The sequence below is a fragment of the Aedes albopictus genome, chromosome 2 (assembly GCF_035046485.1).
Source record: "Aedes albopictus strain Foshan chromosome 2, AalbF5, whole genome shotgun sequence".
In the NCBI taxonomy this organism is placed as follows: domain Eukaryota; kingdom Metazoa; phylum Arthropoda; class Insecta; order Diptera; family Culicidae; genus Aedes; species Aedes albopictus.
In genome coordinates, this window is record NC_085137.1 from 29,922,214 (window position 1) to 30,498,929 (window position 576,716).

General features: G+C 39.9%; 3 protein-coding genes across 5 annotated transcripts; all 3 read left to right on the forward strand.

The window, feature by feature from the left end:
* Window positions 1-31,371: 31,371 nt before the first annotated feature.
* Window positions 31,372-416,164, forward strand: LOC109402239 (transcription factor hamlet). 3 transcript variants are annotated; one of them, XM_062849390.1, is made up of 10 exons: window positions 31,372-32,561; window positions 271,813-271,973; window positions 272,048-272,221; window positions 330,671-330,796; window positions 330,864-330,996; window positions 376,287-376,635; window positions 407,259-407,415; window positions 413,151-414,323; window positions 414,615-415,167; window positions 415,230-415,394. In XM_062849390.1, the coding sequence occupies exons 1-10, from the start codon at window positions 32,525-32,527 to the stop codon at window positions 415,241-415,243; spliced, it is 2,877 nt and encodes a 958-aa protein (XP_062705374.1). In that variant the 5' UTR covers window positions 31,372-32,524; the 3' UTR covers window positions 415,244-415,394. The 3 variants fall into 3 exon arrangements, with proteins under 3 accessions (XP_062705374.1, XP_062705373.1, XP_029720061.1); XM_062849389.1 differs by having other exon boundaries at window positions 31,376-32,561; window positions 414,615-416,164; XM_029864201.2 differs by lacking the exon at window positions 31,372-32,561 and adding an exon at window positions 247,192-248,263 and having other exon boundaries at window positions 414,615-416,164.
* A 44,061-nt stretch (window positions 416,165-460,225) lies between these two features.
* On the forward strand, window positions 460,226-461,317 carry LOC109415861 (ficolin-2). Its single transcript, XM_062854777.1, has 4 exons — window positions 460,226-460,329; window positions 460,402-460,561; window positions 460,628-461,126; window positions 461,185-461,317. Exons 2-4 carry the CDS (start codon window positions 460,495-460,497, stop codon window positions 461,294-461,296), a joined length of 678 nt encoding a protein of 225 aa, XP_062710761.1. The 5' UTR covers window positions 460,226-460,329; window positions 460,402-460,494; the 3' UTR covers window positions 461,297-461,317.
* A 38,831-nt stretch (window positions 461,318-500,148) lies between these two features.
* LOC134286007 (uncharacterized) lies at window positions 500,149-501,513 on the forward strand. Its single transcript, XM_062847568.1, has one exon. It carries the CDS (start codon window positions 500,149-500,151, stop codon window positions 501,511-501,513), a length of 1,365 nt encoding a protein of 454 aa, XP_062703552.1.
* The last annotated feature ends 75,203 nt before the right edge of the window (window positions 501,514-576,716 follow it).

Sequence of the window (576,716 nt, forward strand, 5' to 3'; positions counted from 1 at the left end):
AAGGGTCGGGCCAGGGATGGAACTCAGAACATCCTTCATATGTATTAGAAGCAATAGCCTTCTCTCACCGAAGTGTTGTTTGGACATGTGCAAAAATGACCGAACCACTTGAGAATAAAATACTAGAAGATTTTTTTCCCTCTGACGAAAGCACCATTCCTTTGTGCAGGAATGTTAAATAAACAATAAACCCGTTATAAAAATGCAGACTCCTTTCAAAAAGTTCGAATTTTTTAAATTGCAACGTAAACTTTTAGTAAGGAAATCTCAACAATCATTTCATCGCCAGACCTACCGGAACCATATTTCGTTGTATTCAACCGCACCATTAGAACTGTAACCTAATTTAATGCCTATTAGTATCTTCGCTTTGTCGCAAATGAGTTTATCACTGCGAGCAAATTATGTTCCAAGCTACAGACTCTAAATACTGTTACTGTTCAAGTCTGGGTGTCAAAGCGTACATCCGTAAAACCTTTGTCGCCCACCATCATACATATGTCACATCGTCGTCGTGGCGTAAGACCAACTGTTGCCGTTCGGGAGCTAAAAATGAGTGCCACCCGCACGGTCGGTCGCGGCCCGTCTGTGTCTTATCGTTTGTTCCTGAAGCGCGCTTACTTTTGTGCGTATGGGCGGAAGAAAAACGCGAGGCGGAATAAGACGCCCGTGGCACAGAGTACAGTAGATGTGTCGTAAGAATCGTAACGAATTTTGTTTGACGAGAGAAATCAATTTTAGTGCCGTTGCACGTTAGGTATGGATTCCGGATCGGATCAGGAGTGAACCGAGGATGATTCGAATTCTACCCAGATGGTGACTTGGGAATTGGTGCAGGAAAAGGCAACTTCAAACTAATACTAATTTATTTGGAAAAGGTAGACTTCGATGACCTCATTCGGTCCGCCCATCGCATCGCCTTCTCGAGCAAGAACGTGGACGACATCGTGATATCGCTTGTCACCCGGAAGTGCGTGTCACAAAATGAAGATTTATTATGATAAAAGTGCCCTGTGTCACCGTTTCTTACTTCCGACTGAGCCCCCAGTCATGAAATATGCTCGGCTTTCAAGACATCCCGTGTCCTTCCACCAGGACACGTCCACGGAGGCATTTTCATAATTAATCACGAAAAGACAAATTCTGCATATTAAAACTTGAACCCTTCGTCCATCCGCTTTCTGGTGCGGTGGAGGTTGACCACTTGTCATGCGGTCTTACCACCCTAGAAAAGAACGGACAAAGGACAACCTCACGCAGTGGCCGGATCGAGTGCTGCAGTGGTGGAAAAACATTGAACAAGAAAAGCACTAAATCAAAGACATGTTCACCGCTCTTTCGCGTCCGGTTCGGGTCCTCCCCAACAGGCACCCCAACAACGGCAGACGACCGAAGGCAGTCGTAAAAATTTAATGACACTACAAGGGAAATAATCAACGAGCAAGAATTTTTATTCATGATCGAGGCAATAAAAATTTTCTTGTATTTCGTTACCCTTTATATTCTGGGTGCCCTCCCTTCTGGTTCCGGGGGATCCGAAGTTTTCCGAGGTCACAACGTTCAATACCCAGAAGAACCTACCTAGCTAGATACCGAGATATCCCGCTAAGTCCTTCTCCGCCACAGCTCAACACATGATTCCCCATCTGCGCAAACGACTCCTTCGTGGGTAATCACATTCAGCCTGTTATAGTAGCTTTCCTTTCTTTTTATTGCTGTCGCTTTTTTACATGACGTTGAGCACTTTTTACGGCATTTACGTATAAATTTGCATCGTATTTTGCTTTATCGCCCCAGAGATCGGATCTCATTTTTGTCCTTTCACCTGCCGGGCTGGTTTAATTGGTGTCCTGCTTTTCTTGTGCGAAAAAAAAACAAGACTGTTTTCACTTCATTTCGGACCGAATGTGTTGGGAGTACAACCCGATGTACATTTGGAGATACGGGCTGAATATCGCCAAACAGACTATAATTGGTCGGCGTAAAGTCAGACCGGATCATCTGTTTTTCAACGATTTCGGGAAAATGTCCTGCAAGAACTTGAGAAACCAAACTTAGCGCATTTTTAACTGAAATACTATAGTTCCTTTATGTAATGAAACATCTGCATCAAAATAAAGAAAAAAAGTACAGAGTTTTCGAATTCCTTCGCTTATCATAATCTAGGGGTGGTGGGGGTAAAGTGGACAACCTAAGCATTTTGGTCGTTTCCCGCGGAAATGCAGCAAAATCCATCTGCTTTTCCGAGTAACATGGAAGGTAATGATATACTCTAGAAATCTTGTAAGGGGTTGCATTTAAAAAATATAGTTTTCTTTGATTATTTTCTTCACCAAATCGTGCATCAAAATAGCGTGAAAAAAATTGGTGGGGGTAAAATGGACAATCGATGGGGTAAAATGAACAAGTCGTTAAAAGTTATATAACAGCATATTGTTTCTATGTTTTTGAATACAATCTGTCATATTTCATACGCTACCTTTATTTTGTTGTTTTCAATCTTTTAATAGAAACTTTGAAACAAACTTAAATAATTATTGTAAAAATAGTGTAAAAAAAGCACTGTTTTGGATGAAAGTTATATTTTGTTGATAGAATATATTTTTTTAGAATTTTTTACTTCAACTATCTCACGATAATGTCAATTTCTTGATTTTGCTTTGGCTGACCAAGCCATGTGGGAAATTACACTGTTGAAAATGCTTTGACATCCATGTGCACAACAGAAAATGTGCTCGATGAACAAATTGAGATTTGAAATTATGAAAAGAAATCCACGTACTCCGGTGAGACTCGAACTCACGACTCCCAATTCGCTAGACGGGCGCTTCTATTCCTTCAAGCTACGGAGTCACTCGACTATCTCCGTCGCCAGCAGGCCTAGAACTGAACTCGATTCCACAATCGCACATGGTTATCTTCTTTTCACAATCCAAACCCCCTTCGGATGGGATTAGATGAACATCTAACACATTGTCTGTTGTGCACATGTATGTCAAAGCGGGAGAGGAATTTTTATTTTTAATTGTCGAGAGCTTCGGGCACTGCCTTCCAATCACTTATTGGTATGGCAATTAGTGTGCGGTCGGACTCTCGACGGGTCGGTCCTCGGCCGACCGAATACGGTAAGGGTGACCGTAGCACCTTACAAATGTCAATTTCTTGATTTTGCTTTGGCTGACCAAGCCATGTGGGAAATTACACTGTTGAAAATGCTTTGACATCCATGTGCACAACAGAACATGTGCTCGATGAACAAATTGAGATTTGAAATTATGAAAAGAAATCCACGTACTCCGGTGAGACTCGAACTCACGACTCCCAATTCGCTAGACGGGCGCTTCTATTCCTTCAAGCTACGGAGTCACTCGACTATCTCCGTCGCCAGCAGGCCTAGAACTGAACTCGATTCCGACGATAGGTATGACGGCTGATGATTCTGAAGCTTGCAAAAAAAAAATATGAAATTTTGGTGAAATTTGAACCGATTGTCCATTTTACCCCCACGGTCTGATTTTGCCACGCCATTCCAAAACATTTTTTTTTTACAAAACTTAATTTTTTTTTCGGTCAAATATATTCTTCTACGTGAGTTTAGGGTGTAAAACTTGTAATAATTTGAAAATAACTTACGAGAAAACCTTAGCAATTATAAGCAGATATTACATCATTTCCGATTTTCCACGTGATTTTTAAAGTTTTTGTCATCTTGAAGAGGTTTATTTGATTTTAATGTTCAAGATCAGCAAAAGTATAATGATTCATGCAATTACAATGTGGAGCGGACCTGATGTGGTGGTTAGAGCACAAGACTATCACGCCGAGGACCTGGGATCGAATCCCACTCCCGACATACTCATTAAGTTGTGGGTCTTCCTTCGGAAGGGAAGTAAAGCGTGGGTCCCGAGATGAACTAGCCTAGGGTTAAAAATCTTGTTAATACAGATAAAAAAAAATGCAATTATGTACAATGATACCATTAAAGGGTGATACGGTCAAAATTTGGTCACACAATTTGTTTCATAACTTGAGACTGCGTACACCAAAACAGCTGATTTTTGGACCAGTATTGGTACATTATATGTAGCTTATACCATACAATTTTCATCAAAATCGGTTTAGTATTTGCGGAGATATTGTGAATCCTGAAAACTGCAATTTTAAAATTTTGTACACAGAGGATTAAAAAATAAGAATACATTTTTACTCTTTTTTTATAGAGCCAGAAATACTGAGCCAATTTTAATGAAAAATTTTCTGTGTGTAAAGTATACATATCAAAATGTTGTGTAAAAATTTCATTCAATTTGATCCAGCCGTTACAAAGTTATAAATGTTTATGTGGTCAAGTTTTGTCAATTTTTTTCAAGTCAAGTTAAATTTTGGTCACACAATTTTTTTCATAACTTTAGATTGCGTACACCAAAACAGCTGATTTTTGGATCAGTAATGGTACATTATATGTAGCTTGTACCATAAAATTTTCATCACAATCGGTCTAGTATTTGCGGAGATATTGTTGAACCCTGAGATCCGCAATTTTAAAATTTTGTGCAAAGAGGATTCAGACAATTTTACTGATTTATTTATAGAGCCAGAGATACTTAACCGATTTCAATGACACTTTTCCTGTATGTGAAGTATGCATATCAAAATGTTGTGTAAAAATTTCATTCAATTTGATCCAGCCGTTACAAAGTTATATTTGCTTAAGTGGCACCCGGTCAGTTTTTTTCATATTCAAACTGCTAGAACTTTGAAAGAATTCATACAAAATGACTCAAATTTTTACTAAGAACGTATTTTCATAATAGTACTATACTGTAAAATTTTGATAAAAATCGGAGCAGTATTGGTGGTTCTATAATCAAAATTGTGCTTTATTGACCTTAAATTTCCGAAAATTTACTATGGAGCGCCTTTGTACAAAATTTTAAAAAGGTAGGTCGATGGTTTTGTCTATATATCAACCAATACTCAATTGATTTTGATGAAAATTTTATGGTATAAGCTACATATAATGTAGCATTACTGGTCCAAAAATCAGCTGTTTTGGTGTACGCAGTCTAAAGTTATGAAAAAAATTGTGTGACCAAATTTTGACCGTATCACCCTTTAGTGGAACGCATGTGACAAACTCCGATTTCAAAAATTCTTTTTGGGATTTTTTTTTAAATTTCCAAAAATTTCTTCACGAGTTGTTGCAATCTATTAGAAAATACTTGAACAATTACTTGATTACATTCATTCGAAGAGGGCATTCTACTTAGAGGGTGCGAAAAGTCGGTACAAGATACTTGATACATTTTTTTTCAGGCTTTTCACCAGATGTTATGCATATAATTCTTTCTGATAAATCATCTTCAAGCCCTTAAAATTCATTTTCCTTTAGAAGTTTAAATAAAGTTTATTCAGGTATTCTGTTGGAAGAATCTTTATTAAATCTGTAAGTAATTTTCTAGATATTTTTCCTGAACTTCTGCTGAAAATTCCACTAAGGTAGGATTTCTCAAACTTCGCCTTCAGAAATGTTTTCTGCGATGCTTTGAAGAAAACTACAAGTTACTCCAGAAGTTTCTCCAAGAATTTCTATAAAAAACCGTCCAAACACTTAGAAAAAATCACCGACTTCGGTAATATTTTACCGAAATCTCAACCGTTAAGTTTTTTACCGGAAAAAAATCGGTGAAGTTTACTGAACTTCTTTTAAATTTGACAGATAATCGATAACATTTTACCGAAATTTGGTAATTTTTACAGTTTTCGGTAAAAAACATTACCGAACGCTCAGCAGTTGAAATTTCGGTAATAATTACCGAACGCGACCCACTTTTTCAGAAATTCTCTCAGGAGGTTTTATCAAAAGTTCCCTTCATAAATTTGTTCAGGGATTTGAAGTCCAAGGAGATCTTCCATTGATTTCTTTAGAAAGTACTGCATGATTTCGGTTTTAAAATCCTCCAACAATTCTTGCGACCGGGGCCCGTAGCGTAGTGGCTACACGTTCACTTCATATTTGGATGGTCATGGGTTGGTTTCCAGCCCAGGCACTTGCATTTTTCATCAATTGCTCTCCCCCGAGAACGGCCGACACCTGACCCTTTTCTGAGCATATGCTCTAACGGAACCGGAAACTTGGATATCAGCTAACGGCAACTCATAATGGACCCCCAATCGGACTGGAAAAGGAACAAAAGCCACACATCAACATCCTCGTGCTCATCAATCTACCATACATACATACATTTATTTGTTCAACATCATTAAGACAAGACATAATCAACATTAGTACGCCACAATACTCGGTTTGTGGCTGCCGCTCTCCATCCTCGGTCGCGCCCAATGCTCGCCAAGTCACGCTCCACCTGGTCCGCCCATCGTGCTCTCTGCGCTCCACGCCTTCTTGTGCCAACCGGATCCGTTGCAAACACCAGCTTTGCAGGGTTGTTGTCCGGCATTCTTGCAACATGCCCTGCCCACCGTATCCTTGCGGCTTTGGCCACCTTCTGGATGCTGGGTTCGCCGTCGCTCGAAAACTCCGAGTGCTTGTAGGTCCTCCTCGAGCATGGTCCATGTCTCGTGCCCGTAGAGGATCACCGGTCTTATTAGCGTTTTGTACATGGTGCATTTGGTGCGTGGGTGAATCTTTTTCGACCGCAGTTTCTTCTGGAGCCCGTAGTAGGCCCGACTTCCGCTGATGATGCGCCTCCGAATTTCACGGCTCACGTTGTTGTCAGCCGTCAGTAAGGATCCGAGGTAGACGAATTCCTCCACCACCTCGAAAGTATCCCCGTCTATCGTAACATTACTACCCAGACGAATCCGGTCGTTTTCGGTTCCGCCTACCAGCATGTACTTTGTTTTTGAGGCATTCACCACCAGTCCGACCTTTGCTGCTTCGCGTTTCAGGCGGGTGTACAGTTCTGCCACCGTTCCAAATGTTCTAGCGATAATGTCCATGTCGTCCGCAAAGCACACAAATTGGCCGGATTTTGTGAAAATCGTTCCCCGACTGTTGAGCCCGGCTCGTCGCATCACACCTTCCAGAGCGATGTTGAAGAGTAGGAATGAGAGTCCATCACCTTGTCGCAGCCCCCGGCGAGATTCGAATGAACTGGATAGTTCACTCGAAACCCTTACGCAGTTTTGCACACCGTCCATCGTTGCTTTAATCAGTCTAGTCAGCTTCCCAGGGAAGCCGTTTTCGTCCATGATTCTCCATAGCTCTGCGTGGTCGATACTGTCGTATGCCGCTTTGAAGTCGATGAACAGGTGATGCGTTTGGACCTGGTATTCACGGCATTTCTGGAGGATTTCCCGTACGGTAAAGATCTGGTGCGTTGTCGACCGGCCGTCGATGAAGCCAGCCTGATAACTTCCCACGAACTCATTCGTTTTAGGTGACAGACGACGGAAGATGATCTGGGATAGCATTATAGGCAGCATTCAAAATAGTGATCGCCCTGAAGTTCTCACATTCCAAATGGTAGCCTTTCTTGTGAATGGGGCAGATTACTTCTTCCTTCCACTCTTCGGTAGCTGTTTGGTTTCCCAGATCCTGACTATCAGCCGATGCAGACAGGTGGCCAACTTTTCTGAGCCCATCTTGATGAGTTCAGCTGCGATACCATCCTTACCAGCTGCTTTGTTGGTTTTGAGCTGGCGAATGGCATCCTTAACTTCCCTCAGCGTGGGAGTTGGTTCATTCCCATCCTCCGCTGCACTGGCGTCGTCGTTTCCTCCGTTGCCGTGTTCTCCACGGCGTTCAGGTGCTGATCGAAGTGCTCCTTCCACCTTTCGATCACTTCACGTTCGTCCGTCAAGAGGCCTCCGTCTTTATCCCTGCATATTTCGGCTCGCGGCACGAAGCCGTTGCGGGATGCGTTGAGCTTCTGATAGAACTTCCGTGTTTCTTGGGAACGGCACAGCAGTTCCATTTCTTCACACTCCGCTTCTTCCAGGCGGCGCTTTTTCTCCCGAGAGAGGCGGGTCTGCTGTTTCCGCTTCTGTTTGTAACGCTCCACGTTCTGTCGAGTCCCTTGCTGCAGCATTACCGCCCTCGCTGCGTTCTTCTCCTCCAAAACCGTTCTGCACTCTTCGTCGAACCATTCGTTCCGTCGATTCCGTTCCACGTACCCGATGGTGCTCTCTGCTGCGTCGTTGATGGCTGCTTTCACTGTACTCCAGCAGTCCTCTAGAGGGGCCTCATCGAGCTCGCCCTCGTCTGGCAACGCGGCTTCGAGATTCTGCGCGTATGCTGAGGCGACATCCGATTGCTTCAGTCGCTCTAGGTTGTACCGTGGCGGTCGCCGGTACCGTATATTGTTGATGACGGAGAGTTTTGGGCGCAGTTTGACCATCACCAAATAGTGGTCGGAGTCGATGTTGGCGCCACGATAGGTCCTGACGTCGATACTGTCGGAGAAGTGCCGTCCGTCAATCAGAACGTGGTCGATTTGAGATTCCGTCTGCTGTGGTGATCTCCAGGTGTAACGATAAGGGAGGCTGTGTTGGAAAAAGGTGCTACGTATGGCCGTTTTCGTTCGTCTGCTGGTGGGCGCTGAACTTACCAATCGTCGGTCTGAATTCCTCCTCCTGGCCTACCTCCTCTCTCCTCTTCCTCTTCTTGGCGTAACGTCCTCACTGGGACAAAGCCTGCTTCTCAGCTTAGTGTTCTATGAGCACTTCCACAGTTATTAACTGAGAGCTTCCTCTGCCAATGACCATTTTGCATGTGTATATCGTGTGGCAGGCACGAAGATACTCTATGCCCAAGGAAGTCAAGGAAATTTCCTTTACGAAAAGATCCTGGACCGACCGGGAATCGAACCCGTCACCCTCAGCATGGTCATGCTGAATACCCGTGCGTTTACCGCCTCGGCTATATGGGCCCTCCTGGCCTACCTGAGCGTTCAAATCTCCTATGATGATCTTGACGTCGTGGCTTGGGCAGCGATTGTACGCGAGCTGCGCGTAAAATGCGTCCTTGTCATCATCAGTACTTCCGGAGTGTGGGCTGTGCACGTTTATTATGCTGAAGTTGAAGAATCGGCCCTTGATCCTCAACCTGCACATTCTTTCGTCGATCGGCCACCAACCGATCACGCGTCTCTGCATATCTCCCATCACTATGAAAGCTGTTCCCAGCTCGCGTGTGTTGCCGCAGCTCTGGAAAAAGGTGTGATAACCTCTAAACGTTCGCACCGTGGATCCTGTCCAACACACCTCCTGTAGCGCTACGATGCCAAACCCGCGGTCCTTTAGCAGATCGGCGAGTATGTGGGTGCTCCCAATGAAGTTGAGAGATCGGCAGTTCCATGTACCGAGTTTCCAATCGCAAGTCCTTTTTGTTCGCTGGGGTCGTTGCCGTTGGTCTCGGTTCGTATTATTCTGTTGCTGATTTTCCGCTACAATGGTTTTTTACGGCTGGCTCGTAGGGCCTGACACCAACCCCCTTCTTTCCGGAGGACCATAGTGCACAGTTAATGAACATTATGCAACTCATTTCAGTTGCATAATGAACCGGTACGGAAAAGGGGGTCATTATTATATTGGAATGAGTTATATAAAATAGAAATTATAATTTGTACTGAATTGCATAAAAATGATTCAAGCAACAACCTAGCCATTTCAATTTATCATAAAACTGTAACAGTAATGGTCAACCTACTTTACACTTAAGATCTAAATCATCCTACTTTAAGAGCTGTTCCACCAACATTCAACAAGCGGCATTCGTCGCCTACGACGACGCCGGCCACGACGTTAGCTGTTGCTGCCGGTGCGTTTTTCCGGAAAATTTAAATCACTTTAATTCCGTTCTTTGGTCGGCTTGGCGCGGCAATCGTTCGAGGTGAAGGCTCGACCACGACACAGCTACATACCTACCTTTGAGAGCTATACCTACACGTTCCTGGTTTAATTTGTGCTCGCCATAGCGGTCGTCGTCGTCGTCGTCGTCATCACCGTCACCTGAAGAGCAATCAATACCTACTCGTTGGACTGGGTGTGTGCACGTTTCATCATCTGCCTATTCCCTACACCTACTTCAAGATTATTGATTTTCCTGATAATTTTCGTTGCATTCCGCGTGCGTTTCAGTTCCAGAAGGGGGTTGGGGAAAGCGATCACATTTCAATCAATCTCGTAAAATTCGTCGATTGTGGAGGGTCCACGTGCGCGGGGAGAGTGGGAGAGGCAGAGAGTGAGCAGTGGTTTTAAATCTCTGTCACCGTGTTGTCCCCCTTGGTTTGGTTGTTTGCTTTGTTCTGCTGTGGCGGTCGGTGGCTCCAGCGGCCAGTGGGTGGTGTGGAAATTCGATGAATACCAACACACTGAGCTAAAGGGAGAGAAAGAGTAGCTGAAGAGAGCAGAGTTCTCTCGCATGCACTCACACAGTCGCAATCGCATTGGGGATCAAAGAGTGGGCGTTGACCACCGTGGTCGAGACTGATAACGCGCATGCCTGCTGGGGGTCGTCGGAAGCTAGCACAGACGTAAGTTTCGCCGTCGGGTCGGCTTCGTGTCGTGGTGGATGAGCACAGCACGTCTGCTGATGGGACAGTTGGATGCGCTCACACATTTTTAACTACATATCTGACTTCCGGACGGGCGAACGGTTGGTGTGGAGTCGGTAGGAAACGGAAGCCAGCGGGGAGTCAGCGCTGCAGGGGAGCCGGAAAATGCTACAAGTACAAAATTGCACTCGACTGCCCTTTTGGCTTTTGATTTATTTTTTGCTCGCGTTTTCACCACAACTGTTGTAAAATCTAATACATATCATCGTTGGTATCATTTGGTTCGCATTGTCCTGGCTGGGAGGACTTTTTTTTTCTGTGGGGGATTCGGTTGGGTGGGCGAGCGTGTGGCGACGGCACACAAATACACAGATACCGGTGAACGCGAGCAGGAGAGTGAATACGAGCGCATTTGGGATCCTCCTATTGGATATTGTGTATCATTCTTTTTCCATTTCTGCCAGTAGGAATCCCCGGGCCAGCGACAATCTAGTCTTATCTCTTTGGGGGACTTCGATTCTGCGTCGTTCTGGCGTTCGTTTGGTAGTGTGGCATCGACCAGATCGAAAGAACATTTGAGGGGGTGGTGGGTGCTGAGTCTGGTGTGGGGGTTCGGTAGCCCATCCGGATGAGCCATGGATGTCGTCGTGTGTATACAGTTCATGTCCCTGCTGTCTCTTTCCGGTGTCGGGGGCTATCTTGCATCTCTTTTTACATTGCGTCCGTTTGTTTGGTGGAGCTGTGAGCTGGGATCCACGCTCTATGTACACTCAATGACTACCGACTGACTGACTGACTGAGGAAAGATGGGTTCGTTCTAGTACGACCGACGGGTGGCAGCCCCAGTTTCCCGGAATGCCCCAACTACCCGAGCGCTCCGAGGAGGAAAAAAGAATCACAGGCGAAATGGAATGAATTATTGATTTTGTGATAAAAGTAAATAGCTCTCGCTCGCCGGAATTGTGTGTGCTCTTTGTCCGGAATTGCTACATGCTCTGAAGATGAAGTTTTGTGATTTAGATTTACAATGGATTTCGTTAATTATTTTATTCTCGTTCGCTTTACAGCGGCAGCGGATTGGGGCAAATGGGGATATTGTTATTTTCATTTCATTTTGTAGCTACTGATTCACGATATGTACTTATTGGAACTGATACAGATGAATCAATTCTCGCAATTAAAATTGATATTTCTATATGATGATTTCAAGCATGAATGAGATACTGGCGCTGGAGTTATTTCGAAATATATGGGAATGACTGAACAAGAAAGTGTTTTCATAGAATTGTAATAAAGATAATAATTTTTTTTTTTTTGCCAAATAGTTTATTTATTGGCTCGATCGTTTAACTAAAAACTTTACGGAGCCGATATCTTATCGAATAGATACAAAAATATTCAAAAGATTACATCAATAAAACTGCATTCGGGTGCATTTCTTCTTTGGTCGCGGTACGGAGCCGGAGCTTGAACCACCACCAGAAGCTGCGAATCGAGCCCGTCGCTGAGCCACCCTATCGTCCGCCGATGAATCCTGACTCTCGCTGACCTCGTCTTTCGATGGGGTTTTGTCTACCTTCCGATTCATCGCATTAGATTTGGTTTCATTCGGTCCGCATTTTCGACGATAATTTCTTCTTCCAAAACTTCAATTATTTCGTCCTGTACCGTTTCTTGCAAAATAAGCTCCACTACTGCCGCGCCAGACACAATTCCAGCATACGAAGGCTTCTCCTTCTTCTTGTCCGGGTTTCGTTGAGGGCAAGAGTCCCTCCGGTGCCCTTCCGCTTGACATGAGAAACACGTCTCCTTCAATCCTTCATAATACAGGTCGGACTCGATTATCCGGGTGACTCCAAAATTATTTCACCCCGGATAATCGAATCACCCGGATAATCGAGCCACGTTTTTTTTCTTTTATTTTTGATGTTCTTCAATCAAAAACTGTTCGTTAAACATAGAAGCTGACATACATAACGTTGTAGTACCTAAACTCAACGTCTAGTATTATTACAACCATGTTTTTTAAAAATGAAATTTTAGCTGAAAAATGTGAAAAAATAAAAACAATTTTTAAATAGGCTAAATCCTACTTACAGGTGTTGTATTTGATGTTTATCACATTTGTTGACATATTGTAATCTAAAAATTTGTAAACAAAGCAAAAACATACTTTTCCCCGGATAATCGAGCCATTTTTCCCGGATAATCGAGCCCCGGATAATCGGGCCCCCGGGTAATTGAACCCCCGGATAATCGAGTCCGACCTGTATATTCTCCCTTTCCGGTTGGAAACGTCGATCCATGACGGGATTCTTGTTTCGACCTCCATGAACACTCCTCGGACTCCAGTATGCATATGATCGAGGCCAAGTCCCGTGGGGAATCTTTCTCGGATCACGCGTTGTACTTTCCCAAACTTTTCCAGCTCCAAAGACAAACTTTCATCCGTAATCTCCGGCGGCAAATCAAATACACGAATGTATCGCATATTGACGCCTGCGATACACATCCGCACTTCTATTGATTGCCCAACTGAAAAAACAAATCTTCTTTGCTCTGTGTTCTTCCGCAATGATTCCTCCATGGCATCCCGCGACACGAACTTCACGAACAATGAACGATCATGTGCTGTTTTATATGCAGTTTCCATCTGCAGCAAATCCGTGTCCAGCGTCTTCAGGAAATTCGCAATTTCCACCCAGGATGGCCGTGGGCTACCCGGCGGGAAGCGAAACTGCACCGTATTAACGAACATTTCGTTCATTTCAATCATTTTTGTTGCCACACCACCAACGAACGACGATATGATCGACCGGCAAACAAAGCAAACCGATAAACGATATCCAATGCCTAGCAGCGCAAACTGTAGACAAAAAAACTATCTGAGCAAAGAGCACAATCCGTCTGTATCGAACCACAGCTGCGACAGCAAAAGATAATAATTATAATAATTGTAGAAAATTTCTCATGACCCTGCCCCTCACAAATGTTTCTGGGTGTGGCTGCTATCGCACATGTCTTATTGTCTTATGGGAATGCGATAAGCATCGCGAGGTCAGATCTGACCGGTACGAAATTTTTATAAACGAATGATCCATGAAAAATGGCCAAGTGATGCTTTGATGGCTTTTCAATATTCTATTGGAGTAAACCAGATACCCATAATGCAACCATTTTGATCCATGAACTGTCGAATGATCTCTCTTTTTCGTAAAATTTGGCATTAGGAAATTCCAGAATTCATAAACTGTTCCATGAAATGGTCTGGGACGCATCCATATCTTGCTTATCCGGATCATACATCTTTGAGTTTTTGATATGTTACGCCAAATTTCCTGAATTTTCTGATAAAAACATAAAACCAGGGTACCCTTTTGGTCCCGAGATCAATAAAACGTGTAAAAACTAATATATTTGCATGTTTTTTACTTTTCAACACAGTTTTTCCTATTCAGCGTATTTTTCTTGAAAACTAGAATTCAATAGCTTTCAAACAAAAATGAAGAAGTATAAAATCGGTCAACTGTTTCAAAAGTCATGATATTTTTGCGAAAAAAAAAACCTTATTTTTTTGACCATCCTATCTGAAAATTGGTCACGCAAATGACGTAATTAAAAAAGAAATACGGGTCTTATTTGCATGTGAGATTACAGTTGAGAAAATAGTTCACCGCGTGTTCGAATGACTGCACCCTTGTCCACAGAGAGTCTGGACGACCGCATCCTTATCCTTGTCCATAGCGTGTCCGGTCAACCCAAGGACGACCGCACCTTAGTCCACAGAGTGTCCGGATGAACGCACCCTTGTCCACAGCCTGTCCGGAATACCACACACCAGTCCACAGTGAGTTTGGATGACCGCATCTTAGTTTTTAGCGAGTCCAGATGACCGCACCCTAGCCCACAAAGGCATTTTTCACACATTTGCACATGATGGCCGCACCGTTATTTTTACAGTAAATTCTGTCTCATGGTGACAGTTAAATAACAGTCCACAGTATGTCCGGATAATCACACACACTTGTTTCTACAAATTCGTCAACTATGTAAAGATGTAGTTTATACAGTTTTGAGCGATTTTATCTCAACGGAGCAGCTAGGTACATCACAATGTATTTTATCACGTTAGTAGACAATCATGGCTTAAAATATTTATTTTTTCAATACTGTTTCACATGTTTTACCATAACTTCACAATGAAAACATATATCGCTATAAAAATTGTAGTGCAAATAGAAAATGTTTTATATATTTTCAAATATGATACTGGATTGTTAAACAATTCCATTGAAATGAGTGAAAAAGAATCATTTTTAATTGCATACATTATTTGCATCAACCTAATTTTTGAAAGGTCAAAAATATCCTACTATAGTTTTTTATTCAAAAAAAAAATTGTTTGCAAAAAAAAGTAATTCCACAAAAAAATTTGAAAAGAGTTTTTCGAGAACACACTCAGAAACTTCTCCATGAATTTCCAAATAGTAAAACATTCAAGGTTTTTCTTGAGGATTTCACAAATAATTTGTACGTGAGTGCTGGAAGAATTTCCACAAAAAATATTGGAGTGTCTTGCAAGGTTTATAGATCTTTGAAGAACTTTTAATGGTTTAGGTTTACAGTCACTAAAATAAGCTTTGTTTCTCTGTAAGTTCATTGCCGTGTTTTTGATTCTGGGATTTGGGTCTTTCTCTGGGTCTGCGGTTATTGTTGAATTCACATTTTAATCACTTGAAGTTAATAAACTTGTGAAATGCAGAAACCTCTACTCTACTCTACTCTACTCTACTCTACTCTACTCTACTCTACTCTACTCTACTCTACTCTACTCTACTCTACTCTACTCTACTCTACTCTACTCTACTCTACTCTACTCTACTCTACTCTACTCTACTCTACTCTACTCTACTCTACTCTACTCTACTCTACTCTACTCTACTCTACTCTACTCTACTCTACTCTACTCTACTCTACTCTACTCTACTCTACTCTACTCTACTCTACTCTACTCTACTCTACTCTACTCTACTCTACTCTACTCTACTCTACTCTACTCTACTCTACTCTACTCTACTCTACTCTACTCTACTCTACTCTACTCTACTCTACTCTACTCTACTCTACTCTACTCTACTCTACTCTACTCTACTCTACTCTACTCTACTCTACTCTACTCTACTCTACTCTACTCTACTCTACTCTACTCTACTCTACTCTACTCTACTCTACTCTACTCTACTCTACTCTACTCTACTCTACTCTACTCTACTCTACTCTACTCTACTCTACTCTACTCTACTCTACTCTACTCTACTCTACTCTACTCTACTCTACTCTACTCTACTCTACTCTACTCTACTCTACTCTACTCTACTCTACTCTACTCTACTCTACTCTACTCTACTCTACTCTACTCTACTCTACTCTACTCTACTCTACTCTACTCTACTCTACTCTACTCTACTCTACTCTACTCTACTCTACTCTACTCTACTCTACTCTACTCTACTCTACTCTACTCTACTCTACTCTACTCTACTCTACTCTACTCTACTCTACTCTACTCTACTCTACTCTACTCTACTCTACTCTACTCTACTCTACTCTACTCTACTCTACTCTACTCTACTCTACTCTACTCTACTCTACTCTACTCTACTCTACTCTACTCTACTCTACTCTACTCTACTCTACTCTACTCTACTCTACTCTACTCTACTCTACTCTACTCTACTCTACTCTACTCTACTCTACTCTACTCTACTCTACTCTACTCTACTCTACTCTACTCTACTCTACTCTACTCTACTCTACTCTACTCTACTCTACTCTACTCTACTCTACTCTACTCTACTCTACTCTACTCTACTCTACTCTACTCTACTCTACTCTACTCTACTCTACTCTACTCTACTCTACTCTACTCTACTCTACTCTACTCTACTCTACTCTACTCTACTCTACTCTACTCTACTCTACTCTACTCTACTCTACTCTACTCTACTCTACTCTACTCTACTCTACTCTACTCTACTCTACTCTACTCTACTCTACTCTACTCTACTCTACTCTACTCTACTCTACTCTACTCTACTCTACTCTACTCTATTCTACTCTACTCTACTCTACTCTACTCTACTCTTTACATGACATATAACACAATTTTACGGGATATATGATGTAAACCATCATAACAATAAGTTTACATTACTAAAATGAAGTGCACTGTACTCTACTCTATTGCAATTTACTTTATCTACATTCGTTCGAATTTTTAACATGTGAACGACAGAGAAAATAACACTTTGAAAACATCGAGTTGTTTCGACAACTTTGCATTTTTATAATGTTGCGAACCTCAAAAATTTGCAATGCTCAGCTCATTCATTCCATTCATCTAAGAAAGTATGTGAGGTGAGATGCTCTTTATTTCACCACCTGTGAATGATTATTGCTGCAACAACCCAGCTCGCCTGCCTGAGAGGAAGTCATTAGGCACTCCACTCACTACACAGGCTCTACCAACCACCACGACAACCATTTGATCGACCACCTAAACCGAGGACTACATCGTGTGTGGGTTGCTTATGATGCATTTATGTGGTCAAACTTGAGGTTCAGGTTTGGTATGCAGCACACTTAACACTGTCGAGCTGTACGGTAAGTGCGAACGACTACATTTTATGACCGATTTCAAGTGGTTATGGTTTGAATGTTACCACCACTGACTGCTTCATGTACTGCTAAATAATCGCATGAATATTCGATATGCCCTGGTGTTTGTTTTTTTTACAGTTAGGAATAATTGTTAGTGAATATTTCCAATTTCGTCAATAAAAAGAAATATCTTCTTAGCGACTTAGCGAACAATTCTCGCTTTCCACCGACAGCAACACAACAGTAATAAAATTTCAAATAATGCTTCAGAAACTCGTAAAAATTGAATCAAACCCCTTCCAAGTTTATCGTACGTGAATTAATGGGAAACACTTGAGATGCTTAGGTAAATTCAACAGTCTGTCTTCGTCCAGCCATCAGTGAGGGATCGGGTGCCGTGCTAAGTCATGGGAATTGCCACCATCATCATCATTCACATAATGGAAATCACGATATTTTATTAGACGACTTGAAAATGGTCGTCAGGTACTTATGCATCAGGATCAACCCAAGCGAAATATATACATCCTACCTTTGTTATGGAGGAGTGCCTGATGAGTTTCGGATGGATGTCGAACTATGGTAAAAAATCATTCAATCATATTTGAATTAGGGTAAAAACACTAGACTCCGCCCCCCTAAAATTCTGCTCTAATCTTCGCCACTTCATACATAAAAAATGGAATTTGTGCGAAGACTAAAACAGTGACGAAGTCTAGTGCTTTAACCCAATTGAAGCTTTAAAACCGTAGATCCTTAATATCGTTGGGCGGGACCCTTTCCAATGTTAAAACATTTGCGGTCTTAAAATAACATGATGCACATATCACCAACTCACAAATTCATTAAAAATGGTTTAATTTAAAGTGAAAATTGTTCTAAAAAACTTAAAGATTAAGAACTTTACCAAATCAAGTTAAAAATAACTCACTTAGTATGCATGATTTTGTAGTAATTCCACAATTTTCCAGAATTTTCGCACAGAATTTATTTTTGCTATTTTTACCTCCTGCAGCACTAGAGCTTGCTAATATTTTTTTGCAATTTCTCATCGTAATAGGCTGTTTTACCTCATGCAAATCTGACAGGAAAAGGCCTACTTTCCTACACCAAATTAACAGTGCTGTAATGGTTCATTACAGCACTGATTTGCGTTGCGTAATGAACCATTACAGCACTGTTTTCAGTTTTGATCAACTTCTTGATGCTTTCTGGATGCAGTTTTGAAAAATTGTGACAACTGCACAGTATAATCTGCTATGCACAGTGTTTTATTTTGCCGATTTCGTGCGCTTTTTAAATAACGTTTCAACCGATGATTTTAGCGATATAGTTTCTTCGGAGAAGTTTCTACATTATACAAGGCGCATCTTTTGACATAAAGAGTTGAATGATCAATCCACCTATAAGTGAGATGAAAAAAATATTTTTTCAAAAAATGCAGATAGAAGTTTGATGTCTTCGGCAAAATTGTGCAAAATGCAATTTTGAACAACTTTATCAAGGACGCCATAATGCTGAATCTCATACTTTACGAGATATATTGCGTTGTGTGTGCATGACCCCTAGAAATCATATATTTCATCATAACTTTTTAACGGGATTTTTTAGATTTTTTGCGTCTTCTACAAAGTTATTTGGAATGTAAAAATGTTTTTGCTGAACACCGAAAAACGCTAGCTTTTGAAATAACAAAGTTATTTACAAATTGCTGATTTTTATAGGGTAACTTTGAATTTGTGTAACTTTTTTCGGCGCAAAATGGCGCAGAGAACAGTTTTGAATAATGAAACAACTATATTTCTACTATATCAAAATGACCTAAACTTTTGTATTCAAGTGTATTCTTTATGTGTTATGGTATTAAACAAACAATTATCAAATATTGAAATTGTTTAATAACTTCTTCATTTAACAAGATAGAATGTCACAATGTTCAGCAAAATTGTCTATTTTTATATGCTCAACAACTTTGCAGAACACGCAAATAATGTTAAAATTATGGATTAAAAGTTATAATAAAAATCAATTTCTGAGCGATTTTTAAATATGTTTTTATTTATAATTCGTTAAAATAATCATAGCTTTTTACCAAGATTTTCTATAATTTTCCATGTTTTAGAAAATTGTTGAGCATACAAAAATACACAATTTTGCTGAACATTGCGACATTCTATCTCTTTAAATTAAGAAGTTATTAAGTAATTTCAATATTTGATAATTAATTGTATATTTACCATGACACATAAAGAATACACTTGCATACAAAAGTTTAACCCATTTTCATATAGTAGAAATGTAGTTGTTTCATTATTCGAAACTGTTCTCTGCGCCATTTTGCGCCGAAAATAGTAATACGAGTTCAAAGTTACCCTACAAAAATCAGTAGTTTGTAAATAACTTTGTTATTTCAAAAGCTAGCGTTTTTTGATGTTGCGCAAAAACATGTATTTTTACATTCCAAACAACTTCGTAGAAGACGCAAAAAATCTAAAAAATCCCGTTAAAAAGTTATGATGAAATATATGATTTCTAGGGGTCATGCACATACAACGCAATATATCTCGTAAAGTATAAGGTCCAGCATTATGACGTCCTTGACAAAGTTGTTCAAAATTGCATTTTGCATAACTTTGCCGAAGACATCAAACGTCTATCTGCATTTTTTGAAAAAATATTTGTTTCATCTCACTTATAGGTGGATTGATCATTCAATTCTTTATGTCAAAAGATGCGCCTTGTCTAATGTAGAAACTTCTCCGAAGAAACTATGTCGCTAAAATCATCGGTTGAAATGTTATTAAAAAAGCGCACGAAATAGGCAAAATAAAACACTGTGCTATGATCAGATTTTCTCAAACATGGCTATGAGCATCAGTATGCAGTTTGATGAAAAAATTTGTTCAAGCGGTAATTTATGAACTTGAAAAAACGTTGTACGCAACTCGGTGCAGAACTCGATTTTTACAGCACTCGTCGTAATTATCCAACTCGGCAAGCCTCGTTGGATAAATGTACGACTCGTGCTGTAAAAATCGTCATTCTGCACCTTGTTGCGTAAACTACTATTTCCATTAAGAATCAATAATACTTCCGCGTATCTCTAAAAGCATATCTCATGATTGTTTTTAAACAGTTTTATCGTTTTACACCAGAAATTCCAGATTTAAAACAAATTCTTACGAAACTCAATGCGCAATTCCGCCAAAATCATCAGATAATATTTCAAGACTCTTCCACTATTTTTAGGTTTTCCTGAGTCAAGAGTTTTTTTCGAGCATTCTGAAGTAATCCTATTTTACGGTACACAAATTCCTAGCGTGTCATGGCTTGCTTGTATCCTCACGTCTAGTAAGGCTTTTGACGTCTGCTTCATTCAATCTCGACGCCGTTTTGCAAGCTCTTCAAAATTGAAATCCAAATTCCAATCAGCTTCAAAAATGGATCCCGTGCCGGAAATTCAGCTCACACCGCCATCCCCGTCCACCAGTATGGAGTCCTTCGAAACTGCCTCCTCCAACATCCGCGAGTGGGACCTTACTCCGTACCAGTTCAATTGCCCTTGCCTGTCGGCATCGGTGCAGGCAGATGGCACCGGAAGGGAACTGAACGAACTTGCCTCCATCCGATTGCCCGAGTACCACCAACTGGTGGACCATACCCTCGGGGTTGCCTGGAAAAGCATCTGCAACGAGCGAAAGGACATCGGCAAAATGACACCGGATCAGCTGATTTGGGCCATCAAGCTGATCGAATCCCACCGAAGCCGGAACAGTCAGTACTCGGAAGATATCCGAATGGTGCTACAATACTTTCAGGAAATAGTCGTTGCCATGTGTTCCAATGGAGGGCTTGTTTCCACTCAAGCTGACCCATCTCAATTGGTACCCCCGGAACCGCTGGAGAACTCTTTCGTGCTGGCCAGCATAACTCCCAAAAGTCCCTTCGAAGCTCCTTCCTCTACCATTGCTCCAACGGCGGCATCAACCCCGATGCCCCCCAATTCCGATCCATCAACTCTCGCAGCGTCCATGGAAGAGCTGGTCAAGAACTTGGAATCCCTGCACCTGATGCTGGTTCAGCTGAAGAAAAGTCAACTGCGTCGGATCGACTTGGACACCGAGCAGCTGGATGCGATCGAGCGTCTGCTGCAGGTGATGGCAGCCGAAGATCTGAACCATAGCAGCCACCAGCTGCAGATGCATGGGAGCGGTGGTGCGGAAGTCCACGATATATCGCAGAGCCGTGCCAATCGTCCTCCGGGTACACCTGAAGAGAGAAATGGCGGTGGAAGGCGCAGAAGCAGCAGCCGGTCTGACGACCAAATTAGAGAGAGCAGTCGATGAGCTGATGAATAAAGACAAAGAATAGAAATTTTAAATGCGCTAAAGAAACATTTAACCGAATAAAGAACACGAGAATTACAACGAAAATCGTTTTAATCTATATTTTCTGTAGAGTAAGGGAACGTCCAAAAGTATCGTTCGTTTTTTTTCTTTATTTTTCATGGTAATTGAAAAGTCCAGCATGCTACCTTACCGGGGTTTCGATACCTTTGATGCTAGATAATGAATGCCACCTAAGACGATCGAACTCCATATAAGCGTTAATACTTTACCAATATCAGTCAATACTTCATGCACTACCAGCTACCAGTTCATTCAAATATTACGAAGCCAGGGCCGGATCTACAAATGTGGAAGCCCAGGGCCACAGCGTTGTGAGGACATATTTTTGCTGGTGTCAACCGATCAATGGTAATCGTTACAGTTTGTTACTAGTAGCAATTCGCTACACCATGCTTTCAAGTGCCAACCTTTCTTAGAATACTACGGTTTCCCCTAACATCGATCACACCGGAAGTTTTATGGTTCCCCAAAATCAACATAGAAAATATGGTCACAAATATGAAAATGTAAATAAAAAATATAATTGGATTCGGCCTCGTTATGCCTGATGGCGCATGAGCCCAAAATAATCGATTAAGTAAACAAATATAAATAAGTTAACAAGTATAAATGGAAATTCTACAGTTTTTAACGAAAAATCAAGGAAGAAATTCTATTAGATTTAAGACATTTAAGATGACTGAAGAATGTGAATTTGTGACCTTATTTCTGAAAAATGTATGGAATATATTTTGCGTAAATAACGGACAAACTTTGAATTCGTAATACCAGTTTGATAAAAAATGTTTAAATTTTCTCAAGATCTGTTAGGATTTCTCCCTAAATTTCTTCTGCAATTTCGTAAAGGAATTTATGGATTATATCAGAAATTTCTTGAGTGATTCCTTTTGAACACGAAACTGGGCTTTATGAAAAAGTACCCAAGGAACATACAGTCGGAAATCACTGCTAAGTGAGTTAATCACATTTCAAGTTTTTAAAGTTGAGCTTATCTTTGAAACCCTTTATCTACTAAACTATCAATCGTACAGACTGGACAGAAAGTGTGGAAAAGCGAGCATCGAGCGGCTACCTTCTACCAAAGCTATGGCACCAACAATGAACTGGGAACAGGATTTATAGTGTTGGGCAAGATGCGACAACGTGTGATCGGGTGGCAGCCGATCAACGCAAGGATGTGCATGTTGAGAGTTAAGGGCCGTTTCTTCAACTACAGCATCATCAACGTCCACTGCCCACACGAAGGGAGACCCGATGACGAGAAAGAAGCGTTCTACGCGCAGTTAGAGCAAACATACGATGGTTGCTCGCCGCGTGACGTGAAAATCGTTGTCGGCGACATGAACGCGCAGGTAGGAAGGGAGGAAATGTATCGAATGATAACGGCCAGCGATGCGTAAACTTTGCAGCCTCTCGTGGTATGGTAGTCCGAAGCACCTTCTTCCCCCGCAAAGATATCCACAAAGCCACCTGGAGATCACCCGACCATCGAACAGAAAACCAAATCGACCACGTTCTAATCGACGGTAAATTCTTCTCAGATATAACCAACGTCCGCACATACCGCAGTGCGAATATAGATTCGGATCACTACTTAGTCGCTGTATGCATGCGCTCAAAACTTTCGACAGTTATCACCACGCATCGAAGTCGAACGCCGCGGCTCAACATCGAGCAGCTGCGTAACGTAGAAGTGGCTCAAGACTACGCGCAGCAGTTAGCAGTGGCCCTACCAACGCACAATGGGAAAAAATAGGTATTGCGCATTGCGCAGTTATAAGTGCGACGATGATGTGCGAAATCTCAAATAAAAGTGCGATTTTGCGTCAGATCGTTCCGGTGTCTTCACCGCACTTATTCATTAGCTCGTGATGAATAAGTGCGGTGAAGACAACGAAACGATTTGATGCAATATCGCACTTTTATTTGAGATTCCGCACTTTGTCGCAGTCCAGTTAGCAATGCAATAAACTATATAAAACGTGAATAAATTCAATATCTCTGCTCGGAGTGGATGGATTTGAATGAAATTTTGACACAAACTGCAAAAAACTCTACAGTTTCAGAAAAGCAGGGGGTCATTCGCCGCACGATGCTGGAAATCTGTATCGGGCCCGTTTTATCCCACTCTCTCTCTTTTTCACCTTTTTGGAAAAATCCTGGAGTGCAAAATAAATGACTTATTTGATTCGTGTTTGTGTTAAAACTTCCGTAGTATCGAATGGAGGTGGTTTGGCTCACCGCACGGCCTTAAAAATGGAAATATCTTCAAATAACCCCGATGTCCCCTATTTTTTTTAAAATTTTTACATGCATCTCCGCCCGGAGTGGAATGCAATCGACAAGAGAAGGATCAATCTTATGTCAAATTTCCGATACAATGGAAGTTTCTACACAAATACGAGTTAAATAAGTCATTTATTTTGCACGCCAGTCGGGAATAGATGAGGATTTTCTCAAAAAGGTGTGAAAAAGAGAGCACGGGGCAAAACGAGCTCAATACATCGATTTCCAGCATCGTGCGGCGAATGACACCCTCCTTATCTGAAGCTATAGAGATTTTTGCAGTTTGTGTCAAAAATTCATTCGCATCCATCCACTCCGAGCAGAGATATTGGACAAATTTCGCGCCAACTCGACCAAGGGTTGGCAGCACCCTTTAAGAATCGAACGAAACTTTGTGGGCATAAACAATAGGTCTTTCTAAGCAACTTTGCATATTTTGTTTTTCGACATTTTTCAAGAGTAACATTTGAAGAGGGCCTAATTTTTTTTTCATAGATTTTTTTCAAATCGATGTAACTCAAAAATGACAAGACCTACAAAAAAGTGTTGTATGGCGGACTATCGTAAAGTTCCATGAAGTTTTTTAGGAAAATATCTAAAAAATACAAAATTAATTCCTACACTGAAAAATAGAGGTTTTAAAAATTTAAATCGATATTACAAAAAACCCTATGTTTTTAAATCGATGATTTTTTTTTTCTGGAGAAAGGTATTTCAATTACGTACATTTTCTCCAAACAATGTTGCTGTGACATATTTAAGGGAAAAAAGTTTTTCTAACAAAAACTTTTTTCATGTCTACATTGAGTGAATATTTTTCATCGTGTTTCGTGCCAACATGGCCATATATAAGTTCAGCAGCCTCTCATCAACCAATGAAACTTAATGGAAGTTCAAAAAATTGTTTAAAAAGCAACTCTGCATAATCTAATATTTATCTAGACTAACATTTGAAAAGAACGTATTGAAGTGACCCACACTTATATGAAAAACATAAAATTCAAAAAAATGCCTATCCTTACCTCCTGCATCAGTTGTTTTGGATTCCCAGAAGCTACGTTCAGCATTTGAGCGAAATCGATTTAGTCTAAGGGGTGATACACAAATTATGTCACGCAAAATTCGACCTTCTTCAACCCCCCTCTCCTCTATGTCACGCTTTGTGTATGGGACCTCACGATTGTTTGTATGGGTCGTCAAGTTCTGCAAAATCCCCCTCTCCTCCTAAAGCGTGACGTAATTTGTGCATGGCCCCTAATGGGGCGCTCAACGAGCATGAAGTTTGTATGGGAAAACTTGGCCAAATGTATGCAGAAATCTTAAGCTTTTGATTTTTGTCGCTAGGTGACGCTGCAAGTGTTCAATTAATAAAAAAATATTTAAAAACCTTAGCTATTCTTGTAGATGACGATATGCCAAACAACTTTATCGAAGACCGCAAAGTTATCCGAAGCCTGTTAAAAATTTATACTCTAGGTAAAGTGAGGTGAAACATTATTGTCGTTTTTCCAATACAGTTAAAGGAATATCAATAATGAAATCCCAATGCTTCGCCTCACTGACGGATCACTTACGGGTCTTCAACAAAGTTGTTTGGCATATAGTCACCTACAATAATACCAATGTGTTTATTAATTGAGCGCTTACAGCGCCACCTAGCGGCAAAAATCAAAAGCTTAAGATTTCTGCATACATTTGGCCAAGTTTTCCCATACAAACTTCAAGCTCATTGAGCGCCCCATTAGGGGCCATGCACAAATTACGTCACGCTTTAGAAGGGGAGAGGGCGAGGTTTTGTAGAACGTGACGACCCATACATACAAACAGTGGTGAGGTCCCATATAAAAAGCGTGACATAGAGGAGAGGGGAGGGGGGTTGAAAAAGGTCGTATTTAGCGTGACATAATTTGTGTATCACCCCTTAGACTAACTCGTTTTCGCTCAAATGCTGAACGTAGCTCCTGGGAGTCCAAAACAATCGATACAGGAGGTAAGACTTGTCATTTTTCGAATTTTATGTTTTTCATATAAGTGTGGGCCACCCTAATACGCCCTTTTCTGGTAGTCTAGATAAATGTTAGATTATGCAAAATTGCTTCTTCAACATTTTTTTAAACATCCATTAAGTTTAATTGGTTGATGAGAGGCTACTGAACCTATATATGGCCATGTTGGCACGAAACACGATTAAAAACATTCACTCAATGTGGACATGAAAAGAGTTTTTGTTAGAAAAACTTTTTTCCCTTAAATATGTCACAGCAACATTGTTTGGAGAAAATGTAGGTAATTGAAATACCTTTCTCCAGAAAAAAAATCATCGATATAAAAACATAGGGTTTTTTGTAATATCGATTTAAATTTTTAAAACCTCTATTTTTCAGTGTAGGAATTAATTTTGTATTTTTTAGATATTTTTCTAAAAAACTTCATGGAGTTTCACGATAGTCCGCCATACAACACTTTTTTGTAGGTCTTGTCATTTTTGAGCAGGCATGGAATCCTCCTCAGAGCAAAACGAGAGAACAAAAAATCTGCTCCGCGCTCCCGCATTCAAAGCTAGAGCGTTTTCTCCCGTTTTGTTTCATCTTCCTGCTTGTAGCTTGTGACTCCGAAAAACGTGTGGATTGGTTGCACAAAAAAGTGCGTTTCCTCAAAATTGAGGCACTTTGTGAACGCCGGGAGCAAACATAATTATGTTTATGATAATAAATCATTCATTAACAAGTTTACAAGTATTTAGGTGTGCAATTCTGTCATACCACCCGACCGGCAAGGTCATAGTGTGAACAACGCCATAGAAATTGTCGACCAACTTACCGGGTTCCTCAAAAATGAGGCACAAAAAAGTTACACTTTGTGTTGATTCTAGTGACTCGACGTTTCTCTTTGTCTCGCTCCCGTTTTCTCTTTGTGCATCGCTCCCGCACAAACGACTTCGGTAGGAACGCACAAAGATAAGGAGAGCAAATACGTTCATTTGAGGCACATTGTGGGAGCAAATAACAAGCCTGTTTTTGAGTTACATTGATTTGAAAAAAATCTTTGAAAAAAAATTTGGCCCTCTTCAAATGTTACTCTTGAAAAATTTCGAAAAACAAAATATGCAAAGTTGCTTAGAAAGACCTATTGTTTATGCCCACAAAGTTTCGTTCGATTCTGAGACGGTGCTGCCAGCCCCATAGAAGGGTTGGCGCGAAATTCGTCTTTTATTGTTTCTTTGTTGATCCATCTGGTTTCGGTTACAGTAAAGATAGATAAAGGGCAAGTGCTTGGTTGATGGCAGTTCTTTGGCCGTTGGTTAATGGCGTTAGATCATACCAGTGGCGTAGCCAGAAATTTGCTCTGGGAGGGGTTTTCGATGTTCAATATTCCCTTTGACACTCACATTTCTTAAAACATACACTGAATTTGAACCATAGGTTCAAAATAGCGAAAAAATTTTTCATCACAAAGCGTTTTATACTGGAAATTTATTCCAGAAATTTTGGCTCTGGGCGGGGGGGGGTTTAGATCCCGTGGCTACGCCAGTGGATCATACCCTTTGCTAGGATTCGCTGGCGTTATTAGTTTAAGTTAGCCTGGTGGCAATTTAACTCGCTGAGTTATCTGGTAAGCGTTTGGCTTACGTAATTTAGTTAGTCTGGTGACACCAAATAAAATGATCATCGCTGCCATCAACCGACCACTTGAAAGGATGGTAAATAGGAGAGTTTTAGAATTTTTCAAGAATCGCGATTTCGGTTCTTGAAAAATTCTTCCGCTGTTGCTGGTGTTGTGTTACGTTTGTAATATAGTTGATACGTTGTAAAGTAGTTTTAAGAATTTTCCATGAATTGGAGAATGCAATTCATAGAAAATTCTTCGATTGCTGCATGGAGTGTGTTACGTTTGTAAATTGTTGTGAACATTTTGTCAGTTTATTTTGTATGTTATCTGCCCCTGAATTGTAATGTACATTTGTAGTGCTCCAAACATTTCAGGAGCGATCCAGTACAAAACACGCGTTGTTACCCGAATCGAGATGCCCCTTAGGATTAGAAATTCCTAGACCAAAACAAGCTATGAATGCCGCAACAGATGCTGCGAACTAAAAGGCGCACTGCCAAACAAAATACAATTCTAGGATGACTGATGGACCAAGAATAATTATGAAATCTCGTTATCCGTTATCGCATTGGACTTTGTTATCTGTTTAGATAACTGGGCACAATTTATGTTATGTGTTGCATGTTTGTGTTTTGTACATTTGTAATGTTCCATTTTATTTTTCGTATCCCACTAGTTTCAAAATGTGGGGCTCGATGCGAAAAATAAAATGCGCATTTGTAGGGTTCTATTAGCTAGCAGTTGTCTACATTGTGGTACCCATCGGAAGCACAATGCATTTGTAGTGTTCCGCAAAACCTTTTTCCGTTCCAATTCCTTAAGGAATTATTGATGGAATTTCTAACAAAATTCTTAAAGTAACTCCTTGAGGAATTCTTGGAAAAGAAAACCCTATTAGGAATTTTCGAAGGGAACCATGGATGAATTCTAAAAGGAATATTAACAAAATTTTAGAAGTGTCCTTGAGGAATTGTTTATTTCCTATTTTTATGAAGAATTCCTTGAAAAACTGAAAGTAATTTCTAAAAGCATTTTTAAAGAATTGCTGCAAGAATTACTTAGGAAATGCTGAGAAATGCGCCTAGGATAATCTTTGGAGTAATCCCAAAAAAAATCTTGAAGAAAATCAAGCAAATATCGGTGGCGAAATTTTCAGATAATCACTGGAGGAATAATTGATGACGTTATTGGAGGAATTTCAAATAGTTAATAGAAAAATCTCATGGAAGACGCCGTGAAAAAAATATGAAGACATTGCAGAAGAAATATTCTTCCATCGAAAGTATTCCAATGTAATTTTTTCGGTAAAATAAATATCTTTAAAAATCCATGATGAAATTTCAAGAAAATAATGTTTAGGGATTTTTTGAAGCATTCTTTTCAAGAATTTCTTAAGAAGTCTTCGACGGATGTTCACTGTTGAATAAAATTTGAATGAATATTTGGAGAAATCCTTGACCAAATCATTTCCACAGTCTTAAATACTCTTGTTGAAATTTTTCCCGGTTGCAACCTTACATTTACAATTTAAAGGATTATTGAAGAAAAGGGTTATCCAATCTTTGGAGAAATTTCTTAAGGACTATTTGGTAGAAATTCTAAAGGAAATTTGATCCTAGTTAAAAATCCTTAAAGAATCCGTTGAGAAATACTTAAAAAAAAACCCACGTCTTCTAAAGCATGAGTCATTTAATATCTGGACGCAAGAAATCACAGCTATCTCGGAAATATGTAATTAAAATAAAAAGTCTTTTGCACTCAGAACTTAGGATATTTATTTCACTTCCTAAGAAAAATGGCGTTGAAATTATTCTGTCTTGATTTTAATAAAATCTTGAACCTTTCTTCGGAGGCCGCGTTTTCATTCGGTCGTCGTCGTCGTCTATTTGACTGCTCATCTTCGTACGGGGCGATTTAGTGAGTTTTTGGTGGCAAAGTGTACAGGCCGCGTTTTCATTCGGTCGTCGTCGTCGTCTATTTGACTGCTCATCTTCGTACGGGGCGATTTATGATACGATAAATGCAACAAACAACATTTTTTGCGATTTTAGTCAACAGACATTGAAATGTTCGTCACGTCAAGTGTCGGCCCAAGTTCCAAATCCACGTTGGTTCAAATCACTTTATTTTCTCTTTCGTTAATTTTCGCACTTCGAAAACTATCTGAATGGTTCGTCATCTTCGATGTCGGCATGTGTTTTGTTTTAGTCCAAATGAAAATAAGTGGTTTGATATTAATAGGGTTGCATGAATCACTCCACTTACCAAAGTGAACTCATATCATGCGCCCTTTCCCCTCCCCACTAACAAAAAGTCCTTCCCATGACAGACGTGGAGACGCAGAGGTGATCTCGGTCTTTAGTAAGCAACGCACGTCATAATAACATTCCTTTCCTTCCTCGATGACCGTAAGGACGTGGCCGGCGCCGTTATTGACCTAATAAAGTTTGGAATTCTCGAAGATGCACATTGAGGACGGTAAGCTACTCCCAAGCTCCGTCTGTTGGTTCCTTGTGCAACTTCGATTGTTCTGGTCAATCACGGAGTAGCAACTACGAATAGTACGGTCATCTATGCTCATGCTCATGCTCAAATCTTGAACCTTTCTTTGAATACTGCTAATCATGTCTGGACAGCCCGTTGATTTACTTTAGTGGCCATTTTCTTCCACCATCCATTGCATCCCGAACCACCTCTCCACTCTTCTTCAACTTCTGCTTGACAATTGCTCAAAATTTCTCGATTGAGAGGAACTGAGGGCAGTTTGGGAAAATTTTTATTTGTATTTGTATTACTTCCATCGGACAACATTATGTCTACATGAAAACCTTATTTACTATATATTACCAGAAGTAATTAATCGACTTTTAAAAATATTTGTCGAGATATTAAAATCAAATAAATGGTAATCAACATTGAAAACGTCACACATTGCCTAATTGGCTCATTTAAGCCGTAATCGCTGCGGTGGAACTCCGATCGAATAAAATTTACATTTCGTAACGTTCTTTGAGGAGCATTTAGGTCAATTCGGCATAATATGTTCGGTGCATCGATTTCTCCTGTTAACAATATGGCTATAAACATTGCCTTCATAATGTTTCTTCTTTTTTCGAGCGTGTCCATTGCATTGGTTTACTCGCCGATTTTGATAAGGCGGAAGGTTCATTGGGTTGTCCCACGGTAAGAGACGCAGTGCAAACCTTATAAACTTACGCTGCACAGACTCGATTCTATTATTCCACGTTTGAGACGACGGACATCAAACTATAGCCGCGGGTTCAAGTATAGAACGTACCAATAAAGGACATTCACAGCTATTTCTAGTGGATAATAATAATGGACGATCTAAGCGAAGTCTCTCATCGATTTACTTCAGTTTGTGGATATCAAGGATTAGGAAAAAAATTCTGGGACAAATCGGGCATCAAACCCGTTATTTGCTGTTTTCCGTGTATTTTCCGTTACGTCTATATTTTATTTTGAATACCATGAAGCACACCTCATCGAGTTATTCATAAAGTGGTTCAGTGCATAACTTGTTTGTAACCTAACAGTTCATAAAGTAAGTTTACGATCTTTTACATGCGTAAAGTATGCTAAATTACTTAAACCCACAATCGTGTTTAGCGCAACAGCCTTTACGCGCCTCGTTGACCCCCATCGCTCAGTTTTCACTTCACTATCGCATTGACAGATATAACTCGCGTGGTTAGTTCTAAGTACCAACTGACCAACCGACCGGCCACCCTCTCAACTGGGTGGCAATGCTTCGTGTGGGGGGTTTAGTTTTTCCTCTCTTTTTTCTTCCGCTGCTGTGTGCTCTGACACCGGCCGTGTGTTGTTTTTCCAACCCAACCGAACATGTCCTCGGGCACTCGGCTGAATGTGGGTAGTTTGTGCGCGAGTTTGTCTCATGTCCTGTGTGTGTGGAAACCACGAGAGCGAGAGTGCAGCAATGGTTGGTTGGTAGAACGAGAGAACATTCGCGCGAATCCGCGGCCATCGTCGTCGCCGCCGCCGCTCCGTTGAAGTGAATTTGTGTTTTTATATAAATTACAGTAATTATTCTATTCTCAATGAGCGCACCGCGCAAAGAGAATCTCGAGCATGGGGGATGAGATGGACTAGTGGCGGACGAAAAAGACGAACAAAACTAGGTGAAAAATATTTGCTTTCAGGAACGTTTTTCGCTCGGTGGCCACCCGGCGCGTACGGAGACACACGGACGGACCCACCGCGCCAGGTTGCCTCCACCACTCGGATGGGCTGCAGACAGCCGGAGGGCCCTCATAGTTTCACGCGGATAGTCGCGGCTCAGTTTGTTCCGCGGTTTAACACGACCAACACAAAGTGTGCCCTCTCGGGGGTGGTCTGACTGGCAGTGCTGGTGTTTGATTTGGTTGGAATCCTTTTGGTGCGAATATCCGATCCTTGCCTCGTGTGTAGGCAGTCTGGCTACATGTCTGGCCAAGGCACGTGAATGTAGGAGAAAAACTATCGCCTCTTCGACGTGGACACGCCGCGGTGCGCTGTTGTGGTTGATAGTGTTTTGGTCAATCCGGAGCAAATTAGTCTCATGGCTAGGCACGACACGGGTTCGTTCGGTGGGTAAATGGAAAACTATCGCGGGCTTCGCGCCTTGTGTTTTGCCGTGGATGTAGCAGGTTGTGTCAGTTAGTCGTTCGTTATCAGTGCGGTTGTTCGCTCGTGGGTGTTTGACAGTGGGGTGATTTTTCCGACACCGGTGTTCGGGATTAGAACAGGATTGCTGAGCGAGATGGTGTGTTGATCAGAATCACGGGATGTTGTTCGTGTACTTGTGGATTATGGGAATGCCAGATGGGAAGCTGGGGGTGGAATTGGGTGTTGATGTGGAGTAAACGTAGCTAGGTGCAGTGAATACATGGATTGCAGAGAAGTGTTTTGTGGAAGCAACTTTGCATAAATTGAAACTAGGGTAAAAACAGGTGTGAACAATTGGAAACATTTGCGCTTGTGAGTTGTTGGATCGAACATTCCGTTAAACTGGTGCCCTCGAGAATGCGGTCCAAATCCGTCGCAAGGCGGTTTGCTCAAGGTAAGTGGTACATATTTCTATCGGTTCGTTTCATATGGTCAAAGTGTACGTAGCAGGGGTTCTCACAATTTTCCTGCTAACGATCCACTTTTGGTTGCTATAGGATTAGGTGCTCGGGCCCATATAGCCGAGGCGGTAAACGCACGGGTATTCAGTATGACCATGCTGAGGGTGACGGGTTCGATTCCCGGTCGGTCCAGGATCTTTTCGTAAAGGAAATTTCCTTGACTTCCTTGGGCATAGAGTATCTTCGTGCCTGCCACACGATGATGATGATGATGCGGTCAGGCTAAGGCCGGGGTGGCCTCTGCTGTACATAGTAGCCGCCTCCATTCCACTCGGTCCATGGCTGTTTGTCTCCAGTTCCGCACTCTGCGTAGGGTCCGCAGATCGTCCTCCACTTGGTCGACCCACCTAGCTCGCTGCGCTCCACGTCTTCTTGTACCGGTCGGATTACTCTCGAGAACCATTTTAGTCGGGTTGCTATCCGACATCCTGATGACGTGACCCGCCCACCGTAGCCTCCCGATTTTCGCGGTATGGACGATGGTTGGTTCTCTCAGCAGCTGATGCAGCTCGTGGTTCATTCGCCTTCTCGAAGTCCCGTCTTCCATCTGCACTCCGCCGTAGATGGTACGCAACACCTTCCGTTCGAAAACTCCAAGGGCGCGTTGGTCCTCTGCACGTAGGGTCCATGTTTCGTGCCCAGGACGACCGGTCTAATCAACGTTTTGTAGATGGTTAACTTCGTGTTACGGCGAACTTTATTCGATCGTAGAGTTCTGCGGGGTCCAAAGTAAGCACGATTTCCTGCCACAATGCGCCTCTGAATTTCTCTGCTGGTGTTATTGTCGTCGGTCACCAGTGAGCCCAAGTACACGAATTCTTCAACCGCCTCGATTTCATCACCGTCGATATGAATTTGGGGTGGCGGACGCGGTGATTCCTCCCTGGAGCCCTTTGCCATCATGTACTTTGTCTTCGACACATTAATGACTAATCCGATTCGCCTGGCTTCACTCTTTAGTCGGATGTACGTTTCCGCCATCGTCTCAAATTTACGAGCAATAATATCAATATCATCGGCGAAACCAAGCAGCTGAACGGACTTCGTGAAAATCGTCCCACTCGTGTTTATCCCCGCTCTTCGTATTACACCCTCCAAAGCAATGTTGAACAGCAGGCACGAAAGACCATCACCTTGCCGTAACCCTCTGCGAGATTCGAAGGGACTCAAGAGTGTCCCTGATACTCGAACTACGCACATCACTCGATCCATCGTCGCTTTGATCAACCGTATCAGTTTATCCGGGAATCCGTATTCGTGCATAATCTGCCATAGCTGTTCTCGATCCATTGTATCATACGCCGATTTGAAATCGATGAACAAGTGATGTGTGGGCACGTTGTATTCGCGGCATTTCTGCAACACCTGGCGGATGGCGAACATCTGGTCCGTTGTAGCGCGTTCACCCATAAATCCAGCCTAATATTGCCCCACGAACTCTCTTGCAATCGGTGATAGACGGCGGCATAAAATTTGAGAGAGTATCTTGTAGGCAGCGCTCAGTAGTGTGATCGCGCGGTAGTTCCCGCAATCCAACTTGTCGCCCTTTTTGTAGATGGGACACACGATACCTTCCATCCATTCCTCCGGTAATACTTCCTCCTCCCAAATCTTGGTAATGACCCAGTGTAGTGCTCTCACTAGTGCTTCTCCACCATATTTTAGAAGCTCGCTTGGTAGTTGATCTGCTCCAGCGGCTTTGTTGTTTTTCAACCGGCCAACCTCCTTCTCAATCTCTTGAAGGTCAGGGGCCGGAAGTCTTTCGTCCTGTGCACATACTCCTAGATCTGTTACCACGCCACCTTCGGTACTTGCAACGTCGCCATTGAGGTGCTCATCGTAATGCTGCCGCCACCTCTCGACCACCTCACGCTCGCTCGTGAGAATATTCCCGTGATTATCTCGGCACATGTCGGCTTGTGGCACAAAGCCTCTGCGCGAGCGGTTCAGCTTCTCGTAGAACTTTCGTGTGTCCTTAGCGCGGTACAGCTCTTCAATCGCTTCGCGATCTCGTTCTTCCTGCTGGCGCTTCTTCATCCGGAAGACTGAGTTCTGCCTGTTCCGCGCCTGTTTGTAACGTACCTCATTCGCTCTCGTACGATGTTGCAGCATTCTCGCCCATGCTAAATTCTTCTCGTTTTTCAACTGTTCACGTTTGCCATCGTACCAGTCGTTTCTGTGATTCGGAGTCGCGAAGCCTAGTGCTGTAGCCGAGGTACTACCTATGGCAGATCGGATGTCCCTCCAGCCATCTTCAAGTGTAGCTGCGCCAAGCTGCTCTTCCGTTGGTAGGGCCACTGCTAACTGCTGCGCGTAGTCTTGAGCCACCTCTACGTTACGAAGTTGCTCGATGTTGAGCCGCGGCGTTCGACTTCGATGCGTGGTGATAACTGTCGAAAGTTTTGAGCGCATGCATACAGCGACTAAGTAGTGATCCGAATCTATATTCGCACTGCGGTATGTGCGGACGTTGGTTATATCCGAGAAGAATTTACCGTCGATTAGAACATGGTCGATTTGGTTTTCTGTTTGATGGTCGGGTGATCTCCAGGTGGCTTTGTGGATGTCTTTGCGGGGGAAGGTGCTTCGGACTACCATACCACGGGAGGCTGCAAAGTTTACGCATCGCTGGCCGTTATCATTCGATACGGCGTGCAGGCTGTTTCGCCCGATTACCGGTCTGTACATTTCCTCCCTTCCTACCTGCGCGTTCATGTCGCCGACAACGATTTTCACGTCACGCGGCGAGCAACCATCGTATGTTTGCTCTAGCTGCGCGTAGAACGCTTCTTTCTCGTCATCCCTTCGTGTGGGCAGTGGACGTTAATGATGCTGTAGTTGAAGAAACGGACCTTAACTCTCAACATGCACATCCTTGCGTTGATCGGCTGCCACCCGATCACACGTTGTCGCATCTTGCCCAACACTATGAATCCTGTTCCCAGTTCATTGGTGGTGCCACAGCTTTGGTAGAAGGTAGCCGCTCGATGCCCGCTTTTACACACTTTCTGTCCAGTCCAACAAAGTTCCTGCAACGCCACGATGTCGAAGTTGCGGGGATGTAGTTCGTCGTAGATTATCCTTCACATCCTGCAAAACCTAGTGACTTGCAATTCCATGTTCCAAGTTTCCAATCGTAGTCCTTATTTCATCGCGTGGGTCTTTGCCGATTGTATCGAGTCGTATTTTCTCCTATGTTATTCGCAATGGGGATTTTTACGGGTGGCTTATTGGGCCTACGCCAACACTCCTGTCTCGCCGGAGGGCCATCGTGCCAGTTCTGTTTAACGTCCCAACCAACACTGGGACGACCACGCTGATAGGGCTACCACCTTGGATCTAGCTGGGCGTGGTGCAGCGTTACTTACTCAGCCGCTGGATGCCAGAACAGACGCTGTTTGAGCCGCACCTCCTTGGTGAACAGACACTCGGATCGTACTTCCTCAATCTAGCTGAAGTCAGAAGGACAACAGTGCCCAGGCTGCACTACCAGCTAAGCACACAACTCTTAGCTGGCGGTCTTTGTCATCGCTTGACCCGTGGAAGCATGAGGTAGGAACTTGTGAGGACCAGAGCTATATTGGACGCTCTCCTTATCGACTCACCGTTTTGCAGCCCGCCTGCCACACGATATACACATGCAAAATGGTCATTGGCAGAGGAAGCTCTCAGTTAAAAACTGAGGTTGTGCTCATAGAACACTAAGCTGAGAAGCAGGCTTTGTCCCAGTGAGGACGTTACGCCAAGAAGAGGAGAGGAGGATTAGGTGATCCATCTGCATGTAGTATTAAAAGATAAGATGCTCTACACAATTAAAACGAAATATATATTGTTTACGTCAAAACTGTTGAATTAATATTATGGAGGAAACATGTAGGTTTTATTAGCAAAGCGAAGCAGAGCAAAGCAAAGACAATCGTACACATCGTAGTTGCTACTCCGTGATTGACCAGAACAATGTGGAAGCTTGGGACTAGCTAACCATTATCAATGTGCACAATTCGAGAGTTCAACATTTTCAAAGTCAATAATGGCGCCGGCCACGTCCTTACGGTCATCAGGAAAGGGAAGTAATGTTAGTTCGACAACCGTTGCTACTAGAAACCGTGGAATCCATAACTAGCCTAGGGCTAAAAATCTCGTTAATACAGATAAAAAACAAACTTGATATGTAACGCTGTGGGTTCTATATATTAAACTTGAAGTATACGGAAAATAAACTTTCATGCTTAGATAGCATTTAAGTATTATTGTTCCAACGAAAGAAAGTAGTCTAGTGTGCTGCTTGTAATCAGGAGTTGAGGTAATTTGGCCAATTCTGTATCATTTTTCTAAATTATTGTAAGCTCGAATCACTTTGTTCTAACATTTTTATTGCTTCAATATCAAGTCAATATAAGAATTTGTTGATATTACTAGACTTAATGAGGTTTTGAAGAAATTTCATGAATCCGCATCGGCGAAATTACCTCGACTTTTTCTAGGGTATAAAGAAAAATCAGAATGATCTCACCTAGATTTATCTCGTCGGATGATCGCATCACCGCCTTCCCGAATAGATGGGAAAAACAAAACGATTACAGGTTGTGTTATTTTGATACAGTGTTTTTTTTTTTGTAAAAACGGTTGTTATAAAACATGAAGCGTTAGTAGTTAAAATATCAAAAAATCTAACAAAATTCGTTCCAATTAAAACAAAAATATAACAAGTTGAGATATAACCATGACAAGATTATATAAAATTTTGTTAGACTGAAATTGAAAAATCATTACAAAATTATAACAAGTTCTGTTAAATATTTCATAACAAAATTGTTACAAGTTTTGTTATAAATCTCTTGGTTCGAGTGACCAAAATAACAACTATCAATCTTTTTCGCAACAACACAAAAAATCTTATAAATTCTGATATAATTTTGCTACAAAAAATATTACATAGATTGCAATAAACATGTTACGAAATTATGTTAGAGGGAATTATATTATGATGATAATATAACAAATGTTGTTATACATTTGTTTGAATAAATGATACAAGTTGTGTTATAATTTTGTTACTAAAATTATAACAAATGTAAATTAATTTTGGTACGGACATTCACATGGAAAAATCGTCATAACAAAGTTATGTCAACTTTTGTTATTTCTAACAACAGTTGTTGTTCAGATCTAGGAATGTCGGTCCGTCTGGCAACTTCAGAACACGTTCCACAAATGTAAATCAGTTTGTCCTATTTCCACTCATTGATTAATTGCCCCATCTTTATCAGCAGATACCGTAATATAGCGTAGGTAGTCCGATCGATAGCCACTGATCGGTATCGTTCGGTGTCATATTCACCACTGACCTCCTCGTATCGCAGAGAATACGAGAGGCAGTTTAGTCTGAATACAACCACTCGCAGTATCGCGTCGCACTCGAATTGTGCAAATAAATCGGTCGAGCAATAAATACGTAGTTTTTGTGCAAAGTAGTGGTTTCAATAAATCGGTTGTTTTTCGTATGCAATTCTGTGTCGCGAGTTTATGAACCAGTATCCGAAGAATCTTTCGCCAACGGTCCCGGTAAAGTAAAGAAACATTTTGGTCCTTCGAGCCGGATGACCGTTGGACGATTGATAGTGGACATAGTGCAAAGGACCCGCGAACTGTGGTCCCGCCGGTCAGTGACCCCCCAGTGAACAGTGAACAATAGTGCTCCGGCGTTGATAGAAGATCCGCCATCGTGATGTGGCTCAACTGAGCGAAGAAAAGTTGATGCTGTTACAACAACGGGTTGCGGATTATCATCGGTCGCGGCGCACCGTCCGGTGCAATAGGAGTTAATTGGCGGCGGCGGTGTACGACGACGCCGGACGTCCGCACGACGCAGGCGTAGGAGCGAGCGGATAAGCAACGAAACTTCAACTAGGACCTTGGATCAGCAGCGGTGGCAAGGGAAGTAATTGCATGTTATCTGTGGTGGCGCCATGCATGTAGGGCTCACCGAATGAAGTTGTGGGATCTTTAATAAAATGGTGGTTCTAAATTGAGATTTTATTTGCATGCGAATTTTGTGTTCCCTGAGTTCAATTGACGGTTGGTCTTCGGTTCTGCTGGCTATTTTTCGGCTCGTTGTTTCACCTGGTTGGCTCCCCTCGCTTGCAGTCAAATTTGGTCGTTCTGTCTTCAGTCAATTTGTGGGTCGTCGAGTAGAGTCGCGAAGCGCGGAGTGAGTGATTTCAAGTGCAAGTGCCAGTGCAATTACCTGAACAATTGATTCCAGTGCTACCACTGTGGTTCAAGAAGGTGACATTTTGTGAACTTTAATGGACAAACAGTGTGATTAAAACTAAGCAAGATACTATTTGAAGTGGTTCGAGAGTGATTCAAAAATGGCAAGTGAACTGAAGGAGTTGAAGTCGCAACAACGGCAGGTTCGGAGTACCTTTGAAGGGATACGACAGTTCATCCTCAAATTCAAGCCGGAGAAGCATGAAGCGCAGGTCGAAACAAGGATGGAAATCTTGGAGGAAGCGATGCAGAAGTTTTACGTACTTCGGAGGAAGATAGAAGTTTTCACCGAGGAAGCTGATGAACGGGAATTGATGGAGTCTAAAGCTGACCCGGCGGACTTGCATGATCAGTTAGAAGCACTCATCGAAAAGCGGCAGTTAGAACACAGTGCGATTATCCAGCAGGCTGAGGATACCTACTGCGAGTTGAAGTCGTCCCTGCAACGTCTGCGAGCAAACCTAGTTTCCGGATCATCTTCTGGCCCATCCGTAGCGTCAATCCAAGGCCCAACAGCTCTATCTACGGTGAAGTTGCCTGAGATTCGTCTACCCAGTTTTGGCGGTAAAATCCGAGATTGGGTCACGTTTCGGGACATGTTCAGGAGCCTGATCCACCGAAATCAGCAGCTCACTGACATCGATAAATTCACTTATCTCAGGTCGTCACTAGAAGGTGAAGCGCTTCGGGAGATTGGGATGATCGAGATCACCGCTGCAAATTACATCATCGCCTGGGAACAGTTGCAAAAGCGGTATGAGAATAAAAAACTCATCGTCAAGGCTCATATCGATGCCCTATTTGCAGTGGAACCATTGAAGCGGGAGAACTACGACTCTCTTTGCCAGTTGATCAGCGAGTACGACCGCAATCTTCAGATGTTGGACAAAATTGGCGAGGACACGTCGAAGTGGAGCACGATTCTTGTTCACATGGTGTGTTCTAGACTGGACGCAGCCACTCTACGAAACTGGGAAACCCATCACGCCTCCACGCAGGTTCCAACGTACGACCAACTGATGGAGTTTCTACGCAAGCACTGTGCCATTCTCCAATCGATAGCTCCAGCAAAGTCAGCCCAAATGGAAGTGAGGAAACCCAAGTTCACCGTAAGCCATGCTCAAACTTCTGCGCCAGCTTCTAGCCGGTGCCCATTCTGCTCCGAAGAAATGCATTCAGCGTTCAAATGCCAGAAGTTCATCAAAATGAAGATTCCCGAGCGCTATGAGAAAGTGAAACGGTGCGGCCTGTGTCTGAATTGCCTGTCTCCATCGCACCTGGTTCGAGCGTGTACCGCTGGCGTGTGTAGACATTGCCAGAAGAAGCATCATTCGCTCCTCCATTCCGGAGGCTTCAACGGTGGAAGGCCTGCTGCATCAACGCCGCAGAATGACTCCTCCGGCCCACAAGCTCAGAATCGATCACAGGTGACAAACACACAGCAAACACAGCCACAAGCCCAGAACCAACCAACTCACACTCAGGCAGCTGGTCCTAGTACTAGCTCGCTCCCCATTGCAAACACAAGTTCGCTTACGCAAACACCACCACCAACCACCACAGATCCCACACTTCCAAGCAATTCCCTACCCGCCACTATACACACCTCTACGGTGTCCGGCCATTTGGCCGAATGCCGTTTGGCCGAATGCCGTTTGGCCGAATGCCGTTTGGCCGAACGCCATTTGGCCGAATGCCATCTGGCCGAAAGGGTCGTTTGGCCGAATCATGATTAAAAGAATTCAGAGGAAGTTTTTGACATTCTAACTGCCAATATGATTATCAGAAGTATTTCCTTCTTTTTATCATAGGCTATTCTTTCTAGTTTTAATATTCAGGTATTAGTTGGCGTTGAAACTGTCAATATATCATCGAAGATTTTTCCTTCTTTGAATCATAGGCTGTTCTTTCGAGGTATACTGGGACGGGGAACAGTGGTATGGTCACTTGATTTCATCATTCATTTTTCGGCCAAACGGCATTCGGCCAAATGGCATTCGGCCAAATGACCCTTTCGGCCAAATGGCGTTCGGCCAAACGGCATTCGGCCAAATGGCGTTCGGCCAAATGACCCGGAACCCACCTCTACACGTCAAGTCTTGCTGTCGACAGCGCTCGTTCGTGTGTCGGACAGATATGGAAATACCCAGTTAGCCAGAGTTCTTCTGGATTCTTGCTCGGAGTACTGCTTCGTTACCACGAAGCTCTCTCAAAAGCTGAGACTAGCTGAAACGTTTAGCTATCTATCAGTAGCTGGGATTGGAGGTTCAGTAGTGCAATCTACGAAGAAGGTCGAGGCTACGATATCTCCACGATCCTCCAGCATCTCCTCGTATTCCGAAACCATCCAGCTTCACGTGCTTCCAAAACTCACTTCGGAATTGCCGATCAATCCAGTAAATGTCTACGAATTGGCCATTCCGAGTGGAATGATTTTGGCGGATCCGAACTTCCACAAGCCCGGTCCGATCGACATCATATTGGGCGCGGAGTACTATTACGATTTGCTCCTCGAGGACAAGCTGAAACTATCCGACGATGGACCGACGCTGCAAGGTACCGTGTTCGGATGGGTTGTCTCAGGACGTGTTCCTGGGAATGTCGTCGAAGTTCCTACAACAGTCACACATTCCTGTTCCACACTCGAGCTGCGAGAACTCATGGCCAAGTTTTGGGAACTGGAGTCCTGCAATAGTTCGAGTACGTTGTCGGTTGAAGAAGCTGTATGTGAAGACATATTTGAGAAGACGACTGTTCGAGACAGTGAAGGAAGTTTTGTCGTCACTCTTCCCAAGAAGGAGCACGTTATCAACCAGTTGGGAGACTCTAGGACCACCGCACTAAAAAGACTTCACGGAATGGAGCGACGATTTGCAACGAACGATCAGTTGAAGGCACTCTACATCGACTTCGTTCAGGAATACCTGTCCATGAATCACATGCGTGAGGTCGATGGTGGAGAAGACAAATTGGCGTATTATCTTCCGCATCACGCCGTACTCAAACCTGAAAGCACGACCACCAAATTGAGAGTTGTTTTCGACGGTTCCTGTCGCTCCTCATCCGGCGTATCTTTGAACGATGGACTAATGGTAGGACCTGTCGTGCAGGATGACTTGTTCTCCATCATTTTGCGCTTTCGATCATGGCAATTCGTACTGGTAGCGGACATTGCCAAGATGTACCGCATGGTCAAGGTTGCGGAAGACGATCAGCCACTTCAACGGATTTTGTGGAGGGATTCGCCTGATCAGCCTGTCAGGACTTACGAATTGACCACAGTCACCTACGGAACCGCATCAGCGCCCTATCTGGCAACCAAATGTCTCCAACGACTAGGCACAGAAGGAGAGGCTTCGCACCCAGTAGCTGCGAAGGTTGTTCGTAAGGATTTCTATGTGGACGATTTGTTAACCGGCACGGACAGTATAGAAGAGGGAAAAACTCTCGCATCGGAGCTGATTACCCTGACGAATTCAGCAGGCTTCAACCTGCGCAAGTGGAGCTCGAACAATCCCGAACTACTGTCGACGATTCCATCAGAGCTTCGAGACGATCGAACAACCCTAGAACTCGATTCGTCTACATCCGTTGTTAAAACCCTTGGACTCATCTGGGAACCTTCAAGGGACAGCTTCAAGTTTGCCGTTCCACGCTGGAGCGCAGAACCAGTAATCACCAAGCGTGTCGTTCTCTCCGATACCGCTCGTATCTTCGACCCCCTCGGACTCATCGGTCCGGTCACAGTTCAAGCTAAGATTTTCCTTCAGCAACTCTGGAAGGAGAAGTCGGATTGGGACGACCCGTTGCCAGATTCCTGCCAAGCCTTTTGGAACGAGTTTCGTTGGAACGCCAGTGCACTGGAATCTCTTGCTGTGCCGAGGTGGATAGGCTTCAATAGCAAGTTAGCATCCGTAGAACTACACGGCTTCTGCGACGCATCAGAGGCAGCATATGGTGCTTGCCTGTATTTACGGTGTGAAACCACCGACGGATCGGTCACCGTTCGACTGATAACTTCGAAGTCTCGTGTGGCACCATTGGAAGACCTCTCTCGCAAGAAGAAAAAGCAGTCGATTCCGCGGCTGGAACTATCATCAGCGTTACTTCTTAGCCACCTCTACGAAAAGTTCTGCACGAGTGTCCAGATTCCCGCCAAGGCTTACTTCTGGACAGATTCCATGATAGTCAAGTGCTGGTTATCCTCGCTGCCGTCGCGTTGGCAAATCTTTGTTGCCAACCGGGTTTCAGAAATCCAGCATATCACCAAGTCTGGAATATGGAATCATGTCGCCGGCGCTGAAAACCCGGCAGATATAGTTTCCCGAGGAATGACACCAGCCCAGCTAGCGTATCAGACTCTATGGTTTGAAGGTCCTTTATGGTTGCGCCAAGATCAGTCTACTTGGCCAAAGTCAGCTACTGTTCAATCGGAGTTGGACAGCGCGCTCTTGGAGGAAAGGCCTTCAACATCAGTTCCCGTTCAAATCAAACCGCCCAATCCCATCTTTTCGCTACGATCGTCGTTTCCGGCGCTCGTTCGCATCGTTGCCTGGGTCCGTCGATTCCGGCACAACGCAGTCTCGAGTAATCGATCCTGCAAACGAAGCGGAAATCTATCTACGATAGAGCTCAACGAATCGGAGTTGCAGCTGGTGCGGTTAGCACAGTCGGAAACCTTTCCGGCAGAAATATCAGCATTATCCAAGAACCAACAAATCAGTCCATCATCGAAACTCCTCGCAGCAAATCCCAGCCTGATGGAGGGCGTACTTCGTGTCGGCGGCCGGTTGCAGCATGCTCCCATACCGGAAGGCCGAAAACATCCGTTGATTCTCCATCACCAACATCCACTGACGAAATTGATAATGGAACATTACCACCGTAAACCTTTCCACGCCGGACAGCAACTTTTGATTAGCTCCGTCAGGGAGAAGTTCTGGCCACTACGAGCCCGAGATGTCGCACGTTGGACTATCCACCGGTGCGTGTCGTGCTTCCGGAACAAACCAAAGGTCCATGAACAGCTGATGGCCGATCTACCCTCCGTCCGGGTCACACCCGGAGCAGTCTTTCTGAAGGTCGGAATCGATCTGTGCGGACCTTTCTACATTCGATACCCTGGTCGGAAAGCCACACCGATAAAATCCTTTGTGTGCATTTTCGTTTGTCTGGCCACCAAGGCCGTACACTTGGAGATTGTAGCAGACCTGTCAACCCAAGCCTTTCTGGCGTCGTTCAAACGGTTTGTTGCCATCCGCGGCAAGCCACGGTTGGTCATGTGTGACAACGCAACCAACTTCGTTGGAGCGAACAAGGAGCTCGAAGCAATCCGTCGGCTGCTGAACAATCAACAAGTCCAACATGCGATGGTGAATGCGGCACTGGAAGATGGAATTGAATTCAGGTTCATCCCGCCGCGCACCCCCAATTTCGGCGGACTTTGGGAGGCGGCCGTGAAATCCTTCAAAGGTCACTTTCGGAAGACGATCGGAGATCGAGTGTTGACCTACGACGAGTTCCACACCGTGGTTCATCAGGTTGCAGCGATTCTCAACTCTAGGCCGTTGACTCCGCTGAGCAATGATCCGACCGATTTCACTGCGCTCACTCCAGGCCATTTCCTGGTAGGTCGGCCGCTCACGGCGGTTCCAGAGCCGGACCTGCAAGAGGTTCCAGAAAACCGGCTCTCTCAATGGCAACGCACTCAAGACTTTGTTCAGCAACTATGGAGAAAATGGAAAACGCAGTATCTCTCCGATCTGCACAACAGAACGAGATGGTCTCGTAAACGGGACAACATTCATGTTGGAACCATGGTTCTCGTCAAGGAGGACAACCTGCCACCCCAAAAGTGGCGGCTAGGGAGAGTCACCGAGATTTTTCCGAGCCAGGACGGAAACGTCCGCGTGGTGAGCGTCCGCACCCAGGATGGTGTCTTCAAACGGGGAATTTCCAAGATTTGCATCCTTCCTATTCGGGACAACGACCAGGAGTCCCCATCGGAGGAGCAATAGCTTTTCCAACGAGGTGCTTCGGCACCGCGGGGGGCCTCAACTGATGGTCCTCCGCAGTCCAGTTAAGTAGTAATTTTATAGTTCAATTCAAAAAGCTCAAGGAATGTTTATCCCCCATAGCTGCACCCGCGTCCCGGCCAACGGGACGGGCCGGTCATCATCTAGAAGTCGTCAAGTTCATCCGTTTGCCAAACCGTCATTCGTCCGTTCCGCATGAAGCTTGTCCTGTGTCGTCACACATGTTCTGTCCAAGGTTTTGGTGCACGGTCTGCTTTCCCAATTCACAAGGTCTTCCTCATCACCTCATCAAGGTCGTCATCGAATGTCATCCCGAGAGCGAAGGGCCCTTCGCTCGTTCCGTTGGTCCTACCCGACCGGTCATCAAGCGAATTGATCACTCGCACTGAAGGCCAACGTCAATCCAGGATCAGCACTATAGACGTCCATAGCATGAGACCACCAAACCAATCGCTACTACTCCGTAGCATCACCGCGGTGCCAGGGGCACCCGCGGAGGCCCGGACGCAAGGGCCTCCGCTCCAGGCAAGTTGTTTCGAAATTGTTCATTTCCTCGTAAAAAGCTCCCCATGTTTTGTAGAATCGTGCACCAGTTCAGGCCAGGAGGCCTGCACCCATCGGCGGCAGAGGCCCGCCGAGAGATACCAGGACACAGCCCGAACGTTGAACCCATCCAGCTCCATCCGGCGAACCGAAGATGACCAAGGCCAGCAGAAGTCCATTTCCCAGTTGTCGTCCGTTTCCGATTGGAATTTCCTCACTATTTCCGGACGGTAAGCCCACCGTCACCGAAGCAGACGATGCAGTCCATCTCCAGTACAGCCGTACTCAAGTCGGTCAAGGTCACCAGTCACAGCAGCAGCAGCAGCAGCAGCAGCAGTAGCAGTAGCGAACCAGCAGTTACCCGAAGTGATGTTTACATCGAAGCAGCAATCGTAGGCCATGAAGTATTGAAACGAGTGTGAAAGCAATAGTAGTATGTAGGAAACAGCTAGATCTTTGAAGTACAGTAGCAGCCAAATTTGAATTCTTTAGATGGGTTGAAATCCTAACGATTTCAAGGCGGCCGGCATGTTCAGATCTAGGAATGTCGGTCCGTCTGGCAACTTCAGAACACGTTCCACAAATGTAAATCAGTTTGTCCTATTTCCACTCATTGATTAATTGCCCCATCTTTATCAGCAGATACCGTAATATAGCGTAGGTAGTCCGATCGATAGCCACTGATCGGTATCGTTCGGTGTCATATTCACCACTGACCTCCTCGTATCGCAGAGAATACGAGAGGCAGTTTAGTCTGAATACAACCACTCGCAGTATCGCGTCGCACTCGAATTGTGCAAATAAATCGGTCGAGCAATAAATACGTAGTTTTTGTGCAAAGTAGTGGTTTCAATAAATCGGTTGTTTTTCGTATGCAATTCTGTGTCGCGAGTTTATGAACCAGTATCCGAAGAATCTTTCGCCAACGGTCCCGGTAAAGTAAAGAAACAGTTGTAATAATTTTGTTATGATCTTGTTATGTGCTTCTGGTTGGGTTGACTCAATAAATTGTCTGCACCAAAGACAATAGACCGTTGGCTACCAAATGTGCATTACATTTTCTTCATTTTCCGCTTCGGACAATGCATTATGCGTTGCATTGTGTTTTAAATTTAACCCTACCGAATATACGTTCAAACGTTTAAATTTACATTTGTTATAATTTTAGTAACAAAATTATAACACAACTTATTTCATTTATTCAAACAAATGTTTAACAACATTTGTTATATTATGCATCATAATATAATTCACTTTAACTTAATTTCGTAACATGTAACAAAATTATATCAGAATTTATAAGATTTTTTGTGTTGTTGCGAAAACGATTGATATTTTTTGTTATTTTGGTCACTCGAACCAAGAAATTTTTAACAAAACTTGTAACAATTTTGTTATGAAATATATAACAGAACTTGTTATAATTTTGTTATGATTTTTCAATTTCAATTTAACAAAATTTGATATAATCTTGTTATGATTATATCTCAACTTGTTATATTTTTGTTTTAATTGGAACGAATTTTGTTAGAATTTTCGATATTTTAACTACTAACAGTACATGTTTTATAACAACCGTTGTTACAACAAAGCACTGTATCAAAATAACACAACCTGAAATCGTTTTGTTTTCCGCATCTATTCGGGTTGTAGTGTAAAAAAGGTTCTTTCATCGATAATATTTTCCTATGATTTAGTAATACAGCTACAGTGGTGATCCAATTTAGTCAGCCATTTTGTCAGATTCGTTCAGGTATTTCTGCAGAAATTATGTTGTAGATTTCCTTCAGGACAACCTTAAGAACATATATGAGCAAATCCTAAGAAAATACCGAAAGCTCCTTTCTTGTAATCTAAACAACACACATAACTGGAAATGCTTCTCACTGCTTGCTCACTCGGAGCAGTGGCGTAGCCAGAAATTGTCTCTGGGAGGGGTTTTCAACGGTCAATGATACCTTTTTTGCTTCGACTCTTAAATTTTGTAAAAAAATTATTCCACAAATTTTGGCTGTGGGGAGGGGGGGGGGGGTTTAAACCTAACGCCCCCACCCCCACCCCGTGGCTACGCCAGTGACTCGGAGAAAACATTGAGTTTCGTTTTCAGCTTCGTGCGTTTTTTGGATGTGACGAAATCCGTGCTCTTAAAAACGCGAGTCACAAAAATACACCTGGACGCACTCCCATTTCACCTTAAGGAATTCATGGTGGGATTCCTCTAGAAATTCTGAACTCCAGGAATTTCTACTTCGATTCTGCCAAGAATTTGTGCTGAAAGTTTTCAGAAGGATTCTTTCAAAAACTCCTGCTGGGGTTCCTCCAGGAATATCCCCTGGTATTCCTCATTTTTTTTTCATTTAATTAGTTCATCATCAAATTCATGAAAACGCTGAATCTACAATTAGCCGCCATATACTCGTTTTGCTGCTGCAGTTCTCCAAGGTCGGTCACGCCCAACACTCGGCAGATCACGCTCGACCTGGTCCGCACATCGTGCTCTCTGCGCTCCACGCCTTGTTGTACCAACCGGATGGTTAGCAAACACCAACTTTGCAGGGTTGTAGTCCGACATTCTTGCATCATGCCCTGCCCACCGTATCCGTCCAGCTTTAGCCACTTTCAGGATGTAGGGTTCACCGTAGAGGGCAGCGAGCTTGTGGTTCATCCTTCTCCGCCACACACCGTTCTCCTGCACACCGCCGAAAATCGTCCAGCGACGGGTGCGCTGGAAAACTCCGAGTGCTTGAAGGTCCTCCTCGAGCATCGTCCATGTCTCGTGTCTGTAGAGAACCACCGGTCTTATTAGCGTCTTGTATATGGTACATTCGGTGCGATGGTGAATCTTTTTTGACCGCAGTTTCTTCTGGAGCCCATAGTAGGCACGACTTCCACTGATGATGCGCCTTGGTATTTCATGGCTCACGTTATTGTCAGCCGTTAGCAAGGAACCGAGGTAGACGAATTCTTCTACCACCTCGAAAGTATCCCCGTCTATCGTAACATTGCTGCCAAGGCTTGTCCTGTCTCGCTCAGTCCCACCTACCAGCATGTACTTTATCTTAGCCGCATTCACCACCAGTCCGACCTTTGCTGCTTCACGTTTCAGGCGGGTGTACTGTTCTGCCACCGTTCCAAATGTTCTAGCAATAATATCCATGTCATCCGCAAAACAGACAAATTGGCCGGATTTCGTGAAGATCGTACCCCGGCTGTTGAGTCCGGCTCGTCGCATAACACCTTCCAGGGCGATGTTGAATAGTAGGCAGGGAAGTCCATCACCTTGTCGTTGTCCCCGTCGAGATTCGAATGAACTGGATAGTTCACCCGATGTGCTTACGCTGTTCTGCATACCGTCCATGATTTGATCCTTAAGCTGTTCTCGTCCATGATTTTCCATAGCTCTGTGCGGTCGATACTGTCGTATGCCGCCTGAAGTTGATGAGCAGGTGGTGCGTTGGGACCTGGTATTAACGGCATTTCTGGAGGATTTGCCGTACGGTGAAGATCTGGTCCATTGGTATTCCTGGTACGTTGGCATGACCTTTTTTCCAGAAATTTCTAGTCATGTTTTCAGAGATTACTGTAGGGATTTTTACAATCCTACATCCTAGAATTACTCTATGAATTTATCTAGGCATTTTCATAGCGTTTAGTTCAAGAATTTCTCTCAAGATTCCTTCAGAAATTCGTGCAGGGATTTCTCCAAAAATTCTACCAGAGATTTATCCAGGGATTTCTCCGGAGTTGCTAAAATCCTTAAAGACATTTGCTAAAAACAATTTAGGCATTCGCTACAACATCCTAGTAGAACCCTATTAGATTATATTTCGATTGGACATTTGGTTACCGAGATATTGTTCGAAGAGTACTTGGGAGTTATACAACCTTACTTTTTCAGATATTCTTGACAAAGTGTATCATAATAAATTTCTCAGCCATCTGTCAGCCGATTTGAGTTCTTCTAGCATCAAATGAAAGCTACAACATTCTAGTAGAACGCTCTCGAATCTTATTTGGATTGGACATTTGGTTACCGAGATACATAACATTTGAAGAGCATTGGAAGTAATGTCAATAAATTCCTTTTTTGTAATTGCGTTGCGTTTTCCCCTAATTTTCACTCGCGGTTGCAACGTTAAAATGACCTACTTTTCTTCACTAAAACAAAAGTGCCGAAAAGTACTACTTTTCGGCACTCTTAAGAGTGCTGAAAAGTAGCACTTTTTGGCACCTTTGCCAGAACCCACTTTTCGATAACTTTAGAGGCCACCGTAGACACAGCTGTTACATCTACATCCTCTGATGAGCTCGGATCCGAATCAGGACTATACAGATTTAGATTAAGACTGCAGATCAGACGTAGAAGCAGCAGCTGAAGCTACTTTCCCTCTTGCCCATGGTGCGGTTGCGGTATGACGACGACGGGAGTTTGCAAATTTCTGACATCTACCCTATCATAGCCTACCTGATCAAACAAAAGCACCACGCTGACGCGCATGAATGCTGCCACGTGGTTCGTCTTGATACATGTACGTGTAGCAAGGTTATACCAAGGATTATACTGAATGGGTATTTTTTGCAATTACAAAAAACTTTGTATGCAACTCGTTGCAAAACTCGATTTTTTCAGCACTCGTCGTATTTATCCAACTCGGCAAGCCTCGTTGGATAAATGTACGACTCGTGCTGAAAAAATCATCATTTTGCAACTTGTTGCATAAATAACTATTTTTCCTTTCTCGTACAGCGAAGTGTACTGGAAGGCTATATGTTCACTCAAAAACGAATTTTCGATAGAATTGATTGATTGATGTATCTTTATTTGAGAGACTTTCAGCCCTTGGCTGGTTCGTCTCTTTCTTGGGAAAGGTGAGCCAGAAGGCCGGTCGCCGGGGCCGCTGCAGTCATCAATAAACAGTCAATTCAGAACTGGCACGGCTGAGGGAATCCGACTGTCTAATTAAAACAAAGCATTGTGATGGCCACAAAAGTTGTCAAATATTGTGAGTGTATGGGGCCCAGAGGGGGCCACCAAAGAGTAGTTAAAGTGATTACATTTCATTTGTTTTTGCTGCTGTCTTCTGTGGTCTTCGGTCTACCGGTGGAGTGGGCCCGTGAGGCCCGCCGCTCACCGGGGGAGGGGGTTGGTGGTTCAAGGAGCTAAGCGTTGGTCCGTGGCTTGGTCTGTGGCTTGGGGGTAGGCCTTAACGCACGGATCCCGGGAAAGCCCGAGAGGTCCGAGGTGCCCACCAGGAGGGTCGTTGTGGTGTAATGTTGGTTGTCGTTGTAAAAAGTACAACACCACCAAAAAACCTCGCTCGTTGTATATAGCGCGAGCGCGGTGCAGTTTCAGCTGCTTGATGGCGCGCGTCCTGGAAGGTTAATGAAGTTTTTGACAAAAAATATCTAAGATGGCGTCTCAAAATTTAAGATGGTGGCTCAAAATTCAATATGGCTGCTGTTTAATGAAGAGTCAGGCTCTAAACCATTCAATATGTGTATATTTGGTATCGGGAGACAACCGGAGTTTAAAAATGGCGACCGGAATACTCAAGATGGCGTCTCAAAATTCATGAGGTTTGGGCTCTAAAATCATTCAATATAGGCATATCTGGTAGAAGAAGAAGTCAGGAGTCCAAAAATAATGACCAGAATTTCCAAGATGCCGGACTTCAATCAAAAATGGCTGCTAAAAATTCAAGATTGCGGCTTTTTTTTCAAGAGTTTACGGCTCAAATATCAAGAGCCAGAAAAACGATATGACTTCTGATGTCATGAAATGGATATCTGTTAAACATATGAATGTGCGATATTCATCAACATGTCACTTGAGTTTTGTTGAAATGGGTTTTTGAAGGCACGAGAAAGGCGCCATTACCTCTATGTGGATTAATTAGGGTTTTTATTAATATACAGGGGATGGCCAAAATGTTTGGGATAGGCAACTTTTTTTCTCCAACAAAAAAATTCAATATGCTGTAACTTTTCATAGAGTGCACCAAAAAACGATTGAATAATTTTTCGTGAAGTAAGAGCCGTTGGGGTAAAACACTATTATTGAGACAACTAATTTTTAAACTGTCATATCTCGGAAACCAGTGAACCGAATTGAATGAATTTATAGATATAGAGGAAAATAAGTCAAATTTACAATATCACACAAAAATTACTAAATGTGTTCTTCCCTCAATCTAAATAGGCTCTGATTGGAAATAACTTGAGAACAGAAGTGGAAAATCCTTGGATATCAACACTTAAATTTATTGACATTGATGTAAAAAAATTACATTTTTTCGAAATAAATCAAAAAATGTCAATCCTTGATAACTTTCTTAATGTTCAAAAAGTACATATGTTCTAATAGTTTGTGAAGCTTTCACATAGTGTTAGTGTACGTTCAAAATTTCATTCAATTCGGTTCACTGGTTTCCGAGATATGACAGCTCAAAAATGAGTTGTCTAAAAAATAGTGTTTTACCTGAACGGTTCTAACTTTGCGAAACATTAATCAATCGAGCCCAAATTTGTACCAATGATGTACATATAATAGGTTGACAAACAGTCAAAATTTGAGATTTTTCGATGCACTCTATGAAAAGTTATAGCATGTTGAACTTTTTTGTGAGAGAAAAAAAGTTGCCTATCCCAAACATTTTGGCCACTCCCTGTATTTGCTTGCTATCTTACATGAGCTACAATTTACACCGTGTCCAATAAGTTCTCATACAAAATACAAATTTAGAAATTTTAATTTTATTTCACATCTGTTATTCATATTTTCAAAGTGAATGCATGTATTGAAGGGCCACATAATACTGATTCAATAAAGCATATGGTTTAGAATAACGATATTTTTTGTTTTTTTTTAGAAGCCTAGTAATACACTTCTGTTTTCTGAAATCCGTTTGCTCCGGCACGCAAGAAAAATGTTCGAAAAGTTTTTCATTCTACGGTAGCTAAATAGAGTCCATAAGGTTGAATTTTGAGTTTTTATCCCCAGTATTGTACCAAATGGATATACTAAGGTTAAATTTTAGCAATTTTAGTGATGATATGGTACGAAATTTCCTAGTAAGCTCAACTTGGGCTGATTTTCTTGAAAATGACCGTTATATTAAAGATAAACATCATAAAACGTAAATTTTGAACAAAATTTACCACAATAGGAACACAATCATGTTATAGAAGTGAGAATAATGTGAATCAATAAGATAATATGCAGCCATGCTTCTTTAACACAACAAATTTCATTAAAACAGGCAGATGTACATTTTTGTTTAATTTACGTTTTATTTTGTACAACGTAAAACGGCTTCGTACTTCACCAATACAGAATGTTATATTTTTTTCTCTTCTGGTCATAGTTGCTACTAGCAATGGTGAGGACAGCAACCTAATTTGTTTCAACCTAAAACCTTTACCCGTTAAAATGAGACGAAATACCAATGAAATAGCGTGCGTGCCAGCTGAAATCGACTTACGACACATAAGCGATCAGCAGAGAAGGATAAAGGACAATTAATTCCAAAACATATGCTGTATTTGATCAATGTTAGTTGGCCTTTCAATAAATAAACTTACTTTGAAAATCCTAATAACATACGAGAAATGAATTCAATTTGATTTTGTATGAGAACTTATTGGACACGGTGTAAAACACAAATGGCTTTAGATGGAATTGAAAATCATTCGACATCATATAAATACAGGGTGTTAGGTTCCTGAGTGCAAACTTTTTAAAGGGTGATAGAGGACCATAAATGGTGAAAAAAATTGTTCTACGCATATGGTCAAATCTCAACCGTTACGTAGTTATTGAACTCCCCATGTTTTTGACTCTTAATGCCTTAACTGGCTATAACTTTAAAATGGTCAAACTTATCGCACTTTTTTAACCCTTATTCGAAAGATTATTGAATTTTCTATCAATTGGCATCTTTGAACCGATCGGTTTAGTTAAATAACTAAGTTTTCTAGAGCAAATAGCCCAAAAGTTATGTGTTTTAATTTGTTTTTGTCAATTATCTTTGAAAAATGCGTAATAATTTAAAAAAAATTATTTGGCAAAGTTGTGGCCCCTGTTTCACTAGACAATTCGTTCTTTGACATCAAACTTCTATCTCTTATCGTTTTCTTGCAATTTCGATTTAAACGTCGCATTTCAGATCAGAAATTTGCAATCGTCATGGAAAGCACTTTTTTTACGCACTGTGCCGCACATTCAAATCAAAATTGCAAGAAAACGATAAGAGTTAGAAGTTTTGCGTCAAAGAACAAATTGTAGAGTGGAACAGGGGCCACAACTTTGCCAAAGAAAGAATTTTAATTTACTACGCATGTTTTAAAGATAATGGACATAAACAAATAAAAACACACTATTTTTAGCTATTTTGCTCTAGAAAACTTAGTTATTCAGCTAAACCAATCGGTTCAAAGATGCCATTTGATAGAAAATTCAATAATCTTTCGAATAAGCGTTAAAAAACTGCGATAAGTTTGACCATTTTAAAGTTATAGCCAGTTAAGGCATTAAGAGTCAAAAACATGGGGAGTTCAATAACTACGTAACGGTTGAGATTTGACCATATGCGTAGAACATTTTTTTTCACCATTTATGGTCCTCTATCACCCTTTAAAAAGTTTGCACTCATGAACCTAACACCCTGTATATCGACATACACCTAAACCTTGATTTACGTCCACTATTGGCTTAGCGAAAAAAAATTCTACCGACAAAATAATGATCAAAATACACATTTTTATATTTTGTACTCTTTTCCTAATCACGAAGATATTCAAAAAAATTTAAAACGGTTGAGTTTGCTCATTGTCTTAGCGGTAGAATTTTTTGTCGCTTAGCCAAGCATGGACGTAAAAAAAGGACAAGGTGTATCTCTTTTTAGAATGCTCGAAAATTGTATTGCAGTTTTTTTTTCTTAGATTATGTTAGAGTAGTTCTGGTAGTTCAGCCCATCAAAAGGAACAATCACATAAAACACGTTAAATACGAATAATACAACAGTTATTTTAACCTTTCAGGACGCACGCCACCAAGCAACCGAAACTGCACAGCAGTCGTGCTGCATACGACGTGCGAGGTTTTTTGGTAGTGCTGTACTTTTTACTTTTTTTGTAGTGTTCTCCTTGTCATGGGGATTTTTGAAAGCTGTTGAACAGACAGAAACCCCTCATGACGAAGAGAACAATCCTGCCGATAATACCCATCGAATTTTGTGAATTTTGTTACCGTCTTTTGATAGTGAAAGTCTCAAAAAATGTTTCCATTTGCTTGTTTTAAGAATCGATTAACAATTGAGAAAAAATAAATAAAATCATTTGGCCATCCTGGGTTATTTGGCATATTTTGTGGCTAGAAATCAGCTTTTACAGAAAAATAACAAAAAAGTAAGGTTTTTGGACAATTGAAATTATACGGCAACTAGTATAGATCCGCGATGAATATCACTCTCAAAAAGTCCTTCACATATCCTTGAATATCTTCGAAGGCATCATTGCAATCCAATATACCGGTGGGAATCGTCCCACGACGACACACTAATTGTCATATCGATAAGTCATCGGATAGACAGTACCCGAAGCTCACTACAATTTTCGAAAAATTGATTCCTCTCCCGATCTGACATTTATACACATTGCACACAAAAGGGAGCGTCCATAAATTACGTCACGTAAAAATTGACCATTTTCAACCCCCCCTCCCCACTATGTCACACTTTTTGTATGAGACCTCTGAAATTTTTGTATGGGTCGTCACACTTTGCTGAACCCCCCCTCCCCCCTCAAAGCGTGACGTAATTTATGGACGTTCCCAAGAAACTTGTAGATGTTCATCTAATTCCATCCGAAGGAGATTAGTATTGTGAAAAGGAACAAACCATGTGCATTAAGTAGTGGAACCAAGTTCAGTTCTGTGCCTTCTGGGGCCGAAGTTGGACAAGTGGCTCCGTGGCTTGGGGGAAAAAAGCGCCCGTCTAGCGAATTGTTAGTCGTGGGTTTGATTCCCACCGGAGCACGTAGATTTCTTTTCATAATCCAAATCTCAATTTGTTCATCGAACACGTGTTTCTGTTGTGTGCATGAATGTAAAAGCAATCAAATGTTGTAATTTCCACTTGGCTTGGTTAGCCTAACCAAAAATCGACATTTGATATTTCACAGCGGACAAATTGGATGAGAAAATACAAGGAAAAAAAAAATTCTAGAATTTCAACGCGAAATTCTACCAGATAGGATTTTAACAAGGATTCTGACCACAGCCTACGTTCTGTATCTACAGCTACGAGGAGAAAAAGAGGGTCTGAGATGTCCAACATATAGTCTACGTAATTCATGAACGGCTCTCTAATGAGGTAGTACAAGATCTTGAAAGCTATGCCAATTATCCTCCACTGATCAAGGGTAAAATACCTTCTTCGTCGTTAGCATCTGACCAAAAGTTAATGTGTTTATTTTTATCAATATCAAATGCTTTGCTTTCCATTGTCCAAGGTGCTATCGGAGTCAATTGCTATAGTTTAGTTTATCATGCATTATTTTCCATGTGTCATAAAAAATATGACTGAGCATGGTGAAGTCGGCAGGGGAACTATTCCCTTGCTGGATAAAAAACAGGAGTGATAGACGGTGTAGGAGTGGTGCGATACAGTCGTTGTTCACTTACGTTGGCGTCCGAATGTCCGCATTGTAGGGGTGAACAGCAATGCAGTGTTCGATAACATTTCAGATACCTGTAAGCGAGGGTAAGTTTTTCAAGACAGACACAAAAAAGGTGAATGAATTCTTGTAGATAAAGCAATTATTTGCCATACTCTGGGAGGAATTGAACTGTGCCAAGAAGTCAGAATTCTCAGCATCAATCGCACGTGTTCAGTTCAGCAGTCAGCACACCGTGCAGGATCTTTGCTTATGTATATTTCTGACCGCATCTCAAGTGACCATGGTCTCATTTCACGCCAGAGTTTACCGCGGCCACGGTTCCGTCTGAGCAGATCAGTCATGTTTAGAAAATATCTGTTCCAGTCCCAGGGCAGCAGCCAGCGGTGTTTGTTTTTCAAAATATCGTAGGGTAGAAGCTTCAGTTTTGGCCAGTTCGGAGTTTTGGCCATAGTGCGGTATTGAGCCTGTTGCGATTTAAACCGGCGTAAATTTAATTTTTACTAGTAGATCCTATTGCAATATGATGATTACAGCTGTGAAAACCACACATTTTGATTAAATACAGGAAGAAAAAAATATATTTCCTTAAAAAATCTGCTCTCATATATCTGTTTTGGCCAGGGTGCTTCTAATTTGGCCACTCCCATAAGAAATACACGTGATTGGCCAAAATAGAAACCAAACTTAAGAATATGGCCAAAACTGCGGCAGAGCTTCTATTTTGGCCAGTGCCACTTTTAATACAAAAATCAAGTATTGGCTTGATTTCTGCATTTTTCCTTCAAAATATAGATTGAAACCTTTTATTTGATGCATTGGTTGTTTTCATAGGATTATTGGTTATTTTTATAAAAATGATTTCCCTTAGACTGGCCAAAACCGGTGCCCGCACCCTACGCCTTTCCCGTAGCCAGCGAGTCAGTTTTCTATTAGCAGTAGAATTTTTACGACCGTGGATCGTCGTCGTATTCTCCGTTGCCGCCTTGCGCAACGAGACGATGGCCGCCATCACTGCTGCTAATGAGCCATGATGGGGAACGAATCTGGTTCGGTCGGCCGCGCATTCGCATACAACACAAACACATCCGAAGCCTCTAGAAGTGATAAATTTAATTACTGTTTGGAGGAAAATGTCTTGCTCGGTTCACGCCGACGTCCAAGTCGTTATCGTGCTCGTCATCGACGTCTTCGTTTTATGGGTTTGAACTCATTTAGATCACTGACTGGACGAGTATACACTACATGGAAGCTCAGCGTAGAAACACAAACGATAGGCATTGTGGGAGGCGTAACTTGAGACGAATACTTTCAATCGACTTGAGCGGTCATCCAGGAGCTTTAAAAGATATTTCAAGCGAGACAAAGTATTTCAGTGAATGGTTTATTGTGATGGAATTCATCTCCGTTTTCATCAAGTTTGGTTATAACTAGAGTACTTGTATATTTCTCTATTTACTACTTTGATGATTCATCATCGCCAAAACTCATTCATTTCATTTATTTAGTTAACATCAAATTCATGATAATACTGAATCAACAATTTGCCGCCATAATACTCGATTTGCAGCTGCAGCTCTCCAACCTCGGTCACGCCCAACACTCGCCAGATCACGCTCCACCTGGTCCGCCCATCGTGCTCTCTGCGCTCCACGCCTTCTTGTACCATCCGGATGGTTAGCAAACACCAGCTTTGCAGGGTTGTTGTCCGGCATTCTTGCAACATGCCCTGCCCACCGTATCCTTCCGGCTTTGGCCACCTTCTGGATGCTGGGTTCGCCGTAAAGTGCAGCGAGCTCGTGGTTCATCCTTCTCCGCCACACACCGTTCTCCTGCACGCCGCCAAAGATCGTTCTTAGCACCCGTCGCTCGAAAACTCCGAGTGCTTGCAGGTCCTCCTCGAGCATCGTCCATGTCTCGTGTCCGTAGAGAACCACCGGTCTTATTAACGTCTTGTACATGGTACATTTGGTGCGGGGGTGAATCTTTTTTGACCGCAGTTTCTTCTGGAGCCCATAGTAGGCACGACTTCCACTGATGATGCGCCTTCGTATTTCACGGCTCACGTTATTGTCCGCCGTTAGCAAGGAACCGAGGTAGACGAATTCTTCTACCACCTCGAAAGTATCCCCGTCTATCGTAACATTGCTGCCAAGGCTTGTCCTGTCTCGCTCAGTCCCACCTACCAGCATGTACTTTGTCTTAGCCGCATTCACCACCAGTCCGACCTTTGCTGCTTCACGTTTCAGGCGGGTGTACTGTTCTGCCACCGTTCCAAATGTTCTAGCAATAATATCCATGTCATCCGCAAAACAGACAAATTGGCTGGATTTCGTGAAGATCGTACCCCGGCTGTTGAGCCCGGCTCGTCGCATAACACCTTCCAGCGCGATGTTGAATAGTAGGCAGGAAAGTCCATCACCTTGTCGTAGTCCCCGTCGAGATTCGAATGAACTGGATAGTTCACCCGAAATCCTTACGCTGTTCTGTACACCGTCCATCGTTGCTCTTATCAGTCTAGTCAGCTTCCCGGGAAAGCTGTTCTCGTCCATAATTTTCCATAGCTCTGTGCGGTCGATACTGTCGTATGCCGCTTTGAAGTCGATGAACAGGTGATGCGTTGGGACCTGGTATTCACGGCATTTCTGGAGGATTTGCCGTACGGTGAAGATCTGGTCCGTTGTCGACCGGCCGTCGATGAAACCGGCTTGGTAACTTCCCACGAACTCATTTACTTTAGGTGAAAGACGACGGAAGATGATCTGGGATAGCACTTTGTAGGCGGCATTCAAAATGGTGATCGCTCGAAAGTTCTCACACATTAACTTGTCGCCTTTCTTATGGACGGGACAGATTACCCCTTCCTTCCACTCCTCCGGGAGCTGTTCGGTTTCCCAGATCTTGACTACTAACTGGTGCAGACAGGTGGCCAACTTTTCCGGGCCCATCTTGATGAGTTCTGCTGCGATACCGTCCTTACCAGCCGCTTTGTTGTTTTTGAGCTGGTGGATGGCATCCTTAACTTCCCTCAGCGTGGGAGTTGGTTCGTTCCCGTCCTCTGCTGCACCAACATAGTCATTTCCTCCGCTGCCTTGGTCCTCCGTGCCTACATTCTCTTCGCCATTCAGGTGCTCGTCGAAGTGCTGCTTCCACCTTTCGATCACCTCACGTTTGTCCGTCAAGAGGCTCCCGTCCTTATCCCTGCAGATTTCGGCTTGCGGCACGTAGCCTTTGCGGGATGCGTTGAGCTTCTGATAGAACTTACGTGTTTCCTGTGAGCGGCACAGCAGTTCCATTTCCTCGCACTCCGCTTCTTCCAGGCAGCGCTTTTTCTCCCGGAAGAGACGGGTCTGCTGCTTCCGCTTCTGTCTGTATCGCTCCACATTCTGTCGGGTTCCATGCTGCAGCATTACCGCCCGCGCTGCATCCTTCTCCTCCAGAACCGCTCTACACTCCTCGTCGAACCAATCGTTTCGTCGACTCCGTTCTACGTACCCGATAGTGCTCTCGGCTGCGTTGTTGATGGCTGCTTTGACTGTACTCCAGCAGTCCTCTAGAGGGGCCACATCGAGCACACCCTCGTCCGGCAACGCAGCCTCGAGATTCTGCGCGTATGCGGTGGCGAAATCCGGTTGCTTCAGTCGCTCTATATCGTACCGGGGCGGCCGCCGGTAATGTACATTGTTAATAACGGAGAGTTTTGGGCGCAGTTTAACCATCACCAGGTAGTGATCAGAGTCGATATTAGCGCCACGATAGGTCCTGACGTCGATAATGTCGGAGAAGTGCCGTCCATCAATCAGAACGTGGTCGATTTGCGATTCCGTTTGTTGTGGTGATCTCCAGGTGTAACGAAATGGGAGGCTGTGCTGGAAGAAGGTGCTACGAATGGCCATGTTCTTGGAGGCGGTGAAATCGATGAGGCGTAGGCCATTTTCGTTCGTCAGCTGGTGGGCGCTGAACTTTCCAATCGTCGGTCTGAATTCCTCCTCCTGGCCTACCTGAGCGTTTAGATCCCCTATGATGATCTTGACGTCGTGGTTTGGGCAGCGGTCGTACTCGCGTTCGAGCTGCGCGTAAAATGCGTCTTTGTCATCATCAGTGCTTCCGGAGTGAGGGCTGTGCACGTTTATTATGCTAATGTTGAAGAATCGGCCCTTGATCCTCAACCTGCACATTCTTTCGTCGATCGGCCACCAACCGATCACGCGCCTCTGCATGTCGCCCATCACTATGAAAGCTGTTCCCAGCTCACGTGTGTTGCCGCAACTCTGGTAGATGGTATGATTACCTCTAAACGTTCGCACCATAGATCCTGTCCAACACACCTCCTGCAGCGCTACGATTCCGAACCCGCGGTCCTTCAGTTTATCGGCGAGTATGCGGGTGCTCCCGATGAAGTTGAGAGATCTGCAGTTCCACGTACCGAGCTTCCAATCGCAAATCCCTTTTCGTCGCTGTGGTCGTCGCCATTGGTATCGGTTCGCATTCTTCTCTTGTTGATTTTCCGGTGCTAGTCTTTTTTACGGCTGGCTCGCAGGGCCTGACACCAACCCACTAACCCAGGGAGCTGGGCTTACCTTCCCGGAAGCTACGGGTTCTGCATTGGCATTTCCTCCAACTACAGTGCTAAATAGCTAGGCTCGAGCGCCAGTCTTCGCCGGGGGTGGTGTTTTTAATGGGCGCCCAGGAGATAATATTTTACCTGAGCTTCCACCCCCATCGCCAAAACTATCATGAGCAAAAATGAGTCTACGTACATAGTTAGCGCCCTAGGCGGAAGGTTATCTGCAGTACCTAATTCGCACTTTAGAATATCCGAAAACGCTCTGGACGAAATCGGAGTGGTGATACACATACCAGCTTTCAAGGAAAAGATTATCTAGCGTCACGAGATCAAGTAACAGCTGAACCATGCGTGTCAATATCAGGAGCTAGAAATGAAAGTAACGGAGAGAGCTGCACAAAAAGAGGCAAGAGCAAAACAGAAACGAATCGGAGAGTTTGGTTTCTGAAGCGCAAGAAAGCATGGATCGGAAAGATATGCAGAAGTTTTTTGCTATTGTCAATGATGCGAGGTACAAGACTGTACCAGTGCTCGCCTTGTACAATGACAGGAAAATGAATTTGCTGACAGATAAAACAATGGTGGGTCTGTTGCCGTTGAATCAATCCGTTTACTCTACTATTGCTTTTCTGGGTGTTTGAAGGTTTTCAGCAGGCTACCTTACCGGGGCCGCGCTGCCTACATTGCGTTGAAGGGGCTGCCTTCTTAGGTATAGCTGACGCAATACAGCATTTCATACTCAGCCGCTGGATGCCAGAACAGACGCTGTTTGAGCCGCACCTCCTTGGTGAACAGACGCTCGGATCGTACCTCCTCAATCTAGCTGAAGTCAGAAGGACAACAGTGCCCAGGCTGCACTACCAGCTAAGCACACAACTCTTAGCTGGCGGTCTTTGTCATCGTTTGACCCGTGGAAGCATGAGGTAGGAACTTGTGAGGACCAGAGCTATGTTGGACGCTCTCCTTATCGACTCACCGTTTTGCAGCCCTCATGGCCTCATATGCCCAATCTACAAGAAAGGGCACAGACTGGAGTGTGCCAATTACAGAGGGATTACCCTTTTAAATTCGGCGTATAAGATACTGTCGCGTGTTCTGTTCAACAGACTGCGACCTCTTGAGGAGTCCTTCGTCGGCGAATACCAGGCTGGTTTTCGTGAGGGCCGATCAACGACGGATCAAATGTTTACCCTGCGGATGATCCTAGATAAATTTCGGGAATATAACTTGCAGACTCACCATCTGTTCATTGATTTTAAAGCAGCGTACGATTCAGTGAAAAGAAATGAGCTTTGGCAGATAATGTCAGAACATGGTTTTCCGGCGAAACTAATTAGGCTGATACGCGCAACGCTGGATGGATCAAAATCAAGTATTCGGATCGCGAACGAAGTGTCTACGTCGTTTGTGACCTTGGATGGATTGAAGCAGGGGGATGCTCTTTCAAATTTATTGTTCAACATTGCACTCGAAGGAGCGATTAGGAGGTCAGGCGTGCAGAGGAATGGCTCTATCATCACACGGTCGCACATGCTCCTCGGTTTTGCGGACGATATTGATCTCATCGGCATCGATCGTAGGGCAGTGGAGGAAGCTTATGCTCCTCTGAAGAGAGAGACAGCGAGGATAGGCTTGACGATTAACTCTACCAAGACGAAGTACATGATAGCGGGTAGAGACAGAAGCAGGCCTAGTGGTGTTAGTGCTGAGGTAGTGATTGATGGGGAAGTGTTTGAAGTTGTTGAAGAATTTGTTTATCTTGGAACACTTGTGACATGTGACAATGACGTTTCCCGTGAAGTGAAAACGCGTATTGCAGCTGCGAATAGGGCCTTTTACGGATTGCGTAGCCAGCTTAGGTCCCGTAACTTGCAAACGCAAACAAAATTCGCTCTGTATAAGACGCTGATTCTTCCGGTTGCCCTCTACGGTCACGAAGCGTGGACGTTAAAGGAGGTAGACCGAAAAGCTTTTGGAGTTTTTGAGCGCAAAGTGCTGCGGACAATTCTCGGTGGGAAACAAGAAAATGGAGTGTGGCGCAGACGCATGAATCACGAGTTGTACCAAGTGTACGAAGATGCGAATATTGTGAAACGTATAAAATACGGCAGACTTCAGTGGGCTGGACACGTAGTGCGAATGTCGGAAGAAAGAATAGCGAAAACAATATTCAGCAGAGAACCCGGTAGAGGTGGGCGGCCGCGAACTCGCTGGCTGCACGCGGTTGAAGAAGATCTGCGATCCCTACACGTTCGGGGAAACTGGAGGAACATCGCCCAAGACCGACGAAGATGGTGCTCTACTATACGCTCGGCATTGGAGTAAAGTTACTTTGTAGCCAACAAGGTATCAAGGTAGGTAAAACAATGGTGGCAGCTAGGAAGAAGCATTCGTTAAATTGTACATGACAATGAATGTGTAGCCAGGAACGGTATTATCATAGTTGATGACGGTCAAGCAGTGGCGAAAAAAAGCTACTAGCTAGTTTTATTTTTTCTCAGCATCAATCGTTACTATGTATTAGTTTTTTATTGGAGAAGTTTCAACAATATTTTTAATGATTTATTGTCGGCGACAAGAATATATAATCTTGTCACTGACAAGATGTCAGTTAGATGAATGGATTGAAAGGATAGTTTTCCCAACAAATTTCTGACTAAAGAATTTTTTATTCAAATCTCGTCCATTGCTTGGAATCTAAGCACCACTTCAAACTCCACAGAATATTCATACACAAAATCTCGAATGCATTGAACTGATTATTTCATGTTGAAATCACACGGCACTTGAGACGCACACACATCATTGTTGGACTACCATAGCTGCAATCCCAAACTTCCACTTCCTTGACTTCCCGATTTCCAAATTGAACTTCATGCTCAAGATGTTTCCAACCCGCGCGCGCGCGCACCCCACCGCACATGGTTTGTTTAGTAGTGCAACGTTATCGTTTTATTCCATCATTAATAACGACACAAAGCGCGCGGGTCAGATTGGTTGTTGTTATTACCCTACCCACCTCGCTCACGGTGTTGGAAGTACCTAGTGCAATTGTAAAACTCCTGTAGGGCAAATTCCCGTGAGACGTTGCTAGTTAGTTGGTGGGAGGGCAGGAAGGAGCACGAGGAAGTAAGAAAACCAAATGCCTTCATATACGTCGTTGACGGAAGGATATCAAGTGGAAGCATATTGCACGGATTTCTCGGTAATCCTGGGCTCGCTCAATGACTGATGGGAACGGGGTTGATTGCACAATGTAGTGTAGGTAGTTTCCATTTGGTTAAACGTATGGGAACCACACATGCAAATCGTGTATTAACCCGCCGCCACCACCGACCGAAGGGACAGCTTGAGTTTTCTTTGAAGCAATACCCTCCCCGTTATTATTGAGTTTTCTTTCTAATGGTGAGATTCGAAAGAAAAAAAATCTGTTGGTACGGCTTGAAAGCCAAGTACACACAACGTCGTGTGTGCATTGGATTGACGAATAACAAGGACTCTTTTTAACGACAACTTTACTGTACCTCTCATTTGCTTCAATTTATTATTGTTTGCATGATTTGGTTTCCTGTCTTTATCATCAGATCAATGAGACATAGATGTATAACCATACTATTTAATACTGCCGTGCCTGTTTGATTTTTAAGAGTTCTGCAATGTGTATTGGCTTATTTGGTATTGGCATTGACAAGTACAATGGAGCTTATATTTATTATGCAGATCTACAACTTTAGACAAACTTCTAAAACCAAGCAGACGTATTTTTTTGTCGTACTTTTGCGAACTAATTTTGTTGAAAGATATATTATGGTCATAATAGATGTCATCAGGCTCATATTTAAGAATTTTGTTTATAGAATGCTTCAAAAAAAATATAAATACACTAACAATTGACTGCTATTTTAATTTGAACACAACATCTAAAAAGTTTCTTATTCTAAAGAAGCAAATAATACCAACTTTTAAGATGTTTCTTGTAAAAGTTAGAAAATATTGCTCTGTAAACTAAATGATTAAATTTTTTAAGTTGCACAAAGTGGTCCAAAAATGTAGCATAGAGAGAAGAAAAAAGTATTACAAATAAAATACAAAATTTCCAAGCACAATGAAAGTTATTATGTATTTCGATGAGAAAAGATATTTATCGATCAATTAAAGTAATTTTAGCTGGAATATTTGAACAAGAACCATCATTACGGGCTTTCTCAATACAAAAATTTTGTTTTAAATTTCTTAAAAGCACATGCAGTAACAAATGTTAAGCAACCGAATAGGGTATCGCGCTACTTGGGCGGTGGTTTTCTTCGTCTGTTATTTTCTTCTGTTTTCCACTGTAACTCGGTCAATTTTGAACCGATTGACTTGAAATTTTGTACACGGGTAGATACAGGGGATAGACAAAATGATCGGGACAGGCGAAATTTTCAATTTTCAAAAAATGTTCAACTAGCTGTAACTTTTCGAAAAGTGCATCAAATATTCTCAAATTTTTACTGTAAGTTCAACAACTAATTGTGTATCAGTGGTCCAAATGTGGGAAAGATCGGGCCATTCTTCACGAAGTTATAAAGATTCTTGGAAAAGGTAAAATTATCCGATAGCCAACTTTGAGCTGTTATATCTCCGGATTCAATTAACCGAATGCAATGAAATTTTGACCATTTATGACTTGTATAATGAGCTATGAAAAACCGTTGATGCAACCTTACATTCTTAACACGGAAGAAAATTATAACGATTAGAATATTTTTCTAATTAAACATCAAATTATCCAAAATTTCAACATTATTTCAAAATTCAAGATGCAAATTATAGTTCATTTAGTTTCCCTCTAATTGACTTATATATAAATGTGTTTTGAAGGAAAGTAACAACATAGCCGCCAATAAATTGAAAAAGTAATGAAATACATATTAAAAATTGACCAATTTGCTAAAAAATCGTGAAAAAAATAAAATCGCTATAAACTTTTCTCTTGATAAAAATTTCAAGTTAAGTTAAATGTTTTTCAGAGATCATTATATAAGTCATGAATGGTCAAAATTTCATTGCAATCGCTTCATTGAATCCGGAGATGTAGCAGCTCAAAGTTGGTTATCGGATAATTTTATCTTTTTCAAAAATCTTTATAACTCCGTGGAAAATGGGCCGATCTTCTCCAAATTTGGACCACTGATACACAACTAGTTGGTGAACTTACAGTAAAAATTTGAGAATATTCGATGCACTTTTCGAAAAGTTACAGCTAGTTGAGCATTTTTTGAAAAGTGAAAATTTTGCCTGTCCCGATCATTTTGTCTATCCCCTGTACTATACCTATCTCACCGCATTCCAAGAATTGTGTCAATTGGTTCAAGATTGACTGAGTTATAGTGGAAAACAGACGAATATAGAAGCCACCGCCCAAGTAGCGCGATTCCCTATCTTAATTACTACCTACTGCATTTGTTTTTATGATATGATAAGCTTTGCCATATTTGAAGGATCGAATGAGCTGGAAAAATAAACTAGTTCAGCGTTTCTCAAACTATGGGTCGCGACCCACTGGTGGGTCGCGGGCTGATATTTGGTGGTTCGCGAACTTTTTATTAACTTATGTCGAATGTTATTACTAGCCATTTTCAATTTTCAAATACTACCTGAAGAATTCATTTCTAGGAGAGTTATTTCTAGAATTTCCGTTTCTCCTTAGTTGTATTCAAAATTTTGTATTCTAAGTTTTATCTGGAGTATATTAAATATTGAAAATTCTGTCTGCTAGTGAAATCGATTCTAAAACTATGAGTTTTCAATCGGAATTTTAAGATTTGGGTAAAATTTTAGATTTTATTTGTGTTTTGGTAAAAAATAGTTCAAGTTGATGCTTGCAGTTAGCATTTTCTTAGTTTCAGCAGTTAAAATATTTATAAAGAAATAAACACTTAAAGTCAGCAAAAAATTACCATATTTCAATAAGAAAACTTACCTTACCGAACTTCAGTGAAGCTAAATTTCTGTGAAATTCAGATAAATATCGATAATCTGAACTTTAACGGAGCAACTGAAGAGTGATTTCAATAAAAATGGAAATAAAACAAGTGTATATGAAGAATATCGTTAAAAATGTCAAGATGACTCTTCTGACCATTCAACAGTACTATAATTCTTAAACTACTTGATGTTTACTCACTCGCAGTGAATATCTATGACATTTTCAACCGATATTTAATTTTAAAGTAGATTTTAAAATTCAGCCAGAAGCATAAAATTACCACTATATCTGAAGCCAAACTGGTTAAATATGTTAGAAACTTGAAATCTTATCTAACATTTTTGAGACTATGAGTTCACTGATGCTCGAAACATGGGCATCTTAACCTTTCTTAGAGTTTCCATAAATAAACAAAAAAAAACTTTTTTTATGTTTGTGGGCTACGTAACGTAAGTTTATCACAACCTATGAAAGTGATAAAATGTATTTATTTAACAACGCAGTCCAAATTTGCAAAAAAATGACTTATTTTATAAATTTTCGTGCTAGTGGGTCGCCAAATTCTTTGAAAATGAAAAGTGGGTCACAAGCTGGAAAAGTTTGAGAACCCCTGAACTAGTTTAAATTATATGGGTTCAGAAATCCAAAAAAACTATGCGGTAGTTCTTACGTCTCGTAGAATACCTTAAAAAATAAGAAACTTGATGTCAGAAAAAAATGTTGTGGAATGCCTTTATCGATTTTTCATGGGTTTTGATGAAGGGATTTGTTGGACAACTTGTTGAGAAAGCGAAATGATAAAAAGTTACATAAAATTTGGTATCTAGTGATAAATAATGTTGAAATCGTTGAAAACCACCTTTGTGCAAATGCAAATTTGGAGAATAAAGTTAATTGTTAAGGAGCCATTAGACTGTTTGTCATTATGACAAATATTTGCCGTTCAAGTCCGACATTCATCCAAGGTTTCTATGATTCACATTGTGTAGGTCATTTGTTGGGCTTGTTTGGCCAAATATTTGACATGTCTAATGGGACCTTTAGAAAACTCGAGTGTTCTTCAAAATATCAGGACAATTGAAAGGAAATACAAAATATGGGTCACAATCAGCTGGGGACCTTAGGCCAACAACCTACTGTTTCCGAAACCAAAAAAAAAAAACCGTTACAGAAACCGAAAATGAAAGATTATGAACTGATTCAACGTCAACGACTTTTAGCGCGAAACAACGGACAAGAATTGGAACTTGGAATGTATTAACACTAACCCAGCAGGGTAAACTGGCACAACTAGCCAATGAGGCATGTCGTATGAAGCTTGAGATCCAAGGACTGAGCGAAGTCGATTGGCCGAACTTTGGAGAACACAGATTGGCGTCGGGTCAAATTCTGTTATACTCTGGCCTATGAGGTGAACACGCTCCTCGCCACCGTGGAGTTGGTTTCTTGCTCAGCGCTCACACCCACGCTGCGCCCATGAAGTGGGAACCTATTAATGAGAGGATAATTGTAGCCAGATTCAGAACACGGGTTCGAAATCTTACCATGATCCAATGTTACGCGCCAACCGATGCTGCCGAATTGCAAGATAAAGAGAACTTTTACAGTCAACTGAATGCTGTCGTAGACAAATTCCGAAAGGTGATATAAGATCCTAATGGGCGACTTCAACGCGAAGGTTGGTTCCGACAACTCGGACTATGAGCACGTCCTGGGACGCCATGGTCTCGGAGAAATGATCCAAGACGGAAGACTGTTTGCAGAATTTTATGGCAACAATGACATGGTGATTGGGGTCCGCTCTTTCCTCATCGACCAGTGCACAAAGTGACATGGGTTTCCCGTGACGGCGCCACGGAAAATCAAATCGACCACATCTACATCAGCCGAAAATGGAGACGGAACCTTCTTGATGTGCGGAAAAAAAACGTAGCGCCGACATTGCATCCGATCATCATCTCCTAATCGGCGAGATCCGACTGCGCATTGCCAGGGTCCAGCGACAGAAGGAAAAAGTCGGGCGCCGGTTCAACACACGCCGACTGGAAGACGCTGCGGTGAAAAGGTCCTTCGTCGAGGAGCTAGAGAACCGCGCTGCGAATATTCCAGAAGGTAGAAGCGTAGAAGATCAATGGAGCGCCATCAAGAACGCCTTTATCGCCACCGGCGAGAATAATTTGGACGAGCTACGCACCCGAAGAAAGCAGTGGATCACAGATGATACCTGGAGGAAGATAGAGGAGCGAAGAAACGTCAAAGTCGCGATAGAGCGAGCGAAAACACGAGGAGCCAAAGCCGTAGCCCGTCAGCGCTATTCGGCTCTCGAGAAGGAAGTGAAACGCTCATGTAGACGGGACAAAAGAGCGGGGGCGAATCCCCTAGCCGACAAAGGCGAGAAAGCCGCAAACACCGGCGACATCCGTCTCCTCTACGATGTCTCACGTCGCCTTAGTGGGACCAAGATGAATGCTACGATGCCCGTGAAAGACACGTCTGGACAGTTGGACAGATCCGCCAAGGGTTCGACGCATTACCCGTGTCAACATCGAAGCTCCATCAGTGCAGGAGATAGAAACAGCCATCCGTAGCATGAAATCGAACAGGGCCCCAGCAGTCGATCGCATATCAGCTGAGATGTTCAAAGATGACCCCATAGTATCCGCACAACTACTGCATCAATGATTCTGCAACATATGGGAAACCGCGACATTTCCGGCCGACTGGATGCAAGGCGTCTTAGTAAAGGTACCCAACAAGGGTGACATGACTGTATCCGATAATTGGCGGGGCATTATGTTACTGTGTATCGTTCTCAAAGTCCTCTGCAAAGGACAGGAGAAGATTAGCGCAACTCTCCGACGGCTCCTGCTTCCGTGCCGGACGATCCTGTGTGGACCATATTGTCACGCTGCGTATCATCCTGGAGCAAACCAATGAATTCCAAGAGTCTCTCTACCTGGTGTTCATTGATTACGAAAAAGCTTTCAACCTTCTCAATCACAGAAACATGTGAGAAACCCTCAGGCGCAAGGGTCTCCCTGAGAAAATCATCGGCCTCATTGAAGCACAGTACAGGGCATTTTCGTGCAGAGTACTGCACAACGGTGTTTTGTCCGATCCCATCCGGGTCGTTGCTGGAGTGAGGCAAGGAAGTATACTATCACCGCTACTGTCCATCATCGTAATCGACGAGATCCTGGTAGGTGCGATTGACCGTGAACCAAATCGTGGATTGCTGTGGCAGCCCATTACCATGGAGCACCTAAATGACTTCGAATTGGCTGATGACGTTACTCTCCTAGCTCAACGGCGCTTTGATATGCAGAGCAAGCTCGATGATCTTGCCAATCGCTCCTCAGCGGCAGGTCTTACCATCAATGTCCGTTGGATGTAAACACCGTGAACCCTTCCAGCTTTACGGTAGCTGGGTAGCTGGGCAATCAGTAGAGAATGTTGAAAGCTTCCAATATCTTGCTAGCCAAATGGCTGACGATTGCGGCACCAAGATCTACATAGGTCCACAAAACAAGAAAGCGAGCGCTGCTTTTGCGAGTTGAGGAAATGTATAGAAGAACAACCAGATTAGTCGGCGCACAAAAATTCGAAAGTAAAGGTAGTAAGTAAGTTACAAAAACAATCAAACAAAATTATAATCCTTCATTACTACGTTGTAAAAATTAACTAGCTTATACTAGGGTTAAAATAATCAAAAAACTGATTAAAACGATAAAAATTCCAAAAGTCGCAAAAAAGTTGAAAGTGCTGTAACTTTTCCACCTTCCAATTCCTACACACAATTAGTACCTATCTACATTCAGCTCTTGTTCGAAGATAATGAACACAAATCAGACACAGTTGTTCTTGATTTGGCTGTCCCCAGAAAATGTCGCATTGACCAAAGTGGCGTTTTTCTCCCTCATGCCATAAGACACGAAAAACTTTGGTTGACACGGAAGGATAAGCCAGCACAGCACCGCAATTTCTTATGTACCTATACACGCTAAGAAAAAGTTACTCTAAAATGAGTAAGATTCACACAAAACTGAGCTAAATTGGAACAGCTCAAAAAATGAGTAAATTTTATTTCCAGCGATAGCGCTGACTCAAGTGCAAAAATCCAAACAGTTTAAGCCGTATAATATTCTTCACATCAGCAAGAATATTATACAACTTAAACAGATGAGATTTTCGCACTTGGGCCAGCGCTATCGCTGGAAATAAAATTTACTCATTTTTGAGTTGTCCCACTTTAGCTCCAAAATGAGTGAATTTTCTGACCGTGTACCCAACCTAACCATCGTTCGGCGATTGTTCTGGACAACGACGATGACGACGACGACGACGACAGCGACAGCGGTTTGACCATTAGGCTCCTCACAGGCTAGAGCTAGCTGCCCCCCTCAAGACACTACGACGAAATCCGGCAACTGAACGGGGAGACGGTGACGACGACCACGGCCACGGTGACAACCCACACCCCTCCGAAGATTGCTACATGGGTGGGTATAAGATATGATGGTGGTCTAGTCTGTTTTGAAGCGACGACGTCGTAGTCGCCGATGGGTGGTCCGGTTCCCTATCCTTGTCTTCGCTCGACGTTGTCGTCCATTGGAGATTCGCTGTTGGCGTTGTCCTCACCGACGTTGTTGGCGCGCAGGCAGAGGTCGTAAAGCGATATAAGTACGTATAATATTTATCGTATCCATTAGAGAGGCTTTTGTTGTTGCTGTTACTACGTTTTCCTCATTAATTCTTTCGTTTTAGTCTTCCAGCTTGGGCAGATTTATGATCGTCTGTGGGGTGGGAGCAATGACGTAGGAAGGGGTTTTGATGATTTCAAGGTTCTTTTTTTTGGTGGTATTTGGCATTTCAGGCCTTCTTACCTCATCTAATAGTGGTCTTAGACTACTAGACATGTAAGCAAAGGTGTGAGATTTTCAATCCGGAAGCATGTTTCTGAGGGCGATTCTGTCTGATTAAGTTTAAATTGTATTAGTGTTTTAACATACTAAAGATGATCGAGAAGTATGAAGACTTTTTAGTTATTTTTTTTTTTCATTCCTTTGTGTGGATGTGAACTATTTTTCCACTTCCACCTATTTTCTGAAGCAGTCAGGACAGAGTCCCTCAAACACTTAACGTTATATCACTGGCATAGCACCTTGCTACCCCACTGCAGCAGCAAGGATAATTAGTGACCACTCGCTACCGCTCCGGCGAAAAGGCGCACCATCATCGGACATACACGGACACCGTCACCAACATCGTTGTCGTCCCATAGAGTCGGCGCTCACCGAGTGATATGATTGCATGTCATGTCCTTTGTCCTTTTGACATGCAAGAATATTAACTTATTTCGCTTGTCAATTATTATCTAGATATGAGATCTGCCTTTTTTCTTATACGAAGGTACAAACGCCGCAGTCAGTGCCACTACGGAGCAGGCGTTGCGTGTTTCGCACGAATGCGGAAAGGGTCCGAGAATTATGGGGAACCTCTTCGCTTCACATTAGCCTCTCTACACAGGTCGATGCACAAGCAAGAGGTGTCCTTCTTTGTGTCCACTGAATGTGCACTAGCTCTCCCCTCTTGTCACGTGCCGATCGATAAAAACTTGGGATGGATTTCTAGGTTAAAGTGCCCATGATATGTCCCGCTTAATAACCAACAATGACCACATTTGTGGAATCGGTTCTCGTGGCTCGTGTGGGATGAACACCACCTTTTCATTAAAACCAACTTTCTTGGAATTTCCATCCCATTCCGATCACGACCGTTCGTAGGCGCAATCATTCACGCTAGAACACTCGCTCGGATTCACATTTCCATAGTCTTTCGCATGACATCACGACAGCTGCCATAAAATAGAGTATTATCCTTAAGCTGCTTTGAATACGGAATCACGTCATCTCTACTCCCCATACTCAAGCAACCGCAGCGTTATGAAGTGAAAATCGATAGCTCCGGACAGGCCTGAGACTGACTGGGACCTCCGCGTCGTCGTCGCATGGGAATGACAAAGTACTCGAGTGGGCCGCCGCAACCACCGAGGCGCCAAACGGTGAACGCGGGTTTATCTGCCAACCAACGGGCTTTCCACCCCATCTAGGCAGTGAAGTGCACGGTCTTGGAGGCCCACGGACATGCACTTGCACCACGACATACATCCATAGTGTGTTCATTAAAATTCATAAAAATCATCATAATCATTAAAATAAATTGTTTTAAGTTTGCTGCTCTGCCCCTGCTGGGTAATGGGAAAACTAAACGACTCCAGCCAGGTTGTTGATGATGATAACTAACGGTCTTCGTCGCGAGGTTCTTACGGTGGTGTGGTACTTGGGTGCTCCTTGATAACTCATCATCATCATCATCACCATCATAAAGTCGTTGAGCATTGAACACTGCAGAAAACAGCAGCAATGTCCATATGTCGCGTCAGTGTACTTAACGCTCGACAACTTGCTCTCTCTCACTCTAATGGCATGTCTTGACGAATGCAGGTCTTTGACAGATAACATGTATGTACTCGATAAGTGGGGTTTCCAGAAGAGAACTGTAGATACTATATATATATTTTTTGTTTTATTGTTTCGTTCGCTTATGGCATAGGTACAACAAATCACATTGCATCAGAATTTTGAGCTTTTTGCTGTCATATCTTCTTAATATAGGTACATATGAATTTCTTCAAAGATTGTTTCAGAGATTTTTCAAAGATTCTCCTTTGAAAGTACTTCAAGAGGATTTCATCAATTCTCCGGTAGCTAAATGAATTCCCTCAGGGATGCAAGTATGCATTCTAGGAATTCTTCAAAAGTTTCTTATTTTAGGAGAATTTTTCAACACTGCTCTAGCGATGTTTTGAACCCTCCTAAGGTGCTTGGTTTTTCGCATCACGATGGCGTAGTGCACGGTCAGCGTGCCTGTCTGTGTCATCGTACTAGGGTTTAAGGATTCTATCATTTTACCATGTGTTTCTTGGAGTTCTTGTTCAAGAATTTTCAGATTTTTTTGAATTTTTTTTTACAATTTTATCATCTGGAAGGTTTTGCAAGATTTTTTTCGAAAATTCTTTTAAGAATTTAATTGAAAAGTCCTCCAAGGATTTCTTTAAATTTTTTTAACGATTTCTTAACAAACTTAAAAAGAAATAAAAGAAAATATGTGTTTGATCACTTCTCTTAAATTTCTTTGGAAATTTTTCCAAAGATGCTCTCAGGATTCCCTCCAACGATCTCTTCGATAATTTCATCAAGTAGTGAATCAAAAATTCTACTTGAGGAATTCCTCAAAGGATATTTTCATTAGTTCTATTAGAGATTTCTGTTGGAATTTCTTCAAGGATTTGTCCATGACAATTATCCATGAACTTCTTCCACAATCCTTCTAAAATCCCTCTAGGAAATTCTGTATTTTTCTTTCAATGGTTTCATCGGGGGTTCTGCTAGGGGGCCATCCATAAACCATGTGGTCATTAGTTGAGGGGTTAGGGCAAAGACCTTGGTGCGTACAAATTAAAAAAAAAGTTTGACCAAAAGACCACGCGGGAGGAGTGGTGAGTTCGAAATATCCAGAAAAATGTCCAAGAAGTTTATGGATAGACCCTAGCTCTACCGTTTTTTATTGTTTTTTTTTCAGTATGCCTTCAAGAATCCTTAGTGTTTAGTGCAAGACTAAGATTTAATTGAAAACTGTTAGTTTTTTCAAGAATTACTCCAGATACTCCGTAAGGAATGTTTCCGAGGTTTCTTCTTTCAAAAATCCTTTTTACGAAAAGATTTTTTCAGACCATCTGCAAGAAATTTCCACGTGATTCTCATCTAATTTCTCCAGGTATTAATTTTGAAATTTATTTAATGATATCTCCAAGAATTCTGCCAAAATATTTACAACAGGTTGTTTACCTAGGATTACTAAGGATTTCTCCAGGAGTTCCTTAAAAATAAGTTTAAAGGATTTCATCGTTTTTTTTTAAGTAATTCCTATAAAAACTATACACCTGTAGGATTCTTACACAAAAAGTGTAATGGAAGTAGGGGTTCCCTCATTTTTTTTTTCAAAAACTGTTCCATAATTTTATCTAAAATTTCTCCAGGGTTTGCAGCAGATTTTTTTCTTGCATTCCTTAAGGTGTTGTGCTGAAAATGTCATTTAGACATACACCTACAGCTCATTTTAGAAGTCGAACCTGACAATATGATATATGACAAACTTGTGCGGCTATATCAGTTCTACAAGAAAGTTACGGAAAACCCGCTCTTTTCCGGTAGTCTGTGACATTTACCTTAAGTATTCAAAAAAAAAAAAGAGCGGTTTTCCGTGACATTCTTGTAGAACTGGTCTAGCCGCACAAGTTTTTCATATACCATATTGTCAGGTTCGGCTTCCAAAATGAGCTGTAAGTGGTTGAATTTAGATATGTCCAAATGACATTTTCAGCACTGGTTCCGTACCCTTATTAACATGGGACAATTATGCTACACACGATTGTTAAGGAATTTCTTTCATTTAAAGGATTCCTTTAGAATTTGATCAATATTGCTTACAATTCTTCAAAAACATCCCAAAGGATTTCTTCGTTCTCTCCACCAAGGATAACTGTAGAATTTTCTTCAATTATTGTTTAAGGAACTTCTCCGATATTTTCGTAAGATGATTCTAGGAAAGCTTCATTAGAAATCTTCCCAACGTGTCGATCAAAAAGAAATGCTTCAGAAATTCCTCCAAAGTAATAAGTTGTCTATCAATAGTCCAAGTGTGAAGCTCTTCTACATGATGTTCCATGACTTATAAATGTTCTTTGAAAAATGTTTGACTAACCTTAAACATTTTAACTCTTAAACTCTTAACTTTTAAAGATTTCAGAATTTCATGAACTGCTTCATGAAAAAGTCGAAACGATTCATAATAAAATGGGAAACGATACCTTAACATGATCAATAGAAAATATAAAAACGATTCATAAAAAAATAGGATACATAGGAAGAAGAGGTACAATCCATAAAATATAGATCCATAACATTTTGGAAACGTTCAATACAACCTTTGAAATAATCCATTAATTTAAGGAAATGATTTCATGATCCAATTGTATGAATCTGGCAATAACTAAAGTTTTAGCATGACTGCATTTTTTTTTAGATCTCAGGAGCGTCCCCGGGCTATGGATATTTTAGATCTTCTAAATAAAAGGGTTTCAGGGGCGTTCTGAGGGGTTGTCATGGGGTTTCAGAGCAGTTCCAGGTAGTTTCAGGGGCGTTCCAGGCATTTTCAAGAAATTTCAAGGGCCTTCCAGTAGATTTCAGCGGCGTTCCTGGGGCTTCAGAGTTATCCCAGGGAAATTGAGGGTCTCCAGTTATCGCGTTCCGATATAAAAAAAAAACATTTTCTCGATTTTCTGGGCATATTTAATCTTTGCGGTTTCTTCACAATGTACAAATTCATGCAATGGCAGGCAAAGAAAGCTCTTCAATTAATTGTGAAGTGCTGAAAGAACATTAAGTTTAAGAGCCAAGTTCCAATTAGAAAGTTGAGTCTTAAAGAAGAATAAGAAGAATAAGGGGTGGGAGTTTCAAGGGCATTCCAAGAGTTTTCAAGGGATTTCAGGAGCTTTTGTAGCATGGTCACTTTTGTGTAAATATTATTTTAAGATTTATTCTTTATTATATGAAATGTATATAAAATGTACATGAATTGTATAATTGTATTTTTATGTTTCTTCAATGTTAATTTATTATTCATTTCAATTCATGTTTTTCATTGTTAAATGCACGCAAGTCAAAAGTTCACATTAAATGTATTGCGATATTAAAGATCACCATTCGAAATAACATGCACTTCAAAACCGCATACAACTCGCATGCAAGTCGCCTTCTCAAGTCTAATACATGTAAATAAAATTCCTGCCGTTCTATCCACTACACCACGAAACCCGAACAATCTCGAGGTTAAATGTTCAAGCCCGAGCTCTCTCGTCAAAAATAGATCGGGTATTTAAAAATAGATAGAGCGATACTGATAATTCAGAGGGGTACGAAAGTGAATGAAATACCTATTTATTCGGTTCTCATTCGTGGTTGATGAGAATTGTCGTTTGAAAAGATCGTAAAATTACTTCGGTAATTTTACGTATTTCCGGCCACGAAGTCTTGGAATCCGACCTTATCTGAGGACTAACAGAACTTCTACTCACCCATTTTGACCTGGACCGTGGAAGAGGCGGCAGTGCGTGTTAAAGTTCTTGTGTCGCGGTGTGTTTAATTAAGTATGCGATTTAAAATGTGAGAAGTCTTTAGATTGAATTAATGTTACCTTTGTTCCTTTCCGTTAGATAGCAAGTTAGTTCATTGATCTAAGCAAAAGGTTACGTGCGGTCAAGATAGTTCGTGTGTGCGTGTGTGTGAATAGAAAAAAATATGTAATTGTGAAATTTGTTGTGTGGAGATTTTTTGTTAAACCAGTCGAACAGCTGCTCGACGGCTTTTTATTCAGGATTTGATTCACGGCCGAAAGCTCGGCACGTCGCACCTTTTTCGCCAAACGCGCTCTCGAACTCACGCTTCAGCGTTCAAAAGTTCCGGTTTGAGGGGAAAGCCGGAAGGGAACAATGGTTCCGACAGAGCGGCCGAAACCACGTTTTTTCGTGGGCGATCATGTGGTAGCAACCATACCGACCAAGCCATCGACGACCCCTATCGTCAGCTCAGCCATCGCCGAACTTTTTCGGTGATCGGAACATTCACCACCGGAGGCGGCCGGAATCCCACGTTTTCCTACGTCGGCCATGTGGTAGTCACCTTACCGACGAAGCCATCGACGACCCCCATCCTCATCGACACCAACAGCAACTGCGCCGATGATCCGGTTCGTTCAGCAACCGGCAGCGAGAAAGGCGCACTTTCCGAACCGCCGCGCACCGGCGCATTTGGTGCAATCGTCGCAATACCACCACCGTATACACCTATAGGATGCGGTAAAAATAGAGTGCTGTTTTGCCAACCCGTCCGTCGACGGCCACGCCGTCGCTTCTGTTTTGTCGACGGCAATGATGAGTAGCTGAAAGGTACCGTGAGTAGAACAAAAGCCCAATCTAATTAACCATGCGCATGCGTTAAACTCCACACACACTAACCGAGCTCGGATGAAGAATCGTTTTCGATAAACGTCGATTGAATCAGATTAGGATCAAATTTAGACCGCACACACGTAGGGAAAGCTAGAAAGTAGAAGAAGATGAAATAGCATGGAGAGGAACATGAATAAAACCTAGGTTATCAAATTGAATAAATGTTTCGTTTTTGGTTTTTGGTAGTTACCTTCACTACCGTTCTACGCATAGTTGTCCCATGTTATATGGCAGTGAATCAAAATTCAACCATCGCGCAACAATAATAACAATGTCGCAACCTGTATTTGTTGCGACAATTCAACCAATGCGACATAAGTTTGTCCCAACTTGAAAATAATAGGATAAACATCGTACACCACGAGCTTAGAGATTTTTAAGCCTTGCATTGTGATTTTCGAGCGGCAACTTCGAGTCGGTAAACACTGCAACACTGTTGAAGATCTATCATCAAACAGTTTCGACTTTGGGCTAGTAATAATTGATTATTCACGAGTTGAAAAGTACGCAGTTTTGTCTGCAACAAAAAAGCTCGAGATCATGTCATTATCTGTTACCAGTAGGGATAAAGAGTAATCGTCGCGACTTATTTGTTGCTTGTTTTGTGCCTCTTTTGTCTGACAATTCTCTTCACTGTTATATGAGATTCCCATATAACATGGGACAATTGGGCGAAGAACGGCAGTTCAAACATGCTGTGTTTTTGTGAAATGTTAGTGCTTTCCCTGCAACAGTTTTTTTGGTCTTCGAGATTTTTCACGTTCGCGTCGTTCTACCTGTTTTTAGTTATTTTTGTACGCCAGGGTAGACTGCCTGGGAAATCAGTCTCTCCACTCACGTGTCCGAAGCTAACAGGAAAATTTGAATTGGTGAGTTCTTCCAGTGATGATACTCGAGAGTGGTGTCTTTGTGAGTTGGTAGAACGACGGTTAGCATCAACCATATTTTGAGAATCGCTTAAGGCTATCTCTATAAGTGAGATATCTCGATCCCCTGTACTTTCGAGTTTTTTGTATCGTCCCTAAATCGCTGTTTGGTCTCTTATAAAACAAACCCGCCCTGAGGCGACAGACGATCCTCTTCGGAGGTGGCGCTTAAGCCGTCTGTTTTCGGAGCCAGGGAACGAAGCAGAAGACGGGAAAACTCTTAGCCGCAATTTGCGTGCTACACTTTCCAGAGTGTTTCATTGAGCTCCAAGGGCATTCCAAGGGGATCTATGATAAAAAGCCGAAGGTTAAAAGATTGAAAGATCAATAGGTCAAAATAAAAAAAAAACTAGGAAAAAATGTCGGCGAAAAGATTGTGATTCGAAAGGTCGAAAGGAAATAACCAGGACCAAAAGTCAAAAGGCCGAAGGCTGCATATTAGTAAAACTTAAAGGACCAGCATTCTTTAAGTACGAGAAGCGGATTTCAAATTTATTCAAGTTCTTGTAGCACGATATGTGTATGGATTGTAACGCTACACTAGAATCCTCCTGCCCCTGTAACGTTACATAATTTGTGTACAATGTCCAAGGATGCGTCCAACAATTAGGTTCCCTACTTTCGGTACCAATTTGAAATTAAATCTTAGAAAATGGAATTTAAGGGAATTCAAATTCTCGGAGTCGTATAAAATACAAAAGTTTCATCCCTTCTCCCTTACGAGTTTACGGAGTTGGCGAAAGTCTAGGGTTCATACAAATTTCGAAAGTCTATGAGTCTATCGTCTAAGATGACCAAAAATTAGTTTACGCAGTTTATGGACAACGCCTGATATCTTGTCCTTATCAAATTAATATTCAAGTAGGATTCATTCAAATTTGTAAAATGTGTGAGTTTTCCAATGTTTTCTTATATTTCCTAACAAAATATTACATCGGTTCGCTTATATCAATCTTATTTGATTTTGCAATGAACTTCTACAGATCGTCTCTGGAAATATTTCGATTGAACATCTTGAAAACTTTCTTTGGCAAGTAATTAAGCGTACAACGTTTAACTTAGAGCAATACAGAAAAAAATGATCGTCGAAGGTTCTGAAAACTCCTAGAAAATCTTATAAGTCTTGAAAGTATTTATGAAAAAACACGACTCCAGCGGTAAACTTACAAGAAAAAGGTTATAAAAATAGTTCAGTCAAATTAAAGCTTAAGCTTGTACTTGATTGACAGCGACACTCACACAAGGAACCAATGAGATATCTACTGGGGACTAAGCAGGCATCTTCAAGTAAATGAAAATCGCGTTAAGTACTGTTCCTTTGAATTCCACTAAGAATTTGCATCCTTTGACAGATACGTATTTCGAAGGATGTCAAAGGATGCAATTTCTTAGTGGGATTCAAAGAAACAGTACTTAACGCGATTTTCTTTTACTTACAGATATTTCCCTAACAAACCCAGGTTAATCATCATCAGGCATCTTCAGTTTGTGAGTGTTGGTGATCTTCTATTTTTGAACGAAAAACGCGCCTGCCACGTCAGGTTGTCGGTCAATGTGGGGAAGGGGATGGAAGGGATGATTGTAAACATTTGTATCCACATCAGACCGAACATACCTCTGCGTCTGCACAAATTCATGCGCATGTCGGAGTGTTGGTTAGGTAAAGTAGGAGGCACGGAACGAGCCAGGGATTGAACCCAGGACCCTCTATTTATGAATCAGAAGCGATAGCCACTAGACTACCAAGCCCGTCTCTCAGTCAAAATAAATACGTGTAAGAAGATTTTGTATTCCAATAAAATAATTTATAAACTCATACAACTAAACGTATTAACAAAAATCACAGTAAATGCACCCCAAGCTGAACCGACAAAGTAAAAACAGCCGAAGTTCCAATTAAAAATTATTCATTTTCACACTAACACTTCCTCAATCCCGCATATTTCCAGCATTTGTTTGGCCCCAAACCTACACCAAGCTAATTCGCCTTCCGTGAAGTGGCTGACCATTTGCCAGCTGAGTTGTGTTTCCTGGGGGCATTAAAGCCCAAGCAGGAAACTTCGACGATTGCTGGTCGGTCGGCCCTTTTGCATCCAAATGACCCCACCGAAAGCTAGACTAACCCAGAGCTCAAAACCGCTTCGATTTTCACACTTCCCAACGACGGCGGTGACGACGTTTGCCAGTGAAAGCTTTATGGTGGTAACCAGTCACGGCTATGGACCGTGGAACCAGAGCGCCCAACATCATCGGCATATAAAAAAAGGATACGTTGGTGGTGAAAATGAAATCGAGAAGTTAATTGCTCGTGTATTTAAATGCGAAATGTATAGTGGCGAGGAAAAAAGCTGAAAAACTGTGCACAGTCAACGCTTGCTCTCCTCCTTGGTCGTCGTTGGAAAATTATTAAGTCATTCCAGTTGGTTCGTTTCCTGCTTGGTGTTTTACAGAATTACGGGATGGGAGGGGAATTACCCGATGCTGCCATCAGTAAGCAGTGTCCTTATTTCCCCCTCTTGCAACTACTTCCAAAGAAGACTCAAACTTCCGATAACTTATTAATATATTTCCTTCATCCTTCATTACCAATTAACTAAGATTGGAGCACACTTGGCTTCGGGGAGAAACTGTGTGCATAAAAAAGCGTTTAATTAAAACCGTAAATAACATTTTCCGCGCCATTTGTGTGCGCTTCCACGGATGCAGCGGAGAAAAAAATGCCAGTCGTCGTTTGTTCCACTGAATAATCATATTTTAAAGACAAAACCGGTGCGCTCGAAATTTCTCAGCGAAGTAATATTAAAAAATGGAAAAAGTAATCCAAAACAAATCGCTGTTTTCCTTTAGTTGAACGTTATGGGTGCACTTCGATGGTGGAAGATGAAAACATATGTGTCAAGTTCCGTTGCTAAGTTCCATATTGATGAAATCTCTAAAATATTCTGCAAAAAAATCTTGAGGAATTCTTAAGGATCTTGAGGAATTTACGGTTTCCTTCAGGAATTCCTCATGAAAATTTGATAATTCCTCAAAGTACTCTAAAATTCCTGCACAAAATTTCTCTTGAAATCCTTCAAGGAATTTCCGGAGGACTCCTAGAGTCTTCCTTCCCCCGTGTATTCTTAGATGAATTCTGCCGGTGATTTCTAGAGCAATTGCTCCGGAGATTTCGGGAAAGCTCTCTATGAATCCTTCGCTAAATTTCTTCCGAAATCCCCGGGGGAATTCCTTTTCAATTCCTAGAGTAATTCCCCCGGGGGTTCCTAGAGGAATTCTCCCGGAGATTCTTAGATAAATTTACCCAGATATTCCTAGAGGAATCCCCAGGAGATTCCTCGAGGAATTCTCCGTAGATTTCTAGAGGAATTCCCTGGAAATACCTAGAGGAATTCCCTCGGGGATGCCTAGTGTCAAAGCATACAAATAACTTGTCACGTCAATTGTTTTCCTCCTTTTGGTAAAGATGACACACTACAGTAGTCGCCATCTAATCTATTCCGATCCGATCCTAAGGTATGGAGGAACAGAGCTATCATTTTTTCTTTTTCACATCTCAACTGGAACTAGAGGAATTTCCCCGGGCATTCCTTGAGGAATTTTCCCGGGAGAATCCTAGAGAAATTGCCCCGGGGATTTGTAGAGGAATTCCCTCGGAAAATTTAAGAGAAATTCCCCCGGGGATTTAGGACTTTCCCCGGGCATTCCCAGAAAAATTTCTCTCGGAATTCTTAAAGGTATTCTCCCGGAAATTCCTAGAGGAATTCCCCGGAGATTCCTAGAAGAAATTTCTCGGAAATTTCTAGAGGAATTTCACCGGGGATTTCTCGAGGAATTCTCGAAGATTTCTAGAGGACTTCCCCAATGATTCCTAGAAATATTCTCAGGAGATTTCTAAAGGAATTCCCCGGAGATTTCTAGAGAAATTTTTCCAGAGATTCCTTGATAAATTTCCCCGGAGATTCCTAGAGGAATTCCACGGATATTTCTAAAGGCATTCCCCTGAAATTCTTATAGGAATTCCCCCGCAGATTCCTATAGGGATGCCCCCAGATATTGATAGAGGAATTTCCCCGGAGATTTCTAGAGGAATGCCCCCGGAGTTTACCAAAGGAATTCCCCGGAGATTTCTAGAATAATTCCCCGGAAATTCCTAGAGGAATTTCCCCGGAGATTTCTAAAGGGATTCCCCGGAGATTCCTAGAGGCATTCCCCGGAGATTTTAAGAGGAATGTCCCCCGGAGATTCCTAGAGGAATGCCCCCATAGATTCCCAGAGAAATTTCCCCGAAGACTAGAATTCTAGAATTTCTAAAATTCCCCGGAAATTCCTAGAGGAATTTCCCCGGGGATTCCTATAGGGATTCTTCGGAGATTCCTAGAGGAATTTCCCGGAGATTTCAAGAGGAACGCCCCCTGAAATTCCTAGAGGAATTCCCCCGGAGATTTCTATAGGGATGTCCCCAGAGGCTTTAGGGCAGAAGGTCGAAGGACAAATGGTCGAAGGGACAAAAAGTCAAAGGGACAAAAGGTCGAATGGACAAAAGGTCGAAGGGACAAAAGGTCGAATGGGACAAAAGGTCGAATGGGACAAACGGTCGAATGGACAAAAGGTCGAATGAACAAAAACATTACTAGACCAAGTCACCAGCTGGTGTGTCACTTATAAGAATAAATAGTTCATGTTGTTGCTCATTGAGAGAAACATTATGGTGCTGTTATAGTAATCATATGTATTTCAGCCACTGACATTTCTATAGGAAATTTTTCCTTCTTTTGTTTATAGGCTATTCTTTCAAGTTGTGTTGATGTAGTATTTAATGGCAATTTAGTTTGATGTTTTGTTCAGTAATTTTTCCTTCTTAAATTTATAGGCTGTTCTTTTAAGTTTTGTTACTGAATTAATTATCGGCTATTTAGGTACTTATAATTCAATCAGAAATTTTGCCTTCTTTAATTCAATAGCTATTCTTCCTATCTATACTGCAGAAACAATTACTACTTGTAATTAGTGATCATCCCCTCTTAGATTTATAGGTAGTTCCGACGAATTACACTGTATAAGTATAAATAATTTCTTGGAATTTCGACTGTTGATGATTATGTTGGGAGGTATGGCGTTCAGTCTTACAAGAATAACTCAAAAACGGATTCTTAAGCTTTCATAAGTTATTCCTCCAAAGATTGAAAGCCATACCTCCCAACACGTGAACCGTATAGTACATTTTTTTCATTATCGTCGCAACGCCTTTACCGTCATGACTAATGTTGCATACTACTGTCACACACTACATTCATACTGCCGTCGATGCATGAATGTCGTCTAACATTTGGCACCATGATTGTAACACAAATCAAGATGATGGGAGTACGAAATGACTGTTTTGAAATGTAGAGCTGGAGTGGATCCGAAAATTGCGGAAGAAAAATGCGGATAACTCGTGCTAGAGGGTGTCAGGGGCGTTACTTGGGGTCTGACAGGGAAGGGGGATAGTTTTGGAAAATTTTGGAGGTTTTTTAGGAAGTTTCAGAGGATTTTCGGCTGATTTCAAAGATTGCGAAGATTACGAAGGCGTTACATGGCGTTTCGAGGGTTTCGAAGAGTCACATGTGCGTTACATGGGGTCAGATGGGGGTTTAAGGGGGATTTCAGAGGCATTCCAAGAAGCTTCAGAGCATTTTCAGCAGATTTCATAATCGTTACGGAGGCTTTACATAGCGTTTTCGAGGGTTTCGGAAGGTCTGAGGTGCGTTACATGGGGTTTCTGGGGGTTTAAGGGGGATTTTGGAGGCATTCCAAAGAGCTTCAGAGCATTTTCGGCGGATTTCAGAAATGTTACGGAGGCGTTACATGCCGTTTTCTGGGGTTTCGGAGGGTTTGAGGTGCATTACATGGGGTTTCTGGGGATTTAAGGGAGATTTTGGAGGCATTCCAAAGAGCTTCAGAGAATTTTTAGCGGATTTCACAAACGTTACGGAGGCGTTACATAGCGTATTCAGGGGTTTCGGAAGGTCTAAGGTACGTTACATGGGGTTTCTGGGGGTTTCAGAGGGATTTTGGAGACATTCCAAAGAGCTTCAGAGCATTTTCGGCGGATTTCAGAAACATTACGGAGGCGTTATATGGCGTTTTTGGGGGTTTCGGAGGGTCTGAGGTGCGTTACATGGGGTTTCCGGGGGTTTAAGGGGGATTTTGGAGGCATTCCAAAGAGCTTCAGAGCATTTTCGGCGGATTTCAGAAACGTTACGGAGGCGCTACATGCCGTTCTCTGGGGGTTCGGAGGGTTTGAGGTGCGTTACATGGGGTTTCTGGGGGTTTAAGGGGGATTTTGGAGGCATTCCAAAGAGCTTCAGAGCATTTTCGGCGGATTTCACAAACGTTACGGAGGCGTTATATGGCGTTTTTGGGGGTTTCGGAGGGTCTGAGGTGCGTTACATGGGGTTTCCGGCGGGTATTAAGGGGTTTTTGGAGGCATTCCAAAAGGCTTCAGAGCATTTTCGGAGGATTTCAGAAACGTTACGGAGGCGCTACATGGCGTTTTCAGGGGTTTTGGAAGATCTAAGGTGCGTTACATGGGGTTTCAGAGGGTTTAAGGTAGATTTCGGAGGCATTCCAAGAAGCTTCAGAGCATTTTAAGCGGATTTGATTTCAAAGTCGTTACAGAGGCGTTTTGAGGATGGCGGAAACCCTCAGTAGTGCCCCTTTATTGTCCCCGAAACCCCAAGTGCAATATTTATTTCCAAAATGGCCTAGGATATCGGGTTTCAACATAAACTCAATTAGCCAGGTTCGAAAATATCCGTATGGCATGAGACTTCTTGATTTGTTAGACGTGGGTCGTAACTATTCAGCTGGGAGCCACTGACTTCTGTTCCCCTGCTCCATTGGTGGTTATTACCCTCGGAACGCACAATCCGAAAATCTTTTCTCCGCTTCTTCACACTTCCGGTTCCTAAGTTATACGCATGTCCCGTTCGCAGTTTTCGGAACCACTGGGATTTCATTAGTTCACTCAATTTGCCAATCCTCTACATTTTTTGCCGTCATTAAAAAAAATGTCACAGTCACCCATGAATATTTCATCTGCTCATACGTGAATGTTTTTGTTGCATGATAGTCAAGACCATACACCGACGATTATCATGCAAACTACAGTTTTTGACAGTACATTTTGGATCACTGCTCCCAACGTAAATTACTTCGTTTGGTCTGCTCATATAGTACCCAGAGATTTCTTCTTCTCTAATTAATAGATTGTTTAAAAAAAAAGACACTACACCGTCTTCAGCCAAAGGCTGCACAGACTGAACATTACATGCACGAGACAACGGACAACACACTGAACACCCAGTGGCCCAATGGAGAATTTTTCGTTCGACGAAAAGTTTTCCCCGACTGGAGCGGGAATCGAACCCGCACTCCGAGGCTTACGAAACGTCTAGACGACTGACGCCGCTAACCGCACGGCCACGAAGCCCAATTTAACTTTATTAAATTGCTGTAATGATTGGAATTTCAAATGACAATATTTCAATATATTATTCATCCTTCTTCTACCCATAGGCTATTCTTTCAAGGAGCAGGCTTGACAGAAACTCCCTCGCGAGAAAATGAGGAAGCGATTTCGGCGATTTTCTGAGGAGTGGAAATGAAACTCAGACATCACAACGCAAATCCTCAACAGCACCGAGCGCGAGCTTGCCGCGCAGCGAGGAGTTCGTCCAACACTCATAATTGCTTGTTGTGATTCTCACGCCCACTCACACTCAAAAAGCTCTCGCGAGTTCCACTCCCATACAAAGAAAGACTCTCGAGGCGAAAATCGCACTCAAAAACCCGAAATAATCATCGGGGGCCGTCCATATACCACGTGGACAGAAAAATCGTGGTTTTTAACCCCCTCCCCCCTCCCCGTGGACAAGCGTGGACCTTACGTTGACCCCTACCCCCCTCCCCCAATGTCCACGTGGACATAACAAAAGATTTTTTGTTGTTTTTTTTAATTTTTTTTTGTTAGTAATGTTTTATATATACTTTATAACTTAATTAATTACAAATATTCTGAAGTTCTCGTTATAGGTGACTTCTTTCCAAGTCTTTCTAAAAGACAATATTTTTTTTATTGAACGGAATGGTTTTCAATCAATGATTGTCATAATTTGTTGAAAAAATTTCTCCAAAAGGTATTCCATTGTGGGATCCTCCAGGAATTCCGCCGCAGATTCTTTCAGATATTTAACTGGGAATTCATAGTGATTTTTTTAAGGGGATTCCTCACCTAGAGTTCCTCGAGAAATACCACGGCAAATTCGTCTAGGAGTGCCACTGGGAAGTCCTTCACAACTCCAATGTAAATTCCTGAAGGAGATCCTTCGAGAAATCCTCTAGAAGTTCAACTAGTGACTCTTGAAACCCCGCTAGGATTTCCTCTTAGGATTCCGCTGGGGGTTCTACGGAGACTCTTTCAAAAGTTTTTCCGGGAGTTGCTTCGAAAACTTTCTCATAAGTTTCATAGAGAATTTTTCTAAGGGTTTCACCGGGAATTTCTTTAGGAGGAAGTATTGGGTTCACTAAGTATTCTTTTAGGAGTGCCACTCCAGAATTTTTACCTGGAATTTCTCTAGGAGTCTCACTGAAAATTCTTCTAAGACTTCCATCAGAATTTATTCTAGGAATTTCAGTGGAACTCTTGCAGAAACTCCATTGGGAATTCCTGAGGATTCTTCCAAGAAATGTTGCGGTATTTCTACATGCGGGAATTTATGCGAAAGTTAATCCAGTTTTCAAAAGTTTCACCGTGGTTTTTTTTTTAATTCATCAAGGAATTCTGCAGTGAGTTTCTCTGCGAGTTTTCCAAAAATTCCTATCCTAGGATTCTTCCAGAAGCTTTCCCGTAGATTCTGGTTATTCTTCAAGGAATTCTGACAGAAACTTTTCCAGGAGTTCTTCTGTATTTTTTCTGGAAAATCTTCCTGAACTTTCCTACGGAATTCTGTCAGGAGCTTCTCCTGGAAGTTTTCCGACAGTACCATCGTTGATTTAGACTAAATTTTTTCACACGGATTTTTCTGGACGATCCTCCGCAAAAGCTTCAATAGTTTCTTCAAAAATTTTTGCTGCAACTCTTCTGGAAGTTTCTTCAGGAATGTTTCTTTGAATGTATTCCGGGACTTTTATCCAGGAATTCTTTTAAAAGAGAACTTTTAGTTCTTAGGAGAACTTTTCCGGATTGCTTCGATCTTGTCGTAGAGTCAGATATCAGTCTTATATCTTTGTGCTTTGGCAACAGACGGGAAGGAGGCAACTCTCATTACCTACAGCATTCTAGGACTGTAACACCTACGAATTTGTGCGACTCGCTCGATGCTTATGCTAGCTTATTCTTATGATAAGTTCCCAGGAGTATTCACCGAAAGTTTATCCGGGAAATCCACCAAAAGTTATCTCCTAAAATTTCATCTTGTAACTCCTCCCGACTTTTTTTTTTATATTTCCTCAGAATTTTTTTCCAAAAGTTGTTCCGGGAGATGCTTCGGAAATTGGTTCGAAAATAACTTATTATTATTATTTGTGAGCCATCTTCGGATTTGGAGAAGGTATACGACTGGGAGGAAATGTTGAATTGTTCTGGCTTTCTCAGTCTAAGAGCATTGAAACGGCTAGTTTGGCATAGCCCGACGTTTCGGTCCCGTGTATTGGACCTTTTTCAAGGGATAACTAAAAATGATATGCAACATTAGAACATAGACACATTACAAATATACATTAAACATACGCAGTCAACCGTCTCTCGTTATGTGGTTTTTGAATGCAGTTTGAGAGTTGGAGCTTCTTGTAATGCCCTAATTTGTACAAAGAAATGTTATTAAAAATGCTAAAATTATCAAACTGACTATCTACATGGTAACAATTATCATCGACTCACATTTAACATAAAACACATAAATTTGTCTTGAACTTTTTGGGACAACTTGCACTGCACACTACAGATAACAGCGAGCGACATACATCTATCTAACATTAACTGTAGGTTTGAATCATGGCGGCTATCGTTTGATCGGCTATTCGGTATGGTTGGTAGTGTCGACTGCTAAAAGCTGTGTATTACGGCGGGATTGTTTTCGGCCAGTAAGTGTGCTTTTCACTGTGTGTAGAATCCCTGCATAAGTAGTGTGCAAGCTATCTACATCTGTACGGAAATTTACTGTGTGTGGTGTGTTCTGGATATGACACATTTCTAACATTGGTAAGGCTGTGGATCGGAATGTACGATCGACTATTTTCGTGCCTTCCAAGTTAAAAGTGTGTTGCTCCTCAATCATGTGTTTGATCAATGCAGTTTTTGCTTGTTCTACATCAATGTTGGTTTGTGTTAGTTTGTTTATATTGGATCTATGACCACTTAATCGCTTTTTTAGCTGGTTGGTGGTCATGCCAATATAAACCCTATCGCAGTCTGTACAGGGAATGCTGTAAACAATGTTATTTTGGTCTAGCTGAGGGACTGGGTCTTTGACTGGTCTTAGACCCAGTCCCTCAGCTAGACCAAAATAACATTGTTTACAGCATTCCCTGTACAGACTGCGATAGGGTTTATATTGGCATGACCACCAACCAGCTAAAAAAGCGATTAAGTGGTCATAGATCCAATATAAACAAACTAACACAAACCAACATTGATGTAGAACAAGCAAAAACTGCATTGATCAAACACATGATTGAGGAGCAACACACTTTTAACTTGGAAGGCACGAAAATAGTCGATCGTACATTCCGATCCACAGCCTTACCAATGTTAGAAATGTGTCATATCCAGAACACACCACACACAGTAAATTTCCGTACAGATGTAGATAGCTTGCACACTACTTATGCAGGGATTCTACACACAGTGAAAAGCACACTTACTGGCCGAAAACAATCCCGCCGTAATACACAGCTTTTAGCAGTCGACACTACCAACCATACCGAATAGCCGATCAAACGATAGCCACCATGATTCAAACCTACAGTTAATGTTAGATAGATGTATGTCGCTCGCTGTTATCTGTAGTGTGCAGTGCAAGTTGTTCCAAAAAGTTCAAGACAAATTTATGTGTTTTATGTTAAATGTGAGTCGATGATAATTGTTACCATGTAGATAGTCAGTTTGATAATTTTAGCATTTTTAATAACATTTCTTTGTACAAATTAGGGCATTACAAGAAGCTCCAACTCTCAAACTGCATTCAAAAACCACATAACGAGAGACGGTTGACTGCGTATGTTTAATGTATATTTGTAATGTGTCTATGTTCTAATGTTGCATATCATTTTTAGTTATCCCTTGAAAAAGGTCCAATACACGGGACCGAAACGTCGGGCTATGCCAAACTAGCCGTTTCAATGCTCTTAGACTGAGAAAGCCAGAACAATTCAACATTTCCTCCCAGTCGTATACCTTCTCCAAATCCGAAGATGGCTGATATACACGGTAGCTTCTTTAATCAAATTGAATTATTATTTGTTTCGTTTTTTTTTTTAAATTTTTATATCAATGTTGTCCACGTGGACATTTGACACACCCCCACCCCCCTCTCCGTGGACAAGCGTGGACTTTTATCGAACCCCCTCCCCCCTCCAAGTTGTCCACGTGGTATATGGACGGCCCCTCGGCTCCTTTTTCGTTCCCCTCTTCCTCGCTCAGTTTTTATTGCCTCTCTGTTTGGGGTTCGTTCGCTCCCTCGCGACGAGGCAAAAGCAAAACACCGCTCTAGAGCTTGTTGCAAAACTCTTTTGATTACGAGGAGGATTATCAAGCCTGTCAAGGAGTACTATTTTCCACATTTAACTTTCATGAATAACATTACTTTATATCCTTCTATTAGCTTCTACTTTCTATCATTCTAGGCATCTATTTCGGATTGCAATGCGGTAGTAAATAGCTGCATATAAGCTAATTGTCGTTTTTCTGTCAAATACTGACCACTTTATCATGTCTTCCAAATTGTCTACGGTCAATTATACCTTTTGTTCTATTCGACCTTTTGTTAATTCGACCTTTTATCCATTCGATCTTTTGTCCATTCGACCTTTTGTCCATTCGACCTTTTGTCCATTCGACCTTTTGTCCATTCGACCTTTTGTCCATTCGACCTTTTGTCCTTCGACCTTTTGTCCTTCGACCTTATGTCTTTCGATCTTTTGTCATAGATTCGAAAAATTTTCAAAAGACTTTCATGGAAAAGCTTTTATTATGCTCCAGTTAACTCTCATAGTTATGTGTAATATGTACAACAAAGTTCCAAACGTAATTGAGCTACACATCAAACTTTGTCATGCGCGTACCGAAATCAGTCCAAAAAGGTCGCACGTTCGGACTTATGATTTGGTGTTCTACTTGGACAGCTATCTCCACTTCCGTTCGGTGCTAATTTCCCGTTCACATTCCCCTCGCGCAAAGGAACGCTTTGTATGATAATTTATTACACGTCGGTACACCGGCCGCTGTAATACTTTGTCACTAATTAGTGAAATAATCATAATTTCATTTCGTGATGTCGAGCTACCACGACCCCATTGGTGTACCTACAGTTGGCCTAACAATTGTCCCGCACGAGGCTGATGAACTTCACTTAGAACTAAGAACGGTTGAAACGATTTCATGTTCATTTGCAGATGCTATCGAAACACGTTCCATTATCCAGTAACATTTGAGAATCGAAAAACTAAATATGGCCTCTCTAGGAGGCCAAAAAAGTTTGCTGCAAAATTATGATAATAACAGAAAAAGTGCTACCAGTGGAATGCAGATGGGAATTTTATTCCGATGCGTCACAACCCATCGAGTCCTATCAACCTTCATTGCGCTAATGGAGCAATTCAATTCTGGGGGAACGTTCGATAAAAGTATACCGAAAATCGAATACGTACAACATCGCCTTTAACCTAACCTAATAATCTACATTGGTATTCCATCATGCCACAACCAGTGGTGGAAATTGATCGCGAACGTGTGCTTACGCGCTACAAAAAAATGCTATCGCATCGCAAACCTTTGCTGTGCGATGGTGTTCGTACGTCTGTGGCTCACGATCGTACGACACGAACGCCAACGAGTGCATCGCATCTTTTGCAAGCGCGATGCTTTTTTATTTTAGAGGTTCGCGGCCGATATTTCTGTAATGAAATCAAATTTTGGTAAACTTTTTCGTCGATATCATTTATTGGAATGGTACCTGACCAGTATAATCAAAAAACATCCAACTAATTACCTTTAAGTGTACAAAATATGGCAACAAACCAAGTGTTCTACATTGTGATCCTTCTGGCGAACCAACTGCGATTCTGCTCGTTCGACATTTCTCGGATACTTATTCAAAACGACGTATCAACATAGGATTTGCGTGTATTATACGTCGTTTTGAAAAAGTATCCGAGATTTGTTTTGTGTTGGTTCGTCGATCCGGGAAATCGTGAACCGTTCTCTCTTTTTGGGTTCGCGAGCGCGTGAGCAAAGCTTGTGTTTGATGCGAACCAAAAAACACGTCAAGCGCATGATGCTTTCCACCACTGGCCACAACATTCGACAAGTTCAGGTCAACTCGCGAGCTCCCTTCTGTGAAGCCTTCCAATTACCAACAATTATCTGTTCGTTCAACAATAACATCAAACACTTACAGAAGCACCGACCCTGCGACCGTCCGTCGTTTATCGCGACAAACAAACCCATCACTTCCATTCACGTAAATTATCACTTCAATTTGTGTCTCCTCCGCAACATGTTGTCACTGGGACAAGAGCCGGAACGACGACGGACGGCGATGGAATCACCCTCAATTTTATCACCCTCGAAATTACATCGCTGCTGTCGCTATCATCACTTCCCCGCCGCCACGGCCAGGACTGATGTGTCTTCTTCCATGGTTTATGTTCCTCCGGTAGAAGCGAGCGCGCGAAAACGTTTCCGCCGTGTAATCATCCCCCTCCGTTGAATGGCATATTGCTACTGTTTTTCCTGCCTTCCGGGGATGATTGCGGCTGGTGTTTGCTTGGAAATGGAAATTCAATTACTGCGGAAAAGATACTTGCCCAGGAGATAAACGTGTTTTGATAAAACCAATTAACTCATTCTCCCCTCCAACGGAACCAGCAACAACGCTTGAACTTTCTCGATCCGGAACGGGTCTCGGTTGCCGGTGGCAATCCGAAGACAACTAGGTTTCTGATGTTGTTCTACCCGTCAATTACCCGGCACAGCTCGGGGTGGGAAATTGGCTTTCTTTTGTGACGGTCGAGCTTGTACGGACTCGGGATTTGTGGAAGAGTTTTCCTTCAAGACAAATTATATACATCTGCCGCACTATTATCACCTTCCTGGCGACGACGTGACGACAACAGCGCCAAACCTTTCGCCCCCGGGACGACCGAAGACCCAAATCTCAACTCCGAAAGGTTTCATCCGAATCTGTACAATTTTTCGGATGAAATATGCTCCACAATAACAATAATCATCAAAGCAATAAACTTTCGCCAACCAACCCCCTGCGCCGGTGGCGGTGAAAAGAGGAAAGAAAAATTAGAGCGAAATTCAACTCTCATAGTGCGCACAGAGTGAGCTCAGAAATTTATGAATAATAATAAACAAATTAATTACCCCTTCCAAGCGAAACTCTTTCAAGCTTTCAGCACTGGCAGTGCGCGCGAAAATTATCACTCCTCCCACGCGCTACAATCGCGTCAAAGCATTCAAAATTCTAGTCACGTCAATGGTTTTCCTTCTTTTGGTAAAGATGGCACACAACAGCAGTCACCATCTCATCTATTCCTTGCCGATCCCAAGGTATGGAGAAACAATGAAATCATTTTTGCCTTTCTCGTACACTAAGTGTACTGGAAAGGCTATATGTTCACTCCAAAAATGACTTTTTGATAGAAGGCCCGGAGGGTCGAGTCACATATACCAATCGACTCAGCTCGACGAATTGAGGTGATGTATGTGTGTATGTATGTGCGTATGTGTGTATGTGTGTGGACAAAAAAACTCACATCACTTTTTGGCAGTAAACCTCAACCGATTCTAATGACCGACGGTTCATTCGACGCGGCATATAGTCCCATTGTTTCCTATTGAAAATGGTTCGGATCGGTCCAGCCGTTCCGGAGTTATGGCCATTTAGGTGTTCCGGACCGGTACCCCTGGGAGAGGCCAGACATGCAACAAACCCATGCATGCGACATATCAAACCACGGCATTTTCGATCATCTGATGGACGGTAAGCAGGAAAACAGTCTCAGACCATATCAGAACCGGTAGTGTTCCGGAACCGGTTCTGGGTGTTCCGCCGGAAGTGGCCAAATATAAAATTGAACATAACTCATTCATGCGACACATCAAACAGCGGAATTTTTGGTAACCTGATGAACGGTTTGCAGGAAAATAGTATCAGACCATATCTGAACCAGTAGTGTTCCGGAACCAGTTACGGATGTCCCGCCGGAGGTGGCCAAATATAAAAGAGAACCAAACCCATGCATGCGACACATCAAACAGCGGCATTTTCGACAGCCTGATGAACGGTACGCAGGCAAATAGTCTCAGATTATATCTGAACTGGTAGTGTTCCGGAACCGGTTCTGGGTGTCCCGCCGGAAGTGACCAAATATAAAATTGAACATAACTCATTCATGCGACACATCAAACAGCGGCATTTTCGGTAACCCGATGAACGGTTAGCAGGAAAACAGTATCTGACCATATCTGAACCGGTTCCGGGGGGTCCCGATGGGCGAATGTCAACTTTTTAAGGAGTGATAGAGGAACATAAATGGAGAAAAAAATGTGTACGCATATGATCAAATTTCAACCATCACGTAGTAATTGAACTTAACATGTTTTTGACTTTGCTTGCTTCAAACTGGCTATTACTTGAAAATGGTCAAACTTATCGCAGCTTTTTAACCCTAATTCGAAAGTTTATTAAATTTTCTGTTAAAGAAGATCTTTCAATCTATTGGTTTAGTCAAATAACTTTGTTTTCTAAAACAAATAAGCTCGAAAGTATTGTTTTGCCTTTCTCGTACATTGAAGTGTATTGAACGGCTAGATGTTCACTCAAAAAAACAATTTTCGATAGAAGGCTCGGAGGGTCAAGTCACATATACCAATCAACTCAGTTCGACGAATTGAAATGATGTCTTTATGTGTGTCCGTGCGCAAAGAAAGTTCACTTATTTTTAAGGCACTTCCCATTGGCCGATTTTTACCGCATTGTTTGCTATTAAAAATGGTTCGCATAAGTCGAGGCGTTCCGGAGTTATGGCCATTTCAGTGATTCGGACCAGCATCGGTGGGACTGGCCGTATATAAAACTGAACCAAGCCCCATCATGCGACACATCAAACTGCGGCGATTTTTGTAACCTTTACGAATTTTATGCGGAAATGAACACTGGAAACCAGAAATTCAACGATTTTGGTCCAAAAGTCAAGATGGCTGCCTAATATTCAAGATGGTGGCTCCAAATTCAAGATGGCGAATGTTTAATTGAGTTTAACGACCTGACACCATGCAATATGGGTATATTTGGTATGGGGAAGAAGTCTGGACTCCAAAAATGACGAGCAGAATATCCAAGATGGTGGTCTAAAATCCAAGATGGCTTTTCAACATTCAACATGGCTGCTGTTTAATGGAATATTAGGATCCAAAACCAAGCAATATGGGTATATTTGGTATGGTGATGATGTCCAGGGTCCAAAAATGGTGACCAGAATATTCAACATTCAATATGGCGGCTGTTTAATGGAGTTTCAGGCTCTAAAACCATGCAATATATGCATATTTGGCATTGGGAAGATGTCTCTCTCTCTCTCTTCTTGGCGTAACGTCCTCACTGGGACAAAGCCTGCTTCTCAGCTTAGTGTTCTATGAGCACTTCCACAGTTATTAACTGAGAGCTTCCTCTGCCAATGACCATTTTGCATTCGTATATCGTGTGGCAGGCACAAAGATACTCTATGCCCAAGGAAGTCAAGGAAATTTCCTTTACGAAAATATCCTGGACCGACCGGGAATCGAACCCGTCACCCTCAGCATGGTCATGCTGAATACCCGTGCGTTTACCGCCTCGGGTATATGGGCCCTCATTGGGAAGATGTCTCATTGGGAAGATGTCTGGAGTCCAAAAATGACGATTAAAATATCAAAGATGGAGACCAAAATATCCCAGATCGCGTCTCAAGGTTCAAGATGGCTACTTTTTAATGTAGTTTTAGGACTTGAAACAATGCAATATGGGTATATTTGATATGGGGAAGAAATCTGGGCTCCAAAAATGACCAACAGAGTATCCATAATGGTGGTCTAAAATCCAAGATGGCAGCTCAAAACGCAACATGACTTCTGTTTAATTGAGTTATAGGCTCTAAAACCATGCAATATGGGTATATCTTGTATTTGGACGAAGTCTGGAGCCCAAAAATGACGATTAAAATATCCAAGATGGAGACCAAAATATCCAAGATTGTGTCTCAAAATTCAAAATGGTGGCATAAACTTCAATATGGCAGCTGTTTAATGAAGGTTTAGGCTCTAAAACCGTTCAATATGGATATATTTGGTATGGGGAAGACAACCGGAGCTCAAAAATAGCTACCAGAATATCCAAGAAGGCGTCATTCAAAATGGCGGCTGTTTAATGGAGTTTTGGGCTCTAAACCATGGTGTATCTGATATGAAGAAGAAGTCTGGAGTCCAAAAATAGCGACCAGAATTTCCAAGCTGCCGGACTTTAATCCTAAATGGCAGCTCAAACTTCAAGATTGCGGCTCAACTATCAAAAACCAGATAAACAGTATGATCTCTGATGCCATGAGATGGATTTCTGTTAAACGTATGAAAGTGTGATATTCATCAACATGTCACTTGAGTTGTGTTGAAATGTGTTTTCGAAGGCACGAGCAAGGCGCCATCACCGCTAGGTGGATTAATTAGGGTTTTTCTTCTTCTGGTGACTTCACTTCTTAACTGGAACTTGGCTTGCCTCTTCAACTTTGGATGCTAGGATACAATGTGTTCAGAATTTTGAGGCAATTACATCGACTGAACTGGAAATTGAACCCGTAGTCTCCCGATGGGTACATCAATACCTTAACCAAACCCAGTGAAATCATGTCACTAATTAACGCCGCTGTCGCTGATGTGATGCTTCGTACTGTAAGCTGTCGCCGATTGGTGGAAGCAACTCAGAGCTCATCGAATGTGGGGATACAATTGTTGTACCTTATTTTTTCGTGGTAGATCAAATTAACAGCTGTTACCAATAGCTGTGATATCAAGCAATGTTTTTATTTTTCTATGTCTTCATCCAACTGAACATCGGTATTACATAGATTAAGCACAAATAACTTATATCGATTTCAAAAAGATTTTGTTTCCTTTTTTTCTGAAATACTAGGGGAAAGGAACCTATCTTAGGCATTGCATTTCCACTTTCATCCTACGTTACCCCGAATTTTCAAGTCACCGAAGAAAACTTCCTTAATTAAATCATTGTGTTACAGATTATTTCAGAGAATCTTTAGGCCGGAACAAATTTCAATTTCTTTTTTTGTCACTTTACTCGTTGACTCGCCCAGGGGGGGGGGGGGTGGGCAGGGGCGATGAAAAATTACCCAAACAATTAGGCAAAATCGTCAAACTCATCGGATTTGCTAAGAAATTTTCTGGACGTCTCTAATTTCACTTTAAAATTTTTAAATTTCGATGATAATTATTTGTGTTCCCCCTCAAAATCACGAATTCCGACAAAAAATTTCCGCGGGGTGGTGGGGGCGTTGTGACATAAGAGAAAATCGAAATTTGTGTCAGCCTTATTGTGTCACAAAAAAATATTTTTCCAGAAGTGTCATAAAGAATTCTTTTACGAAATCTGGCAGGAACTGCTTCACCAATTCCTCAAATTCTTTCCACAAATCAGTTTAGAGATTGTTTGAGAAATTCGCTCAGGGATTATATAGTTAATATTATTTCAGAAATTTCTCTAGATATTCGTTTGGTTAATCTATTGGAGATCCCTTTAGAAAATCTACTAAAAAAGCTTGTTTTTTTTTCTAAAAAATCTTTTCATTTTTTTATGGAAATGCGTCCGAGTATTCGGCCGAAAGTTCCCTCACGGATTCTTTAAAAAAATTCCATGGATTCATTCGGAAATTTTCTTCAGGGATTTGTTCAGAAATTTCTCCTATTCTACTAATACCACAGTTTTTTTCAATGCATCTGGCATAATTCACTTTTTTTTTTTTTAATTATCCACGAATTTGAGCATGGATTCCTACAGGGTTTCTTTCACAAATTCGCTCAGAGATTCCTTCAGAAATGTATTCAGAAATTTCTCAAGAGATTCCTTTAATAAAACTTTCAGCGATGTCTTCTGAAACTATTTCAGAGTTTTTCAGAAAATGTTTCAAAAACATTAGCATTAGCATTAAGCGAGTCGCACAACTTCGTGTAGGTGATACAGTCCTAGACCGCTGTTATGAGGGTTGCCTCTTTCCCGGCCGAACCAAAGCACAAAGATTTGGGACTAATCTCTGATTCTTAGACAAGACTGACGCAATCTTCCAATGGTCGAGCACTGTCCTGACCACGTCCCTGCTACTGCTGAGGAATGGGAAAGGATGGTTAGTTTTGGGCACCTATGAGAAATGTAGACAACTCTCGATCTCTCAGGCCTAGGTGTCACGGGAATTTGGGTGTTGTTAGTGAAAGGGTAAACTCCAAAGGATACGCTTGGTCAACGTGCAGGCACACCATTGTTAGACTGCTTCGAATCAATTGTCTGCCCTATTCATCCTGGTCATCTTGATGGCATTTGGTTGAATTACTAGATTCTTCGTTTGATAATCTGAAATACAAAATAATATTAACATCGTACGTCAAATAAACTACATATTACACAGTTATGGGTAGGCGGGACAGTATGGACCTCCGGGACAGAATGAACACCCTCAATATTTTGAAATATGCGAACTCTTTTGAACTTTTAATGAATGGAGATTATAGTCCATTTATCTAAAACGTAGTTTCAGGAAAGAATCATTCGAAATCAAAATTATACTTGATTTCACACGAAAAAGTTGCCTCCGCCGTTTTTTGTGCATGGAAATTATAATTTTTACGCCATTTAAAATAAGATTTAGTGAGTAATTTATTGCAGGTCGATTAAAACCTGATATTTCTAGAACACGTGCAAGTACTTTTGCTGTATCTGCATGCTTAACATGTTTATATTTTCTTCTTTTTTATATCAAACATTTAGTTTGAAAATGTTTTCTGCTACCGGGGCAAAATGAACACTCACCTTTCAGAGAAAAGCGGCAAGGGAAAAATATAACCTTAATCACAAATCAACCGAATTCTTCGATTTCAGTATATTTTCGGCTAAAAGTTCATTATAGTAGACATAGGGTGAAACCAATTGGTCAAAAACCAACAACAGTGGAATATAGTTGTTCTAGGCATAGCTGTAGTACATGCCGACAAAAACAAAGCTTCATCCAAAACAGCCTGAATTGAAATTAACTGATCAAAAATGAACTACTTCAGCGTATTATTCATCTATAGTAGTTGTTTTGTAATAAAATAACTTTACAGGTGTAAATAATGTACGAAATTCGTAAAAATATCATGGTGTCCATATTGCCCCATGGGGGTGTCCCGTATGCTTGAAGACGGTCATGAAAAACTAACATTTTTCGAAATATTTTTTTAAGTGGATAAATCATATATTTTCATGAACACTCTTATGCAATAGCTGCTAAATAGACTTTAAAGGGATACTTGTATCAAAAAACTTAACTTTTTTTACATCTTACCAGATAATGTTGGCAAAAACCTTAGGGTGTCCATACTGCCCCGCCTCCCCCTACATGTTTTTACAATATTATTTACATCATATGATAAATTTACCTGAATCCTGCTGAAATTTAATGTTAATTAACAGTACATTGAAACAAAATAAACTACAAAACACAAAAAAATGCATCAAACATTGATCTTGGGATATTTATAAATACGGTAAATTTCAAGATCCAAATTTGATTTGGTAGATCTTACACCGCAACGCACCATTCTAAGGTGATCTACCCACGTTACGGGGCTTTAGAAAATGTTTCAAAAGATCGTTCAATAAATTGTACTGGAGTTGCTACGGAAATTTTTTCAAGAATTTCACCAGAAATTCCCACAGCAACTTCCAATTTCTCCAGAAATTTCACTAGGAATTCCTACGGAAGTTTGACAAAGAGTTGTGTATGATTTTCTGCAGAAATTGAGATTTTTTTTTAGAAATTCCTTCAGAGATTTACACTATTTTTCTAGCCTTTTCTAATTTTTTTTTTCGAAAAATCCTTCGGTATTTCCATTAAGCGTTACCTCGAACGATCTTCCAAGAATTCTTTCTAAAACTTTCTCCTGAGTTTGCTTTAGAAATTGCACCAGAAATTTTTTTTCCAAAAACCTGAACATTTGTCAGAAAATCTTCCTGGGATTTCTTGAGAAATTCTCGAAGACTCTAAAAAAATTGAGCTCCATGAGGAATTTTTCTACAGGGATTCCTGTAGAAACTCACCTAGGGGATCAACCACAAACTTATCGAGGGATTCTTTCAGAAAATCTCCCATGGCTTTTAATATAAATTCTACTACTTTTATTTTGTCAAAAATATCTCCAGATTTTTCTCCAGAGATTTCTTAACAAGTTTCTCCAAGGATTACTTTGAAAAAAAAAAAAAACTTGTTCTATAATTCTTGAAAACCATCCTAGGATTCATTGAAAAAATCTATAACGAGTTTCTGAAAAAAACTCTCAGGGATCCTTGAAGATTTTTTCCAGGGACTCTTCGGAAGCTCCTTGTTGATTCTCTGTAAAAAATCTTCCTGGAAATCCTAAAGAAATTCAGTCAGAAATTCTTTCACAAAATCTGCTAGGATTTCCTTAATAATTTAGAATGTCTCCAGAAATTTATTCAAGAACTCCTTAAGGACAAACGTCTTGAAATCCGCTTCAACAGTGCATCAGAGCTTCAGACGCACAAATCTCAAGATGCAAGCTTCAAACAACAGTGAATTTCATTATTCTGCTCTTGCTCACTTGTAATAAGCTTAAAATAAAGAGATCAGGTGCGCTGGTTTTGTTGATGAAGCGATTTGTTTCCTCGAAATCGTAAGTAGGTCCCAAAGTCGGCCATTTTGTGATTCTTACAAGTCTGTCCTTAAGAAAGTCTTGCAAGGATAGCTTCCAAAAATGTTACCTGGAATGCTTCCAAAAATGTTGAAAATTATTAAAGAATTCCGTGAAAAAAATCTTGCATAGATTATTCCAGAAATTCATCTATGAATTTCTTCAACTTTTATTTCGAAAGATTCCTCAAGAAATTTTTCAGAGAATTCGCCAGAAAACCTTCCATGATTTTTCTCAAAAAATACTAAATGGATTATTTTCAGCAAATGATTCACGGATACATTAAGAATCAGAAATTCAGAACTCTTCAAAATTGTCTCAGAAGCTTTCTAAAAAAATTTCTTCAGGGATTGCTTTAGAAATTCTTGAAGAGATAATTGAGGAAATTCTCATAATTTTTTCGCATTTCCCTTCCAGAAATCGATCCAAGGATTTTTGAAGGAAATCTTAGAAAATCCTCCAAAGATTCCTTTTGAAATTTTTCAACTGATTCTTTTAGAGATTCTTATAAGGATTTTTACGGAAAGGCTGGCTTGCTTTTCTGCAAAAATTCCACTGGGTATTCCTCCATGTATTTTCTCCGACATTCCTCTAAGATTTTCTCCAAGCGTGCCTCTAGGAATTTCTCTATCGATTCCTTCAGGAATTCATTAAACAAATGGTTTAGGATTTTTATTAGGGAATTTCTTCAGGATGTTTTTTTTTTAAATATCTCAAAAGGTTTCCTTCTGGAATTTCTTTAGTAAATCAAAAACATTCCTATGTTTCAGAAATTCTTTTGGGAATTTGTTTGTATTTTCTCAAAAAAAAAATTTCCAGGATTTCCCCCAAGCATACCTCCAGGAACTTCTTTTTGGTTTCCTCCAGGAATTCATTAAGAAATTGCTAAAACGAACTACAAATTAAGTACCTTATCAAGAAAAAAATAATAAATTTAAATTTATACGTTCAATATGTAGTCCGGCCAAAGTCCAACACCGTACATCAAACCGTTTTTAATTAGATTTTGTTTTAGATTTTATAGAGGCATTTTAAAATCTTCCCCTGTGTTATAGGGATAGGATTTTTTCAAAACACCATCGTTCTTCTTCTTCTTCTTCATGCAACATCAAATCACCAATCAGTTTAAAACTTGCGGTTCGTATTATGATGACTTTAATGCAGAGGTTTTCAGCCTTTTGATACGTGGAGCACTTCATCTCAATAAATTGTTTTATGCAATTCAGTATCATAATTTCTATTTCATACTACCAATTGAAAAGTTCATTTTTTTTTAAATTAAAAAAAATACATAAAATTGAAGGTCCATTAAATCGAGATATGTACCTGTATGACCTTTTGAAGTTGAACCATTCTATACAGACTGCAGAGCTATTCTTCGCTTCACGCACACAAACAGTTACATAGAAAAGCAGTATGTGAGCTATCACCTGCCAGGTTGCACAAACAAGTGAAATTTGAGAAAATAAGCAGAAGAGATAATTTGTTAGATACAATCCTGAACAGTGACAAAATGAAACAATAATCCAAGGCGACACTCATGGTGACGAACTATACAAAGTCGATGAAAAAATATTTCAAAAGACGACATCACGAACATTAGAATACAAACAATGACTTATGGTATAAGACTGAATTAATAAAAAAAAATTGAAATAGAATCCACAGAAAGAGAATAACTGTAGGAACAAACTCACCGAATAAAATCGCCTTTAGTTGTTGCTCTGACTTTGCCACTGATTGCAAATAAAATCCTCATTTTTATTCTTAGTAGCGTATCTATCTGCCTAAAAATCAACCAGATTCAAGGAACAGGAAAGCTCCCATTTCACAAAACGGTGTCAGTATCCGAAAAAAAATCCCTCAGTGGCACCAAACAAGATAAGAGACAGTCGATAGTGTTTACATTGACTCGCATCATAAAACGCCTCACATTGTTGCCAGTGAGCGTGACTACTTGCTTATAAAAAAAAATATGAACCACAAACTGTCGTCTAAACACTCTGAACGCCATCCGGATGCGCGAGCTACCCGTTCTGGGCAGATCGGGAATACTCTGTGTAAACATACAATATATCAAACCGACGACGCACAATTTGAAGGTCCTCCATCTCGCTGCTGCGTCGTCTTCGCGTATGGTCATTGGTCATCCGTTGATATTGTAAGACCGCACTGTCAGCACAGTCACCGAAAAAAGAAACCAAGCTGGTCAAATTTTATCTCTTTCCGAGCGAGCGAAGAAAAAAAGAGTCGTGTGTAAATAAACACGACTCAACTAAGTGAACCGAGCTGCAAGAAGATAACGAGCAACAGCAGCACTTCAAAGGCAAACTACGAAGCGCGTGCGGATGGACAAATTTCCCCACATCCAGATATGACAAATCGGGGTTCCATCGAAAACTGCTACCGAATTAAGCCGTTATTGCACCGTCGTAAAGGCGTTTTATGGGTTTTTATGGCCCAGCCAGATACCCTCTCAAGAGGTGTGACAAGACAAAATCGTCGTTACCTTGTGATATGATAAGGGAATCCGTTGTTTCACCGGTGTGGCGAAGGATAATGACTCTGAGTTTGATTTCACAGCGAAATCATCGCATCGAGATTGAGCCTATTGCGTCGCTAAATGAATTTGGTAATAACATCTGACAGTTTTATGGTGACGGATGATCATCTCATCACCAAAACTGTCCAGGACGCCTTTGTGAGCGTCATCGCGAGAAATAACAATGATAACGAACGAAATAGACCAGTGTCAATTGATGATTTAGGCAGGGTTACTCATTATCACTGATCCGGGTGGGATCAACAATGCAGTTGGGTTTTGAGATAAGGTCGTCGCGTTGGTCACAAATGCTTCTAAGCACTTGATTGGAAGCTTTTACAAGCCACGAACTTTGATCTGTGGCGTTGTTTTGCTCATACGAGTCAGTTCGTTAATTTGCTTCGCAGAATTGATTCCAACAGTCAATCTATTGATGGCGAAAGAATGATACTTATCACCATGAAAAGCACCGCTCGTAAAATCCTCATACCAGTGTCAACCGCTAAGCTTGATTGATTGTCGGCACCGGAGTAGGATTTGCGTAAGTAGTTATGCCACACAGATGCCTCCACCACACTGTAACAACCTTTGCACAGACACCGATATCGGGATTACCAGATTGACGGCTCTTATCGGACTAGATAGGATAATATGCTTATCAACTTGCCCAAAAATAACCTCTCCATGGGATTTGATTTCCGACCAATCGTTTATTAACATCAGAACGGCTCCCAATCCATACCTTCCAACTCACGTTCAACGATTCGAAAACGCATGCTTCGTGACCGCGCTTCGAAACTTATCATCAACTACGAACAAACAGCGGCTTAGTCCCGTGCTTCGTATTCTGGGCTAAGCGGGGCTCGATAAGCCCGACCACCAAGTCGCGTGATTTGCTACCGAATTGACGACGACAAAATGCCATACCGAATCAATTATGGAACAATTAAAGTGTCATTCAGCGACCGATAACAGCGACCATCCCTCCTTTCGTTTGCTGCGACAGCAAACATTGCTGTCAACATTTTGAGCTACTGTCCTCGGTGATGGTTAATAATCCAACTACAAAGTAAACGGGCAGTCCTATCCTGGAATGGTGCGTATGGCGTTATCTATGGTTAGATACACACGGTAGTCAACTTATTCTCCGATAACAAGCGGCGATGAACATCATTTGGGTAAACATTTGGATTGACATGTACCTACCTTCCGTATCTGACGCGGTACCTGATCGGAATTGGTTTAGGTACCACGAAATGTGTCACTCGGTGTCAAATTTGTGTCAGTGACTATCGTTGACTGCACGAAGAATATGTGATAAAGTGGTACCAATATGGTTCAATATTATCTGTGACCTTTCAACGGTTTTGCGAAGTGGTTCTTAAACACCCCAGTTATCGACTTATGAAGACCTGCAACTTTTGTGTGCTTTCTGCTCATTTGCATCACGTTTCGCTGTCGTATAACAGCACTGAAAATTCGAATTTTAGTACGTTGACTAATCTGATTGTATCTTCGAGCTCGTGAATCAGTCATAGCCTTCTTGATCCGTGCTCCTATGTAGGTCATGGTACTGCCCTCTTACACCTCCTGGCTGCCAAGATATTGAAAGTTTTCGACCTTCTCCGCTACTTGCCAAGCCACTGTACAGTTGGAGGGGTCAGGGATGGGAACACTCACTTGCAAAGAGTTATACTCACTTGTTATTTTCTCAGCTCAGAAGCTTGCATTCAAAAAACAATGTATGGATGACTTCTGCCTTGTGGTTCGGTCTAAAACTTTGCCGAAAAGAGTAGGGATCGCACGTGCATCTCAAAGTCGTGACAGGGCTGTGAAAAAAAAAACTGTACGTGAGTGTAACTCTTTGCAAGTGAGTGTTCCCATCCTAGGGAGGGGTTGTCTGTATTGACACTAAACGATTTGGTCTTGCTAACGTTGATGGTTGGCCGCCGCAAAGGAGCGTTGGAGCGGTCAGGTCGTTGCGTTGAGCTTACTCTAGGCATGTTAGAGAACCGTTGGGCTAATGGGACAACATCATATCAGCCAGCCCAATAGAAGTTGTTCAGAAGCTTTATAGTAATGGGTTGCTTAAGTAGTCTACGATTGTGCATTGTCAATCCCCCCATCAAGATCTCATCGATTGCAAGGCACAGTTGCAGTGATAGAATAGATCTTGCCTCACATCAGCGATTACCCAGATGGGGTCGGGCAAAGCTCCGTTATGCCGGACTCTGTATGAAAACTACGTACTGCGCTTCGACGAGGTTGACGATTTTATCTGGATATCTTTTGCAGGCGCCCACAGATTTTCATGGTTCAGATAATCAACAGATTTTTGAAAGTCAATGTATACCATATAGACGAACTCTTTGAAATCGTTGATCTGCTCCATGATGACAATATGGTTCATACATGATCTTTCGGCACGAAATCTTCCTGTTGTCTTACATTTTCGTGGATATCTGAGATAGAAGACAGCTCACTGATAGTTACTATAATCGCATTTATTCTTCTTCTTCGTGCTTATTTTACCCAATTTCGTGCGTCGCACAATGGTTTGAAAATATAGTATTGGTCATGATATATGAGCATATTAAGTTCACTGCGACAGAGCACGTAACGGTTATTGGATTCGTTGCGCTGGTTGGAAAAAAATAACCTTTTTTTATTTTATCACGGTGCGAAGTTTCAATGAGATTTCTTGGATATTTGACCACTCCAGTTTCCAGTGCGGTTTTCAGTGACAGGTGGAGTACCTGTCATTAAGGACATACTTGTTAGAATCCCAAAATGGCCGTCACAATGGCCAACTTTGGCAGCTACTCACGATTTCGAAAGCACAAATCTCGTCATAAACAAAACCAGCGCATCTGAGCTTCTTATTTTAAGCTTATTACAAGTGAGCAAGAATAGAATAATAAAATGCACTGTTTTTTGAAGCTTGCTGCTTGAGATTTGTGCGTCTGAAGTTCTTATGCAATGTTGATGCGGTATTTCAAAACGTTTGTCCTCAAGTAGCTTACAATCGAGGCCGTTGACAGAACTTGAATTCGGATGCTCTGGTTCTTCCTCGCACTGCCGGGGTCATTACTTCTCTGCGATTCTCAATCTTCCGTCAGCTTGCATCAGTAATCCACTCTTATCGCTGAGTGCTCTTTATCGCTGCCACTTTTCGGTATAAGGTACACCGGGGCAAGTTGAAACGGGTGGGGCAAAATGAAACACGAAGTTTTGAAATAGTTTTCAATACAATTTTTAAATTTTTCTTTTGCTGAAAGATTGTTTGAATCAAAAACTATATGTTATGGCATTTAAGCTGTTTACCATCATTAGATAACATTATGTTAACCCGCTGTTTCAACTTGCCCCGGTGTACCTTATCCGCAGCTCAAGTTCCAAGTTCGTCAACGTATGATCTCTGCACAGGTGGATCTTTTAGTCAACGTGTTTTGAATAGTCGTCCGAATCTTTCCTTCCGCCGCTGGATTTGAGCAGTACGTAGCCGGATATTGACATTTAGATGGTGATGGTAAGACGCGATGTGAGCGCTGTATTTATTGTGGATCTCAAGAAAGCTCCGCCTGCATTTTCGGTCGATGAAGATTTGATTGGCTTGGGTTTCAACGAGAGTCCCTCGAGACTTTATCCACTTGCCATCAGCTCACCGTTTTTGCTCGTTCTCCGACATCATGCACGGGTAAAAATCCGGAACCCGAAATGCGACATGATTGGGAGATAAATGTGTGTTTTTAATTTATGGTGTATAAAAAATCGGTATGATCATGACGAGTTTGGCGGTGATATAGCTTCGGCGCTACATTTCTTATGTTCAGTACAAATAATTATAAATTTGCGACATGAAATCATGCCGCATGAACACTGCATCATGACGAAAATTTAAATCATAAGCACTATTCATGGAACTCGTACATATCGTTTATGGTTTTTGTTCCATTGGTAAACATTGCCAAAAATTATAAATTTGCGGCATGAAATTATACCTAAAATTATGATTTTTTCAATAATTGGCTTCCATTGGATAAGGGCTGCCAAGCCTGGGCATCAAGTAGGTAACGAACGCTTCAATGCCGGTGAGCGTTGTTGCTTCGAATACCGAAATATAACAATGTACAGTCAGGTTTTTTTTTACGCGGGGGATACGTACCGCGTAAAAAAAAAACTCAGTTCAAAATTCGAAAAACCGCGTAAAAAAAGTCTCACCATTTCTCGACGAATCATGCAAAAATAAGACGATGAAATTTTTTTTTGTATGGAGTTTTCATTTACGCGGCCGCGTAAATGAAAACCGCGTAAAAAAAGACCTGACTGTATGCCTTGACGGTTGCTTGTATACTCCAAAGCGAAGCCAACAGTCTCAGGATTTTGAGTTTTATTCATCATGGATGATATCACAGCTGAACAGAAATGTTGGTATGTAGTTGGCCTGCACAGTATGATAGTCAGTATCTTTGACACCAAATAGGTGTCGAAGGAGTAGAAGGAAAAGGTAATCTGCCCCTCCACAAGAATGGCAACCTTTTGAAACGCGAGAACTTCAGAGCGATCACCATTTTGAATAACGCCTACAAAGCTCCATATCAGATCATCTTCCGTCATCTATTAGCTAAAACAAATGAGTTCGTAGGAAGTTATCAAGCCGGTTTGATCGAGGGCCGGTCGACAACGGACCAGATCAACACAGTTCGGCATATCCTCCAGAAATGTCGTGTATATCAATTCCCTGCTCATCACCTGTTCATCGACTTCAGGGTGGCATGACAGTACATATGGACCGCAGAGGTACGGAGAATCATGGACAAAAACGGCTTTCCTGGGAAGCTTCCCAGACTGCTCACAGCAACGATGGACCCGAGGAACTATGCAGTTCATTCGGATCTCACTGGGGACTACGGGCTTTTGAATATATCGCTGTGGAAGGTTTAATGCGACAATCCGAGCTCCACAGCCAGAGTACGTTTTCACGAAAATTGGTTTGTGTGCTTTGCGGACGATATAAACGTTACCACTGGAACATTCTGAACGGTAGCACACACTCTTGAAATGCTTGGCAGCAAAGGTCGAACTGATGGTGAAAGCGATAACAACAAAGTACATACTGGAAAGCGGAACCGAACATGGTATGATTCGTCTAGGAAGAAATGCCGCTATAGACGGGGTTACCTTCGACATAAATGAGTAATTCGTCTACCTCGGAACCTTACTGACGACTGACAACAACGTGAGTCATGATATATGACGTATTTACGTATCATCAGTGGAAGTCGCCCTGCAAGCACTCGAAGTTTTTGAGCGGCGTGCTAAGGTCAAGCAGAAGATTGGCTTGTTGCGGAGAAGGATGTTCTACGAGCTCACTGCACTGTACGGCGAACCCAGTATCCTGAATTTGAAAAGAATCAGAAGTATCTATACAGTGGACTGAGCATGTGGAAAGAAAGTCGGACAACAACTCTGCAAAGTTGATATTTACTACTGATCCGGTTAATCAAAAAGGAGTGGAGCGTAGAGAGCACGTGCAGCGTGGCCTGGCCTGGTGAGGCTTGACCGTAACCGAAGATGGAGAGCGGAAGCCGCAAACCAAGTATTGTGGCGTACTATTGTTTATTAGGTGTGATCCAAATCGTCAAGTTGTATGTACACTGAAAAAAGGGACATAGTAACCGGCACCATTTCATAGTGTTAAAATAAAACACCTTTACTACTTGATTTTGGTAGACCATATCTTTTTCTTGAATTCACCATGTGCAGGGTTTAATTTACTATGCCGATCAATGTTTACATTATATGTTATTCTCAAATATAATTTAAGGGTTAATTTTACTATGTGCATGACAAACAGCATAGTAAGTTCAACCATCGCTTCAGGGTTCTGATTACTATGCATGTGGTTAAATTGTAGTGTCACTGTTTTGGTTTTATTTAAAATAAAATAATAAAAGAAAATATAAATGCATTTATTCAAAATAAATTATATATGTATAATAAACTTCAATGGTCTTGCCGCACAATTAACTAGCGAGACCTATAGAATTGAATTTTAGGCTGCTTCAAAACGGAGGAATAGATAAAAGTATATCCGGAAGAACCGCTGTCTCGAATAATGACCACTGTTATGCTGATCTTAGGTGGCAGTGGAGGGAGGTGCCGTGATTCGATCCCGCAGTGGAAGATTGAAGAAACTTTGTCTGAACTACGATTCGGTCAACTAGACCGGCACAAACTCGGAGTATTTCCGCTTGACAGCTGGATAAGTACTCTATGAAGATGCACTCGATGGTGTTCGACGTTAGATTGTACCTCAGCCCATTTACATCAGCCGTGGATTTCCATCGGAAAGCCGGTTCTTCAACTTCAGCTCCTTGTCGATCTTGCGCTTGAAATTGGGCAACAACTGCTGCAGCAGCTCTTTGACCTTATTCCGATCGGCCATCTGAACCGAAAGGCCGTTCCGGCTCACGAAGTGGAACGTCTAACTGTTGCCGTCGTGTAGGACCACTTGGTGCTGCCGGATCGAAGATGATTACACGTTGGAAACAATGATTTCCGACGGAGGATCTCCGATGACGAAAGCCAAGCTATCGTCGGCAAAGTTTATACTTAGCGCCGGATGGAAAATGCACAAAAGCATTGTTGATGGCAAATTCTAAAATGTTTAATGATGGTTATAATTAGTTTTCCGGCTTGTTCATCGTTGATCGCTGAAAGATACTCACCATGATGTACTATGAATACATTTCGCTATTTCCATCAGCACCAGCAAAATTGCTCAAACAACTAATTTGTTTCAAGGATTGAGTTTTACAAATTGAGCAGATTTTTTGAAAAATTGTCGGAAGACTGAAAACAATGATGTATATTCAAACTCACCATGTAAATAGTAACTGAAAACACGAAAATAGTTCTAACAAACACGAACAAGTTGATTATGTGAACTACGTTTGATAGTACCAATTACTATGCGGTTAGCTGTCAGATCATAGTAAATTTGAGCGAAAACGTAGTAATAACCATAAAAAACATGGTTGCCATTACTATTTTTGGATATGGTAAAATTAAGCATGGATGAATGGTTCAGATTACTCTAAAAATTCTTTCAGTGTATAAAGAAATTTTTTGTTTATACGTGTGTCCCTTATAAAGGGAGTTAATGTAATCGTTTCGATTCAGTTACCGTTTTTCGTTCTTTTCTGAAGAACTTTTAGTTTGTCATGGACAATGATGTCATCATGTCGGGGCCCATGGCGTAGTGATCACACGTTCACTCCATAAGTGGAAGGTCATGGGTTCGATCCCAGCCCGGCATTTGCAATTTTTCATCAGAGGCTTTTCCCCTCGAGAGCAGCTGGCACCGACCCTCTTCTGATCGATAGCTCTAACTGACCCGGATAATACACTCAGCCAAATATGGGCTGTCCATAAACCACGTGGTCATTTTTTTGGGACTTCTCAACCCCCCCCCCCCCCCGCGTGGTCATTAGTCCATACAAAATTTTTTTTTCGTCCATACAAAATGGTCATTGGTCGACCCCCCCCCTGACCACGTGGTTTATGGACAGCCCCATAAACCTATGATTATCTTAAGGTCTAACTTATGAAATGGCTTTCAAACAATTCATAACTATTAGAATGAGTTTCATAAGGTCGCTTTATGACGCAGATGCAGAATCGACTCACAGCTTGGCTTTTATACACATTCAGCAGCACAATATTCTCAAGTATCGATAGTCGTGTGGGTTGGGCACGAGCTCAGTGATCTCGACGTTAATGGATCGATTCCAGTCTGCATCATTTTACGATTTTTCTACTCTTTTCATATGTTTATCTTATGTATATAGGGCATACCAAGCATCATCAACAGGTATTTCTATGGCATCCATACATTAGGGGAGACTGAGGAGACTTGATCCCTAGGGAGACTTGTTCCCCCCATATTTGCTCGGAATCAAAAACATGTTTCTTCTAGCATAATTTTTCCGAAATTACTCCTGGACAAACGACTATGTTTTGGCTATAAGTGATTTCGATTGTACATTGAATTATTTTTTAACGGCTGATGGTTTGTTTTCAGTCCTTCAGAAATCTTTTAGGCGATTCCGAAAAATCTCAATAACATTGTGAAAATTGAACCAAATCGTGTCAAAATTTCACAGCACATAGTTTGAATAAAATACTTTCAAACTTACTTATCCAAATAAGGCTGTTGTTAACACATTTTAATTAATTCAGCTTAGTATACACAACAGTGACATGGGGAGACTTGATCCCTCGAGGATTGCACACACATTATGCATGTGAAAAATAAAATTCTATTCGGAAGCCTCTATTTACTTGAAATTCTAGTTTATTCAACGATAAAATGTGTCAGATAATTATAACTTTAGTACAAACCAAGAAAAGGGGGATCAAATCTCCCCATTTTAAAAATACGGCATATCCTTAAAAATTTAAGGAAATCTTACAATTTCAAACACTCCATATTCATCGAAAATACAAGAAAACTCGAAAAAAATGAATAGGAAGACTCTTGAATTATTTTCCCTGTAAATAAACCATGTGCTCAAAGGGGGATCAAGTGTCACCCATTTTTAAAAATGCATCATAAGACATGCCTTCATAAAAACATAGTTTTGAAAACTTTAACAATAATTTAAAGGCCTTCTGTTGTGTATTAACTTGCAATAGAAGTTTACTTGCCATTTTGTACGGAAATCGGATCTACTTTTGTGTTTTTCTTAAAGTTTCAGGTAAATTAAGAAAAAGGGATCAAGTCTCCCCAGTCTCCCCTACGGTTATGATCCTAGGTATTTTGATGAATTTCGTTAGTTTACTTCACTGAGTGTAGGATATCGGCGAATGGAAACTCATAATGGACCCTCAATAATCGGACTGGAAAAAGAACAAGAGCGAACCGTACATCATCGTGCTCATCCTTCTACCACGGACAGAGTAGAAAAGTAACCAGTTCAGTATAGTAGAATTTGAATAAAATACATTAAGAAAGTGTAACTGCAGTTGTCAATTGTAATTGCTCGCGTAGTGCCCAAGTGGACAATAGAGCTATTAATAAGGTTAAGCAGTTGAGAATAATGTTATCACTCAAAAGGATTGTTTGAATATGAATACACAGCAACATAGTTTTTTCTACTAACTAGAATCTGATTAGAACCTTCTACAATATACTTCTCTCCAATACGCAGCACAATAAATCCAACCCGCCAACTCCCATATTATAGGAGTGCTATATTATTTCAGCTGATCTCATCTATAGATTAATTACGCTCAAATAGAATCGTCAAAAAATCGTTACGCTATCGACCACACGCAAGGTCCTCCCTACAGCAGTTGCTGTCGCCACCACTAACAAAACCCACAAACGGCTCGCAACTTTTCGACGCACGTCGTCGTCGACACAGTTCGAAACTCGCCGTTTCGTTTCTCACTCAATTTCCATTCGCCATCGCTCAAATCGTTAATAAGCAAATTAAAATCCAGGTGTGCTTCGAAGGGCCAAAACCAACCAGGAGCAGCGAGCCAGCCCATCAGCACCGCGAAAAGCGTGTGCCAAGTGGTAGTTTTAATAAATTTTCCAATTACCTACTACTCTGACTGACTGTGTGCGGGGTGCGGCGGCAGCGGAGCAATCTCAAACAGGTTGGTGGTTTGGTTTCACTCGCCATACAACTCAGTGTAATTTGATTCCGAAATTATGAAATCATAATTCGCTTATCAGTTCCCGTCCTCCGTATTCCCTCTTCCATTTGAATTGCTAATCAGTCAGTGACTTTGAAATGATAATTTTCCTGTTTGGATTGGTGGATAGCTCTTTCCAGAAAATAGGATAATTCAGAAAAAGAGGCAAACATGTTCCTCTCAACAAAGCTAATCTCTGAACAATTTTTTATTTTGCATTCCCAAATTCGATATAACTTGACCCTTTTCGGCACGGTTCAACACAACTGTTTCGCACTCAATCATCACCGCAAACACACAGGCAGGGGTTGTTGGGTTGACTTGACACAGAGAACAGATAAGGATCGTATCATCCTTTCACTTCCGAACGAGCTCTCTCTCCAAGTAAGTAACGGAAACATATGTTTACACGACTCGGCTGTGCAAAAGAGCGCACGTGTGTCTGAAATTGAAATATTTAAATAACAAACACGCGTGGCTCGTCCCATTGTTCACCAGCCAGCGTATCCTCTTTATTTTTTTTATTTTTTTGCGTGAGGGGAGGACCGTCTGAAAGATGATACCGAGTCCTACGGCACTAGTGGAAAGGTGCCAGGAAGAAGAAATATGTTCACAAAAGTTCCCCGATGACTGAACGTTTTCGTCTTGTCTGGTTCTTGAAGACGACACCACGCCAGATGGCGTGACCTTTGCTGACGCTTTGTTGTATTGATTTGCTGAGGTAATTTCTGTGTTTCTGCTAATTTGAAGCTAAGTTATTGGAATATCAATAGATGGTTTCAAAAGTAGTGGTTTTTAATTGTCCAGATAATAACAACATCATGGTTATTACAAATGAGTAATGTTTTATAGAAATATCCTTAATTTCGAGCAGTCAAGCCACCCATCGCGCTTTTGAGGCTGCATATGGTCTCATTTTTGATAAGCGTCCACAGTAGTGTATCCAATCTACATATACGGTACATGCTAATCACGACAGACTCTATTTTTGTGATGAATTTCAAACAGGCATGATGATATCAATGGATGCAAGCACGACAATGAGAGCGATATACATAACACTGTGTCGTTCATGCCTTGTCCGCAAATGGGATTATATACAACGGAATGAGAGCATTAGAAGACATAGGGTATCGCGCCACTTGGGCGGTGGCTTCTATATTCGTCTGTTTTCCACTATAACTCAGTCAATTTTGAACCAATTGACTTGAAATGTTGTACACGGATAAATACCATACCTATCTCACAACATTCCAAAAGTTGTGTCAGTTGGTTCAAATTTGACTGAGTTATAGTGGAAAACAGACGAATATAGAAGCCACCGCCCAAGTGGCGCGATTCCCTATAAAAATAATGGTATCAGAGCAGCGAATTTGTTTTCTAGCACCATGTAAAAACAATAATGACAATGTCGTCATCAGTATTTGTTGTAACAATCCCACACTTGTTCCATGCTTTTCGGATCCGTATCAAATTGATCATCAATGAACAGCCTAGATATCTGAGTAGTGTCGGCAGCGGTTGGTTCAACTGGCTAAGAATAGCACTACGGACCGGCTGTTCCAGTGGTAGAAGTCCACTAGACAGGTGACTCATGGTGTTATGCGGCTTTTTGACTACCGTGCCTAGATATCAATGGTTAGGGGGTCTTATAAAAACCTAACCGCAAGCGCAGACTGTGGAGTACCAGGGCACTTCCCAGAGTATTTTGCCCTTAGTTCGCTAACCGGAGCAATAGCGCAGTGGACTTTGTGTTTCTCCGAGATAATCAACTGCCCTTCTCTAGTCTCAAACTTGAGGCTGAATAAGGGCGAGACTATGAAAATGTCATTGATTAGATTAAATTTTCACCAGTATGGTTTTGCATTATGCGGTTTACACAGTGTCTTCAGTGTATCCTCGCTTTTGGCGTTTTCCAATCAATATTCAATACCTATCTGGTTCAAATAACGAAATGGCAAACTCGAGTATCATGCCTCGAGCATGTGTGCCTGTCAACATCGCAATCGTTGCTACACTTATCTTTGAATAAACTACCATGTGAACAGAGATTTTAAGGTGTACTTTCACCTTAAGTAACTATTTCCGGCGTAAAACGCCGCATATGGCTCAGTCGGTAGGTGAAAGTTTAGACTTTTTACTATCTCTTGAGGGTGGAAACCCTCGTGGGCAATAGTGGGAAAGGTGTTTTAAATACAAGGCAAAAACCTATTATTTTGCCTGTAATACAAGAAAAATAAATAAAAATAATAATAATTAAGATGCCCGCAGTAATTTTTACTGCATTGCGTAATTTCCGGAAATATTTTCGAGCATTGTGCTTGCCAAACGGAATATTTTTTGATGATTTTGAATTCATATTGTTAACCAGGGGTTTTCAGACCTTTTGGTTTGCAGTGAACTTTTTGGAAATAAATCTCTACGCGGTGCACCTGATCTGAGTTGTCCAAAGTGCAAGATCGAATTTGTTAACAAAGTTATCGTATTTTTTAAAGCGATTCTCGAGTGCATGCCCTCATTTTTGAAGTAGGTTTTCAAAAACTGATTATGACATTGACTTGTATTTTGTATTTATTACATGGAAATTCGTTCGAGTGACACAGCTGTTCGACATCGAATGTTATCTTGCTAGGAATATGTTTCTCTGAAAATTGTCGTGTGAGGTCCTGAACAGGCTCATTGTCACATTAAAAAGTTTTTGACGGGTTCTTAAAACTCGACGTACTTTTGCTTGGCCTCTGTATGAGAAGTTTTGTTTTTCCAATAGCATTACTGGATTTCTAAAAAAATCTATGCCAAAATTCCCTACCAGATCCTTGCAAGCTTCACTTTCACTTTTGCATATGTTTGGCAAGGTATTTGGAAAATTTCTTCAAGATTTTCTGACCAAATTACGAGATCCGACGAAGATTAATTTGAAATCATTACCATATTGTATAACAGAATTCCTGGAAAACTGATTGAAATCATTGATAGATCCCTTCTCGGTTTCTATGCAATGCCGTCTACCCCCGTTGGTTTGACCGCCTCTAATATAAAAAATTGACACCCGCGTTTGTGGACATTCATAGCATTGAAAATATAATTTTGAAATGAAGGCAGAATATTGGAACTGCCGCAGTGCACTTGTCAAGGCTGTGCGGTGTACCAAGTGCACCGCGGTGCACGACTTGAAAACCCCTATGTTAACTATCAGATGGCAATTTCTGATAAAATTACTTTAAAATTAACTGTTTGTAGTTTTTTTTCGAGGCCATATTCAAGTTATGTAGCGCTAGGAATAGGAAACAGGAAATATTAAACAGTTCAAGATGTGCATCAAAACACAGAGTAGATTTTTTTAAATTTTTTTTCATTTATTTATATTTGTTGTTGCTTTGCTTGGCTTTTCAACTTCGGACACAATATCGGAAAATGTCAGGATTTGTTTCGATTCGTCCGATAGCAGATTAACAGCTTTTTGGGTAATTCACAAGTTTCACTTCCAACTGGGGAGCAATTGAAATATATCAGATATAAATAAATAAAATACAGGGTGTGCCAAGAAATAATGCGAAAGTTTTTTTTAAAACATTATTTTTAATCTCTTGACGTTAACCAATTACATGTTTTGGCGTACCATCGTCTGTATCATTAGTTACTTGTAGGGTATCGCGCCACTTGGGCGGTGGCTTCTATATTTGTCTGTTTCCCACTACAACTCAGTCAATTTTGAACCAATTGACTTGAAATGTTGTACACGGGTAGATACTATACCTATCTCACCACATTCCAAAAGTTGTGTCAATTGATTCAAATTTGACTGAGTTATAGTGGAAAACAGACGAATATAGAAGCCACCGCCCAAGTAGCGCGATTCCCTATTTTTCATATTTTTAACAGTATTTTTCACAAACATCGTGTTGAAAATAATCAAATTTCACATTTGATAAAAACGATTTGCTTTATTTTCATCAGAAATCGTCAAAATATGAATTGAAGAGTGCGAAATTACCCGAAAGGGCCCATATAGCCGAGGCGGTAAACGCACGGATATTCAGCATGACCATGCTGAGGGTGACGGGTTCGATTCCCGGTCGGTCCAGGATCTTTTCGTAAAGGAAATTTCCTTGACTTCCTTGGGCATAGAGTATCTTCGTGCCTGCCACACGATATACACATGCAAAATGGTCATTGGCAGAGGAAGCTCTCAGTTAATAACTGTGGAAGTGCCCTTAGAACACTAAGCTGAGAAGCAGGCTTCGTCCCAGTGAGGACGTTACGCCAAGAAGAGAGAGAGAGTGCGAAATTACAACCATCTCAATTGTGTTTCTAAATTTTGGAAAATTTACTGATTTTTTTAAATTTTATACGAAAGAGCACCTTTTCCTGAGCCACTATTTTTTTTCAGATTTTTAGAACTTTATTTCGGAACTTGAAATCAGTTTCAAAGAGATTTTTTGAAATACCTTTTGACAGCTGGGCAACTGCTTGACAGCTCCGCCCATTACAAAATGCGACAAGGGGTGATTCGACAAAGCGCTTCTATACAAACTTGAAATTGATTTTCAAATATGGTCCTGGGCACCAAATTTAATGAAAATTTGGATTTCGGCTCAGTTTGGCATGCAGATTCAGAATATGGAAGTGTGTCAACATCGCTAAAGAAGCCAATTAGAACTGCGAAGGTATTTATCAAAACGCATTTAGTATTCTAACCATTATAGCCATTCAATTTTATGACTATTGGGTAGGTAGTCAATCGTTTGAGCATTCATTCATTTATTTAGTATTACATCAAATTCAAGATAAAACTGAATCAACAATATTTCTCCATAATACACGGTTCGTGGCTGCCGCTCTCCATCCTCGGTCGCACCCGATGCTCGCCAAGTCACGCTCCACCTGGTCCGCCCACCGTGCTCTCTGCGCTCCACGCCTTCTTGTGCCAAACGGATCAGTTGCAAACACCAGCTTGGCAGGGTTGTTGTCCGGCATTCTTGCAACATGCCCTGCCCACCGTATCCTTCCGGCTTTGGCCACCTTCTGGATGCTGGGTTCGCCGTAAAGTGCAGCGAGCTCGTGGTTCATTCTTCTCCGCCACACACCGTTCTCCTGCACACCGCCGAAGATCGTCCTTAGCACGCGTCGCTCGAAAACTCCGAGTGCTTGCAGGTCCTCCTCGAGCATGGTCCATGTCTCGTGCCCGTAGAGGATTACCGGTCTTATTAGCGTTTTGTACATGGTGTATTTGGTGCGTGGGTGAATCTTTTTCGACCGCAGTTTCTTCTGGAGTCCGTAGTAGGCCCGACTTCCGCTGATGATGCGCTTCCGAATTTCACGGCTCACGTTGTTGTCAGCCGTCAGTAAGGATCCGAGGTAGACGAATTCCTCCACCAACTCGAAAGTATCCCCGTTTATCGTAACATTACTACCCAGACGGATCCGGTCGTTTTCGGTTCCGCCTACCAGCATGTACTTTGTTTTTGAGGCATTCACCACCAGTCCGACCTTTGCTGTTTCGCGTTTCAGGCGGGTGTACAGCTCTGCCACCGTTCCAAATGTTCTGGCAATGATGTCCATGTCGTCCGCAAAGTACACAAATTGTCCGGATTTTGTGAAAATCGTTCCCCGGCTCGTCGCATCACACCTTCCAGAGCGATGTTGAAGAGTAGGCATGAGAGTCCATCACCTTGTCGCAGTCCCCGGCGAGATTCGAATGAACTAGATAGTTCACCCGAAACCCTTACGCAGTTTTGCACACCGTCCATCATTGCTTTACTCAGTCTAGTCAGCTTCCCAGGAAAGCCGTTTTCGTCCATGACTCTCCATATGCTCGTTTGAGCATATGTTGTTATAAGATTCAAGAAATTCAATACTTTTATTTAGAACTAGCTTTAGTTATAACTCTCGAATTATAATAATATTTTCTACTGATTGTTCAATTTTTACTGATAAAAACTCACTGTTTTCTGCAATAACTTTGTAAAGATTTTGCCGGAAAACAGTGCAATAAAAATTACTGCGAGCATCCTAATTATTATTCTTTTTATTTTTCTTGTATTACAGGCAAAATAATAAGTTTTTGCCTTGTATTTAAAACACCTTTCCCACTATTGCCCACGAGGGTTTCCACCCTCAAGAGATCAGGTATCAGTAGGTCGGCTCCTGCGCACAGGAAGCTCCGTGATCACCCTCAAGAGATAGTAAAAAGTCTAATCTTTCACCTACCGACTGAGCCATCTGCGCCACTTTGCGCCGAATATAGTTACTTAACGTGAAAGTACACCTTGAAATATGATAAATTTGCCTATAACTTCTTTATTTTAAGATATAATGACTTAATATCTTCAGAAGAAATGTGTATTTTGACGTCCTGAACAAGTTTGTAGAAGGTCACAAAACTGTAGGTTTATATCTGTTAAAGCTACACTGAAAAAACTAGTTTTAGGGGTACTTCGCACAAAACGCTTCATATCTCGAAAACCGTAAGAGGTGGAGCTTTGACACGTTCTACGAAGTTTTTTTTTTTCTTATGAGCTACAACTTTTCCGAAGACGTCAAAACTCTAAAACAATTTTTGAAAATATAAAATTTTTGTCTCACTGCTAGGGGGATTAATCATTAATTACATTTTATCAGAAGACGTCTTTTAACATGCAGAAAAACTTTGTAGAACACGCCAAACCGCAAGAACCAACTTAAAAAAAGTTAATTAATTTTTATCGCAAAATCATCGATTTCGAACACTGTGCAATGTGTCTTTTCATATGGATCAACATGCCTTCCATCCTGAAAGTTCACTGTGACTCTTTTACATATCGAGTAGGCATTCGCTCAAAAGCAGTCTTGTTTAGGTGTTTTCTTAAATATCGAGGGTGCTTTGACAACGTGCCTTACGATGCCATATTGGAAGCCGCTCGGGGTCATGATATATCTCACTAGCGCCGCATGGCCCAGTTGGACACCAGCAAAACAAACTGCTTGGTGGCTAGGCATGCGGAGTGCGAGAGTAAGCCTTGGCTTCATAAAAACAATTTGCTCTCATTTGTAGTTAGTGAGCACAAACGCGTGTGTGTTGTGGATTGGCATCTGAGCCGAAAAGAGAGATGGGTTTGTGAAAAAGAAGTGCTCACGGTGTGGCTTCGGAGTCAGTTTGGCAATCTATTCCGCAGAACCATTACCTGTTCTGTGGCTTTGTTGGTTAAAGCGCCGGTCTAGCAAATACGGAGTCGTGGGTTTGAATCCCACCAGAATGCGATTTTTTTTTACAAAATTTCATCTCCAAATTTCGTGCCTTCAATTACAAGTTTTTTCAGTTATGATTTGTCTCCAATAATTTTCAATTGAATTCACCAAATGCTCGAAAACCGTCTTCGTGGCATTGCTTCAAGTAGTGATTAGGAAATTTGTGTTTTTGAAGATGCTCGTATATGTCAGGTTCAGGACACTTAAAATTACAGCACCTCCGTGGACCTGATGCAAAGCGTTCTTCAGATAGTTGAGGGTTGTTGTTGCCAATATGGCATCTCGGACAATCCAAGTAAGACATCTACAGTTATTTTTGCGAAGAAGCGAAACCACAATGACCTTTGCGCCTTAGCCGACTTTCTGATATCCAAGCTCTGTCCTAAAGATTAAGTTTAGTTTTTAATCTGATCCCGAAGCTGTCAATTCACGTATTTTACAAGTCGCTTCGTGTTTCCACACAACAATGTTGTAGAAACAACTAAGGTCTTTCCTTGAAGACACATCAATCAAAAACGACGGGTTCGTTTTGAAATCTTTCATATTTTGTCCAGACATTTCTCCAAATCAATCCAAAGTTTGAATTTATTCGTAAAACTTTATAATACCAGTGACAGTTGATGTTTTCTTCGCATTCTAATCCAATATAAGCCAATCAATCCACCCGGAGCTCCGCACGGATGATGATTATAATGACGACGAAAACAACACTTTCAACTTCTATTTTGGAGTCCTCCCAACAACACCCCGGAATCGGAAGTGCTTGACTTCCACACTCACTTACGAGAGGGAACATGCATGGATCGCGAGTGGCCAAATAAACATCCACGCACACATTTGAAAGACAGGTAAATTAGATGCGTTTCCGGCGAGAGTCGCTATTTCTGCCCAAATGCATCCACCCAAGTTGTGAGGAAAGTTTGTGCATCGTTCCGAAGGCGGTTTGCCTTCCAAAATAACGTACATCCTTGAGAGGGTGGAACAGTAGTGAAAGCTGGCCGGTCGTGCTTCTCCACTATTATTAGCAGTTTGTTTATAGGCGAGCAAAGTGTTTCCTTTTCGTGTAGGGAAATCGCGCGCGCAAAAAAAAGTGAAACGTTTTTGGCACTTCGTGGAAAGCCAGTTGTTGCAAAAATCACTCTCCAAACCGTTTGTTGATTGCTAGGTGAGGAGTATGTGGTTCCTGTGCTGCTTGAGTGTGTCATTGGGCGTGTGGTTAGATTCTGGCGTTTTTTTGTTCGGTTCAGTTCCATATGGAAGACAGCGCATTTTCGGGAATGGTTCCCGATTTGAAAAAAGAGTTTGAAAGTTCGAGGTTTTTTTGGAGAGTTGTTGTATTACCGCAGCCTTCACCAGAATTCGAAGAAAAGTTGTAATTAAATTTCGGCAATCGCTACTTTTTGGGGGAGTTTTTATGGGTTTGCAACAGGTTTTGTAGTTGTGAGAATGAAAACACGTGAACAGTTTAATCGTAAGGGACTTGCAACTTTTCTTGTGAAATAAAACTTGGTCGGTTCTGCCTATCTATGTTGAGCTGCAACAGGGGAACTCGAACATCCATTTCCAGTCTATTGAACCTTTATCGATCAAATTTTGTTACTCCTGGCTCAATTTGAAGAAGCAACTGACTATCTCCTGGAGAAACACACCGTCCATCAAGCTTCAAGCATGTAGTTTTCACAATTTTTGATATACACTCGTCCTCACATAGATTGTGCGTTTCTCCAACGAACAACCCAACGCACTCATACGAATAACAGAAATGTGCGTTCATCGGCCAAACTTCAAGCCTCGATATTCATACACTGCCGGAAATTGCGCTGTCATCTGTGAGCACCGCCGAACCGAAACCGGAAATGCGCCGTATTTGAGTGTGTACTCTAGTCAGACGAATACTGCTCCAGCTAGACGTACGTATAGACGTAAATTGACGCGAAACGCACTTTCTCGCACTCGTCCTCGGCTTTCCGGTATCCGTCGTGGTGCTATCCATTTCCTACGGCTGGAGGTGTGAGTTGCAATGCATTTCCGCCGTCCCAAAACTTTCCCTGCAAAAATTTACAGAAACGATTCGCACACCCCATTCATCTTCGCACCTTCCTAGCTTCTGCAATAAAAAGGATATTCCCCGCCTAAATATCCCCACAAGCACAGCCGGAGGAACGCGTGCAGATTTTTCCATTATCATTTGAATGATTTATCGCAAGCGAGTGCGCAACGGCAACGGTTTAAATGTGTTACCGGCGGCCGGCCGGCAGACTGTCGAGCGAAATTTTCACCAATTTGCGACATTATTGGCGACGCGGTTGGTACTGTGGCAGCTAAATGGAAATTTATTGGAGAACATAAATTTGAATTTGGCTGCGGAGAATTAATAAGAAAGGGACACCTTTGTATGCTTTGTGGCTTATTTCGTGGTGGAGTGAGTTTTACAATCTAACTCGGGGCTCTTTATAGCATTGCTCTACTGAGGTAAATATGGATTTAACTTTTAAAGGTTACCACCCGAGTAGTGCTCCCAGATTGACCACGTGCTGGTCTACGGGCAACAATTTTCGGACGTCATAGATGTGAGGTCCTACAGAGGCCCAAACATTGACTCGGATCATTATATTGTAGCTGAAAAAAATCGGGCGCGATTATCCAGCGTCACGAGCTTAAATTGTTTCTTAACGATCCGTTTCAATATTCAACGCTTGTCAGCCGATGGGATATCTGCTTAGTAGGTACCATCAGGAGCTGTATAGGAGTGTATAGGAGAGACCAACGGATCTGAAGATGTCAACAGCTCATGGGGGTTTATCCATGAAGTATCATAACTTTATAATCGCTACAGGGTATATTCCCAAATCTTTTGCGGATCTACGATATCTGGAAAGCATTCACTCAAAAGCAATCTTGTTTAGATGTTTTCTTTGATTTCCAGGGTGCTTTTGACAATGTGCCTTACGATGCCATATTGCAAGCCCCTTCCAACTGGAGTTACCAAATGCTAAAAACCTGATAACTCTTCTCGAAATTGCGAAATTTCGTGTTTGTGGATGCCCCAAAGGGGGAGTCTTGTCACTGCATTTGTGGATTTTTTGATGCAATGCGTTCTTCAGGTATATAGTTGAGAGTTGGTGTTGCCAATACGGCATCTCGGTGAGTCCGAGTAAAATATAGTTATTTTCACGAAGAGGCGATACCGTAGTGACGTTCGATCTGTGCATCTTTTTGATCCAGCTTTCTGATATGGGGGCTTATCCATGAAGCAGTGTTGTCAAGAGGTGATTGGTATCGCTCAGCGACGGCAACGGAACAAGGAGTGCCAACGAGTGACGAACAAAAATAATGCCGCCAGAAGTCGAATGCTAGTAACAACAGGTACAGGTATGTTCCGTTTTTGTCACTATCCGTTATTATCACTATCCGTTTTTGTCACTATCCGATTTCGTCAACAATTCATTCCGTTTTTGTCAACAATAAAGTTTTTGTCAAATTTGTTCTCTCGAACACGAGTTATTTACAGTTTAACATTAATCTTGAGGCGATGCATCCCTGAGTGAATTTGAAGCAACCATCAATGATGACACAGAAGACGTATACGCTACAATAGCCTTGAACACATTTCAAATTCAGCTGTAGATAATGTCAATTCATGCTTTCTCTCACACGTAATGTTACTTCTCATTTGAACATGAGAAAAATTAAACCAGTAGTCCGATAGAAAAATTACTCTAGCTCTACGTACCAACTGGAACTTGGCCTGCGTCTTCAAGTGTTCTTCGAGAACTTAAACAGTTCGGGGTTTTGCCCGTCATTGCCTGAATTTTTACACTACAATCTTTTTACAAGACTTTTTTTTAAGTGCAATAAATTCCACGCGGTTTTTCATACGATTTTCTTGAAATTACGCAGTGTGCTGAATTCTTCTCTTCTGGTCGCTATTTCTTTCCGACGGGACTCAAATTCAAACCAGAGCTCTCTTCTCATCCTTGATAACCACCTGTCCAAATTTTCCTGTGCGAAACTGCTGTATTCACTAGGTAAACTGGAGATTCCTATAGAATTTTCTCCGATTGCTCTAAAAATGTAATCTTGGTTTCCTTCAGTAATTTCTACTATCGATTCTACCTTATATTCCTCCTGATTATTTAATGGATTTCTTCTGAGATATCGTTAGGAAATAGTTCAGCAGTTTCTTTAGGTGAATTAGGAGTTAAGTCTACCAGGAATAAGTTTCTCTAGGAAGGAGGAGTCTAGGAACTTGACAAACGATCTGGGGATTTCTCCAGCGCTTACTGAAGGGTTCCCAGAAAAATCTAAGGATTTCCAAGAAATTCCATCAATTCTGAACTTATACAGGATTCCTAGAAGAAATTTCTTAAGGTTTCCCACTAGGAAATTCTGGAGAATTCTCAGGAATAACTCCCCGGAGATTTCTACACAGAACATCAGGAGAACTCCCTGAAGAAATTTCTGGAGAGTTTGAGAAAAGAATTCCTGGAAGATTACTAGACTAAACTAAAGGAAAACATGACGTACGACGACTGTAGCAAATCGTTTCCCATGCGAACGGACTGCTGTGATGCTTCATCTTTCACCCAGCAACACACTCGTTCGTTGCTGCTACAGAAACAAGTGTGTATGAAACATGGGATGATACACTTGGATTTTCGTTTCATTTATGAGTCATTGAAATACTTCAACATGCTAAAAACACTATTTAAACCACATTTTTAAATAGTGGTGCACGCCAATAGAATGATAATTATGTTTTATGAATGAGGATAACAAATTCCAATCCAATTAACCGGCGCCCGTAACCATTGAGAGACTAGCGCGCACCAGTGAGACACTAATGCTCTGACGGGTGAAGCACAAGCAATGCGACCGGGTGGGAGACTACCGAGTGCTACGATGAGTGGAAAAGTTTTTTTTAACGACCGAGTCATTAGAAAAATGTATGAAACACTTGAAGTGACTCATTCAAATGTTGCATGAAAGTGTAACATTGAAACGAAATTGTACGCCCCTGCTTGGTACAACTCGTGAATCACGAGTTGTACCAAGTGTACAAAGATGCGAATATTGTGAAACGTTTAAAACACGGCAGACTTCAGTGGGCTAGACGCCTAGTGTGAATGTCGAAAGGGAAAATAGTGAAAATAATATTCGATAGGGAACCAGGTAGAGATCGGCTACTTCATGTACGGCCGCGAACGCGCTGCTGGCTGCACGCGGTTAAGAAGATCATCGGTCCCTTCAAGTTCGGGTAAACTAAGAATCATTGCCTAAGACCGACGAATATACGCGCGGCGTTGGGGTAAAGTAACGTTCTTTTATGCTCAAGGGGAGGGAATTCTGGTGCCTTCAAAAAATCTTCCAGTGATGTTTTGAGAAATTCTGCCGTGGATACCTTCCGAGTTTTCTATGAGAAATCTTTAAGAATGTTTTGGATCCGTCCAGCCGATCCGGAAATGCTATAAACCCATACATGCGACACATCAAACCGCGGCATTTTCGATATTCTGATGAACGGCAAGCAGGAAAATAGTCTCCAACCATGTCTGAACCGGTTGTGTTCCGGAACCGGTTCCGGGTGCCCCACCGGAAGCGGCCAAATACAAAAATGAACCAAACCAATACATGCGACACATCAAACAGCAGCTCTTTCGATAACCTGGTAGACGGTTTGTAGAAAAATAGTCTTAGACCTTATCTGAACCGGTAGTGTTCCGGTACCGGCTCCAGATGTACGGAAGTCGCCAAAAGTAAAAGTGAAGCAAACTCATGCAAGCGATACATCAAATCGCGGCTCTTTAGGTAACCCGATCAATGGCCTGCAAGAAAATAATTTCAGACCATATTTGGGACAACCGGTTCTGGGTGTCCCGCCGGAAATAGTCAAATTTTAAACCCATACATGCCACACATCAAATGGCTTTTTAGCTTTGGTAAACGATAGATAACAAATATTATACCATATTTGGGAATACCAGTAGTTTCACGGAGACCGGCCGAAAAATGACACATTAATGCATTTTACTCTGAATCTATAGTTATTTTGGAAATTTGCACATATTATACGCCAGGAATACAGAAACTTTATTACTGCAAGGAACCATTGACTTGAAATGACACAATCAAGCAGTCTCATGAACCGGATATGTCCCGGGTGCCCCCAGGGATGTGGCCAAAGTGGACATTCTAGCAACATTGTCAGAATCATTCATGCGGCACCTCAAACTTCATGATTTGTCGGAACATGAAGGAAAATAGTCCTTCCACACTCCTAAGACTCCTCGGGAACGGCCTGGCCATACCCGGAATGTTCCGGGTGCCCCCAGGAATGTGACAAAATTGGCCATTTTCACAATGTTATCAAAATCAACCGTGCGACACCTCTAACTTCATGATTTGTTGAAACCTAAAGGAAAATAGCCCTTCTAGGCCCTTATGGTCACTTGGGACCGCTCTGGCCATACCCGGAATGCTCCGTATGCCCTCAGGGAAGTGGTCATTCTCAAACATAGTCAAAATCAGCCGTGTGACACCTCAAACTTCATGATTTATCGAAACATGAAGGATAATAGTCCTTTTAGGCTCCCATGACCCCTTAGGGTGGTTCTAGCCACACCTGAGATATTCCGGATGTCCCCAGTAGAGTGGCCAAATTGGCCATTTCCGCAACGTTGGTCAAATCGATCGTGCGGCACCTCAAACTTCATGATTTGTCAAAACGTGAAGGAAAATAGTCCTTCTAAGCTCTTATGACCCCTCGAGAACGACCTGGCCATACCCGGAATGTTCCGGGTGCCCCAGGGATGTGACAAAAGTGGTCATTTCTACATTGTTATCCAAATCAGCCGTGCGCCACCTCTGACTTCATGATTTGTTGAAACATAAAGGAAAACAGTCCTTCTAGGCCCTTATGGTCCCTTGGGACCGGTCTGGCCATACCTGGAATGTTCCGGATGCCCTCAGGAAAGTGGTCATTTCTCAAACATTGTCAAAATCAGCCTTGTGACACCTCAAACTTCATGATTTGTCGAAACATGATGGATAACAGTCCATTTAGGTTCCCATGACCCCTTAGAGTGGTTCTGGCCACGCCAGGAATGTTCCGGATGCCTCCAGGAAAGTGATCAAAATGGCCATTTCCACAACGTTGTACAGTGGGCAGAAACGGGCCCGTAATCGGACTTATTTAGAAGCCGCTGGTTTTGAATCTCAAAGTGATGCATTTTCCATGGAAAATTGGCCAATAAATCGAATGGTGATGGTTTCATCCTGTGCAGACCTCGGGAAGTGGTCCATTTTGCCACATTTTACCCTAAATCTGCCCTTTTCAATGGGTTTATTTCTATAACTCTACTAGCTGCCGATTTTTTTGTATATAGATTGACGAACATGCTCTTATTATGTCTACAGAATATACTAACGAACGGTTTATGCAGTGTTGAGCTCAAAAAGTGGTCCATTTTACCCTATTTCACCCTATATTTGTAATTTTAAAGGAACTAGTTCTCTAAATCCGATGCCGATTTTTTTTTTGTACAGTAATGTACAAATTAGATGTTTTCGTCTTTACAGAATTGGATGACGGCTATGGTATGCGGTACTGAACACATGAAATGGCCCATTTTACTCTATTTCACCCTATATTGCTAATTTTAGGGAGAATTCTTCTCTTAATCCGATGTCGATGATTTTTTTATTTAACAAATTTGATGTTTTCATTTTTGCATAATTAGATGACGCTTAAGGTATGCGCTGCTGAGCTCAAGAATTGAAGCATTTTACCCTATTTTACCCTATATTTATAATTTTGGAGAAAATAGTTGACTAAATCCGATGCCATTTTTTTTTCGAATAGTATAGGAAGTAATCAGCTGCGTTTTTGCTAGAGTGCCGGTAGAGGCGCTTTTCTGATAAATGCGGTAAACGTGATAACAGTGTAAACAAGCAGAAAAGTTTGCGCTACGGAATCATAGATGGCGCTCGTGTTCCACGTGTTTTTCACATATACAGTGGCGCTGCCTGCACCTATCCACTCGGAAACATCATGCGCAGCACGGGTGGAAAATGCCAGTCAGAAAAAAAGAAGTAAACAGCTTGCAATTTGTATGGTGGCGTAATAAATTCTCATTACTGTAATGAATCCGGAAGAAACGCGTAGGCATAATGATTTTGTTTCTAATTTGCAACTTTTTGCCCCAGGGTACAAATCGCTGCGATGCGGAACAAGTGCAAGCCAGCGATTTGTCCATACAAGAAAAATGATTTTACTTTTAATGTGGTGGCGCCATCTCTGAGAAAAACAACCTTTGATTTCTTACTATTGTACAAATTTGATGCTATCATATTTGCACAATTTGATGACAGTGATGGCATGCGGTGTTGAGCTCAAAAAATGACTCATTTTACCCTGTTTAACCCTATATTTTTAATTTAAGAGAAGATAGTTCTCTAAATCCGATGCTGACGATTTTTTTGTAGCGTAATGTACACATTTGATGTTTCCATCTCTTCAGAATCAAATGACGGTTATGGTATGCGCTGCTGACCTCGAGAAGTGACCCATTTTATCCAATTTTACCCTATATTTATTATTTTGGAAAAAAATAGTTCTCTAAATCCGATGTCAATTTTTTGATGAATAGTAATACAGTCAGGTTTTTTTTACGCGGGGGATACGTACCGCGTAAAAAAAACTCAGTTCAAAATCCAAAAAAACCGCGTAAAAAAGTCTCACCATTTCTCGACGAATCATGCAAAAATAAGACGATGATTTTTTTTTGTATGGAGTTTTCCAAGGGGGAGTCGCTGAGCACATCTTTACTTGTGCCAATTATTTTCAGTGTGCCAACGGGTATTGAATTGTGCCTCAGTGTGCCCCGAAGTGCCACTGCTTGATGATTCAGATTTTGCTTGGCAACTACCAAGACAACCAACTGTTTGTTTTCATTTTACAGGTCAAATGCACATGGTTGCCTAGTTTTTTCACCCAAACTCAAGTGTCAAAATTGTGCCTCAGAGTTCCTCGGTGTGCCACGCAGCGTATAAGACGGTGTGTTTGGCACCTCTTGGCACAATGTTCCAAGCGACTAGCCCCTTGGAGTTTTCATTTACGCGGCCGCGTAAATAGAAACCGCGTAAAAAAAGACCTGACTGTATACAAATGTGATGTTATCATATTTGCAGTGTTTGATGACAGTGATGGCATGCAGTGCTGATCTCAAGAAATTACCCGTTTTACCCTACTTCACTCTATATTTATTATTATTGTTATTTTTATTATCATTATTAGTTTATTAAAGACACTTTACCACTAGTGTAGTATTAGTGTCATCTATATTTATAATTTTGGAGGAAATAGTTCTCAAAATCCGATTCTTTTTGGCAAAACGTCCTTACTGGATGATAGCCTGCTTCTCACCATTTGCATGTGTATATCGTGTAGCAGGCACGAAGATTCTCTATGCCCATGGAAGTCAAGGAAATTTTCTTAATGAAAAGTTCCCGATGGCTATAGAGACCCTAAAAATTTGATGTTATATTTACAGAATTGGTTGACGGTGATAGTATGCGATGCTGAGTTCAAGAGATGGTCCGTTTTACCTTATTTCTTTCTATATTCATAATTTTAGTGTAAATATCTCTGTAATGTTATGCATACACTTTTTTTAGTTATGGGTAAAAAAGTGTATATATCTCAATGATACAGGTGTCATTCTGTACTCATCCCAGTAAGTTGTTCTCCCATTCCCTTTTTGGTGGATATTATTATTTTATCGGTGATATATGAAAAACTGTTTTTGAACATTTTCGGCCTGATACAAAAAAGTGTATTTTTCTGCTCCATATTAGATTTCATTTTCCGATCCCGACCCATCTGATTCGGACTCGGTCGAGTCTTCAGAGTCGGTGTTACTGTTGCTAAGATGCTGCTTGCTAAGATGTGCAACCCGGACATCTTCGGCATAGTAGTTTTCCATTTCTTGATGGAATTTCTTGTCCGATTCCTTACCGTTCCTTTTTTTTGATACGGTCTCCATATGTGACATTTTTGGATCTGACCATGTTAATGACATGCGTATTAAATCGATCAAATTATCTTCTGGAGATGTTTTTCGCGCGAGGTGCTCTCGAGCGTGCTTATAGCGTTTATGGCAACGTTCTCCAGACTGCTCATCTACGAAACTCAGCGGGTATGGCTGAAAAAAAAATATGCAAGATTATATATTCTTAAGGACACCGCACAACTCACTCCAAACTTTCACACTTACCAATCGTTCAATCAATTCCGGCATATGGCTGTACTTGTGAAGGCAAGGAGGTAGACACCTCACGAAATCAAACTCGATAGTTATCAGTTGCACAATTTCGTCATATAGACGGGTTACCTTTTTCGCGTCTAATTTGTTTGATGATAACGCCAGGCAACTGATCATACGAATTTTTTCTACAAGGTCTATCTTGATTCCTAGAATCCGAGCGAAAGTTTTTGGGTCCTCCAACAACTTGCGAGCCATATTTCCATTATTGCTGCTACCACTTCCTCCAATTTTCGGACGGTTGACATTCATTTTGAAAGCATCTTCCAACTGATCGGAGATTTCTCGAGCTTTTGCTTTTACGGTGGGATGTGCCTGGGCTGGATGCCCGTCAACCATTTTCCGTGCCGAAACGAGAATCAACCACTCCACTACGTTTAACCTAGAGTGGAAAAACGCAGGGCCAACACGAGGATCAGCTCCAGGAGCACACAAGGGACATAAATGGGTGTTGCGGTTATCTACGATGGCATTTGCGGCTTTACCGTCTACCATGGCATAAAAAGCGTCGACTGTTATGCGAATATTTTTTCCGGGTAACTGAAAATTAAAATACGCTAAAAAGTGATAATGATATTTGTATTCTTCATAAATTTTACCTTCGAAGGAGTTACAATTGGTTGATTGTTGATGTCGTCCACCTCTTTATAAAATGTTTTGAATATTTCCTTTGTCCGAACATCTGTCTCCTTTGCCCAGCTCATCGATCTCGCATGACAGAATGTATCCGATTGTGGGTTTGGATTAACCCACAATTTCTGGTTGGTTTTTAAGGCTACTATCATCAACGGCATCACGTGCTCTGTGAGCAACGAATCATCATGTTTCAGGATATTATCCTGATTATAATGCGAAAAGCCAGTAGCAGAATCCACTCCAGCTGATACATGCAGTAATACATCGATATCCTGATCGCATGAGCTCACCAGAGAGGAAATCTGTTCAGCTACTCCATCGATCTCAATAATCCTCGCTATATCACTGCTCACCATGTCACGTAGTGATACTTTTACTGTGAGCGCTCCATCAATTTTCGAAGGAGGAGAAATTGTGGGTGTTATGTTGTTGCGATGCTCCATGATCTTGGGCCAAGTCGACAAAAGCTTTACGTCATGCATTTGCTTCGAAAATTTCTCAACGGCTATATATTTTCGCTTACTCAGCCCAACTCGTGTCTTAACCAGCAGAGACGATTCAACGGAAGCTTTCCGTCGTGTATTTCTACTGTTTTTTAAAGCTTTTTTGGCAAATATTTCACCAGAATCTCGCAGCTGATGGATAACTTTGGCAACATTCGTCAAAGATTTGCGATGTGCCAATTTTTCAGCCGATCGCAAAAGACTTTCAAGGGTTTCTTTTCTGGCTAGTAGCTTACTGTATTTGTCCTTAGTGCCTTTTGATAATTCTGAAAAACATCGCCGTTTTGGACCACGATTTCGAAGTGTTTGAGGAGCAGGTTTATCATCATGTGACTGAGCAGATCGCTGACGCCCCGTGGAAGAACTGGATGCCTTCAATAGGTTAAGTAGACAGTAAACACATATTTAAGTTTGAATAGCTTTCAAGAGTTTCTGATTTTAAATTAATTAAACTTTATTAGGGATCATTTTGAACTTCTAATGTTTAAAATATTTAAAAAAGTATTTTAATGTTCAGTTCAGTGCTATAGAATGAGAATGGTTCTCAGATTTTGTCCCAAAATACTACTAGAATACTTACTTGGAACGTCTGATTGAGCCAGACTTGGTTTTTTATAAAAACGTTCTCTTCCATGCGACACACCCCAACGACGAGTAAACTGTTTTACCCAGTTAATAACATCTTTTGACACACTTGATTCACTAACCAATCCTCTCGCTAGAAGGAGATGTCGTATTCGCTGATTATTTCGATAAGAATTCAGATAAACTTCCACAATTTCTTTATTCAACATATTAAACTTATGCTGCACGCTAGAACAACCTTTAATGGTCCTCTTCACAAGTTCACTAATCTGACGTTTGAGTAGGAGCCGTGTTTACCGAAAATAAACTCGTTTCCATGGTCACCAAGATAACACGCCACAGCTGTTATCTAAAAAAAAAATCAAACGGGTGAACACGCGCGTCGGTCCATACGGGGCACTGTACGAATTCATCTCCTTCTCCAAAATAACCAATGAACGTCAAAATTCCATACACATTCAAAAACAATTGAAAACCTCCAAATTTCAGGTTAATCTATCAAGTCGGCTGGTGCAATAATCCATTTTACGGAACGTTTTTGAATTGATTTATGAATGTAATTTTATTTATATTGAGACGCAGGCTTTGTCCCAGCTGGGACGTTATGCCAAGACGAAGAAGAAGAAGTGATGGAAACGTCAAACTCCTATATTCTCGCCTTGAAAAAACTCGTTTTACGCCAACAAAAGTTGATTATTTGATATGTTACGCCAAATTTCCTGAATTTTCTGGTAAAAATAGAAAACCAGGGTCCCTCTTTTGTCCCGAGACCATGAAAACGTGAAAAAACTAAAATAATTGCATATTGTTTGCACCTATACACAATTTGGCCCCTCGAACGTATTTTTCCTTGAAACTACAATTCAGTAGCTTTCAAAAATTTGAAATGGTTCAAAAGTTATGATTTTTTAAAATGTTTAGTTTTTAAAAACCTTGATTTTTAGGACTATCCTATTTGAAAATTTGTTACCCTAATGACGAAATAAAACAAAACGAGTCTAATTATATATATGTTTTATATGTATATATTAAATATAGAGTGAAATAGGTTAAAATGGGCCACTTCTCGAGGTCAGCAGCGCATACCATAACCGTCATTTGATTCTGAAGAGATGAAAACATCAAATGTGTACATTACGCTACAAAAAAATCGTCAGCATCGGATTTAGAGAACTATCTTCTCTTAAATTAAAAATATAGGGTTAAACAGGGTAAAATGAGTCATTTTTTGAGCTCAACACCGCATGCCATCACTGTCATCAAATTGTGCAAATATGATAGCATCAAATTTGTACAATACTATTCGAAAAAAATGGCATCGGATTTAGTCAACTATTTTCTCCAAAATTATAAATATAGGGTAAAATAGGGTAAAATGCTTCAATTCTTGAGCTCAGCAGCGCATACCTTAAGCGTCATCTAATTATGCAAAAATGAAAACTTCAAATTTGTTAAATAAAAAAATCATCGACATCGGATTAAGAGAAGAATTCTCCCTAAAATTAGCAATATAGGGTGAAATAGAGTAAAATGGGCCATTTAATGTGTTCAGTACCGCATACCATAGCCGTCATCCAATTCTGTAAAGACGAAAACATCTAATTTGTACATTACTGTACAAAAAAAAATCGGCATCGGATTTAGAGAACTAGTTCCTTTAAAATTACAAATATAGGGTGAAATAGGGTAAAATGGACCACTTTTTGAGCTCAACACTGCATAAACCGTTCGTTAGTATATTCTGTAGACATAATAAGAGCATGTTCGTCAATCTATATACAAAAAAATCAGGGCAGATTTAGGGTAAAATGTGGCAAAATGGACCACTTCCCGAGGTCTGCACAGGATGAAACCATCACCATTCGATTTATTGGCCAATTTTCCATGGAAAATGCATCACTTTGAGATTCAAAACCAGCGGCTTCTAAATAAGTCCGATTACGGGCCCGTTTCTGCCCACTGTGCGTTGGTGAAGTCAATCGTGCGGCACCTCAAACTTCATGATTTGTCAAAACATGGAGGGTCCTTCTAGGCTCTTATGACCCCTCGGGAACAACCTGGCCATACCCAGAATGTTCCGGGTGCCTCCAGGAATGTGACAAAAGTGGAAAAGTCCAAAACATTGTCAAAATCAATCATGCGACACCTCAAACTTCATGATGTTAAAACATAAAAAATAGTCATTCTAGGCTCTTATGGCCACTTGGGATCGGTCTGGCCATACCTGGAATATTCTGGATGCCCCCAGGCAGGGAAGTGGTCAGAGTTGGTCAAATCAATCGTGCGACACCTCTAACTTCATGATTTGTTGAAACATGAAGGAAAATAGTACATCTAGGCCCTTATGGCCCCTTGGGATCGGTCTGGCCACACCCGAACTATTTCGGAAGGCCGCAGGGAAGTGGTCATTTCTGAAATATTGTCAAAATCAGCCGTACGACACCTAAAATTGCATGATACATGATGTATGATGTATACTAGCGTGGGACACGAAAAGACCTTTTACTCCTGTACACTTTTTGAGTTCCATTTTGGCCCCATATCAACTGTACAAAATTTCAGCTCGATCGGAGCAACTATATTTTAGCGCCAGCCGTTTTAAGTTTTCATACGATTTAGTATGGGAAAAATCACTTTTTCAAAGAAAAATCGCCACAGGTTGCCCCTTAACCCCTTAAAATAAATAGATGAATGATTTCTGTTGGAAATTTTGCGAGGAACAAACCCTCTGAAGACCGCAAAGCGATCTAAGGAATGTAGAAAAAGTTATTGATTGAAAACCGAATGACATGCCAACGCCGTTTAACATGTTAGGAATAACAATAAATAATAAAATCTCGTAATTTTATCGATCGGGTAAGGCCTAATAACTTTTTCCACGAATGTCGCATCGCTTTGCAGTCTTCGGAGGTCTGATTGCTCGTGAAGTTATCTACAGAAATTATTCAACGAATTATTTTTAGGGATCAATTAGTGACCTCAAGCGATTTTTCTTTAAAGAAGTAAATTTTCCCCATAGTAAATCGTATGAAAAACTAAGAATGGCGGGCGCTAAAATATAGTTTCTTCGATCGATCTGAAATTCTGCACAGTTAATATGGGACCAAAATGGAACTCAAAAAGTATACAGGAGTTGGAGTTTTTCCATTTTTTATATTTTCCCATATAAACCGTGTACCAGGCTAATGTATACATGATGTATGTCGAAACATGATGGAAAACAGTCCTTCTAGGTTACCATGACGTCCTGGATACACCCGAAATGTTTCGGATGTCCTCACTCCCAAAATTTTGGTCAAATCAATCGTACTATACCTCAAACTTCAAGATTTTCCGAAATATGAAGGAAAATAGTACTTCCAGGCTCCCATGCTCCATGGCTGTCAGGGAGATGACCAACTTCGCCATTTCAACAATGTTATCAAAATCAAGCGTGTGATTTCTAACTTCATAATTCGATGAAGCGATGAAGTCATTCTGGAGAACTTCAAGCATTTGAAACTTAACCCGAAATGTTCGAGATGCCATCTTTACAGTGCTGTAGTTTTTTCGAAAAATAAAATAGAATAAAGAAGATTGAGAGCACTGAGCATTCGGGATCAATCTGGTTGCATAGAATATGCTTCGAAGAATTCACAAAAATGGTGATGATTACAATGTTGAGAGCATCAAACGTGAAATTGAGATATAAGATTTTTGAGACATGAATAGAATGTTGTATTTGAACATGCATGGTCTGAACTTTGGTTGTATTCAGGATGCCGGGTAAATTACATAACTTCAAAAATAACGTTAATTTTAAAACTTTTAAATTTTCATATTTCAACCGTTTGCAACATTCATTTTTCTTCGCATTTGCATTTGCAACAGAATGTTTGCATAATTCCGCTTGTTCCATGTTCTCTACAAATTGCCTTGACACATAAGGAACATTTACTATGAATTTTCACATCCTTGGTTCGGCATCAGAAAAAAAACCTTTTTTTCGATCGGATACGAATCTGAAATCAAGATGCAAAACCCTCTCTTGTAAACCCTTTTGGCACAACATCAAATTAGCAGTATAAGAATGGGTTTTGTATGCAATGCATTGCAATGGTTGTACACTTATACCGCACTTAGTTCACCACTAGACTACACACTCATCTTCATAAGTGCGAAAACAAATAAAAATGCGCGATTGCATCAAATCAATTTGATGTCTTCGGCGCACTATTTCTACGATCTATGGTGAATAAGTGCTCTGAAGACACCGAGTTGATTTGTTGCAATCGTGTACTTTTATTTGCGTTTTCACACTCGTGAAAACTAGTGCGATAGTATAGTGGTGAACTAAATGCGCTATATAACAATTGGACAAGATATCGTTACTCGAACACATAATACAAGTCTTTGTCAAAGGAAGATAGTAACCATACATTTCCTCATAACTTTTCAGATATGTGGAAATTTCATTACATTGCTTGACATTGGACATTGGTTGTTTTGCGCGTTCAAGGGCCAATTCCTTTTCAAGCCAGTCCAGAAATTTACGTTTTCTGGTTTTATCGTTGCGGTAGTAATGAGAGTTGGCTGCTACGCGACACCACCTTTCAACTTATCACAAACCAGAACCACATTCGGCTTTGGTATCGATAGTCTGAGCGTCAAATAGTCTAAGGTCTTTAGGATGATTATAATCATAGCATCATGCACTTTGATGTGTCGCAAGATTGATTTCGACACGTTGTGATAAGGCGCTGTTTTTTTTTATAAACTGCCATTTCGACCACTTGCCATGGGGCATCCGGAATATTTCCGGTCTGGCCAAAACCACTCTAAGGGGTCATGGGAACCTAAATGGACTGTTATCCTTCGAGTTTCGACAAATCATAAAGTTTGAGGTGTCATACGGCTGATTTTGACTATGTTTGAGAAATGACCACTTCCTTGAGGGCACCCGGAACATTCCAGGTATGGCCAGACCGGTCCCAAGGGACCATAAGGGCCTAGAAGGACTGTTTTCCTTTATGTTTCAACAAATCATGAAGTTAGAGGTGCGCACGGCTGATTTTGATAACAATGTGGAAATGACCACTTTTGTGACATCCCTGGGGCACCCGGAACATTCCGGGTATGGCCAGGTTGTTCTCGAGGGGTCATAAGAGCTTAGAAGGACTTTTTTCCATCACGTTTTGACAAATCATGAAGTTTGAGGTGCCGCACGATCGATTTGACCAACGTTGCGGAAATGGCCAATTTGGCCACTCTACTGGGGACATCCGGAATATCTCGGGTGTGGCCAGAACCACCCTAAGGGGTCATGGGAGCCTAAAAGGACTATTATCCTTCATGTTTCGACAAATCATGAAGTTTGAGGTGTCACACGGCTGATTTTGACTATGTTTGAGAAATGACCACTTCCCTGAGGGCATACGGAGCATTCCGGGTATGGCCAGACCAGTCCCAAGTGGCCATAAATGCCTAGAAAGGCTATTTTCCTTTAGGTTTCAACAAATCATGAAGTTAGAGGTGTCGCACGGTTGATTTTGATAACATTGTGAAAATGGCCAATTTTGTCACATTCCTGGGGGCACCCGGAACATTCCGGGTATGGCCAAACCGTTCCCGAGGAGTCTTAGGAGTGTGGAAGGACTATTTTCCTTCATGTTTCGACAAATCATGAAGTTTGAGGTGCCGCATGAATGATTCTGACAATGTTGCTAGAATGTCCACTTTGGCCACATCCCTGGGGGCACCCGGGACATATCCGGTTCATGAGACTGCTTGATTGTGTCATTTCAAGTCAATGGTTCCTTGCAGTAATAAAGTTTCTGTATTCCTGGCGTATAATATGTGCAAATTTCCAAAATAACTATAGATTCAGAGTAAAATGCATTAATGTGTCATTTTTCGGCCGGTCATGACCCCAACGGAATCTGGAATAACTCCGGAACGGATGGGTGAACCGGTTCCGTATAGTAGTCCTTGACAATTTGGACAAACCTGGAGCGAATGCAATTGACTTCAAAAAAATCGATTGGGAAATGCCTTTTTCATAGCTGATTCCAGATTCGAAAATCATCCAAAATAGACGTTGGGTACGCGAAGGTTAATAGTGTCCCGGAACAGATACCAAGTGTCCCACCAAAAGTGGTCATATGTGAAATTAAACCAAATCCATGCTTGTGGTACATCAAATCGCGGCTTTTTCGATAACTTGATAAACGCTTATCAAACTCATACATGCGGTTCATCAAGTAGTAGCTTTTTTGATAATAATTTGATGAACGGTAAATAAGAAAATGATCTTAAATCATATTTAGGCCACCAGTTGTGTTCCGGAATCAGTTTCGGGTGTCCCGCTAGATGTAAAAGTGAACCAATGCTTGCGACAAATCAAATTACGGTATTTTTCATAACCTGATGAACGGTTAGCAAGAAAATAATCTCAGACAACATTAGAGACTACAGAACCAGCGTTGGTTGATTCGCCTGAAATCCGAAAAAGAACAAAATCAAAACAAGCGATTAATATGTGTAAGAGAAGAAAATCTTGACAAAACTAAAGTGATCTCATCGAATCACGCCATTATAGATTCCTGAGGTGTAAACTAGGATGTGAACACTCATTTGCAAAGAGTTACACTCACTTGCTGTTTTCTCAGCTCAGAAGCGTGCAATCATGTAACAATGTTTGGACGACTTTTGCCATGTGGTTTTATCTAAAAGTGTGCCGAAACTTTAAAAAAGTCAAAGGTTTTTACAGAAATTTATTTAAAGATTCCTTTAGAGAATCTTCCTCAGACTGCTTCAGAGATTCATACAAAGATTCCTTGAGAAATTCTTACAGGGATTTTTGTTCTTTTAGAAGTTGCCCTGGAGATAAGATACCCCTCTAAAATTTTCCAAGGATTCCAAGTCCTTTCTTTCAAAATTAATCCATGGATTCCTTAAAAAATAATGCAAAAATCGATCTTAAACTTTATTAAGGTTCGTTTCAGGAACACCTCCAGCATTTTTTTTTTCAGAAATTCTTCCTGAAACTTCTGCTGGACTTCCTTAAGATATTCCCTGATGTCTTTCTCCAGATATTACTCCAGGAGTAGGAAGATTTCTATGATTTCCTTCTGGAACTCCACTTTACTCCTGGAACTCCAAATTCATTGGAATTGGATAACTTCTACAGGGATTTCATCAGAAATTACTTCAGAAGTTGCCCAATTAATTTTCCCAGTGGTCTCTTCAGCAAACTTTCCAGATATTCTTTTAGTTATTTCCTCACTCAATCAGTGATTTGTTGAGGAATTGTTATAATGATTCCATTGAAAATTTCCTTATGAAGAAATTCATGGAAGAATTCTTCCAGAGGAGTTTATACGGAGATTCCTTCAGAACTTCACACAGAAGTTTATTCGGCTTTTCCTTTAAAGATAACTACAATAATTCCTCCATGGCTTTTTAAGAAATTCACACACTAAAAATCCCAGGAATTTCTACGGAAGTTCCTTTAGAAATATCTCAAGAGATTTCATTGAGGAATTCCTGAAAGAAATTTCTAAAGCAATTTCCAATGTTATCGCTTGACCAATTCCTTCATGAGTGCTTAGGGTAAACTTTTGGAGAAAGCTCCTACAAGAATTACCAATGAACATTTATGGATTTTTTACAGATGTTTCCGAAAAGAATTCCCGGTGAACTCTTACAAAAATCTCCGGTAGAACTCCCAAAAAAAAAATTCGGCGTTCAATCTTGCAGTTCCCGGTGTTACTTATGAATGAGCTCCTGGTAGAATTAGTTACAGTTTCAACTCCCACGAGGAATTTCCGAGGAGACTCCTGGAGTTCTATGTGAAACTTCTCGAAGATTTGCTGGTTAAACTCCTAGAATAATTTTCATGGGAACCCTTGGAGTTTGCAGCGAAAATCCTGGAGGAGCTCCCGACGAAATTGCCGCCACAGCATCTTTTTGTGAAATTTCCAATGAAGCTCCTACCGGAACGCCTATAATAATCACCAGCTACTGAAGCTACTATAGAAATTACCAGCGATGCTGCTGGAAGTATTCCCGATGAATATCCTAGAGGAATTTCCTTTGAAACTACTGCTAGAACTTCAGTAGAAGTTGTCGGAGGATCTCCTCGAGCCTTGAAACGCGGGAAGATCACCTTAGAATGGTGCGTTACGACATAAGATCCACCATAACGGAAGAATTTCTGATGGTAAAGAAAATCTGGCATCTGGAGGTGGCGCATGAATCATAAGAGATGGATATGGTAAAAATGATTGAACATGGCTGAAATTCAGTAGATATCAAAGAAGGAACCGCTGAATCTGCACACACGTTGGCTGATCATAGCTCAGGAAGAACTATGGTCACTTACAGTTCAGAGGAACTGGGAGCAAATTTCCCAGTAGAGAAAGATTTTTCATTTGTCGTAGATTCAATGGAGGGACAAGTAAATACAAGCATTATGAACATAATAAATTATTCGAAGTTTTAAAAATATGATCCCTAAATGTCACTGTTATTTTTCGAGATGGCTTTCTTTCCCAAGCTATTGCTCACATCCCAGTTACTCAGCACATCCAAGCCCCTTCCGCTCAGCCACACCCTTTCCTTTAATCAAACACCCGATCCAAAATCCAGCAAATTGTTATCTGTTCGCGTTCGTTGTCGACTGACTGACTGACAAGATTTATTGTCATTCGTCGTTCCTCGCCCGATAAGACCACCACCATCACTACCACCGTCGAAAAGCTTCCAGTTTCTTCTTCTAAGCGCTGGCTGCCTCGCTGGCTGCCCCCGTAATATGGCAATAAAAATCCTATCTATCATACAGTTAGGGAAGCAGATACGAATCGCCGTTAATCCATTACCGTGTTGTGTGTTGATAGTGTGGAGGTGCTGCTCGCTACTGTTTCGGGGACATAAGATAGCAATTGCATGGCTTGAATGCTTGTTTTGTGCGGTCGAAAAACCCAAAGTTAATTCCGCTGAGTGATAGGCTAAATTGAAGAGGGATCAGTTGGTACACAGTGGTAAAGCATTGTGACTTGTATGACTGAGTGGTGCACAGAGGTCTATGGTTTGGGAAGATTGGAAACATTGATTTGTCATTCCAGATTCCAAGACCATTTGTGTCTTCCGGAAGTCCTTAAAACCATCATAAAACCAAAATAAAACAGTTTTGATTTTTTTCACGATCTTTCCAGAATGAATTATACTTCTTTTTTATTTTTTATTTTTTGGTGTCAATTAGTTTTTACATTCCCCAATTTAACCCTTTGGAGCCGAAGGTTGAGGTCTATGACCCCAACATAGAAACGGCTGTATAAATTCACACATTCAATAAAACAGAATAGTGTCTTTGGCAAAGTTGTTGGTAATGGAGTCCCTTATTAAGAAAACTTCGTAGTTGAGACTTCACTAACCACCTGGAACATCCTGAACACCATGAAGTTTGTAGAAACGAAATAATTGACATACCAGATGTTCTTAAAGCTGAATTTGGCTGTGGGTTACGTTCATATGTATTCTTTTAACCTTCTTCAAGAATATCAAAAGGTGTTTTATATTCTGGGAGGTGTTCCAACCTGTCCTGTAGTAAAGTCCTTCAAATCTACACTAATTTTATGTGTTTTCGCCATAAATATTAGCATTACATAATCTACTGGGATCCGTGGAGCTCTTGAAATTTACAATATCATTTATAGACAATATAGAGGGGCCCATATAGCCGAGGCGGTAAACGCACGGGTATTCAGCATGACCATGCTGAGGGTGACGGGTTCGATTCCCGGTCGGTCCAGGATCTTTTCGTAAAGGAAATTTCCTTGACTTCCTTGGGCATAGAGTATCTTCGTGCCTGCCACACGATATACGCATGCAAAATGGTCATTGGCAGAGGAAGCTCTCAGTTAATAACTGTGGAAGTGCTCATAGAACACTAAGCTGAGAAGCAGGCTTTGTCCCAATGAGGACGTTACGCCAAGAAGAGAGAGAGAGAGAGACAATATAGGGATATTCCAGGTCAGCCAAACTCCAAGGTAGGTAGAACTTCAGGTCTACACTCGTAACAGTAGCCAAATCTGCTATACTGAGTAACATAGGCGCCAACTTAGGGGGGGCAAGCATGGTTTTGCCCCCCCCCCCAATATTTGACGATTTTTCGATTTTCCCATACAAAAAATTAGAAAAACCAGGTTGCCCCCCAATAATTTGACCAAGTTGGCGCGTCTGCTGAGTAACGTTGCATAATCAAGCGCGATTATTGGATCAATCTGCAGTCTACTTGATATGATTATAAACCTTTGGGACATTCCGGGTCATATAAACTGTCCTATAATGAAGTCCTTCCAGTGAAGAGAATTGTCAGACAAAAGAGGCACAAAACAAGCAACAAAGAAGGTGCGACGATTACTCATTATCCCTACTGGTAACAGATAATGACATGATCTCGAAATTTTTTGTTGCAGACAAAACGGAAGCTGAATTTGTTGCGTACTTTTCAACTCGTGAATAATCAATTATTGCTAACCCAAAGTCGAAACTGTTTGATGATAGAGCTTCACCAGAGTTGCAGTGTTTACCGACAGGAAGTTACCGTTCGAAAATCGCAATGCAAGGCTTAAAAATCTCTAAACTCGTGGTGTACGATGTTAATCCCATTATTTTCAAGTTGGGACAAACTTATGTCGCATGGGTTTGTTTGTCGCAACAAATACAGGATGCGACATTGTCATTATTGTTGCGCGATGGTTGAATTTTGATTCACTGGTTTATGTGCTTTCGCCATAAATAATAGCATTGCATAATTTGATTGTATCCGTGCAGCTCTTGAGATCTCAACAGATCTCAAAAGATCTCAAAAGAGATACTATACAGGGGATGGCCAAAATGTTTGGGATAGGCAACTTTTTTTCTGTCACAAAAAAATTCAACAAGCTTTTATTTTTCGTAGAGCGCATCGAAAAATCTCAAATTTTGACTGTTTGTCAACCTATTATGTGTGCATCATTGGTACAAAATTGGGCTTGATTGATTAATTTTTCGCAAAGTTAGAACCGTTCGGGTAAAACACTATTTTTCAGATAACTCATTTTTGAGCTGTCATATCTCGGAAACCAGTGAACCGAATTGAATGAAATTTTGAACGTACACTAACAATATGTAAATGCTTCACAAATAATTAAAACATAGGTACTTTTTAAATGTTCAAAAAAGTTATCATGGATTGACACTTTTTGGATTTTTCTCGAAAAACTGTAATTTTTTTACATCAGCGTCAATAAATTTTAGTGTTGATATCCAAAGATTTTCCACTTCTGTTCTCAAGTTATCTCTAATCAGATATATTAGAGCCTATTTAGATTAATGGAAGAACACATTTAGTTATTTTTGTGTGGTATTGTAAATTTGACTTATTTTCCTCTATATGGGTAAAAATTTCAATCCGGTATAACTTAATTCGCCGTGAGAAAATATTACATTTTATAACGTCGTATTGAGTATCAATATATTGTTGATAAACGTTAAAAAATTCATTCAATTCGGTTCACTGGTTTCCGAGATATGACAGTTCAAAAATTAGTTGTCTAAATAATAGTGTTTTACTCAAACGGTTCTAACTTCGCGAAAAATTAATCAATCGAGCCCAAATTTGTACTAATGATGCACATATAATAGGTTGACAAACAGTCAAAATTTGAGATTTTTTGATGCGCTCTATAAAAAGTTACAGCATGTTGATTTTTTTGTGGGAGAAAAAAAGTTGCCTATCCCAAACATTTTGGCCATCCCCTGTATGTATATTCCAGATCAGCCAAACCCTCTTGGAGTTCAGAACATCAGGTCTACTATCGTAACATCAGCCATATCTGTTATACTTAGTAATATTGCATAATCAATAGTGATTACTGGACCAACCCGGTGTCAACTACATATTATTATGAACCTTTGGGACATTAAGGATCGTCAGAACTGTTCTGAAGTTTAGCTCTTGACAGTAACAGTAGTTATGCTTGCAATGAACTGTAACTGTAAGAGGCGTTGTATGGTGTCTTCAGGAGCGTTTTCAAAGGGTTTAGAAGGATCTCAGGCGTTTTCGGGGGTTGCTGGGGGTCTCAGGTGCGTTACATGGGGTCCGAGGAGGTTTTAGGAAGATTTTGTAGGCATTTCAGAAAGCTACAGAGGATTTTCGGCGAATTTCAGAAGCGTTACTCAGGCGTTACGTAGGCTTGTTGGCTTACAGTTGTATGAGTGCACATGATTTTCATTCATTCATTCAAGCATACTAGTTAATTATGAATATAGATTCGATGACTAATGCTCAAGAAAGTTTTTAGGAAACCTTAAACCGTCTCAATGACCACTCCCTGTTACCCCCACCCTGAGAACGCCCTGAACTCCCTTACCTCCACTCACTACTTATTTCTCGTAAACCAACTTTCTCCGAAATTTAAAACACTTCAACTGCTTTGAACACTATGAGATTCCATATAGATAACCCCTAGTAACAATGAATGCTAGACAGTGAGAGTATTAGCTGAACAATAACTGGTTAATGGCGTCAATGACTGAACGCAATGAAAGCTGAATATTGGACTGTAGTATGGCTGATTCAACCTCTTCAATCAGCAATACATAGATGGCTGAATATCAAGTTGAATAGAATATTATTCATCTGGGTAACCAGCTTTAAAACATACTCCAACATGCAGATTTAATGATCTGTTGTTCAAACTTTAATCAAATAATTTTTGACAGTTGGACCCAAGCATGTTTTCGTGAAGCTTACAACGCTTCTCCAGCCTCAATACAGATTTAGTTCAACTTATGTTCTCGACTATTCAGACACAACAAGTAATGCTCTTGTTCCCGAGGATATGTATACAAGTGTGAGTGGTGTAGGTGCCAAGATAATAAATCAAATATAAATCAGGAGGTCTGAGTTCAATTCCCAGTTTTCCCACAGATTAATTTATATATTCCTAAACATCTCTTCTGGAAATGGACGCAGTTAATGGTAAAAATATAGGCTCACGAAAGTGTTTTTATTTTATTTTTACACAATTAATAAATTTAATTGTTTACTAATTAAGCGCATAGTAAGCCTTAAATCAGCCTCAAATCAACTAAAAGTTGAATAAAATCACCAAAATTAGATGTATAGTAGCTGAATAAAGGATTATACCTCTTATGCTCAGCTTTTTTTTTTTTTTCAAATAAAGGCTGATTTAAAATAGTTGGAGAAACGTTTGTACAGCATCAAATTGTTACCTGGGAAGTTACCTAAATGGAGAGACCTAAATAGATTTTACCTAAATGGATGCTACCTAAATGGAGGTTCCAGTGTAGTCTGTTATTGTATTCTGTGAGCTTCAGTAGGTATGATAGATTATACAAAATAAATCTATATAGCTAAAACAGAACCTTCATTGTGGAGCGGACCTGGTGTGATGGTTAGAACACTTGACTATCACGCCGAGGACCTGGGATCGAATCCCACTCCCGACAAACTCACAAAATGTTGGTTCTTCCTTCGGAAGGGAATTAAAGCGTGGGTCCCGAGATGAACTAGCCTAGGGCTAAAAGTCTCGTTAATACAGATAAAAAAGGACCTTTATTTGCTGTAGATGCTAGATTTAAAACACCATAATAGTTTGGATGACCCCAGTTGATCTGTTGATGTCCATTGAATATTCAGAAGATTTACTGGGCATAATAGATTATGGTTTGAATGACCTAGGATATCCCAACAGATCTATTGAACTTGCAGACAACTTACTGGACATGATAGAATACAAATCGTAGCTTTGTATAGTAAAAAAAAAGTTCTGTTATACCCGTAGACTTTATGATCTAAGTTTAAGAATAGTATCACAACGAGATATCCTAAGTCATCCTAAGGATATCTCGTTGTGATACTGTCTATTGAACTTTCAGAAGACTTACTGGACATGATAGCTAACAAATCGTAACTTTGTATAATGAAAAAAGTTACTAGGATGACCTAGTATATCCCGACTGATCTCATACTGTCTTTTGAACTTTCAGAAGACTTACTGGACATGATAGAATGTAAAAAAATGACATGATAGAATGCAAAAATATGCATAGCTTTGTATAATGAAAGAAGTTACTGTTACACCTGCAGACTTTAGAGTTTAAACTCAAGAACAGTTTGGATGACCTAGGATATCTAGAGAAAATGTTTTGATAGTTGATACTAGGTTGTCTAACTATTCTTCGGAGATGATCCTGATTTTTTACCAGTAGGCTGTTTATGCTTAATTTTCTTCAGAAATAACTAATTTAGATGTTTTTTTTTTAATTTTTTCAGCTCAATCTAATAATTTTGTCCTGTATTAAATACTTTTACCTAAAACTTTGTCACTGGAAATTATTGACCTTTTAAATTTGCCCTAGGGAATCGCGCCACTTGGGCGGTGGCTTCTATACTGCCGTAATTCTGCAAAGTGACGTAAGCGACATTGATAGTTTTGGCCCATTTTTTGGTGATTTTGCGTAAAACTCTTGCTCATCCTCTAAGTTTCTTTCCATAGATGATATATTACGACTAGATCTTGCATTCTAGTACAGCAGGCATACCACAGTGTTGTTTTTACACCAGATATTATATATAATATACCTAAAAATAACGGTATTTTGAATGGCGCTTACGTCACTTTGCAGAATTACGGCAGCATATTCGTCTGTTTTCCACTATAACTCAGTCAAATTTGAACCAATTGACACAACTTTTGGAATGTGGTGAGATAGGCATAGTATCTACCTGTGTACAACATTTCAAGTCAATTGGTTCAAAATTGACTGAGTTATAGTGGAAAACAGACGAATATAGAAGCCACCGCCCAAGTGGCGCGATACCCTATATTGATGGTAGTAAACATCTTAGGGAACTTTTTAAGATATTTAACTTTTATTATCCATTTTCTAGAGATGAATCATTTCCGTTTACATTTTTTTTCAAATACATAATTATTCAATGGTCATCATCATTTGGAGTTCACAGGCATTGGAGAAATAGTCAACTACAGTTCATTGTTAATTCTTTCAACATTTCCTAGATATGAACCACTGCTGAACCAGTGATAAGCGCCCCATGAGACTATAACCAACTAGGTACCCCCAAATTGATGGGGCTTAGCGCTGTGACGCTGCTGTCACAACAGCGCAGCGGTCTCGTTCAAAAGAACATTGAATGGGTTTGTTTTGATCGATTAACGGTAGCACCGTTGTTATATGGTCTGGTGGTGCTGCGATGCGCGATGTGAGGTAGTGATTTACTTTTTTGGGGAAAACGCTTTGAACAGTTCGAGTGTCAACCGTGATCCGATTAGGAGGTGAATTGCATTTGGCGTGGCTTTGCGCGATAGGAATCGCATGGCGACACGGTGGTGACGAGACGATTTGCATTCGCCGGGAGTTCCAACGCACGTGCGCGCATTTTCCGGTTGGGAACAATCGAGATGTGAAGAAGAGGAACCAGCAAAATTATGCAACTTAGAACTAAAAGGGTCTGGGACCATTTGAGCAGGAGCACCTATTATGGGCACTTGCTGCTATAACTCAATCAATTTTGATTGACTTAATTTTTGAGACACGATCAGGTACGCACAGTATCCAGCCATGAACAAAAAATCAAGTCAATCGGTTTGAAATTGACTGAGTTTTAGCAGCAAGTGCCCAAAATAGGTGCTCCTGCTCAAATGGTCCCAGACCCTTTTAGTTCTAAGTTGCATAATTTTGCTGGTTCCTCTTGAAATGGGTGAACTTTTCAGACTTGTAGGCGTGTACAGACCATACATCCGGAGATGGCAGTTTCGGTTCCCGTTCCGGCCGGAAACATTTCTCGACTTCCTTGAGCATAATGTATCATTCTACTTGCCTCACAATGTACAAATTCATGCAATGGCAGGCAAAGCAAGCCCTTCAATAAATAACTGTGGGAAATCTCAAAGAACACCAAGTTGAAGAGAGGTAGTCCAAGTTCCTGTGGGATCGTAGAGTCACAAAGAACAAGAAGAAGACATACTATATAAACTTTTAGAATTTTGCTTGGGCGTAAACCTATATGATTTATTTATAAATAGTCCTTTTGTGCCGAATGAGATGGCCCACTCCTACTACTGCCACTGAGCTTTTCTCGAGTTCACCTCCTATACGGTACCTTTCAAGTGTATCCACTTGTTTGCTTCAATAGCTATTTTCCCGGGCGGCTGTTCTGCTCGAAGGAACCATATTTTACCGCATGAATTGAGAGAACATTATGTCCCAGATGGGATGGGGTTTCCACTTTTTTTTTTATTTCATCGGAATCTGTAAGGACATTTTGGTTGGTAGAGCTTGGCATATGTCGCGTTGGTTGTTGCCATAGACGTATGGCTTAATTACTTTGATGCCTCTGGTTTGCATTTTCCACCCAGCAATAAAAATACAATTCATCTCCACTCGTGATTCCCCCTGGTTCCATCCCCGGATACCGAAAGGCTTTTCTCCTGCCTTCTGCTGGTTGATTCAATTGAAACCGCGTTGAAAAGTATATTATAATCTCATTTCAATCGGTGAGGGAGCGCGCGCCAACGTTCAGAAAAACAAAGCAAAATCGTTAACAAATGATAATGATCAAATTTGCCGGCCGGAAAACGATGCAGCAGCAGCAGCAGCAGCGTGCCCCTGAGGACTTAAGGGTTGTGGAAAGACTGTCGAGGGTCGATTTAACCATTTTGGCGCGATGCACAGAGTTCAAGTGAAGGGTTTGCTTTTTTTTTAGTTTTCGCTCTTTCGAAACCCACAAGTATTGCACTCCAAGTGGAACGCTGTGGCTTTTGTTTGATAAATACTAACGGTTGTCGGTCTGTGAAACGTGGTATTCTATCTGGTTTTTAAGTGAGTTTGAATTAAGTTTTTTGTCTAGTTTGAATTTTATTTTTATACTCGCCCAGGAGAAACATACTATTTTTCAAATAAATATCAATGATCTTTTCTTGAAAAAAAAAGACAGAGTCCCAGTGATCGATCGCATTTTCGGTTTAATCACCGGTTTGAACTACTTTTAACACCTAATTTTAATCTTATAAAACTCAAAATGTTACGAGCTTCTCTGTCAAAGTTAACACCGTAGTACAGGAATACATCGATTTAGTGGACATTTAAAAAAATCTTAGATCAACGATTAGAATTGGAACGGTGGATTGCTTGAAGAAAGATGCTTAGAAAAATACATGTGAAAAATATATGGTTGATACATAACTTAAAAATTTGCTGAAAATTCTTAGAAGTAATCTTAGGACTCCAACAAATATATTTAAGGACGAAAGGCCCAAGGAAAGGAGGTCGAAATGACAATATTTTGGATATTACTTATTTAATGATGATCCCTTCTTCAAAATAAGTATTAGACCAGGGGCTCTCAACCTTTTTGAGATGGGGACCCCCTTTATAAATTGTCAAATCATCTGAGGTCCAATGAATTTTTTTAGGAAAAAATACGAATTACATAAACGAAACCGAGTTATTTGGATACAGTGGTATATCCAAAAGTTTACTGTGGGAGAGATTTCCGACGATCAACGATACTTTTTTTTTATTTGACACTCACATTTCGTAAAAAATGATGCCCTGTTGTGCATTCAATTTTAGTCGTAGCTCAAAGATAGATTTTTTTTTCTGAAAGCGTTCTACACTGAAAGTTTGGTCCTCAAATTGTGGCTCTTGGCGGTGACGGTTTGGGGTTTGGTAGTGGTTAACCCTAAAAATGGAAAAAGGGTTTAACGAATGTTCCGCTAAATTCTTGAGTTTCCCAAACCACTCCTAGAGATAAGTAAAATTCATAATGCTGGAAACTTATTCTGAAATATCTAAATTTAACTATTTTTCGGTAACACCCCCCGTCCCCCTGAACCGGCTTCACGCCCCCTGGGGGCCGCGGCCCACCGGTTGGGAACCCGAGTATTAGACCATTATTTTTTTAAGTTTTGTCTGAAAGCCAAAAAAAAAAAAAAAATATAAAAAAAACAATCAAACTTTTATTGACTTAATTAAAGGAATTTGAGGAGATATTCCCGAAGAAATTCTAGAAGGATATCCATGAGGAATACTCAAAAGAATTCTAGGGAAAATCCCCGAATGAGTTCCAGGAGAAATCATCGCAGGAATTCTAGGAGAAATCTCCGAAGGAATTCTAGGAGTAATCCTTGAAAGTTTTCTAGGAGGAATCCCCAAACAAATTCCAGGAGGAATCATCAAAGAACTTTCAGCAGGAATCCCCGAAAGAACGCGTGAAGGAATTCCATAAGCCATAAGGAAAACCTGAAGGATTCTCTGAATGAAATCCTGGAGATACTCTTGTAGGTGCTTCATGAGAAAATCTTGGAGATATGCCTGATTATAGTCTTTAAAAAAAATCATTGAAGGAATGCCTCGAAGAATCTCTGAAGGAACTTCTGGAGAAATCAGTCCTGGAGGCAGCCCTGATTCTTCCTGGAAAAATCTCCGAAAGAATTCCAGCAGCGATCCCTGTAAAACTCCTGGAAGAATCCCTAAAGGAACATCTAAAGGAATCCCTGGAGAATTTTCTAGGGAATCTCTAAATTCATGCACAACACTTATGAGTACTGAAAAGTAGTACTTTTCGGCATACTTGTTAAAGTATGGAAATTAGACCATTTCGTTACCTTTTAGCCGATAGAAAAACAATCACTTTCGCAATGTAATTACAAAAAGGTGCTTTTTCTTCAAGTGCCATAACTTTATCAATTTTCAACTGACTTTCAATCTTTTTTTATGAATTTCTCACAAATTAAATTTTGAATAAACTTGTAGAATATTAAGTTTTTACAAAGTCACTGATGGAGAGTAGCATCCCTCATTTATTATGGATTCATTAACTATTTTGGAAGACACTGTAACCCCCCTGAAGTAACTACGACCGAACATCAACATCGGGTGTCTTCGACTCTTCGGAAATGATTAATAACGAGATGAACCTTAGGCAGGCTTTTGATATTATAATTAGTAGGGTTTGGACCACCACCATATGTGTAGTATCGCGTTTTAAATGTTATCTGTATAGTTCTGTAAATATAGTATGTGAAAGTAAATGTTGGTTTTAAGTCAAATTAAGTGTTTTATTGTGGCCCATTAAACGGAACAATGACGGAACTAATCAGAATGGGTCAGTAGGAAATACAACTTCGATGTCGGACAAGAGACCCCCCACCCAAACATACAGTCCACTCAAATCGGTTCGGAACACCTCCCGACATTTTGGTCCTTCGAGCCGGATAGGACTAGGATCATTATGTTGGGTTACTGGACCCTTACCAACATCGACTGGGGGTTGATAGGCACACTGCAGTGGGAAGGGGGGTGAAGATCCAGGATTGAGTTGTATCTATCCGTTTTGAGGTCCATATTATTCTCCTTTTCATTATCACAGAACTATACACATAGTCCAACAATTAACACGTATATTGTCCATATAATACCACATTTATTTACACTACAATCCACATATATTTACAGTTACTTATAATCTACACATCGAACATTGGACAAGTTAAAATCCTAATTATAGTCCGTTTGGCTCTTCTCCAACCGTCTTTTCCTAAGAGCTAGAGCCTACTGGTGATAATTTAAGGCCTAAAGTTCTACGATCCTAATTGTGACGTCATTGATATCTCTCAATGGGAGAGGAGATATAATGTGGTGGGAAAGTGCTAGTTTGCACCAGAGGTGTAGCCAGACTGGGTGAGCTTACTCCCAAACAGTCACGCTAAATATAAGTTTTTAAAGATTTTTTTTTCTTTTATACAAAAAAGTTTAACTTTAAGGTCCGATAACTTTTTACCCGCTTGACCAATTTCAAATGTTTTAGCATGCTTTTGTAGATATTTCTGTTGCCTGTCTTTGTCCTGAAGAAATTAATCCTCAAAGTGTTCATTTTTAAGAAATTTTTCGCCAAAAACTGCCAAAACGTGCCTTAACTCTATTTTGTTATGTATAAAATTGGAGTTCAAGACATTTTTTGCAAGTTAATAATCCAAACCATATACTAAGCATCATATATAAAGATTATTTTTTTCAAAAAAAAAAAATGTTTCCTCGCAATTAGAACATGAAAATATTTTTTTATTGAGAACACTGCAAAATCTGAAGTTTAAGGCTTCCATATGATTATTATTATTTTTTATTTCAAGTCCGAAACTAAGCATGTAAGCAGATAAAAATTTGCCAAAATTCTCATTTTTCTTGTAAAATACAAGTTTTTAAACTGTTTGGATATTTATCTTTGTTGAAACCATTTTTTTTAAATACATTTTTAGGCAATAAAAATATCTACAAAAGCACGCTTAAAGATAAAAATTTATCGGAACCTAAAGTTAACGTTTTTTTTGTAAAAAGAAAAAAAATAAAATCTTTAAAGACTCATATTTTGCGTGACTTTGGAAAACTTTAATGTTCTACAAGTTTATTCAAAACTAGCAGTCCCGGCAAACGTCGCACTGCCTGCCTACTCTGTTGTTTGACATCCAGTTCCATGAAGAAATGCCCCTCAAAATGGAATTTCTGATTTTCCCGTTCTTCTTGCCTTCCCGATCACTTTTCCTCATTATTTTTTCTTACGAACACATCGGAGCCCTGGCGGAATGCAACAGTGAAAGAATCATGTCGATCTGTTGACCCGTTCCCGGGCCTATTCGTGACATACAAACACCATTCCATTGTTATTTATATACAGTGTATAAAACAATTGTCCGAACTCTTGTTGGAATACAGCTAAATCCCCCTGAAATTACTAGGTAGATCCCTGATTTCTCATGGAACTACTGGCGAGCTCCATGAAGGAGCTTCTGGAGCAATTCCGGAAAGAACTACCATAATCCTCGATGGAACTCCTGGATTAATTTCTGGAGGAACTTCTATATGGATACGTGAAGGAAATATAAAAGAAAACTCTGAAAGAATCTCTGAAAATCTCCATGAGGCATCCTCAAGGAACTCCAAGAGGAATCGCTGAAGGAATTTCAGGAGGGAATCTTGCCCAAGCAACAATTTGATGCCTCCGAGAACAGCCGATAAAATAAAATGAATTTATTCTGGCTTTATAATGGTGTTTACAATCTCTTAGAATCTAATCGACTTAATTTGGGTGAATAAATTCTAGCAGATATCCCAGAAAGAACTCCAGGGGCTAAATTTCTGAAAGAATTCCTGAAGCAATCCTGGGGTAATCACCGAAGGAGGTCCAGAATGAATCCCTGAAGAAATTTTAGAAGGGATCCCAGAAGGAAATCCTGTAGAATCCCTTGATGGAACTTTCTGAAGATTCCCTGGAACGACCACTGAAAGAACTCCTATCTAAATTCTTGAAGGAAGGTTAAAGAAATCCTTAATTGAAGTTCTAGAGAAATTCCTGAAGGAACTCCTGGAGGAATCTCTGAAGACACTTCTGAACTAATCAATGATAGACATGCTATGGAAATCCCTGAAGCATCTTCTAGATGAATCACTGATAGATTTTCTGTAGGCATCCCCGAATCCTCCTGAAAGTACTTCTGAAGGAATTCTTGAAATAATCCCAAAGGGAACACCAGTCTAAGTTCTAAAGAGATATTCTGAAAAAAAAAGTCTTGATGAAAATCCTAGAGGCATCCATGAATCCTCCTGGACGAATCTCTGAAGGAACTTCTGAAGGGATCTTTAAAAGAACTTCTGGAGGAATCCCTAAGTGGAATTTCCGAAGAAACTCCCGTAGGAATCCTTGAAGATTTTTCGAGAGGAAACCCTGATGGAGACATCATTTAATCCTTTTGGAAAAATCGCTGCATACACATCTGGAGAGATATGAATAATGAATGAAATCTAACGAAAAACAATACAGAAACAGTTGCAAGAGTTTCGTATTTGAATGGACACACCTTTTTGATTTGAATTTCTTCATAAGTTCTCAATCAGAATCTTTTGCATAGTTTTCTTTAACCATACTTGGGGTCAATATGACCCAGATAGGCACGCTGAACGTGCACTACGCCAACGTAGTGCAAAAATCCTAACTTCCTAGGTGGGTTAAACAATAGAAAGGAACAAGAATCAAGAACATACTGTTTCGGCGTCGGCACGGAGTCTTTGGCGCGACTGCTGCATTAGTCTCCATTTGCATGACTTGACGTTATGTGGGTAGCATGCTGCAGAGCATGGCTGTCCGCGCAGCGCTCTTCTTCTCTCTAATTTATCTACACTCACTGTTGAACTACTCATTTCGTCAACTCCGTCCCACACAACATCGCTTAAGGTTGATTTGGATGTACTCGCACCTGTTGCGTGATTCTGCACGTCTGCTCTGGTGACAACTAATTACTTGTGTGGCTTCGTGGTCGTGCGGCTAGTGTCACCAAGCACTTTAGCGCATCGTGCGCAGGTTCGATGGTGTCAGGTAAACCTTTCGGCTGTGTCACTCGGTGTTTTATGCTAATCCGTTGTTTAGTGTCGTGCTTCTTTCAAAGAGCGAATAGCTCACTGGAAGCATTTGGTGTGTCCGGTTTTTCTTTTCTACTTCTGTCATCCTAGGTTTAACCGTGGCGGCCGTCAGTATCATATATTGTTAATTATGGAGAGTTTTTGGATCAGTGCAATCATTACCAGCCGGTGGTCAACTTCAATGTTACCGCTTTGACGTCGATGATATTGGAAAAGTGCCGTCCATCTATCGCGACAGATTTGCGGTCCTATTAAAGGTAAGACGTAAGCTAGGAAACATAGTTCCCAACTAGAGCGATTAAGTAAAATTCCACCTTTTTGACAACATATTTAGCATAAGGAGTAACGCAAGTCAAGACCAACAATTGAAAAGGCCACATCAACATTGCGTAAGCAAACACGTTTCTGTCGACTTAGGGCCTTCTGGGATCGACCCGAGCATCTCACCACCATTAACAGAAAGCTTGATGTTTGCGCTTGCTGTTAGTGGTGGTGAGGTGAGTGGGTGGAGTTCAAAAGGCCTCAAGTGGATAGAAACATGTTTGTTTACAAAATGTTGTTGTGGCCTTTTCAATTGTTGGTCTTTAAGCTATCTTTACGGAATAAAAGAACGACATATTTTTCCGCGCTGAAAAGTGACAGCTCATTTTAAGGACAAATGACTTGAAATTCCGCTGCAACAGTGCATCAGAACTTCAGAAGCACAAATCTGAAGAAACAAGCTTCAAACAACAGTGCATTTTGTTATTCTGCTCTTGCTCACTTGTAACAAGTTTAAAGTGAGAAGATCAGGTGCGCTGGTTTTGTTTACAAAGACATTAGTGCGCTCAAAAACGCGAGTAGGTGCCAAAGTCGGCCGGTGGGGCGGCCATTTTGGGATTTTAACAAGTCTCCCTACTAACAAAAGTAGCTGCATAAGAGCTTATGGAGTAAACGTATTCGAAAGAAAGCTCTTTTAAGCTCTTATCCAGCAAAAATGTTAGTTGGGCTGTCCTTAATTTACACGGCAGACTATGCTTAATAAGATGAACGAAAATATGGATGTGTTTTAGACAATTTGCAATTCAAAGCATAACGGAATAATCATATTATAGTTATGATAAATCAATAATCATATAGCCTGTTTTCTGAGCTGAAATGCTCCATAACTTCAGTTTGAAAACCATCATGACATCCCTACAAATTGAAGTAGCATCACCAGCTGCAAACCATGGGTTTTCCCGCGATTAAGTCATCATCTTGCAGCCTCTCCACGACCAAGACATTTGCATCACGCTCACTCATTGTCTCGAGTTGACGCACTGAAGTGATTCCTGCTTCTGTGTTCCACTTCGTGCCCCGGAGCAAATCGTCGCACAAGGAAAAAAATGAACCCTTCAGTTCCCAACAGACTCCCAGAAATAGCATCTCCCAAACAATAGGTACCTACAAACAGAACCGGAGTGATGTTCGGGCAAAACTTTAACTCACTCCTGTTGTAAGTTCGTTGAAGTGCTTCTCTTCGTCTTCGTCTGTCTGAGAAAAAAATTGCGCGCCATAACTAAAATAGAGCACAACGCGATAAACACTATAATTAACTCTGTCAGGGGTCGTCATCGTCGCAAAGTCAAACTGTTCCGCGAAGAATCCTTCCTTTGCACAAGCCACCGCACCGCCAGAGGCAGGCAACAAAGTAAAACGGAAGTCGATTTGCCCCGGTCGTACCTACCGTGTGTGCAACCCTCAAGTTCCGATACAGAGGGATGAGGCGAATTCGCGTTGTCAAAAATAGCAATACTTGGAAAATCATTGCGCTGCTTGATTCAGGGACACGTTTCAATTGATTCATTTCTTCTTTTCAGCAAGGATGAAAATGGGAAGCCATGAAAAATGGAATCTCAATTGAATCTAAAAAAGAAATGAAGCTGTTTCAACTCGGATGGAAGTTTTATTTTCTTCTCATTGTAAAAGTTATTTTCAGTTGACAACACTGGCCGTCTCAACTGTTGTTGTCACTCCCTCCGGGTGATCTTGTCGCAATGAGTGCAATGTGTGATACTGTCACGTGACCACACAAAGCTTGATGATAATTTATTTTCCTCTCCGGTGGTGTGTCCCTTTTAAAATTGAATACCATCTCTGGAATTCTGTTACGGAAAAAATAACCGAGCGGCCATAAAAGTCTGCATAATGCTGGCAATGGGCTACAGATTATCTACGGTTGGAAAGCACGAGGCTTATTCTGTCTGAGTCCCGTGCACAATGGGATAAAGTTCTAAATATAGAAAAAGAAAATAAACTTGTAGGTACTTCTTACATATTACTATAATTAAACACAAATCGCTTGCTCATAGATAGTAACGTTTGAATGCTAAGTTGATTTCTGCTTACTTACTTACTTATTAGCTTACTTACTTACTTACTTACTTACTTACTTACTTACTTACTTACTTACTTACTTACTTACTTACTTCAGGTATCAGGTATCAGTAGGTCGGCTCCAGAGGCACGTTCTCCTCCATTTAGGAAATTTGTGCTTTCGCCATGAACACGAGCCTATTCATCATTGACCTGACGGAGAAGGGAAGGAAAAAGGATAGGACATGGGAAAGGACAGGTAAGGGAATAGGATCGTCATACTCGCAAAAGCGTACCACAATGGGCTCATATAGCGTCCTGAAAAGGACACTGTAATAACGCATAAGCGTACCACAATGGGTTCAAACAGCGCCCTGAGAAGGGCACTGTGATAACGCATAAAGCGTAAAGAGAGCCTATAGCTCTTTACCACAACAGAACGTCCTGAAGATTCAGGTTTCTGAAGTCAGTTTCACTTAATAAGTGTTTTCCGAGCACTCGGAAACGCAATTGCGCAAAAACTGGACAGTTACATATTAAATGATACGAAGTTCCATAATCGGATTCACAGCTATCACAGGCAATGAATCAGCTTGCTGAATATTCGCTATGTGATAACTGAGTCGGCCGTAGCCAGTCAATGCTTTGACCAGCATTGGACAAACAACAGCCATCCTCCGAGAGATACGCCATTGAGGCAACTCAATAATAGCGGTTTTCCTACTTTTGGTTTTGCCGACGACTACCTAACATTGTTAGTCGGTATGTGCATCAGCACCCTTTTCGACCTGATGCAAAGTGCCCTTCAGGCAAGGATGGGAACACTCACTTGCAGAGAGTTACATTCACTTGATGTTTTCTCAGCTCAGAAGCGTGCAATCAAGAAATGATGTATGGACGACTTTTGCCTTGTGGTTTTGTCTAAAAGTTTGCCGAATAGAGTAGGTGTCGCACACGCATATCAAAGTCGTGGCAGAGCTGTGAAAGCGACTTTCCCCGAGGTTAGTGTAATTTACATGACAAAAATAAAAATACTGCCATTTTATCTTGTCCGAACAACTCTGACAAGATTAGGACAAGATAAAATAGCAGTATTTTTATTTTTGTCAAGACTTGTAAGCCATCCTCCGAGAGTAAAAATTAAACAGTCGAAAATAGTCAATAGCGTATCTGCTACGAGATTCCACAAAAGTTGTGATAAGACTCCCCCTTGAGGGCATCCACAAACACTCAATTTCCTAATCGCCGCTTGACGCAATGTCGAGCAGAGATGTCGATTTTTGAGCATTTGGTGAATCCAATTGGAAATCATTGGAGATATACCATGACCCCGTGCGGCTTCCAATATGGCATCGAAAGGCACGTTGTCAAAGGCACCCTCGATATCTAAGAAAACACCCTAGCAGGATTGCTTTTGAGCGAATGCTTTCTCGATATCGTATACAAACAAAAAAAAAAAAGAGTCACAGTGGACTTACCAGATTGGTAGGCATGTTGGTTCACATGAAGAGGCACGTTGGCCAGATGAACATCGCGGATGTGATGATCGACAATGCGTTCTAAGCATTTCAGAAGAAAAGAGGTCAAACTGATTGGTCCAGTTTCGGAATGAACTTCACAGTAATATCCCGCCAATATTTGGGAATATACGATGTAGCAAAACTGCAAGCAAGTATTTTTTTTTTCAAAATATGTTATTTCATCAAATCCCTTCTGAAGCAAAATACGATAAATCCCATCTGCTCCAGGAGATTTGGAAGGAGCAAAGCGTTTAAGTGTCCACTCAATCGATTCTATAGTTACAATACTCCGAGTCGAGGCCAGGAAATCATAACTACCAGAAAAGACATCAGGTTCATCCGAAGATGTAATATCCACACATCCAGGGAAGTGTGTGCTTAATAAGCATTCCAGAACTTCCTCATCAGAGGAAGTCAGATCACCATTTGGCAAACGAAGTTAGTTCACTCGAAAATCCTTAGATCTCGCAAGGATTTTGTTTAACCGACTGACTTCACTCAAACTGGAAACATTTGTACAAAGGTTTCTCCAGCCGGATCGTTCAGCAGACCAGAACTTTCCTGTAGGCCTTGTGAGCCAACCTGAAAGCCGAACGTCGTCGGTCCCACTCTTTCTACATTGTTTCCTGAGTTTCGCCAGTTCAGAGTTCCACCAAGGGGTTCCTCTTGTGATCTTCACAGACCGTAGAGGGCATGCTTCTCCAAAAGCTTCCATGATGAAGGTCGTTGTAGTATCAACGGCATAATCTAAATCACTTGGAGTGTCAATGGATGGTGAGTATCCATGAAATTTGTCCGCAACCAAATCAGTAAAAAGATCCCAGTTTGATAACCGGGGATTCCTGAAACGCAATGTTTGCGAAGTGACATTTAAATGTTCAAAAAAGATGTAGCGATGGTCAGATAAAGATTCTTCATCTGACACATGCCAATTGGTCAACTCGTGACTAATTCTAGTAGAGCAAAGCGTTATGTCTAACACTTCCTCTCTAGCAGATACCATGAAGGTTGGGCGGTTGCCTAGGTTAAGTAATGCAAGATCTGTACTACTTAAGTACTCCATCAAACTGGAGCCTCGCAAGTTAATGTCTGAGCTGCCCCAGATGATATGGTGAGCATTAGCATCACTGCCAACAATTAGCGGAAGGCCTTTTGAAGTACAGTATGTGATGACTTGTTTAAAAGCATCCGTAGGGGATGGTTTATCATGCGGTAAATAAACCGAACAATAGACGTATTTCCTGTTGAGGTTTCCAACAGATACATCTATTGTTATAGCACATATTTACCTATATCCCTGGTGGTTAGTTCTGAGATGAGTGTAGCAACTATTGCGTTGTTGACAACCACACAGGTTCGAGGCATGACACGTGAGTTTGCCATTTCATGTTTACTGAAAGTAGCTAACACCGGGTTCACAAGGTTTTCTTGATAGGATTTCCCTTACGGAAGTAAGGTTCTTGCACCAAGGCCACTTCGGCTGAACCAATGTGCATAAGTCTGCAAAGATTGATCGTTGCTGTTCTTTTATCCTGAAGATTGATCTGAGCTATCCTAACCGTAGCCACTACCCAAACTAGGCAAGATTGAACTCTTCGCAACAACAGCACAACAAAGAACAGCAGCAACAAAACCAGATCGGTATCGATTGGAAAACGTCAAAGGCGAGGATACACAGAATACACTGTATAAATCGCATAATGCGAAACCATATAGATGAAAATTTAAACTAATTAACGACATCTTCATAATCACGCCCTTATTTAGCCTCAAGTGAGACTAAAGAAGGGCAGCTGATTCTCTCGGAGAAACACAAGGTCCACTGCACCATTGCTCCGGTTAGCGCAGTAAGGGCAAAATACTGTGGAGAGCGCCCTGGTACTCCACAGGCTCCGTTTGCAGTTAGGTTTTATTGGACCTCCCTAGCCATTCATCCCTAGGCACGGTAAGCACGAAGCCGCATCACACCATGAATTAGGGGTCACCTGTTGGTGGATTCTTACCACCGGAACAGGCGGTCCGTAGTGTTATTCTTAGCCAACTGAGACAATCGCTACCGACACTACACAGCTATCTAGGCTGATCGAGAAAAGAACTAATATTGATAATCAACTTCATACGGGCTTAATTTCCCTAACAGGGGAGGAAAAAAAGTTGTTTTTTGCTTACTTACTTTTTTATTTCTTACAAACTTACTGCTTATTTACTTCCTTTCCAAGGAACAATTTTAGGAGTAGGTTCTGAAAACCATTTTTAAACTAAAATGGTTTAATTTTGGTTATATATTATTTTCCAGAACCTTTTTGATTCTATTTGGCTTGAAATTGATCCCTAAGTTACTTATTTGCTTACTTACTTACATTTTTACTTACTCGCTTACTCACTTACTTACTTATTACTTACCTTCTTAATTATTTACTCAAATTCTTGCTTCCTTATCTACTATCTTACATACTTACTTACTTACTTACTTACTTACATACTTAAACTCACTAAGTAACTCAATTACTTATTTACATACTTATTTTCTTACGTACTTATATTTACTTTTGCTTAGTTACTTATTTTTGTTTTTGATTGTTAACATTTACTGTTTTTATTTCTTCAATTTGCTAATATGTATGTAATATACCCACCTAAATGCGATTATCTTGCTCATAGTGTCCGATTTCGATACCGAAGTGACAATGATTCCATTAGAGCAGGGCACTTGACGCGTGAAGCGCTCGAACCTGGCTGTGATTCAGGTCAACCGAGGCGTATCGTGATTCTCCAAGACACCCAACACCCATCATTAATCTCCCAACCCTCTCGGGAAAATCGTCCCCTTGCCATCCGCCGGCCGGTTTGCCGTATCGGTCGAGGACGGCTCGCCCACCTAGCAAGGCAGATAGCGTGCTGGGAAAAATCAACTTGTCCACTTTTCGGCTGATGACTTTCAAATTGAAAATTAATGCAGATTACACCGCGACACCTAGTCGATCACGACAGACTCGTGCGAGGCGGGCGAGAAGGCTGTTCGGCGGCGTGGTGGTCGGTCGTCTCCAACAAACTGACCGTTTGGCGCGAAGTGGTGTGGCGAAGCAAAAAGAGTCATTTTCATTTTCCTAACGGCTTCATGGTGTCTCAAATGACATCTTTGGCAGACTAGCGGCGGCGGCGGCGGTGGGTCTGCCGCCACCTTTTACGACGAAAGACCGCGACCGAAAAGTGTCGCATTTATGTGCCGCGTTGTCGTCGGAATGGCCAAGTTGAACAAGCATCCTATGTTATGGGATAGCGGCCCGTTGTTGGAATCCAACGTTAATGAAAAAGGCGACAACGATGCGACGAACGTGATGGGATGTACCAGAATGGAATATTTATGAGTTGAGTATGTTGGAAAGAGTATCACGCAGATGAGACTGCGGTTGCTTTTTTCAGCAAATGAGTTGAGTGATTATGCTAAATCAGGTTGAATTCATTATGCAAGTTTCTGCGAAAAACATATGAAATGGAGATATAACGATGAAAACGATGACTTCATTACATTTTTTAACATCTTTGTCAACAGGATGATGTCTCTAGTTAAGCTATTACGAAGGGTTCGAACGAGAGAATCGTCTATTTATTCAGCAATTTGATCCCATTTTAATCTTACTCAATGTTTTATATAAGTATTAACAATGTATCGGTTTTTCGATCGACGAACGAGAAGAATGTCACCAGAAGTCGAATGCTGGTGGCCGATACATAGCTAAGCTCTATACAACAGAGAAGGGTACAGGTTGACAAAAGCAGGTACCATGAAGAGAGAATGATTGTTGAAGCTCAAGAAAACATGGATTGGAACGATTTGCGAGGATTTTGAGCAACTGCAAGTGATGCGTGACACAAAACTGCTCAAGTACCTGTCGTATTCAATGACCTGCTTACTTACTTGCAGTCCTTAGCACCCATTACACTAGTTTACAAAATAAAGCAAAAGTCTTGAACTTTTGTCGACGACCAAGATTTGTGAAGCACAATATAGCGCTGACTTCAAAACCGCGCTTCAAAAAATTTAAGTAGAGCAGTTTTAGCTTAATATCGAGTTTTACATTTTTTTAAAATATGAAATTTACTGAAGATTTTGCGTCAGATTGATGAAATTCAAGATATTGGTGATGTTCCGGATGACTCCGCAATCGATTAATTTTAAGTTAGTTTTAAATTTAAATAATTTGTTAATCATGAACTCTACACATATATGATTTGAACATCCCTACATTGTGTGCCACCCTATAGAGGCTTGCACCAAAAACATAACCTCGCAAATTCTCATACAAAAAGTAAACATTGCCCTCAAAATTTTGAGGGCAATGTTTACTCGGATATGGGTCGACGCCGTAGGAGAGAAGGAGAAGGAGATAAAAAGTGACGTCACTGTGCAAGCTCCCATGTGGCTCATTATTAGTAATACTCAGATTGAGCTAAACACACACACATATACACCCACCGCTGTCAAATGAAAAACGAGAAGAGAATAAAAGTTACAGTTGGAGAAGAAAGATCGATTTTTCCCGCATCGCGAAAGAAACGTCGGTTCTTTTGCAAGTGTGGTGGTAGTTGACCGGAGAAAAAGTTCCTCTCGCTGTGTCGGCCGCTGATCAAAGCGGATCGCGTTTTTTTCGGTAGAATTTCACCGACGACGGATAAAAGGAAGTGTTTGAGAATCTGGGTCCGGAACAGGCGAGTTTTAGAGACGATCTCCTTAAATTTTAGCAAAATTTCCAAAAATATAGAATGTTTCAGAAATTATAAATACACTTTGTTTATTCAATTAAATGAACCTTTCTAATGATTTTTACCAACTTGTTTCAGAGTATAGCATATTGTACTCCATATTTTTATATTTCCATTCAATTGTCTTGATACTTTAAAGAACAGTCAAGTTCTCTAACAAATAACTTAATTTTTATAATTTGCCTTTACACAAAGGTATTTTTTAATGGTTTCAACATTATTTATCACTAAATATCAAAAAATATCTAAATTTTTATCACATTCGCTTTCTCAACAAGTTGTCTAAGTAATGCCATGATCAAAATATGGGTAAAATCGATAAAGGCATTTCCACAACATTTTTTCGGAGTTCAAGTTTCTTGTTTTTTAAGGTTTTCTACGGAACATAAGAACTACCACACAGTTTCTTAGCTTTCCTGAACGCATTTAATCTAAACAAACTTATTTTTCAGTTCATTCGATCCTTCAGATGGCAAAGCTTGTTATACTATAAAAATGAATGCAGAAAGCAGTAATTAGGACATTCGTTTGCTTAACGTTTGTTGCTACTGGTGTTGTTGAGAAATTTGAAACAAAAAAATTTGTTTTGAGAAGGCCCTATATAAAGTCTATATAAAAAAAATTTGAAAAAAGACTATAATCAAATTTCTGTTAAAATCTTTTGAAGAATTTTTGAAAGAACTCCTGAAGAAACATGTAAAAAATACAAGAAAATTCCTGAAAAATTCAGAGAAGGGTTTTTTTTTCAAGAAACTCATGGAGGAATATGTGGTGAAACTGCTTTGGAAATTACCAGTGAAACCTAGAACATTTTCTTGAGATATTTCAAGAAGAATTCTTAAAGAAAATCCCTATTGAAATTTCAAAAGTTTTTTTTTTGAAGAAGTTCCTGGTGGAATACGTGTAGAAAGTATATGGAAAAGAGCTCGTAGGAACTCCTGCAACAATCTCTGCATAAATTTCTGAGGAATAGAGAAAATTCTTAAGTAATCTTTGGAAAACTTTGGAATTATCTAAAGGAAGCCCTGAAAAAATCTTGAAACTTAAGGTATTTTATTTTTGAAGGAATATCTGAAGAAATCCTATTAGAAATTTCTTTGAAAATCTCTGAAAAAAAATATGAGGGAAATTGTGAAGTAGTTTCTGGAGAAATTCGTAGAAGATTTTATGAAAGAGTCCCTGAAGGAGTTTGCGAAAGAATCCAAGAATTCATATTATATAGAATCCATAAGGGAACTAAAATAGGAAAAAAACATAAAGGGATCTAAAAAAATAGAAAAACCCATGCAGATTTTTTAAAGAAAATTCGAAGAATTTTTTTTGAGAAACCCTTGCAAAAAATTGAAAGAATCTTTAGATGAAATTATTAGGAAATTCTAGAAATTGCTGAAGGCATTCAATAAGGAATTTGTGGAGCATTCTTTGCAAGATTTATTTAAGGACAAGATATTTGTAGTACACAGCTCAAATCTCAATCTAGAAATCCGTGGAATCAAATCTAGAAATCCGTCAAACGGATGTAGCTGAATATGTAACTCAATGTTTACTGTGCGGAAGCAAACATCAAGCTAATGTAGCCAAATACGTTTGATGGTTCCTTAGATTTGTGATCGAGAAAGTTGGAGCAAGGTACTTCAAATACCTTGTCCTTAAATAATGTATTAAAAATAAAAAATAAAAGTTACATGGCAGAATTACCGAATAGCATTTTGGAAGATTTTTTTTAAAAATCTATGCAATAATAATTACTTGGAGTTTTTTTTTTATAAATCCAATGAATGTTTGAAGCAACTGTAAAAGGTCCAGCTCATGGTATATTTTCTAAAATAATCCATTGAAAAAATTCTAAACAAACTGTAAGGGGAATTTATGAAGAAAACCCTGCAAGAGTTTCTGAACAATTGGGTTCTTTAGGGGTTATTTCATAATCGGAATCTCCGTCCAAAAATTAGTCAAAATCCAATTTTTTTTAATTTTTGGTGTTTGGGAACTATTTTTAAAATATACTTGACTATTACGCCGAGGACCTGGGATCGAATCCCACTCCCGACAAACTCGCAAAATGTGAGTTCTTCCTTCGGAAGGGAAGTAAAGCGTGGGTCTCGAGATGAACTAGCCTAGGGCTAAAAATCTCGTTAATACAGATAAAAAAATATTTTTTAAATGTATTTAAAGTTTGTATGGAGAAATGTTTTTGTTCGGGGCGAACTGTCATTTTATCGATTGAACTATCATTCTATCCACGGAAATTTAAACTGTTTTGGTGATTTAACTATCATAACAAAGGAATTGGAAGGCAATAAAATCACGTTGTACTAAAAAAAATGAGCTCTTTCGATTAGGCTAAAGAAAATAGCAATATTTTATTCACTAAACAACCCAATTCACTTGAGAGAAATTTCCGAATGATTTCCAATATCTGAAGCAAAACATTCACCTTTCTAAAAGAGAATACTTCGAAAATTTCCAGATATATCGCTAGTAAAACTTCTAAGGAAACCACTAGAAGACTTCTAAAGCAAACCTTGAAAAATCCAAATAGATTCTGGCAGATTTTTTTTATATAGTATATCTGGATAAATTACTCGAGAAATCTGAAGATACATTTTTGAAGTAATCTTTTGAGAAATTTTTGAAAATTAATAAAGAATATTTTCAGAAAACCCCGTGGGAGATTTTCTAAAGGAATCCCTAGAGAAATTCGTTGAAAAATCTCTAGAGAAATTACCAAACAAATCCTTGCTCGGATTTCTCAACGAATCCTTGAAATAATTTGTGAAGAAATTTTTGGATCGATGCATACAAGATTTCTTTAAAAAATCTAGAGAGATACCTGCTTAATATAGCCCATAGAAGACTTTCTGCAAAATCCCTAAAAAATAAGAATGAATCTCAAAAAGATTTTTAGAAAGAATTTCTATAGAATTTCCAATGAGTTCCTTCAAGAAATTTCTGGAGAAAAATCTAGATGAATTGACCCTTAATGTTTTTCTGAATAAACCTTGAAAATTTTGTTTGAAGCAAAATAAATTTCTGAAAAAATGTCTAAAAAAACCATCGTAACAATTTCTTAATGCTTTCCTAAAGAAAGCCGTGTAAAAATTTCAGAATAAATATATTAAGGCATTTCTAAGAAAAAAATCTTTGTGAAACTTCTTGTAAAGTCCTTGATAATTGAATGATTCTTTTAAAGTTTTTTTTTAAATAATCCATGAAAAAGATCCTAACGAAGTTCTTGATCAAATTTTCGAAGAGATTTTTAGAAGATTTTCTGGTAAACTCCCAGCAAAATGCTTTAAGGATCCTCTGAAGGATTTTCTAAAAAAAACCCTTGGAGAAATTTCTGGAGAAATTCTGGAGGAATCCTTAGAAGAAGTACTACACACAAAGATTATTTTTCATGTAGGTTGCGAAAATAAGGAAAGCTCACAAAGTGGATTTTCAAATTTTGCAGGAGTTTTTTCCTATTTTTCAAGGGCGTGAGTATACTAAATGAAACAAATGCACAAAAATCTCATTCCAGGATTTTGTGAAATTTTTTTATTAACACAAAGGAGTTATGTAGTGCAAACTGCAAACATATAAAAAAACTTCATGTACCTGTTATTAAATTTGTGAGAGCGCAAAAACCAAAATCCAAGGAATCACTCAATAATTATTTGTAGAGTTAGTTATTCTTGGAGTTCAATTTTATCAAATTTTCATTCAGGATTACCGCACGGAATTCCACATATTTTTTCAATGGCTTCATCTCTCTAGGGTATTTTTCAGTCCATGCTTTAGTGACACTGTTTTATTAACCATATCCGCAATACCAGTCCTGTCTTAGGTTTATGTTTGTCTAACAAAGAGTGAGCAGTCCCAATAAATGCATCTAATGATGTTACCACAAAAAAACAGAGCATGATTTGAAGCTTTCAAGTTAAATCAAAACAGCTGTTCCATCTACTGGATCATAGAAAATTGCATAACTGCATCGGGGTAATCAAATCTCATCCTTCGAGAAGGTGAATGTCTTTGCATCCTTAGGCTGAAGAAGATTGATAGGGTTTTTTTCCTCTCACTCTCCACGAAATTCTCCCTCCACAGCTGACACGGCGGCGCGCGCCGATTTACTTCCGGTACAAATGGAACACCTTGTGGTGATGGTAGCATTTAGCCTCGGGCAAGTCCACGCAAGGACAACATTCCCTGATGCCAACATATTCTTGTTTTTAGGTATCCCGACTTTTGTTCCTCTCGATGAGTTCTCCTCATGACGTTGAAAGGAACTTCCGCTCACCTTTTCAGATTTTTTTTCTCTGTTCCGATGACGACAAGGTTTGACGAGGACGACTCTTCGGAAGTCGCGCGCGCCTTGCCTTTTGTACTCGAACTTACGGTTAATGTGGGCAGAGCAGTGATTGCATACAGGGTAGCACTACTCATCGTTGCTGCGCACGGGGAAGCGAGTGGCAAGAATGGGCCTAAGATAGGAGGACGAAGGTTAAGAGCCGGTTTTGCTCCGCAAAGAATTGAACACGGTAGCAACGCCCCCGGTATCAAATGATGACGATGGTATGCAATGTGCGACGACCACCCTAGCTCAATAATAGCTTCGGCGTGCATCATATTCAGCAGGCCGACCGACGACCTAGACAGACGGACTGGTTCCGTTTTGTTAGGAGAGAAGGAACCGCCGCGCCGTGTGGATGTGGCTGCCGTACTCTCAAGGAATGACGTTTAAAATACATATTAATAGCGACGGAGGCAACAGAATAGAGATCGGTTCTTGAAGATGACGCTTGCGATAATTGCCAGGTTGCGAAGCACTACCTTCAATGCATTGTACAACGGATCTCGACAGCTGCGGCTTCGTGCAGTAGCTGATGGAACAGATTGATACGGATACAATGTTCGCGCAATTGTTTGATTTTTCATGGGATGAGGTGAAGGTTAAGGTTGCTTGACAGAGACACTATTTGTAAATAAATCAATGGATGAGGTTTGAGTTGAGCTTAGCAGTTACAGGGGTGGGGATCAAATGTGAGATAAAGGAGAAAAAATTTACAAGTTTCATTAGCGCGCCAGTTGAAGGTTAAAAATCTAAAATATCATGAGCATGAAATCTTATCAAAATACCATTGAAGAAATTGTCTTGGTAGTTCGAATTATGAGGAGAAATATCACTTTTCCTTACGGAATATTAGCACGGACTATTTTTCCGCGCGGAAAAGTGACAGCTTCATTTGATTTGCACGAGAAGCTTTACACGTTTTTCCTTACTTGCCATCTGTGAACCGTTCAAAGTAATTTTGAAGCGTAAACATTACTTGATCATTATCTGTTCTATCGTTTTGCACAGTACGTACGAAGTGTAAACTAGCCATTAGGCGATAAGAATCTTGAAGCAGTTCTGGAGTATCAAAAATCTATATCGACTTGGTCATGACCCCCTTCCCTAGACCTATGACCTAGTTACGTCTATGAGCCACCCAGAAATTGCCTCAATGTACTGCATGGTCAAGGTAGCGGAAGTTGGTCAGCTACTTTAAAGGATTTTCTGGAATAAATAAATAAATAAACGACACGGTTAGTACAGAAGAAGGCAAAACATTTACGTCGGAGTTGCTTGCTTTGACGAATTCATCTGATTAAGGCTCAAATAACTATCATTCAGTCATCAGCAATCATCAATTGTTCAAAAGCAGTTTTCTTGCTAGAAATCCAAAAATCCGTAAATGAAAATTATTTCACTGCTCTCTAGATGCTGAGTAGAATACAGAGATATTTTTATTACCATTAGTTGGGATTTCAGCGAAAAAACTGCTTTTAATTTTCTGGTAAAGGATGATGGTTTGTTTCCTCTTAAAACCTGCGAAAGTGGAGCTTGAACACATTGGCATATCTAGGATTTTTTCCTAAGGGGTGCCTAGGGGGTGCCAGTTTAAGTGGCTTCCAGGTTGTTTTGTTTTTTTTTTGTAAAAGGAAATACCGATCCACCCTCAATTTCTTAGTATAAGTAATGATATATTGCGTCGCGGGAAAAATCAGACCGCAAATTTAAACGCGCTATACATATTTTAAAGAACATTTTGTTTTTGAAAATCCGAACCATTGCAACAACAACAACAAGTACATGTACTGATTGAACACTTTCCCCGCCATGTGAGGTTTGAAAACTTGATAACTTGATTGCGTATAATAAATGGAATTTGTATTTTCAGTTTGAGCAACAACCTCTTTGTTTTATAGATTGAAAACAATCAGGTCCGTGAGATTGCGTTTTCACATACAAAATTTGGACTCGATTATCCTTAGTTCCGTTCTAAAGCTTAACGAACATATTATCAATCCCGTTGAAGCTCGGAATTTGGAGCGAGCGAACTTCGATTTTTTTCTTCGGGAGTCTGATGCTCGCACCAAATTCCGATTTAGCTATATGAAGCTGAAATTTTGACTTACTTAAAACCAACATTGTAGTAATAAGTCAAAATTTCAACTTCGTTCATTTTGGATAATCGAGTATGATACAAGGAATTTATGCTTTCGGCAAACATTGTTTCGGTAGTTCTTCAGGGAATATTCCCGGCAATTTATTTGGAAATTGTTTAGCAATTTATTTCTCTCATTAATTACATTTGATATGGCAAATTTCTTCGGTAATATCTTTGGATCCCTTTCGGCAATTTATTTAAGAATTTATTAGGTAATTAGTTTGGACTTTGATACCAAACACCTTTCACGCATCCTTTGAAATTTTCATAGGGAAATTTCTTTGGCTATTCCATTAGGAGTTTATTTGGCTTTTTATTTCATTAGCAAATCCTTTAAAATGTTTTCTCGGGATTTCCTTCGCCAATTTTTTAGTAGTATTTCAAGCATTGTTTTGTTAATTTTAGCAATACTATTGATATTTGCTTTTTAAAATTCTCCAGGCAATTGCTTTGGGGATTCCTTTAGTGAAGCCTTTGGTAATTCATTCGACAATAACTCTAAAATCTTCCTCACATTTTTTTTGGAAATGTCTTCGGCAAGTCATTGGCGCCATCCACAAATTACGTAACGCTCTAGGGGGAGGAGGGGGAGTATCGTCGAGCGTTACGGTCCATACAAAAAATTTCGGGGTTTCATACAAAAAAGCGTTACGGAGGGGTGAGGGGGGTCGAAAAATGCCGATTTTAGCGTTACGTAATGAATGGATACAGCCATTCTACTTTTTTTTTAATTTTCGTCAATTTTTGGACTATTATTATCTATGCTATTCGGTATTCCTTCGAAAACTCCTTCGGAAATTCTTTCATAAATCGTGGTACTTTAAAAATTCTGTCACGGTGATTCAACGGCAATTACTATTAAAATTCTTTCTAAATTTTCTTAAGAAATTCTTTTGATGATTTCGGAATTTTGTTTTAGAATTGCTTTGTTTTTTTTGTGAATGTTTGTGGAAATTTTTATAGAATATATTATTATTTTCTTCAGGAATTTCTTTGGTTATTCTTAGATGAATTCTTTGGTAACTTTGAGAGTTTTAATGTAATTTTAATGGCATTTTTCCGGCAATATCTTTGGGAATTTGTCAGGAAGTTTTTCGTGAGTTTCATAGAATTTTCTTTGAGTAAGTCGAGTTGAGGATGTCTGAATTTCCAGTTCAGCAATTTTCGGAAGCAATAAATATAAATACAATTCAATCATAAAGAATTACAAAAAATACGATAAAATTGCCTGAAAAATTTTCAAAATAACTGAGAAAGAAATAACTGAAAAAATTTCAGAGAAATAGCCATTGAAATTATAGGACAAAAAATCTTAAGAAATTTCTGATAAAATTCCAATGAAGGAACCGCAGATTTTTTTTTTACAAAAAAAAAACAACTATGCCGAAGGAACCCTCAAAGCTATACTGCGGTTTAGCGAATGCGGAGTCGTGGGTTTGAATCCCACCAACATTTTTTTTTCACAAATTCACATCTCAATTAATCAATTAGCAACATTCTGTGCCTTCTAATTAATTACAAGTTTTCCCCGGACATTCCTATAGGACTTCATTACAGGATTTCTCTGGAAATTCCAAATATCCTCGAAATTCGTTTAGGGATTCCTCTAGAGATTTCTATTGGGATTCAGCTGGAATTCCTTGAAGAGGGCTAAGAGGAGTTACAGGAGTAATACCATGATTATTTTCTAGAGAAATTAATGAATAACAATTCTAGAGGAATTTCTGGATGTGTCTAGTGTGTAAAAAAATCCTTAAGGATTTTCAGGAGGAAACATCGATGGTATTTTTGCAAGGCTCCTAGGAAGATTGCCTTAAATAATCCCAGCAAGTTTTTTGAGTAATCCCTGGAGAAATTCTTAGAAGAATCCCAAAAGAGTTTCTGGATGAGTTCTAGAAGGAATTGCTGGAAGAACCACAGCAGGAATAGCTTGAGAAGTCCAGCTGAAATGCCTGGAGGAAGGCCAAGAGGAGTACCTGGAGGAATTCCATGAGAAATTTATGAGAGAATCCTTGGATAAAATTTCTTGGATAAAAAATTTTGGAAGAATCACTGGAGAGCTTCTGAAGATATCAAAGGAAAAGTCTCAGGAGGTATTCTAAGAAGCATTCTGGATTTTATCATTGTATAAATCTCAGCAGAAATCCTAGGAGGAATTGCTGGAGGAAGCTATACATGAAATTCTAGAGAAACCCCATCAGGAATGTCTGGGGGAATCCAAAGAAAAAATATTTGGAATACCTAGAGAAGTCCCTGCAAAGACCGGTAGAGATATTCTAGAAGAATCTATAGAGAAGGCCCTGAAGGAATAGCAGGAGGAATTTCTGAAGGAATCTCAGGAAGATTTCCCAAGTGAATTTGATTCGTATAGGAATCACTAGAAGAATTTCTTAACGTATAATTGTAAGAATTTTTGGAGAAATTGCTAGAAGAATCGCAGGGGGAGTTTGAAGTATTCTTGGAGGAAGGCCAAAAGTAGTTTCTGCAGGAAATCCATGATGAATTTCTGGTGGAATCTTTGGATAAAATCTCTGAAGGAAATCCTGGATGAGTCCTTGGAGAACTCCCTGGTAGAACAACCAAAGGAATTTCTGAAAGAATTCTAGGGAGATTGCCTGGAAAGATCCCAGTAAAAAAAGCCAGAAGAAAGCGCTAGAAGAATCCGTAGCATAATTTCTGTAGTACCACAGTTAGTTTCGCGAATTGCTTGGGGAATCCCAGCTGAAATATCTGGAGGAATATCCCTAGAATTCCGGGAGGTATCATAGAAGTATTTTTGTGAGAAGTCCTAGAAACAGGAATACCAGAGGTATCCTAAGAGAAGTTCCTCTAACAAATTCGTTGAGGAATATCTACAGTTATCCTTGAAAGGATCGGTAGAAGTAGAAGGAGGAATCCCTGATGGAATCACAGGAAGATTTTCTGGAGAAATCCCAGGAAGATTTCCCGAAAGTATTGCAGCAAGTAAGTATGCCAGGAGAAATTCCTAGAAGTATTTCTGAAGGAGTCCTAATAGGAATTGCTTGAAGAATTCCAGCTGGAATTTATGGACAAAAGTCAATAGAAGTTCTTGGAGAAATCCCCTGTGAAATTTATGGAAAAACCCTTGAAGAAATCACTGGAAGAATCACCGAAAAGATTTTTAGAAAGAATCCCTGGGAGATTTTCCGGAAGAACTTCTTTAGTAGAATTCCTGAAGGTATTACAGTGAGAATTTTTGGGGGAGTTCTTAGAGAAATTACTGGAAGAACCGCAGCATGAGTTGCTTGAGGAATCCTAGCCACAATTCCTGGAGGAATGCCATGAGAAATTTCTGAAAGAATCTCTGAACAACATCTCTAAAGAAATTCCTGGAAGAATCACCGTCGGAACTTCTGAAAGGATCCCAGGAAAATTGTCTTGAATAATCCCACCAGGAACTCCTGAAGGAATCCCAATAGAAATTTTTAGAGAAATCCCTAGAAGAATTCCGAGAAGTATCATAGTAAGAATTTCCAAAGAAATTCTAAGAGAAATTGCTGGATCAATCTCTGCAGAAATTTCTAGTATGCAAAACCCCATCAAGACTGCCTGGAGAATCCTAACGGAAGTTTATTGAAGAAATATCGGGAAGAATTCATAAAGGAAGCCTAAAAACATTACTGTATGAATAGATAGAGGTATTTTAGGAGGAATCCATGGAGAAGTCTGTTGATTGTTCTTACCAATATCCAAAACGTAAAAATGTACATAAGTAAATTCGGGAGTGCTTTAGATTTGTTTAAATGTTCCTTTAATAAAAGCTTGTAATTGTTGTGTGAAGTTTTAAATCACACTGACAGTCACCTGTAAATTCTAGGGGGTGCCAAATTTGTTCTAGGGGGTGCCTGGCACCCCTGGAACCCCCCCTAGCTACGCCAATGCTTGAACAGCATCGAATTGCTGTCTGCGATTCCTTCAGAGCTTCGCGAGAATCGTATTGCCCTTGAACTCGGTTCCGGGTCACTTGACCGAATGCCGTTTGGCCGAAAAATGAAAGATGAATTTTGGTGACCCTGCCACTATTTCCCATATCAGTATTACTCGAAAAACCAGCTTGCTATTCAAAGAAGGAGACAACTAAAACTAGTAAAAGTAGAAAGAATAGCTTATGATCAAACAAATTTTTAAAAAGTTTCTCTAAATTCTTTTGGTATTCATTCGGCTAGGAAAGTTCGCCGTTACACGATGGAGTGCAACCAGTAATCACACAAGCTTGGCATTCTCTTTGATACTTCTCGTATTTTTGACCCTCTCGAACTCATTGGTCCGACCACAGTCCAAGCCAATAACTTTTTTTCAGCAGTTATGGAAAAAGAAGAGGAGTCTAGTAGGAATCCCCAAATGAATCTCGGGAGGAATACCTGAAAGAATGCCCGAAGGATCTCAAGAGAAATCAGAAAATGAATCTCAAAAGGAATCGTTGGAGACTAGGATGTTGGGGATTACCTAAAAGAATCCCGGGAAGAATCTTTGCAAGAATCCTTGAATGGAAACTTGGGAAAACCCCAGCAACAATCTTGAAGGAATCCTTGATACAATCTCGGGAACAATCCATGAAAGAAACTAGGAGGGAATCTCAGGAGAAATCCCCAAACAAATCTCTGCAGGAATCAATAAATAAATCTCGGACGGAATCCCTGATGGAATGCCAAAAAATATCCATTGAGGAATCCTGGAAAATTCTCTGAAAGGATCCCGAAAGGAATTTCTGAAGGAATCCCGGGTGTAAACAATGAAGAATTCTCGGGTAAAATTTTGAAGAATTCCAGATAGATTTTGTGGAGGAATCCAAAATCCTGCAGGAATTCTTGAAGAAATCCTAAAAGAAATTCGGAGAAATTTCGGAAAAAAAACTCGGAAAGACTCCTGCATGAATCTCTAGATTAATCTCGAAATTATCCGTGAATAAAGCCGAATAAAAACCCCAATAAATCCATAAAGGAATCCCGGTCGGAATCACGGGAAGGATCCCTGTTCAAACGACGAAAAATTTTCCTGAAATAATTCCAGGAGTATTCAATGAAGGAATCCAGGGAGAAATCCCTAAGAAATAGAAAAAAATCCTGGAAGAATCTCTAAATGAATCGCAGGGGAAATACCTGAAAGAGTCCCGCATTCTCCCGGGTCTCCAGTTAGCCTAGTGGGTAAGGCTATGGATCGCCAATCCGGAGACGGCGGGTTCGATTCCCGTTCCGGTCGGGAAAATTTTCTCGACTTCCTGGGCATAGTGTATCATTGTACTTGCCTCACAATATACAAATTCATGCAATGGCAAGCAAAGGAAGCGCTCAAAGAACACTAAGTTGAAGCGAGGCAGGCCAAGTCCCAGTGGGGACGTAGAGCCAAAAAGAAGAAGTCCCGCATCCTGAAAGAAATCGCAAGACATATCGCTGAAGGAAAAATGTCGGAACAAATTTCTTAAATAATCCTGGTAGAAATCCAGGAGAAGTCTCTGGAGGAATCTCTGATGGAGTCTTCGGATACATTTTTAGAGAAAACCAGAATGAAATCTCAGAAGGAATCCCGGAAGAAAACAATGAAGGAATCCTAGGAGAAATCCCTGACAAAATCTGGAGGATAACCTCTTTGGGAGTACAGAGAGAAACCCCTGAAAGAACCCCACGCAGAATTTCAGGAGAAATCTTTAGAAGGAAACAAGAAGGGATCTCTGGAAGAATCCTTACTAAAATACCAGAGGGAATTCTGGAAGACATTTTTAGACGAATCCCAAAAACGTATTTTTTGTTGGATTGAGATATGGGTCATTCCAAGCCAAGTGATCATTCCTTACCGATCGCTTTCAGCAGCTGGTACCGTGTCTCATCGCAGGCAAACAATTTCATAGCCGGTGGAGTTTTTTCTCCACAAAGTGGTTTTTATATCGTGCGCTATTCCCACCGAGGACGAAAGTGATTTGCCTAAGGCGATTAACGCGATCGTCGTGAAGGAAGTCGACACTATACGTGTACGATTCCACCGGTAATTAAAAACCCACGCCACCGTTTGTGGGCACCAGTTTTCATCGAGGGCGGCGCGGCGGCGAGTGCGACGAGAGGGACAAACATCAGCAACGCCAGCTTGTGTGTATCCGAGTCGTCATCACCGTGCTACCTACAGTACTGTATCAATAGATAAGTATTTTCGATATACGCTCCCGCCTCATTGTTCCCATTTCCACAGTCTATCACGTGAACACGAGATAGTTGTCTGACTGCTATTCTATAGCAGTGGTTCCCAACCCACGTTCTGTGGAACAGTATAAAAACTTGTAAAAAGTTTTCAAAGCTATTTTTTTTTTGGTTTATTTCTTTTTCATTTTGTTCTCTCGTTTTTTAATTACTTTTGACACTGCATAGCGTGTGCGTCAAAGTAAACATAAATTGAATTTTATTTGAACTATCACATGGACGATCCGAATGGAGGCGGATCGCCTCCTAAAGATATTATTGCTCGGACGCGGTTTTACCAGCCATCTTCGCCTGGGCCTTGGGTTGTCTATTTCCGGCGCAAATGCAAACCTTTGAATGTGCTCTCAATCTCTCGAGAGCTGACGCGTAAGTATCCCGGGACTGTTATTCACCAAGTGAAACAGTCCAAGCTGCGTGTAACCGCACCTAGTTACAAAGCAGCAAATGAAATTGTCCAGCACGAGTTGTTCTCATGTGAATATGCCCTATACATAAATGCACGAGAAGTGGAGGTGGAGGGGAAGATCCTCGACGAAACGCTGACCTGCGATGACATCAAGACCGGTGTAGGCCGGTTCAATAATAGGTCGATCGCTGATGTGAGTATTCTTGATTGCAAACCTCTTCAAAAAGCATCCATGGAAGGTGACAAGAAAGTTTACTCACAGTCAGGGTTATTTCGAGTGACATTCCCAGGCTCCGTCCTCCCGGAATTTGTGGTAATTGATAATGCTTTTTACACAGTACGTCTTTTCAGGCCGAAGGTATTTAATTGTACCAAATGCAAGCAGTTTGGTCACAGTGCTAGCTTTTGCGACAACAAGCCCCGTTGTGGCAAATGCAACCAAGCTCATCTCGACGAGTCTTGCACACAGGAAGCTGAAAAATGTAGCTACTGTGGTAAAGAACTTCACGACTTGCAAAAATGCCCGGCCTATAAAAAGCGTATTCAAAATGAGAGTCGTTCCATAATTAAGCGCTCCAAGAAGACATACGCGGAAATGGTGAAATCATCGAATCCGCCCGCTATAATGTCTGAGTCAGCTGTCCCAGTTGAAAATCCCTATCAGGAGTTGTCTTCCGATGATCAGGACGATGGCGAAACTGATGAGGGTGGATCCTTTTCGGAGGTACACGCATCCGGAAAAAGGAAGTCACCATCTTCCCCGGGATTGCGCCGAAAGGTTTTCTTAAAGTCTTCCCTCAAAAGTTTGACAACTACCAAAGGAGGCGGAGGGAATTTAAAAACTCCGAAGAAGCAGGTCTCTGATGGTGCAGTTCCTTGCTGTAGCAAGGACCTAGAACCTCCGCCTCCAACTGTTAAGTATACTTCAAAAAGAAATACTCGACAAGGTGGCAAGAAAAAAGCCACAAAAGCTCCTCGAATTTCAGCAAAATCTATCAAGCCCAAACGAGGACTGTTCACTTTTAGGGCCCTTGTGGATCGCTTATATGATGCCCTCGGAATTTCCGACTCCTTCAGAGGCATACTAGACATTTTTCTCCAAGCAGTGGAAGAGTATCTTCGGAATTTGACACAATCATGGCCCCTCCTTGCTTCGATCATATCTTTTGATGGATAATTCATCAACCGAGGTTCAAGATATGATCACTGTACTACAGTGGAACTGTCATAGTTTAAAACCTAAATTAGACCTGTTTAAATTTTTGGTTCACAACTCTGATTGTGATATATTTGCACTTTGTGAAACATGGCTTTCTTCTGAAGACGAACTCAACTTCCACGACTTCAACATTATTCGCCAGGACCGAGATGACCATTACGGAGGAGTACTTTTGGGGATCAAAAAAAGTTACTCATTTTATAAAATTCCAATCCCAACTCATCCTGGCGTAGAAATCGTCGCTTGCCAAATAAACGTAAAGGGTAAAGATCTTTGCGTAGCTTCCGTTTATATTCCTCCAAGAATTTCTATTAACCGCCGTCATCTTTGGAATGCGATTTCTGCACTATCACATCCAGTTTTAATTCTGGGTGATATGAACGCACATGGTACAGGGTGGGGCGAACCATATGACGATAATAGAGCGGCCATTTTCTATGATTTGTGCGACGATTTCAATTTGAACATTTTAAATACAGGTGAAGTGACACGTATTGCATCTGACGGCAAAGAAAGTCGTCTTGACCTAACACTGGGATCAAGTTCACTATCATTCGATTGCTTGTGGAAGGTAATCGAGGATCCTCATGGTAGTGATCACTTGCCCATAATAACCACCATAAAGCATAATAGTGAAAGGTCAGATCAATCAATTCAGGTTCCTTTTGACCTCACAAAGAATATCGATTGGCAAAAATATGCAGAAGCGGTATCTTTTGGCATCGAATCATTCAACCCCCTTCCACCTTTGGATGAGTATCGATTCCTGTCTGAACTGGTATACAAGAGTGCATTAGAATCACAAAAACGACAAGTTCCAAGTGCAAGCTTCAAAAGAAGACCAGCCACACTAGGCTGGGATGATGATTGCACCCAGTTGTATCTTAAAAAATCTGATGCTTTCAAAACTTTTCGTAGGCACGGTACCTCAGATCTTTATCAAGAGTACGCTAAGCTCGAAAGACAGCTGAAGAACCTGTTGAAAGCGAAGAAGCGTAGTTATTGGCGACACTTCATTGAGGGCCTCTCAAGAGAAACTTCAATGACAACGCTTTGGAGAGTGGCTCGCAACATGCGAAACCGCTCTTCTTCTAATGAGAGTGACGAATACTCCAACCGTTGGATATTCAGCTTCGCGAAAAAGGTCTGCCCAGACTCAGTCCCAGCACAACCGATTTCTTGGGAAACATCCTCAAGAGACGGGTCTCTGGACAGACCCTTCACTATGCTGGAATTTTCTATGGCTCTTCTTTCATCAAACAATTCCGCTCCGGGACGCGATATGATCAAGTTCAATCTTCTTAAAAATCTCCCAGATATCGCGAAAAGACGATTACTAGACCTGTTCAGCTCATTCATGGAGAACAACATTGTTCCGCCAGAGTGGAGACAGGTCAAAGTAATAGCTATTCAAAAGCCTGGTAAACCAGCGTCTGATCATAATTCATACCGCCCAATTGCAATGTTATCTTGTTTAAGGAAATTGTTAGAAAAAATGATCCTATCGCGACTCGACCATTGGGTTGAATCGAATAACTTGCTTTCAAATACTCAGTTCGGGTTTCGCAAGGGTAAAGGAACAAACGATTGTCTAGCGTTGCTTTCATCAGATATTCAACTAGCCTTTGCGGAAAAGGAGCAATTGGCTTCAGTTTTCTTGGACATTAAGGGCGCTTTTGATTCAGTTTCCATAGAAATATTGTCAGAAAAACTGCACAATAGTGGACTACCAGGAACTTTAAGCAATTTCTTGTATAATTTGTTGTCAGAAAAACATATGAGCTTCAATCTCGGACAACTGACTATTTCCAGAATTAGCTACATGGGCCTACCCCAAGGCTCATGTCTAAGTCCCTTGCTTTATAATTTTTATGTGAAAGACATTGATAGCTGTCTGGAAGGACAATGCACGCTAAGACAACTTGCAGATGATGCTGTGGTTTCTCTAAAAGGCCCACATGCAGAAATGTTGCAAAGACAATTGCAAAGTTCCTTAAACAATCTGTCCATTTGGGCAAGAGATTTGGGGATCGAGTTTGCTCCGCAAAAAACTCAATTGGTTGTGTTTTCCAGAAAGCGGAACCCGGCCCAACTGAAACTCAATCTTTTGGGAATAGAAATCGACCAATCTTTGACTTCGAAATACCTTGGGGTCTGGTTTGATTCAAAAGGCACTTGGGGTACCCAAACTAAGTATTTGGTGCAAAAATGTCAGCAAAGGATCAATTTTCTACGAACAATTACCGGAACATGGTGGGGTGCTCACCCGGAAGACCTCATAAAACTTTACAAAACGACTATTCTCTCTGTTCTCGAGTATGGCTCTTTCTGTTTCCACTCAGCAGCAAACTGCCACCTAATAAAATTGGAACGAATTCAATATCGTTGTCTGCGCAATGCCCTCGGCTGCATGCACTCAACGCATAATGCGAGCCTAGAGGTCCTGGCAGGGGTAAAACCTCTCCAGAACCGCTTCTGGGAACTCTCGCTAAGGTTACTTATTAAATGTGGAGTGAGCAACACACTTGTAATTGAAAACTTCGAAGATATGCTCAGACTGAACACTCAGTCAAAATTCATGAGAATCTATCTGTTCTACGTGTCATCTGACATAAGCCTCCCAGGTTATAATCCTCCTCGTGCACACTTCACCAATGACAGTTCCTCTGTTAAATACGATCTGTCCATGAAACAAGCTGTTCAGGGAATACCAGATCAACTTCAGTGTATATCTATTCCTCGCATTTTTAACGAAAATTACCAAAATGTCAATTCCTGTAAGAGATTCTTTACTGATGGGTCTCGAATTAATGGATCCACTGGCTTCGGTGTCTTCAACGAAAATTCCACAGCCTTCCGGAAACTTCAAGAACCTTGTTCAGTTTATGTTGCTGAGCTGGCAGCAATTGACTTCGCTTTGGGGATGATTTCCAACATGCCCGCAGACCATTTCTTCATCTTCTCGGATAGCCTTAGTTCGATTGAGGCACTCCGGTCGATGAAACCTGTAAAGCATGCATCTTACTTTCTTACAAAAATAAGAGAGCAGATGTATGCACTGGTCGAAAGATCATACAAGATTACCTTTGTATGGGTCCTCTCACATTGCTCAATTTATGGCAATGAGAAGGCGGACTCTCTCGCAAAGGTGGGCGCACAGGAAGGTGAGATCTATGATAGAAGAATTTCACACGATGAATTTTTCCATTTAGTTCGTCAGAGTTCTCTTCAAAGTTGGCAACATGATTGGCGAGATGGCCAACTGGGACGGTGGTTACATTCTATTATTCCTAATGTTTCTTTGCGAGCGTGGCATTACGGTTTGGATGAAGGTCGAGACTTCATACGTGTGATGTCAAGACTTATGTCCAACCATTACTCGCTAGGCGCGCATTTGCATAGAATAAATCTTGCGCTCGACAATATTTGCACTAAGTGCGGTTCCGGTTATGATGACATCGACCACGTAGTTTGGCAATGCCCGGATAATGACGCCTCCAGAGCGCTACTATTGGATACCCTTGAGGCCCGAGGTAGACAACCCTTTGTTCCAGTAAGAGATGTATTGGGAACCCGTGATCTAATCTATATGCGGTCCATTTATGAGTTTCTTCGCATGTGTTGTATAAAGGTTTAATCTCCCTGTGTTTTTTCGCTTCAGTTTTTTTTTTCTCTGTGTTTTGTCCTTTTGTGTTTTGTTCCTGGCCATCCGGCAGATGAGAATCCGTGACAAGCCCATGCCAACACCAAAGGTGACGCCAAAAGCCATGATACCTCCCGGATGTGCTACAGCAAACCCTGAAACCTTATCCTGACCATGCCTTTCCTTAAAAATTATGTGACCCGCTAACCTCGAGCAGCCACGAGTACCCTGGCCTCCACCCAGTACTAACCTTGATATAAGAAAGCAATATCGTTGTATGTTATTGAATACAAAAAATGAATCCCGGCTTCGTAAAGCGTTGAACGCGATTGAGCCATAAATAAACGAACTAGATAAAAAAAAAAGCCAAGTGACCGACCGCTTGCAATCGACCACCACGGATTTGAACCAAATTTGGCTGAAACATTTGTTTAGGTAGAAAAAGAAAAAAATCCAAATTTTGGTGCCGATCGGATCACCCCTCGGCCCGTGGCAGCACCCCTCGTTTTGGTCGATATGAAAATTATCCTCTCTTTCTTTTATTTTTATCATTGAAACGATTGCACATACACATTTTCGACCTTCGGCTTTTTTAAAGGAAATCGTTCAGGGAATCCAGAAAAAATATTATTTTTTTTGATACAGTGTTGCCAGATATCATATTTTTCAATTTTAAAACTAAAAATCGATTTTTCTCAAAATACGTATATTTTGATTTTAAAAATTTTGATTCCATTGTGTTTATCAGACGTTTTTCGATCGAAAAAGCTTAACTCCCCAAGGTAATTTGCGACGTTCCTGAGATATAGCGTTTTTAAGAAAAAATATTCATTTTTTTCATATAAAGTATCATATAATATCAGGTGCAGTTTATAAATTACGTAAAAAAAACATTGTTCTATGCCATATAAAGACAATGAAAAAAGAGAGGCTGACAGGCCACACACGAATGAAAAAAATGAATGAATGTCAATCTTCACTTTCAATCTTCGATTTTTTTACACTCTGCCTGTAAGTAAAAAAAGGAAATCGGGTTACTGTTCCTTTTAACTCCACTAAAATATTGCATCCTTTGATAGATACGTATGTCGACCTCAACGTAAGGTCGTCTTCAGTGTCTTGTACTTGACTCGACTTAAGAGATCCATCGCATTCTACACGTTTTATTCATCTTAGGTTATAAATTTTAGGTAAATTTATTAAAATTTTTATTTATTTTATTTATTTTTAAGAACGTGTGAAAAATTATCTCTATATTAACCTCCACCATAGCAAAGGTAAATTTTCCTCCACCACCGAATAGGTGTATTTCCCTCCAGCACAGGATAACTTATTCGGGGGTGGAGGAAAATTTACCTATTTTATGGTGGAGGTAGAGATAAGTTATTGCACGTTCATAAAAAAAATAAATAAAAAATAAAATAAAAAACTACCTAGATAAAGTAACATATTTTTTACCTAAGATGAAACGTGTAAAATGCGATGGATCTCTTCAGTCGAGTTAAGTACAAGAAACTGAAGACGACCTTACAGTTGAGATCGAAATACGTATCGGCAAATCGGGGACCAGAGCTATGTAGGAAACTCTCCCTTTCGACTCACCGTTTTGCAGCCCCAAAATGCTTTTTGGTGTCTTTTAAAGCATATTTACAACTTTAACCATACATTTCAAAATGTTAATAAAAAAAATCGTTATCCCGTATATGCGTCCAGGAAAAATAGTTTAGGGATGTCAAAAACATAAATTAGAAAAATTAGAAACCAAAATTTACAATATCACGAAATAAAAAAGAATCAACATGTTCAAATCGGTTTCAACTAAAAATGATGTTTAGTTCAAAATCAAAATTTTGGGTATTAGAGGGTAAGACTTGAAGAAAATTAATTTACTTTACACATGAAATTGGACTCAAAAACCACGTCCATACTTTATATTTGCAGCAAAATTTGTGCCACCTGGTGAGCCAATTATTTAGTCAAAGATCTTCTGAACTTCTCCGAAGACAGTCTGCTGAGTTATTGCGTAATTTTCAAGATACTCACTTCAAAAGTTCTAACAAATAAAAAGAACTCTGGGCGGTTATAGGTAAATTTCTCGAAGTTCTTTCTTTAATTAGTAAGCATGAGTTTGATCTTCAGCATTCTGATCTTTTGATGCGCTGTTCAACAATTTTTGGGAGAAGAGTAAGATTCCATTTTGACGCATAAGTAACGCTTGGAATGTGTCATTTATCGATAAACTTATCGATTTAAAGGCTAACTTCTTCATTCTCTGCGACAAAATTAAGCAAGTCACGAATGCTTCTTATTTTTTTTTTTTATTTCAGAGTGCACCCAATCTAAAACCAATTTATCCTGCCATTGTTAACCTGCAAGCCCTTTGCCAAAAATTTACCCCAAATCATTCGTATTGTCTTGAACCGTACCCGTCATCTTCGACCGGTGGTGTGACACAAAGAGACAATTTCCGATGACGACGACGACGACGATGATGGAACCACATGCGTGACAAATTGAGCTTCTGCCGGGATGAAAGACCCTGCTGCCGAACTCTTTCGTTTGCGTGATGAAGATATTGCTAGGTGCCTAAAGGAAAACTTTTCCCTGTCTGGTTCCTCTGGCCGGTGGTGCTGGTGATGGTTCGAAACCATTTAATAGACAACCCGTGGCGAAAGTAGATTTGTAATATCTGCTTCCGTTGATTAACTGGTGACTGAACTTGAGTACAGTTGTGCGAAAAGGGTCGGTGCGTTGATTTGCTAGCAATAGACTGTAATAATTTACAGATGTCGTTCAACTTAAGGTGTTAGTTTGTGATGACTCAGTGTTACGTTCTGTACTTCGATCTTGCTTGAAATCCACATCTTCAGCTAATCGCTCTTTGTCTTAGAATCCTCAAACTTTTCCTCACATATCAATTGCTGTATATAGAAAACCAAAGTTGGAAATCTCTTTTCCACCTTGGATTATTCTCAATCGAACCCTTTCGTCGTTCTCTCTAATTAAATCGCCTTGCGTGTCATATGCATCCCTCTTTGTGTTGGATTCCCGAAAAAGGGGTCATCCCATCCAGTCAGCTATGCAGTGCACCTTTATCCGAGGGGAAGATTTCTTGTGCGGGTATTTTGAAAACCGAAGAAGAGAATCAACCTCCTCGAAGAACAATGGCATCTTGATCTGGTACCAACAACGAAAGGGGTGACTTTTTTTCGAAATTTGTTCGAATTTGATTGCAAATCAATTGTTAAGGAACATACATATTGGTTTCGAGGGTCCAAATGGGACTTTGGAAACCGTGAGAATATGTGATCAGTTTTCCCTTTCGGGAAGGAAAAAAAATGCGTTTCATCTGCCAATTGAGATAGGGTTAATTTGTGGCTTGCTGATTCGAGTGCATTCGATTGATTCAATTTGTTACAACTCAATAATCCATTCCTTGCTACCGTCGTTGGGGGTGAGAATGGGTCAAAAAAGGATACTCAAAGATTGTTTGTTAAATAACAAATGCAATTGAAGTCGGAATAACTTTTTATTTGGTATATATACTCTCCTATGTGGTAATGATAGTTTAGCAAGTAAGTATCACGTTATATGAATTGCCTACTAAACTACAAATGATTGAAAATTGACCCAATCTCACCCCTTAGAGGGGGTGAGAATGGGTCAAAGTATTCGAAATCACCTTTCTAAGAATATAAATTAATTTTATTGATCATATACAGTAAACCTACTTAAAACACAATGTTATCATGACGAATAAAAGCTTAGCTAATTTTAAAAGATGATTAATCCACCTAAAAGGGCTAATACAACCGAAAAAATGATTGAAATTTGATAAAATAAAGTTTGTATACTGTATCACCATTTTTAGCCATCATAATCATCCTCATTTAGAGTTTCAACCTCCATGAGAGGAAGGGAGATTATAATGAGGGAGGGGCGAAGAAAGAATTAATGATTGATTGTAAAAAAAACATGCTAGTTTTTGTATACTGCATAAGAAATGTTTAAACAAACCCTCCGTTATAAACTCTTATGTACATGATCATTGGACTCTATATTGCTAAAGCAAATCACTCCATCTCAAGATAGAGGGTCGTTCAAATATTATGTTAAGTCTATTTTGTGAGCTTACGATATTGCAGTACACTAACGATTAGCTGATGATTAGAGGAGCTGCCCATACGTATGGGTGTAAATGATTATATTCACTAAACGTATTAACACACCCGTATGACGCTTCTCGACATATTTTTGAAAGAAAGCGTGCTTTAGTGAAAATACGGTAAACATGGAACCACTCTAATGTCAAATGGGGACTGGATAACAAGTAGAATTTTTAATTAAGGTTATGTGCACTCGATAACTTGCTTGACCCAATCACACCCCCATTCTTAATATTTAGACATAGAGTCGAAAATATTAAGTTTTTAAATAAAAAGAGCAATGACAGCCCGCTTTTTTCATTACATCAACCAGGTAATACCTACAGCTAACCACTTATAAGAAAATTTATGGTTAGGTACTTGTGTTAAACATTACGAAGGAGAAATTTTTCCAGAGTGATTTACTAGTAGTTTCGTCTTATAAGTTTAGCCACAAATTAAACAAAAAACGATTATTGCAAAACATCTTATTCTGCATCATGACGTGTAAAAACATCTCCCCTTTTAAATGAAATAAAGTTTTCAATATAAATTAGCGATAGTTATTGAGCTTTTCAAATTTTATGTTTCTCCGTTTTGACCCAATCTCACCCCCCAGACCCATTGTCACCCCCATCGACGGTACTGTTTTTTTTTTTCTTATTTCAGGTAAGTGACAAAACATGACATACCAAAGGCTGAGACTGCTCTGCCAAAAAGTGTCAAGAGCAAATCGCAGATCTCCAGAGCCATGGAGGTAAGTGCGCGTGTGAATTTAGTGCTAGCTTCAGGGAATCGCTTTTATCTTCGAGTGAGTCAATTTTCCCAGCAGGAGATGGACCGTTGTGCTGTGCTACTGACATTGGATTCGAATCCAATTGATGGCAAGCTGGCGATGTGCCGTTCGGTGTAGTAACGGTCAATTGGATTTAAAAGGGAGAAGTTTTATTGGTACACTACACACAAACCCTATCAAAATTTTAAGGTCATCGAGAACATGTGTTAACTCAAGTATGGAAAACCGAACACCTACCACCTGAATGAGGAATTAAGAAGTCCTGCATAAGAGGTAAAATACCTAATATAATAACTGGGAAAAATTCTATCGACTGAGGGAATCTGGCAGTAATATTTTATCGGCGTAGCAGTCTCTTTAAGAAATCAGAAGCTAGTTTGTTTCAATGTCCGACGTTTCGATGTATTTAACACCTTTTTCAAGGATTCTAAAAGTGATTACAAGGATTACATTAATATCGCATAGTCAATGAAACTTACACAAATCTTACAGAAACATTAGCAATTTTGTCAGGAGGCTCGTGTTGAGCAGTGGTCATTGAACATTTAAACCTTCGAACAAATACTTCCTATAAACATTATCAACAACATTAATCATCTATACAAGGTCACAATCTTCTAAATTATAATAGTTACCGGCACAAAACACTTAATTGTAACACTTATTACAATATTATCGTTTCTTCGTCGCAAAATTATTTAACCAACTGTCGTTTCGGTCCTGCTGGCACAGCTCAGTACCACTCTTCGACAGCGCAACCAGAGTGCAACATGTTGTCCACACCGGACGCGACAACATCGGTGGATGGATGAACCGTGCGCTGAGCATAGACGTCAGTGAGTATGTTGCGAGAGTAAGTGAGTAGACGAATTGTAAATACAAACAAAAACAGAAGGAAGAAAGATCACAAAATGGTAAAGATTAATTGAAGCAAGAAGTAAAGTAAAATTGAGAATATTTCGAGCGTTTCGCGATTAGTGAAAAAGGGCGTAGTTTCTGAGAAACTGCGGGTATCAAAGTAAATTCCTAGGTAAGATTGTGATTGTGGCAAACAAATATGTGAACCTAAAATCATTTAATTTAGGTTGATTAGGATTCGAGAAGGCACCCGACCGTGAGCCGCCATACCTGTTAGGAAAAAGCAGATCATTAGAAGAAAACTATTAAATGTAAGTAGATAGTAGTTATAGCTGAAAAGAAAATTAATAATGTTTGAATTGGTTTACTCTGCTTGTTTAATTGAATAATAAAAATAGTTTCAAGCTGTTGCAAAATTTATATTGCCCGCTTTGAGAATTCGGTTTTTATTAGGGTGGTCCAAAAAGAAACAGGTCCTATTTTTACTAACTAATGTTGCATGCAAGTACGTTCTCAAGTTTGGGTATTGATTGTCGGGTCATGATCTTCTGGTGGGTCATGTTGTTTTCTGTCTGTGTTGCGCCGATAAAATATTATTGCTGTAAAATAATAACTGGTGTGTATTCTGTGCATAACGCGTGAATAATGGCATCAGGTATGGCAATACCTGCATAATAATCAACGATACTTCCATACAAATAGCGATTTTTTATAATTAAATAGGTTCTGGGTCATTTGGCCGAACGCCATTTGGCCGAAAGGGTCATTTGGCCGAATGCCGTTTGGCCGAAAAATGAATGATGAAGTCAAGTGACCATAACACTATTTCCCGTCTCAGTATAACTCAAAAGAACAGCCTATAATTCAAAGAAGGAAAAATCTTTGATGATCAATTGGCAGTTTCAACGCCAACTAATCCCTGAATATTTATACTAGAAAGAATAGCCTATGATTAAAATAAGGAAATACTTCTGATAATCATATTGGCAGTTGGAATGTCAAAAACTTCCTCTGAATTCTTTTAATCATGGTTCAGCCAAACGGCATTTGGCCAAACGACCCTTTCGGCCAGATGGCGTTCGGCCAAATGGCGTTTGGCCAAAAGGCATTCGGCCAAACGGCATTCGGCCAAATGGCCGGGCACCAATTAAATAATACCTCAAGCAGTCCTCAACACCAACCCAATAACTCGTTGAGGTATTTTATATCGATACCTTCAAAATACCAGAATAAGTTATTTTCAATACCTGGATAACTGACCAATACCTAGTCTTGGGATGATACCTGGCTTTTGTATTCTCCAGTTATGTGTCAGTTATTAATTCCTGCTCGGGAAGAGTCACCAATAATTGATAATTTGATCTGACAACGGATCAATATGCACAAACCGTCACCAAGGATGGAAACACTCACTTGCAAAGAGTTACACTCGCGGTTGCAGGACAAAAGGTTGAAGGTCAAAAGGTCCACGGTCAAATGGTCGAAGTAATAAAATAAGTAGGACAAAAGTTTCGTCAAATGGTCAAAAGGTCGAAAAGTAGAAAGGAAAAAAAACGACCGAAAATGATCTTAACTCCTTATAATCGTCTTCTTTCTTACATGGGAACTATTACAACGGCGGCTAAACAATGTTTACAGAGGAGGCAAGGGAAAGTTACAGGTACAGGGGATGGCCAAAATGTTTGGGATAGGCAACTTTTTTTCTCCCACAAAAAAATTCAACATGCTGTAACTTTTCATAGAGTGCATCAAAAAATCTCAAATTTTGACTGTTTGTCAACCTAATATATGTGCATCATTGGTATAAATTTGGGCTCGATTGATTAATGTTTCGCAAAGTTAGAACCGTTCGGGGGAAACACTATTTTTTAGACAACTCATTTTTGAGCTGTCATATCTCGGAAACCAGTGAACCGAATTGAATGAAATTTTGAACGTATACTAACAATATGTATATGCTTCACAAACTATTAAAACATAGGTACTTTTTAAACGTTGAAAAAAGTTATCATAAATTGACACTTTTTGGATTTTTCTCGAAAAAATGTAATTTTTTTACATCAATGTCAAAAAATTTTAGCGTTGATATCCAAAGATTTTCCACTTCTGTTCTCAATTTATCTCTAATCAGATATAGTAGAGCCTATTTAGATTGAAGAAAGAATACATTTAGTATTTTTTGTGTGGTATTGTAAATTTGACTTATTTTCCTCTATATGGGTAAAAATTTCAACCCGGTGTCACTTAATTTGCCGTAAGAAAATGATACATTTTATAACGTCGTAATAAGTATCAATATATTGTTGATAAACGTTACAAAAATCATTCAATTCGGTTCACTGATTTCCGAGATATGACAGTTCAAAAATTAGTTGTCTAAATAACAGTGTTTCACCCGAACGGTTCTAACTTTGCGAAACATTAATCAAACGAGCCCAAATTTTACCCAATGATGCACATATAATAGGTTGAGAAACAGTCAAAATTTGAGATTTTTTGATGCACTCTATGAAAAGTTACAGCATGTTGAATTTTTTTGTGGGAGAAAAAAGTTGCCTATCCCAAACATTTTGGCCATCCCCTGTACGTTTTTGGGTGTTTCCGAAGGTTTCATGTGCGTTATATGACCACGTGGTTTATGGACAGGCCCTTAAGGGGGTATCAGAGTCATTTTAGGAAGTCTCAGAGCATTTTACGCTGGTTTCAGAGGCGTTGCGGAGGCGTGTCTAGGGATTTTGGTTCAGGAGGATTTTTGGTGTCATTTTAAGAAGTTTCCCAACATTTTCGGTGGGATCCAGAGGCGTTACGGAAGCGTTACGGAGAAGTTTTCAGAGGTTTCGAAGCGTCTCAGGTGCGTTACATGGCTTAAGGGATTTTGAAGGCATTTCAGGATGTTTCAAACCATTTTCGGCGTGTTTCAGAGGCGTTACTTCAGCGTTACAAGAAGTTCACGACGTTTCAGAGCCTCTTCGGCAGGCCTCAGAGGCGTTACTTAAGCGTTACGAGTAGTTTTCGGGGATTTCGTAGCCTCTCAGGTGCGTTACATGGGGTCCGAGGGGGTTTAAGGGGGATTTTAGGGGTATTTCAGGAAGTTTCAATGTGAAGAAATAGTCTATGTTAAAATTCACGAATTAAATAAAAGGAAGTGTCAGAGCATTTTCGGCGGGATTCGGAAGCGTTACGGACAAGTTTCCGGGGGCGACATGGGGGCGACTAAGGTGCGTTACATGGGGTCGTGGGGGTTTCAGGGGGATCTTGTAGGCATTTCAGGAAGTTTCAAAGGATTTTTAGAGAACCCATCACAATATCTTTTAAAAACCCCCTGATACGACCCTTGACTTAAAATGCCTTGGAACACCCCTAAAACCTCCGTAATCCCATTGAAACGCCCTTGAAATCGTCATAATCAATTTCAAAAACCTCTGAAACCACTTTGGACGCCTTTAATAGGGTCCATAAACCCTCTGAAACGAACCTGAAAACCCCTTGAAATGCCCCCGAAATGCCATCAAACGAGCCTGAAACCTCTAGGAACGCCCTTAAAATGTTCCAGAAAAACCCTGAAACTCTCTTAAATGACTCTGAAATGACTCTGAAATACAGGGCAGGGGCAGGGCCCCGGGCCCCCACATTTTAGGGGCCCCACAAATACCTTTTTACCCTTCTTACACACATAAGAAGGGTATAAATATCGCTCGAAAAACCGACTTTCGATCCGAGGCCCGGAGGGCCGAGTCTCATATACCAATGAACTCAGCTCGACGAACGGAGTAAATGTCTGTATGTGTGTGTGTGTGTGTGTGTATGTGTGTATGTGTGTATGTGTGTGTGTGTATGTGCGTTACAAAAAAAAGTCACGCACGTTTCTCAGCCGTCTGTTGACCGATTTGAGTTCTCTTGGAAGCAAATGAAAGCTACTACATCCTAGTAGAACGCTATTGAATTTTTTTTCGATTGGACGTTTGGTTACCGAGATATCTCTCGAGGAGTACTTTTGAGTCATACATCTAAACTTTTTAAGATTTTTGACCAAGTGCATCATAATAAATATTTCGGCCGTTTGTCAATCGATTTGAGATCTCTTGGCACCAAATGAAAGCTACATCATCTTAGTAGATCGCCCAGAAATTTTATTTCGATTGGACATTTGGTTACAGAGATATCTTTCGAAGAGTACTTGGGATTTATACAACTTTTTGAGATTTTTGATCAAGTGTATCATAATAAATATCTGTCAACCGATTTCGGTTATCCTGGCACCAAATGAAAGCTACAACATTCTAGCGGAACCCTATACAATTTCATTAGGATTGGACATTTGATTACCGAGATATCTTTTAAAGAGTACTTGGGAGTAATACAGATTAAATTTTGAGAGATTTTTGACCAAGGGTACCATAATAAATATCTCAGCCGTCTGTCAACCGATTTGGATTCTCTAAGCACCAAATGAAAGCTACAATATCCTTGTATAAGGCCCTGAAATTTTATTACGATTCGACATTCGATTTCTGAGATATCTCACGAAGAGCATCAATAAATTCTTTTTTATTATTATATTCACTTGTTATCTTGCATTAGTTTTTGACCAGTCTATGGAAAATTATTTTTCAATAAATAATGCTGACCTCATACAAAGTGTATACTAGCAGGTTATTGTTTTCAACCAAATTATAAATAACAAATTACAAATACACAGGAATTTTATGAAAACTAACAACAGTTAACAAAAGATACAATATTCCAGAATATGTAAGCTATTTTTTTTTAATTTCACACAAGATTCTAGAAGGTGTCTGGCATTTCTGGTAGTTTAGTCCATGGTAAATGATGCTATTTTGGAAATTAATCCACTAGATGCCTAATCCACAATATTTTCTAGAACTTTTGGTCCATCACACAAAATAAATATGTTAAATACAAATAATACAACAATAGTTTTAATAAGTGTAAGAAGGGTTCTGTTCACCATAGGTGAATTAAATCGGGTTTTTGTTTCTAACATTAACTTTATTTTGCATATTGCTCAAGTACAATACGAAAATGGAGAAAATATTTTTTGTTCATCTCTCCGAGGGGCCTCCACATTCGCTAGGGCCCCCTCAATCCTTAATCCGGACCTGGTTAAATGATCTCAAACTTGGTCATTTTGTATGTTGTCCGATCAATTATGCACCACAGTGTATATAATTAATATTAATATAATCGTTTTTAATGATTTAAACATCCGACCCTGAACGCCGTTTGATATAGACAGGATGTATATTTCAATACATATTTGTGAAAAAAAAAAAATGCTTCGCTAGTTTTGAAAATAAATTTGATTATTTCTACACTTTCTACGGTGATATCAATGGTTTCCACATGTGATGACATCAAAGCGAGTTCAGGAACTCCATCCGACGACGACAACGTGACGATTCCAATCGACCACGGGGACATATTGATTATAAAACCACCGTCGGACCGACCGTTTGATTGACTAAGCTGAGCTGAGCTGGGACAGAGCACCAAGTGGTGGTGGCCGTTGTTGTTGGTGGGATGGCCGACCATCACGCACTCGTGCCAGCTCAGTGGGAGTGCTTCCGTTTTTTTTCTCCCCAGAGTTTCCTTTCTTTGATGTGTGCGGATGATGACGGTCCTCGCCGGCCGATTTCGAACGCGCCGTCCCGTGTATCGAAGGGACGCCCCGCTCTCCGTAGGTGTTGATAAGTGGTTATGGAAGTGCAAAATGGCTCAATCGAATGCGGTGACATGTATGGGAGGCGTGAGCTGTAAGTGACAATTGGTCAGATCAAAGCTCTTCGGTTCGGATGATGATAGGTTTATTCAAATTCGAAATCGATTTCAGCTTTTGAACAAACTAGGACGGTGGCGTTTTCACTGCCATGGAAGGGAAGCTCTCGAGCAGGAAATGCTCCAACTAGACTAGGAAGCATTTTATTTTATCGCTGAATCTGGTTCGAATAGCCAAAAGCCCAAATGCTTCGGTGGGCATAACAGGGCAAGATTATTCACGAGCAGTTCGGAAAATTCCCCAAAAATTCTTCACCATTTTCGTCGGTTGGGACCTAGCCGCGATTATCCGACTTTTACCTTTTGGTTTTTACGACTCTGAACACGGCCATAAACCTAAATGGTTGGCTCCTCCTTCCACTACTGATTCATTTGGAGGGCCTACACACCACCTAGTTCTACCAGTTGTCCACTTTGGCAGTGCAGACAAGAAAATAGACTACGGAAAAGCAATAGATTACGATCCAAGCTTAAACGTGGGCGTGGAAGCCTGCTTGATGCACCCATAAAATATAGTCATAGTAAAATTTAATAAAATCAAACTGCGTACACCTTGATACCTGATGTGTTTTTTTTTTGTTCTCAGAAACACGTGTCCCCAGTTATCCTAGTAGTTAAGGCTATGGATTGCCAAGCCGGAGACGGCGAATTCGATTCCCGTTCCGGTAGGGAAAATTTTCTCGACTCGCTGGGCATAGTGTATCATTGTATTTGCCTCACAATATACAAATTCATGCAATGGCAGGCAAAGAAAGCCCTTCAATTAATAACTGTGGAAGTGCCCTAAGAACACTAAGTTGAAGAAAGACAGGCCAAGTTCCAATGCGAACGTCGAGCCATAAAGAAGAAGAAGAAACACGTGTCATTGAAAAGGAAATACTTAATAAAAAAAATTGTTGGAAAAACTATTGCATCGATCAAAATCATCTAATCATTTTAATTCGCATTTGCCTCAAACATCTTTTCCCTTTTTAGATGGGGAAATACGAATAAAACTGGCGTCCTCGCCGTATATCCTTTCAATCTGGTCCGACATCGCCCTCGCCGTCGTCGCCGTTAGCCAGCAATCGTCGTCGTCGACAACGTCCTCCGTATTTTATTGGCCTTCTTCTTTTCGGGACACCATCAGCCGACGATGCGATGGAAGGTCCTCCACCGTTGTCGTCGTCGTCGTCGCCGTCGTCAGTGGCGCAGAAATAGATTATGGTAATGCAGAGGATTGCATGCATTAGGTCTATTTAGGTTTGTGTCAGAGGTGAAAAAATCTATCATTAACATAATGTTGGATTGATTTAATTTGCTTCTGCATTTTTTCCCCTGGTATGTTGAGCTCCTAAACAGGTAACTTTATTTCTTTGAATCGCTGTTAGACAGCCACTTGCACAAGTTCATATACCTAGTTGCCGTCGTGTGGGGATTCACCGTGTTTAATCTATTCATTTCGATTCAAATGGGTTACGGTTCGATACAGTTTGGAGTGTCGTTTTTCTAGGGTGTCGCTTACAGGGATCATGGCACCGACCAAAAAGGTTGTTTGCCAGCTGTGAAAGCACGAGAAGAGATAATCCTTTCACATAGACAAGTAGGAAAACATCACCACCGAGGACAATTGAATTTGAATTTAGAACGATAAATCTGCTTTATACGGTTGACACGGTTCAGAGGTGAGAACTGTTACAAAGAGATGGATGGGTATGAATTATGATTTCAATTCCACGAATGGATCTGGCGATGATGCGGAGGATACGGTTGAAAGAAAATTTCTGGGGTAAGAGTACCTTTTGGACGGTTGAACTTTGTAATGGAAAACCAGAGTGAAAATATGACAACACATAATTAATTTTCCCACCAGGTGGTCCTTGGCACACAGAAGGTGTCATCCTCAGCAAAAAGTACGTCTTGCTGAATCGTGAACGAAACTTTTCAGTGCCCAGTGGCGTCTGGTAGAAAGAGGATCAAGTTTGTTTATGATTTTCACAATTTTGAGCTGTACCTCAATTTATAGGACAAAATATACGATTTTGGGCTATTTTGATTGCAAACCATTTGGCATGAAATTTTTTTTAACAATCAACGGTCAAACATCTTAATTAACGACTAATGCAAAATATTTCATTTTACCAAATCGAATTTGACAGATTTAAGCATTACAATAATATTTTCAAAAAGAGCTCTTGCCTATCAAACAACTTCTTCGAACAAACTATAGAGTAAAGTGGGACAAAAGTTCGAGCGGGGCAAGAGTTTCTTTTGAAGTTTTTTAGCTCAATTCAAATTATTTCTTTCGGGTGTCAAGGTTGTTCGAAGCCTTTTTGAAAAAGAGTCTTTCACTCCAAAAATTATGAAAATTGATCAATATTTCGAAAAGTTATGACAAAATGTTGGTTTTTGATCAAAAAATTGTAATATGCGATGGTCCTTCCAACGCATGGAATGGAATTGTAATGAAATCGAATTTGATATTTTATTTTGGGGCGTAACTAGGAATATTTTGAAGATGCTTTAGCATGTATAACTTTTTGCAAAAAAAATTGGAAATCATATTTCACCCATAGTGGGGCAAAAGTTCGAGTCATGTAGCAACTTTAGGTAAAAACCTAAAATTCTGCAAAATGTACATATTTTCTCTAAAAATGATGGAATTAGTGAGAAAATTCGATCGAAGTTAAAAAAACAGCTGTTTCATCTGAATTTGGCGGAAAACTACTAATTTTTGGTGTCGTAAATTTAACCCTAATTTGGGTAAAATCCAGATCGAACTTTGAAGTGTATTTGAGTTCCAACATCAAATGTTAATTGGTATTAGGTATTCAGATTACCAAAGCGCCGAAATAGTGTGCTACGGAGAACAAAATTCCACAAACACTAGATTCGAACTTTTGCCCCAGTGGTGGGGCAAGAGTTCGAATTAGACACACACATACAAAAAGTGTTGTAACTCAAAATTGAAAAGACATTTGGCGTAACTTTGTTCAGCAAATTTTTAGCTCATGGATGGTAGAATCACCACACGGTATTCATTTATTTTTATCTGCTTCGATTTCTTGAAAAAAGTTGAATTTTCAACTAAGGTCGAACTTTTGCCCCACCTTACTCTAAGCTTGTAAAATACATTTTTCAAATCGAAATGATGCAAAAATATGGCTTTGGGCTGCTTTTGAATCAATAAATCAACTCAAAAAATACTTCCAATTACATTTCACTGTCTTTGTAAGGATCACGTTTTTTAGTATGCAAAATAACATTTGAAGGTGTCCAAATATATATATATAAAATACAACAAGTCAGCTGGCTTTAGGGGATCGTTCATATGAAATGTTCAATATATCTAAAAGTTGAGCAAATAGAACCAAAAGTTTGTTCAGCAAGTTTTCTTATAGTGCCATTTTCTAAAACTTTACTGAACACTAGCGCTACTTTTATTTATTGAAAAAAGTCTATTTTTTTTCTCACTTCTAGATGGATTAATCACATTTGTGGTTCTTTCAAAAGAAGAGCTTTAACACATCAAACTCTTGACGGTATTGGTAACTTTGAGTCGTCAGTGGGGGTCAACACACAGTAAGGGTCAGCGATATTGGCACACTATTTTCCAATGGAGCAGTATTGGGATGACAGCCACTTGGCATAAACGGACCCGAGCAGAAGAGAATATCAACAGCAGAATAAAATATGTTATTTTGGCATAATAACTGTGTAATGGAATCAGTATGTTTTATGTTATCAACATATCTTATTATTTTATTAACTTGTCTGTCATAAGCAGCAAAACAACAAAAATAATAACAAAAAAAATATTCCTGGAAGACCAATTTAATAATATGTTTTGTTAGATTCAATAACAACTTAATAACAATGAATCTAGTAGTGAATTTGGAAACTTGTTATTGTTGTGTTATAGTTCATCACATATTTGTACACCTTCAATAGTAGAGTAATAACAAAACTTGGTCTACGACAAAGTATATTATTGAAATGTTATTTAGTGTTTGAATCTCAATAACTTGATCTTAACAAAATAAGACTGCCCAACAAAACATGTTATAAAAAAGTAATACTTTGATAAGTTAATAATAACAAATTATGATACATAAACAGGCTATGTGATTCTGTTGTTATGCATTTGATATTCTCCTCTGCTCGAGGAGTGACACTAACTTTCTTAGCGACGTCACTCCCAACGTTTTTGCTTAACTTCTATACCACATACCATCAGTAGGTCAGCTCCAGAGGCACGTTCTCCTCCATTTGGGAAATTTGTGCCATGAACCACATACCATACGGAGCGATTGGTACGAGATGTCCCCGTTCTATGGTTTTAATTTAGTATTCAATGCACAGAAGGCTTTTTAATACTTGCATTCACTGCAAGCATTGATATTGACAAGAATAATCATAGAAGTAATCGATTCTATCATTTTCCAGGGTTCTTCCAAGTGATGGCTGATGGTGTAGACTAGACTAGACTAGATGTGGTCCATATTTTGTTGGCGTAAAATGACAAGCAAAGACATCAAATCATGAACCCATAAACTTAAATTTAGTTAGGTTTTGTTAACTACTGCTCGATGCAAGTAAGAAATCGGCATGGTGACGGCATGTAGGAGCGGCTCAGCCAACGTAGTATACTGGACGGTCTTCGGCGTTATTTTTTTCCGCAACTCAATTAAACACTTTCATCACTGCCATAGAACACATTGTTTAAAAAAGAGAACTTTCAATGCTACTGGACAGTTTTGACGTTGATTGGGCTTGCATTACCTAACATTTAGTGGCGTCAGAAGGCGTTGTTTTGTTTCATGAGATTATGAATTTGATTCATGTTTTCAGCGCTCTGATTTCATGTCTTTGCATCATGATGCAATGACTAAGCGTCATGATATTTTATTTTTGAAAAGGAAAACAGTTTCACATAACGTTTTTCGCAATTATGATTTCTGGCATGAGAGAGGTTATATTTATTGTTCATTATCACTTGTAGCGATTTTCATGATTTTTTTGTCAACTATGCCACATTAGTAAACGCGTGGTTATTCAACAAGACCACACTGAGAGTAACGATTCCCAGTCGGACCAGGAACATATCGTAATAGAAATTTCCTTGGTTTTCTTGGGCATAGAATATCTTCATGTCTACCATGAGATATACACATGCTAAATGATCATAAATAGAGGAAGCTCTCAGTAAAAAGCTGCGGAAGTGAACTGCGAGCACTCAGACTTTATCCCAGTTTATACCCATAAAGAAGAAGATGATGCAGATTTTCTGATCATGACACCCTCAACGTTTTTTTTTTCCTTCGAATGAGTGTAATCAGTTTTGTACCTTTTAATTCCGCCCTATTTTGCTAAGGACAGATACGCGTATTTTGACTTCCACTTGTGATCTTCTTCAGTTTCAGTGGATAACTGACATTAACACTGAGGAAGATTACAAGTGGTAGTCGAAATACGCGTATCTGTCAAAGGATAAGCAAAATAGTGCGGAATTAAAAGGTACAAAACTGATTACACTCATTCGAAGAGGATATTCTGCTTGAAGGGTTCGAAAAGTCGATACAAGATTCAAAGTATCATCAACTTCGAAACTCCTTCATGCTTACCTTCAACCTTGGACTCATACGACCCATGCAAAACACACTCTTTGGCTGTAAAACGATGAAACTGTTGAAGTACGATAGCAGGTTGGATGAGCCAGGCTTAGCTCATTGCCTCTCAGTGTTGGTAGGCTGTTTATTGATGTTTAAAAGTTTTTGCTATTAAATTCAAATAAAGTTTTCGGTCGTAAACGGCGTGCTAGAACGATAAAATTCATATCACGATGCTTACCGTTCATCTGTCATTTTTGACAGTTCCTTTGCAGAACTCATTTCAAAGTATTCAGCAAAAAAAAATACCGAGCGTATCGAGCTAATCTGCTGTTGAGAACGCGGTGAAGATGGAGAAAATATCGAGCTGATCTTAGTGTATATTTTATGGACAGTGCCTTGTAGTCCATCTAGAGTTGCACGTAGCAGCGTTTTGGCCAAAGTCCCAATAGGGACAAAGCCTGCTTCTTAGATTAGGATTTTGTGAGCACTTCTACAGATATTGACCAAGAACTTCATCTGCCATTGACCTTTTTGCATGTGTATATCGCGTGGCAGGCACGAAGATATAGTTTAGTTTCACGCGAAGCTCATTTTAGTTCTCAACGGCCAGGCCACGGTTAACTTCCGAAAAATCTGTTTCACTTGGTACGAAATGTGAGAGGTGTTGAGAGTTATCATGAGCCTGTTTGACTTCCGTGGACTAATCGCCGCACAAAATGTGTTGAAAAATTTAAAAATTCTCGTTGTTATGGTGGGGTTTGAACCCACGTCTCCCCAAGTTGAGTTGACTGAGTGCGCTAATCAACTTCGCCAAAAAACAAATAACGATTCTGTGAAGTTGAAAGCCATCCTAAGTCCAGCCTTCCAGTGTCAAACATTATCCACTTATTAACTAAAAATCGAAACTTTGCCGCAAAACCAAATTTTTATTAAACATATTTTTAGATAGATTATGTTACATGCTGTTCAGTATTAGCGCTGCAAGCAACTTAAAAAAAATTAAAAAAATACAATTATTTGATTTTTTTGGAGTCTACTATTGTTAGATGATCATCTCTTCGTGAAACTATTTTAAGAAATTAAGTTTGAAACAATTCATTGAGGAACAACAAAATCCTTCATCTTTCCATGTCCAAAATGAACCTCTTTCAAATTGCTCCGCTATCTGTTCCTGACAAAACATTTTATTACAATATAATAACATAATTTATCACACTATAAATCATCCTCCCCCTTCTCGACACCATTTCCCACAACCCAAAGAAAGAATCTTCATTCGAACGCTCCCTGGAGACAACCATCCTCGTATTACAAGCATTTCGGGCGCCAAAACAACAACCAACGGAGGCGACGACCTTGTTCACTTGACTTCCAAGCAACAACGCAACGGAATATCTTCATCAAACGATCCAACAGCAAAAAAGAAACAGGGAAAAGGGGATTTTTCCTAACATGGGAGATCACTCAAAAGCACTTGTCTTTTACCGGATTGCAACATCATCATCGCCGTCGCCGTCGTCATCATCACCAATGGAGAGGGTGCAAAACGTGGGAGAGTTTTCCCAGTGATGTGCGCGCTCCTGGACGGGGGGTGGAAAGTGATTTTTCAATTTTCACACTTGTCCGATGATGATGATGTCGACCCGGGTGATGGTGGGAGGATGGGTGATAGAAAAAGAACAGACATCCGGAAAATTGAAAATGGGAAATAAATTATGAAAAATATGGCTTTGTGTTGTGTCGGGCGTCTCCGACGATCCGACGGCTGCGAGAGTGGTTCGACGGTGGTTCGGGTGGATCATCTTCAGGTTTTAATATTTTAGCAAAAGTGGAAAATTCATGGTGAGGATGGTGGCGAATGTTTCTGACACTTGACAAGCAGTTTTTGCCGCATCGCAGCTTCTTCTTCGCTTTACACTGGATATAATGTGGCAATGTGCTCCTGTTTGGTGGATAATATTGGAAAGAGATGAGCAGGGTGTGGGGAAAATGTTGTGTTTGTGTAACATGATAATCAATTCCTTGGAATCTGGTGTAAAGTTTGACACAGATTCTGTTTTTGCTAAACGCTGGAAAACTGATGGAAAGGGTGGGGGTGGAGATGAGGGTTTTTGATGGAGTTTGAGTTATAGGCGTCCGTGTTAAGAAGGGTAGTCGAGTCGAGTTGTTTTAAGTTCCCCACTAGAAATTAGAATTCATCTTATGATGAACATGAGCATAGATATGACCTTCAACTCGTAGTTGCTACTCCGTGATTGACCAGAACAGTCGAAATTGCACAAGGAACCAACAAACGGAGCATGGAAGTAGCTACTGCTCCTAATGTGCAATAACGCCGGTTACGTCCTTACTGTCATCGAGTAAGGGAAGGTTTGTTAGTGTGACGTACGTTGCTACTAGAGATCAACTCATCTTCTCCACGACTGTCACGGGAAGGAGTTTTTGTTAGCGGAGAGGGGGAAAGTCAAATGATCTGGATTCACTTTGGTAAATAATGGGATTCACGCTACCTTTATTTGAATCAGAACACGTATTCATTTTGACTAAAATCCTAAAATATTACACATGTCGACACCAAAGATGACGAATCATTCAAAATATTTTGTCAATGCATAAATAAAAGAAAAATATTTTATAGCGAAATGTGATTTTGAAATTTGCCCCGACCTTCCGGAAGACTTCTTCCAACCACGTGCTCGGATCCAGGATGTTCAAATGCCCCTGGAGCTCTCCGAAACACCACCAAAACCCACCAAACATCCTATGTGAGCTCCTTGAGTGTTCCTTTAGTTTCAAAAAAATGTCCATGAAATTCTCCAAGACCTCAATGGTATCCACTGGAACTCCCTGAAGGCCCATGAAACTACCATGGGGCTACCAAGAAACTCCCTGGAACGCCCCTGAATACCTTTGAAATTTCTTGAGACTTTCAGAGACCCCTGGACGCTTTTAGAAGCCCCTCCTTAAAAATACTAAAATCCCTAGAAAGCCTTCGAAATCCTATGATACATCCTGCAACTCCCTCTGAAACATCTCTCGAATGACCCTGCAAATCCCCTAAAACCCCTTGTGAGCTTTTGAAGTCCCTCTCCAACACCCAGTGTCATTTCTAGTTAACCTTGGTCTGTTTTTGATTTATAGTTGAAATTCCAATTCTTGAACTAATCTTTTGGAGACCACACTTTGGAACCTCTTTTTCTGCCATTGGCTATGAGTGCATAAATTAAAAAGGACAAATAAGTGGAAATTTTCTGCATAAATTAGTGAGGAAGTTTAGTTCAGCGAGAACAGATCTTGCTCCTGGGCATTTGAGATGGGCCAAGGGGGTTTCCAGGAAGTTCCCAGAGAGCCCAAGATAAAGGATTCAAAGGGGCTTCATGGCCATTTCAGGGGACTATTTCAAGTGATTCCAGGAGCTCACCGAGGGTTTACGGCGATTTCAGGTGCGAAGACGGTGTAATTGTATTTTTTTTATAAGGGCATTTCAAGGTATTTCAGGTGCGTTTCAAGGGTTTTTGTGAATGGGGTCTCTTAAAATCCTCTGAAACTTCCTGAAATGCGTCCAAAATCTCCCTAAGGCTCCTTCGGACCCCATGTAATGCACTTGCGACCCTCAAAAACCCCCGAAAACGCCTCTGTAACGCCACTGAATCCCGATGAAAATCCTTTGAATCTTCCTAATATACATTCGGAATCCTCCCAAGCGTCCTCCTAAAACCCCCTTGGACCCCATGTAACGTCTCGGAGTCCGTCAGAAACCCACAAAAACGCCTGCGTAACGCCCCTGAAACCCGCAAAAAATCCTCCAAAGCTTCTTGAAATGCATCCAAGATCCCACTGAAGCCACCTTGAACCTTATGAAACGTACCTGAAACCCTCCAAAACTCCCGAAAACGCTGATACAGTAACCAGCTTAGAAATCAGTCGGTGAATACCAATATGTCGACTAAAAAGCCACACATCGAATGTGAAAACAAAAGGACCCCTTTATATATAATGTTTTTCGATTTGGGATTTTTCGACTGGAACTGGATCTTATTGCGTAGAAATGGCTATCTCAGTCTTAATTTACGACGATTTATTTTATTCTACCCGACGTTTCGGCCATGGGCCAAGGCCAAAACCCATGGCCGAAACGTCGGGTAGAATAAAATAAATCGTCGTAAATTAAGACTGAGATAGCCGTTTCTACGCAATATAATGTTTTTCTTTTTTGAAATTTTTAACTACATTTAAGACGGTTAATGGTTAGAATACTTGACTATCACGCCGAGGACCTGGGATCGAATCCCACTCCCGACAAACTCGCAAAATGTGAGATCTTCCTTCGGAAGGGAAGTAAAGTGTGGGTCCCGAGATGAACTAGCCTAGGGCTAAAAATCTCGTTAATTCAGATTAAAAAAAAATTTAGACGACTATCAGAAAAGGAAATATAATATCGAGCTCCAAGCAAGAATCGAACTCAGATTTATGGGGTGTGAGTAGCACACGCTCGAGCAAACTTGGCCATCTCAGCTTATTGAAGAACAGAAATCAAAGTTACATTGCTACTACCTGCCTCGGGTGTGTGTGTTAGCTGTTACCGGGGTACTGAGAGAGAAAACTGTCATAGCCGAGAGCAGGAAAGGGAGCGTTTCACTTTCTTCTCTAGATCCGAATAGCTCTCACGGGCTGCGGCTTTGTCTCCTCGTTTTTTCGCTCTCTCAACCGCGGTTTTAGCGTTTCTTCTCTCCTGTGATGTATTTCTTTCTCTGGATGCGTCTCGCACCTAAATTTTTCTTGCAGTGGCGTTGAAGACATTCTTGATGGTGCTTCATCGATCTTCTACGTTTCCACCTTCCTGAATATCCGCAGCAAGTTTTATAGCACCTCGGCGAAGGACTTTCTAGTTCTTCCAGTCGGCATGTGTTGTGTACCTCGATAGTACGTACCCTCGATAGTACGTACATTTTGCCTCGATAGTACGTACACCAAAATTTAGTTAACTTTTAATCTACAAAAATGAGTTCGAATCACTAGTAGACGTATAGCAGAGACTCCGATACTATGCATTTTTGTTATGAAGACTCCTATAACACGGATTTTCATTAATCAGTTTTAAAATAATGCGAAATGAAAGGCATGAACGAATACGTTTAATGTAATGATTGCAGTATTCTTTGCTTTACATAGATGTTTTCTGCCAGTCATAATATCTGGCATCATCATTCTGGCGTTACATCCCAACTGGGGAGGACTGCTTCTCAGCTTAGTAGTTGATAAGCACTTGCACAGTTATTAACTAAACGTTTTCTTTACCAATAGAATGTTGTAATAAAATAAAAAAGCACATGATGGTTCTATTTTGCGTGGTAATAAAAAAACTAAATTTAACGGCGAAGAATGCTCTCCAAGACATAAATCAAACCCATCAAGTTACTTATCTAAACCATTGACTTCAGTTCACTTACTTGCTATTTTTTTTTTCGTTTCCAACAAATAAGGTTTTTTTTTGCGATACGTATGAAATATTTGACAGTTTTCCATGAGTTTGGAAATTTAAAAAACTTTGAGTACCGTAGGGCACTGCAACCCGCGGTTGCTAAGGAAAATGTTCTTAGTTTTGGATGTTTCGTGGCTTTGTTGTTTATGATTCGGACTTAAAAAAAATCGTCAGCTTATCATGAGTGGTTGGATTGATTCCTAAAATGGGGGTATGCGTGCGTGTGCTGTTTTATAACTTGATGGTAGCATGGTGGCTCACCTAATGAAGTTCCTTCTGGGATTCCACAAGAATACCATAAGGGACTCCCCTCGTGATTTGCCCACAAATTTGCTCCAGAGCTTTCTTCTGGGATTCCGTAAACTCTTAATGAGATTCTCCCAGAAGTTTATTTAGGATTCCATCAGAAGTTCCCTCTGGGGTTTTCCAGGATTTTTTTTCTGAGATTCCTTAAGAGGATCCGTCTGGAGTTCCGTCAAAAGCTCTTTCCAGGATTGTTCCAGGAAGTTCCACGAGATTCTTCCAGAGATTCCTGGATTTCTGTAGAAACCAGTTCTGATTCCATCAGCATTACTCCTTCTAGGATTACCTGAGTAATTTTTCCTGTAACTCTTCCAGGTATTCTTTCCGTGGTTTCTCCACAAACTTTTCTAGAATCCCTCTAGGATTTATGTGATTCTTCAGGGAGCTATAACTTAGTTGCTTTTTCCTGTGTTTATTCAAGGAAATCCTACAGGAACTACATGAGGAATTACATAAATAAAATACTCCAAAAAGTTCATAATAAACTCCAGGAGGATTTCCATCACAAACAATTCCTGACGGAGCTCTTGGTAGAAACAAAAATAAAGTCCCTAGATGATTTCTGGAAAGAGTTCTCGAAGATATCCCTGAATCAGTTTCTGAAAAAAATCCTAGAAGAAGCTCTAAGAGGAATCCCGGAAGAAGTTCTTGAAAAGTAATTCCCCAGAAGAAATTACCTGAGGAATCCCGGAAGGAATTTTCGAAAGAATCCTGGAAAAACCCCAGAAATATTACCTGGTGAAATTATTGTAGGAATCTCAGAAGGAATACTTGAATCAGAAGAAACTCCAGAAAAAAACGGAAGAAGTTCCTGGAGGGATCTTGGAGAAGCATTTAGAGGAACACTGAATGAAGTTTTTGTCAGGGATCTTGTAGGATTTCTGAAAGGGTTTCAGAAGGAATTCCTAAAGAATTCCCAGAAGATACTTCGAGAAGAATCTCGTATGAAATTCCAGGAATAAATCTTTACTGATTGTTGCAAGGATTTTTTGAAAAAATCTCGGTAAGAATTTCTGATACCATTTCCGAAAGAACTCCTAGAGAAATTCTGGGTGAAGTTGCTAGAATTTTCAGGAATACCATGTGGAAGCCCAAAAAGAAATCCAGAGACATCCTAAAATAAACCATTCGGGAATCTCGAATGAAATTCCTGGAGGATTCCAGGAACTCCTTGAGAAATTCTGGAAGAAATCTCTTGAAGTCCGAAACGTGAACAAAAATGTCACAAAACGTCAAAAACTTTGAACAAATTCTTTAGCAACCGCGGTTTGCATTGCCATATCCCTTTCGTGACGGAGCGCAAAAAAGTGAAATCTCCATACAAATTGCTCAACTTTGGCTCTCCAGAACTCTTAGATTTCCCAAAAAAGTAATTATTATTTTTACTCATTTGAAAGAACTACTCTTTATCTTTTGATTTCTAGCGTTGACTACGAAATAAATAATATGCGACAGATAAAACTTTTTCATGATTTACCGTTTTTGCCCACTTTTTGTTTACCTTGTTGTGGTAAATTTTACAGGCAACGTAAACAAAAGTTTATTTCACACATACAAGTATAAGTAATGGCTGAATTAGTGGAGTTTAAACAGATGAAAAAAATATGCAAAACTGTTACCGCTCAACAGCACAATTGTGTTGGTTCGTCACGAAAGGTATATAGGCTGTACCAATTCAATTGTTTCGCTTTCTCGCTCTCTAAAGATTTCTTCAAATTTCTTTCAGTTCCGAAATTCCTCTAGGTGTTGGTTCCGAGATTTCTCCAGGAATTCTTTCTGGGAATCCTCAGGGATTTTTACAGGAGTTTCTCCTGCGATTCCTAATGAGATTCAAGGGTCTCTTTTTGAGATTTCTTAAGAGATTCCTTCCGAAACTTCACCAAGAATTTCTTCTGTAATTCTTCCGGGACTTTCAGGATTTTTTTAGGAATTTCTTTCAGAATACTTCCAGGAATTTCGTTCCAAGATTTCTTCATGAATTCATTCCAAGATTCCTCCAGAAATTCATTCCGACATTCCTACAGGAATTCTTTCTAAGATTCATCAAGTAGTTTTTCCTTGAATATCTCCAAGAGTTCCGGGATACCTCTTTAAATCTCTTCTCGTAAAAAAATTAAACTCTTGGAGGAGTCCTAGAAGGAGCAACGTTCAGAAGATTTGGAAAATATCACGGCAATATATGCTGCAGAAGAAAATACATCTAGAATGTTTTTTAACAAGATATAACTGATCTAGATCGATTCAATTATATCTAGACCAGTTTGGATGGTTCTAAAAGATAACTCAAATAAAATCAATCTAAGTTCCCAGAGACGAGATGCCTCTATGAAGCATCCCCAGAGCACAAGAAGATTTTTCCAATAAAGATAGCATCCTAAACAAGCAAAATTACGTAATTAATAAACGGAGCCTTAGGCCACATGTAATTTTTTGGCAATCCTGACGTTCTAGAAATAACATTCTGTGATTTAAAAATGAAATTTGAAATAAAAAATTGTGATTCGATAGTACGTACGTTTCGAAGCGATGGTGTACGTACTATCGAGGTATGCCTATACAAATTCATGCAATGGCAGGCAAAGAAAGCCCTTCAATTAATAACTGTGGAAGTGCTCAAAGAACACTAAGTTGAAGTGAGGCTGGCCAAGTCCCAGTGGGGACGTAGAGCCATAAAGAAGAAGAAGAAGGTCGTACGCAATATCGGCGCTACGTTTAAACGTTTAAACGCGTTTGTTCCTCACACCAAGAAGGCTCCGTCTCCATACTTCAGTCATGTTTATCCCTGCTCTCCTTATTACACCTTCTGGTTATAAAATAAAAGCACGAAAGGTCATCATTTTGTTCTAGCCCTCTGTGAGATTCGAATGGACGCGAGAGTGTTCCTGATACTCGAACTTCACTCATCACTCGATCCATCGTCGCCTTGTTTAATCAGTTCATCTGGGAATCCGTATTCGTGCCTAGTCTGTCATAGCTAGTCTCCATCGATTGTATTACAAGCTTATTTGAAATCGATGAACAAGTGATGTGTGGACACGTTGTATTCGCGACATTTCTGCAACACTTGGTTGATGGCGATCATTTGGTTCGTTGTAGTGCGTTCTCCCATGAATCCAGCCTGATATTGTGGGTCTATGTTGATGCAGATGGTAGCGAAATGTGTAATTTATAATGATTATGCTGTGCTATGATTTTATGAAACAGACGTCTGTGGTAATTGCATGGATGATGTAATCTTTGTGGAATGCAGAATTTAATAGAATATTTCGTGAAGTGTGTGAAATATATGAGGTCGAATTTAGAAGCTCGTTTCATCGAAATGCATTGATACTTATTTAAAAAAAAACAGTCCAATGATGTTATTAACCCTCGAGCGATCGCGCTGTTGCATTTTGTACAACACGATGAAAAAATCTCGCTTTTTGTACTCAGCATTAGCGTGGTGCTGACGCAGGTAGTCAACTGCGCAAGTTACGGAAGGTTAAGACGTGAACATTCAAAACATCCACACAGCTTAGAATGTTCCATATAAAAATCTTTCTGCTTTTCAATGATATGTTTTCCATTATAATTCCGATTTCAATCGATCAATGTTCGACATCCCATTATATACAAACATCCGCCTTTGGGAACCCTCCGCATTTGATTCACAGTAGAAGCAAATCAAGTTACGAACTTTCTCAGAGCCTGGCACAATGGAAAGAAGTAAGCGAGGTATTGTGTAGCGCCCGTTGTTGTTACACATTTAATGACCTTGTGAACTAGCGTTTTCTCCCAGTCACTAGTGGAATGTCTTTTGTCCATTCTTGCGATAAATATTTACGTTGTCCCCCTGGTGTATCGGTTTCTGCAGTCAAATTCCGTCAAACCTACCTTCCTGACAAAGTGCCTCGTTCTTCCTGGGCGCTGGCTGAGATGAATCCGTTGTAGACGCGGCATCACCCCCCGTAGCAGATGGCATTGATCAGATGAAGAGCATGATTCGCACAATGAATCTCCACGTGTAGCCAACGTCGTCGACGGCCGCGCAGCATGTTACTTCCCCTGCCGTGAGATGTCGACGCCAGCAGGAGATCCATGTCGTCCTCAGCGATGTGGTGCCATCGATTAATGAAGTGTCCCCTTCTGTGTTCTGTTGTCCTTGCAGATCTAGATCCGGAACCTTCAACCAACATCATAGAAGGAAATTTGCGTTCCACAAATCAACCGTTACAAGTCGGATGGAATATAATGCATTTTGCTATCCTGTATTTATGACACCTCATTTCCCATTCAAAACCGATGTTTTCTCACCTTCCCCGGTAGCTTTCACTATCTTTCGCTAGGGTATTAAACACCTCTAAATAGACATGATATATTCATATCACCCGACGACGACGACGACGACGACGACGACGACGGTAAGGGAAAGGTCTCGACCCGCAGACAACTTAAGAAGCAATAAATAAGACATTAAACGGTGCTTCCTTCTGTTGGATCGGTACCTTTCCCGGCTAAATATATCCTCGCCGCTTCCTGAACGGTTTGATTTATGCCATATGTCTACGACGACAGTGTGCTAGCAAAAAACCCAAAGGAACGCGTGTGTCGACGGCCGTCACCGAACGCGAGGGGAGAATCCTTCTGTTATCTCTGCTCGAGCGCTACGCGCTGGCTGCTAGACAGCCTATGCATCGGAAAGTTTGTGCAACGAATTGCGTGTAATTTATTTATTGACTTTTCGCACTTCTTGAGCCCTTTTTTGCATATCCACACATTACGTTCGGCGCATTGTCAATTGAAAGGCAATAAAGATGATTTAAAGCGGATCGAAGTACGATGAGTGCTTTTTGCATGCTGGAATGAAGCCCTGCCAAGAGGTTGGATTGGGATTGCGTCCGAAAGGGACGAACTGTCGGATTTGGGATAGTTGTTGACTTTCCGATTTCAATTTTACGGGCTGTTGAACTGGAAGGGCACTTTCCGGCAGGTATTTACTCAAAACTTGAGATCTGGTGATGCCGAGTGAGAACGACGACGATGTCATACGACGGTATAAGGACTCTACGTGTATGTATATATGAATGCTTGCGTTAATAAACAGTACCGGACTATTGAATGCACTAAAGCCGTTTTGGCATACCCACTGGTGAACTTGAAATGTTTAATTTTTATTACTCTCTGACTGATTTGTTTAATTTTACTTTGACGAACTGCCACACATTTATTCATAAAAATACTCAAAACAGCTAAGAATAATTAGATCAGTTAACGTTGGACAAAAATGTAAGGGTTAGTTAAAAAATGAAGTTAAGTAATTTATACCATCGTTTGAATAAAAAAAAAAAGTGTATTCAAAAAAAGGTGATATGAATATGAGGTTAAAAATGTTAAACCACATCAAAGCTAAAGAAAAATCCCATTAGTAATCCTTTTGACATCTTCATATCATTCAACTTCTATCCCAACAAACATTTTTTCTATATAAAAGTGGAACAAACCACTCTTAACCCTTTGAAGCCGGATTTTTTTCCACATTTTTCTGTAGTTTTGATGGTCAATAGCATAAAAATGGTAGAATATTATGCAGAATATTTTTTCTGGATATCCTAAGTCATCCAAACTATTCTTGAGTTCAGATCCTTAAGTCTATGGGTGTAACGGTAATTTCTTTCATTATACAAAGCAACGATTTGTAATATATCATGCCCAGTAAGTCTTCTGAAAGGTTAATAGAGAATATCAGATCAATCGGGTTACTCTAGGTCATTCAAACTGTTCTTGAGTTTAGATCCTAAGGTCTACGGGTGTAACGGTAACTTTTTTCATTATGCAAAGCTATGATTTGTAATCTATCATATCCAGTAAGTCTTCTGAAAGTTCAATAGATAGTATCAGATCAGTTGGGATATCCTAGGTCATCCAAACTTTTCTTTAGTTTAGATCCTAAAGTCTACGGGTGTAATGGTAATTTCTTTCATTATACAAAGCTACTATTTGTAATCTAATCGTGTTAAATAAGTCTTCTAGACAATATCAGATCAGTCGGGTTACTCTAGGTCATCCAAACTGTTCTTGAGTTTAGATCCTGAAGTCTACGGGTGTAATGGTAACTTCTTTCATTATGCAAAGCTACGATTTGTAATTTATCATGTCCAGTAAGTCTCCTGAAATTTCAATAGACAGTATCAGATCAGTTGGGATATTCTAGGTCATCAAAACTGTTCTTGAATTTAGATCTTAAAATCTACAGGTGTAACGGTATTTTCTTTCATTAAAAGATCCGATTTGTAATCTATCATGTCCAGTAAGTCTTCTGAAAGTTACAGTGTTTCTTTTATCAACTACAGTACAACTACAGTAAGGAAGTGCATAATATCCCAAAAATATATAACAACGCATATTGTTCCTCTAACTGCTTTGGTAAGTACAGTGGATTATGTAAAACTGCTTAACGAAGTGGCAAAAGCTAATATCACAAGTGTAGACCTGAAGCTATGGTCTCCGGAGTAGTGCTGTTGATCTAGAATATCTCAAAACTATCTTGAAATGACTCATGATATGCCAGACGGATTACAGATTACAGTTCAAAGTTTATTTTGAGAATAACTGTTACTATCAAGAGCTGAACTTCAGGATAGTTTGGATGGCCTCAGTGCCCTAAAGGTTCATAATTATATAGCAGACTTCAGTCACCGCGATTGATTATGAAACGTTACTCAGTATGTCAGATATAGCTAATGTTACGAGTGTAGACCTCAAGTTCTGAACTCAAAGATAGTTCGACTGACCTAGAACATTCCCATAGTATCTTTAAATGACATTTGAGATTTCAAGAGCTTCACGGATATCAGCAGATTATGCTATGCTATTATATATGTTGAAAACACATAAAGTTTTTCTTGTAGATTTGAAGGACTTCATTATAGAACAGTTTGGACGAACCTGAATGTCCCAAAGGTTTATAATAAAAAAGTAGACTTCAGATTGGTCCAGTAGCCACAGTTAAATATGCAACGTTACTCAGTATAGCAGATATGGCTGTTGTTACGAGTGTAGACCTTGGTGTAGACCTGAAGTCCTGAACTCCAAGGTAGTTTAACTGATCTAGAATAACACTATAGTGTTTTTAAATGACATTTGAGATATCAAGGGCTTCGCGGATCCCAGCAGATTATGCAATACTATTAGACGACCCTAAATGTCGCAAAGGTTTATAATAAGCTAATAGACTTCAGATTGGTTCAGTAACTGCGATTGATTATGCAGCGGTACTCAGTATAACAGATATGGATACTGTTACGAGTGTAGATCTGAAGTTCTGAACTCCAAGGTAGTTTGGCTGATCTGGAATATCCCTGTAGTGTTTCTAAATGACATTTGAGTTTTCAAGAGCTACAAGAGCTCCAGCAGATTATGCAATGTTATAATTTGTTGCAAAAACACATAAAGTTTTTCTTGTAGATTTGGAAGACTTCATTATAGAACAGTTTGGACGACCCTGAATATCCCAAAGGTTTATAATAAGCTAGTAGACTTCAGATTGCTCCAGTAACTGCGGTTGATTATGCAACGTTACTCAGTATAATAGATATGGCTACTGTTACGGTTGTAGACCTGAAGTTCTGAACTCCACGGTGGTGGGCTTCGTGGCCGTGTGGTTAGCGGCGTCAGTCGTCTAGGCGTTCGTAAGCCTCGGAGTGCGGGTTCGATTCCCGCTCCAGTTGGGGAAAACTTTTCGTCAAACGGAAAATTCTCCATTGGGCCACTGGGTGTTATGTGTGTTGTCCGTTGTCTCGTGTATGTGTAATGTTCAGTCTGTGCAGCCTCTGGCTGAAGACGGTGTAGTGTCTTTTTTTAGTTTGGCTGACCTGGAATATCCCTATAGTGTCTCTAAATGACATTGTAGATGTAACGAGCTTCACTGATCATAGTAGGTTATGCAATGCTATTTTTTTGTGGCGAAAATACATAACATTATTCGTGTAGATTTGAAGTACTTCACTATAGGACAGTTTGGAACACCTAGAACTTCCCAGAATATAAAACACCTGTTGATATTCTTGACGAAGGCTAAATGAGTATATGTAAACGCAACCCACATGTTCTGTTACTTGGGATGCCAACACCGCACGCTCGCAGGGGAAGGAAGAGGGGTTTTGTTCATGTTTTTGGGTATGAAAGTGATCCTGTTGGCACCAACGCCATCGAGAACATTTGAGTTGTGGCACGAAGCTAGATCAGGCCAGGAAATCGCAGGATCCTCGAATTGCTTCAACAGAGGCAGCAGACGCTTCTGTAGACATTCCTTGAGGTAGATCTCCCCGTTTATAGTCCCGGTAGTCACTTTGAATATTTCTGCATTCTTACTTCTTCCGGAACACCCTCACTTGTGCTGTAAGGTGAAGAACAGTAACAATTTTCAGTCGAACAAACTAGAATGGAATCTAAGAACCATCATACAATCAAAAGAGAAGATATAAGGTTTTATGGTGGTTTTCAAAACCTCTGCAAGACTAGTTTTCAAAAAAAAAAAAACAAAGTTATTTAGGTGAGAGCTGCTGAAAGTCCGAAGACCCATTCCAAGATATTTTCTGAGGTTCCGATGTTAGAGTTAAGGAGTATCCCGGCATAATCGAGAGCGTCGTTACTTGTTGAGTGACGAGCGGCATTTGTTTTCATTTTTGAAAAGCTAACGGCGATAAAAAGATACTCTGTGAATTGCTAGGGTAAAAGGACTAAACTTCACCACTGCTCTAGTCTTCGCCCCCTCTATACGAATTTCACTTTTCATGTATAAGGAAAGTAGATTAGAGTAGAATTTAGAACTTGGGCGGGGGTATGGCCGACGAAATGTTGCTGAGAAATCTCCAGAAAGCGACAGTAAATCTGGCCAAGGACAACAACAGGATGAAATTCGTACTGTAGACGATGCAAAGTAATACCCAAGTGCCTTGACTACAAAACCCACATACAGCTACACAGCGGAAGGTCCAATGAGGAGATGAATCGTGTGGTGTTCAAACAGAAGGTTCGCATTCTAAGCGTCATGATCGCCGATGTCAAAAGATCAATCGCCGAAATGCAGAAAAATAAAGTGCGCTCACATTTTAGGAGCCCCCACAAAATCTCATTTCATGAAAAAAAAAAAGAAAAAAAAGTACAATTGCAAGAAATTTCTCTTGATTTGGTTTTTGTCACAGGAACTTCACATTACTGTCTTCTTGCAAGTGTATGTGGACTGTTGTGATTCTGAATCAATATCTGAAGAAATTCCTGTAGGAATTTCTGAAGAAATACCTGGAGTAAGTATTGGTGGCATTCCTGGAAGAGTCCCTGAAGAAATGCCTGGATGAAATCCTGGAGGAATACCTGGGATAATTCCTGGATAAATTCCCAGAGAAATTTCTGGGGGAATTTCTGAAGGATTCATTGGAGGATTTCCTGGAGGATTCCTGAAGAAATCCTTGAAAGAATTCTTAGAGGTATCTCAGGAGGAATTCATGCAGGAACCCCTGGAGGAATTCTTGGAATAATTCCTGTAAAAACTCCGGGAGGAATTCCTGGAGGACTTTCTGAAGGAATTCCTGGGGAATTTCTGAAGAAACCTTCTAAGGAATTCCTGGAAAAAAAAACTTAGATGGATTCTTGGAAAGAACCCTGGAGAAATCCCTGGAGGAGCTTCTGGACAACTTTCCAGGTGTAATCCCAGCAGGAATTCCTGGACAAATCTCTATAGGAAATCTTGGGGAAATTCCATGGAACTATTTATGGAAGAATAATTCTTGATAATTATTCCAGGAGGAATCCCTTAATCAATTCTTTGAGGATTCCTTCAATGAATTCCTGGAAGAATCTCTAGAGGAATTCTGGAAGGAATCCATGGAGAATTTTTTGAAGAAATTCCTAGAGAAATTCCTATAGGAATTCTGAGAGGAATTTCTGGTGGAGTTCCAGAAGAAATTTCCAGAGGAATTCCAGGAGCAATTTCAGATGAAATTTCTGGAAGAATTACTGGAGGAATAATCGGTGGAATTTCTGGAGGAATCCATGAAGTTATTCCTGGAGGAATGTGTAGAGGAAACCGTGGAGCAGAAATTCCTGGATTAATTCTTGGAGGAAACCCTGGAAGGATTTCTAAAGGAATTTCTGGAAGAATTCCTGAAGCAATTGCTGTACGAATTTCCGAAGAAATTCCTGGAGGAATCCCTGGATGCACTCCTGAATATATTCCCGGAGGTATTCCTGAAGAAATACCTGGGGTAATTCCTAGATAAATTCCTGGATAAATTGCTAGATGAATTCCTGGTGGAGGTTTCAGAAGAATTCTGGAAGGGACCTCTAGAAGAACTCCCGCAGCAATCTCTAGATGAATTCTTAAAGAAATCTCTGGATGAGTCCATGCAGAAACTCCCAGGAGAAATATCTAAAGAAACCTCTTGAAGAATTCCTAGAGGAATCTTTAGAGAAATTTCTAGAGAAATTCTTGGAAGAATCGCTGGGAAAATTCTTGGAAAAACCCCTGGAGGAATCCCTGAAGCAATTTCTGGAGGAATCTCAGGAGGAATTCCTGGAAAGTTCTGGACAAATTCCTGCAAGAAGTTCTGGACAAATCCTGCAGAAAGTTCTGGCGGAATCCCAGGAAAAATTCCTGCATAAATTTGTAAAGGAATTTTTGGGGAAATTCCGTGGAACTATCCCTGGAGGAATTCTTGAATGAATTCCTGGAGGAATCTCGAGAGAAATTCTGGAAGCAATAACTGGAGCAATTTCTGAAGAAATTCCAAGGGAAATTTCTGAAGAAATTCCAAGAAGAATTTCTGAAGAAATTCCAAGAGAAATTTCTAGAGGAATTTTTGGAGGAATTCCTGGAGGAATTGCGGTAGTAGTTTCTGAAGGAATTCCTATGGGAGTTCCTTGATCAGTTCCTGGAGGACTTTCTGAAGGGATTCTTAGGGTAATTCTTAAGCAGGGATGCCAGATGATTTTTTGAAAAATCTGTATCGCACTTTTCAAAAATCTGTATCCCATACAAAATTTAAGTGAAAAATCTGTATCTCATACAAAACAAAAGTGGCCCCTCTAGCTCAAAAATCTGTATTTCATATAAAATGAAAACTGTATGGATGCTCAAAAATCTGTATAATACAGATAAATCTGTATATATGGCATCCCTGTTCTTAAGAAACCTCTTGAGGAATTCCTGGAGGCACCCTTAGAGGAATTTCAAGAGAATTACTTGGAAGTATCCCTGGGAGAAATTCTTAGAAAGAAACCTGGAGGAATTTCTTGAGGATCCTCAGGAGGAATTCCTGGACCAATCTCTATAGGAAATCATGGGGAAATTCTGTGGAACTATTCATGGAGGAACTTCAAGAGGAATCCCTAAATGAATACCTTGAGGAATCCCTGAATGAATTCCTGGAAGATTCTCTAGAAGAGTTCTTGAATGAATCTATAGAAAAATTTCTGAAGGTATTCCTGGAGAAATTTTAAGAGGAATTCAGAAAAGAATTTCTGGTGGAATTCCAGAAGGAATCCCAGAAGGATTTTCTGGAAGAATTACTGTAGGAATCATCGGTGGAATTTCTGGAGGGATCCGTGAAATAAATCCTGGAGGAATGTGTAGAGGAAACCCTAGAGAAGAAATTCCTGGATTAATTCTTGGAAAAAAAACCTGGAAGAATTTTCGGAGGAATTCATGGAAGAATTCCTGAATCCATTCTTGAATAAATTTTCGGAGAAATTCCTGAGGAAATACCTGGGGTTATTCCTGGAGAAATACTTGGTAGAACTCTTGCAGGAGTCCCTGGAGAAATGCCTGAATGAAATCCTAGAGGAATTCTAGGAGGAATACCTGGAATAATTATTGAAAAAAAAAAAAAATCCGGGAGGAATTTCCGAAGGAATTCCTTGAGGAGCTCCTGGAGGAATGTCAAGATTTATTCCTGATGAAATACAAAGTTCGATTTCTGAGGGAATTCCAGAGACTTTCTGAAGAATTCTCAGGAGAAATACTGAAGAAACCGCTGAAATTCCTGAGGAAACCCTTAAACCCTGGATTAATTCCTGGGGGAGTTTCTGAAGGAATCCCAACAAGAGTTCTTGCAAGAATTTTTAAAATAGTTCCAGAATTCATTTTTGAAAGTATAACAGAAGAAATTTCCGGTGAATCCCTGGAGGAACTCTTGAAGTAATTTCTGAAGAAACCCGATGAGGAATCCCGGAAGCAACCCCATGAGGAACTCTTTATGGAATCTCCGGAGAGCTTTCTTAGCGAATACCTGTAAGAATTTTTGTGGGAATATTCCTGGTTAGAAAAATTGAAGAAATCAACGTCAGCAGTAATTGTTGAAGGAATACTAGAATCCCTATAGGTTTTTTTTTGTTCAAATTTTTCAAGCAACTCTTGAAGTATTTTTTAATAATACCTACACTCTTAAAAAAATAGGAATTTACACGTGACGTAAACCATCAACGTACGTAAACATTTCATGACTGAATGGCAAATTTGACTCAATTTTACATCCATCATGTAAGTTTGAGTTGGTTGCACAGGATGTCAACAAACCTATCTGACGAGATAGGTAGAAACAGTTTTACATTTATCGTTTGTCTCACAAGTCGGTGATACAGCCGAGAGGTATGGTGCGTGCCTCTCAATCAGAGGACCAGAGTTCGAATCTAGTTCATTATTTTACTTGCATATGTTTTATATCTCGCTTCGGTTCTAGCGATTGCTAGCTCGACTTTATTTGTGATAGAAGACGTAAATTTGTGTCAAACGGGCCGCTCCTTTTATGTGCATCCAAGTGAACTTAAATTTACACGATTATTTCTAAGTGTGTAAGTAAAATTTTCTAAAATAATTGTGTATATTTTGAGGCAAGGACAATAATACACTATGCCCAGGGAGTCGACCGTTCCGGAATTGTTCCCGCCGTCTCTAGATTGGCGATCCATAACTTTAACCGTTGCAGGAACTTTGTTGGACTGGACAGAAAGTGTGGAAAAGCGGGCATCGAGCGGCTACATTCTACCAAAGCTGTGGCACCACCAATGAACTGGGAACAGGATTTATAGTGTTGGGCAAGATGCGACAACGTGTGATCGGGTGGCAGCCGATCAATGCAAGGATGTGCATGTTGAGAGTGAAGGGCCGTTTCTTCAACTACAGCATCATCAACGTCCACTGCCCACACGAAGGGAGACCCGATGACGAGAAAAAAGCGTTAGAGCAAACATACGATGGTTGCTCGCCGCGTGACGTGAAAATCGTTGTCGGCGACATGAACGCGCAGGTAGGAAGGGAGGAAATGTACAGACCGGTAATCGGGCGAAACAGCTTGCACGCCCTATCGAATGATAACGGCCAGCGATGCGTAAACTTTGCAGCCTCCCGTGGTATGGTAGTCCGAAGCACCTTCTTCCCCCGCAAAGATATCCATAAAGCCACCTGGAGATCACCCGACCACCAAACAGAAAACCAAATCGACCACGTTCTAATCGACGGTAAATTCTTCTCGGATATAACCAACGTCCGCACATACCGCAGTGCGAATATAAATTCGGATCACTACTTAGTCGCTGTATGCATGCGCTCAAAACTTTCGACAGTTATCACCACGCGTCGAAGTCGAACGCCGCGGCTCAACATCGAGCAACTTCGTAACGTAGAAGTGGCTCAAGACTACGCGCAGCAGTGGCCAGAGCATTGGTGAGAGCACTACACTGGGTCATTACCAAGATTTGGGAGGAGGAAGTTTTACCGGAGGAATGGATGGAAGGTATCGTGTGTCCCATCTACAAAAAGGGCGACAAGTTGGATTGCGGGAACTACCGCGCGATCACACTACTGAGTGCTGCCTACAAGATACTCTCTCAAATTTTATGCCGCTGTCTATCACCGATTGCAAGAGAGTTCGTGGGGCAATATCAGGCTGGATTTATGGGTGAACGCGCTACAACGGACCAGATGTTCGCCATCCGCCAGGTGTTGCAGAAATGCCGCGAATACAACGTGCCCACACATCACTTGTTCATCGATTTCAAATCGGCGTACGATACAATCGATCGAGAACAGCTATGGCAGATTATGCACGAATACGGATTCCCGGATATACTGATACGGTTGATCAAGGCGACGGCAGATCGAGTGATGTGCGTAGTTCGAGTATCAGGGACACTCTCGAGTCCCTTCGAATCTCGCAGAGGGTTACGGCAAGGTGATGATCTTTCGTGCTTGCTGTTCAACATTGCTTTGGAGGGTGTAATAAGAAGAGCGGGGATAAACACGAGTGGGACGATTTTCACGAAGTCCGTTCATTATTGCTCGTAAATTTGAGACGATGGCGGAAACGTACATCCGACTAAAGAGTGAAGTCAGGCGAATCGGATTAGTCATTAATGTGTCGAAGACAAAGTACATGATGGCAAAGGGCTCCAGGGAGGAATCACCGCGCCCGCCACCCCGAATTCATATCGACGGTGATGAAATCGAGGCGGTTGAAGAATTCGTGTACTTGGGCTCACTGGTGACCGACGACAACGACACCAGCAGAGAAATTCAGAGGCGCATTGTGGCAGGAAATCGTGCCTACTTTCGACTCCGCAGAACTCTACGATCGAATAAAGTTCGCCGTAATACGAAGTTAACCATCTACAAATCGTTGATTAGACCGGTCGTCCTCTATGGGCACGAAACATGGACCCTACGTGCAGAGGACCAACGCGCCCTTGGAGTTTTCGAACGGAAGGTGCTGCGTACCATCTACGGCGGAGTGCAGATGGAAGACGGGGCTTGGAGAAGGCGAATGAACCACGAGCTGCATCAGCTGCTGGGAGAACCAACCATCGTCCATACCGCGAAAATCGGGAGGCTACGGTGGGCGGGTCACGTCATCAGGATGTCGGATAGCAACCCGACTAAAATGGTTCTCGAGAGTCATCCGACCGGTACAAGAAGACGTGGAGCGCAGCGAGCTAGGTGGGTCGACCAAGTGGAGGACGATCTGCGGACCCTACGCAGAGTGCGGAACTGGAGACAAACAGCCATGCACCGAGTGGAATGGAGGTGGCTACTATGTACAGCAGAGGCCATCCCGGCCTTAGCCTGACCGGTAAGGTAAGTAACTTTAACCACTAGGCTAACGGGAGACCCGCGGCCATACTGACCAAGCTATCAGGGCTTTTTAGCAATCTCTTAAATATAAATCAAATTGTAAACATTTTATTATCATATTGCCTCCCTGCTAATTCCACCTTCCATCATCATTAATATGATTTATACCGCCGCACATTCAAAGTCCAACCCACCTCGTTTTGTCTTTTCCGTCGCGTTAAGATTCTGTCGACTACGACGCTTCGAGCCGCGACCCCCAGAAAAGGATTTCGGTCTCATACCATTAATGCCATAATAAAGTTGTTCGCACATTAATGCGGATTTTGCTCCAAAACGAACTGCGACGCACTCACACCAACACATTGCATATTGGTAGAGTAAAGCCCTCCTCGTTGTTGCCTTAATGCCCTTAATGCCTTGTCTATTCCGATTGTCGTACCAGCGGGAGGTCGCCTCTGAGCACAGATCCTTTGTGAATGCGATTTGTTCGGTGGCTCCTGTGCGCGGCCCTTCCTGGGCCTTCGTTTCGTTTCTGTGCTTGCCCTGTGCAGAGCAAACATATGCCCATGATTGTTCCAAACGCTGCGCTGACTCGGCGTCACCCTGTGGGCTTATTATTGGTTGTTTTATTTGAATTTATGGCCGAATGTGGTTCGTTGCCTTCCTGAGATATAGGGAAGGGGATTTGAAAATGGATTTGATTGTAGAAACATATTTCCCAGTTTAACGTTTGTCACCTGTCCGATGTGCTGAATGTGAATTGCGTGAAAAGGATCGTTATAAGATATTGCTTAATCCATTTCTGCTCTTATCAGTGTTTCCAAAGAAATTGAAACGATAGTACCCAACGTTGACTGAACAAAACTAAAAACTGTAATCTGTTGACTATTGACGTTTTCTTGGAAGAATCGATTTCTTCACCTTACCACCCCCGCTCAATCTCAGACAAAGAAATAAAAGTTTTCGGCTTCTTCCTTCACGTTGCAGGAAAAGAAAATCTTCCTCGATAAACCCGAAGAAAATGGATCCCGGTCCACGTTCGGCCAACACACAACCAACGGCGACCGTCGTCCTCCTTTGTGTAGGTATGTCGTGCCCAGAGTAGCCAATCCAGCTGGATGGGCAAAGGATACACCGAAAATCGAAATCAATTCCCAGAGCGCGTTTCGTTGTCAGCAAATCCCATCATTCTCCTCGAATCCGTTTGTTGCTATCAACGGCAAACACCAAGAGGAGAAATAATGGCCTTTTAAAGTTTAAACACAGTTACCGCCCCGTACCGAACTACTTTGAGCCCGGATCAGGATCGGACGGAAGGAAGAGGATGAATGTGACGACAACCACCACCGGCACATGCACACAATGCGGAGCTCGGACTAGAGGACATGCAATCTGGATTTTATGGTTATGGTCAGGACGACGGGAGCAGCGAGGATAACAAGAAAACAGCTTATCAGCAGATCGTGCCGTTGGCGTTTGGCGTTTGGTTGGCTCTCGGATGGGAAAGTTTAAAGTCAATGCATCTTTGCTGTCGTTATCTGTAAATTGAATTCCTGAAAATGGGCATGCCAGAGAGAGGATAATCGTATCAATAATGGGTTGAGTAAGATTGGAATTCATTTTTCTGTCGAAAACACATTCTGTTGGAAATGGGCTGCAGGGATGGTCATTCGGTCTTGAACCCTTTCTATCATATCTGTAGATCAGAAAAGTATAATTTTGATTCCTTAATGAATTGCTATTCGAAATCGATTGAAATGTATTGCATTCGGAAGCTCAACTAAGAATTTTCAGTCTTATTTCAACTTTTTTCTTGAAGTCTCTATAATATAGCTAAATCAATCAATCAATCAATCAACTTTCTTGTTTCTTATATCTTCTTTCGTTTTTGTATAAATTTTTAATTTCTACCTTGTATACTCAACTTCTTGAAAAAATTCTGAAGAAAATACTGGTAGATTTTTGTAGGAATTAATTACAACCTTCTGAGATGTTTCTGTGAGAATAACTTAAGTAATTCCTTGAGCAATTTTTGCAGGGATTCGTGTTGATATTCTTGGAGCAACTCTGGTAAATCTGCTAGATAGATTTCCCCGTGGAATTCCACAGGGAATTCCTCCAGGAATTCCACAGGAAATTCCTCCAGAAATTCCATAGGAAATTCTTTCAGGAATTGCTTTCAGTAATTACACACGAAATTCTTTCTAGAATTCCACAGAAAATTCTTTCAGGAACCCCTAAAGGAATTCCTCCATGAATTCCACAGGGAAATCCTCAAGGAATTCTACAGGGAATTCCTCCAGGAATTCCATCAGGCATTCCATCAGGAATTCCATAAGAAATTCCATCATTAATTCTGCCACAAATTCCATCAGGAATTGTACCACAAATTCCATCAGCAATTTTTCCAAGAATTCCATCAATGATACCACCAGGAATTTCGTTCGGAATTCCACCGGGAAGTCCAACAGGAATTTCATCAGAAATTCCATCACGGATTCCACTAGGAGTTCCATCTGTAATTGCACTATATTTCCATCATGAACTCTATCAGAAAGTCGATCTAGAATTACATAATGAATTTCAATCTGCATTCCTTCAGGACTTCCACCTGTAATTTTACAAGGCATTCCATCATGAATTTCTTAAGGAATTGCACAAGAAATTCCATTACAAATTCCACCAGGAAGTCCATCAGGGATTGCATCAGTAATTGCAACAGGAATTCCATAAGGAATTCCATCAGTAGTTCCATCAGTAATTACACCAGGAATCCTATCAAGAATTTCGCAAAGAATTCCATCAGGAATTCCAACAAGAATTCCACCCAAAATTCAATCAAAAATTCAATCAAAAGAATTTCATTTGGAATTTCATCAGGAATTCCATCACAGATTCCACCAGGAGTTCCATCTGGAGCTCCATTAGGAATCACACCAATAATTCCATCAGAAATTCCACCAAGAACTTAGGCAGAAATTCTAAAAAGAATTCCATCAGAAATTTCACCAGAAACTCCATCAAGGATTCCACCAGAAATTCCATCAGGAATTCCATAACGAATTCCATCGGGAATTTCACAAAGAATTGCTTCACGAACTTCATCAAGAATACCAAGAACTCCATCCGGAACTCCACCTGAAAATACATCATGAGTTCCTTGTAAGATTCCTTGTGGATTTCCCTGTGGAATTCCTTATGGAATTCTTGGAGGAAGTGGAAATCCTTGTGGAATTCCTTATGGAGTTCTTTGTAGAATTCCTTGTGGAATTCCTTGTGGAAATCCTTGTAGAATTCCTTGTGGAATTCCTTGTGGAATTCCTTGTGGAATTCCTTTTGGAAATACTTGTGAAATTTCTTGTGGAAATCCTTGTGGAATTCCTTGTGGATTTCCCTGTGCAATTCCTTGTGGAATTGCTTGTGGAATTCCTTGTGGAATTCCTTGTGGATTTCCTTGTGGAATTCCTTATGGAATTTCTGATGAAATTCCTGATGGAATACCTTGTGGAATACCTTGTGGAATTCCTGGTGGAATTCTTTGTGGAATTCCTGGTGGAATTCTTTGTGGAATTCCTGGTGGAATTCTTTGTAGAATTCCTGGTGGAATTCTTTGTGGAATTCCTGGTGGAATGCTTTGTGGAATTCCTTGTGGAATTCCTTGTGAAATTCCTGGTGAAATTTCTATTGGAATTCCTGGTTGGATTCCTGGTGGAGTTCCTGGTGGAACTTCTGATGGAATTCCTGGTGGAATTTCTGGTGGAATTTCCAAAGAAATTCCTGGTGTAATTCCTGGTGAATCTCTTGATGGAATTCTTGATCGAATTCCTGGTGGAATTCCTGATGAAATTGCTGGTAAAATTCCTGGTGGAATTCCTGATGATATTCTTGGTGGAATTCCTGATAGATTTTTTGGTGGAATTCCTGTTGGAATTCCCGGTGGAACCCGTGGTGGAATTCCGGATGGAATTCCTTGTGGAACCCGTGGTGGAATTCCGGATGGAATTCCTTGTGGAATTCCTTGTGGAATTCCTGATGGAATTCCTTGTGGAATTCCTGATGGAATTCCTTGTGGAATTCCTGATGGAATTCCTTGTGGAATTCCTGATGGAATTCCTTGTGGAAGTCCTGATGGAATTCCTTGTGGAATTCCTGATGGAATTCCTTGTGGAATCCCTGATGGAATTCCTTTTGGAATTCCTGATGGAATTCCTTGTGGAACTCCTGAAGGAATTCCTTGTGGAATTCCTGATGGAATTCCTTGTCGAATTCCTGATGGAATTCTTTGTGGAGTTCCTGGTGAAACTCTTGATGGAATTCCTGGTGAAATTCCTGATGGAATTTCTGGTCGAATTCCTGGTGGAATTCCTGGTGACATTCCTGGTGAAATTCCTGGTGGAATTCCTGGTGGAATTCCTGGTGGAATTCTTGGTGGAATTCCTAGTGGAATTCCTGGTAGAATTCCTGGTGGATTTCCTGGTGGAATTTCTGGTGGAATTTCTGGTGGAATTCCTGGTGAAATTCCTGGTAGAATTCGTGATGAAATTCCTGGTGGAATTCGTGATGAAATTCCTGGTAGAATTTCTGGTAGAATTCCTGGTGGAATTCCTGGTAGAATTGCTGGTGGAATTCAGGTGGAATTCCTGATGAAATTCCTGATGAAATTCCTGGTGGAACTCCTGGTGGCATTCGTGGTGGAATTCGTGGTGGAATTTCTGATGGAATTCCTGGTGGAATTCCTGGTGAAACTCTTGATGGAATTCCTGGTGGAATTCCTGATGTAATTCCTGCTGGAATTCCTGATGAAATTCCTGGTGGAATTCCTGATTAAATTCCTGGTGGAATTCCTGATGAAATTCCTGGTAGAATTCCTGATGAAATTCCTGGTGGAATTCCTGATGAAATTCCTGGTAGAATTCATGGTAGAGTTCCTGGTGGAATTCCTGGTAGAATTCCTGGTGGAATTCCAGGTGGAATTCCTGATGGAATTCCTGATGAAATTCCTGGTGGAATTCCTAGTGAAATTCCTGGTGGAACTCCTGGTGGCATTCGTGGTGGAATTCGTGGTGGAATTCCTGATGGAATTCCTGGTGGAATTCCTGGTGAAACTCTTGATGGAATTCCTGGTGGAATTCCTGATGTAATTCCTGCTGGAATTCCTGATGTAATTCCTGCTGGAATTCCTGATGAAACTCCTGGTGGAATTCCTGATGAAATTCCTGGTAGAATTCCTGGTGGAATTCCTGGTGGAATTCCTGGTGGAATTCCTAGTGGAAGTCCTGGTGAAATTCCTGGTGGAAGTCCTGGTGAAATTCCTGATGAAATCCCTGGTGGAATTCCTGATGGAATTCCTGGTGGAATTCCTGGTGGAATTCCTGATAAAATTCCTGTTGGAATTTCAGTGGAATTCCTGGTGAAATTCTTGGTGGAATTCCTGGTGGAATTTCTGATGTATTTCCTAGTGGAATTCCTAATGGAATTCTTGTTGGAATTTCTGGTGGAAATCCTGGTGAAATTCCTGGAGAAATTGCTGATGGAATTTTCAATGGAATTCCTGGTGGAATTTAAAATGGAATTCCTGGTGGAATTTTCAATGGAATTCCTGGTGGCATTTTAAATGGAATTCCTGGTGGAATTTTTAGTGGGATTCCTGGTCAAATTCCAAGTGGGATTCCTGGTGAAACTCTTGATGGAATTCCTGGTAGAATTCGTGGTGAAATTCATGGTGGAATTCATGTTAGAATTCGTGATGAAATTCGTGGTGGAATTCCTGGTCGAATTCCTGGTGGAATTCCTGGTGGGATTCCTAGTGGAATTCGTGGTGGAATTCGTGGTGGAATTCCTGGTGAAACTCGTGGTACAGATCATGGTGAAATTCCTGGTAGAATTTCTGATGGAATTCCTGATGAAATTCCTGGTGGAATTCCTGATGTTATTCCTGTGGATTTTCTGATGGAATTCCCGGTGGAATTCCTAGTGGAATTCCTGATGTAATTCCTGGTGGAATTTCTGATGAAATTCCTGGTGGAAATCTTGATTGATTGATTGATTTGTCTTTATTAAAGAGACTTTCAGCCCTTGGCTGGTTCTTCTCTGGAACTCCTGATGGAATTCCTGGTGGAATCCCTGATGGAATTCTTGGTGCAATTTCTGGTGGAGTTCCTGATGGAATTCCTGGTGGAACTCGTGGTGGATCAATTTCTGGTGGAATTCCTTGTGGAATTCCTGATGGAATTTCTGGTGGAATTCCTGGTGGAATTCCTGATGGAATTGTTGGTGCTATTTCTGGTGGAGTTCCTAATGGAATTCCTTGTGGAATTTCTGATGGAATTCCTGGTGGAATTCCTGATGGAATTCTTGGTGGAGCTCTTGATGGAATATGTGGTGGAATTCCTGGTGGAACTCGTGCTGGAATTCCTGGTTGGATTCCTGGTGGAATTCCTGATGGAATTCCTGGTGGAATTCCTGTTAGAATTCCTGGTGGAATTCCTGGTGGAATTCCTGATGGAATTCTTGATGCAATTTCTGGTGGAGTTCCTGATGGAATTCCTTGTGGAACTCGCGGTGGAATAATTTCTGGTGAAATTCCTGGTGGAATTCCTGATGGAATTTCTGGTGGAATTCCTGGTAGAATTCCTAATGGAATTCTTGGTGCAATTTCTGGTGGAGTTCCTGATGGAATTCCTGGTGGAATTTCTGATGGAATTCCTGGTGGAATTCCTGATGGAATTCCTGGTGGAATTCCTGATGGAATTCTTGGTGGAACTCGTGATGGAATTTGTGGTGGGACTCGTGTTGGAATTTTAAATGGAATTCCTGATGGAATTCCTGGTGGAATTCCTGGTGGAATTCCTGGTGGAATTCCTGATGGAATTCCTGGTGGAATTCCTGGTGGAATTCCTGGTGGAGTTCTTTGTGGAATTCATGGTGAAAATTCCTGATGGAATTCCTGGTGGAATTCCTGATGGAATCCCTGGTGGAATTCCTGATTGATTTCCTGTTGGAATTCCTGGTGGAATTCCTGGTGGAATTTCTGATGTATTTCCTAGTGGGATTCCTGATAGAATTCCTGATGGAATTTCTGGTGGAAATCCTGGTGAAATTCCTGGAGAAATTGCTGATGGAATTTTCAATGGAATTCCTGGTGGAATTTTAAATGGAATTCCTGGTGGAATTTTAAGTGGGATTCCTGGTGGAATTTCAAGTGGGATCCCTGATGGAATTCCTGGTGAAACTCTTGATGGAATTCCTGGTAAAATTCGTGGTGAAATTCATGGTGGAATTCATGGTACAATTCGTGATGAAATTCGTGGTGGAATTCCTGGTCGAATTCCTGGTGGAATTCCTGGTGGAATTCCTAGTGGAATTCCTGGTGGAATTCGTGGTGGAATTCCTGGTGAAACTCGTGGTACAGTTCATGGTGAAATTCCTGGTAGAATTTCTCATGGAATTCCTGATGGAATTTATGATGGAATTCCTGGTGGAATTCCTGATGTAATTCCTGGTGGATTTTTGGATGAAATTCCTGGTGGAATTCCTGGTGGAATACCTGATGTAATTCCTGGTGGCATTTCTGATGAAATTCCTGGTCGAACTTCTGATTGATTGATTGATTTGTCCTTATTAAAGAGACTTTCAGCCCTTGGCTGGTTCTTCTCTGGAATTCCTGATGGAATTTTTGGTGGAATTCCTGATGGAATTCTTGGTGCAATTTCTGGTGGAGTTCCTGATGGAATTCCTGGTGGAACTCGTGGTGGATCAATTTCTGGTGGAATTCCTGGTGGGATTCCTGATGGAATTCTTGGTGCTATTTCTGGTGGAGTTCCTAATGAAATTCCTGGTGGAATTCCTGATGGAATTCTTGGTGCTATTTCTTGTGGAGTTCCTAATTGAATTCCTGGTGGAATTTCTAATGGAATTCTTGGTGCAATTTCTGGTGGAGTTCCTGATGGAATTCCTGGTGGAATTTCTGATGGAATTTCTGGTGGAATTCCTGATGGAATTCTTGGTGGGACTCGTGTTGGAATTTTAAATGGAATTCCTGGTGGAATTCCTAATGGAATTCCTGGTGGGATTGCTGTTGGAATTCCTGGTGGAATTTCTGGTGAAATACCTGGTGGAGTTCCTAGTGGGATTCCTGGTGGAATTCCTGGTGGAATTCCTAGTGGAATTCCTGGTGGAACTCCTGGTGGCATTCGTGGTGGAATTCGTGGTGGAATTCGTGGTGGAATTCATGATGGAATTCTTGGTGGAATTCCTGGTGAAACTCTTGATGTAATTCCTGGTGGAATTCCTGATGAAATTCCTGGTGGAATTTCTGATAAAATTCCTGGTCTAATGCCTGATGAAATTCCTGGTAGAATTCCTTGTGGAATTCCTGGTGGAATTCCTGGTGGAATTCCTGGTGGAATTCCTGGTGGAATTCCTGGTGGAATTCTTTGTGAAATTCCTGGTGAAAATTCCTGATGGAATTCCTGGTGGAATTCCTGATGGAATCCCTGGTGGAATTCCTGATGGATTTCCTATTGGAATTCCTGGTGGAATTCCTGGTGAAATTCCTGGTGGAATTCCTGGTGGAATTTCTGATGTATTTCCTAGTGGAATTCCTGATGGAATTCCTGATGGAATTTCTGGTGGAAATCCTGGTGAAATTCGTGGAGAAATTGCTGATGGAATTTTCAATGCAATCCCTGGTGGAATTTTAAATGGAATTCCTGGTGGAATTTTAAGTGGGATTCCTGGTGGAATTTCAAGTGGGATTCCTGGTGGAATTTCAAGTGAGATTCCTGATGGAATTCCTGGTGAAACTCTTGATGGAATTCCTGGTAAAATTCGTGGTGGAGTTCATGGTGGAATTCATGGTAGAATTCGTGATGAAGTTCGTGGTGGAATTCCTGGTCGAATTCCTGGTGGAATTCCTGTTGGAATTCCTAGTGGAATTCCTGGTGGAGTTCGTGGTGGAATTCCTGGTGAAACTCGTGGTACAATTCATGGTGAAATTCCTGGTAGAATTTCTGATGGAATTCCTGATGGAATTCCTGATGGAATTCCTGGTGGAATTCCTGATGTAATTCCTGGTGGATTTTCTGATGGAATTCCTGGTGGAATTCCTGGTGGAATACCTGATGTAATTCCTGGTGGAATTTCTGATGAAATTCCTGGTGGAACTCCTGATTGATTGATTGATTTGTCCTTATTAAAGAGACTTTCAGCCCTTATCTGGTTCTTCTCTGGAATTCCTGATGGTATTCCTGGTGGAATTCCTGATGGAATTCCTGGTGGAATTCCTGATGGAATTCTTGGTGCAATTCCTGGTGGAGTTCCTGATGGAATTCCTGGTGGAACTCGTGGTGGATCAATTTCTGGTGGAATTCCTGGTGGAATTCCTGGTGGGATTCCTGGTTGAATTCTTGGGGCTATTTCTGGTGGAGTTCCTAATGAAATTCCTGGTGGAATTCCTGATGGAATTCTTGGTGCAATTTCTGGTGGAGTTCCTGATGGAATTCCTGGTGGAACTCGTGGTGGAATAGTTTCTGGTGGAATTCCTGGTGGAATTCCTAATGGAATTCTTAGTGCAATTTCTGGTGGAGTTCCTGATGGAATTCCTGGTGGAATTTCTGATGGAATTCCTCGTGGAATTCCTGATGGAATTCTTGGTGGAACTCGTGATGGAATTTGTGGTGGAATTCCTGGTGGAGTTCCTAATGGGATTCCTGGTGGAATTCCTGATGGAACTCCATATGGAATTCCTGATGGAAATCTCACTGGAATTCCTGAGTGGTGCGTACGAAATCTTCTGGCAGTCATTAAGTTTTATTCTATATATACATGGAAATTATTATTGTCAACCTTGAGAATTCTCATGGAAAATGTTCTCCTAATGTACCTAATTCAAAATGTATGACATGATTATTAGCTTTTGATCACACGCTCCGACTGAGTGATAAAACATAATCTAAAATTCAACCACAATGCACATCATCGCTCGAGTGAGCAAAATATAGTAAGCAAACAGTCGTACATATCTAGCTGGGTCAAATGAAACACATTCCGCTGCCACATCATCACCCCATTTTACCGAGGCAAAATTTAATTTCCATTCTCTGCGCGGGCCGACAAGATAAACATTCGCACACGACCAAGTGCGCTCGCAGCCAGCTCCGTTCCGAGCTCCAAACTAATATATTTATAGACCAGCAGCAATGCCATGCGCTCCCTTAGGCGTAACCTTCGAATGCGTTTCAACCCCCACTGAGTGGCTCGTAAATTTTCTATAAATACCTAATGAGTTTGTAAACAGATTGTTTTTGGGGTTTGCGAAACATCCTCCTATGTATTTAGTCGACAACGTCGTCATCATCCCCTTTCTTTCTTAGAGATGAATCGGATAGGAAATGTTCGCCCACCTCCTCGACCGCAAACTGAACAACAACAGTCGCTTTTGTGAATATCGGCGTTCTACTCGCATATATACTTCAGATGGGACACTTGTGCTATCTCAAAAAATGATGTCGCAGTACATTTTGCTAGGGCCGCTAGACGGGGTGTACCCAACATGTACATAGTCCGCTGGAGAGACATTATGTAATTGAGTGCACTGTGTCACGTAGGAGTAACTTGAATGTTATAATTGGAAATAAAAAAGAAAGAAAAAACGTTTGCATATTTTTTTTTTGTCGTGAATCATATGTGAAGTATTTGGTGTAACTCCTAGTAAAGCTCGTAGCAAAAAGGCAGACACAGTTGCTGAAGGAATTTGCGAAAATTCCTGGTGGCAATTCTAATTGAGTTCCTAGTGAAACTCCTGGTAACTTTTTCAGTGGTAGTTTCGGTGGATGTTCTATAAATATTACAGGAATACCTTAAGGAATTGCTGGTGACATTCTTGGTAAAATTTCTGGTGGAAATCGTGTAAAATCCATGTGGATTTCTAAGTGGAATTCGCAGTGGAATTTTTGTTGGAAATCCTGGATGACTATGAAGAATACGTAAAAGTAAAACATTCAATCCATAGCTATACCCATGTTACCCCTAGGTAACACGCCGACGACAACCGTTTTGCGCACAAAGCCCATAAGAGAGCAACCCTGAGTGAGTGAGTGCTGTTCAACAAAGTAAAGTGACTGCACCGGAAATGGTGCCGTCCGCCCGTGTAGAAGTGGGATTCGTTCCCTCGCGCGGTTCTATTTCGTGGGATGGCCATGCGCCTCTGCTCTGCTATCAGCGGGATATGATAGCGTAATAGTAGCGCGCCTAGAGGAGGAACTCCCTCAATTTGTGCCAGTTCTCCTCCAAAGTGTATTGTTCTTCACCAGAACCGAGAGTCGAGGACGATTGCCAAGCATGGGTCGAGTTGAGTGAGTATAAAGTGAGACATACGGCGACGAATGGAAGGGTCCATGTCGAGTGCTCGAGTGATCTCATTAAAAATGTATGCAATTTTGGCCACACGATAAACACCACCGACACGACACGACGCAACGTCTGTCCGTCCGTTGTGGGACGTGATGATGGGTGTGAGACGTTTGGTCTTTTGGATTATGCCAAAGTGAAAAGGTATACCTTGGTACTTGCTGAGATTGTCAATAGCTTCGGGAGTGTTTGCGAATGATGCTCGTTTGAACAAGCCGACTGCGGTGCGGTTGTGCAATCTGGGTGGAAGATGATTGTGTACACACAGACGAGAAGGTTGGACTTGAAATGATCAATGGCGAGGGTTTTTGAAAGTTTTGGAATGGATGTTAAGAAGAATGTTCGAAGTATTTCAAGAAAATTCATGAGGATTACTTCCAGGGACACCAACAGAAATTGCTTTGGAGATTTCTTGGGAATTTATCAAACATAATTTGGAATGGATGATTCTCGCATGATTTCTTAAGATTCCTGTTTGTATTCCTTCAAAATACATCTTTGTCCGTGATTTTTTTAAATATCTTCAGGGATTCCTCCAGATATTCTTTCAGGAACTCCCACAGGGGTTTTCCTTGGCGCTTCTTCAGGGGTTTTTCAAGAAATTTCCCAAGAGATTAACCTTGAAACTGGTCCACGAGTTTCCTCAGAAATTTCTTCCGGAATTCCACCACGGATTTTTTAAGGGGTTCTAATGGAAATTCATTCAAGGATAAATAGCAATATTAAATACAGCTGAATAAGTACACGTTTGCATTCTTTCGTATATTTTTGCAAATATTCCTTAAGAAATGCCTCCAGAAATATTGTCAAGATTTTTTCCAAAAGTTTTTCTTCAGTGTTTCTCCAAAATTTCGCAAGAAATTCTTCTAAGAATTTCTCTAGGGGTTTCTGCATGAATTCCTCGAAACATTTTTTTTCAAAAGATGCAGTTCCAGGAGACATTTTTTCACAAAGATTCACAGATTTTTTCAGAAACTCCTCTAGAGTTTTCCTTCAGATTTTCAGATTTTTATTCCAGAAGCTTTTACAGAAATTATTCCCAGGATTCTTCAGGTATTACTCAGGGATTTTTTAGGACATAAACTTGGGATTTCTTCACAGGTATCTACAGGAGTTCTTTCAAGGATTCCTTCAGAAAATCTCCAGGGATCTCCAAAAATTTATTGAAGGATTTCTTCGAGAATTTTACCAGTACTGTTGTTTGCGATTTATGCATACATTTTTTGAAGATCCTCTAAGAATTTTCTCTACCGACTTTTCCTGCAATCCCTCCCGAGGTTTCTCAAGCATTTTTTACCTAGAAATTACTTGCAGCGTACCTCCTTAAGCCTCTTATGATTTTTTTTTCAGAGAATTAAGGGGGTATTTCAAGGTGTTCCTTCAGGTATTCTCCCAAGCATTATCCTAGGAATCCATCCAGAAATTACTCTCAAAATAATTGCTTCAGGATTTTTTTTTCCATGAGTTTCTACGAAAAACATTAAAGATTTTCTTCTAGGAATTTCCAAAGATATCTTTGGGAGATTTTTTAAGAGTTTACACGAGACAATCTTCCAGGGATTTCCAATAATTGAACTAATTCTGAAGGGATCTCTAAGGACATTCCAGGAGATATTTCTGATGGAACCGCAAATGCATTCAAAACATAAATTTGGAATTTCTACATAAATCACTGAATTGATTTCTCGAACTCTTACAGAAACTTTGGGAAAAATTTCCGATGCAATCCCAGAAGGATTTGTAAATGTTTATTTAGAAGAATTTCTAAAAATTCCCTTAAAAGTGGTTTAAAGGAAATCACTTACTGAAATTTCTGAAGAAATCCCTTGAAATTCCGAAAAAGCCTTTGGAATTAAAAATATCTCCTTAAAGAAATTTTAGTGGAAATCCCAGCAGTAATTTCTTAAGGAAACCCTGAGATGTTCCATGATCAGGAAGCCGGACTCTGCCCAGAAGTGTCAGCTTGAACCTATCATTCCGTGAACGTATTAATACGCGTCAGTAAAACTCCCTATTTGGCTGCAAGAACTTTTGATTGCGAAGACATTTTCAGTAAAGTCCCTGTAGAAATGTTAGAAAGTACTTTTGAATGATTTCTGGTATAATATTCGAAGAAATCCTCAGGGAACTCTTGAAGTAATCTTACGAGGAATGTCTTAAGAACTTCCTGGAGAAGCTTCTCGATTAATCCTTGGCAGATTTCCTAGAAAAATGAATAAGGAATATATAGGAAAATTCTTGGAGGGTTTTCTGATAGTATTCTTGTAGAAATCCGTGGACGAATTTCTGAAAAAAAAAAAAATTTTTTACTTATTCGTTTATTTGGAAGGCTTGGGCGCCACATGGGCATAACTGAGCCGAAATCTTTTGTTTTTACATTGATTTTACATTTTACAATTTATTACTGCCTTAAAACTATGTTAGTTTGGGAAGCCGAAGTACTCGCGGCTGTTTCGAGGTTGAGGATTAAAAAAAAATTGAGCAAAAATATTGAATACCTAGTGTTACGCAGAACAGAGTGCGATAAATTTGAACACTAAAGTAATTTGAGCACCCCTGCGAATACCCCAGTAATTGTAAGAACAGACGTAGAACAATGCTGTTATGAGCTAATTTGTAAAACCAGTGCGGAGATATATTTTGAAGAGGATGGCAGCATTTGTCTGCCCAGCTAGGTTACCGAATTAGTTAGTACATATATGTATGTGTATATTGAATGGTTTTTAATAAATGTGTCCATTTTAGCTTTTTAGCTGACCGAATTAAATATGTGTTTGCTGTAAGAGTCGGTACGATCTCTTCCACCCTCATCCGCAACACCTAGAGAAACGCATAGATAAGCGTCTGCAAAGATCCATTGAAAAAGTTGTTGAGAAATTTCTAAAGGAATCTCCGTAATTATTCCTCAAAATATTTTTGAAAAAAATTCTTAATCCTTAGAGGAAATGCCGGATAAATTTCCGGGGTAATACGTCGAGAAATATTTGAAGGACATCTTAAAGGAAACTTTGTTCGAACTCCTGCAGTAATCTCTGGAGGAATTTCTGCAAGATTTTCTGGACGAATCCCTTCAGAATTTTATGGACACATTCATACTGGATTTTTTTATGGAATCCCCAGAACGATTTCTAAACAAATCCCTATTGCAATTCCTAAAGAAACACCTGTGAGAAAATTATACAAGAATCCTTGGAGAAATTTCCGATAATTTTTTAATCTTCATCTCCAGAAGAATCTTTTTTTTTTATCTCGAATCTCCAAAAGAATTCCTGGTGGGATTACAGAGGGAACCCATAGAAATCTATCTAACATAATTCTTAGAAAGAAAACATCGGCCATGGAGAAATTTCTTAAAGCTTTCCTGGATGAATTTCTGAAAAAATAGTAGCCGAAGGAGTTTCTGCAAGAAATCTAGGTAGATTTTAAGACCATGGACCAAACCCTTGGAGTAAATTCTGAAAGAAACTATGGATGAATTTTGGAAGAAATCCATAGATGTTTTCCATGGACTTGGAAAAACTTATGGAGGAATCTCTTAAGGAAGGAATCTCCTATGGAAATTTATAAACGAATCCCTGGAAGAATTTCAGAAGTAATCTGTGCAAAAAAAAACCTGAAGGAGTCCGTGGAAGGTTTTTCAAAAGAAGCCTTCGAAGACATTTCTGGAGGAATCTTTGATTTTCTCAAAGAATCGTTGGATGCATTTCTTAAGGGATCCGTGGATGCTTTCCTGAAAGATTTCTGGTACGGATTCCTGAGAAAATCTAAAGAGGGTTTTATAAGAAATCCCATTGAAGCCAACGGAAATTCCGGCGAACATTTAAGAATAAATTCTGAATCCATGCATGGAAGCTGTTCTACAGAACTTTCAAAAGAAATCCATGAAGACATTCTGAAAGGAATTCTGGGAGGATTTTCCAAAGAGTTTTATGTAGCAATAACGAAAGGAATCCAGGGAAGGTTTCATGAAAGAATCCAACATAATTTCTGAGGTAATATCTAGAAAACTTCGGAGAAAATTTCAAAGAAAATAAGAATTTAGGAAGGAATCAATGGAAGAGGATTTTTCTGAGAAATCTCCGAAGAAATGCAGGGTTGAATTTTTTTTAAACTATTCCCTGAAAGATTTTCTGAAGAATTGCTGGAGGAATTTCTGAAGATTTGAGAAAATAAAGAGTCCCTGGAGAAAACTTCTAGATGAAACTTTGATAGAGTTTCCAAGTAAAGTAGTGAAATTTCAAGAGAATTGGTTGAGTGATCCTTGAATAAATTTGTGAAGAAATCCTGTGCCGAATTTGTAGAAGACTCTAATTTTTTTTCTGGCCAAAGTCTATGGTCCATACAAATTACAAAAAAAAAAAAAAATGTATGGGAAAGAGTCTACGAGGGGAAGAGGGAGTGGTGTGTCTGAGATGGCCAAATTTGAGTCTACGTAGTCTATGGACAGCACCTAACTGCGATTTCTGTCACTTCGCATTGGATCTAGCTTCGTAAATAAATATTCAGGATTTTTAGAAAACATTATTTTAAATAGGGTGACGCATATTTTAACCTTGTAAAAATTTGAAAAAATTACAGCCAATCAGATCTTTGTTTCGATGAGAAACTCTAGAAAACCTTTTCAAATTGTAAACGTATCGTTAATACTTGTGATAAACGTATGTAAGCATAGTATTAAAATAATTGTGAAAAACTTGTGAAATCTTAAGTTTATTTTTGTTCACTTAAGCCACATCTGACAAAAATATAACCTCCTTCCCGTTTCATCTGAGTACCTCAATTCAAGCAATAGATATAAGCAATGGGGCACGTTCGGTGTAATACTAGATTTGTAGTAATGAGCTGAATTTTTGTATGGTGAGAAGGTCAATTCTCCGTTTTTGCAAAAAAAAAAAATGGTGCAAAAAGCGTGGGTATTATGATTCCTTGCCAAATTTGATGTTGTTAGAGCAAAACTTTGGCAAGGAATCATAACACCAACGATTTTTGCACATTTCTTTGCAAAAACGGAAAATTGACCTTCTCATCATACAAAAATTCAGCTCATTACTACAAATCTAGTACTTCACTGATCTGTCCTATAAGTCAATGAATATTATGCACACCATTCTCAAAATATGAATTTTAAACATTGTATCGTTTTCTCGCCTTCCTATGTGCCACCAAATTTTTTTCCGCCTCCGTTCCTCGGGTGGGTGGTGACATAGATCTATCTTGTTCTTGTTGTATGTTTCCGTTTTTGACCATCACTCTGAGAAGCTGGGGAGATACCTAGCGCGGTTGCATCACTTTACCCAGAAGCAGCATCCTTGTAAATCCCGCCTTCTATGAAAGACTCACACTATCTCAGAGTGTTGGTATATCTCCCGGTGTGGTGTGGGATCATCCGCTCCAGTGGAGCAAGCAAGACGGAAAACCATTCGAATCGAAAGAGAGACGCCCCGGCAAACGTTTCTTCTCGTTATCACTGACTGTGCGGGGCACAGCACACGATTCAATCGTTGTTGTTGCTCGTCCGTAGTCGTCGTTGGCTTGGGTCTGGATGCGATGAATATGCGGGTTGTTTGGAAGAGAGCGGCAAATGGGAAAATGCTCACCAACCACACTGATTCCACCAGGCCCATCATCTTATACACAACATTGCGCGATGTCACATCGCACACATTTAGTGTATGAATGTGGTGTCTTTTGCCGGTTGTCTGTTTCAACGCTTATTCGACCGGCTCGGTGGCTCTGTTTGTGTGCGGCGCGCATCCGAAAGGGAGGAGGAGCCAAAATCTATACCTACGCGGTAGTCACTCGGAGTTACAAGTATAGAATTGAATAACATGATGATAAAACGACAATGCGGCAGAAGCGTTCCAGAATATCTCTGTGCAACGGGTCGGTATAGGAAAGCAATGAATGAACATTGAACAGACAGGGTATACTGAATGTTGTTTTTTCTTAGCATTCAGGATATGATCAGGAATGATGAGGACTTTGCCAGGGGGTTGAGAGTAATTGGTTTATATGTGTGATGTTCATCGGAAGCAACGGAGAGCGAGAAATGAATTTGGAAATTATTATTAAAGGGAGATAATGTTGTTCCACTGGCGGTTCAGATCAAATGAATTGGAATTACAAGGAGTACTAGTGTTCGAGAAAAGCAACAGCAGAAATTGTGAATGATCACTCACTAGTAGAACTTGAAATATTCTCTTTTCCAATTCTATTTTTTGACATGTCCTTACGTTCTGAAGATCTCATATGAATGAAATGGAACTCAACTATTGAAATGCGATCTAATAAAAGTTACAAAAAGATCTGGTTGTAAGTCCACTGAAGTCTGTCGTATTTTATTCGTTTCACAATATTCACTTATTTGTATACTTGATACAACTCTTGATAAAAGTATCTGAATCACGCATTTTTTTTTTTTTGGTAGTTTCATAAAGAAAACTTCCCACAGCATTCTGCGTCATTTAATGTTCCCGCTTTGTAACCGTAGAGCAATACTTGAAGAATCAGCGTCCCACATAAAAATAATTTCGTTTGCGTTTAAAATATGGCCTAATCTGCCGTCGGTCGCATAAATGCCACATGTTACATTTCAACATTTTGGTAGTTTTTATGTCAAACGTCATATTTTGATACGTGTTTTTGAAATATTTTGTCAACATATAAATTTATACGTATTTCGATTGAATTGCAGTTAAGTCAATCAAATGCGGCAATAGCCAAAGTTTATTACGAAACTTCAAATGTGTTTTTCTCATATTTGTAAAGTGATTACGAAATCCGTAAATGTCATTTTTCGCTGTTGCAATATGCCTTTTCACTTCATGGAAAATGCCCATGTCTTCTAATGCCGCAAGTGTACCAAGATAGTTAAATTTCTCAACAACTTCTACTGCATGCCCGTCAATCACTACCTCAGCACTAGCTACCTCTGTATCTACTCACAATCATGTATAACGTCTGGGTGGAGTTTTTTTTATCAAGCCTATCCCAGCTGTCTACCTGTTTAGAGGAGCAGAAGCTTCCTCTACTGCGCTACAATAGATGCTGAAGGGATTGATATCTTCCACAAAGCCGGAGATCATGTGTTATCGTTTGATGGTAGAACTGCTCTACACACCAGATCTCCTTATCGCTCCTCGAGTGCAATCTTGAACAGTCAATTTGAAAAAGCATCACTCTGCTTCAATTTATTCAAGGTCTTGTACGAGGTAGACATTTCGTCGGCGATCCGAACACTTGATTTTGATCCCTCCAGACCAATTAGTCTCGCCGAAAAAACCAATGTTTTGACATCATTCTCAAAGTTTATTTCTTTTCACTAAATCGTACTGAATCGTACGCTGCTTTAAAATCAAAATTATCTAGGATCATCGGAAGGTAAACATTTGATCCGTAATTTTTCGACCTTTAACAAAAATCAACCTGTTATTAGCCGAAGAAAAACTTCTAAAGAGTGTTGTGTGTGCAACTGCTATGCGTCACTCTGTTGGCCATGGGATCTACCGCTCGAAATCCACGTTCTACTGTTTTGGGCCAGCGTATCTTCTAGATAGCTACCACGTTCACGCTGACACTTTGCAGGTTACGACCCGGGAACTCAACACTTGTGGGCTCATTTAAAGTTCTTTCGTTATAAGATCCGGCTTTCCAATCGATAAGCCAATCCGTTTGTTTTACTTTTGATTTTTTTTATGTTTAAAGGTTCTCACCAAGCTCCCTTATCAGGGCCGCGCTGCCTACATCGCACTGAAGGAGCTGCCTCTCTTGGTATAGCTGAGTGAAGTGATACAGAATTTCACAGCAGTCACTGGATACCAGAACGGACGGTCCGTCTCGTTGGTGAATAGTCCACTTGGTACACACATTTTAGCTGGCTGACTTTATCATCAACTGACCTGTGGAAAAATTTGATGAGTACTTGTGAGGAGCAGAGCTATATTGACTCAACATTTTGAAGCTCCGTTGAGGACCACCGTTCTATACATTAGACTGGGTCAACAAAGTCGATTTTTTGGAACAAAGTTTTTTCGATTCCTTTTAGCGTCCAAAACAACTGTGCAAAATTTAGGAGCGATTGATCCCGAGTAGATGAAAAGAGCTCAATAATAGCATATTTTGATATGGAGATCAAAAAGTGATATGGGTTTGATTGACATAAGAGATAAAAGATCTAAAATAAAATCAAAAATTTACTCCTGGAACATCACCATCACATCATATTTAGATTTTGAAAGATCTAACCAATAGCAGCGAGCTATCTGTATGATCTTGAAATATCAAATTTTGATGTTGTTCAGATGCTCCAGGGACATTTTTCAGATATTATTTTCAGATCTTTTATGTCTTATATTAATCAAACCAATATCATGTTTTGATCGTCAGTATTTTACCTCTACCCGGGATTGCATCCCCGTATTCACTTTGCAGTCTTTGGCAAAGTTTTTCGACATATCCTAAGGCATTGTCCATTTAGAATTTGGACGCAGATAATTACTTGTATCTCTGAGGTGGAATAACAAACATAAAAGGTAAAGCCCTCAAAACAAAGATAATTTATTGTAGTTTCATGGAAAAATATCATTGAAATTATTTAATTTAATTTTTCATACATTTTTTTATTTTTTCCATGTTTACTTCCTTAAAAATCTGCACAATGGTAGTAAATTTTAGCATCAACCCCTTCGGCGTATTTGACTCACAATCGGGTCATCTCTGTAGTGTCTTGAGACCATCTACCAGTCTGATTAGGAATCCAAAAAAACTTTGCCAAACATTTCCCTTCTTGTGAAAATAAGGGCAATTCAGTGAATTCCAATGAGGTGAAATTTGAGTGTTTTTCGTTAATAAACACTATGCATCCGTGATGATACCACTGAACATCTCCGGCTGTCGTGACAGCTCGCCAAAGTAGCTCAACCCTCTACATATGTCTCGTGTGCAGTTTTGAAAAGCAGCACGCGATTATTGAGGCTATCATCCTTGCACACATTTGGTGTCATTATCGGGATGTGAGAAAACGATGCTCAGAGCTCGAGCTTACTGCCAAATATTGGAATTTCAAGCAGAATAATCCACAAACACAAACACTTGGGACACTTCCTCATGGCATGGTTAACAACATCTGAGCACATCACACATAATGGTTTTGAAGACATTAACCTTTTTGGCGATTGTCGGACCTCGCCATGTTAAATTTTCAACGTGTTTGTGCAAGATTTTTTTCCTTCTCTTGTCTTCAATCTGGAATAACTTTTCACTCGTTGCAAGAAAATCGATGAAATTTTCACCATTAAAAGAGGACAACTTTATGATCAGACTGTTGTAAAAGAATGGTGATTATGATCATTTAGAGCGTCACAATAAATTTTACTTTGCGTCCGGATTCTAACTGGACAATGCTTTAGGCTATACTTCAACGTCATTAGTTACATGGTTTTAGACAAAAAAATTCGACTTATGAGGAAAATGCAAAATAGTACGTTTTCCCATACTAAATTCCATACAAATTTCAATCGCAATGCGGAATATGGGAACGTAACCAATCGCTTCCAAATTTTGCACAGTTGACGCACTTTACTATACATAGTACCTTTGGTGTCGTAGTGGCACGACTGAACAAATTTCGCCATGACCTCGAAGTCATCTCCGTCTATCGTGACACTAAAGTATTTGTTTAAGGAATTCACTACTAGTTAGTACTTTGCTGCTTCGTGTTGCAAGCGGCTATTGCTCTAACAGGTTGGTGATAATGTCCATGCCATCCGCAAAGCACACATTATTGACCGGAATTCGTGAAAATCGTACACCAGCTGTTGAACCTGGCTTAACCCGTCCCACCCAAGCAACACACATGTCATATAAGAGTTACAACAGCGCAAGTTTTGGTTGTATAGAAGTCAGTTGGACGTAATTTCAACATCATGTAAAAATAACGTCACAATAACATCTATACAACCAAAGCTTGCGCTGCCGTAACTGTTATATGACTTACATGTTACTTGGGCATTAGGTACACCTTTCAAAGCGATCTTGAACAGTAGGCATGGGGCTTTGTCACCTTCCCAGCCAATACACGATCGCATGCTAAAGTCGAGGCGATATGCATACACTTTACACGCGGTTTAGTGGATGCATGAACGCATATGGCCACCACTTTAGCATCCTATGGATTACTGCACGAATTTATTCTGGCCTGCTTACTCTCACACGAAATTTGACGTTTGAGAGGTGTCGGCACCGCTCAAACGTCAAATTTTCTGTGAGAGTAAGCAGGCCAGCATAAATTCGTGCAGTGGACCATTCTAAAGCATATATTTACGATTTCGTGTTGACTGGGTTGTCATGGCCCCCGACTGGTAAGTTCAATGCAGTCTTGCACACTGTCTATCGTCTGCTCAGCTTACCAAGAAAGCCGTTCGCGTCCATAATTTTCCATAGGGCCTGTACATAAACTACGGAACTAGGGGGGAGGGGGGGGGGAGTCTGACCAAAGTCTCCATACAAATTTCGAAAATTGTGTATGGGCAAAAGCCTACGCGGGAGGAAGGGGGTTCTGAGATAGCCCAAAAAAAAGTCTACGTAGTTTATGGCCAGCGCCATAGCTCTATGCGATCGATTTTGTCGTATGCCGCCGTGAAGTCGACGAACAGATGATGCATTAGAATCCGGTACCGTAAATCGGGAGGAATTTGATCATTTTTCAATTGATTTGCTCGATAAAAAGTCAAACAGTAACTAGAAACAACCAAATATTTTTGACCCTAGTAAGATCTTTTTGTTCTTTTTTCTTTACGGCTCTACTGGGACTTGGCCTGCCTCATTTCAACTTAGTGTTCTTTGAGCACTTCCACAGTTATTAATTCAAGGGGATTCTTTAACTGCCAGTGCATGCAATTGTATATTGTGAGGCAAGCACAATAATAAACTATGCCCAGGGAGTCGAGAAAATTTTCCCGACCGGAACGGGAATCGAGCCCGCCGTCTCCGGATTAGCAATCCATAGCCTTAACCACTAGGCTAACTGGAGACCCTAGCAAGATTTCAGGGTCAATATGATCCAGACAGGCACGCTGAACGTGTTCTGAGCAAGCGTAGTGCGTCAATCCTAACATCCTAGCTAACACCTTCCTATGGTGTTATTGGGCATGGCGCACCACGATGACGTAGTGCACGTTCAGCGAGCCTGTCTGGGTCATATTGACCCCACATTCTACTAGAGGGGGGGCTGCAAAACGGTGAGTCAATAAGGAGAGCGTCCAACATAGCTCTGGTCCTCACAAGTTCCTACCTCATGTTTCCACGGGTCAAGCGATGACAAAGACCGCCAGCTAAGAGTTGTGTGCGTAGCTGGTAGTGCAGCCTGGGCACTGTTGTCCTTCTGACTTCAGCTAGATTGAGGAGGTACGACCCGAGCGTCTGTTCTAAAATGAGGTGCGGCTGGAACAGCATCTGTTCTGGCATCCAGCGGCTGAATAAGAAATGCTGCATCACGCCCAGCTAGATCCAAGGTGATAGTCCCACCGTGGCCATCCCAGTGTTGGTTGGGACGTTAAACAGAACTGGCACGATGGCCCTCCGGCGAGACAGGAGTGTTGGGGCAGGCCCCTTAAAAATCCCCATTGCGAATAACATACAATTCAGCTGCCGTAGCTGTTGCAAGGACGCTGAGATTGCGGACACGCCCGTAAGGAGACGGTTATGGTCGCACACGCCCCAGCACACGAAAACCCGTATGGATGCGACGTTTGGAGAACCAGATTACCACATTGCGGGCCAAGATTGGTCGATTAACACAGTGCAAGCAGGGTAATCGCTGTTGCTGAAATTATGAAGCCCGCAGAACTCCGAGATCTCTCAGAAGTCAACATTACTGACATCCTCGACTCCCTCGACACAGCGAATGTTCAAAGCGGAAGAAACGAAACCGAATGTTCAACATTAACGAAAGGGAGTTCTACAGCTACATCCGAAACAACGAGCCTGATTTTGAAGAAGATCTTCCGGAGATTGGCGTCGTCACACAGTTCTGGGTATAACCCTGACCAGCACAGCGACAGGGAATGCCAAAGGGGATTAGGCTCTGTGGATCTCATAAGCCAGTTTTGCTTATACATATCCTAATGAGTCTTTGGATGTACTGTCAGGTGTGATGGTTGGGGACCACCTAATGGTACTACAAATCCCAAGAATAATCGCTTCCATGATGCTGTTCAGGTCCTTCTTCAATTCCAGCTCGTCTAGGCACCTTTAGGGAGATTTAGGGACAACTCCGGTTGTCGAGAAGACAACCGGAACTTTACGGACGTCTTCCAGGTGCCACATCTGCTTCACCTCCTCCGCTGAGTCGTGGTACTTGGTAAGAACATGATGGTATAACGGTACAGTAGACGTTTACTCGTTAGAAATGGTTTAACCACAATGCTGTTTAACTGCAAGTCCACTAAGTTCAACATCGTTGCAGTTATCGCACCGCTATCTGTCAAAAACAAAGCGTCAACAGAGTTGCAATGATTTTCGGACACATTATAGCTGCATTGTGATGTTTTTGAGTGTATTCTGGCTGCGTTCAACAGTAACTGACAACTGCTTCGAACGTCTACTGTACAGCGATGTCGATGAGGGTTACCCGCTTCATCCTTTTGTCGTAAACCACAATGTCGGGTCCGTTGGCACAAATGATGCCTTCCGTAATGATCTCGCAATCCCAGTACAGCATTATGTAACTATTTTCTAGAACCGCGTCCGGCTGATACTTTTAGTAGGGTACAAATTTGTCGAGCATGTTGTGCTTTGAAGTAAGCTGTTGATGCACAATCTTGGCAACTTCGTTGCCAGCTGCTGGATCTGCGTTGGTGATGCCTCTTTCTCCTACTGCGCGTGGCAGGGTGAATCTCTAGAGTATCGATGGACGACTTTGGATGGCGCATGCGGCGGTGCTTGATGAACGTCACTCGTACTGCTCGTTTTAAGGCCTCGAGATCTGTCTTGGTCCACTTCACCACCCCAAAGCTGTAGGTCAACAGGAACTCATCAAACGTGTTGATCGCCTTTACCTTGTTACCGGCTGACAGAAAGCTTCTCAGGACACAGTTGACACGATGCAAGAACTTGTCCTGCAGTTCCTTCTTGATCGCTGTGTGGCAAATACCTCTAAGTTGCAGGAAGCCGAGGTATTTGTACGCTTCGTCTTTAACCATATTCCGAATCTCTTTCTGTTCGTTGACGCGGAAGCAGCGTCCACTACTTGACTCCGGCGAAGATGGACTGACCGACATTTGCCAATTCAAACTCCATCCGGATGTCCACTCCTTCCCCCTCTTTTCATTTGGTTGCCATAGTTGCATTGGTAGAGTGCTCTGCTGAAGGGGTTCATCGCAAGGCAGAACCATAGTGGACTAAACGTATCGCTTTGAAATATCCTCCTACTGATGCGAGTTCTGGACCACAACACAGCTGTTCCGTCAATAGTTTGTAGGAACGTGCTATACATTCCCATTACGTATATTTAGGGATTGTTGATTTTGTTCGGTGATTGCAACACACTAAAACATGAGTTATAACGTTTCGGCCTACTGACTTTCAGCCATCATCAGATTTGTATAAATCGATGTTCTTGCCACCAGTGTGGCTTTACACTGGTGGCAAGAACATCGATTTATACAAATCTGATGATGGCTGAAAGTCAGTAGGCCGAAACGTTATAAATCGTGTTTTAGTGTGTTGCAATCACCGAACAAAATCAACAATCCCTAAATATACAACTCAACGGTGACCAAAACCATAAGAATTCCCATTACGTGTTGGATCCTGATGACTTTCCCGTATACCTTGTACAACTGCAGTACCTTAAGAAGGTACGAATACGGTACTGAGTTGTAAAAGCCTTCTTGTAGTCGATGTACGTTATGCTCAGGTTCTTCTGCTTTTCGGTGGCTTGACCCACAATGACTGCATATATGATGACGCAAGGCTTCATTTGCGTGTTTTTGCGACATCCTTTTAGTTCCTCGGAAATCACGTTGTTGGCATCCCAGTGGACTTGAATCCTCCTCGCTATTAGCGACAACAGCACTTCGTACAGACTCGGTTGTTGGTCTGTACTTTGCTGGATCAGCTGTGTTTTGGTCGTTCGGCAGAAGATAAGTGGTACCCCTGGTAATGAACTCTGGTAGCTGCGTGGGGTCTTCTCCATGTTGAAGCATTCTGCATCCGTCCGTGAATAGTCGTGAGTTTTTTATACCAAAAATTGTGCACGAAATCGGGTCCTATCATTCATTTATTTAGTTCAACATCAAATTCATGATAACACTGAATCAACAATTTGCCGCCATAATACTCGATTTGTAGCTGCAGCTCTCCAACGTCGATCACGCCCAACGCTCGCCAGATCACGCTCCACCTGGTTCGCCCATCATGCTCTCTGCGCTCCACGCCTTCTTGTACCAACCGGATGGTTAACAAACACCAACTTTGCAGGGTTGTTGTCCGGCATTCTTGCAACATGCCTTGCCCACCGCATCCGTCCAGCTTTAGCCACTTTCAGGATGTTGGGTTTACCGTAGAGTGCAGCGAGCTCGTGGTTCATCCTTCTCCGCCACACACCGTTCTCTTACATGCCACCGAAGATCGTCCTTAGCACGCGTCGCTCGAAAACTCCGAGTGCTTGTAGGTCCTCCTCGAGCATCGTCCATGTCTCGTGTCCGTAGAGAACCACCGGTCTTATTAGCGTTTTGTATACGGTAGCAGTTTCCGCAGTTCCTTCTGGAGCCCGTAGAAGGCCGGACTTCCACTGATGATGCGCCTTCGTATTTCACAGCTCACGTTATTGTCAGCTGTTAGCAAGGAACCAAGGTAGACGAATTTTTCACACCTCGAAAGTATCCCCGTCTATCGTAACATTACTACCCAGACGGATCCGGTCGTTTTCGGTTCCGCCTACCAGTATGTACTTTGTTTTTGAGGCATTCACGACCAGTCCGAGCTTTGCAGGCGGGTGTACATTTCTGCCACCTTCCAAAAGTTCTAGCAATAATATCCATATCATCCGCAAAACAGACAAATTGACCGGATTTCGTGAAGACCATAGCCCGGTTGTTGAACCCGGCTTGTCGCATAGCACCTTCCAGGGCGATGTTGAATAATAGGCAGAAAAGTCCATTGCCTTGTCTTAGTCCCCGTCGAGATTCGAATGAACTGGATAGTTCACCCGCAATCCTTACGCTGTTCTTCACACCGTCCATCGTTGCTCTTATCAGTCTCGTAAGCTTACCGGGAAAGCTGTTCTTGTCCGGGTCATGGTGCAATTTCTGATATATCGGGTAGCCTTACGTATACCCTGAGCGGTAACTACGACCGCGGCCATGTCTCCAACTCCATTACACTGTCGATCTTCTTCTACCAGCCACATCCCATAATCGCTGTGCTGGACATGGTTCTCCCATAGATGAGCCCAGAGCTGTGTGATGTCGCCAATCTCCGAAGGGCCTTGTCCATAAATCAGGCTTATCGTTTCAAAAGCAGTTGTAGAACTCCCTTGCCCAGGTTTCCTTGAAAACTTTGATTAGAAAGCCTAAAAGTAACATACCACTTCCATTACCAGTCCATCAGAAACACCTTCATAAAGGCAAATCCATTCCTTCGAATATCCAAAGGATAACGCTCTCCGTTGTCATCACCAACATACATACTTCCCTGTCCTTCCAGTCAGTGCGGTTACCACCGTGATTTATACCTTGATCGTTTATGTTCCATTATTCCTACTCGTCGTCGTCATCGTCGTCCAGTTGTCCCGTAGCACACAGCAGAAGCAACCCGTCAGACATACGGACGTCGTCGTCCTCCTGATGAACCACCACCGTGTATACACATTGCACAACGGTTGTATTGGTGTCAAGCCGTGATTCCGTTTTCCTACTGTTTGATCCTTCTTATCTGTTGGCCGCCCGCCCGCCATGCGCTTTTCCTCACCTCCTCGCTACGTCGTTTGAAAAGCGAGAATGTGTTGAGCCCTCTCTCTCCTCTAGAGGGATTTTCAGTTCTGGGTGAGGGTTTCCCGGCTCGATGGTATGAGTGACTCAGCTCTGAGAGCGAACTTTTTTCGGGAGAGAGCGAAACCTTCACACACAACACAACGCAGAGGCAGCATGGCACGGCAACGACGACGGCGGCGACGGCGGTGCGATATGTGTTTGTACGGACGACTGACGACGACGGCGTGATTGTTGTGATGGTCCTCCTGGAGTGTGTGATAATTGCATGGGAAGAATTTGTTAGTCTATTCTTAGCATCCAACAGACAGACAACGAGACCGCGCGCGCATACACGACGCGAGACCTCACGAGCGACACCAGAACGGTGACGAAGCCATGCAACAAGGACACGGTGGCGATCACGGCGCGCGGTTCAAACTAGAAGCGGGAAACAGTAACGTGAGCGAAGGTGTGAATCGTTGAGGAGCGCGCGCGACTGGGCCAGTGGACTGTGATCGATTTGCATAGGTTTTTAGAGGCAGCGGAGAACCTAGATGTTGCGGTGCACGGTGGCATGTGTGTGAAGTGTGTGACGTGACGGGCCCGGCCAGGTGAATGAACACATTTTTGACGGAGGTTTTAAATCGTCGAACGTCTGGTCTGGGTTTTGCCCCACAGTGGGAGGAAGCAATTTGAAGGCTAATTTTCTCATCAACACGCAAAGCTTGGCTTGCCGGGGAAAAGGCTGTGTGGAAATCGCGGAATTGACCCATCCATCGTGCGAAATTTGTGGCTCCGGTGGAGGAAATCGATTAGCTGGGTGTGCGAGGACAACCCCGGCCCAAGAGATTCAAGTGGACCGATAGAGCAAGCAGGTCGGAGTCGTGAGGCCCTAAGATTTATTCGGTTTCGTACGTGGTTTTAATGGTTCTTCATTAAGATACCCATTTCACTCGGTAAGGCCGCCAAGTGTTTTCGTTGGCCTCGTGACTCAGTGCGTCCGTCGGAGCTATCGTGATCAGTTTCGTGCGTGCAGAAGAAACCAGTGGAAAGTGAAGAGCGAGAAATGATAAATAATTCTAATTAGGATATAAATGTTGTGATGGAGTGATTCTCGCCACCGGACCGGACCCAAGAAAAGCCCGGCGTAGGGTTGGTCGTTCGCCTAAATAAGTTGTACCGAATTATCGAGTTTGGTGTTTGGCGGTGAACTGACTACCCCAGCAACGTGCCCTGATATGGTTGATATCGAGCTAATGATGCCAGGTATGAAGGTGGACCGGAGCCGCGAAACAAATCACTGTAGATTATAAAGTTAATGTCGCGAATAATGACGTACGAGGACCAGGGGGTCCTGAACGAAGGAGTCGATCGAAGAAAGGAATTTTATGAGTTGGTCCCAGTTTGACGTATTTCTCCTAGGGTTTTGATTGACGACGACAAGCTTTCTTGGAGGTGCGTGAGATCATAAAATTCAGTTGGAGTTTTCTCCGGGTGCAACTATTTGCGTTTCTGGGTTGATTCAATTAATTATGATTAAATAGACTTGGGCTCGTGACCGGGTCTTATCAGCGGTTGAAATTTATTGCTCCTTCTGCTGTAACACATGACTTGAAGTGGAAGAATAATTGCTTTTATTTAGTGTTTATGTGGTTATGATGGTCGTGCCGACGGTGTTGCGAATTTTGCGCATAGAGTTGTAAAGACTGGAGAATTACTTAATTTGAATATGACCTACGAATACTGAGCAATTCAACTTACTGTGATACTTAATTACTGAAACATTAGGATGAATTATGGATGAAACATTCAATAATAATATACGTCCATGATTCAAAAAGTAATTTTGTACACAGCCTTTATTAATGAGTTTAAATTCCACATATTTCGAAACATACCGGAAGAAGATATAAATTAACAATTCCATAGGTTTATAAAACCTATGAGCAATTAAATGTAGCCTGAGGTTCATTTCAAGGCTCATGTAATTATGATATGGGTAAAAGTATTGTTACTCCTCTCTGCACAAAAACAGTTGGGTAGGACTGTCAAAGTGTTATCTTAACCAAGATTTTCAATTGAAACACAAAGAAAGGAAAAGGAAAATTTCACAGTGGATCGAGGAGTATAGAAAGAACTTATCTATAAATGCTCACTCCAATCCCTCCAGGCATTCCTCCTTCACGGGATCATCAATTTCTATGAGAATAGATTGACAAGTTTTCCAGAAACTTCGTAATAACTGCTGCGTCTATTCATGTTCTCTAATGACTCTATTGAGCATTACTTACCCGGGTGCTTATGTGGTATTGGTTTCAGGTAAACGTGCTGAAAATATTTTCAAAATCTGTTTTCTTGAACCATCTGAACAATAGCAAAATTTGATATTTGAAGAACAATCAAATTGCTCACAAAGATCTATTATTACATATAATATGTGCCAAGATATGTGCTATGATGACGGTGTTCCCGGAGTAAATTTCAGATATGTATTAGTTTTAGTACTTTTACCTCTTATCTCAAACAAACTATTATCACTTTTTGATATTCGTATCAAAATATGCTATAATTAAGCTTTTTATCAACTCGAGTTAAAATTCAGCAGAGAATTAGGAATTCCATGGAACTACAGGTCGAATTCAATTATCCGGAATCGCATTATGAAGCTCCGATCAACAAATCATATCTGTATGGATTTTCCTATAAATTTCTTTAGGTTTTCATTCACCAATATTTTCAAACGATGTTCCCCGCCGGGATTCCTTCTGGATGTACTCCAATTTAGATTTTAGAGGTACTCTCTAGAGTTAATGAAAAGATATGATTTGCAAAAGTTGGCGAGAAGCAACAGCAAGCCAAAATGTGTGGTATACAACTGTTGACTTTGTCTTTCATAAGTAAGAGTTGGTTCTGAATATTATAAGAATCAAAATAAAATCTACTTTGGCGACTACTTTTGGTCGCAGTCAAAGATACGCGCGAGATAGTCGCCTAAGCCAACAGGCCTGGTTTTCAAATTTTCCATCATAGAGTTCTTTGATATTTCATGAATAAAGTTCACCACGTGGCCGGGTGATATGATGACTGCTGCGACTACACGTGGTATTCGCACCGCGATTGTATTTTGATCATCTTTCAAGACCTGGAAAAGTAGTCGCCATAAATGTGTATTTCATGCAACGCACAATACATGAAAGGTATGCTAGATATAGACACACAGCTTTTTTTTCTGTATTAACACTTACTACTGAGGGGGTGAAAACTCCCGCGAACTACCAAGGGTCCAAAAAAAGTCGGAAGTCCAACTTTGACAAGGCATTTCTCGGCCGTTTTTCAACCGATTTTAAAACTTTTTTTTGCGATGGAATCGGACAGGTTTCAAGAACAGCGTCCATCTTAAAGATTTTAAAATAGATGCGTCTACCCAAAGTTATTAAGCAAAAGGCACTTCCTACTTTTTTTGAGAACGCCTTTTTTGCATACTTTGATCAATAAAATAAAATTTAAAGCGATGACATATGATTTTTTTGACCCTAAATCATGCGTACACCCGGAGTGAACATGTTTATGCAAAATAAGTGATTTTTCAGTACACTAATATTTTATTTTACTGAAAAAACTGCTAAAATACCCTATTTTTCACATAAAATAAGCAATATATTAAAATTAAAAGCGATGACATATAGTTTTTTTGGTCTTAAATTGTTCGTAGGATTGTACTGGACATTTCTGATTACAAATAAAAATGTTTTAATTACACTCTTATTTTGTTTTACCCGAAGAACTATGAAAATTCCATATTTTTTTACAAAGAGTAGTCAACAAAACTGAAACTAAAACGATAACTTGTAGATTTTTAGTCTTGAATTGTTCTTAGTAGTTTCGGAGACATACCTGAAGAATAATAGTGATGTTTTCATTACACTCATATTTTGATTTACTCGAAAACCATCGAAAGTACCACATATCTCACACAAAGTGGTTAACAAATAAAAATGGCTTACATAGCATTGCAGTTTTTTGCCTTGAAATTATCCGTGAAAGAGTTCAGGACATATTTGATGAACAATAGTGACGTTTTTATAACACTCTTAATTTATTTCACTCAAAAAGTTACAAAAATACCATAATTCCCATACAAAATAGTCAATAAACCAAAATTTAAAGCCATAACATGTAGTTTTTGGCCTTAAATTTCTAATAGAATGGTCATGATTTTGATAAGATTTGAAATTAACATTACAGTAATATTTTGTTTTATCAAAAAATGTACAAAAAACATCACATTTTTACACAAAAAAGTCAATAAGCCATATTTTAAACCAATGACATGTAGTTTTAATACTTTGAATTTATCGTACTAATTGAGTGAGTTTATTTGAACAATACTAGTGATGTTATATTACACTCATAATTTATTTCGCTCGAAATACTAGAAAAATACCATATTTTTCACACAAAGTAGTCAACAAATATAAATTGAATTCAATGCATGTGTTTTTTTTTTGCTTTTAAATTATTCGTGAAAGAATACTGGACGTATTTGATAAACAATAGTGAAGTTTTCATGACACTCTTAATAAAAAAAAAAATTAAAGCAATAACATATAGTTGATTGGCTTTTAATTTTCCGATAGAATGTACCAGGCATGCATTTGATAACACTTTGATGTTAATATTACACTCACATTTTGTTCAACTAAAAAAATCACGAATGTGCCCAAAAATGTTCACACAAAATAGCCAATAATCCAAAATTCAAAGCGAAAACATGCAGAATTGTATTCTTGATTTTTTTTGTACCAGTTCTAGGTTATATATTATTTGGAAAAAAATACAAAGGAAACCGGAAATCCTCGGGGAATTTTATTTAACAGGGAAATCTTTTCGAAAAGTTCGAAAGGGTTCGAAAAGTCGGTACAAGAGGGAAATCTTTTTTTAATTTGTTTTAATTTGTGAATTTTAACAATGCTAACTCTGCGCTGTTGAGAGATTTGCTTTCTTCCCATCCGTTACCAAAGCACAGATATTTGGGGCTAATCACTGACTATATTTCAAGATTGAGGTAGTTTCTCTCAGGCCTAGGGGTCACGGGTGTTACTGGAAGGTCCAAAGAATATGATTGGCAAAGTTTAGGCACAATTAAGAATATACAAAATCAAACTCACCAAATTATACGAGTTCCAGTACTCTTGAGACGAAATTGTCGACATATATCTGCGTCTCCTGAACATGAAGTAGCAATCACCAAAAAATACACGGAAATCCCGTACAAATGAAAAAAAAAGTTACGAACTTTACTGGTATGAATAAAACAAGTTTTCCAAAGTTAAGGTTAGGTTATGTGTCTTTAATTGAGAGATTTTAAGCTCGAGGGCGTCCCATCTGTTACTTTTCAAAAGTTTGTCTAGTGTTTATTTCTTTCGAATGTGAGCATCTACTACTACTTCTTTGTAATAGGAAGTGTCAAACAAATATTTTCCCGAAATGCTGAAGGTTCTTACTGGAAGCGTGTCGTTCCGTGAAGAAGTTGAAGATGCTTCTGGAAGATTATTCGAAAAACAAGTTAAATGAAGAAAGAATCTGTTCAACCGTGGTAGAGGAATTAGAAGAGGGATCCTATATCTAGCACTCTAGCAGCTATTTCCGGTATGCTGTCGATTTTGATACGATGCTGCAAATTCCATGTATGTACAAGGATGGTTCCAGAATGCAAAATATGTTTTTTTTCGTTTTTAACTGTTTCGTTAAGTGTGAGTATGACGACAATATCACTATTATTTATTAAATATATTAAGTGCATTCTTACGAACATTTCAAGACCAAAAAACTATATACTATCGCATTAAATTTTGATTTCTATTTCTATAGATATATGGTATTTCTATATTTTTTTAGTGACATATAATACGAGTAGCATTGAAAGATCACTGTTTTTTATCAAACTAGTCTCTTACTTCAATACGAATAATTTCGTGACATTGATTGCCTCCAATTTTTATTTGTTGACAACTTTGTGTGAAAAATGCGATATTTTACTAGTATTTCGAGTGAAATAAATTATGAGTGTTATAAAAACATCACTAGTATTGTTCAAATAAACCCACTAAACTACCACGATAAATTCAAAGTATTAAAACTACATGTCATTGATTTAAAGTTTGGCTTATTGGCTTTTTTGTGTAAAAATGTGACATTTTCGTACATTTTTTGATAAAACAAAATATTAGTGTAATGTTAAATTTTATCAAAATCATGTCCAGTACATTCTTTTGGAAATTTAAGGCCAAAAAACTACATGTTATGGCTTTAAATTTTGGTTTATTGACTATTTTGTATGAAAATTATGGTATTTTTGTAACTTTTTGAGTAAAATAAATTAAGAGTGTTATAAAAACGTCACTTTTGTTCATCAAATATGTCCTGAACTCTTTCACGGATAATTTCAAGGCAAAAAACTGCAATGCTATGTAAGCCATTTTTATTTGTTAACCACTTTGTGTGAGATATGTGGTATTTTCGATGGTTTTCGAGTAAATCAAAATATGAGTGTAATGAAAACATCACTATTATTCTTCAAGTATGTCTCCGAAACTACTAAGAACAATTCAAGACTAAAAAACTACAAGTTATCGTTTTAGTTTTAGTTTTGTTGACTACTCTTTGTAAAAAATATGGAATTTTCATAGTTCTTCGGGTAAAACAAAATAAGAGTGTAATTAAAACATTTTTATTTGTAATCAGAAATGTCCAGTAAAATCCTACGAACAATTTAAGATCAAAAAAAACTATATGTCACCGCTTTGATTTTTGATTTATTGCTTATTTTATGTGAAAAATAGGGTATTTTAGCAGTTTTTTCAGTAATTTAAAATATCAGTGTACTGAAAAATCACTTATTTTGCATAAACATGTTCATTCCGGGTGTACGCATGATTTAGGGTCGAAAAAATCATATGTCATCGCTTTAAATTTTATTTTATTGATCTAAGTGTGCAAAAATGGCATTCTCAAAAAAAGTAGGAAGTGCCTTTTGCTTAATAACTTTGGGTAGACGCATCTATTTTTAATTCTTTAAGATGGACGCTGTTCTAGAAACCTGTCCGGTTCCATCGCAAAAAAAAGTTTTAAAATCGGTTGAAAAACGGCCGAGAAATGTCTTGTCAAAGTTGGACTTCCGACTTTTTTTGGACCCTTGGTAGTTTAGGAGTTAACGAGATTTTTAGCCCTAGGCTAATTCATCTCGGGACCCACGCTTTACTTCCCTTCCGAAAGAAGAACTCACATTTTGTGAGTTTGTCGGGAATGGGATTCGATCCGAGGTCCTCGGTGTGATGGTCACGTGTTCTAACCATCCAACCAGGTCCGCTCCACAGTTAAAAATCGTAACATCGAGTTCGCTGTAACAGAATTCTCCATCGGATTGTAAAATTAAAGGTTATCTTCAGTGTGGATCTTGCTTTGCGAGATAATCTTTTATGTAAAATTAGATGAAATGAAATGGGCATTTGAACGTTTTAATATTAACATCACGTGTAGTTTTCTGTACTTCTATCTGTGCAGGATTTCACTTTAAAATCTTCAAATATTTGAAATGAGGATTACTAGAAATTTCTCAATTGTTTGTTCATCGAATTACCTCAGAAATTTTCTTAAAAAAATCACTTCTGTGAGTCTATCAGGTATTCGTCCATGATTTATTCTTATTATCATTAATTAGCTTAAGCAGCCCAAGGCTGGTTCGCCAAAGATATTCCTACACTAGGAAATCTCTCGGAAAAATCCATATAAGTTGCCTCAAGGATTTCATCCAATTTTGGTTTTCAGAGATTTAACCCCAAGAAAAGATTTCGTATTATGTAGTAGTTTTCCAGAGATTGTGAGAATAATTCCATTAGATATATATTTTTTCAGAAATTCGGGGTTTCTAAATGCAACTTGAAAGAATTCTGTCATAGGAATGTAATTGGATTCGTTTAAAAAATCTATATACCAACACCTTCTGGGCCAAATTTTGTCCAAGGAATTTCTCTTGCTACTCAATAAATTTTTACAGGCCTGGCAGGGAGTCACTTCCTAGTGACTTGGTCAATATTTTCGGGTCGGTAACTATGAAGTCCCTTTTTTAAACTGAAGAAGCTTTTCTGTTAAAAAGTCGCTATTTCCAACTTTTTTGTATGTGTATTTTTGTGTATTTTCTAAATGATAATCTGGTCAGCAAGTGAAATAAGATTTGGCGAATTAAATATTGAAAATCGAACTTTGTATTACTAGCGACAATAACATGTCTAGTACCGTAAACCGGGGTCAAATTGATCTCCGGGTCGAAATTGATCAGACGGTTTTCTGTTAGAAAAAATCCACTTCAAATAATTTTCTCACGAATATCATTTAGTATCAGGTTCCAACAGCACGATACTTGAAAGGAAACTCTTCAAAGTATGGTTCATCTAACTGAAAAACGTCTGATCAATTTCGACCCAGAGATCAATTTGACCCCGGTTTACGGTATATCTCTAAACAGTAAGTGATGAATGTTTTAAACGAGAACTGAAATAACAACTTGTTTTGTTTCAATAACCTGGAGGATAGTATCATCGACAATGAACTAATCGACTTTTTTCGAATTACTGGCTAAATTATACTTTCGAAAAATGTGTAGAGCTCTTGGTGGAGTATACGTTAAAACTTAGAATGCTACTGACGAGTGATGAAAATGTTGAATACATCGAAGAGCCTGATGTAAAAAAAATGTGATTGCATCTGAGACTGCCCTTCAAGAAACTTCCTAGATTGATTGGTTCTAATGTCAAAAGCTATATTAAAAACTTCTCAAATATAAGACATTTCAGAGTAATGAGAAAGTAGAGTTGCATCTAAGATGTTCGTGATAAGTTATTCAGATTGATTGTTTTTTTTTCTTCCTGTAATTCTTTGGGAATTTTCATTGGGGGTATGCCGAGGAATTCCATCATAGCACAACAAACTACTCTTTGATTTTTATTTACACTTTTTTTTTTAATTTCAAGAAGATTTCCCCGGAATATACTGGAAAATATATTTGAGAAGTTCTTAGTACAATTTATTCAAACATGTTTTATCCCTTTAACTATCTTTTCTTACATGTGAATTTCATCAAAAAAATATCAAACAATGCATAGGAAGCAGCTTCATCCCCTAATGTTACTCAGGGATGCTTCCTATAGAATACCAGAAAATAAATAAAAAATAGCAATATATTATTTATTTTAGGCAGAACTTTCTCCAAACTTTCTCCACGATTTTTTCAGATCTTCCTTCAAGTATGAAGGAAATATCCGTAATGGTTCTATTTATAAATTCGTTCAATGAACGAATGAATGATAGTGTTTCAAGAATTTCCAGGAAACATCAGAATGCATGTATGGAGCGTGAAAGTTTTGCCTAAAATTTTCTGTCACTAATCGTATTTTGTGCCAAAAGTTACTAATGAGTCTCTTTTTTGCTATCTGGAAGCCACTATTTAAGTTACTACCAATAATCGAAGATGTGGGATTACTGGTATGCATGAGTTATTTTTCTGCAGAATTTTGTAAAGGAATTTTTCTTGACTTCCTTGGGCATACAGTATCAACTAGCATGCCACACGATATATGTACACGCAAAATGGCCATTGGCACTGTGGAAGTGTGGAAGAGCTCGTATAAATATGTTCACAAAATGTGGCTAAAGCCTTTTTTTCTTATATCTAGAAACTACCTACTTTTTTTTCGAAAACGTATCTCGAAGTTCTGATAGAAATTCTCAAATATATTAGGAGCTTCTTATTATTGTTTTAGATTTAGATATTATAGAAAATACCTATGCAAGAAAAAAAAAGTTCATAGAAATACCAACAAAAAACGGTTCAAAATACTATCTTTAGATTGGTTTACCCTAGATGCCTAGATTCTAGAGAAACATTTGAAGGATTCGGAAATTTCATTTCCACGATGAATAAACACCTCGGACTCGCATTTATACTTTTTCAGGTTTCCAATAATTGAACAAAATACCCCCTTTCAGTATTTTTGCCCCTGTTTGTTTATTTTACTAATTTTCAAATCATACTGGTTGATTTTTGCCCCGTCCAACCTCTTTAAGATGGTGCGGTGTAGTGTCTATTGAAACCCTTGTAGTCAGCATGGAACCCAAATAAAAAACATTTAGGTTTCATCCCGGATCCTATAGCCTTTGCTGTTCATTTCGTTGCAACGTCCAACGCTACGTCTGAACGAGCATATTATAAAATTTGCGTGTGCATTTTTTTTTCCACATAACATCGGGGGTTAGGCTATCGGTGAAATGTTTTTCCATAAACTTTTCATTCGAGAGAAAGTTTATGGAAAACTATTTCACCGATAGCCTAACCTCAAATGTTATGTGGGAAGAAACAAGGAACGATTTTGAAACAAGTTAGTATTAAAACAGCTAAAATCGTTTTCCGTTAAAAACAATAATGGAGAAATATTTTAAAACATTTGGCATAACTCTGTCACAAAAAACCGCTGTTAAAAGTGCTCAACCCTAAAATAAAGATATTCATACTTCTATCATTTTTCATTTTTGAAGAACATTTCGATTGTCTAAAAAAGTTCGAAATTTTTGAAAAATTACCATAGTTCATGAAATTTTTTAAAATATAACAATTTTTCGTAATACTTCTACAACTTCATTTTTTTTAAATATTTTTGTTTTTTTTTTCATGGACACTAGGCATTCTTGAAAGGTATTGGTTTTTAAAATATAGAGTTTATATTGATCGCAGAACCTTTTTTTGTTTATCAGCACATTTTTTTGAGAATTTCTTTTAAAAATTTGCCTAACATTTAGAAGCTGCCCAGACAAACAATTTGCACGTATAATAAAGTTTATGTTCATGTTATACGTACTTTTATGCGGTAAAGTTACATCGCATAAGATGCACTAAAAGTGCCTTATGCGTACAAAAGTGGAGGCGTTATACGTCCATTGACGGGAAAAATAATGATGCGATGCACGGTATGCACTATTGCGACGTATAGCATCTTGGGCGACTTAAAAATATCTATATAAATAAAAATGGAATGATGTTTGTATGTCAGGAATAGGCTCGAGAACGGGTCAACGGACATTAGGGTGGCCCACACATATATGAAAAACAAAAAAAATCGAAAATGCCAAGTCTTACCTCCTAAATCAGTTGTTTTGGACTCCCAGAAGCTAAGTTCAAAATTTGAGCAAAATCGGTTGAGCCTAAGGGAGCGCTCAAATTGCTTGAAGTTTGTATGGGAAAACTTGGCCAAATGTATGCAGAAATTTTAAGTTTTAGAATTTTGCCGTTAACTGGCGCTGTAAGCGTTCAATAAATAAACTTTTTTCTATTATTGTAGGTGACTATATGCCAAAGAACTTTGTCGAAGATCGCGAAGTGATTCGACGGCTGTGAAAAAAGTTATACAATATGCAAAGCATGTGTATGCATTTAATTTACAAAATAAGAGAATACTTGTTTCTCTGGCAAATTTTGGATTCGTGATTACTTGTAAATCACAACAACTAAAGTACGGAATTTCCACAGTTTTGTGAATCTAATTCTCTAGTTCTAACAAAAAAAAATACAATTCAAGACAAACCAGTTCATCCGTAAGCGTAAAAATCAAGCCAATTTCAATATGCATACTTTAGAGAGTTATAATAGCCAATTTACAAAGTTTTGCATACATTTGATATTATTGTTCATTCGCAAGCGAAACTTCTCGGCTTCTAAACAAGTTATTAAAAAGAAAATCACAGCAATTTTCACTTATAAATAGTTCTATCAGATAATACTTTCATGGATGAAATAAAAAAAAACAGTAAATGTACTCTTTTAGAATATTTTTGATGGAAATGTTCAAGAAATAGTAAATATATCAGGCACAAAAAGTTTCTTCGATTTATTATATATAAGAAATATTTCAAGATCCAATACAGTCAGGTCTTTTTTTACGCGGTTTTCATTTACGCGGCCGCGTAAAAAAAATCAACATACAAAAAAAAAATTCATTGTCTTATTTTTGCATGATTCGTCGAGAAATGGTGAGACTTTTTTTACGCGGTTTTTCGAATTTTGAACTGAGTTTTTTTTTACGCGGTACGTATCCCCCGCGTAAAAAAAAACCTGACTGTACCTTTCAAGATTTCCAAGTGGTGTATAGAAGATAAAAAATATTAGAAAATTGAGAATTTGTCTTGAATTGCTCTTAGTTGAACCTATTAAATTTAATATTAACAACAATTTTATAAAATAAAACGAAATTCGTGAACTTCTATCAATGATTGAAAATTTTTGTGCTTAAATTTGGAGTAGAGATGCTTTTGAGTTTTTGCTAAAAATCGAGTTTTACAGTTCTCAAAAAAAAAAAAAAAATGGAATGAACTAAAATTCTACGTTGCAGTCAACCAATTGAGATTTTTTTAATTGAATAGAAAGCTGAATACAATACATTTCGATCATCTGAACTCAATTTGACCAACTGATTAATGGATGTTGAGATATTGGTTAGTGTATGGAACGATATCCTTTATTTCTAGCAAAATTTATGAAAACTGATGAAGATTCGTATTTTATTTTCAATAATAAAATACATTTTAGAAATTCTTTCTCAACGTACAGCTCAATTCGGTTGGTTACCGGTTAGTAGAATAGAAATACACTAGAACTCCAATGGCGCTGTAGTCACTTTTCTCAATTAATTATTTTAATAACTTTAATTGCAATAATTTACTATTTTTAAGTGTCCTTCATGTAGAATACCTTTTGTTTTGGTAAACAAAATTAACTTGACACTTCTAGTACTGCTGCTGACGCTGTAAGGGCGTGGCAAACTAGATGTTAGTCACACGAACAGTCGCGGCATTGAACTTCTGTGGCTAGTTATACTACTGTTAGTAGACAGTTTATTTCGTTTATTTACGGAAAAATAGATGTATGACTGCTCTCTTACCCTTTGCCTGAAAATTGAACAAAAATCGATTTCAAATCGTCAGCCTTGTATGGAAAGTCGAAAAAAAAATAGCTCCACACCAAAAATGATCATCAACTTACCGTATTCAAAAATGCTGTAAACCACTGTAATAGTATTTTAATAGTACATTTGTTGTACAAAAATGCTTCAAATATGTACAAATATCTTTCATTGCAAGCTTAAGCACCTTGACCTTCCGACCATTTTATTTTTAATAGGCCAATTCTGATGTTCTGTGAAAAACATAATATAATACAGGTTTTTTTTATCTGTATTAACGAGATTTTTAGCCCTAGGCTAGTTCATCTCGGGACCCACGCTTTACAAATACAATAATACAGGTTATTTGCCGTTGCTTTTTGAGCTCATCACCAGTAACTATCGAAGAGTTTTACAATTGACGAACATTTCATTTGTAAATCGTACGGCAAGAATGATGGTACTCTGTGACCTGTGCAGTCAGAAATATTTCAATTGCAAAAGAATCCTAGACCGAATAATAGAGTAATGTTTTCGAAAACCAAAACAGCCAGTTTTGCCCTAATTATAACACAAGTTTACAAAATAAAACGAAAGTCGTGAACTTCTGTCAACGACCAAAATTTTTGAAGCACAATTTAGTGCTGATTTCGAAACCGACCTTCAAAAAATTTTAAGTAGAACAGTTTTTGAGTTTTAGCTCAATATCGAGTTTTGCAACTTTTCAAAATATGTAATTTACTAAAATTCAAATATATTGCGTTTTGTTCAACCAATTTTAAATCTATTTCCATAAATTAAAAGCTGAATACAATACCATTCGATCATCTGAATACAGCTTTTGCGTCAGGCTGATGAAATTCAAGATACTGGCGAGTTTTAGGGACGATCTTCTTAAATTTTAGCAAAATTCCCAAATTTTTTTAAAGAAATGCATTTTTTCAATAAGAAAAAACCAACTTAAAAATTCTTTCTCGACGTTTATTTGACATATCATATGTAGGCGAGTTACAGTAAAAATTTCAGCTCAATCGGAGCATTGATTACGGAGAATGAGATGTGTGAAGTGAGCGACGTTGCTTAAAAATAGAACAAAAATCGATTTCAAATCATCAACCTTGTATGAAAAGTCGAAAAAATTTCCGCTCTACTGTAATTTTTTTCTTTCGCGTTTTTGAACTCAGGGCATGATTCTACACCAAAAAAGATCACCAGCTTACCGAGTTCAAAAATGCTGTAAACTAGTGTAATTGAGGGGCCCACATGCAAAAGGGTGTAAGTGACCATTTTGTCGATTTTAAATTGAGCGTATCATAAAATTCTTCAGATTTCAAACATTCAGGAACTTTTTTAATTTTTTGTTTGATTGTTTTTATGACGATTTGAAAAAAATACAATAAATCCAAGAAAATTTGGGTTGATTTTGAAACTCCATACATTATGTATGAGATGAAAAATTGGTGAAAAACCTCATTTACTGGAAAGTGAACTTCGATTTTAACCGTTAATTTCTCTGGAGAAGCAAACATTGCAACTGATTTTTGTTTTCTTTGCCTATCATAAAAGCAATCCTTTACAGCTGGTGAGCTACATCCTTCAGACATCTGCTGGCTTCGTCCAACCCCCAAAAACTTCCTCCTCGAAAGCATTTGGCAGCAAAAACAGAAAAAAAAGATCCAGAATAGATCCCAGATCATACCTGAAAGACACAAACCGTTAATCGATTCCATTCCATTCCCATTTTCCCTATTGATCCCGTTGATTGGTAGGATTGTCACACCCGAAATTGGACTCCTTCAGGTGTTACCCATACACGGCCCTGCCTGCGTCTGCGTCTGTTGATCGACATCTTGTTTGACATCTGATTGAGTTATCTCCGGCGGTAGTGTGGAAGCTACTACCGGGTTTTGCGGATTAAAACAGATCGGAATTGGCCGGGGTTCTTCATTCACACTGGTACTGAAGCAGCGAGCGCCGCCGCAACGAGACTAAACATACAGCTTCCGAATGGAGAGATTAAGTCGAAGTTGTCGGAAAAGGTGCTGCTGCTCGTTCGCTTGCTTTTCTCGGAGGATGAAATTTCAAACCATCTCAAGAGGTCGCTGTACCCTTTTCACGCGGTGATATTTTCTGTTTTGAGAATTTTCTTCGGGTCCTGCTGGAATCGACATTGCGCGCGTATTTATTTGCTTTGGCGGAGTGGATGCAATGTGGATCAGACTTTTATAATATGGGAAAGAAATTGAAAAAAGCTGACAGCGCCTAGAAATCTTTGAATTTTCTCGATTTCGCAAATAATTATCATTATTTTGATTTTTCCTGAGAATACTGTACTGAAAAACGAACTAGCTTCCAACTTTGGAGTTTCCAGAAATATTCAGAAATTATTGTTTTAAAATTAATCATCCAAAACAATTTTAATTTCTGGTAAAAAGCAGACGTTGAATTTTTTTTGTATACATTTGACAGTCTTCGCTCTTCGTTTTCATTGCACACGGCTCATCCCACACTAGCTGAAAACAGATATCTAATCGAAATGACAAATGGTCGAAAATTTTTTAGATGAATTCTCTTAACGGTTTCAGACGGATGTTCATTAAAGTCCTTGTGGAATTTTTGGAAATCATCCTTATGGTTTTCGTTTGATTCAATGAAACATCTTTGCACTATTCATGCTATTGCAAGGATGTTTCAACATCTTAAGTGAGAAAAGTACTCAGTTGATTAAAAAAATCTGAATAGAGTTCTTTAATTTTCTTTCCAGAAAATCCTGCATTGTCGCACACCATTCCTTCTCTCGTTTTTAATTTCTAGCCCACAGTGCTTGGGTCCGTCGCCCTTCTCATTCGATTCGGGGTCCTTCTCTTTTTCCCGGACGATAAACGTCGCATTAGTTACAGTTTGGTGTATTTTTTTCTGGTTTTAAACTCTAATGTCTCGGTTCCCTTTGCGCCTTTCTTTCTGGAGCAGGCAGTATTCGCCTGGGCACCCCTTTTGTTTGACATCGGACAATTAGAATAAAATTAGTTTATACTCAATCGTGTGGCACATGGATTTGAATGGATTTGCTTACGACGGCGTGTACACGCAAATTGATCGGCTTAGGTTTCCTTACGGAGCCCGTGGACGTAGAACTGAATGAGAGTCTGACGATGACGGCAAGGCACGGGTTGTTTGTTGTCACTCGATGTTTGTACACACTTTAGCAGCCTCAGCCACTTGAGCCGGACGAAGGTTCCGATTGAAAGTGATACGCAGATTTCAGCTACAGTCAGTGGATTAATCGATTAACTCCGAGGCGAACAAGTGGCTGGGATTGAGTCACTACTCTGGTTGGGGGAATCTCGCACGCATGATTACTAGGGGAAGAAAGGGCACAGAGACACAGAGACAGTGATTGTTCGGGCTCCCCCTGCCTAATGGAATGCGTCGTAATCGCGGGCGTCATCTTATTAATTTGTGTGTCATAAAATAATTTCAAGATGCCTTATGATGTGTTCTGTTGGGAGTTGGTGCGATCCGATCCAGATTCGTCAAGTGGTGTTTACACAACCAGCTGTAATTGAGTTGAGCGAGTCATTAAATTTTTTCGAGGCCGTGCGACATTTCGATATCAGTCAAAGAGACGATGCAGCAGCATCAGCCAGCACACTTGCGGCCTAGACAAGGAAAATAATAGCTTGGCGTAGTTTAGATACATTAGATAGAGTAAGGCCATTGTCGTTGAAATGCTAACCAATATGAAACCAATGAACGCTGGGTTACATTAAAATAGATGCAGAGCTGACACTCCGGAAAACAGAATATGTCTTATCTTCATCTCATGTGGAAATTTAGACCTTCGTTTATGTGGAGGATTATCACACGAGAAAACAAATATTAATTATCGTCAACGATATATGATTTGTGAAATATTGCCGGCTAGTAATAATAAAAAACATTACATACCAGTACATCAAGATCATAAGTCATCAGAAATGTTTGGTGTATTGGTGAGCTCGTTTCAAACAGTGTTATTTTTACGCAAAACAAAACACCTTTGATATAGATGCTGGGGCCTGTGGCGAAGTTGACAGCACGTACGCTTCATAAGTGGACGGTCATGGGTTTGATTCCCAACCCCGGTACATGCATTTTTTTTTTTCGTTCAGTTGATTTACCCCCCAGATCGACTAAAACTGACACTCTTCTAAGCCTATGGCCCTAGGATGGGGCTAATTTTAAAAAATCTCTCCGGAATATGATTTTCCAAGTGTAAAGTGATCTACTGGTCGAAATAAATGAGCTGTACAAAAATGAGCGATTTCGGTTGATATTTAAGGCGAGCGCAAAGGGTTTAAGTGAAATTTTTGCTAGAACAAACCGTCAAAAACATTCCAAATTTAATTTTCAAACATAACATTTCCAGACTGAACCGGTGATTCTAGACCCCAACTGGACCAAATTTGTGCTCAAAATTGCGATATCTCCACTGGTTACCGAGATATTTCTAAAAAAAGGCATATTTTGATATCCAACCCAAAAAATACCGAAAAACGACATTTTTTTCAAATATCTCAGAAACCAGTAGAGATATCGTAATTTTGAGCACAAATCACCGATTAAGTCTAGAATTTCTATGTTTGAAAATTAAATTTGAAGTGTTTTTTGACAATTTGTTCTTGCAAAAATTTCACTTAAACCCCTAAATATCAACCGAAATTGCGCATTTTTGTACAGCTCACTTATTTCGACTAGTAGATCACTTTTCACTTGGGGGTGTTGTTCTTTGCTGTGCATGCATCGCTCCTGTAAGGGGTGAGTATGGCAGCATAATCGATAGCGTCCGTTATTGTCTCGAGCGGAAATCAAAACAATAGATCCGCGGTGTTTATTGTTCTGTATTGTGTTCTTTGCTGAGTATTGTGTTGTTCTTTGCAGAGAAGAACATTAATTAAGGCAATTAGATGATCGGCATTGAAGCACAAAAACCACACAACAATTGGTGAGATCTTTATTTATAAATTTAAATAAATTTAAATAATTTATTTTAATAAATTTAAATATATTTAAATAATTATATATAATTTAAATAAATAAAGAAATTAATTTAATTAATAAATTTAAATAAATTTATTTATAAATAATTCTATTTCAGTATATATTTGCTATACAACTGCATATAAGTTGAAAATTCGCTATTTTCAATATCCTTTCATCTATTGGAAGCTGCTTCAGTTCTGGGCTCTTTCTAAGTTGATGAAGGGATTTATAAATGCTTGCAAGGACTTGGCCAGGTGTGTGGAGCTGAGTGAATCTATGACATTGTAGATAGTAGCGACATCAGCAATGTAAATGGATATATTCAACTTTGCAACTCCATCCAAGATTTGTGCAAGTATTCATGCTATGCTATGCTATGCTAGTAGATCACTTTCCACTTGAGAAATCATATCCCGGAGAGAATTTTCAAAATTAGCCCCACCCTACTATGGCCCTTATAAAATTGAATACCCCGATATCGGTGAGCGACTCCTCAACCGTATCTACTCAAACGTCAAGTTCGCATAGTTTTATAAAATGTTGGTATGAATCGTAAATCGTGAAGTGTTAGCTTAGAGTGTTTAGTTTACTCATTACCATGAGCTTTGACTACATGTGGTAGTACAGAACTCTAAGAACAAATATGAGTTCCCGTAAGGGAAGGTCCATAAGTTACGTTACGCAAAAATTTGAATCCTGTCTTTGGATGTCACACTTTTTGTTTAATTTGTTTGCGCAATAGCGTGACGTAATTTATGGATGCTAATGCTGAAGTTTCTTACTGAAAGCTTGTGGTTCTGTAAAAAGATGGTGATTTTTGCTAACAATCACTCGAACAGCTAATTATGAAGGAGTCGAGATAACCATGCTAGAGGAGGGGTCCTGGATCAAGCAGATGATGCCGAAAAAAATGCTACAAATTCTTTGTGACGTGAACGAACCTGGAAGGTAAAATCCATCTAGAAACTCCTCCCAAGGATTTCCTTAGAAACTCTCTTTTTTTCTAAAACTTCTTGGAATTTTTTTTTGTAGATTTGAACAACTCTTTCCGGGATTCCTAGGTACCACTCTCAGAATTCCTCTTGCTCTTCACCCACAGAAATTTTCTTCAGATTCCTCCCAAGGTTTATTCTGGAAACTCTGCAGGAATTTCTCACAAAATAATACTCAGGTTGTAACGGAGTTTCTCTCGGGGTTCCTTTTGATCTTGCAGTTGTTCCCGGGATTTCTCTCAAAAGTTTCTGCAGGAGTTCTGTTAGAGTCCTCGATAGATTTCTAGAGGAAATCTTATTCGTGAGTATTACATGAAGTTTCTGCAAGAGTTCCTCGCGGGATTTCTTTGTGTAATATCATCAACACATTTTCTGATTGCTACACAAGTGTTTTGCGGGATATATTTTAAAGATTCTCGCGGGGTTCATCTTGAAGGTTCACCAGAAACTTCTTCTAGAAGACGCCTTCCAGCATTAATCCGAGGATATCTCTTAGAGTTTTTCAAGATTAATCCTGAGCTTGACATGATTGTGGGCTTTCTCTCGAGGTTTCTTCCAGAGTTCTTTTTGGGATTCCTTTTCCCCATTAAGAGACAAACCAGACTGAAACAACCCAGGGCTCAAAGTCTTTATAATAAAGCTATAATAATACAAGTTGTTCCGTTTTCATTATTATTCAATTTTTATACATTTATAGTTTTATCAATTGTTTTTCCTCGAATAAAAGTTGTTTATAGTTTAACTTTATTCTAGAGGCAAAATACATCCATTAATGAACTAGAAGTAACTACCCATAACCACATAAAAGGCGGCGCCACAATAGCTAACAACACATACAAATTCAAGTTTACCTACTTATTTTATTTTTGTTTGTACCTTAGATTTTTTTAAATTAGTTGAAACAAGTAGCGAACCATGAAAGATCAATAATAGGTGTTATATGCATATCAAACTATCAAAGGTTGGACTCGGTTGTCTGGGTATTGAGAAAAAAAATCACCCCCGATAATCGAGCCATTTTTTATCATTTCATTAGCTTAGGGCGCCTTCTTTGGTGTTTTTCCAGGGATTCCTCCAGGACGTCCATCTTGATATTGATCCATAAGCTTCGTTCCGGAGATTTTTGCAGAATTTTCATCCAGGATTTCGATCCAGGAATTTCATCTTTTTATTACTCCAAAATACAAAATAGATTCCCTCAGTATTTCCAGCTAGGAACTTCACCTTATATGCTTTCTGTGGGGTCCTCAAGAATCTCTAATGGATTTGTTTTTTTTTTAATTTATTCAGGAAATATTTTAGAAACTCCTTTAGGGAATTTTGAAGTTCAGTCTATTAGGTATAGGTTTCTTTAGAGAACAGGATTTTGGTCTGGAATCCAGGAAATCGACCTAGGGATTTCTCTAGGAACTTCTGGAAGATTGCCATAAGAACATCCTAAAAGAATCCTATAAATCTTCAAAGTTTCCCGCAAGGAAAATTTGGATGATTTCCATAAAGAACTTCTGTAGGATTTCTAGAAGAAACCTCTGTGGGATCCCACAACGATCTTCTGAAGGATTTTCAGAAATAACTTCTGGAAGAAGGAACTTCTGGAGGATTTACAGAAGGAACTCTTCGAAGATTCTCACATATATTTCCACGAAAACTTTTATTAGGAACACCTGGATGGCTCTCAGAAGGAACTTATGAACGATTTGCAGAAAGAGCTCTTGGAGGAATATTAGAAAGTGTTTCTGGAGGGACTCCAAAAAATAATCTTGGAAGAATTCCCGTTCAAAAATCTAAAGAATCGGAAGATCTCAATGGTTTAATCCCAGAAAAATGTGCCTAGTGAGTTCTGATACTTGTTGGAATTCCTGGAAAAATTCCCGATGAAACTCCAGAAGGAAGTTCAAAAAGGAAATTTGGGTTGATCTGGGACGGAACTCATGAAGAAATCCCAGGGACCAGAAATTCTTTCTTCGAAAAAGTTTCTTCTAATTTCATGAGCTAACCAAACGCTAAGCCACAAGATAGCCTAGAATTCCGAAAGCATCCGCGTAAAAAAACCGTTCGAAAACAAAACCGCGTAAAAACACTTCAGTTTACATGCCGTTAGACGTTGCACAAATTATCAGTGCAGCTGTCAAAGTTTCAAAATGAATATTTTATTTACACACAGGCATCTTCAAAATGGTTGATCTGTAAACCTTATTTTTCTATTTAAATCTTCACTTTTGGTATAATGCCCCAAGTAAGTACTCCAGGGGTGAGTCTTCCATAAATTTCCGTTGTTATTTCTCCAATGATTACTTCAAAATTATGATGTGATTCCTGCATGTACTGCAAATATTTATTCAGTAATTTTCGTTGGGATGACTTCTAGAATGTATCCATTTTTTGTGATTTTTATGGTACACTGATATATGTTGCCCTTTACTGGCATTTACCAGATTTGCTGGTATGTCATAAACATACAGAAAAACTTGTAGTTAGAAAGGCACAGAATGTTTCTGATTTACAAATTGAGAGATGAATTTGATAAAAAAAATTCAGAATCATTACCTGTTCTGTGGCTTAGTTGGTTAAGCACCGCTCTAGCGAATACGGGGTAGTGGGTTCGAATCCCACCAGAACGCGATTTTTTTCACAAATTCACCTCTCAATTTGTCAATTAGTAACATTCTGTGCCTTTCTAACTACAAGTTTTTCTGTACTTGGAAAGGTCTCTGGAGGAATCCCAACAGGAATTTTTTGAGGAATCCCAGTAGGTATTCCTGAGGAATTCCAGGAGGATTTCTCTATCTCTAGGAATTCCGCATGAAGAATTTCTTCAGAAATGCCTCTAGGGCTATGTTTTCTTCCTCCAAACATTCTCGCTGTAGTTCCTCCAGGGATTTCTTCCATGACTCTTTCATTAATTTTTCTTCGAATTCCTCTCAGAATACCCACTGTTATTCCTTTAGAAATTCTTCGTGTGACTCCTCAAGAAGTTCATCAACGAATTTCTCCAGGAATACCTGCTGGGATTCCTGCTGAAACTCCTTGCGTGATTTATTTAGGGATTTCTCCAATGATTCATCCTAATAATCCTTCTGCGCTTCCTCCAGGGATTTTATACCAAGGAACTTCAAGCTGCAGGACGCCTAAGAGCAAATACTGGATAAATTCCAGCTGGAAATGGTAAAGGTACCTGAAGAAATTTTAATGGGAGTTCCAGATAGATTTCATGTATGACCTTTTGGTAGTATCTAAAGAAATTCGTGGAGTACTCCATGAAGAAATTACTTGAGGAATTCCAGGAGGAATTTCAGAAGGAATCTCAGCAGAAATTCTTTTTGCTCCACGAATGTTTGCTGTGATGACTCTTGATATTTTTCCTTGGATCCCTCCAGGATGGTTTCAGTCTTTTGGAGTTCTTCCAGGACTGTTGGGATCCCTCAAAAATCGCTCCTATGAATCATCCAGGGATTTTTTCCATGGATTTCATCTGAAGTTCATCCTGAGATTTTTTTAGAAATCCTTGCTGCGATTCTTTCTGTGGGTTTTCCAAAAACTGCCCCAGGAATCCTTCAGAAATTCTTCTAGTGACTCCTCAATGGATTTTTCAAAGAATTTCTTTCGGAGCTGCACCAGGAACGCCTTCTGGGATTCCTCTAAAATGACATTTACACAAATATCCGTTGCGATCTATGTGCTCTGTAACGACTGAGTCTTTGAAATAAACGAATTAATCAATAAAAAGATCATCAATAGAATCAATTGTAAATGGAATATATCTCCTTTTACTCTACACAAAAAGTATTGCAATCCGCTATAACCATATACAGACAGGGTAGCATGACCCCTAGATTTCTTGAAAGCTGACAAAAAACATCTTGAAAATAAACATTGCGCGAAATGTGTGCTCATGTTTGAAAACTTAGTTGACGTTTGTGTTTGTTTTCCTATACATTTTATATGGGAACATAAATTTATAACATGATGGACACACACTTTAAAGTTCGCTAAAAAAATCAATTTTCGTCTGGTTAACACTTAAAAAAAATACGAAAATAAGAAATACAACAAACTGTGCTTCAATCCTTTGTTTTTCGTAGCTACATGCTTAATAAGGGTACCAATACCCTATGTCATTTTATCACAGTAAATTTTTGGCTGCTATTGAAATTCAATAAAGTCCTGTGTGCATATTTTGTGGATTATCGCTAAAATTGCTTAAAAATGGGATTCAAAACTCATTTACTACTACCGAAGATCAGATAAGACCATCGTTTCCGTACCACCATTCCTACTCCACCACAGTGGCAGATATAAATAAAACAGGACGATCGTGGTTGTTCTCATTCATCAAGTCTCGTGAAACCCGAGACGGTATTCCTCATTCCCATTCATCCCGAAGTGCAATCCAAGATAACCACCAAGAGACAATACTCATCCGTGTGATTGTTGAGGAACGAAAAAAAAATCGGAAGTTGTGTCCGATCTGATCTGATTGTTTCACCGGCAGGCAGGCGATCTTCTTCAGTCGTCCTCGACCTGAATCCAGCTCTTATCTGCTCACAACTCGTCCTGGATCAGGTTTTCTTTCACCTTCGCTATAATTGAGCGCCGCGTGGAACTTTGGAACGCAGAGGAAGCAGATTGTTCCTTTTTTCTGTCCGGGATTCCGAAGAGCGATGCAGCGTTTGCTCTTTTGTTCGCCGAAGCATCGTTCAAGATGTTTTATTTGCTAAACAGGTACTCTGGAGAAAATGCTGGGCAAACAGCTTGAAAAAAAGGAAACGATGCGGCTCATTGATATTAAATGATAAACCACAGCACCACCGGGCCTCGATGGTGGCGTGGAGGACGACTGGAGAAAAAGAACCCGGCTTTTCGGTTTGAATTGGGATGATATCTGCTTTTTTGAACGATCTGCTGTTGAACACAATGCCGGAGGCAAACAAATGCCGGAAAATAGGGCAATTGGCGTGATGTTGTTAAAATGTGCGAGATTGGTTCTCTGTTTGTCTAGTTTTATTGCACCTGATATTTGGTGCGAGAATTGGAGATCAGAGGTGATCTGTTTGCAGTTGGATTTGCTGGGCTGGACGTTTTTGAACAAGCCGATGCTTTTTCATTTGATCCAATATAACCTAACGCAATCGACGATGGTGGTCTTTTAGGGAGAAGATTAAACGTGTTTCAGATACTCGGCCTCGGTACTTTGAACATGATAGTGTACTAAAATACGAAAATGCATTATTGATTCCTATAGAACTAGACAGATTGCCCGTATCTTACGTAGTTTTTTTTTACATCGTCCATCGTCCTATAGATTGATCAAGTGATCAAGTGAGCTTCCAGGAAAAGCCATTCTCGTCCATGAATTGCCATAGCTCTGTGCTTTCGATACTGTCATGCGCTGCCTTGAAGTCGATGAACAGAGACCTGGTATTCGTGGCATTTTTTGGGAGATTTGTCGTACGATGAAGATCTGGTCCGTTGACGAGCGGCCGTCGACGAACCCGGTTTGACAACTTCCCACAAACTCATTCACTTTCGCTGAAAGACAACGAAAGATGATCTAGGATAGTACTTGTAGGCAACATTAAGAATTGTAATCGCTCAGATGATCTCACACTCCAACTTGTCGGAATAAACCTACTTCCTTGATTCGATAGGATAATGCGATTGACGCCCTTCTTAAAAAGCGAAGACATTAACAGTTTGACGATACGTATTACTCAACGCATCACGATTGTGACACATTCCATTCTCATCCAGACTTTTTATTTTCAAGTCCAGATCGATATCTAACACAGATTTCGTCTTCATCTCTCCCAAACAGGCAGCAGCGGTGACGAGTCGGACTCTTCGCGAGGAGTCCCATCCAACCTAGAAGTGCCTCCGGGACTGCAGGTGATCCCCCTAAACCACCTGGTCATCCACAACGGTAACGGTACCGGCAGTGGAACGGCAGATGAGCTAGCACAGAACGAGCGGTTGAAAGTGGGTCATCCGTCCATCGATCCTTCTTATCATAAAATAGATGTAATAATTTTGCATTTGTTTCTACATTTCAGCAACTACAAAGCGCGGAACAGTTCCTGCTGCAGATGGCCCGACTGCAGCGACCACCGCCACCGGATCTGGACATCCGAAGTGGTTCGGTAGTCGCATGCAAGCTCATATCCAAGGGAACACAGTACGGGCCCTTCCTGGGGAAGTTTTTTCGGGACTCGTTGAACCGACGGGAGGTAAGTACTTCTTTGAAGCTTCGAAATAAATAGCTCCAAACTATAATTATTTGAGAAATGCTGGTGTGGTATACAGTTTAATGGACATTTGCTGAAAAAGTATTTGACTGTCGATGAGTTTCGAACCCACGACTTCATATTCGCTTGATCGATGCTTTATCAAACTAAGCCATAAATCAGGTATTCAACATTTCAGATTTCAAATTAATTTTCTCTAGAAATTCTAGTGAACATGCTCTGGAAATTCAAATGAATTTACACTGAAAATTCTAATTTATTTCCCATGGATATTCAAATAAATTTCCCATGGAAATTCGAATGAACTGCTCATAAAAAAAAATGCAATGAAAATTTGAATCAATTTTCCATGGAAGTTAGAATAAGTTTCTCATAGATATTTGATTGAATTTTACATGAGAATTCGAATGAATTTCCCAATGAAATTCAAATAAATTTGGAAATTCGAATGAATTTCTCATGGTAATTCGAAAGAATTCCCCATGGAAATTCGAATGAATTTTCCATGGAAATTCGAATAAATTTTCCATGGAAATTCGAATGAATTTTCCATGGAAATTCGAGTGAATTTCCCGTGGAAATTCGAATGAATTTCCCCTGGGAATTCGAATGGGTTTCCCATGTAAGTTCGAATGAATTTCCCGTGTAATTTTGAAAGAATTTCCCGTGTAAATTCGAATGAAGTTTCCGTGAAAATTGAAATAAATTTTCCGTGGAAATTCGAATGAATTTCCCGTGGAATAAATACGAATGAATTTCCCGTGGATATACGAATGAAGTCCCGTGGGAATTTGAATGAATTTCCCATGGAAATTCTAATGAATTCCCGTGTAAATTTGAATGAATTTCCCGCGTATTCGAATGAAGTTTCCGTGTAAATTCGAATGAATTTCCCGTGGAATAAATACGAATGAATCTCCCTTGGAAATTCGAATGAATTTCCCCTGGAATTTCGAATGAATTTCCCGTGGAAATTCGAAAGAATTTCCCTTGGAAATTCTAATGAATTTCCCGTGGAAATTCGAATGAATTTCCCGTGGAAATTCTAATGAATTTCCCGTGGAAATTCGAATGAATTTCCCGTGGAAATTCGAATGAATTTCCCGTGGAAACTCGAATGAATTTCCCGTGGAAATTCGAATGAATTTCCCGTGGAAATTCGAATGAATTTCCCGTGGAAATTCGAATGAATTTCCCGTGGAAATTCGAATGAATTTCCCGTGGAAATTCGAATGAATTTCCCGTGGAAATTCGAATGAATTTCCCGTGGAAATTCGAATGAATTTCCCGTGGAAATTCGAATGAATTTCCCGTGGAAATTCGAATGAATTTCCCGTGGAAATTCGAATGAATTTCCCGTGGAAATTCGAATGAATTTCCCGTGGAAATTCGAATGAATTTCCCCTGGAAATTCGAATGAATTTCCCGTGGAAATTCGAATGAATTTCCCCTGGAAATTCGAATGAATTTCCCCTGGAAATTCGAATGAATTTCCCCTGGAAATTCTAATGAATTTCCCGTGGAAATTCGAATGAATTTCCCGTGGAAATTCGAATTAATTTCCCGTGGAAATTCGAATTAATTTCCCGTGGAAATTCGAATGAATTCCCGTGGAAATTCGAATGAATTTCCCTTGGAAATTCTAATGACTTTCCCGTGGAAATTCGAATGAATTTCCCTTGGAAATTCGAATGAATTCCCGTGGAAATTCGAATGAATTTCCCTTGGAAATTCTAATGAATTTCCCGTGGAAATTCGAATGAATTTCCCTTGGAAATTCTAATGAATTTCCCGTGGAAATTCGAATGAATTTCCCGTGGAAATTCGAATGAATTTCCCGTGGAAATTCGAATGAATTTCCCGTGGAAATTCGAATGAATTTCCCGTGGAAATTCGAATGAATTTCCCCTGGAAATTCGAATGAATTTCCCCTGGAAATTCGAATGAATTGCCCCTGGAAATTCGAATGAATTTCCCCTGGAAATTCGAATGAATTTCCCCTGGAAATTCGAATGAATTTCCGCTGGAAATTCGAATGAATTTCCCCTGGAAATTCGAATGAATTTCCACTGGAAATTCGAATGAATTTCCCCTGGAAATTCGAATGAATTTCCCCTGGAAATTCGAATGAATTTCCCCTGGAAATTCGAATGAATTTCCCCTGGAAATTCGAATGAATTTCCCCTGGAAATTCGAATGAATTTCCCCTGGAAATTCGAATGAATTTCCCCTGGAAATTCGAATGAATTTCCGCTGGAAATTCGAATGAATTTCCCCTGGAAATTCGAATGAATTTCCCCTTGAAATTCGAATGAATTTCCCCTGGAAATTCGAATGAATTTCCCCTGGAAATTCGAATGAATTTCCCCTGGAAATTCGAATGAATTTCCCCTGGAAATTCGAATGAATTTCCCCTGGAAATTCGAATGAATTTCCCCTGGAAATTCGAATGAATTTCCCCTGGAAATTCGAATGAATTTCCCCTGGAAATTCGAATGAATTTCCCCTGGAAATTCGAATAAATTCCCCCTGGAAATTCGAATGAATTTCCCCTGGAAATTCGAATGAATTTCCCCTGGAAATTCGAATGAATTTCCCCTGGAAATTCGAATGAATTTCCCCTGGAAATTCGAATGAATTTCCCCTGGAAATTCGAATGAATTTCCCCTGGAAATTCGAATGAATTTCCCCTGGAAATTCGAATAAATTCCCCCTGGAAATTCGAATGAATTTCCCCTGGAAATTCGAATGAATTTCCCCTGGAAATTCGAATGAATTTCCCCTGGAAATTCGAATGAATTTCCCCTGGAAATTCGAATGAATTTCCCCTGGAAATTCGAATGAATTTCCCCTGTAAATTCGAATGAATTTCCCCTGGAAATTCGAATGACTTTCCCCTGGAAATTCGAATGAATTTCCCCTGGAAATTCGAATGAATTTCCCCTGGAAATTCGAATGAATTTCCCCTGGAAATTCGAATGAATTTCCCCTGGAAATTCGAATGAATTTCCCCTGGAAATTCGAATGAATTTCCCCTGGAAATTCGAAAGAATTTCCCCTGGAAATTCGAATGAATTTCCCCTGGAAATTCGAATGAATTTCCCCTGGAAATTCGAATGAATTTCCCCTGGAAATTCGAATGAATTTCCCCTGGAAATTCGAATGAATTTCCCCTGGAAATTCGAATGAATTTCCCCTGGAAATTCGAATGAATTTCCCCTGGAAATTCGAATGAATTTCCCCTGGAAATTCGAATGAATTTCCCCTGGAAATTCAAATGAATTTCCCCTGGAAATTCGAATGAATTTCCCCTGGAAATTCGAATGAATTTCCCCTGGAAATTCGAATGAATTTCCCCTGGAAATTCGAATGAATTTCCCCTGGAAATTCGAATGAATTTCCCCTGGAAATTCGAATGAATTTCCCCTGGAAATTCGAATGAATTTCCCCTGGAAATTCGAATGAATTTCCCCTGGAAATTCGAATGAATTTCCCCTGGAAATTCGAATGAATTTCCCCTGGAAATTCGAATGAATTTCCCCTGGAAATTCGAATGAATTTCCCCTGGAAATTCGAATGAATTTCCCCTGGAAATTCGAATGAATTTCCCCTGGAAATTCGAATGAATTTCCCCTGGAAATTCGAATGAATTTCCCCTGGAAATTCGAATGAATTTCCCCTGGAAATTCGAATGAATTTCCCCTGGCAATTCGAATGAATTTCCCCTGGAAATTCGAATGAATTTCCCCTGGAAATTCGAATGAATTTCCCCTGGAAATTCGAATGAATTTCCCCTAGAAATTCGAATGAATTTCCCCTGGAAATTCGAATGAATTTCCCCTGGAAATTCGAATGAATTTCCCCTGGAAATTCGAATGAATTTCCCCTGGAAATTCGAATGAATTTCCCCTGGAAATTCGAATGAATTTCCCCTGGAAATTCGAATGAATTTCCCCTGGAAATTCGAATGAATTTCCCCTGGAAATTCGAATGAATTTCCCCTGGAAATTCGAATGAATTTCCCCTGGAAATTCGAATGAATTTCCCCTGGAAATTCGAATGAATTTCCCCTGGAAATTCGAATGAATTTCCCCTGGAAATTCGAATGAATTTCCCCTGGAAATTCGAATGAATTTCCCCTGGAAATTCGAATGAATTTCCCCTGGAAATTCGAATGAATTTCCCCTGGAAATTCGAATGAATTTCCCCTGGAAATTCGAATGAATTTCCCCTGGAAATTCGAATGAATTTCCCCTGGAAATTCGAATGAATTTCCCCTGGAAATTCGAATGAATTTCCCCTGGAAATTCGAATGAATTTCCCCTGGAAATTCGAATGAATTTCCCCTGGAAATTCGAATGAATTTCCCCTGGAAATTCGAATGAATTTCCCCTGGAAATTCGAATGAATTTCCCCTGGAAATTCGAATGAATTTCCCCTGGAAATTCGAATGAATTTCCCCTGGAAATTCGAATGAATTTCCCCTGGAAATTCGAATGAATTTCCCCTGGAAATTCGAATGAATTTCCCCTGGAAATTCGAATGAATTTCCCCTGGAAATTCGAATGAATTTCCCCTGGAAATTCGAATGAATTTCCCCTGGAAATTCGAATGAATTTCCCCTGGAAATTCGAATGAATTTCCCCTGGAAATTCGAATGAATTTCCCCTGGAAATTCGAATGAATTTCCCCTGGAAATTCGAATGAATTTCCCCTGGAAATTCGAATGAATTTCCCCTGGAAATTCGAATGAATTTCCCCTGGAAATTCGAATGAATTTCCCCTGGAAATTCGAATGAATTTCCCCTGGAAATTCGAATGAATTTCCCCTGGAAATTCGAATGAATTTCCCCTGGAAATTCGAATGAATTTCCCCTGGAAATTCGAATGAATTTCCCCTGGAAATTCGAATGAATTTCCCCTGGAAATTCGAATGAATTTCCCCTGGAAATTCGAATGAATTTCCCCTGGAAATTCGAATGAATTTCCCCTGGAAATTCGAATGAATTTCCCCTGGAAATTCGAATGAATTTCCCCTGGAAATTCGAATGAATTTCCCCTGGAAATTCGAATGAATTTCCCCTGGAAATTCGAATGAATTTCCCCTGGAAATTCGAATGAATTTCCCCTGGAAATTCGAATGAATTTCCCCTGGAAATTCGAATGAATTTCCCCTGGAAATTCGAATGAATTTCCCCTGGAAATTCGAATGAATTTCCCCTGGAAATTCGAATGAATTTCCCCTGGAAATTCGAATGAATTTCCCTGGAAATTCGAATGAATTTCCCCTGGAAATTCGAATGAATTTCCCCTGGAAATTCGAATGAATTTCCCCTGGAAATTCGAATGAATTTCCCCTGGAAATTCGAATGAATTTCCCCTGGAAATTCGAATGAATTTCCCCTGGAAATTCGAATGAATTTCCCCTGGAAATTCGAATGAATTTCCCCTGGAAATTCGAATGAATTTCCCCTGGAAATTCGAATGAATTTCCCCTGGAAATTCGAATGAATTTCCCCTGGAAATTCGAATGAATTTCCCCTGGAAATTCGAATGAATTTCCCCTGGAAATTCGAATGAATTTCCCCTGGAAATTCGAATGAATTTCCCCTGGAAATTCGAATGAATTTCCCCTGGAAATTCGAATGAATTTCCCCTGGAAATTCGAATGAATTTCCCCTGGAACTTCGAATGAATTTCCCCTGGAACTTCGAATGAATTTCCCCTGGAACTTCGAATGAATTTCCCCTGGAACTTCGAATGAATTTCCCCTGGAACTTCGAATGAATTTCCCCTGGAACTTCGAATGAATTTCCCCTGGAACTTCGAATGAATTTCCCCTGGAACTTCGAATGAATTTCCCCTGGAACTTCGAATGAATTTCCCCTGGAACTTCGAATGAATTTCCCCTGGAACTTCGAATGAATTTCCCCTGGAACTTCGAATGAATTTCCCCTGGAACTTCGAATGAATTTCCCCTGGAACTTCGAATGAATTTCCCCTGGAACTTCGAATGAATTTCCCCTGGAACTTCGAATGAATTTCCCCTGGAACTTCGAATGAATTTCCCCTGGAAATTCGAATGAATTTCCCCTGGAAATTCGAATGAATTTCCCCTGGAAATTCGAATGAATTTCCCCTGGAAATTCGAATGAATTTCCCCTGGAAATTCGAATGAATTTCCCCTGGAAATTCGAATGAATTTCCCCTGGAAATTCGAATGAATTTCCCCTGGAAATTCGAATGAATTTCCCCTGGAAATTCGAATGAATTTCCCCTGGAAATTCGAATGAATTTCCCCTGGAAATTCGAATGAATTTCCCCTGGAAATTCGAATGAATTTCCCCTGGAAATTCGAATGAATTTCCCCTGGAAATTCGAATGAATTTCCCCTGGAACTTCGAATGAATTTCCCCTGGAACTTCGAATGAATTTCCCCTGGAACTTCGAATGAATTTCCCCTGGAAATTCGAATGAATTTCCCCTGGAAATTCGAATGAATTTCCCCTGGAAATTCGAATGAATTTCCCCTGGAAATTCGAATGAATTTCCCCTGGAAATTCGAATGAATTTCCCCTGGAAATTCGAATGAATTTCCCCTGGAAATTCGAATGAATTTCCCCTGGAAATTCGAATGAATTTCCCTTGGAAATTCGAATGAATTTCCCTTGGAAATTCGAATGAATTTCATTTGGAAATTCGAATGAATTTCCCTTGGAAATTCGAATGAAATTCCCGTGAAAAAAATCGGTCAAGTTGGCAATATTAACCGAATTTCGTTAGCGTTTGAAAGATAAACGATAACATTTTACCGAAATTTTGTATTTTTACAGAATTTCGGTTAAAATCCATAACCTGAGCGTTCGGTTAAGATTTCCTTAAAAATTACTAAACGCGACTAGCTGTGTAGGTAAAATCATCGGTCCATACAAATTTTCAAAATTTAGTGTGGACCAAAGTCTACGAGTGGTGAGTCTACCTTGCTTATGGATAGCACTCGAGTAAACATCTCCACCTTCCTCCATACCGAGTTGGATGCAATGTTTTGATTCATGTCAGTCTTCGTCTCTCGCTGCCATGCCTGAATCTTGGAGGAGGGATCAAAAAGGGCGAGAAAATTAAATCTGGAATTGCTTGCACAGCCACCGCCGCCTTCACCCAAGTGCTTAGTTACGGCGACAAGGATTGCATGAATGGGATGGAACCCCCGCTCCAGCCACCTTCTGCTGAGTTATAAAAAGGTTTTTGTTCTTTCTGGGGCTGCGCGCAGGGTGCCCTGCGTTACGGATCGTTGGAAGTTCATCATCGCTCGCTTGCTCGCTCGCACACCGGGATGGCGGCAGCAGGCAGAAGCTAAAACGTCGTCATTAAGACAGATGATGCCGAGGACGACGTCGTCGTCGTCGACCTGGAAGGCTAAAAGCTGATGTAGTCATTATAATTTTATGAACGAGATGATAATCGAAAAGGACTCGGGGAAGTGGGAGACGGACGACCACGGGAAGCAGTTTCCTAGGAAATTGTGCTGTTGTCGACGGGGATTTGTTTGTTTCCGATGTTGTCTAGGGAGTTTGATGTCGAACAATTATTTTTGCGGTCGTTGTTGGAGGGGACTAGGCTGCTGAGCTTGGCTTTTAGCGCCAATTTGGGAGATTACAGAACGATTGAAGAGTAATGCGGAGTGTAATCGCATGATTGCAGATAAGTGGAATTTTGCACAAGATGCTTCCAGTTAGATGATCAGCATGACCGTTTAGTTTCAAATCTCCTGAAGGCTGTCAAAATCGTATTACGTTAGGACTAGAGTTATCAATTTCAATCATCCAAGCGTGAGTTGCCAGTGTGTCGAAAATTGCTTCCTCCCGACGGTTTCCACATAACGAGTGAACGTTTTCCGATCTGCTGATGCAATCCACCACAGAAAACAACTGTTCCGAATGGATTTCGGTGCTAATCGAGCGTGCGATATGAAGGCCGCACCACTGCGCGCTGTTGAGCTGACTGACTAACTGACGACGGACGGGGCATTCAGGAAAGGAACGGGAAGATAAGGCACACCACTTGTGATTGCACAGATTGATAAACGATGTTTTCCCCGTTTCGCTGCTGGGTGTGTAAAGCTGCACATGATGCGATGTAATTATGGGTCGTCTGCCTATTTGGTGAAGGATCAGCGTTGGAGCTTACTGATTGATATCCTACTCTCTAGTGTAAGCAGTTGAAAGAACTTGGAAGCCATTTTGAGTGGGTTTTATGATATTATTGCAGACCAGCTTTAACGATCCATCAGCTCCCATTCATTGGCTACCCAGTTCTTGAACAGTTATTTTGGGGATGGTTTTCTAAATTATGATGTGGGTGAATACGAGGGGAGTCGAGGACTTCACGTCCAAAGACGCAAAAGACGGTTTATTAAGGTTTTATAACAGCTCCATATCTTCTGGATAATAAAACCATATTGAAGGCAATTAGAATATATTCTATACGGTTTGGCCTTCCCCCTATTGATGTTCAAAAAAAGAAAAGCGATAAATCATACCCGGGTGAGCGAATTGACCCTGCAGTACGTTCCATGTGCGCACACTTGACCCCTCCTGTAATAAAGTGTACCATATTCCCATACAATTTCACCATCACTTAGGACTAATAAGGTAATTATGTTGTGATTCTTCTCTTGGAGTTTATTGACAGGCCTATGGGTGCTCACTCTTTTTTTTTTTAACACGGACACGTTTAATGCTTCCAGTGCGCTATACGCTCTTTAAAGGAAGCATTACACTAGACAACGGACTAGCATGCAACGCCCAGTAGTGGCACAGCCGAAAACATTTCCTGACAGCTGCGGCGGGAATCGAACCCACGCTCCTTAGCACGATGCGACTAAATGCTTGGTGATACTAGCCCCACGGCCACAAAGCCACACTCTTCTGAAAAGCAAAACCTTTCTCCGTTGCCCTGTGGTCGATGAGATCAAAATCGTCCTTAAGCCTAGAACCGATCGTGTGATATCCCATTTTTCAACACGCAAGATCTTCCAATTCAGTATTTTGAATGTGACGTTGATCTACCCAATCAAAAAGAAGTAAACGTGTTGTCTACGATCCGAACCATTGATTTCGAACAGTGCTGTTATGGGAAAATCAATGAATTTGGTTGAATTCCTCCAGGGATTCTTTCGGGAATTCTTCCAAAATATTGAATTTTTCTTGTGTTTCTTCTTGGGAGATTTTTAAGGAATATTTCCAGAGATTCACCCTAGATCTATGTACATGGATTTCTTCAGCAATTTCTCCACGTATTCCTTCAAGAATTTCCTGAAGAAATTCAAAAATCAAATTAATTCAAGGATTGCTTCAGAAATTCGTACATGTACATGAAGGAATACATCTTCAAACATTTGTGAAGATATTCATTCAAGGCTTCTGGTAAAACTTCCTCCAGCTGTTTTTCTTAGGGATTTCTTCAGAAATCCCTAATGAAATATCTTCAGAAATTTTTGTAGGAATTCCTCTAGTGATTTCTTAAGGAATTCCTCCAGATGTTCCACCAGAGATTCCTTTAAAGATGTCGTTCCAGCAGAAATTCCTTGAGAGTTTTTTTTTTGCAGGATTTTATCTAAAAATTTTGGGGGGAGTTTGTCCAAAGATTTTTGCAGGAATTCCTTCAGAGATTCTTGCAATAATTCGTTCATGGATGTCTTCAGATTTTATTTCAGTAATTCTTCAGAAATTCTTGTTGAAATTCCTCCAGAGTTTCTTTCAGGTATTTTTTACATATTCTTCCGGGATACCATCAAGCATATCTCCAGAGATTCCCTCAAGCATTGCGTCGAAAATTGCTTCACGAATTATGCTGTGGCATTTCTCTAAAAATTCCCCTGGAAAATTCTCAAAAGGTTTTCCTAGAATGTCCTCCAGGGATTTCTCGAAAAGAGTCTTAAGGAATTCCTTCAGGGACTGATTCAGAAATTCATTTTAGGATTTATTCAGTAGACCTTTCTTCAGGAATTTTTTCGGAAATTTTACCCGTGATCCTTCAGGAGTTTCTCCAGAGAGCGTTTCTCACGAATCATTTCCAAAAATAATTGTAGGAGTACCAGGATTCCTAAAAAAAAGTTTCCTTTAAGAAACTTTCTCAGCGATTCCTCCAGGAACTTCTCCAGGACTTAAGTTTTTCAAAAAAAAAAGCAGGATTTCCTCTGAGATCTTGAGAAACTATACAAGAAGATCTTCGAAGCATTTTTCCTGAGGTATCTCCAGGAATTCTTTCAGGGATTGATTAAAAATTCCATTGGGGATTTCCAGGTAACATATTCAGGCCGTTTTTCCAACTATTTTAAAGCACGCTTTATTTAAACAAAAGCTGGACACAAGAGGTACAATCCTTTAATCAGCTCCTAAACATCGAATTTTGGTAATTTTATTCAACCTTTAGCTGGTTGGTGAATTTTTGAAAGTCTGATTTATTTATTGTGATTAAAAAAAACAAATTGATCCACCTAGTGGTGATAGTGCCTTTCCCGTCCAATATGTACTCATGATGTTTCCGTCAACGTACGCCGAGTTGTTTCTTAATCAAGAAATACTTTGTTTGGAAATGCAAGAATTTCATCAAAACCATCATCGGATTGGGAAACTTATAAATAACACATATTCCGACGTTATGTTCAACGTATAGGCAGAGCTGAAACATATCAGACCTTTCAGTTGACTGCTTGACCATCTCCATTATCACTGGAGGCCAATCAATACCAAGACAAAAGTTCAGCTCATTGGACGCAGTGGCTTAATTTCTTTGATTGATATAAGAGGTCAGAGATGAACCAGCCTAGGGCTGAAAATCTTTTTAATAAAGACAAAAAAAAACCAAGATTAATCCACCTAGTGGTGATAGTGCCTTTCTCGTCGAATATGTACTCATGATCTTTACATCGACATAAGCCGATCCTGAGAACACTTATACGCTTAATACGATTCATGTAAAATTTGACCTACTTATGAATCAAATTTTAGGGACGAATGACCTTCGGGTTAAAGTCCCTCGAACCCAACAAAAGAAAAAAAAGATGAATCACATTGTGCACAGTAACTTTAGACGCAAAAGAAGATTGGAAAAACTTTATTCAGTGTTGGTGCGATCAAATTATGATTTGCCCACCCTACTTTATATTAACACCACAGGAATTTGGAATGGAATGGTTTGATGGTTACGATTTTATTCCCTTGTACATATATGAAGACTTTGACTATTTCTTCACTTATAATCTTACCCAACGTTTACCAGGCTATCAAAAAAGCTACGATTTGATTTATTGCTAACATTGGTTTTGTTCACTTTCATAATTCCACTATTTTAAGTGCCGCATGCTTGGGTTTGGTTCAATTTTACCTTTGACCATTTCCGGCGGACACCTGGAATCGATTCCATGGCACTACTGGCTGTCCCAAATATTGTATATGGCTATTTTCTTGTCAACTGGTTATCAGGCTGCCTGAAAAGTCGCGAATTGATGTGTTCCATGGGAGCATCCATTAAGAACGTCACGCTGAAATTGGGAATTTTCGAAGCTCCCCCTCCCCTCTTCGTACGGGTTTCTCCTACACTTAACCCGGGAGCGGTCGCGTCGTGTACTAAGAACACGCACCATGAAAAAAGCTCACTTGTAGTACAAAGCGTGTGCGTAGTGTCGCTGAGGGTGGCTGAAGACGTGACTGCTCGAGGGTTAAAATAGCTTGTCACACTTTTACAACCCCCTCTCCCCCTAGGATCGTGACGTACTTAATGGATGGTTTTATGCATGATTTTGGTTTACTTCTATATTTTACCATTTCCGGCGGGCACTTGTAACCTGTTCATCAACACTACCGGTTTTCCCAAATGTGCGTCTGAGACATTTTGCGTTGCGTTGCGTTGCGTTGCGTTGCGTGGTAACGGAGTAATTCGTAGATTGCATACTGAAAGTTTTCATGTTGAAACTTTAATACTCCTATTCTAATTGCTTATGGAATGCTATTTGGGAAGGAATAGCTATCCAATCAGAGGTTGAAGTAAAAAAGACATGAAAACTTCCATTGCCGGCCACGCCCATCTTCTCCGTTACGAGGATAGGGAGGGATGTGATGATATGACACCTACTTTAAGAAAGGGTCAGCGACTCACCGACGCCCCCATAGGTGTCAAGGAGTTGGATATATGGAATGGGTTGATTTGGGATTCACTATAAGCGAGTGAAGCGGCAAGATTCAGATTGTAGAAGTGTATATGAGTAGATCATGTAGATGTATTGGTGTGAGTGTAAGTGCTTTGGTATATTTAAACACCAACGTTGGGAGTGACGTAGCTAAGAGGTTTTGTCACTCCATGGGCCTTTTTACATCAGGGATGGGGCACAGGCATTTACACTGTGTCCTGGCTAACAAGCCTAGGCTTAAGCGCCATTGCTCGCTCTCTGAAACGATAAAAAATACGTTATGTGGATGGGAAAGGATAGTAGGAAAGGGATGATATCTATTTTCGAAATGCCAGCGACTCACCGACGCTCTCGTAAACAGAAAGGAGATGGGATTTTGGTACGGGAAAGGTAAGGTATGGGACTGGATTTTTATGTAGTTATATATGTAGTTTGACTAATTAAATGAAAGAAGATAATAAATTATACACACTAAATATATCTAACCGCCCGCGCACATAGTCCGTCGTCAAAGTCATTGAATGACTCAAGAATCAAAATGCTTCAAATGCAATTCAAATGCTACCAAGAGCATCCACCTCTTCCGCGATCGCCTTCGTTTGACGCTAGGCCAAAAAGGGCGAGGGTCAGGAAAATGTTTCCCGATTCACGATTCGATCATACTCTAGAAAAAAAAACTATATTTATTGGATATATCACATAACTCATGAAGAGATGATATGATCAGAATGGTTCTTGCACGGTTCAATACGTCCTTGTCACGGCTGTGTTTATATGTAGAAATAGAAACCATAAGTTTGAAGATATCTATATATATAAAATGCAGTGGCATACGTGGGACCTTACATAACTTTCAAACGGAACGGCCGATTTGGGTCGTCTTTGTTTTGTTCTTTTGTTCCAAGGAAGGTTTATGAGGCATTAAACATGGAGAAACTCAGAGTTTTTGAATGTCGCTTTTCTATGCATTTTGTACAGGGGAGTTGACGGGGGACTTTTACTTGGAACGTCAAAAACGCAGTAGGCAAGACAAAGTTTGCCGGGACAGCAAGCAAACGTCAAACATATTTCAATATACACGAACATGAATCAACTCTGAACTAATCCAGTTCAAATTGACATCGTCGTGAATCTAAAGTAGTTGACAAGAAAGGTCATGTATAATCCAAGGTATAATCCAATATGCGTAAAAATTGATGAACAATAAAAAAAACTAAATCTAAAAAAATATCTGATTCACAACAGAAATTTGTCGTTGATGTCGATCCAAAGAATCATATTAACAATTAAAACTTCTATTTCAAGAAGTAAAATTTTCACTGAAATTCAAGATTTGCTTATTTCGAGTCAATTAAACTATGGCTAATCTTGAAACTTACCCGTCTCTGTTAGAACCTACCATATCCACATCAGTCAGCCTGGTGGCTCACCCCGGCACCAAACTAATATTTACCAAGGACGAATGCTCATCACCAATTCCATATTGGCCATCCAACGGTTCCGGCAAGGGTTCCAGTGAATTTTCCGCACTCGAAATCAAACCCGCCAGCTATTTTCAACTTGCTCCTTTTGCTCCTTTTGACGGTCCTTGTTGATCAGCTAACTCCTGGAAAACTCCGATTTGGGATACACCGATGAGTAGCTACTTTTTGCGTCTTCTTGTGCACTTTTCATGCACTTTGCGGCGCCTCCAAACTATTTTTCGCGAAAAACTCATAATTCTTTGAAAAAGCGTGACAGCACAAACGCAACCATCCGCCCGCGCAGCCTGCTGAGAACTCTCAACCAACCATGTTGATATCTAATTAAAGATTCCCAAATGTGCGTCTGAGACATTTTGCTGACAAACTGTCAATTAGGTTATTGAAAAAGCCGCGATTTGGTGTGTCGCATGCATAGGTTCGGTTCTTTTTTATATTTTACCACTTATGACGAGACACCCAAAATTGGTTCCCGGACAGGACCTGTTGTCCCAAATTTGGTCTGCGACTATTTTTTTGCTAAGCGTTCATCAGGTTATCGAAAAAGCCGCTGTTTGATGTGTCGCATGCATGGGTTTGGTTCACTATTATATTTGGACACTTCCAGTGTGACATCCGGAACCGGTTCCGGATCACTACCGGTTCAGATATGGTCGGAGACTAGTTTCTTACTAACCTTTCATTAGGTTATCAAAAAAGCCGCGCTCTGATGTGTCGTATGCATGGGTTTGTTTCACTTTTATATAAGGCGATTTCCGACGAGACACCCAGAACTGGTTCCGCAATACAACTGGCAATCTCCAATGTGGTGTAAGCCTACTTCCTTAATAACCGGCCATCAGGGTATTGAAAAAGTCGTGATTTGATGTGTCGCATGCATGGGTTTGGTTCACTTTTATATCTGGCCACTTCCGGCGAGACCCCCGGAACCGGTTCCGGAACACAACCGGTTCAGATATGGTCTGATACTGTTTTCCTGCTAACCGTTCATCAGGTTATCGAAAATGCTGCTGTTTGATGTGTCGCATGCATGGGTTTGTTGCATTTTCATGTCTGGCCCCTCCCAAGGGTATCGGTCCGGAACACCTAAATGGCCATAACTCCGGAACGGCTGGACCGATCCGAACCATTTACAATAGGAAACAATGGGACTATATGCCGCGTCGAATGAACCATCGGTCATTAAAATCGGTTGATGTTTACTACCAAAAAGTGATGTGAGTTTTTTGTACACACACATACACACATACACACTAGACTGGGTCAACAAAGTCGATTTTTCGGAACAAAGCTTTTTCGATTCACTTTAGCGTCCGAAGCAACTGTGCAAAATTTGGGAGCGATTGGTTGCTTCTCCGTATTCCGCATTGCAATTGAAATTAGTATGGAAGTAAGTATGGGAAAACGTGCTTTTTTGCATTTTCCTCATAAATTGAAATTTTTCGTCTAAAATGATCTAACTAATGACGTCAAAGTATAGCCTAGGATATGCCGAAAAACTTTGCCGAAGACCGCAAAGTGATCCGACACTTATGAAAAAAGTTATAACGTGCAGATTGCCCGGTGGTGCTTAACATTTAACATGTAAAGGAATAACATCAATAATAAAATCTCAATTTTTGGCCTAAGTTACCAGGCGAAAAACTTTTTTCGCAAGCGTCGGATCACTTCGCGGTCTTCGGCAAAGTTTTTCAGCATATCCCAGGCTGTACTTTAACGTCATTAGTTACATAGTTTTAGACAAAATAATTCAACTTATGAGCAAAATGCAAAAAAGTACGTTTTCCCATACTAACTTCCATACAAATTTCAATTGCAATGCGGAATACGGGGACGCAACCAATCGCTCTCAAATTTAGCACAGTTGCTTTGGACGCTAATATAGATTTAAAAAGCTTTGTTCCGGGTTGATACGATCAAATTTAAAGTTTCTCCATACAACGTTGACCCACTCTAATACACACACACGCACACACACACACACACATACACACATACACACATACACACACACAGACATCACCTCAATTCGTCGAGCTGAGTTGATTGGTATATGTGACTCGTCCCTCCGGACCTCCTATCAAAAAGTCATTTTTGGAGTGAACATATAGCCTTTCCAGTACACTTAGTGTACGAGAAAGGCAAAAAAACAATTGAGTAAGCTTAATTTCATTATTTGCGGCTTTATTTCCCAGAGGCGATGTATTGGAATGTATTAATTAATTTATGTAAAAAACTGGGGATTGAACTCGGATCTCCTCATTTATAGTTACTGACCTTAGTACCTATACCACACACAATTGTATACAGATCCCCGAAAACGAAAGCATCACTAATTGTGTCTGATAATCAATAACACTAGTTGAACTGAGTCTGCATTGAGGCTGGAGAAGCGATGTGGACACTACGAAAACTTGCTTGGGTCAGCTGTAAAAAAATATTTGATTAAATGCTGAACAACAGATGGATAATTGTGCAGGCTGGTTTATGTTTCAAAGCCGGTTACACAGATGGAAAATATTTTATTCAACTTTATATTCAGCCATTCATGTATTGCTCAAAGAAGTTGAACGAGCCATACTTCAGACCAATGTTCAGCTGCCATTGTTTTCAGCCACTGTCACCATTAACCAGCCAATGCTTAGCTAAGACTCTCACTGTTCACCATTAATTGTTACTTGGGTTGGGAAACTCCTCAAGGGTGTACGTTATAAATCTCTCTCTAACAGGGACAAGGACACGTTTTTGCCTTTCTCGTACACTAAGTGTACTGGAAAGGCTATATGTTCACTCCAAAAATGACTTTTTGATAGAAGGCCCGGAGGGTCAAATCACATATACCAATCGACTCAGCTCGACGAATTGAGGTGATGTCTGTGTGTGTGTATGTGTGTGTATGTGTGTGCGTGTGTGTGTGTGTCTGTATGTGTGTGTACAAAAAAACTCACATCACTTTTTGGCAGTAAACCTTATCCGATTTCAATGACCGACGGTTCATTCGACGCGGAATCTGGTCCCATTGTTTCCTATTGAAAATGGTTCGGATCGGTTCAGCCGTTCCGGAGATATGGCCATTTAGGTGTTCCGGAACGGTACCCCAGGAAGGGACCAGATATGAAAATGCATCAAACCTATGCATGCGACACATCAAACCACGGCATTTTCGATAACCTGATGAGCGGTAAGCAGAAAAATAGTCTAAGACCACATCTGAACCGGTAGTGTTCCGGAACCGGTTCTAGTCGACCCGCTGGAAGTGGCCAAATATATAATTGAACCAAACCCATGCATGCGGCACATCAAACCCAGGGCTTTTTCGATGACCTGATGGATAAGCAGGAATATCATCTCAGACCATATCTGAACCGGTAGTGTTCCGGAACCGGTTCTAGTCGTCCCGCTGGAAGTGGCCAAATATACAAGTGAACCAAACCCATGCATGCGACACATCAAACCACGGCATTTTTGATAACCTGATGAGCGGTAAGCAGGAAAATAGTCTCAGATCATATCTGAACCGGTAGTGTTCCGAAACCGGTTCTAGGCGTCCCGCTGGAAGTGGCCAAATATACAATTGAACCAAACCCATGCATGCGGCACATCAAACCACGGCATTTTCGATGACCTGATGGGTAATGAGCAGGAAAACCATCTCAGACCATTGTCGTAAATTCAACATGAAAATGCTGAAAATCCGTCGCTGGCCCGGATACACTACAACCATATCTGAACTAGTAGTGTTCCGGAACCCGTTCCGGGGTTCCCGCCGAAATGGTTAAATCTGAAAGAGAAACGAACCCGTACATGCGTCACATCAAATAGCGGCTTTTTAGATAACCTTATGAACGGCCAGCAAGTGAAGAGGCCTAATGAATGAAGAGGACCTAATGAAGAGGCCAAATGTAAAAGTAAACCAAATCCAGGCATGTGACACATCAAATCGTGGCTTTTGCGATAACCTGATGAACAGTTAGCTAGAAAATAGCCTTACGTCACACTAAAGACAACTGATAGTGTTCCGGAATTGGTTCCGAGAGTCCCGTCGAAATTGTCAAACCCTGCATGTGACACCTTAAATTTGCAGCGTTTTTGGTTAACCGATGAGCAGTTAACAAGACAATAATGTTAGACCATATTTGGTTCAGCCGGTAGTTACCCGGAATCAGATCCGGGTAGTAAAATGTAAAATTTAACCAAACCCATGGATGTGGTACATCAAATCACGACCAGTCTTGTAAACATTCGACACTTTTTACTACCTTCATTTCGTTGCCGCAGTCGGGTGTCAGTCGGCTTTGTTACATTCGTGCGCTATCGTTACCTCTTACCTACACACAACACGAGCAGTAGAACGAAGATCAATAAACATAAGAAAGGGTCAAATCAATGTCATCTGACACGATGACATGTGTCTAATTCTAGCTTTACGCATAGATTTTCAGCCAATTCCGATTATGAATGTTAATACATATTAGTTTATTATTGCATGTTGCATTGGATACGATACACAGATGGGCAACATTGCTCTTATTATGGAAGAAGACAGGAATAACAAAAGCCGAACCGTCTCCCGAAGCCGCTGTCGTGGTGAAGTGCATTCGTTTGACATTTTTATTTCGAACAGTTCGAACTAACAAGACTGATCACGACTTATCGACAATCTCATGGAAAAATAGGGTCAGACCACATTAGATTCCCGGTAGTGTTGCGGGCTCAGCTGTGGCTTCCAAAGTGGTTAGAAGTAAAAGTGAAGCAAACCCATTTATGCGATATATCAAATCGCGGTGATTAGGTAAAGGTGAATAAATAGCAATAAAATATTCTCAGACCATCATTGGGACAACCGGTAGTGTCATAGTCCATGACTCATGGAATCAGATCCGGCTATCCCACCGGAAATTACCAAATATAAAAATGAACCAAACCCATACATACGACACATCAGATCGCAGATTTTTTGATAATCTAATGAACGGTTAGCAAGAAAATAGCCTTAGATCACATTAGAGACTAGCTGTTGTGTAGCAGAACCAACGTTCATGTGAAAAATTAAATCGTGGCTTTGTTTAATGGCCTGATAAACATTAGGTATGAACAACAGTGTTCTCATATATGAGAACAAAATATAGACAAAACTCAAGCGATCTTATCAAATCGTACCATTTCAGATTCCTAAGGTGTAAAGTTATAGCAGGATTGGTCAACGTTGAATGGAAAAATAAAAATTTGATCGCGTCAACAATATGTCGCTCGAGTTGTGTTGAAAGGATATTTTAAAGCACGAGAAAGGCACCATCACCGCTAGGTGGATTAATTAGGGTTTTTTTAGTACTTCCAGTGAGCTATTCGCTCTTTGAAGGAGGCAAGACAATAAAGAATGTTTCTCTTGAAAAAAAAAAGTAAAACCCTATGGCCAAAATGTCAGGTAGAGTACAATCAATTGATTCAACATTGAGACTGAGATGGCCATTTCAACGCTATAACATCCAGTTCCAGTCGAAAAATTCCAATTCCCTCCAGAAATTTCTTCCAGGATTTTTTTCTTAAAATTTATTAAAAAATTGCAACTTAAGTTTAGAAATTTAGAATTTCTTGGGTATTACTTCAAGTATATAATAGGATATAATATATCCCCTAAAGATTATTCCATCAATTCATCTCTGAAGAAGATTGCTTCAGTTATTTTAATCCAAGAATAACTCCAAAATTTAAAAAAATGTTTCTAGGAATCTCCACAGATATCTTCTAGATTTCCTTCAGAGATTCCTTCAGAGAATCTTTAAGGGATTCCTTTATAAATTCAGAAAATCCTCCATTTACTTTTTGTGCAAAAGACGAGCTTGGTGGTCTAGTGGCTACCGCTTCTGATTCATATGCAGAAGGTCTTAGGTTCAATTCCTGGCTCGTCCCTTTCCTCCTACTTTCTATCTTTCTATCTACTTTCTCTCCCACTCTCTCTTTCCTACATGTACATCTCATGTATGTTAGTAGTGATCGCTAGAACCAGAAACGGATTGAAAAAAAAAAGCCGTTTCCCTTCCTTCCAACTTTCATCACAGCACAGTGTCAATCTACAGTATGACCCATAAAAAAATGCGAAAGTTTTCAAAGAAAATTGAATTATTTGACAAATGATAATTTTTAGAAAATATTATGTTTTAAGCACGAAATTGTTTTTAAGTACTTAGTATTTGTACCTATCATGAAGGTAGGTTTATATGCCTTCATCGACAAAAAATTGTTTTGAAAAATGTTCAGTGTTGAGTTTTTTATTAATTTATCTTAAATACGGTTTTTAATATGTAGCACCTTTTTGAGTGTTTGTTCCCTAAACATTTGAAATTATTTTTAAAATATTGTTCAAACATGGGCGTATTAAAGAGTACATATTTCTTCATGGTTTTCATGTGTTTAAAAGTTTTAATCTTAGTTCATTTTGCTCTGAAAATTAGAGGAAAACTTGATTTTATTTAGAAATTGTTAACAATTATAAGGTATCCCATATACGTAACCAATGAATATTTTGACAAAAAATTTAGAGATCCTGTATGACAATGACCTCCTTATTGTATCCTAATCCAAAAAAGTTTGATTCATTAGGGTTATTTCATTAAAAATCATCAAATACCGCAAAAAATGGAATTCCGCATTTTTTTTTATGGGTCATACTGTATCATATAACGCCTACAAGTTATGCAACCAAGCGGACTGTGCCGCTTCACAGTAATCGTCACACAATCTACCGCTTTACGCTTGGCATCCTTGCACCAATGCATGATCCATGTGCCAAAAATAAACATTTCCCGTGGAGCGGATCTGGTTGGATGGTTAGAACACTTGACTATCACGCCGAGGACCTGGGATCGAATCCCACTCCCGACAAACTCACAAAATGTGAGTTCTTCCTTCGGAAGGGAAGTAAAACGTGGGTCCCGAGACGAGCTAGCCCAGGGCTAAAAATCTCGTTAATACAGATAAAAAAAAACATTTCTCACCAACACACCAACATCCGCATGACCTTGTGCAGGCGCAGAGGATTCAACGGCCTGATGTGGGCAAGCGATGGCAATCATCACTTCCCTCCCCTTCCCCATTGACCTGCAACCTGACGCAGCAGGCGCCATTGTCGCCTAAAAATACAAGACCACCAACGCTCACACACTGTAGATGCCTGTTAGTCCCAAGCAGCTATCTCATTGGTTCCTTGTGTGAGTGTAGCTGATCTGGCGATACTGGAGTTGCAACTGCGGGCGGTCAATCAAGCTCAAGCTCAAGCTCATTTACTTTTTGTGCAAATTCTGAAAGCATTTCTGAAAAAAAATCTGTGGAGAAATCTTTGAAAGAATTTCTGGAGTTATTTCGGACAGAATCGCAAAAGCAATTTAAAAAGAAAAGGAAAGAAAACTCCTGTAAGAATTTCTGGTGGAACCCCTGATTGAATTTATCAAGGAATCCCTGGAGTAACTCTTGGATGAGTTATCAAGCAATTTTTTTATGAATACAAAAAATCCGTGGAAGTACTTTTGTCGAAATCCCTTGAAGACTATTTCGGAAAAAATCCATGAAGAAATTTCAGGAGGTATCTATGGGGAGGAATTACTAAGAAAAAAAAAACCTGAAGGAAGCTTTAGAAGCAATGGGCATATTTGAAGAAGTTTTTGAAATATTCCTAGGAAGAATTTTTGAAAGAATCCTCAAAAGATTTTATGAGAGAGTTATTTCAGAAAATATCCGTAGTAAAATTTCGGAAGGAATTTATAAAAAAAAACATTCTTCAGATATTTCCGAAGAAATTTATGAAGGAATCACTAGAACTTCTGGAGCATTATCTTAAGGAATCCTTTAAGGATTATCTCAAAGGATCCCTGAAATATTTTTGAAGGAAAGTTTGGAAGATGTTATAAAGATGTCCTTTGCGAAATTTGTAAAGAAATTCATATTTTTTGATTTTTTAAAAGAAACCGCTCAGAGAAGACTTTTCTGATAGAACCTCCGGAGAAATTTCCGAAAAATCCATGGAGCAATTTCTGAGGAAAGTCATGCAAATTTGAAGGAATTCCTGTCGCAATGCATGGATGATTCCCTGGATAAGTTTCTGATGAAATTTGTGGAAGATATTCTAAAGGAATTTTGGAACAATGTTGGATGGAATTCATAGAAGGATTCGTGAAAGAGTTCTCCGATTTGTTAGTTCTTATTTTCTGGATGAAGCTTTAGAATTATTCTATGGATGTTCTAAATAAATCTCTGTAATGACTCTTAATGAAATTCTCAGAGAACTCATAGAAGGAATCCCTGAGAGATTTTTTAAAGATTTCATGGAAGACGTTCTGAAGGAATCACTGGAGGAATTTTTGAATAAATCAATGAAGGTTTTTCAAGAAATTTCTGAAGGAATTTTTCGAACAACTTCTGAATGATTTTCTTAAGGATTTCAGATGAAATTAATGGAAGAATATTTGAAGCAATATTGCAAGATTTTCTAGAATATTCTTTTAAAAAATTTTTAGAGAAATTTTTAAATATATTTCTGAAGAAATTTGCATAGATAATTCGTAATTATCATTTTTATGGTTTTCTTTCATTCAGAAGAAGTAATTTTCCATATCATAAAGCATGGTTCTAACGTATGGAGGATTGAATAGTGTGATAATATTAATACAATTTTTGTTGCTCCACACGTTAGAAAATATACAACCACAACTACTAAAACTTGTCATTTTTCGACCTTTTTCCAGTAAAAATACTATGCAACGTTGAAATTGTGGTATGTGTATTTTAGGGTAAGAAATATTTTGCCTGAAGAAATTTTGGATAGTTTGCAAAATTTAATTGTGTATTACAAATTTCATAGCAAAAATCTTTCTGATTTCGAAGAAAACTTGTGAAACCCTAAAACTGTTTTGCAAGATTTCACAAGTACTTCCAGAAACTGAGATCAGAATTAAAACTCTTCCAATTGACCTTAAAAATTTTACATAATGTATGGGAAAATATTACTTAAAAAAACATATATTTATGATTCTTCGATATGTCATGTCAAATTTTCTTAATTTGACATGATATAAAAAAGCAGGGTACCTCTTTAGTTCCGAGACCAACGTGAAAACTTTTATTTTTACGTATTTGTTGCATTTAAACACAATTTTACCCTTTCAATGTATTTTTCCGAAAACTTCTATTTGTTGTCCTTCAAGCAAAAAAAAAAAAAACAAGAGGTTTCAAATTGGCCAGCTCCACACTGGTCGTCAAAAAATAAAATTCGGCCAACACTATTTTTAAGTGTTAAATGTATTTCATAAAGAAACTATTGGAAGATTCCCAGAAGAAATCCTTGAAGTATTCCCAGTAAGAAGCCCTAAAGGATACCCAGAATAAACTCTTGTTGAATGTCTCAGGATGATTCTGAAAGCAATCCAGCAGATGCTCTTGGAGTAATACCAGAAAAATAATACTCCTGGAGAATATGCTGGACGAATCTCAGAAATACTTGGGGTTTTTCTGGCCCTGCAATCTCCGGAGTGCAATCCTAGAAGGATTTTCTAAAGGAATACCAGCTAAAACTCTTTGATTTATTTAAAGAAGAACTTCTGATGGAATCCCAGACAATTTCAGAATAAAATCCCGGATAAACTGTTTGAAGAATTTCTGAGTGAATGAATATCAGAAAGAACTCCTGGAGGATCATCTGAAGGGTCTTTTTGATTATTTCTAAAGTAAAATCCTTAAGGAAACCAAATTTCTGGTAGAACTTCTAAACAATTCCAAGTAGTCACTTCAGGAGAAAATTCAAAAGAAAATCTTTTTCGAACTCCTGAAGAAATTCCATGGACTAACAACTCTTTTAGAAATTCAAACAAAAAATTCTTATGAGAATCCAAGAAATGATTCAACAAAATCGTATGATGTTATCTAGGAATCACAGAAATAGATGAGATTCGAAGGATGATTACGGATTACTTGAGCTTGAGCTTGAGCTTGATAGACCGCCCATGGATGTAGGTCGGCTCTAGAGGCACGTTCTCCTTCATTTGGGGAATTTGTGCCATGGATGCTACTCCAGTATCGCCAGATCAGCTACACTCACACAAGGAACCAATGAGATATCTGCTGGGGACAAGCAGGCATCTTCAGTGTGTGAGCGTTGGTGATCTTCTATTTTTTGGCGACAATGGCGCCTGCCACGTCAGGGCAGGTCAATGTAGAGAAGGGGAAGGAAACGATGATTGCAATCATTTGTATCAACATCAGACCGAATATACCTCTGCGTCTGCACAAATTCAACGTTTATAACTATTAGGCGTTATATGATATTTTTACACTGTGCTAGGAAAGTTGGAAGAAAGGGAAATGGATTTTTCAATCCATTTCTGTTCTAGCGATGGCTATGAACTTATGAATATACATGAATTGTATATGTCGAGAAGAGAAAGAGATAAAGAGATAGAAAGATACAAAGTAGTAGGAAAGGGACAAGCTAGGGATTGAATCCAGGACCTTCTGCATATGAATCAGAAGCGGTTACCACTAGACCACCAAGCCCGTCTATTCGAAGGATGTTTAAGTGATTTCATAGAAAAATTCTTTCTTAAATTCACTTTCTTAAAGGATACTCTTAATAAAATCTGTCAACGAATAAAAAAAAAGCTCACGAGGCAATTCAAGGTGAAACCTGTAATGGAAATCCCAAAAAAAAAAATCAATTTTTGATTACAAGTGCTTCAACAACTAAGCTTCTGCGGATTTTTTTTTCATGATTTATCCATTTGAACATTTGTACGTGAAATTGATAATCAGAATAAAGACGTGATTGTAAAACAATAAAATAGGAACAGACATTGCTCCAGTTGGAACATAACACCACATAGAAGAAGTGCTATTTATCTAGTTGACACTAATCCAAATTGCCATTTTCTTCGGATTCACTCGACTTTAGAAAAGATTTCCTCCGGATTTCCCCTGGCATTGATCCAACCACAATCACTCGTATAAAATCTTCTTTCAATTACATCCACTCTATCCCCGACAGCAATTTCCCTACGCCCGCCAGCTTCATCATCAACTTGACTTTAATTTTTCATCCTCGGCCGTTCGTTGAAAGGGGGAGCAAATCAATTGCCCTTATCACCAGAAACTTTCCCACAACGACTACGACACCCTCTTCTCTTCTCGCATGCTGTTGCTCCGGAGACTCCTCTAATGTGGGAAATATGTTCCGATCTCCACCTCCTCTCGAGGCCCTTCCAATCTCGCATAGCTACTTATTCAACCGTAAGGCTAAACCCCTCCGGCCATGGCGTGCCGCAGCCGCAGCCGCATCGTATCGTTGCTCAATTTTGATTAAATTATCGGAGGAGTGTTTTCGGGATGCTTCCAAGCCAGCCCACCGAAGTCTTTGTAGGGAATTCATGAGATTTTTCTTTTCGGAAACGGATCAAGGAAAAATAACATCCCATCCGAAAAGGAAACCATCCGTTTCCATCCAAGTGTTCTCCCGCAAACACAATCAATCGATAATTGGAAACGCGTTATGAATTTGTAATGTCCTGCCCTTCTCGTCTGATTGCCCGAAAAGCTGAAAACCATAATTACTTGTTTATTGATTCCCAAAGCCCCGACAAGACGGACGGACCCGGGGAAACGCCACGGTGTGGCAGATATGCAAATTGCTTCTCGGTTGCCGTTGGCAGCCGTTCCGTGAAGCCGGTGGTCCTCCAAGGACGACGCACCGGGACAATGACGCTTTTGAATAGAATTGACATTCTTGATTGACAGCACTGAGGCTTCCCCGATCGGTGGTGGTGGTGGTGCTGGTACGTCACTCCATTCTAGAAGGATCACGGCCAATCACAAAATTGATTTCCCCATTGTCACCGGAAGAATGAAGGCTCATATATGTAGCTCTTTGTACAACGATAGGGCCCAGTTTCAATTGCGTAATCTATCCCTGAACATGGCTTGAGCCTCCCGAATGGTGCAATGTGTAGGCGTCACCGATTAATAGCTATCAATTAGTCACCGCCCGGAAACTGACCACTGGACATGGACAAACCCATCTGCTTCATGTGACACACACGCATTCCAGCCGGAAACACAGACACAAGCTGTTAACGATGGAAAAATTAATTGAATCCGATAAATCTCCGATTCTGTTCCGTCCATGATGCGTACAACCCTTCGGTACGGTTTGACAATTTTTAATAACTTCATAATCAAGTGGAAAATTGGTTCCGTCCTTTGACGACTAGCGAACGAACGAACGAGCGACATCGTACAGTATTATTCATGCACGGGTGCAAGATGAAGAGTCTTCGTCACTTGACTTGAGGCTCATCCTTCTCGATGACTTCCTAAACAAACACTCCATATGACTGTTAGCTACCAACCAGCACACCAGGCGCTCGTTTTTTTCCCCACTTTGTGTGATGATTACTGTCGGGATGCGGCTCGCTTGGAAGTGCATCCAACTGTGACGAGACGAGATCCTTGTCACAGTGGGAACGATGTGAAGATGCTCTTATAGGCGTAATCTCTTCCAGTGGATCTTCAGAAGTAGATAATGCGTTGTGGTTGAGGATAGGAACAGGGTGGTGGTTTTATATAGGGTTTCATAGGATGATCATAGACGGGCTTGGTAGTCTGGTCTGGTGCCTTGCCTACCGCTTCTGATTCATATGCAGAAGATCCTGGGTTCAATCCCTGGCTCATCCCTTTCACCCTACTTTGCATCTTTCTATCTACTTTCTCTTCCTCTCTTTTCTACATATACAACTCATGTATATTCAGAAGTCATCGCTGGAGCAGAAAGTGATTGAAAAAGCCGTTTCCCTTTCTTCCAACTTTTACAGCACAGTGTTAATCTATCATATACTGACGTTCAACGCATAACTGTCCCATGTTATATGAGATTCCCATATAACATAGGACAATTGGGCATAGAACGACAGTATAACTCCTACAAGTTATGCAATCGAGCGAACTGTGCCGCTTCTCCTTAGAGTAATCAACGCACAATCTATCTAAATCCAATCCATAAACCGCATCACTGCCTATCCAATCCATATATTCCAGACTCCCAGAACTTACACCCTATCATACTAACAAATACCCTAACCGCGCTGGCTGTGGGAACGCTGACTGCACTCGATCTCTAAGCAACAACCATCACACTCTAACATTCCTTTCCCTACCCAACTGACTGTAAGGACTTGGCCGACGCCGGTATAGATCCAAAATGTTATGAGATACTTAAATTGCACATTGAGAGTAAGTGGAGTGTATCCAGACTATTCTCAGTGCAAATTATACCAGTTCAGATCAATCACACAGGAGCAGCCATTAACATGCACAGTCAGTCGAAGCTAAGCTAACCATAGTTACTACATACAAGCATTTCCAGCTCAACGCATCAATCGAACAGACGCATTTTAAATGAAATTTCGCTCCTGTATGAGATTTTATCTGAAAATGTTTTTCATTTTATTTGTTTTTGAATATGCTTCACTTAGGGCGTTTAAAAAAAACACTAATTTTCTTCTTAAAAAAATAATAACTCGAAAACGGTTTGTTGAATTGAAATGATGACTTCAAAGATGTTTAAGGATATTTAACGAACTTTTAGAAAAAAAATACACCGAGAGAAATAATCATCGCGAATCATTGTTGAATGTCATATAGTTTCGATTTTCCAAAAACCTTACCTTTTATTTATTTTTACTGTTTTCTGAAGAAAGCTGACTCCCAACCTCAAAATATTTCATGCAGCCAGGATGGTCAAATGCTTATAACTATTTTTCCTCGAATTTTTATTTTTCGTCGCATAATGGATTGCTTCAGAAATTTATAAATGATTTTTTTATGAAATTGTTCAGTGGTTCCTTCAGAAATTCTTTTGAGATTCCTTCAGATTTTTTTTTTTTGAAGAATTCGTTTATAAAACGGTCTATACCTTCAGAAATTCCTCCAGGGATTCCTTTAGAACATCTTCCAGAGAATTTTGAGAAATATCTGCCAGGCATGCCGTAGGAGATTGTTCTGTCCTGCCAGATTAGAAAATTGACGGATTCCTTTTGTAAGTTCTTTTAAAACAAAATGAATTACTTTAGAACTCCCTCTAGAATTGCCTTCTGAATTTCCTCTTGAGCTTTTCATCTAGAAATCTTTTCGTAGTTTTATTTTAGAATATCCTTTACCTTTTGAAATCCGTACAAGAATTATTTTAGGAAATCAGCCACGGATTCATTTAGAAATGCTCTCAGTGATTCCTGCAGAAAATCAACAGTCATGAATTCCTCCAGAAAATTCTCCAAGGATTTTTTTAAAGAAAATCTTTTACAGACTCCTACGGGAAATAATTCCAAAGTTTTATTTATAAACCCGTTACTGGGTTTCCTTTAGACATTTCCTTGGAGATTCCCCACACATTTGTCCAAGAATTTATTACGGAATATTCTATGAAAATCTTCCAAAACTGCTTGAAGGATCCATGAGAAGTTACTCCAGGAAGTCGGTCTTAAAATATACCAACATTTCTTTCCGGATCTTTCCCACCAATTTCTTCACGAGTTCTTCTAGAAATTTTTTCAGGGATGAAAAATTTCTCCAGTAACATCTCCAAGAATTCTTTAAAGGGGTTATATATGTTGAGGTCGTTGGACTGTAATTATAGCCACTGCGAACCTCTATGAAGAAAACAAGTTTTACAGAAAATGTTGCAACTTTGGTAATTAGGAATAATTTTTCATGTTCTCAAGCTGACATTAAGGATTGTACTATGTATGACGTAAAACGAGAATGAAAAAAATATGTTTACATACTTTTACAAAAGTTCTTTTCCTTATTTTAACGCACCTCAGAATATAAATCTCCTTAAATACACTTCCATGGGTTCCTTCTGAAACTCTACCATAGATTACTTAAGAAATTCTATCAAGGATTCGTAGATCGTTCGGAAATTTATTCAGGATTTTTTTTCAGGATTTTCTACGGGGAACTCTTTAAAAAATCTTTCAAAGATTCTTTCATAGATTCTTCCAGTGGTTTCTTCAGATAATCTTCCAGAGATTCGTTTGGAAATTTGTACAAAGGAAGTGTACCATAGATTTGTTCAGCTATTGGTCTAGGAATTCTATTGAAAATTCCTACAGGAATTTCTTCAGGTATACATCTAGAAAATCCAGAGATTTTTGCATCATTTCCCTCAGCGTTTCCTGAGATTCCCTTCATATATTTTCTCAAGAATTTCTCCAGAAACTGTTCTGAAATTTCTTGAGGTAGATTTCCAAGGGTTGCTTCTGAATCTCTGCCGGGGATTATTTGAGAAATTCGACATAAAATTCTTAAATGCTTCAAAATTTCCTACAGGGAATTTTTTAGAAATTCGTACAGAAGAAGCTTACTGAAGATTTGTTCAGGAACTGGTCTAGAGATTCCATTGGAAATTTTCGCTGGAATATGTCCAGGAATTTCCTCAGGGATTCAGAAAATCCTGCAGGAACAATTCCAGAGATTTTTACATTATAATATTCAGTGATTCATGCAGAAATTTTTCCAGAGATTCTTGCATTCATTTCATTTATTTAGTTAACATCAAATTCATGATAATACTGAATCAACAATTTGCCGCCATAATACTCGATTTGCAGCTGCAGCTCTCCAACGTCGGTCACGCCCAACACTCGCCAGATCACGCTCCACCTGGTCCGCCCATCGTGCTCTCTGCGCTCCACGCCTTCTTGTACCAACCGGATGGTTAGCAAACACCAACTTTGCAGGGTTGTTGTCCGGCATTCTTGCAACATGCCCTGCCCACCGTATCCTTCCGGCTTTGGCCACCTTCTGGATGCTGGGTTCGCCATAAAGTGCAGCGAGCTCGTGGTTCATCCTTCTCCGCCACACACCGTTCTCCTGCACGCCGCCGAAGATCGTCCTTAGCACCCGTCGCTCGAAAACTCCGAGTGCTTGCATGTCCTCCTCGAGCATCGTCCATGTCTCGTGCCCGTAGAGAACCACCGGTCTTATTAACGTCTTGTACATGGTACATTTGGTGCGGGGGTGAATCTTTTTTGACCGCAGTTTCTTCTGGAGCCCATAATAGGCACGACTTCCACTGATGATGCGCCTTCGTATTTCACGGCTCACGTTATTGTCAGCCGTTAGCAAGGAACCGAGGTAGATGAATTCTTCTACCACCTCGAAAGTATCCCCGTCTATCGTAACATTGCTGCCAAGGCTTGTCCTGTCTCGCTCAGTCCCACCTACCAGCATGTACTTTGTCTTAGCCGCATTCACCACCAGTCCGACCTTTGCTGCTTCACGTTTCAGGCGGGTGTACTGTTCTGCCACCGTTCCAAATGTCCTAGCAATAATATCCATGTCATCCGCAAAACATACAAATTGGCTGGATTTCGTGAAGATCGTACCCCGGCTGTTGAGCCCGGCTCGTCGCATAACACCTTCCAGGGCGATGTTGAATAGTAGGCAGGAAAGTCCATCACCTTGTCGTAGTCCCCGTCGAGATTCAAATGAACTGGATAGTTCACCCGAAATCCTTACGCTGTTCTGCACACCGTCCATCGTTGCTCTTATCAGTCTAGTCAGCTTCCCGGGAAAGCTGTTCTCGTCCATAATTTTCCATAGCTCTGTGCGGTCGATACTGTCGTATGCCGCTTTGAAGTCGATGAACAGGTGATGCGTTGGGACCTGGTATTCACGGCATTTCTGGAGGATTTGCCGTACGGTGAAGATCTGGTCCGTTGTCGACCGGCCGTCGATGAAACCGGCTTGGTAACTTCCCACGAACTCATTTACTTTAGGTGAAAGACGACGGAAGATGATCTGGGATAGCACTTTGTAGGCGGCATTCAAAACGGTGATCGCTCGAAAGTTCTCACACATTAACTTGTCGCCTTTCTTGTGGATGGGACAGATTATCCCTTCCTTCCACTCCTCCGGTAGCTGTTCGGTTTCCCAGATCTTGACTACTAACTGGTGCAGACAGGTGGCCAACTTTTCCGGGCCCATCTTGATGAGTTCTGCTGCGATACCGTCCTTACCAGCCGCTTTGTTGTTTTTGAGCTGGTGGATGGCATCCTTAACTTCCCTCAGCGTGGGAGTTGGTTCGTTCCCGTCCTCTGCTGCACCAACATAGTCATTTCCTCCGCTGCCTTGGTCCTCCGTGCCTACATTCTCTTCGCCATTCAGGTGCTCGTCGAAGTGCTGCTTCCACCTTTCGATCACCTCACGTTTGTCCGTCAGGAGGCTCCCTTCCTTATTCCTGCATATTTCGGCTTGCGGCACGTAGCCTTTGCGGGATGCGTTGAGCTTCTGGTAGAACTTGCGTGTTTCCTGTGAACGGCACAGCAGTTCCATTTCCTCGCACTCCGCTTCTTCCAGGCGGCGCTTTTTCTCCCGGAAGAGACGGGTCTGCTGCTTCCGCTTCTGTCTGTATCGCTCCACATTCTGTCGGGTTCCATGCTGCAGCATTACCGCCCGCGCTGCATCCTTCTCCTCCAAGAGATTCTTGCAGTATTTATTAAATATATTCGTGCATGTTTTTTTGTCAGAAATTTCTCAAGCATTTCCTTTGTGCAACTCCAAGATTTTCCCGGCATATTCTTTGAGGAAGATATTAAGATATATTTCCTAAAAATTTCTACAGGAATTCCTTGAGAAATATTTCTTTTCTGAACATCTTTTCAGAAGTCTATCTAGGTGTTTCTACAGGTATTGCTAAAGGAATTCCTTCCTTCAGAAATATGTTCACAAATCGCTTCAAAAATTCTTTAGGAAAATAGTACAAGAATTTTATTTCATTTCATTTCATTTATTTCATTACCATTATTCGCGTAGCATAAGGCTGAAAGCCTTTTTTATCACTACACCATGATTATTATTGAAGGATTTTTACAGGAGTTTTCTAGAGAATCCTCAATAAACTTTCCTTGGAATTTTTCCAAGAGTTTACCGAGGAGTTTCTCACGGTATTTATCCAGGAAGAAGCCCCAGAGAAAACTGCTGGAGAAAAATCTGATAATGTTCATGCAGGAATGTTAGGAAACGTTTGAAGAAATACATGAAGGAGTACAAGGTGTGCATAAACTTCTGTAATAATTCTTGAAGGCATTTCCTTCAGATAGCCTGAAGCAATTCCTGAAGAAATTTCTGAAGAAATTTTTAAGGAATCGCGTGGACTAGCTTCAAGATCATTTTATTTTTGAGAATTTTTTTGAGAAACTTCTAAAAAAGACCCGAGGAAAGTTTACGGAGGGTTTTTCAGAAGAATGTCTGATGGGATTCCTGGAGAAATTCTCAAAGAAATACACAGACAGGGATGCATTCTTAAGGGGTAACTGAGGAATTCTTGCTGAAACTATTCTAGAAAAACCTGCAAAAAAATTCTTTCAAAAAAAAACTCCGGAAAATATTTAAATATCCTGAAATAAGCATTTAAGTCATATCTGTCAGTGTCCATGGAGGTTATATTGGAGAAAATATTGAATAAAGAATCACATGGGAAGAAATACATTTGAAAATTTTTTTTAGATGGATCATTAGAGTAATGCTTGAAGAACTCTTGAAAGGAATTCCTGTAAGAATGTCCCTTTCGCGAAAATTACAGAAAAAATCGTTAAAAATCATGAAAGGATTTCTCCTGATCCCCTGAAATAGTAGATCCGTGCCTGCACTGATATTGATGGATACTCGAGATAGGGGGTAGCCAAGGAAAATAACGTGCATTTTCGGAAAATAACATGCATTTGCGCTTTTCCATCGAAAAGCTTGTTTTTGGAACGCATTTGACTTTCCCAAATTTTAATAATTTTGGCGCAATTGGTACAACATTGGTGTTGAAGAATCAATCAATCATAAGACTCTGGAGAATATAATGCCGTATTGGATAATCCAGCTCAAACCATATTTTATGGTGTTCTGGAGGAAATTGTATAAAAAAATCAAATTTTCAAGGATTTTCGGATTACCAGTGTGATTTTCCAAATATTTCATCTAATTTTATTGACATTGACGTTGTTCGAAGAACTTTGAATAGACAAGTATAACTTCCAATACGTGGCAAAAAAAATAATAATTTTGGACAAGATTTCATGAAGTTAAATTTCTTGAAACTCGTGGGCTTCGTGGCCGAGAGGTTAGCGCGTCAACCGTTTAGGTGTCTCGTGAGCCTTGGAGTATGGGTTCGATTCCCGCTCCAGTCGAAGAAAACTTTTCGCCAAACGGAAAATTCTCCACTGGGCCACTGTGTTGTCCGTTGTCGAATGTTAGTATTGTTCAGTATGCAATTCAATGTAGAGGCTGTGCAAGCTCGAAGACGGTGTAATTGTCTTTTTTTTGTTTGTAGAAAACACAAAACTTATTTGATGCACCACTTCATTTCAATAAATATGGCTGAAATTTTGTTTGTGTATATTTCTAAAAAAATAATAATAACTAAACACAATTGCTTACAGCATTCTTGAACTCAGTAAGTTGCTGATTTTTTTAGTGTAGAATCGTGCTCTGAGTTTGAAAGCTTGAAGAAGAAAAAAAAACACATTAGATTGGAATTTTTTTTCGACTTTCAATACAAGACTGACGAAATAAATAAAAATAAATAAATTTTTGCTCTATGTTTAAGCAAAGTTGCTCCCTTCGTACATCTCATTCTTTGTAGCCCTCTGTAGCCAATGCTACGAATAAACTGTTTTTTTTTTAAACTGTAACTCATCAACATCTAATATTTAAAGTGCACGTTGAGAAAGAATTTTTAAATCTTCAAAAAAAAAATACAAATTTTCATAAAAAAATGTTTTAAAATTTTGGAAGATTGTCCCATACACTCACCAACATCTCGACTTCCAACAATCCGACACAAAAATGTGTTTGGATGGTCGAAACATATTATATGAGGCCTTTATTTACGCAAAAAGATTGAAAACTGGTTGAATGTCAATGCAATGTATTTGAATTTTAGTAAACTTCATTTTTTAAAAAACTTGAGCTTGATTTTCAGGTAATACTCAAACTCTATTCTACATAATATTATTGAAGCACGTTCTCGAAATCATCACATAGTTATGGATCAGAAATGTTGGTCGTTCACGACTTTCGTTTTATTTTGAAAACTAGTGTTATGTAATGCATGTAGGCAGGAATCTAAGGGGCTGTTCATAAACCACGTAGACCAAAATTTGACCATTTCAGACCCCCCCCTCCCCCCTCGTAGACTTTTGTCCATACAAAAATTTTAAAATTTGTGTGGAGCGTAGACTTTGGCCAGACCCCCCCTCCCCCCAAAAAGTCTACGTGGTTTATGAACGGCCCCTAATGGAAAATTGCAGTCCTACGCCAAAATCGTCGAATGACATTCGGTAGATTACCCATCTCCCATCTCCTAGGATCATCGAAAATAAAAATCACTGAAGTTGAGAACGACACAAGGCAATTTGTGTGTCTAACGGCGTCTATCAGTTCCTGTGCCTATTTGCCCCGGCTGCAGTGTTTCTTGTTTCCCCCTCATTAGGCCCTCTCTGTGTGATGTAATAAATCTATTTGGGTTTCGGTTTAAGGCTCATTTCGCAACCGATACACCACCGTATGTCTCTCGCTTGGAAATTTGCGGCACCATCATGTCGTCGCACGCCTTAGGGATCACCGTTCGCTCGTCGGTCGAAGTGTTGATTTGAGTGACAACCAGCAGCAGTGTGAAATCCAATCAATTTCTGGGGTTTCAAGGATTAGCAGTTTATCGCACATTTTTTTCGGATCAAAACGGTAGCTTCTTTTTCTGAAATTTGTCTTTTTTTTCGGAAGCAGCATAAAAATCAACGGAAACACTTAAGAAGATTATCGCCGAAGTGTGAAACCCATCTCTAGTTGGTGTCGCGTTTTCGGTTTGGAGGGTAAATATAGTGAGATAGGATGTCACCCTTTGCCGAAAAATTTGAGAGATCAAACTTCCTTGTTTCCCGCCGAGTGGCAACTGGTTTCGAACTGTCTCACGCATCCGCAGTGGAAAACAGGCGGAAGATGACCGGTGTCAATCAAATCGTGCTGGACACTGCGTTGACAACTAGAACTCCTTGGGTACGCCTGATTAGCATAACTAAAAGGGTCTTTAATGAACAAAACGCGCTGACCACTGGGTATCACGTTTCTTGGGTGTGTGCGCTACGAATTTGTACCGCGAATTTGTAATCCGAGGTAATATGTCGAGTTACAGCCGCTGGAGACGAGTCCAATTTCGATTGATTTCGGTGTTGCCTTCTTGATTGACCCGCTCAGGTGGAAACCCCTTTCTGTGGGTTTCAAATTACACAAACCGAAAAATCTTTCAGCTGTCAATCAGCTGCTTAGGGAGTCGCTCCTTGAAGGTGCTGCGCTTTTTTAATAAATCATCATCGACGATCGAGAAACTAGAAAACCGTTAAAATTTTAATTAGCTCAAACGTTGACGGGAGGTAATTGTGATACTGGTTCACAATTGTGTTTCTAGGCCAGTGATTCCCAAAATAAGTGATACTGATGTATAATTTAGGTTGTTACCGATGGTAAACCAACTACTATAATTCAAAGAAAAACTTAAAAACTTTACTAAATTTGAAGGATTGAAGAACTTGTTTCAAAAGTTTGTTGACTGAAGCTTCTCTTTGACACTTATTGCAATGAATTGCAGTTATTGCATGACTGTACAGAATCTTGGGAAGCCGTGGTAAGTATGAAAAAATAATCTTGAATATCGGTAGTTACAGAGTGACTTCATTTCCACAATGGGTCCAAATAATTTGATTTGAAAAACACTGTTCTAGGACATGCTCAAGTAAACATAATCCCTCTCAGTTCGTTGTCAGCCTGTGTCTTTGCAATAAAAACAAATCACTGCGACAAACACCAACAATTCTCACTTCCATAATTATAAACTTTAATTAAATGTCGAGGATATTTCCCACTCGGAAGGGGCCGGCAGCAGCATCAGGAGACAATGGACGGCGTCATATTTTGCAGTAATTAAACGGAATTAGACTCGCTCAGCCGTAAATTAGCTGGCTGCTGCGCTTCTGTCGCCGTAGTCGTCAGTTGCCATCCCTCCCGCACAGTGTGCTGGTTGGTTGGCACAGAAAAACTGTAAACTCATTAAAATTTGAATGGTGATCAAGCTGCCAACCGGGGATCACTCACGTGGAAGTTGCAGTGTGCGCGAGTGCTCCGTCATGTGTGTGATGTCATTTTTCCAATTTTCACAACTCCCTCCCCTCTCGCGCTGATTCCACATTGGTTGGAATGGTACACGTTTATCATTGTATCAGATTGTGACTGCGACCGGGAAAAGCTTGACTTCTAACTTTTCGATAACTTTGATGTTCACGTTTACCTACCCTACCGCACGCAGTTGGTACCCAAAAGTTGGGGATTGCAGAATGCAAACGAGGAAACCGTGGAGCTCTTTGAAGAACGGCCCCATTCTCTCCCATTCGAGAATGCAATCTTCTCTCCAGGGATTTGCTTATCCCGCACCAGTTCCATAGCTTATCCCTAAAATGACTACATACCATCCACATGAACATGTGAGGCAGCTTATCCGCGTGCGTTTGTGTCGGTATGTTGAGGCATGAATTTTTAATCATAATTTTATTGCAACTTTTTAATTTTAATTTGAGTGCATGCGGAAGGTTTTTTTTTTGTGCGCCCGTTAACACTCCACCACATGAACAACTTCTGTTGGCGGTGAATTCCGATTTTTCATCCGGAATTAATTTGTCACCACAAAAACGCCATCCGCCTGTGTGACCACTGTGGAGTCAATTTTTCTCATTAGGGGTCGGATTGTAAAAAAATATATGAAAATTATGCTATAGATGTGAAGCAAACTGTATAGGAGATTTTTATCCTATGACAAACGTGAAACACGTATCGCATTATTGAACGCATGGATGGTGACCGCAGGGAACTCGTTAATTGTGTTCTTTATGAATAATTACCGACATGATCGGTGCAGAAACAGCATTTGACGGATGATAAACAATTGTTTAAAGTTGATTAAAGCTCATTCGGTGGGATCGAACCTGGTGTGATGGTTAGAACACTTGACTATCACGCCGAGGAATTCCACTCCCGACAAACTCGCAAAATGTAAGTTCTTCCTTCGGAAGGGAAGTAAAGCGTGGGTCCCGAGATGAACTAGCTAAAAATCTCGTTGATACAGATAAAAAAGCCCATTCGGAATGGGTGAGGAATTAAATTTGTTGAAGCTTCTCATGTTTTGTCGTAATACCTTTCCTTGATGACTGCATCGTTCACTGCACTTCACGTTCAAAAACACTGAAAGCTTTTCAGTCTGCCTTCTTCATCGTCTACATTGTACATTGTACATCTACATCCATAAAATGTTGTTCGGGTTATTCAGCATGTCGTAGAGAGATTTGAGTTCGTTGCAAGCCCCCGAGAAGTTCTTGGCATTATCCGAGTGTATTTCGGCAGGGACTCCTCGATAACCGATGAACCTTCTTAATACAGAGAGAAAGGCAGCGGTAGATAGATCGCCCGCGATTTCAAGGTGCATCGCCTTTGTTGTGAAACAAACAAATACTGCAATGTAAACCTTTTGAGGAGCTGCATTTCGACGTGACGGTCTCAAGTAGAATGGCCCACAATAATCTACACCGGTTATCAAGAATGGTCGTCCAGGGCGAACACGACTGGCCGGTAGCTGTCCCATTGGCTGTTGAATCGGAATTGGGTTGGCTCGAAAGCATTGAACACATTTCCGAAGTACAGTGTTGACGACGCGCTTGCCATGTATGGGCCAAAACTCCTGTCGTATTTCGGACAACGTGAGTTGGGGTCCGCTATGGAAATTTTGACAATGGAAGAAGCGGATAACCAAATACCGTAATGTATAGAGGTTCCATTTCCCGACCAATTTGCTTGTCCCGGGATTCGGGATAAAATTTGTTGTTTGTCCCGGGAAATCCCGGGATCCCGGGAAATTTTTCAATGTGCTTAAAAACGCAATTTTGTGATTAGAAATATCTTTTATTCATCAATAAAAAAAAAGTAACTGTTCTTATCAATTTGAATTCTTTCTTTAGAGATACGATTTCAAGAAGTAAATGTTGATAATGAATTCATCGGACAGTGAGGTTCTCGTTTTTGAACAGATATATAAGAAGTTCGAAAAAATGCACTCGCTATTAGTTGACGTCGGTTCAATTGTCGGTTTAATTTACCTGTAGCTCAAAAACAGCTCTTTCGCTATAACTTTTGAAAAATCAATCATGCTGAATCAGTCTGGGATGGGTTGACATATTCCTTTATGGCCGATTCCAGTTATTCACGTATGCTCGATCGTGCCATGCATACAGGAAAATCCAGCATTCAACTCGGCAGCATCATTATCGGTCCGTCTTTGGCAGTCCTGCAACAATCGTACTTCTAGTTTCTTGATGAACTTAATCATTTGCGTTTTCGATAAGCTTTCGAGTTCTGCTGGCACTTGTGTTGACAACGTAAGACCGTGAAGGAACTTCAGCGCTGTTAATATTTCTTTTTGTCGTCGTTCGTTGATTTTCCTCGTGATTGCATCGAAGAGGTCGTTTCCAACTTTGGAGTTACTTTTCTTAAGCTTCGAATACAAGAAGCTCAAGCAGCCATCCGCAGACAGTAATGTAGCATCTCGTCTTCCCAATGCTTCCTAAGCGAGTCTGGTTGGCTGAAAAGCTTCCTGAAGGTTTATTGCAACCTCGAAATCACTGTTCAACATAAGACCTGAAAGGCCTATCTCGGAAAGTGTCTCTTTGATGCAATCAAAACAGCGAATGAAGTGCTCCAGCATCGTTTCAGTCGAATTTCAACGAATTTTGACGTCCACACACAGTTGAAGTGGTTTATGTAACGCTTTCGTCATTTTTTCTTGAAGGCAATTTTCGAAAAAAAAAAAACCACGACTCTTTGAATACGTTTCAAAGACTCCACAAATTCAAATCAAAGCGAAAACAACATGTAGGAAATGTGTGTCCCGGGAATCCCGGGATTTTCGGGACGGTGAAAAATTTAATCCCGGGATTCGGGACATCCCGAATTTTTCAAGATCCCGGGATTTTTTGTCCCGGGATATCCCGGGTTGGAACCTCTAGTAATGTAATTTACATTCACGGCGTGGAGAGTTGCTTTCACAGCTCGCTCACGAGTTAAGTATGCGTATGCGACCCTTATGATATTCGGCAAACTTTCAGATAAAACTACAAGGTAAAAGTCATCCATACATTGTTTTTTGATAGCATGCTTATGGACTGAGATAGTAGCAAGTGAATGTAACTCTTTGCAAATGGTGAATGCCATCCCTGAGCATTGCCCTCAATGAACTGAATAAACACAACAGCATTAGATGTTTGGTCGGTTTTCACCATCAAATCATTCGACAAACGATCGGGAAAATTACATCACAATAGTGCTTTTCAATTTTATTCATTTTTCTCACTAATTACGTAACTCAGATATGTAAAATTTTTAAGATGCTCATTTATTAAGACGTTCTATTAGACTGATAAGGTTTCAAAGCTCTAAAACCGATAATCCCTGAAAAACAAAGGGGGTGCGTTTTGCCTCGACAGTGCGTATTACCCCAGATGCCCCTACCTATGTCAATCCTGTTCTTGGGTACACTTTCGTTGTTATTATTCCACACATTTTCGGAGCAATCTTACATCAAATTTCCTTCCCGCTTATTGAACAAGGCGGGTACATTCTTGTGCTATGCACTATTGACAGTTGCATTAAATCTTCGCATATCATGCCGGTCCATGCTTTCATGGGCAATCACATTCTCTTGGTGTTGCCTCTTTCTTGGGGTGCAGCACTCTTTTATTCTCTGCTCCTGTCACTCGGTTCCGATCTCTGTAAAGCCGGGTACCGGTTTACGCTATTTGTTGAATCCTCCTAATAGCAAATTAATTGCACTCAATTTAAAACAAGCGCCATTTTAATCCCTCTGCACTGCAACTTTGATGAAGACAAACATTTGTTACTACAGTGTAGTTATTTCAAAATATTGACCCATATCCGCCCAGCGTTCTATTCATAGCACAGATACCTACGATACGAAAGACGAGCGTTCTATTCCTACACTTTTGAAGTGAATATCTTGAGAATCTAGGATAGTGTCTCGTACGACCTCGGGTACCAGGAATTCTCCGTTGATCCAACTCGGAGGATCAAATGTTCAGGGGCCACAGTGCCTCAAGCGGACAGCGATGGACTCTCGGTGTTCCGGGCGATAAAAATGTCTCGCAAAGCCTCGGGAAGCCACGAAGTACAGGAATCCTGATCGAAAGACCAAGTGTTTGGGGTTACGCAGTTGTCGATTGTTACGACCGTCGGGATTGAGATGTTGCTCCCTCAGATTACATCTGGAATTCTCTATAACTTTCCCGAACATTCAGGAACTTTCCACCATTTTAGCTGCACTGCTCGAAGAAAGCCACTCACTGGTACTGGCCAGTTGGTCACTCACGCGCGGAATGCAAACGTTCATCCAACTGAGCACCATCGCGCGCTCGCTCGCAGCTGTCATCATCAATCATCATTGTTATCATCGTCGGTGATGAGCTGATGTGTCTTAGGTGATGAGTGGTACCGCGCAGCCACCATGTTTACATTTGTTAGAGCTAGAGTGGCGTTGCTCAATCTCGTAGGTGAAAGTGGGACAATTTTTTTTTACCGGAGCGTGAGGCGTGAATATTGTTCTCCAACAATTCTTCCTGAGAGTCCTGTAAGAATTCGTCCTAGTATTTATCTTGGAATTCCTTCCGGTATTCAACTCGGCATTCTTCCTGAAATTCCCTTATGTCTACTTCTAAGGATTCATGTAGAAAGTTGAGATTTCTCCCGGGATCAGGGATTTCGGCATGCATAGTGCGGTCATGTTTGTAGAAATTTTAAGTGAATATCTTGAGAACTACACAGTGTTTCAGTATACTGCCTCCGGGGAAGTTGTTCAGAAGATCCATGCATACTTCGTACATGGTGAACAGAACACTGTAAGGATCAAATGTTCCGGCACCACAGTGCGCGACAGCGGACAGCGATGGGCTTTCATTGTTCCGGGCGGTAAAAATGTCTCACAAGACCTCGGGATGCCACGGAATACAGAAATCTGGTATGAAGGACCAATTGTTTGGGGTTACGCAGTTGTCGAAGCCACGCGAAGGCTTATACACTTATACAAATTATCGTCAATTACTTCTTGGCCAACGACCGGACAGACTTACGGCCGTCGGGACTGAGATACATACTGCTAATATGCAGCCCCTCGGATTTCATCTGGAATGTTCTATAACTTTCCCGGATAGCTCCCAGGAACTTTCCACCATTTTGACTGCACTGCTCGAAGAAAGCCACTCACGGGTTACTCACCGTCCCAGGATTTATCTTGGAATTCCTTCCGATATTCAACTCGGCATTCTTCCTGAAACTCCCTCAAGTCTACTTCTAAGGATTCCTGTAGAAAATCGGGATAGTTTCAGGTGTTCCCTCTGAAATTTCCAAAAGGGATTTTTCATGAGTTCCCCTCAAATTGACTTCAGAGATTTCTCCCGGGATTCGTTTAAAAATGTTACTTTGTTTCTGTCAAGGATTCTTCCAGAGATTCCATCTGCAATTCCTCGCGGGGTTTCATCAACGATTTCTCGCGGGATTCATGTAGAGGTTTCTTTCGAAATTTTTTGCATTAATTTCTCAGTGATCTTTTTAAAGAATTATTTCTACGAAGATGAACCAGCCACCAGCTGAAAGTCTCGATAATAAAGATAATAATAATAATAATAATAATAATAATAATAATAATAATAATAATAATAATACTAGGATTATTTCTGGTATTTACCGGAATTTTTACAGCGTTTCCCACCCTGGGATTCCTTACGGATTTTTTCCCTCTATTGATGCTTCCCGAGCTTTCTTCAGGGGTGTCTCCAATGTTTCATCAGGATTTCTTCAGGATTTTGTCCAAGATTCTTCCTGGTTTTTCTTTCTGGAATTCTTCTAGGAATTCCTCCTGAGATTCTTTCATTGATCGCTACCGGAATTCTTTTAGGGTTTTTCTCGAGGATTATTTTATTGATTTCTCCTGAGATTCTTTTGATATACCTCCAGGATTTCTTCTGGATTTTCTCCCGGGATTCCACGGGATCGGTTTCCAGGATTCCTTCATTGATAACTCCCGGGATTCCTACATGTTTTCCCGGGTTTCCTTTAGGGTTTCCTCTAAAAATTAATTCAGCGATTTTTCCAAGGAGTCCTCCTCAATAGAATTCCACCTAGTTTTCGTTCAGAGATCCTCCAGAGATTTCTTCCAGGAATCCCTCATTTCCCGCGGCATTCTCAGAAGTTTATCCCGGAGTTTCTCTGGAAATTTCCCCTGGGTTTCCGTCAAGAAGTTTTCCGGAGATTCCGACAAAGATTCCTTTTTCAATTTGCTCCCTGATTTTCCTGGGTTTTCTCCTGATATTCCTTCAGTGAATTTCCCCGGGCTCTCCTCAAGGATTTCTTTCGGGTATCCTTTCGGGACTCCTTCAGGATTTCCTGGCAAAATTTCTTAATTGAATTTCTCGAGATTTTGTTATTGATTTTTTCAGGTTACTTCTAGAGATTTCTCCCTTGACTAATTCAGAGATTTTTTCAATTTTTCAGGGAAGAACACCTGAATTCCTTCATTGATTTCTACCGATGCTCTTTCAAGGAACATTCCCGGGACTCCTTTCAGGATTTCTTCCGGAATTCCTTTTGGTATATTGCTTTCGAGACTAGTTTAGGAATTCCTTCGAGGAGTTCTTCTGTATTGCTTCCGGGATTCCTTTAGAGATTTTTCCCAACGACTCCTTAAATGATTCTTCCGTTTTTTTTTTCCCCTCGAGAATCTTTTAATGATTTCTCCAGGAATGCATATAAGATTCCTTCCTAGATGTATCCTCTGATTCCTCTTAGGAGTTTCTTTTTAGAGTTAGTGAGGTAATACTCATTGATTCCGTCATGGATTGTTCGCGGGATTTCTCCTGTTAGGGATTCTTTTCGGAATTATCCCGGGGTTCTTTCCGGGACTTGTGCTGGGATTTCTTTCAGGATCACATCATGGATTTCTCTCATAATTCTTTGAATTTTCTCCCGTCATAACTCCCGATTTTCTGGCGTTTCTTCCGTGATCTCCTTTAGATAGTCTTGCTTGGATTTCTTCAGGGATTTTTCCTAAGGTTGGATTTTTCCAGATAATTTTCCCAGGATTCCGACGAGAATTTCTTCCTCCAGGGAGAAGCAGGCTCTGCAATAGTGCAACGTGATACAATAGGAAGAAGCTAATTTATAAATAGCTAGGAGTGAGCTTTATTAGCAAAATTACCAAATAAATCTGACTAAAACAAGATCAATGCGGTCAAAAGCGATACACAGATTTTTTTTACACAAATAGTCATTCCTAGTAAATAACACTATCTCAGTGAATAACTGTGGTAGACGTAAAAACTTGAATGCAAGGACGTTTAATTGACACATTGAGAGATACATTTGTAAAAGAATTACCACTTATTTTGGTGGGATTTGAACCCACGACTCTGAATCGCTAATTTGGCGCTTTAGTCAAACTGGATTCGAAGCACTGCCCTAATCGGGTATGCCTTTCACAACTTTATCACGCTTTCTCGCGGCCTACCAACAACAAGTGTGAGCGAATTGTTTTGAGAATGTTAATATTAAAGCTCAACCGACACTGGGAGTAGAGGGCTCAAATCCCTCCAAAACAAGTGGTAATTTTTTCACAAATTTATCTCTTAATTTGTCAATTAAACGTACTTTGCCTTCAAATAGCTCAAGTTTTTACGTCTACCACAGTTATTCACTAAGATTTTGTTATTTACTAATAATTAATATTTGTGTAGAAAAACATTTTTGGATAACGCCTCTGACTAAGCGGATGGCATTGATTTTTTGCCATTTCAACACCGGTCAAGATTATTGAGATTCGAATTCGCTGTCATAAGTGTAATTATTGTTTTCATTTTTGATCCAGCAAATTAAGTTGTCACTGTTCGAACATTTTTTGATTTCTTGTTTTAGTTGGTAATTTTCCGGATAAAGCTCACTTCTAGCTATTTTAAAATAAGCTTCTTCTCTATCATGAAATTGTATTGTATCAATATGATTCTTAAGTATAATGTGTACCAGCTTCACTATGTGGCCTCTACAATTGGTAGGGGTGTGAATTTCGCTTAGATCTGCGAAAACTTTCCAAAGAAGATCTGCTGGTGACAATGATCTGCATCCCAGTCGATGATTGACACATTCAGAAGGGTTCCCTAGAGTCAAACAAAGCAACATTAATATGCTCTACCCCTATGTATCTATTTTTCTCCATCCCCTCTCACCCAGTCAATGTGCTGTGCAGTGCAGTCAGGCCAATCGAGAACAATGAATGAAATATGAAAATGAGCTACCTAGTGAAGTAAAACCCTCCTGACGGGATTATCATTACTTTTTTCACACCTCATCTCGTGCATAGGTACATACCCACATTCGGAAGAAATGGTCTTTGAAGTTCGCCCGAAATTGATCCTCTCCTTAGATGAACTCATCTGTGCAATGGGAACGCATTGTCTTTGGTTTCGTTTTTTGTTCTTGGCGACAGTGCCAGCGTGGTAGGCATGAAAGTTGCCATAATCCCTTGACACTCGAAATTAGTGGAAAGTCTTGCGGTAAATTGCTTTGAATGTGATTCCTAGGAGAAGACAAAATGCTTACTCACTGGATCGTTATTAATCTAATTGTAAATACTTTGGCATGCATGTCCTACTGTATTTGATGTGTTATTTAGGAAGAGAAATCTTCGAGTTGGACATTACAAAACTTTATCAGCACAAGCGAAAGATCAAGCACCATTTGATAAGTATTCGATTGGCTCATCAATCACTAAAGGACGAAAAGAAGCAATTTTCTGACCAAGTGTTTGCACAACGGACGGCAAGATTACAATCGTAACACCCGGCGATACTTCTTACAAGAGAGATTGCCTGTGCCTGAGACGACGAACATCCGATTAAGCTGTCTAGGAAACTCATCAGCCCACATCATCCCTATTAGCTCGGAAAATAGGGATCTACCTGGGATGACACGTTGCAGACGACAATTCGCATGAAGGCATTTTAATTTGTATCTTTTTAACTTCAACTTTCTCCTTCGAAGGGAAGAAAGCAGCCTGAAAGAGAAGCAAACATTTCGACACCATCATTACCACAAACGATTTTTCATCTGCTTCGGGAGTTGAAATTGATGATCATACTGCTTGAGAGCAACAATCAATTATTCTTAACTTCGTTAAATCATCCTGACAACTTGCCGAATGGCTGAGGATGTTCTATCCAATCCTAATAGTGTCTCATCCTTTTCAATTTCCTACAGAAAATGCAGCATTGCTGCTTGGAGGTCCCAACCTGGTTACATCATCAATCTTCACTATCCCAAAAGAACCCGGAAGATATTTTGACAAAATCGATTACACTGATTATGGCCGGTGTCCGTCCTATCGCTTCTGTCGTCTGTGTGACAACGACAACCAAAAGAGCGAAAATCGCAACATATTGATTGCTCATTTCGGTAATCCGAAACGGTAAACGATCGCCAATCGTCCCGGCCCGGCTCTGAGCCGCAAAATCAACAAAGCTCGCATGTTTGATGGCAGTTTAGTGGAAGGAGTGCGAAAGTGGCCGAAAAATTTAGCCACATTGTTGCAATCCGCTTTTCGGGTATAGCTGTGTGAGCCTGGGCAGCGACTGAAATTTGCTTTGTCTGCGGATTGGCAATGAAGCGACAAAAAAGCGACGAAACGGTTGTGGTTTGTTATAGAGACTAAGGAAAAGGGATGCATTTGTGCGGGTTTTTGGGATGTCATCAATTGGGAGGATTGTACGGGTGTAAATAGGCGATATGTTTATAGAAAGTTGAGCATGTTTGATGGTAGTTAGTGGTTAGTTTGGTGCCGGATCAGTTATGGATGGTTAGAAAAGATGTTGACTACTTTTCAATAGTTGAATTCATACTCTAGGAGGATGGCTTTCCAGTGTTGACAAAAATATTGCTATTTTATCTTGCTCAACGTTTCGGTTCGTTTGAGACCTTTATCTGAGACTCTAAAAGGTTATTTATTAACACAATTAGACAAAATTTCTATATTACAAGCTTTTTCAATTTTTACCGAAGGATCGCAGCAGTTCGCGAGCGCGTGCGGGTGTTTAATTTTTGCGCTGTCATTTTTTTTCGCTTCCGCGAGTTTTTGATTTAAGGGCTGTTATAAGAATAATTAATGAAGAAAATGTCAATTAGTTCCACGGTCAAGAGATAAATCGTCGTGTATGGTTGCATCGTGCCATGGCTCTGGCTCTACCGAACTAAATGGGATACCGGTAACGAAATCTGTCGAAAGTGTGCTTCGCAACCGCACGTCCGGGAAGTGTTTCACAGTGATTCAACCGTCCGTGACAAAATGAAGAGTGCTTCTGGACCAATTCTGAACATCCACTGCTCTTGGTCTACCTGTGTTCCTGAACGTTGCCCAACCGCATCCTTTAGAGTACCCTTCCACTATCTTCACCTAGAACAACACCCATATCCCCTTGACACCTAGGCCTGAGAGGTCGTAGAACTTTCTACATCTTCTTTGGTGTCTAATTAACCATCCTTCCATATTCCTCAGCAGTCGCAAGGACGAGGCCAGTACAACTCTCGACTGTTGGAGAATTGTGTCAGTCTTGTCGAGAAGTCAGAGATAAGTCTCCAATCTTTTTTTTTGGTATCCGACGGAAATGAGGCAATCCTCATAACTATGGTCTAGGGCTGTACTGCCTACGAAACTTGTGCGACTTGCTAAATGGTAATGTTTACTTTTTCAGTGGTAACCAGGTAAATGATTGAACCATAACAATTTCTTATACGCTTTTTCACCAAGGAAAGCACCCCATTAAACCCTATCCAATTTCCAACTCTAGATATCTATGAAGTGGGCCAAGTTCTTGGACACATTCTGAGTAGATATCTAACCAACATTTCCTTCCCATCCCCGCTGATCGTAAGGACCTGGCCAGGTGTCGAGAGTTCGTTAAATGAAAGGTTTGTCAAGTCCCAGGCAACTTTTCTGGCGCATTAAACGTCTCTATCGACAGCCACCCCAGGATGTGTACGGTCGGCTATGCTATGCTATGCTATGCTACAAGCTTTTCAATTTTTCGTCCAGTGTGGTTCTGTGGAACGTGTAAATATCGGTTGAGAGATACTGTTTTATAAGGTTTGAAAACCTTATATTTCTTCACTATAAAACTCTCCGTGTGTACACTTAAGTTCCTTTGACTGCTCTGGGCATAAATTGCACACGATAAATATTCACGTACAAAATGATCATTGGCAGTTAATAACTGTGGAAATGCTAATTAACTACTAAGGAGAGAGGAGGATTCTGTCTCAGTTTGGAGGTACTGCAATAGTCTTGCATCAGAAGAAAGGTCGTATAAGTCACAATATGTTCAAGTTTTTTTTTGAATATTCTGATAAACTTGAAACCATGTGTGAAACTTTCGTATTTTTTAAAGAGTCATCAATATATACAGTGATAGACATTCGTTTAGCCGAGGCCCAAAAATTTTCAAAAAAGTGCCAGGAAACTCATACAAAAGATTTTATTAAAATAAACTTTTTTATCGTAGTGATAGTTTATCTAGTAATGTTTTATAGAAATGTGTTACATCATACTTACATATACACTGAAACAAAAACGAGGGTAAAACCCTACAAATGTCAATTTTTGCCTAGACATTCGTTTAGCCGAATTGAACATTTTTTAGAATTCCGTAATAAAAAATTAACAAATTTCGAAAAATATCCAACAAAGTCATTTTGTATGGTGACCTGCATTATAGATCGACTTGTAAATCATGAATTAGGCCATTTTTGGAAATGTTTCCATATTAATTTTGCATGCATCTCATATAAATATGTCATAATATTGTAAATGTTTCCAAATTGAGATTTGATGTAGTTATTTTTATCGGAAGTGTTTCAAAAGAATGCAATGAAAGTTTCATGACCAAAGCGGGTTGAAAATTTACGAAAAACAATGTTTTTAACAGAAAAAAATAAACGCAAACCATAAAAAAATCACGTATTTAAGTATTGTTTTGATGAAATATTATGGTTTCACTTGCATAAATCACAGCGTGTACGTCTTCTAATAGCTCCCAATATCTTCTAGACTGTATTCTGGCTGAAATAACATGCATTGGACGGCTCATATTTCGAGCAATGGCACCGAAAGTTTTCAAATTTCTAGCATGAACTACTTGTTTCATAATTTAGACATTCTTTTCAAATAAATCATGTTAAAAATGAATTTGGATCACAACTTAGACTCATTTATAATATATTTCTTCAGATTGAATGAAATAAGCCAATTGTTTGACCATATCTTGCATTTTTGTATGAGCATCTGCTTTTAAATAAACAGGGTACAACAATTCTGACACTACTTGCAGTTCCTTCACTTATCAGTCTTCTAACTCATTTAGTAATGCTAGTATCAAACAGGTTTACTTCACTTCACTTCGTCTTTATTTCAATGCAAAACTATTTATTTTAGCTTTTATCAATCCTATTTTAAAGTTTAAGCAACCAAAAACTAGTATATTTAATTTTTTCATGACATTTTATGCAATAATTTGAACATTTCTAACAATAATTCTGTGCCAGATTTTCAAAACTGCTAATCTAGCTTACGTTTGAGTGTTTACAGAAATCATTTTTTTTAAATAAATTTGTTTATCGTCACTTCTCCTTATCGGGACTTTTTTTTAACATTTCTCTGAATTTCACAAATAAATAAACTTTTAAGGTCAATTATCTTGCTAACACGTCATAAACTAAATGCCTTGGAGTATATATTGAAATATACTCACGAAATTGCAAAAAAAACTATTGAAAATCAATTTTTCATTTACCTCGGCTAAACGAATGTCTAGGCAAAAAATGACATTTTAAGGGTTTTTACCCTCGTTTTTGTTTAAGTGTATATGTGAGTGCGATGTATCACATTTCTATAAAACAGTACTAGATATACTATCACTACGATAAAAAAGTTTTACCATAAAATCTTTTGTATGGGTTTCCTGACACTTTTTTGGTCTCGGCTAAACGAATGTCTATCACTGTATTGAACCGAGCTTTGCAGACCTAAGATGTTGCGTTACCATCAAAGTACATTTTTCCTACGCAAACATTCCACTTGCAATCGATTTCAAATCTTCCAAGAATCGTTGCCATGCATATGCCTATGAAGAAACACTTTTCGGCCGTTTTTCAAATCTAAGAAAATGTTTTCTTTTGTGTAATCACGTACAGACAAATGAGAGATCCTATCGGACATCATTGTCATCAGCAACATCATCAGCATTCGTCACCGAACCCAAGGTCCATCACCCGGTAAAACGTAATGCATTTCTTTCTCCTACCCGGTCAGAGCCCGAAAATTTGTCCACTGCTAATCCCATTTCAAGAGAAAATTAAATTTTTATTCAATCGCACAACAACCGGATTACAACCTCCCAGTCATCATCGCTGATAGAAGGCAAACCCGGGTGCCAAATGCCCGGAGATAATCCCACCAATGCGATCCTCCTTCTTTCCGTTAATGATCCACTCTTACACATACTGTTGCTGCACCTTTCCTCGATGGACCTTTCTTCTTCCTCAGACCGACGGACGATTCCGGTGCAACAAAAGCAGCATTACAACAGGCGTCACACAAAGGCTTCAAAGATCTGGATCTGGATCAGCTGGACGCATCTTCGAAGGCTATTCTCTTCCCGTTTATTGCTAAAAAAGGTGAGAGTGTGAAAAAAACGGACTGGGATTTTGGCACGTCCAAGATCCGCATGCGTGCACTTCTTGGGACGAGGCGACGACAACGACGTTGGTTGGCCGCAGCATCCTCCTCCACGCCGCACCGGTGAGTTTGCACTAATAGACAGAGGTCCCGTTCGCAGAGCACTTGGCTCTGCTGAGCAGACGAAGAAAGATGATCTCTGTACGTGATCTTCCACAATAACAATGAATACACTGAATCGTAAAATGTTTCCGCTTTTCAGTCGGCAACCCTCTACCACCTTCCCGCACATCGCTGTTCAGGAGTTTCCCATATTGCTTCGGTGCATATCATCACCGCACCGCTGCTGGGAACAGACGCGACTGGACGTGAGCTATCATTCGTAATCGGATTCGATACGTTGTCGTCATCGCTTGGGATACTCGCACTAGTCATCATGCTGGGATTACGATGAATGTCGGTCTGATTATTCAGTTGGTTCCGTAATTTTGTCATTGTCCTTGGTGTGGTTGGCTTGGAATATCTGAAATAGCTGCTGACAAATTCTAGCAGGAGTTCTTAAAAATCTTGTCTTGAAGAAATCCTGAATATTTTTTGCAGATTTTCTGAGAATCTCAAAAAATTAATCCTAGTTTATTTTTAGATTAAAAAAACTAATTAAAACAAAATCAGTATGTTTTGAAAAACTTCTTCAGACAGTTTTGGGAATCAGACTTTCTGATTTATTTTTTGAAATGCAAATGGCTGGAAGTTTCTTGAGAAAGATATTTCAAAATCTAATGAATTGCTTACAAAAAATCCTTGTGTAAACGCCAATATGATGGCGGGTTTGATTTCCGTTATGGTTGGGTACTTTTTACGACTTTCCTGGGCATAGTGTATCATTGTGCTTGCCTCACAATATACAATTTCATGCAAAGGCAGGCAAAGAAAGCCCTTCAATTAATAACTGTGGAAATGCTCAGAGCACTAAGCTGAAAAGAGGCAGGCCAAGTCCCAGTGGGAACGCAGAACCATTAAGAAGAAGAAAAAGAAGACGGCTTATTTAAGTGCTTAATGTTTACCTGAGTACCTTTAGGGATACTTTCAGGATCCATTATTTTGTTGTATAGGATTCTTGCAGAATTCCCTAGAATGATTCATGCAATAATTCCACCAAAGATTGCCCCTGCATCCTTATGAAATGCATTCCTGTCCTAGTATTTCCGTGAAAATTTATCCAGGGATTCCTTCAAAGATTATTTCCGGAACTCCTGCAGGATCTCTCTCTCTTCTTGGCGTAACGTCCTCATTGGGACAAAGCCTGCTTCTCAGCTTAGTGTTCTATGAGCACTTCCACAGTTATTAACTGAGAGCATCCTCTGCCAATGACCATTTTGCATGTGTATATCGTGTGGCAGGCACGAAGATACTCTATGCCCAAGGAAGTCAAGGAAATTTCCTTTACGGAAAGATCCTGGACCGACCGGGAATCGAACCCGTCACCCTCAGCATGGTCATGCTGAATACCCGTGCGTTTACCGCCTCGGCTATATGGGCTCCTGCAGGATGTTTCCTTTGATATTCTTAGGAAGTTTTTTTCAAAAAAATCCTCAAAACATTCATCTTGAAACTAGTCCACGACCTGGGTAGAGGCGACGAACAAACCCAGGACAAAATAATAACAAATTTTGCCATCATATCTCATTTTATCATTCTTATGTTATTTATGGATAACCTAAATAACTCGCTAAGAACAGAAAATATTATCATTGCAAAATTTGTTATTTCTGAGTTATTATTGAATAACAATAAATAACTGAATAATAACAAAATATGCAATCATAGCAAAATAAGTTATTCTTAGCATTCTTAGTAAAATAGCATCCTAATTGCATATTTAGCAATCCTAACTTGCTTTGTTATTGATGAGTTATTTAGTATTTATTTTATTTCAAATAGAATATTGATAAAGAGCAAATTTTGTTATTGGTTTGTTAGGAATAAGAGCTAAAGGAACAAAAAAAAATAAATCCCACTTTATTCCAGAAAAAAGTAAACAATAACTTATTTTGTTATTATAAGATCAAACCAAGGGCAAATCATTTCAGATCTCACAATACAGTTTTTTTTCCAATCATAAGAAAAAAATTTACAATAGGAGGCAATCAGTGAAGTACTAGATTGAAAGTAGTGAGCTGGATTTTTGTATGGTGAGATGATCACTTCTCCATTTCTGTATTGAAATGGTACAAACAGCGTAGGTTATATGTTTTCTTGACTAATTTGATGCTATTTGAGCAAAAGTTTGGGTAACTGTGTTGTTGTATTATTTATTTCTTGCAACTTCAACAACACAGTTACCCAAACTTTTGCTCAAACAGCATTAAATTAGGAAAGAAACCACATAACCCACGTTGTTTGCACCATTTCATTGCAGAAATGGAGAACTGATCATCTCACCATACAAAAATCCAGCTCACTACTTTCAATCTAGTACTTCACTGATTGCGTCCTATTATGATGATCTTATTTGAAATAACTTATTGTGTTTTTTATTATGTTCTCAATAACTCGATAATAACTTTTTCAGTTTTTCTCCACTTTGAAATATTTTGTCCTTGGTTTGTTCTTATAAAGACAAAATTAGTTATTATTGAGTTATTTTCCGGTACAAAGTCAGTTATTATTTTTGTTCTTTTAGCTCTTATTTCCAACAAACCAATAACAAATTTTGTCATTCAGCTATTCATTTTTGATGGCAAAATTTGATATTCGTTAGTTATTTTCTTCTACCCGGGGAGTTTCTTCTGAAACTCGTTCAGAAATACCTTCTGGGATTCATTTAGTGCTTATTAAGGAAACTCTTTCAAGTATTGCTACGGAAGTTTGTGCATGTATTCTATCATTGTTACAAGTTTTATTTTTGTGTTACGTGTGCTATTTTAACCTGTTAATATTTTCCCAAGAAAAATGCACATTTCTAGTGCTCTGGAGTAATAGAGCATTTTGAGATATCATCTGTCTCTTATTGATGGCATACATTTAGGTCATTTCGTGCTCTGAAATTAACTAGAAGACTTCCCCAACAGAGACATCAAAGTGAAGACGTCTTATAATTAAATTTGATTCAGTATGCCTCCTTAGGATTAGAAATTCCCAGACCAAAGTCAAGCTATGAAAGCAACTAATGCTGCGAACTAAAGGCAACCTGCCAGAGAAAATACGATTACAGGATTGACTGATGGACCAACAACATTAATGAAACCTCGTCATCCTGTCATCGGAAATTGTTATGCAATAGGGTAACAGGGCAAAATTTCTGTTCTGTGTTGTATTTGTCCAAGTGTGATGTCCTAAATTATTACGCATTTGTAGTGTTCCACTATAACTATATTGTGCAGCTATAGTGCTTCATTATTTTTTTCGTAATATCTCTCTTTGAACAGTTTAGCTTTCCTCAGAAATATTATTAGAATTCTCGAAATTTCTCTAGAATTCTATAAATTTCTCCAAGGGTTTCTTTCGCACCAGATGCAATTTTTTCCAGAATTTCATTTCTCAATTTGCCAATTAATCAACATTATGTGTCTTCTAATTTTCAAGTTTTTCCCAGTACGTTTCTCAAAGAGCTCTTCTGCAGATTTCTTCAAAAGACGCAATTCCTGGAAATGTTTGACCGAGATTTGGAGATTATCTCAGAGATTTTTCAAAAAAAAAAAAAAAAATGTCTAGGGGTTTCTATAGAAACGCTGATTATTTTTTCCAGGAGATCTTTCAGAAATTTGGAGTTTCTATTGAGTTTTTACAGTGTTTCGGCAGGTATTCCTCCAGGGAATGCTTAGGGTTAATTCAGACCATACTTCAGGGATTCTTTAATCATTTTTTCTTTCGGTGATGCTTCAGACACTTCTCCAAAGAGTGGAACGAACCTGGTGTGATGGTTAGAACACTTGAATATTTTTAAATAATTAATCAAGAAATCCTTTTGTGAATACCTGCAGGGGGTTCTCTTGTTCTTCCAGGTATTCTTTCAAAGTTTTTTTTTCTGAATTTCATCAATAAGTTCTCTAAAATATGTTTCCGGGATGTTTTTTTGCTTCTGTAGGATTTTCTTCAAAAATTTCTTCTTCAGGAATTTTCCTTTAGGGATTTTTATGTAATTATCTCCAAAAAATTGTAAAAAGAATTCTTCTGTGATTTCCTCCAGAAATGTCTCCAGTTGTTCATCTGAAGATTTTATCAGAAATTTCTCCAGGACATTTTTGAAGAGATTTCTTTATAAATTACTCTAGTGTATGCAGAAATTCTTCCAGAAATATCTAAAGCAATTTTTCCTTGGAATTACTTTAAGAATTCCACAAGAAGTTTCTCATGATTTTTGTGTGGGAATCAAGGAGGTATTTTAAAAAGATTCTTCAGGAATTTTTTCAGGAATATTTGTCTTAGAAGACCCCTGAATATTTGTCTGTAGGAATTTTTAAAACATGTTTTATACGGTGAATTCATGTAAAAATCCAAGAACTATTGGTGTAATCCCGCACTAAATTTTCGGAACGAGTTTCTTAAGCTCTGAAGAAGTCTCTGAAAATATTTTTGAAAGAATCAGAAGAAAGTTTTGAAAAACTTCCTAGAGAAATTCCTGGAGGAGTTCCTCGGAAAAGCCGTTGGCGGTATTTGTAGAAAACTTTATCAAGTAATCTTTGAGAAAATTTTTCCAGAAAAGATTTTCTAAAGATATCCGTGCAAAAATTCCCGCAGGGACTCTGAACTTTGGATTTTATGAAGGAATCACTGAAAGCATTTCTGAAAGTATTCTTGAAGTAGTTTATAGACATATTTCTGAAGGAATTCCTATAGGGAAACTTGAAAAAAAAAACCCTTGGATAAGCTTCTGTGAAGCTTTAAAAAAACTCTTGAGAAATTTTTTAAAGAATACTTGTAGAAAGTCCTAGGAAACATTTCTGAATGAATTCCTGAAAGAATCCGCGGAGAAATTCTTAGAGTCATCCTTAAAGGAAATGACGGAGAAATTTCTGCGAAAATACATGGAAAAATATCTGGAGAAAATCCTGAAAGAATCTCTGTATGAACTCCTGAAGGTATCTCTGGAGGAACTACTGCAGCATTTTCTGGATGAATACCTGAAGAAGTTTCTTGACACATTCTGGCGGAAATTTCAATGAAACTGTTAGAGCAATTCCTGAACAAATCTCTGGTGTACTGCCTGAAGAAATACCTGTACCAATATCTGAATGAATCTCTGGAAGATTTTTCGAAGAAAATACTGGAAGAATTTATGAAAGAATCTTTCAAAGAATTTCCACATAAATAAAATTCCGATGGATTTTCCGAAGGAAACCATCTGAAAACATCCAAAGAACAATTTGGAAAGCAAATTAATAAAGGTATCTAATAAAGAATTTCTGAAGAAATCTTCAGGAAAAATTTTTAAGAACATATGGAAGAATTGCTGAAGAAAACTTTGGAAGAAACCCCAAATGAGTCTGTAGAAGACTTTCTATAGAAATCCTTGGAGAAATTTCTAAAGGAACTCTAAACTTTTAACTTGCTAAAGGAATCGCTGAAAGCATTTTTGAAAAATTTTGAGGATTAATTCCTAAAGGAATTCTTGTACGGAATTTTGAAATAATTTCTGAGAAAACCAATGTAAGCTTTTCTTGGGAAGTTATTGGAAAATGTTTTGAAGGATCCTCTAAAGGTAATTCTTAAGTGATTTCTAGAGCAATTTCTAAAAAAAAATCCATGGCAGATGTTCTGAAAAACTTTCGATAGGAATCGGTAGAAGACTTTCTGAAAGGTTTTTTTTGGAAAATTTGGGGGGAATGCAAGGAAGGCTTTATTAAAGGTTCTTCAATTAATTTTTAAGGTAATATTTTTAAAACTTCAGCGAAAATTTTAAAAGGTACCGTAAACCGGGGTCAAATTGATCTCCGGGTCGAAATTGATCAGACGATTTTCCGTTGGATGATGCATACTTCAAAGAGTTTCCATGCAAATATCGTTTAGTATCGGTTTCCAACAGCACGATGCTTGAAAGGAAACTATTTAAAATATGCTCAACCTAACTGAAAAACGTCTGATCAATTTCGACCCGAAGATCAATTTGACCCGGTTTACGGTACTGTTAATGTTAGAAATCTTGATGGATTTCAGAAAAATTTTCGAGGGCATTCCTGGCGTATTCTTTGCAAAATTGTCTGAAGGAAATACTTTAGAAATTACTGAAGGATTTTTCGCAGGAATCCATGAAGTTATGTCTGAAAATATCTGTTCGGATTCGCGACAAACACTATACGCGGTGAACTGGGTTCGAAACGAAAAGATCGCGTTTTATTGCTCATTGTTTTATTATAACGAATAACACGGTAGATGCGATTTGGTTGGGGTTGTATTTCAGACTAATTCTAGTTTGATTTCTGGCTATCTTATATGTAGGTATAGGATCAGTATAGAACATTCAGGTAGAAAACGAATATTGCCGAGCTTAAGGCCTTTTCGGCTGATCGTGGTTTGCCTATTCTAGTGATAGGAGTGATAGGGAGATAGCAAAAATAATGTGCAAAAAAAGGGCAACTACTGCTGGACACTGAGTGACCATTAGGGTGACTCAAATAACTTGATACCTAACAATATCCATGCAGTGTTTTTCAAATACATCTGGATAATGTCTGGAGAAATCTTTGAAGGATTTTCTGAAGGAATCGTTAGAGGGTTTCTGAAGAAATTAATTAAAGAATTTCTGAAGCAATTCTCGCAAGATGTTTTGAACTAACCTTTTGAGAAATTTCGGAGAAATGACTAGTGTAGCATCTGAAATAATCTTGGAATTCAACAAGAGTTCACCTTAATAACTTTACCAGTTATTTTGCCATAAGTTTCTCAAGAAACGTAACTAGTAATTTCTACAGAAATGTTTTATTTTTTTTTATTCGTGAATTTTAACTTGTGAATTCTTCACAATCTCCAGAGATTATTTAATAAGTTTCTCCAGAAATTCTTTAACGATTGCGCAATTCCTTGAAATATTATACAGAAAGTTCTTCAGGGATTTTCAAGAAAAGAAATAACAATTCATATACCGATTTCGGGTGAAATTGATCACTTTTTGTAGTTTTTGCGAATAGTTTTTGAATAGGATATTGTACCATTTGGGCAGGTGTACTTATTTTAGGTACTTACCACTCAATTTCAGTCAATTTCAAACCGATTTATTTGAATTTTTGTACAGAGTTAGATACTGTACGTGCCTAGCTCTATACAAAAATCCAAATCAATCGGTTTGAAATTGATTTAGTTATAGCGGTAAGGAGTGCTAAAAATTTCATTTCGTCATACCTAAATTCAATCACCTACAGCTCATTTTAGAAGCTGAACCTGAGAATATGGTATATGAAAAACTTGTGCAGCTAAACCAGTTCTACAAGAAAGTTCCGGAAAACCCGCTATTTTTCGAATATTTAAGGTAAATGTCACGGACTACCTTTAAAAAATACCAAATGATATTCACCGTGAAAATCACTGGCATTTTTCGAAGGTAGTCCGTGACATTTACCTTAAATACTCGAAATATATCGGTTTTTCCGTGACTTTTTTACAGAACTGGTCTAGCCGTACAAGTTTTTCATATACCATATTCTCAGGTTCAGCTTCTAAAATGAGCTGTAGGTGATTGATTTTAGATGTGACGAAATGCATTTTTCAACACTGGCGGTAAGTGCCCAAAAGAGGTACACCTGCCCAAATGGTATCAGACCCTACTTATCGATATTGTTAAATTTAATGCTTCAAAACAAGTACGACCATGGTTTTCATCAGTCAACGAGGTTGAAAATTCTACTGCAAATCCTTTTTTTTTACAAAAAATATCATTTGAAATAAAAAATCCAAAATTTTAATTTCGGCGTGAAATTGATCAGTCAATGAAATGTTTTTGTAAGTGCAGAAAATATTTTTTCCTGCTGAATTAACCACCCCGGAATGCGAAAAGCTATGTAAAATTTATACAAGTTTACTAAATTTTTAGTTGTTTAAGTTTGAAGTTTAATAAATCTTAAGAAAACGTCTGAAAGTATGCAATATCCATACTAAATATGTTATAACTTCCGGAAAAGTACCATTTTATGCATAAATTTCAATATTTATAGGACTTTTGATGACAAAATCGGGTTTAGCGAATACTTGGCAGTTAGAAACATTCATTGGAATGTTCATTAGGGGTGATACACAAATTATGTCACGCAAAAATCGACCTTTTTCAACCCCTCCTTCCCCCTATGTCACACTTTTTCTATGGGACCTCAATATTTTTGTGAGTGTCGTCACGCTCTGTAAAACCTCCCCCTCCCCCCAAAAGCGTGACGTAATTTGTGTACGGCCCCTTACATTTGCGGTACAGCTACGGTAACAAAAGTTTGAAAGTGTCTTTGAAAGTCACCAGGCACTTTCGGAAAATATTGAATTTTATACAGAAATATGTGACCAATTGGCTGTAAAACAAGTAAACTCATCATTCAATAACTTTTGAGCCAGATGATGAACATTTTTCACAAACAGTTTTAAGTTTAAAGCGTTATTTTTGATAAATAAAAATGGACCTCTCGTCGATCAATTTCGCCCGAAATCACGGTACCAAATGCATATTTAATTTTCACGCGAAACCATTAAAAATTGTAATTAAATCGGTGATTGATTATTATTCAGCGAAGCCAAATTCAAGCATATCTAGATCACTTTTTCTGTATACCACTTCACCCGGTTCGGTTGGTGTCTTCGCTAACCAGCAGTTTCCCATTCCAACCGCACCGCTTCAGTATGGCGCCCTCTAATTCTCTCTCTTCCTCTTCTCTTCCCCCCAACAGTTTATGGATATGAATCTACGCGGTTGGTTGGATGCCACCCTCGAGTCGGCCAACTGGTCCCGGAACATCCGAAGCACCGGCAGCCTGGGGGACGTGAATGTGCAACAGTATTTCAAAGACGGTTATGTGAGTTCTGCTCTCGATGCATCCGAATCCAAGAATTCAACTGTTTTTCTTACCGCCCCCTTTTCAGCAATGGTTCGAAGTGATATGTGATATTAGTCCTGGACAGGAGCTACTGCTGAGGCCCGCACGGGTTCCACTGGCGCCCTCCTCGCACCATCATCATCCGAGGGACCAAGGAGCCGACGACAGTCGAGGTTCTGGTAAGTTCATGACGTGCGGGATTTGCATCATTTCGGCGGGGATTTTCAATAAACCGTAACAGATGTTTTGGCACGGGACCTTTCGGATTAGAAGCGCGCGCGCGTGACTCGAACCGCCGGAATCACAATGTGGGAATTAAAAAGGATTTTGATGATGGCGGTTATTATTGTGCAGTGCAGGGTTGCGCGACTCGCTGCTGCATGCAAAATGCAAATCAAATGATGCAAATCGTTCCTGTTGATGATGGGTGTGAAGTGGCGGGACCGAAAAAAACTAAATCGGTTTTAATCCGCGTGCTCGGTGGAGATTGCCATCGCGTGGAAGTCGTTGGCTGCAGTCTTTTGAATTTCTCGCGCGTTCAGCACCTGGCTCGCTGGAGCAACCAGTTTCGAACAGTTAGCGTGTGCTCACGCGACTGTGTTGGGACTCCTGGTGGTCGGTTTGGGAAACATATTTGAAAAAGAAGGATTACAATTCAATAGTTTGATTATAGTCAAAAGGATTAGCACTAGTGGATATAGCTATATGTAACTTTTTATCAAGAGTCATCCCTTACTTTACTGCATGGATATATTTTTCTCATATGCTAATACTTGACATGCTTGTATCGTCTTTCTACTTTGGCAACAACCGTGAAAATTAGACACGGTTTGGCTTTTTTCCAACCCCTTTTGTGCTCATAATTCATGCGTGTGCATTTATAGTCGCTGTTCACGTGCTTGCATTACACACTTTGTTGGAAGACAGGGAACAGGAAAAAAGCGATGATGCAGTTGAAATTGATGCTACTTTTACTTCGTCTCTATGTGTATGCGGCTCTGGAAGGATGGAAGAAGGATTCACGAGGGAACTGTTGCCCTTTTTGTTGACATTTATAATTTGCAAATTAGACGAAGGCGCGTCGTCGTCGTCGATATGGTTTGTCGCTAATAAAGTCATAAAAAAATATTATTACCGATGATCGAGCAAAAAACCGTGGGACAAATCGATTTTAGCCGGAAGGATGCGGCGTGATGCGCGGTACAGATTCGGGGCGGGATTTCGATTAGATTTATGTGTTTTGGGATTTAGCAATGCTCCGTTGCAGTTTGTGTTTGTCCGGAGAAAGTGTTTAGGTTTCAAAAGTTTCTCTTCTTCTTCTTCTTTATGGCTCTACGTCCCCACTGGGACTTGGCCTGCCTCGCTTCAACTTAGTGTTCTTTGAGCACTTCCACAGTTATTAATTGAAGGGCTTTCTTTGCCTGCCATTGCATGAATTTGTACATTGTGAGGCAAGTACAATGATACACTATGCCCAGGGAGTCGAGAAAATTTTCCCAACCGGAACGGGAATCGAACCCGTCGTCTCCGGATTGGCGATCCATAGCCTTAACCATTAGGCTAACTTGAGACCCCAAAAGTTTGTCTTGGTTGACTTGATACAATACTTTCATGAGTAAATGTGACAGCTCATATATAGCCACAGCTGTAAGGGCGTGAGTATTGAGCATGATGTTGATGGGTTCGATTCCCGGTCGATCAAGGAACTTTTCGTAAAGGAAATTCCTTTGACTTACTTGGGTATAGATTATCTTTGTACCTGCCACACGATATACGCATGCAAAATGGTCATTGGCAGAAGATGCTCTCAGTTACAGGTATACCTCGATTTAGTGGACCTTCGATGTTATGTACATTTTGCTAATGGTATTTTTTTTTAAATATTCAATCGGTTTAAATCTTGCAGTTTGTATCATGATGGCTTATAATGCAGGGGTTTTCAGCCTTTTGACACGCGGAGCACTCCTTATCAATAAGTTGTTTTGTGGAGCCCCCAAATTAGCGCCAAAGCATACCTCACGGTATACTTAATTCTATATATTTACTGTAATCTCATACTTCACTTTTTTTAAATAAATATCCCTGGCTTCGTCGAGATCTTTAAGAAATGGCGGATGCATGCAAACTGCCCATTCACCAGATCTTCCCTCAACTTTTTCTAACAAACTTTTTTCAACATTTCTAATGTCTTTCCTCATCGAGAATTGTATTATATCCCTGAGATTTTTTGGTAGATACCTGCTGATTGAATTCCAAAATTTGTAGCAAATTCCATAAAAAGGTAATTGTAATGCTTCGGCTGATTACTTGTAAGATGTGTGATAAATTATTTCCAGTGCTGTTATGGTAGAATCAGGGTTAATTAGCCAAGGTTCCCCGATTTCAGCGTCCCTTCAGGTGCACACTCCCAAGGTTGAATTCCCGGGGGAATCTTTCTTGAGAAACTGCAGGAACAACTTCTTAAAGAATCCATGGAACAACTTTTGAAGAAATCCCTGCCGAAATTTCTGAAGAAATACTAGTAACATAGTAACTAGATAATTCCGAAAGTATGGCTTAAGAAATTTCAGAAAGAATTTAAAAAAAAAATCTGAAGTAAATTCTTAATTAATTTCCGGAAAAAAATTAATATTTTTTAAAATTCATAGATAGATGTTCTGAAGAAGTTCCGGAAGGAACACCTAGAAACTTCTGTTGGAATAACCAACAAAACCTCTTGAGATATTTTTGAAAAAAAAAAAATCCTGGAGGAATTCCCAAAATAAAAATCTTTAACATTGTTTTAATGAACTCCATAAGAAACCCAGAGAGGAATTCTAAGAGGTACGCTCGGGGGAAATCCTGGAGGAATTTCTGATAAAATATATAGAGAAATACCTGGCGTAATTTCTGATGATATCTCTGTGTCAATTTCTGCAGGAATCTCTGCAAGAGTGTCTTCTAGCCTTTCAATAACAGACCTCTGTAGAAATCTGCAAAATCTGTAGAAAAATTTCTGAAGTAATCCTTGGAGGATTTCCTAAGACTTTCTTAAGATATCCTTGGAGCTATTTTTGGAAGAGAAATGTCTTGAAGCAATATCTGAAGGAATGTGAATAAATTTAAGGAATTTCCCTAATAATCTTTTGTAGAATTCCTAAAGCAATCCTTGGAGACAGTTCTTTAGAAAGCTTCTAAGAAAATTTTGAAGAAGTTTTAAGTTTCTGATTCTGATACATTGAAAATCAGAAACACAAAACTTCTTCAAAATTTGAACCATATTCTAAAAATAAATCATTGATTTTTTTTTTTTAAATTCATGGAAGATTTTCTAGATGAATGCTTTGAAAAATATCTGAATGAATCTTTATTAAAGCCATCTGAAGAAATTCGTAGCTGAATGTCTGAGATAATCTAATCAAAATTTTTCGAACCCATGCAACATTTTTGGAAGCTATCCATGCAAGATTTTCTTAAGGAGTACTTGGAGAAGTTTCAAAATGACGTTCTAAAATCTAAAGGAATCCCTAGAAGATTTTGTGAAAAAAATTCTGTCTGAATTTCTTTCGGAACTCCTGGATGGATTTTTGAAGTAAATCTATGAGCAGTTTTCCGAAGGTTTTTATTAGGAACTCGTGAAAGATTTTTTTAAAATAATCCTTGGACGGATAGGGTCCATGAAAGAATTATCGAAAAATCTGTGGAAGTTTTTTTCAAAGTAATGGATAAATTTGTAAAGAAATCTGTGGAGGGAAATCTGGAGATATTTTTGAAGAAATTGCTAGTCGAGTTTATAATAAAAGCTATGGGAGATTTTCTGAAGAAACCCACAGGGAAGTTTCTACAGGAATCCCTGCCGAAAGTTCCTGAATGGATCTCACATTTGAGTCCCTGGAGGAATTTCTAGAGAAATCCCAGGAAGTTTTTCTGAGAGAAATTCAGATTAAAAAAAATCTCTCGAGAGCAGTTTTTCAACAAACCCCGGAGAAAGTTTTGAAATAAATCCTAGGGGGATCGTTTGAGAGAATGCCTAAACAAATTTCCGTAGGATTGTTCGGAAAAAATCTAGAAAAGTCTCGAAAAAAAGGTAAATCTCTGAAGGATTTTCTGAAGAAGAAAACCCTGGAAGAACTTCTACAAAAAATCGTACACAAATCTTTCTGAAACTTCTGGAGATATCACTGGGGGAAACATTTTCTAAAAACTAGCTTATGAAGGCATCACAGAAATTTTCATTCAATCTCTGGAGAAATTTCTGAATAAATGTCTAAAGATGAAAGAATCTTTGAACGCATTTTTGTAAGAATCCCTAGAGGAATTACTACTCAAATTCATATTTTTTTTTTTAAAAAAAGGGGAGGAATTTCAAAAGTAAATCATGAATGATGCTTTGAAGGATTTCTTTGTGAAATTTATAGAATAAAAAGAATTTCTAAACAATCTGTGAAGAAAATTTCCAAATAGATACATGGAAATTTTTTTGAAAGAATCCGTAAGGAATTTTTTGGCCGAATACTCGGACAAGTTTCCGCAAACAAAAATAGAAAGATGTTTTACAAGAATTTCTGAAGTATTTTGGAAGATTTTCCAAAGAAATCTCCAAATGATTCTCCAAACGAATGCCTAGAGAAATTAATAAATAAATAACTAGAGGAATTTCTGAAGTAATCCCTGGGTGAATTTCTCAAAAAATCTCTGAAACTATTCGAGAAAAATCATGTAGAAATTCTTGAAGCAATTCTTGCCAAATTTCATTAAATAATTCTTTGTAACTCTTCTGGAGGAACACATGGAAGATTTCTTAAATTTTCTGTAGCATAGTGATATGAAGTTTTATTCGGAGACCGTCGTACCTCAGAATCGTAACAAAAGGCAACCGAGCAGACTACACTACTCATACAAAAAGATCGTTCGGCAAATATAGCATAACCAGTAACCATGCTCTATCAAGTGCTTGTCAAGAATCTCTAAATTTCCGAACCCCTTGAGGAATTTCAGACGGGATCCCTGGAGGAATTTATGAATCAATACGTTAAGAAATTCCAGGATAAGTAAATCCTCAGAGAGTTTTTTTAAAGGAAACCCTAAGTAAATTTCTGTTTTTTTTTATTTTTTTTGGTACATTTATGCAAATAACGTTAAATAATCCATTGCTCAAAATATTGACTTTTCAATCAACCGTACATAGTTTTGGACAAAAGATTTCGATCGTAACAAAATAGTGAGATAGTGATTTATTCGTTACTTAGCGAGAACTACTAATATATGTCAAAAACCTCGAGCCTTTTTATCGAAAACTCAATTTTCATGCAGTTTGTATATGTTTTGGCACATTTTGATATAAAATTTAAATAAAAATAAAATAAAAATTGTTGCTTCAATCATATGTAAAATTCGATTTTATAGACATTTCAAAAATTGAAATGTCCGCTAAATCGAGGTATACTTACACTCCCGTTCAAAAGTTTGGGGTCATCCCCTCAAAAACTTGTCATATTTTTAGGCCCATATCTCCGCCAATTTGTGTCAGATTTCAAACCCCTAGGTTTCATTCAAAAGATAATAAGTCAAAGAAACTTTGAACATGATTTAAAAGAAACTTTTTCAAAAAATTTTGTATGTAAACTTAACCCAAAGTTGCCAAATTTTCTAAAAAATGAATATAAACTTACGGCAGTGTCGCTGGAAGCTGGGTCGACCAAATTTTAAGATGAGAGCGGTAATATGACCCATTTTCTATTAGCTTTCAACTGCTTTTTACAGAACTTAGCAAAAAAATCTAGAAAAAAGGTAATAAGTAAATTAATCCTTGATGTCATCGACCAAAAGTTTGGGGTCACCCCTCAAAATGCCTTATCGGCCAAAAGTTTGGGGTCACTGTCGTAAAACATGGAAAAGTGATTTGTTGATATCTTTGTCATCTTTCATTCAATTTTAATTCTTCTTGGCTTATTTGAAACAAAATGAATGATACTTACTGCATAGACATTGAACCACACATATTTGTTGAAATTTACATACTAAAACTTAACGTAAAGTTGCCTCATTTTTTGAAGCGTGGTAAAATGTGCCAACTTTACATAACATTTTTATATACAAAAATCCTTATATACGTTAAGTTGAAGACATCAAACGTAAATTTAGTTAATTATCTTTGAAATGAGCCAAAAATAATTAAAATTGAACTATAGATGACGAAGATATCACCAAATCACTTTTCCATGTTTTCATATTACCGCTCTCATCTTAAAATTTGGTCGACCCAACTTCCAGCGACACTGCCGTAAGTTTATATTCATTTTTTTAGAAAATTTGGCAACTCAGGGTTAAGTTTACATACAAAATTTTTTGAAAAAGTTTCTTTTACATCATGTTCAAAGTTTCCTTGACTTATTATCTTTTGAATGAAACCTAGGGGTTTGAAATCGGACGCAAATTGGAGGAGATATAGGCCTAAAAAAATGACATGTTTTTGAGGGGGTGACCCCAAACTTTTGAACGGGAGTGTACCTGTAAGACACTAAGCTGAGAAGCAGACTTTGCTCTGCGTTACGCCAAGAAGAAGAACATATTTCATACAGTCAAGTTGAATAGTTTTGGAGAGAACATCTATTTCTCATTGTTAGTTTTGTATTATTTATTTGTTCAGGTTTTCAGTTTATTATAGTGTAACGCATAGACAGAGCCTTATAATTTTGTTTCACTAAACCGAAAACTTCTGTGTCCAATTAGGTTTTGGAAAATATGTTTCCAGAAAACAATCTTGACCTTCTGCCCCGGATCGTAGTGAAACTCCAAGAGGGTGCAAAACCGTTACTAATGCTGAAAGCAATATTTGGCCGTATGTAACACACGAACAATTATGCTTGTCATTAGTGGTCCCGTGCCAGCATAAGCCGTCCGGAAAGAAGGGATACACAGGGAACAAGGACACTCACACCGTTCGTCAGATAAAGGTCGCTAGCTGCGGCAGCAGCAATCATAATTTATGACCGCATGCCTATCTCCACAGTGGAATCACAGTCCGTGACCTGTGCACACGCTCGATTCGAGAAAAAGGGACCCCCTCCGGTCAGGTCCGGTCCGGCGACGGGCGAACAACGATTGATTGCGGTGATATCAAAGCAAATACGGACATGCGGGGACCCGGGCGTTGTTGTCAGTTGAAAGTCGTGAAAGGACTCGTGTGCCCCGCTATAATGAAGTCAATTTGCTTCCTGATCCCTGGCATTAGACAAGGTTTTGTTTCGAATCGAATTTTCAGAAAAAAAAACTGTTTTTAATGATATCTACCCGGTGACATCTAAATTATCGAACTACGCCTCCGGTTATCAGTGTCGATGTCACCAAGTGAAAAAAAAAAAAAAACACAGAGGGAAAAAGCGTTTAAAATGTTGTTAATGATCGGAAACGCACCACGACTGCGATCCGGGATGCACGCGCCCATCATCCCTCATCCTCCCGAAGCCATAATTTATCAATTTACACCCATCCAACAACGATCCTAGCCCAATGTTTTATGATCCCTTCGGACGAGACGAGACACACCAAAATTAATCCCCTAAGTGTGAAATTACGGTTTTCCTCCCGGTGTTCCCCTCGATTGCAACACGTTACAACAGCCTCTATAATGATGATCCGATGGTTGTCATCATTGTCATGTTTCTCGCTTTCAATTTCCCGGCGACTATAATCGGTTCGGCAAATTGAACATTGGGCCGTTTTCGTTCCTACGCGCTAATCCACCCCTATCGATATTGCATCACTCACCACGGTCCTGAAGAACAACAATCAACAAGCGACGCGATGACGACGACGACGACGGTAGCAGCCTAGTAGCAGGATATAATTTCAAAGCAAATAGCGAGAGTGAGAGACGACCGGACTAGCAAAGGCAGAAAAAATGTAGTTACATATCTGATGCATGTATGTCACTCGCTTATCATGCCGATTTTCGAAACAGCATTGCACGGGCGAGATTCGAACTATGGATCAGGAATTGAATTTTTGCGACAAAAGTTGGTGAATGCTTTGCCTTAAAATGATAAATCCACATTTACACATAATTCGAATCCAGTACTATGTAATTATCTCAGACCTTTTATTTTTTTTAAATCAAGATCGTTGATATCTATAAGGAAGTCGGAATTATTAGCTTCTCACTAAGCGTAACTGTCAATGGATGTCTTTTCTAATCAGACTTTCGATTAGTAATTCCATTATTAAATCAAGAGGGATAGCATATTTAGAGATCCTTGAAAAATTACAAAAATGGGTGTTCTGTTTTCACCCATTTTTGTAATATAAAAATAATTACAAATTTTTTGTGAGTTTTTTATGAAACATGGTCATTTAGAAAAAAATAAACAAATAAATAAAATTAATAAAATAAAATAAATAAATAAAAGTGCTGCAAATACTTATAACTTTTATTGTTTAGTATTATATTTTTTATTATTCACTATTGAGTATCTGCTATCTAGAATCAACCTCCAGAACTTTTCTTAATGGTTTCTCTTGGCAAATTCATTGAGGTTACTTCAGAAATTTCGGTGACATTTTCTCTAAGAATTTATGTTTTCTAACGATTGCTCCAATATAATCTTCAAGTACCTACTAAGAAACTCTCCATGGATGACAATAAAAATACGAGAATCTGTCCACTATTCTTAAGCATTCCTTATGAAATTCTTTCAAAAGCTTCGACTGAAATTTATTCGAACATTACTGTCAAGTTTCGGCTGTTGATGATTATGTTGGGAGGGCCATACCTTCAGTCTCTGGAGGAATAACACAAAAACGGATTCTTAAGCTTTCATCCGACGTTTCGGTCGCTATATTGCGCCTTCTTCTGGGAATCTGTGGAAAACATCAAGCAACACACCGAAATAAACTTGGACCTGTTCTTGGAGATGACTGAATTCTGCATCGATTGCAGCTACTTCCGGTTCAAAGGACAGTTTTACCAACAAGTCTCCGACACAGCGATGAGCAACCCATTATCACCCACCATCGTGGATCTAGTGATGAAGACATTGCTAGACAACGTCGTGACGAGAGTGAGCTTTCCGTTCCCAGTGTTGAAGAAGTATGTGGACGACCTTATGCTGGCCAAGAACAAGATCGAAGAAGTGAGAATAATTTTCAACAGCTACCATGAGAAAATTCAGTTCACGGTAGAAGTCGAACAAAACGGGAAAATTCCGTTTCTGGACTTGTTATTGGTGCCACAGTCAGACCAAATGATCAAAACAGAGTGGTATATGAAGCCGATCGCCTCAGGTCGTTTCCTGAATTACCACTCCGCTTACAGCATAAAACAAAAGGTGAACGTGGCGAACATTTTTTTCACCACGTCAAGACCTTCTCTACCAACGTCGAACCAAGCACAACACATGACATCAATTTCACCCAACTAAAACGGAAGGTTACCCCACCGCAATGATAAATCGCCTCATCGATCGATCGAGGGAACGACAGGTTAACACCACCAACGATGACGTCACGAGCAGCGAGGTGCCGATCTACCGATCGATGATACACATAGGACAGTTGTCGGGAAACATCCAAAAAGTCCTGAGCGACCGAAACGTCGGATGAAAGCTTAAGAATCCGTTTTTGAGTTATTCCTCTAAAGACTGAACGCCATACCTCCCAACATTACTTACAAGAATTCACAGATATTTCTCTATATCTTTTGTATTTTGATCAAGGATTGCTACAGATTTTTCCTTTAGAAATTTGTTAAAGCATTTCATTCAAAATTTCATTTAGACAGACCAAAACAAAAAAAAATTCAAGTATTGCTCCAGAAATTCCTTTAGTACTTAACATATTCCTCAAACGAGGATTCTTTTTTTACAGTTTTATTTCACTGCCCCTAGTAAGGAATATTTATTGACGACATTTTTGATTTTCGTTAATGAATCAGCATTACAGATTGGTGTGGTACATGGATAAAATTTCCACAGGAAATGGTGGAAACTGAAAAATGTCATGACATTTTTTCTAAGAAATGGCGTGACATTTCTCACCTCCGAACTTAAATATGTATGGAGTCTTGACCTACTTGAAATCCTATAGATGCAATTTCAGCAGAATTTTGAAAATTGTGTCCGATTTCGTGAAACCTTTTTGATCCAACCGTTATCCTCAATTTTGTTTGCAATAGCAGAATTCGGGTTTTTGATCCCTTTCCCGGCACTACAGGTAAACAAAATTGTGCATTACCTAAATTTACAACGAACTGTGTGAACTTGTTGTTGACAGTGATTGTTATAAAGATTTTCTGCTTAAAAGTCGATTTTAAAAAGATTTTGTCATTTGATTCTGGTTACAATTTTACAAATATTCAGTTGGGCAGTGCAGAAAATGTAAAATGTAGAAAAATATGGTATTAAAACTTTGCCTTTTTAATTTTTTACTGTGTGTTGAGTAAAGATAAAAAAAAGTGTTGTGTTGGTGAGCCGCGACATTTTTGTAAATTTCAGAAGGCGCCGCGATAACGAAAATGATTAGGAACCAAGAGATCCAGGGTTTTGTGTCTTGTATTCATTGTTTTGGAAGGATTTGAAATATAATCAAATTTACAAAATTCACTCGTTTTTTTATGCTCAAAAAACATAAGTCAAAAATTTAAAAATATATGTCACAAACTTTTCCAAAAATATAAAAATAATAATGCAAAAATTCAAAACTAATATTTTTTGCAAATATTTATTGTACCTAAACATAATGAGGAATTTTCAACGTGATTTTCATGAAAAAAATAATTCAATGCCTTTTTATTTAATCGACGACAACAATAGACCAACTGGCTCAATTTTTGAAAATTAAATATTTTTTTATATTTGTCAGTCTCATTACGAATTAAAAAAAAAATGCGGATAATAAATAAACAAAAAATTAATCCGGTAGAAAAAATAAAATAAATTATTTTTTAAAAATAATGATAAAATCTCGAAATGTTTTCATCTTGAAAAATCGGCATTCAGAATAGGCTCCCAGGAAAAAATATAAAAATGCAGGGATGTGCAAAAGTTATAGTTAACAAAAAAAACAAAAATAAAAAACCCATATTGCAAAAATCGCGAATTAAAAAAATCGGCTCCTAAAACATGTTTGAATCGATTTTAGATGATGAAAAATGATATTCAGATCAATAAAAAAGCGTATTAGAGAGTTATGCAAACAGTAACGATATTTTCGTTTAAAAAAATCACTTATTAAATCAAAGAGTTCTATTTGTACGGCCTGGTCGTTGGATGACAGCAAATCATGCTGTTCGGTAGGGTAGTTCCGCGGCATCCTACAACATCGTATATCGGTGTGTGTATGTGTGTAGCTTCCAACTGGGAAAGAATCGATACCATGAGTGTCGGCTTAATAGGTTTGTTTTTGTGAATCTTCGGGATTAAATTTTTCAAATGAATTCTCCCACTTTAATTTCTTGAATTTTTTAGCCTTGCACAGTCTAATAGGTTACAGCATATTTTACATTTATTTGTGTATTTTGTGTATTTACTCAATAAGCACTGTAAAGTTCGTCATCTAAAGTTATTATTATTGAGCAGTTCGTTATTTCAAGGTGCTGGCCGCAGTATTTTGTGTTGCAATACTTTCAAGTATTTTTCCCTTCATTGTGCGGTCCGGCACTGTTGGTGTCGGCACTGAATTTTGTCTCAATATATCGAGTCAATAGTAACAACAGCAAACAACATTGCATTTGGTTCACCAGTCCTCTCAATTGCGAGGTGACGCAAGATCGTTTCATTAAAATAAATGAAAAATTTCTACTAAGAATTTTTAAGGTCTAACCATTCTTCCAAATTGTGTGGTGGCACAATTTTGTGTATATGTGTTTTGTGTATGTTCACGGTTACGTCACATCGCTTACCAAAGTGAATCCTGATCTATGTAACTATCACTCACTCCTAACTAACAAAAACTCCTTCCCTTGACAACTGTGGAGGGTCCAGTAGTACATACAACCTCTAGTAGCAATGGTTGTCGAACTAACAATCCTTCCCTTCTCCGGTTGACCGTACACATCCTACACGGCCGGCGCCGTTATTAACCCATTAATGATTGAGTTTTCGGAACGTGTACATTGAGGAAGGTGTGCTAGTCCCGAGCAGGGATGCTAGATGATTTTTTGAAAAATCTGTATCGCTATTTTCAAAAATCTGTATCCCATACAAAATTTGGGTGAAAAATCTGTATCCCATACAAAAATAAAACAGCCCCTCTAGCTCAAAAATCTGTATTCCATATAAAACGAAATCTGTACGGATGCTTAAAAATCTGTATAATACAGATAAATCTGTATATATGGCATCCCTGGTCCCGAGCCCCATCCATTGGTTCTCTGTGCAATTTCGCTAGCTCTGGTCAATCACGAAGTAGCAAGAAGTGTACGGTTACCAATGCTCATGCTAATAAAAAAATTAACTTTTTTGATAAAATATCGTATGAAACGAAAACCATGTCACTTATATGAATTTTTTACGAAAATATTAATCATTCAAGGACACGATTCCGAGAATCGTGTTTAAAGTTTTAATTATACATTACGCACCAGTAAGGAAGCGAGGCGTAAAAAGCTATATATTTGCTTCTACTGCTTGGGTCACTATGAAAATTTGACACAACATTCTTATGGACCTATACTTTAAGATGAAATTTAATGCATGCCCGACCTCCACAAAAATAACCCCGTAGCAAAGTTCATCGGAAAGGAAATTATTAGGGTTGTTTTTATAATTGAGTAAATTTCGGTGTCTTTTTTTATTCAATGTTTTTCTAGGAACAAAAAAAAACACCTAAAATATAAGATTCTTAGCTGGTTTCTCAAACTCACTGTCTTCGTGCTTATTGATTCACGATGATCTAATCGCAAACTGGTAATTAATCGGCAGTAGGGTTTAATTTCTAGTTTTTCGGCTACGCAGATTTTAATAAAAGTAACGAAGTTTTATGTTATCCCAACGTTTCGACACTTGGTGGGAGTGTTCCTCAGGGAGTGAATACTTGCGTCGTTATTTGTCTACCCCCTGAGGAAGACGCCCACTAAGTGTCGAAACGTTGGAACTACATAAAACGTCGGTAGTTGAATAAAGACTACGTAGCCGAAAAACTAGAAACTAATCTCAAACTTAATTGTGCTACCTACCAATTGATTCTCGATAATCTGTTCCCTGGTCCACTGTGCCACATCCAGCGCACTGCATTGTGAACGCGCAAAAGCTGAACGGAAAACAATTAATGGTTTGTCGCTCTGGCGCAGATCAGAGTTTAATTCATAGGCGGCAAGCAGCATATCTCTTTTCAGCAACAATTGTGTTAACAATTGTGGGATCAGGATAGTAGGGTAGTTGCAAACAGCAAAATGCATGGGTGCGCGCGCGCAAATGATGGTGGTATCGATGGCGGTACTGTGGTGTTAATCCTTTATGTCAACTAATAAACTGTCAGCTTGCGAAGTCTGGCTTGATCTGCATTGTATGGAGCCGCTGACGGGTTTTGATAGAAATGTGGCCAATTCAATTAGGTGTCCCGTATGGTCCCGATTTTACTGCTACTGCTGCTGCTGATGCTGGCAAACATTGTGTGTGACGACGATGGATTACGTTTTGGGCAGATTTTACGACGTAAGGGTTTCAAGGTTGTGCAATTGGGGGAATTGAGTGACGAAGTGTGTACAACCCTTTTGCATGCCGTTGTTGTATAACTGTCTGTTGCGGGCGGTGGGAAGTGATTAATGATCGATATGGTGAAATCGATCCTGTTTCACTGGAAGACAATTGGATGACTGCTTACTCATGGTGGTAACATATGATCAGGGAGGATTGTGTCATTCAGGTACCCACTGGATTCAGAATCGAACTAGAACAAGTTTTGGGAAAAACAGAAATAGGAATATTCAAGCATAGTAAGTGATAGTGTGGTTTTACACAAGAAATTACAAAATTTTTAAACATCACTGGGTTCTACTTGAAGAAGTTCTTTTAACAAAACAATTTTATTAAGAAACAAATAATTAACAAACATAATTATCTTTTTGTCAATTTCAATTACAATTGATTGAAAGTGTATTATTGTTATTATTATTATTACTATTTATCTTCATTTTCGAGATTTTCAGCTCTCGGCTGGTTATTCTTATCAAGTTGAATTAATTATTGAATCCTTTTATGATCACTACCCCAACTTAGAAGTTTATTATTGCAACTTATCCGTTCAGTCCTTCTAGTCTCTGGCGCCATGTTATAATAATAATGATCAAAACTGTCAACTCCCTTCAGGTTGCAATACCTCGCAAGCTCCACGGATAATCTTTCAATGACATTCAATAAGAGCAACACCTCTTCGGGCCCATCTAGCGTTTGAACCAGAAACGGCAACACGTCCCTGAACTATCGACGATCGCCCACTTCCCAACAATTGATCCGTAGGACGAAATGCCATCCAACCGGGTGGATAAAATATGCACCACAAGAACCAAACAAGCGAATCGCTTCCTTTTCCCCGGTATAGAAGGCAGAATGCCGTGTATAGCCTCTTTTCCCACGCAACAGAACCATATCGCACCGACGACGACGACCAGGTGGCCGACAGCATAAGGTGGCGTGGTTGGGTGCTTCTTACATACAGACACTCGTTGAATTTAGAACTCTCCTTCGTTCGACCGTTACTCATCCTTGACTTGCGGAGCACTTCACGCTTCTTGAGCACGCGTCAGATGGTCTGCCAAAAAGACACTCGGGATCGGGAAAGGTGGTGACTTACCGGTACTTGAGAAGGTCGCCTTGTGAGAAAATTTCCCACGATTCCCACGGGATGGCATAAACAGCTGACATTGGCAATTACGTTTAAGGTTTTGAGAACATCCATATTGTTGCTAGACAAACTTTCTCGCGCTTTATAAGAGGATCTTCTCATACTATGATCAATACCGGAAAATTAATGCAATTATTCAAATGCAATTTCAACGGTTTCCTGTCCTGACAGACAACCCAGTTTTGACACGTACCATTCGCTTCCAAAACAAGAGCAGGTGTCTTTATCCTCCGGTTCAAACCTACACGGCTCGATATTTTTTTAACCACAAATGATAAAACTCAGTGGTTCGTCAAAATCAAGCCGAGACCCTTGGCTGCATGTACCTCAAATCAGCCCTGCGTGATAAGATCAGCACCGCACCGAATGATACGGACACTGCACTACATAGCGAAGACAAAGCAGGAAATGGACTCTTCAGAACACCCCGCAGGACGAATTTTGTAATGACTCAGGTAGCGAGGTCACCCCCTTCGAATACAATGAAGGTAGGAAGGAGGGTGAACCTGACAGTTGATCTTCCGGTCAGCGCAGCGAGACAGAGTGATCGGCGGTGTGGCGGGCGGGTGTAAAGTCAAACGGCTGGAAATGGTTTCCACGAGGAAATCAGTGAGTGGAGCTCTTTTTTTCCGTGATATGTGATTGAAATTAGCGGAGCACGTGACCTACAACCGGTCAGAGGAATTATAACTGCTTTGAGGGTTTGTTTTAATGAGAAGAAACACACAATCTAATAATTATTTCCGTTTACTATTTTTTTGATTTTCTGAGGGCAATTCTTTGAAAAATCAAGATCTAGTAATACGTGGCAAAGGTTTTACTCAAATAGTGTTGGAGATTCTGCGAAGAATTTCTAACCAATCTGTGCTGAAATTCTTGGAATTCTCAAAAAGTACTTGGAGATATTTCCGAAGGCATCCCTGGAGTAATTCTCAAAGGGGTTTCCAAAGGAATTTCTTAATTAAATCTGGAAAAATCTTGAAATATCTGAAGGAATTCTTGGAACGATTCCTGGATGCATACCCAAATGGTCTAAGCGATAATTTCAAAAGTATCAAAGGAATATTTTCTGAAGAAATGCCTGGGCGATTACCTGGAGAAACTGTTTTGAAACCCCTGGGGAAATGCCTAAAATAATGTCTAAAGATACTCTAGAAGAATTCCTGGAGGAATCCCTCAATAAAATTTGAGGAAAATTGTCTAAAAAAAAACTTAAAGGAGTATATAAGAAAACAAAGTGATAAATCTCTGCTTTTTTAATATTAGCTCTGTAAAAATTTCTTAGAAAAATCTATTTCTAATGGAATTCCTGCAAAAAGTCCTAGAGAAATTTCTGAACCCGGAATAAAATTTCTAGAGGCATTTTTGTAGTTAATCCTGGAAGAATTTCTGAGAATATGCATGATGTAATCTGCATGTTGTAATCTGCCGGAATCCCTCACAACAAATCATGCAAGGATCTGTGTAGGATTTCCTCCAGGAATTTTGGAGTCATTCATTCGGAATTTGGACGACTGGAATCCCTGGAATTGTTTCGGAAAACAACTGATGAAATGTAATTTCCAAAAAAACCCTAAGAATATCTGAAGGGATATCTAGATAAAAATTTGAAAGAAGTCCTGGAACACTTGCTTATGGAATCGGTGGCAGATTTTTGAAACAATCCTTGGAGAAAACTTAAGGCAAATCATGAATCAATTTTGGAAAGAAATTCATGGAAGATTTTCAAAACGAATCTGTAGAGTCTAGAGTCCAGAGGATTTTCAAATTTATCCCTGAAAAAAAAAATAATGCTGGAAATTTTGGATGATTAAAGGAATTCCTGAATGATTTTCTTACGGAATCCCTGAAAGAATCTGTGAAGGAAACTTTGGAAAAAAAATCTGAAGGAATTCTGAATTTCTGTTTTTCTGAAGGAAGTGCTGGAAGATACTGCAAAAGAATGTCTGGAGTAATTTCAGAAAATAAATCCATCGAGGGATTTCATTGGAGTTTTTTTGGGAAAATTCTAAGAAACATGTTAAGATGAATCTCATGTGGAATTGAATGCAATTGAATCCATTGAGTTCAAACAAAACTTGGAGAAACTTTTGAAGCATTCCCAGGAAACATTTCCAAAGTAGTCCTTGAAAGATGGTTTTAAAGAATTTTTAGAATAATTTCTCAATTTGTAAAATAATTTATGGAAGATGTTACAAAAGAAACCCTGGAGGAATTTCTGAAGGGATTCCTAGAGGAATATCTAAAGGAGTCCCAGAAAACATTTCTTAACCCCGGAAAGATTTTCGGAAAAAATCTTAAGTGAAACTTCTCAAGGGATTCGTGGGTATTTTCCAAAAGACCTCCTGCAGGGAAGAAGAAGATATCCAAGTAGAAATCTACAGAAACTTGTCCTTGATGACATTTCTGAATAAATTCTTCGAAGATTTTTTTTAAGTAATCCCTAAAAAAAGTTGTCGAATCAATTCCTGAAAGTTTTTTAAAATAATCCCAGGAGAAATTTTTGATTGATTTTTTTGAAAACTTCTTAAAATAATCGCTTGTGTGCACTGAAAAAATGTGTAATTGAAATTCAGCGAGAAATCATGCACATGAAGGGAATGCTACTAACTCTAGCACTTTTACATGAGATATAATGTAAAATTACATTATCATCGTGTAAATTTCCACCAACCATCGTGTAAACTATCATGGACACCAACCGGTTACGCAACTATCAGCGGAAATTTACAGGAACGTAACGTAATTTTACATGATATCTCATGTTTTTCAAATAGTTTTGGCGTTTCAGTCTTTTTGGGGTCAAAAACAACTAAATGTTTTCTTCTTCCAACGTTTCGATCCTTATTGGATCTTCCTCAGGGAATCGAATGAAATTGTTGCTTTTTCGTCCAGTGGTAGTTTTTTAAAACTTTTAACCGTCATTTGTTGTTTTTTGAATTTGTCCGTTTTTTATGTTCCGAAAAACCTTCAAATTCAAAAAGCTATTTTCGTTAGTCGGAAACCGGACCGCTATCCACTACCTTTACGTACAATTTTCAAAATTCATGTAAATATGCATCAACTCTAGCATTCCCTTTATGTGCATGATTTTTCGCTGAATTTTGCAAAAATATTTTTTTTGAAGAAGTTTTGAAGCAATCTGAAGAAAATTACCGTACAGCGAAATTTTCGAAAAAATTCCTCGAAGTAATTCCTTGGAAATTTTTGGTGAGAAATCTCAAAATAATTGATAGAAATCTTAAAAGATTTTCTTAAACAAAAAAAAAAGCGGAAAATTTTCTCGAATAATCTCCAAAGGAATCCCAGGAGATTTTTTAACAAATATCATGTGGAATTACAAAAGTAATTTCCAGACGAATTTACGAAGAAACTTTTGTGGAATATATGAATTTCTTGAGTTATTGTTGTAAGATTTTCCAAAGGAACTCTTTAAGAAATTTCCGGAGGAAGGAGGATTTTTTAAAATAAAATTCCAAATCATTCTCTGGATAATTTTTTAAAAAGGAATTCTTGAAAAGATATTCTAGAGAAGCCCTTGGTGAAATTAATCAAGAAATCCCAGAAGAATTTCTAAAGGCACCCTTTGAAAGGAATTTTCAAATCAGTTTTGGAAATTTCTCGAAAAATCTCCACTAATTTCTAAAAGATTTGCAGGTGAATAACTGGAGGCTCTCTTGTAGAAACTTTTTGATGAATTTCTGAAGAAATCCAGTAAATATTTTTTTGGAGACTCTTTATAAAATTTCTGGAGGAATCCCTTGTGCAATTTCTTAAGAAATTTCTGGAGGAATAACATGAAAAACCCCTAAATAAAAATTGCAAATGAAACTTTAGAGAATAAACGACTTGTAGACTTTCTGAAGTTATTTCTGGACAAAATTCTGAAGAAACTATGGTAGAATATAAAAAAATCTTGGGTGAATTTCTTAAGCAATTCTTGCAAGGTTTTTCAGAAGAACTCTCAGTGGACTTTATGGAGGAATTTCTGGTGGAATTTCTAAAAAAAATGCCTAACGAATCCAGGGATGATTTCTTGAAAAAAATATCTGGAGAAATTCTAGATGAAACCTCTGAAGTAATCCCAAGAGAAATTACTAAAAGTGTTAACAACGATATGCTGAAAAACATTTGATAAAAAGTCTGGACGAGTTGTTGAAAGCATTCCTGGAGATTTTTCTTCTTCTTTTTTTAAGTTTTTTTGAAAAGAATTGAGAAGTTTCAGAAGGAGAAATTGCAAGAGCAGTCCCTAAAAAAATTCCAATATTTTTTTTGAAGAAATTTCTCGAAGAAATTCTTGGGGAAATTTTTGAAGGCAGCACCCTTTAAAAGTAGTTTTCAAATCAGTTTTTGGAAGATTTCCTAAAATGTTTCACAAATTTCTAAAAAATTTTCTAAGGGATTTCAGTCAAAATGGCTTAATTAATATCTTGAGAAATTTCTGAAGCAAACCCTGGATGATTTTCTTGCAGAAATTTATAGATAAATTTCTAAAGAAATCCAGTAAATATTTTTGAAAACCTTCAAATAATTCCCTAGTAAAATTTCTAAAGAAAAAAAACCTAAATAAAAGTTCTAAAATCATCCCTGGAGAATAAACATCTCCCAGAATTTGTAAAGTTTCGTCCAGGGATTAATTCTAAAGAAACTGTGGTGAAATATTTGAAAAGAAAAATCTCGTGGAATTTATTTTGCAATTCTTGCAAGATTTTCCAAAAAAAACTCTTTGTGGACTTTATGGAGAAATTGGTGGTGGAATTCAGAAACAAAATTGAAAACCAATCCTGGGATGGTTATTTTAAAAAATCAGTAGGAATTCTTGGTGACTTCTCAAGAAATCTCGAAAAAAAGTGTTGTGGACGATTTTCTGAAAAACAAAAAGAAAAAAAAATCCTGGAGATATTTCTTCTTTTCTTCAAGACTTTCTATAATGAATTGGGAAGTTTTTAAAAGAAACCCTTGGTGGAATCCCCGAAAGAATCCTCGGAGGAGTTTCTAAAACGCTCCCTAAATTAAATTTCCGAATGAATCCCAAGAATATGTTCTGAAGGAATCCCTTGAAGGAATTTACAAGAAATTTTCTGGAAGAATCCGGATATTCGGATATCAGCGAAGCTATAATGGACCCTCAATCGAACTGAACTGGAACCGGATCAACAACTACATTTGAAAGCAGTTCAAGGGCAATCAACTCGCTGTAGTAATGCAGAATACATATAGGTGCTATACAAAATGTAAGTGTATTTATCAATTTTAATTGCTCACGTAGTGTCATAGTTGATAATGGAGCTATAAATTGTGCTAAGCGGTTACATACAATAAAAACCCAGATTAATCCACCTAGTGGTGATAGTGCCTTTCTCGTCGAATATGTACTCATAATCTTTCCGTCGACGCAACCAATCTTGCTGTCTGCGCCAATAATTAGTTTAATATTTTTGTATTATGTTGCGAGTGCCACCCTACTCTCTAAAATAAAAACGCTCATTTTTGAGTAGCGCCCATGCCGCACAAGGACTGTGTTGGAAACACACATTTTTTTAAATTGCTCGTACGCTCACATTTTTGCAAAATATCAATATTTTTCGGTATTTGAAGGTGGTTTATAAACCCAGTGAGCTGCCATGTCGAAATTATTGCAAAATACATGCTCATGTGAGCGTACGAGCAATTTTTAAAAAATGTGTGTTTCCAACACAGTCATGTGCGGCATGGATGTTTACTAAAAATGTGCAGGTCAAACACATTTTTGAGCGAAGCCGTTTTTGCGTGTAGTGCGTGGTCACTCACTCTCAGTGTTTATACATTACTACAGTCCACTACTATTAGCTACAACAGCTGACCGCCGCACACTGTTGCGTGCGTACGGTTAATAGAATATGCTTTGTAGGTACGATCGCTTCACGATCGGTAGGCTCTCTGTCCACCTCTGCAGGATAGAAGCAGCAGAAAGATAAACACTGAGTTAGTTAGAAATATACCACCGCCGCGATCGGTACCGAGTTGTCTTTCCCGTAAATAAAGTTGTTAATTTCGACCCGCGAAATAAGTGTTCATTAGTGACGATATCACCGCGGACCTCCGGAACGTTCTATGTGCGTAAACACTTGCCTTAGAGTCAGTGATCAGCCCCAAATCTCTGTGCTTTGGTAACGGACGAGAAGGAGGAAATGCTCATAACGGCGATCTAGGACTGTACCACCTACGAATTACTGAATCATGAGAATACTTTATTTAGAAATTCAAGGTCATCATCGAATTGGGGCACTTATTCCGACGTTATGTTCAACGTATAAGCAGAGCCGAACGTATCAGACCTATTAGTTGACTGCTTGACCACTTTCACTGGAGACTGATTCATACCAGGATGACAATTACTAGCCAAGATTTAACTTTTTCACAGATCACTTTGATAAAGTTTAATCTGCACACTTTATGCTATATTTTATTATCATGGGTTACAAGATCCATGTAAAATTTGTAATATAGTAATTTGAATTGCCAATGCTATATCACATTCAAATACAAACAACATTACAGTGCTCGCCCTCCAGTCGCATCAAAATTTTGCGCAGTAATTTTAGACGCAAATAAAGATTTAAAAGAATGTTCGGGGCAGATGCGCTTAAATTTTAATTTTTCCATACAACGTTGACCCATCCTACTGTAAATTTACGTCTCAGGAATCAAAAATTGTCCGATTTAACGAGATCGCTTTAGTTTTTTTTAGGTTTTTGGTTCTCTTACACATAATCATCGCTTGCATTGATTTAGCTCACTTTCGTAATTCCGCTGAAGCACCCAACGCTGCTTCTGCAACACCACCGGTAGCCTCTTATGTAGTCTCAGTCTATTTTGTATTGCTTACGAGACCCCCGGAAATGATTCCGGAACATTACCGGTATATTTAAATGTGGCCTGAGTTTATGAAAACTGTTAATCAGGTTACCCGGAACTAAAAACACTACCGGTGGTAACTTCTATGGACTGTGCCTATTTTCTTATTATCCATGCATCAGGTTACTGACAAAAAAGCGATTTGATGTATCGCAAGCATGGGTTTGATTCACTTTTATACATGTCCATTTCCAGTGGCACACTCTTAACCGGTTCCGGAAAATTTACATGGTTCATTTTTACATTTGACCACATCCGGAGGGACACCGGGAACCGATTCCGGGACACTACTAGTTCTCCCAAGCATGATCTGAGATGTTTTTCCTTTGTAACCGTTCATCAGGATACTTTAAATGCCATTTGATGTGTCGCGAATTTTTGTTTTTTTTTTGCATTCGGCCACTTTCAGCGAGACACCTCGAACCGATTCCGAAACACTATCAGTAGTTTCTAATGTGGGCTTTGCTTATTTTTTTGCTGATCGTACAAGTTAACGAAAAGGCTACGATTTGATGTGTCGCATGTATGAATTAGGCCACTTCCGGCGGGACATCAGGAACTGGTTTCGGGATGCTATCGGTTCAGATATGATCTGAAACCGGTTCCGTAACACTACCGGTTCAGATATAGTGCACGACTATTTTTCTATTTACCGTTCATCAGGTTATTGAAAAAGCTGCGATTTGATGTGTCGCATGCATGTGTTTGGTTCACTTTTATATTTGGCCACTTCCGGCGGGATACCCGGAACCGGTTCCGGAACACTACCAGATCAGATATGGTCAGAGACTATTTTACTGTTTATCACTCATCAGGTTACAGAAAAAGCGGTGATTATATGTGTCGCATACAAGGGGTTGTTTCACTTTTATATTTGGCCACTTCCGGCGGGGCATCCGGAACCGGTTCCGGAACACTACCGGTTTAAATATAGTCTGCGACTATTTTCCTGCTTATCGTTCATCAGATAATCGAAAATGCCGTGGTTTGATGGGTCGCATGCATGGGTTTGTTGCAATTTCATATCTGGCCCTTTCTTGGGGTACCGGTCCGGAACACCTAAATGGCCATAACTCCGGAACGGCTGGACCGATTCAAACCATTTTCAATAGGAAACAATGGGACAATATACCGCGTCGATTGAAACATAAAGCGTTGAAATCGGATGATATTTACTATCCAAAAGTGAGGTGACATTTTTGTACACATACACACATACACACGCACACACACACACATACATACATACACACACACATACACACACACAGACATCATCTCAACTCGTCGAGCTGAGTCGATTGGTATATAAGACTTGGTCCTCCGGGGGTTCTATCAAGATTTCAATTTTGGAGTGAACATATAGCCTTTCGGTACACCTTGGTGTACGAGAAAGGCAAAACCGTGAACAGCTTTCGGAGCTTCTGTGAGACGCTATCCGAGACTCTCTTAGAAGCTTTACGAACTTCTGTGTGCTTTTGTGAGAAATTTGCGCAGCTACTTTGAGAAGTTTCCTGAGCGTCTTTGAGAACATTTTCGAGCTTCATTTTCGAGCTGCTATGAGAAACTTTTAGAACTTGTGTGATTTGTGTGAAAACTCTGTACTTGAAACTTCTGTAAGCAGATTTCCAAGCTTCTGTGGAAAGATGCCCACACTTCTATTGTAATCTTCCAGAGCATCTGTAAGAAGCTTCCAGAGCTCTTCTGTGAGACGTATTCTTAGCTTCTGCGAGAAGCTTTTTCAGCTTCTGTGAGAAGCTTCCTCAGCTCCTGTGAGAAGCTTCCTGAGCTTTTGTGAGAAGCTTTCTCAGCTTCTGTGAGAAGCTTTCTCAGCTTCTGTGAGAAGCTTTCTCAGCTTCTGTGCGAAGCTTTCTCAGCTTCTATGAGAAGCTTTCTCAGCTTCTATGAGAAGCTTTTTCAGCTTCTGTGAGAAGCTTTCTCAGCTTCTCTGTGAGAAGCTTTCTCAGCTTCTGTGAGAAGCTTTCTCAGCTTCTGTGAGAAGCTTTCTCAGCTTCTGTGAGAAGCTTTCTCAGCTTCTGTGAGAATCTTTCTCAGCTTCTGTGAGAAGCTTTCTCAGCTTCCGTGAGAAGCTTTCTCGGTTTCTGTGAGAAGCTTTCTCAGCTTCTGAGAGAAGCTTTCTCAGCTTCTCTGAGAAGCTTTCTCAGCTCCTGTGAGAAGCTTTCTCAACTTCTGTGAGAAGCTTTCTCAGCTCCTGTGAGAAGCTTTCTCAGCTTCTGTGAGAAGCTTTCCCAGCTTCTGTGAGAAACTTTCCTAGCTTCTGTGAGAAGCTCTCTCAGCTTCTGTGAGAAGCTCTCTCAGCTTCTGTGAGAAGCTTTTCCAACTTCTATGGGAAGCTTTCCCAACTTCTGTGAGAATATTTCCCAACTTCTGTGAGAAGCTTTCTCAACTTCTGTGAGAAGCTTTCTCAGCTTCTGTGAGAAGCTTTCTCAGCTTCTGTGAGAAGCTTTCTCAGCTTCTGTGAGAAGCTTTCTCAGCTTCTGTGAGAAGCTTTCTCAGCTTCTGTGAGAAGCTTTCTCAGCTTCTGTGAGAAGCTTTCTCAGCTTCTGTGAGAAGCTTCCTTAGCCTCTGTGAGAAGCTTTCTCAGCTTCTGTAAGAAGCTTTCTCAGCTTCTGTGAGAAGCTTTCTCAGCTTCTGTGAGAAGCTTTCTCAACTTCTGTGAGAAGCTTTCTCAGCTTCTGTGAGAAGCTTTCTCAGCTTCTGTGAGAAGCTTTCTCAGCTTCTGTGAGAAGCTTTCTCAGCTTCTGTGAGAACTTTCTCAGCTTTAGTGAAAAATTTCCTGATCATATGTGTGTTCCTTAACCCTCTAATACCCAACCCCGCCTTTAGACGGGGTATAGTTTGAGCATTTATGTAATTTTTGTTTCGTGGAAAATCAAAATTTTCATATTTTTGGCTGTAATTTAGGACTGTTTTGTATATCTCAAAATGGTTTTTAGTGTATTTTGAAGCGTATTTACATTTTTAAAAAATCATCTTAAAATTGATGTTTTGGTCACCTTTCAGAAGTCATTGTTTATTTTATATTAAATCGCTACAATTAACATGTTTTAAATTTTTCCCAAATCATTCTATCCTAGTTTAATAGTTTAAGGGAATCGAATACACTCTAAAATTATTTTCCTTAAAATAAAAATAAATAAAATTTCCTATGAAAAAAATTTAAAATAAAAATATTTCAAAAATAATCATTAAATCTCAAAATGTTTTCATCTCAAAAAATCCGTACCCCAAATAGGCTTCCAGGAAAAATATAAAAGTGTGGGGATGTTTAAAAATAAAAATTAGAAAAATCAAAAACTGAAATTCACGAAATTAAAAAGAATCACCTTCCAAAACATGTTTAAATCGATTTTAGATGACGAAAAATGATATTTATTTAGATCAAAATCAAAAATTTGGGTATTAGAGGGTTAAGATTGTGTGATGGTCTTTCCGAGTTTAAAAAATCTTAAACGTCTGTGAGATGCTCTATGTGTTTCTATGAGAAGTCACCTGGACGTGAAACTTCATATACACTAGTTCCTCCAGTTTAGCCTTTCCAGTTCTCACCAACCCCAACCCAAAAGCAATTCCGTTCTCCGCAAAACCCTTCAAACTGACCGAGAGACTGTTAAAACCTACACGGTACCAGCCCAACTGAACTGCTTCGTGATTAAAAATAAATGCAACTGTTGTGATGGTGAACACACATCACACAATGTGATTATTATCCTTTTTGTGTTAATTCAGAGAACTTGACCGGCGATGCCAGCGATGACGGCCTTCCACGTCAATGACGACGACGACATCGACGACGACCAGCGAGGACGATATGGATGGCGCAGTGTAGGAGGGTCACTTAAGTGCACCCACCGATACCGTCACGGCGCGGTGAGCACGAATCCTGTGCACCTCCTCGTTTGAAGAGGGGTGCCCCGGTACAGGTACAGAAAGCCAAAAGCTAAATCATTTCCATATGTGCGTTTTCACTCGTCCGCGTGACTTATGACTAAGTTGTGCTCTATGGGTAGGGTGGGTGAGGGTGGAGATCGCGCGAGGGAGGGGGGGCCCGAGGTGTCCTGCCGGTAATGGGGAAGTGTTCTTTTGTCGGGTTTGATGCGACGGCGATTCCGGACAGTGCGGCAATCGTCTCAAAGCGGAAGAAGCGTTCGGATGTCCTTTTTTCTGGATGGTGTTCTGATGAGTTCCGGTATTAGTGAAAGAAGATTTCCTAGTGTGTTTCGTGTGATTCGGTACATTCCATTCCGTGTGACAGTGACGACAGTAGTGATTGAGTGGCAAGCTGCGGCAGTGAACGAATCCAAAGTGTGCCCCCGATTGGAAGAAAGACAAAAGAAACCGTAAGCACATCTTTCCACTCTACAGCATTCCACAAACCGCAAATAGATCAGAAAGTCTCGCCCTTCCCGAGCACCTTTCCTCGAGGGGCGAACTCGGGAGATGAGGCACTTAATCATCTCGCTTGCGACAAGACGCGTGCTGCTTGAGGACATTTTATGGTCTCTGATTATTCATCCGTGGGCAGCGTCGTGCAGCATCTTTTTCAATTCGAGCTAACATTTCCGTGAGGAATATACTATAGGGAGAAGATGATGATGCTCCTCTAGTGATCGGGCGGGACGGGGAGATGACTTTGGCGTGCTCTGCTTCATCGCTCTGGACTCGATCACGTTTTTTGTGCTCTAGTGACGAGACGATAGCCCGGTTGTAGGGAAGTAGGTACAACCGCAAACATATATACAATTCGATTTGGTTTGCGGAGCAACCGCTGGTGCTTGGGGATTTTGGCAGTGGTGTAGTTAGATGTGGACAGATTTACTTTCTGAAAGTACAAATTGCTTTGCGATGACTCACAGCTCCGGTTAACCTCTAAAGAATAAATTAGTTTTAGGCGTTATTTGGATTGATTAACATCGAATTACAAACGACATTTTTGACTTTTTTGAAATATTTTTGGAGAATAATTCTACTGTTTTTTTTTACAAATGTACCGGAATTTGGGTAGATGTTGCCAAAAAATGAACAAGTCTAGGTATGCAAATAATCGCGTATAAGTGGAGCGGATCTGGTGTGATGGTTAGAACACTTGACTATCACGCCGAGGACCTGGGATCGAATCCCACTCCCGACAAACTCACATAATGTGAGTTCTTCCTTCGGAAGGGAAGTAAAGCGTGGGTCCCGAGATGAACTAGCCTAGGGCTAAAAATCTCGTTAATAGAGATAAAAAAAATCGCGTATAAAATGAGAATAATTTTAATATTCTTTTTAAAGAAAATACTCTTATGCAGAAAATTTTAAGGATATATGATAATGCGAAACATTCATATTAAAAGAAAAATGATTTTTGAATAGAATGCAGTGAATCTTAGGAAATGGGATCAGCAATAATTTAAACCAATGTAAATTCCTACGGTTTTGTGTCGGACGTCAGTAATGCATTTGGATTTTTTTTTTCTAAAATTTATTTATGAATTGATTCGGTTATTCCCATGATTCCTTTGAGAATTCCTTTGGCAATTTCTTCAAAAATTGTTTTGACAATTCCTTTATGAAGCTCTTCAATTCCTTCGAAATTCGTTCGTCAATTCTTTGAGAATTAGATATTTAGAAATTTTGTCGGGTATTCTTCTTCAATTGCTTTGGTTATTTTTACGGCGATTATTTATTATGAGAATTTATTCGGCAATGGAAATGAAAATAGCTCCAGTAGTTTCATTGGGATATGTTCAGCAATTCTGATAGGTAAATTCTTTGGAAATTTTGCTGGCAAAGCAATGCTTCGATATGCCTTCGGCAATTTCTTCGTAAACATTTTCAGTAATTTCCATGTATGCGGCAAATCCCTTGGGAATTCTTTTTAATGTGTTTGAGATTTTTCTCGGCAATTCAATTGAGATTCCATCTGTAATTCCTGTACATGTTATTGTATCGCTTCGGCAATTCCTTTAGCAATTTCTTCAGCATTTTTTTAGAAATTTCATCAAAAACTTCTTTGTGGACTGCTTTGGTAATTCTATTAAAATTCACTCAGCAATTCTCTTGAGAGTTCTTTTTAAATTTTTTTTATAAATTTATGTTTTGAAAAACTCTCCGGTATTTCATTCCAATTTGCTTTCAAAATTCCAAGCTCTTACGGCAATTTTATTTGACAATTTCCTGGCCATTAGTATGAATATTCCTCCAACTTCCATTTTTGTTTCAGCATATTTATTGGAAATTTCTACGGCAATTTCTTTGTGAATTCCTTTCGCCATTTTTTGGAAATTTCTCAGAAAATTATTTGGATATTCAGAAACTTCCATTTGGAATTGCCGAATGAATTCTCAAAGAAATTAATCAAAAAAATTCAAGGATATTTCGATTTGTAAAAAAATGACCGAAGAAAGCTGAAAACGGAATTGCCGAAACAATTTCCAATAGATTTCTCAAAAGAACTGTCACAGAAATAACGCTTAAAAATTTCCGGAAAATTTCAAAAAGCATTTTCCTAAAAGATCCCGAAGGGTTTTTTACATAAATGGCAAGAAAAACCAAAAGAATTCTTAAAGCAATCGCCGTAAACGAATCAAACAGTGTTGGTGATGCAATTTCAGTAAAATTTCCGTAAGATTTTACAAATAAAAAAGTCAAAAATTTTGAAAGAGATCTTGAAGAATATTAAGAGGATATTTCGGAAGGGATTCCCAAAGGAATTGCTTGAGGAATGTTCGAGGAAATTGCCGAACAACTGACAATGCTAAAAAAATTCAAAGAAATTTCTGAAGGCATTTCCAAAGCTGTTTCCGAAGGAATTGTCAATAAAGATTTCAAACGAACTATGGGGAAATTCGGATGAAACTCCTAAAGACATTTTCAAAGTAAGCTCCAAAGGACTTTCCGAAAACAACTCGGTAAGCTATTCAGTAACATTTTAGGATCTTGCGGCAATTCCCATGGGAATTCTTTTTAAACGACTTTGAGAATACATTTGGGAATTTGTTTGAGATTCCTTCTGTAATTCGTTTGTATTTCATTACGTTTATCTTTTCTCCTCCGAAAACTGCTTTGGTATTTCCTTTAGGAAATTCTTCGGAATCTTTTTTTTTTATTATTTGGAAAACTTTTCTGTGATTTGATTTGGTTATTTTGTTAAAATATTTTCAGCAATTCTTTTGGGAATTCCTTTGATAATTTATTTGTATTTTTTTTTGGAAAGTCCTTCGGTATTTTTTCCCAATTTTCTTAGAACATTTTATAGAAATTTTAAGTTAGGTATTCCTTCCACAATTCATTCAGTACATTCTTTGGGAATTCTTTAAAAAATTTCATTGTGAACTTCCTTATTCCTTTGGAAATTTTCCATACTATTGCTTTGAAAATTCAGAAATTCCCAATTGGAATTCACAAAAAAAAATCTTCTGGAATTCGCAAAAGAATTGCGATTTCCAAAAGAATGGCCGAATAACTTTCCAAGAGTTTTTTCAAAGGAAATGTCACAAAATAGGGAAGAAATTTACAGAAAACGACCTGAGAATTTTCAAAAAGGATTGCCAAAGGAATTTCCATTTTTTTACCTCCCCTGTTGGGGGAATTAAGCCACTGCGGAATGTCCATAGAAGTTGGTGAAAAATCTCTCAAAGAAATTGCCAATGCAATTCCTTTGAAAAATACCAAAGGAATTCCTAAAAGAATTGCCGCCAATGGAGTTGCCGAACAATTTTTTATAGAAATCTTTTCAGGAATTCACTAAAAAAATTGAAGGACGTCAAGGAATTTTCCGAAAAATATTCCCGAAGGAATCCCAACAGAAATGCTTGAGAAATTTTCAAAAAAAAAAAAAAAATACCGAACGATTGACAATGCCAATCTAAATCCCAAAGGAATGACCTGAGAAATCCTCAAGGGGTTGATTGATTTGATTTTATTATAGAGATTTTCTGCCCTTGCCTGGTTCTTCTTTAGTTCCTCAAGGGATTCACTTGTGCAATTTAAAAAAATACACTACACATCGTCTTCAACCAGGTGCTGTACAGCCTGGACATTATTTACACTAGACAACGATTTAATTTTCAAAGAAATTCTCAGAGTTGTTACCGTTTTTTTTTTCAATGAATTTTACGACGAAAAAACACAAAAAACCGCAAAATCGCCTGAGAATTTTTTAAAAGGAATGGAATTTCTAAAAAAACTTTTTTAAAGCAAACTTCAAAGGAATTGACGAAGACATAGAAACTGCGTATAGGAATTCTCAAGCTGCCCAATGTACATCATTGCTTTAAGGGAATTGTTGAATACATTTCCAGAGTAATTCTTGATATGTGCCATAGCAGAAGTAATTACTGAAGGCCTTTTCGTAGGTGTTCTTACAGAGATTGCCGGATAAATTTCTTATTTATTCCAGAAAAAAAAAAATGCAGAAATGATTCCAAAAAAATATTGACAAATTAGCTTCCGTAACAACTCCGATGCAATTTCTAAATTAATTGCCAAGTTGTCGACTACAGAAAGGCAGTTTCCAATTTCGGATTCGGTTATGGATAATCGACTTTTTACATTGTTTCGTGACATTTCAAAGACCGTTCAGTTTTAAACAGCGTTCTGCTCGTGTTGTAACGTCACAAAAACGCACATCATTTTAGAATTCGAAGAATCGGATAAATTTGCCCGAATGTTTGAATATATTACTGCATGATCTTCAGTGACCTAAGAGAAACTTTGTTCTTTTTAAATCCGTTTTGTGATAAATGGGTGGGTCTTTGACCACGTTATTGCTTTCAGCAGTATGAAATTCTCCTTTGTATAGGATAATGGTACATATCTCTGGCCACACAATGAAGCTACTGATGCTTGTGAATGTTTGACAAACAAAATCTGAAGGATGTCTCATAGAATGTATTTTGGAAGGGATTCTCAAAAGAATTGCATTTTTGAAGGAATTGCCGAGCGATTCACAATGCTAGAGAAAATCTAAAAGGAATTACTGGAAGAATCTTCAAGGGAGTCACTTTCCAAAGAAATTCTCAAAGTTGTTTCCTAGAATATTGCCGAAGAATTAAAAAAAAAAAAAAACTTCAACAATATTTGTCAAAGTTATTTTCAGAAGAAATAGTTGCTGAAATTATTTTCGGAAAAAAGTCCAAAAAAATTACGAAGACATTCCAAAAGAAACAGCCGCAGCGATGAAACCAGGAATTGTCGAATAAATTTCCAAATTAATTTAAAAATTCTCAAAATAATTGCCAAGTTCACTTCTAAAGATATTGTACACGCAGTTTCCAAATGAATATCCGATGACATTTTCAAAGGATGTGTATTTGTACATTTTCAAAGGAGATGTCAAAGGTATTCCCAAAGGCAATTTGTCAAAGCCGTTACAGAGAAATTGGTTAAAGAATTGGTGGAGGAAATTTTTCAAACATTTTATTGTTCTTTGAATAGACGATTAAGCAGTATATCCTAGTAGCAAACATGTCCTACATGAGTTACATAGACGAATCAACTACATGTGTGCTACTGGGTATATGACTGTCATCACTCAGTCTTTTAATAGTTGTCACAGCTAATGCTGAGTTCGATTCGAAAAATGAAACTTTCTGTTTTGTATTCTGTATTTTCAAATATATTTTGGAATATATTTCGGATTTTTTAAATTTTTATTCTTCAACCACAAACTTACAGTTATTTTGTCCACAAGGACACTGCGTGAACAATTCCAATTGGCACCTGCACTTACACTTTGTACAGCACCTAAATGTATTCTATTCTAATTCTACTATATCGACTGATTGCCTTTGCGCTGCTGTCACTTTTCTACCCTGTCCTTGGTAGAATCATGAGCACGAGGATGTTGATGTGTGGCTCTTGTTCCTTTTCTAGTCCGATTGGGGATCCATTATCAGTTGCCGTTTACCGATATCAAAGTTTCCGGGTCCGTTAGAGCATATGATCAGAAGAGGGTCAGGTGTCAGCAGCTCTCCCATGACCATCCTCTTATGGAGTGAACGTGTGACCACTACGCCATGGACCCCGGAAATAATAGTAGGTTAAAATAGCATTTTATACGATGTATAACATGCACCCCTATATGACTCGTCTGGGAATTTTATGGAAATATGCTATCATTTCTCGGAGGAAGTTAAAATTACATAATTAGATGAGAAGAAAATTTCATTCTTACCAATAAGAATCATAACATATCTAATACAGTTTGCCTGTAGACAGTAATTTGATGTTAATTTGTATCTTTCGAATAGTTTTTGGTGTTCAGTCTTTCCGGGGTCAAAAACAACTATATTTTTTCTTCTTCCAACGTTTCGATCCCTATTCGATCTTCCTCAGGGAATCTATAATTTATTATAGTCATTTTGTGGTAGTATCTTGAGAGTTCATCGATATTGGCGAGTGAACGAAAAATAGTTTCTGTCTCATCTGGTCTGTTTTCGTTCGGTTCCATAGCTGTATCCACTTGTTGTCTGTGTTGTTTCACCCTATTGATTACTCGGCTGATAAACGTATTCGGATAATCGTTAACCAGGAGTTGGCGACGAATCACGCTTTCAACTTCCTCTTCGTTGTAAACGTGTACACCCGTTTGGTGAAATTGAAAGCTACATTCTTTTTTTGATGAGTGCAGCGATCGATAGTTTAGAAACCGCTCCGACGATATAGGTTTCATATACCATTCTATTGTAATGGTTTGGTTCTGGTTTCTTGTCATAACCATATCAAGAAACGGTAACCGATTGTCCTGTTTTCGTTTGACTGTAAACCGGAGATTTTCGCCTTGGCTGTTGAAAATTTCTTGGACCATTTCTATTATAACCGAACACACAACACACGAATAGAACAAACTAAAACTGTCATTTTGGATTGTAAGCAAAAGTAGTGTATAGCGGTTCGGTTTCCGACTAACAGGCAATATCTTTTTGAATTTGAAGGGTTTTCGGAACACAAAAAAACGGACAAATTGTAAGTAGACAGTGACATTAAGGTAATCCTTAATTGACAGTAACCTGTTATAGCAAAAAACAACAAATGACAGTTAAAAAGTTTAAAAAAAACTACCACTGGACGAAAAAGCAACAATTTTATTCGGTGTGTGTTAAGTGTAATCCAATGTGTTAAAACCAATGAAAATGACTATAATAAATTACAGATTTCCTGAAGAAGATCCAATAAGGATCGAAACGTTCGAAGAAGAAAACATTTAGTTGTTTTTGACCCCGAAAAGACTGAAACGCCAAAAACTATTCGAAACTCTTCAAAGCAGTCGTCGTAAATATAGTCCAACTTATTGTAATTTTTCTAATGTTTTTACTTAGACAAGATTAAGGTCGTTCTGTAGGAGGTATAGTATACAGAAAATTGCATTAATGCCGTACTAGAATTGATTCCAAACTTAATTGATATTGGATAGCAGATCAAGAAAAAGACATGCATATCTGAAACACATTAAAATATTCAGCAAAATTTGTGATATAATTTGCGCTGCATCTGAATTTCCCACATTTTTTAGCCTTTCAGGGCGCGCGCCTTTTTAATCCAAAAACTGCACTGCGCCCGCGCTGTATTCGACAAGTGAGGTTTTGTCGGTAGTGTTGTTCTTTTGAAACGGCGGATACGCTCCTGTTTTATTCTACATTTCCTACAGTTCCTCCCAAACCGAACGGTTATTTGTGTAAAGGAGCAGTCGCGCAAGCAAAAAGAATTTTGATACAACAAGACAAAAAAAAAACGCATTCAGCAGAACTCGTCGGTTTGATATAGGGTGCGGAACCACCTTGTTAATGATTTGTTTTAACAAATGATTAGAATTACTCATTGACTTAACCAATAGATTATTATTTTTTTTTTGAAAGTACAATATTTCCGCCTGTAAAAAATGTGTTTTGTTGTGAAATTGGCAATACATTTTTTAATTTAATTTGTTATTTACCGCGCACTGGTGCTATACCCTATCAACGTCAATACCTGGTACGGCAAGTGGTAAGAGGAATACGAACACGAGACCCACAATCACCCAGTGTAACCCGAAGAAACTCGGTTAAGAATTTTGTCCGATTCGCTTTTGTGTTTCTACTTCTTTCTTCCGAGGAGCTGAAACGATGGCAAGGGCAAATATTAATTCTCCTCTACATTGACTTTTATTCCTCGAGTCAGATCCATCCTGGTGTCCTAATGGGTCCGTCAGCTGTGCAGTAAGCAACAAAATTTCCTTGAAGAGCAGTATTGGCAGCAGATCTTCACGCTCTGCTTAGAATAGCTTACGATGATACTTCTTCTTCTTCTGCTGCTTGGCATAACACTCAAGCTGGGACAGAGACCGTTCTTGAAGTTCTATGAACACTTTCACAGATATCAACCGAGAGGATTCTTTCATAACTGACCATTTTTGAAACCGAATATACGTCCATGAAATATCCCAAGTAAATTTCTTCTATGGACAATTCCTGGACTGACCGTTAATCGAACCCAGACCTCTTCTGCATGGTATTGCTGCTCACAAGACGAACTCAGTGACCCGCTATAAATCATCAGGTGAATCCGCGGAGTAAAGAAAGATGAGACGCAGGCATAGCTACAGCAGCGCGAGGTGCATCTTGGCCGGGTGCGGTAGCCACCGTCGTCACTGAACTGCACTGACCAATCTTAAGCAAGAGGTAGCTGGGATTTTTTTTTTTGCACAGCGCGACTCGACGGCGAAGTCGGTCATTCGGTCGGGATTTTACGGGAGCAAACACGCGACGACGATCTGCGGTGAACCGGGATCGTTGCAATAATGCTGCACTCCACTTGTCGCTTCATGCTTCTTCTTCTTCTTCCATGCGGTTAAGGGTTCACGGGGGTTTTTGTTTCAAGCAATCTCGATTTATTCACGACTAATTATGCACACGACACGACTGCATTCGGGGGATAGGATGAAGGTGGTCATGTTGTGGTCACTTGAGGCTGTGCCCTGGTTCGGATGGTAGACATTTGGGACAATGTTGCAGTCGGAGTTGTACAGGTTTTTTGTTGTTGTTGGAATGATTAGGTTGGTTGAAATAATCCTTCTTGTTCAGAATAGTTTTCGAAATAGTACCAAACTCTCTAGATATTCTGTCAGAAATTATCTAAAGATATTCATTACTACAGGCGTTATGGTCAATACAGCAACTGTTGAAGGGTTCAAGAAATACTAAGCCAATGAGCGTACAAGCGAAAGTATCTCCTCACCGGCGGTGTTAGTTATCAGCTGTACGCAATCTCGCACCAGCCACAGAGCGCATATAGGTAGGTGCGACGCACCCATCTCCAAGTCTCCCCGAGGCAACGCCAGGTAGGTGGCCGTCGGCCGCCGCCACACCGGCAGCCGTTCCAAATGACTAAAGTTCAAAAGATCATCGCTCCTCCGGCGGTCGCCTCGTCGTCGTATCGCTCACAATGCTGCTGGTATCATCATCATCAGCTGTGTAGATAAATCCTCGCCGCCGCGCCACAGAGCTATTGGTGGGTGATTTTTCATCTTCGACTATTGACTATTTTTTGTGTGTGTGCTGCGACGTGGACTCCCAGAAAACAATTAGTAGGAATCGATTTTTTCACTTTGAAACCCGGCTGACATGACGCGCGCGCGAACGCGCGGGGGATGATTGATTGTCCCACGTATGGGCTCTCGAATGGAAGGTTACTCCTAGCTAGGCGTTCACCAGGGTTGCCTAATGGCACCACACATACTCAGCACGATGCGATGCTGCCAGTATAGGGCTGGGGATGGGTCGCTGAAAGTGATTTTTTTGGCACACGCTCGTGAGGTGCCATCTTTTTGAAGTTTTATTTTCAGGTTTGGCAGATAACAGACGGCGAAGTGATCGGCTTCGAAAGCACCTAAGCCAAACACTGGTCAATTTAGTTGGGTTTGACTCCGGTCTGAAAGGTGATTGATGGAAATCAATCAGAGTATTGTATCAACCAAATTTATAAATAGTGATGAGCTTGGTGCCGAAATGCTGTTGACTTTCATGCCAAGGTTTTTAATATTTTTGTAGCAGAAACTTCAACTTATTTGCTGCTTTTTTTATTTTGATTATATACAAATCTACCACTAATTGCTTCAAAGTCTTCTAATAACATTATTTCCATCTAATTAGTAAACATATTGACTAGAACTTTTGAAAATTATTCTTATTTACTTACTATCAGCCCTGAGCACCCATGGTGGACCAGAGGGCCGAATTTAAAGATCTTCATCCTGAGCGATTGCCAATCATCGCCTTGACCTGTGGCCAGGTCAAATTTCTGTTGACTTGCTTGATTTAGTTGTTGACTCTGCGCCGCCATGAGCCTCTGGGTCTGCCTTTGCTGCAATGTCCTGCTGGGTTTCAATCAAGCGCTTGCTTGCAGATTTTGTTTCCGTCCCTGTGTAGAGAGTTGCCGACCTACCTCCCTTTTCGCTCCCGAATTTCAATTGCTGTCGGCTTTTGATGACATCGACAATGGAGCTCCACGTTGGAGATGTAATTGTGAGGCCACCATGCACGAATTATATACCGCAGGCGTCTATTGATGAAAACCTGCAGCCGTTGAGTGTTCTCCACTGATACACACCATGTTTCACTTGCGTACAGCAGCACAGATTTCACGTTCGAGTTGAAGATTCGGATTTTGATGCGTCGACTAATCTGGCTGTTTTTCAATACGTGTCTATGTCTATGTCGATCTTGGTGCCGCTTTGGGCTACCAAGATATTGGAAGCATTCGTAAATCTGGAAGGGTTGACCGTGTTTACATCGAACGATATTTGATCTTGTTGACGTTGATGGTAAGACCTGCCGTCGAGGAGCGATCGGCGAGATCATCGAGCTAACTATGCATATCAGAGCGACGTTGGACTAGGAGAGTAACGTCATGAGCCAGTTCGAAGTCATTTAGGTGCTCCTTGGTAATGGGCTGCCACAGCAACCCACGATTTGGTTCACGGTCAATCGCACCTACAAGGATCTCGTCGATTACGATGAGGAACAGTAGCGGTGATAGGATACATCCTTGCCTGGCTCCAGCAACGCCCCGGATGGGATCGGACAAGATACCGTTGTGCAGTACTCTGCCCGAAAATGCCTTGTACAGTGCTGCAGTGAGGCTGATGATTTTCTCAGGGACATTTTTGCGCCTGAGGGCTACACACAAATTTTCGTGATTGAGCCGGTCGAAAGCTTTGAAGTAATGAACTATTTGTCTTTAGGAAGTTTGCTCCCATCTACTCTATTGGCTATACTCCTTTTATGATATCATACAGAAATAAATTATGAAAATTATACTTGACATAAATAGTTTAGTTTCCATCTCATTTCTTTAGATTTTACATAAACAAATTCTTGCACGCAAAGTTGTAAGCAAGCTGCATTGTGCAGATAACCTGTGATTTTACACGGAACCGCCAAACTACTCAAAATTGAATTATTTTGACGCAATGCCATAGTTCGGCCCAATAACCCAAAATTTGAGTGAATCGATTAAACTCACGCTAGGTAGATTGCCTTTACCCCCAGCTAAAAATTATACTCAAGAGAAGACCCCCCCCCCCCCTCATTCAACTCAATTTTGAGTAAACCGACATTTACCCAAAATTGGCTTATTGGTGTCAAGGACCCCCTTTGGGTAGATGCATCTCTGTTTGTTTTTGACAACATCGGTGAGCCAGAGAGGGAAAGCAACCTAATTTTGGGTAACGAGTGTATTCGATATACTTAATTTTGAGTAAAATCGACCCAAATATTAGGTAGTTTGGATTTTCCGTGTACAATTCGAAGAAGAATTGTTTTAAAAATGATGGAGGTTATTTTGTTACTGCGAAATTGATTGAACTGTGTACTTTTAATTTGTATTTTGAAAAATACAACGTTACCTAAATGGAATTTGATAGTGTTCAGAGCAGTACCCCAAGATTACAGATAGTTGGTTTACGAAAATAAAAACAGAATTAAGAGTTCAGGTACGTTTACGGAGTGTTTAAGGGTTAAGGGTTTAAGAGTACCCGAGAAACCCCCTGGAGTTTAGGCCTTCTGATGTACAAGCGTAATTAGAGATCTATTGGAGCATAATGAATCAAATTTATACTTACACAGTCTCATGTTGCTATGTGTTATCAAGTGGTGAGTTCGTTGATATCTATGATTCGTTAAGGATCTCCATGAACTCCCTTGAGTATAGGTCATCGAATGTACGAGGGCTACGAGGGTTGTATCTAATCGCATTAAGAATGAGGTTTATACTCACACAACCCCAGGCATCTATGTTTTATCAAGTGGTGGATTCTATTATTGTTTAGGAGTATCCGAGAACTCCCTCGAGTTGAAGCTTTCTGATCTACAACTGTAATCAGTGATCTATTGCCTCGTCTAGCTACGTGCTATCAAGTGGTGACTTCATTGTCGGTTTGAGGATCTCCAAGAACTTACTTGAGTATTGGTCTTCTGATCTACTAACATATTCGGTTGTCTCTAATAGATTTACGCATTAGAGAAAAAATTAAATGGGTTTCTATATTCCCCTGAAACCGCTTTGAAGACCATTGAGATGCCTTGAAACGCTTTGAAATGCCTCTAGAAGCCCCATGAAATCCTCATGATATTTACTTGACAGCCTCTGAACCCTCCTGAAACCACACTGAAACCTCCTGAAACGCATTGAAACGCCTTGAAATGCTTCGAATCGCCTCCAAAACCCTGATGAAACCCCATGAGCTTCTGAGACCCCTTTAAGCCTCTTGAAACACCTTGAAACTCTTTGAAACCCCTATAAAACCAAAGAGAAATTCACCTGCGAGCCTCTGAAGCCTCCTAAAGGCCTCCTAAAACCTCCTGGGACGCCCTACATCGCATTGACAACCCTTGAAACGCCTTGAAGCGCTTTGGAACGCTTTGAAACGCCTCTAAAACCCCCATAAAACCTCCATGAAATTCATGTGAGAGCCTCTGAAGCCCCCAAAAATCTCCGCATTGAAACGCCTTAAAACGCTTTAAAACGCCTCTGTAATCTCCATGAAAACTCCGTGAAATTTACCTGTGAGCCTCTTGACCCTCCTTAAGGCCCCCTAAACCTCCTGATACTCCCTGGAACGCATTGGAACGCCCTGAAACGCTTTTAAAATATGCGTGAAAGTCACCTGAGAGCCTCTGAAGCCCCCAGAACCCTGTGAAACATCCTAAAACGCCTTGAAACGCTTTTTAAGGCCTTTGAAACTCCTGTGAAACCTACGAGAAATTCACATGCGAGACTCTGAAGACCCCCCCCCCCCTTTCCAAAACCCTCCTGAAACGTCCTGGGACGTCATGAAACACATTAATACGCCCTGAAACGCTTTTAAAATATGCGTGAAAGTCACCTGAGAGCCTCTGAAGCCCCCAGAACCCTGTGAAACATCCTAAAACGCCTTGAAACGCTTTTTAAGGCCTTTGAAACTCCTATGAAACCTACGAGAAATTCACATGCGAGACTCTGAAGACCCCCCCCCCTCCTTTCCAAAACCCTCCTGAAACGTCCTGGGACGTCATGAAACACATTAATACGCCCTGAAACGCTTTGAAATGTCTTGAAACGCTTTTAAATACCTTTAAACCTTTTTAAAACCTCCATAAAGTTCATCTGAGAGCCTCTGAAGCCCCTTTTAAACCCTGTGAAACCTACTGAAACGCTCTGAAACGCTCGGGCTTGAGGGTTTGTTATTTTTTTTTTTTTTTTTTGTAAGGGATAGGGGAGACTGAGGAGTTTTGATCCCTGGGGAGACTTCCCAAGTAACAATCAGCATGCCTTGAAGGTTTATTCATGTTTTATCCTGATTTTATACGAGCATGTCAAAAAGCTAGTTGTTCTAAATTAGTTTTATGTGGTAGTTTTTTACTTTGTATCTTTGGCGTTCCATAAAACTATCATATAACTTCTGCTATAAACATCTTCAATTAAAGACTTGCAAGTAGACATGAATTGGTTTTATCACCTATTATATACCATTTCAATAAAACTTGCATTTGCGGTTGTTGTCGGAGAGATTGTTTTTGTAAACAAATACACAAAACTGTGAGGCAATGCATAAAACCAACAAAAGATTTCGTGGCCGTAACATAAACCAAAAAAATGCTGTGATAAAACCGCTAGTTCTATCATGAGCTCAGTTATGACTACCTCAGGAGGGTTAGCCCTATTGGAGGAATCATCAGGAACACAGAGTTTTATCAGAAAAATATGTCGCCTAGCCGGGATAATTCATATGAATTTACATATGTAAATACAGAAAAAAATATTACTCAATTTTATGATTTCACGGACAGCTTAAGATCAAATTAAACCATGCAACACGTTTCCGTCATTTTATTTTGTCAGAAAAATTACATAATGTCTTCTAAACTCCGCTGTGTTGAAAAAACCTTTTTTGCACCCAATTCCACCGAGTAAATTAAATGCATTTAACTTCCAAATTATGCATAGTTTGTGTGGCGCACTTAGCTTTTGTCATTATCACAGTCACATTCACCACAAATTTTCCGTGGCAAGTCTCCTGACACGTATTAAATAGGAAAACAAATCTGAATTCCATATCTGCGTCTTTCCAATTGATGGCTGGATGAACAACCAAGCATAATTTATTCTGACGATCGAACATTGAGAGTGAAAAATAATCAGAACAATTATTTGACAAGTCAGAAGATGGTTTTATTTAGAAGATTGATAAAATTATGCTACAACCCGAAATCCTAAGCCGGTTTGCATACGAAGTCCTGTAGACCCTAATAAGATTGGGCCAACTAGCCAGAACGTGGGCTTATTGAGGCATACAAGAACTCGAGAGCATTTTCAAGTCGGCATCAATGGTTTTATGTTTAGGATTTTTGAATCGCTAAAAAACTTTGATAAAATTAAAATTGTTACTTGGGTTGTTCCTCCCATATTTGCTCGGAATCAAAAACATTTTTCTTCTAGCATATTTTTTTTCCAAAACTACTCCTGGACAAACGACTATGCTTTGGCTACAAGTGATTTCGATTGTACATTGCATTATTTTTTAACGGCTGATGGTTTGTTTTCAGTCCTTCAGAAATCTTTTAGGCGATTCCGAAAAATCTCAATAACTTTGTGAAAATTGAACCAAATCGTGTCAAAATTTCACAGCACATAGTTTAAATGCAATACTTTCAAACTTATTTATCCAAATAAGGCTGTTGTTAACATATTTTAACCCTCTAATACCAAATCCCGCCTTTAGACGGGGTATAGTTTGAGCATTTTTGTAATTTTTGTTTCGTGGAAAATCTTTTTTTTTAAATTTTGGCTGATATTTAGGACTGTTCTGTATATCTCAAAATGGTTTTTGGTGTATTTTAAAGCGTATTTACATTTTTTGAAAATCATTGATAAATTGATGTTTTAGTCACCTTTTAGAAGTCATTGTTTATTTTGTATTGAATCGTTACAATTAACATATTTTAAATTTTTCCCAAATCATTCTATCCTTGTTTAATAGTTTAAGGGAATCGAATACACTCTAAAATGATTTTCCTTAAAATTACTCGGAAAATAAAATTTTCTGTGAAAAAAATTAAAATAATTATATTTCAACAATAATCATAAAATCTCAAAATGTTTTCATCTCAAAAAATTTGTACCCCAAATAGGCTTCCAGGAAAAATATAAAAGTGTGGGGATGTTCAAAAATAAAAATTAGAAAAATTAAAAACTGAAATTCACGAAATCGAGATTTAAAAAGAATCATCTTCCAAAACATGTTTAAATCGATTTTAGATGACGAAAAATGATATTCAGATCAAAATCAAAAATTTCGGTATTAGGGGGTTAATTAATTCAGCTAATTACACACACATTATACATGGGAAAAATAAAATTCTATTCGGAAGCCTCTATTTTCTTGGAATTCTAGCCTATTCAACGATAAAATGTGTCAGATAATTATAACTTTAGTACAAACCAAGAAAATGGGGATCAAGTCTCCCGATTTTGAAAATACGGCATATCCTTAAAAAATTGAGGAAATCTTACAATTTCAAACACTCCATATCCATCGAAAATACATGAAAACTCGAGAAGAAAATGAATTGGAAGACTCTTGAACTATTTCCCCTTTAAATAAACCATGTGCTCAAAGGGGGATCAAGTGTCACCCATTTTTGAAAAATACATCATAAGACACGCCTCCATAAAAACACAGTTTTGAAAACTTTTACAATAATTTAAAGGCCTTCTGTTGTGTATTAACTTGCAATAGATGTTTACCTGCCATATTGTACGGAAATCGGATCTAGTTTTGGGTTTTTTCCTAAAGTTTAAATTAAGAAAAAGGGATCAATTCTCCCAAGTCTCCCCTACAGATTTTCTCCCCGTAATCTGTTGGGATACCGATTTTTTGAATAAGTGATGCAGAGATTTTCTAAAATATCATCTAGCTCCCCTGTATAACTGTGAAGTACAGCTTTAAAAGACAATAAATTTAAATGAATCGTTTGAAATCAATTTTAAAACAAATGTCTAGCATTATCATAGAGCAAGTCGCACAAGTTTGTAGCTAGTACAGTCCCAGACCGCTGTTAAGAGAATTGTCTTCTTTGCGTCCGTTACCAAAGCACAGATATTTGGGGCTTATCACTGACTCTAAGACAAGATGGACGCAATCCTCCAACGGACGAAAGCTGTCCTGGTCACGTCTTTGTGACTACTGAGGGATGTGAAAGGAAGATTAGTGGACACTTATGAAATATGTGCAAAGACCTCTACCTTCTCTCAGGCTTATGTGTCACGGGGGATTGGGACTTGATAGTGGAATGGTTAAGTCCAAAGGATACGTTTGATCAACGTTTAGGCACAACGATCTACAGGGACAAAATCACACAATTTTACGAATTGCAGTACTCTCGAGACGAATTGACGAATTGACTTCCATTAGAGTGTCCCAGACATTTAGCAGCAATATCATCAAATTCATATACACCCGATTCTTTTTTTTGTACTGGTCGTTTGTTTTGTTATAACTGCTATAATCAGGTCAAATGACCTGATTTTTCGCTTTCGCTTTCCGATAGTAATATCCGTGGCTACATATGTACAAAATTTCATAAGAATCGGCTCAATATTTTCTGAGTTATAGCAAAAACCCGACCCATGCAAGGTGCGAGGTGTTCCGTCTACCCCAGATGATTTGAACCCCAGATAACCAATTTGCACGTTTCATGAAGTTTATGTTCATGTTATACATACTTTTATGCGTTAAAGTTACATCTCATAAGATGCAGTAGAAGTGCCTTATTCGCATAAAAGTGGAGGCGCTATACGTGCATGGACATAATAATAATAACGCTATATGGCTTGAAGCGATATCTTATGCGATGCACCGTATACAACAATTGCGACGCGATTCAGCATCTTATGCGACCTAATAATATTTAAAAAATAAACAATTCTTGTCAGCTCGATATCGAACTAATGACCTCTGGATTGTCGAGCCACACTTCACACACAAAACCAAACGCTACTTATGAAACAAGCTAAATAATTATCATAATACTAGCTGTACCCGGCAAACTTTGTCTTGCCTCCTGCATTTTTTGACGTTTCAAATCCCTAGCGAAGTTTAAGTCCCCGTTCAAAATGCATAAAAACCTGATTTCATAAAAACTCCCATTTTTTCCATGTTTTTCGCCTCATAAACCTTCCTTGGGTGAAAACTAACTGAACAAAACTAAAACGACCCGAATCGGACCATCCGTTCGCAAGTTATGCGCGGTTCCACGTATGCCACTGCATTTTTATATATATTCTAACTTACCTCAGTGTTTGTTGAATGCACTTGGCTAAAAACGGCGAAGCACCATTTCCCGCACAGTTTTCACTGCCCCTCTCTGGCTAGAGCCGTCCATTGTTGCCGCCAAATAATGGCGAATTTATAACCACAATCATGGCTCTTCACTTTCTTGGAGTTTTTTGGCACTTCATCCACAGTCCAACCGAAAATCTTTAATTGTTATCACATATCTAATCGCATTATGTCAACATAAACGCTTCTAGCTTATGCGAGTTTGTATGAACACTTTAACGAGTTTATTTGTACTTCTATGCGATTTCATCCATACAGAAATGCTAGGAAAACTGACACAATAAGAAAAGTACCAAGCGAAGTCGTATATATGGTGCATCGCAGTACGCTATTATGCGAGTTCATTTGACACTTTGCGAGTAAAGTTCATCGCAATAAAACATCAGAATATCATCTACTACGATGTACTCATACCTTATAGAAATTAATTTGTATTCTTATATCACTTAATCTGATACATCGTAGTAAGTTCGAAAAATAACATCATATGCGACGAAAATTGTCCATCAGCCGTACATATATGCGATAGTGACTTAAAATAGTACTTTATACGATGTACAGCGAGGTTTCTTATGCGACTCCTGGTTGTCTGGGACGACACCTCATGCAAACCAACGGTGTAAATTTTTAATTTGAACATCTATATCATATTCTAATTTATCGACTATATTCTATTAATAACTTGATGATTTTGTGGCTATATCGGTCTTTTTCTACTCATAGTATAAGAGAGTAGAGATCAAAGTGGATAATGAAATGATAGATATGATAGAATTCGCTAGGTAGCTAACAAGTGAGAACATTTCATAGAAGGTGAAGGCAAGTAGGCCATGTATTGAACGAATACATCGAATGCGTGAAACTTCTGCCATGCGACCTGTGCTTATAAACAGATCGGCTTGGTTGGTAGTTCATACCACCTTACCAAGACTGGCAAAAGTTTCCCCCTTCCAAATATACCCACATTGTATGGTTTTTAAGCCAAAAGCTCCATAAAATCACTCTCATCTTGAATGGTGACCCACTATCTTTGGTTTTGAACAGCCATCTTGTATATTTTAGTCACCATTTCTGGACTCTAGACATCTGCACCATATATACCGATATTGCATGATTTTAGAACCTAAAACCCCTTAAAACAACTGCAATCTTGGATTTTGGGCCGCCGTCTTGCATATTCTGGTCGTTTTTTTTGGACTCCGGACATCTTCTCTATACCAAATATACCCATATTGCATGTTTTTAGAGCCTTCAACTTCTTAAAACAGCCGACTCTCTAGCTGTGGGACGCCATCTTGGATTTTAGGTTGCCATCTTGTATTTTTGGCCGACATCGTAATTTTGAGGTTTATAATGATGCTCTCCACAAAAAATCAGCAACCATGTTAAAACTTACAAAATTCCGCGCGATTTGATGTGTCGCATGATAAAATTTGATTCACTATTATATATGACCAGTTCACCGGTACTGGACTTAATCACTAAAATGGCCATAACTCCGGAACGAATTGACCGATGTACACCAATTTCAATAGAAAACTATGCGGTAACATTCCGGTTCGATACGAGTTTTAATCCGTAAAGTCGGCCAATGGGAAAGCTTCTTAAAGGTGAATGAACTATTTTTGCGCTCAGACATACATACATACATACACACATACAGACATCATCTCTATTCTTCGAGCTGGGTTGTTTGGTATATGTTACTCGACTCTCCGAGTCTTCCATCGAAAATTCGTTTTTTGTGTAAACGTATAGCCTTTCAGTATACATTGGTGCACGAGAAAGGCAAAATGAAAGGTAGCAAAATGAGCCGCTTATTTTTTTGTCGATATTCACGATTGCTTGAAATATTCACCAGTTTCTTATCTCAACTTCTCTTCTTCTCCTCATCAGGTTCCCAGCACAGTGAATTGTTCGAAGACGAGTACAACACCTCCAACGAGTACGACTCTAGTCTGCACTTGAACCATAAGGATCATTTGCATCACAACAACAACAATAGTATCAACAACAACAGCAGTAGCAGTATCCACCCGCACAACGTCGATCAGAACAGTAGCAGCAATAGTAACATCAGTGCTGGTGGTGGTTCCGGAGCCGGAGGTGGTGGACCAGAAGGTTCCGACCGGCACCACGCCAACGGTGACGGCGAGGAGGCCGAGGACGGTGAAAACGACGACGACGAGGAGGGCATCGATACCCGGTGCGTCGTCTGCGATCGGCAGTGCCACGATATCGATCAGTGAGTATATCGGTCGGATTGGATGTTTTCTTTTATTATTTCGTTTGGGTCGGCTTGAGTCGCATTATTTTAGTTGCTTTTTCAATATTTTGTGTGTACGACGTGTGTGCGAGAATGTGTGAGTGAATCAGGAAGCCCTCGTTGGTATTATTTATTAATCGGTCATTAGGCGACTTGCCCATCAAATTGACACGGCGGCGTACCTACCTATAGGTACTTACCCTCACCAGTCGTCACCATGCGGCCTAATACGTTGAACCGTGATTCTCGCATTGGTTTAGTGTCGTTCGCTGCTCGTCGTTGTCGTACCAAGCGGGCGGGGGCGGACTTGTTGACATGGAAGCTAGTCGTTCACGGCCTAAAGCGGGGGACTCGGTGCTGCTGCTGGATTTCGGCAGCAAAAGCAAATATTTTAATATGGTATTCAATGTTTAATAATGTCAAATTCAATTTATATTAATTGTCTGAGTGCTGAGCAGGACGATAAATTACTCGCGTTCGCGAGACGAGACTAGTCTACGTTTGATGATGTGCTCTTGCAATATTGATCAATATATTTGCAGTGTTGCTAGCTACTGACATAGGAATTAAAACTCCTTTATGATCCTTAACACCCTTGCTAACATTTAAAAGTGTTTTCAAGAACTGTCTATGTGGTAGATATTACTCCAAATTTGTCTTACTCAAACAGTGTTGCCAATTTTGATAAAAAAAAACTATAATGGCTTTTAAACATAGCGTGGCAACTTTGCCAGCAATGGGTCTCTAGTTAGTCTAGTGGTTAAGGCTACGGATCGCCAATCCGGAGACGGCGGTTTCGATTCCCGTTCCGGTTGGGAAAATTTTCTCTACTCCCTGGGCATAGTACTTGCCTCACAATATTCAAATTCATGCAATGGCAGGCAAAGAGAACCCATCAATTGATAACTGTGAAAGTGCTCAAAAGAAAACTAAATTGAAGTGAGGCAGGCCAAGTCCCAGTGGGGACGTAGAGCCACAAAGAAGAAGAAGAAGAAGAAGAAGAAAAAGAAGAAGATGGCAGCTTCGCAAGTGCAAGTTTAGTGAATTTTCTTTGTATCTATCATCTGGCAATGAATACTACAAATTCTTGTTGGTTTGCAGTGTTGCCAGCTTCTAAAACGATATTGTGAACATAATCAATTGAAGTGCTGGGTTGTTTCGATACCACTTTCAATTTCTTTGAAAATGCTGATTTTGGGCAGTGTTTTCGGAGAATTGTGTGACTTTCTAAACCTGCCGACTTCTGAATCATTTTGGTAAATTTCCCACGAGCTCGGTTCGTCGCTATCCAGATCGTTCAAGTCTCCACTCATGTCCCAGGAGGTGTGAACGGACACCAGAGTTGAAGGCGGCGTCACCACATGCTCCTGGCGCTGATATCTGCGCTGGCTGCGCGGGATCCGAAAGCATCTGAAGCAGCCAGGCAATTAATCTCCGCTGCATCAGTGTCAATCAGAGCATGATGGTGGAAACAACCAATACCCAGCACGCGAGCAGCCTCCAGGAGAAACAATAAATTTGTGTCCACCTACGACTTAATTTGCTGCTAAATGTTGAGGCGACCTTACTTATGTACGTATGCTTCAGAGCGCGATTGAGACTCGTCGGAAAGCCCTTGTTCCCACACCGCGCGCGCGTCGACCGACGAGATAAGTTATGTTTGATCATTATTAAGGGAAATTCAATTTGCGTCAACGTCTCCCGCCAGGGTTCCGCGCCGCGACAGTCAGTCGGTGGCACAGTTGTTGAAATTCGCGCAAACCATATGCCACCGAGCCGGGGAACCTCCCCGGCTCGGTGGCAGTGATGGACAGCCTGATGGACGGGTGTTGGGGGTATGATGTCTTGACTAAAATTCAATTCCCGTGCGGTTTTGGTTCCATATAGGTATTTGTTTCAGTGACTCCGCGATGTCCAAATAGGACAAAAATATGACGATCGCACAGAAAATAGATTGGATTTATGACTTTCACCAGCTTTTGTCATCGTCTTTGAATCCTGTAGGGCGATCTGGTGACGACAATCGAGACGATGACGACGACGACGTCATTGCCTGCAGATAGGAAATAATGAGATGTGTCTACGGGTTTGTGTGTACGAGGGCTTTGGGTCCCAGCGTTGTTCGGATGACATGCGAAACCATAAATCAAACGCGCTAATTAGAAGATATTGCTCTATTTTCTTCGTAGTTCTCTACCTTACGTCGTGGCTAACTTCTTGTGCCTTATTTAAATAAGACTCATTTCAATGTCGAGATTTTGATGCGGCATATTCCTATTTCTATTCTGTCAGTTTTCTATTACATTCGTATCCTATTCCTATCCCATTTCTATCCCATTCCTATCCTATTCCTACGTTTCAAGAAATTCTTCTAGAAAATTCAGCGGTTTCTCCAGGAATTCCTCTATGTATTTCTGCAACGATTTCCCGAAAAAATCATGCTATTCATTTTGAATATAATTTCTACTATTCTTGCAGACATTCATACAGAGGTTCGAGCAGATGTCTTTAGAAATTCAGAATTTCTTCCAGTGTTTTTTTTTTCAGAAATGAATGTTGGATTTTCTCCATAGGCACCTCCCAAGTAACATTTTAAGTTTTGTTCGGCTCTATAAGAGATCTTCATGTCCAATTTTATAAAACTTGCAATAAAACTGATTTATACATCAAAACCACTTGATAACCTTTTAAAGAGCATCTCCCGGCTAAGTGGACCACTCTCGAAGATGTTTATCGAACCACATTAAGAGTAGCAATAAAACTGTTTTAAAACCTTGTTGAAAAATTTCCCATTTTTGAAAAGAGGTTATGATGGTTGTTGTCGTTTTTTTTCAATGACAATAAACCAAGCGGGGGTGACGTAGTTTCTGCTTTTCCACCAACAGATGTCGTCACTAATCGAACCATTTATTGTGGTAATAATAAATACCAGAAGGTTTCAACATCGGAGATTTTTGTTTTCTCTTGAAATCTAGCTTTATTGATATCTTCAAGTATACTATAAAACATTTCTTCAATGGTTTTCATAAAAGTAGTCATAAAACTGTGAGTTTTACTCCTTGCTGTAATAAACCCCTAATAAAAATCAAACAAAACCAATCAGCAATGGAATTGTTACTTGGGCTGTAGGTATTCCACCATCTCTGTTGTTTCTCCGGAAATTCCTTCATTAATTAATCCTTTACATTTCTTTAAAATTTTCACCACAAACACTCAAGAGATTGATTTTTCCTCTGAAAGTCTCTTCAGGTGTTCCTCAAGATAAGATTTTTTCAGATCTTTTTCTTCAGAAATTGCTGTAGGATTCATTCCTTAGCATTTCTCTAAGATTTTTTCAAGAAATTCTTATACGAAAAATTTCTAAAAGTTCTTCAGTTTCCATAAATTATTCATTCACAGATTTCCCCAAAAATTTTGTTCCGTCAGAATTTTTTGCAAGGGTAATTTCATATTATTCCAGGTATTATTTTTGAAATTGCTTCAGGACTTATTGTGTACTAGCCCCTACAGAAACAGTACAAGAATATTTTTAAAAAATTTCTCCAGAGGTAGTCGGAATTTCTTCAGAACATCCTACAATAATTTCTTTAAGAATTGCTTCAGCAGTTTTGTTTACAATAATTTTTGCAGTTTTTTTTACCAGGGTTCCCTTCAGACATTCCCCCGGGGTTTTCTTGAAAAACATCTCAAGGGATTTTTTTTAGAAAATTCTTTCAAAAATTGCTCCAGGATTTTTTTTTAACATTGCTTCCAGAGTTCCCCCAGAAGTATCTCATACAATCTTCAAGAAACTCCTGTAGAGATATCTCGTGAAGTTCTTTCAGGAATTCCCTCAAGCACTCTTTCCGGGATTTTTCCATAGATTACTTCAGAAATTGCTTCAAGTCTTTTTGTCCAGCATTCCTCAAGAAACAACTTATCAAAGGACAGAAATTCCTTTAAGAATTCTTTCAAGAATTCTTTCAGATTTTTGTGTTATTACTGGATGAACTGCTGGAATGAGTTCTGAGATAACTTCAGAACATCCTTTAATGATTTCTTCAAGAGTTGCTCCATTAGTTTTTTTATTTTATTTATTTTTTGTTTTATTTTTGTTTTGTTTTTATTTTTTATTTTTTTTATAAGTGACCCTCCGCTTTCCCCCACACCAAAGACTCATTGTTGAGCCCCCTGATAGTGGACACTCAAGCCCCAGCCGTAGGCAACACAACAAATCAAACAAAAGTAAAAACTAATGGCTGGGACAAACAAGCAAGGAAAACAGAATATATATATATATATATATATATATATATATATATATATATATATATATATATATAAACAAAACAAATCTATAAAATGCTTCTAGTGGATTGATTATCCTTTTAAAAACGCACACAAGATTAACAAAAAAAAAAAGAATAATTACAATTAAATTAATCTAATAACAATAGAATCGTAGTTGCTCGCAGGTGGTTGACATACATTTACCAGAATTCAAATAAAATAGTTTCGTCTGCAGAAATTCCTACAGATTTTTTTCAGAGTTTTCTTCAGAAATGCCCACAGGGTTTCCTTGAGAAAAACTCAAGAGTGTGCTTTAGAAATCCCTTCAGGGATTTTTTATAAATCTTTTTCAGAAATACATACTTCCACTGATTATTTCAGAAATTTCTTCAAGTCTTTTTGCAATAATCTTCGAGAAACTTTTGATAAAAAAAAACTTTCAGGAATCTTTAGAGGTATATCTAGAAGTTCTACCAGGGATTCCGGCAGAAAATACTTCCTTAAGAACTGCTTTTAGAAGTTCCTTCAGGGATTCTGTCATAAATTTCGTCAATATTTTTTGTGTAATTCTTGGAAGAACTCCAGAAAAAAATCCGTGGAGGAATATCTGAAGGAATCTCAAGAGAAATCTCTTAAGAAATCCCAGGAGATACTTCTGGTGGAACCGCGGAAACATTGTCGAAACTAATATAGGATTGTTCTAGAGAAGTTTTCAATAAAGCTATGGTAGAGCTTCTGAAGAAATCACCTGCTGAAATTCCTGAAAAAATCTTGAAATCTTGAAATACTGGATCAAGATCTTCTAGTGATAACTTCAGAACACCCTCAAATGATTTCTTCAGGAATTGCTCCAGCGATTTCGTCTGCATGAATTTCTGCAGATTTTTATTCAGGGTTTCCCTCAGAAATTTCTCCAGGGTTTCCTTGAGAAAAACTTCAAGGGTGTTCTTGAAAACCCCTTCAGGGATTTTTTGCAGAAACTTTTTTTAGGAATCTCCGGAGGTATCTCTAGGAGTTCTTCCAAAGATTCCGTCAAAAAAAAAAAACTTCCAGGAGGACTTCCTTTAGAATTCCCTTCCTTGTAATTGCTGGAAGAACTCCAGAAAGAAAAATCCATAGAGGAATATCTGAAGGAATGCCAGGAGATATTTCTGACAGAACCGCAGAAACAACTTCAAAAAGAATCGGCGAACTTCTGCAGGAATCCTTAAAGTGTTTTGCCAAAGAATTTTTTGAGGATTTTTTGATAAAAACATGGGGAAGTTTTTGAAGAAATTCGTTGCTAAAATTCCTGGAAAAAATGCTGGTACTGGAAGAATTTCCGAATAAATGCCTGCAGGACTTTTTAAAAGAGTTCCTAGAGGAATTTTTGATAAACCCTTGGTAGTATTCATAGAAGAGTTTATTGAGAAAGTTAAAAAAAATCTGGAGAAAATTCTGAAGGAGTCTCTAGAGAATTTTCTAAAGCAACCTCGGAAGATTTTCTTAAGTTTTCGCTGATGGGGGTTTAGTAGAAACTTCCCTAGAGGATTTTCGAAAGGAATCTTCAAATAAATTTCAGAAGCCCTGTGATCAGGAGATTACAGGAAGAGGAAGATTTTGTCCAGAAATTATTGGAAGAATTCTGGAGGATTCTCTTTAGAAATTTCTAAATAAATCTTTTAAGAAATTGCTGATGAATTTCTAACAGAGATTTCTGAATTTTTTTCCCAAAAGAATCCCTAGAAAACGTTATGCTGGAAACCTTGGACGATTTTCTCAGAGGAATCCCTGGAGAATTGGATCAATTTGGAAAGGAAACAAAGGAACAGTTTATCAAAGAATTCAAAGATAAATTTCTTGAAGAACCTCTTGGAAAATTCAGAAGAAGTGCTGTGGAATCCTTTGAAGAATCTCTGAAGATATTCTTGGAGGAATCTCCAAAGGTTTTTTTTATTTCCTGAAAGATTTTCTGAAGGTATTAATGTCAAAATATATAAAAAAAATCCTAAAGAATTCATGGAGGAAAATCAGAAGGAACCTCTAGAGAATTTTCTAAAGCAACCTTAGAAGAGTTTCTGATAAAAGTAATGCCTGGAGGATTTTCAAAGGTATTCTTTAAGACATTTCTAAAGGAAATATCCGAAGGAAGCCCTGCAAAAATTTCATCCATCGAAGACTTTTTGAAGAAACCCAAGAAAAGTCGTCTTCTGAAATTCTTAGAGGAATTTCGGGATGATCCTCTAGAGGAATTTATGAAAGGAGAATTTTTTGATGAATTCTAAAGAGGAATTTCCGAAGCAATCAAAGAAATATTTTCTAGAAGAGTTTCTGGAAAACTTAAGAAGATGTTCTAAGAGGAATACCTGGAGAATTTTCATAGGAATCCATTGATCGATTTAGGAAGTTCGAAGAAGATTTTATCAATAAATTCATTGATACATTTCCAAAATCGGCCTTCATAAACATGTAGAGGAAAGATCAAGGTATATCCTGATTGTTTTTTCCTGGTGGAAATGTTCTGCTAAAACCATTATGAAACAAAATTTCGAAAATAAAATGATTTTCGCACAAATGAAACATATTTTCCACCAGGAAAACAATTCAGAAGATAACTTGACGCCTCCTTTTCATGCGTATGAAAACTGATTATGAAAATATTGCTTAGTTATTTATTGAATAAAAAAAAACCTAAATTTTGGAAATGTTTCCTGTTTCGGCTTAACAAATCTTTCGAAAAATTTCGGGAAGATTGTCTCATAGAGTTTATAGGAAATCCCTAAAAAAATCTGAAAAAATCGTGGAGGAATTTCTGAAGTAATCCATGCAAGTTTTTCTAAAATAATCTTTTAAGAAATTTGGGAGGAGTAGCTGCAGTCATGGTGGAATATATGTAGTTTTCTCTGGAAGAATTACCGAAACAATCCTTGAAGAGAACATGTCCTTGAAAATTAAGGATTTTTTTGGAAAATATCTGGAGAAATTTTAGAAAAAAAATCTAAGAAAACCGTGGAGGAATTTCTGAAGAAATTCCAGGACCAATTTTGAAAGAATCCCTAGAATAAGTCGCAATATCAAAGAGATTGTTTTTGCACGTCTGATGGCGTAAAATAATTGGAAAACTTTTTTTTTTATTCTTAATCACTTAACCTAATTTACAGCTCTATTGTCCACTAGGGCACTACGTGAGCGATTTCAATTGACAGCTGTACCTACAGTATTGTACAGTGCCTACATGTTTTCTATTATACTTTATCGAACTGGTTGCCTTTCTGCTGCTTTCACTTTTCTACTCTACATGGTAGAATGATGAGCACAAGGATGATAGGTGGCCGTTGTTCCTTTTCAGTCCGATTGGGGGTCCATTATGAGTAGCAGTTCGCCGATGTCCAGGTATCCGGGTCCGTTTGAGCCATGGGGCTCAGAAGAGGGTCAGTATCAGCCGCTCTCGGTAAAGAGCAATTGACGAAAAATTGCAAGTGCCGGGGCTGGGAATCAAACCCATGACCATCCGCATATGAAGCGAACGTGTGACCAACTACGCCACGGGCCCCGGCAATTGGAAAACTTGCAAAGGAAACTTATTCTGTATACCGAGGACGACTTTTGGTAATTTCTACAGTTTTGTTTTCTTCGCAGAAAGGATTTTTGTTGGCAGTTTTCCTAAAACTTGGCCGTATAAAAAAATCACTAAATATTTTTTCTTACACACATTCATGATTGAAGCCTCAGGAACATAATCAGATAGGCAATTTCCATATACATTTTTAAGAGGGCAAAAAAGATTTTATCAAAACCATAAACGAGACTTTTCTTACTCGTCTTATGGCGCAAATAGTTAAATTATTCTCAGAGTTGCTTTTTATTATTTATGTGAGGATGCTAAAGAAAATTTAAGTATCAGGAAAGCGATTTTCTTATATAGAGAAATTTCCTTTATTTATTAAAATGGACGAAAACTAGAATTTCGATATTATCTTATTCCCGTCATACTTAGCATCGACCAATAATGATCGAGTTTATTGTTGAACTTCGCTCAATGCCTCAGGCCCATTTTTTTCAAATTCTGATTCATAAATTAGTTCTCATATAATGTTAAAACATATTGTAAAACAAGTACCATTTGAATAATTGTTGCTTGAATTCTATTTCCACCTAGTCTCCGTCTATTTTGGGCATAACATGAAATCAATTGCCGTCACACATGATGATTAGACCGTAGATGTATATTCAAAATGTCGATCAAATTCATCGCAATCCTAATCAAAACATTTGTTCGAAGAGGGGTATTGTACCATTTGGGCAGGTGTACCTATTTTCGGCACTTGCCGCTATAACTAAGTCAAATCCAAACCGATTGATTTGTAATTTTGTACAGAGTTAGATACTGTACGTGCCTAACTCTATACAAAATTTCAAATCAATCGGTTTGAAATTGACTTAGCTATAGCGGCAAGTGCCCAAAATAGGTACACCTGCCCAAATACAAGACCCTACTATTCAGAAAGCTTTTAAATTGAGATAGATGTTGCTTCAGAATAACGGCCAAAATATTTCAGTTCATATTTCAGCCCATGTGATCATGAAACGCCGTCACAGTGCATCGATGAAATCTTTCTCTGTTGTTGTGGAATATGATGTTTTGAATGCAGAAAATCAACGCACACATTTGTCTGTATCTTCCTAGGAACGAAGACAACTGTTTGCTCACAATTTACCAATGGGAAACAGCAGTTTATTTCAATAATTGAGCAGCTTTTGCTGCATTCTGCGGCAGTTAAGTCCAACTTTATAGTGCCACTGAGCTTTTCTAGGGTATGAATTGATGGTCAGTTCAATAAGTGAATCTGGCTAGCTGCTGCTTTGGTGCGGTTGCCTTCGTCGTACGCCAAATGAGGAAATTTTCGAAGTCGTAAAATTGAAACGTGAAATTTTGAGTAATTTTTCGATTTTTAGTGCTATAGGGGCTGGTTATTATTGGAAGTCTACATCTTTTTGCTTCTATCTAATGAACTATTGGCAATGTTTAGATGTAAATTTTTTTTTTTACTATTTTATATCTGATGTGACGGGAATTGGCGCATATGACAAAGTAAATGTCTACCTTACTAGGATTTTCAGGATTGTGTTGCTCTATGCCCCAGAGTTTTATTAGGCAACAGTCATAACTACCAATCAAAAGAAGATCGACGCCAAATTCGTGATCACCCTCTTAACTTTTGATTTATAGCATGTGGCTTCTGAACAGAAGCCAGATGTCATTGATTGTTCGGGCCACCTTTACCGTCCGCTGTCAATCATCATCGTGAGCCGAACCGAAGGCATCCCATGTCCAAACATGCAAGTAATATAACTAAATGGATGAATTCCCAAAATAGACTTTCCGGCGGCCGGTGATCGTTCATCAGCAACATTTGATAACGCAGCGCAGCGTTTTTCGATCACCTCGGAAGATTTATGCATACGTGAGTGACTGACTGGACTGATCGTCCAGCCAGGGTGATTGACTTTTACGCACCAGATCGAATCACACTGTGCTACCACGTCAAATGGACACCTTCGCGCGCGAATGTCATTAGTGGCATGCCTCGATCATCCCGCAGAGTGTCGCACGATAACGATCGCAGCGTGATTGACAAACGCATTTCACGATCCCAGTCGGGCCAGTGATTGGAACTTGGCAATGCGTTACGTCACGCGTTGGAGGAGACGGAATGTTGTCCTCGATCGGCTCTCTCTCGATTGGCGATGGTGGGTGAGATCGATCTAATCGGATTTGTCGCGTCGCAAATAATTGAGACCTCAGTGGTGAAAAATTAGCACGCGCAAATGTGTTGACCGCGTCCAGTCCGAAAACCGCGATGACATATGAAGGTCTTCGGCGGATGACTTTCCCCGGATTTCAGGGTCTTACTCACTCGTCGCCGTACACTCGAGTCAAGTGTTAGTGGGTGCGTGCGTACATGATCGTCGCCTCTTGTGACAGTTGATCTGCCTGTCTGTCACTCACAGCCAAAGCGAAGGTGATTTGCGGTTCCAGGTCTTGATTACCTACTCAAATCGATCTTCGCTCGCTTGTAGACATGTGTGGGCATCGGTATTTGGCATTAGGCAGGCACGCATTCCCATTTGGCACACGTTTGGCTAATTAATTAACTGCAAACCTGTTGAGCGCGAGCGTCTAGCCTAGGTCTAAGCGATTGTGGTATCACTTTTCATGGAGATTTGCCTGCTAATGAGACTCTTGGCTTTCGAATTACCGCAGCGCACGAGTGGCGGTAATTTCGTTTAGGTAATTAAGATCGGCCCCGCGCGGTCGGCGCAAGTGACAAACGATGTGGGTTGATTAGATTTCTCGCTAAGTGAAGCAATCGAATAATGTGGAGCTGTCAATCACATTGGAGAGTCATCCAATTTATTAGGTGACGCGATGATCATACCTTGTACGGCGGCCGGAATTGCGTCAATAGAACATACTTTCCGACAAAGTGGGCCTCCCGTGTTGTTGATGGGCCATCCTGGCGCAGCAGTATGTCGTACAACCACCAATTAGGGGCAATCTAACAACCTGTAAATCTTTCCAGAACCATCACAACACTACCCTCACCCCAGGAGTATAGAACGGAAACAGAAATAAAAAATCACTGACCACACACTCAGCAGGGATGCTCATAGGCAATGCACACAAAACAACAATTAAAGCGAATCCACACTGGACTGCAACTGCATCGCAAACAACAGCGGACAACCAACACTCAGAGCTGCTTAAATATTCATAAACTTGTCGTTCCATCACCGAACACACAGCCCCCCTTCATCATCATCATCATTGTCATCACATTCATATTGCAGAGGAGCCACTGTTGTGCCTAGTAGCTAGCCGCAGAGAACTAGAATGTGGTGGATCCTCGAGTTGAAAAAGATAACAAAATAAGAACAATTGCTTTGATACCTTCATTTATGGAATTCCAAGTAAATTTACTTTGTCATATGCGCCAATTCCCGTCATATCAGTTAAAAATAGTCAATAATTTAAAATTACCTTCACCAATGACGCATCAGATAGAAGCAAAAAGATGGAGACTATCAATAACCCTTAGGCACTGAAAATCGAATGATTACGCGAAATTTTACGTTTCAATTTCGGTTCACTTAAGTACGACGTAGGAAACCGCACCAAATCAGCCCCTAGAGGAATTGTTCTTCATCACCCCACTCGGGATCATCAATTATTCAACGACCAAATCAGTCCCGCTAATGTTATTGCGTGCCATGAATCTGTTACAAACTAAATAAATCATAAATGGCTCGCTACCGGTGCGGTGCTCCTGTTTGTGTAGCATTTGGTGATGCTACTATTCCACAACACGCGGGTATGATGATGACGGGGTTGCGATGTAAACATGTTCGTTTACATAAGGAATTTTCACTTCATAAATCCGTGTGGAATGCAGGTTGCTTGATAGTGTGGTTGACAGGTGCTCCCACTAACTGCTATCCCAAGAGAAGATTGTGCTGTCAGTTTTGAGTAGCAACCCTGCTACTGATGGTGTACTAAAGACGGGATTCCGATGAAAATCCCAAGGAAATTCTGTTATTTGAATGGAATATTAACAAATTCTTGGTTGATGCTACGGATACTAGTAAACTCCGGAGAAAACTTGTGATCTCAAGAACTCTTTTACTGATAACTTTTTTGTTTAGATATTTTGTTTAGGGATATGCTTGGAAATCGATTGATACCTAATTCTTTCTGTAATTCCTCTGAGAATTTCTCGCGAGCTTCTCTCCAGGATTCTTTCTTGTATTTCTTATGGGATTTCTCCTTGGATATCTACCGCACTTCCTTCTTTGAATTCTTACGCAGTTTCTTACTGAATTCTTTTTTTATCTGTATTATCGGGATTTTTAGCCCTAGTGTTCTAACCATCACACTACCCAAGTAACAATGAATGCTGAACAGTGAGTGTATCAGCTGAACAATTACTTTTTTTTTAAATATCTTTTTACTTGTGAATTTTAACTTTAGCTAATTCTTCACACTGAACAATAACTGGTTAATGGTGTAAATAGCTGAACACAATGACAGCTGAATATAGGACTGAAGTATGGCTTGTTCAACCTCTTTAATCAGCAATACATAGTTGGCTGAGTATCAAGTTGAATAGAATATTATTCATCTGGGTAACCAGCTTTAAAACATACACCAACATGCAGAATTAATAATCTGTTGTGAAACCTTTAATCAAAATTACAATTTTTGACAAGCATGTCAAAGCTGGACCCAAGCATGTTTTCGTGAAGTCCACATCGCTTCTTCAGCGTCAGTACAGACTTAGTTCAACTTATGTTCTTGACTATTCAGACACAACAAGTAATGCTCTTGTTCTCGAGGATATGTATGTATACAAAACCCTACTAAAATTCTCCTAAAATTCCTCAGGTGATTTCTAAATAGTTATGCTTTCCCCGGAAAACTCTCCAACAGTTTCTTCCGGTTTTTTGCGGTATTATTGAAACATTCTTTTTCCGAGTTTATCATAAAGAATCTCGCCTGATTACACACTTGGAAAAAATCACCGACTTCGATAATGTTTTCCCGAAATCTCAACCGTTAAGTTTGTTTTACAGGAAAAAATCGGTGAAGCTTGCAACATTTACCTAACATCGTTGGAGTTTGACAGATAAACGATAAGATTTTACCGAAGTTTGGTAACCTTTTACAGAATTTCGTCAAAGCCCCGTTGCCAAACGCTTAGCAGTTGAGATTTCGGTAAAAAAATACCCAACTCGACTAGCTGTGTAGTGTGTACGCTAGTAGTTCCTCACAAGTTTGCAGACTTTTAGGGAGTCTCAAGATAGAGCAATAGAGAATTGCAGAGAGACTTTTGCATGGGTTTCTGGGGCTCCAGTGGATTTGAAAAGGGTTTTAGGGAATTCTATACAAGTTTCATATGATTCTTGGAACATCTTGTTAAGCTTTTAGGGAGCTCAGGTGGTAAAAAAAAAGACTTTAAAAGGAATTTCTAGTGCAGTTTTAATGAGTTTAAGAATTTTCAGGGTTCCAGTTAGAGGGTGTTGGAAGGGATTTTAGGGATGTGGAGAGGGTTTCAATCGGTTTTAGGGACGTTCTAGGGAATCTCTGAAGCATCCAAGAGATTTTTAGCGGCGTCTGGAAGGGCTCTACGGAGTTACGGGGGTATCGAGGGTATCAAAGCTAGTCTCAGGGATTTCCAGGAGTTTCAAATGGTTTTATGAGGTTTTCAAAGGCATTTACGGTGTTTTAGAGAGTTTTAGATGTCCTCAGTAAGATTCAAAACGAAAAAATCACTGCTTTCAGGTTTTTTTTGGGGATTTCAGGGGGTTTTGGGGATATCATGTAGTCTCAGGGGGTCTCGTGGGTCACGCTATGTCCGAAGGGGCAAGGATGGGAACACTCACTTGCAAAGAATTATACTCACTTGATATTTTCTCAGCTCAGAAGCGTGCAACCAAGAAATGATGTATGGACGACTTTTGCTTTGTGGTTTTGTCTAAAACTTTGCCGAATAGAGTAGGGGTCGCACACGCATACCGAAGTCGTGAGGGAGCTGCGAAGGCAACTCTCCACGAGGTGAATGTAACTTACACTCACCTCGTGGAGAGTCGCTTTTACAATTCTGTCACGACTTTGGTATGCGTGTGCGACCCCTACTCTATTCGGAAAAATTTTAGACAAAACCACAATGCAAAAGTCGTCCATACATCGTTTCTTGATTGGAAGCCTCTAAGCTGAGAAAACAGCATGTGAGTGTAACTCTTTGAAAGTGAGTGTTCCCATCCCTGCGAAGGGGTTTATTATGTTGGCTTGTTTGAGAATCTCTACGGTTCTCTCTAAACGGTTCCCTGCCAGTCGTTTGAATTGCAATTCATTCAATTGACAAGGATTCGTTGTTCATTTGATTGGTGTTCAGATTGAATGAAATCGTTTTAAACATGACTAGAAGAAAAAAAAATACTGAAAAGATTGGTTAGTTACTGTAACACCTGAAAATTCGTAAATTCCATCGAAAACCCCATTGGACCCCATGTAAAGCACCGGAGACCTAGCCTGGGACCCTCCAAAGTTCCCTAAAACGCTCCTGTAATGCCTAAGGAAACCTTCTGAAAATTCTTTAAATGCCCCAAAATCCTCTGAATTCTTTTCTTGTACGCCATATAACACCACCTGAGACCCTCAGAAACATATGAAAACGCCAAAACTTGCTGAAAATCCTCTGAAACTTCCTAAAGTGTCGCCGTAATCCTCCTCGGACCCCATGCTACGTACTTGGGGCCCTCCAAAACCCCTGGAAATGCCCCTAAAGCGCCTCCCCTCCTGAAACTCCCCTGAAAACCCTCTGAAACTCCACATGACCACCTTTAAATCTTCTAGTCACTCTACCTTCTTAAACTTCTTTCCATTTTGGTAATAAACTTAATCCATTTAGGTCGAAATTCTTTTTAGGCAGTCTCGCCCTAAACCTAAATGGTGGTTGGGGTGCAATAATTCTCTTTGTACATAGCGTATGGGTATCTGAGGGGGTCTCAGGAGCACATCAAGGGATCTCAAGCGGGTTCTAGGGGGAATTCAGTGGGTCTCAGAGACGTCATAGCTTGCTCCAGGGGATTTCAGGGGCTTTCTAGAGATTTCAGGGTAATTCAAGGGGGTTTCAGGGGGTGTCAGGGGCATTTCAGACTGTCTCAGGGGTTCAATGGAGTGTCAGCGTTTCAGAGATACTCAGGTTGATTCAAGGGTTGCAGGGGATCGCAGGAGGATTTAGGATGGTTTGGTTTCAGGAGTATTTTAGCGTATTAGGAGGGTTCAGGAACAACGTTAGGTGGACGAAGATAAATCTGATAATTGAGATGTCACAGTAGCATTCACGAGGTTCTAGGAGTGTTTTGAGGGGCTCCACAGATGAGCGCAAGGTGCGCTTCAGGGGAATTCCAGGGAGATTTGGGGGGTTTGAAGTGTTGGGTATCAAATTTTGTTTAAAGCCCTTTCAAAGGCGCTTCAAGAAGTTCAAGGGGCATTTCAGAGGAATTCAGGATCTCCAACGTTGTACCTGGAACCTCATAAAATGTTATTCAGGTTTCAGGTTTCAGGGGTATACCATCTGAATCATCCTAAAGCCGCCTGCAATCCCCTGAAACCCCTGAATCAAGCTGATAATTCTTGAAATGTTGACACCCCATGGGATCCCTGAGACAATCTGAAACGCCCCTGAAACTCCTTGAAATACCTCAAAATCTCTAGAAACCCTCTGAAATCTCTTGGAGTATCCTACTAGAGCCACTGCAGCCTCTTCTTGGAGTTGTGGGCTTGCCAGAAATGTCTGCTTGAATTGCAAGCTCTGAATGCTCTGCACTGCACTTAGTAGTCCCGAATCATCTTCCGCCATCTTTCATCTAAATTGAATGAGTTTGTAAAAGTTATCATGCCGGCTTCGTTGATGGCCGCTCGACAATGGACCAGATATTAATCGTTCGGCAAATCATCGAAAAAATGCCGCTAATACCAGGTTCCAACGTGCTTCTAGGCGGTGACAATATCGACCGGCCAGTGCTATGGGAAATCATGGACGAAAGGAAGCTTCTCCAGCAAGCTTACAAGACTGATGAAAGCAACGATAGACGGTGTAAACATTGCGTAAGGGTTTCGGGCGATCTGTCCAGCATTCAAATCTCGCCGGAGACTACGACAAGGTGATAGACTCTCATGCCTGCCTTTCCATATCGCCTTAGAAGTTATTATGCAACGAGCCGGTGTACGATTTTCACGAAATCCGGCCAATTTGTCTGTTTTGCCGATGTCATGGATATTTTTGCTATAACGGTGGCAGAACTGTGCACTCGCCTGAAACGTGAAACAGCAAAGGTCGGACTGGTGGTGAACGTGTCAAAAACGATAAGTACATGCTGGTAGGTGGAACCGCGAACGATAGGGCAAGCCTAGCCGGCGACGGGTTCGAGGTGGCGGAAGACTTCATCTATCACGGATCCTAATTTACGACAGGCAACAACGTTAGCCGTAAATACGAAGGCGCAACATCACAGAAAAAAATATGTAATTAAAATTCAGCGAGGAATCATGCACATAAAGGGAATGCTAGAGTTAGTGTACTTTTACATGAGATATAATGTAAAATTACATTACCATCGTGTAAATTTCCGCCAACCATCACGTAAACCATCATGGACACCAACCGGTTACGCGACTATTAGCGGAAATTTACACGAACGTAACGTAATTTTACATGATATCTCATGTAAATATGCACTAACTCTAGCATTCCCTTTATGTGCATGATTTTTCGCTGAATTTTACATGAATATTTTTTTGTGTGATTAGTGGAATACTATAGGCTCCACAGAACCTGCGATCGAAAAAGATTCAGCCTCGCGCCAAGTGCACCATGTACAAAACGCTGCTAATACCGGTGGTTCTCTACGGACACGAGACCTGTAGTAAGTTCGAGGAGGTTGTTGTGAAGAGGAATTGTTGGTTCAGTTTTATTGTAATAACGATGGCAGGCAATCGCCCAGAATGGAAATCTGTCACTTCGGTCCTCTGAACCACTACCGGCTCCTACAACTCAAATCTTATTGCTCTGGCCAAGATCCTGAAATTTGATTGTTTCCCACGTTGCGTCAACGTGGTCCTCGAAATGTCACCACGTCTAATCTCCAGTGACAATTTACAACCCCGTACAAACAGCACACCTAAAGGTATAAACCTGATCCAGTCACGCACAGCCCTTCGCAGAGCTAGGAGCCATACGATTGCGCCCGCCATTTCAGCCAACTGACACCCCATTGTTATCGTAATATTTGCACCGAGGGATACATAGATCACGACCACGCCCACACTCACTCGCACGCATCAGTAGTGTTGGACATCTGCGACCAATCCGACACCGCCGCCGCATCGTGTGATTGTTGTAGATCCGACGACAATTAGCACATTTAATTACCCTTGCCGAGGTACAATCCATTCATCCACTTGGTGACCATTTCCTGACGCTCGCTGATCGAGAAGATCTCGCATCGCTCTCTCGCGCACAAAGTGGTCGTCGATCTACTCGGTCACAACGCGGGAGATTTATTAATATTTTAAATTATTCACGCCTCTAACTGCTTGGCGTGGCATGGCGCAACGACGGCGACGACGACGCTCGGCGACAAACAGAAAACATGATCCACTCTCGGAACACTCCGCGGGTGTACGCGAGTGTACTATGAGGACACTTTACCACAACGCGCAATGGCGCGCACAAGTGCGATGAGTTATGTGACATTTTCATTAAATTCGATCAGTCTTCCCCCCGCCGTCACAGTCCTCCTAGTTCAGATGGTCGCGTCGTCCGTCGTTCGTTACATTGCACACTGGGCCACGAGCAGGATCTAGCAAGTAAAAACCTCTAGCGTTTTGGGAGTACATTTTTTTGAGTTGGTGTCTTCGGAGACTTGTATTAATTTTACCTGTACTTTTATGTGGTGAAGAAGATTAGTTGGTAATTTTGCCGCATAGGTGGCGCTGCGATACTAACTTTTTTGTCTTACGTCCTAGAGGTTTCCCGTCTTCTGCAAAGTTGTAGAGCGTGCAAAAATAAGTAAAGTCGCCGAAGACACCAAAGTTGTGTGACTTCAAATAACAAAGTTATATTAAAAGTAGTGAAATTTATGTGAAAATCACGTTTTCATGACTATTTTGAATGTTCATCGCAAATTTATCAATTTTACCACTTCACACGTGTTAATCAAAGAAGCCTGTGTCTGATGATACTAACTTTACAATTTTTTCGGGACGTTTAAAATGTTTTTTTGGGCAAAATAGCAAAGATTACTATGATTTTTACTAGCAGTTTTTTCAAAAAGCTGCAAATTTCGACTTAATTTGATGCTTGCTTCAAAATATACCACTCAAGATCTATTAAATCTGAAAGTTTGCCGGAGGTATAATTTGGCGTTTTTGAGATATCTTGTTTTAATATATTGATGTTTTTATATCTAAATTATTTTGAAAGAGATACAATTCTTTATTCCGGAGTTGTCCTGCCATTAGATCCTCACGGATCACTTTTAAATAAAAAGTTTTATGTTTACCCAACGCCTTAATTACTTGAAATTGACGTTTTCTGTTCAATTGTCTTGCGCATCAATGTATTGAATCGACAATGCACATATTTGTATTGGTCTATTGAAAGAAAAAAAACCCAGATTAATACACCTAGTGGTGATAGTGCCTTTCTCGTCGAATATGTACTCAAGAGCCATAAACCAAAGTGTTCCTGAATTCTGAGAAAACTCTAGAACGGAACAATTTTCATTTTCTTCTTTTGTCACAGTGCTCGTTGACTTATTAATGGGGGAGTAGAGTTGATAAATAATTAATGTATTTGATGAAAAAATACACAAACAATGAGCAAATCCGCTTAACTCATCGGATTTGGTAATGAATTTTCTAGAGGACTCTAATTTCACTTTAAAATTTAAAAATTCATTGGTTAAGGGGGATTAGGGGCATAATGGAAACCCTAAGCAAATGAGTACGATAGGCCTGTATAACAGAGGAAACCTTAACATATTATCAGTTGGCTTACGACTTTAGTTGGTTTCCTGCGTATTTCAATCATTTATAGCAGGTAGAATGCATTTATTGTGAAGAAATAATGGATGGTAAATCGTGTGTTTTTAGGGCTGGCAGTGAAGGTACGGGGCAAAATGGACACCCATCGGGGCATAATGGACACCCCTGCATATTTTATGCCATTTCTTTGATTACATCGATCAGTTAAGTAATTTGCCCACGGAGATCGATACCACAGATTAAATACTCCATCTTAGACGAGTTTACATAACATCAAAGTAAATTAAATAAACTTAAGGCTAAAATAATCCAATTGTTTTTTTTTCCAAACCCTCTTAAGCGCCTAACAGTATGCAATGCGCGTACATCCATTCGTAATTGCCAGTGTTCATTTCGCCCCAAATCGACTACAACATTAAAATTTCTATTTTGAGTAAATTCTAATCACAAATAAAATACTTTATCCATTTCTAAATCTACGTATACATGAAGATGGTGGACACACTCAAACACTCGTAATACCTTATTTGCTGCTGCGTTGAAATTATAAGAATTTCACCATATGGAAAACATATTTCAATTTCAATACTTTTAGAAAAATAGAACGATGACTTGTTCCTTTATACTTATGCATTAAAAGTTTAGCATAAAAGTCAACGTTTTCGACAAAAATAGGGGTGTCAATTTCGCCCCGGGTGTCCATTATGCCCCGATCTCCCCTATTTATTTGTGCCCTTCCTCAAAATGATGAATTCCGAATAAAATTTCCAAGGGGAACCCCTAATGATTTAAGAGAAAATCGAAATTTGTGTCAGCCTTATTGAGAAAAGCAATATTATAAAAGCAACATTATTACATCAAAGCCATAATCGAATGTGGAAACTTATTGATGGCTCATATTCCGAAGTTACGAATTATGTTAAACGTATAAGCAGAGCTGAAAAATATCAAACCTCTCAGTTGACTGCTTGACAAACTTCACTAGCACTGGATGTCGATCATTATCAAGATGTTTCGGCAATTTTTTTTCTGCACACTTTAGCCTTTATTTTATTATCATTGATTATAAGATTTATGTAAAATTTGACAAAAAAAGAACAAGCTAGTGAAATTATTAATATCATAATAAAACCCATTTAAATTTCAACCGTGTTACAGAGCGCGAGGGCTTAACCAGTTGCATCAAAATTGTGCGTAGTAATTTCAACCACAAAAGGGGATTGATGCTATAAAATTTAAATTTTCCCATACAACGTTGATTCAACCTACTATATAATTACGTCTCAGGAATCTAAAATGGTGTGATTTGACAAAATCGATTTAATTTTTATTAAGATTTTGTTTTTTTTAAGTATATTTATCGCTTGCATTGATTTTGTTCACCTTCGTAATTTCAGCGATGCATCCAATCCTGATTCTACAACACTGCTGGTAATCTTGGGTGAGGTCAAAGACTATTTTCTTGCTGCCCGTTTATCTGGTTATCCAACATTTTTGATGATTTGATGTTTCATGTGCATGGGTTTGCATGACACTTTTTTAATTGGCTACTTCCGGCGGGACACCTGGAATCGGTTCCGGAACACAACCGGTTCAAATACGGTATAAAACTATTTTCCTGCTAACCATTAATCTGGTTATAGAAAAAGCCACTCTTTGATGTGTCGCATGCATGGGTTTGGTTCACTGTTTTAATTGGCCACTTCCGGCGGGATACCTGGAACCGGTTTCGGAACACAACCGGTTCAGATACAGTATGAAACTATTTTCCTGCTTACCGTTCATCTGGTTATCGAAAAAGCAGCTCTTTGATGCGTCGCATGCATGGGTTTGGTTCAATTTTTTTTATTGGCCACTTCCGGCAGGACACCCGGAACCGGTTCCGGAACACTACCGGTTCAAATATGGTCTGAAACTACTTTCCTGCTCACCATTCAACTGGTTATCGAAAAAGCCGCTCTTTGATGTGTCGCATGCATGGGTTATGTTCACTTTTACATTTGGCCACTTCAGGCAGGACACCCGGAACCGGTTCCGGAACACTACCGGTTCAGAAATAGTCTGAGATTATTTTACTACTTCCCGTTCATCAGATAATCGAAAATGCCGTGGTTTGATGGGTCGCATGCATGGGTTTGTTGCGTTTTCATATCTGGCTCCTTCCTGGGGTACCGATCCGGAACACCTAAATGGCCGTAACTCCGGAACGGCTGGACCGATCCGAACCATTTTCAATAGGAAACAATGGGACCAGATTCCGCGTCGAATGAACCGTCGGTCGTTAAAATCGGTTGATGTTTACTATCTAAAAATGAGGTGACCTTTTTTGTACACATACACACACACACACATACATACACACACACACACATACATACACACAGACATCATCTCAACTCGTCGAGCTGAGTCGATTGGTATATAACACTTGACCCCTCCGGGAGCTCTATCAAATTTTCGTTTTTGGAGTGAACATATAGCCTTTCGGTACACTTGGTGTACGAGAAAGGCAAAAATATAATGCTGTTTGATCTTGTGTGAGCGACTTCCGTTAGTACAAAGTTCCGGTATACCAATCCGTGGAATCAATAATGATTTTCAGTTAACGTACATATGTTTAGATGGATATTGATGAAATCATGAAAAAAAAAAACTTGGCTCATCAATGCCGTGTCATTAATAGGCACTGTGACTTAGTAAGTAAAGCACTTGTATAAGAGTCGTGAATTCAGATCTCACCTTGAACTGAAGATTGTTTTATAATATAACCAATAATTTCTTCATTTTTACGTATGTACGTTGAGTTAACTGAAAATCATTATTGAACACAAGGATTGGTATGACGAAACTTCGCACTTGCGTGAGTCGCTCACACCAGGGCCAAAAACCATTATAATTTCTTTCTTTCAATAGACCAATAAATATATGAGCACTGTTGATTCAACAAATTGATACACAAAACAATTGAACACAAAACGTCAATTTTGGCGTTGGGTAAACATAAAACTTTTAATTGAAAAGTGATCCGTGAATATCTACTGGCAGGACAACTCCGGAATATCCCGAGATGAACTAGCCTAGGATTAAAAATCTCGTTAATACAGTCAAAACTCTGGAATAAAAGAATTGCTTCTCTTTCAAAATAATTTAGATTTAAACATTATTAAACATCATTATTTAAAATCAAAATATCTCAAAAACACCAAATTATACCTCCGGCAAACTTTCAGATTTAATAGATCTTGAGTGGTATATTTTGAAGCAAGCAACAAATTTAGCCGAAATTTGCAGCTTTTTGAAAAAACTGCTAGTAAAAATCATAGTAATTTTTACTAGTATGCCCAAAAAACCATTTTAAAGGTCCAAAAAATTGTAAAGTTAGTATCATCAGACACAGACTACTTTGATTAACAAGTGTGAAGTGTTATAATTGATGAATTTGCGATAAACGTGATTTTCACGTAAATTTTACTGTTTTTAATATAACTTTATTATTTGAAGTCACACAACTTTGGTGTCTTCGACGACTTTACTTATTTTTGCACGCTCTACAACTTTGCAGAAGACGGGAAACCTCTAGGACGTAAGACAAAAAAGTTAGTATCGCAGCGCCACCTATGCGGCAAAATTACCAACTAATTTTCTTCACCACATAAAAGTACAGGTAAAATTAATACAAGTCTCAGAAGACACCAACTCAAAAAAATGTACTCCTAAAACGCTAGAGGTTTTTACTTGCTAGATCCCGCTCGTGGCCCAGTGTGCATTGTGTGAACCGAGAGCATAGATCCGGGGAGATGTCGACGTTGACAACGCCGCGCCGGCTGCAGAACTGTAGTGTGTGGGCGCGCGCGACAATATCTCGTGACAACGATCATCGCCTAGGCTAGACGCCCAAGAGAATCTGAAATTAGAATAATGATGCCTGGTCCGGAGATACGGACGAGACAAGATTGTTCATAAATTCGAAATACTCCATGTTCCACGGGGACATTGCAGATCAATGACACCTTCAGGAAGAACGCCTTGACGATTGCTCGACTTGGGCAATCGTGCTCGTGTCGAACCATTTGGGACCTAATTGTACGGGAAGCGCGTCACGCCCTGATCGTTTCAATCGGGGATTAGGACACTCACTTTTCAAATTTGCATGGAGGCGTTGCGTAACGTGCTCTTCGGGTCAGCATTGACCTGTCAGGAAATTCGCAACGCTGATCAATCATCGCCGACCGGCCACCGCCGCACGTCGTTTTCACAAATTTGGCGATTCTTAAATAGTTAGACCACTTTCACCCGCCGGGCGATCGCGGACGCACGGACGGTCGTGTCCTTCAGCGAGTGACACAAAGCAGATCAGCTGGAGCGGGACCGAGAGAGAGGGACCCTCGCGGAATGCCCGAATTGGCCAAATCGCAAATTGGTTCAACTTTCGCGCCCCGCACGTCGTCATTCAGACACCTCCGATATGACGACGAATACCTACAGCCAGCCAGCCGTCTAATGGGCTTCTCCTCATGTTGCGTTTCGTTTGGTTGACTGGACGCTGCTGGTCGTTCGCTCCATATCGCGATGATCGATCTCCTTTCGCTGTATCTCAAAAGGAAAATAATAGTGATCGGATTTGTACGGTGCTGGTGTTGCTGCTGCTGCTGCGGCTGCGTAACACAATTCCAAAATAAATCTGCGTGCAAACCACCGCACCGATGACGATGGGGCTTTTATCGGACGATGGAAGAAACTATCATTTCACATTCCAAGCGGGACGCTAAAGTAGCCGATTTAATTTAAAAGCATCCGAAATATTAATCATCATTGTGGTCTCTGAAGTCGTCATAGGATGTTTGTGCGGTGCTAGTGGATACTGTCCGTGGTCTTCTAGCACTGTTGGAGTGATGTGTATATGGGAGGGAGTAACAGACTAACAGACTTATATGTAACGGTTGCTGAATAGCCTGGCTCAAAGAAGGCGCGAAGCGATATGCATTTTCTATGATTAGATTGTTGATCTTTCTTTTAAGTAGCAGAGGTGGATACAGGTAGGAATTTATGATGGTTTACCGAACCATTGGTATTGCTTAGCTCCCAAATTCATTCTATTCGAAAGTCGGACATTGTCCTGTAGATGGGCTGCATTGAGCCCGAAACTGGTCGGCATTAAAGTATTTTTTAATAAACTTGACGATGGTTAGAACCATAAGTGTCGTGTCTTATCTCGCGTCGCGCTTCGTGACTGTCGCCATAACGGCACATTTTAAGGAGAAACTTCAGAGAATATAAATATGGCTGCCACAATGGCCGAGTTGGACCCCTACTCACGTTTTCAAGAGCATCAATCTTAAAATTCGTAAACATATGCGCTCGATTTGAAAAATTTGCATTTTTTGCAAGTAAGCACAGCCAGGATAAACAAGTGCGACTTGGAATGAGTGTTATCACATTTGTACCTTTTAATTCCGCTCTCTTTTGCTAATCCTTTGAGAATTACGCGTTTTTCAACTACCATTTGTAATCTTCTTCAGTGTCATTTATCTATGAGACTTGGTTCGATGCTTCGTTCGTCAGATTTGGAAGCCTATGCATTACCGCATCAATCGTCACCATTACTTCAGAAAACAAATTCTTGGTACGTGTACTCATGTACTATCAGCCTCTCCATTAAGTTACACGGTTGTCTTTATTTTTTTTTTAATATCTGAAAAACACAAGTGGAAAACAGGAAAAAGTTGAAAATTTTGATACCCAATTGGCTTACCACTGCAGAAAAACTTGCAAAAAAGTGATTCATTGAACGTCTACCCTTGATATAATTATAATTGGCACTTCTTCGACCTCCTTTTCTACTAGCACGTGTTCTCAACCAGCTTGCAAACAACAAGAGCCATGAATTACCATTTGTTGTTATCATTCTCAACGAAGAGTACTACGTCCATGACTGTTTCCTCACTGGAGCCACCATCATCGAAGCTCTGTTTTATACAAACAAAACAGTGAAAAAGTCTTTTCAACAGAGGAACCTGTTATCTCTAAATATATATATATATATATATATATATATATATATATATATATATATATATCTATATATATATATATATATATATATATATATATATATATATATATATATATATATATATATATATATATATATATATATATATATATATATACATATATATATATATATATATATATATATATATATATATATATATATATATATATATATATATTTGGATTCAACATTCCAGAACTTAACCAAATGAGTAAGCTTTTACATCCAGACCCAGTGTTTTTTTAAGTATCAGTATGGTGGAATTGACGCTTATTGGTTTATCATCACATGCAGTTTAATAACGTTGCTTTGAGAAACATTTCTTAAAGTAAAAATTGTTTCTTGGGTAGTCAGCTTGCATTAAATGCGCTATGTTACAGTCAAGCAACATCTAACTCTGGTAACATAATCTGAACAAATGTTCCAAATGTTAGTTTAGTTTAGTTTTATTTTTTTAACAAAAAATTTAGGAAGAGGGAAAAGCCCCTTTGAGTGATTTCCTTTTTCTCTTTATGAAATCGTTCTCAAAAAGGCATAAAACCTCTTCATCTTTTCACATAACATTTACAAAGGTAATATAATAACTTATAATAAAGGCTCAAACGGCATAAATCCATAGCAGAGCCAAATCTTGAAAATGGGCCAAAAATCCTAATCTTGAATGAAAATGTCATCTACCGCTGAAATATCTTGCAAACTCTGAAACGAAGGATTTAGAAAAAAAAGGAATATCATACTATATAGGAAATATCATTTAAAAATATATAAAGTATTTTCATCAAACAAAGATTTTTGCTTCCCAAAATATCGCGAACAGATTCTGGAACCCTGTGATGATGTAAAATGTTCCAAATGTGTTGCATAAAACTTGCGCGTTTTTCCATTTTGACAGTTCTCTAACTTGTGACAAAGAAGTTGCAATGAAGTAGCAAGTAACTTCCGTAGTTTTCATGGTGTGTTGAGCAGCAATTCTGTCACAGAGCGTTTGGTGTAGTATGTAAGGTGAGTAGTTAATACTCCTGGTATTCATTATCATTCCCTCTCATTTAAGTTGCATAACGATTCAGAATCTGCGTTTTTTGAGTTTCAAAGAAGAAGCAATTATATTCTATCCTCTATAATATGGACAGTGAATAAATTACACTAAGGTTGCTGTTACTGGCTTTGGAACAAGTTATGTTGCTTGGGGACCAAACATCTTTGTAACAATTACTAAATTAACGGATGGAGGAGTTGCAGGAAGAGATGCTCGAGGAGCTTTGAAGGGAACTGCTAAAATTACGATGAAGAAAACTGGATGAAACTCCATGAAAACTCCTTGAAGAAATTGGAAAAGAAATCCGGGGGGAGTTTTTAGAACAAATGTACGAGAAATTTGTGAAAGGGTTGCAAAAAGAATTCCTGGAAGTTTTCCCCACAAATAAATTCTGCGAAACCTCCTAAAATGACTGAAAAAAAAACCTATGACGCACCTGTGACCCGCCAAAACCCCATTAAAGTCCCCAAAGCTACCTGTAACGTCTCTGAAACTCGCTAAAAATCCTCTGAGACATCCTAAAATAGCTCCAAATACCCCCTGGAATCTCCTAAAACCGACTGTAACACCCCTGAAACCCCTCCCTTCTCAAACCCCTCCCAAAACCTCCCAGAAACCGTTGCTCCAGCACTGAAACCCACTGAGAACTCCTTATGTCCTGATTGTCGGCTGTTCGGATCCATATGAAGTTAACCATCAATGTTAACTTCTTTTCCCGATCAGCCTAGATAGCTGTGTAGTGTCGGTAGCGGTTGTCTCAATTGGCTAAGAATAATACTACGGACCACCTGTTCCGGGGGTAAAAGTCCACTAAACGGGGAACCCCAATCCAAGGTGTCAGGCGACCCGTGCTGATGGATGAATGGTTGAGGGGGTTTAAAATATGCTAGATCTTTAACGGCGCCCGTAATGTAGGTAGATCGTATTTTTGTGTTGCGTTACGGTTAAAGATCTACCAAACCGAACCCTAGTGACATCCGGTTTGTCAAGTTGGGGTAATGTGTTTTGGTAATAAGGATTCATGGTACAAAGTCCTTGTTACTGGTGACAGTTTCTAAACTTGCATTTATTCTGCCTTGCTGATAGTTAAAGAATCGGACTTTGCCCACCCGGGACTACACTTGATGTTAGGAAAACAAACATGCTTTACATATCTGATTGCGTACTAACCTATCAAGGACTGTTAAGTTCTGGTAATTCAAGGACTCACGTGCATTCTTATTGCAGAACACATTCTCTAATTTGACAGAGTTTTGCAACTAGCCTAAAGTCCCGGGGTTTTTTTTTTTGTTGTCCTGGGACTAAACTAGAAGCAAGACATGGATGGGGCTAGAGTTCCAATGCATGGATAAATATCAGTACTACCGTTCTGTTTTTCTCAGAATTCGAATGGATTGTGTTTGATTAGGGGCGCTCTTTCACTGGGATTTAAATATCTATGATAACGGGACCTTTTCATCGCAATCGATTTCTTGGACCTCTGGGATAACAAAACAGGAACTGTACAGAAATCGATGCTTCATTGCCTCTCAATGACAATGGAGTAGAACGACATGCACTAAATACTAAGGATACGGGTAATGCTACAAAAGATCTAAATACTGGTCACAGTGGCTCACCCGAACAGAAAAAAAAATCGCCTGTAACACGCCCATGTAGCCAGAATATCTTTGAAATACCACTGGGGAATTCCGCCCCCTTGAGACGCCCCTGAATTCTGGGATTCTCTCCCCTTACACTCTTTTTAAAACTTCCTGCGAACCTCTTTCAGTCTCATCGCACCAAGAAGTAAAATTTGTTCTTGCGAGCTTAGTTTGCTGATAAAAATAAGTTAATAAAAGTTAGTAAGTTCAACTTTCTACACACAGTATCACTAACTTTATTTATGCACTAAAGACTCTTTTTTATGGCCTGTTTCATTTAGGCCAATCTCCACTTTTGTATTCTCATCCTATAGAATACAAACTTCAACGTCGTTTAAAAATTCGAAATGGTTATTTAAATTTAATTTCCCTTTTTTTGACTTGAATACAAATATATTTTGAAGGAAAGTAACAAAATCATCGGAAATAAAATGAAGAAAGTAATAAAGAGAGACAATTAAGATACAATTACACCGTCTACGACCTTACGGCCTCTACAGACTGAAAATTGCAAACATTAGACAGCGGACAACACATATGACACCCAGTGGTCCAGTGGAGAATTTTCCGTTCGACGAAAAGTTTTCTCCGACTGGAGCGGGAATCGAACCTACACTCCGAGGCTTACGAAACGCTTAAACGACAGACGCCGCTAACCGTTCGGCCACGAAGCCCACATATGCAGGATGCATATTGAAAATTGATCAATTTACCTTAAAATCATAAAATAAATGAAGTTGCTATAACTTTTTGTCTTACTAATAATTTCAAGTTTTAAGTCAAACGTTTTGCAAAGCTAATTATATAAGTCATAAACGATAAAATTTCATTGCATTCGTATCTTTGAATCCGGAAATTTTATAATTCAAAGTTAGCTATAGGAAACTATATCTTTTTCTAGAATCCTTTTAGCTTTATGTAGAACAATCCGATCCTTTCCAAATTTGGACCATTGATACACAAGTAGCTGATCAACTTACTGTGAAAATTTGAGAGTATTTGATGCAGTTTTTGAAAAGTTCCAGCCAGTTGTCCATTTTATGAAAAGTGATGATTTTGCCTGGCCTGATCATTTTGTCTATCCCTTGTATTTCATCAGCTGAAAGCCTTGCTAAAACAAGTCTCAGAAGCCGCAAAGGTAGCACAACGGTAAATCTTTAACCACCAAATCAACAGCACAGAAGCAGCAAATTGTGCCTATATGCTACCGAGACGACCACATGATGGACTATAGTAATCATTTCTGACATCTGCTTCAAAGTGGATCCTTTCAAAAATTGTCTAGCTATGACGAAGATATGATACATGCAGACAAATGACTGAGCGCGGGTGAAAAGTGAAACTTTGAATTTAAATTCCACAACCAAATACTAGGTATAGTGTATCACACGGCATTCCCGTTGACATTTCGCCATTTCATCGGGGAGTTGATCCTCCTCTCCACAGAGTATGCATCATAGTTATGATACACAGTTGTGGCAGGATCGAATGCGTGCCACTCGTGGGAATCGCCCGACCTGATGATTTCGAATTCATCACACAAATGTACCGACCGTCAACCTGCCCCTCTCTCTCCACTCAACCTCGGTTCATTGATTGAGTGGGTGCGATCCTATCTGTGCGATTCACTTCACTTATCTGATTTCGGGATGTGGATTGACAATGGGCATTGCTATTCACTTCTGTGGGTGGGAATTGGCTTACTACCTACTGACTGATGATGGTTGCCCTTCTGCGCATTCATCTACATATTAGATATGGGCACTCATATGGGATGGGACGAACCGATGGACGGGTTGGCCTCTAATGGGTGAGAACTTTGACACCTGAAATCGCTTCATCGTTTTTTTTGCTTCTGTGCTAGGCGTTTTGTTTCCCCTAACAAATTGCTACACAGAAGCGCGGTGAGGGCATCATCAACCCATCACACTCATTTGCATTGTGTTCAAGGGCGGTGGAGTGAAAAGCGCTTTTCTGTGAAAAAAAAAAATAAAAAAATAAAAAAAATAAGAATATTTTGGAAAATTCTTGATGCAATCCTGTGAACAATCTGGAAGAGGAATTCCTCCTGGTATTTCTATAGGAGTTATTTCAGGAAATTCTCAAGAAATCCCTTCGAGGATTCTTCCTAGAATTCCTTCAGGAATTTCTCCAGAGGTACATTTAGGGATTCTACCAGAAATACTTATAGAAATTCATCCAGAAATGTCTATGAATTCCTAGAGGAATGTCTTTTGGAATTCCCCCAGGAATAATTCTAGAAATTATTCTAGAACACTCTTTAGGAATTTCTCCTGGAATTCTACCAGGATTTTTTTGCAGGTTTTCCCCAAGAATTTCTCATGGAATACCTTTGAGAATTTCTTCATAAAGATTTTCCAGGCATTATTTCAGAAATTTTTCCGGGAATCACTAATGAAAATTTTGATGATTCACTACAACAACCCACTGGTTTGTACCGATTCCCTCTTTTATGTCAATCCCGACAATTGAGGAAGCGATGAATAATTAACCACTCTCGGGTGTTGTAATGAGGACTGTTCGATTCGAAACCCCAAATTGGATCAAACCACGAACGGACGGCTCTTCTAGTAAGTAGAAGTGCTGGCTGGCTGGCATTTCGGAAAGGGGTGGACCCGGCGTCGATTCATGTCAATCGTTTACGTCATTTACATACCGAAGGCGACAATGGGATGGAAATTGCCATGCTCCGCGCGATTAGACAACGTCGTCTATTCTTTTCCTGATTGTGTGAGTGTGCGTGCGTGTGTGTATGTGTGTTTGCGGGCGCGAAGGGATCCTCCCACCCGATTTCTTCATCATCGCGGTAAAGGTCGCCGCGCTCGCTTGTGTCTCTGCGTCTATTCTTCAATTATGCATGATGACTCCCACTGCTTGACAACACTTGGAACTAGAAATTATGCGCATTGTGTCGTCGATGATGGTTCGAATAGAAAAGTATTAATATTCCACACTTTTCTCCTCTTCAACGTTTCTTTTACCCAACAGACTTGACGATCATCTGGTGATTTCGCACCACTACCCGAAGGACGCCTACCGGTGCGAGCTCTGCCCGAGGGCGTACTGCTATCGACCGTCGCTGCTGCGGCACCGGGCCATCGTCCACGGTGAGATCCGGCGTTATCCGTGCGAAAACTGTCCCAAGGTAAGTGATAGCGTAAGTGTCGTTCTGGGTTTGGAACTTTGTTGGTGTGTGTGTTGTTGTTGATTAACCCTCTAAAACCCAAATTTTTGATTTTGATCTGAATATAATTTTTCGTCATCTAAAATAGATTTAAACATGTTTTGGAAGATGATTCTTTTTAATTCTCGATTTTGTGAATTTCAGTTTTTGATTTTTCTAATTTTTATTTTTGAACATCCCCACACTTTTACATTTTTCCTGGAAGCCTATTTGGTATTTGGATTTTTTGATATGAAAACATTTAGAGATTTAATGATTATTTTTGAAATAAATTAATTTTATATTTTTTTCATGGAAAATTTTATCTTCCGTGTAATTTTAAGGAAAATCATTTTGGAGTGTATTTGATTCCCTTAAACTATTCTTCTTTGAAAGAATGATTTGAGAAAAATTTAAAATATGTTAAATGTAGCGGTTCAATACAAAATAATCAATGACTTCTGAAAGGTGACTGAAACATCAATTTTTCAATGATTAAAAAAATGTAAAAACGATTCAAAAGATACCAAAAACCATTTCGAGATATACAGAACAGTCCTAAGTATCAACCAAAAATATAAAGAACCCGATTCTCCACGAAAAATTACAAAAATGCTCAAACTATACCCCGTCCAAAGGCGGGGTTGGGTATTAGAGGGTTAAGTTCATTACTTTGTTGTGTTTCGTAAATTGTGTATTATATTAGGTAGTGAAAATTAATGACTAAAGACTATCCAGACCAACTTCCATGGAAATTTCATTGATTATTTGTTCTTTATTGCTCTCGAAATTCTATTAAAATTCAAACTGAATTTTGGAAATTCCTTCAGAAATTTCTATATAAATCCCTACGGCAGTTTTATTGGAAAATCATATGGTAACTCCTTTCAAATTCACTTCCAAAACTTCAGAAGTACCACAAATTGTTTCGATCATTTTTTTTAGAAATTTTGCAGCCGTTTGTGTTAGGGTTTCTTCCACAATTCTTTCAGCATTTCATTTTAAATTCCTTCGGTTATTTCTTTAAAAATTATTCAGACAATTCTTCTGAAAACTAATAATTTCTCAATTGGAAATGCTGAAGGAATTTTCTAAAGTCTGAAAATAGAAGAGCAGAAAGCAGAAGCAAAAAAGAAACCGAGAAAGTTTCCGAAACACTGCTCGAGAAATTCTCAATAGAATTTCTGAAGGATTTTTTATTCAAATCTCCGGAGAAATTTTCAAAAAATCAATAAGAACTGCTTAAAGAATTTTCAGAAAACTGTATGAAAAAGATTCCAATAGTGTTATCAAAGAAGTTAAAAAAAATCGGCAAAAACTCCTTAAGGTATTTTTGGAGTACCTTTCAAAGAATAGGTCGAAGGAATAACAGAAACAATTCTCAAAATATTTTTTTGAGAAATTTGTGAAGCAATTACCGAACGATTTTTAAAGACAATGTCAGAAGAAATTCCTTAAGGAATTGCTGAAGAAATTTCTGAAGAAACTCTCAATTAAATTGCCGAAGGAATTTCCAAAGATGTTAAAGGAACTGACATAGGAATTTTGAAAGAACAACTAAAGAAGTTTTCAAAAATATTCCTGAAAGGAAAACCTTAAAAAAATGGCCTGGTGAATTCTCGAAGTCAATGCTGATGATTTTCCTAAAAAAAATGTAGAAATTTTCTCAAGATTTACAGAATAAATTCCAAAGGAACCGCCGCATTATCCCAGGAATTTATAAGAACTTTGCAAATTCCTTCTTCAAGGAGTTATCAAGGAAGTTACTGAAGGATCCTTTAAAGAAATGGCAGACGGAATTCCGAAAGATATTGATGAAGAAGTCACCACAAGAATTACAGAAAACATTCCTGAAAAAATGATTTGCCGAAGAAATTCTCAGAGGAACAGTCGAATTACTTGCTTAAGGCTCCATTAATGCCTCATTAATTCTCAAAAGAGCTACCAGGGGAATGGCTGGGTAAATTCCAGAAAACAAAATTTCCATAGCAAAAACAAAGAACAATACAAAAGGAATTCTTGAAGTGATATAAAAAAAATCTTGAGAAATGATTGGCGAAAAATTTTCTGTAATATCTTCCAGAGGATGTGCTGATGAAAAGTTATTGCCACTTAAACTTCCTAAGGCGTTACTATGGGATTTTGCAAAGAAACTGCTGGAAGATTTTTTTTTTTGAAAACTTTCTTTCGATATTTTAACACGATGGCGTAGTGCACGTTAAGCGTACCTGCCTGGGTCATATTGACTCCAACATCTTACTAGGGTTAAACTGCATGAATTTATAAATATAAAAGATGGTTCTGCTGATATTGTTCTGGGCTTCTTGCAGAAATTTCTTCATTTCTTAAGGAATTTGAAAATCATTCTGGAATTCCTCCAGTTGTACTATCTGGGATTTTTTTAAAGGAATTTCTTCTGAAATTTCTCGTGGCATTACTCAAGAAAGTTAGCTTTCCAAAGTTTTCCCATTTTAAAATCTTTGTTTTTTCCTTATTTAAAAAAATAGTTCCGCTACGAATTAAAAAATACATCTCAGTTTGTTTTCAAGTATTCCTTTAAGTATTTTACTGGAGTTTCTTCCGGACTTTTTTTTTCATAATATTCAGAAAACATTTCTTCAGGTTTTCTTTAGACGATCATCGTAGGATTAGAGCTCTAGGATTTTCAAGAAGTTTTTTCTAGGATTTATCCTGAGGTTTCTTTCAAAATCTTCAAAGTTACTTCTGAATTAATCCTTGGAGATTTTCGGTGGAATTCCATAAGGGATTTCTGAAAAAAAAATCAGAACTGTATTAGGAAGAGAGAAGAAAGTCGCAGGGGAATCGTAGAAAGACATCTGTATGGAATCTTATAAGGTTCCTTCGCTGATGACATTTTTTCCAAGGAAAATTTCAGAATGACCTTCATGGTGGCTGACGAAAATTCTGGATGTATTTCAGAAATAAATTCTGAGAAAATCTCAATAGGATCTTCAGGGATTTTACGTGAGGATCCTTCTAGAATTCCTTCAGTACGATTTTGATTTTTTTTTCAGGAATTGCTTCTTGTATTGCTCCAGATCTTTATTCTGGGATTCTTCATGATGGTCTTGAAAGTCTTTCTGAGAGATTTCCAAGACTCTTTTGTGATATTGCTCCTAGAGTTTCTTCTGACATATTTTCAAGAATTCCTGCAGAAAATGTTCCGATATCTTTCATGAAGTTTCTTCTGTGCTTTCTCATGGCGATTCTTCAGATATTCCTTCAGTAGTGCCTTCCGGAATTTCTCAAAATGATGAATCTGCTGGAAGAATTCCTGAAGAAAGTCCAGAAGAAACTCCAGTAGAAGGCCCAAATCGATCTACTTGAGGAATACATTCTTCCACGAAGAAGGGCTTTGTATAGACATCCCAGAAGAAATATGTGGAGAAATTGCAGCAGAGTCACCTTGAAAAATTCCGGAGATGGCTCATTGAGAAATTTTAGTAGAATTTTTTTTGTAAGAAATATCCTTGGGAATACCATAAGGAAAATTCAGGAGAAAGATCGGGAAACACGTCTAAAAGAACTACTGGAGGAATTCCAGAAATATATTCTATCGTAGACGAAATTCCCTGAGAGAAATCATATATGAATCCTAGAAGAAATATGTGGAGGAATCGCAGAATGAATTCTTAAAAAAATCCAGAAAGAATTACGAGAAGAACCCAAGTAACAATGAATGATGAACAGTGAGAGTTTTAGCTGTACACTGGCTGGTTACTGCTGTCAGTAGCTGAACACAATGACAGCTCGATATTGGTCTGAAGTATAGCTTGTTCAACCACTTTAATCGGCAATACAGAGATGGCTGAATGTCAAGCTGAATATTATATTATTCACCTTGTAACCAGCTTTATAGCATCCCAACTAATCTTATGGCTGTATTCCAGTTTAATTATTCGTACTTAAGCTTGATTTTGAAAATTTTGGCTGAATAAGTTGTTATCAAGCTATCGTTGTTACTAACATACAGAATTAATCACCAGTTGTTCAAACTTTAATAAAATATTTTTAACAGCTAATTCAAGCAAGTTTTCATAGAGTCCAGATCGCTTCTTCAGCCTCAATACAAGCTTAGCTCAACCTTTGTTCTTGATTATTCAGTCACAATAGCTCCACCCTGCTTTCCCAAAGAATCATTAATATGTTCTTAAACATGTCTTCAGAATCAAGAAAGCACCAAATGGTAAAAATTGGCTTACGAAAGTCTATTCGATGGATTACTGACTAAGCGCATATTAAGCCTTAAATCAGCCTTTCAATGAACCTCAAATCAGCTAAAGGTTGAATAAAATCCCCAAAGTTAGATGTTTAGGAGCTGAATAAAGGATTATACCTCTTGTTCTCAGCTGTTGTTCAAATGAAGGCTGCTTTCAAATAATTGGAAAATCGTTTTTACAGCAAATTGTAACCTGGGAATGTCCAGTTGAAATATTAGGAACAACTCCCAAAGGAATTTCAGACTGATCGTCTTCAGGACTCCATGAAAAAATATCAGAATAAAAAAAACACTAGCATCTTCTGGTGAAAAAAATAATCCTGGAAATCACTGAAAAACTGCGGGATACACACCCGAAGAAATTCTAGGAGAAATGCCACAAAGAACTTGTTGAACAATCTTAGAAGAATCTTATGGAGGAATCGACGATTAAAAACAAACCAAAAGAAACTTCCGAAGGATGCCATAAGCTTCATTCCAATTCTGATCGAGTAGAAATGTGTTTAATGTAATAATAATGGTCGACATAATGTTCAAAAACTTTATTTCGTAAATTTATTAAATCTGAAGTTGCAAACGCTTTTGAAGCCTTTGAAAGAGTTTCACACAGATTTTGAAATAAAAATGAGTCAAATTGCACTGAGATGTTTCGGCCCCAACAGTTGCAGAATGAAAGTTTTTTTTTACTATTATCTGATATTTGGTAAATTTGCAAGTCCCTTAACATACTACGAAACTAGTAAATATAAGGCAATGTAAGGCGATAAATTGAGAGAAAAATTCGCTAAAAAAAATCGAAATCTACTTAGATTTGAATCTACGATATCACTGTTCAATTATATTGACCAACCAAGTAACAAGACAAATTGAGATTCTGCGGAATAGAAAGCCAAATCAAATTACTTCATCAACATAATCTTTTTCATCATTTTCAAGTGATCGGCAGCTAAGCCGGAAAAATGTACATTTGCAAGAGGAGTGTTCAATATCTGGATTCGGACGCAGTTTAGCTCTCTATGTCACAATATCCTTTACAAAATCTTATCCTGTTCTGTGGCTTGATTTGCTAAAGCGCTGATCCAGTGAATGCGGAGTCGTGGGTTCGGATCTCACCGGAACGTAATGCTTTATTTTTGCAAATTTGGCTTACAATTTTAAACCTACCAACACACTGAATCATATCTGGTAGTTACATTTTTTCCGTTAGCCTTGGAGTAGTTCTAAAATATTATTATAAAAATTATCAAATATAAATCAAATATAAATCTCCATGGAAAAAACTTATTAACCTTTGATACATAACATGGCGACCGTGACATAACCCTTTCTTAAAATTCAGATTCATCAACGTTTCAGTTGTGCTCATTCACCGTATATTTTTTCGTTCGAATTTTCGTGATTTAAAGTTATCCACCTTTTATAAATAACTTCAATAGCTCACCTAACAATCCATTTCATTTATTTTTTCTCCTGACAGTTTTTCACCGATCCGTCGAACCTCCAGCGGCACATCCGCACCCACCACGTCGGTGCCCGCAGTCACGCCTGCCCCGAGTGCGGTAAAACCTTTGCGACCTCGTCGGGTCTCAAGCAGCACACCCACATCCACTCGTCAGTCAAGCCCTTCCAGTGCGAGGTGTGCCTCAAAGCGTACACCCAGTTCTCGAACCTGTGCCGGCACAAACGCATGCATGCCGACTGTCGCATGCAAATCAAGTGCAACAAGTGCGGACAAAGCTTCAGCACCGTAACGTCGCTCTCCAAGCACAAGCGATTCTGTGATTCGACCTCCGTCGGTGGAGGTCCCTTGCATCCCTCGACGGCAGCAGCAGCAGCGGCCGCAGCCGCCGCCGCAGCCCATCAACAACAAACCGCTGGAGTACCCAACCTGCCGCACAACATGGCCACCCCACCCAATCCGTTCTTCATGTTCCACGGAAGTCCCTTCTTCCCGCCAGGATTCCGTCCGTATCCCGGAATGTCCGGCATCTTCCCTCCAAACCCCGCCCAAGCCCCACAATTCCCCCTTCCATTCTTCCCCAAACCCCCAGCAGCCCCAGTTGAGCTAGAACGCAAGACTCCATCCCCTCGGCACGTCAACCTGATGGAACAATACGGCCAACAAACGATGAAGATCTCCCCTCCAACAGCCGAAGAAGCCACCAACCATCTAAGACCATCACCCGCACGACCCATCCCGGTCAACTTCAACTTGATCCCTTCGATGACTTCAACCCCTGTTGCTCCGTCGGCGACGACCACAGCCACCAATACGGCAGTTGCATCCCAGTTGACCAACAACAATCACATCAAAGCGGAACCTCTGCTGAACCGCAGTCGGGAGAACGGCTCACTAAACAGCAGTATGACATCGCGGGGCATTTCGTCGTTGGAAGTGCACAGCTCCGAGGATGACGAACTACCTTCGGGAGGATCGATTCGCATCAAGAACTTCTCCATGTGCTCTACGGCATCGTCAACCGGATCGTTGGACATCAAGGAGGAACGGCAGAGTCCGGTATCGTTGCTGGGCAAACGAAGGAAGCCTTCGATCGATGTGGTGAAGGAGGATGATGACGATGAGGATGAGGAAGAAGAAGATGGCGACGAGTGCGTTAAAAAGGAGGAGCAAGAGGAGGTGCCCGCTAAGGTAAATAAGCTCGAATAGGCTGGACTAGGCAAGACTAGGACTACAAGACTAGGACTACAAGACCATTACTAGACTAGGACTAGACTAGGACTAGACTAGGACTAGACTAGGACTAGACTAGGACTAGACTAGGACTAGACTAGGACTAGACTAGGACTAGACTAGGACTAGACTAGGACTAGACTAGGACTAGACTAGGACTAGACTAGGATTAGACTAGGACTAGACTTCCGTGAAATATCGCACACCTAGAATCACAAAGGTACATATCGATTTTCTTATTCATTTTAGATTCCAAAACTCGAAACTGCTTCCGAGCAGCCCTTGGACCTCAGCGTGACCAAAAAGAAGAACGGTGCTCGCAGTCCAACACCGATCGAAGTCACAACGCCAACACCAACCCCTCCTCCAACATCGGAAGTGGCACCGATCCCGATCCCCTCGCCCAAACCAATCGCGTCGCCACAAATGACCGTTCCGACGAGCCCATCTCCGACGCCATCGCCACGCCCCACCCCCTCACCATCGTCGCCAAGTGCTCAGCAAATCTCCTATCCGCGCCCGATTTATCCGATGCTGCTGGAGGCCATGTACCGTCCCGGAATACCGAACTTCCAGCGGCCACCGTTCAATTTTTTAGGCTCCCTTGGCCCCAATTTCGACATGCTCAAACGAAACGCCTCGGCTGCTGGCGCGTTTCCGCCAAAGCCCTTCCACGAGGCCATCATGGCCGCCGGTGGCCTAACCGGAGGTGGCAAGGTCAAGGACCGCTACTCGTGCAAATTTTGCGGCAAGATCTTTCCCCGCTCGGCTAATCTGACGCGCCACCTTCGAACCCACACCGGTGAGCAGCCCTACAAATGTCGGTACTGTGAACGGTCATTTAGTATCTCTAGTAATTTGCAGCGTCATGTGCGTAACATTCACAACAAAGAGCGGCCGTTCAAGTGTCACCTTTGCGAGCGCTGCTTCGGCCAGCAGACGAATCTCGATCGGCACCTGAAGAAGCACGACGCGGACGCTACCGGACTTGGACTGGGCCTCGGAGATTCCCCTTCTTCAAACGAGGCCGAACGGGAGGATACCTACTTCGACGAAATCCGGTCCTTCATGGGTAAGGTGACCTACTCGGGAGCCCCAATGACCGGACCTCACCTACACGGCTCCGGTGGTCACATCTACACACCCATCGATGTGACCACGGTTGACCCGGACCTGGAGGACGGCTCCAGTGATGTCGAAAGTGACATGATCAACATCGACTCCGACAAAGATCCGATGAACAACAACGACACGATAGAGGTTTCCACCTAGAGGCGGAACCCCATGATTCACGTGTAAATACGAGCTGTTGATTGGACCAAAGTAGCATGCGATTCTCGGCGGTCCTGGACGCAATCCCGCGCAAATTTTGTACATACACTTGAGGACCGCATCAACCAAAAAAACTATGTGTAAAAACACACACTTGAAACTTTGACGTTGACCTTTCGGATATCCCGAATCCTCGACACCTTTAGTGTGAACTGTTTCACCTTATGCTCACTATTAGCAAATTAATTTCTGGTTTAGCCTGCTACACATGCCTAACCTCCCATGCTGACCAGGCTCACTAACTAATTAGTATTATGATGATCATTGACCCAATCAATTCAAGTACATATTACTCTACTTACTTTTAAGATATCGCTCTTAAGATTATAGGAAGAACCACCCTAGTGTACAGCCCCCTATATTCCCTTTCGACTTTTGCACTCTCATACACATCTTAATCGTAGTTCAAATATTTCTTTTTGGTGATATTGATATTGTTTTATTTTATGTAAAAAATCATATTATAGCTATAGTCAGTAAATAGGAGATACAAAAAAGTTAAACTTTTGCAACCGCCACTGGAAAGAATTTAGTTAAAACCAAAAACTTTAGGCAAGACCCCGATCAAGCACGATTAGAATGATAGTTTTAATTGGAGAAATGTAGACAAAATTTTATCTTGTGTTTTTTTGTTTGCGAATGCGTAATTATTATTTCGATTGAATTTATTTTCGTTTTGTAATTTATTTTCCAAAGAATCGTTGTAAGGAGCTTTTCATATCCTAGTTGAAAGGCGCGAAATTTCCCCCCTTTGTAAATTGACAGTTTTCATCCAACCCACAAATAAACGGACAACAAGCTAATCAAAACCGAGCAAGACGGCAGAAGCGGCAAATGGATTGTTAGTTAGTTTTAAACACAGCTCATCAAGCAAATAAAAAAAAAAACAAATAAACTGAACGAAAAAAAACTTACACTTTAAGCGCAAAACTTTTCCAAACATACGTCAAATAAATCAATTATGAAAATAAAACCTGGATTTCATTGGTATGAGAACTTCTTAGTTGGACAATGGGGATGAGGATTTAGAATTCATATGTTATTTCACAAAATATGTGTGTATTTAAACCAAATTAAACGTAATTTCACATCGGGTGGTTTGCAATTGATACAGCATTACGTCAGACCACTTCACACCCGATAAATAGGAGATAGCATGACGAAACAAAATAAAAGTTAATCTTTTGATCTGCCTCAGAAGCAAACTTATGTGTCTCTTATAGATTTTGAGCCGCTGAATCTGAATCCGGGTTCAGATCTGCTACAGCATATCACAATTTTGAGCTTCACTTCTCTTTTACTGCAAGCTATTGAGCATTGAAATGATATTAAACGTTAATGAAGATTGAATTTACTCAATGACACTATCATCACTTCCAAGTGTTTCACGGAGCACTTCGAAGTCATAGTGCACTACAGTGTAGTGTACAGTGTAGTTACCTACACTGATCGACGCTTGCTGCGACTTCCTATAGGGTAGGTAATCAAAAGTTGAACCAAATTGCGGCTATCCGAAGTAGCGCAAATTTTAAGTGATTTTTTCTCCCACATGGAAATAATTTACTGCGGCAAAATCGTATGTACATGAAAGCCACGGGTATAAGCTTTCTGTTAAGTGGTAAAAACTTTGTATTTGCACCGAATTTCATTGAAAAATTCGATTATTTGTCAACAATGGTTTTAATCTTAATTTGAACCATCGTAATCACAATTTGAATCAATTTTAATCTTAATTTGAAGTACTGGCGGCAGCAGCTCGAGCATTTCCCACAACAGCCAATTTCGTGCTGAACAATAGAAAAACACATGGATCTGCTAATTCCCATAACTGATTTTTTTATTAGACAGTGGAATTTCACCTAAGAATGTTCTAAACTGTTCAGGAACTTGGAAACTAAATTTGGAATTTTTTATCCCCCAAGAGTAAACAAACCAACCACCAGCGCAGTCTGCAGGCCAACACTGGAAGCTCGCCCCGTTTACTAGTTCAAATTTAGATCACAAATGGTTCAACTCAAGTTCAAAATAATATCCAAGTAAGAATTACTTAAATTTGATAATTTTATGGCAAATAATGCGGAATATTATTCGGTTGTTCGATTCTACGATAAATAAGCTTTCAGTTGACGTGTTCACATATTGCGTGTGATACAATGCATGAGCTGTACGAGTGCACCGAAAATGTGCTTTCTCTGGGGGGAAATGTGTGAAATCACAGTGATTTTTCAATTCCCTGTTTTCCATGACAAAAACGCTTTTTTCAATGCTTTTAATGTCCATGTTATCAGGTTATATTACCGAAAGCTGTTTAACATCTTTTTCGGGACAATATTTGGCTAAAAAGTACGTCGTTTTAATGAAATTCGAAATGGTTACAATTTGACTAGTTCAAAGTTTAATTTCTTACCCTAGTTAAAACCAGCACCTCAGTTTTGTGGTGACCCGGGTAGACGAGAATATCTAAATCATATCTCAAATCGAACACTTTTTGCTGTCATAGCTCGATGTGATTTTGATGAGTTATTCAAAATTCCAATGAATATCACACGAATGGCTCAAAGTGATATGATATTAGTTTTTATTCCTGTCGAAATAGCTGAAAATTTCTACATAAGATCAAGTTCAGCTCTTCTGCGCAAAATGGAACACATACACTCATAGAGATGGCTCAATGTTAGTGAAATGCCTTCCACAGCTCAGAAAAGGGCACATTTCGAAGAACCGCATGCTTTTATGCCCATGTTATTTACAACAGCAAGCCACAGTACAGTGGTAAACATCGCCGCCTGTGAATCCTAAGGTCGTAGGTTCGATCCTGGATGCTGCCATTTTTTATTTTTTTTTTTGTAGAAAAAAAGTGACAGATCTTGTCTGCTATTGTTTTGATCTTGTAATATCTTAACGAGCTATTATTGAGAAGTTCACCATATTAGATTTTGCTATTATTTCTGTTCTTTTACCTCTTATATCAATCAAACCAATATCAGTTTTTGCTCTTCAGTAATTCAGTAAATCATAACTGAATATGCTATTCATCAGATTTTTCCACCTACTCGGGGAGCCAATTTAAGTTTTATAGAGCTCATCCACTCCTCCATAACTGCGATCGGGTTGACTGCAGTCAATTCCATTTCTTCGGTCAATTCACCAAAGATCGGACCTCCAACGTAATATGGGCAGCAAAACCGACGACGACCAGGCTTACCGGTAGCTTGAACCTAAACACCTCATCGTACATGTACCTCATCGCCAGCCTCTGTCGCCAGCGCTCCTACAAAATGAGGTCAAGGACTATCCCCTTCAATATCTCTGGAGACTGTTTTGTAGGAATCATTACACCTCTTGTCTTGACCATCACGATCCTGTAGGCATCACCCAAACAATGGATTTGCATTTTCACACTGATAGAGACCTTCAAAGTAGACATTTTTCTTGCCCATATCTCAGTCTTCAGTGCGACTTTGGCAACCACCCTCCGTTCGTTTCGCTCTTCCACAGTTCGTGCTCGCTGCATCCATCGCCTTACCCGTAGACAAACGCCGCGCAGGTCCTTCATTCCTAGGCGTCTCCACTAGGCAATTTAGGGGCGTTTTAATAGTATTAACGAAGTTCCAGGGACGTTTCATTGGGCTTCAAGGGCGATTCAGGGGAGGGTCTCAGGAGCAGGGTTGTGCAAGATGGTTAATGTCGAATGACACTCCCTCTAACCCTCACTCAAAAAGCTAAACGTTAACCATCGAAAGAGAATCGCTATGCTAAATAAACTCAAGCTCATCCTCGTTCCAGGCAGTATCAACAATTTCCAACAACAGCGAATGTCTCTTCTTCTTGAAATACACGATTAAGGACAGACTTGTTAGAATCCCAAAATGGCCGTCACAATGGCCGACTTTGGCACCTACTCACGGTTTCGAGTGCACAAACCTCTTTGTAAACAAAACCAGCGCACCTGATCTTCTTATTTTAAGCTTATAACAAGCAAATATAATAAATTATATTGCTTTTACTCAAGTTCAATGCACATTTATAGTGTTCTGAAGTGATAGGCATAGCAAATTTGAAGCTGTGAAAGCAACTAATGCTGTGAACTAAAGGCAACCTGCCGGAGAAAATACGATTACAGGATTGACTGATGGACCAACAAAATTTATGAAATCCCGTCATCCTGTCATTGGAAATTGTTATCCAATAGGGTAACAGGGCAAAATATATGTTATGTGTCGTGTCTGTTCGTATGCTATGTCCTAATTCATTACGCATTTGTAGTGTTCCATTTTACTTTCGTAATACCCCATGTAACGCATCTGAGATTTTTCGAAACCTCCCAAAACGCCTGCGTAACGTCTTTCCAACCTGCCAAAAACCCTCTGAAACTTCCTGAAAAATCTTCGAAAACCTCTAGAATGAATGAATGAATACCCATGAACAGAATTAGCATAATGGATGACGATCTAGCAGTGGAACCCACAACACTGGATGAGGTTAAGTAGGCCCTTAAGGAGCTGAGAAATAGCAAGGCTGCTGGGAAAAACGAGATCCTGGTCGAACTTCTTAAGCACGGTAGTGAACTGCTACATCAATCAATCCACTAGGTTATTGTAAAGAATTGAGAGGATGACGAATAGCCTACCTACTTGTTGGATGGTCTCATATGCTCAATCTACAGGAAAGGGCACAGACTAGAGTGTGCCAATTACAGAGGGATTACTCTTTTTCAATTCGGTATACAAGACACTGCCGCGTGCCCTGTTCAACAGACGGAGACCTATTGAGGAATTCTTTATTGGAAAACACCAGCCTGGTTTTCGTGAGGGTCGATCAACAACGGATTAAATGTTTAGCCAGTGGATGATCCTAGATAAATCCCGGGAAAATAACTTGCAGACTCATCATCTGTTCATTGATTTTAAAGCAGCGTACGATTCAGTGAAAAGAATTAAGCTTTGGCAAATAATGTCAGAACATGCTTTTCCGGCGAAACTAATAAGGCTGATACGCGCAACGCTGGATGGATCAAAATCAAGTATTTGGATCACAGTCGAAGTGTCTACCTCGTTAGTGGCCTTGGATGAATTGAAATAGGGTGACGCTTTTTCAATTTTTTTGTTCAACATTGCACTCAAAAGAGCGATTAGGAGGTCAATCGTGCAGAGGAATGGCAATATCATACCACGGTCCCACATGCTCTTCGGATTTGCGGACGATAATGATCTCATCGGCATCGATCGTTGGGCAGTGGACTTCGCTCATACTTTTCTGAAGAGAGAGACAGTGATGATAGGCTTGACGATTTACTCTAACAAGACGAAGTACATGATAGTGGGTAGAGACAGGCAGGCCTAGTGGTGTTAGAGCTGATGTAATGATTGATGGGTATGTGTTTGAATATATTGAAGAATTTGTTTATCTTGGAACACTAGTGGCATGTGAAAATGACGTTTCCCGTGAAGTGAAAAGGCGTATTGCAGCTGCGAGTAAGGTCTTTTACGGATTGCGTAACCAGCTTAGGTCTTGTATATAAGACGTTGATTCTTCCGGTTGCCCTCTACGGTCACGAGGCGTGGACGTTAAAGGAGGTAGAATAAAAAGCTTTTGGAGTTTTTGAGCGTGGTAGACTGCAGTGTGCTGGACAAGTAGTGCGAAAATCGGAAGAAATAATAGTGAAAACAATATTCAGCAGGTCGGCGAGTTCGTGGGCGGCGATCTGAGATCCCTACACGTCCTGGGAAACTGGAAAGACATCGCCCAAGACCGACGAACATCAAGCTCTACTATACGCTCGGCATTGGAGAAGAGTTACTTTGTAGCCAACAAATTAGCGTTGGGCAATTTTGAAACGATGTTCGCAACATCGATGTCTTTGTTCCGAATAATCGATTTTTTGAATCGATGTTGAAGCCCCACGAAATCGACCGAATCGATTTTTTACATTCGATTCAAAAATATTAAATTTCTTTTTTTTTCAGAATGCACTGTAGAATTTTACCATTGAAAAATGTACATTATATCGAGGGTCTATATAAAATCGAGGTATATCAGTATATATCAGGTTCCCTGCGAAATTCCTCCCAGGAGTCTTAATGAGTCTTTCTCAGGATTCTAGAGGAATGCTTCTTATGGCCTAGAGAGTCCCTTTCATGGCTCTAGCGCATCCTTCCCAGGATTCTAGGTCAGTCCATCTCTGGGTTCCGAACATTTTTTTTTGAAAACCCTCTCTAAGGATTTTGGATATTTTTTTCTTAAAAATGTGGAAGATCCCTCTTAGGATCCCTGTCAGGGTTCTGGGGCAATCTCTTTTAGGATTCTATTGGGATGTCTTTTTATACTACTGGACAATTTCTCTCAGGATTGTAGGAGAATCCGCCAAGGAGTTCTGGGGATATCCGTCTAAGCATTCTGGGAGAATCCAGAGGAAAAAAATTCTCTCCGGATTCTGAGACAATCTATTAGAGGATTCAGAGAGAATCCATCTCGGGAATCTGAGGAAATCCCTCTGGATTCTGGAACCATTCCTCTAAAGATTCTGAGAGAATCCATCTCAGAAAACTGGAGTAATCTCTTCCAGGATTCTAGGGAAATCCTATATAGAATTCAGCAAGTGAGCGAAAAAGCTCACTGGAAGCATTGAACGTGCCCGTCTCCGTGTCAGTTAGAATTCTTATTAGAAGAGTCTCTCTCTCTTTTCTGGGATAAGGTTTGTCAGGATGCTGGTGTGATAATTTTCAGCATTTTGAAGGAATATCTCACAGAATTTTAGAGGAATCCTCAGTATTATGGAAGAGTCCCTTTTAAAATTCTTTTGGATTTTTTTCTCAGCTGTATTATATGGGAATACCTATTAGAATTGTAGGGAATCTTTGGATTCTAAGGAAATTCATTTCAGGAGTTTGGGATATTCCCTACCAGGGTTCCCTAACAAGGGTGAAATCCCTTTCGGGATTCTAAGAAATTTCTGGATGATCTGAGTTGATTCCTCTAAGGATTCTGGGAGACCCTCACTAAGGATCCCACTCGGAATTCTGAAGAAAAACTCCTCTCAGACTTCTTAGAGAATCATACGCATATTCTCAGAATTGTGGCGAAATTCCTCTTAGAGTTCTTAGAGTTCTATCACTAAGTATTCTGCGGAGAGTTCCTTTTATTAATCAGGGAAAATCCTTGACATGATTATGGGAAGATTCTCTTGAGATTCTGGTGTAATAGAGTGATGCGGGGCAAAACCTCGCAGTGGGTTTTTCTCTGCGCACGAGTTCAGAACCTAAACAAATCTGTATGGGTTTGACACATATTCAGGTAATTTATCAATAAAAATTGGAACGACTTTGTTATGCTGTGGCAGAGTTATGCAAGAATATGTGTTTCTAGGTGTTTTGATAGAATTTTTGGACTTTTTGGAATAAGAGTTTGTGGGAGAAGAAGAATCTCATAACCTCTTGATGTCGGAGAATCGTTTTGTCATAGTAGTTCGAGAGGTGCACTCGTATAAACATTAAACTACGATTGCTTCTTGCAAAAAGGAGCATTGTTAAAACCTCGACAGGGGGACAAAAGTTCGCACTAGATTTTTGAATCTAGAATCTGTTAAGCAATGATGATTTTGTATACAAACTACTATATATGTATAATATGTGCAGTATGCACCCTCAAACCGTTCCGGCAGAGGGATTCAGCTTAGTTTTGTAAGTCGTTTGCGTTACATTCAATCTTCTTATATTACAAAGTTACAAAAAAATGAAATATGGCTAAAAACATTTCAGAACATATTTACCGCCATTCTCGTTGTGCCTTTTTTGTAAGTTTTTGAAGTTCTTATGTTCATCTTCTTTACCGGCGTCTTTCATGGCTTAGTTTGTAAATTCATAAATTATCGTTATACTGATGGGGATAAGATTCGGGATTCGGGAATCCAAGCCTGTTCGGGACCGTACCGTTCAATAGTTTTGCTGCCGATTTGACTTTTTTCATGTATTTTGTGCAAAACGTATCTCTATGATTTCCCCCTATGTATTTTGACAACTTCAGTAACGCTGGAAAGGACAGCTCTTAGTTAATAGTTGTGGACGTCTTAATAAAATACATTGTGTATCAGAGCAGGACACCAGGTCGCATTCAAGTTGGGCCGTAATGCTAGGAACTGAAAGAAATAGATTTTATGGCTAGAGTGAAAGGATGAGCATGAATTAATATGAAATAAATGAACTTCACACCAATAAACTACCCGAGCAGGAATGAATAACTGCAACATAATTGGAGCATACCAAAGTCAGGTATCATACCAAGACAAGGTATTGGTCGGTTATCCAGGTATTGAAAATAACTTATTTTGGTATTTTGTAGGTATTAATAAAATATCTGAACTAGTTATTGGTTTGGTGTTGAGGACTGCTTGAGGTATTAGGTATTCAATTATGGGAAATCGCTATTTCTATGGAAAAATTTTTATTTAGGTATTACCATACCTGATGTCATTATTCTCGCGTTATGCACAGAATACACACCAGTTATTATTTTAGGTATTTTACCTCTTATGCAGGGCCATACCTGAGTTTGGTATTCTTCAGCTATTTTCTCCTGCTCGGGTAGCCTGTACGATGTGCGAACTTTTGCCCCGCATAATGCGAACTTTTGCCCCCAGCATGGGGCAAAAGTTCGCATTGGAGTACTTCTATTGAACATTGTATTACTAATACTACAAAAGCAACGCGAAAAAACCCGAAAAAAATGCGAAAAAGGGACCCGTTTAACGAAGAAAAACGATGTTATTTTCTTTTCGTTTAATAATTATTTTGTGAAGTCTGTTAGGTGTGAACTTCTGCCCCACATTACTCTTTTGTTATAATCGGATACTTAATTTTTCATCGAAAAAATAGCGTGTTTTCTGGAGTCCCCATCCAATTTTTGAGCTTTGGACCCCTTGAGGGATCACCAAGCCTACAGATACGAATTTCATGCTTTGCGGTGATAGTTTTTTAGCTTAAACTATTAATTGCCGATATTGAAGTTTTAATATTTTAAATTTTTGCAAAACAAATGAAGAAATGGAGCTTAATTCGGTCTAAAGTAATGCTTAGTGTTATCCCTGAAAACTCGACCCAATTCCGATCCTGCAACGAAACCGAAAACAATCGTCCATTAACGCAAGTCAACACACACGGGCGTGCTATTTGCGACCGCTTTCGATTGAACGGCGGCGCTTCGTGACTTATCCCTAAATTGCCGCGTGACAGCCAGCACCAGCGCACCAAGAAGCCAACCAGCGGTGGCCCGTCATTAAAACTATGATTATCCCTTAAAATAACGCTTAAACTTTAGCCCGCAAGGAGCAATCCCAGCATCGATACGCACCCGAAAAGTGATAATTTACGACATTGCCCCGCGGTCACCGGTGAACGGGCTCAGTGCGCCCGTCTGATCTACTTAGCGCATATGCGAAATTGGCTGTCTGTGCTCGGCTCAATTATGATATGAAAAATGCTTTCCCCGCATTTGCAAACACTTTCCGTGAGCGAAATTATCAGTTCGCCACGGATCATTAAGTTTAACGTGGTTTAAATTGCGGCAAATCCGCTTCGCTTCTGAACGGGCGCTTCAAACCGTGTGGTGGCTAGACCAAATGTCCACTCGAATGTCGAATTTACATTTATTTATGGCCTTATTAATTGTGGACTGCAATGGACATTATTTCAGATCGAACCAAACGAAGAAAGTCAATTACTGCTACGTACGTACCAAGGAGTTTTGTTTCGTTTGTGTCAAACAATCAACTGCCTGGCAGGTACGTACCACCTACGTTTTGGATAAATTAGGCTTATTCCGCGAAACAATGTTGAAGCGAGTGGACCGTTTGACTTGCACTGCTGGTCAACAAGAAGGTAACGAAGATAACACAGGCCACTGTAAACGGTAACGACGCGACGCGGGAGTCGTGAACTACCTTGCGGACAATTTGAACATTTTCCCTTCCTTTGCGGATCTCTACCGGACCCTACTCAAACCCTTGGGTAGAAATTTCTCGAATGAGAACACTTTCTGCGTCGTGTGGTGGTCGTTTAGATTTGCTGATGGGTACAATTTAATAATGGTAGTGCTTTGTAACCGAAGCGGAGAAAGCATAATTTATAAGGATATGAAATGAACCACCTTAGCAGCTATTCGGACAGCATTTATTTGAGTAAGCGAAAAAAACAACTATAATTGTAGATTCGAACACACAAGGATGCAAAAAGACAACAAGAAAACAATTCATCTTTCGAAGGCTAAAGCAATAGCAAGGAAATATAAAAGTGTCACTTTCCGTCGTGATTTTATTATCACGATGGTAATGGATCCGTTCGAATGATAACAATCTCTTTGCTCATTAAACCGAAATAAAACCGATTGCGGCATTAATTATTTGCAATGACCCTTACCGATTGCTACCGCCAAAATTATTCTCATGAAATGGTGAATCTGACGTGAAATGATCTGGGCGAATGCTACCACCGTTGAAAAAAAAGGCTTAAATTGTGACGCCAACTTGGTTCTTCCTCTCAGGTAAGAGCAATCTGCCCGGTGCTTTTCTGATGCGCCCTTCTTAATTGCTGTACGACAGAAAATAAGTGAAAGGGCAAAAAGATGACCAAAAATAACAGTGTCAAAATTGAATTACAGTTGTTGTTTTCATCTTGTGTTCTTTCTGGCGTAACGATCCATCTGGGAGATTCACAATTTCTAAAGGAAATCATGATGACTTTCAGTGCTCTAAGAATAGTAGATTTCAATTTTTCCAGAAATTCTCGTCCAGAAATATCGATCAAACGATCACTAGAAATTTCCGTAAAGAACTATCACCAGTAAAGTAGGATGGATTATTTGAATATGAAAGAAACCTGACCTGAACAAATTTAATATGAAGGGAATCATACATGGATCACTTGAATATTTAATAATTCGGACCTGAATGCTCACTACCGTCACCTCGTGCGAACCAAACTGCTTGTCTTAATGATGGCAACGACTGTAGGCGTGGAATTGTTGGTGGGTTTCGGCAATTCACAGAAACAAACGTGACGGAATTAGATGAAGAACGAGCACTTTTACACAAAAACCTCTTTTTATGCATGTTTAATTTATGCACCTTTTTTATGCCCTGCAAAAGGAAAAACTATTCAGAATCAATATTATGCATAAGAAAAGTTTAATACTGACAGTAACTCTTGCAACGGTGGCCAGGAAGGGGGGGGATGTTGAAAGCATTGCAGACAGTTTTCAGAGTATTTTCGACGGGGTTTGAAGGTGTTACAGGTACGTTTACGAATCTTAGAAGGACTTCGGAGGCATGTCAGGAAGTCTCAGAGTATTTTAGGCTAACTTCAAAGGCGTTTAAGAGGCGTTTTTGGGGGTTTCGGTAAGTCTCAGGCAGTGATGGAATTACTCGCATCGTGAAGCAATTCGCGAGTGTAAAGCCAAAACAAGGCTTACTTACGATTCCGAGAGTAAACAGTGTGTGAGATTATTCGCACCCGCCTGCTTCGTGAGTAAGAAGCAAAACGAAAACAGAAACACTCATGAGTTTTTATTCGCGAAGGACTAGTGGAGGCGGGAAGTGCATTTTATTGTGGTTATAACAACAAACCCAGTGATTATCCAACATAAACTAATGCTTTTCGCTTCTTTGTTCCTGAAAAGCAGCACTGCCAGTCGTTATAATGCGTTTTTTGTCAAAATGCAAAAAAAACTCACGAAGCTACGCGAATCACATGCGAGTGCTTGCCAGCTTCGTTTACTCACGAATAAAGAAGTGCGAGTATTCTCAGGTCCCTGTTGTTCACGAGCAGGTTTGTTTTGGTTTGTGTCTGATCAGCTGCAATCTTCATCATTTTCCATCTCTGGTCTCAGGTGCGTTACAGGGGGTTTCAGGGGGATTTTGAAGCATTGAAGCAGGATGTGTCAGATGATTTTTGATACCCCATCATAATTTCTGTTGAAATGCCCCTGAAATGCTTTTAGATTAAAGGACAAGGTATTTGGAGTACATAGCTCAAATTTTCAAGAGCACCGTTTTTTAACCCTTGAAAGGATATGGCTTAAAATGCATCATGCTAATTGTTCAGTGGTTGTCAACAGCGTGATGCATTTTCATCCAAATAAATTCAACGGTTCCAAAAAACAGTGCTCTAGAAAATTTGAGCTATGTACTCCAAATACCATGTCCTTAAGGGCGTTTTTGAATCCCCCTTATACGGCCCTGACCTTAGATACCTCCAAACGCCCTTGAAACCTCCGTAAACGCCCTTGAAATCAACATAATCAATTTGAAAAGCCTCTAAAACCTCTATGGACGCCTCTAATAGGCTCCATAAAACCCCTTGAAATGCTATAAAACGCCCCTTAAATCTCCAGAAACCCCCTTAAAACTTCCTCACCCTCTTTAATTCTCTGAAATGACTCTGAAATGCCTTGAAACGCCTCTCAAACCCCTTGTAACGCCCTTTAAAGGCTCCTGAGATCTTTTAAATTGCCATTGAAACGTCTCTGAAACCCCTTTAATACTCTTGAAATGCCCCTGAGTTCCTCATAATCCATTAAAACGGCAACGAAACCTGAAATCCCTGAAACTTCCCTGAAGCTCCTTGGAACCCTCTTTTTTGAGCTCTCTGGGAACTTTCAGGAAATCCCCTAATCCCCACCTCAAATTCCCAGGAGCAGGACCTGTCCTCGCAAACTAGATGTCCTCATTAAAGCCCACACTTAAATTATGCACAAATCTCCCTCTTTTTATGCCTTTTTTAACCCCAGCCATGTGCATAAAAAGAGGTTGCAGTGTACATGAATGGAGAAAAAATGACCCTTTCCATCCATTCCTCCTGTAGCTGTTCGGTCTCCCAGGTCGAGACAGTTAGCTGGTGCAAGCAGGTGGCCAACTTTCCCAGCTCCCTGCTATACTGACGTAGTGATTTCTCCCACTGCCTCCATGTCTGCGCTCCCGTGCCATTTAGGTGTTCGTCATAGTGCGGCTTCCACCTTTCGATCACCTCACGCCTGTCCGTCAAGATGCTCCCGTCCGTATCCTTGCACATTTCGGCTCGTGCCACGCAGCCTTTGCCTGGTAGAACTTCCGCGTTTCTTGTGAACGGCACAACAGTTCCATTTGTTCGCATTCCGCTTCTCTTCTAGGTGGCGCTTTTTCTTCCGGAAGAGGCGGGGCTGATGTTTCCGCGTTCTTTTATATAGTTCCACATTCTGCCGCGTCCCGTACTGCAGGAAAAGTTCTCTACACTAATGGTCGTAAAAATCGTTCCTTCGACTCCGTTCCAGATACCCAACATTGGTCTAAGCTGAGTTGGTGATGGCTGCTCTTAACGTACTCCAGTCGTATTCGAGAGGGCCTTAATTGAGCTCGCTCCGACATCGCTGCCTCAAGATACCGTGCGTATGCGGTGGCTACATTCGGCTGCTTCAGTATACCGAGATGGCCGTCGGTATCATACGTTATTGATCATAGAGAATTTTTGGTTTATTTTTACCATCATCAGATAGTGGCCAGAGTCGATGGGTCGCTAGGTCCTGATATCGATAATGCATGAGAAGTGCCGTCCGTCAATCAGAAAGTGGTCGATTTTAAATTCCATTCGCTGTTATGATCTCCAGATGTAACGATAAGATAGGCTGTGCTGGAAGTAGGTGCTCTATTGCCATTTTTTTTTCCTCATCTGTAGAGCCTTTTAACCACTGCGTCCATTATTTAGGAATATTGTGGTATGACCCATATTTAATTCGGTGCTAGTCAAATATCCTATCACAATTGAGCTGTGATGGACAATGGTTGATGTAACACCTGATCCCAACTAGGCATAACTCGTTTTATAAAGTTTATTACCCTGTTGGAATTACTTCTCCAAATTTCCAAGGGCTATAGAAAGCCTTTACCAAATATCGCCAATCTGTGATGGGACAGCACTTCGCAGTTTCAGAGTAAATGCTCGGCAGTTTTGTTTTCCGTTTGACAGAAACGACCCTCGGAGGATTGGATTTTCCCCATCTTACTTAGATGATATTTACTCGGGCAGTGGCCAGTCATCAGACCAGTAATTACCCTGAGATCTCTTTTGTTTAGCTTCAGTATGGACCTGGCTTTTTCTGCACTGGGTTTTATGAATCGTTTTGCTTGCTTGGATGTATCCGTGGCATTCCAATTGGATTCTACCGTGGACATTTACCAAGTTTTTGGTTTCATCCGAAGAGCACACTCAGGAACTCCACAGAAAGGTGCAGGGCCTACAAAGCTTGATGCCGCACCAGTGCTGAAAAATTCATTTCGCCACATCTAAATTCAATCACCTACAGCTCATTTTAGAAGCTGAACCTGAGAATATGGTATATGAAAAACTTGTGCGGCTAGACCAGTTCAACAAGAAAGTCACGGAAAAAACGATATTTTTCGAATATTTAAGGTAAATGTCACGGACTACCTTCGAAATATGCCTAATGATATTCACGGTGAATATCATTTGGCATTTTACAAAGGTAGTCCGTGACATTTACCTTAAATATTCGAAAAACAGCGGTTTTTCCGTGACTTTCTTGTTGAACTGGTCTAGCCGCACAAGTTTTTCATATACCATATTCTCAGGTTCAGCTTCTAAAATGAGCTGTAGGTGATTGAATTTAGATGTGGCGAAATTAATTTTTCAGCACTGTGCCGCACCCTGCCTGGCTAAACTGTCTGCGTTTTCATTTCCCAGAATTCCATAATGACCGGGCACCCAGTATGAAGTTATTTCGTTCCTACTGGCCAATTGCTTCAGAGAAATAATGCATTCCCACACTGGCTTTGATTGACAAGTGAAAGCTTTTAGCGCATTTAGAGCCGCCTGACTGTCTGAAAAATACCGATCTTGACAAACCTATAACTTCTTTTCAGACAAATGTTGGCACACTCTAGAATGGCTTGAACTTCCGCTTGAAATACAATGGTACAACCCATTGGTATAGCCTTACTGATACCAGGGCCAAAAACACCAGCTCCAGTATTTTCTGCCATCTTGGACCCATCAGTATAAAATACAATAGAATCTGGACGTAAACTTGGCCCACCAGCATCCCAAACATAGCGATATGGTTTCACCACTTTGAAGGGAACATCATAGTTGGTCTTCGTTATCATCCAATCTTCTACTGTTTTTATGTCTATGTTTAATTTGAAGTCTATCATGACCCTCAAATGTCCAACAAGACCCCCGTCTAGGACATTACTGTAACGTATCAACTGCATTACACTTTTTGCCACTTACAGTTTAACAAATTGATGCAATGGCAGTATATTGAGATGGGCATCCAAAGTAACTGATGGAGTGCTTTTCATTGCTCCTATCATAGATATACAAGCAAGTCTTTGTAGCTTACTTAGCTTCTTTTGAGAGGTTACCTCATTTGTTTTGGGCCACCAAACAAGTGAAGCATAAGTGATCTTAGGCCGGACTATTACAGCATAGATCCAGTGAATCATGTTAGGTCTAAGAACCCAGATTTATCCTAAGGCTTTGCTGCAGACCCAAAGGGCATTGGTACCCTTGGTTCAAACATTGTTTAAATGTGAATTCCAATTCAGTCTTTTGTTCAAAGTTACCCCAAGATGTTAAACTTCTTCTGAGAACTGAATTTGAACACCATCTAAAGAAGGTACAGTAAGATTTATTTTTATCCTTTTAGTAAAAGGTACAATAACAGTTTTTGAAGGGTTTACGTTTAATCCCTCCTCTCGGCACCATTTGATGGTAACGTTCAACGCAGATTATAGCCGGCTGGATATTGTGTCGTCATATTTCCCACGTATCAGAAAATCTACATCGTTTGCGTATCCAAATCCAATAACCTCAAAGCCTTGATTGATGAGCTTTTTAAGGAGTTCGTCCACTACCAAAGACCACAATAAGGGCGATAGTTCTCCTCCTTGAGGACAGTCCTTCACAGATCTAACTGATAGTTGCGCACCTCCATGAACGGAAGAGATCTCTCGATATTTAAGCATCAATATTAACCTTTCGATAATGCAATTATCCAAACCCCTTGCTTCCATTGCTGAACGCATTGAGCTGTAGGATGCGTTATCGAATGCTCCTTCAATGTTGAGAAAGGCAACCATGGCTATTTCCTTGGCTTGAAACGATTTGTCAATTTTGCTGACTAGCGACTGTAGCGCTGTAATGGTAGATTTGCCTGTTTGATAAGCAAATTGAAATTTACTTAGAGGTATTTCTACTTAGCTGGTAGACTTGACAAAGTCATCCACTATTTTCTCCATGGTCTTTAACAGAACACAAGAAAGGCTTATGGGTCTGAAGCAGGGATGCCGTATATACAGATTTTTCAATATGAAACACAGAAATTTGAAACACAGAAGCCGTATGAAATACAGATTTTGAGCTTGAGAGGCTGTTTTATTTTTGTATGGGATACAGATTTTCCACCAAAATTTTGTATGGAATACAGATTTTTGAAAAGAGTGATACAGATTAAAAAAAATCTTCTGGCATTTCCGATATGAAGACTTTTGGAGTTGTTTTGTTCTGTTTGCCAGCTTTTGGGATAAAAACAACACGAACCTTACGCCACGCCTTAGGTATGTAAGCTAAAGTAATACTGCCTCTGAATATTTCGGTTAAGAGCAAGTAAATCGCCTCTTTTCCATGTTGAAGTAAAGCTGGGAAAATTCCATCATTCCCGGCAGATTTGGGAGGATGAAAAGAACTCAATGCCCATTCGACCCTCGACGGTGTGAAGATTTCACAAGCTTTTTGTTAGGCATTGGTCGACCATGCATGTCTTGCCATATCTGAGTCCTGTTGTTCATCCGAATAAGGAATCGATCCTGAGAAGTGAGTTCTCACCATTACTTCCAATGTTTCAGAAGAATCTACAGTAAAACTGCCATCTTCTTTTTTAAGACTTCCAAGACCATTTGAATAGTCTTCCGAAAGGACTGTTGGCCCAATCAGTGGCGTAGCTAGGAATTTGGGGGCCCGGTGCGGAACAAAATTCGTGGGCCCCTATGAAAATTACTGATCGCACTGTTGTATTTTGTACAAAACGATGAAAAAACCAATGAAATCCATCAATGAACGTAAAATTTTTTCTAAGAATTATGTCGAATTTTTTTAACAAATTATTTGGAAATTGTACCAAGTAATCTTTAAGAAATTCCTTCAAAGATTGCTTTACCGTTTTCTTAAAAACAAAAAATCTTTCTTGAAGAACAATTTGTCTTCAAGAATCTTTCAAGTCGTTAATGCAAGGATGTCATTCAGTATTTCTATAAGCACTCCTTCAGGAGTTCATACAGTGTTGTCTCCGAGGATGTTTTCAAAAATACTTCAAAGTACTTCAAAAGATTCTTGCAAAGGCTTCATCGAGTATTTCTCAAAACATTTGTTCAGGAAGTCCACCAGGGTTTCTATCAATAATATCTCTGGGGATTCATTTAGAAGATTCCAGAAAAAAATACTACAAAAAATTCTCCAAAGATTTTTTTGGAACCACATATTCTTCCGAAAAAATAAAATCGGAATCGGGTTCTGTAGGGGTATCCCGATTATTTCATAACCGGAATCTCCGTCCAAAAAATAGTCGAAATCCAAAATGTCATCATTTTTGGTGCCCCGGAACTATTTTTAAAATCCATTCAAAGTTTGTATGGGGATTTTTTTTTTGTTCGGGGTGAACTGTCATTTTATCGATTAAATTGTCATTAAAATCAAAACTGTTTAGTTAATTTAACCAGGAACACAAAGGAATTGAAACGCAATAAAATCACGTCATGCTCACAAGGATTCCAAGGATTTCTTCAGATATTCCTCCAATGATTCCTTAAAGAACGCTTGTTTCGATAAAAATCTGCAAGGGTTCTTCAAGTCCCAAAGAATCCGTTGGATTTTTTTTTTTAATCTCCAAGGATTTCTACAGAAGTTCCTCTAAGAATATTCTCAGAGGAACTTCGTAGGAGTTTTGCAGAAATTCTTTCGAAAAATCCTTCTGGAATTAATCCAACGAATTATTTAATATTCATCAACTCAAGGACATTTTCCAAGGATTCCTACAGGAATTTTTGCTAACATTTCTCTGGGTACTATTTAAAAAAATCTATTGTGGTTTTTCAAAGTTCTTTCGAGACCTTCTTTTACCAGGTTATTAATGGTTATTAATGATTAAATCTCTGAGAATTCCTGGTAGGGTCAACATGCCCTTAATAATCCTACAATCGCAAATAAATTCTATTCGAAAACAAAGCGATTACGGATTTCGAAAATTATCAAAAAAATTCTTTCAGAATTCCTTCAAGGATCTTGTTTCATCAATCGGATAAAGCTTTCCTTGTTTAATTTATTTAACAATTTCTCCAAGAATTCTACCGAGGATTACTCTTGGGACTTTTCCAGGACTCGCTTTAGGAATTCTTCCAAGGGCTTTATTCAAAATTTTAATTCCTTCAAAGAGGCCTTTAGAAATCCCTCCCAAACTTTCTTCGGGAAATTTTCTAAAGATTTCTTTAGTAGTTCATCCAATAAATGCTCTTACGATTTCTCCAAAGATTCGTTCAAAATTTATTAAAGTATTCTCTTAGAATTTCCTCAATTGATTTCATTCATTCTTACTTAAATTTTCAGGACGCGCGCCTGTTCGAGCCTAAAAATACACTGTGATGGCGCTGTATACGACGAGCGAGGTTTTTTTTGGCATTGTTGTACTTTTAACAACGACGCGCGTCCTGAAGGGTTAAACTGATGTCCCCAAGTATTTCACAAATTATTTTTTACAACAAATCTTTCATCTTTCATGCAAGGATTTCTTCATGTATTTATATAATTACTTCAGCAAGATTTTCTCGAAGATTTTTAAGAAATTCCTCCAATAATTTATTCAAGGATTCAAGAACTCCTCATTAGAAATTAAAAAAAAAATTCAAGAAATAAAATTACAAAAAAACATTTTTAGAAATAGCTTTGTGATTTTCTTAGTAAATTGTTTGTAAACTTCTCTGGTTTTTTTTTTAATTCCTCAGGTAATTCCTTTGCGATTTTCTTCGGCCGTTCCGTTTTAAATTCTTGGATTTTTTTTCAATTCGCAAGAGTGTATCTCATAGAACTGCAAAACCAGACAAAAACTAGCTGCATAACAGACGTTATTTCGTAAAGAATTATGAAAAAAAAATCCAGAGGAATTACCAAAGGAATTTTCTGAGGAATTACCGGAGTCAGTCAAATGAATTGACCAAGGAATTTTCAAAGTACCTGTCGAATGAATTTCTAAAGGAACTATTGAAATAAAAACAAACGTAAATTTCAGGCATATTAGCAAAGGGACTGCCGGTGAAACTTTCAATGAAATTGCTGAAATCCCGTAGGAGTTTCCTGATAAAATTCCAAAGCAATTGCCCAAAGAATATCGAAACTTCAAAAATAATAACTAAAATCAATTTAGAATATTATTGCCGAAAAATTATCAACAGAGCTACCAAAACAAATTCCAAAGGAATTGGCGAAAAAAATGCCAAATGAATTAACCAATCAATTTCCATATGAATTGGCGAAGAAGTTTCCAAAAGAGTGTTAAAGTTATTCCCAAAGTAATTATCAGATGATTTGTCAAATGAATAGTAAAAAAACAGCAAAAAGTTGCAGACAAAATTTTTAAAGAAATTTCCGTAGAGATAAGAATCTTAAGTTCGTAAAGTCATTGCTGAAGCATTGCCGAGAGTTCATTAAAGAAGTTTTCAAAGGAATTGCCTTACAATTTCTCAATAGATTTGCCGCAGAAATTTTCAATGATACTTCTAATCGAGATCCTAAAAAAAAGGTTGAGAATTTTTACCAAAGGGATATCACACTCAATTTTCGACACAATAGCTGTAACAATTTCCAAAATAATAGCCACAGAAATTTTCTAGAAATAATGCAGAATGAAATCAGAATTCCCAAAGAAATTTCCGAAGAAAATTTTTAGAGCATTGCTGCACGGATTTTCAAAGTAATTGGTGAAAAAAAAAATCCAAAAGAAATTTCCGAAGAAATGCATCAGAAATTCTAATAAAATAATAAATTTCCTTCCAGAATTCTCACAGAAATTCCTCCAGAAAATTCTACTGTGATTCTTTCAATGAATCCTTTAGGTATTCTTACAAGGTTTCCATCAGGAACACCAGTTTCGTCCAGATTCCCTTCACGAAATTTTTAAAAAGGATTCTTACGATTTCATGATGCATTTGTTCCAAGTGAGGAACTCCAAGAACTTTTTCTTGAATATATTTTACGATTTATCTAGGAATTACTTCAAGGATTTCTTTACAAATTTGTCTAAGTTTTCCTTCGAAATATGCTACAAACTCCTCCATGCGTTTCTGAAGCAATTTCTTCATACATATAATCCCATGAATTCTATAAAAAGTTTTTTAAGATTTCCACAAATGATTCTTCACTTCAGCAATTTTGGAGAAGAATCCTTTAGGAATTCTTTTTTTAAAGAAATTTCTCCAAGAATTTCTTTTTGCAATGCCTCAAATGGTTTTTCTTGAAGTCCTTCAAAGGATTTCTTGTTCAAGCATTTCTTTAGTTCTACCTGCAGGGATTTCGTTAGAATTCCTCCAATAATTGCGGTAGAAAATCGGTCAAAGATTCTTTATGCGAATTTTTCAAGTCCTTTTTCACAATTAGTTCAATAATCTTTTATGGAAGTTCAGTGAAGATTTAATCTTTTTCTCCAAGAATTTTTTTTTCAAGCTACAATACAAAGATTCGTTCAATTATTTTTTAAAGTTTTCCTTCAGATAATCCTACAAGTATGAACACATTCATCCCCAAAGGATTTATACAGAATTTCCCCCAAGGTCTCCTGCATAAATTCCTCCAAATATACAGGATCTCTTTTATTTTTCGATTTGCTCCAAAGAATTTGAGAGGAATTCATTGAGGTTTTCGCCATTGATTTCTTTGAGAAATAATAGTCATGTCATCATTAGTTCTTCCAAAAATCTCTTTGCCTTCAAAATTTCTTCAGGAATTCTTTACCTAATTCCTCAAGCTACTCCTTGTACTGTAGTAATCCTTCAAGAATGTCATCAAAGATACCTGCAAAATCAATCCAATGATTCTTTCCGAATACGTCTTGGAATTCATCAAGACAAAAATTCTATTAGAAATTCCTCCAAAAATTCTTGCAAACATTTCTACAAGAATTCCTTCGGGAATACCTCCACAATTTCTTTAGAAAATCGTCCAAGGATCCATTCAAGTATGGCTCCAAGCGTGATCTCCGAAATTCATGAAAAATATTTTCCATGAGGAACTCCTACAAGATTATTTATTTATTTCTTAAGGCTCATCTGAGGGATTCCTTGAAGTACTTCATGACATAATCCTTATAGGATTTTATGAAGGAATTCAAAGAGGTATTTCTGAACGAATGGCTAAAGAAATTCCTGAAAAAAATCCTTGAAGGAATTCCTGAAGGATTTCTTGAGAAGTTCCTGTAGAAATGCTTGGAGAAGTTCCTGAAGGAATGCATCATTATAAGCTTTCCTAAAACAATGCTTAGAGGAATTTCTGAAGTAATCCCTGAAAAAAGTTCTGAAGTTATTCTTAGAGGAATTTTTCTAGAACTCCTGATGTAACTCCTGATAAATCGTAACAGATATCCCCAGAGACAAGGACTTTAACTGAAGGAATTCCCGCAGAAACCCTTCAAGGAATATGTAGAAAGAAATACTTGATGAAATAATTGGAATAAGTTGATTGCATTTTTTATACGACAGTAAAACTTATCCACAAACTTTTGTTATTACAGTTTCGACGTGGCATGTGTTCAGATCTTAACTTTAATAAATGAGACCTCTGAATTTCAACTGCTATCCTAAGCTAAGTAAACAGCTATGTTTGGTCCTGTGGTTGGGATAAGTATCAGGGACATTTTCATAATGCTCATGATTTTACTTCCATATCGGTACTGAATTTCGTAAAATTATATTTTGATTTCTAGCACATTTTTTCTTGTATTTTGGGACCCCTGTAGGTACAAAGAGCAATCATCGAAAAAAAAAGGACTTCAAATAAGTCATCTGTGTGCCCATTTCAAAATCTCACGAAGGGGCCCCTATAAACCCTTCAGCAGATCTGCAAGTATTGAACTTATAATTGTAGCAAACTTTCGCTATTTAAAAAACTTTATTCAAACTAGTGTAAGAAACCTTCACTGATTTGGTGGCCCCTTGAACTCGGGGGCCCGGTGCGGACCGCACCTCCGCACCCCCCCTTGCTACGCCACTGGGCCCAATGCCAACGTAGCCGTATGCTTCGAAGGACCAGATGCCTAAGCATCCACGAGAGCATCCACCGGATTCACTCGGACCTCCAACTGTCGCCGCCAGCTCAGATTTGCCATTCAATTGTCACACTGCATTCGTCTGCCTCCTAGGAACCAGCTCTGAAAAGAGCTGGCTGAAAATAACTCTTAGGAAGCGGTAGGCAGCGAGCAATTCGGTGACCATGAATGCAACCGAGCAAGCAGGTACAGCAGCCGAGGATGGATGGATAGATGATGCCAGCAGCAGCTTTCAGCAGCGGAACGACGAAATCTTCCCCATCAGTCAGCTCCGGACGAAACCAAACACTTTCGATTGAGTGGTAGAAATTCGCCCCTGTTGGCGAGTCACGGTTGTTCGGATGGTGGAATAAATCTCCAATCACTAGCACTTAACTTTAACTTTATTCCGTACAGTGTAGTCGTACATGTAAAACTGATCAATGTTCACAAATGTTCCCCCCGTTTTTTATACCCTCTTGCTTCGATGCGATTGCATCATCTTTTCTCTGATTGGCTGGGCGCTATTGCGCAGTTAGATAGAAAAAAGGACAAAAACAAAAACCACTGGAAGTGGGACTGGAAAGCCCACCTTCGTCGCGCAGGCGTATTCTGGCTAGTGTGGGTCATCGGAACCGTTTTCTCAGATCACAGCTTTTTTGGTTCCGTTTAGGGTCCTGAGTATCTGTGCAAAATTTGAGCACGATCGGTTGCGTCTACACTTTGCGCATTGCAATTGAAATTTGTATGGGATTTTGTATGGGAAAACATACTTTTTTGCATTTTTGTCATAAGTTGGAAAAGTTTGTCCAAAACTTTTTAACCGATACTGTAAAATTATAGCCTAGGATGTTCTGGAAAACTTTGTTGAAGACCGCAAAGCGATCCGATGCTTGTGAAAATAGTTATAACTAACGAACCGCATGCATGTGTTTATGTTTTAACATGTAAAGGAATAACCATAGCAACAAAATCATGCTGATTCGCCTAGCAATGTTAACGCTATAAGTTTTTACATAAGCATCAGATCACTTCGCGGTCTTCGACAAAGTTTTTCAGGACACCCTATCCTATGTTTTCGCTTTATCGGTTACATGGTTTTTGGAAAATTCGAGCTTGTTAAAAGAGAAATGCAAAAAAATGTGTTTTCCCATGTAAAACCCCATACAAACTTCAAACGCGATGCGCAAAACGTAGACATAACCGATCGTGCTCAAATTTTGCACACTTATTTTGGACCAGAAATGGGATCGAAAAAGCTTTGATCTGGTGGGATACCATTGAATTTTTCATTTTTCCATATAAACGATGACCCACTCTAATGCTGGCAGTTGCTGTCGGCGGCTGAGATTATGATTTAAGGGCGGACGGGACGGTCGAGGAAATATCCGCCATTGCTCTGTTGCTACTAAGATGGTAATCTCAGATTCTACTTCATATAATGGAACAAAAATATATCATTGTGTATGCTCACTTGCAGTGCATATGCTGATTGTTTTTCAGCCTCATCTGTGCGATAGAAATCGAGATTACCATCTTCAAAATCGCGAGGCAAATTGTTAGAAAGAGAGGGAAGATAGGAAAAATAACACAGCGTCCCGATTCACCTTAACGGCCGCGCTCAAAAGTGACTGTCAGTAGCATCAGTGTTTCTCAATGTTTTCGCAATCGCGAACAAGGACTTCATGAAGCTTTGCAGCCGTACCCGAGCAGGAACGAATAACTGATACATAGGTACAGGGGGTGGCCAAAATGTTTGGGATAGGCAACTTTTTTTCTCCCACAAAAAAAACAACATGCTGTAACTTTTCATAGAGTGCATCAAAAAATCTAAAATTTTGACTATTTATCAACCTGTTATATGTGCAATATTGGTATGAATTTGGGCTCGATTGAATAATTTTTTGCGAAGTTAGAACCGTTCGGGTAAAACACTATTTTTTAGACAACTCATTTTTGAGCTGTCATATCTCGGAAACCAGTGAACCGAATTGAATGAATTTTGTAAAGTTGATACTTAACGTTGAACCATTCGTCATTGAAATCATCGTCATCATCAAACATTTGAAGGCAGTTTTTTCATTCAAATCAAACATTTTTGCATGGATTCACTGCATTCCACATGAGGAATGTAATACAGTGAATACATTTTCGTGGTCATTGTTTTGATATACAACGAAAAAACTGCTTTTCTTTTACCGAAAAATGATGACGAATGCTTGAGCCTTAATACAACGTTATAAAATGAAATATTTCCTCACGGTGAATTAAGTTATACCGGTTTGAAATTTTAACCCATATAGAGGAAAATAAGTCAAATTTACAATACCACACAAAAATTACTAAATGTGTTCTTCCTTTAATCTAAATAGGCTCTAATATATCTGATTAAAGATAACTTGAGAACAGAAGTGGAAAATCTTTGGACATCAACACTAAAACTTATTGACATTGACGCAAAAAAATTATATTTTATCGAGAAAAATCCAAGAAGAGCCAATCCATGATAACTTTTTCCAACATTCAAAAAGTATCTTTGTTTTAATAGTTTGTGAAGCATTTGTATATTGTTAGTGTACGTACAAAATTTCATTGAATTTGGTTTCCTGGTTTCCGAGATATGACAGCTCAAAAATGAGCTGTCTAAAAAATAGTGTTTTACCCGAACGGTTCTAACTTTGCGAAAGATTAATCAATCGAGCCCAAATTTGTACCAATGATGCACAAACAGGTTGATAAACAGTCAAAATTTTTGATTTTTTGATGCACTCTATGAAAAGTTATAGCATGTTGAACTTTTTTGTGAGAAAAAAAAATTGCCCTTCCAAACATTTTGGCCATCCCCTGTAACTGCAGCATGCCAAAGTCAGGTATCATACCAAGACAAGGCTGAAAATAACTTGTTTTGGTATTTTGTAGGTAGTGATAAAATACCTTAACGAATTGTTGGTTAGGTGTTGATGACTGCTTGAGGTTTATTGAGGTATATTATTTGTATGGAATTATTATTTAGGTATTGCCATAATTGATGTCATTATTTACGTGTCATGCACAGAATATACACCAGTTATTATTTTAGGTATTTTACCTCTTATGCAGGGCTTCCTAATACCTCATTCAGGTTGTAAGTATTCGGTTTTCCATACCTGAGTTAGGTATTATTCAGCTATTCTCTCCTGCGTTATTGATGTCTTCACAATCCGTCTCCAGTCTTTCCGTTTGGCTAGCCTCAATTTTCTGTTGTATTCTGTAAGGGCTTGTTTAAACTGAACCCAATCAGATGTAACTTTTGCTCTATTTAACCACCGTCTAGACTTCTTTCTTAGATCTGCCAGCTTATCAATACAGGGTGCGGCAGGAAAAAATGCGAAAAGTTCAAGGCACTATTACACGCTAAATATGGGATATATATGACTATTTTTTCATGACAGTGTATCAGTCAATGTCTATATTCTAGCACTGAAAAATAAAAATGAACACATTTGATGTTTAACATGTGATAATGTAGGCCTAATTAGCGGATATCAATAAACTGCGCGCCCAATGGTCATTAAACAAAATGACTATAACAGTAACAAAATTAGCTCAAATTAGATGAACAACCAGACCACACTGATCCAAAGCCATGTAGTTTCACATAGCAGATGAAATAAGTACATATATTTGATGATATTGTAGAGAAAATCAAAAATTTTGTTTTATCAGATGCGAAATTTAGCGACCTGTGCGATTTTCTGCGGTTTGAAAATTCTGGTTGTCTTCATCTTCAGGCGCCGCCCTGTAAAGGTTAGTGACCAAAATGGGAAATTTTTTAATTACCTTTTCAGAAAACTAGCCTATTATAGATCATGGAACGTTGAAACATAGATTGGTTAATGTCAAATGGACGAAAATGAGGTTTGAAGTTGAAAAACACTTTCGCATTTTTTCCTGCCGCATACTGTACACCAAGGGACATCACTGTTGGATGACCTCTGTCGGATTAGGCAGCGAACAGCTCTACTGCCATGCTCTTGAATGCGGTGAAATTAATCAGACGTAGGCCTTTCTCGTTCATCAGCTGGCGGGCGCTGAACTTTCCAATTGTCGGTCTAGATTACGCACCGTGACCAACCTGAGCATTTAAGTCTCCTTTCATGATCTTGACGAGTGTGAGTTGCGATGGGGATCTCGATCGGGTGGCATTGTTCAAAGGAAAAAGTGAAAAATGACGCGTATTTTTTTGGGCAGGTTCACATTGTCCTTCCTCGTGAAGTGATGAAAATGGATGCACACTTGGTAGCAAACAATATTGCAGAAAAATGAACCACTCAAGGAGTGGTTGCGGTCATCCGACGACACTGGGTGAGATCATTCCGTTTTTTTACATCCTAGAAGGAGTTGGGGTAATTTCGCCAATGCGTTTTCATGAGGACTCCGGGATTCTGGTAATATCTGCAAATTAATCTTGTAGCTCTGGTGCTGGCCTAACATTGAAGCAATAAAAATGTTAGAAGAAAGAAATTGCAGTTCCCAACAATAATTGAGCAAGATGGGAAAGCGAATATTAAATGCGAAATCAGAAGCGCGCGATAACTTTCGTGGGAAAGTCGGTTTTCACGGTAGTGTAAACGATCAATGCACTATGGGGGATTCCCACACAAGCAGGCGGACAACAATATTTTCGTCATATTTTCGAGGATTTATTAGTGTTCTGTAGTTGGTTCGACTAAAATATATTGTTTATGAACATTTTTAAACATCACGACCAAGTTTTGAAAAGGGCGTATTTTCAATATGGTCAAATAACTGATAATATATAAAAAGTTTGTGTTTTTGTGCTTAGAATGATTAACACTATTGTGTAGTTACTTTCAAAAATGAATTCCAAGGGAATTTGCTTAGAATGTTTGAGAATCGTCGTTTAATCTCAAGGAGTGCGCCCGGGCGGTCTCATGCGTAAAAAACGCTGAATCTCCCAAGACCGCAATTTACCGCAGCATTTCGCATACAAAATCATTAGAGTAGACCTAAAGCTTGACCATAAACTGATTTTGAGCCTGGGAATGTTTGGGAAAAAAAGATGCCGATTATCAAAATTTGAATCTCATGCCTTTTACAACTTCTTCTTCTTGTACCTTTTTTTCATACAATGGTTCAATTATTTCACAAAACCACGTGTTTGTTGAAAAGCTTGCTTCATTATCTTACCAATGATGTATTGAAACCAATAGATAATGATGATAATAATTAGAAAATATCGATTATGTTTTTTTTTGCGAAAATTACATTTTTTAGCTTTACTCAACTTTGATACTCAATATCTTTGTAACTACATCAGCTAGAAACTTGAAATTCTAGATTTCTCTTAGTTTATATGTTTATTATCGATAGAAAATTTCAGAACAAGCATTAGTGGAAGTCACTTTTCTGATTTTTGTCCGCCTGATATCCTATAGTGCAATGCGGTGACGCGTTTCTCGTTGACGTATGTGCATTACCCTTACTATCGCGACTAAATAAATTATAATCGGGATGAAGACCGTGTCGTATATTTTCATATAACTAGTGGATCATATCATCTACCAAAGGTGGCTCGAAGATCCACACCTTACTCTACCCTACTAACAATGATACTTCTTCCCGAGACAACTGTGGGGATGTTGTGGATTCCACGGTTTCTAGTAACAACGGTTGTCGAACTAACATTCCTTCCCTTTCCCGATGACCGTAAGGACGTGGCCGGCGCCGTTATTGACTTTCAAGTATTGAACTCTCGAATTGTGCACATTGAGAGTGTGTAGCTAGTCCCAAGCACCATTGGTTCTCTGTGCAACTTCGATTGTTCTGGTCAATCACGGAGTAGCAACTACGATGTGCACGGTTATCTTTGCTTTGCTTTGCTTTCATGATCTTGACGTGTGCGTTTTGGACTGCTATCGTACTCCCGTTCGAGCTGCGCGTAGAACTCGTTGTTGTTAAAAGTTTTCAAAATTTATGAATTTATACTAGGTAAAAGCACTATGCATATGACTATGCTTCCCAAACCACCCAATGCCTTTAATTGGGCTTTAATAATTGTAGAACAATTAAACTGTACCCATTTTTACCGATGTTTCAATTGTCACACCGCATATCCCTTTCACTTTACAAAAATCTCTCAACGTGAGTCGCGAGTGACAACATAATTTCGTTAAATAATCAATTATTTGCAATTATCCACGCGGCTCCTTTGAGTGACCGAGTGTCATAAGTGGGTAAAATCACTCACAGTGACAGTGACCGCTTAATTGTGGAGGGAATGGCACGTTTTTTTCTTTCTTCGAATGATACGCCTAATTAGTACAGATCCGTCTTCATTGCTCGTTATTTGCGAAATACGATTTCAATCAGGATAAATTATGATGGATTACTCGCCATTCTCGAACAGGGGAAACTAGTTTCGTTGTTGTACAGGAAATCTAATTCGGCTTATCGATCTCGCCTAAAGCCAAGCCCATCTCAGCGCCCGGTTGACTTAGTCATAACCCACAGACCGTCCACGTCGTCGTAAAACTGGTCCGCTAGGACGTCGTCGTCGACATTCAGTGGCGGCGGCGCGGTGGCGATCCTTAACCACACACCATCCGGCAACAATAAACTGTCAGGGGAGTATCACCCATGGCTTCAGTAATGAAATAATAAATCATACCATTTCCAAACCGAACTCGAACTCGAGCCACACCGCACCGTCGCGTTGTTGGGTCAAACGACAAAAAATACATATTTAGAGATAGAGCTGCCTGATAGTGCGTCCTGCCACGGAGACCCGCACCAGATGAGATCAATCAAGCGAACACAAAACGACGGAATGCGAAATTCACTGCTCGGGGAGACGCACAAAAGTACGCGCACAACAAATTCGAACAAAAAATAAACGAGTAAAATATCCAATGTGGACAAGCTGAATGAACGTCAACGCACACAAATTGAATAAATCTAACTCTTAACTATGAGGCTGCAGAAAGTTAGCAGATGAAAAAAAATAGGTATACCCACAACTAGATAACTGAATGAAGAAAATCTATGAATGAAAGCGAGAGGCCACCACGCAGCAGGACTTCGTCGTTGTTCGGCGGACGGTCAAGCCACAGCGAGTCGGAGCAGGAAAAGTGTTTGAACTAGACGACGACGACGGTGATGTCTAGTGGAGATTAGCGTCAAGATTATTTCTTTTTTTCCTGATATTGACATCCCCAATGGTGACTCTAGTTACGGGTCAGTAATGAGCCAACGGATCGTTTTCGATGGAGTTCTCGTCGATGTTGTGTCGAGAAGTTGCGTTGCTTGGTTGACAACATTCAAGCGGTGGATTTATACAAGATTTTACCATTATTGCCTATGTTATTGTCAAACATTGCGAGATATCGAATATTTGGCGAATCTCAATACAAATCATAGTTGCATAGTACTACTCAAGAAAAATTACATTTTACACATGAGATGTAACATGAACTATAGACAACCCCCACTATAGACCAACCACTCTATAAACTACTACATTGTCATTGATTGATAACACAGCGAAACATTTTTATGTCTAACGAGCAGACTTATGTGTCTCTGACAGATTTTGGGCCGAATCCGGGCTCAGAATTGCTCCAGCAAGTCACAATTTTGAGCTATACCTTAATTTATAGGCAAAATATGCGATAATGGGCTTTTTTGACTGCAAGCCTTTAAGCATGGACATATTTTTTCAAGCAATCAAAAGATAAATTGCTTAATTGACATCTAAATTAACGACTCATGCAAAATATTACGTTTTACCAAATCAAATTTGATAGATTTAAGCATTTTATGTTAGTAAGTAAAATTGCATGCAACTTTTGGAGGGTGACTTTTTTTTATTCTTAACCACTTTACCTTTTTTACAGCTCTTTTGTCCACTAGGGCACTACGTGAGCGATTCCAATTGGCGGCTGCTCTTACACTTTGTACAGCGCCTAAATGTATTCTATTATTTTCTATTCTACTATATCGAACTGGTTTTGCATTTGTGCTGCCTTCACTTTTCTACCCTATCCTTGGTAGAATGATGAGCACGATTGGAAATGATGTGTGGCTGTTGTTCCTTTTCCAGTCCGATTGGGGGTCGTCCATTATGGGTTGCCGATCGCCGATATCCAATTATTCGGGTTCGTTAGAGCTATGAGAGCTCAGAAGAGGGTCAAGTGCCAGCCGCTCTCGGGGAGAAGAGCAACTGACGAAGTGCCGGGGCTAGGATCGAACCCATGACCATCCGCTTATGAAGTGAACGTGTAGCCACTGCGCCACGGGCCCCGGCAGAAGGAGGATGACTAATATGGGAAATATCGTACCTGACAAAAATCACTTAATACTATCAAATTCGATTTGGTAAAACGACATATTTTGCATGAGTCGTTAATTTAGATGTCAATTAAGCAATTTATCTTTTGATTGCCTTAAAAAAATACTTCCATGCACAATGGCTTGCAGTCAAAAAGCCCAAAATCGCATATTTTGCCCTATAAATTGAGGTATAGCTTAAAATTGTGCCTTGCTGGTGCAAATCTGAGCCCGGATTCAAATTCAGCGGCCCAAAATCTGTCAGAGACACATAAGTTCGCTCTTGAGACAGACCAAAAGTTAATTTTTGTTACGCTCTGTAAGTAATTATAAAGTTAACCACTCAAGCATCATTAGCTGAATTTAACTCCTCGATTTGAGTTCGACAAGCGATAACCAACTTTGACCTGGAGTTGGTCGAAGAAAGTGCTCTAATAGCAGCCTGGCTATCTGAACAGAAGTATATGACTTTGCTCATTACGTGCTGCTGAAGCGCTGATTGCAATCTGCACAAAAGACCAAAGATTTTAGCCTGGAAACGGTGCAGTACTGTCTATCAAGTGAGTAAGACTGATGTAGCTTTAGCTCACGAGAGTGGGCACCAGCGCCTGATCGACCTTCGAGAAGGGAGCCATCAGTGTAACATATGTAAATACGATGCTGTCTGAAATACTTCTCTCCAGATAACCAGATGTCCACTCTTCCCGGGAAGGGAAGTGAAATGCTTCTTGTAAGTGTAGTCTTGTGTAGTGGGTCAACGTCAAAGAAATTCGAGTGCTGCCGAGGGAGTTGAAGAGAACGCTCCAGACATCGCCATCAAGCACATCCTTTGGAGATGGCCTATTTTTTTGGATTATTCTCATTTCGCTCTTTTGCCACCACACAATACATACATAGGCCAATATTGGCCGAACAGAAGTTGTGTAAATCCATTTGATATACTTGGGGTTTGGACCCCAAGTTTAGGTTCGCCGATATTGCCATACAAGCTTTCTAGATTCTGAACTCAATATGAGGTGTCCAGGAAAGCTTGGAATCAAGAATAACTTCAACATAATTTACCAGATTAGTCACATTGATTTCAAAATCAAAGATACGCAAAGGTCGAACGCCATTACGGTTTCGCCTTTCCGTGAAAAGAACAATAGATGTTTCACTCGGATTAACCGAAAGGCCATATTGGCGACACCAACCCTCAACTACTTGAAGGGCGCTTTACATCAGGTCGAAAAGGGTGGTGATACACATAGCAACTAAGACCAAGCCCACTCATGGGCTCAATCAAGCGTTTTAACGTTAAGTAGAGCCCCGAACAAAGAAGCGAACCGCACCGGTCGCTGCTAAGTAGGGCTCGAAAGCGAAAAGTTTACGTACGGTTCGTAGCAGGGCTTAGAATATAGAGACACGCAAAGTACGGTCTCTATCCGTAGTCTCGTGCGCTCTCTCGCGTTTAGCTCTCTGGGTAGCGTAAAGAGGAGACGAAAGAACATGAGTATGGATTTATTGGCAGGTATATAGTTTCTAGAGAATGATTTTCTTGTTTTGTATAGGTAGGAATTTATTTTAGTTTGCATCAAATATTTGAATTTTTCAACCAATCAATATCATAGATCGTTACACGAATAACACAGCAAATTGTCTGACATAGAATTGTGATAGAGTGACAATACAAACGCAGAAAAATAATAGGTTTAAATTGACAAGCTTTGCTTAAGTATGTTATGAATGAAGTTTTCGCTTCTTCGCCAATTTTAGGATCATGCATATCGAAAATGTATTGATTTTCTCTTAAAAATAGTTACGATTGCTCATAATCGCACCTTTAGTTTTTGATTCGGCCGATCGTTTCGAAACTAATATTTGAAGAAATGTATAGTGATTCAGTGAGTTTTGCTGTTTGCGTATTTTCTAACCCGAAAAGAAACTATTTGACGGTAATAAGTGACCACAAGGTTTTCTTTCTTCACTTTCCGGGCTGAGATCCTCCGCTTTGAAAGAGCTGTGCCTCGCGTTTCGTTTTGTCGTGTATATTTCAAAAAGGCAAAAGAGTTTTAGTTTGATTCCTGTTTTTGAAAATGGTGGTCGTCAGTGGGTGGTTTATTAAATATAAATTTAAAAATATAAATTAAATAAACGAGACATTAGGAAGAAAGTGTGCGAAATGGGTAACTTCACCGTCCACGCATCCTTCCTCCCCTGTAAATTCGAGAAGTACCTTGCCGAAATAAAATATTCTGTACTCCAAGTATTTCGAAGAATCATCTTTGCGCGTAAGTACAACGCAGTAGACCAGGCCGCTTTGATGCATGTGCATATCAGATATATGATGCTGCAAGCATCAGTATAGACAAGAAAAGTAACACGATTGCTTCCCAGGGTGATTCCGCGTATGTGTGGGATTAGATAAGAGTAGTTACGATTTTTGAAAGATGCATTGACTGTACCTAACTCAACTCAGATATCATAGAAACACTACAGTTATTTCTTTTTGTAAAAACTAAATCATACCGATAAAAATCTTAAAAAATGTAGTCGAGCTGCCAAGTTTCACCAATTAAAATAGGCGGTGTGCAGGACTGCCATATTGTAGGTTCCTCGTTATAGAAAAAGCAAGGCGTTGGATGTTAAAATACAACAATTGTTGTATGAAGTGCCAAAAAGGAGAGTGGGCTCATTATGTACTTTGACAAATACGCAGTCTACTTCTAGCGCATCTGCTTCCAACAAAATATTCATATACCAGCATCCAAAAGATCGCAATATATATTAAGATTTGCGAGTGATGCTTTGCAACTAAAAGGTTGTGACTGAGTATAGAATTAGCTGATGTTAAAATACACGTTAATGAAAAAAGGTTGCGCAAACTTATCGCAGACTGTTAGAAGACAGCTTCTACTATGACCAGGATTCAAGAATCTTGACCTACGCGAAGTTGTAAAGGAGACAACTACGTTATAAATGTGTTGGAAATGCAAGGGATGTAATTATTCAATAAACCTAATTATTAAAAAAGATGCTCATAATCTCAAATTCAGATAAATTTATAGTAAGTAATATATAGTAAGCAACAAACATATAATTTAAAAAAAGATTGCTTGAATTCCGGGATTAAATACAATCATAAATTATTGAGAAAATGATATCTTTAAACGCACCAAAACTGGTACAAATCTCCAAGGGAATTTTTTATTTGAATTCAATTTTTACTAACAGTTTTCAGTCTTATCCAAAACCCCATCTTTGATAATATGAGCACAAATTATTATACTGAATAAGATTTGCAATAACCCCATATAAATACACAAAATATTGCGATGATTTATAGAAGTGCAAAAAACCGATGGTACGGAGAGAATAGAGACCACCGCACAGTGTACAAATTCGAGCAAAAAAACGGACGCAATTCAGTTCCGGCCGCTAAGCAAACGACAGATACCCATTCCTAAGCAAAAAACTCCGGGGAATCGAATGGTGCCAACCCCTTTCCTGAAAACCATCGCCAAGTGTCTCATTTTGGCCATTTTCCCCTAAATTTGTCAAAAATACTTGAATATATCAAACTTAAATCCAAAAAAGTTGGGAGGAACAATGATTATTTCAAAAAATTTCATGTAGCAATGTTAGGCAACTTGGTTTAGTAAATGTTTTTTCACTTTTGGTCACAATTAGTGTCTCATTTTGTCCAATATCCCCTATAAAATGAGAATATTTGAGAATTTCGGATGAATTGGAACAAAATACCATGCAAAGTCGTTAAAAATCATGCTACTGCATGGAGAAACGCCAAACGGGTTGTGTCTTGTCCATCACATTCAGAGATGATGTCCCATTTTGTCCAATATCCTCTATAAATAAGGAATATTTGAGAATTTTGAATGGATTTCAACAAAAAACCATGCAAAACCGACTTTTGAACGTGATACTGAATGGAGAAACTCTAAACAAATCATCTCTTGTCCATCGCATTCAATGATGTTGTCTCATTTTGCCCAACATCCCCTATAAATTAAGAATATTTAAGAATGCCAGATGAATTTCAATAAAAACCATACAAAGTCGTTCAAAAATCTGATATTTTTTGTCTTTGAATATTTTTTTGTATTTTTTAATTTGTAGGGGAAAAAGGACAGAATGAGACATCGTTTCTGAATATAATAAACAAGAGATGATCTGTTTGGGGTTTAACCATTAAGTAGCACGACTTTGCACGGTTTTTTTTTTATGAAATTCATGTGTGAAGAATTAGCTTAAGACGAAACTGGATCCATTTCCTCACTTTTTGGTTTTTGATTTTTTTTATAAAATATTGAAGCAATATTTTCAAAGTCGGTTTTCGTGCACATGTAGAGGATGGATCAAGGTATCTCCTGATTTTTTTCCAGATGGAAAATGTTTTTCGTTTTTGCAGAAACCATTTTTAAACAAAAATTCACAAAAAATGGTTTCTGCAAAAACGAAAAACATTTTCTATCTGGAAAAAAAATCAGGAGATACCTTGATCCATCCTCTACATGTGCACGAAACCCGATTTTGAAAATATGTATTGCTTCGTTATTTTATAAAAAAAAAAACAAAAAACAAAAATATGAGGAAATGCTTCCAGTTTCGCCTTAAGTTAAAATTCACAAATAAAAAAAATGAAATTCATCTGAAATTCTCAAATATTTTTAATTTATAGGGGATATTAGATACAATGAGACAACATCATTGAATGTAATAGACAAGAGACGATCTATTTGGGGTTTCTCCATTCAGTATCACGACTTTTGAACGACTTTGCATGGTTTTCTATTGTAATTCATCTGAAATTCTCAAATTTTCTTTATTTATAGGGGATATTGGACAAAATGGGACATCATCTCTGATTGTGATGGACAAGACACGATTCGTTTGGGGGTTTACCATTAAGTAGCATGACTTTTGAACGACTTTGCATGGTCTTTATTGAAATTCATCAGAAATTCTCAAATATCCTTAATTTATGGGGATACTGGACAAAATGGAACACCATCTCTGATTGTGATTGACGAGACGCGACCCGTCATCATTTCTGAATATAATAAACAAGAGATGATCTGTTTGGGGTTTTACCATTAAGTAGCACGACTTCTGAACGACTCTGCACGGTTTTTTGATGAAATTCATCTGAAATTCTCAATTTTTTTAATTTATAGGGGATATTAGATAAAATGAGACAACATCATTGAATGTGGTTGACAAGAGACGACCTGATTGGGGTTTCTCCATTCAGTATCACGACTTTTGAACGACTTCGCATGCTTTTCTATTGTAATTCATCAGAAATTCTCAAATATTCTTTATTTATAGGGGATATTGGACAAAATGGGACATCATCTCTGAATGTGATGCACAAGAGACGATCTGTTTGGCGTTTCTCCATACAGTAGCATAACTTTTGAACGGTTTTACATGGTTTTCATTGAAAATCATCCGAACTTCTCAAATATTCTCATTTTATAGGGGATATTGGACAAAATGAGACACTTATTGTGATCAAAAGTGAAAAATATTTGCTAAACCAAGTTGCTTGTCATTGGTACATGAAGTTTTTTAAAGTATTCAGGGTTCCTCCCAACTTTTTTGGGTTTAAGTTTGATATGTTCAAGTATTTTTGACAAATTTAGGGGAAAATGGCCAAAATGAGACACTTGGCGACGTTTTTATGGAAAGGGGTTGGCTCCATTCGATTCCCCGGAGTTTTTTGCTTAGGAATGGGTATCTGTCGTTTGCTTAGCAACCGGAACTGAATTGCGTCCGTTTTTTTGATCGAATTTGTACACTGTGCACCGGTGCGCAAAGGCGACCGATCATTATTTTACTCACATGGAAACGAACGACCGGTGCGAAAATGGGTTGATAACGGAATTAAAAATCGTTAACGACGTGCTGTTGCGTGTGTAGTATTAAGCCCACGGGTGGGCTTGGTCTAATAATACTAGATAGTCGTCGGCAAAACCATAAGTAGGAAAACCGCTATTATTGAGTTGCCTCAATAGCGTATCTGCTGCGAGATTCCACAAAAGCGGTGACAAGACTCCCCCTTGGGGGCATCCACAAACACTAGACGCAATGTGGAGAAGAGATGTCGGTTTTGAGCATTTGGTGAATTCCATTGGATATCATTGGAGATATACCATGACTCCGCGCGGCTTCCAAAATGGCATCGAAAGGCACGTTGTCAAAGGCACCCTCGATATCTAAGAAAACACTCAAGCAGGATTGCTTTTGAGCGAATGCCTTCTCGATATCGTAAACAATCTTGTGTAAGAGAGTCACAGTGGACTTATCAGATTGGTAAGCATGTTGGTTCACATGAAGAGGCACGTTGGCCAGATGAACTCACGGATGTATTGATCGAAAATACGTTCTAAGCATTTCAGAAGAAAAGAGGTCAAACTGATAGGTCTGAAACTCTTTGCTTCTTCATACGACGCACGACACACTTTCGGAATGAACTTTACAGTAATATCCCGCCAAGATTCGGGAATATACCATGTAGAAAAAAAGGCAAATAATTATTTTTTTTCAAACTATGTTTGTAATAATCAAATACCTTCTGAAGCAAAATAGGATACATCCTATCTGCTTCAGAAGGTTTGAAATGAGCAAAGCTATTTAGTGCCCACTCAATCAAATTCTACAGTTATGATACTCCGAGCCGAAGCTAGACAATCATAGGGGGATTAGGGGCATAATGGACACCCTAAGCAAATGAGTATGTTAGGCTTGTATAACAGACAAAAACTCAACATATTATCAGTTGGCTTACAATTTTAACTTGTTTCCTACGTATTTCAATCATTTACAGCTGGTAGAACGTCATTATTGTGCAGAAATGATGAATTGAAAACTGTGTGTTTTTTGGGGCTGGCAGGAAAAGTGCGGGGCGAAATGGACACCCCTGCATATTTTATGCTGTATCTTTGAGAATATCGACCAGTTAAGTAATTTGCCAACGGATATCAATACCACAGATATAATAATCCATCTTAGACGAGTTTACATAACTTCAAAGTTAATAAAATAAATTTTAGGCTGAAATAATCGGATTGAATATTTTCAAACTCTCTAAAACGCCTAACAGTATGCAACGCGCGTACATCCATTCATAATTGCCGGTGTTCATTTCGCCCCGAATAGCTACAGCATTGAAATTGCTATTTTCAGTGTGTTCTGATCAAAAATATAATACTTTATTCATTGCTAAATCTACGTATACATGTAGATAAGCTAACAATTCACTTGCTTGTATGGTGGACACACTCAATCACTCGTTATACCTTATTTGCCGATGCTTCGAAATTATAAGAAATCCACCATATGAAAAACATACTTCAATTTCAATGATATTTTGGTTATTTTGAAGGGATATAAATGGTCCTTTTAAAAAATAGAACAATGACTTGTTCCTTTACACTAATGCATAGAAAGTTTTACATAAAAGTCAACGGTTTTGGCAAAAACAGGGGTGTCCATTTCGCCCCGGGTGTCCATTATGCCCCTAATCCCCCTAACTACTAGAAAAGACATCAGGTTCATCCGGAGATGTAATATCCACACATCGTGGGAAGTGTGTGCTGAATAAGCATTCCAGAACATCCGCATCAGAGGAAGTGAAGTCGCCGTTTCGCAAACGAGGTTCGTTCACTCGGAAATTCCTAGATTTTGCAAGGTTTTTGTTTGACAGACTGATTTCACTCAAACTGGAAACATTTGTACAATGGTTTTTTCAGCCCGTTCAGTGGATCGGAGAGCTTTCTGGTAGGTCTTGCGAGTATCCGATCCAGCCGAACGTCATCTGTACAACTCTTTCTACATTGTTTCCTGAGCTTGGCCAGATAAGAGTTCCACAAAGGGGTTCCCCTTGTAGTCTTCACAGATCGTAGTGGGTAATCATTAGCCTGGTACACGGTTTATATGAGAAAATACAAAAAATGGAAAAACTCAAGTTCCTGTATACGTTTTGAGTTCCACTTTGGTCCCATATCAACTGTGCAAAATTTCAGATCGATCGGAAAAACTATACTTTAGCGCCCACCATTCTTAGTTTTCCATACGATTTACTATGGGGAAATTTTACTCCTGCAAAGAAAAATCGCTAGGATTTACCCCTAGATCCCTAATAATAAGTCGACGAATGATAGAGACGAACCAGCCAAGGGCTGAAAGTCTCTCAAATAAAGATAAATCAATCAATCAATCGACGAATGATTTCTGTAGAATACTTTACTAGGAATCAGACCTCCGAAGACAGCAAATCGATGCGTTCGTGGAATAAGTTATTAGGCCTCACCCGATCGATAAAATAACGAGATTTTATTATTTATTGTTATTCCTTACATGTGAAACAGCGTTGACATGCCATTCGGTTTTCAGTCAATAACTTTTTCCACATGCCTCAGATCGCTTTGCGGTCTTCGGAGGCTTGGTTCCTCGTAAAATTTAGACCAACAGAAATCATTCATCGGTTTATTTTCAGGGGTTAAGGGGCAACCTGTGGCGATTTTTCTTTGAAAAAATGATTTTCCCCATACTAAATCGTATGAAAACTTAAAATGCCTGGCGCTAAAATATACAGTGTATCAAACAATTGCCCGTACAGCAAATTTTTTGTCAAAATATTTTTTCCATCAAATGTTTATAACTTTTTTATACGTCAATCAAAACTGCTGAAATTTTGACCAATCATGAATCATATATTACTGCTCTATTGGTAAAATTTTGAGCGAGATCGAATAAGTTTTCTGAAAGTTATAGAATTTTTAGTCAAACTTATAAGATTTTTGAACACATTTTTAAAACATTATATCTCAATATGTAGTCGATGAAACTTTTTCAATCTTTTTTGTGTTACAGCTTATACCTAAGGCTTTCATATGCAGCTTCATTTAAGGATTTATATTCACTACAAAAAATATGAAAAATTTGCTTATGCAGTTGACGGTATTTAAAAAGTCACCATATTTTGAACATATAATCTGTCAAACGTTTTCTACCAATAAAAGTGCAGTAACTGAACGAAAAATGCATAGGACCTACTCTTCATATGTTGTTTAGTAGGTCCTGTATAAAAATATTACATTAAAAGAGTTTAAAAATGTTGAAAACACGTGGCACTTTTATTGATCAAAATATGATAAATTTCCAAATAATACTCTGAATATATACAGATTTTTCATATTTTTTGTAGTGAATATAAAACCTCAAACGAAGCTGCATATGAAAGCCTTAGGTATAAGCTGTAACACAAAAAAGATTGAAAAAGTTTCATCGACTACATATTGAGATATAATGTTTTAAAAATGTGTTCAAAAATCCTAAAAGTTTTACTAAAAGTTCTATAACTTTCTGAAAATTTATTCGATCTCGCTCAAAATTTTACCAATGGAGCTGCAATATATGGTTTATGATTGGTCAAAATTTCAGCGTTTTTGATTGACGTATAAAAAAGTTATAAACATTTGAATGAAAAATTATTATGACCAAAAAATTGCTGTACGGGCAATTGTTTGATACACTGTAGTTTCTCCGATCGGTTTGAAACTTTGCACAGTTGATATGGGACCAAAATGGAACTCAAAAAGTGTACAGGAGTAAAATGTCTTTTTGTGTCTCACGCTATTAAGCATCTTCAAGAGCATCCATGATGAACATCGTTGTATCAACGACATCATCTTACTCACTTGGAGTGTCGATAGATGGTGAGTGTTCACAAAATTTGGCTGCAACCAAATCAGTTAAAAGATCCCAGTTTGTTGACCGGGGATTCCTGAAACGCAACGTTTGCGAAGTAACATTGAAATGTTCAAAAAAGATAAACCGATGGTCAGATAAAGATTCTTCATCTGACACATGCCAATTGGTCACCTTGTGACTAATTCTACTAGAGCAAAGCATTATGTCTAGCACTGTGGAGCCTCGTAGCCGTGCGGTTAGGGTCACCAAGCTTCTAATCGCACCATGCTATGGGGTGAGGGCTCGATTCCCGCTCCGGGCGATGAAAGTTTTCGTGAGAATAGTTTCTTCTCCGTATCCACTGGTGCATGCTCCGTGTGTCCCTTGTCTAGTGTTAAGTTTCATTCAGTCTGTACAGCCTCTGACTGAAGACGGTGTCCGCATCTTTTTTTTTTCTTCCTCTCTAGCAGATACCATGAAGGTTGAGCGGTTGCCTATGTTAAGTAATGCAAGATCTGTACTACCTCAAAACTCCATTAAACTGGAGCCTCTCAAGTTAATGTCTGAGCTGCCCCAGATGATATGGTGAGCATTAGCATCACTGCCAACAATTAGCGGAAGGCCTTTTGAAGTGCAGTATGCGATAACGTGTTTGAAAGCATCCGTAGGGGATGGTTCGTCATGCGGTAAACCGAACAATAGATGGTTGAGGTTTCCAACAGATACATCAGTTGTGATAGCACATACATCTCTGGTGGTGAGTTCAGAGATGAATGTAGCAACTATTGCGTTGTTGACAAGCACACAGGTTCGAGGCATGACACGCGAGTTTGCCATTTCATGTTTACTGAAAGTAGCAAACACCGGGTTCACAAGGTTTCCTAGATAGAAATTCCCCTCACGGAAGTAAGGTTCTTGGACCAAGGCCACTTGGGCTGTACCATTTTGCATAAGTCTGCAAAGATTGTTTGTTGCTGTTCTTTTATACTGAAGATTGCTCTGAGCTATCCTAACCGTGGCCACTACCCAAACTAGGCAAGATTAAACTCTTCGCAACAACAGCACAACCAAGAACTGCAGTAACAAAACCAAATCGTTATCGATAGGAAAACGCCAAAGGCGAGTATACACAGAATACACTGTGTAAATCGCATAATGCGAAACCATATAGGTGAAAATTTAAACTAATTAACAACATCTTCATAATCCCGCCCTTATTTAGCCTCAAGTGAGACTAAAGATAGGCAGCCGATTGTTTCGGAGAAACACAAGGTCTACTGCACTATTGCTCCGGTTAGCGCAGTAAGGGCAACATACTGTTGAGGGCGCTCCACAGGCTCCGATTGCGGTTAGGTTTTCATTAGACCCCCCTAGCCATTCATTCCTTGGCACGGTTAGCATGAAGCCACATCACACCATGAGTTAGGGGTCACCTGTTGGTGGACTCTTACCACCGGAACAGGCGGTCCGTTGTTATTCTTAGCCAATTGAGACAACCGCTACCGACACTGCACAGCTATCCAGGTGATCGAGAAAATCAGTTACACTTCATTTTGGCTCGAACAGCCCACTAAGGGGATTCAGGTGGCCAAAAATCGAAAATTGACTTTATTCAATTTGAGATTTAGCTTCGGTAGTTGAAAGTAGACCACTTGGACCAATAAACCCTAGAATATTAGTTTGCTAATCCCTATACTCATTACGATATAGGTAGCAGAATGAGACCATTGCCAATTTTTGGTAAAACGAATGAAATGTTCAACTTTACATATCTTTGCCTTAAATGAAAAAAGTCATACTTTTAAAGTAGTTTCTAAAAGCTTGCTTATAAACCTTTCAAATGACGTATCAGATGTAGAAATGTTGATTGTGAAACTATTACATGATACCACATTAAAAATGTCAAATTTTCTCCATACAGACCGTTCCATACAAAAAAAAAAGTTTCGCAAAGTTTCGCTTCGGGACTACTTCTATGTCTTTGTTTAGGATCCCTGGGAGACATTGAAATCAAATTTGGCTGCTACTAGCTGCTATTCTGCAATTTCAATCAAGTTGTTGGCGATGATTGCGATATTGCTATATAAAATCACCGTATTGGCCATTAAATACCTCTGAAGAAACATTTGATCGTCATGACCGCTTTTCTCGGTAGATCAATTATAGCGTAGTCTAAATCTGGTATTGGATCTCTTAGCGAAGCGCGTTTTTACGAATTGGAATACATTTTGTAAATAGGAACAGAAATCCCTAAACGCCTAAAAGTATGTAATGCCCTTATAATTTCATGCTGTTTGAAACTGTCGTGTTAAAACAACCTGTTTAACATGTTTTTCATATTTTTCAAGCCTAAACCCTACGAATAGGAGCAAGACATTATGAAATTGATGCGAAAATATTTTTGGCCACCTGTTTGTATGGAGCCGCCCCATAGTGCAGCCGTGCTATTTCATAGGGAGACATTGCATAAAACCATGGTTCACAGTTGTTTTATGTGATGATATTACTCTGGAATTCGATAAACCGGACATTACGTCAGTTTCGTGTAGACGATTTCACTTGTTACTCAGTCATTGGGAATGGAAATTCACTTAGGTTGTCATACTGTATTATCGATAAGTGCAATTCCCAGCTGCTAAATGGATTGTAGTTTTCAAACGTAAACACCTAATTGACCCATTTGCAACAGCAAATGGCTCAAGCACTTCAAAGTGTTTTCGGTGGTCTATAACATCCTAATTACATATATTCATGAAAGTATGGGCCGTAAATCGTGGGAAAGTTGAATTAGGTTCTTAAATTCTAACTCCTGGTGTATTTCAAAATGTTTGAATGATAAATTAAGGATCAGCAAGATTTCGTAGCTTGACCAGCTTGTTCAAAAATCGTCTGACTTTAGCTACACATATCAGTAGGTCGGCTCTAGAGGCACGTTCTCCTCCATTCGGGAAAAGAACGTGCCTCTAGAGCCGACCTACTGATATGTGTAGCTAAAGTCAGACGATTTTTGAACATGCTGGTCAAGCTACGAAATCTTGCTGATCCACATATGCTTTTAGACCAAATTTTACTCAAAGTTTATTTCAGTGCACCATGAATGATTGAAAAAAATTTGTTTTGTTTGTCAAGGCGTGAATGGGAGGCTATGTTTGGAAAGAATAACTTTCACTCAGTATTTATTTCTTTAAATTACATCATTAACGTGCAAATTACCAATAAAAACTATTACCACATATTTAATTTACGCAAAAATATCTTACCATAGTGATCAACTTTACTCCAAATTACGGTATTGACCAAACGAGGCGAACATCAGCACAACAGCGGACTACTAATACTCATCAACCTAGGTTTGCTGCCATACATTTGTCCATGTGGAAAATGCTTTAAGGCGAAACTGGAAGCATTTCCTCACTTTTTGGATTTCGATTTTTTATTAAATAACGAAGCAATGTTTTCAAAATCGGTTTTCGTACACATGTAGATCAGGGTATCTTCTGATTTTTTTTTGTTGTGGAAAATGTTTTTCGTTTTTGCAGAAACCATTTTTGAACAAAATTTCACAAAAAATGGTTTCTGCAAAAATGGAAAACATTTTCTACCTCAAAAAAAAATCAGAAAATACCCTGATCCATACTCTACATGTGTACGAAAACCGTTCTTGAAAATATTGCTTCGTTATTTAATAAAAAATCAAAAACCAAAAAAAAAAAAAATTAAAAAAAGCTTCCAGTTTCGCCTTAAGATTGAAGTACAAGCTTCGTTATTTGAATTTATTTTGCAACTCGTTCGTGCCATTAGAATTGTTTGCCACAGAATAGCAATCTTGTAAGGGTTCAATCGATCTACGTTTAGTTTAACATATTATGGCAGCGTTGGAAGTTTATGTACAGTTAAAGGAATGACTTATTAGTTCGTCACAACCGTGTACATCATAGTTATCTCTTGTACTATGAGAATCTCAATTTATATGGGTTAACTATGTTGCACACAGCAGTTAAGGTTATAAAAAATAATACAGCGCCATTGCTAATCTTGCTTTTTATGAATTTGCATTTCCGTCGCAACCACCCAACTGAAAACAATTTTGTCACCCTGATCGTTTAAACTGCGAAATTGAATTCTACACTCAGATTAGTTCTGGTGCTACGACGTGTAATTAGTGCAGTGCAACCACTAATACTCAAAACACATTCGAGCAGAAACGTATTCCTCCACGTTCAGAACGTCTGTTGGATTGAAAGAAATAAGAGTTGTACTTCACATCGTTGGCCAAGTTTACGTACGAAAATCATAATCACTCTCTCTAGTGAACTTAATAATGAACCTAGTATGAAATTGTTTTCGTCTACAGATATTAGACCTTGGCAGACCCCATTAAATCAAAGTGAATATCCAAGAATTGATTACATTAGTAGTGGAACCGATCTGCTAAATATACTTTGCAATGTGGCTGAGTGGCTTAACAGCGATCATCCTTGGTGTGAAACTGACGCAAACCAATTATTCTGAAGGTAAATTTTTGAATTAGGCACGATCCATCTAATTACACATAACTTCTCCAATCCTCCTCCACACAGAACCCTGCCAGGAAGTCGAAAGGACGGAAGAAATTTACGATGCACAATCAGTGATTGGAAATGTTTCCGTTTTTTGCCGCTTCATCCAGGGTTACAAAGATGGCTGGACTACCATCCACCAACGGTTCGATGGGACGGTGAATTTCACGCGCTCCTGGGACGACTATCGGGAAGGCTTTGGAGATCTGCAGGGCGAGTATTGGCTGGGTCTGGATAACGTGCATCACATAACTCGGTCTGGGCCGTTTGAACTGATGGTGATTATGAAGGATTATAACGATGAGCGGATGTGGGCCACGTACGATAAGTTTGCGGTTTTGAGCGAGAAAGAGCAGTATCAGCTGGATTTGGGGCGGTTCAGTGAGGGCAATGTTGAAGACAGCTTGAAGCTGCATAATGGAATGAAATTCTCTACTGCGGATCGGGATAATGATCTGTGGAGTGGTAACTGTGCTGAATTGTACGAGAGCGGTTGGTGGTTCAAAGATTGCCATGCAGTGTTAGTATTCCTAGTTCAATTTCAATGTTTTAAGTTTATTAGGTATTTAATTTTACAGGAACCTCAATGGAGTTTACCAAAATGAAACGGAATACGATAAAATGATGTGGGGCAAAAAATGCCTTAAAGAGGCTCAGATGCTGATTCGTGTCACGAAATCAAGTGAATAAAATATCTAAGCTGATATCGTTTATCTGTTATTTTTATATTATCGTCATCTTATCATCGTATGTTTTCAAAATTTCGTCATATTTTGTCTTCTCTGTCTTCTCTGTCTTCTCTGTCTTCTCTGTCTTCTCTGTCTTCTCTGTCTTCTCTGTCTTCTCTGTCTTCTCTGTCTTCTCTGTCTTCTCTGTCTTCTCTGTCTTCTCTGTCTTCTCTGTCTTCTCTGTCTTCTCTGTCTTCTCTGTCTTCTCTGTCTTCTCTGTCTTCTCTGTCTTCTCTGTCTTCTCTGTCTTCTCTGTCTTCTCTGTCTTCTCTGTCTTCTCTGTCTTCTCTGTCTTCTCTGTCTTCTCTGTCTTCTCTGTCTTCTCTGTCTTCTCTGTCTTCTCTGTCTTCTCTGTCTTCTCTGTCTTCTCTGTCTTCTCTGTCTTCTCTGTCTTCTCTGTCTTCTCTGTCTTCTCTGTCTTCTCTGTCTTCTCTGTCTTCTCTGTCTTCTCTGTCTTCTCTGTCTTCTCTGTCTTCTCTGTCTTTTCTGTCTTCTCTGTCTTCTCTGTCTTCTCTGTCTTCTCTGTCTTCTCTGTCTTCTCTGTCTTCTCTGTCTTCTCTGTCTTCTCTGTCTTCTCTGTCTTCTCTGTCTTCTCTGTCTTCTCTGTCTTCTCTGTCTTCTCTGTCTTCTCTGTCTTCTCTGTCTTCTCTGTCTTCTCTGTCTTCTCTGTCTCCTCTGTCTTCTCTGTCTTCTCTGTTTTCTCTGTCTTCTCTGTCCTCTCTGTCTTCTCTGTCTTCTCTGTCTTCTCTATCTTCTCTGTCTTCTCTGTCTTCTCTGTCTTCTCTGTCTTCTCTGTCTTCTCTGTCTTCTCTGTCTTCTCTGTCTTCTTGTCTTCTTGTCATCTTATTTTACATATTCGCACATCCGAGGCCTCTTTAATATCTGATCACATTTATTTCATCTGATGACTCAAACCCTCAGCAAGGAATTTCTCCATCAGTGCCACGCGAGATCAAATCGTGCCAAATCAACGCGGAATAAACAAACGAACCCAAATACGACCGATCCCGGTAATGAGAGTGAAAAGCTCAATCAAACTCAGTCAGACAACGATGTTGATGATGACGACTCCGGCCAACCACGAATCGGCGCGACGAGTCTGGCTTTTTGCCGACCTGTGATTGAATATTGGTCGCGCGCGCGAGGCCGCAATCGATCGAACCAGACAGATAACACATCCAAGCCGAAAGGATTTCTCCGCGTGGAGGCGCGTGACCCGAAAGCCATGGGGGCGCGCACGTGATTGAGCTGATCCAGTTTTGGCATTCCAGTGCGCTTCTACCCGCCGGCCACCAGCTTGGGTTGGGTGACGTAATGATGTTCCGATCATCAGAAGAGCATTGCTACGAAGCGAGATGTTTGCCTTATTTGTGGATTTCTTCTTCAAGGCTTTCGTAAATGCTGCTCGAAGTGGGTGAGGTTCGACTTCGATTCTCATTAATTACGGCTTAAGATGTAACCGACGATTGCCGGTGCGGTGGGGTCGGGTTAACCAAAATGGAAGATGATAAACCGTGCCATCTGTAGAGACAATTTATTATTGCCTAAAAACAATGGAAAAGGAATGGATCTGCTGCAGTAGCTCCTAGAAGGCAGTAGCACAACGAGTAGCAGCAGCAGTAGCTGAAGCAATGAACACAGTGTTTCGACAGAAGTTTCGCCTGCTGGTTTTGGCCACCTACTGGTTCTCTGGGGCGCTGCATGCTGCCTTGTGGCTACAGGGTGAATCATGATTCGGAATAAAATTATGATTTTAATCCAGTATCGAAACAGCGAGCAGTAGCTCGCTGTTGAAGAGGAGTAAGCTGGGTAGAGTTGTGAGTCGACATGTGAAGAAATAACTTAAATTTATAATGACTTCTAAGAGTTTTTACTGAGACAATACCAGTTTTCGTAGATCTGGACATTCTCTTTCTTTAACTTAGAGATGATGAGAGTCATTTTCCATACTTAGCACCGCGGTTCACAGATCTACCCCAACGCGGGTGGGGACGATCTTACATGCAAGCTCCCGAGATAAGCGCCCTACGGTCTCCGTTTCCTGCGACAAACTCATAGCACGTTCACCATCCCGTCCCGCTAACCACAAAACGGCATACTTTCATTATCGATCGCCTTTTGCTTCCGAAAGCTTCGTCGTCCGCAGTCCTGGGCCCGGTCAATTGTGGTCCGATTCTATTGAAGTGATAGCGCTCCCGGCCAAATGTGCACTCCTTCTAGGGAGCTAGCCCTAGCTACCTACCTACAGTGGAAAGCCGGACGATACATCTTGCAGCTCGGTTAACTGCTATCTCTTGCCCCCTTCGAAGAAAGGGGCAAAAATTAATGTATGCAAAACTGGGCAGCCCAGCCGCGGAGAGGGTCTTTCTTTTTCGTACCCAGTAGCGTAATCGTGTGGTCAATTCAATTGTGTCCAAAACGATTGAGTCAACTTCCGCATGCAGTTCTGCTAGAGCTGTACTTCACAATCCACATCCATTCAAGCGATTGCAGCAACCATTAGGTCCAACCAGCCATCTTGGGTCGCGCTTAGCGTTCTAATTAAGATCCGTGGCTTGCGTAATCGCACGGGAGCAGTCAGCACAAGTAGCTGATTGAGATATATCAATCACCATCGTGCGGTTCCGGGGCTCGTGGTCAGATCAATCGGGTCAGAAGTCTGCTGAACACTGATAGATATGTACGGGAGATATCATGGTAGAATGCACTAATCTCTACTTGCGAATGCATTTCAATACTTGGAACAGTAGAACAAGCGTAGATCTTTGACCGTAACGGAGCATTTTACTCCATTCCTTCTACACATGTGTGTTGTACTCCTATCCGGCTGTCTCGCAGATCAATCCGAGAAATCGAAAGTGACAGCCACGGGTACTGTGGAAACAGTAACCCAAACAGCAGCACCCAATACCCGTCAAGATAAACCTTCTGATTACCGACCTGAGTGCCTGTCTGTCCGTCCTGCTGAGTTAACTCTTGAACGCATTCAGATACGATACGCTACTCTACGCAGCCTGGCTCGGTTTCGTAACGTGCCAACTTCACCAGCCACCCTCAAATAATGGACAGCAGCGCGCTCCTGCTGGAGCTCCTAATCATTTTGATTTATTTCCTAATTTTTGCACCACACAATGTCCCCACATTCGATACGGTCCAGCCCAGCTGTGGCTCTCGGTTTGGGGTCCCGAGGACGGATCGAAAATGGATCGGTAAGCGATTGTCTTGTTCGCATTCGTTACGTCGCCGTTGTTGTTGTTGTTGTTGTTGCTTTGGAGTTGGTAATTAAAATGCCACAACGAAGTCATGACCGAACGATTAGCGCCCGTAGACGTGCCATGTCAAACACTTGCCTTATGCAGATTGTTTTTTTTTTGGATGGCTCAAACTTTTTCACCTCATCACGCGTGCGCATTACCATTGAAGAGGCATCGCCCGGAGATCATAAATCAAACTTCTTTTTTGGATTTTTTTTCTGGTCTTACGAGGAGCCAACCACATCACGGCAGAAAATTGTTGGATGTTTTACACGCAGTCACTATAGGATGAATGATGCAGTTGGCAAGTTTGTTCTTAGTTTTAGTCAATGTTTTAACAGAGTGACCAGTGGTTAACAAGTGTTTCTTCTGGAAGTACTCTGCTATTCGTTTTTAATATTTTTGATATCGTATTTTTTTTTTATAAAATAATGTTTATTTAGTTCTTAATCATAAATAACATATTTGAATGTAAAAAATCTTAATTATCTAGATTCAGAATGAATTCTACCTCATTTACATCGATTTTATTATTAACAGATTCATTAACAAAGTTGATGTAATTAATAAAGATTTTCAAGATTCGCAATTTATTAGTACCTCTAATGTTGACCAGAGTTGGCCGAAAAAGATCGTCGAACGTTGGTCTTTGCCATCCACCAAGAATCGTCGTAACTGTTCGTTGCACCAGCGACCATGCCGGAGCCACTCGAGGGCATTCCGAAAATTTGTGCTGCAATGTCTCTATGCTTCTCAAGCAGTGCTGGCAGTTTGGATCATTGTTGCGTCCAATGATGTTCATCAGCCGTCGATGTTCGGTCTTCTCGTTGATCAACAAGTACAGGTCACTACGCTGCTTCGATGTCAGCTTTTCTGTCGAAATATTTCTCCAGATCCTCTTCCAATTGCGACCCGGTTCATTTCGTTCTACTCTCGGCGGTTCAGTTTGCATCAAGTAGAAGAGATGGATTTGCGCACTAGTAGGATTTTGTTTGATGTTGTCAGGACGCAATGGAATTTGTTGGGACTGCAGTTTTAAACATGGGAATTCGGCAGGAACAGGGGTGTTTTGAGCAAGTATGGAGTCCATTTTACTTAAGTGGCGGTTGACGAGGAGGGCGCGGCATTTGATTGATGGGAGATGCAATTTTAGTCCCCCATTCGCTCTACTGCGTACTAATTGCTGCATAGGAATACGTGCTGGCAGCCCTCTAAACAGGAACGTCCCCATCGTGGCTGCTAGTATGGCCGTGTGTACACATTGTGGTGGAATAATTGATGAGAGATACCTCACTTTCGCCGTGATGAAGGTGTTCAGCAGCACCACTTTCTGCTGCAGGGTAAGGGATCGCATGCTATGCATCCAAATAATTTGTGCAATCCTGGATACTAAGCTGTCCCAGTTTAGCTTCACCATCAGCCGCACTGAATTGGTGAATATTACGCCCAGCGCCTTAACTTTGTCCGTTGTTTGCACATCTGGTACCATCAGGGGCTCCCCGTCGATAAACCCGACATCAACCGCCACCGTTTTTTGCCGGTTCAGTTTTGCGCCTGACAGGAGTTCATAAGAGGCGAACAGGCTAAATATACGACGGATTGTATTTGCTGACGTTGCTATGATCGTGATGTCGTCAGCGTACGCAACGCAGAGATCGCCACCACAAGTACGTTCCAGCCGAGTGAGGAGTGGATGAAGATATACCTACCACGAAGAGCAGCATCGACATCGGATCACCCTGTCGCACCGACCGTTCTATCCGGAAAGGTTGTGATAATCGCCCATTAATTAATAGCCAGTACGACGACACGTTGGCGACCCGGGAGAGCCATCCGACGAACGCTGGGTTGACACCCAGAGAAAGAAGAGTTTGATGCAAGAACTCATGAGAAACACGGTCAAACGCATGGTCCATGTCGAACGAGATCAGCTTTGCTTTCTGCTTTCTCGCAATTAGCTGAGCCACACGCAGGGATGGAAAATGATGAAGATTGCAGCTGAGCAGACACAAACCAAAACAAAAATACTCGTGAACAACAGGGGCCCGAGAATACTCGCACTTCTGTATTCGTGAGTAAACGAAGCTGGCAAGCACTCGCATCTGATTCGCGAAGCTTCGTGAGTTTTTTGCCTTTTGACGAAAAACGCGTATTAACGACTGACAGTGTTGCTTTTCAGGAACAATGAAGCATAAAGCATTAGTTTATGTTGGATAATCACTGGATTTGCTATTATAACCACAACAAAATGCACTTCCCGCACCTACACTAGTTCTTCACGAGTAAAAGCTCATGAGTGTTTCTGTTTTTGTTTTGCTTCTTACTCGCGAAGCAGGCGGGTGCGGGTAAACTCACACACTGTTTACTCTCGGAATCGTGAGTAAGCCTCGTGTTGGCTTTACACTCGCGAATTGCTTCATGAGGAGAGTAATTCCATCACTGGCCACACGGAAAGATCGATGTACACAGAGCAAGGAGTAACTTTCACGCAGCGATCGAAAAGACAAAAGATTTCATGCAAACTTGTGTGAAAATTCACGCAAATTTGTGTAACACGGGATCAGCACATTTTTTGTGCTGATCCAGTCGTACGCAAATATGAGTGAAAAATCCTTTGTCTTTTCGCAAGTTACTCATTCGCTGTGTACTTTCGTTTTAGGGTGCACACGGTCCTTGAGCGAGAGTGTGGCTTGAAAAATGGAGCGACCGGTGTTTGAACATTTCTGTGCTTCGCTCGAAACTCGGTGGGTCTGGAGCACTCTTTCTAATCGGCATTTCATCACTCGGCTGAGGATCTTGTAGTCTACGTTGAGCAGGCCAATCGGGCGGTACCCTTTCGCTGACTTGTCGCCACCACTCTTTTTGATCAGCACGATCGTCCCATCAGCAAACTCCGGGGGGAGCTTGTTCGTCATCGCTTCATTCATAACGCAATAAAGCTCTCGATAAATCACGTCGAACGTTCGTTGGTACAGCTCAACTGGTAGACCATCCGAGCCGGGTGACTTTCTCTTCTGCGAAGTTCGGATTGCGTTTTTCAATTCGTCCACCGTAATCTCCTCCATCAGAGCAATGTTGGCTTCATCTTGCGCGGGAACTGCTCTCTCAGTTTCAAATCCTTCTTCCGCATTTCGTCTTGTCTCGCCTCTCGCGTTTAGACTCTGGAAGTATCGGAACATGTGCTGTTCGATTTCCAGCGCGTCGCGTAGTTGATCTCCTCGTTCGTTCTGCAATTCTGTTATGCTTGTTTTTTTTTACGTCGTCTGTCCCCCAGCTGGAAAGTGGATAAGCTCTCCCCAGTCACGAAAGTCTCGTTGATTCGAATGAAATTTTGCGTAAATTGCCGTTGCAGTGTTAGCATTTGTGCTTTCACACGATTAATAGTAACTAACATGGCTGGGTTTTGGTAATGGTTGTCATACGCGAGCCTTAGTTGCGCGTACAGACGCTGATGTTCGGTATTGAAAATGTTGAACACTTCTCTGGATTTCCAACGGAAAAAGGACTTGATTTTTGGCTTCACATATGACATCCACCATGAAAGCCAGCTGGGGAAATTTCTTCGCTGCCGTGTCCAATATTGCCACCGAATCTCGAATTCTTCGATGTTTTCGGCAGTCAACAGGTGAGGGCGGAGGGACCAGAAGCCGCGCCCTTGTTCGCGGCCAAGGTGAGGAAGACAAATGCGCGCTGTCAAAGCCTTGTGGTCGGTGAACGAGCATGCGTGCGTCACAGCGGTTCGTAGGCGATCGCATAACCCAGTGCTCACGTACATACGGTCCAGCCGGGATGCTGCATTGTGTACACGGAAAGATCGATGTACACAGAGCAAGGAGTAACTTTCACGCAGCGATCGAAAAGACAAAAGATTTCATGCAAACTTGTGTGAAAATTCACGCAAATTTGTGTAACACCGGATCAGCACATTTTTTGTGCTGATCCAGTCGTACGCAAATATGAGTGAAAAATCCTTTGTCTTTTCGCAAGTTACTCATTCGCTGTGTACTTTCGTTTTAGGGTGTACGATATATGTTGGCGCGTCTGTGTTGGGATGAAGTTTCAGCCATACGTCTTGCAATTGCAATTGCTGCACTGTCGCCTGCAGAGCTGGGCTTGTGTTGGCGCTGGTGGAGTCTCTCTGGCGTAGCACGCAGTTGAAATCTCAGGCAAGGATGACGTGTTGCGTGTTGTGGCGTAGATAATAGGCGATCGTTCCGTTGAAAAACCTCTCCCGCTCGGCACGAGCAACAGTGCCCGACGGTGCGTAGACATTGCAGAGAGTCGTGTCTTGTATCCGCAAAGCGACGAGGCGCCCATCAAGGCTTTTCTCCACATGCGTGAAGCGAATGTGCTCTTTTAGTGCAATGGCTGTTCCCCGCCGATTGTGGTCCACATTGCAGACTACGGTGAATCCGGGAAGAGAAAGTTGCTCATTCTAGAAATACGATGTCCAGTTCGAGTGTCCGGATGAAGGTCCGGAGTGCGTCAATTTTCGTTGCGTTGGTGATGTTGTTGATGTTAATGGTGGTGAGATTGTAACTGGAGAACTCAGCCATTAGTTCGCTTCAGGTTCTCCTTCCCACCTGTTTCGTTGGTCTTCCTCCACACGAGGCTTTTTGCCTGGTCGGGGACGGAGCGTTTTTTTGGAACTCGAAGATCCAACGGTCGAATCCGTTTCGTTGCCATCCGATATTCCGAGATTAGATTTACGTATTCCAGTATTGCCGGCTGTAGGTTGTTGATCTGCCGGAACGGTCATCGACCCGCCTTTCGAAAGAAGATTTTGGTCGATGGTGTTCGGTGAAGGCTGTTCTGTTTGATGCGAGACGGGTTTCGGCGGTGGCATTACTGCTGCCTGGGCCGATGCGATGCTGGTTTTGTTCGCTTTTGCAGCGGTTTGTGTGCGAGTGTTTGTCTGGTTAGAACTAGAAGCGATTGTTGGTCAGCCTTTTGGGCTGGTTTGGCTCATCTGCTTTACAGCAGGACGTAACCGCGGCAATGTCGGCACGTGTGACGCTGCCCGAAATAGGCAACTGCCGTCAGCTCCCCGTCTATCGTGACCCACGATCCGATGTTGCGTTTCACAACCATCTTAACGATGTGGACTCCGGTCAAGATACTCGGAAAGTTAACATCACCACCGCTTCGTTGCTCACGTATCTCAATGACGTCTCCGTACTTTCCGAGAAATTCGGTTATTTTTTCGTCCGACACATCTTCGGACAAGTCGAAGAGCCGCACCTCCACTGCCCCATCCTCCAGCACAATGCGCAGCGTCAACCAAAATTTCATGTTGGTTGTCGTGTTCTTCACAGATGCGCTGCGCCAAGGCGAGATCGACCACTTTAACGAACGTTACACCAAGAGCTCTGCTGTTTTGGATTCGTAACACTTCACACGGTTTCAAACCCAGAACGGTTGCACAAAATTTGTGAACTTTGGCAATACCCGGCTTCTTCGGCACATTCGAAAAGTCTATCCGAAAAGTGTTTTCCCGACGGCCCATCGCGTCGCTGCCTGATGCACATCGGCGCCGCGACCCAACGATGGGAGAAGAAAGAAACGATAATCGACACTGTAATTTAGCTTGTGTTCGACTTCCGCGGAACGATAGCAAAGATGCGTCTGTTCAGCTCGGAAGTTGAGCGCTCACTATATCTTATTCACAGATGTCAGAATATGCACCTCTTTTAGTTCATTAAAGATAACTAAATAAACTAAGTCAAAAATTCGAAACTCAAGTACAAGTGCAAGCTTGTATAACTAGAAGTTGGCAAAAGTTTATAAACATTTTATAGTCCAAACTACTCTGTCAACGAACAGTGACGTTTGTAATTGAATGTTAATGGACCGTTTTCAAAATCTTAACAATGAAATTTTTTTTTCATGAAATTCAAAATTCAAAGCTATGAATAATCCGATATCCCGGAAATGTGAATATGATGTGTAAGCAAAATTGTGCCCAGCTCTAAAAAATCTAAAAAGTTTTGATAAAGGCATTATGCTTAAAGAAAAAAACAAATTTAAAATTTTACACAAACTCCAAAGTTTGTTCAAAGTGTATCAAATTTCATGAGAAATGGTATCAGGTATCAGATATCAGAAGGCCAGCTCCAGAGACACGTTATCCTCCATTTGGGACATTTGTGCCATCGCCATACATATAAGCCTATTTCATCATTTACCTGAGGGAATGGGACAAGGGATGGAATGGGATTAGGAAAGGGAAAGGTGATGAAATAGGAAGGGGTGCCCTAGAAGAGGGAATGAATGCATAAGCGCAACGAGAGCTCATAGCCCATACCACAACGGGTTTAATCAATGCCCTGAAAAGGACACTGTAAAACGCATAAGCGTTAAGAGAGCCTATAGCTCATTGGAGGTAGCTTGTGACGTCATGCGACTTTCAATATGTCATTGAAAGGCACGGCATCGAAAGCATCCTCAATATTCAAGAAATCACCCAAGCAAAAACTACGTTTGATCGAGTACTTTCTTGAAAACGTATAACTTTGTGTAAAAGAGTCACTGTGGGCATCCCAAATTGGGAGGCATGTTAGTTCACATGAATAGCCATGTCAGCCAGACGAACATCACAGATATGATAATCGACAATGCGTTTCGAGCATTTCAGAAAGAACGAGGTAACCAGGAACTCGTTCCTTCTTTATACAACGTACGCACCCTTTCGGGATAAAACTATGGAGTAATTTCACGCCATGAAAATATCCCATAGAAAACTACAAGAGTTCAAAACATGTTTGAAATACTCAAATCCCTCTGGAGAAAAATAGGACAAAACACCATTTGCTCCTGGAGATTTGAAGTAAGCAGAGCGCTTTAGTGCCCACTAAGTCAATTATATAGCTATAATTCTCTGGCGGAAGCTAAAGATCCGTAACTATACAAAAGACTGGTTTATCCGAAGATATTTTGAACTTGAACAGATCACAGTTCCATTCAGAAATACCTCTTGCGGCCCGCACAGACCGCAGAGGACAAGCTTCTTTCAAAGCAATAGTTATGGTATACCACAATGGATGGCGTTGTAGGTACAAAACCACAATGAAACTCTCTCGGAGTAGCAATGGAAGCGAGTTATCTTTAAAATGTGGTCGCAACCAATTAGTACAGGTTCCCTAGTTTATTGAGCTGGGACGCCTGAATACGCAAATTTTGCGAAGGAACACTAAAAAGTGCAAAGAAGGTCAAATGGAGACTCCTCATCTGACACATGCCATTCAGTGAACTCATGACAACTTCTGCTAATGCAGAGTTGGGTTAGGTGCAATTCTATGTTAAGTTATCCATGAACTGTACTATGTACCTAAGTAATCCATCAAACTGAAGCATCTCAAATTAATGTTTGAGCTATTTCAGATGATATAACCATCGTAGTAATACTGCCAAATATCAGCGAAAAGATGCGGAATACAAGAGCTTACTTGAAGGCATCCATAAGGAAAGGTTGAAACATACTAAGATATAGCATGCTCGAGGCACGACACTTCATTTATAATGAATAAAGCAAAACTGGGTTCACAAGGTAAACTATACAGAAGTTACCCAACGAAAATGAACTTTTTGAAGTAGAGCCACTTGGGCTACGCACGCTTTTTACGCTGAAAATTGATCTGAGGTTTCCTAGCCGTAGCCACTACCCAAACTAGACAGGATTACACTCTTCACAATCACAGCACAAAAAGGAAACATCAACGACAAACCAAATCGGGGTCAATTGAAAAACGCCAATGGCGAAAACGCCTTAAGCGAACCCATATAGGTGGTAATGTAAGCTAAATATTTTTTTTTCATGAAATTCAAAATTCAAAGCTATGAATAATCCGATATCCCGGAAATGTGAATATGATGTGTAAGCAAAATTGTGCCCAGCTATTAAAAATCTAAAAAGTTTTGATAAAGGCATTATGCTTAAAAAAACAAATTTAAAATTTTACACAAACTCCAAAGTTTGTTCAAAGTGTATCAAATTTCATGAGAAATGGTAGAATTGTTTAAAAAAATAGATTCGGCATAAATACCTGAATTAGCTTACTTCTTGAAAACTGGGTTAACCCGTAAACACCAGAGACGATCAACTTTTGGCAGAAATGCAACATCTTCTTTGTTTTGAAACATTTCACCCCGGAGTTTTTTTTATAGTTAAGGGGAATAGTTGTGCTAAGAAATTCATGGTACCCCCCCCCCCTTTCGCTGGTAGCTGGAAAAACGTGGCTTTTTTTTTTTTTTTATGAATTCTACATGTTTTTGCTCAAATTTCATCGTTTTGCTGGTCATCAATAGTTTTTACTGATCCTTGACATGCAATGTATTACTACCCATCATAGTCTGTTGATGTTTTGATCCCAGAGCTATTCTAAAGCCTCCAAAGTACTCCGAAGTTCGCGTCACAAATCCAGCATTCTAAACCAAATTTGATACACGATGAATCATCACAGAACATAGTCTACGCTACTCACAAAGCCTCAAAGCACTCCTAGAAAATTTATTGTGAATTGGGTGATCTAGGTCATCCAAACTACTCTGGAATTCATTTTTCTAAGAACTACAACATCTACCATCATTTGTGTTCACTCTGTTTATAAAATTTTGTCACTTTGATGTCCATTAGACCTCGCGATGTTACGAGCAACTCAATTTTGTGGTAGTTGGACATTACGTGCAATACAAATGGCCTCCAAAACACTTTGAAGTTTGGGTTACGATATCTACATCCTGTCTCATGCTTAAATTGTGAAAAAATATTCGTGGAATGTAGTCTATACTGCTGATAGAGCCTCATTGCACAACTATAATGCTTTTGGTACATTCATGGGATATTCCAGGCTTACCAAACTATTCTGGAATTAGAACCTTCAAGATTTATAGGCTCTACTCTTGTTTCTGTTCACTCTATCGGCATAATTCTTTCACGATTGTGTCTGTCGCAGTCGCACCTCATAATATTACGAGTTTATCTATGTGTTGCTCTTTGGGTATCCACTGGTATACAAATAGACCCAATGTATTTTGAAGTATGGGTCGCAATATCTGTAAATCTAAGGATATTTTATTGTAGCAAATGCTCGCGGAATATAATCTACGCTACTCTTAGAGCATCAGAGTGCAATTCTGATAGCATTGCAACATTCACTTGGTGATCTAGGTCATCCAAACTAATATGGAATTCAGACCTTCAAGCTGCACAAGCTTTACTCTTGATTCTCTTTACTTTATCGGTGTAGCTCCTCCAAAACATCCTACAGGAATTCCTCCAAGACTATCGCCAAGAATTCCTAGAAGAATCTTTCTAGGTATTCCTCCAAGAATTTGGTCCAATAATTTCTGGAAGAATACATCTTGGAATTTTTCAAGAAATTATACGAAAATTCATCCAAGAGTTTCTCCAAGAATTCTACCAGAAATTCCTACAATAATCCCTCCAGATTTTTTTCCAAGAATTCCCTCAAGAATTCCACCAGAAATTCCATCAGGGATCGCTCCAGATATTACTTTAAAAATTCTGCCAGGAATTCCTCAAATATCCCTCTAGGCATTTCTCCAAGAATTCCTCCCGGAATTCCTCATAGACTTTTGCCAAGAAAAATTCTCCAAGCATTCCTTGAGGAATTTCTCCAAGCGTTTCTCCTGAAATTCCTCCAAGAATTCCTCTATGAATTTTTCCATGAAGCTCTCCAAAAATTTCTCCAGAAATTCCTCAGAAAATTTCTCTAGAAAACTGCAGGACATTTTTCCAAAAATTATTCCAGAGATTCATCCGAGATTACTTTCAGGCATTTCTCCAGAAATTCCTCCAGGAATTCCAACAGAAATTACTTCAGGAAATCCTATAGGAACTTCTTCAGGAATTCATCGAAGAATTCTTCCAGGAATCCCTCCAGGGATTTTTCAGAATTCCTCCAGAAATTCTTCCATAAATACATCCAGGGTCTAGTCCAGGGTCCTTCAGGAAACCTATAGTAAATCCTCAAGAAAATACTTCCGGGATTACTCTAAGAATTCGTCCGAATGTTCCTTCAGGGATTTCCTCAGAAATTTCTCCGAAAATTGTTAAAGAATTACGCCAAAAATTCCTCACAAAATTTCTCCCCAACTCTTTCAGGAGTTCCTTAATTGATTATTGTTGGAATTCCACCAGGAAGTCCTCGACGAATTCCCCAAGGAATATTTCAAAGAATTCATTCAGGAATTCGTCCAAGACATATGGCTAGAATTTTTCCGAGAATCCCTCCAGGAATTCCTCCAAAAAATCCTGCACTACCTTCCCCAAGAATTTTTCCAGGGGTCCCTCTAAGACTTCTGACAAGAATCCCTTCAGGAATTTCGCAAGGAATATCTCCAAGGTTTTTTTCATGAAATTCCTTAAAGCATTCATCCAAAAATCTTTCAAAAATTCCTTCATGAATACCTCCAAGATTCTCCAGGAAACCTTTGGAAATTCGACAAGTAAATAATCCTGGGACAACCTCAGAAATTCCTTCGAGAATTCCTTCAGGGGCTGCTCCGAGACTTCTTAGCAGAATTCCTTCAAGAATTTCTCCAGAAAATACTCAAAGAATTCTGTTAAGAGTTTCTCTAAGAAACCCATAAGGAATTTCTCCAAGAGTTTCTCCGAAAAATTTTCAAAAGTTTCCTCCAGAAATTTTTTAAAGAATTTTTCCAGTTATTCCTCCTGCTAAGAATCCGTCCAGGAATTTCTTCACGAATTTCTCTAGAAATTACTCTACGAATTCCTCCTGGAATTACTACAGGAATTCCTCTAGGAATTGTTCCAGAAATTTCTCCAGGAATTCCTCCAAGAATTATTCCCGGAAGTACTCCATGCATTCCTCCAGGAATTATTCCAGAAAATATAATTTAAAAATTTAAATTCGAACATTCAGGAAATTCTGCAGGAAATCCTTCAATAATTCCCAAGAATATTCTTTGAAAATTCCTTCACAAATTACTGCATGAATTCTTCCAGAAAGTACTCCAGGAGTTCCTCCAGGATTTTATCCAGAAATTTCTTCAAGAAATTCCTGAACATATTCCTGGAAAAAATCTTGTAGGAATTCTTTGAGGAATTCATGAAAGAAATTTTCAAGGAATTCTTGGAGAAATTCCTGGATTCTTGATGGAAATCTTGATAAAAGTCTTGAAGGTATTCCTGAAGTAATTCATTAAGGGAATTCTGGATTGTTGGAGGAATTCTTGTGAGAAGTCTTGGAGGAATTCCTGGTGGAATTCTTGGATTATTTCCTGAAGGAATTCTTGAAGGGATTCCTGTAGACATTTCTGGAGGGATTTCTGAAGAATTCTGAAGGTAGTTTTTGAAGAAAAAAAAACCCTGGTATGCCTAGAATAACTTATAAAGGAATCCCAAATGAAATTCTTGGGGGATTCTCGGAGAAATTTTTGACAGAAAAATTGGAACAGGTTTTGGAGAAATTCTTATCGGAATTCCCATCGAAGTTCTTGAAAGAAGGAAGGAAGAAGGAATTCTTGGATTATTTCCTGGAGGAATTCCTGAACCGATTCTTGGAGTAATTATTGAAAAAATTTCTGATGGGATTTTTGGAGGAATTCTTAACCGAATTCTTGGAGTAATTCCTGATGGAGTTCTTGAAGAAATACTGGGAAGAAGTCTCGGAGCAATTCCTGGAGAATAACCTGAAGGAATTCTTGGAGGAATTCCTGGAGTTGTCCCAGGAGTTTTTTTAGGAGTTTCTGGAGGTTTTCTGATGAATCTGGGGAATTTTCCTGTAGGATTTTTTGGAAGAATTCCTGGAGGGATTCTTGGAAGAATTCTAGGCATATGTCTTGGAGGAACTCCTGGATGAGTTCTTGGAAAAATTTCTTCTACTTCTTCTTGAAAAAAAGTAGTTTTATCTGAATTTCGCGGAAAACTTCTAATCTTTCGTGTAGTTAATTTAACCCTGATTTGGGTAAAATCCAGATCAAACTTTGAAGTGGTGGGGCAAGAGTTCGAATAAGACATTCACATACAAAAAGTATTGTAACTTAAAATTGAAAAGACATTTGGTGTAACTTTGTTCAGCAAAGTTTTAGCTCATGGATGGTAGAATCACCAGACGATATTCATTTATTTATATCTACTTTAGTTTTTTGAAAAATATCTAATTTTCAACTAGGGTCGAACATTTGCCCCACCTTACTCTATACCTTGAATACCCTAATAAAAACCAATATGGACTACATCACTGTGATTCATTACATGCATCACATTTTTGTTAAAATAATCTGAAATAAAATGTTCATGTTGACAGATACATCCACTAGGGATTCCTATACATAGACAGACTTCTAGGGATTTCTCCAGGAATTTTTCCAAGGATTTCTCAATGTTTATTTCATTTCAACTTTTCCAAAATATTTTTTGCAGTAATTTAGTGGTTCCTGAAGAACCCTTTGGAATAGGGTTCTGAAGAAGTTTCCTTTGTATTTCTTGAATGCAATTTTCAAGAATTCATTCAAGAGTTTCTTTAGGACTTTTTGGATTTTCCTTGAAAGTCTTCCAGTACCAAGGATTTCTGGATAATTGGAAAGTATTTCGAGGATGAGTATCTTATGAGTATCCGTAGAAAGTATCTTACGGAAATTTCTTCTCAGATTCCTCATAGAGTTCTTTCTTAGATTCGTTTAGGAGATTTTTCTGGAATTCCTCTGGAAAGAGTTTCCAGGATTCTGGAAATTCTTCAAAAGTTTCTACTGTGATTTTTCATGGGAGTTCTTGAGGAATCTCTAGGAGTTTCTTGGAGTTTCTATCCAGGATTCCTGAAGAAGCCCCTTCAAAGAATTCCTGAGGAGTTCCTTTACAAATACCTCCTTGAGTTGCTTCTGGGATTCATCCAAGAGTTCTTTCAAAATTCCAACTTCTGGGAATTTAAACCGTAATTTCTATCGGTATTCCTCTAAAAGTTCCTTCTGGAAATTATTCCGTCTTTTTAGGATTTCTACAAGAGTCTTCTAGGATTTTTCAAGGAGTTTGTTTTGAGATTCCTGAAAAATTCCGGAGTGACTCTGTCTTGTCTATCCAGGTTTCCTTTAGAAGTTCCATCTGTAATTCTTCCAGGAATTTTATCTGAGATTTCTTAAGGCGAAACTGGATGCATTTCCGCAATTTTTGGTTTCTGTATTTTTTATAACGAAGTAATATTTTTAAAATTGATTTTCGTACACATTTAGAGTATGGATCAAGGTATATCCTGATTTTTTTCCTGGTGGAAAATGTTTTTCGTTTTTACAGAAACCATTTTTAAACAAAATTTTGCCAAAAAATGGTTTCTGCAAAAATGGAAAATATTTTCACCACGATAAAAATTCAGGAGATACCTTGATTCGTTATTATATTAAAAAAAAAGAAATGCTTCCAGTTTCGCTTTAAGAGGTTTCGTCTGGCATGCATCCAGCAGTACCAGAAATCATGTACGAGTTATTTTTGTGATCCCACCAACATTTCCTTCTTAGATTTATATAAATTTGGAATGTCTTCAGAAGTACTGTTTTCGGAATTCCCAGAAGGAATAAAATACAATAAGTAAAGTACTAGATTTGTAGCAATGGACCGGTTTTTTCTTGTACATTGAGATGCTAAACTCCTTGTTTCTGCATTGAAATGGTGCAACCTCATGGGTATTATGATTCCTAGCTTAATCTGATGCTGTGTTGTTGGAGTTGCATCAATTGAAAAATACAACAACACAGTTACCCAAAGTTTTGCTCAAACAGCATCAAATTAGGCGAGGAATCATAAAACACTTGCTTTTTGCACTATTTCATTTCAGTAACGGAGAATTTACTTTCTCACCATTCAAAAATTCAGATAATTACCACAAATCTAGTACTTTACTTATTGCGTCCTATCATGGAGAAATGTAATCCCAGAAGGATCTTTTGAATGAAACCAAGAACGAACATCTAAATGATTTCATTCATATTCATGCTGTTGGAATTCCATAAAAAAAAGTTATTGAATGGAGGAGGAACGCCGGGAGGCTTTACCTAAGGAATTCTGGCAGAAGTTCCTGCAATAATTCCGGAATAAATTCTGGGAGGAATCCCCCAAGAAGTTGTTCCTGGATGAATCCAAAAAAGATTTCCTGGTCAAACTGAAAGAAATAAATAAATACAAGGAAGGAACTTCTTAAGCGATCCCAAAGAGAACTTCTGAAGAAAACTTAGAAAAAAATCCAGAGTGAAATTCCTAAAGGGATCCCACATGGAACTTGTTATGTAATCACCTCAGAACCACCTCAGAACATACTGAAGAAATTTCAGAAGAAAGTATTGGAGAAAATCATGAAAGAATTCTAAAAGGTGTTTCAGGAGGAATCCCGATGATAACTAATGAAAAAATCCCGCAAAAAATTCTTGGCGGAATCCAGGAAAGATCTCCTGGACCAATCTCTGAAAGAACTCATGGAGACATCCTATGCATCCTGGAGATATCCAGGAAGGAACTTCAGAAGGAATCTTGAAATTTTTAAAAGGAGGAATGTCAGAAGAAATTCATTGAAAAATCCCAGAAAATTCTTGAAGAAATCCTAAAAAGAAGGAGTGAATTTTGAAAGAAACTTTTGGAAGAATACCGTTAGAAATCACGGTTGAAATTTCTGGAAGAAGGAATCTTTGAAGAAATTCTAGGGTAAATCCCAGAAGCAACTTATGTCAATCTTGGAAAATTTTGGATGAATCCTAGAAGAATCTCCGGGAGGTATCCATGAAGGATCTCCTGAGAGAATTCTCGAAGGAACTTCTGGAGTAATTACCTCTGTTCCTCAATTTTAAAAGTTATGTGTCATTTTTCGTGGAAGACCCCTTAAACTTGGTGATGAAATACACCTCGTTTTCTTTTGCAATAACGCTCCAAGTCGACCAGACCTATATCCCAAAGAAATCTTAAGAAAATATCCTGATAAAGTTCTTGGAGGCATTTCTGGAAGGAATCTAGCATTCCTGTCGGTATTATTACTGCTATAGCTCATGCAATTACAGCTACTAGCGTAGGCAGCCTTTTGATTTTTCTTGATAAATACGAGAAAGAGTGGGATTCGTTCTGAAATTTAGAATAGAATCTACAAGGACGCTTTGCTGGGAATCCTACTGAAATGTTTGGAGAAATCCCAAATGCTGAAGAAACCCCATCTTTGAATTTTCCAATTAATCAACATTCTGTATCTTTTAATTTCAATTTTTTCAAGTACGTTCCGACGTACCAGTAAATCTGGAATATTCCAGTAAAAGGCAACACAGACATGTGCATCTACTGATACTCTAAGAGAAATTCTATAGAAATCCTCAGAGAAATCTCTGGACGAAACCTTGGAGGAATCATAGGAAGGATGTGTTAGGGAGTCTTTGCAGAAATCTTTGAAGAATTTTTCATAAGAATGTTCAGACTTCAAGACTGTTCAGGAATCTCATGAAGCATTTTTGAAAAATTCCATGAACGATTTTCAGAGGAGTTCTAAAAAAAACCTGAAAATTAATTTTGGATGAATTTCTGGAGAATAAAACAGGAAAGTAACAGTAAGGATTACTGTATGAATCCCATCATGTATAATTGTAGGAATCCCAGCATGAATTTCTAGAAGGAAAGTCTCTGGAGGAACCACATGAGGATTCTTTTTTTCAGCTAACCTAGCTGACATTCTTGGAGAATTTCTAAGAGCAATTTGTGGAGGATTTTTTTGAAATCCCCTTAGAAACCACAAAAGAATCTTCCATATGAAGTTCAGTGGGCATTCCTAGATGAACTCTTGGAGAAATCCGCGGAGAAATGCCAAGAAGAACTATTTGGAAGAACCCTCTTGGAATTCTTCCACAAATGCCCAATGGGAAATTCTTAACGGTATTGATCCACAGGTTTCTCCAATTGTTCCTATACAAATCCATCCTGTGATTCCTCTAAAGATTGCCAAAAATTTGCTCTCGAGATTATTCTAGATTTCTCTCTTCAGCAGTTTCTTTTGGAATACCAGCAGACATGCTAGAATTCTTACCAAAATTTCTGCCAAGATTCCTTCAGGAATTCTTGCTGGGTTTTATCAAACAATTTCATTTGGGATTTATTTAATAATTGCCCGATATTAGCAAAAAGAGTTTTTTGAGAAATCCCAGCAAGATTTCCTGGTACATTATATCAGAAATTTCTGAAACAAAACCAGCAGAATTGCTGCAAGAGATTCAAGTCTTATAATATGGATTCCTAACTGAAATTACTGGGTAAATTATAAGTAAAATTTCTGAAGGAACCCTTGTAGAATCTCTAAGGAAATTACAGCACGATATTTTGAAGATTTATCTGGAGAAAGCACAGCAGGGTTTTTTGTACGAATCTCAGCTGTAGTTGTATGGGTAATTGAGCAATGGCTTAGGGCTTGTTCACAAATGTCATAGGTGCAACTTGGGATGCAATAATAACAATGAAAGGGAGGTATTAAAACAGTAAATGCTTGATGACACTAACTGCAACATTTGGGAATTGCTGCCCTAGACGGATCTCCACCCGCATTACGAAAGTCCATCCCCGTCCTGACCCCTCCAATACCCAACCACCAACAGTCAGTCTAACGTGCTGCAACACGTCACGAACTGTCAATCTTGATTACCGTATAGGTCCGTCCATCTAGTTCGAAGCGTCCACAGGTCCACGCGCGCGGTTCAACGTCGAACCACCACCGCACCGACCGGGGTCCACCACGCTTTGACCCTTCGCCATTAGAGACACGCGCGCGCGCCCTCGCTGTGCTCCATTGACTGTTGGTTGGTTGGTTGGTCGGTACCAATCCAACCAGAGATCGATCGATTGCGATCGATGACGCGGTGACGACAACAACGTTGCCGCCACCGCCGCCGCCAATTGACCAAGTAATACATACTTTATTTGCCACACAATTGCCAGGTACATGCTAGACAGCCCAAACCGAAGGAAAGAGGTGAAAATCACCTGAACCTGGGCGCAAAAAATGACCCATAGTGGCACAATAAACAAATCGAGCAAATTGAATTCAATTGAAAAATATCAATTGTGAAATGATCACCGGGATTGGGTTGGTTTTTTTTCGGACTCAATCGCGCCGTTGCAACGTTGAGGGAGGAGTTAGTTCTGTGAATCCGTATAATTTGATCAAATCCGACGGAGTTTTTGGTTCGATGGTTTTGTCGCTCCGCCGCAGCGGAGTGAAATGATCGAGCTGATATCTATCTAATTTAAAAGACATAATTTCATCGCTGGATGGTGGGTTATTTGGGCGGGATATGTAGCAATTGTTAGTATTTATGTGGCGCAATCGATACGTATACTGCGCTGCTTTGTTGAATGAGTGGTTTGAGGGTGAAATGTAAGCGATCGATCTAATCTGGTCTATTGAGAGCATGATTCGACGAGTTTTGCAATGAAGTAGATGATTTTAGGGTGGAATTTAATCACTGGATTCCGATCTATGGAATTGAATAGCGGACATGCGCACGAGAGCTTGAATCATTATATCTATATCTGATTGAGTAATGTAAGCTGAAAGTGAAATGGTTTTTTGGTGAAAGCTTTTTACTGAAGAGCAATCGGGAATCTGTATTTATTGTGACAATTTTACACTGCTTCAACGCTCATGACAAATAGCTCAGTGTTGCCCTAGGTATTGCCTAAATTTGGACAATTGATTTTGTATTTCTTCTGGATGGATGGATAGAATTGAGGATAATCAACTCACATGTCCTCAAATATTTTTTCTACTATATATGACATTTCAAAAAATATCTCAATTCCATTGATGAAATATAAATCTCTGCATTGTGGCTTCATTCCCTACAACCTCACAGAGTGACAACATAATAATATTCATTAGCATTCCACATAACTTTAGTCAGACACCAGTTGTGGAAGTGTCATTCATAGTGGTCACCATTCATCGACCGTTACTGGTTTAAAATGCATCAGACCAAGCTAGACGTGTTGTCTACGCAACATCAAACGTGGCGAAAAGTGAACGTTTCAATCCGAATCACGACGTCAACGCAACGAACGTATCTCGAACGTGGTGGACAGTGACCAGGCCACTCTCCCCGAGAGAATCCTTTGTGCCACTAGTCTAAAACACATTCCCGTTCGTTCCCCAGTGGTCACGTGACTTAATCACTGTAATTATTGTCACCGAGCGAGGGGAGAGTGATCGTGGTCTGCTCGACATGTGATATGATTGCACGCGAACGAATGAACGAGTCATCGGGATATCCTGATCAAGATCTTGTTTTGTTCCCTGCTTTGACACGCAGTCTTTCGTTCTGCGACGACCGTCGCAATATCTAAGCGTGATCATCGTGCATCCAAATCTGGTTGCTCCTGAGCTCGAAGATCCGTTAGCTCTGGTTCAATCAGAGCACAACGAAAGGGGAAGCAATCAGGAAAGCGATCCTGCTACTGGTTCTCTACATTGTTGCCAGAAACCTGTTTGAGCAGCAAAGATATAAGCTTGTCAAGTGACAGTTTCTGCGATGTCAGGAAGAATCGCAAGGACGAGGTGACTATGCAAAACGGTGTGAAAACTGCGGCCGAGATTTGACGTTCGTCGGGGAGTTGTCCGAGTTGATCAGTGAAACCCGTCATTATCGTTTTACACGCTTCTGCATGTAGGGGAAAGTGGGGTAAGATGCCATTGTTCAAACTTTCATCTTTTTCAATGATATATAGCCTCATTTGTTAGGCTTTCAAAGTCGTAACAGCAACTAGACAACATTTGCTCGATGCTTCAGCAAAAATATTCACAAAATATTTGTAAATAAAAAGAAAATCGCGTTAAGTACAGTTCCTTTGAATTCCACTAAGAATTTGCATCCTTTGACAGATACGTATTTCGACCTCAACTGTAAGGTCGTCTTCAGTGTCTTGTACTTGACTCGACTACAAGACACTGAAGACGACCTTACAGTTGAGGTCGAAATACGTATCTCTCAAAGGATGCAAATTCTTAGTGGAATTCAAAGGAACAGTACTTAACTTCTTTTTATTTACAGATATTCCCCTAACAAGTTCAGGTTAATCATCATCAAAATATTTGTGTTTTCTTCGATTTTTAGCTATTTCAAAAACTGGTTCGTAAAACGGAAGTGGTGCAAAAAGGCCATCTACCATGGGGTAAGATGCCACTTCATGAAAACATTCAAAAATTACGTCCATCAGTTTTCTGGCATTTTCGACTCACTTTCATCCCTCTGTCACGGCTTTTTCGTATACTTAATACATGGAGTGTCACCGCCTTCCCCGCTAAACGATGGTCGTCATATTTGAATGACCCCTAACATGGATAGCGTAGACATCAACAACCATGCGCCTCCATGGGTGCCTCAATCTCCTTGGAAACACATGGCTGATAATAAAATCACCAGAAAACCTTAATTGCAAGCACTGAGAAACCGGAAGTTGCCAATTTTCAATGGGAAATCAAAAGATTTTCCGCGGGCTTGACGGCCTAGCTTCTAGAAGAATGTTTAAAGCAAACATATCTTGACACCATTCATCTATAGCAATGATGAAGTCCCATTCAGGAATGATTTTATGAGTTGGGCCATTTTACCCCATGTTGGCATTTTGGGCTCTGTTCTCACGACGAACGTGCTTCTTGAGCCAACCTACTGATACCTGATTCGAGTCCCAGAAACTACTGGAGAAATCTCTGAAGGCACTCCTGGATTAACCTACAGGGATTCCTATTGTGAAGTTCACAAGGATTCCCTGGAGCAACTCCTAGACTAATCTCTTTCTTTGATTTCTGGATGAATCACTGATTGATATCCTGGAGGCATTACTGAATCTTTCTGAAAGAATGCTTTAGAGAAATTCTAGTAATGAAAGAAATCTAATGAAAAATTAAACAAATATAGTTCCAAGAGATTTGTATTTGAATGGACACCCTGGAATTCCATTTGATTTTTTTTTCAGATGTTCTAAACCAGGAAGCGGTCGCGTCGTATACTGAGAACACGCAACTGAATAATGCACGCTTGTGATACACACTGTTAACGTTATGTCACAGAAGGTTGTCAAAGACGCGACTGCTCCAAGGTTAATAAGAGTCTTCTGAATAATTTGCCCAAAACATTAGAAAAAATATAGACAGACCAAAGTTTCAATGCCCAGATTTCAAAAACAAATGTACTGTGAGGAACGATTTTCCGCCATAATACTCGATTTGCAGCTGCTACTCTCCAACGTCGGTGACGCCCAAAACGTTTGCCGACCATAAAAATTGCGATCGCTTTAAACTGCTCACGCATTCACGCAGAAAAATGGCGCTTGTTTAAAACAATAAAACGCATGGTTGATTTTCAAACTGGGTATTTACTTATTCCAAAGTTATATTTCTTTGTATTCATTTAGAGTTTATCGATAAAAACAACCGATTACCATCATTCCATATAATGTCAAAAATTTCATTTGTTTCAACAAAATAAAAACCACAAACATGGTCCGAAAGCACTCACACATCTTTAAAATGCTTACCCCAACATCGCCACAACGAAGAAGGTGTAGCAAATCCATCACGCCAACTTCCAAGTGCAGCTTTGGCCGTGGTGGATAACGCGCAGGAACTCACGGCATCATCCACAAAAAGTTGGTCGGATGCGCCTTTTTTGTCTTTTTTTAGTCGTTCTTCTCCCCATCCGCTTACCGACGGTCTAAAAATAGATTTCCGAGCTGCCGCTGTTGCTGCCGTCACCAACACAATTACATTTCGGGTTTGTTAGTGGCAAAAGTGCAGTCGTTTGAATCAATCCATTATTTCATGTTGAAAATACTATATCTCTGTTTGTTTTAACGAACTGTTTCGACAAATGAAAACATTTGTATTATCAAACAATAGAACAGTTCAGTTTAAATTAGAAATCAGTTTGTCGCTATAGTAAACCGAAAAATTGGTTGATTTGAACTAGAGTTTTATTGTGTTTACAATTTATTTTTCTGCGTGTAGCTTGTCGTCTTTCTTGTGGATGGGACAGATTATCCCTAACTTAAACTCATCCGGTAGCTATTCGGTTTCCCAGATCTTGACCACTGGAGTAATCAAGAAGAGTAGTTCGTTTCTTCGTCTTGTCCCTGGGAGTAAAATCACACAACGAAGGAGCCTAATCAACCGCTGGACGAAACATTGGTGCCGTGACCAGGATGAAGGACACCCCGGAGGACCATCGGACGGACTACGGATTACCTACGCCACACGACAACTCACCATGGGCCGAACCGTCGCCCACCGGATCGAAGCATCCGCTCCTTGGACCGTAGCGTCCACTGTTGGACCCCTGCGTCCCCGTCGGATCCCTGCATCCACCCGTGTCGGACCGTAGCGTCCCCCTGTAGGACCCCAGCGTCCACCCGCCGGACCGTAGCGTCCACCGTCGGACCCCGAGTGTCCACCCGCAGGCCGCGAGCGCATCATCGCCCTGCCGAATTATCCACCGCCGGACCATTGCCGTCCACCGTCGGACCACGAGCGTCCACCCATGGGACCCCAGCGTCCACTGCAGGCCGCGAGCGTATCATCGCCGCCTGTCGAATCATCCACCGTCGGACCCCGAGAGTCCTCCTGCAGGCCGCGAGCGTATCATCGCCCTGCCAAATCAAGCACCCGTCGGACCCCTGCGTCCACCAGAAGGATCACAGCATCCGCCCGTAGGACCCCCAGCGTCTACCACCCGGCCGAAGCGCCATTCCCCGGACCGTAGCGTCACCATTGGACCATCAGCGTCAACCTCCCAGGCCGTAGCGCCAAAGGTTTGGACCCAAGCGTCATTCCCGTTCCACCAAGCATCATCAATCAAGCCCTCCGTCGTCGCAAATCATCGTTCACCATACGCATCAGTTAATCTGTGCATCAGCCAGACCGGAGCAAGCAGAATTGAAGCAAATTGAATCATCTCCAAGCCACACCACCAGCCAGTAGCGAGCGCATTATCACAGGTAGTTCAGCATGTGTGTTTCTACCTACAGTGCCCGATCGATCGACGACCGCCGCAGCCCGCTCGGCGCAGAAGCAAATTGGAAAACAGTCGTTTTCGGGCGGGAGTATGTTTGATCTCGCACTGTCGCCGGCGTCGTCGTTGGCTGCTTCTAGCATGCAGAGCGTGTGCAGAAGCAGCCCATTGAACAGACACCGCATTGACTCCGTAGCAGCCTGATTGTGCGTCGGGCTCCCTATACGCAGCAGAGCAGCGCACCGCTGCTATTCACTTTTATTTTATTTGATGATTTGTATTGTCCGTACTATCGCTGTCGCCTATAAAAGCGGCAGCGTGATGATTGTAATGTTAGTTGTAAGCAAAGTACCACCACAGAGCAGAAGCACTGCCTCTCTTTGGTGCGCCAATAAATCGTAGTTGAAGTAGTACTTCGTCGTCTTGTCTCCGGGGCAATATAAACACAACAGTGCAGAGAGCTGGTCAACTATTCTCGGGCCCATATTGATGAGTTCTGTTGCGATACCGCCCTTACCAGATGCTTTTTTGATTCTGAGCTGATGGATTGCCTCCTAAACTCAACACCCTCAGCGCCAGCGTGGGAGTTGGTTCGTTCCCGTTCTCTGCTGCACCAACATAGTCATTTCCTCCGCTGCCTCCATCCTCCGTGTCTACATTCTTTTCACCATTTTGGTGTTCATCGAAATACTGCTTCCACCTTTCGATCACCTCACACCTGCCTGTCAAGATGCTCCCGTCCTTATCCCTGCACATTTCGGCTGAACTTTTGCACCGCTGAACTTTTCAGCCATCGATCTTAATTGCACAATCTGGCCTACATGAGCGTTTAGGTCCCTAGACATCGTGGCTTGGGCAGCGGTTGTACTTGAGTTCGAGCTGCGCGTGAAATGTGTCTTCCGGAGTATGGGCTTTGAACGTTTATTATGTTGATGTTGAAGATTCGGCCCTTGATCCTCAACAGGGATTACCTTTCCAGAAGCTGCGGGTTTTTTATCGTTATTAACGAGACTTTTAACCTGGGCTAGTTTATCTCGGGACCCACGCTTTACTTCCCTCCCGAAGGAAGAACCCACATTTAGTGAGTTTGTCGGGAGTGGGATTTGATCCTAGGTGCTATTTAGGCGTGATAGTCAAGTGCTTTAAACATCACACCAGGTCTTGCATTAACAATTCTTCAAACTACAGTGCTAAATTTCTAAGCTCAAGCGCCAGTCTTCGCGGGAGGTGGTGTTTTTTTTAATCTTTCAGTGTTTTTCAAATTATAAACTTAATCATTTTAAGGCTTTATCGGTCACTTTTTACGCAGAGTGTAAGGGAATAGAGATCAAAGTGGCTAATGAAATGATGGATACCATTTGATAGTATTCGCTAGGTTGTGACCAAGTGTAAAATATATAGAGGGTGAAATTAGGCATGGAGGCAATGTATTGAATGAAAAGGTCGAATGCGTGAAAATCTATGTTAAACGACCCAGAAGAAAGATCGGCTTGGTTCATGGTTCGCACCACTTTACCAAGACTGGCAAAAGTTTTAGGTAGCGTTTCAATTTTTCCAAAGAACGAAATCTAGTTTCTGAGAAAACGAATGTTTTAAATGATCTGCAAAACCATTTCGCAAAAAACATTTTTAATTGGCATGTAGCCGAAGAATGGCAGTTAAGACACAGCAAGTCAATGCACTAGATCACAAATCATATATTTCTACTGAGTTTGATTTATTAAAAATGATTTATAAAAAAAAAGACACGGACAACGTCTTCAGCTTTCGGCTGTACAGACTGTTTTAAACTTAACATTAGACAACGAACAACGGAGCATGCACCAGTGGAAACGGAGAAGAAACTATTCTCACGAAAAGTTTTAACGCCCGAAGCGGGAATCGAACCCTCACCCCATAGCATGGTGTGATTATAAGCTTGGTGACCCTAACCGCACGGCTACGAGGCTTCACATGTTAAATAACTTTAAATGACTGTAATATTTTGATTTCCTATGTATATTAGATTTAAAAGCGATAAAAAACTACTGATTTGTAAAACGGTTCACGAGAACTAGTTCTTTCTACAGACCTGTTCAAAGGGGAACTATTCCCTTAACCCTTTAGGAAGCGCGCCTTTGTAAAACGTACAACACTACCAAAAAACCTCGCTCGTCGTATAAAGGTTAAAGGAACTGTTTTACCCTTCTTAAATTCATATGGCACGTAATGACATGGATCACATCAAACAAGATGGTCCGACCAAGTAATCTGGCAGGCGCAGTATATTTCCGAGATAAATAAGTCATAAGAAACCTTCTCTTCTCGCTAGGTCTCTTGTTGAATAATGTCAAGCTTTAAATGATCAAATCGTATCTTCTTTTAAAAGATTTTTAATTGCTGTCATAAGTTTTCAAATTTAAAGAAACTTGATAATTCCTTTGATAGTTGCACAATCCCAAACTTTCTGTACCAAACATATGAACAGTGTAAGGTTAAGTCTACATTATTTACGACCATAATTGCTATCTTTAGTGAGTGTGAAGAGAAAACCCTTTCCCGCTCGTTCAACTACACCAATATTCATTTTATTTAATTTTTATTGCCGATTGATCACTGATAAGAGGAGCGCCCCTTGGTCGGCTGGATGTCGCGCACTCCCGGAACTGAGCAAACTTTCGCGCGAGAACTCGACGACCGACCCAGACACAAAACGGACGGGCGACTGGCAAATCGCTCCTGGATGCATTCCTTCAGTTCCAATTAAGTGAAAAAAAAATTTGCTCACATTGTCTCCCTTTCCATCTTGTTGTTGTTGGTCCGGGACTTGGGGAACCGAGAAGATGTAGCGACACGAGCTTTGTAGCACCTCCTTGAAAGGAGTCAAACGGATTTTTAATCCCCCCAGCCTCACAGCATAAGTCATAGGTTCGCCACCACATGAGAAGCCAGCGAAGCGTGTGTTCGATTGGAACAAAGCTGTTAATTTGGAAATTTCGTTTTTACAACCGGGGCAGATGATTAAAAATATGATAACTGTGAGGATTTATGATAGCTTTATTGAAAGTCCCCCCGTGGGGATGTTCGCGCTGGCTGGACCGGGACTGGGACTGGACCTGGGTGACCACGAACAAAGTGGGAAGCTTTCGTACAATTTTGTTCGGGGTCTGCCTACCGACCCCAAGAAATGCCAAAAAGGTATAACGCATGTCGATTGGTGGTTGGTAGGGCCACTTGGGAAAGATAAACAAATAATTTATTTTCTCCGAGATTTTGGCGGGTTTGATTAAACGAACATAAATATTCATACATTTGTCAACCGATAATTTATCACCGTGCGTAAGAGTTTTTTCTCAGCTTCTCAAGGCCTCGCAGGATAACGCTTATTGGAAGGGACGTTCAATATCGTGCTGAGGTTCCGAAACTTTGTAATGCGTGGAGCGAGATGCAATTTTACTGTTGTTGGGGCAGCATAAATTGTTGCATGGGAAAACTTAAACTTGGGATATTCTGCGTAACAAGTTTAGACACAACCCGGATAACATCACGTCTTCTCTTAAGAGATTGCGGCCAATTTGGGACAAATATGTCAGCTGTTCCCCTTGCTGTGTAGTTTCGGTAGCTGTTATCACAATTGGCTAAAATATATACACCACCAGGGAGCTCTGAACAGTAGCCGGAGTAATTATTGCAGCTGACTCATAGACGTAACCAGAAAGGGGCAGTGGGTGGATCTCGCCCCCTGGCTGCCATATTTTTTTAATTCGAGTCAACTCATGATTATCAATCAATCAGAGTTTCAGAAAAAAATTTCTCAAGAAATAAACTTCCCTAATAATAAAAGATTTAATTTATTTTTTGAAGAACTATTGCCAAGTATTTCCTTTAAAAATTCCTCATCCTATTTCTTCAGGACTTTCTCCTGGAATTTGTTCAGGAATTGATCCTGGAATTCATCTAGGAATTCCTTCAAATATTCTTCCAGGGATGCCTTGAGTTAACCCTCCAGGGATTCCTTCAGGGATTCCTCCTGATATTTCTCTAGGGATTCCTCCAGGGTTTTCTCCTGCGTTTGCTCTAGGAAATCCTCTTGAAATTCATCCATGGATTCCTCCAGGCAATCCTCCAGGGATTCCCCCAGGGATTCCTCCAGGGATTCCTCCAGGGATTCCTCCAAGGATTCCTCCACGGATTTCTCCACGGATTTCTCTAGGGATTCCTCCTAGGATAGCTTTAAGGGTTCCTCCTGGAGTTTGTTCAGGAATTTTTTCTGAAATTCTTCCACGAACTGCATTAAAGGCTTCCAGCAGTTCCTCCACGCTTTCTTCTTGGTATTCCTTCAGGATTTTTTTCAAGAATTCCTTCTCCTGCTTCTTCAGGACTTCCTCCTGAAGGTTTTTTTGGAAGCCCTCCTGGGATTCGTTCAGGAAATGTTCCTGGAATTCATCTAGGAATTCCTTCTAATATTCTTCCAGGGATACCTCGAGGGAACCCTCCATGGATTCCTCCAGGGTTTCCTCCAGGGATTCCTTCAGGGATTCCTCCAGGGATTCCTCCAGGGATTCCTCCAGGGATTCCTCCAGGGATTCCTCCAGGGATTCCTCCAGGGATTCCTCCAGGGATTCTTCCAGGGATTCTTCCAGGGATTCTTCCAGGGATTCCTCCAGGGATTCCTCCAGAGATTCTTCCAGGGATTCCTCCAGGGATTCCTCCAGGGATTCTTCCAGGGATTCCTCCAGGGATTCCTCCAGGGATTCTTCCAGGGATTCCTCCAGGGATTCTTCCAGGGATTCCTCCAGGGATTCCTCCAGGGATTCCTCCAGGGATTCCTCCAGGGATTCCTCCAGGGATCCCTCCAGGGATCCCTCCAGGGATTCCTCCAGGGATCCCTCCAGGGATTCCTCCAGGGATCCCTCCAGGGATTCCTCCAGGGATTCCTCCAGGGATTCCTCCAGGGATTCCTCCAGGGATTCCTCCAGGGATTCCTCCAGGGAATGCTTAGAAGAACCAATTGTTGGTTCTTGACATTTTAGATCAAAAATAATAAAAAAAAATCGTGGAAAATGTGAACATAGAGTGCAAGACCATTTAGGCAGGGAGTCCTATTTTGGGCACTTTGCCCTTAGTCAAATTAATACCAAATTCGACCTTTTTCTGTACACGCCGAGATACGTGCAGTATCAAAAATCAGTTTAGTAATAGCAGAGAGCTGCCCAGAAAAGGACATCCTACCCGAATGGTCTCGCACTCTATACTCCGCATTTAAGTGTCTCTGAAACTGTATTTAGGCAGCAAAATTGCTGCCACTGCAAAGTTTGATTGATTTAGTTTGTCAACGAAACCTATTATCTTCCATTCCCATTGATGAAGTTTGATTAAGGGGTACTGGCTATCGCACAGTCGATCCATCACTACTGGTAGCCCATCAATTAACCAATTTCGTAGAGCTTCTTATTTTATTGCCCCACATTAACGTTAATTCGGGCGATCATTCTCCGCATTCTTCGTGGTAGGTCGACCAAATCAATTACACCGGCAGATCACGTCGAAAGCGTAGGGAAAATTGAAAAACAATGAAGTCACATTTTTCAACCGCACTACACTGCCATGTGTAGGGAGAGATCCACGCTGAAGATCAAGAAGTGGAGTAGCTACATGTAAGTATGCAAATTCCACCGTCTCTTGCCCTGCGCCGGCAACACCCATCGGCTTCGAGACGGTCGCAAATGGGGAGTACACGACGAACAACGGCAGCACACGCAATCCGGTAATCAGACGAGACTTGCGCACCGCAAACAAAAAAATGATGTGAACTGTAACATGTCAAATTTACTCAACATTCAATTTCTCACATGCCGAGGCTCGGCTGAAGAGATCGCGACGGAATTCGAACGTACGAGACGGGCTATGTACACACAACGCACTACTGCCTGGAAACAAAAGAAAACAAATTAGTCTGGACGTGACCGACAACTGGGCAACTGGCAAATCACACGCCCCGAAACGTTAAGAAAGAGAAAAAAACGCATCCCCCCGAGTGATGGGCGGCACGGTACGGTGGCTTGCTGAATTGATAGCTCTGCCATATAAATGACACTGTCAAAAAAACAACCTGGGATTGTTTGTTACACATACCTGCCCGCCTCATCGACTATTGCGGGCCTGATTGTTTTAGTTCCTCAATTGGGATCTCGTTATCTTTTGTGGCAACATTTTTGAAAGTCACGTTTCACACAGTGCTACGACAGGGACTCGATAGCATTGAAACATATGTAAGCAATGGTGTGAACAGTGATACCAGTAATAGGGATTTTCAAGTAGTTTGTGCATTGTTAAATTTCAACACTTGTGGACTAGGTGGTCTCTCATTTTGCAAAAAAAATAAAAATATTATAAGTTCGTTGTTGTAAAATTATCGTTTAGCTAAGAAATGATCGTGTCAATATTAAAAGACCGTATCCCAAGGCTAAGTGGTCCCTTAAGGACAAACGTCTTGAAATCCCGCTTCAACAGTGCATCAAAACTTCAAACGCACAAATCTCAAGAAGCAAACTTTACACAACAGTATATTTTATTATTCTGTTCTTGCTCACTTGTAATAAGCTTAAAATAAGAAGATCAGGTGCGCTGGTTTTGTTTACGAAGAGATTTGTGCCATCGAAATCCTGAGTAGGTGCCAAAGTCGGCCATTTTGGGATTCTAACAAGTCTGCCCTTAATGGGCCTAACAACAAACAGAGCTGAAAAAGCAATGAGTAGCCTTGCTCACTCGTGATAAACATTGAGTAGCATTTTCGTTTTCGGACGTTTTGTGGATGACGAGATCGGTGCTCTCAAAAATGCGAGTCAAAAATGCACCTGGACGCTCTCCCATTTCACTATAACAAAAAGCCGCTATCTTGAACTTTGAGCCGCAATTTTGGATTTAAGTCCACCATCTTCACTATTCTGGTCTTTATTTTCAAACTCCACATTTCTTCCCCAACCCAGATATACCCATATTGTATGGTTTTAGAGCCCAGAACTCCATTGAACAGCCACCATCTGGTCAACATTTTCTGGAGTCCACAATTCGTCCCTATATCAAATTAACCTATATGACACGGATTTAGAGCTTAAAACGCCATTAAACAGCCACCATCTTGAATTTAGAGCCGTCATCTTGGTGTTTGGGCCACCATATTGCATATTGCGGTCGCCATTTTTGACTCCAGACATTTTCCCTATACCAAATATACCCATATTACATGCAGTTAGGGTCTAAAACTGCTTTAAACAGCCACCGTCTTGAATTTGGAGACGCCATTTTGGATTTTAGATCGCCCTCTTGGAAATTGTGGTCGCCATTTTTGGACTCCGGATATCTTCCTTATACCAAATATACCCATTTTTCATAGTTTTAGGGCCTAAAACTGCAATAAACAGCCTCCATCTTGATTTGAAGCCGCCATTTTGAATTTTAGACCGCTATCTTGGATATTCAGTTTGCCATTTTTGGACTCCGGACACCTTCCCCATACAAAGTATAACCATATTGCATGGTTTTAGAGTCAAAAACTCCACTTTACAACCACCATCCTGAATTTGGAGCCGCCATCTTGGATATTTAGGCCACCATTTTTGGACTCCGGACATCTTGCCCATACAAAATATACTCTTATTGCATGGTTTTAGAGCCAAAAACTCCAGCCATCTTGAATTTGGAGCCGCCATCTTGGGTTTTAGACCGCCATACCAAATGTACCCATATTTCATGGTTTTAGGGTCTAAAACTCCTTTAAACTGCCTCCATCTTTAATTTGAAGCCGTTTTCTTGAACTTTAGAACGCCATCTTGAATGTTCAGGTCACCATTTTTGAACACCGAACATCTACCTCATACAAAATATACCCTTATTGCATGGTTTAGGGCCTAAATCTCCGTTATACAGCCGCCATCTTGAATTTGGAGCTGCCATCTTGAATTTTAGACCACCATCTTGGATACTCAGATCGCCATTTATTGACTCCAGACATCTTCCTCATACAAAATATACCCATGTTACATGGTTTTAGTGCCTAAAACTCCTTTAAACAGCCGCCATCTTGAATTGGAGGCGTTATCTTGGATTTTAGGCCGCCATCTTGGATATTATGGTCGTCATTATTGGACTCCAAACATCTTCCCCATACAAAATATACCCATATTGCATGGTTCAGGGCTTAAAACTCCATTATACAGCTGCCATCTTGAATTTGGAGCCGCCATTTTGGATTTTAGACCGCCATCTTGAATTTTGGACCGACATCGTAGAATTTTCAGTCTCCTGTGTTAATTTCCGTACAAAATTTGTCAACCATGCTGAAGGTTACAAAAATCGCCACAGTTTGATGTGTCGCGTGATGGGGCTTGGTCGGGGACTTGGTTCTACCGGTGCTGGTCCGGATCACTCAAATGGCCATAACTCCGGAACGCCTTGACTGATCCGGACCATCTTTAATAGCTAACAATGCGGTAAAACTCCGGTTCGATTCGAGCTATTATCCGAAAAATCGGCCAATGGGAAATGCCCTGAAAGTGAGTGACCTTTTTGTACACAGACATACATATACACATACACACATACAGACATCATCTCAATTCGTCGAACTGAGGTGATTGGTATATGTGACTTGACCCTCCGAGCCTTCTATCGAACATTCGTCTTTTGAGTGAATATATAGCCTTTCAGTACACTTTGGTGTACGAGAAAGGCAAAAAACATGAATTTTTTTCGACGAAAAAATACGCTATTCTACTAAAACCGATGATTTTAGAACCCCGACTAGAGTGGGAATCTAACCTACACTCCGAAGCTTACAAAACGTCTAGATGACTGCCGCCGCTAACTGCACGGCCACGAAGCCACGAAAAATATTTTATGTATGTTTTTCAACGAATTTCTCATAGGTCATATTAAATCAAACTTTGGAGCTTTCAGACATTTATCATATTTTTTAAAAATTTATTTGGCATCACTTGGTTTTTTGCTTATCACTACCCGCCATAAATAAGGAATCGCATCGTCTAGTATTGCAACATTCAGCGATTGATATTGCAGCAATATGCAGCGGGAATTTCTAAAGGAATACGAGAAGAAATCCTTCAAGCAAGGATTTCTAGGAGGAATCAACGAAAAATATCCAAGAGAAATCCCGAAAGAATTTCCAGCAGGAATTCTCGAAAGAGTTCTAGTGGAAGTTTCTGAGAGACTTCGAAAAAGAATCCCCAAAGGATTTCTAAGAGGAATTCTCGAACAATACCTTGAAGGTATTTCTGGAGAAATTTCAGGAGAAATCCCTGAGAGAATTTTAGGAGGAATCCCCGAAGGAATTCTAAGAGGAATCTCCGCAGGAATTCTAGAAGGAATTACTGAAGGAAGTCTAGGAGAAATCTTTCAAGAAATTACAGGAGAAATTTCTGTAGAAATCCCAGGAGGAACCACCGAAAGAATTTGAAGAGAAATCTTCGAAGGAACTCCGAGCGGAATCCTCAAAGGTTTTCAAGAGGAAACCCCGTAGAAATTCCAAGAGGAATCCTCATAGGAAGTCAGAAGGGATCCCCGAAGAAATTCAAGAAGAAATCCTCGAAGAAACTCTAGGGAGAATCCACGAATTGGAATAGAGACGAACCAGCCAAGGGCTGAAAGTCTCGTAAATAAAGACAAATCAATCAATCCACGAATTCTAGAAGGAATTTCCGAAGGAATTCTTGGAGAAATCACCGAATAAATTCAAGAAGGAAACCCCAAAGGAATTCCAGGAGGAATCCTGGAGGAATTTCTTGGAGAATTTAGGAAATTCCAGGAGGAATCTCCGAAAAAAATAAAAGAGAAATCACTACAGGAATTCCAAGAGAAAACTTCAAAGTTATTCCAGGGGGAGTTCCCGTGCAAATTTTAAGAGGAATCCCCGACGGAATATCAGGAGGAATACCCGAAGAAATTTCAGGTGGAAACTTTGAAGGAAGTCCAGCAGGAATCCTCGAAGGAATTCCAAGGCAAATCTCCAAAGAAATTCTAAGAGGATGCCCCGAAGGAATTCCCGCAGGAATTCTCGACGGAATATCAAAAGGAATCTCCGAAAGAAATTCAGAAGGAATCCCCAAAGAAAATCCAAAAAGAATTTTCAGAGTAATTCCTGAAGGAATCCTCAAAAGATTTCTAGGAGAAATCATCGAAAAAAAAACCTATAGGAATCCTCGTAGAAATTCCATGAGCAACCCCTGGATGAAATTGAAAAGGAATCTTCGAAGGGATTTTAGAGGGAATCCCCAAAGGCATTTCAGGAGGAATCCCCGTAGGAACTTCAAGAGCAAATTCCGAAAAAAATCCTGCGTAAATCCCGAAGGAATTCCAGCAATTATTTACAAAGAAATTCCAGCAGGCCTTCCCAAAAGAATTCCAGTGGGAATTTCCAAGGGAATTCGAGGAAGCATCTCCAAAGGATTTCTAGAAGGGATCAACAAAAAATATCCGGAGGGTATCTCTGAAAGAGTTCCAGGAGAAATTCGTGAGGGAATTCTAGGAGGAATCACCGATGGAATTCCAAGAGGAAACCCCGAATAAATTCAAGGAAAAAAATCCCCAAGAAATTCCAGTAGGAAACCCTGAAGGAGTTCTAGGTGGAATCATCGGAGGAATTCCATGAGAAATTTCTGGAGGAATCTCCGAAGAAACTTGAAGAGGAATCACAACTGGAATTCCAAGAGGATACTTCGAAGGAAATCCAGGAGGAATCTTCGAAGAAATTGCAGGAGAAGACCTTGAAGGAAGTTCAGCAGGAATTTCCGGAAGAACTCCAGGAGCAATCCCCGAAATAATTTAAGGAGAAATCCCCAAACTCTAAGATGAATCCCTGAAAGTATTCCAAAAGAAATCACCGAAAGAATTCAAGGAGGAGTCTTCTAAGGAATCCCTGAAGGAAGTCCAGAAAGAATACCCGACGGGGTTCCAGGAGGATTTCCTGAAGTAATTTCAAGAGATATCCCCAAATAAATTATAGGAGAAATCCCTGCAGGAATCCCAGGACTTCTGGGAGGAATCTCCAAAGGATTTCCAAGTGGAATAATCGACGGATTTCTAAGAGGAAACCCCGAAGGTATTCCAAGAGGAAACCCCATAGGAAGTTCAGGAGAAATCTCCGAAGGAACTCTGGAAGGAAGTCCTGAAGAAATTCCAGGAGAACTCCTGGAAGAATTCCATTAGGAATCCCTGGGGAAAATCAAGGAGGAATCTTCGTAGGAGTTGTAAAAGAAATCATTGAAAAAATCCAGGAGAAAACTCCGAAGAAATTTCAGGAGAAATCCACGAAAGAATTTCATGAGGAATGCTTGAAGAAAGTCCAGGTGGAATCCTCGATAAAAATTCCCGGAGAAATTCCAGAATGAATTCTAGGAGGATACGATTAATATTTGTTTCAACCGTTGAAAACAAGGACGATGGAGAGTGAGTAGAGTAAGACGTCTGTATGTATGTGGCCTTCGTTCAGTCAAGATTTTGTTTTCTTACACATATTTATCGCTTGCATTGACTTTGTTCATTTTTGAAGTTCCTGCGAAGCACCCTAGGAAGTACCCAATGCTGGTTTTGCATCACTATCGGTAGCCTCTAATGTGGTCTGAGCCTATTTTCTTGCTAACCGTTCTTCATGGTTTAAAAAAAGACCGCGGTTCGATGTGTCGCATGCATAGGTTTGGTTCTTTTTGGCATTTGGCCACTTCTGGCTGGACACCCTAGATTGGTCCTGAAACGCTATCGGTAGCCTTTATAAAGATCTTCGTTGTGGTCTATTTTCTGACTAATCGTTCATCACGTTATTTAAAAAGCCGTTGTTGATTGTGCCGCAGGCATGGGTTTTGATATCTACTACATTTGACCACTTCCAGCGGGACACCCGGAACCGGTTCCGGAACTCTATCGGTTGATCCAAATATGATCTGAAACTATTCTCTTTTATTAACCGTTTATCAGGTTGCCTGAAGAGCTTGCGATTTGATGCGCCGCATGTAAGGGGTTGGTTAATTTTTATACTTGGCTACTTCCGGTGTGACATATGGAACCGGTTCAGTAACACTACCGGTTCAGATATGATCTGAGAATGTTTCCCTGCCCACTGTTCAACAGGCTATCGAAAAAGCCGCTGTTTGTTGTATCGCATGCATGGGTTTGGTTCACTTTCATATTTAGCCACTTCCGGCGGAACATCCAGAACCGGTTCCGGCACACTCCCGGTTCAGAAGTGGTCCGAGAATAATTTCCCGCCTACTGTTCATCAGGCTATCGAAAAAGCCGCTGTTTGATGTATCGCATGCATGGGTTTGGTTCACTTTCATCTTTAGCCAGTTCCGGCGGAACACCCAGAACCGGTTCCGGAATACTACCGGTTTAGATATGGTCTGAGAATGTTTTTCTGCCTACTGTTTATCAGGTTATCGAAAAATCCGCTTTTTAATGTGTCGCATGTATGGCTTTGGTTCACATTCATATTTTGCCACATCCGGCGGATCACCCGGAACCGTTTCCGGAACACTACCGGTTCAGATATGGTCCGAGAATATTTTCCTGCCTACTGTTCATCAGGCTATCGAAAAAGCCGCTGTTTGATGTATCGCATGCATGGGTTTGGTTCACTTTCATATTTAGCCACTTCCGGCGGAACACCCAGAACCGGTTCCGGAATACTACCGGTTCAGATATGGTATGAGAATGTTTTCCTGCCTACTGTTTATCACGTTATCGAAAAATTGGCTGTTTGATGTGTCGCATGAAGGGTTTGGTTCACTTTCATATTTGGCCACTTCCGGCGGGTCACCCGGAACCGGTTCCGGAACACTACCGGTTCAGATATGGCCCGAGACTTTTTTCCTGTTTACCGTTCATCATATTTTCGAAAGTGCCGTGGTTTGATGTGTCGCATGAATGGGTTTGTAGCGTTTTCATATCTGGCCCCTTGCTGGGGTACCGATCCGGAACACCTAAATGGCCATAACTCCGGAACGGCTGGACCGATCCGAACCATTTTCAATAGGAAACAATGGGACCAGATTCCGCGTCGAATGAACCGTTGGTCATTAAAATCGGTTGAGGTTTACTGCCAAAAAGTGATGTGAGTTTTTTTTTGTACACACACATACACACACACATACATACATACACACACACAGACATCACCTCAATTCGTCGAGCTGAGTTGATTGGTATATGTGACTCGACCCTCCGGGCCTTCTATCAAAAAGTCATTTTGGAGTGAACATATAGCCTTTCCAGTACACTTAGTGTACGAGAAAGGCAAAAACCACCAACGGTGGTTAATCAGTTAGTGGAGTGCAATAGATTACATAAACAGTGAAGTTTACGGATAATTTGATGTGAAACTAGTGAATTTATCACAAAACAGTTAGTGGCTATATCACGCGGTGCTGCTGTTGTGTATAAACACATCCACACACTCGTCGTTTTCAAATTGAATACACAATGCAGTATCCCGAGTGCTAGGTAGTGTCTTAGAAGAGGCAAAAAACATTTCAGTGATAAATACGCTGAAGATTAAATTGTGCTGAATACTGCCGGGTAAATGTCCGGTAGGTCTCCTGGCCCCCCTGGGGGCTCAGAGAGGACAATATGCCGCAGCAACGTACCAGAATGGATGCTTGGTCCGGATGATTTAGGCCAAGTGATTGTACTAGTCTTGCGACGTAAACTGGATGACAAAGTGCCTGGTGATCAACAACAAGAAAATGCTGCCTTACCGGACTCCATCATTGTGGGTGCTTCCATAGAGCTCATGGTTGGTGTGAAGGAAGCCAGAACCATAAGCGCTTCTCGCGAAGGTCGCGGTACACGCTACATTCTTCGCACTAGCTCCAAAACTATTCTCGAGAAGCTCACCAAAATCACGAAACTGACAGACGGCACTGAGGTTGAAATCGTCCATCATCCTACGCTCAACACCGTTCAAGGAATAGTGTATGATACGGACACCATCAACAAAGACGAGAATCTGATTCTGGACTACCTCAAACCCCAGGGTGTTCATGCAGTAAGGAGAATCAGGAAACGAGTAAACGGCGCTTTTAAGAATACTCCACTATTGGTTCTGTCCTTCCATGGCACCACTGTGCCGGATATTGTCTACTTTGGACTACTGCGTAAAGAAGTCAGGGGTTACTACCCTTCGCCCATGATCTGCTACAACTGTGGATACTACGGACACTCTAAGAAAATCTGCCAGCAGCCCAGCATCTGCCTACGATGTGCCGTCCAACATGATGTTCCCGATGGCGAACATTGTGTCAATCCGCCAAACTGTCTTCACTGCAAGACTGGACATCAAACGACTTCGCGAGACTGCCCTAAATACCAAGAGGAGGAGAAAATTGTTCGTTTGAAAGTCGACAAAAGCATTTCAATTACTGAAGCAAGACGCCTGTACGCAGAAGAAAATAAACGGGAAACTTTTGCAACAGTTGTACAAGAACAAATCCAACAACAACTGGCTGCCAAAGATCTCCTAATAGCTACATTGCAGCAACAAGTAGCTACACTAACAAAAGAGCTCGCCGCTTTGAAAGAAGCACTGAAATCATTCTCCCACAGTCAACCACCATCACCACACCATCAACAGAATACTACCACTACCCAGAAACCGTCTTCTAAAGCTTTTTCAAGTACACATGTGCAGCAAATTCAACCACCACAAACCGAGCGGCTATCTAGGAAGGACCAATCAGGTATCCCGCCGCAGCAAGAGCAACGAGAAAACCGCAAAAACAACAGACAGCAGTGCACTATCATGACTCGTAGTAGAAGCAATAAACGGCACATGGAATTCTCACCTACAGAAATAGCGCACCACCAGGGCAAACGAACGCCAGCACCGTCGAACAAAACCAGTACATCCATCAACGCAGAATCAAATAATGGACCAGGAACCTCATAAACCAGCATTCTGTCCCACCTACAATAACGACCCTGCACTGAAAATGGACACGAGAACGGACGAACGATCTTCACCCCAAATTTTTGGTATTTTTGACAACCGCAAGGACATGGACCACGACTCAGGACTACGAATGACGAATACGAACAATACCAATGGAAAACTTTACCCCAGTCGTCCCCCTTTGACAGCAGCTGAATATGATAAAATACACAACCTCATCAGCATTCCGCCGACAAGCAAAATCACCCCAGTTTCTCCATACGATTCGCCAAGCGCGAGGCCTCCCACGTCGACCCTGACCAGGGATGTCCCGGATTTTTCCGATGAGCCTCTGGCGGCAGTCGGCGTGGGCAGCCCACTGTATCGGGCAAGTACCTTCTCACGTTTTTCATTACAAAAACAGCGAAATACCTCCAATCCTTTCGCCATCTCAGGTCAATATAGAATCGACAAAACTGCGCCCCGTGGCGTAATTCGACGAGGGGAGGGAGAGCGTGTAGTAACCTCCCCCCTCCCTAATCCGGGAGTGGATGTCTGGGGGGAAAGAGATGAGGTCAGTCACCAGTGCCTTGCATCCTTTACTTCCTCCTGGAATCCGGTCGAAATGGACTTCTCTCACAAAGCTTCCATACCAACTTCAACTCCAGCAACCAACGTGATCAACGCTCCACCCCATACTGATTCGCCAAGCGCGAGGCCTCCCACGTCAACCCTGACCAGGGATGTTCCGGAGTCTTCCGACGAGCCCCTGGCGGCAGTTGACGTGGGCTGCCCGCAACCACGGGCAAGTACCAAATCTTATAACTATTGCATAGAACCATACTCTGCCACATTCTTCCACTCCAACACAGCCTCCAGTACTATGCCTAACGTAATCACCAGTAATCTACCCTCGTGGAGCACGCAAAATACGCCCAGATCAACCGCATCCATCAGTTCACCAATAACCGAAGCCCGTTGGAGAGCACATGGATCCAATCAACTACACGATGCTGCTTTATTACACCGGAAAAGTCCATCAACACCTGCATGTTTTGATTCGCCAAGCGCGAGGCCTCCCACGCCGACCCTGACCAGGGATGTCCCGGATTTCTCCGATGAGCCTCTGGCGGCAGTTGACGTGGGTTGCCCACACTCACGGGCAAAGACCATAAACCTTCATCAATGTTAAGAAATATCCTCTGCCACATTCTCCTACTCAACGGTTGAGTCTCAACCACAGCTCCCAGTACCGTGCCACACTCGACAGGAACCACTAGCAGTGATCAGCCCTGCTGCCTACCTCGGAGCACGCAGGAGGCGCTGAACTCAACCCCCAACATTAGATCGCACAGTGGGGAAAAACCGACCCAAAAAGGCACCTAATTATTGCGGCTGACTGCGATCTTTGAAGTCCATCATTTCCGAATGGAAAAATGTCAAGGAATCGATTGGTGATAGTTTTATTCACCGGAATTGAGTGTAAGTGCCCCATTTGCCCCATTTTCCCCTAAAAAAATACTGTTTTTCTGAATTAAATAATGGATTCAACTGATTGCGGCTAACCAACCAATTTTTTATTGATGTATAATTGACAGGTGCATTCTATGAGGCATACCTCGATCTGTATCTTTGACTGGAAGTACCCATTTTGCCTCATTTTCCCCTAAAAATACTGTTTTTCTGGATGTAAAAATAGTTTCAACTGATTGCGACTAACCAATCATTTTTTTCTTGATGAAGAATTGACAGGTGCATTCTATGGGACACACCTTGATTTGTGTCATTGACTGAAAGTGCCCATTTTGCTTCATTTTCCCCTAAAATATTGTTTTTCAGAATTAAAAAATAGTTTTAACTGATTGCGGCTAACCAACCAATTTTTACCTGATGTAGAATTAACCGGCGCATACTTTGGGGAACACTTTGATCGGTGTCATTGACTGGAAGTACCCATTTTGTCTTATTTTCCCCTAAAATACTATTTGTCTGAATAGAAATGTTTCAACTGATTGCGGCTAATCAATCAATTTTTACTTGATGTAGAAATAACCGGCGCATACTTTAAGGTGCACCTCGTTCTGGTCTTTGGGTGGTGGTGCCCATTTTGCTCCATTTTCCCCTAAACTACGGATAATCTGGATTCAACAATAGTTTCAATTGATTGCAGCTGACCAATATTTTTTTCTTGATGTAGAATCGACCTATGCATACTATGGGATACACCTTGTGCTATGCGCTAGTCTGGAATTGCTCGTTTCGCCCAATTTTCCCCTAAAATACTGTTTTGCTGGGTTAAAAAAGTTAGTTCCAATTAATTGCGGTTAACCAAGCACATTTTTTCCCAATGTAAAATTAATCGATGCATTATATAGAGCACAACTTGTTCTGAGTCATTGACTAGAAGTGCCCATTTTTCCCCTTTTCCCCCTAAAACACTGTTTTTCTCGTTTGAGAAACAATTTCAACTAATTTAAGCTAACAAAGCAAGTGTACCTCATGAAGAATTGATCAGTGCATATTGTCAGACAAACTTTGTGTCATTGACTGGAAGTGGTCATTTTGTCCTATTTTCCCCTAAAACACTGTTTTAGTTAGTTGGAACAAACTTTTTAACCCAGAAAAACAGTATTTTAGGGGAAAATGGGGCGAAACGGGTAATTCCAGACAAACGCATAGCGCGAGGCGTATTCCATAGTATGCATAGGTCATCAGGAAAAAATATTAATTAGCTGCAATCGATTGAAACTATTTTTAAATCCAGAAAATCCGTAGTTTAGGGGAAAATGGAGCAAAATGGGCAACACCACCCAAAGACACAGAACGAGGTGTGCCCCAAAATAGGCGGCGGTTAATTCTACATTAAGTAAAAATTGATTGGTTAGCCGCAATCAGTTGAAACATTTCTTTAATTCAGAAAAATAGTATTTTTAGGGGGAAATGAGGCAAAATGGGTACTTCCAGTCAAAGACACAGATCGAGGTGTGCCCCAAAGTATGCGCCGGTTAATTCTACATCAGATTGAAAATGGTTGGTCAGCCGCAATCAGTTAAAACTATTTTTTAATCCAGAAAAACAGTATTTATAGGGAAAAATGGGGCAAAATGAGCACTTTCAGTCAATGACACGGGTCGAGGTGTGCTTCATGAAATGTACCTGTCAATTCTACCTCAAGAAAAAAATGGTAGGTAAGCAGCAATGAGTTGATTCTAATTTTTAATTCAGAAAAACAGTATTTCTAGGGGAAAATGAGGCAAAATGGGCTATTCCAGTCAATGACACAAATCGTGGTGTGTCCCAGAGAATGCACCTGTAAATTCTTCATCAAGAAAAAAAATGGTTGGTTAGCCGCAATCAGTTGAAACTATTTTTACATCCAGAAAAACAGTATTTTTAGGGGAAAATGAGGCAAAATGGGTACTTCCAGTCAAAGATACAGATCGAGGAATGCCTCATAGCATGCACCTGTCAATTCTACATCAATAAAAAATTGGTTGGTTGGCCGCAATCAGTTGAAACCATGATTTAATTCAAAAAAAGAGTGTTTTTTAGGGGAAAATGGGGCAAAATGGACACTTACACTCAATTCCGGTGAATGAAACTATCACCAATCGATTCCTTGACATTTTTCCATTCGGAAATGATGGACTTCAAAGATCGCAATCAGCCGCAATAATTAGGTGCCTTTTTGGGTCGGTTTTTCCCCACTGTGGATCGCCTGCAAATCCGGATAGGGTGATAAATACGACGTTTGACACCCCAGCATCGCGTTCACCTTCACAATCTTCTTCCGATTCTGAGCCGTGTCCCACCAGAACGAAGAACATCGCGGCCTCTTTTGCAATCCAGTGGAACATTAGTGGTCTCCGCTCTCATCTAGCTGAATTGCAGTTCTGATTGCAAAGTACCAGCCAACCCTGATTTGTCTGCAAGAAACAAATGCTGATAACGACAGAGTTGGACAAAATTTTATTGGGAAACAATATGAACTGTTGCTAAGTCGCTGCTCTACGCATGGTAGACAAGGGGCGGGAATGGCGATAAAAACAGGAACCCCTTTTCAGCAAATCCATTTTCAAACTAATATTCAAGCCATTGCTATCAAACTGCTTGCGCCGATAACGATAACAATCGCATCGGTCTATCTCTCGCCGAAAGAGAAAAATGCGGCCAAACTATTAGAAGAATTCCTCAAAGAGCTCCCAAAACCGGTCCTGATATTAGGTGACCTGAATGCGCACCACTCGGCCTGGGGAAGTAGGACTTCTGTTACAGCATCTGAACCGAAAAAAAGGGGTGAAGCCATCCTGGACTTGGTAGTTCAACATGACATGGTTGTTCTCAACAACGGCACTCACACACGTATCGACCTATCTAACGGGACCTCTCAAGCTCTTGATGTCTCTATTAGCTCAATGTCTCACGCAGCCAAATTCAACTGGAAAGTCCTTCTAGATTACTCCAGTAGCGATCACCTGCCAATTTTGATTGACACACATAGCACTACGAGTAAGCCAAAGCATCGACCGAAATGGATTTTTGAGAAGGCCAACTGGGATCTGTATGAGCAAACCACTCTGAATAGTCTAGACTCCTCGTCTCCCCTCACGGTGGAGGAATTTACCAGCAGAATCATTTCGGCAGCAGATACTAGTATTCCGAAAACTAGCGGGAATATTGGACAGAAATGTGTTCCATGGTGGAATGAAGAAGTTAAGGTAGCAATCAAAACAAGACGGAAATGTCTACGAGCGCTTCGCCGCCTAAAAGGCAACGCCCCCCAGAAAATAGTTGCACTCAAGCAGTTTCAGGAGGCCCGATCAATCTGCCGCAACACCAACAACGATGCAAAACAAAAAAGCTGGGAGAAATTCGTAGAAAGCATCAACCCGAACACTCCGACATCTCTTGTTTGGAGTAACATCAACAGGCTTCAGGGGAAAAGAGGAGGCAACACGATAACGCTGAGCTTACCAACAGGACATACTAAAGACGGAGAGACGGTTGCGAATGCTCTGGCCGACGAATATCAACTGAAATCATCTGATAAAAACTACACCGAAGAATTCAGGCGAAAACACAAAGGAGATAATTGTGAAGCATTCAAGAATCAGCGCCCAAACCTTCACAAACAATATAATACGGATTTTTCGTTAGACGAACTCATTTCGGCACTTGATCGACGTGGTGGGAACTCTACCGGAGCAGACAACGTCAGATACATTCTTTTGCAGCGTCTCCCTCTCTCTGCGAAACTCACCCTTTTGAACCTATTCAACGAAGTATGGGATAGTGGTATATTTCCAGCGCAGTGGAAAGTGGGAACTATAATCCCTATTCCGAAACCAGACGCAGATCGCAGCAGACCTGAAGGATATCGACCAATTACGCTTCTCAGCTGCCTTGGCAAACTTTTCGAGAGAATGGTCAACCGCAGGCTTATCACCGAACTGGAGAACATGGGTAAACTAGATGCACGTCAACATGCTTTCCGAGCTGGAAAGGGTGTCGACTCTCACTTGGCAAGTCTAGAATCTCTCATCAGCCTCGATGCAGATGAACATGCTGAAATCGTATCTCTCGATGTTTCGAAAGCTTACGATACGACGTATAGACCTGCAATCCTGCGCACTTTATCTAAATGGCGCTTCTCTGGGAGATTAATGAATATTGTCGCCAGTTTTCTCTGCGACAGATATTTTCAAGTAGCTGCAAATGGTTCTCTGTCTTCATTGAGGAAGGCAAACAACGGAGTGCCCCAAGGCTCAATTCTCTCCGTAACACTCTTTCTTGTGGCCATGCAACCCATTTTCGAAGTAATCCCAGCTGGTGTAGAAATACTCCTTTATGCGGACGATGTTTTACTGATCGTGAAGGGGAAAAAACATGGCGAGCTCCGTAAGGTCCTAAGAAAGGCAGTTGGGGCAGCGGTTGGATGGGCTGCAGAAGTAGGGTTTGCGGTAGCCCCCAGTAAATCCAAGTTGCTACATGTTTGTTCTACACGCCATCACAAACGTGGCCGTGCAATCAAAATTGACAATGTACCGATCCCGATGGTACGCAGCCTAAAAATTTTGGGAATTGTAATCGACTCCAAGCTTAATTTCAAAAAACACTTTTCGTAAATCAAGGAAAGTTGTCGAAAGCGGACTCAAATCTTAAAGATACTCGGACGTCGACTGAAGCGAAGTAATAGAACTACTCTTTTGAAAATCGGGTCTGCTTTGGTGCTATCAAAGCTTTTTTTCGGGATTGGTATAACGAGCATCAACATCACGGAAATGGAAAAAACTCTAGGCCCTACCTATAACAATATAATACGACAAGCAACGGGTGCATTTGCAACTAGCCCAATAATCTCAATTATGGCCGAAGCAGGATGCCTCCCTTTTCACTTTGCTATAATCCAACGCTTAGGTCAACTAGCAGTTCGGTACCTGGAAAAAAAGGAGAATATCAACGAAGTTCCTATGCTCCAAAGAGCAAGAAGTCTGTTGATGGATACGACTGGATGGTCTTTACCTAGCGTCTGTAAGACCTTAAGAAGTACAGACAGAGCATGGTACGCAGCATCTCCAGAAATTGATAACCGTTTGCGACGTAGTATTAGAGCCGGTGCAAACCAAAGTATTGTACAGGCAAATTTCAAGGAATTCATCACCAACCATTACGGCACCCATGAGAAACTGTATACGGATGGATCTAAAGATAACGGAAAAGTTGGCGCTGGAATCGTCTCGTGCAGTAGTAACCTCAGTTTTTGCCTTCCGGACCCATGTAGCGTATTCTCGGCCGAAGCGTTTGCACTCAAACCAGCTGTATCAAATCTACAAGGAAATAACGCAATTATTTTAACCGACTCCGCAAGCTGTATCGACGCCCTGAGCGGAGGAAAATCCAGACATCCATGGATTCAATCCATTGAAAATATGGTAGACGGTCAACCCATCACATTTAGTTGGATCCCAGGTCACTCAGGCATAGCAGGCAACGAGAATGCGGATGAGCTAGCTAAACAAGGAAGATCCCAACCGCTGCTGGATGTGTTCATACCTGCTCAAGACGTTATCCGTACGATGAAGAGCAAAATTTGGGAAAAATGGGAACTACAGTGGCATCGAAGTACAGTACATCTACGACAGATCAAGACAACGCCCACCAAATACCCAGACCGGAAATCTTCCGCCGAACAGAGAGTTCTATCACGATTGCGTATAGGGCACACCCGAGTTACACATGCATATTTGATGACCAATAATCCGCCGCCAATGTGCAATTACTGTGGAGTGCAGGTAACAGTACATCACATGCTAACCGAATGCAGAGGACTAGAACAAATTAGGAAGAGTTGCGGTATAAGTGGATCGCTATATGAAATATTAGGATACACTGCAGAAAAAGAAGAAGCAATAGTTAAATTCTTGATAGATTGTAACCTTTTCAATGCAATTTAGTATTTTTGTTTTGCTTGTAGTATTTAAATTTAATTAATATGACACGAATGCCTCCTAAAGGTAAAGTGTCGCTAATAAATAATAATATTTCTCCAGAAGTCTCTTCAGAAGGATCCAGTGATACCTACAGGAGATCCACCAGGGATAACTCCAGAAAGTTCATGAGGGATGCCTCCAGGATTTACAGATGAGGAAATCGATGATAAGAAACTCTTACGATAATAGTCGTGAGAAGTTTTTAGTTCAACTTTATGCAAACTTAATTTTGTTTGTGCACTGATCACCTGCGCGGAAAATTAAAAACCGGCGGCGTATGGCCTAGGTGATCAGAATCATGAGATAAACCATGTTAAAGTACTTCGTTTTAAATGAACACTGGCACCACATAGCGGCGGAATTATGCACTAAACTTACCACCATTTTTTAAAATTAACGATATTTTTCACCAAGGGTGCATTCATGTTCCTTGAAACTAAAAACAAAATACAAATCAATCATTCAGCGTTCAATACCTTAGCAATGCGCTTGTCTTGCTTTCTAGATCGCTTAGTCAATTTCAAAACCCAACCGTCGATGTCATCTTTAGCTGGATCTGGGCCGGAGTCCGAATCGCTATCGCCATCCAATACAATCGCGTCAATCCTCTCGTTGGTCGTTCGATGATAATCGTGTTCAACCGCGCGCATGACTTGCTTCTTCCTTGGCCATAAACCTTCTGATTAACTTTGCTGAAGGTCTACTAAACTATGCAGGGGATATGCTGCCGTCCTACGCATAATTGTCCCATGTTATATGGAATTCCCATATAACATGGGACAACTATGCATAGAACGCCAGTATGGTCTTTGAGATGCAGTTTAGAAAATAATGAAGTCTTCAGGTGATGCTTAACTTTCTGGGGGTGCTTCAATATTCAATTGGGGTGTTGCAATACTAGCCGATGAGATTCCATATTTATGGTGGGTAGTGTATATTGCAATCGAGAAGACTACGAGCCGGCGCACCGTACTCGAGGCGCACTAAGGATTGTAATATGTCACGGAAATTTCATGAATAAAATGTCATGACATTTTCCAAATCTACCATGTCTAATGCAAATTTCCATCCGTGAACGAAAACCTTCAATAATGTTTGTAAGTTAAAATGAAATAACGATACCGTCAATGAACATTTCTCTTTGGGGGCAGTGAAATAGGCAAATAACCAAATGACATTTTTTGACATTTTGCAACTCTGGGCGCACTACAAATAATACCAAAAAAAAAGCCAACCGCTTTGATGGACGACCCCAAAACTGCGCATGTCAATCCCATCAAAAATGCACTTCGGGGCGGGCAACCCGTCACGGACCGGCAATTGGTCGAGGCTCTTTAATTTCTCTCACAATTTGCGTATGCCAATTGATATTAATATTGTAATTACGCTTTATTATTAAGCCCATACCCCCGCCCATGGCGGAGCCATCTCGTGTCCATTTATCTCCGGATCCCCTGCCGGATTTCTGCTACATTTTTCCTGCATCTCGACGACTCGATCTCGCCAACAACCAGAAGCGCGGTCGTGCCGCCACAGACAGTAGGCGCTGCTCTATATGGACGAGTAGCGTGCGCGCAGAAGTTTAAGCTTGCCGCCTTCTTTTCCACCCACTCACACGATCGCCAGCGGAGTTGATGGGTTCCTCGTTTGAGCTACCGCGAGACCGAGAAGACACAAAACAAAACAACCTCATCTTGGCAAATATTGTTGCAGAGAAGAAAAAAAAACGCGGACCGACATGCGATGCTCGTTATTTGTACAATTCTATTGTTATCGGGTTGTTTTCATCATACACTCTGTTTACAAATGGTTAATGTGGAAATTATGAGAATGCTAATGGACTAATGAGGGTGGTATTTTGCTTGTTTCCAGAGGAACAGAATGAAGATACGCAAACATGTTGAACTAGATCTTACTTTTAAGGGCTATACATGCATTTCACTGGGGAAGGTGAAGAATTCTTAGCTTGAAGTTTTGCTTTATTTTCGTTTCCCAATATTGTTTGTGACCGTAGAAGCTGATCAAAAAGTATGGAAGATATGTTAGGTATCAAATATATTAGTAGGTCGGCTCCAGAGGCACGTTCTCCTCCATTTGGGACATTTGTGACATCACCATGAACACGAGCCTGTCCATAATCTACCTGAGGAAGAGGGAAAGGAATATATGATGGGATGGGGAAAAGGACAGAAAGGGGAATAGGACCATCATCACCTCAGAAGAGGGTACAAACGCATAAGCGTACCACAACAATGGGTTAGACAGTGCCCTGAAAAGGTACTGTAATAACTCATGAAACGAAAAGAGATTTACCCAACACTTCGATATCGGAATAGCTGGCTCAGTCGCAGTCGCTGAAAAAATAAAAAAATAACAAAACAAGCTATCATTGTAAAACTTGTAATTGGCGAGTTTTTATTGAATAGTATAATAACATTGTATCAAAAAATATTACTATCATACTTTGGTAGACTTTTTGTGTGTTTTTGTGGCGTTTTAATCTTTTCGAGAATCGAAACAACTATAGTGTTTCTATTTCCAATGTTTCGATCCTTATTGGATCTTCTTCAGGGAATCGATTCCCAGTAGAAGATCCAATAAGGGTCGAAACGTTAGAAATAGAAAACATATTGTTGTTTTTAATTCTCGAAAAGACTGAAATGCTACAATAATACCCAAAAACATACATTTATGTACCTGAACCTCGACAACTCATTTTCATTGACATTTCGTCAATTTTCTTCCGATTTTTCACCCTCAATCGATTATAAATTGGTTCAAGTTTATTATACTTAAGTGGCCATGCAATATCCGGAACCATTTATTTCATTTATTTAGTTAACACCAAATTCATGATAATAATAAATCAACAAGTTGCCGCCATAATAGCTCTCCAACGTCGGTCACGCCCAACACTCACCAGATCACGCTCCACCTGGTCCGCCCAACGTGCTCTCTAAGCTCCACGCCTTCTTGTGCCAACCGTATGGTTAGCAAACACCAACTTTGCAGGGTTGTTGTCCGGCATTCTTGCAACACCCTGCCCATCGTATCCTTCCGGCTTTGACCACTTTCTTGATGCTGGGTTCGCCGTAAAGCGCAGCAAGCTCGTGGTTCATCCTTCTCCGCCACACACTGTTCTCCTGCACGCCGCCGAAGATCGTCCTGAGCACCCTTCGTTCGAAAACTCCGAGTGCTTGCAGGTCCTCCTCGAGCATCGTCCATGTCTCGTGTCCGTAGAGAAGCACCGGTCTTATTAACGTCTTGTACATGGTACATTTGGTGCGGGGGTGAATCTTTTTTGATCGCAGTTTCTTCTGGAGTCCATAGTAGGCACGATTTCCACTGATGATGCGCCTTCGTATTTCACGGCTAACGTTATTGTCAGCCGTCAGCAAGGAACCGAGGTAGACGAATTCTTCTACTACCTCGAAAGTATCCCCGTCAATCGTAACATTGCTGCCAAGGCTTGTCCTGTCTCGCTTAGTCCCACCTACCAGCATGTACTTTGTCTTAGCCGCATTCACCACCGGACCTTCGCTGCTTCGCGTTTCAGGCGGGTGTATAGTTCTGCCACCGTTCCAAATGTTCTAGCAATAATATCCATGCCATCCGCAAAACAGAAAAATTGGCCGGATTTCGTGAAGATCATACCCCGGCTGTTGAGCCCGGCTCGTCGCATAACACCTTCCAGGGTGATGTTGAATAGTAGGCAGGATAGTCCATCACCTTATCGTAGTCCCCATCGAAATTCGAATGAACTGGATAGTTCACCCGAAATCCTTACGCTGTTCTGCACACCGTCCATCGTTGCTCTTATCAGTCTGGTAAGCTTCCCGGGAAAGCTGTTCTCGTCCATGATTTTCCATAGATCTGCGCGGTCTATACTGTCGTATGCCGCTTTGAAGTCGATGAACAGGTGGTGCGTTGGGACCTGGTATTCACGGCATTTCTGGAGAATTTGCCGTACGGTGAAGATCTGGTCCGTTGTCGACCGGCCGTCGATGAAACCGGCTTGGTAACTTCCCACGAACTCATTTACTTAAGGTGAAAGACGACGGAAGATGATTCGGGATAGCACTTTGTAGGCGGCATTCAAAATGGTGATCGCTCGAAAGTTCTCACACATTAACTTGTCGCCTTTCTTGTGGATGGGACAGATTATCCCTTCCTAACACTCCTCCGGTAGCTGTTCGGTTTCCCAGATCTTGACTACTCGTCCACAAATGACGTAGCTTTTTTAAGCGATTTTCAATACCCACCCCCCCCCCCCCTCGTAGCATTTCGTCACAAATTCAGATACCCCTTCCATAAATAACGTAACTTCTTAAACAAACCCACCCCCCCTCCCTAAAAAAACTGTATGTCAAAAAAAAAATCAAATTTTGCTCTGATTTCAATCACAGAGAACAGACATCCAAGTCCAACCTGAATTTTGTGTAAGGAATATTTCATCGGCAACACAAGTGGCAACATCGTGGCGCTGCAATCGACTAATTACCCACAGTAATTTAATTCACCAGTTGAAATGTTTCAATTCATCACTGGCTGTGGCAATACGATGTTTGGCGACGTTAGTGTTTTCATCATGTATTGGTGTGCACCTTACTGAAGTGAAGATTGAATTCCTTACACAATATTCTGAATGATCTTTTTTCTAGCCTGGATGTCTGTTCTCTGTGATTCAATTATAACTTGTATGTTTATAGAATATTATGAAGAAACAACAATAGCGAAAAACATTGCCGATTGCCAGGATTAGATCGCCGACATCAAGACTATAGGTGCAACCAGTGGAGATTATCATCAAAGCTAATGACTCTATAAACCATCCATCGATCGTTCTGCTTAATGCCGAAGAACAAGAAATGGATGCTTCCAATATGGTTAAATACCACATTAGCCTTCGCTCTTCCGAAGATATTAGTTTGCTCACTAATAAATCTATTCAGAACATCAAATTGGTTTCATTTGACCACGGCATTTGAAGGAGTTTCTTCTAAAATTTTTACAGCAGTTCATCTTGGAAATCCTCAAGGAGTTTCTTTTGGGATTCCCGTTTTTGAGAATTTCTCCCTTTTTAATTCCTCCAGAACTTTCTTCTGGGATTTCTCCAAGAATTTCCTTTAGGATTCCATTTGAAGATTTCTCTTTTTTGTATTCCTTCAGGGATTCCTTCAGAGATACCTTCAATATCTCCTTCCGGTGTTCCTTCTTAGATTACTCCAAAAGTTCTTTCTGAGATTTCTCCAGGAGTTTGTTTTGTAATGTATTTCTAAAAGTTTATCCATGGTTTACTTCAAGAGTTCTTTCAAGGTTCTCTTCTCCCCTCTTCCACCAGCAGTTTCTTGAGGGATTTTATCCGGAATTTCTTTTGAGATTCCATGAGAACTTCTTTCTATGTTTCCCAAAGAAGTTCCTTCCGGGATTCCTCCAGGAGTTCCTTCTTGATTTCCTTCATTCTCTCATCATTTATTCGGAGATCTCAAGAGAAAGCCCACCCGGCATTCTTTAAAAGCCTTCCCAGGAATTGCTTCTGGGATTCCTCCAGGAGCTCTTTTTCAGATTCCTTCAGGAATTTCTTCCTGGATTCTTTTGGAATTCTTCGAGGACTTCCTTCTAGGATATATCCAGGATTTTTTTTCCCGGGATTCCTCCAGGAACTTTTTCTGGCATCCCTCCATTCCCATAGAATTCCGCGAGGAATCCCTTTACGGATTCCTCCCATTGTTCCTTCTGGAATTCCTCCAGGATTTTCTTTCTTAGATTTCACCAGGAGTTATATCCAGATAATCTTCCGGGATTCCCCAAAAGTTACATTCGGGATTCCTTCAGATATTCCTTCCTGGATTCTTTCAAAAATTTCTTCCATGTTTTCTTCAGAAGTTGAACCAGGAGTTCCTTCTGAGAATCTACAAATATCTCCTTCAGAGACTCTTCCAGAAGTTCATTCAAGATTTCTCCATATGCTAAATACAGAATTGCTCAAGGAACTCATCACGGAGTTTCTTTTAAAATTTTTCTATGATTTCCTTTCAAAATTCCTCCAGGAGTTCCTTCTGAAATTCTTCTGGAAGTTCCTTCTGAGATTCCTCCAGATCCTTTTGGAATGTTTTCAGAAGTTTTTTTTTTCTGAGATTCCCAGTAGGAATTTCTGTGGAAATGTTATCGTTTTCCTGTTGGGGAAACCTATAAATAACACCATGAGAAATTCCTTACAAAGCTGCTAGAGGAGCTCCTTAAGAAATTGTTGAAGAAATTCTTCGAGAAAGTTCTATAGAAAGAAGCTCCTGGAATAATGCCATAATGCCAAAAATTTAGAAAAAAAAACCTTTGCAACCTTAATAGCGTGCAGTGCTCTATAGCAAGCAACAAACTATTGGTCATGAGGACCATTTGAGCGAAATTGTTATTATTATTTATCTTTATTAAAGAGATTTTCAGCTGGCGGCTGGTTCATCTCTTGAGCGAAATGGATTTTTGTCTGCGGTTGTATACCATTTCACCGAAAACCATTTCGCGGAATTTTTTCTCGCGGTGTAACATTTCGCGGAATGAACCATTTCGCGGAATGAACCATTTCGCCGAAAACCATTTCGCGGAATGTACTAATTCGCGGAATACCATTTCGCGGAATTTAATATTTTGCATACAATTATGGCACAATACATTATTTTCTCTGCTAAACTTTACTAGCTTAATCATCGATTCATGAGCAATCATAATCACCTTAGCTCTTCGATTGTATAGATTGATGCTAAATCTGATACATTTATGAAAAAAAATAATTGCCTTCTTTGATTCGTAGACTGTTCTTAAGAATTCTGAACGTCAGGCCAAAGCACATTAGGCTGAGTGTCATTAAGTCGAATGGAAAAAAGCGAATGCACATTAGGCGTAATGACCAACAAGCCATCGTTACCACATAGATTGAACTTTCAGAGATTTTTCCATCTTTTAAACTGTTCTATCCAGTAACGTTGTTGTTTGGCGAACGAATTGCTAAATGTTTCATCATTTACTTTCTTTTTATCATGTGTTGTGCAGTATGCGGCGAACTAATTGATAACTTTATAGAATATTTGACCTTCTTTCGATAATAGGCTGTTAAGTTACACTGTTGAAAATTTTGGCTGACGATCAAACTGGTAACTTTATCTGAGTGAGTTAGCTAGGCTGCTGACCCTACTGTTTTTATCCTTCTTCAAATCAGAAGCTATTCTTTCGAGTTGCATTGTTTGGTTGTATACCATTTCACCGAAAACCATTTCGCAGAATTTTTTTTCGCGGTGTAACATTTCGCGGAATGCACCATTTTGCCGAATACCATTTCGCGGAACGACTTTTCGCGGAATGTACTGTTTCGCGGAATACTATTTCGCGGAATTTAATACTTTGCAAATAATAATGAAATAACACATTATTTTCTTTGCTAAACTTTACTAGCCCCTTCGCCGATTCATGCGCCCCTTATGATCACCTCAGCTCTACGATTATACTAATTGATGTTAAATCTGTTACTTTTCTGAACAAAAATTTACCTTCTTTGATTCGTAGGCTGTTCTTGCGAGTTTGAACGTCAGGCCAAAAGCCATTTGGCCGAATGTCTTCAGGTCGAATGGAAATGAGGCCAAATAGACATTTGGCGCAATGACCAACAAGTCATCGTTGTCACATAAGTTGTACATTCAAGCGTTTATATTGCTAACTCTTTCAGAGATTTTGATTTTCTTAAAATAAGTTTGTTCTTTCCAGTAACATTGTTTGGCGACTGAATTGTTAAATTTTTCATTATTTACCTTCTTTTCTTCAAAGGTTGTTCATGTGGTGTGTAGTTTTTGATGATCAAATTGATAACTCTATAGGAGATTTGACCTTCTTTTGTGAATAGGCTGTTCTTTCAAGTTTATTGTTAAAAATGTTGGCTAGTGACCAAACTGCTAACTTATCTGAGATTTTTCATTCTGTCAAAATTGGGCTGTTCTTTAGAGTAACAATGTTGGTGAGTTTTGCCTTTCTCGTACACTAAGTGTACTGGAAAGGCTATATGTTCACTCCAAAAATGACTTTTTGATAGAAGTTTCGGAGGGTCGAGTCACATATACCAATCGACTCAGCTCGACGAATTGAGGTGATGTCTGTGTGTGTGTATGTGTGTATGTGTGTATGTGTGTGCGTGTGTGTGTATGTGTGTATGTGTGTGTACAAAAAACTCACATCACTTTTTGGCAGTAAACCTCAACCGATTTTTATGACCGATGGTTCATTCGACGCGGCATACAGTCCCATTGTTTCCTATTGAAAATGGTTCGGATCGGTCCAGCCGTTCCGGAGTTATGGCCATTTAGGTGTTCCGGATCGGTACCTCTGGGAGGGGCCAGACATGAAAATACAACAAACCCATGCATGCGACATATCAAACCACGGCAATTTCGATCATCTGATAAATGAAAAGCAGGAAAATAGTCTCAGACCATATATGAAGTGGTAGTGTTCCGGAACCGGTTCTGGGTATCCTGCCGGAAGTGGCCAAATATAAAATTGAGCATAACTCATTCATGCGACACATCAAACAGCGGCATTTTCGGTAACCTGATGAACAGTTAGCAGGAAAATAGTATCAGATCATATCTGAACCGGTAGTGTTCCGGAACCGGTTCCGGATGTCCAGCCGGAAGTGGCCAAATATAAAAGAGAACCATACCCATGCATGCGACACATCAAACCACGGCATTTTCGATAATCTGATGAACGGTAAGCAGGAGAATAGTCTCAGACCATATCAGAACCGGTAGTGTTCCGGAACCGGTTCCGGATGTCTCGCCGGAAGTTGCCAAATATAAAAGAGAATCAAACCCATGCATGTGACACATCAAACAGCGGCATTTTCGATAACGTGATGAACGGTTAGCAGGAAAACAGTATTCAATCATATATGAACTGGTAGTGTTCCGGAACCGGTTCTGGGTGTTCCGCCGGAAGTGACCAAATATAAAATTGAACATAACTCATTCATGCGACACAACAAACAGCGGCATTTTCGATAACCTGATGAACGGTTAGCAGGAAAACAGTATCAGACCATATCTGAACCGGTAGTGTTCCGGAACCGGTTCCAAGGGGTCCCGATGGGTGAATGCAAACTTTTTAATAGTGATAGAGGATCATCAATAGTGAAAAAAAATGTGTACGCATATGGTCAAATCTCAACCGTTACATAGTAATTGATCTTTACATGTTTTTGACTTTGCTTGCCTCAAACTGGCTATTACTTGAAAATGGTCAAACTTATCGCAGGTTAAAAATAACCCTCATACATCAATCATGTAATTTTAGGTGTCCTGAACCTGACATATTCGAGCGTCTTCAAAGACACAAATTTAGAGGTCAAAACATGTAAATTTACGTCTCCTAGGACTTATATTTTCTTAGCGTCTAGCAATCGCTAGAACCGATCTGATAAATAAAACATATAAAAGTATAAAATTTCAGAACTTTCAAGTGTGTATCAAAAACAGATCTTTCAATCTATTGGTTTAGTTCAATATCTTAGTTTTCTACAGCATTTAAGCTCGAAAATATTGTTTTGCCTTTCTCGTACACCGAAGTATACTGAAAGGCTATATGTTCACTATATAGGCAAATCCAAGGGAAGCTAACGATCCCTTCGCATCTGGTGGCAGGAATGAGAAACCTATGAAAAGAGTGACTCCGCCAAAATTTGCCATGGCGCAGCATAGGCAAACTGCACTTTTTTCATTTTTTCATACCGAATTCCGCATCGTAGAGAAACAAACAAGCACTTTTTGAAAAGAAAATCTAATTCTCTTTCAGATGCGCTTAGATCCGGTAGGTACTTACGAACAACTTATGTGATTAATTTGAGGAGCTCTTGCTATGCCTCCGGCGGGCAATCTTCCGGATTTTTTGTTAGCTGGCCAATCGGGTGTCTGTCGCCGTGGGCATCGAGATTGATGATAATAGAAGCCATTATCAATGGAAAATAGAAACCACCAAGGCAAAATATGAGTTAATTTTGAAAACGAAAAATTGAATTTTTGATGTAAACAAACGATTTTCACCTTTATCTACAATTGGGGGTCATCCGAATTCACCTATGGCTATATGTCGTTTCAAAATTCAAGATGGCGGCATAAACTTCAAGATGGCAGCTGTCTAATGGAGGTTTACGCTCTAAAACCGCTCAATATCGGTATATTTGGTATGGGGAAGACAACCGGAGTTCAAAAATAGCTACCAGAATATCCAAGAAGGCGTCTCAACAGTCGAAATGGCGGCTGTTCAATGGAGTTTTGGGCTCTAAAACCATTCAATATGGGTGTATCTGATATGGGGAAGAAGTCTGGAGTCCAAAAATAACGACCAGAATTTCCAAGCTGCTGGACATAAATCCTAAATGGCGGCTCAAAATTCATGATTGCGGCTGTTTTTTTAACAGTTCAAGGCTCAAAAATCAAAAACCAGATAAATGATATGATCTCTGATGCCATGGAATGGATTTCTGTTAAACGTATGAAAGTGGGATATTCATCAACATGTCACTTGAGTTGTGTTGAAATGTCTTTTCGAAGGCACGAGAAAGGCACCATCACCGCAAGGTGGATTAATTAGGGTTTTTGGTGGCCAGGCTGCTGACGTTAGCGATTTATCGTTCTTTAAAGCAAGGGCTGTTCATTCAAGTTGCACTGGAGTTATCTATTGACGGTCTTATTGCTAACTCTGTGGGAGATATATTCTTTAGATCTTCTGAGGCCTATTATCTTATTGATCTAACATCTATTCAGCCCAATGATTGTTCGGCCCAACGTCCATTCAGTGTAATCTCCTTCGGCCTAATGACCCAGAATCATAATTCAGGAACTGAATCTGCTTATCAGCTTCCTCACTTTCACCTTTATCGATTGAAAGCATTGTAATTATGCCAAAATGATGTTATTTGTAAGCAGTTTGACCGCGTAACCTATAAGCATAGTAACATTCCTTAGTGATAACTTTACCAGATTTCTCTTTTATTTTTTTTTTGTATGTTCTAACTAACTCAAACTGTTGTATCTAATAGATATTAGAAAAAATCTCATTTTTGTATCACAGGTTTTTCCATCTTTCAAACAAACGCTGTTTTTACCAGATATGCTGTCATGTTCAATACGAAACCTTTCCTTCTTCTGGTCAAATTGTTCTTGCATAAATTATATGCATTGTACTTATTTTGGCATAACTGCTAAATTAATATTATCAGAGAATTTCCCTTCTTTCATACATAGGCTGTTCTTTCAAAGTATACTGCTACAAAAATGAATTTTTGGAATGAAGTATTCCATTTTCCATCCGCTGATTTGAATTTTGAATCTCACCATGATGTTGTCTCTCGATAAGTTGAATTGTTTGCTCTTATTAACGATTTTCCGCGAAACGGTACATTCTGCTAAATGGTTTTCGGCGAAACGGTGCATTCCGCGAAATGGTTCATTTCACCAAATGTCATTCCGCGAAATGTTACACCGCGAAAAGGAATTCCGCGAAATGGTTTTCGGCGAAATGTTATACAATCGCATTGTTTTCTTTTTATCTGTTTTAACGTGATTATTAGTCCTAGGCTAGTTCATCTCGGGATCCATGCCTTACTTCCCTTCCGAAAGAAGAACTAAAATTTTGTGGGTTTGTCGGGAGTGGGATTCGATCCCAGGTCCTCGGCGTGATAGTCAAGTGTTCCAACCATCCCACGAGGTCCACTCCCTCAAGAGGTGCATTGTTGTGTTATTTATTGTAGGTCTCACTGCTCACTCCGTAGGAGATTTGTTCTTCTTCTTTAAATAGGCTGTTCTTTCAAATAACACTTGCTGGTTAACAAACTGATATCTACATCTAGGATTGTTTCTTCTTTTAAGAAAAAGTTTATTTATAAGTTGCAGTACTACAGTGTTGTTTGGTGACCCAGCAACTAACTAATTTCTCTAAGATATTTCCTGCGTCTAATAATAGACAGATCTTTCAAGGCCTATTATCCAACTAGTTTAACATCTATTCAGCCCAATGATTATTCGACCTAATGTCCATGTAGCCTAATATCCTTCGACCTAATGACCCAGCATCATAATTCTGGATCTGAACCTGCTACTTATCCTCCACACTTCACCCTTATTGATTGAAAGCATTGTATATCATGTTGCTATTTGTAAACCAGGTGACAATGTAACCCTCAAGTCAAGTAGCACTCCTTTTATGTGTTGATATATTTACCCGAGCAGGAATGCCACATAACTGGAGCATACCAAAGTCAGGTATCATACCAAGACAAGGTATTGGTCGATTATCCTGGTATTGAAAATAACTTATTTTGGTATTTTGTAGGTATTGATAAAATACCTCAACGAGGTATTGGTTTGGTGTTGAGGACTGCTTGAGGTATTATTCAATTATGGAAAAATCACTATTTATATGGAAAAATCGCTGATTATTATATAGGTATTGCAATACCTGAAGTCATTATTCACGCGTTATGCACAGAATACACCCCAGTTATTATTTTAGGTATTTTACCTCTAATGCAGGGCTACTTAATACCATTCAGGTTGCAGGTATTCGGTTTTCCATACCTGAATTATTCAGGTATTTTCTCCTATTTTCTCCTGCTCGGGTAGCTAGCTTATACTTGTTTAACAGATATAAGAATGGTTCTCAGGTTTTTCCATCTTTCAAACATATGCTGTTATTTTTTATAGGAAACTTTTCATTCTTTTGATAAAAGGCTGCTCTTTTCCCTTCTTTCTTAAATAGGCTGTTCTTTCAAGGTTAACTGTTACAAAAATTGAAATATTGATATGAAACATTTCATTTTTCACTTGCTGATTAATTTTGAATCTTATCATGATGTTGTTTTTTGGTCAATAAAGTTTTTCTCTCTTATTAACGTTTTTCCGCGAAACGGTGCATTCCGCGAAATGGTACATCCGGCCAAACGTCATTCCGAGAAATGTTACACCGCGAAAAAGAATTCCGCGAAATGATTTTCGGCGAAATGTTATACAATCTTTGTCTGCAAAACACAATACATACATTATTCTTTACGCAGGATTTCAAAACCATTTTCTCAGATACAGTTGTTGCGTCCGATAGCAGCATGTCTTATGAAATGAGGCTGCCTTTAATCTCCATTATTAATGATTTACATTGATGTGAATGAAAAAAAAAATAATTCATGCAATATATATTTTTTCCATTTACTGGATAATGCTACTTAATGCGAGTAAACATTTTATTAATTACGAAATACATTTTTCAATAGGCTTAGTGAAAAGCTACGTCGCATATCATAAAACCCCTACCCCCCTGTCGTCACACTTCGTCACAAAATCATAGGAACCCCCTTCCCCCTAAAAAGCTACGTCATTTATGGACGCCCTCTAACTGGTGCAGACAGGTGGTCAACTTTTCCGGGCCCATCTTGATGAGTTCTGCTGCGATACCGTCCTCACCAGCCGCTTTGTTGTTTTTGAGCTGGTGGATGACATCCTTAACTTCCCTCAGACGTGGGAGTTGGTTCGTTCCCGTCCTCTGCTGCACCAACATAGTCATTTCCTTCGCTGCCTTGGTCCTCCGTGCCTACATTCTCTTCGCCATTCAGGTGCTCGTCGAAGTGCTGCTTCCACCTTTCGATCACCTCACGTTTGTCCGTCAGGAGGCTCCCGTCCTTATCCCTGCAGATTTCGGCTTGCGGCACGTAGCCTTTGCGGGATGCGTTGAGCTTCTGGTAGAACTTGCGTGTTTCCTGTGAACGGCACAGCAGTTCCATTTCCTCGCACTCCGCTTCTTCCAGGCGGCGCTTTTTCTCCCGGAAGAGACGGGTCTGCTGCTTCCGCTTCTGTCTGTATCGCTCCACATTCTGTCGGGTTCCATGCTGCAGCATTACCGCCAGCGCTGCATCCTTCTCCTCCAGAACCGCTCTGCACTCCTCGTCGAACCAATCGTTTCGTCGACTCCGTTCTACGTACCCGATAGTGCTCTCGGCTGCGTTGTTGATGGCTGCTTTGACTGTACTCCAGCAGTCCTCTAGAGGGGCCACATCGAGCACACCCTCGTCCGGCAACGCTGCCTCGAGATTCTGCGCGTATGCGGTGGCGACATCCGGTTGCTTCAGTCGCTCTAGATCATACCGGGGCGGCCGCCGGTAATGTACGTTGTTAATAACGGAGAGTTTTGGGCGCAGTTGTGATCAGTAGTGATCAGAGTCGATGTTGGCGCCACGATAGGCCCTGACGTCGATAATGTCGGAGAAGTGCCGTCCAACAATCAGAACGTGGTCGATTTGCGATTCCGATTGTTGTGGTGATCTCCAGGTGTAACGATACGGGAGGCTGTGCTGGAAGAAGGTGCTACGAATGGCCATGTTCTTGGAGGCGGCGAAATCGATGAGGCGTAGGCCATTTTCGTTCTTTAGCTGGTGGGCGCTGAACTTTCCAATCGTCGGTCTGAATTCCTCCTCCTGGCCTACCTGAGCGTTTAGGTCCCCTATGATGATCTTGACGTCATGGTTTGGGCAGCGGTCATACTCGCGTTCGAGCTGCGCGTAAAATGCGTCTTTGTCATCATCAGTGCTTCCGGAGTGAGGGCTGTGCACGTTTATTATGCTAAAGTTGAAGAATCGGCCCTTGATCCTCAACCTGCACATTCTTTCGTCGATCGGCCACCAACCGATCACGCGCCTCTGCATGTCGCCCATCACTATAAAAGCTGTTCCCAGCTCACGTGTGTTGCCGCAACTCTGGTAGATGGTATGATTACCTCTAAACGTTCGCACCATAGATCCTGTCCAACACACCTCCTGCAGCGCTACGATTCCGAACCCGCGGTCCTTCAGTATATCGGCGAGTATGCGAGTGCTCCCGATGAAGTTGAGAGATCTGCAGTTCCACGTACCGAGCTTCCAATCGCAAGTCCCTTTTCGTCGCTGTAGTCGTCGCCATTGGTATCGGTTCGCATTCTTCTCTTGTTGATTATCCGGTGCTCGTCTTTTTTACGGCTGGCTCGCAAGGCCTGACACCATCCCACTAACCCGGGGAGCTGGGCTTACCTTCCCGGAAGCTACGGGTTCTGCATTGGCATTTCCTCCAACCAGAGCGTTCATGATTAACAAATATTTTAATCATGATTAATCATTGGTGATTAAAATTCAAACTTCGGTGATTATTGATTATGATTAATGATTAATTTGATTTTTGGGATGATTAATGATTATGATTAATGATTAAAATTGATTTTATCTGTGATTATTGATTATGATTAATGATTAAAAATGGCTCATTGATTAAAAATCATGATTAATCATGATTAATCAATCACAAAAAAACAGGAAATGATTAAAATATAATTATTGTTTAAAATATTTTTGAAGTTCCAAAAGTAAAAGGTAACTCTGTCTGGGAGATTATTGAAAAAATAATCAAGAAGAACAGCATTTGAACCAATTCAAATTGGACCATATATTTCATATGTTGAAAAAGTTTTGGTGGTGAATGATTAATGATTGATTATTTTTTTTTTCTTATGATTATGATTACTGATTAATGATTAAATTGCGAAATCAGTGTGATTAAGATTAATGATTAATGATTAAATGAGAAATTTTGGTGATTATGATTACTGATTTTTGATTAATCTTGATCATTAATCATTAATCATGATTAAATTTATGATTAATCATTAACGCTCTGCCTCCAACTACAGTGCTAAATAGCTAGGCTCGAGCGCCAGTCTTCGCCGGGGGTGGTGTTTTTAAAGGGCGCCCAGGAGATAATATTTTACCTGAGCTTCCACCCCCAATAGAAAACATATTGTTGTTTTTTATTCCCGAAAAGACTGAAACGCTACAATGATACCCAAAAAAATATAGGATGTTAAACTTTATGTAAACGAGCCCCAACAACTCATTTCCATTGGTATTTCGGCAATTTTCTTCCGATTTTTCACCTCAATCGATCATAAATTGGTTCAAGTTTATTATACTCAAGTATCCATGCAATATCCGGAACCATTCCAGGGATATTCCGGATTTTGCTGGGGTCAGGGGTTGCCAAAATGGCTAAAAGTGATTACTTGTAGAGGTTCGACTGGGAAGTTGACTTATTTCTCGGGGATTTCGGCTTTCAGTCAAAGAAAAGCGTTGATTTTCTTATCTCATCGCCAACGTTTCGATCCAGATGTTGGGATCTTCTTCAGGGATCGAAGAAGATCCCAACATCTGGATCGAAAAGTTGGCGATGAGATAAGAAAATCAACGCTTTTCTTTGACTGAAAGCCAAAATCCCCGAGAAATAAAAGTGATTATTTCGTGTGTTATTGTGTTTGAACCATCGATTTTCAGCGATTTTTTTGTTGCAAACAGTGGAACACAACTGCTATAACCTGATTTGAACAAGTTGATCCGATATAGCAATCGTCATGATTTCGACTGAATGAGAATGGTGCAGAAAAGATGGGCTGGAGTATGTATCAACTGATATGGCCTCTCCGAAACATTTGGAACAGGTTCCGCGGGGCCTCTCAAACACAATAACATACGAAATATTTACCTTTAGCCATTTGATACCCAACTACCCCATGACCACAGTACAATTCGGAATATCATGGGCACTTGAGTGTAATAAATTTGCACCAATTCGTGATCGATTGAGGGTAACTTCTTAAAAATCGGGTGAAAATTGAAGAAATGCCAGCATTTTGAAAATGAGTTGTCGGGGGTCGTGTACGTGAAGATTAATCAAGCCAAAGTTCATTTTCAACCTCTGTTGTCTTCGGTCAATGAATGAAAATCAGTTAATGTAGTAATAACATTGCTTTGCTATTTTTCAAGAACTTCAATTTAAAAATCTCGCTTACATATGTACCAACTATGTTATGTGTACTGCCGTTCTAAGCATATCTGTACCATGTTGTTTTTCTACGCATACTGTCCCACTGCTCTAACTTAAGTTACAACTTAAAATCAATGTCAGAAAGATGCTTGGCGTTATCGTGGAATATTTATTTGTGATGGAAAATGGAAAAAATATTAAATTAACTTCAAATGGCTCTGTTACTGAGGAAAACACGGCAAAAATGCGAAACAACATGGGACAGATATGCTTAGAAGGGCAGTGTAGTACACTCATTTATGATGATCTTCTCTTTGAAAATTGCGTACAGCATCATGCTATGCAATTGGATTACAGCTCTCCACATTACTAAACCTCATATAATTCAGCTAACCTACACCGTCATCAGATTTGAGTGTCGTAAATTTTAATAAACGTATACGACTTCCTGTGCTGTGCGTATACCTACATTTGGCGAACGATCGATTCCCTGGATCGCGCACCACTATACACATCCACCGGGCCCCGAAAAACGATGACAGCGAAGACGACCGCCATGACGATGATGATTTTTGTGTTTCGATAGCCGAGACGCTCACAATCTCGCGCGAGGTGGTTTTCTTCATCGAATGCAAAGCGGTGAGCCCCGATTGGACCCCAGTGCTGCTGCAGACTGGATGATGAGAAATGGGTAATGGCTTCACGTTTAAATTTGCACGTTTCACATATAAATTAAATCATTCATTGAAGTGTTTTTATTTTCCCTCTGGCCTCTGGCGCGAGAGAGGAACCGTGCAATCAATGGCGATTAATTATTGAATTCATCATTCATTAAGGAGATGAGATTGAAAGATACGATCCGGTGGAGTAATATTTCATATATGCATACATTTTGCTGTCTCATCTTTCGACTCTTTTCGGGAGAAGGGTTGGTATTGTGAATATAATATCTGTCGCGGTTGGAGCGTCTCAGCTGCCAATTAATGTACGCTTAAATTTGTCATAATTTTCACCTTCGTACGAAAATTGTTTTATTAACTTGAACCATAGGGATGTAATTCGTATTGCGAATGAATTCAATGTTTGAGTAATGAATAAGACTATGAAGTAACACATCTGGAATTTTTTCCTGGTTCAATTCTAAACAGATTTACGATGAAAAAGCAAGCAAGAAAAAGTCTGGAAATATTTGGATTCACACTTCTAGTCTAGCAGCGTCATGATAGATAAGTTGTTTTGATCGGTAAAATTTGAACGCGAACATCTTGTTCGAATTTACCAAATTAAAACAAAGGGAAAAAACATATTGAGCAATAATATCACCGTTGATCACGTATTTATGCACAAAAATTCCAGTTGAAAAAACACCTTGACAGCCACTTTGTCCCCATCAACCGATCCAATCTACCGTAATGAAATTATTTCGCCAAACCCATCGGAATATTAAGGACCCCTGCCCATGGGGAACAGTAGTGTAGTGACGACACCATGGCGTCAACACACACCTTCACCGTTGACCGCCACCACCTCCATCAACAACAGCCGATCGATAAAAGCACGTCAAATTCAATCATTTCGAACCCAGCCGGGACGGAAAGCCGCCAACAACCCAACGGTACGCAATGCATTGAAAGTAAAAAGGACCAAATCGATCTACGGATGCCCCGAAGGCCCTCGGTGTTGGTTTGCCCCCGGGGAGAAAGGTACCGAGTAGCGGTCGTCGTGTCGGTTCTCTGGAAGACAACAACGATGACGGTTAATTGCCCAGGGGCATTGATTGCGTCCGTTTTGCGTTCCAGCTGGAGTGGAGAACCGAAGCAACGCACCGTCACCCGATAATCCATCATGTAATCGACATGAAAAATGAGTTCCCCCGACGACGACGATGGCGCAAACTTCGGGAGAAATACCGGGCTTCTGCATCGATTCCCATAACGTTGGTCGAAAGGGGGTCGATTCATTAAATTTTATAATTACAGTGCCACGTTATGGGGCGATTTTTTCACTTCTACGTTTAGGGTGCGTTGTTATCAGCAGCGACGCGCATTTTAATGGTCTCGGCAATAAAAGTTTTTAGCGATCGAACTTGATTGAAATGTAGGTAATTTAATTTATTCCCCATCAAACGGTGCTGCAGGGCAGGTGATAGCATGGGTACCCTCGTTAACTTTGCTATCTGGTATACGGGTGGACAGGGTCTTCTCAATTATAATTGGCAATGCGGAAGGTGTGAAGATTACGAGTTCTAAAAAAAAAATAAGAGCACGTCAAAGGTGTTGACAATGCATTTGAATTCAACAATTAAAAAATGTCATTGTTCTTCTTAACCCGTTTACGCCCAAGGTGTCACATAATTCAAACCTTCATAAAACTTTGCTGTCAACAGTCAAGTTTCAATGAAAATAGCATGATTTCCAAAAAGCTGAAGGAATCCTGTAGAGCAGGTGTAGAGTACTGTGAAGAATCACAGTAGGAATCCCAAAAGAAATCTTTTAAAAAATTCCAGCAAGAATCTCTGAAGGAATTCCAAAAACACAGAAACCTCTTTTTATGCACTTTTAATTTTTGCGCTTTTTATGCATGCTATTGCATGCTATGTAGGTATTACAGGTACGTTTTCGAAGGTTTCCTAAGGTCTCGCTTGCGTCACATGGGGGTTTCGGAGGCATTTCAGGAAGTCTCAGAGCATTTTAGGCTGGTTTTAGAACCGTTGCGGGGGCGTCAGTTGTGTATCATAGGGTCCGAGGGGGTTTAAAGGTGATTTTAGAGGCATTTCAGGAGTTTGAGAATAAGCTCAATGAAACGCACCTGAAATGCTGTCAAATTCCCCTAAAACCTCTAGGAACGCCCTTAGAATGTTTTGATACACCCTGAAACTCTCTTTAAAGCCTCCTGATCCCTTGGATTGCCCTTAAAGACCCTTGAAATGACTCTGAAACCCCATTAATATTATTGAAATGTCTTGAAGTCTCAGTAATCTCATTAAAACGCCAACAAATCTTGACAGAATGCCCTTAAAAGGCTCCTCAAATCCCCTGAAATAACATTTTAAAACACCTCTGAAGCCCCTTGGAACCTCCTTTTTTGGGCTCTCAAAGAACTCTCTGAAACTCCCTTAGCGCCACATCAAATGCCCTGGAGCAAGATTTGTCTCGCGAACTAGATTCCCTCATTGAAGCTCACTTAAATTGTGCATACATTTTTCTCTTTATATCCCGAGCAGAAGGGCATACCTTACAAATACCATGCGAAGACCAAAATGTGCTCTAATACCTAAAAGTGTTATTGCTGCGTTATTTTACAAAATGTTATAAGAACATCACAATAACTGTTGGAGGTATTTGAGCAGAGCTGGTATTGATGTGGTATTTGTTGGTTTAGCATTGAATATATTCGAAGAACAAGATTTGCTATTACATCACGAAGTCATCGAACAAATGAAACATTTAATAACAAGAAATGTTATTAGTTTGTTATTCAATAACTTTGGGATCACAAAGGGCCCATATAGCCGAGGCGGTAAACGCACGGGTATTCAGCATGACCATGCTGAGGGTGACGGGTTCGATTCCCGGTCGGTCCAGGATCTTTTCGTAAAGGAAATTTCCTTGACTTCCTTGGGCATAGAGTATCTTCGTGCCTGCCACACGATATACGCATGCAAAATGGTCATTGGCAGAGGAAGCTCTCAGTTAATAACTGAGCTGAGAAGCAGGCTTTGTCCCAATGAGAACGTTATGCCAAGAAGAGAGAGAGAGAGGGATCACAAATACGGCACTTGAAATTTTAGGTATGCATTTATTATTGAAATAATAAAACTTGTTATTTTCTAGGTGTTATTTATACTAAATTTTGGTATTCGTTTTTGTTATTTTGCCTCTTATTACCACCTACGGAAAGGCATATCAAGGTATGGTAGTATTTAAGATATATACCTTGATATGTTATTCACTTGTTATTTTCTTCTGCTCGGGATGTCATTTTTAATTTATGCAGTCCCAGCCATGTACACAAAAATATGTTCAAGTATAGAACACTCAAAAGAATCATTTCAGATTTTTATAAAACAAAATGTGCAGAAATCCCTGAATAGATCTCAGGAGCAATCCCTACTGGAATTCCTGAAGGAACATCTGAGCTGGAAGAATCCCGGTAGGAATTCTCGAGATGAATACCTGGAGAAATCCGGGTAAGGTTTCCTGAACATATCTCGAGAAAATCTGTTCTCATTTAATCTCATTTAATTTCTTCAACCTACTCACAAACGTAACCATCTACATCTACACACTACCTTACGATCTTCCCTGCTCTATATCTCAACCCATTATCCTACCCTCTATCCAAACCCTCTACCCTAGCCACTACCACACCTTCTACAGTACACTCTATCCTAACCCTTCATCCTTCCAGAAAACTTGAACTATAAACTATTAGCCATAGACAAGATTTCAGGGAAATAAACTATATTCTCTTAGTAATCGAGAGGCACTGCATTTAACCTTGAGACGAATATAATGCTATTAAAGAGCTGACACGCTCTATATTGGCCGCCTAATAGCCCAGTGAGCCAAAAGTGGCAAAATATACTGCTGATGGTTACTAGGGATGCAATCTTTGTAGCATCGTTTACGCCACCTAGTGAACCAGTTACAAATTATATTGTCCACTATGAACAACTTCTCAGAAGACATACCCAAGTAACAATGCATGCTGAACACTGAGAGTAACAGCTGAACATTGGCTGGTCTATGGTGTCAGCAGTGGTTGGCGGAATACAATGAAAGCTGAAAATTGGTTTGAAGTATGTATAGCTTGTTCAACCTCTCAAATCAACAATACTTATATGTATAGCGCAATATGAGGTTGAATAGAATATTATTCATCTTTGTAACCAGCTTTGAAACATACGCCAACATTCAGAACTAATCATCTGTTTTTCAGCCTTAATACAGGCTTAGTTCAACTAATATTATGGATTATTCAGACACAACCAGTAATGCTTTCGTTTTTGAGCATTCGAATACAAGTGCATGTGGCTTGGCATGCGGTGTTGGTGCTAAGGTGAGTGACTATAAATTAGGAGATCCGAGTTCAATACCCAGTTTTCCCATAGAATAATTTATCTCTTCTCGTAATAGGAAGCCGCAAATGGTAAAAAGTGAAGCTTCAAAAGTTTTTTTTTATAAATTTTACACAATTAGGCGGGGCAATATGGACAAAACGTATCGAAAAATGTTAACTTTTCATGGCCGTTTCATGGCGGGGCAGAATGGACACCTCAATATTTTTGTGAATTTTGTACATGTTTTACACCTATAATTGTTTTCTGTAGCAAAACAACTTTTTTCGGATGAATAATACACAAAACTAGGTCCATTATGTGCAGTTAATTTCAATTCGGACTGTTTTGAATGAAGTTGTGTTTTTGTCCGCATATACAGCTGTGCGTAAAACAATGGTTTTCAACTGTTGGCGTTTTTTGTCGAATTTGTTTCGTCCTATGTCTACTACAGCAAACAGTTGACCAAAAACATACTCAATTCGAAGAATTTGGTTTGTTTGTGATTTAGATTGTGTTTATCCCCTTACCGTTTCTCCCTCATAGATGAGTGTCCATTCTGCCCCAATTTGAGAAGAAATTTTTAAACTATTTTTTTGACATTTAAAATAAGTAAACTAAACTGGTTATGTATAAACACGAATGTTGTTGTTTTTCGGATAACCAACTGAAATGGTATGTTAGACATACGTAATGCCTGGAGCTCATCGGCACAATATGTGTTAAAAAATGGACAAATTGAGTGGAAAAATTGCGAAAAAATCCACGTAGTTCTGGTGGGGTTTGAACCCACGTCTCCCCAAGTTCGCTAAACAGGGGGGAGGAGGGCGTTGGATTCAGGTTGGCTTTCTACTTCACAGAGTTGACATTTGTTCTGTGGCGAAGTTGGTTAACGCGCCCTCTCTAGCGAACTTGGGGAGACGTGGGTTCAAACCCCACCAGAACTACGTGGATTTTTCGCAATTTTTCCACTCAATTTGTCCATTTTTCAACACATATTGTGCCTATGAACTTCAGGCATTACGTAGGTTATGTATGCTAATACAGCTAAACTAATCAAATAAGCTACAGAGCTCTCAGTCTTCAATCGACTTGAAATAAATTTCTCATAAAATCTCATTTTAAATGGTATGAAACTTCTAATTTTCATACACAAAAAACGGACACATCGTTTTTGTATAAAGTCTGATATCATTCTAATTTTGAATGTTTCTCTGCTGATACTACATTGCAGATAAATGGAGTATATGCTCCCTGCATTGAAAGTGCAAAAGAATTCGAATGTATGAAAATATTGAGGGTGTTCATACTGCCCCGCCTACCCCAAATATATTGGTTGATTACTGATTAAGCACATGTCAAGCTTTCAATCAACCTTTCAATAAACCTCAAATCAGTAAAGGTTGAAGAAAACCACCAAAATTTGTTTTGGGAGTATTTGGGAGCTGAATGAAGGTTTGTACGGTTCTACGACATTACCCGGAATGAACCATTTACCGAAAAACCATTTATCGGAAAAGATTTTTTCCCGAAATTTGTTTCCAGATTGCACAGCGATATCCAGACATTTGATCCCATGCCTTTTGCGCCGGTCATCTTTTGACCCCAACCATTACCCGATCATTTAGCTGAACACTAGTTTCGCCAAATTATGATTTGCAGTAAATTGGTTAACCGACAGAGCCGTCATGTAATTACATACATGTGGTTCATCTACGAGTTTGTATAAGTAATGTACTGAATGTGATTGCTAATATTTCCTGCAGATATGTGTCCTTCTTTTAACATGGGCTGTTCTTACTAGGTTTACTGTTATGGTCGTACAGTTCAAAGTATTTTCCGGAAAGACATTTTCAGGAATAATGCAATTCCCAGAAATCCATTTTCCGAAATAATCCATTTCCCGGAAAGGCATAGAAAAACCTAAGACACAGACAAACAGACGTATCACTTGGAACAAAATGCGATAAAAATCATCGTCACGCAAACATAGTCGACCAATGCTAATTACGCTGTGGTACGCAAACCCACTGAGTAGATGGCGGTAGTGAGAAAACATCAAACAGGAGTAAAAACGATGCGAGCGCCATGAGCGCGCGATTTGCGAACTGTGGAATATTTGAATAATCCGTTAAAAAGGGAAACGATGGGAAGTGAGTAGAGTGAGACGTCTGTTTGTCTGTGTCTAAGATCTCAGAACATGTTTTGGTGTTTTCAAAAACATAATCTGATATTTGTTTCCTATTTCGATTAATTTTATCATTTGATAATCAAGGTCAAGAAAATCAAGCCTGAAAACAATATTTGGAATATATTTTTCACGATTATAGAACTAGAACTAGATTCTCGGTTCAGCTCACTTAGCAAAGTTAAGCTGAATGAACATTTTAGACTGGCAACGAAACTGTAGCTTTTCCATATGACATTTTCTTACTTTTTGTCGAATATTGTGCTTCAAGGTTTATTTACGAAGTTAAATGCAGTGGTACTGTTTACTGTATAGGAGATTTGCCCTTCTTCAGTTTATAGGCTGTTCTCTCTAATGATGTAGCGTTACATAATTGGTTGACGACCAATCTATCAATTCCATCTAGTGTTTTCCTTCTGGGCTGTTCTTTTGATCTACATTGTGTTATAGAGCTGTTTGATTACCATGTTGTTTATTGGAAATTGCTGCTTTTTATGTAGGAGTTTTGCCCTTCTTTAATTGCATCAAGTTGCATCGTGCCAAACTTGATTAGCGAAACTAATAACTTTGTTTTGATATGTTTCCTTTTTTTAATGTGTTGTTCTTTCAACTAAGCCTGTTACAGAATTGTCTAAATAACAAACTATAAATTTTATTCTTCGATATTTTTCCTTTTTCTAGTAGCAACAGGCTGTTCTTTCGATACCTGTTTTCGGTCACTTTTCATATTTTTTTTTTTGAACATGCATTTCAGTACCGTCCACCCCCGTTGGTGTAACCGCATCTCATCTGAATATTTTTTGTTTGACCTCCGCTAATCTTGTTCAAATTGATCAAACGTCATTTTGCTCAGGGAACGGGGTGAAACGAAACACAGAAAAAAAAACAAATCAACAAAAATGATTTCCATTAGTGTGTTTTTTGATGCCCCACAGAGTTACTAGAAGTTAAATTTAAAAATGAATCCCGTTGGTTTGCATGAGGTGTCATGTCACGGGGTATAAGGCCCAAGTCACAGAGAGTCACGGCAGCACAGGGTTTTGTTGCGCACAGAAGTCATTGTGACTTATCATAACATAATTGACATATAAATACTTACTTGCTAGAAGTAAGTCACAATGACTTCTGTGCAAAAAAAAAAAAACTCTGCGCCACCGTGACTCTTCTGTGACAAGTGTGTTACTTGAGGATACATATGTTTCCAGTAAATAGATCATTCCGGTGACCGGTTTTTCGGTAAATAGTACATTCCGGTAAATGTTACATTCCGGTAAATGGTTTTCCGATAAATGGCATTCCGGGTAATGGTTTCCCGGGTGATGGTTTTCCGGGTAGTGGTATGGAATCGGTTTGTACCTGTTGTGCTCAGCTTGTGTTCAATTAAAGGCTGCTTTAAAATAGGGGAAATTGTGTATTTTCGGTAGTTTTGTTATCTTCGTCATGGGGGGTTTTTGAAAGCTGTTGATCTCAGAGTTGGCCTCAAATCCTTCCCAACCAAGCTGAATTATATGCCCAAGTTTCAGGAAATTTGGCCGACAAAAAACCCCCATGACGAAGAAAACAAACCTGCCGAGAATACCTATCGTCACCCTTGTTGAAAAAGCGTTTGTACAACATCAAATTGTTACTTGAAAGTTTTCGAAAATTTTGATTAATTCCTAAGAAATTCACGAAATTCAAGAAATATTAGTGAACCATCGGTTTAACGGATACACCGGTAACATTTTTCTAATAAACTCTATAAAAAGAAAACAAAAATCCAGGGAAGACATGCTTGCAGATTCCAGAAAATGTTTTAAATTATGTTGGAAAAAACCTAGACATTGCTTGTACAGATGCCTAATTGTAAATGCTAGCAGATTGCAACAATTGTTTTGAAGGTGTGTGGTAAAAAGAATATGTCGACGCTGTTTGGGTTCTTTGGTAGTTGACCATCAATGTTATGCTTTTTTCCCGACAGCCTCTCCTAGATAGCTGGGTAGTGTTGGTGGTGGTTCATCTTCTGATTCAAAATTTTCAGTAAAATAATAATTTTTCTCAACATTATCAATGCTTGCAGCATTGCAAGAACTGAAGCGGCCAGGTCTACTGTGTAGTGCCTTGTTGTGAATATTGATGCCGCAATAAAGCTATAGAACTGGGACATCTCGTACCAACTGCTCAGCATAGTATGTTAGTATGATTGTGAAGTACATATGTTGGGAGTGACTTTGCTAAGAAAGTTAATGACACTCCGTCGAAGCTCTTCTTTCTGGAATGGGACATAGAAATTTAACCCTGATGTCTAGGCTCCTAAGCCTAGGCTTAAGCGCCATTACTCGCTCTCTGAAACAAGAAAAAAGTGAAATGATGCCTTGATGATTATCCGCGAAGCTCAGGAGCATATGCGATCTAGTGACAATGGTTCCGCTACTTTGTACACTAGAACTCCCTTTTGCCACTTCCAATACTACACTCAGCGAAAAAAACTAGCGAAATTCATCGAAATACCTTATGGAAATTTGCTATAACTAATTCTTATGGATGACATAAAAATACCTTATGAAAATTGATCGTTCTTGCTATGACAAATTTCATAAGATAGACTTATGAAAAGAACAAAAAAATATCAAAATGATGCAGACTGGATTCGATCCATGAACGTCGAGATCACCGAGCCCGTGTTTTATCCACACGGCTACCGACGTTTGAGAATACCATGTTGCTAAACATGAATAAAAGCTAAGCTGTGAGACAATTTTACGTCATAGAGTGACCTTATGAAATTCATCCGAATCATTATGAATTATTTAAAGGCCGTTTCATAAGTTGGGCCTTATGGAAACCTTAAGGTTATTTGGCTGAGTGTATGTTGAACAGAAAGTTCTGAAGAGCATCGCCCTGCTCCAGCCCGTCTAAGGTTACGAACGATGACGAAGTTTCATCCGCAACCCGTGCACGAATCTCAGTTCGTGTTTAGCTCCTGTGCCGAACAGACGTGTTTTGAGAGCGACCAAGCAAGTCTCGATTGTATATCGGTAGCGCGAGTGTTTCTTTTCTCTTTATTCGTTTTTTATTTCCAAACAATAGGACAGACAGAAGCTGAAATGGCTGAACTCAAGGTCAATTCCATGCGAGTGCGTTTCGAAAGTGGTAGTGCGGAACCAGCAGATGCGGACATTTTCGCATTAATGCGTGATAAAATGAAACTGAGACCTGATGAACTACTATCAATGTACAAAGACAAAATGACGATGTCGGTGATAATTAAGTTCAGAACGGAAGAAGATATGTTGAAGGCGCTGGGTCGTTTGCCAGGAACGATGGATTTCGTGATTGACAAGTATCGGAGCTGCAAGGTGACCTTGTCGGCTGCCAATTATGTGGTTCGGTATGTTAGGCTATTCAACTTGCCGCCGGAAATCGAGGACAAGGAGATTTGGGCAGTTATGTCCAAATATGGAAATATTCAGCGCATGGTGCGCGAAACATACGGAGCTGAAACTGGATATCCAATTTGGACTTCAGTTCGAGGCTTGTACGTGGAACTCAAAGAAGGTGAAGAAATACCAGCATCTGTCAGCATTCGGAAAATCCGTGCACGGGTGTATTACGAGGGGTTAGTGAACAAATGTTACCAATGTGGCAGTACGGAGAATATCAAGGTTGATTGTCCAAAGAGGCACTCCGTTAACGAAAGGCTGAGAACAGATCAGACCGAATCGTATAGCGGAGCTCTGAAAGCGGTATGGAGTAAAACAAGAAATGTGGCGGGCCCGAATCAGAAAGACAATGGAGTAGACGGAAAAATGACAAATTTGAACGCGCTGTTTGGAGCTAGTACCAGTTCATCATCAGCTAAAAGCCGGACGTCGAACGACGAAGCTGGCCAAGGGGACACACCGGCGAAGCGAAGCGAAGATGTGAATCAACGAATGAAACCGAACGAGACACGACACAACGAACGAACGCTTTTACTTTCATAAGAAACGATAGCTCGTCAAGATTGGATCGTTTTTATACCAGTTCACTCCTTCTACAGAAAGTTGTTGACTTTGCGACTATCCCAGTGGCATTTTCCGATCATTTTGGAATCTTAATGACAGTTAGGGGATCTGTTGGAGACGTAGCTCCAATAGGGCGAGGTTATTGGAAGGTTAACAGTTCTCTTGCTAAAGATGATTCTGTTTGCGCTCGTTTGGTTGATGAATATCAAGGATGGAAATTGCGTCATATTTTTACGACTGACAGAAGTAGGTGGTGGAATGAAGTAGTTAAACAAAAGATGAGACAGTTCTTCAAACGCGAAAGTTTTTTGTTAAATACCAGAATTTCAAATGAAAAAAGTTATTTTTATGGAAAAATGATCGAATGGACACAGAGGCAGAGCACTGGTCAACCAACTTTGCTAGATATTAGAATGATCAAATCTCGTTTGATCGAAATAGATCATCAAAGATTGACACATTTAGGAAATAATATAGAGGATACAAATTTGCTGCAAGGTGAAATGATAAATATATTCCAGGTTGCAGCACAAATCAGGAAAAGTTTTCGGCTGTGCCACTGGGCGTTGCATGCTAGTCCGTTGTCTAGTGTCGTGCTTCCTTCAAAGAGCGAAAAGCTCACTGGAAGTACTAAACGTGTCCGTGTCTTTTTAAATCAAACGAATGGAAAATTGCGGTAATTTTAAAATTTGCAGTGGAAATATGATAGTAACTGACCCAATGGAGTTGGGCAGGCTTGCTTTTGAACATTTTTCGTGTACTTTTCAACCGGATGCTCCCAATGTCGAGCAAAATACAAATGACGACCCTTTAAATTATATTACTAGAAGTTTATCAATTGAGGATAGAGAGGAAGTAACAAAACGAATAACTGAAGAAGAGTTGAGGTCCGTATTACAGCGTTGCTCCAAAAAAGAAGTCACCGGGACCTAAGGGGCTTACTTACGAAGTTTATCTAAAAAAATTTGATTGCTACAAAGATGATTTAGTTCAGGTTTTCAATTCTTATTTAGATGGTTCGATAATTCCTCCGAAAAACTTCTCGGATGTAATTATTACACTAATTCCAAAGAAAAATTGTAGTAGATCAAATTTCGATGACTATCGTCCAATAAGCTTACTAAATTGTGACTATAAGCTTTTTATGAAACTTCTTGCTGAACGTACAATGAAATTTCTTGATAAGTTGCTTGGTCCAGGGCAAACAGCTTGCATTCCAAACATGTCATGTGGAAATAATTTGAAAAATCTCAGAAGATTAATTACAAAATCGTGCGAATCGAAAAAAAATTAAAGGCTGTTTTGTCAGTTTGGACCTGAACAAAGCATTCGACAGAGTAAACCATGATTATTTGTGGAAGGTAATGCAGAAGTTCAACTTCCCTGATACTTTTATCGACTGTTTGAAACGTATTTACGCGAATGCATCATCTCGAATCCTGATTAATGGATTTCTTTCTCGAGAAATCAAAATTAATTGTTCTGTTCGACAAGGATGCCCAATGAGTATGGTGCTCTTTGTCTTGTATATAGAGCCCCTGATAAGGAAAATAGCTGATAGCATTCCAGGTGTGCTTGTGCATGACAAGTTCATAAATGTGTTTGCTTATGCTGATGATCTAGTGGTTTTTGTAAAAAATGACATTGAATTCGATAACTTACTTTACATTCTTGATTCGTACGGACTAGTGGCTCAGATTCGATTGAATTACCTCAAGTCAAATTTTTTACGCCTGAACAAGGCAAGTATAGGTCCACAGCGCATCCAAGAAGCTGATTCTTTGAAGATTTTGGGAGTAGTTTTTCAGAAAACTTGGAGCTCAATGGTAAATGCCAATTACGGAAGATTGATAGCTAATGTGAAGGGCGTTTTAAAAATTCATAATGTTCGACAGCTAAACATAATAGAAAGAAGTATAGTTTTAAACGTGTTCGTATTATCTAAATTGTGGTATGTAGCACAGATAATCCCGCCATCTAATCAACATCTTGCACAAATTAAGTCGGCATGCGGAAAATTCATTTGGACCAGTTTTATATTCAAACTCAGTAGAAACCAGCTTTACATGGGCTATCGCAAAGGTGGTCTTCGTCTAGTAGACCCTGAAGCAAAATGCAAAGCGTTGTTTTTGAGAAATATTTTCTACAACTTTAATGGGAATGGTCAAAATATGGAAGAATCTTATTTACAGAATGATAACAGCAGGAAGCTAACAAGAAATGCTAGAGAATGGTTGCGTGAAGGGATAATAATTAAAAATAACTATAACTTACAGACAACTCATCTCATGTATGAATACTTCATCGATAAAAATAAGCAGATTCCGTTAGTCGAAACAAGATTCCAACATGATTGGCAAAACATTTGGGATAATGTTAGTTCCAGCTTTTTATCGCTTAATGATCGGGCCAAATTATTTGTTTTCGTGAATGATCTTGTGCCAAATAAAGAGAAATTTAAAGCATACAACATAGGTCATATTAACGTCACAACATGTGAAAAGTGCGGTCTATCCGATACCAATGAACATCGCATAAAACAGTGCCCCAAAGCCAAAATGGTCTGGGACTGGTGTACGAATGTAATAAGAAACAATATGAAGGTAAACGTGAATGACATAGAAGATATTCTCCAGTTTAGTATTCCGTTATCATCCAAACAGCGTAAAGCTGCATTATGGTTGACAGCAAAAGCGATTGCATTTAATTTGAGGGTTCATGAACCATCGTTGTTTATTTTCAAAAAAGAAATAAGAGAGATGAGGTGGAACAAAAGGAATGTTGATGATTAACCTGGGCTTGTTAGGGGAATATCTGTAAATAAAAGAAAATCGGGTTAAGTACGGTTCCTTTGAATTCCACTAAGAATTTGCATCCTTTGACAGATACGTATTTCGACCTCAACTGTAAGGTCGTCTTCAGTGTCTTGTACTTGACTCGACTCAAGTACAAGACACTGAAGACGACCTTACAGTTGAGGTCGAAATACGTATCTGTCAAAGGATGCAAATTCTTAGTGGAATTCAAAGGAACCGTACTTAACCCGAAAAGGAATGTGTTTAACGCGGAATTTGGAAACTTTTTAAATATTTGTTGATGGCAACTGATGAGACAAGTAGGACTAAGATGGGTAAGAGATTTAGGTTAGTCGATTAAAATAGTAACACGAACTTTATTTTAATTAAATAAAAAAAATCGCACAAATCAGTCTAATCAGCTTCGATCATAATTTGCCATAACTCGTTCCTCTTCACTGAATCGTACACCGCTTTGAAATCAATAAACAGATGATGGGTCTGAAAGTAGTATTCCCAAAATTTCAAGAACTTGCTAAAGGGTGACATCTGACAGGGTACATCTGATCAGTCATTGATCGGCCCTCACGAAAACTTGCTATATATACGCCAATGAAGAACTTTTGAATCGGCCTCAGCTTGTTAAACAGAATTCCGAACATTGTACGCTGAATTGAGAAATGTAATTTCTCTGTGGTTCGTGCACTCCAGTCAATGCCCTTTCTTGAAAAGAGGGCAAATGAGACCATTCAACTAGCAGGCAATTCCTCCTCCTCCCATATCTCCAATATAATAAAACGTAAGAGTTGATACAGCTGCTCACTACCGTGCTTGAAAAGCTTGGCTGGGAGTTCGTCCTATCCAGAAGCCTTGCTGTTCTTTAGTTCTCTAATTATTGTCTTGGCCTCATCTAGCGTTGGAGGTTCCACAGCTTGTCCGTCGTCGTCGGTTCAAATTTTGTCGGCCGTTCTTCCTTTCAAATCGTTCAACAAATCCTCGAAGCTCTTTCTCTACCTGGCAGCCACCATTGTTTTGTCTGTTAGCAAGTTTTACCACGGCCGTTGCACATGACGGGAAAAGGCGCTGTTTTTCTCCGCACGCCAAGGACAGTTTTGTAGAACCTCCGCATATCATTCTGTTTCACACTCTCTTGCGCCTGAGCAATTACATTTACCTCCTGCTCTCTTTTCTTATTGCTGTGAATTTGTTTTGGTACTGGTAATAAATTTCAAAGCAACTCATTCGAATAAAAATTTGAGAGTTTTTATTTCTGAAGATTCTGAACAACGTCCAACGTCCAACGAGGCTTGCCGAGTTGGATAAATACGACGAGTGCTGAAAAAATCGAGTTTTGCAACGCGTTGCATACAAAGTTTTTTTGTAATTGCAAAAAAATCCCCATTCAGTATAATCCTTTCTAGCTACACAAACATGTATCAGGAGGAACCACGTGCGCGCCTCCATGTGCGTCAGCGTGGTTTTGTTCGATCAGGTAGGCTATGGTAGGCTGGGTGTCACAAATTTTCAAGCATCCGTCGTCGTCATGCAGCAGTAAAGGCAAGAGTGAAAGTGCTGTTCCAGGTACTGTTTCTACACCAGATCTGCATTCCGAATCAGATTCTCAACCATCCAGATTCGAACTCGAGCTACTCAGCTACATCCACTGCAACAGCGGTATCAACGGAAGCTGCGATAGTTGGAAAAAGTGTGTGCTGCCAAAAGTGCCGAAAAGTGCTACTTTTCAGCACTTTTAAGAGTGCCGAAAAGTAGTACTTTTCGGCACTCTTGTTTTAGTGAAGAAAAGTAGGCTGTTGATACTGGCAACACTTCTGGTCACGCTCCGATGACGGCCGGAGCGAACCGTCAAACATCCGTCAGGGAGACTGTGACAGTAGAAGAACAACAGTAAATGTGTTCTGCATCGTCATTGTTCACTCAGAATTCTCAAGTGAAAAAGCGTTTAGAGGTGAAAATTGAAAAACTAAAATTGTATTATTTTCCCAAATTAAAAGTTAAATGTTTGTACTTACAGCTAGTTAAAATCCTAACCTACCTATCTAATTGTTTGTTTTCCAATTTAATATACAAAAACGCACACAAACAGTAAGTTACGACCTAATTTGTTAAAACTTAACCTAACATGAATTATATATGCAGATTTCGTTTGAAGCGTTCAGTACGGTTAAAATTGTGAAAAAATACCCATGCAGACCGATTTTTTGTAAGTACACATATTAATACCCTAAACTATAAAACTATAAATAACAAAGAAATAAAATTTGCAGCTAAAGCTACATTGCAACAAAACCTACGTGCGTTGTAATTTGCTAAACGAAATCGAACAGGGGTTCACAATTTCCTAACCACAAATCACAACGGGAACATAGGCCATTATATTGTTCCAACCACAAGTGAAAAGTAGTGGAATTTGCAACGCAATTACAAAAAAATATATCTCGTATTAACGATGACAACAACGGAAATGAATCCTTTTCAATTTCACTCTCGTAACGAGAAATTGTGTACACTCTATGCTTGAATTCCTTGTCCAATTTTAGTTTATAATTCCCAACACTTCTTCGTGGCAACAGATTGTGTTCACGTAAGCCATAATTTAATAAATGTCCTAACATTTCGGCATTGCTGACCTTCCACAACCCTCTACGAAATTCGAAATGAATCCACAACCCAAATTGCAATACGTCCAAAGGCACACTGTTGATTACAACTCGGTAAAATAAATGCAAGTTGCCAAATCATATCAACACCCCGTCGGACAGTCCAATTTTGGACTCGGTACTTCTTCCTACCAATTCCCTCGGCATAACCAGAACCAGCCAACTTGATATCCACGGTATTCCCCCTCTAGGAGGAAATGCAGCCCAGTTCATGACCCGCGAATTGCACGCCTTTTAGAATTACCCAAATTACAGATCGCTAACCGAAGATGAAACGAATGAATTCGTCCCACAAATGGAGATGAAAAAAAAACTGCAACCCCATTTTGGGATGGATATGTGAACCACAAAAAATCGTCGTAATTTAAAAGACATTAAAATGAAATTTTCCCCTTGTAAAGAGATAATAACTCTATTAAACGAGGTTTCCTACCCCCTCGCTGGCTGGCCCCACTCTAGTCCGAGGCCCAAGGGAGTGCCGGAATTAAATTTGCGGTTGCGAATCATTCATCTTGGTGCTTTTGTTTGAGTTTGATATGACTGCGAAGAGCTGCCGCCGTTGCATCCATATTGGCGAGGCATGATGGGATGGACAGCTCAGTTTTGATTGCTATGCTCTGCTCGGACTGCGATGACGACTGAAATAAAACATCCAAACAAGACTGACTGCGGCGGCGGCGGTGGCAGCGATGGCCAAGTCCCGTTGGCCGAATTTCACCAAGACTGGTATTTAACTTCGATATATGCATGAGCATTGGTTGTGTGGATCCCCAATGCGTGATGAATAATGAGAGTCCTTGTTGTCGCCATTATCGCCATCGTTGACGGTCGTAGATTTGCGTGTCGGCAGGTAAGTTACTGATAAATGGCTGACGCAGGCGAAATTGAGACGTTATCGAGAAGCATCCATCCAGACAGAAAGTCATCAGTGGTGGAGATTTGCGTGAGGAGTATACTTCATGGATCTGTAATTATTCCGTGGGAGGTATATTACGTTGCAAACAGGACTCGATAAAAAAACTATATCCTTGAGAGCGTGTTTTTAATGCTTAAGTCTGCAAAAAGGGGTCCATGTAACGGCAGCTGTAACGACGTGGGTATTTAGCATGACCATGTTCAGGTTGACGGGTTCGATTCTCGGATCGCCAGGAACTTTTTGTGATGGAAACTTCCTTGACTTCCTTGAGCATAGAGTATCTTCATGCTTGCCATACGATTATACACATGTCAAATGGTCATTGGCAGAGGATGCCCTCAATGAATAACTGTGGAAGAACTCATAGAATACAAAGCTGAGAAGCAGGCTTTGTTCCAGTTGGGACGTTACGCCAAAAAGAAGAAGATGGCTACCGAAAACGGTTGGTTAAAGCAATATGGCTCAATTATTTTTGGCTAATATGTACGTCATCTGCAGAGCAGACAAATTGACAGGATTGCATGAAAACCATTACTCAGCTTTTGATCTCATTGCATTACATCATCCAGAGCTACACTAATTCAGTTGACTCAAAGTATTATCCATCAGCTCAAACAAATTCAAATTAAAACAAAAGCCACCGTAAATTGTGACTGAATTGTAATCTGGTTGCGATCTTTTTTTCCTTCTCGCCAATGTCATCTTGTTTTTGCTTTCGCGTTCTGCTCATTAGCCTCAAAAGTCATCGCGAAGACCGTCAACAACTGCACGAGATGAAAATCACGCTGATCCGCAACGACACTAAATTGGATTAACTTGTTTCCAATCAGTCCACTTTTTCTATCGATGAACGAACGGCCGGGACAGGCTGACTTGGCATGGTAAGGAGCGCCGTCGTCCTCCACGCGATTGAGCACCACGTTTTTCAGAGCCCAGCGAAATCGAAAACTAATAGCAGAGACAGTTCTGCGCCATCCCACGACAATGTGGATTACTCTACCAGGTCCACCTCCGTTCCGCAACCGTGGCGAACAATCACTAATTACTCGACGACAAATCATATCCCGGTGCTCCCCTCCTCCCCTCCAATCGATCCGAACCAGACGAGAGAGGAATCTCTTAAGCCTCCAGAGCGTGTGCGCTAGGGGACGAAAAAATGCCTAGATGCCTAAACCGAAGCGAAAGAAGTCAGTAGTAGTAGTAGTCGTTCATGGGGGGATTCTGATGAAATCGCGAGCGAAATTTGCATACACCTCTTCTAATCCAATTAAAATGCAATCGCACACGGATAAAATTGTGAAATGCCAGCCAGAAACGGGCTCCAGCTCAACTTACTAGTTGAAGCGGCGGCGCGGAGTTTGTTACCATTTCTTCCTTGTAGCAAGCAGCAAAGCTGAAGCAGGTTAGGTCTTAGACGTTCTCAACGCCAAATGTTTCTCTCAGAACTTTTTCGGGAGCACTCACATTATAGCTTTCAAGTTGCACGAAGTTCAGATAAAGTTTCGAATGGAACTTTCTGGCTGCTTAAGAGGCATAAATACGATTAGTCTTGTTGGAACTTCGCACACAAGTTCCGACAAGGCTCATTGTTAGCTTCTTAAGCAGCTTAATAGCTACTGAAGATGCTACTCGGAACTTTGTCTAAACTTTCAAGTTCATAGAAGTGCAGTTCAGAAGCATTGTGTTTCAAAGAAAAATTAAATGCCTTTTTTTTGCAGAAAACAACTGTCTACGCATACTCAAATAAAAGACAAATCAGGCTAAACATGTCTAAAGGTCCAATCTGCAGAAGAGAGGCTCTCTTTGCTTTCCCTCTCTTTCGTTAATATCTCAGCTGTCTATTTGTATTATGATTGTCTCCTTGCATTAAACGGTGGTCAAAACAACCGTCTTTTGATTTGTACTGCAAAAGTAGTTGAAAAATGTACCATAACATTGCAATAATTGAAAGAGAAAGTGAACAAAGAGAGCCTCTCAAATGCAGATAGGACCTATTGAAATGTTTGGCCTGAAATATGAATTTATCAATTAATGAATGCAAGGTTTATTAAAAGGAAATGCTGCCCACCGGATTCGAACCGATAACCGCTGCGTGAGATCCCTGCGCTCCAGCACATAACTATAATTACGATGAAATGCTTGGCGGGTGAAGTCTAACTTATACAGTAGTGAAATCTACATAGCAGGCGACGTTTGTGAAAATTATCAGAGGCATTTACAGACATGACTGGAGTCTCAAGCATATATTAAAAATGTGCATACATTAAAAAAGGCATAAAAAGAGGGAAGTTTATGCATGAATCAAGTTTAGGCTTTAATAAGGGTATCTTGTTGGCGAGAACTGGTCTTGCTCCTGCTCCTTGAAGAGGGGCTAAGAAGGTTTTCAGTAAGTTTCCAGAGAGCCCAAAAAGCGGGTTCCAAGGGGCCTCAGGGGCGTTTTAAGGGGTTGTTCCAGGGGAGTTGAGGAACCTTTCAAGGGCGTTCTGACAAGACTTGCTGGTGTTTTAATGGGATTACGTGGAATTCAGGGGCATTTCCATAGTATTAAGGAGGTTTCAGGGACGTTTCAAGGGCAGCGCTGTTATTGGTCGTGAGCTCCCCATGACGGTGAACAAGTAGGCTCTTTCATCGTCACAAGATGAAACGAGCATTCACGCACTTCATCATTTCATTTTGCAATGATCAAGCGTCATGACGGAAACTTTCATATTGTTTTGAAATTAAAATTTTCACCTGATCCAGGCAAATTTGGACTAGCCGTTGTATTTAACAGATAGAGAGGACATATATTCATGCTGTAAAAGGATTTAAACAATAACAAAATTCATCAATGTGCTAGTAATTGCCTTATTTACAACCATGTTACGCTCCGTCATGACCGAGAAATGAGCGAATATTGTTAGTCTCTCTTGGCCATCGTCTCCCGATTCGATGACATTGAGAGAGGCATTTCTGTAAAAATCGCGTGACGACCCGTGTTGACGCTGACGCTTTCCAAGCCTGTTCAAGGGGCTTTCAGAAGGGTGTTGCAAGGGGTTTGAGAGGCGTTTCACGGTATTTCAGCGACAATAAGAGAGATTCAGGGTATTTCAAGAACATTTCAAGGGCATTCCTAGAGGTTTTAAGGGCGTTTGATAGCATTACAGGGGCGTCTCGAGGGGTTTTCAGGTGCGTTTCAGCGTCCAAAGGGGTTTCAGAGGCATTTTGTTAGCCACAGCAGCCCCTTGTATCAACTACCCCTATGGAAACCTAACGCGAATGATCAAACGAGACAGAATAGGTAGGAAAACAATAACAAATGACATGCAGAAAACGGACCAACGACTGGACGAAGAGACGGTGATGTTGTATTTTTCACCTGAACAGAAGATTAACTAAAGTTTCATTATAATTTGAAGTAAAGGTGCAGTGAATATGTTATTCTATGATAAAACTTATACTGTATTAAAACTTATAAAACTACTCACAGACTAAGGACTAGACTTAAGACTAAAATTTTGAGTTCTGTTGTGCGCAGATAAATTAGTAGTACGGAGACTGAACTCTAGGTATGACTGAATTTGTAAACAAACCTATCCTAAACTATATATTAGTACGGTGGATTGATTTTGCTGGAAGAACTCCGATTGAATCTGTCGCAACAAATGGATTATGATGATGTCAAGGGTGTTTCAATGGGATTACAGAGGTTTCAGGTACGTTTTGAGGCATTTTAGATCAGGGACGTATCAGTGGGTTCCAAAAACACCTTTAAATCAAAGGGTATTTCAGGGGCGTTTCAAAATATATTGTGATGGGGTCACTAAACATCCTCTGAAACTTCCTTAAATGCCTCCAAGATCTCCCTGAAACCCCTCGGACTCAATGTAACGCCTCTGAAATCCCTGAAAACGCCTCCGTAACCCTTCCGTAACGCCACTGAATCTCGCCGAAAATCTCTGAAATCGCCATTAAACCCCTTCGGACCATATGTAACGCACCTGAGAGGCTCTGAAACCCCCGAAAGCTCCTTTATAACGCTTCCGTAACGCCACCGAATCTCGCTGGAAATGCTCTGAAACTTCCCGAAATGCTTGCAAAATCCCCCTTAAGCCCCCTCGGACCCTATGTAACGCACCTGAGAGATTCCGAGACCCTCGAAAAATCCTCCGTAACGCATCCATAACGCCTCTGAATCCCGCTCTGAAACTACCTGAAATGCCTCTAAAATCCTCCTTAAGCCCATGTAACGCATCTGAGCCCCTCTGAAATCTCCGAAAACGCCTACGTAACGCCTCTGACTGCCGCCAAAAATGCTCTCAATCTTCCTGAAATGCATCAGAAAACCCCCTCGGAACCTATGTAACGCACGCGAGACCATCGGAAACCTCCGAAAACGTACCTGTAACGCATACAAAATCCGTCGAAAATCCTCTTAAACCTTCTGCAATGCTTTTGAAAACCCCCTCAGATCTCCGAAAACCCCCCTGAGATCTACTGGTATAACGCTGAAATGCCTGTGTAACCTTTCTTTGCTCTTCTCTATAAAACCCATAGATTAAAAGTGCATAAAAATAACATGCAAAAAAAAAACAGATTTAAGTGTACTTAAAAGGTTGTGAAAAATTTGAATAAAAAGATTTTGGCAAAGTTTCATCAGAAGCTGCTTAGAAGGCTTTCCAGTTACCTTATGTGAAGTTTCAAGTTCCAAAATCACTTAAAGAAATGTACCTTCTTAGAAGGCTAAAGAGCAACCTCGAATAAGCTGTTTTGCTTAAACAGTACCGTCTTATCTGAACTTTAGGTCCTCAGCCACCACATGCTAGGCGCCCCCTGGACCCTGGTGGATAGGAAGAAGATAGACATGAAGAAAGAGGAACCTGAGCTTAGGGACACTAAGCCAAAAGTGGATAGGTGGGCAGGTGCCAAGCGCAAGATGGAACATGCCTTTATCATCAAGAGTTGAGTGCAGGGAAGTTTAAAGGCGATGATGGGCGATACCAAGTTCCTGGATCTTGAAGTCGACGTACGTAGTAGCATACATGAGACCGTGCATAACTCTTCTGTTCGTTTTTACCCAAGGAAGGAGTCTTGGACTTGGAGCGTAAACAATCAGTAGGCAAGACAACATTTTCCAGGGATAGCCGAGCAGCAAATTCTTCCAGAAGTTCATCCTGAGGTTTCTCCGCAATTGAGGATCCTTCTAGGATTTCCTTCTTTGTTTCCTAAGGATGCTCCATCTGAGTTTCTTTATGTTCAATCTGAGATTCATCCAGGAACACCTTCCAGGATTTTTTACTGAGATCCCTGCTAGAACTTCAAGTGATTTCTTCAAAGTTTTCTTATGTAGATCCAGGAACCCTCCAGGAATTCCATCCGAGATTACTGTGTTGATTCTTTTGAAATGTCTCCAAAAGTTTATTTTTTAACTTCCTTGAAAAAATGGAATCCCGGAAGGAACTGGTGAAGGAAAACCAGACGAAATTTGCTGAAGGATTTCCTCACGGAACTCCTGTAGGAACTTCATGAGGTAATCCATATTCAAAAACTGCTGGACGAGTTCCTCAAAATACACCTGAAGGAATTCCATCAGCAACATCTGAAAGAATTCCGGAATGATCATCCGGAAAATCCCGAATCCGCAGGAATTTTAGAAGGAACTCTTGGTGGAATCCAGAAATGAGTTCAAAGATTAACCCTGGAAAAAGTTCTAGTAGAAATCTCGGAAGCAGTTTTCGAAGCAATTCCAGTAGAAGTCCACTGAAGAACTCCGGAAGAAATTCCAAAAGGAATCTAGGGAAAAGTTCCCAAAGGATTCCCGGAATAAGTACCCAAAATAATCCCTGAAGTAGTTCCAAGTGGAACCCCGAAATGAATTGCTGGTGGAATTATCGCAAGATTCCCGGAAAGGATTCTTGAAGCAATCCCTGAAGTAGTTCCTGAAAGGATCCCGGTAGGAGTTTCTGGAAAAAATCCTGAAGAAGTTTTTGGAGGAATACTGAAAGAAGTTCATGGAGGATTCCTGGAAGGAACTTAGAAAGTATTTCAGAAGAATACCAAGAAGAAATCCGGGAGGAATCTCGCATGAAAATCCCTGTCGAAATTTTGAAAGGAGTTCTTGAAGCAATCCACAAAAAAAATCGTGGAGGAATCCTGGAAGAAATCTCCGGTGGTATTGCTGGAAGGATCCCAGAAGGAACTTCAGGTGTAATCTCAGAAGAAAATTCTTAAGGAACCCTGAAAAAAAACCTTCCAGAATTATTATTTTCTTGATTTACCTTCTCGAAGTCAAAGAAAAAAGTCCTTCTGAAGATATACAAAAAGAAACTATTGGAGATTTTCGGATGGAATTCCTGGAGGATTCCCTTGAACTCCTTGAAAAATCCCAGAAGAAATTCCTTGAAGTCCCTGAAGGAATCTTAGAAGGAACCCTAGAAGGAGTTCCTGGAGGATTCACAGAAGGGACAGAACTCAGGAAAAACTCCTGGAAGGATCCCAAGGGGAACTTCTGAAGGAATCTTAAATAAACCCTCGAAAGAATCTCATTAAGAACTCCCGGGGAAATCCAGAATAAACTCCTGGAGAAGCTCTGAAACAAATTTGTGAGCTCGCACGGCACTGCGATAACAGTGCGAGGTGCAGGTCGACCGCAGCCTTATGGCTATGGAATGACCCGGCAGGGACACGGGTGGCCTTGGTTCGGCTCCCTGTGGTTTATGCCAACAAGTCTGTTAGGCTCGTTGCATGAGCAATGAGCATGTACAATTTAGAGTGGGTCATCGTTTATATGGGAGAATGAAAAATTCAATGGTATCCCATCAGATCAAAGTTTTTTTGATCCCATTTCAGGACCCAAATAAGTGTGCAAAATTTGGGCACGATCGGTTACATAACGACATCTACGTTTTGCGCATCGCGTTTGAAGTTTGTATGGGATTTTACATGGGAAAACACACTTTTTTGCATTTCTCTCATGGCACGCTCGAACTTTTCTAAAACTATGTAACCGATGAAGTGAAAACATAGGCTAGGGTGTTCTGAAAAACTTTGTCGAAGGCCGCGAAGTGATCTGATGCTTATGAAAAAAGTTATAGCGTTGGCATTGCTTGCCGAACCAGCATGATTTTGTTGCTATTGTTATTCCTTTACATGCTAAAACATAAACACATGCATGCGGTTCGTTGGTTATAATTATTTTTACAAGCATCGAATCGTTTTGCGGTCTTCAACAAAGTTTTTCAGAACATCCTAGGCTATTTACAGTATCGGTTAAAAAGTTTCAGACAAACTTTTTCAACTTATGACAAAAATTTAAAAAAGTAGGTTTTCCTATACAAATTTCAATTGCAATACGCAAAGTGTAGACGAAACCAATCGTGCTCGAATTTTGCCCAGATACTCAGGACCCGAAACGGAACCAAAAAAGCTTTGATCTGAGAAAACGGTTCCGATGTACATGAGTCACCGAATGTGTCATGAACCAGAACAGAACATGAGTCGTGGGATTGTGAAGACCCTGATAGGAGCAAGCTTTCTATTCTACAGGGAACGTATGGTCATAAAGAAGAACAAGAAGAAGAAAAGCAGCTAAACCTGAGCCGCTGTGATTGGTCGTAGATGGATACTAGAGTGGGTCAACGTTGTATGGAGAAACTTTAAATTTGATCGTATCAACCCGGAACAAAGCTTTTTCAATCTATATTTGCGTCAAAAACAACTGTGCAAAATTTGGGAGCGATTGAATGCGTCCCCGTATTTCGCTTTGCGATTGAAATTTGTATGGAAGTTAGTATGGGAAAACGTACTTTTTTGCATTTTACTCATAAGTTGAATTCTTTTGTCTATTACCATGTAACTAATGACGTTAAAATATAGCCTACGATATGCCGAAAAACTTTGCCGAAGACCGACAAGTGATCTGACGCTTGTGAAAAAAGTTATTCGCCTGGTAACTTAGGCCAAAAATTGAGATTTTATTATTGATGTTATTCCTTTACATGTTAAATGTTAAGCACCACCGGGCAATCTGTACCTTATAACTTTTTCCACAAGTGTCAGATCACTTTACGATCTTCGGAAAAGTTTTTCGGCATATCCTAGGCTATACTTTACCGTCATTGGTTAGATTGTTTTAGACGAAAAATTTCAATTTATGAGAAAAATGCAAAAAAGCCCGTTTTCCCATACAAAATTCCATACAAATTTCAATCGTAATGCGGAATACGGGGAAGCAACCAATCGCTCCCAAATTTTGCACAGTTGTTTTGGACGCTAAAAGGAGTCGAAAAAGCTTTGTTCCAAAAAATCGACTTTATTGACCCAGTCTAATGGATACATACACAATGGCGGCACTATGAACAACGGGATTATACCAAGTTCAGGAGTTGGTGTATATCTTACGAGAACTTTGTGGTCGTCAAATTCAACGAGGCCTTCTTTTGTAACTGCTATGCGCCTCCTGCAAGCAGTTCAAGCAGATGTTGGGCAGCATGACGGCCACACTGACAGGGCGAAGGCCGGTGGCAATAGAGGGTGAGACTATAAGTCTGGGCGTGGTATGGAGAATCCGTTTGCGGCTGCTAAATTGTACTCAAGTTTGAGAATAGATCAAGCAAAAGGCTTGCTATGAGGGCCTCTGTCAGCATGCCAATACGAATTCGTGGGATAGGGTCGTGATGGCTCCCAACAAAGGTCAGGTATAATGGCTCCAATCGAGGATTAACAAGAGGTTTTTCTCGCATCATGATATGAGTCCTTGGCATACATTCGGAGGAGCAGGCGATGAGGGGAGGTCACTAAACTGCGGAAAATGCAAAATATTTTAGCGTAGGTAAGCCCCCGCTCCGAACGTGGCCTTAACAGTGGCTATTGCAGAGGCTCCTAGGATGTTCAGATCAGCCATTCAGAAAAGTCTGGACAAGTGAGTCTTCACAGAGGTTTGGAAATGGCAGAGTCTGGTCTTATTGATAAAAGCGGGAAAACCACTCGGAGTTCCTTTGGCGTACACATCCATGTGTTTGCTGGACACGATGGGGAAGATGCTTGAGAGGATCATGCTTAACAGACTGATGAGGTACCCTCAGGGTGTAGATGGTCTTTCGAGTAAGAAGCTTGACCTTCGGAAGGCGAGATCTATCACGGACACTATCTTGTCGGCTTGTATTGCATGTGCGCTTTTAAGTCTGGGTATACCCGAGTACCTGTACAAGATTTTCAGACACTAAAGACTGGACTCGAAAAAAATGAGACACACAAAATAATGTATAACTTTTGATTACGTTCACAAAAATAGCTGATTTTTTAATCAGGAATAGCACATTATACGTAGTTAATACCCTAAAAATTTCATCAAAATCGGTTCAGTATTGGCGCAAATATTGTCGATACAACAATTGGAAATTTTGGGCACCCATTTTAAAAATTGTTGAGACTATAACTTTGTTATTAGCCCATCAAAAAGTCTGAAAATTTGACAGTAAGTTCTCCAAGTAAGGCATAATAAGTAGTGAAAGTTTCATCATAATCGGTTGAGTACTTTATTATAACAATTCAAACAAAAAACGAGGTTTTTTAAATTTTGGGCACCTTTTAACATTTTAAAATTAGTGTGCACTATTCTGACTGTATAATTGGCAACACTGTCCCGATTTTTATGAAACTTTTACAGTGCCAAATTGTTGTGTTAAAATGTTTTCAGTTAAATTTTTAGCCATTTTGGTTGAACATTTTAAAAGTTAGAGCAGTTTGAATGTCACTGTACCAAAAACCACATCTGCTGATTGCGACATAGTGCAACATATATGGCTATAACTTTTAAACGGTTAGATCAAATTGAATGAAATTATGACACAATACTTCTACACTCAAACCTCCATTTAGGTAGGATCCATTTAGGTAAAATCTATTTAGGTCCCTCCATTTAGGTAACGTTACCTAAATGGAATTTGATTGTGTTCAGATCAGTTTTAGTACTTAAGATTAGGTATAAGGTTCGTTTACGGGAAAGATGTAGTAAGTGGTGTTGGGGGATATGGGGGAGGGGAGGGGGTTGTAATGCTGGGATGTGCCCCCTAACCCCCCCCCCTCCCCTTTCCATGCAATATTGAAAAGTGTCAGTATCCAGCGTCATTTCCAGCTGAGATTGAGATAAGCAACCATCCTTCCATCATTCAATTGATATCAGCTCCAGCATTGATGACGTCAAACCCGACATCAACCTATCATTCACCTGTTTTTATTTTGGCCACCAAACCCAACATAGACCCAACAGATGCTCGATATTGGTCCAACAATGGTCCAACATATGATAAAAATTGACCCGACTTTGACCCGACATTCAATAATTTTTCAGTCTGGCGGAATTTTGCAGGGTTTTTCGTGTTTCGTGCACAGCTAGTCATTTGAATGACAATTCTGATCTAAGACCCTCCAAGACCCCTGAAAACGCCCCTGAAGCCCCTCCCCTCCTGAAACCCATCCCCTCCTGAAACTTCTTAAAAACCATCTGAAACTCTCTCCACATGACCCAAACATGACCTCCTTTAAATCTCCTAGTAACTCTCCCTTCTTAAACTTCTTTGCAAGCTTGTACTCCATTTAGGTAATGAACTGAATCCATTTAGGTAATGAATCCATTTAGGTAAAAATTCTATTTAGGCAGTCCCGACTCGTTACCTAAATGGAGGTTTTGGTGTACATACATATTTTTTGTACAAAAAAAATCCATTGAAATCGGTTCAGTATTTTTGACTCTACAGTTTTAGGTAAAAAAGAGGTATTTTTTAAAGTGTTTGTTCGCCCAAGGTTCTCAAATGGTAAGTCTCTTGTTTCGAAGATATCTCCACCAACACTTAACCGATTTTGATGAAATTTTTATGGTATTAGCTACACATAATGTACTATTCCTGGTCAAAAAATCAGTGATTTTTGTGCACGCAACCAAAAGTTATACATTATTCATTGTGTCTCATTTTTTTCGAGTCCAGTCTTTATTTCCAGGCTCAAGTACCTACTGGTGTACAACATAGAAGTTGGTTGAAAGTGCGTTCACATTACCTCGGGAGTTCCCCAGACGTTCTTCTGCGGTGCAAACGGATAGGGCCTTACTTGCTGGGAGGTCAAATTACTGTATACGCAGACCCTGTCCCACCTACCGTAGATATGAGCAGCAGTGAGGCCATTTTGGAAGCTGCCAATCTACCCGCATTATACCTTGGTGTCCTTCTGAAAGAGCGAATTTATGAAGCCGTAGCTGAAGGACTAGGCGGCTAACTTCGAGGGTGTGAACTGCACTGACCCCTCTTCGAAGCAATATCTTTAGATGGTTCCGGGGACACGATTGGCTTGGCGACAGTGGGAAACCACTAAGACCGAATTTTGGCCAACTAAGGGCTCCTTCCCTCCTCGTAGACTTTCGTTCATACAAAAAAAATGGAGTGTAGCCAGACCCCACCCTCCGATCCCAAATAGTCTACGTGGTTTATAAACGGTCCCGAATGGTTGAGGTTTAGGTCGGGGAACCAAAACCTTTTCGTTCCACTACTTGCTCTTTTTATTGTTTCCTCTGATTTAAGTTGAACAAGAACAAGAACAAATTCTCACCCCATTGCTTAGAGAAGACAAAAATACAACCTAGACCGACTGGAGGAACTGGATTCCGCCAGACTCTCAAGGCAGTGTTGCCAGATAAGGTAAGTTCAATGGAGGCCGGATAAAGTATAATCAAACGCAGCAGAGAGTAATGTCGAATACGTGGAATGACAGTCGGCAGAACGAATGGTTTCTGGAGATTAAAACGGTACTCGGAAGTAACGGAATGCGATGAAAACGAATTGCTATTCCATTCTCAAGAAACCTGGAGGTTCTACCAACAAAACGCATCCAGTAAAGGTTTTCTGCTGTGAGCCGAAGTTATTAGGATCAAGTATGGCAATCTTCTAGTGTACGAACAGTTGAGAATCCCTGCGGCAGACTATTTAAGTGGCACATTGCTCAGACGCGGGCGCGCGCATGTGCTTCTCCAAAAGGGCGGCCCATTCGAAGAGAGCCGCACAATAATGCATCCAGTTCAGTTGCGGTAAGGCGAAGTACGTTAGGTATTTAGCTTCCTAGACGCCTGCCTAGCAACCTCTCCCCCCGGAACGGACGATCGGACGAACGCCACCGCTCGCGTTCCTGCCGCTCCTCATGCTGTTTAAATGGCCAGCCACGGTCGGACCCCTCTGCAGCGCAGCCAGCGCACCCCCAGCTCAATATTGATTTTGATCGCTATTTTTAATTGCTGTTTGTGTTTTTGCACCGTTGCTCGCAATTATTTTCATTAATTTTGTAATATATTTAGCGGGGATTTGCAATATGCACGGTGTAACAACATCTCCGCCGTTGCTGCCAAGCGCATGGAGCATCGATTAACCACAAACTGGCAAATGGGATTTTAGGACCGGGATTAGAGCGAGTTCCGCCACATGGTTGGTGAAGGTGATGATGATGACCAGTGCCGGTTAGTATGCAAGTGGATTGGTGCTCTGAATTAAGTGGAAACTGCCCACGCATTAAACTAATAATGTTTCTTTTTCTCTAGCGGAGTTGTTGATGCCGAGCTTTGATGTAGCTTTGAGGTGGAACATCGTAATGCAATAGCGAGTGATTTCATTGCAATGGAAATTGATTACAAAATGTTAGAAATGGGTTTTCACAATCCATATTAAACTTGGCAATCAATTTAAGCCGAATTCGAAGTTACCGGTGCATTGTGGATCCCTAATCATATCTTTACAATTGTATAATGCACCTAAAAAATGTCATTGTTTTCGTAGAGATGCTGCTTTTGTAAATAAACCAGTCTGAATAAACTGTGTTGATGAGTATTGCATATAATCGAAGAAACAAAAAGAATCTCACATTAAAACTTAACGTGACGAGCATTTTTATGATCAGCTTCATTTGCGCCACCAATGAACAACTTAATTCGACCGTCAATCGGATTCATAAAATAAGTCCTAAAACTGTTTCACCAGAAAAATCTAGTTTCGCCGATGTGATCTCACTTCGGTTGCCAAGCCGGATACCAGTTTCCTGTCACCACCATGGGGGATTCAGGCAACAATATGATCTTGTCAGCACTATCTGACTGAGCAGCTCAGCTGAGGTTTTTGCCTTCTCGTCTTCATCTTCGCGGAATGTGTTCGCCCGTTCAAGGATATTCCACTTTTTCCCAGCTCGCCCAGGCCCAGACCCAGTCAGTCAGTCAACCATTCGGTGTAATGTCTTGACGAAATAAAGTCAACCACCAAACGGGACTCTCGAGCTCGAGACGAGCCGGAACATCATGTGTCGCGATCGCGCAGAGGATCATTACATTGCAAAAAAGTGAAAGGAGAAAAACAGGGCGTTGTTCCACCATGTCCAGGTCGGACCGCGCTGCTCCGAATCAGCAGCAGAAAAAATGAGATCACGTAACCGTATCATACACGGGTCCGGGCACCACCAGCCTTAAGTGCATGATACCGTTTCGTGGCAGACTGCACTTCTTTCTTTTGGGGCCAAATCGAAACAAAAAAAAAAAAACCTACAAAGCTGTGACATCCACCGGTTTCGGATTACGCTCCGAGCTATCAAGCTCGCAAGCATCATCTCGAGAAAAATGGTAATAAACTGCGATGGGTAATCGATCCTGATTGAAGGTTGATCCAATTCTGTCACAATTCGGGCGGGGAATCAGTCGCGGAGAAATCGATCGCGACCATCAAGAAGGGTCCTTAACGAAGCCGTAATCCTGCTCGCTGCGTGGCAATGGTGGTGGCGGCGGCGCCCTTAATTGACTTCGTGTCTTTCGGGGTGGATAATCCACAAGGTTTTGGCGGAACTACCCTAATTAGCTTTTAATGCCAAAAACGGTTCATCAATTGCGACGACAACGCTATGGCAATGTTGATCAGGGATGCCAGATTATTTTTCAAATATTTGCCATAAGTGTTTTTGACTTGCTATAGCTGGTTTTACAGATATTTACAGGATATCTAGTAGAGAGCAAGTCAGAGACAGTAATTCAAACTGGCGTACACAGTAAAAATAAATGTGACAATACATCATTTTCGTTGCACATCAGTAGTAGTTATGTGGATGTTACATCTTTTCCACTTAGCTAATTACACAGGCAAACAGACATATTACTTAGAAGAAATTTGTTTCAAAATCATCGTTTGGCATCTCACTAGCACCCTCTATAATGCTCAATCCGAAGCATTCATTTGCAGGTGTTGTTTCCCTCGGTTCGATGTAACAATTTAACAGGTGACGACTCCCTCGTGGCATTACCCATTCATAAAACATGAATGAAGGTTCATGATTGAGTCATTTTATGTAAACATTGATCGGCGTCGCGTTCATTTCTCTCGAAAATTGAGAGGTGATGTAGGCACAGCAGCGCCACCATGACACATGCGAGCACAGTCCGAACCACAGTATATTTTTAAAATGACCGTTAAATCGTGCGACGATTGCGATTTGAGTGGTATGTCTGTTTGTCTGTGCTAGTTAGCCGCCTCTGCTTGAAAGTGGATGTATCACTAGAACTGAACCGATAGACACGTCAAACATTGATGACTCAATGATCTGAAGTTTTGCTAAAACAGCATTATATAAGGCAATGAATCATAATCTCTACCCTGTTTTCATCATTCCATTGCAGAAACGGAGAATTTATCATTTCACCATACAAAAATCCAGCTCACTTCTATCAATCCTGTACTTCACCGATTGTGTTCTATTTCTGATGAGGTTTCTTCAGGAATTTATTTGTAAATTATCCCAGAAACGTCTGAAGAGATTCTTCTGGAAGTTGCTCCATGGGATTCTCTAATAGTTTCTTCAGTTATTCATTCGAGTCATTGCTTTGGATTTATTCAAACCCTCCTTTAGGGATTCCTTCAGTTTTTTTTTATTAAAAGATTCTCTAGATAATTCTAGCAGAACAAGCCTTAAAAGATTTTTTTAAAGAAAAAAGGGGATTTTTTAAGGTGTTTCCTCAGGTTTTCTCCTAGCTATTATCTTGGATCTTCCTTGAGGAATTGCTCACAACATTAGAAATAGCATCAGACTTTTTTTGTCCCGGAATCCCTCTAAAATTTTAAAAGAATTGCTTCTGGGAGTTTCCAAAGTTATTTCCAGGAGGTTTATTGGGGATTTCATGAAACAATCCTCTGAGACAGTTCTTAAAATTCCATCACAGATTTCTTAAGGAAATAAAGCAAAATTCTGGCAGAACTTTGAAATCTCTGGAGGAATATCTGAACAAATTCTGCAGGAATCTCTAAAAACATCCCAGGGGATTTCTGATGGAACCACAAGGCCAGTTCCTAAAATAATCTTGTATGTATTTCTGCAGAAACCACTTTAGGTATTTCTCAAAGAATTCCTGAAAACACCCTAGGAAGAATTTCCGAAGCAATCGCCATTGAAACTCATTGAAACTCATTTTTGACAAATTCCTTGGAAAAACTTCCAGAAATTCCTTGATAAAAATTCTGAAGAAATTCTTAAAATTCTCTGCTTAAAGTCTCTGGAGCTAAAAATATCTAAATGAAATTTCAAAAAACCCAGCAGGAATTTCTGAAAAAAAAACCCTGAGAAGCTCTGTGATTAGGAAGGCAGACTTTTCCCTGTGTTTTTACCTTTAATCTCCAATTCTCTGAATGTACAGGTGATGGCCAAAATGTTTGGGATAGGCAACTTTTTTTTCTCTCCCAAAAAAGTTCAACAAGCTATAACTTTTCATAGAGTGCATCAAAAAATCTCAAAATTTTGACTGTTTGTCATCCTATTATGTATGCATCATTGGCACAAATTTGGGCTCGATTGGTTAATATTTCGAAAAGTTGGAATTGTTCGGGTAAAACACTATTTTTCAAACAACTCATTTTTGAGTTGTCATATCTCGGAAACCAGTGAACCGAATTGAATGAAATTTTGAACATACACTAACAATATGTAAATGCTTCACAAACTATTAAAACATAGCTACTTTTTAAACGTTGAAAAAAGTTATCATAGATTGACACTTTTTGGATTTTTCTCGAAAAAATGTATTTTTGCCTTTCTCGTACACTAAGTGTACTGGAAAGGCTATATGTTCACTCCAAAAATGACTTTTTGATAGAAGGGCCGGAGGGTCAAATCACATATACCAATCGACTCAGCTCGACGAATTGAGGTGATGTCTGTGTGTGTGTATGTGTGTGTGTATGTGTGTGCGTGTGTGTGTGTGTCTGTATGTGTGTGTACAAAAAAAACTCACATCACTTTTTGGCAGTAAACCTCATCCGATTTCAATGACCGACGGTTCATTCGACGCGGAATCTGGTCCCATTGTTTCCTATTGAAAATGGTTCGGATCGGTTCAGCCGTTCCGGAGATATGGCCATTTAGGTGTTCCGGAACGGTACCCCAGGAAGGGACCAGATATGAAAATGCATCAAACCTATACATGCGACACATCAAACCACGGCATTTTCGATAACCTGATGAGCGGTTAGCAGGAAAATAGTCTCAGACCATATCTGAACCGGTAGTGTTCCCGAACCGGTTCTGGGCGTCCCGCTAGAAGTGGCCAAATATACAATTGTACCAAACCCATGCAAGCAACACATCAAACCACGGCATTTTAGATGACCTGATGGACATTGAGCAGGAAAATCATCTCAGACCATATCTGAACCTTTAGTGTTCCGGAACCGGTTCTAGGCGTTCCACTGGAAGTGGTCAAAAATACAATTGAACCAAACCCATGCATGCGACACATCAAACCACGGCATTTTCGATGACCTGATGGACATTGAGCAGGAAAATCATCTCAGACCATATCTGAACCTTTAGTGTTCCGGAACCGGTTCTAGGCGTTCCACTGGAAGTGGTCAAAAATACAATTGAACCAAACCCGTGCATGCGGCACATCAAACCACGGCATTTTCGATGACCCGATGAATAATCAGCAGGAAAATCATCTCAGACCATATCTGAACCGGTAGTGTTCCGGAACCGGTTCTAGTCATCCCGCTGGAAGTGGCCAAATATACAAGTGAACCAAACCCATGCATGCGACACATCAAACCACGGCATTTTCGATGACCTGATGGACAATGAGCAGGAAAACCATCTCAGACCATATCTGAACCAGTAGTGTTCCGGAACCCGTTCCGGGGTTCCCGCCGAAGTGGTTAAATCTGAAAGAGAAACAAACCCGTACATGCGTCACATCAAATAGCGGCTATTTAGATTACCTAATGAACGGCCAGCAAGTGTTTCGGAATCGGTTTTGAGTGGCCGGAAGAGGCCAAATGTAAAAGTAAACCAAATCCAGGCATGTGACACATCAAATCGTGGCTTTTGCGATAACCTGATGAACAGTTAGCTAGAAAATAGCCTTATGTCACACTAAAGACGACTGGTAGTGTTCCGGAATTGGTTCCGAGAGTCCCGTCGAAATTGTCAAACCCTGCATGTGACACCTTCAATTTGCAGCGTTTTTGGTTAACCGATGAGCCAGTTAACAAGACAATAATGATAGACCATATTTGGTTCAGCCGGTAGTTACCCGGAATCAGATCCGGGTAGTGAAATGTAAAATTTAACCAAACCCATGGATGCGGTACATCAAATCACGACCAGTCTTGTAAACATTCGACACTTTTTACTACCTTCATTTCGTTGCCGCAGTCGGGTGTCAGTCGGCTTTGTTACATTCGTGCGCTATCGTTACCTCTTACCTACACACAACACGAGCAGTAGAACGAAGATCAATAAACATAAGAAAGGGTCGCGATGGTGGCTGTTTAAGGAATTTTGAGCTCTAAAACTATGTAAAATAAGTGTATTTGGTATGGGAAATATGTTCGGAGTCCACCAGAGTATCCAAGATAATGGCCCAGTATTCAAGTTAGTGCCTATTTTATAGGATTTTTAATTCTTGCATTATGGGTATATGTTTCACGAGGTCTGCAATATGACTATAGTTTGAATGGGGAAGAATGCCGACCTTCGTCCAAAACTGGTAACCAGAAAATCATAAACGACTTGCCAAAATTCAACACGGCGACTATTTTATGTAATTTTAGGTGCAGAGTCCAAAAATGAATACCAGAACATACATGGCGGTTAGTTTAGTTGGGGTAGATATCCGGAGTCATTAAATGATGACCGGAAATTCTAAAATGACGTTTCAAAATTTTGCGGCTTCATGACACTTGTTTGGATTGAGTTTTGGATCGTTGTCTTATATTTTCTGAATATTGGATGTTATGCTAATATAAAATGTATCCATATTGAGTAGATTTAGCAAGCAGTTTTCATTTTGTATTTATGTCAATGTCATCAACAGGTCGCTCTAATTTTGTTGAAAGGATATTTTAAAGCACGAGAAAGGCATCATCACCGCTAGGTGGATTAATTAGGGTTTTTTTACATAAATGTCAATAAATTTTAGTGTTGATATCCAAAGATTTACCACTTCTGTTCTCAAGTTATCTCTAATCAGATATATTTGAGCCTATTTAGATTGAAGGAAGAACACATTTAGTAATTTTTGTGTGGTTTGTAAATTTGGCTTATTTTCCTCTATATGGGTAAAAAATTCAATCCGGTATAACTTAATTCACCGTGAGAAAATATTACATTTTATAACGTCGTATTAAGTATCACTACACACTCATTTCTGAATTGCCTGTTCGGTACTTTTTTGACGAGATTAGAACAGCAGTACGATCTCGGTAGTTTCGGTACTCGATTTTACTGAGGTTCAGTAAAGCAACTGTCAAAATCGTATGGAAAAAGTAAACAATGCATTTTTGCTGAACGAGTTCGGTGCTCAGCAGTTTTAATCTCGTCAAAAAATTACCGAACTCGGTAATCAAAATTAAGTGTGTATATTGTTGATAAACGTTATAAAATTCATTCTATTCGGTTCACTGGCTTCCGAGATATGACAGTTCAAAAATGAGTTGTCTAAATAATAGTGTTTTACCCGAACGGTTCCAACTTCGCGAAAAATTAATCAATCGAGCCCAAATTTGTACCAATGATGCACATCTAATAAGTTGACAAACAGTCAAAATTTGAGATTTTTTTATGCATTTGAATTTTTTTGTGGGAGAAAAAAAGTTGCCTATTCCAAACATTCTGGCCATCCCCTGTGTGAGCACACTTCAGCGAACTTCCATATTCGAATTTTGGGATTTTTGGTAGTGAAGAAATCTTCAGTACATCCCTCTTAAATCATAGAAAGTACCTTTGATTGAATATCTTGAGAAATATCCGAAGAAAATCAAAAAAAAATGTCTCAGGAGGAATTTCTTAAGAAATTCCTGGAGAAACTTTTAGGAGAATCCGTGCGGAAATTCATGGACAAAAAAAGAATGTTAAAGGAAATTCCTAAAAAACAACTCTTCAATAAAACATTAAGAAGATTTTCTAAAAATATTCCTGGAGAAATCTGTGGACGAGTTTCAAAAAAAAAAATGAATACCTTAAAAAACGCTTAGATTAGTGTCTGTCAAAATCACCAGAAAAAGCTCCCGACATATTCCGAAAAGAATTGCTGTAGAAATTTCTTGGAAAATTTAAAGAATCCGTCGAAAAATTTTCCTTCCATAATTCTTAAAGAAAGTGCCAGATAATCTTCTGGGGTACAGGGATGGGAACACTCATTTGCAAAGAGTTACACTCACTTGCTATTTTCTCAGCTCAGAAGCGTGCTATCAAGAAATGATGTATGGACGACTTTTGCCTTTGGGTTTTGTCTAAAAGTTTGCCGAATAGAGTAGGGGTCGCACACGCCTACTAAAGTTGAGGCAGAGCTGTAAAAGCGACTCTCCACGAGGTGAGTGTAATTTACATTCACCTCGTGGAGAGTTGCCTTTGCAGCTGCCTCACGACTTCGGTATGAGTATGTGACTCCTACTCTATTCAGCAAACTTTTAGACAAAACCCAAAGGCAAAAGTCGTCCATACATCATTTCTTGATAGCACGCTTCTGAGCCGAGAAAATAGCAAGTGAGTGTAACTCTTTGCAAGTGAGTGTTCCCATCCTTGCTGGGGTAATACATCGAGAAATATCTGGAGGAGATTCTGAAGGAATTGTTGTATGAACTCCAGCGGAAATCTTTGGAGGAATTCCTTCCTCAATCACTAAAAGTAATAATGTAAGTATCTCTGGAGGCATTTCTGCGGGAATTTTTAATGAAATCCCTAAAACCATTCCTGAACCAAACTCTGGTAACATTAAAGGAAATATCTGGAAAGTTTGGAAACCAACGGAAGAATTTTTTGAAGAATCTTTCGGAGAGTTTCTGAACCAACCCTAAAAAATTCCAAAGGAATCCCTACCCGAGCAGGAATAAATAACTGCCACATAACTGGAGCATACCATAGTCAGGTATCATGCCAAGACAAGGTATTGGTCGGTCATCCTGGTATTGAAAATAACTTATTTTGGTATTTTGTAGGTGTTGATACAATACTTTAGCGAGTTATTGGTTTGGTGTTGAGGACTGAATGAGGTATTATTCAATTTTGGAAAAATCGCTATTTGTATGGACAAATTGCCGATTATTATTTAGGTATTGCCATACCTGATATAATTATTCACGCGTTATGCACAGATTACTCACCACTTATTATTTTAGGTATTTTACCTCTTATACAGGGCTACTTAATACCTCATTCAGGTTGTAGGTTTTCCATACCTGAGTTAGTTATTCTTCAGCTATTTTCTCCTGCTCGGGTAGAGAGGTTTCCGATGTAGTTTCTAAGCGAATCTCCAGAAGATTTTTTCTAGCTAATTCCTGGTGGAGTTTCAAAAGGAGCCCATAGAAATCTATCTAGAAGAATATTTGGAGAGGGAGTATCTGAAGAAAGCTATAGAGAAGCTTCGCAAAGAGTTCCTGGATGAATTTCAGGGTGGGTGATGTTTCGTTCAATTCAGGATTACTAAAAGGCCCAGACCTGCTGACTCCCCTCCCGAGAGTTTTTTAGCAGTTCCGTCAGTATCCGGTGGCCGCCTGTGGAGATATAATGGAGATGTTTCACCAAATTAGGATACGAACACCCGATTGCCATTCTCAACGGTTCTTGTTTCGCGAGAATCCTTCAGACCCACCTCAAGTGTACGTTATGGATGTGTCAACTTTCGGCTCGACTTGTTCTCCAGCATCGGCGCAGTTCATCAAAAATCTAAACGCTGACGAATTTTCAAACGATTTTCCTCGTGCTGCTGTTGTCATCAAGGATCACATCGAAAAGGAGTTAGTGAATTCCTCGACTAGATTCCAGAATACACGGGACATCTTGATTGAAGTCAGGCCTTGAGTTCTATGAGCTGCTGATGGACTGTAATCACATGTTTTGCTAGTGTAGTATCTCTATTGACTACATAAACTCACATTCCATCATGTGTAAGGGAAATGGTCTGGCAAAACATGTGATTACAGTTCATCAGCAGCTCATAGAACTCAAGGCCTGACTTCAATCAAGATGTCCCGTGTATTCAGGAATCTAGTCGAGGAATTCACTTACTCCTGTTCGATGTATCGCTTAGGTCATCAAATTTTCCTAGGAATAGGTGTGCGAGACCTTTTATTGACGCATGATAGAATATGATTTTATGTAGTGCACAGAGGTTCCACACAGGCAAAACATGTGATTACAGTTTATCTCATGTTTTGTCTACTGTCAATTAATTCAAGGCCTGACTTCAGTCAGGCCATCCCAGATATTCAGTAATCTAGTCGAGGAATTCACTTACTCCAGTTCAATGAAGTATTGGTTTCTGGAGCTAACCATTGCTTTCCGCGTGCCTAAAACTCTCATTGTTGTCCATCTATGGTTATCTGAAGTCAAGGCATGACTTCGATTAGGTCAACAAACTTTCCTAGGAATAGCTGTGCGAGACTTTTTTGACATAAGATAAAATATGAGTTTATGTAGTGCACAGAGGTTCCACATAGGTAAAACATGTGATTACAGTTTCTCTACAGCTCAAAGAACGCAAGGCCTGACTTCAGCCAAGCCATCCCGGGTACTCAGGAATCTAACGTGGCTTTTACTTACTCCTGTTCGATGTAGTATTGGTTTCTGCAGCTAACCGTTGTTTTCCGCATAGGCATGGTACACTAATTACGTAACGCAAAAATTGGCCGTTTCAGACCCCCTCCCTCCCCCCATGTAACGCTTTTTGTATGAAAAGCTAAACATTTTTGTATGGATCGTAACGCTAAGCTGGACTCCCCCCCTCCCCCTATAGCGTTACGTAATTTGTGTACGATGCCATACAAATAGGTATAATTGCAGTTCATCTACGGCTCTTTGTAGTCAAGGCATGATTTCAATCAGATCGTCCAAAATGTCTACTGCTCGTTGATATAAAAAACATTATACAGAAGTTCAAGTATTGGTGCAAATAAAAGCGATAAAAATAATTGAAAATAATCCTTGGTGCTTATTTCGAGTGTTCATGTTTTGTAAGGACGGATTCGGACAATCCATCGAGATACTCAGGAAATATTAATAGTACTACAAGGGCAACACATGTTCAAGGGAATAAAATATCGTGTTTTATTTCATTTGAAAACAACAAACGCAAAATAAAGACTTGGATGGTTCAGAAATGTTGAATATCTCAAGAATTCAAAAGAAACCTATCGGAAAATCTCAAATTCGAACCTGTAGCAACACCAACTACCGTTAGGCAACGAAATGTGCAAACTCCCATTGCAAAACTTCGTTAGGAAGAAAGTAATGGGGGTGCAAATCGTACTTGGCCTTATTTTTGCCCTACTTGACCCACCGGCCTTACTCCGTCCAGAAGGCCAAGAAAATGTTGATCCCGTATTTTTTTTCAAAACTATAGCGTTGTGCGAGTTTGTGTTCAAAATTTGGTTGAATTCTGTTGAGAAATGGGCTGTTGGCGATTTATTGAACTTTTGTTTTTTACCTGGGGTCAAACGGGTTAAGGGAAATCTTTTCAGAAATTCCAAGAGATTAGATAAATATCCCTGCAAACATCCCTGCATAAATCGCAGAAGGAATATCTAAAGAAATTCCCGAAGAAATTCTTGGAGAAACTCCTGAAACATTATTGAAGGAGTCCCTGTAAGATATTCTGAAGAAATGACATGAGGAACTCATGTTGGAATCCTCAAGGGAATCGAAGGAGGAGTTTCTAAAGGAATCCCATGAAGAGCTCGTTATGGAATCTTAGGAGGAATTTCTAAGATTATTCCAGCAGAAGTTCCTGAAAGTATCACAAGAGAGAATCTTAAAAGCATCCCAAGAGAAATTTATGAAAAATCCACAGAAGGTTTCCAAAGGATTCCTTGGAGAAGTTCTTGAAATTATCCCGGAGGAATTCCTATAGAAATCTAGGGAGCATTTCCTAAAGCCACGTCTGCAGTTATTTTTGGATTTTTTTTTTGAAGAAATACTTGGACAAATGCCTTAAGCATTACTTGTAGAAAATTTCAAGAGAATACCTAGATAAAATTTAAAACAAATCTTTGACAGAAGATCTGAAATATTGTATGTAAGAAATTCTTGAGAAAATCCTCCGAAATATTCCAAATGGATTTATTGAAGAAATATTGTTGGAAAAAAACTCCGCAGGAAACTCTAGCAAAGTTCTTGAGAAATACATTGAAATATTCCTGAAGAAATCTCTGAAGGAATACCTGGAGAAATACGTGATGGAGTCTCTGGGGAGATTTCTTCAGGAACACCTGGAGAAATACTGAGAGAATCCTCGAAACAATTACTGGATGAAGCCCTTAATCCTTGGAGGAATTCCTGAAGCGATCCTTTGAGATATTCCCTGAGAAATGTCTGGTGGAATTCTTAGAGGAATCGATGAAAGAATCGTTGAAAAAAACCCCTGGGAAAGGTTTTGGAGCAGTTTTCCGATGCATTTCTGCCAGAAATTCCTGAAGCGTCTTTAGGAACAAACCATGAAATAATCATATTGGGAGCATCGCAAGACATCTTTACAGGGCTTCCTGAAGAAGTCCTCCGAGAAATTCCTGAAAAACGATAACCTGAAGAATTTCTGAAATTACAGGGGATGGCCAAAATGTTTGGGATAGGCAACTTTTTTTTCTCTCGCAAAATAGTTCAACATGCTTTAACTTTTCATAGAGTGCATCAAAAAATCTCAAATTTTGACTTTTTGTCAACCTATTATATGTGCATCATTGGTACAAATTTGGGCTCGATTGAATAACTTTTCGCAAAGTTAGAACCGTTCGGGTAAAACACAATTTTTTAGACAACTCATTTTTAAGTTGTCATATCTCGGAAACCAGTGAACAGAATTGAATGAAATTTTGAACGTACACTAGCAACATACAAATGCTTCACAAACTATTAAAACATAGATACTTTTTGAACGTTGAAAAAAGTTATCATGGATTGACACTTTTTGGATTTTTCTCAAAAAAATGTATTTTTTTTACGTCAATGCCAATACATTTTAGTGTTGATGTCCAAAGATTTTTTACTTCTGTTCTCAAGTTATCATTAGAGCCTATTTAGATTGAAGGAAGAACACATTTAGTAATTTTTGTGTGGTATTGTAAGTTTGACCTATTTTCCTCTATACGGGTAAAAATTTCAATCCGGTATAACTTAATTCGCCGTGAGAAAATATTACATTTTATAACGTTGTATTAAGTGTCAATATATTGTTGATAAACGTTAAGGTGAATATATAACGAAGCCACACGTCGAATTTTCAAAAGCACAAATCTAAACAACCGAATGTCGGTTAGAGCTGAAAAGTTGATCGATTGGCTACACGCTTCTGGTGACCAATCGATCAACTTTTCAGCTCAAACCGACATTCGGTTCTTCAGATTTGTGCTCTTGAAAATTCGAGGTGTGGCTTCGTTATATATTCACCTTAAAAATTCATTCAATTCGGTTCAGTGGTTTTCGAGATATGACAGCTCAAAAATGAAATGTCTAAAAAATAGTGTTTTACCCACTATTTGTGGGAGGAAAAAAGTTGCCTATCCCAAACATTTTGGTCACCCCCTGTATCTTTGGAGGAATTCATAAAGAAATCTCAGTTTTTTTAGCTCTTAGCACAACTTTTGATTGAATTGAAAGGAGAAATTGTGAATTCTGTGCACAGAGTTCACATATGGTCTATAGCCACAACTGTAAAGGCGTGAGTATTCAGCATGACTATGTTGAGGGTAACGGGGTCGAATCCCTGTTGGTCCAGGCACTTTTCATAAGTAAAGCTTCCTTGACTTCCTTGGGCACAGAGTAGCTTCGTGCCTGCCACACGAAAAATGGCAAAAATGGTCATTGGCAGAGGAAGCTCTCAGTCAAACACTATGGAAGTGCGCATTGAACTCTTAATTTGAGATGCAGGATCTGTCTCATTGGGGACGTTATGCCAAGAAGAAGAAGATTAATTAGAAGATGAAGAAAAAGAAGATGAATCCCAGATCTTTACTTTAAGGCGAAAAGCACGAAAATAATCTTTGGGCCCACGCTTTAATTCCCTTACGAAAGGCGAACTCCCAATTTTTGAATGTTGGTAGTGGGATTCGATCCCAGGTCCTCGTCGTGCAAGGTATGTACTGTAGCCATCAGACCAGGTTTGATCCACTAGAATAACATGACAATACTTCCGAAACAATCAAACTGATAATTTAGGTGTCAATGATTGTTTGACTCATCAATCAGCCATTCCATAGAAAATCGAAATAGTGCATCTCCGATTGTCGTGAAACTTGGTGGGCTTGTAGTTCTTCGGAAATAATTAGACCCGTATTTTTTTTATTTCGTCATTAGGGTGACCAATTCTCATATAGGGTGGTCCAAAAAATTAAAGTTTTTCAAAATTAAAAATTTTCAAAAAATCGTAACTTTTGAACCAGTTTACCGATTTTAAACTTCTTTTTTTTTTGTTTGAAAGCTATTAAATTGAAGTTTTCAGGAAAAATACGTTAAAGGGGCTAAAATGTAAAGAGTACTATAAAATATGCAAATATATTTTTTTCTCACGTTTTCATGGTCTCGGGACCAAAGAGGTACTCTGGTTTTATATTTTTATCAGAAAATTCAGGAAATTTGGCGTAACATATCAAAAAATGTATGTAGTTTTGTTTTTGAGATATGATTTTTTGAATATAGAGAGTCATATATTTTAGTACTAGCTACTCTAAAGTTGCTTGAAATTGCAAATTCTTATAAAACTATGCATAGTATTGCTTTTTAAAGTGATTACTGATGGTTTTGGTATCCATAATATTATAAGGAATCAAGATATAATCAAATTTAAAAAGTGTCTTGTATGGGAAAATTTGACCTTCTATTTTCAAAAAATCATATCTCAAAAACTAAAAAAAAAAAACATCTCTGATTTTTTGATATGTTACGCCAAATTTCCTGAATTTTCTGATAAAAATATAAAACCAGGGTACCTCTTTGGTCCCGAGACCATGAAAACGTGAAAAAAAAAACAAATATATTTGCATATTTTATAGTACTTTTTACATTTTAGCTTAAAGTTTAAAATCGGTCAACTGGTTCAAAAGTTACGATTTTTTGAAAATTTTCAGTATTGAAAAACCTTAATTTTTTGGACCACCGTATATGAAAATTGGTCACCCTAATGACGAAATAAAAAAATACTGGTCTAATTATTTCCGAAGAACTACAAGCCCACCACGTTTCACGACAATCGGAGATGCACTATATCGTTTTTCTATGGAATGGCTGCAATAATAGGTCATCATCATACAAAATGACTATCTTGGATCGATTTTGAAAAGTGTTGTTGTTTTTCAAATCATTCTAAACATTTTTTTTGCGTCTAAACGAATTTTCAGGATTTTTAATTTTCCTTCCCGAGGTGCTCCAGAATTCTTCTACTGTCACTAGTGTTTTTCAAACAGTTTCCCCAGGAGCTCTTCCAGTTTTTTAAACACTTTTAAAGGAAGTTCCTCAAGGAAGTTTAGCAAAGATTCAACAATAAGTAGAAATCAAGGTAGAAATGTGATTTAATTTCAGAATTATTTCATCGAAGCCATCGAAGAGGTTATATTTTTAAGAAGGTTTAAAACGTTGGAGGAAAAAATATGATTCTGAAATGTCTCACTCAAGGTAAGTAAAAGGAAGGTAATCCAATATGTCAGATTCCACCATCCGCCATATTGGAAAACCTAACGACAGCTGGCAAGTTTGTATTCAATTTTTTTCACTAGTGAGATGACAAACAAAAACTTTCAGCCCTAGCAACGTAGCAACCCCACAGAAACCATGCACGCTTAACTTTCTCAGCACTAAAATCGGACAAACTCCATGACACTCATCGAGTGTTTCCTACTTACACGGATTGCAATTAGCTTGTACACCCACTCAAGCAAATATTATGCAATATTTTCGGCAAAGCAATCTCTTTTGGTTAAGAAATCACCATTGTATTAATAATTAACTAAAATGCGGGGGCACGAGCAAGTTTTAAACCTGGGGGAATATTACTCATTTTATGAGTGCCATGGAAATATGTCAACATTGGTTATCCGTGTTGAGAATGTTGTTGCCGATGCGGCGTAGCAACGCTTCTGTAGCGTTCTGCAGCATAGTGGTTTCGCAGCGCGGTGTCACGAACACTAATGCAAATCTACTGGTTGAAAATATGCCCATTTGATTTTGCTGGGAACAGCTGATCTTTGTTTACTATTTTCAACCAGTAACTCAAGTGGTGTTCGTGTAATGCAGCGTGTACGTACACGCAACACTACTAAAAGCAGAAACCACTATAAACAAACTGGCCGGCTGTCACCTCCATCCCCCCGTAGTGTGCCGCACTCCCCGCATCCACTTACTGCTTATACGCTAACACCTTCCTTTTAAACATCTTGGTCTCACTATTCTTTATTACCCCAACGAACCTAACCTCAAAATGACTGACAATTCTCAGGTCATTTTGACAGATGTGATATGATTTTTCATGCAACAAGATCGATAAAGTAGAATTAATGATTCGTCTTTTTCGTGCATGTTTGTGGTCTGTCAAAATTACCTGAGAAGTATCATACATTTTCATGGCTAGCTTTGTTAGTGTAATGGAGAATCTGGCAGCCCTGCTGCAGACAACCGGGGCCGAATTAAATTCCACTTGCAATCAAACTCGAGAGGTGAGTTCAAGGATGAGAGAACCGCGAAATTTCCCATGTCATCCTGTGAAGAGACAGTCGCGTCCGAGAACTGAACCACAAAGAAATGACATGCAAAGTAACTGCGCACTGCAGCGAGGTCAACTCGGTGGACCTTCGGTGAAAGGATCATGATTGTCCAAACTCTGAAGGGACGGTCGGTGATGATGACGCCGCTGCCGCCGCCGCCGCCGCTGATGATGATGATGCGTCGAGGGAAACGGCGCTGAGGCTTGATTTATAAATCAATTTGTCATCTTTGTTTACCATTATTTTAACAGCGTTGAATTTCGTTATCACTGACTGGCTGACTGCCCAAATGGGGGACGGGCCCAGGACACGGACTGTGGCTGGTTTAATGTGGAAAATTGCACGTTGCTGGGGCTCCGGCTGGGATAATTATTATTAATGAATGTTCAATTTGATGGCAGGTTCGTCGGTGGAAAGCGCCTGGTAAATGTCCGATGAAATTTTGAATGGGTTTGGTACATCATTAATCAGGAAACTGGTGCAACCCTCACGGGCAAATGAAGCTCAGTGTCCCTTGAGAGCAAGTTATGGTGCTTTTCGAACTTAAGTTCATGGCTTGGGATGAGCTAAAACTTAATGACTCCATCAAAAGTTTCCAAATTCTATGGAGTTTTGGTTTTTCATTTCCACGCGTAATTTTATTCTTCAAGTGTACAGTGGTCATTGTGATAATTTTCTCATATGGCTGAAGCTTCTGGCCTTTCATCCATATGATCGAGGTAGGTCATCAATCTCAAGCTTCCTGCATAGCTCCTTCGTTCGATTTCCCCATAAATATTTAGAGCAGACATTAATTTTTCATGTGTTTGAAATTTTAGCTCATTACTCATGTTGTTGATACCCTTATCATATTCATCCTCTCTTTCCAGAAGCCTCAGCGAACGCATTGCTTCGTGATCGACTCCGGCCGGCACCTGAGCAGCGCCTGTTCGCACAAGTCAGTTAAATTTTATTGAAATGTATGGAAACTGTAAACAATATTTGCATAACGACTGCCGTCCTGCTCTGACCTCAACCCTTTGCACCACGTTCCCAGCTCAGTCAAACATAATTGCATCGTTCCATGCGAGATAATGAAATAAAATACAACATTCATTTTTATATGTGTATCCCTCTGACTTCTCCCACCTCCCCGCACACAAAATCACGAAGAATGTTCCCGAGAGATTTTTGGAGAAAAAGTAACACCATCATCACCATCACCATCGTGGCCATCGCCATTATTGAAGTTTTCACTTATTTCTCTCATCCGACCGAAAAAAAAATGATAATTTATGATCCAATTTCAGGCCCTCCGACGAGACTGCTTCCCAAAGAGTCGAACAAGGCCTAGACTACGACGCGACGGTGAGATGGCACGCAAAAAGCGAAGATCATTATGAGATTATGGGCGCAGAAATTTGCATACGCGGCGTTCCCAGCTGAGCGCGTGATCCGTTCGATTTCGGATCAAATACAAGTGTTGCCCAGATTAATAACGGGCAAAAATCGAACTCACCACCAACGTCGGGGATTTGATTAATGTGTTTGGATTGCACCTTCACTCGGGAGGGTATTAAACTGTGATGGATCTCCTGCATCGACACATATGGTTTGGCGATCGATGATACCGTACTTTATTCACAAGGGTCTAATCGTGCGCGTAATGATGCGCTGAGAGAATCATAAATATAACCTTCCACTTTATCAAAGTTGCAGCTTCTCAAGCAGTGCTAACCGTAAACCGGTGTTAGAGTTAAACTGATCAGTAAGGGGTGATCCGGGTATCCATCATTTTTCGGGAATTTTACGCGCCCCCCACATAACATCAGACCTGGTTATTGAAGGTTTCCTAATATCAGCGCTCCTTACTGGTTCGCTCCCATGGAAATGACTTCATATTGCGGCAGATGTTCGTTATGTGAATGTTTTTTTTATCTAATCCTGCCTCATTTACCCCAATCGCAACTAATACAATCGGTCGGAGTTTTATCACATCACAAAGACATTTTTTCAATGATTTGAGACCATCCCTAGAACAACATTTTTTTAAAGGAAACTGTACAAATAACTATTCCAGGGAAACCCCTCCATAAATTATTTTATCACGAAATATTTATTTTATTATTTCGGGAATGACATTCTTAAAAAAAAAAAATATGAGTTCCTCCAAATATTCCTCCGAGGATTTTTTCATAATGTTTTTCTTTCCATAGACACCGCCAGAAGTTCCTACAGGGATTCTTTGAAGATCATCCTTTTATTTCTAAAATTATTGTGGATAGAAGATTTTCGCATGGATTCCTTGAATGATTTCAGCAAAAAAATCTGCAAAGATTCCGTTATCTCTTAGAATACATTCCTGTTCATGTGGGATATTGGTTCCCTTCTTAAGCATGTGGCTCCCATTTTCATCCTTCGAAAAACAAAGGATTGAAGCGCTGTTTGTTTTGTTTCTTATTTTTGTTAGAAATGAGCACGCTTGAAAACAAAAAAAAAACGGAATAAATCGGTGCCGTAATCGCTTGTTTGAATTTGAGAGCGTAAAATTACATATAGCACTCATACCCTGTCACTTTGATATTTTATTCAGGAATTCCTCTTTTGTACCTTAGGCATTTTTTTCAAAAGAATCATCTTAAGGCGAAACTGGAAGCATTTCCTCATTTTTTTTGGTTTTTGATTTTTTATAAAATAACGAAGCAATATTTTCAAAATAGGTTTTCGTGCACATGTAGACGCTATTTCGCAAAAAAACGCGACTTAATGTCCGGGACTATATGGCCTCGGACGTTGTGACCCGGCCCCGCTTGATCCATACTCTAGAAGTGCACGAAAACCGATTTTGAAAATATTGCTTCCTTATTTTATAAAAAATCAAAAACAAAAAAGTGAGGAAATGGATCCAGTTTCGCCTTAAACCTAACCCACGGGTTTTTATTTATTTTTTTAGAAATCTTCTTCAAGAACTACAAAAATTCGTGTATGAATTCCTTCATGAATTCCTCAGTTATACTATCGTGATGTTCATCACGATTTTTTATGTGGGATTTCTCCAGGAATTCTTCTAGAAAATTCTCATGAAATTTTTCTGGGAATTTCTCTATGGGTTCCTCCAAGAATTTTTCCAAAGATTCCTTAAGAATATTCAATTATAACAGACACATTTTCGTGTAGAAACTTTGCTACGGAATCATTTAGATATTAATCTTTTTCTCCAAGAACTATTTTGGAAATTATTGTTCCCTTTAGGTATTATTCCAACTATTTTTTCTAGAAGTTCTCCAAGGGGATTTTCGTTAATGATGCTTTAACCTTTTGAAGCCGGAATTTTTTCAAGCGTTATTTATTATGGAGTTTTTTTTACGTTTTTTCTGTAGTTTTGGTGGTCAATAGTATAAAAACGTTTGAATATTATGCAGAATATTTTTTTCTGGATATCCTAGGTCATCCAAACTGTTCTTGAGTTTAGATCTCAAAGTCTACGGGTGTAACGATAGCTTTTTTCACTATATAAAGCGACGATTTGTAATCTATCATGTCCAGTAACTCTTCTAAAAGTTCAATAGGCAGTATTAGATAAGTCGGGATATCCTAGGTTATCCAAACTGTTCTTGAGTTTAGATCTTAAAGTCAACGGGTGTAACAGTAACTTCTTTAATTATACAAAGTTTCGATGTATAATCTACCGTATCCAGTAAGTCTTCTGAAAGTTCAATAGAGAATATCAGATCAGTCAGATTATCCTAGATCATCCAAACTATTCTTGAGTTTAGATCTTAAAATCTACGGGTGTAATCGTGACTTTTTTCATTAAAAGCTGTAATCTATCATGTCCAGTAAGTCTTCTGAAAGTTGCAATGGTTGTTTTTAACAACTAAGCTTCATAACAGTAAGGAAGTCCATAATATCCCAAAAATATATAACAACGCTTATTGTTCCTCTAACTTCTTTGGTAAGTATAGTGGATTATGTAACACTACTTAATGTAGTGGCAAAAGCTATTATCAAAAGTATAGACCTGAAGCTATGGTCTTCAGAGTAGTGTTGTTGATCTGGAATATCTCAAAACTATCTTGAAATGACTTATGATATGCCAGGGGGATGACAGATTACAGTTTCAAGTTCATTGTTAGAATAAATTATGCTACTATCGAGAGCTCTTCAGGATAGTTTGGACGACTCTCAATATCCCGAAGGTTCATAATAATATATAGTAAACTGATTGATTATGAAACGATACTCAGTGTGTCAGAAAAAGCTGATATTACGAGAGTAGACCTGAACTCAAAGATAGTTTGGCAGACCTGGAACATTCCCATAGTGTCTCTAAATGATATTTGAGATTTGAAGAGCTTCGCGGATCTCAGAAGATTATACTATGCTATCATTTATGGTGAAAACACATAAAATTTTTCTTGTAGATTTGAAGGAATTCATTATACAACAGTTTGGACGAACCTGGATGTCACAAAGGTTTATAATACAAAAAGTAGCCTTCAGATTGGTCCAGTAACCACGGATAAATATGCAACGTTACTCAGTATGGCAGATATGGCTGTTGTAACGAGTGTAGACCTGAAGTCCTGAACTCCAAGGTAGTTTTGCTGACCTGGAATATCCCTACAGTGTCTATAAATGATATTATAGATGTCAAGAGCTTTATGGATCCCAGTCAGTTGGTTATGCAATGCCATTATTTGTGGCGAAAATACATAAAATTATTCTTGTAGATTTGAAGGACTTCACTATAGGACAGTTTGGACGACCCTGAATGTAACAGAGGTTTATAATTTCTAGTAGATTGCTCCAGTAACTGCGGTTGATTATGCAGCGTTACTATGGATATTTATACTGTTACGAGTGAAGACTTGAAGTCCTGAACTCCAAGGTAGTTTGGCTGACCTGGAATATCACTGTGGTGTCTCTAAATGACATTTGAGATTTCAAGGGCTTCCCGGATCCCAATAGGTTATGCAATGCTATTATTTGTGGCGAAAATACATAACATTATTCTTGTAGATTTGAAGGACTTCACT

Bases quoted from the DNA above. Each gene is read 5' to 3' on its own strand.
- LOC109402239 (XM_062849389.1), top strand. From the start codon at position 32,525: ATGCGGTCCAAATCCGTCGCAAGGCGGTTTGCTCAAG. The intron at 32,562-271,812 runs GTAAGTGGTACA...TCTCCCAAACAG, and splicing joins CGCAAGGCGGTTTGCTCAAG to GCAGCAGCGGTGACGAGTCG. The intron at 407,416-413,150 runs GTAAGTGATAGC...TTCTCCTGACAG, and splicing joins CGTGCGAAAACTGTCCCAAG to TTTTTCACCGATCCGTCGAA.
- LOC109415861 (XM_062854777.1), top strand. From the start codon at position 460,495: ATGTGGCTGAGTGGCTTAACAGCGATCATCCTTGGTGTGAAACTGACG. The intron at 460,562-460,627 runs GTAAATTTTTGA...TCCTCCACACAG, and splicing joins GCAAACCAATTATTCTGAAG to AACCCTGCCAGGAAGTCGAA. The intron at 461,127-461,184 runs GTTAGTATTCCT...TTAATTTTACAG, and splicing joins TTCAAAGATTGCCATGCAGT to GAACCTCAATGGAGTTTACC.
- LOC134286007 (XM_062847568.1), top strand. From the start codon at position 500,149: ATGTCCGGTAGGTCTCCTGGCCCCCCTGGGGGCTCAGAGAGGACAATA.